The 576716-nt window shown below is 37.7% G+C and overlaps 2 protein-coding genes across 4 annotated transcripts; both read right to left on the bottom strand.

The window, feature by feature from the left end:
• Positions 1–7559: 7559 nt before the first annotated feature.
• Positions 7560–366620, bottom strand: MYO16 (myosin XVI). Of its 3 annotated transcripts, XM_050333207.1 has the most exons (36): positions 366430–366527; positions 293948–294162; positions 266726–266989; positions 244787–244857; positions 240825–240968; positions 214817–214925; positions 205242–205366; positions 201366–201491; positions 188541–188616; positions 186725–186878; positions 182201–182351; positions 176058–176168; positions 174278–174343; positions 171408–171535; positions 165155–165260; positions 161674–161791; positions 146729–146876; positions 127042–127153; positions 124653–124770; positions 123803–123874; positions 123041–123182; positions 115869–115941; positions 106684–106836; positions 105893–106093; positions 96442–96517; positions 93571–93746; positions 89210–89290; positions 88765–88970; positions 71484–71583; positions 59212–59308; positions 54468–54714; positions 52340–52647; positions 49325–50527; positions 31508–31666; positions 28080–28171; positions 7560–12362 (listed from the first exon to the last, which is right to left on the bottom strand). In XM_050333207.1, exons 2-36 carry the CDS (start codon positions 293985–293987, stop codon positions 12129–12131), a joined length of 5787 nt encoding a protein of 1928 aa, XP_050189164.1. In that variant the 5' UTR covers positions 293988–294162; positions 366430–366527; the 3' UTR covers positions 7560–12128. The 3 variants fall into 3 exon arrangements, with proteins under 3 accessions (XP_050189164.1, XP_050189166.1, XP_050189165.1); XM_050333209.1 differs by lacking the exon at positions 293948–294162 and having other exon boundaries at positions 366430–366620; XM_050333208.1 differs by lacking the exons at positions 293948–294162; positions 366430–366527 and adding an exon at positions 287327–287681.
• A 155569-nt stretch (positions 366621–522189) lies between these two features.
• Positions 522190–538302, bottom strand: MXRA5 (matrix remodeling associated 5). The gene is given in 7 exon segments (XM_050333606.1): positions 522190–524888; positions 526444–527344; positions 528009–529838; positions 529841–532945; positions 535576–535966; positions 536289–536418; positions 538115–538302. Coding segments are annotated over 7 exon segments (8457 nt in total). The 3' UTR covers positions 522190–522976.
• Between the last annotated feature and the right edge of the window lie 38414 nt (positions 538303–576716).

Here is a 576716-nt window from a genome sequence, read left to right on the forward strand (position 1 = left end):
GAACAGCACAGTAGAAGTACAAGTATTTCTATCTGTGTAGGAGGTGAGAGTCAAATGAGGGGAACAAATTGTCTTTCATCATATTGATAAATAATGGGAGTGTTTTTCAGAAATACAGAGACAACTTAGCCTGCCTTACTGAACACATGCTGACCTAAATTTCTGAAGAATAAATTGTTGATTAGTAGTTATCCTGATTTCCACTGCAAAAATTCTCAACAATTCAAGTGAGCTGAAGTGAAATGATGAAGCACACTGGAAAAGTGACTGCACAGCTATTTGTTTATGTGTTGACTGTTCAGGAGTTCTAAAAGTAGCTAAACTTTTTTTTTCTTTTTTTTTTCTTTTTTTCTTTTTTTTTTTGTCTTTAAAAGATCAGGTAAAGCTAAGCATAGGAATGAACAGCTCTATGAAATAAGAATGTTCCTGCCAGCTCTCAGGACCAAACTACCCTTCAGCAGTAATTTTCAGCCCTGTCTTGCACAAGCTACAGCAAAAACACTTCAAGACTTCCACTGAATCTTTATCTGTGCTGATCCTGCTTGCTCACTTTTTCACATTTGCACTTCACTACAGGTTAACGTGTGAGGTTTTAAACTGCATTATTTTACTGACTTCTACTTTGTAATCAGGCGGAAAAGAAAAACTTCCAAAACCACAAGCATCTTGCCTATGAAAGTTTTCAGGGCACACTTTGCATAAAGTTCACTACTATGGAGGTCAATGATCAGATTGAAATCAGAAACTTCCATGTGTCTGAGTGACCCTTTCCAGTTGCAAGTGCTCTTGGGTCATAACCTGTGGGTTTTATATCCCTCCATGTGTTTACACGTGTTTAAATTAGGAATTGTGCTGAACTAGGTTCTGCAATTAGAAACAAGGAGCTATGCTTTTATTAGAGGTCATAATGAGTTCTCAGAGCTAGTCACTTGACCCTGACAAGCTGTGGGAAAGATTTTCTCAGGTGGTTCCCACTTGTTTCTGATAATGAAATAGCCTCTTCAAGACCAACTAATCTCAGGAAAGGTGAGAGACATTCTCTTATCTATTAAGTACCCATTTATAATTCAGAAGAACATTTATGAAAGCAGGAGCATGTCTTTTGTCTTCTATATATAGGACAACATTCAGTGCTTATACTAAGTGAGCACTTTTGCTACAACTTGTTGGCAGTTTGAAATCCTGTGGGAAAAAGAGTTCATGGCTTCATCACCTGATGGAGAGCTATCACAGCTCAGCCAGTGTCACTGACCTTGAAAGCTGAATGATTACAGAGGTTTACCTTATCATATTTTAGAGGTGGTATCACAGAATTACAGAATAGTTTGGGATGGAAGGGACCTTAAAAATCACCTGTTTCCAGCTCCCCTGCATGGGACACCTTTCACCAGACAAGGGTGCCCAAATCGCTATCCAAACTGGTCTTGAATACATCCATGGATGGGACATCCAAAATGTCTCTGGGAAGCCTGTTCCAGTGTCTCACCACTCTCACTGTAAAGAATGTCTTCCTGATATCTAATCTAAATCTATGCTCTTTCAGTTTAAAGCCATTACATGCCTTTGTAAAAGTCCTCCAGCTCCCTTGTACAGGCCCCCTTTAAGTACTGGAAGGTGCTATAACATCTCCCTTGTCTATCCAGGCTGAACAGTCCTAACTCTCTCTTGCTGCTCTCATAGGACAGGAGCTCCAGCCCTCTGATCATCTTCTTTCTCCAGACTGTCTCCAACAGTCCATGTCCTTTCTGTGCTGGGGACCCCAGAGCTCCATGAAGTACTCCAGGTGGAATATCACAAGAGCAGAGTAGAGGGGGAGGACATTTCCCTTGACCTGCTGGCCATACTGCTTTTGATGTAGTCCAGGACCTGGTTGGCTTTATGGACTGCAAGCGGACATTGACGCGTCACGTTGAACTTCTCATCAACCAATATCCCCAAGTCTTTCTCCTCAGGACTGCTCTCAGTCTTCATGTGCTTTCATGTCAAGACTGCAACAAAGCAAAACAGATCTTGTAATAGCAGTATCTGATAAAGAGATGACTCCTATCTCTTGGCAGTTTCGAGAGCTTTTTCTTAGGTCTTTTCCAACCTAAAGAATTCTATGATTCTATAATTAATCTAAGTTTGTTCACAACTTATATGTATGAAAAAAAGTCTTTTCCTCCTAGCAAAGCAGGAATTGTTTCCTCATTTTCAACTGTCATAGTCTTGTGAAACTACTTCCCTATCCATACCTTAGATATGTTCTCTGATTGTATCCAAAGAGAGCTAAATCTTGCTCTATCTCCTCACAGAACTCTCACCCACTTATTGTTTCTGTGTATGAAAAGCAGAGGGAGACATAGGGAGTATTATTTCTCCAAATAACAGGGTTTGGAGCTATCATGCGTGGATTGTACAGGGAAAGGAAAATATTTCTAACACGTGAAGGCATATAATGGAACATAATCTGCAGACCCTTTGTCAAGTTTTAATTGAGAGTCTTTGTATTCCTACCAGGGTTTTATTTGTAGTCATACCTACTAAGGAGCACATGTTAAATTTACAGACAGTAAAAGAGACACATGCGCACACACACATTCACAAAGTATATCTCTGTGTGATAGCACAATTATGACAATACTTTTTTTTCCATGCCAAGCGCTGTGTGCCATAGGTCACCATCTCAGCACATTACACACAAACTCCACTAGTCTACTCAGTTCCTAGATTGGTCTTCCAAAACTGATTTTTTCCCTTCTGTCGTGGTTTTGTCCTGGTTCAATTTACTTTTATACCCCCACATACAATTACTATCAGTTGAGAGAAGGTTTATGCAGATAAAAAGAGACTGAATTGAAAAAAAGTATGAGTATTTATTATTAACAAACTAAAACTAAAGAATTATATCTACTTAAGTAAAAGGTATTATGTGTTTACAGAAGATACTTCTCCCCCCACTTTCTTTTATATTAGTCCAAGGAGGAGAAGCAGTCCTTTTCTGTTCTCGGAATTCCAGCTCTCTCTCTCTCTTCAGTAACTCTGCAGCACTTTCGTCGCAGCTGGAACTTCTTTATCTCTCTCTCATTCTGTGTTGGCCTCTAGGGCTGGGCTTACCCCCCTCCTGGGCTAAAACCGAAGGTTGAGGGTTACCCAGGTCCTGAAGGGTTTCCTTCCATAGGCTTGCAAGGGGACACTTGCTTACTATGGATCTTCTTCCACAGGGTTACAGGGGATAATGGTTTAAGAGTTCACCCCTGTTTCCCTATGGAGGTCCCTCCCCATGGGAGAACAGTCCTTGATTGACTTCTCGGCATGGTTCTAGTCTGGATCCCTTACTCGGATCCCAATATCCCACCTGAGCCATCTTCTGCTCCAGCGTAGGTTCTCTCTAGCACCAGCAGCACGGATCCCACACATGGATCCCAACATCCCTACCTGAACCGTTTTGTGTTCCAGCGTAGGTTCTAATACCCGTCAGGGTCATAAATCTTCAACAGCAGCAGCATGGATCTCTCACTGAGATCCCAAGCTTATCTGAGCCGTCTTGCTCCAGCATAAGCATTGATCCCTTCGAGGGTCACAAAGTCTTTAACAGGACTCTGCCTCATCTGAGCCGCTTTTATTCCAGCATAAGGCTTTCTCTGTTAAAGTCACAAATCTCTGGTGCATCCACAAGCTCCTCTGTGAGCCGCATGGGGGGTCTCTTCACCCCAACAAACTTCTACAGGTGGCAGGGTTTATATTTTTCAGTCTTTACCCTGCTGAAGGGAGGGAGAGCAAAAAGGAGAAAAAGCAGTTCTCCCCTTCGAACTTTTCTTCTCTCTCCTGCGACTGCAGCTTTGACCTTGAAAATTCTGTTATCTCATGGCTGGAATTCTTCTGCAGCGGTTTCTTGTCTAAGCAGTTCGCCTTTTAAACTTTTTTTTTCTTCACTCTCTCACAAGAGAGAAGGGAGACTTCAGTGCCTCACCTGCCTCCCTCGGCCCAAGCCGGGGAGGAGGGGGTCTTGGCCCTCCTCAGGCCCGCTACTCTTCTACATGGCTGCTGCCCCTAATTTCAACTGCGCAACCACCTTCTCTTCTGTTTTCTTAAAGATGTAATTAGCAAAGGCGTCACTGAACTTTTTGATTGGTTTTTTGTCCGGAAATCACCTGGACAAAACCATCCTCAGCCCCAGGGATGGGCTGATGGGCAAAACCACGACACCTTCCTCTCTGGAGAACTTTGAGTCTTAAAGCTCTGTTGTCTCTGAGACTCTGCACATGCTTTTCTCCATCAGGGGCAAAACAAGCATCTCTCATTTTCCCACACTGAAGAAGAACCATTGGAAATTTTTATATCACTTTGAATTCTGCCCCAGTATCAGACATCCACACAAATAACAAATATTTGGAAAAGATGTGGGTCTCAGATACCTCTTAAGAAGAGATTCTATGTGGAATCTCTCCACCCTGCCAGTTTGCCAGTGATAACTTTCTAAGAACTTATTTTCAATCACCTCTTTGTCTACTTCATTGTGAACCAAGGTACTGTCTACCACAGCACTCTATAACCAAACTGGCAAGATATGATTCAGGTAATACTGGGGAAAATACTATCTTTATTAATTAACTGAACAATCAATACATTTGTAGATAATAGACAGCAAATTCTGTGTATGCAGTGGGATGAAGAGGAGTCAGTGCTTCAGTAAACCTCTGGAGGACAGGGTTGATGTTCAGTGGGTACTGGCAACCTGAAGGAACGGGCTGGCAGAAGATTAATGTTCAAATACAAATTTAAGTTTTGCATCTGCAGTGGAAAATCCCTATGCAACAGAACAGGTTGGGGGCTGATTGGATAGGAAGCAGCTTTGTCCATCAGGGCAAGATGTTTCAACAGCATGCCTTTGTGGCAAAGGAAACCAGCCTTACCACCCTCTACAACTTCACAAAAGAAGTTGTAGTGAGCTGGGGGTTGGTCTCTTGTCACACATAAAAAGTGATAGGATGAGACAAAATGGCCTCAAGTTGTGCCAGGGAGGCTTAGATTAGCAATAGCATCTTTGGAGGTATTTAAAAGACTTGTAGATGGGACACTTAGGGACTTGGTTTAGTGGTAGAGTTGGCAGTGTTGGGTTTGTGGTTGGACTCAATGAACTTAGAGATTTTTTCAAACTTAAAAAATTCTACGATTCTGCAATTCTCCTTTTCTCCCTTAAGTACAGTGCTTCTTTCACCATGAGAAATATGGAGTCAGATGGAGTCCAGAATGGACAGTATGGAAAACCCAGGTGTCAGGGACAAGGCACCTGAAAGGCAGGTCTTCTGTAATTTCCTTATGAGATCCAGATCCTCACCAGGATCTGGTGTTTTATTTCTATACAGGGATTACATAAAATAGTATTTATAAATTTACCATGATTAATTCCTTTTCTTCCTTTGTGTGTCTGTGTGTGTGTGTTTCTAGGCAGAGCATAATGTGGATGTTTGGCAGGAATCTTGTACATACACAAAAATAAGTAAACCACCTGAGGGCCTAAAAAATCAGCTGGGGTCAAATCCTGAATTTAACTGAAGATCCCTGTAAAATCATGGACTTAAACTACACCCACATTTCCCAGGTGCAAATCAGCAACTCTGCAGAACAAATAAGCCTCCTACAGAGTGTTTCATCTGGTCTAGAAAAGCAAGCACAACTATATGAGGTATTTGATAGAAAATATCCATCATTGTGCCTTTGATAAACTAAATAGAATGTCTTTCCCACCTCAGAGAAGCTGAGGTCTGGATGTTTTTCTCCCCTAGGAGACAAACGATGCATACTTTTCAAGCTGCATGATGTCTGACTTTGGTAACTATTCATGCCTGATGAGAAATCAGGGATTTTAAAACAGAAAATCAAGGCAGAAGGAAGTCTTTAAACTTTGAGAGCTATTTTGAGGATGCTGTCTTGATCTTTGATGATATGGCATGTTACTTACAGTAATTCTAAGGCTCAGGGAGCCTTGAGCTCAGCATGAACCCAGAAGATATGCTTCAAATGCACTTATTTTCAATATTGTCCTGTTTAAATTTTTGTATTTTTTAAATGCTAAGTTCATATCACACACATGGGAGCTATATTAGTAAAAGCTAGACTTGAATAAATACTTTCAGTAATCATGGTACTAAATTATAATAAATTAAGATTACTAGAGAAGTAATTTCTATTCAGGATATTCTTAACTGCATGGACTGACTAGGACTAGATTCATAAAACAAGGATTTAAACAAAATCTGTATTCAGGATGCTGGTCAGAACTTTGAGGAAGATCATGATATCTGGAGATTTCCAAAGCACTTATTCAAACTTACCCATCCACCAACGAATGTTCTTCTATCTTAGTCCTGTCACATTAGACACTCCCTTGCCTATCTATCTCATTTATCAGGCTCAGACAACTCTGTTAGGGAGGTTCTGCACTCAAACCAGCTAGTTCTAATTCAAACAATCCACATGCAGTTCTCTTCCCAAAAGGGTGCAAAATCAGGTCCCCTAGTTTTTGAAATAGTTTGTGACCACCAAGTTATACCACATTATGAGACAAAGGAGCTATACCTCCATAATGGTTCATTTAATAGCTGTGGCTATTTCACTGCTACAACTTTCTAGCCTAGTGGTTTGGTCACATTTGAACAGTGAGAAAGTTGCATTCCAATTCCCATTTTTGGAAACATGTTAGTTTATATTAAGCGTCAATTAGAAAGAGTCTGCAGCACATTTCTCCTCTTTCTTTGGGAATATATGGCAGATTCAGCACTTCTCTTTCTGTACTCTAATGACTATCAGGAGACAGGTGACTACATATCCAGGCAGACTGATAAGGGGCTAAAGCCCAAATAAAAAACAATGTGGGCACAAGCATTAGCTAATAGCTGTCACATGAACATTGCTATGACAGCAATATACCTGTGCTTATAAAATCTTCCCTGTTGATACTTCTAAGGACCTCAGCAGTTCTCCTGCATCTCAAAACAAATACTTATTAGTACAGTCTTTTCAGAGAAGAGTGGATTTATGAAAAAGTATGTTTGTGCAGAGTTGAAATTATGTGTAAATTCAGACTGCAACCAACAAAGAATTTCAGCTAGAAAAGATGAAAAATGTTGAAATATCGAAATATTCTATTTCAGTATTTTAAAGGGAAATGTTTTGTCCCAAAAATTAAACATAAAGGTTATACTGTAATTTCATATAACCAATTTTTTTAAATAATAAAATTCTGTTTGAAAATTACCCTAAATTTACAGGAAAGGGAACAAGAAAGTGCTAAGCAGGGACTTTATTCACATAAATGAGAACCAAAACAAGCTACATAAGGTTGAAATAAATACTTCTAGCTAATTCAAGATGAGGTTCTTTTGTTTACTGTAATAAATCAAAAATCCTCAAAAAGTCAAATTATGACTTGACCAAACTTTTGCCTATGACACTTCACAGCCAAATTCATGATTTGGCCAGATCCAACATACATTCATGTGCGTGGTGAAAAGGCCAAACCACAGGTGGGAGGACAGACAACCTTTGCTAATGATCTCATTCTCACAGCCACAGCATAAGCCAGCACTGGGATTTATTTATTTCTTCTCAAAATGAAAATCCTGAGTATACAGAGAACAGCAAAACCGGAAGAAAAGCATTTCCTTCTGTTTTTTTTCAGCTACTGTCAAATAGTTATGCTCAGGTGTTTTCTTTTTAAAAACTATATATTTAGAACACAAAGCCATGAAATATTTAACATCATTCTTGAAAAGTGATTTATACAGAATTTAATTACATTTATTATTTAACAGGCGAATGGCAAAACTTACTTTAGGTTCCTCAGAGCATTTCAGATATTAGCAGGCTTTATAGAGATAAGAATAACAGGATTACTAGGGATGCAAATACTATACAGCAGAATTAAAAACTACAATTAATATGGCTATTACTATCACTTTAGAACTATGCTACAATCTATTACGCTTTCTTAGCCAGTTAATGAAATTCTTTGTCCCACACACAAAGAATCTGTAGTATAATAAAGTTAGTAATGAAATAATTAAACCTTTTAGAATAAAAAAGGATCACTCGCCAAAAAAAAAAAAAAAGGTAAATGCAATTCACTTACTCAACAGTCATACTATTGTCTTTTAAACATTACAAATTTTTAAAAGGTTTATCACTTCATGCTGTACATAGATCTTTTGAAAAATATTGGTGCATGTATTTCTCTGAACATCTAAATCATTTTTTAAAAGCCAAATTTAGCTTATAATCTGCAATAAGAATTACAGCAACTAAAAAACACCGAGTGTTATTTCAGAAGTAACAAATAAGGTATACAAGCTTTAAAAAATTTCTCATGCCAATAGCGGTTGTTTTTCTTTTATTGTATTTTAATATGGTTCCAGAATTCCCTTGGCTTTAAGACCAATGACTTTTTTTAAGTGTAAAACGTATCTAATTTTTCTTACCTTATGCTGAAGGACAGGTTGATTTGTTAGGTGTTTCATTTTTTTCCACATATTAAAAATTAAGCAATAAGGCACAATGTGGAGGAGTGATTATCTGATGATAACCCCAGCATCCTGAAATTGCTTTATTGCAAAGATAAGTATATTTTAGATTGTTCACTGGATATTAAGAGCATTAGCATGCTTAATCCTTCCCTTCAGAATATTAAATTCATAAGGCTTTTTTTCATCTAAGCTATTTTTCAGTGTGCAAGACAGGACTTCATCTACTCAAGAAATACTGTAATTGGCTGGTGCATACTCCACTGAGGAGATTAATTTACAAGCACTGTACAGTTCTGCTAAAACTACTTCTCAACATTTCAAAATGTCAATAGTATATTTTCCCAGCCCTGTAAACACTTTTTGATACACAATATAAACTTTAATGGTAGCTTTAAGACACTTCTGGGGGTAAGACACAGTAGGGTGTGAATTATGGTATAATAATTCCCTACCAATTGCACTGTTAGGCATGAGGCCAAAGGCCAAGGGACCAATGAACACACTAGGTGTGAATTATGACATCATAAGTCACACTCTAGAGTGTCTTACTGACATTAGAGAAATATTTAAAACATGTTTTAACCCAAATACTTTATTCCTATAGTTCTTTTTTTTAATGGAGTATCCTGAAAAATCTTTCCAGGTAAAAATTGAGCCATTATGTAACCTGAAACTAAAAACAAAATTGAAACAAATCAAAACAAAAAATCTTCTATCTACTGCTACTTAAATTTTTCAAAGTGCACTGTTATAACATGCTTTAAGAAAGAGTCCCAGAAAATATGTTATACCTTGGTTTGCAAAGAACTGTACAAAGGCCTTCTGCACATGGGGGAATAACTGGATATGCTCATTCTCTGGAGAATCAGATTGCTACAATCAGGTTTGTACTGGCTTCTCCCATGTAACTGTATTGATGAAGCTGCTAAAAAATCTGCATACTTTTTTCCCACCCTTGGTTCATAGTGCTGTAACAGGTCACAATATAGACTTTGAACAAGTAACAGAAAGGTTTCTTAGACCCCATTTGAGCTCCTGCAGATGAGGCCTCTCACAGCTCTAACACAACTCTTAGTAAGGACTGAAAGCAGGATAATGTATATTTATACTGTTTCTCATTTTAAACTCCCTTTGACAAATGCATTTTCTCCCCTCTGGGTACTCCTGCATTCCAAGTGCAGCAATGACAACAGTGTCATCCAGAGATACACAAGCTCACCTTCCAAATAGCTTGGTGGCTGGCAGCAGGCTCAGTGCAGCAGCAGGGATCTTGGCATGATTTAAACTGGCTTCTCAGTCAGTTTTTACAGCTTGTCCTAAATTTCCAGGCTGCTGTGGATTGATTGCTACCAGTCGCCAAGCCAGCTAGTAAGCACTAGAGTTAGCAATATGATAGAGCTTATGAGAGGGCTATTTGCCAGGCCCATTTGAGGAGCAGTAAGTCTGAGGGTATGTCTGCATATCTCAGTGCAGTGAACTGTTCAGGATTTCTAGGCTAGCTGGGTGGATGTTACTGTGTAGCAATACACATTTATGTATTCTGTATAGCAATGTTGTGCCATGTAGGGATAACAACTTCCATACTGGAAGCAACATAGTTGCAAGGTCATGTTAATTAGCTCTCTTGCATCCAGTTCTGGAGCCTTTTCATTTCACTCTCACAGTGGGATCTCTGTATGTCCCTGGTTATCTGAGTGAAAAGACAGAAACCTCAATTCTTCCAGGTACAGCCTCATTCTGACATAATTGTGTTGCAGATGAGAGATGCCTTCTGCATAACCTCACTCACAGTGGTTACCTGCCCCTTCTGAGTAAAGTCATGATCTATGGCCATTTACATCAGATTAGGAGACTGGAGTTCCTCCTTTTCTATCTTACAAAGAGGACTTTTGTGAAGCTAAAAAGGTAGAATTCTGAGTTAACTTAGTGTCTCCTCTTGTCCACTCAAAACATCTATTTTAATCTCCAGCAAGAGAAGGTGCTTAATTCTGCCTACAGCTTGACGATACTCATGGGAACAATTTGTTTTGTTGCTTTCCTTTAAAAACAAACAAGCAATTGCTTTTTGATATTCAGCCTGCTTGAAGTGTCTGTCAAACATGATGGAAAAACCTACATCTCTAAGGATTTTTTGACTTCTCCAGCAACTTCAAACCAAGAGTGAGCTCACTTTTTTAGATCTAGCTTAAATTTGAAAATATGTGTTTTATATCCATTTGCAAAATTGAAAACAGTGTTTCGTGGATCCCAATAGGAATGGGACAAACAACCAAGAAAAGGGTTTCACATTGGCTCTACATACTCCAAGAACTTAAAAATAAGTGGTCCAGAAAAAATACCTGTGAATACATATAAATTACACCTTTTAGTGGCAAAGCAGTATTTCAAAGACTGCTCAGCAGTTGCCAGCAGCATGTTTTTCATAAATTAACATTACTCAGAATGCACAGAACTCGTGTACACCAACTAGAATGTTGTTATTCTGAAACCATTTCATTATGTGAAATTTGAGGTATAAACACATCACTGTGCTACCATAATAAGGACATAATACTTTGATATATCCATCTCTGTAAAGCCTTCTGGCTTGTAACAGTAGAATCACAGCCCTATTTTCATACCTCATTACCATTATGTATCTTTCCACTGACACCTGACCTTATGCATAATCAGGTATGAATTTCAAACCATACTTATAATCTAAATGAGTGTCTCGTTATTTTACATAACCCCGAATAAAGCAAGATTTGAGATGTAACTGCAGAATTCACAGTTCACACATTCAAAAAAGCAGGTCCACTGAAAAGAGGTAATGGTCTATAATTTGTGAATGTGAGCAGCACCAAATGACTCCTGCAATTAGGAGCTTTGCAAGAGTTTCAGGATTGGATTTTAGAAAGGATATTGACAGTTCTGAAAAAAATAACACAGTGTTGAAACTGTTTGGTATGTTGTTAAAGATAAACTATGAAAGAAAAATGCAAGTACTGAATTTATTACCTGTATTTTGAAGAAAAAATGACAGCACCAATTGCATAAAGTTATAAAACACCAGGAATAAACATGTAAATAATCTTCATGTTTGCAATGCCAATAGAACACAGACATCTACAAAGAAATATATATATATATGTATACATGGAATATAATAAACCCATTCATTAGGGAACGAGAAACATATTTTTTGTACTGTATAAAACAGCTGTACAGTGTGCATACAGGCTTTCATGATCTCTCTAAAATGTCTGTCAGTCACTACTCCCCATCATCATTTGCTTAATGTAGTTTCTTCACTGTCCGTGGGAGAACTCAAAGTGACTGTCAGGTACCTTTACACTAAGTACTTATAGTGCAGTTTGTCTCCATACATATATACACACGCATACATACATACACACACGGGTGCACACATATATGTATACATGTATATATATGAAAAGAACAAACACACACATGTACACCCACACACAACAAATCTAAATAGCTCCTCCATCCTGTGCTATTGAATTAGTGCTTATAAAAAATCCCTGCACACTTCGTGAAGGGAAGAAAACTTGCTGATTGTGCAGATTGAAGTCATTAGTTGGTTTCATTCCTAACAGTCTGCAAACACACACATTTGAATCATATGGTGGTATCCCATATGCCTGAAGAGAGTCTGTTGCAGGAGGTATCTTCTACCTTCTTCAGCAGTGTCGGCTTCTTGCAAGGGGGTGGAGGTGGAGCTGTGTTTTTTTGCTCAGTGTTGTGCAAGATTTGCTGCCAGTCTTCTCTCTCTTCACATAGCTTTCTCCTCCAATCTAGAAGCTCTTGCAAAGCCACACTCTCGTTCTCTGAAAGTCTAAGCTGATGAATAACCTGTGAGAAGAAAATAACAATAACAGCAATAATAGCAATAATAACAACAACAATAAAAACAATAATAACAATAATAACAACAGTAGATAAAGTTAATTCTCCTGGCAGTGTAAAACCACAACATCTGTGTTGAATGATACTTCACACAGGATCCTCTGCTTCTTTTGCCGTGGATGTAAGCCTGTAGGCAGGACAGTTTCAGGTCCTGTTTTCTTATCTCCTTAGTCAAGATCTCAGTGACATCTATATTGATACATAAACAATAATCACTTTCAGCAAAAAAAACCCTCCCCTTGATCTCATGAGATGTGTTTTATATGCCAAGCCCTGTGTGAGGAGGGAAAAACCCTTGGAGCGTTATAAGCTTATCCACACATTCTACTAGGAAGATGAACAGAAATCCTGAGACAGCGTGAGGTGATTGCAACGTATTAGATGGTCAGTGGCTGTTAGTGCTCCCATTCTCCTATTTACAATTAAAGAATACATGTGGCTAAGCACTCAAGTTCTATACTTTTGATGATGGGAAGTTGCTATCATTTGAACTACAGCTGAAAGAAAACAGATCAAATAAGCCTGTTGATAATTTGAAGCAACCTTGTCCTAAGAAAGGGTTTAAAACTTTGTGCTTAATTTGCTGTCCCCACTCCCCATTTATCATTCTTTATACTGGAAAGAAAGAAAATTAGTGATTTAGAATTACTTATTGCAATCTCATGTCTGAAAGTCACAGAACTGAAGTTGTATGAAGCAAGTGCCAAAAATGAAACAAATGGAAAAAACTCCCCTATGTCAGCAAAGGGTACACCAGCACAGTTCTCTGAAACTCACAGACTGCCTACAGTGATGAACAGTCTGTATTTCTAACAAACTGATCTTAAAATTGCAAAATACTTTCAACAAAGCAAATAGCAGCTGCAGGAGTAGCAAGGTTTTTCTCCTAAATGTAAATACCCAAATAGCTATAACTACAAAACTATAACCTGTGTTAACCTGTGTTGCAGCTTAGAATTAGTACAGCTACTTGTCACAGATTTGTATTATCCTTAGAAACAGGAGCCAGTCCTTATATTCCTCTAGAGAATGCACTAACAACTTCAAATGCAGTTTCAGCTCACCTGAATCTAATTATAAATTCATCCTGAAGTAGCCAAACAGTTCTGTACTAGATTCATGATCTACCTAGAAGGAATTGTTCCCTCACATTTAACTTCTCTGTTCCAATGATTATTTACTTTATTCAAGCCAGTTCAAAGCCCTCATGGCAGCCCAAGTCCAGGAAGCAACGAAGTCCATCTCACCATCCTTTAAGATCTTCTTAACACCCATGCAGTACAGCAGTGCCTAGAGCAGGTACTGAGATCTATTCACTTGGGAGTATTCTGTAGTAGAAGGTGTTCCCTATGGAATATGAACCAAACCCACCATAACATTTAATGACCCACAGCCCTTACCCTGCTATCTTCTTCCTTAAGAACCCCACAGGGGCATCTATAAGAGGCATCTATAACATGGCTAAAATGACAATACTTCACCTCACACAGTGGACTCATTTAGGAAGAATGGCTATTCCTGTCATTCTTGCCCTTATACTTCTTGTTATAATGAGAGATGGATGCATGTTAGTCACCATGATAAAGCAAATTATGTGCAGTGCCCTTAAATGCTCATGAGACACCACACTCGTGATTGGTTCCAGTTGCAGGGAGAGCTGAATTGACATGGAGGGCATTTTTGTCACTGATAGGCAATGAGGTTCCTGGAGTAGAAGGAAGACTTTGCTATTGACTGTGGCTCCTGCTATTTCTTCATGGTACAGAGCGTACAGAGATACAGAGGCTTACACAGGCTTTACACGGTTGCTTCAAACGTGCCCTCTGTGAGTCAGACCTTTCACACACACATGCTGTTAGAGAAGGAGTGAGGCCTTACATGGAGATGCCTGAATATCCACGGTGAATTTGCTTAATTTCTGCTTGGGTGATACTTCAAAGAGAAATGCATTAACCAATAATATCTCTTAATAACAGGTATAATTTCAGGTACAATTTTGAATTCTGCATTTTTAAGGAAAAAAAAGAAGAAAAATGAAAAGTGTTTGAAAGTGTTCATTTAAGTATATCTCAATCACGTATCACTGTGAAACCAAAAACTTCTTGGCTTTTATATTTACACAAGATGCAATAGGGTATCTCAGCAACTCAAAAGAAAATTAAATGTTCCTCAGATATTGCTAGAGGTATATCAGAGACTTCTTGTATACCAAAACACACTTTTTTTTTTTTTTTTCCATTGGGCTATAAAAGATTAGAAGGCAAATTAAAAGTTTGCACTTGTAAACAATTTATCAAGAAAGACAGGTCAGGTGGCTTTATCCTTTAGAACAGCTACATAGTTTGTGAGGCACCACGGCTTACTCTGGCCCATTTCTGTAGTTTTTTTTTTGTGGGTTTAAATTATGGCCATAATCCAGTTTAGAAAAACACATATATTAGAATTCATTCTTCTCAATTTAGACACCTTATCTGTATCTAAGTTTTAGGCATTTCATGAACCTGCACTAGGCGTGCTTCTCTGAGAGGTGCTGTAACATACAAAAGACAAGCTTTGTTAGACTGTCATGGCAAGTTTCACACGAAAGAGTTTCAGAGATAAGTAAGTAATCAAAGACATGCCTGAACACTGACAGACAAGTACACTTACTAAAAAAATAGATATCTTGAAACTTTGCTATTGGAGGTGCTTAGGTGACAAAAGTTTGATAGCACGACTTTAATGAAGTACAGAAGAATTTTTAGTTTGAGAGATGGATAACATATTGGAAAACCGACAGTGCCACTGCTATTCTAAAGAACATAAAGGCACACAGGTGCAGGGTAAAAAGTGAGTACATTTTGCCTGGGCAAGGCAATTGAAAAATGCATCCTATTTATAGCTTATAGGTACTAAAGAAGCTTTATTATACTGACCGAGCTTACCTAAGCTGTAAATTAATGTTAGGTCAGCAGTTTTGCTATAGAGCTCATTTTACATTGTACAGTGGACAAATGTTGGTCCTGTTCACAAGTATGTGCACATCTTTTATTGCCTATTTTTTAAACAGGGATGGAAAAATATCTCAAACGTTTTTAGCCATTATGAAAGTAATCTGGTAAGTAAGTTGGAAAACTAGCTTCAACCTAGATGAAGGACATACGATGAGACTGCAGTTGAAATGAAATGGGGAAAATGCACAAGAAGTGGCAGAGCTCTAGATGAACCAATTAATTTAATCAGATCTATTTGAATAACATTATATCTTTCTCTTTTCCATTTATGATTAGACCTGTGACAAGCTAAAGATCTACTATACATATTCATTATAGAAAAGGTTTGCTGAATAATTTTACATGAAGCACAACATAAAACAGCAAGCTATGTTTTTTCATTATTATTCCATATCCTGAACAGGTATTTTGTTAAGGGTGAATGAGGTGTGTAGGAATTAATTACTTTAAGACAACTGATTTTCTCAATGAACATTAAAAAAACAACCTCAACCAACTGTACCAGCAATACCAACTGCAGACCAGGATTTTCCTGCTCAAAGTCAATGGTCAGTCAGACATGATCAACACTGCATTTGGGCTAGACCCACAGAAACATACAACATTTGAATACCTGGCATTTAACAGCCCTACCATCCCTGTGTTTGGTATTCAATGTTTTTACTGAGCAAACAGGAAAAGCTGAAGTGTCAAAGACAGTCACACACAACAGAATAGCATGTGGTGCTACCACAGCTATTCATTGGAAACTGCAATGGCTTGAAGCAGTTTAAGAAGATCCATATTTTCCACTGCAAAATATGGCAAGATGAACAAAATAAATTTGCAATGAGCAGCCCAGGGAGGAGTCTTCAAGATTCATTATCACACCTCACAGCTCAAATTCTCAGGCTGCAGAAGCAAGTGGTCTCCTCTTAGCATTTGGGATTTTAGTTGGTGACAGAACACCAATGACTCAGTTCCATCAGGAAATGCATGGAGGGACTTTCATGATCATCTACAGGTTAGAGTATATTGGGAAATCAGAAGATGTGGATTTGACTTTCTATATCGGGTCTGGCTAAGATGAAGATTCTTTTCCTCACTGCGTTGGTAGCTAGAAAGGAGCTGATAACACACCAGTGGTTTGGCTACTGCTGAGCAGCACTGGCACAGCATCAGTACTGTCTCTCCAACATTCCTGCCTCACCAGTAGGCTGAGGGTGTGCAAGATCGTGGGAGAGGACACAACTGACACAGCTGACCAAAACTGACCAAAGGGATATTCCATATCATATGATGTCTGCACGCATAAGAGAAAGGAGGTGGAAGGGGGACATTCATTATTTACAATGTTTGCCTTTCTGAGCAACCACTATGCTTGCTGAAGCCCTGCCTTCCAGGAAGTGTCTGGACATTTCTTTTTTTTTTTTTCCCCCTTTGCTTGTGCATACACAACCTTCACTTTTGCTTTAGTAAGCTGCCTTTGTCTCGACCCATGAATTATTTTTCTGTCTTATTTTCTCCCCCTGTCTGTTGCAGAGGGGAGTGATAGTGGCACAGAATCTAGTCGGAGACCTGTCACCAGTGGTGTTCCCCAGGGTTCTATACTGGGCCCAATATTGTTTAACTTGTTCATCAGTGACTTGGTCAAAGAGACAGATGCCTCCTCAGCAAATTTGCTGATGATACAAAACTGGGAGGAGTGGATGATATCTTCAGAGGAACCTCGACAGGTTAGAGATATGGGCAGAGGAGAACCTTCTGAAACTCTACAAGGGCAAATGCAGGGTCTTGCACCTTAGGAGGAATTACCCCTTGCACCAGTACAGATTGGGGGCTGACCTGCTGGAAGGTAGCTCTTTGGAGACGAACCTGGGGGTCCTGGTGGACAACAAGCTGTCCATGAGCCAGCAGTGTGCCCTTGTGGCCAAGAAGGCTAAAGGAGTCCTAGGTGGATTAGGAAGCGCATTGCCAGCAGGTCAAAGGAGGTGATCTTGCCACTTCATCCAGCCCTGATGAGGCTGCATCTGAAATGCTGTGTCCAGTTCTAGGTTCCTCAACAGAGACAAAGAGCTCCTGGAGCACATCCAGCAGAGGCCAATGAGGATGTCTGGGGGGGGGATGGAGCATTTCTGTTATGAGGAAAGACTGAGGGAATTGGGCCCATTCAGCCTCAAGAAAAGACAATTGAGAGTGGACATCATTAATGTGTATAAATATCTAAAGGGTGGAGCTAGGAAGATTCTTCTTGGTGGTGCCAACCACTAGGACAAGAGGTAATGGTCAGTAACTGATGCACAGGAAGTTCCACCTGAATATGAGGAAGAACTTCTTTACTGTGCAGGTGGAATAGACTGTGCACTGGAATAGATTGTCCAGACAGGTTGTGGAGTCTCCCTCACTGGAGATATTCAAGAACTGTCTGAACACAATCCTGGGCCATGTGCTCTAGGATGACTCTGCTTGAGCAGGGAGGTTGGACCAGGTGCTCCACTGTGGTCCCTTCCAACCTTACCCATTCTGTGATTCTGTGATGGAGCAGCTTGGTGGGCACCTGGTGTTCATCCAGGGCCAACCCATCACACTTCTCTCAGGGTAAGGAAGAGACGGACCAAATTCTCGTGCTGAGAGGACACTGCAAATACAACAGGTGGACTCTGAGTGCAGGGCAGGAGGACTTCTGCTCCTCTGCTTTATACTGTCCATGTCCAATTACTACACTAAAGTAAATCCTTCAGTTGAGTCCCTTGTGGTTTTAGAGCAAAAAAACATTGGAGACAGATCACTCTCGTTGTATGCTGGCAACTGTGAAAGTCATAGAGCATGATTTTGCCTACTCAGTTATTCGTATTTGAGTATTGCATAGCCATTGGAGAATGAGCCCCTGAATTGCCTTCTGGATTTAGGCTTCTAACTTCTGCCTAGATTTCACTTTACTGCCTAAAGTAGACATAGTGGATTTAAACTTTGTCTTCCAATCAGGATGAGTTGCTATAAGATAAGTCAATAAGGTAAATCAAAAAAGTATTTTAATTACTGTCTATTTCATAGGCTAGTTAAAAATTTCAGAGAGTTTTTAATTATGGAAACCTGAAGGTTTCACATTTTAAATCATTTCTGCAAAAAGTATGCCAGATAAAATTATTAACAGGCCCATTTAAAATTAACTTTGAGTTATTTAAAGATTTGGCTCTAGAATCTCAGAAAATTCATTCTGGATTAAAAGATCAAATGCTATAACTTTACAGAGGATATTTTGTAAAGTTCAGAAGTAACAAAGAACTTATATTGTCTGTGTATCAATTGCAACTGCCTTAATCATCAAGCTGTGACTATAGGGCTCATTAAACAGTTTGCCAAACAGATTTATTAATTTGCACTGGTAGATTCTTTTAAAATCACAACATAGTTTAAGGACATACATGGCATATAAACCTGTGCTCCTGAGATATTTGCATTGTGCAGCAAGTTCATATTTCCCCTTGCAGAATTAATGCCAGTAATTTTCTTCAACAAATTTGTCAGTGTTGGTAAAGTACCTGACAGTAGATGCTCACAATTAATTATTACATCGTTATATTTCTCTTAGTAAAGTTGAGGTCACATCACAGAATCCACGGGGAGACTGCGACCAGAAGAGCAATAATTTTACCTTTCCAAAATTTGATCAGGATCTAAAGTGAATGATGCAATAAATGTAAAATGTTGATTATTTTAGAAATGAAACTGTCTTGACAAAAACCATGTTTAAAATCTCCTTCAGTTTGTAGGCTGCCTAAAATTAAAACCAAATGGATTTCAGCCAATAGATGACTTACAGTTATCTTTATTATAGCCCTCAAAAGCAGGTCACAAACCCCAGTGGGATCACCAGTTTTAAAGACAATAGTGATAAGGATGTTCTCACCTCTCATTTCAAAATTAAAGACATAATTTCATTCAGTAATTCTGGAAATAATTCTTACTGAATGTGATTATTAGCAAGAGCAACACATTTTGATTCAATCTGCATGCAACTCTCTCACAAAAATATTTCTAATTCATTTAATGGCTTATTTATCTATTTATTTATTTATTTATTTTAATCTGATAAGCCCCTACACTGACTCTTTCCAAACATCATGCATGTCACATCTTTTTTTCCAAATTATAGGACAGACACACAGCAACCTCTCAAAAATTCTAACACTTCATGTTCCAACAGATGTGTTTCATTTTTTCTACGTAACAAAAAAAAAAAGCCAAAATCAGGAAAGGATTGCTTTTCCACCAGTTCTTGAGCAAGGAGGAAAAGGAAAAAAAAAACCTGTTAGCCCATTATTTACCAACAAACTATTCATTTCAATATATAAGGAGAAAATACACAGTAAGCCAAGGGCATGTTAAGAAGCCTAGGCAAGCACTCAACATAAATCAAATCAATATGTAAATTTGTGTTTGATTGGGAAACCTGCATTGGCCATGTAAGACTCCAGCAGGGAGTAGAGAGCAGTTATGATAAATGAATTTCTTCAAAATTCCAATTAAAAATTTTCAAATACAAGTGTACCACTGGGATCCAAACTGATTCATGTGATTGTCTTGTGAGTGTTGGGACAGGCATTTGTTTTGCAATAGAAGACCACTGGGTGTAATAACTTGGTATGTGATATGAAACAAGAGAATTATTTTAGTTACCTGTTCTTTTAAATTGCTAATGATTTTTCTTTGTGTTGGAGCAACTTCCTTATCTTCAAAAATAAAATTCTACAAATGGATGGCAAATGGGTTTATTGGAAATGAGACAATGGCAAAGAAAACAAGTACTCTGTCTGGTACAAATCTGGAACTGCTCTGGAGAAGGTGTAACAGCATAAATAGAGTTAAACATGAGATCCATAACTGAAAATATACTGCATTTTCTTTGTTATAAACAAGAAAATATTTTTTCTCCCTCAGTTAAAATTTCTTATTACATCAAAAGTGTCAAAAGACTAAATTTCCTTTAGAGCAGATGTTATATAGATGACAGATCATAGGAAATTATAACTGTTGACTGGGGGTAATCTTAAGAGTAACTTTATATTTAAAATAAAACTAAAAAGGGATGATTCAGGAAGAAGTGCTTTCCCTTTTGATATGCAATTTACAGCTATCTGTTGGGGGTTTCATTTGTTTGTTTTTGTTTTTTGTTCGGTTGATTTTTGTTTTTTTTGGAGGTTAGGAGTGGTTGTTTGGTTTGGAGTGTGTTTTTTAATTATCATTTTTTGCAGTAATACATTTTAGTTACAAAGGTAGGACTTGGTCTTCTGTACTTTTGTACCTTTCTCTCGGTGAAGCAGCAGCATGTCTGGGATTACAATACTATCAATGAATTAGGCTAATAATCTTCCATACAGACTGGAAGCATCTCAGCACTCAAACAAATTGTATCTTTGCAAACTAATATCAACACACAAATATTAGCAGAATATATTAGTACAAGGTGGGCAATGCTCAGTAATATGTAACTAGACACATCTGGCACTCTGATTACCTGAGATGGGAATAGAGTTGAACAAGTCTATATGTTCAAAACAGGGGGAATTTTACTTGCTATTTGAATCTTCTGGGTTTTAAATTTTTTTTTTTTGGGGGGGAATGAGTTTCTTTCAAATCTAGCTTTCTGATATCAACTGCAAAGTGATGCATTCCCAGAGTGACTAAAACATCAACAAATATTGAAATATATAAATTTTTTTCTCTAAGATTGTATTTATCTCAAGATAAACTGACTACACAGTGCTCTTCAAAACCTTTAGAACATTCTCCTAATTTGCCTCTGATGCTTGAGAATATGTTCAGGACAGCAACTGTGCCTTTCTCAAGATGAGTTCTGAAAACAAATAATTTATCACAGAGGTCCTCAGAACAGCTGACCTCAAAATGCTGATATCACTTTGTACATAACCTAACAAAAAATATCTGACAAATGAAGTCATGTTGCTACTTAATTGATCAGCACTGCTTTATGGTATTAATGGAGATATTTCATTTGACCAGATAGAGACCAAGTTGGCCACAATGCTTTCAAAGCAAATACAAAAACAATCATCATCTCATATTTGCTGTTGCTGGCTATCATCCTTTCTTGTATAAACCCCCTACACTTATGGTCAAACAATGCTAGAGGAAAACGTCACAATTTATGGTCTGTTAGCAGTCTCTGATCTGCATGCACGCATGCTGTCTTGTGACAGCAAGAGAATGAAGGGCAGAGGAATTAGTTTATTCTCACTCACACCCCATGGGCACTTTAAGTCAGAAATGCAGTCAGTCTCCACAGATGCTGTTAGTGGTGGAATGGTGGACCACACTCCCCATGAAGTCAAATTTGAAGCAGCTTTTTCAGGTGACCCACTGGTCATTGTGGCAGCCCAAGAGGAATAACTACACACTGTAGCCAAACACCTGAGCTTAGGGAGGGCACAGGGATACTCAGGAGGTTTTGTTCCCTTCTCTTTAACAATCTCATCTAGCAGGGGCAAATGCAATGAGGACAAAGCACTGGAGACAGAAAAGGGGCCTCAAATGTGTAGGGAGCTGGCTGTGACATCCACTGGCTCAAAGGGGAGAATCTGCGCTTTCACCTGTGGAGGATACAGTGGTCAGATCTAGGACATACTTGCTTAGAAGAGGGGAACTGGCCTTTCAAAAGCCCTTTACACAGAAACATAAGATACTGGACTTACTGATGAATTTACACTGTGCATTACCTCATATCATTTAATCTGTAAAGCACATGTTTTTGACTGTAAGTCTTCTAAAAATAAAGCTGCAATAAGACCTGATTTTTGTATGTGACATTACAAAGAGAATTCTTTGCCATTACTGTCAAAACAATAAACAAAACACAATTCAGGGGGATATACTGATTCAGATCAATGATAAGTATATAACATTCTATGTCATCTCTTGCACTTTATGTGTTTACAAAGGTGTTAGTGATCTTTTTATTACACCAGACTTGTTTGATTGCCACTTTTTCCTTCAAAGATGATCAAAGACTACTTCGACCTAATAGGCAAACATGACAGAAAATAATAATGAATGTTAGAGCCCAGTGTTTAGAACTGTTGGCAATGGGTGGGGGATAGCAACACACTGCATTCTTGACTATTCATTTTTTTAAACTTTTGAACAGTCAACAAAAGAAATGATTGGCAACAAATATTAAATCAAGTAGGAACAAAGAAGGCCCTTGAAACTATAATGACTATGCAGCTCTTTCTGAGGGAAGAGACTTCTGAAAGCAATGAGATTTCATGAAATAAGAGCTATGGCTTAAGCCATAATGAAACAATAAATACATACTTCACAAATATGAAAAGACATTTCCAATTTGACATTGTCAGATGTTGGCTCCTATATTACTGCAATCTGCCAACCTGTACCATGGGTTTTAAACAAACTAGAAGAGATAAAACTGCAGATTTTTTAATATAACAATATGTGATAAAATAACCAGCATTTTTTATCTCACCTCTTTGAACACATGACAGATAAAGCATGTTTCAGAAGTGGGTAACCAAAACCTTATACCAGGGTGCGTTGTATATCTGATATTACTTAACCTACTAGGGTGGCAAGGTGCTTGTTTATTTGTGTTTTGTTCTGGGAGCATTTCCATAGGACGCTGAATGCATGTGACATCATCTGATTACAAATAAGCTGGAAAAGAGACTTTACATCTTTCCACGGTAAATTTTCTACTTTTCTTCTACAATAGCTGAATCTTCAGGAGACTATGGTTATGACTCAACTTGCATAGAATGCAACTCTATAGATGTAGGCAACTATTTAAAATTATTTGTATTTTATGGAATATAAAAGATCATATTGATATGTATATGAAGATGAATATCATATCTGTAATATCACATAGACCTTCTACTTTCTTTCTCCTTAGTCCCTCCCTCTTTTTATTCCATCATCCTATGCTCTTTCCCTCCTGTTTTTTCTTATCATCCTTCTATCTGTTTTTTTCACTTCTCTGAGTCTATTCCTTCTTTCTGGCTTTCCTTTCTTTCCTCTTTCTAAATACCTTATTCCATTTTATTATTTGTCTTCTCTCTCTGTAATTTCATCCTTCTTCCAACCTTACTCATCTGAATCATCCTTTATCTGGTGCCTGGTTTACTCCCCACTCCCACCCCACACACATGCTTATTATCACTCTAGTCTTTAATCTGCCCCTCACTTCCCATCTGTTCATTATCTCCAGGTTGTCCATCTCACTCTGTTACAGGCAGACCATGTTGCTTCTTGCTGCCCACATAAAAAAAAAAGTATCTTTCAGCTGGCCTGTTTCTCTTCATTCCACTATATCTTTCTCACACCACTTCCCACTTCATAGAGAATGCTAATAACAACTTTAAAATATTTTTACCAACAGCAAAACAAACAAACAAACAAAAATTAAAAAAAAAAATACAGTACTGGATCTGTGAAAAAAGAAGATGACAGGGCTCCTTAGCTTTTGTGTAAGGTGCCAAATATATAAGCTTACTTTTATTGACTCTGTTTCCTCTTGCTGCTGTTGCTGACACTCCAAAAAATTTATATATTTCAATGGTTTTTATGCTCTATCTTTTAAAAATAGACACTTATAGCAGCTATTGAGAACAGAGGAAGCACTAAATACAGTCTGGAATAGAGAGCCCGTTGGACTGGCTAAGGAACTGAGAAATGTGTAAAAGAAAAAGAGCACAGAAGTAATATTTTATAAAGCTTTTTTATTTTAGAGGAGATTTGAGGTTTTAGACCCTGCTAAGCAATTTCCACATTTGTGGTGTTTCCAGTATGCTTTAGGATAACTTCCTGGAGCATGACTGAATAGAAAAGTCTCTTAGTCAGAACAAAATTTCCCAGGCAAGATTATGGCACAAATGACCAGAAGAAACATCTCTTCCCCTTTGGCAAGTTTTTTTGCCTGTGGAAGGAAATTATGGCATGAGAATTTGATACTACAGATTCAGGCTTATTTGGAAGTCCCATGGTTCAATTTTTATCTTAATTGAGGCTGAAGATGATGATATCAGATGTATATCTGATGATATACAGAGTTATATCAGATGTTAGGTTCTTTATATTTTTATGTGGTATTACATGTAACCTTAGGTATAAACGCTGAAATCTACAACTGTACAGCCAGAAAACAATATGAAGGAAAAGGTATTAGTTTAAAACCCCCATGGTTTGTTGTTATTTTGACATGCAAGACATATTTCTTTTGATGTATGTTCTTTCATTTCTGATGAGGCAAAAATTAAACTTTAATTTCAGTACTCTTCAGCTTTTTCTAATAGAAGAAAAAAGAATTTTATTCCATAACTTTCCAATGAGTATTTTAAAAATTTTTTTCCAATTTTTGTCCTTTTTCATTTGGTAAAAATTGCTTTTTAAGTAAATCACTGCTGTGGAAAATTAACATTTATGGCCAACAGTCATTTTGTTTTCTTTTTTTTTTTTTTCAGCAGACTTCACTTTACAGACTATCAGTTAAGTTTCTGAGTTCACATCTGCAGGATATTTTGAAATTATTTTCAAAATTACTTTCTAAAGTGTTTATTAAATGATTGATCCTTCTGCTGCATTCGACAGATACCAAGCTGAAGAACTTATCTCTGAAGCCTGTAGGTTTGCAGTGTGCAGGACATATTAGGCAGTGATGCAAGTAATTAGGACCTTATGTGACAACACGATGGTACTGTAAATTACAGTGCCTAAGCTTCAGTTGCATGCATATGAACCTTGAGATCCTGTGACAAAAATGAAAATATTTCCTGTCACTTCAGCAAAGAACTAGCAGGGAGATATTAAAAAACCCCATAAATACTGGAAGCCCCTGAAAGCTAATGAAGCAGTTTCCTTTAGCTGAAATGACAGTGTCTGCCAAGAAATCCAAGGACCGAGTCTAAGTTTCTCTCTTTGGAGCAATTAGTCAATCGGTACCTTCACAGATCTGTGAAACAATATGTCCTATTTCATACATCTGTGCAAAAATTATTTTAAAGTGTTAAGGTTACTGCACTGAAGCCTGGTAAAGACTTTTACAATAGGCTTGTATGCTGTTAGAGTCACTAGCAGCATGCTAAGAAATGTCAACTGTAATTAAACCCAATCATTTTTAAATATATGCCATGTTTTGGAAATGGTGAGGAAAGCTTTTCACAGTAAGAATTCTCAGCCCTGTGAGCACAGACTTTTTTAAGACTTTTTTAAGACTTTTTTTTCCTTTTTATGGGAAAAAGATTTTTTTCTTTTTCTTTTGGCGACACCATTTTGGAATATGTTTATTCATTAAACCAATTGTATCAAAAATCACAGAAATGCAGATTTCTTCTCTAAACTTGTCACAGTTCTTTCTGAGATTGCATTTAAGGACTGTCCCTGCATGTAATTCTGAGTACATTGCATGGAATCTATTTTAAAAATCTGTGAAATACTTTGGCAAAACAACTATTTACTGAAAAGTGGCATTTCAAAAAACTGAAATGAAATTGTATTCAGGTTTTGGCAAGTACTTTTGGAAAAATAAAAAATACAAGTTTTTAAAGGGTTAAAAACTTGCTTCTAAAGTAAAAAAGTCTAAAATTTTTAGATTAAAAATTAAATCTAAATCTCAATTACCAAAAATTCTAAAAATTCTTAAATTACTAATTAGTACTTATTACGGACTTCACAGTTTCCATCTGCAAAGGCAAGAAGAAGATAATGGCTCCCCTATACCTAGTTCATCTAACTCTCCTTGTACTGCGCCGATTTAGTAATTTAAACATGATCCTTCTGGATCCCAGGCAAGCTGATTAGCAATAGAGGTGTAAGGTGCTTCAGGACAAAAGCATCTCACTGTGTGAAGTTTAAAACTGCATCAGTGTCAGGGACTTGGACTTTTCATTTGCTGGAAAGGGCCCTTTGGCCACTCTTATACCTAATAAGTATTTGGTTGATCATAAAAATGTAATAGAGCCAACTGAATACACTGCCTCTAGTCATCTTCATAATCCCATATCCTCATCCAGTATACTTATCTGGAGACAGCAGACCTGTAAGCATTTTTTCACAACACAGCCAAAGTCCCTTTTTGAGAGTCTGAGAGGTATGGTGATGGAAAAAAATTTGTTATTGTGTGCAAGATGGATACGTTCTCATGTGTGCCAGGGCAACTCCAGCTGGCCTTACTTAAGTGTCTGAAGAGATTAAGTGAAGTGCTGAGTGCTGTCTTGGCACAATCTTTCAACTCAGAATAGGCGCTGTAGTTACACACTTTTGACAATGGGGACGAAAAGCAAAAAGTGAAAACTTTTGTACTAGTTTGCTCAAAAAATTAATGAGTTGAAACCTATTGTTTTTCAAAGTTAAATTAAGACCAAGTATAATTTTGAGGGTTGAATCTCACTCCTTCTGGATTCAATGGCCAAACATTCACTTAACTTGGTTAGGGACTGTATTTTATTGTAAAGAAACGTCAGCTGTCCCCTACAGAAAACAAGTAGCTTTTAAATGGGATAAAACACTTTCCCTACCTTCTGCTAAAATAGTTTGGAAATTGTACAATTATTTAATGACAGGTTTCTGTCGAGAAAAGGCATCTCAGCTCCAATTTGTTTCCTCTTTGGACAATTTTGAGCTTTACTGTAAACTTCTTAAAGTCGTTTCAAATAAAAAAAAATTGCTTGGGACTGCCTTTTTAGAAAAGTGGACTGAAGACATAATGACAACAGGAGAACACAATAATGCCATTTAAGTGAAATAATATCATACGATAATGAAATTTCTGAATGCCTTCATGCCTGAATTGGCTACTTTAAAAATAAAGCGGTTCATATTATATATAAATGGTGAAGAAAAGAATGAAGAAAGTTTATTATAGTACTTTTACTTAAGTAGAATTGTTGTAGATATAGTTCTTTAGTTTTTTTAATCTTGCTAGTAATAAATGTTAATATTATTCTCCCAAATCAGGTCTCTTTTTACAATAAACCTTCTCTCAATTTGTAGTAATTGTGTGGGGGGTGAGAGCAAATTGACCCAGAGCAAAACCACGCCACAAATTTTATTCCTTTTTGTTCACTTAATACCCATCAAACTTAATTCTTTGTTGTAATTTTAATATGACATTAACTATATAAAAATTTTAGGAGAACCAGTATAAGCTTCAAACTACATTATTACTTAATGCTGTTTTAATTTACAGATATTTTGATTTTATTAATTTTTGATATTTATATAAAAATTGTGAAGACTATTTTTAAGTCTTCATTGCTTTTGTGTACAAAAGGATGATATAACTATGCATTTATTCCTATGAGGTTCATTATTGTGCAACTATTTCTGGTATGAATTAATATCTTGAGACAGATAACATCTTTGTCCTTTCAGGGTGAAGAGACATATTTCCTGCCTCAAAACAGCACCCTCACAAACAGCAACAGTATGTTTCATAAACATTGAACTCTACTATGAGAACCTTTCAAGATGACCATTCTTCCAGTAAAAACAGTTAAAAGTAAATTGATTATTGTCCTTAGCTCAATACAAACCTGTAAAAGAAGTCTGCATTTTTCAATGCCAACACCCAAATTTGAATCAAGATAGCTTTCACCATGCAGCTGCTATGATTCTTTTCTCTTTAACTGGTTCTAGAGACCATCAATGAAATATTTACCTGACTAGTGTGGCTCTCCCTGTGTCTTTGAATTGATGAGCCTGCTGTAGTGCTGGCAGACAGTCTTGAATATTCATTTTCCTCTGGTAAACCTAAAACAGAAGAATACTCATTTATAACCTGAGATTTCTGCATTGGCTGATTCAAAAGATTCAAAAGACCTTGACATATTTTACTAAGGAAAGAACAAAAAATAGTCACTCATTTGCCTGGATATTTACTCTTTCCATGCTTACTGAAACTGGAACAATTATTGTTTACTAAGAATGGATAGCATCATAGGTATGCATGCTGGTTTACAAGAAGGAGCAAGGAAGAGCCTACAAATAACACATTACCTATACATTGGCCAGGGATTCCTTCTGCAATGCGGAAATCCCTGGCTCCTCTTTCCCTGGCTCCTTTTCATTGCAGAAGTAATGCAAAGGGAACAAAAACCAAGCTTGTGGTCTGCTCTCAAATAATATCTCTATGTCACACAGGAAGTCAATATTAGGTGCAGGACTTAAAACTTCATCTCCTCAGTACAGAATCTTTTTCTTTGTAATTCTTGTACTTACTGTGCACTCTTGATGTGGGAATTAGCTGCCCAGAATTTAGCTGTGTAACAACCAGTCATCTAGCGTAAAAGAGCCAAGTCAAGAGAGTTCTCTGAAGTCAAGAGAAATAAACACCTCTGCACAGTGATCTTAGAGTGAGGCTCATTGCCAGTTGGGGTGGGAAGGTGTTATTCATTTAATTCAAATAAAAGGTAGAATGTAAAATATTTGCACAATTTTAGAACACCAGAAATGAATAAAAACACATTCCTAGGCCAAGGTCGCATGTTATGCAAAAGTTATTAATTAATATATTTTAGGATCTACCATCCATGACAGCCTTGAGCTAAGAATCAAGTTATCAATGACTTTATGTTTATTTCTGTAAAAAGCAGTTTGATAAGAGGTCTTATCAAAAAAGTAAAGTTTCAATGTACAGCAACAGCACGTTGTCACAGACATGGCAAGCAAAGGCTTGGTAGAATTTGGAAAGATAAATGAAGTAGTTGATTATATTTCAAGAGCTTTCCTTTATGTACACCTAAGTAAATATTAGGATACCACAGCTGTGCATTGAATAAGACCTTGCTTAATTCAGTCCAAGGCTGAAACCATCAGTTTACCAGGGCCAGGGGCAGGATTACAAGAACCTAAGTTAATCAGGGGTTCAGTCTGAGCACAAACTACAACATCTGGATTCGGCTTTCCTGCAGCTATTCTCAGGTTACCAAAAGTAAATCTTATTTGGCATTTTTTTTGGCAAAATCATATTTTGGCTTGCTATGTATTATTGCTGCAATTATATGTGGTGGTGAAAATGACAGTAAGGAATATGAGCCAATCAATAACCTCTGACTGGAGAGGTGAAAAGAAAGAAATACATGTAATTTTTTTCACATAATCAAGAATACAGCATTGTCCTAGGCATTCAAACTCGAAACCCAATCCTTCACCCACTTAATGCCTTTTCTATATTGCTTCAAAGGAAGATCCCACACTCGATCTCTGATCTTCTTCCTATACTTTCTTTTCAAAATTTTTTCCCTGTTCTGAGATACTCCTCTTAGAATCCTACAGACAAATAACTTGCATCTCAAATATTGAGATCTAAATCACTGGACGTATAGACATGGTTCTGTGGTTCCAGAGAACCTCCAGTTTCATAGGCTCTGCTACCACAGAACTGGAGACTCTGCACCTCCTGGCCTCCAACATCCATATTTGCAAAAAACAACACCAGCACAGAGTCTCTGGGTCTTTGCAACCATGATCGTTCATCAGTCCTCAAACCTTCATGTTTCTGCATTCACACACAGGCTGCATTTACTGATCAGCTCAACTTGATACACTGGCAGACATATATGTAGATGATATATGGTAGATATATGCCTGTGAAACAGGAATCACCAGGAAAGGCAAGTGCAGGGCTCTGTTCTCAGCAGCATATAGCCTGTGTCATGGTGACATGCTTCTTTTCTGTCAGGTTATCTGCTATGATACCTCTCTCATTCCATAGCTTCTCGTGAACTTAGGTCTGGTAGTAAGTTTCAAGAGACTGTGTAGCAGACTGCAGCCCATAGGTGACCTGTTCAGGCAGAAGAATGGCTACCTTCTTGAAAGCTGGAATTAGACAGGACTAATCCCCTTACCTGAACAATGCATGGGGGTTTTGGTGAGACAGATAGGCTCTTAACAGTTACTCTGATGCCAATCTGCATAAACTATATAGGAGTCCATTCACATGGATCTCTATACACAAGCAGTGGACTCAGATGTAAATGGAAATGAATAAACAGGGAGGCTTCCTTCAAGAGAGAGAAAGTGCGAAGAGCTGCAGGAAGAGTACAGTGCAAAGTGCCTGTCTTATCTATGTAATAACTACTCTAATTTTCACTTGGGTTACACAGAGTAAGCACCTCTACAACACACTCCACTGAGGGTACAGAACTGTCAGATGGCTGGGTAATACCTCCCCAATGCTAACCAAGGGTCAGATCATCTCAGTCACTTACACAGTTATCAAATTTAAAGTTTTCACTTAATGATTAAACATTTCTCTATATCCTACTAGGTGCTAGTTGGAAACGACAACAAATTTCAGTAAATTTTACCTGCAGTGTTTCGAGGGTCTCCCACAAAAGGATCTGTAGTTTTGGATAATGTAGGATCATAACTTTCAGCATTGCAATGTAAAAGGTTATTACAGGCTTTGTGATTACTTTATGTGTTTGTACAAGAAATGGCAAATGCTCTTTCTTTCAGACTAAGAACTCTGATAAGTGGAAGATTGCTGGTGGAAAAGTCATAGTTTGATAGTGCAGAGCTGTAGAAAGGTGTTACTCCTAATACTAAAACTAAACTAAAAGAGAAGAGCAATATGTTATAAAAACGAAAAATTTTAACTTTCTATTAAAAATCTGAACTCACAGGAGTGTTATTTCCTTAGGATTTATGCTTTTAAGACCTTGAAAGATTTGATTCTTTCTGTCACTGCTCTTGCACCATTTTGTATTGCAATGATAAACAATTTGTCATTCACTAGTAAGAACCCTATAGCAAAGGGAGATCCTGATTTTCCATTTTCTGTCCCATTTATATTGATTATAGGATCAGAATCTCAAATCTCAGTCCTCCATGCCTTAGGCTGCTTATACACTTGGAGCTGAACTTATTACAAATTTCTCAACAGAAGCTGTTTTATTTTCTTCACATTCAGCTTTTATTGGAGAGGGGCTTATCAGTTCACACATACAAAGTTAAGCCAGTTGCAGAAACACAGATATTTCACAACTCAGAAGATTCCAGCCTGAGTATATCTTAAAAAGCTCATTCAAGGAAACACTTCAGCAATTTTATGTTAGAAGAGCTTTGGGATTAAAAACTGCTTACCATTTGATACTGAATTTCCATTTTCAGCAGTCACCGAACTGGACAGTGGATTAGATGACTGAGTTCCATGGTTATTTGCATTTTTATCCTGCGTTTCTGATCCAGTATCTGATGTGTTTGGATCTTCCCTGCTTCTCAAGTTCAGATTAGTTTCAGCACCTGACGTAAACAGAGAAAATGCTTGTCAGCTTACAGTATTCATCCACACTATTAACTAGTGGCTTTCACACGTAAGTAGAAAAAAGTCAAATTAATTTAATTAAACACTAAATTCACAAGACCAGTGATGAATGTGGAAGGTTTAAGTCAGTGATTTTTGCAGGGTGTTTTTTTTGTTCTGTTTCATTTTGTTATGTTTTTTGGCTAGTGTTCCATTTGTAGCCTTTTAAAGCTTATGGAAGTGAATATCATTAAAAAAATTCATTTATATTATTTCTTTCCACACAAATATTAGTGAATAAAACTCAGCAAGAGTTTGTATTGTCTCTATATTATATTATATTATATTATATTATATTATATTATATTCACAGGAGTTTACATACCACTGTCATCACTGCAATGCCTTTCATCATTGCATTAGGTGATATGAGCAACAGATACAACATGGGGTTATTTTTTCTTTTATCTCCTCCTACATTTTCATTTGAGATGAAACCATAGGTAGTAATATTCCTCCCAGCACAGCCTCCCCATGGCCATTATTTACCCAGCCTCAGGGCTTCCCAGCCATCAGTTGTCATTTTCTATAAAGTTACAGGTTTTCATGTCAGAGCCTTTTAGTTAAATTTCTTCAGGACATCAGAGGAGATCTGATCCTGTAGGAATTCCTAAGCTTTGTACAATGCACACGCATTTGTTCAAAGAAAAGGGCAAAACAAAACCCTTATCTTCTTCCCTCTCTGAGTGATTGCACATCCACACAAAACAGAAGAGCTCACAGCAAAGTGCCTGGAGCTGGCTCTGAGCTTGCCTGGCTTTGTCAGCCCAGTGCACCACAAGAAACAGGGCTCTGCCATAGGCTATGCCTGAGTGGTGCTTGGTGTGAACTACCCACTGGAGTTCAGAGGCCTAAAGCACATTCAGAGCTGGAAGGCAAGACTGTGAAGGGATGGAGATAATAAGAGGGACCGCCACTGCATCCCTGGCTGTTTTTTTTTTCCTGTATTTAACATATTTGCATATTCTTTCCTTGTGATAGTCAGGTTTGATTCACAGAAGACAAGGCTGAATTTAATGCTCTGTTTCAGTTTTCCAAACTCTTTCCACCCCCTCTGAGAGCTGTCCTTAGGTTTGGGGCTGATGTATTATGGCTGACGCGAGTACAGAGATTCTCCTATAACACACTAAAATGGAAGTTTCTCTTCTGTGACAGCTCTCAAAGAGTTATTCCTTGATTTTAGTTGTGTCTATTTAAGCTTTGTCATAATGACAGCAGGAGATCAAAAGACTAGCTATTAAAACCAACATTACTGCATTCATCCATACTTCCCATAACATCCTCAGCTCTCCCAAAGATATGATATATTCTTATAAATCTTGAGCACATGAACATTCTTTAAGGGGAAGGAAAAACATTTTTTCACCAGGTAATGGATACTTTACCTGTAGATTTCTCCAAGCTAAAGTTGACTGTGTGGTCAATTTTTCATTTTTATGCCTGAACTGAAAAGAAAAATCCACCTCATTTAAAAAGTACCAATATTAAAAAAATTAATTAATGAAATGAAAACTATAACTTCATTCTGGTTAACTCAAAATGATTCACTTCATTCAAAAGGGCTTTCTTATTTTGGTTTAGGTTTCTAACTCTAGTTATCTAACTCTAACACTTCTTAAGATTTCCTTATCTAACAAAAAAACTGTCTTAAAAAGTCAAAAAGTTAATTTTCAAGCTGTCAGAATAAAACATTTCAATATTTTGTTGTTTTGGTTTTGGTGGTTTGTTTTTGTTTTGCTCCCTTCCTTGCCCTCGTTTTCTGTTCATTATTTTTTGCCAGATCTGATTGGATTGTTTCAGTGACACTGTTTCATAAAATGCATCTTTAGGCAAGTGTGCTATGCATTGAAAAAATTAGGCCAGCTCTACCCAAAGTAATTGACTTGGGAGAGGCGGTAGAACCAGAGTCTGAGCTGTAAAATGCATACAGTACAATTATAAGAGCATGCCTGATTTAGCTTTTTTACAAACAAGTTGACTGCAAAATTCATCTTTGCAGCTGACTTTAAATTTGTCGGAAAAGGAAATGTCACTTTTAGATGTTAATAGTCAGTGCACTTGCCTATAGATCATAATCCACCTACATAATTATTGTGCCACCTTTTACTAAAGAGTCTCGGGGGAAGTGGCTGGGATCCTTATTTTTCTTGATATCCAAAAGATTTATTGATTTGCCTGACATCTGCAATTCATTTGTGAATGAACAAGTAGAAAGACTTTTTCCTGCATTTCTGTTTGCAGAAGCCTTTTGTTTCATAGGTACATTGATACCTTTTTATGGCATTCATGAAGGGCTCTTGGGAAAAAAAGAGAAGTTATCTTTTCTCCTCTGTATCTGTGGAATGAAATACCAAAAAATATCGTGGATAGATACTATTGAGCTAAAATATCATCCTAAATTGGCAGAAATAAGTAGTGGACATATATGCAGCATATCTTTTTGGACAGCTATCTAGACAGAAATCTGTTATCCCATTTGCTCTATTCAGTCATTGTAAGAAATGCATATCTTTAATTTCTATACAGAAAACTATATAGAGAAAATATATTTCATAGTGCCTTATTTAACTGGTCTCAGGGGTGAAAAAGAAGCCCATATTTTATTTCAAAATAATCTGTATTATATAAAGGTACTTGAACTAATTTCCTATATATAGGCATCTTCAGCTCCTTTTTGGAGCAGATTCAAGTGAGTCTACAGAAAAAGTGTAACTGCGTATGTTGGCAAACTTCTAACAGACTCCTGGAGAAGCCAGAGTGTATCTCTAGCAAAAAAGTACTGTTCATTCATTTTGGACTTTGTGTAAAATGGGTGAGTTTCTGAAGAGAATCTTTTCTATAAATAGGATAATAAGAGTGGACCTCTGCTCCAAGCAAGGCCAGCTGTGAGGTCAGACCATTGCTCAGGGTTTTGCCCAGCCAGGTCTTGTAATCCCCAGTATGGAGCCTGACCGACCTCCTTGTGCAGCCTCTCTGTCTTCCTGCCCCTGCCCTGCCTGTCCCCATGGAAAAGGTTTCAGTACCCACAGTGAACCCCTCTCATTTCAGTTCCTGCTGTACCTTATTGCCCTGCCATGCAGGGCTGTGAAGGGCCCGTCTGCCTCCTCTCCATCCCCTCCCCAGTCTCTGCTTACAGAGCCACATTTCAACCCTGAGTATTTACTGTGTCCAGTTCTTGGCTCCTCAGTACAAGAGAGAAAAGGAGCTACTGGGGAGGATTCAGCAGAGGTCACAGCCCTGGATATTGCCAGCTGTCTTTGCTGCTAAGTCTCACTGACTTTTTCCACGGCTGCTCCTCAGTCAGCCTGATCCCAGCCTATATCATTGTAAGAGGTAATATCTTCCCAGGTGCAGTACTTTGCATCTGCTTTTCATTAGATATGCCAGAAGGCTCTGACTTGATCTTTGGCATGGGGGTCACTCTCTGTCCTGCCTCCTGGCTATTCAAAACATCTGTGAGCATAACAAAGGTGTCTCCTGACTTTTTATTGTAATATTTCTATTTAAAATTCCTACTAATTCCTATTTTATCTGTCAAGTGTTGGTCTGAAATGCACTTTACCCTCGTGTTTTCTTAGTCACCTGACACAGAAGTTTGGACTTTTCTCCACATTAATGTCAACTTGCCCCTGCTGCCATGAGACCCTGCAGATATAAGTATGCACTGCTCTCTCATCCCTTAGCAACTTTCTGAAACTATCAAAACTACTTTAGGAAACAGGGAAAAAATCCACTATGGTTACTACAGTTGAACATTTTCACCAACACTTTTTTTCAGACTTGTGATCTGCTGTTCTTAATAGATGGATGGATGGATTACTTACCAGGTTTCAATATTTTTTTTTTTTAAGTAAGAGTTTCCAGCTAGTATTTGATGTTATTTCAAGAGTCATCCATACCTACTTGCGAGAGACTAGCTACAGAGAGGTATCAGCTGTAAGAGCATGGTGGGAGTTCATGCTTATAAAAGGAGTACAAGTTTTAAGTTAAAACCTAAAGACTCTACAAAAGTGAACAGCATTTGGACAATTATTTCAGTAAACTGACTTTCCCAAAAAGATATCTCTGACTCAGTCAAGTTCTACTCTGACTAATCCTGCAGTTAATGAGTATGTATAGACTACATATGTATGGATGACTGGATTGAGGGCATCATTTGTCCCTCAGCTATGCTGTAGCATAGTTACTAGCTGGAAGCAATCAATTGTATGGTGCTTTTAATCAGAGTATGACAAATCAAAGTGTAATAGTTATTTCCTTACAAGCAAGCTCCATATTCCAACAAATACATAATTAATTACATCAACATTACTTGAAAAGTGTAATAGAAACAGTATGCAAAAGAGGCAGCTCATGAAATCCACATTTGTTTGTTATCCTAATATTCTTGGAAGAGACCGAGTTTAAAACTCATTACAAGGTCATAAAGCTCAAGATGGACATAATTTCACTTATTTTGTAAAAAAGAATTCAGAATATGACAATTATGGAAATTAATGTATTTGCTTCCACACCCCTCCTTTCTGAGTCATTATCTCACTTTTAAAAGAAACCAATACACTGAAAGTCTGCGATAGAACTTTTTGTCAAAAGAATAACTTAAACTCTTTTAATTGAGCTATGACTTTCAAATATCCTATTATAAAGCTCTTTTTTCCCTCAAACATAAAATGTATGATCCCAAACATCATAGTTTTTTCATAAGTAGTATTTAGGCTGAATTACTGCTTTATGACCAAATTAGAAAATGAGCCAGTATAGGCTCTATTCAGATGACAGATTAAATTGCAATACTGAAATATTTTGAGAAACTATTAGTTTTCCACAGAAATTATACATTTAGCCTATTTAACAAAGTCTAAAACAAAGTTTAAATCAATGATTGCAATCAGCATTTAGGTGTAATCATCATAGACTGTTTGTGCAGCTAGACATGAAAAACTTGTATGCTTTAAAGGCCCAGCAGTAACTCACCTGGTTGGGTTGTATTTTTCTCTTCTGTCAAAGCCTTTCTTTAAATGGAGGTATATTCATAATGTATTTCTGTTCCCATATGTTTTTTTCCAAACACTTCTCCTTATACCATTTAGTGTTCATTTACAGTCTGACTGAAAACTCAACATTAACAACAGGAGGCCTCCACTGCTTTCAGCAGGTTTTGGATCACATTCATGCTTACCTTGGGTGCTTTGTGCAGCATGGCCAAAGCACCAAGGGACTTATAATAGTGTAAATATAGGGGGACTCTTGCTTTGTCTATCCTGGTTATTCAAAAGTGATCATAATTGTTCTCTGGCCCTAAGGCAAATGGTAAGAGACCCATATCTGTGCTATTACACTTTCTTGCCCTCCACAGAAGAGAGGTTGCATCCAAGTCATCTACTGTGAATAGTCCCTGGCCTGTGTCATTTCCTGAACCATGTCCAGATTTTCATGGAAGGGAGCCAGCCTGTCAGGTCCCAAGCAATGCCAGGGACTGTTCTAGCACTTGGAATGTGCAAAGGATTGAGCTGCCATACCAAGGACATTCCGTGGCACTGGTTCATTTAATGAAACAGATATAGCCTTTCACCTTGACAGCTAGTTACCACAATCAGAAATCAGTGGTCTATATTAACCCATCTCAGGAAAAAAAAGGAAAACTGTGGAAGAAAAACCGCCTCAAATCAGACGGGACTAGTGGAGCACTGAACTGTTGTACAGTTTCTGCTGATTACACATTTGAAGGTTTCATCCTGACTGTACAGCAAGAGCAAGTTCTCCCTTGTTTTGCTCTGGTATAAATGGAAGTCATACACTCCTTTTGATCTGACTTGATATGACCATTCTTTCAAGGCACACATTTCTTTACTTTAATTAAACAGACAGCTAAGGACGAGCTCCCAGCCAAGGAAATTCAGTGTCACAAGCTAGGCAAGATGTATCTCAGTTCTAAATTTGAAACAATCCCAGTATAACATTAAACATTATTTCATTGTTCATAGAAAACATGATTTTCTGCAACCAATAATCAATACACAGTTTTAGGTATCGAGATCCACAGCTACTCACATTGTATCTGTGACTTAAAAAAAGGAAGACACATAAATTCTGGCAGATAAATTAATGCAATGTAGGAGGAGAAGCTTTTTGCATCTGGGCTACCATGAAATCTAAAAACTAAATAGCTCAATTTCCTTGAAACCTATGGATGACATAGAGTAAAATGGGAATTTCAAATCAAGCAGCTTATCATTAAACATGTGAATAAGAGAGGACTGATGGATCCTATTAACCAGCATATAAAAGACATGAAGTTGCAGACAGAATGGATTTCTGCTCTGTGCTTTCACTCCTTCTTGGGAAAGTCAGGAATACACCGAATCCTAGTGGCTGACCCTAGACATTTGTTACATTTACAGTGGTAAGTGGACATTGTGAAGTGAGGGGGGGGGGAACAGGCAACTTCAGAAATTTTGCAGATATTTTTTGAAGAAGGAAGGGGAGAGAAGTTTAAATAAGAACAGGTCATTTTATTTTGGCTCGAGTTTTCACTGTTTTGTTGCACCTTGACAATTATACTTGGTGTTTCCTGTTTTGCTCTGACTTAGCGCTGAGACATTCCTTTTCTGTGGCATTTGCTAGCTACCCTCAGCACATGTTGTCTTGGGTGCCCTTTCACTGGATAAATGCATATTGCTTCAGAGTAGTTCAGTTTACTCACATGAAGTCACACCGTGACCTCCTGTAGCATGACTGTTTACTTTGTCTGCTGAGAGCTGGAGGCAAACAGATGCATCTTATTTGCTGAAAGAAATGGAGCAGGCAGAAAACTGTCAAGACAGGATTCCCCCAGTCTATTAGTCCTGCTGCCTGTCTCGCTCTCTTAGTTGTGCTGTTGGCTGCCACTGCCATTAGAGGCAGTAATTATTCATTGATTTATTTCACCTCACAAAACCTACCCTTACAGAAGCAATTGTCTAGTACTTGCCCCCTGCAGTGATGCTCCTAGGATAGTAGCAATGAATTTGTAGTGTCACTTCTGGCACCCTTTCTCTCTGAGCTGTATAAGTGGAGCTATCAGATGATGTTACAAGCCACTCCAGAAGCTGCATTCTTCAGTGGAGCAGGTAAACATAAAATGTTCTGGGAAGCTGCATTCATGGAACCTCTGTGTGAACACTGGAAAGCAAAGAGACGAGACATGGGCCATAAAGAACAAGTGACAAAACTCACTCTACTGGAGGGAAAGAGCTCCTCCGAAGAATATTGTGTTAGTGTGACACCAATCAGCCACATTTCAGAGGATGAGGATGGTAGTGAGAAAGAGGCTGCTGAAGTGGCTGCAGGAACTCCTAGGTCTGGTTCAGACTTTGAGCCAACAGCTCAATTATAATAATAATAATAATGGCCAGTCTTCAATTACTATTTTGTAAATCACAGAACTGGAAAGCATACACCTAGAACAGGAAGGTTTCTTCTTTCTTCTCTGACAGACATGCTGGTGGGAAGATAATGCTCTTATTTTACATTTGTTTCAGTGACAATCATTACAAGCTACAGACCTTTCCCTCCTTCCTAGAAGCAATGTTAGGAACATCCCTGGATCAGGTAAACTTTCAGAGTTGGTGGTGGAGATAGATATCTAAGTGCCTTCTTTCCCTGTCTGGAGGACTCTGAATTGTTGAACTAGGTTTGTTTGCAACATGAGACAAAGAATACTGCTCTGAAATGGAGAAAACAGCCTTGTCAAACGCTAGTAAATGATGAAGAAACCTCTCTTGCCTGATAGTATCTGAGCAAGAACTTGGAACACCACTTTAGTGCTGTAAGGTAGTGTACATATTTCAGAGACTGGGGATTTCATTTATCCCATCTTCTCTAGGAACTGGTCTCTGCAGGCCTTTCTGAGGTCCATAACTAACCACACAAGGCAAGTAGGAGGGCAGCACTGCTTGGGACAATTTTCTGCCTTAGCAAAAGAATTTCTTCCCATGCCCCCCCTGCCCTTTTCAAGTCTAATATGGAAAAAAAAAAGGTAGCTGATTTTACTCTGTAATAGTTTTATTTACTGTTAGGTGTGTTGACTGGCTGACCAAAGTCTACTTGTCCTGTTTTTGTGTTTAAAAAGCTGCTGGTGTGCTGGAAAAGGAGGAGGCAATTTCCTGAGAAACACAGCTTTCCTTTTTTTGAACTGTTTTCTTCTAATTCATGTGGATGCAGCAGTTCTTCCTGAAGGCAGACATTAAGGTTTGTTTACGTTTCTGTGTGGTATCTCAGTAACAGAACAGCGATTACTGCTGGGCTTTAGCTGCTGTTGGAAGGAATTATGTGATGAGACACTGTCTCAACCTTCCTCCCCCTCAGACAAAGTTGCAAATATTGTAAAAATAAACAAATAAAAAACTCCAAAGAAACAAACAGATACAGACTTGCTACTGCCAACAATATCACATCAGTTCTATTTACTTTTCCCACAGAATGCTTCTACAGAGATTTTTCAGGATCCCTCATACCAGCTCTGGTACTGACTGCAATGCAGAAGTCTTAGCATAGGTGACTGCATTGGGCAGAAGAATTGTTTGAGTAGACCCTAAGAGACAATTCAAGGAATATTTTTGGTTCACCTGTAGTGTAATCCTGCCCACCAAATAGGGACAGCTATTGTGGAAAATCTCTCAGACAACAATCCTATTTGCTTTCAAAGTGAGCTTCTAAAACAAAAATTAAATTTAGGTATCTCTTTAGCTTGTTTGCAAGTTCATTTTGAAGGGATAGAGTGATGGTTAATGACACCTTTGTTAACCTCAAAGCAAGAACGTATGGGTATCATGGATGCAGTGTGATAAGCATTTTTTTTTTTGTGCCATACTGTGCACAAATATAGCCAATCTGTGGCTAAAAACTGCCCCTAAATGCTACTAGTATGTCAGCATCATAGTGCAACCTGCCCTTATGGAAAGAGCTAAGAGAAATAATAAAATGTAGAGAAATTCAGGTCTACTTTAATATGTTTTTTGTTTTAAAAAAATCACCTCAAAGAGTATAAAATTAGTTTTCATGATTTTCATTTTAAAATAGAATAAAAACTCAAGATAAAAAAGCACTGAACTTGAAGGCTTCTGTATTTTCCCATTCACTTGTGGGACCAGGAAGAAGACAGATGTCCCAAACTGCTGCTCCTATTTCCAGTGCTCCACTTCCAAATCTGCTACGGTCTCACAGCAGAGTGCAGCAGGATGGAGAGAGCATGAGGGTCAGGGCACCCTCATGTTTATGACCAAGTCTTTTTCCCAGTCTCTTTCCAACTCTCTTCTCTTGCTTCTCCAACCAGCTGCACAAAATGCCAGTTCTGGAACTAGAACACAATCCACACATGCAGGCCTACAGAATTTCATAGTTTCATGGTGAGCTCCATGAGTCCTGCCAATAACTTTGGGTTATCACTAAGGGGCTCGAATTTGCATAGCCATTGTCTTGGATACCTGAGCCAGTGAGTTCAGAAGTAGTTTGGCTTGTTTGTAAGACAGCTTTCCTTGTTGTGCAGACATACTCCTAAATGACAACTTGACCAGTGTTGAAATGGCCACTCTTGATCTTATTTAGGTCCCCAAAAAAAGTCAACACATTAAATGTTGACATTTCCAGTATGAAACATTTTACTATGTTTGAGGCAGACCATTTCAATACTTTACAAACATTTTTGAAAGCCTGGACATAAAAGAGTATTTATTTCTGCACACAATTTTAGAATGCTTGATTTTCATTTCAGGGCAAAACAAATATAAATGTCACAATCTTGACATTTTCTGTGACATGAAACTGTTGCTCTCTACTGAGGTTCTATGCAAAAAAATATTTAATGCTGAGATGGATGCAAATAAGTTAAAAGCATCTAAAGAGACTTCTTACTCAAGTTGAGAATTCAGCTAGACACCTTCACTAAAATGTGTGGTTATATTTCATTCTCCACTATGTTCCAAATGCCTGTGGTCCTGTAAAATGAAATGACATGACATTTACTGACAAATACCCACCTTCTTGTTTGGTATCAAGAACATAAGGGTGCTACAGTTTAATTTCCATCTCTCAGATATGGCTAATTTGTCACAATTGGTTTACGATTAGTGATGTAGTGGCTCCTAAACAAAGCCATTTGTGATTTTGCATCTTGGATCACAAACAAAAAATCCTCAAGACTTTATACTATTTAGAGAAGCTGACAACACTGTAAGTAATGAGACAACTTCCTGAACCATTGCTGAATTTGCAACCACTATATTGCATCAGATGTTGAAGAAAATACATTGTTATGAAAATACCGATCCTGTAAATGTCTACCTGAATGATCAAAGTCATTATTAAAAGTGGGATATTATTAAAATCTATAGGTTTGAAATGCACTAAGCTGAACCAGTATAGTGTGGTTATTGTGTTTGAATATCAGACAGGATGAAGGGGACACAAAGTAAATCCAAGTCAATGGAAACGATACAAAACAGAGTCAGCAATTTAAAAGAAATGCCTGCAGTTCTCAGAAATGGACCATGTAAAAGGAACAGAAAAGTCAGTGCAATTACTTCTCCTCAGCTTTCCTCTTGTTGAGCAGTGACAAGGTATGAACATGAGAGAGCCTGCACTGGGTCACACCAAGGAACTGCCTACTTCAGGATCCTTTTCCAAAAGCTGTAAATAGTTACAGTATAAGGTCAATAGAAATCAAAAATGCAGTGATATTTCCTCTGCAATTCTGGGGCTGCACAGTCTCCTTCAACCTCTCTTTCCATGGATATAAGTTCTGGAAACTGTATGGAGGACTGCTAAGGATTTAATTTTATTTTCAATAAAAGCACTTAAAATGCAAAATAAATATAAAGCTTTTATGACAATACCTGTTCCTTTTTAACCAAAAAATTACACTTGATTTGTTCTTCTAATAATCTTCAGGTTATAATTATTTATGGTAATCACACACAAAGCCTTTTTCCCATGTCAGAACAGAAAAACAAAGCAAATTCCAGATTACATGATTTTAGTCTGTAAGAGCAAACAGTGAAATCAACCAGGAAGATAAATGCTACAGTGAAAAAAGAAAAAGTCATATTAGAAAACCAAAACACTCTTCAGCAGTTAAATACACTAGTTTTAAGATATTCTGAAGTGGAAAATTATTCTTGGTACATTGTGTTTATCCTGAAACAACAGATCTTTTCTGTGATACATTATTCAGAGAATGGCAGACTTACAGCTGAGGAGAAGACTGCACCTAAGGTGGCATCTTTCAAGCTGTAAAAAAGTTCAAAAATATTCTGAAAATAAGAATGAAGTATACTTTCTCTAGACTCTTCTAACCTATTTTTCTGCTGCAATAATGGAAACCACAATTATTTCCTGTGAAAAATCAGCCAGCATGGGCTGAACGGCAACTGTATTGCCAGCAGTTCTGTCTCCTCCTTTGTAATTTTCCTTATAGGGCATCTATGGTTAGCCAAGAATGGGCCTTTTCATAATGACTTGCATTAAACTCTTACTAGCAGCGCTTTGGCTTCCTCCCACTTTTCTGTATCTACTGCAAGAGATTCAGATTGAGAGCTGCAAGTAGTAAATAGTGAATGTGTAAGTTTGCTGATGGCATTAAACTGGGAGGAGCTTTTGACTGCCCTCAAAGGCAGAGAGGCCCTGCAGAGAGACCTCCATAAATTAGAAGACTGGGCAATCACCAACCATAGGAACTTTAACAAGGACAAGTGCCGGATTCTGCACCTGGGATGGGGCAACCTGGTTGTGTGTACACACTAAGGAATGAGAGGATGGAGAGCAGTGCCACGGAAAGGGACCTGGCAGTCCTGGTCAATGGCAAGTTGAGTACAAGTCAGCAGTGCCCTGGCAGTCAGGAGGGTGAACTGTGAGGGGCATCAGGCAAAGTATCCCCAGCCAGCTGAGGGAGGGGATTGTCCTGCTCTGCTCTGCACTGGTGTGGCCTCAACTTGGATATTGTGTGCAGCTTTGGGCACCACAATATAAGAAAGATATTAAGCTGTTAGAGAGTGTCCAAAGGAGGGCAACAAAGATAATGAAGGGCCTTGAGAGGAAGCCTTATAAGGAGCAGCTGAGGTTACTTGGTTTGTTCAGCCTGGAAAGAAGAGACTGATGGGACACCTCATTGCAGTCTCTAGCATCCTCAAGAAGCAAAAGCAGAGGGGTTAAGTACTTATCTATTCACTCTCATGACCAGTGATGGGACTCGAGGAAATAGCATTAAGCTGAATCAGGCAAGGTTTAGATTACATATCAGAAAAAGGCTTTTCACCCAGAGTGTGGTTTAGCACTGGAACAGGCTCCCCAGATAGCATCAAGACTGTCTGATTTTAAGCATCTGGACAATGCTTTCAGGCACATGGTGTGATTCTTGGGGTGTCCTGGACAGGGACAGGAGTTGTATTCAATAATCCTGATGGGTCCCTTCCAACTCAGCATATTCTATGATTCTATGAATCAGAAGTTGAATACTCTCCTGTGTTTAGATATCTGATCTGAAAATTAGTCACAGAAAGTCACCCTAACTCCCTGCTAATTACGGCAATTATATAAACAGATATTAATCTCTTTCTGAGAAGTGCTGTGAAGCTTAGCTGACTAAAGTTTTAATGATTTGAGAATTTTCCTTGAAAGATGTAATAGAAGTTCAATGCCTTATGCAATCATTCCTCCAGCATTCACAGGTAAAAGACAAAAGGTGAAAACACAGCTTTCTCTATTCCTCATGGTTTGTAAGTTGTTAGCTTTTCAACAAAGAAAGTAAAACTATTTCATTATACAATAGGAATGAGATGCATATATGATTATTATCTTCATTAAGTTGCTTAAGATGAAAAGCTGAGTGGCTTCGAGGGTAAGGGACTGGGATTTCATCTCAGAAAACAAGCAGGGATTTAATATGCAATCCACTGTTGAGATGTTAGCTACACAATACCTTGCTCTAATTTGCTGACAAAAGGAAATTATTTATCAAAGGAATACCTGCCTTTGACAGGACAGTACTTCCCATACGTATGCATTAAATGCTGTCATTTTCAAAGTTTGAGCCAATCTCAATAAAGAGTATTTGGCAAGCTTTAGTCCCAACTAGGTACATCTAAATCATTTGTCAGTTGTAAATATCTTCCTGTGACTTCCAATGCTTAAACTTGATAATGTGGAATAAGACACTGATAGCTGAAGCTACCTGCCTTGGAAACACCTTACTTAGGAAGCAAAAAAAGAAGGTATTCATACAGCTAATGAATGACAATGATACCTGGCAAATATTTGAATGGTATTGGCATTTTGTTAACAATCTCAAGTTTGCCTGCCTTTGCTGTTCTTACCATAAAAGTTACCAAACTGTAATTTTCCAAAACCAAACAGTTTGGAAAGGAATAGGTCACTGAAGACTGTATACACTTGAATATATAGATCTACTTGTACCAAAACACTAATTCACAGAACTTGGTGACCTACATCATAACGGAAAAGTCTTCCTAACTTTACTTCTTACGCACACAGATGTGGGGTTGCAAGCTGGCATATTTTCTTTTGCTCAGACACATAAGTATCTATGGCAATCTTTTCTCAACAAGCAGGAAAGAGAGAAAGTGTTGTGTCTTTATCTCAATAGCCTGACAAATTCACTCAGGTTAAGGTAAAATCATAGTTCCTTTGTTCCATTCCCTTTAGAATCCAGATGAATACTCATTGCCAATCTGAGCATGGATGACTGGTTAGGATTTATTCTATCTATTGCTCTGAAGCTGAAATGATTCCCCCTTGTATGGAAAAATTTAATATCAACTGTATCAATCAAGAAAAATAACATTATGACCTAGCAAAATCCGGGTATCATTCATCCATGCTGAGAAATACAAATATTTAATATGAAACGCTTAAACATGTAATTGTCTTTTCCTTTTATAAGGATTGTCTTATATGTTTGATAGTTTAAAAAACATTTGTACATCCTGCTAAGGAGTGTGGTTTTGTAATTAAAGGATTGAATTTGGTTTCATGAGGTCTAGTTTCAAATCTCGGGTCCAGTCGAAAAATTTTTAAGTAGGAGTTCTGCACATGACCATCCAATTTCAATCTGTCTTGCTAACTTAAGTTTCTAATTCTAGAAATCAGGGAGAATAGAAGAAATTTGTGTGTGTGTCTTATCACTTACCTGGATTCAAGTCTCATTTTGTAAGGAGTAAAAACAAACCCTGTCTAACAATGTGGCTGCAGTTTCAATGACAATTCTTTTCAACCTTAGAGAAATCACTTTATCACAGTTCTCACCTGTTACAATTTAGCTTACTTGAACTATAAGCTCTGCAGAGCAGAAAAATTCTCTTATTACATATGAGGTATTTTGCACGAAAGTGCACACTATATGATCCCAATCAGTGCTGGAACCAGTAGACGATACTCTTGTGAAAAAAAAGTGGCCAGGCTAACCGACTAGATAAAGAAAGTTGTAGCCATTTGATTTTTTTGTTGTTGCCTTCGTGAAAGAAGAGTGCTTTCAGTTCAGTTCACAATAACTCTTCAGCCCATCAGAAAACCACAAATGTGTTCTACTGTATTTCTGGATGAGCTTTTCTCACAAAGGGGTCAGGAACCAAAAGGACATCAGTGTTCTCAGGCCTTGAAATTACTCCTCTAGGCAAGAAGGAGGCATGTTGGGGGATCTCTCTGTTTTGCACATATATTGGCAAGGAGGCTTTTATCTCCAGGGTTGATGACCTACACTGAAACTTCCTCATTCCCACAGGTAGCTCTCCATGACTTTAAAACGGTCCACAGTTTTACTTTCTGGTTTTAGCTAAGATTGTTGGTAGGTTATAACTTACAGAAAAAAATGAAACTGCACATTATAGAGTGCTGCTCTAGGCCATGTCTTCAACTTTAATGAATTTATATATATATATATTATTTTTTTTTTACCATATCATCTCCTATAAATAAAATGCTATAAACGACAGAAAGAAAGGGAAGAGTCCTTCAGTAACTTAATACGCACTCGGCAATAGGTGATAAAAAAACCAGAAAGTAACATGTGACAACTTCTAATTTCATATAACATGCAAAATTAGTTGACTCGGATGACTGTCATCTTATTACTTTGCATTACAGGTTAAATAATATTTTTCCAGCTTTTACCCTAGAACATAAAGACATACAAAATGGCAAATTGTAAAACACACACACACACACACACACACCTGTATTTTAGTTACTTTCAATCCATCTGCTCCTGATTGAACTATTCATATGTAACTGCACTTAGTATACAGTAGCTTCCTAGCTCATAAAATATTGATTCAGGTTTTTTATCGTGTATCTTTCTTGAACTTTGATCTTTCATACTTAGTGCTGCCTTGATGAAATATTCAGAAGTACATTTTCCCTGTGAAAGGTAAATTTAGAGGTTTCTTATGGTAGCCTCTGTTAATACACTAGCTTCAACCCACATGAGACCCAAGCTGAACTCCATCTTGGTCACATTTAGTTGATAATTGCATTTTCAAAAATCTTCCATCCCAAAGCAACTTTTTTTTTTTTTTTTTTTTTTTAAGGAAAAGGTCGTTCTTTTTAATTGTGTGGAGTAGGTTTACTTCACTTCCTCACCTTTACTAATTTCATCAATTTGCATACTTAGAATAACAAACAAAATATTCTCATGAGGTTGAGAATTGATGAAGTCTCAGTTCATACCTCATTCAACATACAGTATTGAATTCAGCATACAGGAACAAGCAAGGTCCAGCTAAAGATTTTCCAAGGTCTGTAGTACTCACAAGGGTTCTGTCCACCATGGTTTCTCTGATAGCTCCACCTTGCCATTAACTTTCATGAAACCCATAAAAACTCAAGAGTTTTGGAGGGCATACTTTGGCCTCTTCAGAAGACTAGTTGATGGAGCTCCTTGTGAGGCATTCCTGAAGGAGTCCAGGAAGGCTGGACATGTTTTAAGAAAGAAATCTTAAAGGTGCAGGAGCAAGCCACCCCCATGTGTCCTCAGTAAGAGGATGACAAGTTGGGTGGGAGTGTTATAGGGCAGGAAGGCTCTGCAGAGGGATATGGATAGGCTGGATCAGTGGGTTGAGGCCAACAGTACAAAGTTCAAAAAGGACAAGTGCTGGGTCCTGCCCTTGGGTCACAACAGCCCCATGAAGTGCTACAGGCTGAGGACAGAGTGGTTGGAAAGCTGCCCAATGGAAAAGGACCTGAGGATGCTGGTTGAACGTGATCCAGCAGTGTGCTCAAGTGGCAAAAGAGGACAGTGGCATCCTGGCTTGTATCAGAAATACAAGCCTCCAGGACCAGGTCAGTCTTTAGTTTTGGGCCTCTCACTACAAGAAATACATTGATGCACTGCAGTATGTTCCAGAGAAGGACAATGGAGCTGGTGAAGGATCTGGAACACAAGTCTTAGGAGGAGTGACTGAGGGAGCTAGGGTTGCTTAGCCTGGCGAAAAAAGGCTCACAACTCTCTACAACTATTTGAAAGGAGGTAGTGGTGAGGTGGAGGCTAGTTTCTTCTTCCAAGTAACATGGGATAGGACAAGAGGAAGTGGCCTCAAGTTGTGCCATAGGAGGTTTAAATTGGATATTAGGGAAAGTGTCCTCACAGAAAGGGTTGCTAATTATTGGAACAGACTGCCTAGGGAAGCCATGGAGTGACCATCCCTGAAATATTTAGAAGATGCATAGATGTGGCACTTAGGGACATGGTTTAGTGGTAGATGTGGCAGTGTCAGTTTTATAGTGGGACTCAATGATCTTAAAGTTCTTATCAAACCTAATTAGTTCTATGATTCTATATTGCCTATTTTGAATATGCTGCACACAGCTCTTGATTAAGACAAGCTGTTTGGACAGATAGAAGTGTAGAAGCAGAGAAAACAGTCTAGAGGCTTTCTCACTCTGAATTTTAAATTCACAAAATTTGTGTTTGGGAGATGCTACCATGGGAAGAAATTTCTATACAAGACATACTGAATATTTTCAATATGAGAGTTGGTTTGTTGTTTTTTTTTTTTAATCAGAAAAGTAATGTGAAGACTGAAGTCAGTGTTGTAACTGAGATGCAGAACTGCTATTACTTTTAACTTTTTAAATTTTCTTCACTGCATGACTAATGAAGGCCGTGTCAACAAATTCAGAACTTCATGGAAATGAAATAAAGAAACCTTAAAAGAAAGACTTCAAATAAAATACATTTACCAAACATCTAGCCACATATTTAATTCAAAATATTTTTACAGACTGATAACATAAACTCATTTTCACACGATGTAACATCTGTGTTTATTTTACTGAAACAGCTGGAATGTTAAAAACATTTAAATTTGTGTCATACAAACATTTTGGTAAAAGAAAAGTTAATATCTCAGATAAAACCTAAAGACCTGTAATTTTTACATGAAATATTTTTGTATATGTTTCTTATGACTACAACAGACCTTTCTTTAAAAAACCCCACAAACTAAACAAGGTTTTCATTTTGTATTTTTGCCTACTCTATCAGCTTGCAACATAAAAAAGTTTTGATGCAAAAGACATACATAATACAAAAGCACAGAGAACTGTCTTACCTTCTGGCTCCCTGATCTTACGTCCTGCTGCAGATTTTCGTAGCACACTCCGTCCTGAGTTGAACAAGCTAGTTAACTCATCAAGGGGACTGGTCAATGACCTTGAGTTTGTAGGGTTGTACGGAAATGAAGATGGTGAATTTGAGTTCAATTTCCTGTGATCTGCTCTTGCCACCTTTGGGGAGTAAGGCAGTTTGGAGAATGCAGAAGATGAGCATCCAAGCTGAGCAGGATTGGGTCTCTGAGGTACTTTTGACAGATCTGAGTTTGTACCTGTTTTCCCTGTATTAATCAGAAAACTAGAGCAAGTTTCTGGAGGAGATGCAAAATTCATGGAAGTCCGGTAGGAAATAGGAGGTGGTACAGGAGGAGGGGGTGGTGGGAGAGGAGGAGGTGGTGTGGAAGGTGGAGTCACTCTGCTGGAAACATTGAACACCACCAAGCCTGGAGATGCTGGTCTTTCATTCTCCCCTTTTTGGCCTTTGGAGTACTGAGGTGATAACGGACTTGATCCTTCTGACTGCACAGGGTATTTTAGGTTGGTTTCTAAGACAGGAAGCTTTTTGACCTCTAGTGGTGTTAAAGGTGATTCATCAGAAGCAGGTGAACATGTGACAGGGGTTGGAGGGAATACAAGAAGTGGTGGTCTGTGGGGGAGCAAGTTAGGGAAAGGGGCTGGAATGTCACATGAGTCTTTATAGATCAAAGCTGCTTGACTGCTTCCATCCAATGTTCCATCTTCAACATTAAGATTTTTTTTGCTTTCAAACAACAGAGGAGGAGATCCAGTCACTATTGGAATTATTCCATTACCGTTGCTTCCTTCTTCTGGTAGAAAATACTTCATTTCTTCATATACAGACTCTCCTTGTTCTGGACTTTCTGCTTCAGCAGAACTGCTCTTGATTGCATTCCCTACCATTTCAATATAGACAGGCTCATTTTCCTCCTCTTCTTGCGACATACAGAGATTCAACACACCATGTTGTGGCCCATCAGCCGAAGTTGCTCTCTGTGCTGTCACAGAATCATATCCACCTGGTTTAACTACTGTGCTTGCTTTTTTTACATCCCCAGGCTTTTGGCCAGGTATTTCTTCATAAGACCCACTAAGTTTTGTATTGGGACTTCGTTTTGGTTTTCTGGGAGGTATTTTTTTCATGGTACTGTAATCATCACTGTGTGGCCGTGGACGGGTCAGTACTAGGAAAGTGAAAAAGGTCTTTGTTATTAACAGATCGAAATAATTTTTTTCTTTACCTTAAGCCCTCAAATGTTGCCTATTCAGTTTTACCATGAGCTGCAGTCAACAAACATGGGGATGCAGGCAAAAGTATAAACACTTCTATGAACAAAATGTAGAACTTTCAGCTTCCAAATGACAGGCTTTTGCTACCTAGGTATTTAATCTGCTTTGATAATCTCTACTGTCACTAAAAGATAAGAACTCACACCTGAGGAGGTATATTTTGAATCCAAATGTGCTTTTCAAGATCTGTAATACATGGGAATACGTGCTTGTTTCTCCTTGTGCTCTAAGAGAGAGGGGCATGCTTTTAACTAGGAGTTTCAGCACGGTGCTACATTGACACACGCAATTGCCAGTAACTGAAGTATCCTCTTTTTATGTAATATCTATAAAACTAATTATAGGCAGATATTATGCCCACCTCTTCTTTTGTACTGCAAGTGTGGAAATAATTTATAATGTTAGGGAATCCCATAGCCTAAGGGCAAATCCCCAACTGAGCACACAGTTAACTAAACTAGATGTCTTTTCATAGCCACCACACATGTATGGAGTGGAGACACTAGATACCTAGGTGACTGGTCTTTTAAGGTTAAAATTAGATGGTGTAAATCAGAACTAGTTTCGGACAAAGAATCAGGAAACTGACATAATTCTTTCAACATGAGTATATGGTAGGAAAACTTGCTCTATTGTTTCATACATACAAGAAGAACTTCAAAGTTGTTTTGTGAGTATATGCAAGCTTAGTGTTAAGGCCACCACACATAAATTGCCATTCTTTCAAAAAAACTCTGCTAGGACTTTTTGGTTAAATCTCTTGCAGAGTTGGGTATAGGAAGATGAAGTCGCTACAGACCTCCTTAAACCATACTGGTTTAATAGTTTATTGGACATAGTTCCTCTGTCCTTACACAAAGTGTGAATGAGCAAGGGAGAGTTTAAGAACAATGGACTTGCATTTAATGCATTGGACGTGAGAACAGCAATAATTTGCAAGAGGGAGCTGTAAATGTTTTCATCCATTGTATACAGGACTAGCTTTGTTATGCAGAGCTTTAAACCCAACCTGGAGAATCTTTCCTGATAAGCCTAGAAGATATTCTACACAAAGCATGACAAGTGAGGCTTATCAAGGAAAGCAGAATGCATTCCTTCCCTTCATCTTCTACTCATTCATTTCAAGGGTAAAGAAGAACAGAACAACTGAGCTAAAACCCATGTGACGTGCACCATAATGCACTCAAGACACTTTAGGACTTTTGCAACACTTTCCTTCTAAACAAAATAAAAATTACTGTAAGCAAATTATGGTAAAAAAAAAAAAAAAGGCATAAATCCCCCTGACTACATAAGTTATTCATGTGAACATATGGAAAAAGTACAAGGAAGTTTAATGTTTAAGTCAGTGAAATTCAAGATTCTAGTATCCTATTTTAGTGATGCAAGATATTCTAACAGTTTAGAAGGTGAAATAAAACGGTCAATGGAGTAGAATAGCTCAAGTTGACAGATCATTTGTTTCTAGAGGGAGTTCTACAAATAGGTTTTGGTTGTTGACAAACTAGGCAATTAGAACACATGAGTATTATTCGCTGATTTAGGAACAAATGACAAATTGGCTAATTTTATTTATTGCCACCAAAACATTTCAAGGAAGCAGGACCTTTCAAAGGCGCTTTAGTGTGTTTAAAAGGATCAAAGTGAAAAGAATAAATCAATAACCCAGAGTAACATTTGCGACTGTCTCTGCCTTTATGCCTAACCTTCATTAGCCGTTTCCTTAGAAGCTGCCGACAAGCAAGCACTAACAGCCTCATACGAGGCACTCAGTCGTGTGTTGGGGTCCCTCTTTGGTTTGGGAGGAGGCTGTTTCCTTGGTGATGGCAGGCTATTGCTATCATCCATGCTGAAAACAGAGTGCAGGGAGGGGGATCTGATGGATGACCCAGCCGCAGAATGTACCAAGCTGTCCACTGCCATGGGGACAGGGACGGAGCTGGAATGAAAGTGCTTAGGCGTTCGACAGCCGGCAAAGCTGTCCTCAGAGACCTTCCCACCCTTGTCTTCAGCTCTGAAAACACAGAAAAGAGGCCCAGATGCATTATTCAAGCAATAACAATGAACCTGTTCATGCAAACGTAACAACAGCTTTTTGGTAAACAATCTCACAACTCCCCTGCTGTGTTGAGGGGATGTGTGTAGTAATCTTCTGACAAACAAATCCAGATCAAGCTGCTAGCTTTCTCCCATTTCCTGTTTCATGATAAATCAGGACACAGGCCCCTTTTCACACAAATGCAGCCTTGCTTAAGCAGTTTCATATTGTTGATCAGACATTCGCTGAATGAATTGTTCACACTTTGATTGCTACACACAATCAAAAGCTGGGTTTTCAATCTGAATGATAATTTCTGGGAAATCCATTTTAATAGAAAATTACTGAGGCAGCAAATGCTGAGCCTTTATCATTATTTTCTAAAAAGATAACTATAAATTCCATTTAGATAATGCAAATCTTTAAAATATTAGATGACCTTTTTAACTAGCTACATTGGCTGCTTGAACAATTCCACCCAGATATCTATATATATTCCAGTTTAAACTTAATTATTGATTATCATCTTTAGTAATAATTGCTATTATTATGACATTATGCTTAGTTGTTTCAATTGCAATTTGGGAATTTTACTTTATCTATTTTTTTTTCCTTTTTTGAATACATATTGAGAATAATGTTCCAGCTGCTTCCAATAAACTGATTTTTAACAAAAATTCTTCTAACATTTTACTCCTCCAAGAATCAAAACATTGAAACCTTTTTCACTTAGAGTAGTAATGTATTAGATGAAAATCTGTCTATACTGTCATTTTACAAACAAATCCCCAAGCATTTGTCTTTTTAAATTGTATTTCTGCTTGGCAAATCACCAGCAGAGCTGAAATTCATACACAGGATATAGCCAGCTGCCCATGTAGTAAATGAAATAGCAAAAGATGAAAGCATGGTGCTCAGTGGATAATTTGTTTTCACTGTAATGTTTAATTACAGTCTTTTCTACAAAGGCATTTCCTCCAGTATGTAATCACTGGGATATTTGAAGCTAATTAAGCAGATGCACTGCCATTTTCACTTTAATAAAAGTCACTGACAAAAGCAATGAAAGCAAAGGGAGTTGTTCTGGTTCAAAATTAAGTTCCTATGGAAAAATAAACATTTATATATCCAGCAAGTTATAGACACATTCTTGCTATTGACACATACCGATTAACTGCAAATGCTAACTCTGCCCATTCAGCTGTCTGAGAGAAAAGAGATCATGGACTCAATTCCTAAAGAAAGAGTCTCCAGCATTTACTGGACTTGTAAAATAGATACTCCTGGTGGGAGTTAAACAAAAAACATTTTCCCCTTTTTAAATAAAAGGATCCTCCTCACAATCAGTCTGCTTAGTTCAATGCGTAATCAGGATTTCTCAGGATGGGCTTTATGGTATTTTAACACCTTCTTAGCTGGTTTTCATTATCTCAGCAATTTCTAAATGGTGGAATTTTAAGTTGGAGAATTTTTTCTTTCACTTGTTTGGTTTGATGAAAGTTAAATTATAATCTATTTATCATAGAATTAGAAAATATTTCTGTTAAAAAAATCCAGAGACTTGAACAAGTTCCCCTAAAGCTCAGTGTTCCCTGAATAGGATATAGTGGTTTCCTGAAGTTTCTAGACTTAATTACCTGATATACAGAAAAAAACCCAACGACCTAACATTTAATTGGGCTGAGCAAATTATCCTCTTGCAATTCCTCAGTCATAACTGTGGTTTTCTAAGCAGAGAAATTCCATAAACTGAAGAGACACATTAACACCTGCACAGCAGGTGTTTCTCATCTTACCTTCTGTGGCCTTCTTCTGGTCTGTTTCTAGCCTCTAACTTTTCCCTGTGGTAAGCAGCGTTCATCTCATTGCGGAGACGGTCATTTTCCCGAGCAATGTCAGAAGCATTTTGAATAACCAAGGCATCGTATGTTTTCAATCCCATATCCTCAGCGTTCTGCAAGAAGCTCTTGATTGAGGTGACCTCTTGCTGTTTGATGCTCATCTTCTGTAGCAAGCGCTGCCGAGCTAGAAATCCTCTGACAACTACCATAGCAGAAGGAGAAAATATGGACCAATGAAAGACAACTAACTGGTGAATAACTTAAGTATTATCGTGTGTTCTACTGTAAATATGAGCAAGTCAAGTCAATGTCTTACACAAAGACTGAAAGAAATACGACGGCATATAAATAACACAGTAAAATGGAACTCTTTCTCTTTGCTACTGCCAGTGCTTAAAATAAAGTAGTGACAGTATATTCATAAATTTGAGCTATCACAACTCAAAATGTTTACTTTCAGGGAATGTTATTTTTTATTACGTTACAACTGAAACTTAGATGTATTTTGCAGATTGTGAAAGCATACATTTATATTGCAAAGGTTTATTTCAAAATAAAAGCTTGGATAAATGAATTGCATTGAATGCAGTAGCAATTAAATGATAGTTTGCTTCTGGTAGCTTTAAAAAAATGTCTTAAATATTTCAATGTACTTAAAATCCCATCAAAACCAACACAAGACTTTTTCATTTGCCTTAAAGACCTTTCATTGCTCATATTCTTTCAGCAAAAACAATCAGATTAATTTAATGCAAATTTCTCAAATATATCTGTCACATCATGTCACACTGCATTTTTCAGTTTAACATTTTCATCTACATTGCATCAGCTTCATGTATCTATTAGACCTGTTCTTCATACCCTTTGTCAGTGTTATGCTGGGAAACAATTTTTGTGGATCTCCTGTAACAGCTTTCTGTACACCTTTCCTAAGTATGTATCCTCATTACAACAAATCCTACCCAACCTGAATATCACCTAGTCCCCTAGATTTTCAGAAGTACACAGCTGATCAGAAAAGTATAGGGACCTGTGTGGCCATGATGAATTCAGCACCATTTTAACCACTGCACCTGAAACAGGTGATATTAGTATTCTCAGAGCATATTTTTTGGCTTAGAAGGAAGACACAAGATAAGTGAAGGTACTGTGTTTCTGTGTGGTTTTTTTTGGTTTTTTTTTTTTTTTTTTTTAAGTTCCATTTTCCAGATCTAGAACCACTGCTGTGTAACTCATAAGGAAGAACCTGTTTTAGGATTATTTGCCTTTTGCCTTAAATATTGTTGGTTTTCAGTACATCAACTTACATGTATCAAAACCAGGTCAAACTTCATCATTGCTTATTATGATTCCTCTAAATCTGTTTAACAGAAAGTTTTCATAAGTGAAGTTAGCACACAATAGCCGGCTTACGATGTTTGTTTGAGTTTGGGGAAAAATACTGAAAATGTTAATTCTAAGATTGCAAGATAAAAGATTTGTTAAAATTCATTAGGCCTTTTGAACAATGTAATTAAGTTTGAGATTTGGGAACAATGAAGAACATCAAATAACAAAGAGTCAAGCTGAAATAATCTAAAGGAAAATGTCAACAGAGAAAGATTCAATTACTCTTCTATGAATATAAGATGTTATTGAATAAAATAAACAGCTAAAGCAAAGGGTAATGTAAGGTATTTTCTATCGATTTCTACATCCTTGTTTAGATACTAAGAATAAGATTTTCTTAGAGATGCTCAGGGTCCTGCTGATGAGATAAAAGAAAGGTTAATGTTAATATACTAGTACTGGTTCTATACGAAGTTCACTGGGTTTGAAAGTATGCAAGTTTAGGTACTTTGAAATAATTTATAGTACAAAGCTGTGAAGGTTTAGACTTTCATAATCACAACCACCCATGCCATTTTCAATTCCTTTAGTTATGTTCCATAAAATCTGACTTCTTTAAACCCTGAAACATTAATGCACTTACCCAATTTAGTTGAAAAGGAAATTAATAGAACAGTTATTTGTTGAGAATTTTATGAGAGCATTCACACTGGATATACATGTTACTGATTCTGAATCCAAATGTTGCTGTTGCAAAAGAATGAATATATGCATAGAGTATTACAGGAGTTCACTACTCACAAATACAAAAATTTCAAAAGAGCTTAATAATAAAAAAAACATTCTTCTTAAATTATTCTCTTTCAACCTATCTGCTGCAGAGCAGAGAGGGTATTTGACTGTGTGACTTTGGAAGAAAGGCTCTATTTTGAAGTAACAAGAATCTGTGTGTATGTGTGTGCATTTACCACCGAGGTTGGTTAGGATAAAGAAATAGAGAGATCAGTCCTCTGGTAGAATGGTTATCAGGCATGAATGAGTAGTTTGGAACAGCCTGCTAAAATGGCCTAGTAAAATGATATCCAGTAGAACTAGTTCTAATATTTAGATACTGTACAGATACTCTGAATTATGCCCTTTCATCAAAATCAAGATGTTTTGAAAAGACATTTAACAAAGGTTTGTCAGGAAGGGTTGGCAGACAGACATCCCACTTTTGCACACATTTCCAGGTTTTTCATGAAAAGGTAGACATTTCTCCACATTTTCTTCTCTATGAGAACATTTGAAAAATTTTTGTCATCAGTTCAACATGGAAAACCCCCACAATTTTATAACCTAAAAAGCCGCTGTGAAATGAAATTGTCATCTCCTAGACCTTTACTGCTCAGTTTCATGTACTACTGTATGGGTACTTGGTACTATGATTGTCTTCTGAACTTGCTCCTCATTTATGTTGATCTAAATGAATTCTCACTTATGCAAATTAAAACAATTGAGGTTAGCACCCACAGGGCACCCACAGGGCAGAGAAATATCTACTTCTTTAGAGTTCGTCTAAGGACAAGGATTAGAACAATTAAAATTCAAGTAGACCATGAATCTGGGTTATGAGAGAAATGTATTAACTATTGTGTATACAATGTATTAAAGTTAATTCCTCATTTACATGAATTCTGATGGAAGAACTTCAGCATGACTGAGTTTCCTACAGGTACAAAATTGTCACAGTGATTCAGGTCAAAACATACCATATGTAGTTCTTATAACTGTGAAAAAAAAGTCTCTAAACTCACAGATCCATTTTAAAATAAAAAGTGTTTCTACACATACTTTCAATTTAGTTTGACCCCTTTCTTTGCCTCTGTAAGATAAATTTCACAAAAAAGACTTTTCTGGTTTGTTTTACTAGTTAGATTGAAGCAAAAAGAGTTGGAATCTGTTTGCAAAGGGTAGCTTATTTCGTGAGCTAATGCCACTCCTTACTCATACAAGTTCCTGATTTTCTCAGGTTTCCCAGATCATAAAAAGCATGCAGATGAGCCATAGCTTTGAAAAAAAAGCTTTGAACACATAATTTTGGCAAAAATGATTTTTCAAGTTACCCTAACTGGAGAGGGCTAGAAGCGAAACTGAGAAAAATATTTTGTAAGGAGCCAAAAAGGTCTATTATCTTCATTCTTCAGGCAGGGTTTGGCAGTCTGTTCTCTTACCTCTGAAAAACATCAACATATCTGAGGATGTTTTAAATTCTGGTGTACGGTTATACTGAAGCACTCTGCTTGCAAATTTGACACCGAAAGGTGTCCTTTTTCTGATTAGTCAGCATGAGAAGGGAAAGAAGACAAACCATTACTGCTTTTCCAAATGCACAAATACAACAGGGTAATTTACATTAAAAAATCAGGCCCAAGTTATAAACTCAGTTGAACTGTTGCCTCTGTTACCTGTCATTCTTCACGTTCGTTTCTGAACTATTTTTATTTCACTTCCCTCAGGTTTTCTCTTTGTTTGCTCTTTTTCACTACATGCTCACAGTGAAGAACAGAGTTAAAATGAAAGGGGTTTATATTTCCTAAGTCTGCAATGTTATATAACTGACAAACATCCCCCCCTCTGCCCGCAAGAAAAGACTTTGCCTTTTTAATTTCCTTTAAATAGGTGAAAATGGGAACTGTTGCACAGATCAACCAATTAGATAAATAACAAATTGTGTGAAGGAAGCTTCTTCAAACAAAGCAATATTCACATTTTCAGCAGTTATTTGAGATTTTGATAGGAAACGGAACATAAGTAAGTGGAAATCAGGAGGCAGTCAATAGTACCTCCTTTTAAAAATGTGTCAAAAATGTCAGTGTGACCTTAGTAAAAATGCAGGCATAAAAGGGGAAAAAATACCTAAACATAAAAAACCCTAGCAGTCAAATATCGAAACTGCAAAAAAAGAGGAAAAATAAAGAAAATTAAGCATACTAGATTATTAGCTTTGCATTTACTCTCAGTACATTTGAAAACATTGCAATTTCCTGTCAGCATTACAATATTTGATTTGCAATGAGAAGTTAAAGGTGATATTAATGCCTTGAAAAAGCACTGAGCATACTTTAAACAGAAAATATTCAAGAACCTCTAAGTTTAAATTACAGTCAACAGTTTGTCATAAAATTATGTTTGACGGACAGAAAGTGCAAGCATTACCAATGTTAATATCATCTCAAAAAATCTGTGTAAGTAGTTAGCTGGAAATATGTCTGTAGAGGAATGTATAAAATACAGCAGCTATTCAAGGGGAAGAAAATCATTTTGTTACACAATATTCTGCTCAGTATATAAAGGGACACCTCAGAAATACTTGTTCTGTAATTGTTACCTTTTTGGCAGGTTATAATTTTCTTCTGAAGCTGAAGGCACAAATCGTTGAGATGGTTAGCTTGCCAGTACTTAAGAAACACTTTTCGGACTCCTATCTAGAATACAAACAGCAGGGAAATCATCATCATCAACAAAAAAAGGCAGTATCACTTGGCTGAACAAAAGAAAGGATTATTTGGAATGGATGAGCAAAGAGTCAGACATATAGTTCCACTTCAGTTCCAAAATCATCCAGAATAAATACTACAATCTTTAAGTTCAATACAGGCTGGGGGAAAATAAAGCACTTTGAATCTAATTATGCTAATGTGTTAGCCAGTATAATACAAAATAAAGTTTAGCCTTTATAAAGCAGAGGGGTGTGTGAATGGAGAAAGGTGACAAGACATAAACCCACGTGGAGCAGGAAATGGTGACAGATAGCTGCCATTTGGGGAACAGGAGGAATTTAACTGAATTTGAAGGATGGTAGAAACTCACTGTCATTAGTGACAATGATTCCTAATGTCCAGTAAAATTACTAATCCTAGTTCCTAGTCTTGCCTGCTTGAAGCTGTGCTGTGGGTCTCCTTTTAATATCAAGACTAAGCAGTCAGAAGCATTCCTTTGTGAAAAATAATCTCCTAAGTATTGATTGAGTGTGTGATCATATTCTGAGGTTATGTAGTAGCTTGGTTTAATTCATCTAGTCCTTGAAAGAACAATCATTAGATGATCTTGCCCTCTTACAGCCAAGTTTAGCTAGTTAGATCAAAAGAAAACACCCTTCTTTGATACCTTCTGAACACGCTGAAACAATACTTTAAAATTCTTTTCTGTATCATCTTCAAAAGCATTCCTTTCTAATAGACTTTAAAAAATCCAAACCACCTACAACCTAGAAACTCTAAAACCAGTAGATAACTGGAAAAAAAAAGAAAAAAAAAGTTAAACAATAAAACCATTTCCTTCTCAGAAATTCTGTAGAAGAAACTTTCCTCCAATTCTTAGAAATAAAAGGACCAACAACAGATAACTGTGCTACCCAGTGAAGATTCTAGTTTCTGCCAAACTATTACTTTTGTACAGCTAATAGGCATACTGATTAATTGATATGAATCTGGTTGAAATTGAAGAAATTCATTCCAGCTTTCCTTGTCTTCACCTCACTGAACAACCCCATTGTGTTTTTCTGGTTTAGAGCTGGGAAACAGGTATCAACAGAGTTATTTGCACAGCTTTTCAACTAATTGTTTTTATTCCAAACACTGTCACACGTATATCATGATAGTGTTGAACTACAAAAAACAGGACATTTGTATCATGTCTAAACTCCATTAACAAAATTCAGAAATGATTGGGGCACATTTCTGTCCCTTGGTTTCCCCTCTCTCTACTCTACAGAGAAACTATTTTGAATCAAAAGTTTAAAAAAGTCTGTAATTTTGAAGTTTGAGCTGACAGACAATGATGGTGCAAGTGCTAGTCTTTTAGTTAAAATCAGATGCACTCAAATGGAAAAACTGGAATGATTTCTCAATTTTTTTCTATTAGAATCTCTTTTCCCAATAAAATAGTCCCTTTTGAATTATAGCAAAGTGTGTGGAAGCAAGGAGATAAAAAACACATTTTACTTGTCTTGCCATTATATAAACTCATAAATAGGGAACAGGCTTCCTTTGCATGGTGGAAAATATGGTTGGAACATGGTTGGAACAGTTATTTTAGAAAACTGTGCAGCTACAAAAATCATAGAATCATAGAATGGTCTGGGTTGGATGAGACCTTAAAAATCATCTAGTTCCAACCACCCTGCTATGGGTTGGGACACATACTAGTTTAACTTAGGTATCCCAGAGTCACTTCTCTATTCAGACCAGCTATTCTGGAATAATCATTGTGCTTGTAAATTAAAGTTATTATTCCAGAACAATATTAATTTTCCTAGATCCTGCTTCTGTGTAGCTACCATGGTAGATATCCCAGTAAAATGATGTCTTTATATTTATTCAATAGATTATCTGGAGTCATGCCTTCCAATTTTTAACTTCATGTCCATCTGAGGCAATCTCAAGGAGATTCAATTGTGCTCTCATACTCTGCTCTTAGGGACATACTGTCATCCTCATTTTCTTGACCAGTGACTTCCAACAGAAGTTTTTACTTTTTATTCCTGTGCTTTTGAAATTCTCTATGTGCCTGGTTATCTTAGCACTCTGACCTTCTCTTTCATCTACTCCGGAATCTGCTTCTTTCCCATGCCATGTTAAATTTCCTTGGGAATCTTTCCCTTTGTCCCTTTATTTAATAAAAAACTCTAAGAAGTGGTCAATCACTTTCTTCTTCAGTTTAAATTTGCTTCTTTTTACACATCTAATCTTGTATCATGAACAAGCAAACTTTTCATGTTTTCCTAACAAATCATCCTAATTTTCTCCTGTCTTCCCAAAAGTATTCTACTTTTGTGCCTTCAACTTTCTTCCAGGACACCTTGACTCTTCCCACTGCATATACTGTCAATAAACCTCTTTGATTTGTGTAATAACTGCTCATCAAACAACTATTTTTCCATCCATCTTGATAAACCAAATATTGACCTCGCCTTCTTACTAGCTTTGGCTACTAAAGTCTTCATCTTCTTGCTTAAATCCACAATTCTTCTGTAAGAATAAATGGATTATTATTCATATAGTTAACTGTAATTAAATTATCATTTGGTTATTATAAATACTGTTTTATCTGATCAGCTCTCAGACAACCAAAGCACCTGGATACAAACACTTCATAAAATTATATTCCTCTAGTCTGATTACATTTTATGTTTATACTCCATTTTTCCTTTCCACAAACCCTTCACATCACATAGGAGTTTGTTGTTTTTTTTTTCACCTCTATCTCTGGTCTATGTCAAATCAACCACTTTTTCCTCATTTCTGCCCTTTACCCTTCATTGCTCAAGTGTTTGTTTCTCCCCTTACTAGAGTAATATTATGGTACTCTGACAGTAGAAAAGGGGATGAAAATTGCATTTTCAAACCTTAAAAAAGCCCTGATTGTTATCAATGCCCATGGCAAAATTAACAACCCTACTCTCAGTCAGTAGTCATGACTGACACACAATTAAAATTTTAGTTGCAATTTATTTTGCACTGTGCAGTCACAAAATCACAGTAAAGACAATTGCTGAAACTTATGGTCAGTTTAGCTACAAGTGTCTGGCATTGCAGAGTCACAAAGCCAGCTAAGGGGCAGGCAAAGCATTACTGTTCTTTTCTTTCATCCTACACCCTATGAACATAAATGGAGTTACTGTGGCATCACTTAGGCTACGAACTTCATTAGCAGGAGCCTCCTACAAGTTTTAAGTGAATGAAGAAATACAAAATGCCAATACAAATCCATTTTTACATTCAGATAAAAGCTATTTATAGATTTTACATCATTTGTCAGGTCTACAGAGAGCAGAGTTCTAGACAGAAGCATGTATAGCAGAAACTCCTATAACACATTTGATTTTTAGTAGTGCTGGAGATGTGTGTTGCTTAGTTTGAGCTAAATCTGATACTCTCTAAAGCTGACTGACAACAAGCTAGTCTCACTAACCTCTGTACAGTTCTGGTGTTCAGTGAAAACAATAATGCTGAAAAATATTGGAATTTCACATGTTACATATCAGAACAGTTTTTAAGACTGCCACCTGTCTTCATTCTGGTTTCTTCTCTAATCACAAAATGTTTTCTGCTTGCCTAGGGAAAAAAGGTTCAAATATTCTTCCACTAAAACACTCACTTTTCAATACTTTCTGGACTATAGAGTGCTCTCATCTGAAATTTTAATGTCATTCAGACTCCTGTAAAAGTAAACCATCTGTGAATTACAGTCATAGTTATTTTAATTAGAAAAGCATTAGGGTTTTAAATGTTATTTTTCAAAATGACACATTTTTTAAAGATTAAGTAAAATTGTCATTGATGACTACCAAAGCTTCAATTACTGCTACAGAGTTCTTTTTTTTTTTTTTTTTTTAACTGGAAGGAAGAAGAAAGAATGGGAGGGAGCTGTTCTTTCTCTTTCTTTTCTTTTCTTTTCTTTTTTTTTTCCTTTAATTTTACAGAAAAGGTGTAGGATGTAGAAGTACAGACATTCAAAACTATGGAATGGATGCTGAGATGGTGTGTAGGTGGCATGGAGGCAGTATTAGCTCATACTTAATAGGTGTCAAGGGAATCTGTAAAGCTGTTCTTTAGTTTAAAAAAGGCAATTTGTGGGAGTGCTGTGTGTTTCTGGCAGTACTTTCAAAATAGCTACCTACAAAAGACAGAGAACTATAATCTAATGATATTTTACACAATGACACACATTTTCAGAGTGCATTAATGAAATGTAGAAAAAAGCCTTAAACCTATTGTAAAATGTGTCTTCTTGCAGTGTACATGTCTGCAAAAATGTAATGACAAACACATTTAGAGGTCACTGATCTTTAAGGACTTAAATGTTATTTGTAAAGGCTTACTCTCTCTGCTCTGTTAGCTTTTCTTCATATATTTTAAGAGTCCTCCTTGGTCTCTGCAATCTAGTGACCTTGCCCTGTGGTACATACTGAATAACCTACATTTTGGTATAGATTGGATATGGTCTTAATATAAAGTATATGAGTAGTCCAGTATTCATGCAAATGACACTCATGTGTTTTATGTAAACACTTGTCAGGACCTGAACTTCAGGGAGAAAAAACGTCATTTAGCTCTTCAGGAAAGGGTCAAAAAATGGTCATTCCTCTTGCAAAAACTGTACAGATATCACAGATCATCACAGTTGTGAGGCAACGAGAAGAACCACCTTGCAGGAGAGGAAGTGATCAGGAAATATAACATGCATGTAAGAAACACTCAGTGGAGGAAACCTGACCCCGGTTATATCTCATGGGATCTCAGTATTGACTGGACCTACCATTCCAGGTTTCAAAATGCTAGAAGTAGACATAGCACTAAAATGTGGTGGTGTAACCTCCTCCCCATGGCCTGCTCTACAATCTCATTCCTCACCTGAGCCTACCTGCTCATTCATGACACAAAAGAAACCATATAAAAGTCTCTCTTGGCACGATCTGAGAAATGCAGGCAACAGGCACCAGGGACAGCAATGGCACAGGAAGTAAACCCTGAGGTGGAGACTGGAAAACTAATCCCAAATAAGGGATGAAGACTGGGACCAAATATGAAGCAAAATATCTATAAAAGTAAAACAAAATTAAGCACTAAAGTTTTCCTACTTGAGGAAAAAAAAAGAGGTAAGAATCCCTTAAAAATTAGGTTGCTTGCAAAGTACTCTAGAACTTCAGCATATCAGATAGAAAGCAACTCATATAGCATGACCACTTTAATTTTAAGCCAAAATAAATAGTTCTGTTTAAAAAATACTTAAAAGACTCTCTGAACTAAGCATAAAATTTGCATATGTACGATTTCATATACTTCTGCTCATTTCTCTGATTTAATCATATGCCACTTATGTTCTACATCCTGCTATTTAATCTTAAATATAGTTTTCCCAAAAAGAATTCTGCTATGTTAATATTGTATATTAATACATTGCAATTGAAAAAAATTAAGGGCAGCTTTATCAATAAATGAAACACCTGTAGGTCAGTAGTGAAGTACGGTTCTCTCATTGACTGGTAAGAACTGTGGATCTGACTTTGTTTTCACTCTGCAGTTCTACAAGTGCTAGAAGAATTTAAAATCTCTAGATGGACTTCTGGGATTTCTCTTTATTGAGGGTTTATTCTCTGCTTTAACATTCTTCTTGAGTGGAAGTTTAATAATACAGCTCCACACTGGCAAGGATCATTTCTCCAGAAACACTGCAGGCTCCTGAAAAAATTTCAGCAGTGTCTGTAGTTGTAAAAATGTGAACTGGCACTAACACAGTGTCTGTCTCATGCAACTAGCTGATGCAGATTTGGAGCTTCATAAAAACATTCTGACTAACCCTCCTGTACTGCTTATTTCATATCTGATGAGTCTTTGGACCACCTCATTTCAAACTTAAGACTTGTCTTACTCTTCGCAAAGTGAGTGATCTCTTGTGCTCAAAATTCAAGACTACTGATAAGAAGGAATCATTGCGGGTTAAAAGAAGCAGGCTAAAAATTGGAAGACAAAACTTTTATTTAAGGATTGCTATATTTTAACCAGACAAGCATTTCTAGCAGTCAAAGGCTGAAAGATTCACTTTCAGTGAAGTCTGACCTTTGCAGTGCTTGCATTAAACAGCTGCACTGTATAGCAAGAGCAAATTAAATTGATGTTTTGTTTTTCTTCTGGTATGGTACAAGTTGCTTACATTTCAGCAAGTTCCATATGAAGTAACTGAGAAGGGTTAATTGCAGATCACTGACCTTAGCTAAACAAAATGTAGAGCTCCAAGTTTTGATGAGAAAGCTCAGTAAGCTATGAGCTAACTCTTTTTTATTGAATTTATATTTGCAAGCTTAACAGTGCAAGGAATGATAATCCAAACAAATGAAAGTTTCCTTATGTCAGTAGAAAGAACCAAGGACTGTTTGTGCTCTGTACTTCTCCCAAAGCATGATAATGTTTGCAAGTTAAGTCATGCTATTGGGATGGTAGGTTTTGCTTAGCTAATGCATCACTACATGACAATAAAGGAACACAACACTGAACATGTGAATTTCCTAATATAAAGACCTTCAGATGTTCTGGGGGGCAGGAGATTCTTCTGCTTTACATGAACCAGCCAATACTTCCACTCAATTTAACTCTTAAGTTACTTAATATCATCTGACTCCTTCTAACATTAACTGCAAAACTCTCACTGACTTCACCACTGACTTTCACTCTGCCTTAAGTAGGAATGGTTCGTTTTGATTTAGAAATCTGATTTTCTCTCACACTGGATGTGCTTAGAAGTCACAGCAAGCAGGCAAGCTTGTAGTGATCAAGTGTATGTTTAAGCTGAAAGAATACCCTGTCTAGGCTGCACAGAGAGTCAGGATGCAAAAACTGCCTTTCCTTAGTAGCTTTGCACTTTCATAATTCCAGTAGTTAAGCTAACTGCATGACTGCAACTGCATGTAATATCAGCTTCAATGAAACAGCTATTTTACTGTCCCAGTTTAGTTACCTCCAGTGCAGCTTACCCAAGGAACAACAACATTTCATAAAGCTATCAACACTTCCATCCCTATGTGACGGAAGGTGAGCCAGCAGGGAAAAAGATCATCCTGGCTTAATAGGGAGTTCTCGCTGGAACCCAGGGGAAAAAAAGAGAGTTTATGATCTTTGGAAGAAGGGGCAGGCAATTCAGGAAGAGTACACGATTGTCGCTGGGTCATGTAAAAAGAAAATTAGAAAGGTAAGAGCTCAGCTAGAACTCAATCTGGCCATGCTGGGAAAGATAAAAAAAAAAGTGTTTCTATAAATACATTAACAACAAAAAGAGGGCCAAGGAAAATCTCCCTTCTTTATTGGATGCGAAGAGAAAAAGGCTGAGGTGTTTAGTGCCTTCTTTGCCTCAGTCTTCAACAGAAAAATCAGTTATCTTCAGGGTAATCAGACCCCTGAGCTTGTGGACAGGGCCAGCAAACAGAATGGACCCCCTGTAACCCAGGAGGAAGCAGTTAGTGACTTGGTGAGCCACTCTGATGCTCACAAATCTATAGGACCAGATGTTATACATCCTAGAGTGGTGAGGGAGATAGTAGAAGAGCTCAGTGAGCTGGCCTCCATCATTTATCAACAGTCCTAGTTAATCAGGAAGGTCCCAGATGACTGGAGGTTGGCCAGTGTGATGCTCATGCACAAGAAGGGACGAAAGGAGGATCTGGGGAACTACAGGACTGTCAGCTTGACCTTGGTGCCAGGGAAGGTTATGGAACAGATCATCTTGAGAGCCATGATGCAGCACATAGAGGACAATCAGGGGATCAGCCAACCAGGGTTTAGGAAAGGCAGGCCCTGCTTGACCAACCTCATCAAAGGTTTTTCCACTTTTATGAGCAGGTGGCCCACCTAGTGGATGTGGGAAAGGCTATTGTCTACCTGGACTTTAGTAAAACCATTGCTACTATCTCCTGCAGCATTATCCTGGAAAAGCTGGCAGCCCATGTCTTGGACAGATTCACTTTTTGCTGGGTTAAAAACTGGCTGGATGGCTGGGCCCAGGGAGTGGTGGTGAATGTGCCTGGTGCTACATCCAGTTGGTGGCTGGTCACTAGTGGGGTTCCCCAAGGCTCAGTACTGGGGTCAGTCCTGTTTAATATCTGTACCAATGATTTGGATCAAGATACCCTCAGTAAGTTCTGAGATGACAAGCTGGGTGGGAGTATTGATCTGCTGGAGAGCAGGAAGGTTCTGCAGCGGGATATGGACAGGCCAGATCCATGGTCCGGGTCAATCATATCAGGCCACACTTAGATCACAACAATCCCATGCAGTGCTCCAGGATGAGGGTGGAGTGGATGGAAAGCCTGGAGCAGAGGAAAAGGACCTTGGGGTGCTGTTTGACAGCTGGCTGAACATGAGCCCAGGTGGCCAAGAGGGCCAATGGCATCCTGGCTTGTATCAGAAACAGTGTTTCCAGCTGGACCAGGGAAGTGATTGTCCCTCTGTACTTTGTACTGGTGAGGCTGTACCTCAAGTGCTGTGTCCATTTCTGAACCACACTTCCAGAAAGACATTGAGGTGCTGGAGTGAGCCCAGAGAAGGGCAGCTGAGCTGGTGAATGGTCTGGAGCACAAGTCCTATGACGAGCAGCTGAGGGAGCTGTGGTTGTTCAGCCTAGAGAAAAGGAGGCTGAGGAGAGGCTTTATCACTCTCTACAACTACCTGAAAGGAGGTTGTGGCAATGTAGGGTTGGCCTACTCTCCCAGGCAACTGAGATAAGTCAAGAGGAAATGGCCTCAAGTTGCATAAGGGGAGGTTCAGATTGGACATTAGGAAGAACTCTGTCACTGAAAGAGTGGCTAAGAATAGGAAAGGGCTGCCCAGGCATGTGGTGGAGTCATCGTGCCTGGAAGTGCTCAAGAAACAATTTGACATGGCACTTAGCACTACGGTACAGTTGACTTGTTCAGTCAAAGGCTGGACTCAGTGATCTTGGAGATCTTTTCCAACCTTAATGATTCTATGATAATAAATACTTTAATATAACACAGGAGCTACTGAATCAAGCACCAGGTGTTGGCTAGCTGATAGTGTTTGCTCTTACGCTCTGCTAAATGCTAGAAAATAAACCAAAATTGGACTCTGGTATTGGATCTTCCGCACTTTTTCTCCATTTCTAAACACACTGCACTATTTATAAGAGAAGAAAAAACTTGTTCTGTGAGTAGGGCCTAGGGTTTGTTGTTTTGTTGGTTAATAAAACACTCTCCAAACACAACCTATGTAAGAAGTAAAAGATAAATTGTCAAGCAGGAAATAAATACAAAGAGATCATTTTCTTTACTCATTTTCAGGCCTTTACTTCAGAATATTTTCCCCTTCACCAGGTTAATATTACCTTTCTCAAAATGGGATGGTGAGGTACATTACCAGAAGGAAGTTAAAGTGTCATCCAGATTCACTCAGCTAAAAAGTCCAGTTCTTTCTTTTTCCCCCCTCTGCTGGGGAGTTTACTGAAAACCTCATCCTTTGATGATGACATATAAGCTGGAGGTTGATTTCAGATGTGTTTTGCTTTCTCCTAAACATCATCATCTTTGATGAGGCTATTTTAGCTACTTTTTGGTCCGTTTATCAACCTAAATTTGCAACAGACTCTTCAGGGAATTGCAGGTAACAGTGTTGGGGAAGACAATTTTTGATTTATTCATGAACCTCTGCAATAAATAGGTTTTCAGTTCCAGCAGTGACTCATTTGAAGTAGTTACTGCTGGTAACAGGGGCTGAATAAACTGGTTATATGTGTAAGTCCCTGCTGCTTGGATGATTTTTAGTGATGCACTACAGATGACACCTTTCTTCTGACTTTGCTAACTGACATCATCCTTGCTTCCTAATGCCTTTTTTTCCTTCCCTTTCCTCCTTCCTCCTTCTCCTTTTTAAATTTTTTCTTCTTTTTTTTTCAGAGTCCTCTGCTGTAAAAGCATTGAGGAAAGCACTCATGACAACTGCAGATTGTATAAGCTTTCTCATCTAGATTGTCATTTAAAGTTCAATTTTCATGATTAGTCAAATGAATCAAAATGATAATTGTGAGGCATTCTGTGACACAGACATTAGTCACTACTGCTGATAGTCGGGTATATGGTTTTGTATCACCTATACAAAATATGTTGGTATCAAGCTTGTATTCACTGGGCATTTAAACAATTGGACTTGAGTGAATTTTCTCCTAAAATTTTCTTCTATGATTTTCATCTTTCCATTTGTTTGTCACAACTTTCTGTGGCTTCAAAAAGGTGTATGGAGAAGGTCACCCATTTTTTCAGACCTTGTTCTTTTAAACTTTGTTGCCATGTGCTTCTTAGTCACTGAGTGACAACTGTACAACTCTCACCCCCAAACCCTCCTATTCTGTTTAAGTTATTAATGTCTCTGAAGAGTTTTGTCCTTTTCTGGTTTGAAGGACAAAGTATTATGCACCATTTTGCACACCTGACTTTTCCTGGTGTTAATGAGATTCTGGAGTCAGAAGCTCTAAAATCTGTTTGAGATCACAAGCTTCAGTCCTCTGCATGACGGAGGGATTCTGTTTTGGAATTTCCTTTTAACATTTTTTTCTTTCAAGGTTTCAGGCTTGTTTTCAAATGCCAGTCGCTACAGAATCACTAGTCTTGAGCTCTAGGCTTTCACTGAGGCCATTTGCTTTTTGTGTGCTGTAATGCCGGTTCTTGGCTCCAGGGGAAATAAACTCCATAGGCATCCTGCTTTCTGTTTCGTGACTGAAGCACACTATGCAATTACTGTTACACAGCTTTTGCCCGATGTCAAGCTTGTAGCCTCACAGAAGTTCTGAAGGTGAGTAGTACTCTCATCTCCAGGAACTTGTAAGGGAAAGTACAGTTTCTAGATGTTAATGATTGTTTTTTTCATAAGAAACCTTGTGTCAAGGATGTAGAGCTGATATAAGAAACCCGGGTAAGGAAAACAAGTCTGGTTTCATACTGTTGTCTTTTTCCGAGTCCATCCTTTTGGTCTTTGCTGTTGAGGGAGTCTGGCTATATGTATCCAATACTTCCTTTAGTGGCTAAAATGGGACCCTAACAGTATTTTAATCAAAGAAAAAATTTCTTATGTGCCTTAGTGCAGGTGATCATGGATGTGTGCTCCCAGCCTAGTGGGCGGTCTCCTTTGGCTCCTGCTATTACTAAGGGATCTGGGCTTCTGAAAAAGACCCATAGTACGCAGCCTGACATAGTCCTTGTCCTTCATAAGCAGTTGCAGAAACTTCTTCCAGTCATCTTAATACTTAGAGGTCATAAATGAATTAGAAGACCCCATCCTTTAAACAAAAGAAGCCTATAGGAGTGCCCTAACATCTGTCTAGTCCCTAAACTTTATACTTGTCCCTGAAAGTGGTCTGGATGCTCTCTTGTGCAATAGATTTCAGTTCTCCCTGCTGGAAACAAGCCTGAATCTGAGGCTTACACCACCTGGAGGAATGCTCTACACAGTAAGTCACAGAAAGCTTCATCTCTATACAATAACTTCCATACTGTGCAAGGAAACACCATTTGCTTTAGAAAGTGCATATGTTAAAGTCCTGCTCAATTACAAATTGCGTCCTGCTCAATTACAAAGCTACCCAATGAAGATGACTGGGTACTCCAGACAAATGGAGATATCCACCTTGCAATGTACTCTGGTATACCTGTGGATCAGCAAGCTGACACCTACAAAGGTATTGGCTAGATGGGAAATCCTAATTAGTTGTTTTGGGTCTCTCCTATCATGACAGTATAGCATTTAGCATAGGATTGTAAAGAAAGAAAACATGTAGGGTTTTTTTGTAATTCAGGAACCATTCAACCACTAAAATGTATATACAAAAAACCTTCAAAAATCTGGATACAAATTTATACAGTGTACCATGCTTAATTGAAAGCTTTTCCTTCCCACAAGAATACACTGATTTTTTTGACACAATGATCACAGCTACTCATATTCTAGAAAACTCAGAAAATCAATTTGATAATATACCAAAGCATATATTAAATGTCAAAAGAATATACTGCTGCAAAGGATCTGGTGGCTTGCCACAATGGAAATGACTCAGCTAGCTTGTTTAAAGAATGATATTTTAATTGCTTTGTAGATCACAAACCTGCCAGCCTTGTAATTTACACTGCTGAAGAACAAGACGACATCTCTCCTTGGCAGACAACTTCTTCTCTCCTGCTGCTGTATCAGCCAAATCTTTATACCTAGAAAAATGAGCAGAAGTAGAGTTACTCTAATGTTGGCCTGGTTGACATTTTTGCAGAAATTGTCAGTTCTCCTTTGACTCTCAGATCTTGATATCCAAACTGGAAGCTTGGGATTCTGATAAAGGTGAAGAAAACAAGAAGGCAAATCACTTCAAATTTCATATATTATTAGACATAACCTTGGACAATAACAGTGGGGGACAAGTGATGTCCATATTTTCTTCCTGTCAGTTCTTTGGATACTTCACTGAAAATTAATGGCAAAGAAATGAAAAGCCTCCCCAGCTGATACCATTGGAATTGAAGTGGATCATTGAAAAGAGGAAAATACATTTTCAGTATGTGTTATACAACTTATGCCTCCTAAGGAGTAATTCATAAGAAAGCAACATTGACAGAAATTATTTTTATCAGTCTGAAATAAAATTTTCTTAATTTTGAACAGAAAGTTATATAGCAAAGAGACTTTAAGGAACTTGATCAGTTTATTGGAAAGAAGTGCAAGAGGAGACTTGATTACAGCACTGAATACCTTCAAAGACAGAAAATGCTGGTTATTAAAAGGTTCTTTGATGTACCAGATAAAAGAACCAAGGAAGGTAACTTATGTAATACAAAGTATGTATAAAATTCAAATTTTAACTGAGGACTTATTTCAACATTTACTAAACTTACTACTAAAGAAACTGATTTTATACATCTTGATGCTACATACTTTACTATATTTAATAATATATAATATTTATTACATTATACATTATATTTTATGATGAAATTTTATTTACTTAGTTCTTTAACAGCTGAATTCACCTATAGCTCTGCTGCAACCCGAAACTGTGCTGTCCTGGGACAACTTGCATAGACCATGGTAGGCAAAGCTGCAGTGCTGGAATCACTCCAGGGACCTTGGCTGTCCCAGACCCTGTGGCAACTTTGGAGAAACATCTGCAAGTAAACTGCTGTAGGACCAAATTTTACCTGGATTTCTAGTTTTGTTTTGCTGCACAGACCCTGGGGTATTTCAGCTCCTGCAGTCTGGAAATGTTCTCTGGGCTGGTAGCAGCCCTGCTGAGGGTTCCATGGCTAAGTCTATACCAGTAAATGAAATGTGAGGACTGTTTCTCTGGCAGAGAAACCATCTGGCACAACCCCAGCCTGTTGATTTATTTATGCATGCAATATTATGTAGTCTGCTATGTTCACTTAAACTCTGTCACCTTCCAATAGAGTGAAGCCACATCTAAGCTGCCTTCTTTGACTGGTCACTAGCTTGTCCTAGTTCCCAAATTGTGACCATACAGGTAGTTGAGCTATTGGGAAAATGTTATCCCTAGTTTTCTACTGCTAATCTGGACTGTGAAACTAACTAAAAGGATCTGCAGTAAAGTTCTGGACCCTTCTTACCAGCATTCCTCTAAACAATTTCTAGCCACAAAGACATTTGTTTTAAAGACCTCTATTAAGGCTGAGGTCATCTTGTTTCCACACTTGTATCAACAGAGTTATCTTAGAAGTCATGAGGAATCAGAGGTGCTAGAGAGACAACTGCTGGAAAGCTTAGAAACTGCTGACTGAAAGAAAGATGATTCAGCATTGACTCCCAATGCATGAAACAGTAACTGCAAAAGCGGTCAGCCTGAAACTCCCTTACAGCACAAACCCAAAGAAACATATTTAATTCCTGGAATAGAGACAAATTAAAATTGAAAAGGTTGAAATTCTAAGTTTGGCTCAGGTTTACTTTTGATACATGCAAATCATAGGATTCAAGCACAGCAAAACATTCTTTATAGTCTATGTACTATACAAGAGGCCAGACAAAAATGATCCACTGTATTCCTCCATGTTTAAAAGTCTCTTAAAATTCCACCACATTACCCTGGAAGTCTAATCAGAATTCGCAATTTCATTCCATCCATTAAAGCAAACTCTATCTTAGGGAAAAGTAGATCACCTTCCAAACGTACTGCTACGTACACAGAGGAAGTCTGTGGTAGAAACAAATTTCTATAGTTAGCTCCTACAATGCTAGAACAACCATTAGCCCATCCTCTTTTTCTCTGTTAGACACTGAAAAGCTATGCTCCTAGCCTGAGTTAGTCACCTTGTTCTCAAACCAGTCTGTGAAGACGGGTATTTCTGTAGGGTGACTTGTTCTATGCATTCAAGATATTTTTGCTAAAACATGAAGATATTGCCCTCTGGAGGTGCCTTTCTCCACTGACCATAGATGGACTCAGAAGAGAAGTCCAGACTGGATGCTTACGTTCTGGGTGACTGAGAGAAAGCTCACCTTTATGTCTACTTATTTGATTGAGTTACTCAACTTGCAGAGGAACTAGCAGAGGGGTTAAGAGAATTTATTTCTCCCATCTCTCTTGTTCAAATCTACCGGTTAAGCACCTAGAATGAAAAAGTACCTTTAGGCCTGGTGTTATAATTTACTATCAATCATTTTTTATCTTACATAAGGCTGCTTAAACAAAAACAACACAAAGTTTTCAACTATTTTTCAGTCACAGTGGTTCCCTGGTTTTATTTAATCCTGTGAAATACACTTCAGCTAAATTTGGATTGGTGAGTTAGTTGTCTAGACTTTTTTAAGAATCAGTAGAATAGAGTATTCTGATGTCATATTCCCTAATGTAACACTGATGTTTACAATAGGTCAGATGAACTGTGCACTGTAAAACCACCATGTCTTTCCACTGAGTAAAAAGATGCTCTTGACTCCAGCCTAGACATCTTATATTAGACAAAGAGAATCTCCTTTCTAGCCAAGAGGTGATAAAACCCAGTATTTCATGGCATAGGCAGAACAACTCATTCACCAAGGGTTCCAAAATAAAATACAAATCAGGGAGATCTAAAGGATTAATTTGAATCAATATCTCTCCACCACCATGTTAAGACTAATGTAGTGTTGATTAGGAAATAAATATTAGAACCTCTTCTATTTACAAGCTGAGACAGGGAACACTACTATTAGTGGAGGGGCTCTCCCCAACACGCCTACATATCAATGTAAGAGAAGCTCCATTTTCTCCACTTTTTCCTTAGCACCCTCCTTGTCCTAACTTGTCATTTTCACACACCTAAACAGAAGAAAGATGTTCCAGCTAGACAGGCTTGCACTGTGAGCATGTACAGACTGGCCAGGATTCTGCGGTGTTGCAGAAATGTGCTCTGACCTCTCTTTCTTTGCTCCTGAATGATGCTATCTATCAGGGTAATTTTTGTTTGTTTGAAGTAGATATTGCTGCCAATACCTTCAGGTAGCTTGTGAATATGGAAAACACAGTTCTCTTGGGTCTTCACAGATAAGGATGCTATCTAATCATTTTCTCCCTCACTTCCCTAAGTGCACAGCTGACAAGATCTAGCAGGCTGTTTTTCCCCGAGACAGAATATTCTGCAGTTCAGGTTATGGCACAGTAACCCACAGTAATATTCTATAATAATAAGGCTCAGCACGCTATTCAATTTACACGGAGTGTGCACAAATAGGCTGTAGGGCTGTACTCCCAGTTCTGTATGCACAGCAAATCTTTAAGCATTGGAATAAACACCACTCGGTTTCAATAGTACATCAACATGATAGGAGATACTAAAGGAAAGAACATGGCAAGCACAAAGGGCAAAAAAACAAGCAGCTCCAAATCAATAGCTTAGTAAAACTACATAGATGTCTTTGAACTGAAGCCACAAAACTACTTTTTTTGTTTTGGTTTGGTTTTTTTTGCTATTCTTTTTCCCACTTGTCTCTTGCCTAGTTAAGAAAGACCAAAAATAATAAAATTAGAGGTAGCTACTGACTGCAATCCAATGTACCTCAGTAAGAGGATAGTTTCTAACACTAGAACTCAAATCTTTCCTGAAAGCAACTCTTTCTTTTCACGTTTTTATCTTGTTGATTAAAAAATAAAAGTCACATATGGCTGGCAGGGTTATAAGAATGTTAAGTTAGATTGTTCTAAGTTTTAAATATCCAATCTCAGCTTATGCAAGGAAAAATAATAACTCCTGTCAGTATAATTCATTATGTTGCAGTTTCATTTTCTCTTTCTTTTGTTTACTACAATGTACTGTTTGCCACAGTAAACTGGTATGATTTAGTAAGATCTATTCAAAAAGTAGTGAATAAAAAGCAGCAATCAAAATTAAATTGTGTCCTCTATTTCTGCTAGAAGAAATTAAAAAAAATGCCATCCAAAAGGAGTAAAACCAGGTTGTGCTGTCTTGTTAAATTCTCTTTTTCCCCCTTTCTAAACTTCCTTTCATCTTTCTTTGACAGCTAGTCACAAATTGATGTATTGTTGATGTCTGTGAAAAATGTGAAAGAAATGGACTTTGTTTACAGAACTTGTGTTCTTACGTGCTCATAACTCAAATTTTTTAGTTTTGTTTATTCGGATTTGGGGAGGATGGGGAGAGTGGATTAGGTAAGGTTTGTATTTGAAAAGTCTATCAAGTGAGAGGTGAAATATCTAGAGTCTATCTACTGAAGAGATTTCTAATTTATTTTTAAGAAGAAAAAAAAAGGATGGTTGAAAAATTTTCAGTAGAAATATTATAAAAGCAGTCAGTAGCAAAGAATGAGATGGAATTTTGATTAATGTTACCTGTATATATAGGATACATATTTATTCATTCCACTTCCCTGTGTTATATTCTTTTTTTCTTGAAGGAATAACCTAATTATTCCTGAAATATGAGGAACATGGGAAATTCCAGATAATTAGGAAAGGGGAAATAGAGTACTATAGTTTCCAAAAAAATAAAAGTGATTCTGTCAATCTCTGTACAATATGTGACATAAATATCTCATTATACAGCATAAATATTAATAACCAAAGCAGCTATTCAAAATTTTTGAGAAAGTAAATCTTTGGGTGCTGATGAGAAGATACCTTTATAAATAACAGATTACAGCAGACAGACTTCATTTGGGGCTTCTTTTATAGAAGTACAAAAATACCGTATAAGAAGACTGTAATGTTCCCCTCTTTATGAAAAATTGTGAACCGAGGCTGCTTCAAACAGACTTATAGAAGTAATTCAGATTGTTGTAAAGGTGAAGATGAAATGCAATGTGCCTGAAACAATGAGTATACATAGCAATGAATCAACACTTCAAAGTATCTGCCTACCATACCAGTATTAAGTTTTTTAATATCTTAATCGATATCAAGCAACACAGTATTAAATGGGTAGATCTGCAGACCTATAAGAAATAAGGGAGAAAATAATAAAATTAAAACAATTTTGGATAGACTGCAAGCAGTTTTATTCTCTCTGGATGAATCTAGCACACAGACTTGCTGACAGAAAGAAATCTGGAAAGTAATACTAGAAGTGATCTTACAGCAAACTGACTATCTATGGTATTTTTACAACATTTATACATATGCAACTGGAAGCCAAAAAGTTTTTATCTGGTGAAACATATTGATTTTTTACTTCAACAATTAAAAATTCACTTCCTGTATAAAGAGGTATAGGGGAATACATAGCATGCTTTAACGTGTCTAGGGAAAAAGGAAGATAGATTTAATAACAATAAATGGTAGGTAATGGGATGAAAGAACAAAATAAAGACTAAAAAACAGAAGTGGGAAAAACCTCAGAAAATCCCCAGGAGAAAATTTTACAGTGACCCAAATGTGTGTCAGCCACTGGCCCATGTGGAACTCAATACAGACTTTTGAGGGAGAATCATGACTATGAAATCTGCTGGATCAGAGAATACCTTTGCAGAAGAAGTGGCCACTTGGGATATTTCAATTTAGACTGAATACAAAGTAAGATAAATTTCTCATATAAAGATACTACCCTATGACAGATGACAAAGAAATGAATTGGAAGAGTCTTTCTTTTCCTAATTTTTTGGGGTTTTTGCATTAGGTTTTGTGACCCTTAATCTTTTCTAGAAATCTGAATTTTAATTTTTGGAGAGCAGAAGTAATGAAGATATGTGTGTCTTAATCCTGGAATATTCATTCATATACTTCCTGTAATTTGGCAGAGGCTTCCTCATTTCAGACAATGTGGCAGCAGAATAGTAAGTAGAATATAAATTATAGTTCAGCTCCTGGGATTAGTGGATTCAACTATGCAAATAAAGAAAATGAATTCTCAACATCTGCTAAAGATTTGCATTACAATACTTTTGTACCATCTTACTTAAAGCTGATGTTCCCATTTCATCTTGATAAAGCAATGTAAAACATATTTATTTTTAAAATTGGCAAAAATCACACATTAACTCAAAAATATGCTAGCATTGAGCAAACAAGCAGCTTTATTACATTTGACTCTAACTCAGCAAATGTTTACATTTAGACAGGTCACTTCCACAGCTAACTGTCTCTTCATGCTTGGGCACTCCACAAACATGCACACAGGGCAATAAAATGCTTCACTGTACACAGACTATATGGACTGTAGAACAAATTTAACTCTTTTTAACCTGCTGATTTAATTCTGTTTAACACAGCAGTGATGTAGGACTGCTGTGTAATGAAGCTAGTTTGCTTTCTCCACAGACACAGCCACGTGATGAGAGAGATCAAAACTGAAAATCCTTCAGTGGCTTGTACAACTTTCCCACTTGGTCTCCTGGTGGGGTTGCTACTTCATTGGCTCATTATCTGCCAAGAAAGCACGGCCCAGCACATCGGGAAATATGCTGAGATAGGTGTATGTTGCAGAAGGAGAAAGTAAAACTAGAATAAAATGGAAATTGGAATATTAAAGAGAAATAGGATTAGATTTGCTGTTTCACCTAGATAACACTTCGCTTTTTCCCTCCTTTTGCTTTCTTTTCTTCTCCTATGCAACCTGTACTCAGACAAAGAGTAATGGAAAGATGTAAAACCCTTCCAACAATGCTCACTGGTGGCTCAGACAAGGTGTACTGCAATTATGGGGAAGCATTTTTGGACCTTCTTAAAACATATGGCAAAATAGCTTCTTGGAAGATCATCTCTACTTCTCTCTTCTGTGGGAGCTTCCCTTATGCCTCTTAACCCTGTGAGTACTATCAGTGTGGATAACAGGGATTCTGCTGGCTCTGAAACGTGTAATGGTTAGATAAACTATGCAAGCAATATTTTTCAAGATAGGCTAAGGCTGTACAGATTGGCATACTGTACCAATACTGGACCAGATTCTGCTCTCATTTAGAGAAGAGTACAGCCTGAATAATTCTGCTAAAACAGATGATGCTAAATTAACACCACGCTGATCTAAATAAAAAAGTAAAGTAAGATCCAGTGATTAAGATATGTAAAAGGATTTTACGTGGTCTTGTACAGGATTTTGTGTTTGCTCTCAGATGTCACCAGCATTAACTGCCTACTATTATTCAGCCTGACTAGGAAATCTAGCTTTAGGAAGTGTCATTCCAGGTTGTTCTGCTGAAGATTAAATGGTTGTAAAGAATATCAAGATAAGGAGAAAAAGGGTGCCATGAATATCTGAGTTGAGTGGAAAGAATTTAACAGCTGCAGAGCCACAGGGAAAAAAAACAGCAGGAAGGTCACAATTGTTTTTGAGTGTGGACTGCATCTATACAAGCCCTGTGAGCATAAAAAACAGCACTCGAGAGCAACTAGGATTTTTCTAGGCACTGAAAGAAAGCAATTATATTTAATTAAGCAATAAATACAAAGGAATTATTTTCAAACTATATACTAAAATTAATCTATCTATGTGACAATTTGCACCTTAATTCAATAATTCAAATTTCCTGCATGGTGCCACTGGCATAAATTAATGTGTTGCTTATTTACTAACTTTAAATTATTTATTTCAAATATATGCCAGTTTGTATTAATTTAAGAGGTCAACAAATTAACAGGCATTTCCTTAAAAGAGTTTCACTGTATAAGGACTAGCAAAGATATTAGTAGTTTATAATATTTTAACATTTCTATGTCAGGTATTTCTTACTATCATATATAAATTTATGTCCATTATCTTTGTCATTATGTGACATCAGCAAATTATGAAGTACTTAATAATTATTTTTGTTGAAACATCAAGATTCTGAAATAATGTTATCAGCTGCTTATTACAGGCACATGGGACTCAGTCAGCTTGTGAGATATGGGCCAAGAACTTTCAATATGCTTATTTGTGCACAAATATAATTTTATTTATTTTTATAACCTTTTAATGCTTGTAGATGAAATCCAGTGCTGTGGTAGGTATTTTAGAACCCTGTAGAAACATTTCTCCATGTTTAGAAACAGCACAAGCTTTTAAATTCACAGATGTAAAACATACATAGATATTATAAGGATATCCTAGAGAAACAGGGTTATTTAGTGATTTAATCAACATTTAGTTAACCCTAAGGAATAAGAAATGTCAAGTGCTAGTGGAAACCAGAGGTACCAAGGGTGGTGCTTATCTCTGAAAATGAAATAAACATTTTAAAATTTCACAGATTCTTTCTTCAATTAAATAAAGTAAACCACTAGAACTGCTGAAACAGTTCAGCCAGAATTATGCTTGTGTGTGCCCAATAGATTTATGATTGCCTAAGAAAACATAGTTGTAAGCACCTAGTAGTGGAGAGAGAACAATACCCTGACATTCCCATAGAAACAACCTAAAAGCCAGGACATTCCCTATTGCACAAAACAATAAAATCTCAGTATAGAATGCATAAAACTTACTTAGTCAAGCTTCTTACAAAATGTAACAGATTATTCAGATTGCACACCAAACATTTGAAAGTTCGGAGCTGCCAGACTTAACTGACCATGTCATCTTTATTTCCCTGTATCTGGCTATTTTATGACCTAATTACATCCCCCTGCTCAAGGGACCCCTTTTCTTGTCAGTCTTGTAAAAGTCTATGTACATGACAGACATGAATAATTCAACTGACTTCAACAGTTTACACCCATTTGTAATTGCTTTAGCAAATTAGGGTTGCATTATAGAACTATGAAGATGCCCAGCAAACAATGCTGATATTTCTTTTTGCCTTCAAAATACAGCTAGATGCCTTCTAAATAAAGTTAGGTGTTTGCTCTACCACTGAAAACTCCAGTCAAAAAAGAAACTTTATTTTCTCTTATAGTCAGTCATTTGTGCACTGTCAGTCAGCCCCTGAAACATCAGCAGCTTTATCATTTTTGCAGTCCAAACTCTCTGACCTGTAAGGTAAGGACTGATATTTTGCATGTACAACACTAATTCTGTGGGTCAGAGAACTGATGATACTGTGGTATTGCTTCAAAAGCTGCCCATTTCAACTCCCAAATGTTGTTCTCTGATTTTGTTCGAGCCTGTTACGAAGCATTAATTCTTTCCCTTAACACAGATGGGAGCTACATCAAGTCTGTGAAGTACCTACAAAACCAGATAAACCTAAAATAAGCTGAATCATATCCTAAAAGTGATCACTTTTGTCTGTACCCTATAAATTAAGTCCTGGATAATTAGGCAAGCCACTGTAGGCATATGAAATTATCTAGCACATTTCTTGTGTTTCAAATTTTAAAAAGGACCTAAGGGGGAAAATGTAGCAAACAAGCCAAACAGATAGAAAGGAACAACTCCAAAGAGGGTAAAACAGAATAGTCTGTCTACAATCAGACAATGTGTAAAGAGTTATTTCATTTTTTCATAGTATGAATAGCCCAGTAACTCACTCCACTATCACATTTACAAGTAGATTTGAAATGGTCTACAGCCTTTAAGACAGCCTCAAATACCTACTTACATCTCAGCAATCCCCCAGAGTGATTTAAACCAATTCTAGGCTTGTCAGGGAGAATGTCAGAGCATTCTGGTTCTGGTCATCTCTTACAGTACAAGCTTTCCGAGGGATTAGTAGTTTAGAGTAATTCTGAGACTGCTGTAAACACTCCTAAACTGTGTTCCTCCATCAGAAAGGTTGGCAAAAGGAAAAAAAAAAAAAAGCTCAGGGTAAAAGGAAGAGGGGATATTCAGAGTGATGGAGTTTGTCTTCCCAAGTGACCATCACATGTGATGAAATAGCTTTCCTGGAGATGGTTGAACACCTGCCTGGGAAGTAGAGATTGATTTTTTTTTTTTTATTTGTTATGCACAAGTTTTTCTTTCCCTATTCAATTGTTTTTATTTCATCATATGAGTTTTCTAACTTTTCCTTTCCTAATTCTCTCCCCCACCCCACTAGGAAAGGAATGAGCCACGTGGGAGCGAGTTGGGTGCTGGGATTAACCAAATGAAACTTCTTTATCACAGTGATTTATTGGGGGTGCTTGTGGATGAGAGGCTGGACACGACCTTGCAATGTGCACTTGTAGCCCAGAAAGCCAATTGTATCCTGGGCTGCATCAAAAGAAGTGTGACAAGCACGCTGAGGGAGGCAATTCTGTCCCTCTGCTCTGATGAGACCCCACCTGGAATCCTGCATCCATCTCCCGGGTCCCCAACATAAGAATGACATCAATCTGTTGGAGCAAGTCCTGAAGAAGGCCACGAAGATAGTCAGAGGTCTGGAGCACCTCTCCTATGAAGACAGGCTGAGAGAGCTGGGGTTGTTCAACTGCAGAGAAAAAGGCTCTAGAGTGACCTTATTGTGGCCTCCCAGTATCTAAAGGTGGCCTATGGGATAGCCAGGGAGGCACTCTGGCAAGGGCATCTACTCATAGGACCAGGAGGAATGGGTTTAAAGTAAAAGAAGGCAAGTTTAGGTGAAATATTAGGAGGAAATTCTTTACTGCGAGGATGAGGAACAGGTTGTGGAGGCTCCATCCCTGGATGAGGCCAGGGCATGGATGGGGCCCTGAGCAACCTGGTAGTGGAAGGAGTCCCTGCCCGTGGCAGGAGGTTTGGAAAGAGGTGATCTTAAAGGTCCTTTCAATCACAAATCATTCTATGATTCTATAATAATTACTAAAAGTGTCAAAGACATAGCCATTTCAAAAATCAGTTTTAAACTTTGTGGAGAACCTCCATTCTTCAAAGGAAATTAGTCACTACCACATTTATGAAATTGGCTTTAAAGTGCCCTCAAAAATGATGATTTTAAAATACTTAATTTAAAATACTTCATTTACTCAACTTTTCTTTCATTTACTTAACTTTTCTGAAAGAAAGACAAACAAAAATGATTACACTAAATCAGAAATATCACTTGTAGTGCTAGGTCTGACACAACAAACTACAGAATAAGGAGATTGGTATTTGATACAAATTGATATAATTACATCTACTTTAATGAAATACTGTTTTTTTAATACCTGTCAGATTACTTCTTGCTGTCCTGGCAAGGACTGAAGGTAACATGGCACATATCAATGTAGTAGTCTATGAGAAGATTACTGATATTGCATAGCAGACAATAAAGCTAAAAGGGCCAGTGGGATGATGACCTATCACTTTGCAATCTACTCCATGCATCATTCTCACTAATGCCCTCGCTATCTTCCTCATGAGATTCTGAAATTTCCTGCTGACTTTTTTATTTCACAAATTATATATTATAAAATATTATAATTTCCTTGCTTTCAAAAGTCAAAAAGGGAGAGAGAAAAGAAAGATAAAAAGAAGTGAACACCAGAATGTTTCTGGACAAAGGGAGTTTAGATATGCAGTGCTGAGTCCCACAAAAGATTCACAAACATAAACAACATATCTTTGCAATACATTATCAGGTTATAGCATAAATTTGAGCAAAATATTACAATATCTATTAATAATGGCTTTATAGTATTTGGGAAAGGTCAGACATTATTTGACAAAGCAATGATATCAGCATGAACATAAACTTTCCTGAGAAAAGAGATATGTCTTCAGGATGATCTCTAAGTCAAGTCAACTGTCTGAAAGAGTTAGTACAATTTAGTGCTCTGAAGCCGTTTTTATGTAAAGACCACTATTAGAACATTTCAGTATCAATGAATGCTACCCTGACTGGAAGTGCAGATTTCAGGATCTGCAGTTCAGTGTAACTTCAAAGAATAAATTAATCTAAGAACTTCATACTGAAATCAGAGGAAAACCTGTAATTAGAACAGTAGTCTTTGAACATACTTGTTTCACCATCCCTGCTATGATTACCATAAGAAGCCATTATCACAGTGTTCCATATCACCCTTCCTAATATTTCCTATTAAAATGGATGTTTTGCCATCTTTTGAGGTTACTTTAAAACAAAAATTCATCAGAATGTTAACTCCTTATTTCTTTATTTTTAGTAAAGCTTATGTGTGGTAACTTACATATTTTAACACATCTGATTCATATACGAGAGTAAGATTAGCTAATGAAAGAAGGGAGAAGAAGGGGAAGAAGGGAAAGAAGAACAGGAGGAGGATGATGATGAGGAGAAGAGTCTCAGATTGTCCCTCCAAGCCAGCACCTGAAACTGTCTTAATAGCACAGGTAACTACTTATAATCTGTTTCATGACACCAAATACATAGGTAAAGCCATTTTAAAAGATTATTAGATAGAAGCATAACATTCTAGTGACTTATCTCTTGCAACAATACTGTAAGAAATGTCTCTACATACATCCTTCATGTTCTCCTTCACACTATGAAATTTTCTCTGATGTTCCTTGAGCAGCAACAGAAGGCGGGATGGGATCTCCATGGTGGAGACCACAAGAGTGAGTTGACAGAGATAAAGTCAAGAAAGACAGTCCAGAAATCTGAGAGACAGTAATAAAATTCCAAGAAATACTCACAAAATTCAAAAATAAATGCAAGGAATTGCACAGTAGAAGACTATTTGGGCTTTCTGAACAACATGATTTTCGTTACAGGAATCCTGTAATTTTCATCAGCTCCATTTGCTTATCAGTTCACAGAATCCAAAGAGGTTGTCCTGAGCTTCAGCATCTCTGAGTGTTTCCTACTTGTCAGGTAAGGCTAACACAGATAACACATCTCAGGACCTGTGCAACAGGACCTTGCAGTCTCCATTGCTAAGCAGTGTCCTAGACACAAGAAATACTGTACATGTGAACCTCATTCTCTAAGTTCATAAAGTTTTCCTTAACCAAGGAAATTGAAATACAGACAGAGAAAGGAACTGGGTATACAGCAGCAACTTGGTGAATGACAATAAAGAAAAGAGAGGAAAAATTATTTTAATTTCTAATTCAATTTACAGAACACTAATGTTAGAGGAGTGTGTGCAGAGGAGGATAGTATCAAAATAAAACTTTTCAGAGTGAGAGAAACAGAGCACCTTATTGCCTCATTTTACCTGAACATGCCTGAACAGCTGTATTCTTGTACTTCACTGAGCTCACCTCATTACTCTAAATGGGTCCTTATCACTCTATATCACTATAATTATTTTTTAAAATTTATATTCAGAATGTCTTTTACATGTCTTCCCTGAGCTCAACATGAGGTGAATGACACAAAAGTCAGACAGGATACATTTTATTAATTGATGTAAAAAGATTAGGTTCTAGATATTAAGCTTGTACAGAGTTTCTGAGTCCTGTTGTTCTGCACTGGTAACAGAGCACAGACTCTTAAATTTTTTGCCATGGCCCAAGTACCAAAACCATAATAAATTACTATGTTCATACTAAACTGCTTTTGTATATCTTGTGTGGAGTTATCCTCACTTTAAATAAGACATCAAAACTAAATACTGGAAAGAAATAGCCATCTGCAGGCAGTTCCTAATTCCATGGCTATCTCACTGCTTTTTTTCTTCCAAGAAAAAGGATATTTGAGGATACTTTACCTGTGTGTACAATTTGGGCTGCAAACTGGAAATTTCACAGACTTTAAAAAATTGTTTGTGCTGCTGCTAGAATTAAAAAATCTAGCCCACTGAGAACAATTCTGAAGATACTAAGGAAAATATAGGGGTAAACTTTCCCAGGAGTCTAAAATGCATGTTATTCATAGCTTTCTATTTTTAAGATTACACAAGAACTTATCTCTGTCTCTCTACTCAAATAGCTTTAGAAATCGAGCCAACACTGCAGGCGAATTCAGCAGAAACACTCCATCTGGAGTTGGCAAATAGGTTGAAATCACATATATAATTTCTTAATTATATTGGTGCTACCTGTTTTTACAGGATTTAATAGCATCTGACCTTATTAATTCCCATTTTTATGACCTATTCATATCGAGTAAGTGTCACAGCTTCCACTTAAGAACAAGAACTTCCACAGGATTTCTCTTGTGATCAACCAACTTCGGTGACTAAAGAGTTCAATTCACAGCTGTCATCTTTTACTTTGATAATACAGAAGCAGAACCACTAAATCCAAAAGATTAGCAACAGAAGTAATGATTGAGCTTTGTAGCCCAGGAAAATGTGCTCTTGCAAAATATGACCTTTCCTCAGCTCATGTCTTTTTTTCAGCATGGTAGGAGTTCAAATGCAAGTCATAAATATGTTAGAGACAAGTCATAATAATGCCTCATGAGATATCAGTAGAAATTTATTCAAATTCATCCAATTAAGAAAGAAATGGGACTGTCTGATTGCTGATAGAATATCTAGGTTTTCCAGTATTCTATCCCTTTGCCACAAAGGCCCCTAATTCAAACATTCTGTCTTTTATTAGCCAGAAAAAAAAAGGGTTTAATTTTTTAATTCATTAATATTTTTAACTCTGACCACATCATGATAAGGAAGACTCTAAAGGTAAATGCACAAAAACTGCAGGGAGAGTGGGGGAGGATAGCAGTTCACTATCTTTTTGGAATTCAAGTTTGGATCTGAACCACAAATTCTCTTTAGAATACTAGAAATACCAGCTTGACAGCAAAGGAAATAAAAGGTGAAAGGTGAAAAACCTCTATCAACTTCAGGTCTAAAAGCCTACATGAAAATCTGACAAAATAATTTCTCATTCCAATTAATGAATAGTAAGACAAGACCAGAGTCTGGCTTAGCAGCCAATAGAACTAATCCAGTTAACAAAAAAATAACCAAAACTAATCATCTGGTTTCCAAAAATACCCTGTCCAGTTACCCAGGTAATATAGAGATGCAGCACAAGCGAGAGTTTTTAAAAAACTTTTTGAAAAGGTAACTCATAATCTCTGAATTCAGTTATTTCTTTCTTACCTGTGGACTATTGGCTGAAAAAAAAACCCCAGCATTAGGAAGTGATAGTACTTTTGAACTAAAATCTAATAATATCTTTTCTGCTTAGAAAGTTTGTACTTTTCAGCCAATAGCAGAACAAATAGCCACAGTCTTAGACTATTTGAAACAGAAAGAATTATCCAAATACATGGAATGTGAATATGATAGTTAGCTGGTAAGGTGATTAAAGTGAAGAATTCACATCTTCTTCTGTACAAAGCAAGGTAAATTTTGGCCTATGTGACAGGAATGGATACTGTAAAAAGCCTTACAATGCTGATGGTCTTTTCCAATACAATTGGGCTAAGACCTCCGTGTTTCTATTTGCACACAAATTTAAAAATCTGTAGTGTTGAAAGGTGAATACAGAGTGATTATTGCTAACTTATAAGTAGGTTCAACATATATTCCCAGGGAATATTATAAAATTAATTTCACTTTCATGACATCATGCTAGCCCCATCACTGTTTAATTCATTTTCTGTATAATAATTAAATTAATATGACCCGGTGCAAATATGTAAAAATGGCAAGAACCTGTAAAGATAATTTATTGTGGAGTAAAAGCTGTAGAGATGCATAGTAACAAAACTAGAACACTTTAAAATAATAGCATAAATGTTTCTGGAATTATACAGTTGGGTCTTTTAGTGATATTTTTAAAAAAAATTTCTCCAAACAGAAGAAAACATGCCAGACTCACGTCTATACTGTTAGAGTGAACACACATGGTACCATTCACTGGCACTGAAACCAAGTGGATGAAAGTAGCTTTGTACACATAGTTATTTTCATTTACTCTCCAGAAGATAGCAGCTACCTCCATACTGCCCACCAGGAATGATCCCAAGCCTGTGCTAATTCCCAACATGTGTCTGGTAATTGCAGTGAAAAAGGTGGGTGGCAAGGACCAAATTTCTGCCAGGAACCACTGCAAGGACCTAACAGTAGATAAGATTGTGGCTATGTCCTCATGAAATAGTCCCTTAAAGGTCCAATTTAATAATATAGAAATTGACCATATAGACTGTATAGCCTATACAGGTTATATAGAGATTGCCCCTATCAATTCTGAACATAAAAGTAGACTTCTTTTACAAATCTCCCGTTATCTGCATCTTCTCCTCAACCACCCTAAACTTTTCAATTCATACTGGAGGATGAATATTGTGGTAGGACAGAAATGGTTTACTTCTAAAACAGGTGGGATTACAAACTCATATATTCCTGCATTTTTTGAATATTTACAGGGAAAAAATATTCTGCCCAAGCAGTAATTTAACATCCACAACTCTTTCCAAGAAGGCAACTGAAATTTGTGTCTAAGCAGCTGATATTCCCATACTGTTTTTCAGAAGTAAAACTATACAAAGCCCAGATCATGACTGCTTGGTATATCAGTCAAGAAGTAGGATATGCAGAGAGAAAGAATCTTATGCTGAGAGCATGAGCCTGCTAAACAAACTTCTCTTGGACAAGAGAGTCCTCTTTCTTTCCTGAAACATTTGAGAATGTAAGTGAGCTAAAACCCCACTACTGAATTGAGGATGGGAAAAAAGAGTTTGCCTTCAGACAGAAGCAGTGGAATGTATCTTTTTGTTTTTTCATATCAATTCAGTATTTCACTGATTTCCAACAACAATAATAAAAATGGAGCTGTGGTAGGAGCATTAGTAACTCATCACCATGCATGAACAAATCCTACCTTACAAAATACAAATAAGGAACCCATGACACCTACACCTAGAAGCCTGCAAAATTAGACTATTTCTCCTTCTGCTTTTTAACTACCTTCAGACAATATGCAATATTTTGTATTTTGTAAGTCACATAATGAGCATAAATTATCAAAAAAAAAATCGGCTCTTTTATGACATTTTATTTTTAAATTTGAATACATTTTCCTGATGATCTTTATAAATATATTTCTAAAAAGTTCACGATTCCTTTAGTTTAAACATAACAACCCATATCCCTTGCTGGCAGACATGATTTTCTCTGAAGTCTGAAAGACTTATCAGCAAAACAACATTGCAAGCACTACCAGAACATGACAGAAGGAAAGAAAAAAGGTTTTATAAAACTTGAAAGAATTTACCTTGACAAGAAGTCTGTGAAAGAGAGACGTACTGGATACCCATGTCGTATGATTTTGACCATGTCTAGGACACCAATATACTGCAGTTGAGCTGACACATAAAAATTGTCAAAAGTATCTGGCAACTTGGAGTTATTAGGCTTTATACAATGAACAGAATGTGGTGTGCAATTCTGCAGCTTTCCAATAATATCTGCAAGTGATTTCTGTGGGGGGAAAAAAAAAATCAAACAAACCAATTATCAACTATTCTTGTGCAGCATAGCAAAACATCTATTTTCTTCCTAACTTTTTAACATTTTCTCAAAAGAGTTGACCTGGCCATGTAAGTGGCTTTCTCAAACATATGATTTTTCTTTCTTCCACCTTAATATTAAAGGCTAATCCTTTCTTTCAAATGTCTCAGGATTTTTTATGAATTTCTGTCCATAAGATGTTCACTGACCCTGAGTTGTATTGCCACAGTGGTTGGGCCCCCTCGTTCCAGCCTCTGAAGAAATGAGGATGTTCCTTTCTTTTTCAACAGCTGTGGAGAAAAAAAACACACACACAATACTTTCACCTCAAGATGGGCAGTCTACATTAATTCTCACTGTTGCACAATTTACTAACAAAGAAAAACATTTATTTATACAAACACTATGGCATAGACAACATTTGAGTTTCAGAAAGAAATGAGAAAGTGGATAAATATCCTCAGGTATCTGCAGAGCCATGACTGGTAAGAGAGTTTTGATTTCAAAAGCAGCTATATACCATTGGAAAGATAAAATACCTTTTACAAAATATTGGGCACAACAATATGAGCTGGAATTGTGTTGCAGAAGCAGGATTTGTGCAGTTATTTTCCCATACAGTTTGCCTATAAGTAGCATAATTCTGTAGCTCTCCGAAAAAGGGCCTCATGTCTTTGGCAGATGTTTAAGTGAGTAAATAGAAGAGTACAGACCTTATAAAAAAAGTCCTGATGGAAAACCAGTAATATTTTAAAACACTCTTCTCATTTCTTCTTGCACATGTGAATGCAGTTAACCTTTTATTTTTCTTTTCTTTCTTAACACATTTTCACCCATTATAGACACAAATTGTCAATAACTTCCTATTTTATTAGAACCAATATTTTCCTATACATCAGAATTGGGAGTCAAGAACAAATTTATTTTTCACTGATCTACTTCCTATCTTTGAGACTAAAATGGAAATAATAATCCTAAAAGTCATCCCAGAATTTAGAGGTTTTTGTTAAGCTTTCTACAGAAAGGCTGGCAAAATCATTGCATTCCAGGATTTGGCAAAGTTCTTAGATTTAAGCCTCCTTATCAATGACAGCCTTTTCACCTCTGACTTTTCCACTGCCTTTTTCAGTCCACTTACCCCATAAAAATCCCTTTCTATCAAGTCATAATATTCTGGCCTGCTCCTTCCAGTTTTATCAAGAGTGTACATTTTCTCATCTTGGCCTGCTCAAGCCAAGTGCCATTAAAAATATTGCAGTGCAAGCAGTTCTCTACTCACCAAGCTAAACTTTGGAGATCTTTTTTATTTCAAATGTCACTTACTAGGATGCAATAAGATTCTAAAGGCAAATTCATCCCCAGCTTCAAAACTAAAAAGTAGCAGAGATCTTCTTGTTCCAGAACCTTCTCATAAAAAGAACCACTAGCGTGCCAATGATACGTCACAGTTAAAGTTTTCAAATAAGTGAGGAATATAACTAAAATAGAATTTTCTCCATCTAATAGATATGCTTCCTCTCAACAGATAAAGTCACTAATTCAAAATTGTTTTCTGAGTTAGTGGGAGAGCCAGGAGCAATGCTTTAGATGCTGAAGTTCCTGCCTGCTGTCCTGTGTTACACACTTTTTTGCATGGGAAAGAAATACTTGCTTTGGAATGAGGGAGAGAAAACAAAGGAATCATGGCAAAGACAAAAAATTAGTTTAATTCAAACTCTCCAAACTTGGACATCTTCAATTTCCAGCTATGTACTATGGAAAAAGGCTGTATCACCAAAATGGTACTTCTCTATTAACAGCTTTACATTGGAAAATCTTGTACCTCTACGCTAGAGAAAAAAAAAACCCAACAAAACACAAAACCCACGTAACTTTGTAATCTCTGTTAAGAAGCTAAAACCTCCTAAAAAATCTCTAGACTTCTGCTGTATGAACTCTGAAACACACTGACTTTTCCAAAGTAAGTGAGGGGAAGAGAACAGGACCAAAATATGCACCAGGAAATGATGACAGAAATACAAGGGAGCAAGAGCTGATGTGAGCAAGAGCTGTGAGAATATCAGTGAAGGTATATTTTATTTGAAAAGGCGACATAGTCTTCATAAATCACAGAGACTTTAGCTGGCATTCCCAAATTCCTGTGACTCCTTATGTGCTCCAAAATTCTGGCCAGCTAGTAGATCGGTTCATGTCTGTCTTAGGATGGATACACTGTTCTCTTGGATTCCACCATGCTAGAGTTGTTAGTTTAAAGAGGCAGACTTCTCTAACTTGTGACAGAGTGCTCAAAATCAAGGAGTCATTTGTGGAAAGGTAACAGGTAGACACATGGCCATACACAGAGACATTCATAACTATATAACCTAGCAATTAGCTAGGATTGCAGTGAAAAGGGGAGGGGAATCACAATAAAATCCTATTTGAATTCTGAAGTGTCCACTTCCTTCCCTGGATACAATGGAGTGTAGATGACTGCCCATACACAGCAACATGACAACTTTCCATTATATGTTTCTCATTGCCTACAGTATGATGTTTGTCGTAGCTCAAATTTCAGACATAAAAGGAATGTCAGTCTTGTTGATAACTTTTGCCTTAATGTCCCTCCTTCTCCCCCTCCCCTTGTAATTTTTTTTCCTCCCTTTGTTGTCTTCACCCTCAGGATAAAGATGCATATAATATATAACATAATAATTCTATTTCTAAGCTGATAACAAAAAGTCCCTTACATTACATTTCCAATTACAATAACAATAAAATAACAAACCTAGCATTATTCCAGTCCATCAGAGTGGATTTTTAAGGATATAATGGAAAAGAGGAGGAATTACTGTAACAGCACAGTGACAAAGGCAGGGTTGAACCACAAAAGAATTTGAGTACTTACCTACTTCCAGCTCCTGCATTGGGTGCCTATTCCAAAATAACAAGTGTCTCTTTTTTTGCTGCTGGAACAGTTTGGATACCTAAAGTTCTGCTTCAGTCCTGCATGGCAGCACATTACCTTGCTCAAATTAGGCCAATCTGCAAACTAAGTGGTGTTCTGTCTCACCTGCACAGCTCTTCTCAAAGCCTACCTTTGAGAAGCCAAGCCATCCTTGTCTCCATGGGCAGATGAAGGATGAAGTTCTTCCCACCTTCCATCTAATACCTAAAGGTTTAGAGCATTCTCACTGAATGTGAAATTTCTGAACGTTATCACGCTTCCCAAAGGAACTGAATGTCTTCTGTCTCTCAAGAGAGGAAGTCCAGGTTAAAAGCTATTCTGGTCAGGTCAAATTTTCAAAGATCCCAACTGTGCAGTGTTTTCCTCTGGCTTTATTAGGCTTCTAACTTAGATTTGCTTTTCATACTTCCTCCCATGTATGGTACAAGGATCTTCTTCACATCCTTAGGAAACTTCGTCTAGGAAACTTTTACTATAGTGGAGAGGCACCTTAAGGCACCTTGTAATGCCTCAGCTGTTTGTTAAATATAGCATTAAACCAACACCACTCACTCCAACTTAAGTTTTTCCACTGAGATTACTGACAAGAACAGTAGTCAGGAATTATGCTGAAATCAGCAGGGGGACTATAAGGAAAGTCCAATTGCTATTCTGTGGATGTACTTGCATAAAGCCTTCCATAATGACACATGAGAGCAGGCTCTTTAATCCCATGACAGAATCAATTTTATGCAGCTGTAAGCCAAAAATAGAGTTGTAAGATTCAAGAAGCCTGGCAAGGCAGCTGATGCATTGTAAGAACTGCTTGCTCCTTTTCTAGAAGGAGGAATTCCAAAGCTCTGTCATGAATGGACTCCCCAAATGTCATTATTTCTCTTCAAAAGAGAGATGTTCTATGTGACATGAACAATTAAATTTCTGATAGTCTCCAAAGTTTGCCTCTTACTCCCCCCCTCTTTTGTTTTTGTTTGTGGTTTGGTTTTATTTGTTTGGGGTTTCTTTAAACTTTTTTTGCTGATTTAGCTAGCAGGAAAAGAGACAAGTTCAGAAATGGGGAGAGCTTGATTTGATTTCAAATTGACTAGGAAAATGTATATATGAGTGACCATCTGAAATAACAATGTTTGCCAAAATTTAAAGGATTGATCTTCATACAAAACCACACAAACTGACTTTTTCAAACCAGAAATCTTCTCAGGTTGACACAATAAAGACATTAAAGTTTTATTTTTGCACTTCCTATGTCTTAATTTACTCAACTCTTCACCATAAACTCAGAAAAGAAGTCAAAACACAGAAGAGTTCCCATACAGTCAAAAAATCAGTAATATTACATTCACTGCTAAGTCCTGGAACCATGAAATCATGGAAGGATTCAGGCATGAAGGGACCTCATCATCTTGTCCAACCTTCTGCTGAAAGAATCCAAGAAAGAAAACTCTCCACTCAGAATTATTAGTGTTGGTAAATTAGAACCTTTTCTCACATTCGCTGCTTTACTATTAAGTACTAAATTATTTTAGCTTAATGACTACAAAGGATAAAGAAGAGAATAGGATGATTTCAGAAATGACAAAATAACAGAAAAATCTTAAAGGAGCAGACAGAGTCCTAAGTTCTTACCTTGCTGAGCTCAACATATTTTTTTGTTTCTCCACTTGCACAGACTACAGATGATTTTTTACTCAGCAAAGCTGCTTTACACCCTTTGATTTTAAGGGAATGATATGGAGGAACAAGTGATCCAGTTTGTGTCAGTTTGGACTGGAACAATTGATTGATGACTACATTTTCACTAGCTGGAAATAAAAAAAAAAAGAAAGGAATGTATGAAGATAAAATAGCTAAGTAGTTAGAAAATTATCTAATTGCTTGGAAAATTATATAAATTGTATTTGGAAGTAAAATTATGTAGATTAGGAGAGAATTAAATAAATAAACTTAAATGGACAAACTAATAAATTATTATGTTAGTTATCAAACAACATTCAATATTTAAGGATAACAATGGTATTTTAATTTAGGTCCTGTGCTGAACAAAAAGAGGGCATAAACTGAAACTTTTCATGCTGTGATGTGTCTAAACTTAATTACTTATGTGATCATCACCTCTGAGTTTACTTCCATTACAGACTCCCAGTTTATCCATCTATGGATGTAAATGTAAAAGATAAGCTCTGCACCACAATTTCCTAACATGTAGTATTTAGAAACAATCAAGGTCCTTGACAGAAATAAATTATAGACACTCATTGCACTAAAGAATTATATATACACAAAATAAGAGATCAAAAACAACGCCCAAAGCCTAAGGACAAAACTTGTGTCAACGTTTCTCTACATCAAGAACATATTTAAAAACATCTCCAGAAAAAAGGCAATGCCATACATACTTATTATTATACACACAAAAAATACCCTTTCAACAGCTGCTTTTAAAGATTAAAAAATTTGAGTTTTAAGACAGATAGTACTTTATCCTAATGTCAATCAAATTATCCTTTATGAGATTATGGTCACAGGCTTTTTAACATGAACATGATAATTGCATGTTGCTTGTACTGTCACATTATCAATAAGCATTAAGAACCTGTTGTGTGATACATCCTTAACCATCCTGAATTCCTGTTACATTTTTTTTAAGAACTAACTGGCATTATGATCACACCCATCATATGAATAAACAAACAAAAACCATAAAGAGGAATGGGATAAGCATCAGAAATAATAATTCAGCATAGCAAGTAAAAATCTTTTTTCTTTATTAACTGTTTAAAGGTATATTACTAGATGCTTAAATGCAATAGATTTGTTTCCCATTTTCTGTGGTGATTACTATTCTTTATTTAACAGGAACAATATAATTATGAGGAAGACAGTGAAGCAAATAAATTATTTCAGCACAATCAGCGGACATCCACCTCCATACGTTAAATGTTAATTAGTAGGATTGGGAAAGGCATAAAAATTATGTCTTTCAAATTAAAACAGATAAATCCTATGTCAATAGTCTTTATTTGTCAGATCAGGTACATTCTACATTCTTACACAGATATAGAAGTTATTTTAATGTTCTCATAGTTAAAAGTTTTGATTAAGGAAACTAAACTCAATGAAAATCAAAAGAAGCATGCAATTAAGTTATACATCTACACAACTTAGGAAACTAGCCCTAAAGGAAACATGTCACTGACAATCAATAGGTTTGAAACCTAAGTCCTTAAAAAAGAAGGAACATAGCCCTTAAATGATTTACATGTTTGTAAATAGTCTGCCTGAAGAATTTTTCCATTACTTATAATTGTTAATATGACTTCTCAGTTGGATATACACTCACTCTCAGCATATCAAACCTCTTATGTCCAATCCAATCCAATCCTCCATTCTTCCCTTTCAACAGTTGCATAGCTAATTACACAAAAAGGCAATGGAAGTGGAAAAGGAAACTATGTGAGAGAATGGAAGAATGCTCTCTCTTGTATAACAAACTGGATGTTGCCATACCTTATTAGACTCTGTCAGATTATCATATAAATTCCAAGTAGTGAGAATTGGAAAGTCTCTAAAACTATAGTCAATAAGCTTATATTCAAGAAAATTTCTTCTATTTCTGTTTTCATCCTGAATGTATAGTGTTTGCCTTTAACACCCATCAATTATTTTACAAGGAAGTTTGGCTAATTTTACACTAAAATTGCTAAACCCCAATACATTGTAACAGCAGGGCTGATTTGTACGACAAATATGACCTTCAAAAGACCTCTACTTCTATGGAAAGAAATATTAGTATATAATTTATTACGTGAAAGACACTGCAGTGGTTGGAGAGAACACAAATAACACTGGCACACTGACATTTCTGTGAGGAAAATGTTTTGGGTTTTTTTTTTCACAGAAAGGGGAAAGTTTTTTATTAATCTAATTATGAGTCATTAATTAATAAAATTGGTTGCATTATTATTATTATGCATAATTATACAACATACACAGGGAAAGCCATTTAATTTTGCATTTCAATGGACATTTATATCTATTCACTGAAAAATATAAAACCGCCCACAAGTTCCTGCTTTTAGAAAGGTACTCAAGCAGTGCATATTCAAGCAGCACATTCCACTGCAGCCTCTATGATTTTGGGAGCCTAATTTTGTTTCCTTATTTTCTGGGTTTTATTTTTGCTTTAATTAATACCTATTGTTTTCCATAAGTCATTCTTATCTATCATACTACTTCTTCTTGTTCTTTACCTTGTATCACATCACATCACATCACATGATGAAGATGCCTTACATTCCTGAATTATAAAAGTTTTTAAAATCAGAGCAAATTTCAAACAATCCATACATACTTCATAAAGATGAGGGTGACTTTTTTTTTAATGGGAATAAAATATATATATATATAAATGTCTCTTAAAACTAAAATGAAAATTAAAGTCAAGTCATAATATCTTGATTCCTAACAACAACAGCAACCACAAAAGCATTTACTTACTTTTCATTACAAATATGAGATTTTGTGAAAGGGAATCTTTATTTTTTTCTATCGCACCAGCAATTTCATAAGTAACCTATAATAAAATATTGCGACATCATTAGTAATGACGAATGCATCTTGTAAAAATCTTAAAGCAGAAGAAATGAAGCTATGTTTTTTTCTACTGAACAGTTAAAGACTGGTACCAGGTAGTGTCTTTTGGCATTTTCTTAGTGCCAACAGTATTAATCAGAATAACTGGTTGTTGAACATTGTGTAGCTCTGCAAGTATACACAAATTTCATCAGACTGACTGTAAAACATTTCCAGTGTGCAAGACTCTGAGTCAAAAACATACTGTAGAGCAGGAGACAGTGACCTAAATATCAGTCTCTCTGTAGGTTGAGAAACTCGCTCCCAGATCACAAATCTCCTTGTCAAAGGGAAACTGCCCACATCAACCATGAAAAAACACTCATGGAGCAATCTGAGTCCCAGCTCACACTCAAGACAAGTTCCAACCATTGATATGTCCTTTGGAGGCAAATTCAGTCCATAGGTTATACACAAATCCCATTTACCTTTCTAAGAACTACGCACATAAGGATTTTGGGTCACCTCAATTGCTTGATGTCACAATTTCATGAACAGACAGTTGGATTGTCACTGCATCTGTAAACTCTAACCTATGTGGTGGGAACTCTGAGAAGGAGCAAAATGGGAGGCTCTAGCCACAGGTTCTGACGGTATATCCAAAATTAAGAAACATAACTAGGTTGTTTTAACACTGAACCCACCTCTGAAGACACTTTAGAGAAACAGAGCACTGAGACAAGAAGAAAGCAGTCACTGAGCCCAGTTGTTTTGTTTTCTTTTTTTTAACTTTGTATGGTGATGGAAGAAAAATAACTAGTGAATTTACAGGCTTTAGATATACACAGCCCTTGCTTGCACAGTAGTAGAACCCAAAGGGAATTTTTAAGTTAAAAAGGAAGAAAATTATAGATTGCAGTACCTCCAGGATTAGGCAGGTACTTAATGGGAAATTCTTAGAATACAGTTTGATTTTATTTACCTTGGGACTATGTTTCTATCTAAAGTCTTCTTTAATATTTTATTGGATCTATATCCTAATCCCCTTAGGTATTTGGGGAAATGTTATCCTTGGACATTTAATAAAGCTGTAAATATATAATTAAGATTAGTAATACTAATCAGTGCATTAATTTTCCATTGGGTCATTTGAAAATTATTCAGTGCTATCTAACTCACAAAAGAGATTATATGACTTGGATGTGCATAATCTGTTATAGTGAGTAATTGTCAAATTATGTAATTACTATGGCATCTGATATGAAAAGGGTATAACAATAGAATTATGATTCTTTTCCATGACAGACGCAATGTTATGTAATTTTCTAATTGCATTTCCTAAGAACCTACAACATAGTAAACTATTAGAATAATTTAAGTATTCTATTAAATGTTTTTAGTGCACTTAATATAAATGTTCTACCATACTGGTCCATAAAAGGTAATTAACAGAACTTATCTGACAAATCCATAATGCCAGTTCCTAATTGAGTGTCTTGGGTTTTGACTAAATTAGAAGAAGAGAGTTAGTACTGGTGGGAGGAGTTGGTAAGTACAGCAGTGGGAGATACTATATTATGATTAATTGCCTAGATTGCAACAGGGAGAAGTTTCAGTATTGATGCTGGTATAATACATCACCAACTTCTAGAACTATATTCATAAGACATATCTCAGTATCACATAAAATACATAAAAGTTAGGAGGATTCCCTTTTATGAAGAAATTGCTAACTCTCTAGCAGTTTTCCCATAGACTTGGTAAATTAATTCACTGCCTAAAGACATGAAAACTGACCCAGTGAAAAGACACTCTAGGCGGTTTCATATTCATTGTCAGTCCCACAGAGGAGAAAAAGAAGGGCTCTTCTAGTTGCCAATGTTGTTAATTTAATCCTGCCCTCATCAGAGATGCCAAACTACGTACCAACTAAAGCACATATATTTCCCTCAGTTTTCTTCCATGGGGTTTCTAAAGTTAACCTGGCCAAAACTCTGCATTGGTTGGAACTCAAGCACAGTGGATAGTTATTCTGGGGAGACAAAATCCGAACAAATACTATATGATTCAGGCATGAAATGCGCCTTCACTTAGATCATGATTCAGTATTATAAGACGTATGCCTTATTGTCACTTCTATTTATTGCATCTGTTTGCTTTATCTTGCTTTACATGATAAACTTCTTGGGTAGACAGTATGCAAACCTACATGTCTGTGTTAACCAAGGGAAATAAGATCTTTAGATACTATCTGAATAGTTGAACTTGTTTTATAAAAAAAAGAAATAGTGTTCAGTTCCACAATGCATTTTGTTTCATTAGAAGAGATTAAAACAAGAAATGGCTTGGATTTGTTTTCCTTCTTAAATTAAGTTCAAAAAAAGAAGAGAGCTTAGCCTAAACACAGTGGTAGTGGGGATGGTCAAATGTTCATCTACTCCTGAAAATTTAGGGAAAATTATTGAGGAATACTTCTGCTCTGTCAGCCACCAGTTCACCTCTCAGTTTTCAGGACTCTGCCCATGAGGGAGATCTTGACCTGCAGGCTTTATCTTATCTTTGTATTTAGTATCTCTTGACTGGTGTTTCCTCTTCGTGTCTCTGTTTCCAGAACTCATTAACATTTCTGACATCTTTAACACTCTGTGTCAAGAAGCTTCACTAACTGCTAATACGAAAAAAAAAAATTATTTGTTTTGAAATTACTTTCTGGTTGTTTAACTTAGCATAGCTGGTTTTAATATTATGAGAACTATATACAAGTAAGAGGTAAAAACAAAAAAATGACCCAGAAAACAGGAGGCACGCCATTTGTGCACAGACCTAACTTTGGGAACTGCGCATTCCTCTTATCTTCTTACATACTCCTGCCTCTTTGTTTCATTAATTATCTTCATGCCCCAAAATCAGTAGATCTTCTCTTCTGAACTAAAGTATCCTATGTCATAACATCTGACTTATGTAAGGAATTTTCTCAAAGTTTATTGTATTTCCCAATATACTTTATCAACAGGACCACCTTTACACATGTTTTTCATCAATTCCTTAAAATACTCTTTTTTTTTTGTAAATAGTTTTCATATCTTGTGATAGGTCAAAAGCACTCACGGCTAATGGCAAATTCAGCAGGAACTCTAAAACAAGCTAGGAAAATACAACCTGGAATATTAAGAATGATTTGTCTGCACTCACAGTTAAAAGGGAAAATTTTACTATTTTAATAGCAAAATATAACTCAGAAAGTCTGAATGTGTTGTAAATTCACAGTTCTGAATGTGTTGTAAATTTTAGTTAATATGAAAATCACCAGTTCATGTAGTAAAAGGAAAATTTGTGAGAATATATTCAAGGACAATTTTATTGCACAAAAGGTCACTTGCAGTTGCTAATTTTCTGTCAGTACTTAAATGTGAGTGATAGAATAGCATTTTGAAAACAAGCAAATATTTATAAACAAAATAGGAGGGTGGAGGGAAGTGTTTTATTATTTTTCCTGTAAGTGAAAGTCCCAAATCAAGTCTACTTAAAGGAAGAGAGAGAAAGAGAAAGGGAGAAAAAGCACGACTATCTTGACTGCGTAAAAACCAGAATCAGTCAAGTAACCTTTATGAGCCTTGACACTATAGATTAGGTTAGATTGACTTGATTGTTACATCTGAGGATTCAGCCTGGGGGGAAAAAAAGAGTAAATGAAAGCATCTTTATTGATTAATGCAACTCCTTTTGTCTTTTGATTTAGAGGTTCAGTTTCAGAGTCTGCCTGGGATATATAAGGCATTTCAGAGAAGACTGCCTTAGTGAAGGTGAGCTGACAGATGAGAGGTATTTTTGAAATGCACGTGAGAAATGGAACAGACATTGATCTGCACTTAAAGGACATTATGTGCACTTGTTTATAGAGCAAAGAAGTTGGTCTTTAAGTCTGATTGGTTTATTATAGTACTATAAGTCAAAACAGTGGCAAGGCAAACAGCAAAAAGGGGCTTGTCTAATTTGCAAATTCAAGTTTAATTTAAACTGTAGAAAGCTTAAATTATGACAATGTATTATTAAGATTACATGAACAACGGGGAAAATAGTTAATTATCTCTAATACCAATATGTTAAATACCACTATTAGGTAAAGCTATGTCTCTTGGCATTGTGTTAAGACAATATATTCCAGATTTACTTATTGATATGTTAATTCTTCCATAAAGTTTTAAAAAATTTAAAAGTTCATGTCCTTGAGAAAATTCTATGACGGAAATGCTATTCTTTAAAAATCCTGACTACCGGTACATCCAACAGTTCAAAGACATAATTCATGTGAAGCCCTTCATGACATGAGAGCCGGTAATGTAAATAATTATCTTATCAATAAAAGATCCTAGAAAGTCAGTATTACAGATTCTTAGTATAGCTTCAACTGATGGTCAGATGCACCAATAAAACACTTTGCTCCCTCAAGGCAAGCTTACAAGGTGTAGTGTGGAACCAGCCTGCCTCTTCTCTCATGGTGCTGCCAGGCAGACCATCTGTGTGAGAAGCACCTGAGGACACCCACATTCATGTTAGGTGTCAGAAACAAAGTAATGCGCCAGATGAGCATTTTTTTTCCAGAAGAGATCAAGCTGCCAGTGTTCAGGGAAATGTGTTAAACAACCTTCAGATAAAGCCTTCTACTAGGATTTGTTTTTAAGTCATAAAAGCCCTAAATCATTCTTCTCTACCTTCTGTCTGAACAGAATAGATAAGCTTTTTGTCTTACAGCACTCAGATACCAAGACATTAAATAGCTCTTAGAAAAGATTCATAATATGTCAAGGCATTGTAGAATTCTGTTCAACTGTAAAATTAAAACTGGGACATAAAGTAAAATACTTGGTAAGATAAAGTATTAATGCTCACAGTGGTCTTTGCTAAGCATGTGTTCATGTGTGTTCACAAGCAATGTATCATATTGCCCATGAAGAAAGACAGATTTAATGCTGTGCAAGCATAATAGCAAAATTCAAGAGAAATGAGGAAAAATTAATTTTCTTTCTTCCACTGGATCATTCTGTCACATTTATATAATACAGTATTCACTCCCAGGTTCCACTATAAAATCTCACCCTGTGCTGATTTCTTCCATGTGCAGCAGTTTACTTGAGCATAGTGTTTTCCTCTTTTTTCATTCCAAAACAGCCAAGAAAATAATGAAACCTTGCACACATATTTTATCATGTGGTGGTTTTTTTTTGTTTGGTTTTTTTGTTTGTTTGTTTTGTTTTGTTTTTAACTTCTGATCCATTATCTCTTCTCCTTTTTCTCTTAGTACTGCTTTTTCTGGAATGGTCTAAGGCTCATTATGCTTCGATCAGTATTATGGCATATTTAGTCTCAGGAAAAGCTTCTGAGCATAAAACTTAAGGGAATGGGCAAGACCTGAAAACTCATGACTACAATCAATCAAAAAGACTTTACAGTGGAAGAAAAAATATTTTTTCTGTGAGTATCCTGGCAAAAGAAATTAAGATATGAACATATTGGAGGTGTTTACAACTGCACGGATACATCTGTATCAGCTGTAATTCTCTCATAATATCAACCTAGAGACGTCAGTTTTGTTCACAAGATGTGGTCTGTCAATCCCAGTCAAGTATACAAAAGTAGGTTTTTTCAGTAAGTTAATAACTGCATTTTCCAGTGTAACTGCACTTCTAAATTTCTAAAATACTACTGTGTCTGAGCAAAGAAGTGAACTCAATTTATTCTGGACATAAAGTACTGATGGAAAGGAGCCCAAATTACAAGGGTCATAAGAGGTTCATACCAGGGCCAAGACAGAATATTAGCTTTTTTTTTTTTTTTTCTCTAGATGACTTGGAGTAGCAGTTCTTTCAGACTTACTGTGAACTACAATGTGGTTACAACTTTTGTTACCTAGAGAAATCAGGATGTCTGCCTTCACCTTCTAACACAGAGCCTGCATTCAGTGTGACTTCCTCCACAACTGCCAGCCTAGACACATCACCTGAATGCAAATGATTAATCCTAGAAGCGAAAATTTTATGTGCAATTACCTGTCACATTTTACTGTTAGATCTTTCTCTATCCTTTGGGTCTGAGTCATCTTTCAGTTATACTCATGTAAATAATGAGCAGCTTTACCAAGTTAAAGGAGTTACAATCAGTGAAAAACTGTGGTAAGTGGGAATAAAATTAAGCCCCCTTGTTTAAAATTTTGAGATCTCTGGAAGCAACAATGCAGAATAAGATTGCTCTACACTTCACTTACTTTAGACTCACTTAATTGATATCAGACTATAAAAATGGCTCTCAAAACCTGCCAAACTATAGCATTACTTTATATATGAAATTCTTATTTTTGAGTGCCAATAAACCCCGATATATTTAAAAGCCTGATACTTTAACAGTTTTCATAAAGAATAAATCATAAATTACTTCTATAAAAAGCTACTAAGCGTAGTAATAGCACAATCTAAAGAACAGCATCAGCAGTTTTAAATCCTAGTTTTTCATGTTTAAGTTATTAAGTTATGAAGACATATTAGGATGAGAATAATTTGTATCATAGTATCATTGGAGTTTATGTAAATACATATCATAAATCACTGGAAATTTCAATCTATAATAGCAAGATAACAGTTCCACAAGATACCAAAAATGCAAGTGTCTTTAAGGATTTTGCTCAATCACTATTAAAGCAGGGAGAGTTAAACACTTGCAAGAGAACTTTTCTTTTGTGCCAGGGCCAAGCCTTTTACTGTTGTAAGGATGCAAAGAACAACCTGACTCTCTGGAATAGTTCCTTGGCCAATGTAAATCAAAGGATCTCCATTGACTTCGAAAGAATGTGTGAATTTACATTACTTGGAGAGTTGTCTATTTGTTCATGCTTTTAGATTAAATGTCATTACTATTATTAGGAAAAGGTCAAAACAAGTGTCTATGTTATAACACAAAATCTAAACAACCATGCAAGGCTAAAACACAACGTTAATGAAAAGTGTCCTCTTTACCACTCACAGTTTAACTTTCAGAACTAGGCACCTGAAATGTTGCTCTTAACAAATCTTGCAAGTGCTTCTTCACAGAATAAGACAAACACTTCTTTCATTTTGAAGAAATGTCCTAATTAGACTGGTTGTGATTTTAATGCAGCTGCCTTGCTGTTGCTTCCATGTCAGGTTTTGGGTTATGGAACCTTTTTGAGCTAAAAATTTGTATAAACAAACTGCATTAAAAATTACTTATGTAACAAGTATAAAAGTTTATAAATTAAATTAGACATCAAGAGTTCATGGCAAGTTCTTCGTTGTACTGTTATTTAACCATTGTGTGCCCACATTCCTACTGCAAAGTCCCAATAGTGGAGGTATTCAAACCACTCTGGCAAATAATTTGAGTCTAAGTAGAAGGCCTTGTGATGAAAGAAGAACTTCCAGGGAGTTATTCAGAGTATTTAGGAAAGAAATTTAAGCACTGCCCAAATAGTCTTACTCCTTTCCATAATTACCACATTTCTATCATTGGGCAGGAACAAATTTGCTTGCATCAGAACACAAGATTTCCATCAGAGCTACAAAATAGACCTGTCCTCATATATACTGCTGTAAAGGATCCTAATCTAGTTAAGGAAGCCTAAGCATGCATATTCCAACCTCTCATCTGTTCTGGAGAGCTCAGGACATACAGTGTTATCCTGAGATATGACAGAGCCAGAAGGTCTGTTTTTGGTGACTTGCAGAAAAGTCTTGAACACACGTCATATGAATACCCACTACCAACAGTCGACTGACTGGGTGTTCAACAGTATAAATCTACTTCGAATAGTCATCATAGCAAAATGCATGTCATCCAGTACCTTTAGTAGCATGGATTAGTTATTTTTCTGGTGTTCTTACCCTAGCAACCACTAAGAACTCAATTCAGAATCTAAACTGATTTTAAAAATCATGTGAGGGAAAGATTATCTGTCACAATAACCAGGAAAAAAGATACCGTATTTATTTTAGAATTGTAATATGTATTCTAATCAAAAGACTTTATCATAGCTGCCCAATTTCCTCCTCATCGAACCCATTCCTTCTTCCTGTTGCTTAGGTAAAGAGAGGACCATCCAGGTGTCAGTTGTCTGGTTATACTGAAGCACCTGCAGTTCCCATGTATCTTTAACGGAGGGTAATTATCATGTGCTGCCACTAAATCCTGAAAAAGCCAAGTTCTTTCTGCTTGATAACAGACTTTACTAAGATCTCATGTTTAAAGTGACCTATTATGTAAAGTCATCAATTAATAACACTTGCAGTTACATTTATAAACAACACAGTGTATACAATCCAATACGATTGGATTGTTTTAATGCACAGGAGATAGTTTCTATGCTATTCACAAAGGTTCAAAGGGATTCCATCAGTAGATGGATATCTCATAGAATCATCTGCATAAGACTTAGAAAGTGTGAAAGTACACAAAACAAGTTGTTCAGATGTGAAGACTCATAATATGTCAAGACTGATTTCAGCAGTCTTCGGTCTATGTTCTCACATGATTTCAATGGAAATTTTGGAAGAGTGATAACTAAGAGCCCCTGTTATATTGTGCCCTTACATTTCTTAGGTAATTTCAAATACCATTTTCTGAATAGAGAGAAGTGGTAGAGTGTCAGATTAATCACAGAAGGGCAAATCTGTCAGATTATCTAAAAGAATTGTTATCCCTTTTAATACATCCCTAATTTGCTGGTTTTGAGTTGTGGGTTGTGGTGAAGACCATGTGAAAATGAAGTATTGGAAAGAAAACGATAAAAGGCCTATGTAAAAGAATTAAAATAATTACATTTTTTCCATGAACACTGTAGAAGGGGGAATGCGAAATATTCATCTCATTTTAAAGCCATATTGAAAGACACTTAGTATGTTCTAAAAAAAATTATTATGACTACTAACAAAAACGTAAGGGGGTTGGTTTTGATTTTTTTTTTTTTTACCAGATGCATACTGGTATCCCAGGTATCTACATATATAGCAGAGGATCTAGAGGGAACCTGTACTGTTCTGGAACATCTGAAGGCAAAGTGACAGCCAACTAAAAATGGCATTAAACATTTATGTTAAGGGATCTGGTTCTCCTCCTTCTACATGAAATGTTCACAGTGAAGATACAGTTTAGGATCCAGAATTAGGTAACCTGAATCCTGCATGCTATGATATAAACTACAGATTTTACAACAGATATTGCATTGAGATTCTAAATTGTCCTCTGAAAATTTATCACTTGACAGTGAATTGTTATTTACAGCCAGGAGTTGAAGAAGCCATGTAATTTCTTTTTGTTTTGTTTACTTTTTTTCATTAACTGCATGTAAATGATCGTTCAAACAACTTACCCTCCCAGCGTAATGCATAACAGTGAAGGTGGAGCCCAGATCCTTTGGGGCAAGGTTACCATTTCCATCTTTTGTGGAGGAATACACTGTATTTGTGTCTGAAGTATCCAGGTAAGACTGAATGCGTTTAGAAAGACTCTGTTCCACTGACCAAACACATTGGCTTTCTTCATCCAGCATTGACAAAAAGCCTGATGGTTTCTGAAACGAAAAATAGATTTTTCTCGTTTTATACAGGAGCAATAGAATTTCACTTGTTCCTTGTAGAGTAATACAGTGTGTAATTTATTAAACAGAAACACATATCACCTCAAAAAAAAGGAAACAAAAAAGATTCAAATATTTTGGAAAGTGTTCAAGGTTATGCACAGAGGATAATTCTACAACAGACGTAAGGAACAATCTTTCAGTTGCCAAAAATGGTCACTATTGATGATCTTCCAGGAAACTGATTAAGTTACTTCCTTAGAAATTGTACTCAAGAAATTAGCTTCAGTTACTAAAGAAACTGTCAGGCTTACAACCGAGACTCGTCAGTCCCACAGCTGTATTATCAACATGCCATGATACACAGATGCCATGCATTAATTGGTACAGACAAGGAGTTTCTGTTGCATCTTCTTCATCCCTGGACTGTTAGCAAGCTCTGTTAGCCCCTGAGCTATGATCTCTCTGGGCCCACAGCCTTATCTAAAGATTCATAAATTGGAAAATGCAAGCAAGGTTATATTAGTCTAACATGAAGAGACTGTGTATAAATATACACGGTGTAAAATGGATCTGGAAAGTACCTGAAAGAAAAAATCCAGGGCTGCAGTATGGTTACCAGGAGAGTATACTGTTTCCATGGCAACTCCCTCTTGTACACATTCTGCTTGCTCTTGTAAGAAAAGCACTTCATTGATGTACTGGTGTATCTTCTCATTGGTCATGTTGACACACAGCTATTGTAAAACGAAGAGGAACAAGTGTATTAGAAGTTTACTGGATAATTCATTGATGTAGGTTTTACTGCCCATTTCATATTGAATTTGATGAAATGTCAATCCACAATATGTTATCTCTTGGTAGATCATAGATTTAGCAAGACTCTCGGGAAATTTACATTTTAACAGCTATTACTGTTAAATTAATTTTAACAGCTATTAATTGGGAATACAGTTTTCTGCCTGCACAGTTCATTGTGAATTCCACATAAGAATTATCAAATACCAGCATTACGAAATTACTAACTCCATTGATCGAAGTGGGGCAACTTTACTTATAAATTGGTACATTAAATATTCTTCTGCACTTTGTATTCAGGAAGCCTCTACAAATGTAACATGCTTTTAGAAAAAAATAACTACATATTTGTTTAAGACCCTGACTCTGCAGTTACTTCAATGCTAACAAAGACATTCAAACTCTGTTTCCACAAATAATGCCACTGAAGTCTAAAGCAGTCTCTGAAGAACTCATTCTGTTTTACCCAAATACATGTTATAAAACACCTAGGGACATTTTACTAGTGCTGCTCTCCATTTTAGAGACGTTCTAAGGGATGGTTGGCAAGAAAATGGTGTTCAGTTGTAAATTTCAAAGTTTGGAGAGATAAATAATGTAGAAGCTTCTCAAATTTTTTTTTAATGGCGTTATAGGAGGTATAGTGCCAGTTTTGTAAACTAAATAGATGCACACAGAAATCTGATTTTCGATTAAAAACAGGTGGGAGTTGTATCAGCTTATTTTGGCTCTTTTTGTATTTTATTCAAAGCTCACCTGCAAAAATAGGTAAATATTTAATAACCTTGTGGAATAGATTTTTAACTGTTTTATTGACATTGGAGTGGAAATTTTAGTGGAAAATTGTAAAATCTTCTCCAGTGCTATAACAGCTATGACCAAGAAATTACGAAAACAGAAGCTCCTAAAAGGGTGAAAGAACACTTCATATGAGGAATGATGCAAGGAATGCTTGCACACAGTCTCTTTTCAGACTAAACTAGTCACGTATTTGTGTTGGCCATAAACTGTATCTTTCATGAATAAAATGTGTAAAAGCAATTTCACCAACAAGTCATACTAAAAAGTATGAAGTATTTATATCAATCGTAAAATTACCTGGCTTAACATCCAGATTAGGAAAGAGAACTCAAGTAATGTGTAACAGTTGCCTGAATTTTCTGTTAACACATCATGTAAGTATAGTCAACTTGCACTTGTTATACAGTGAAATAGACTAGTGTGAATAACAGTAAGAAGAAATAAGACAAAACCCCATTTTACAACCAAATGTATATTATTAACTATTTTTACCAATACATGATAATGCAGACAAAAGATAGCCTCAAATAAAACAATTATTTCTTTTGAAGTGAGATTTATAAAGGTTCATATTATTATCTCATTTACTAAAAACAGAAGTATACAATAGACTTACAACTATGTACTACTTTAATAGAAAAGACAACTTTTTAAACCTGTGGCAGGCAAAAGGTTCTTTACTGGTCACTTTTGGAATTCTAATTTTAACTACAAAATCTTTCCAAGAGCTTCTTAACATTGTTTTATAAGGCAGACAAGCTTATAATTTGCAGGATATGGTAAAGCCTTAAAGTGATGCTTACTGTGTACACCTTTATTTGTAGATGAGTTATTTAGAGAACAAGGTGATTCAACTTCACACAGGTATATTTTACTATAAGAAAAGTTGTCAAAATCCCTATAAACTCAAGCTTACTTTTAATCTTGAGCCAATCTCTTAAAATAAATAAATAAAAAATAAAGTACTTGAGAACCTGGCTGTGCAGGAAAATTATTGAACTACCAAGGGAAAGACTGTCTTCAACATGTCTTAAAAAGGTCTAATAAATAGCACTGGTTTTAAGTACCAAAAAAAAAAAAAAAGAAATGGTAGTTTTTAAATATTCATACATAGCATGCTTGGATGATAACAGAGCCCCCACATTTTTAAATTCTATTGATCAGTTTGTTATGGCATACACTGGTGTGCTGCTTAGCAACACAAGCAACATCATCAAGATCGAAGACTGAGAATGACATGTAAGGTACTATAACCCCAAAGCAAGTTCAAGCACTTATACAAACTGCAAGCTGCTCTCTCTAGCAGTGGCTGAGAATAACAGCTCTGCAGAATGAGAACCAGGACGCCAGCCAGGACTGCTGGAAAGCAAGATATTCTGATCCTATCTTTCTCCATTTCAGTGTTTTATAAAGCCTGGGAAAAGGAAAGAAAATGAGTATTTCAAATTAAACATTTGACACTGGTTGACATAATAGTTAAAACAGCTGAAATGTAGAAATGGGATGAAAAAGGAACTAAAGTAGCTTTGTAACCCAACTTCTTTTGCTTCATGTCTAATTAGCATTACATAAAACAATGTATTTTCTGTCTAAAGATCTGAAAAGTTCAGAGACCTGCATTTTTTAAAACATGCATTTAATTGCACCCATGAAAATTATATGGATATATAGCAGTAATAAATAAAAAACTCAAAGAAATATTTACCTAAAACAAGTATTTGGGGAACACCTTTTAGAACTGTGTATTTGTTTTACCTTGCAGCAGTACTTAACATTACCTATGATACTTTTTATCATTAAACACTGTTAAAGTGTTCTTGACATGCATCTCATGGGTCCATTTTATGTCTCTTCTGTATGGCTCTTTCTACCTTCTCTTTCTTTCTAATCTTAACTCATTATCATGTCTCAGTGAAAACAAATACAACATATATTTGTTCAAGTCTTTTAAAAAGTCCTTTTAGAATATTATTAGAAGAAAAAATATTCTTGTTCAAGTATAGAGAAAAAAAAACTTGCAGCATCATCACCCAAATTGTAGATTTTGGAAGAAATTATAGTGGCATTCTGTAAAAGCAGTAAATATTCATCGTATTAAACAGTATTAGCTTGATCTCTCTTTTACTGCATTTGACGAGTTTGCACTATTAAGTATAAACTAAATAAAAATTTAGGTAGAATACAAAAATTGTACTGTGCTCTAAAGACAGAAAAGCACCTATGACTAATGAAATTTTCCTGCTCTCCACTCTGTTCCTTTTCCTACTCTTATGCCTATTTGAAAAGGTGTAACCAAAAAAGGGAATTTGTGAAAAGGAAACTTGGTGACTGTCAATCAGTGAGGGATGGATGGATGGATGTAAAGACCTTCCGGAAAGCTCGTTTACATCCTTTGGTCATGTAGAAAGGTTAGTTCTCCCAGGGGATGTGCATTCAGAGCACAGAGCAAGGCTTACAGCTGTCGTATCAATACATCTCTCGGGCCCTACGTTATGTCCCAAGATAATGACACTACAATGACAAATTTAATCTGGTAGAGTACTCTAGCATTTCTCAAAAATGTAATTTCTAAGACAACGAAAAGCAGAATCATCTTCTTGAGGCTGGACTCACCTAATGTTGATACTCACTGATTTTTCAGAAGTATCTTCATTGCTGTTCCCCTTTATATCTCCTAACCAAATATTTCAAAGTCCTTTTTTTTATGTGTAGTACCAATCAGAATATTTCTAAAGAATTTATAACAAAACCAGAACCCATAATATTTCTTCTATTGCTTTTTAGGGCTAATGGGACCTAACACAGATTTCTTGTTCTCCATGCAGCTCCAACACAAATTCAAACATAGTCCTTCTACCGCTGTCAGAAGATGTTTATTTCACTGGGTATCCATGTCATCTCTGGGGTAAGTTGCCTTTAGCTGATCTGTGTTCCTCAAATGACATAAAAATGCTATAATAAAACTTTATTACAGGCTGTCATTTGAGAAGCCTTCCACAGAGAAGGTCTGAAGTGCCCTTGAAAAAGGGGCACTATTCAATACAAAGTGGAATAGGCCCCCACTTGATTTTGTACATATAAAAGTATTAAATGAACAAGAAAACAAATATCAAGTAACAACAGTATTTTCTTGAAAGAGTTTGGAATTGTTCTGAAACTAATTAATTCTGAAATAGTTTCAGAATTATTATTTCACTCATAATGCTGACCATCAACTAAGAAAAAAGGGTGCCACTATGGAAAAGTAAGATATCAGATAATAAATGTCCTTGTGAGGCATTTCACCAATCTATCACAAACCGAATTGAGCTGAGAATCGCAGTTTGAGGTAAATTATTTTATTTTTGGCCACAAAGCATCTACCATAAAAGAATAAAGAAAAAAAATCCACATTTTAATGTCAGGTACATGATAAACCATCTTTAAAATTGGGTAACACTGTTTTTCCAGTGGCTGATCGGAACACTGGACAGACAATAGTCCTGTACAAACGGAAAGAAATGTGTGCACTAGAAAGAAGACCAAAGAGACTTAGAGGGAAGAGCACACAGTGACAAAAGCCATGCAGAGTATAAGATCCTCAGGAACTGGGTCTAGGAACAAATTAAAACACAGGATTGCCAGGGTCCTGAGTGTCAGAATAGGCTTTTATAGCCCTCCTCAGCTTTTCCTGGGACCTCCCAAGCCCTTCCCAGGGGTCAGTCTAAGGTGACACCTTAGCATGGAGACTAGCAACTCTGACTTAAAAATACATCATTGTTTTTCCTCGTTAAATGCTGAATTAACATATTAAGCACTGTCCATCATCCCATCGGGAATAAGGAATAAGGAATACTCAGCACTGGGAACTGCATTAAGACCCTACACAGTATCAGAGCTCAGTGTGCGCCAGCAGCTGCCTATTTCACGGAGCCATGCAGGACCATCTATTTATGCTCTGCACAGGCAAAACCAATGAAGTTTCATCTCTTCTGCATAAAACAAAATATCGAAATGCTCTTTCAGACTGTTCAAATGCAAAAACCTAAATGCATGAGTTGCCCTCTGCTATCACTGAGACTGCAATGACTATAGAGAAGTTAACTTTTGTCTATTCATATTCATCCATCTTCAAAATAGGTAACATGACCTTACATTTGCCGTCTAATGACTGAGACAATGCAATTTAATATGAAATAATCTGTTATGGATGTTTTGGCTAGGAAAGGTTACATGACAAAATGTAGTTTCAGCAGAGTTAACTTTAGAAATAACACACTGAGAAGTTAAAATCTACCACACCTAATAATAGACACAGGCAAAAATTTCAACACAGCTGGGTTCTACAATCTCTTCTGCTTCACCATAGTGACTCTGAAGAAAAGTCCTGAGTGGGGTAGGCAGTGCTCTCCACTCTCAGATCCAGCTGGCTCCTGTCACAAGAGATATGCTGCATGGAGCTGCCATGGAAGCTGTGCCTCTCCCAGAGCTCTACTGCAGCACACAGATAATGTGCACATACTTTAATGGGTATAGAGTCCAATGAGAGTCAAGAGACACTTGACTGTTCAAGTGACCTACAGTACTAATTCAGATAAATCACTTATATTTCCTATAAAAAGGAAAATATATGCATACTTTCTTCTGCAAAACTTAAGAGGCCTACAGAGGCAAAAATACCATCCAAGAGTTGAACATGTTATATACCAAGAACTAAGTATTTTTTTCAGTTTACCACTTGAATTAGACATCAGAGAGAGAAGACTACTATAGTCCATTTTACTGCATTATTGGTCTTTATGATTAGAAAAAGTTTCTTTACCCAGAGAGGGTGATTGGGCACTGGAACAGGCTCCCCAAGGAAGTGGTCACAGCACGAAGCCTGACAGAGTTCAAGAAGACTCTGGATCATACTCTCAGGCACATGGTGTGACTCTTGGAGATGGTTCTGTGCAGGGCCAGAAGTTGGACTTGATGATCCTTGTGGGTCCCTTCCAACTCAGCATATTCTGTGATTCCACTACTACAGACCTCCATTTCGTTAAACAGACCTGACCTTCTGCAGGGGATAGAAAAGCTACTCTTGCTGTGTGAAGTCTGTTTCCCCTCCTATAATACAGTTTTCTTAGAAAAAAAATTGGGGGAAAATGGTACAGGCAACTGTCCCTCCTGTTTATTGCTTGTTACCCTCACTGGTCATGAGTTTGTTAAGTTTGTGGTCAAAAAATACACTAGCGTAAGGGTATAATGAAAGTTGTAGCATTCCTTGACTGTATTATTTGGAGTTATGTTGTGAAGTAACCATAAATAAGATCTAACCCAGTTTTAAATTCTACTAAAAGAGAAGTAGATATTACTACTTTTAAAGAGGTGCAGATTAAACTGTAAACATACAAGTCCCTCTCAAATAGGGAAACCTAGGAAAACATTGAAAATTAACACTGAAACCTGCCATGGCTATTTTTGGTAGAGCACTCATATTTCCTGAAATTACCAAAAAATGAAGGCTATTTCTGTATAGAACAGGAAAGAGAAATCTGTTCTCACTTCTGACCATGTTCCAGTGTTGCTGTATACAAAGTGTTCTGCCACAGCAGGTATGCAGCTGCTCTAGGAAAACGCTGTTCTCAAGCTAATGATCATTGCTAGGAAGTGACTGTAAATTGTAATTGGGTGAGATAAAAGTGTACTGTAGTAATTTACCACAGCTCAGCTGACAAACAGTACCTCACTGAGTCCTGGTAATTCAGTTTTCAGTCTTTATTGAGCAACGACTCTTTCAGACTGTGGCTTCTAAAAATACTGCTCCTTATCTTTCAGCTTTTAAATTTCATACCAAAAATCAAAACTCTACTCACTATTGCTTATTCCACACACTTATTTACTGTTATTTTAGAATTACACATCTTGGAGTAAATAAGTTATTCTACCTGGTTTACCTATTGCTGTCTTCCTGAAAACACAGTATCGCTGTTCTGTCTTAAAATGCTGTTTTTAAAAAAAAAGCTCTCTTAATTATGATATCAGACTGATATGAAGTATCAGAAAGATTCACACCGTTACTTGGAAAATCCCCAGTTTTGGGCAATCAGGAAGTTTAAATTTTTCTTGAAAACAGTTTAATTTTGTTTCCTAGAAAACAGGAAAACAGATATCACAAAGAATGCCTTATTATACGCTAATTTGAAACAGAAGTTTCATTTTCTCCAGAATTACTTTCGTAATGCCATTTTAAAATATGTTAATCTAAATATGATTGAAAAATAATTTTTATGGCTCCACCAGTGTCTGGCTGTAACATTTAATGTTAACATTCTGCAATCACAAGCCTTGACACTGGGCATGTTTGCAGACATGATGCAATGTTTTGCATGAGGACCCTATCTGGGCTAGTAAGACTGTTTATTGTTAGGGTTAACAAGCCCAGGCAGAATACTGAACTAGGCTAGACTGCTAGACAGTTCCAGCTTTGAAGTTCGGGCTGTTTTGGGTATGTCTGCATGTGGTGATACAAACCGGTTCTCTTCATTGATACTGCAACCTATCACTTCAGGAATCAGGTATGTTAATTGCATTACAGAGTTTGTATAAGAATGAACTCTGTAATTCCCTCACCCCTATTTTGTCTTTTCAGGAATGCAGTCAAGTAGATTCTGAGATAATTAGCAGATTATTACTCAATATTATTCAACAAAATGCCCTCAGTACAGGAGGAGGGACAGTAAGTGCCTCTTGAAATATATTTATTTAGAAAAAATAAAATAAAAATGAAAAGTTGACTTTAAAATTATCATTTTTTGCTATGCAGAAATCATAAATTACTTTCTACTCATTTTTCTTTATATCTTTTTTTTTCTTCAAGTATCCTCTGCAGTCATTAAGCAGAAAATTACTTACCCCAGAAGCTGGAATTCAAAGTATTTCATGATGTAATTGCAAATCTTATAAGAGTTTCATGACAAAAACACAGTGCAGAACAGAGTCAAAGGAGAATAACCAGTAAGTCCCAAGATGCACCCCTCTCTTTTGAAAAGCATTTAAATTGCATAGAATACTTCATCCTTATTAACCAGGAGGCTTTATGGATTTTTTTTTTCCAGATATTGTCTGTTAAAATGTTTTTATTTTTCACTCTGTATTTTCCCCCACAGCAGGCATTCACACTCAGTAAATGACTGTGAATACTGGCATACATCAATAGTCCTTAACCCAGCAGAAGTTCAAGCAAGGTAGAACTGTAACAGCAAAAAGAACACTGTGAGAGGGGAACTGCAGTATATTTTATGGTCTTCTTACACACTCTTTTGAAGGTACAGGTAAACCCATCGTGCTTGTGATTTCAAACATTTGGAAACTGGATAGCGATGCAAACATGCTATACAGGCTGAATTATGTGGCTCTATGACTTCTATTTCATTAGAAAGAGGAAGTTGAGGCATAAAACAATGGATTGACTGGGATGAAGGGGCAAATTCTGATTTTAAACAATAACAAGTCCTTTGTTGCTGCTTATGCCAGTCTATTCTTTTCTATGCTTTGATTTTCTTCTGCTACATTACAGAATGAATAACTGAACAATAACTTAGACACCTCTTTCAGTGTGTTGTGTAGAGTCACTAATGTTTTCTGAAATATGTAATTCATGAGAGCTTTGGTGTTCAGAGACTAATGTTGAAAGTAGGCAAACAGCTTAAAGCAAGTTTGATATTTAAATGGATTTTTAAGCATATTTCCATTTATTTGACATGGATGAAATTAATTTTTTGAAAGTTCACATGTTGTAAAGTCACACATATGTGAATCTGCCAGTAATTGCACTTAGCATAATGTAGCATTTTCATTCTATTTTTTTCTGCAAGGTATCTGAAGACCTTTTGATCTTTCTTCCAGTTCAGTATATTGTCCTGCTACTTAGCTGAAATATAACTTCTACAGACATGAAAACAGACAATACTATTTCCCTCAGATTGTCTTTCAGTGCTGATACTATCCTTCTTCAAAATCATTATGGTAGATACTTACTGGATTATTTTAAAATCATCAACAACTGTACAAAGACCCAGATATAATTCACACACATACAAACTGAATAGGAAAAAAATATTTATGAGAAAATTTTCACCTTCATCTATATTTATATTCTGATCAAAACCCCATTTAGTTAAACATTCAGCAAAAAATCAACACTTACCTGTTCAAAAGTATTCTTTTGAAATTCTTCAAATCCAAAAATATCTAACACTCCAATTTCAAATACCTGGTCACTGGGAAGAAAAGATATTACCAATAATAAGAATTCAAGCAAGCAAATAATACATCTACTGTTTCTGACAAAAGTATGTTTGTTCTGGGACACAAGCAGGTTGTATTTCAAAAACATGGGATGAAATACACAAGAAGACCATGTACAGAACAGAATTAAAATTCTACTCACCAACCTACTGTATTGAACAGGAATAAAAAAGCAGGGTTGAACATTGTTTTAGTAGTCATGTTAAAAACTAAATTTGTGAGAGAAGGAGAAAATCTTAGCTTCTTTTAAGTCCAGTTTCTAAAAGTATGGGTACCCATTTGCTCATGTAAGCAATATAGATAAATGATAGACATTTAGGAAAAGTCTCAAAAATTCTTGGTTGCACTCAGTTACCCTTTCCAGTTTATATTTTGTTGGTAGCCAGAATCTAGATGTACTTCAAGGGAAACCTGTTAAACCTAAGCCCCAGTCCAAGCCCTCTCTTGTGTCAGCATCAAGCAGAAGCTGAGAGCTTGGGCTGCACAAGAGGTTACGTGTCTCCTGGGAAAGAACAGCCAGGGTTCAGGCTTGAAGAAGCTTTCTTCTCTGTATATATAAAAGAGTACTTGTTGACAGTGTATCTAATTTGTCATGTGTCACTGCATGCATTCAGGGAAGGGCTTTTATTTTGGCCAAGTGGAAGGATTAGGGCAGAGCAGTCACCTAGGATTTGGACAGGAGAAATGGGAAAGGAACCAAGGTGTTCTGTACTTACTTGGGACTGAGTCACTGTAAACGTGATCTGGAGAGGAAACTAAGTTCACTACAGTGAGCAAAATGAACATTTTGGGATATTCTGTTGCCTATTTTGCAAGGATTTGAGAACTCCATATGAAAGATCTTGGCTCACTGAGGCTGGATTTTTTTAAAATTTTCTACCCAGCATTACCAGAGAGAGAACATAAAAAAAGTGTGTTTTAGTCAAAAATTTGTTGCAGTTTGCCCAAGTGAATGCATGGGACTTTCTCCAGAGTGAAATGATATACAGAAGGATGAAGGACTTTGTAGTATAGCTGATGGCTTTCTGGAACAGGGAAAATCAGCAAAAGAAAAATCACTCTGTTTCCTGAGAAAGGATAGGGACAATATCTAAAGCAGGTAAGTTTTCCTGTCTCTTTGTCAACATAATTTGCAAACTTACTTATATGCATGTAAATAATGTAGCAGGCTGCTGGTTCTGAAATCTACTTCTCCGTCCACATTTTTTCTCTATGTTCTATGTTTCCTCTATGTCTGAATCTATGTGTATGTCAGGATATGCACATAAAGGAGAAAAAGATGAGCCACTGTTGAAGTATTTGAGTATAGTTCTATTGCAGTCATTGTAACCACTAACATTTCATTAGGTAATAATCCAACCCTCAAAATAAATGCCCATACAACAAACCAAAAATGTAAAATCGTTAAAGAAAAGTGCACTACAAAACAAGCTGGGAAAACAATCCTCAGGGACAAGCAGAGCCTTTTCCAGAAATCATACCCAAGAAGTCTGTCTTCATTTCTAAGGTACACTAGTTCAATGCACTACTGATTGTCACAAGACTCACTATGTGCGTAAATGTCAGACATAGATTGTTACATAATAAATATGGTCTAGAAAGACTTCTTTGGGCAGGAGAGGTTATTGGGAGGTCAATTAGCCTCCAAGGGAATTTCTACAAAAAGCATAAAGTTACATCACCACCTCCATCTCTAGTAATGACTCCAATTTAAATTGTGTTTTAAAATGTAAGTCTCATTCACAACTGCTCCTGATTGGAACAAGGTGGACGTTCCCTGTTGCAATGTGTTTTAAAACCTGTCCCTTTCTAAGAAGAATTAGATGTTTTTAAAAAAAACCTACCTCAGACAAGCTCATATTGAAAATCCAGAATTATTATGCTATTTAAACGGGTTTCAGAAAAAAAAAAAAAAGAGTAGTTTGAAATTTTTGTGTAATTTTTAATAAGTTTTTTTTTTCTCCCACTTATATATAGCCTTCCTTACAGGAAGGCAAAATATGAACTCCACTGTACACCAGCTGAAATATTGCATTACATTTTGCAGTTTTAAAGAACTACTTAAACCAGACAGAACTGCTTATCCCTTATCTGTCCAATTCAGTTAATAGATTTGCAGTTGAGTTTACATAGCAGTTGAGTCCATGACTGTTATTTTGTCAAATTAGCCTCTTTTACTTTCACTCAAAGAACATATAAACATTTGCATAAGGAAAAGACCAATATGAAGTGACTTGATGAATTATTACAAGTCAGGCTAAACATGAACCTGGTCTTGGTTTCTAAAATGCTGGGTAAAATTCTTAGCAGCCAGCCTACTGCCTACCTCAAATAACATTCCTTATGAAAACTGTGATATTTGCAAGAAGTATCTTGACTTGCTGGAGATGCATTTGTTAACAGGAAGTCATGCCATGCCAGTGCTTTTATAAAAGCCACTTGATAATTCTTAGGAGATGCACACACAACATGAGAAGAGCTAGAGGTTTTACATAATTAATATCTTGCCTACGGGGCAAGTATAACAGAACAAGGCTCTATCTCCTCTACAATAGTGACATTTTACTATTACATTGTGGTATCTATGTGCAAAATCTCTCCAACCATGATAGTAATTTTCTGTATTAAATTATTGCTCAAATTTTGAAAATTAAATAATAACTGACAGCACATCAAAATTAAAAGCATTGTTTCACATGTATTTGCAAATTATTTGGGTTTTTAAAATTTTTCTTCTCATTTTTCTTTTTTTTTTTATACTACTTTTCTTCTCAGAAGGAGGGTCCATATCTGTTTTTATTGGCTAGCTGTCAACCATATTAATTCCAGCAAAATTACTTTCCTTAAATTAATCATAGCAGAGATTCCCAAGGCAAAACAAAGTATGAATGATCCCATGTTTACAAATCAAAGGTCATGTCACTAGTTTCTAAAAGAACAAAAATCAGAAAAAAGCACTTTTTGTTCTGAAAGATCCCCTTCTTTAATTTTATTATTTTATGGTAACTAATCATCACTGACACATTTCCTCATTATGTTTCAGATATTTAGTATTTACTATGTAGAAATAAAAGAACTATAGTTTTAGTAGGGACTGAGACTTTGATTTCAAGTTTGACAACATTTCCTAGCATTGAAATTACAAAAAATTAATTTGCCAACATTTGAATATTTTTGCCAACTTTTTTCTCTCTTAGACCACTACATATGTTTGAATAGTTAAAAACAAGCATGGATGTTCTCTATAACTCATTTTGGTTTTCTTATTTACGAAACAGTATTTCAACTGATAATATTGTACAATGCCTCCTGTTTTTCCTCAGAATAACATCTCTGTAAAGATGTCCTTATAAACGAGGAATATCTTTTGATCTTGTACAATTAACAATTGTATTATAAAGAAACTACACAGAAATTCTTGGCAGCTCCTAGAAACAATAACATACAGAAGACATCCTGTCTAACGATCTACTGCCTTGGTAGACTTCTTGCCATTCATCAAGGGATGCTCTTGAACCATTTCCTGGCAAGGTGAAGAGAATGCCCTCTACAATATGTCTGACCCATTGCTTCAAACAAACCTACAGAATGTTATTTGATCACTTTTTTTTTTTTCATCACAGACAATTTTTAGTTCTGAAATCCATGGGGTTCATTCCCATCATTATTTTTTGCAATCTGCCTGCATGAAGCAGTGAGGTGAATCTCTTGTGGGAAGGTGATTTAATGTTCCTTTTCATCTGCCCAAAAATATAATGTTTCTTGCTCTTCCTCCAACTTCTCCCAGTAATGAGGAAGCAAGTCAGTAGGCTTATGTCTGATCTGGATAAACTAGAAGTGATACTGATTAATGAGGAAATATTTCTAAGATTAGATGAAGTGTATAATCTAACCTTCAAATTAGACCCTTGGAATCCTAATTAAGAAGCCCTCAGTTTTCCCACGGGGACAGATTATACCCATTGTCTTAAACACAGTTCTTGAAGGGAACAAGCTGAATACTCCCAGTTGGAAACGTTCTTCATCATGAACAATTACTAAACAAAACTAATTTCTGTAACTTTTGAGAGAGTTCTGTTAATATTCTGAGACTTTTGGTGTCATTGCAATGTCTCAGGTATCTTGCTTAACAACTGTAATTTTTCTTTTGATATTACCTTACCCAGGTGGGAGTGGTACATACAGAGACAGTGGTTGGACACATCAGAAAGAAACACTGGCTCCGTATCTGACAAACATTTCTTTGAGTGACTTGACAGGTATGGTAGGAAGGAAGAAGTATGTTTGCTAATAGACTCAAGATCCATAGCTTTCTCATCAGTAGCACGTACTATTCCCAGATCTTTCAAGTAAAAATTGTTCTATGCTTTAAAAAATGACATTATTTTGTTTAATGAAATACTAGAAATTATCCAAACTGAAACAGAGTTCAAAATATATCATGCACCAAATTATATCCTATGCTTTGTATTGCTTGTCTGTTTTAAAGATTTCCCAACCTCTACATAAAGAAAAAATATTCATTATGCTGTGAGTTCATGTTCTGAGAAGGAAGTTGTTTTCCCTCCTTCCTGCACTCCCAGCACTCTTCTGTTGGATTCAGTAATAGATGAATACATGGTTTAGTTTATGTTCCTTTTTTTTTCTCTCATGCTGGGAAGATTTCTATTCCAGAATATCTTATTCTATAATCATATAATGTATCAGATAATGTACTAAGGATGAAGTAAATGAGACCTCTGAGATCTTTCCTCTGCCCAAATAAGTGTTCCCACTGCTACTCTGGCAATATTGGAATTTTGCTGGCCGTATGAGTATACAGTCAGAATATAAAAGCTTTCAGAAAATACCTATTTAGAAATACTCTATATGCTCTATCTGTAACAGAAATCTATGGCTGACCTGGTGATACAGACAGAGAGCATAACTAAATGCCAGCTTTCTTTTCTTGTCTGTAACACAGTAGGCATATGGCCCTGACCCCATCTTCAGGCTACATATGAATCACAGAATGGGTTACGTTAGAAGGGATCACAGTGAGTCATCTGGTCCAACCTCTCTGCTCAAGAAGGGTTATCCTAGAGCACATTGCACAGGACTGTGTTCAGACAGTTCTTGAATATCTCCAGTGAGGGAGATTCCACAACCTCTCCAGGCAATCTCTTCCAGTGCTCAGTCACCTGCCCAGTTTCTGCTCGTTGCCTCTTGTCCTAGTGCTTGACACCACTGAGAAGAGCCTGGCTCCATTTTCTTGATATCCTCCCTTCAGATACTTATAGACATTAATCAAGTCCCCTCTCAGTTGTCTCTTCTTGAGACTGAACAGGCCCAGCTCCCTCAGCCTTTCCTCCTAAGAGACGTTCCAGTCCCTTAATCATCTTTGTTGCCCGCTGCTGGAGGGCTCTGCAGGACCTCCATGCCTCTCTTGTCCTGAGGAACCCAGAACTGAACACAGCACTCCAGACTGGCCTCACCAGGGCTGAAGAGAGAGCAGGATCATCCCCCTCAACCTGCATGCAATTTTCTTTTCTAATGCATCTCAAGATACCATTGGCCTTCTTGGCCACAAGGTCACACTGCTACCTCACAGACAGTTTGTTGTCCACCAGGACACCCAGGTCCTTCTGTGCAGAGCTGCTTTCCAGCAGGTCAGCCCCAAGCCTGTATGGGGGGTTATTCTTTCCCAGGTGCAGGATCCTGCACTTGCACTTGTTGGATTTCAGACAATTCTTCTCTGCTCATCTCTCTAGACTTGTCGAGGTCCCTCTGAAGGGCTGCATGGCCCTCTGGGGTATTGGCCATTCCTCCCAGCTTTGTGTCATCAGCGACCTGCTGAGGAGGCATCTGCCCCTCCATCCAAGCCACTGATGAATAGGTTAAACAATGCTGGATGTAGTATTGGCCCCTGGGGGACACTGCTAGTAACAGGCCTCCAACTAGGCCCTTTGCCCTCTGGGACATGCTGTTCAGCCACTTTTTACCTAAAAAATATCAAATTTTTCTCTGCTTTTACCTGCAAAGAGAGGAACTCTTTGCTAACTAGCTGATAAAACAACATGCCTTCTACTTACTAGCAGGCATTGAAATATAATGTCAAGATTTTTTCAAGCATATATACCTAATTAGCTCACTTTCTGACAGAAAAGAAAAACAATATTTCACAAGAGTTCACAGACATTCTTAAACCTCCATATATGAAAAGCCCTCTTGCAGAAGGAGTCAGGAATTCTTAATATATTGTCTTAAGATATTTCATTACTTATTTGGATTACTAGATCCAACTTTGCCAATACTTATTCTTTTTTGAAAGTTCTGCATCTGTCATTTGTGTATTTACCATTTAACAATATGCCAAGACACTTGCATTTTTCGTTCATAATACAGCTCAGATGAGCATGTGAGATGTTGAACCTTGATGAAGTCATATGCATATCATCATCTAATTAGGTCTACTGTCTTAGTTTGTTACTTTGATTCTACTGAGATTTCCTTTTTTTTTCTTGTTTCTTTAATTTGTTTCTTGACTGCTCCACTGATGCACATTAATTAGCACTCATTTTTCCAAGAAACCACACTGGATAGCAAAAGCATTGAACTTAGTAGATGATAACCTAGAGAACATTCTTAGAACATTTAATTCAATGATGTTTAAATATTTTTTTGAAGGCCTTTGAATAAAATTGTCTTTTTAATACCCTGTGCTAAGGCCACTGTTTGGGGAAGAAAGAACAAGTATATTTCACAGTAAAAAAACCACCAGCAGTGTTTTGCGTGTGGAAAGACTCAGCTCATTCTGTACTGTCAACTCTTAAAAGGCTACTAATTTCAACCAGCAGTCTAGATTACTGCATAAAGTACTATGTCCCCCTATACATGCAAATAAATAAATGGATACTTTACAGAAGAAACAACTTGAAGGAATGGCCAGTGCCTTAAAGATCCAAGCATCATGGTAATACTCTCATAAAATGCTTTACAATTCTATCACTATGCATTAAATTCCTCCATTTAATGGAATTATGGATTTGAACAGAAAATGGCACAACTAATAGTCTGTATCGTTACTCCTACCTGTCAGTGTCATCTTGATTTTGAAGATAGCAGTTGATTGTGTTGACTAAAAAGCTAAATAAACGACCATATAGAGATTTCGCCAAGAGATCTCGGTAAAAATCTGCAATCTCTATAGTGTGCCTCCGTACAATCACGTCTCCTACAAGGGAAAGCAGAAAATGGAGATGAAAGCATGTCGTGAAGTTCGCCTTAAGTAATTTTAGTTACAGTAAATTTAGCTACAGTTACTTCTCCTTTGCCAAACATTTACACAGTGTTAGCTTTTTTCTGAAGCCTCTGGTGCAAGATGAGAAGACTGTCAACACTTAAAAGACTTTCAGTTTGGAAATACGTGCCTTTATACTTTCTTCAAAAGAAATGTGTATGAGTACCGCAGAGAACTAGAATTTTACTGAATATAATTTTTCAGAATTATTTTTCCAAGACACTCCTGTTAACTTTAGTTCTCACTAATATTCTCTATTAATATTAATATATTAATCTGTTATCTTGACACACTTCTGTAGGATCAACCAAGTTAGGAGACTGTCAGTATCACAATGTGAAACTTATCTGCTGTATATTACAAGACATTTCTAATTTGGTGGCCCAGTCTGATTTACTGCATGGCAGATAACCCTACATATTTCTCAGAGAGAATATTTACAACTCATACAAGAAATGAGAAACAAAAATCATCAGCTTTTAAAATTCTCAAATCAGATGGATCAGAATGCCATCAGGGCCAATCTATGAGAATTAAAGCTTGGAGGAGATTACCTTTAAAATACTGAACATCACTTGTTAAGGCTGAAGCAAGCTCATCTGGTGAAACCTGTAGCATTCCTGCCACTGAAACGAAAAGAAAATGCAAAGAAAGACAGATTTGGGCTGCACTGCATATTTAATTTCTTATAACAGATTTTCTACTGTAGATACTATTTTTGAATAGTGAAAGAATCCACACATTCAAGAAAAGGGTGCTGTCATAGAAGTAATCAAAATTAATGAACACATAAAACTCGGATTACTATAATCAGTACTTTGTGAAGTTTGAACACATCTGTACATTACATTACAGCTTTCTTTCCCCTTTAAAGATTACTCAGGACACTCCCCAGGGTTTGGCAGACTTTCTCTCCTACTAGAGTTAAGGTATGCTACTTATTGACATTCTGTATCCATAAGCCACTTGGAGGAGATTTGTAAGTGATCAAGAGGGCAAACTTCAAAGCATGGAAACCAGAGACCCTTTTAAGACACGGATTTTGAATGTAAGGAATTCAATTCAAAGCAAATGGTTCAGCTGTTGACAAGCAGTGTAAAAGCACTTTAAAAGAAGATGGCACAAAGTGCCCTGTCCAATTTCTTTTGGCAAATGATAGTATTAAAAATGACATTTAATTAGATAATTTGCGACACTGGTATCTTATTTCATCCCATAAAAATCTGTAGTTTATGAAACATCCAAGTCAATCGGATACTATCATATCGCCACAGTAACTTATGAATTTTCAGAAGTAATTTTTTTTTGTCTCCCTGGAATTATGTTTCCATCTGTTGGTGGAACAGCGCAACTTCCCTGCTGTGGGACCAAGCAGGCGATGCTCCGAGGTCACGTCCTACTGACCTTGTTCCAGTAGCTGCAGGTCGGACACAAATGCTGTCTCAGCGTCTGTCAGAGCTGTAAAGCGAATATCTCCAAGATGCAGAATTGCCGAGAGAATTACAAACAGGTTCTCCACCTCCTGCACATATTTTATGCAGAATTAAAGATAAAGAAGAGATCTGTTGGGCACATCAGTGAAAGGCAACGCTTCATAAAAACATGAATTCTACTAGTTTGCATCACTGGCATTTCCTAAGTTAAAAAGTATTTGTGTGTGAATTGTTAACAGGAAATTTGGATTTAGAAATCAAAATGGAACCTATTTAGGACATACACCAATGAAATTGCCTTTTATTCATTTTGTTTTAATGTAAGTCACATTAACTGCTAGGTTAAGAAAGTTTTTCAAAATGTGATAAAAATACTTAAATATCTTTCAAGGATGCATTATTTATGCAAGAAATAAACATATCTTATCCATAGAGAATTTCCAAAGAGACAATTGCTGTATCTGGGAATAGCAAGGTTTGTTTTTTCCTCAGCCAACTACATTCACAAATGAAGTGTCTAGTTCAAAATTATATAAGTTTCTTGGTAGTAAAAGCTGTAATTAAGGTCTTAAAGAAACAAAAGCAACGTCTCTTGCACTCACACTTTTCCTGCATGACTACATGCTCATTTCTGATGTTTCTAATATTATGAAGCAGTTATCTTTAAGGGCAGATTTCACCTGGTCTCATATTTATCACAGCAAGAAAAAACTAGCTTTCTTGGGTTGCTTTGTTCTGGTTGTTTAGTTTTAAAATATTTTTAAATCCAAGAAAAAAATATGATCCATGAAATATGAACCTTAAATGCTAAGATAGAGAAAGTATTGTGCATTTTTGGAAGTTTTTTTAAGGTTTTTCTGAGGTTTGTTTTAAAGTGCTTCTTTAGAGTTGTAAAATGAGAAACCTGATATCCACTATAACATTACATGCCATAATGAGCCACAAATTTAATTGATAATTTTTGAAAAATAGTATTTGGAACCTGATTCTACTGAAACTGAAGAAGTGATGGTGAGAACTCTCACCACAATTTGCAGAATAAGATTAAAAAATACACTACTAATGAAATATTTGACCAATACATCCTCTTTTTTTCTCAAGTTTTCTTCTTCTTTTTCCTTTCCCTAATAACTATGCTCATTATCAAAGGCCACTAAAAAAGCTTTCAGTCTTTCTGGGATAGACTATAACACCTCCAACTCTGTTTAAGCAAGTTTTATTCATACATTTTTAGACAAGAATTTCAATCTCTTACTGTATGAGATAGAATATTAATAGGGCAACAGTGTATTTTTCTATCCCACAATACCAAAGCTGAAGATTCAAAAAGACCCAATATATACAGGTGAAGTCTGAATAAGATAAGTCCTAAACCAGAAGAACTTTCATGTTAATATGGCATTCAAACTAGAGTGCTATACCCTGCTCCTTGGGAATCTTTACGTAATTTTTGAAAAAGGTAATTTATCATTAAATGTGGCTAGATAGTCATGGAATAATACATACAGACCTTTCCATGTACCTCAGAAGTAATGGGTAGAAATTTTAGGAATGTGTTTTACATATTCTGCTCTATCTTCAACATAGGAGATCATTGTGCAATACTCAAGAGTTCCACAGATTTCTAGACTCCTAAATAATTATTCTAACACTGCCTGAATACAAAGGAGATTTAAAGATGGTTTACACTTTTTTACGTTGCATATTTACAGAGATTACATGGGTTCTCATATTCATCCCTCCATTTCCTCTAATTTCCATCACACCTCTGTCCTCCAGAATCTCTTCCTGAATAATTTTCCAAATTATCTTCATTAGTTTTATAGGATAAAAGACAAACATCAGGCCTATCTTCTTGTTGCTTTAGATGAGTTAAGTCAGCTCTTTCGGGTTATCCAGTTCTAATTTTCTTTGACTAAACATGTATTTATTTCTTTTCAGGTGCTGCTAGCGTATGTGTGTTTCACAAAATTAAAAAGGACAGGGAGATAATCAAGAGGAGGAAAAAAATGTCTGTGGTTTTTATGAGATTTCTGTCACATGGGATTTGACTGTTTCTTTTTATCTATGTAATCTAATTGTTCAGAGTATTATACCTTGAAGCTGTTTAGTGTATCTTTAAGAATTAAAAAGATTTACATTGTTGGTTCTGTATCTAATTAAAAGTGATTACAGTAAATTCTCTGGAGTGAGCTAGTACTGTATATTGTTTCAAGCTCTTAAACAACAGAAGAAAAAGAAAAAGGATAAAAAAACCCAATTCTTTTCACTCAAAAGGTTATCAGGGAGAGTTCCTTATGGCCTGTTTTTAACTAATAGGATGATTTTAGCCACAAATAACACAAACTCATGAAACTTACCAGACTATTAAATCCCAGAGCACCTAGAGCTTGTTTTAGTACGATTAATTTCTCCCTGTTTTGTGGGTTGGCTGTTGACATCGTCTCTTCTAGTACAGTCTGGCTTAGATACCTGCAGAGAGGAAAAACAGTATATATGGCATTTACAAGGCTGATGCACGATCAAACTTTTGAAGTTAAAATCCAGCTTTCCATTTCTAAGCAGAAGTTTGTTACAGATTTTTCTCAACCTTTGGAGAGAACAGTACCAGCAACAGAATATTCTGTATTTCTTTGTTAAACTTTTGTTTAAATCTCCCTCTAGCCCCAACTTTAGCCCTATGTGCAAGCTAAAATTTCAGGTTGAATTTATACCTTTTTTTTTGCCAGTTTTGCCATTCTTGCACTATCAGAGATTCCCCTTCAGCATGAAGATTTGAAGAGAACCTCTGATAACTCTGACTGCTTTAAATTCCCCTCCTGCTGCTAAGGAATAGATCATCTCCCAACTGCCACAGTCATCATTCATTCCCTTAGCAGCTGAATGGATGACAGGTACACTCAGCATCTCTGTAACTACAAAATAGTAACTAAGTACATGCAGTAGTAAGTGTACAGCCCTTAAGCTGTACTGGTTTGCATGCTGTGAAACAAAAGGAAATTCCATGAACCTTCTCAAAAATAATGATTAGAAGAGAGAAGGAGAGACACCTAGTGCAGTGGCTAACTCAGGAAAAAGAAACGTAGAAAAAACATAAAGAGTAATAACACAAAACAGATTAAAAAACTACAGTAAAACAGATTACTGAAAAGTGCAGTAATCTAACCATTACAACAATGTATTACAACCCTCTTGAAATATGTCTATGGGCTGTATTTTTTAAAGTATTCAGGTTTCTTTATACAGCTGAAATCACTAAAATGAGGAGTCTGAATATTTGACGGGATCTGACTTTTAGTTACAACCATGCAGAGAATGTAAGAAGATGTTTGGTCATTAGCATTAAAATACACATTCATCACACAATCTACAATCTTCACAAACATCAGTTACATAAACAAAAGAATGCCCCACATCTATATCCAAATAACACCATCACAACAGCAACAAAGGTGGACAATTTACACACACACCACCTCTCATCCATTCACCACAGTTACAACAAAAATTCCCCACAATAATTCTGGTGTCTACCAATTTTCAGTCCATGATCTGTCATGTAAATATGGGAAACAATACTGGTTTAAATTTTGGCAATGTTTTTTTATAATCCTGTTCTAATAGCTCTCTAGAGGAGACATAATTTCAAAATAAAACTCCTCCTGCAACAGAAGGTCTGGCAATGCTTGAGTAAAGGTGGTAGTTCTTATAAAGGTGGCCTTTTATGTGAATGTGTGTAGGAAGAATTATTAGGTATTTGCATATGTGTGCTTGGGTACATAAGCACTTTTTGCAACCACAGGACGACTCAGTCAGCAGACACCTCAAGTCAAACAAACCTCACATCAATGGATAAAGCTGGTAAACTAACACTACTATTCAGAACGTGAGTCTGTGAGCATCACTGACCAGTGCTCAGCTCTGGTTCCTTGAAGTTATTAAAAACATCAATTTTGTCAGAATCAGGTAGATACAAATGATAGCACAGTTGTCAAATCTGCTAGAGCAGATGACACAAAGTATAGGCCAGTTTTCTGTTTTGGTTTGGATGGTTGGGTTTTTTTTTTTTTTTTTTTTTTACATTGCCTGTAGGTTCAAAAGGAGCCTAGAACACTTCTGAGAATGAATCTGAGAATGAATCTGGCATAGAACCTATTGGTATAAAGGTTAATCTGTCAGAAAATTTTCCACTGTTCTGAACTGCTGCATGAGCTTGTATCAGTGGCGTGTTATGCATCAGGTGTCAGTGGCATTTTTGATCCATAATTAGGAGACTTACAGAAGCAGTTACTCTGCTGTCAAAATATCTTACTGTTGAATGGTTGGAGGAGTTGGAAGCATATGGCTCATTTCTGTAAAAAACCCTCCTCCTCGATGGTGCTTTCCCTAAATAACTCTTTGTCTCTCTCTCTGTACTAAGCAAGGAATAGTCTTTCTTGTCCTGTGAAGAGAATATTCTACACTTCTTCTTTTTAAGCAACCCCATTTAATCAGCACTTTTTAGCACAGTTGAAGCGCCAGTGGGTACTGATGTTGTAAAAAGATGTGTGAACACTACCAACACATATGAAAGCAGGCTGCAGCACAGCAGAGTGATGCAGAACATTCAATCCCTGAAAGAGCTGAGCTGTAGTATGAACCAACGCGCGTCAGTTCTTGCCTTCAGCACAACCACTTCTTGCTGATACAGCAGGGGGCAAACTGGGCACCTGCCAAACCAGGTGCCTGTGGCTCTAGGAACCCAGCCATAAATGGCAGCATTTGCTGGGACATGCCTGCTGGAAGAGAATCTGACTTTCCCAGTAATACATGTCCTGAAGATTTAATCAGCAGATGTACCGGTGCCCTTGGAAAGGGATGCAGTTGAACATTTTCTAAGGTGCACTTCAATTTAGAATCAGTTTCCGCAGTCTAAGAGCAATTAAATTCTTTTAGAACATTTCATGAGACTCACTCATTTTCCAAACTATTTATGCACTAATGAAATAAGTAAAATTGCTTTGAAGATATGCACATTCATTAACTGTTTATACTATAGAGTATATGCATACTAAGGATGGATTAATTGTATAGAGTACTTGGGACTGTTGATGGATATCACAGAACTCAGTCTTCTAACCTTCTTCTAAACTTCACCAACTATTTTTTAAATAGTCTTTCTTTTTTAAAATTTTAGAAAATTAAAATTTCAGAGAAATTAACTGTAAATTTTAAGAAAAACTGATATGAACAGTTTACAAAATCACCATCACGAAATTTCCAGACACTTTGATCAACTTCTATGAGCTAGAAACCAAAGGAAATCTCTTTAAGAATTTTTTTTTTTATACCTTCAAAATAGGTGGGGAAATAGTATTATTGGTAAGTCTGAACATGCATGTTCAGTAGTTCTTTTAGGAAGTGCTGGGGCACAGGACCAAACTCCTGAAATTGATGAAGACATCCCTTGCAACCTGTATCAACACTATTGTCAGAATATATGCTGTGATCACTACCAACATCTCCAAGCTAATTCAACTTAGCTTGATTTTGTATCTAGAAAATAAATGGTCTGTACATGAAACTATTTATTATTAAGTCTATCAGGATGAGTGAAAAATAATCCTTTCTTGCACATAATCACTCAGAGAGGTAAAATTTTTATTCTACTGGTTTCAGGGTAAAAGTGTACACTAAATGAACTCAAACTTACTTTAGTTAGACTTCATTTCTTATTCTGTGTGAAGTGAAAAAAGGGAAGGGCTGAAAGTCACAACAGAAACTTCGCTTATTCCAAATATTACACCAATGCAGAAAATCACAAGTTTAAAAATTTGGGAATGATGGAATTTTCTTCCTGGTAAGCACTGGGAACACGAATGCGAAGACAGATAAAACTGCCCTGTCATTAGCTTACAAATCAGTTGAGTCTTCTGTTTCTTTTGTGCAGCTGTTGCAAAAGATTTTCAAAAAAATGTCAGTTTTCACAGAAGATTCTGTCTTGATACAAAGAATTGGACCAGATCTCTGGAGGTCCCTTTCAAACCAAGGGCAAAGGAAAATATAATTTTTCTCTGTTTATACTTTTTTAATTGGTGAAAGAAAAAAAAACCCAAATACCCAAATGCATGAGAAGAGCCGAATGTCATAATCTGTTGTCTTTTTGAGATAGCTGGTGAACTGGTTCCTCTGAGAAATTACATCTGTGTTGTGCTTTCTTCTGCTGATTCACTTGTCCACATCTCATTTCTCTGTTACTAGTAGGATAAGTCTTAACTGACCCCAAGAGAAACAAAATAGTATCAACTCCTATTCTAGTACAGTTGGCCATAGGATGTAGTACATTTATTTTGTTAAAAGAAATTTAGGATTAGTGGGTAAAGAATTTACATGGAACAAGTAAAGAATTAATATTTAAGATAAACTAATCACTAAATACAGGACTCTGTATCAATACTTAATTAGGCAATGCAAGCAAGCCACTGTAGATCATGTTATGAATCAGAAATTCTGGATTCTGTCTATAAATTCATTTTTTCTTTTATAAAAATGACAGATAAAACTCTTCATATTCATTCACTGATTCAAAATAGCTATTAAAACTGAGATCCTGATACTTCATATTTATTTATCCAAGCAAGAATGTTTTTGTTTTCACTTAAAGAACAAAAAATACATGCCTTTTTTTTTTTTTTTTTTTTACATCATGTTGTAAGCATGTGGAAACCTCTCACGTTGGTTCTCCAAAACCATTTTGTGCTGTCCAGTTAAAGAAATTTGGAAGAAAGAAATGAAACTAGGCTGTTTCAAAACATCATCTTCCTCCTGGGTATGATTCTCTGCATACATCTCCAATTACACAGAGTGTGAGTGTGTCTTCCTAATCATGATGACTTGTCACTGGCTTTGTATGAGTTGCTCAGTGAGTCAGCTTTACAGGTAACTGGTATGTGCCCATAACTAGAGAAGAGCATGTCAGTTAGACTGAATGGATTCAGATATGCCTATTGAAAGCATTCATACACTTCTAATATTGTAAAGGCTTTTATTACAGCTTGACCTTAATTAAAAAGTGTCATAAAAAGCACACATAAGTATCCTCTCAGTGCTAGCTTCTATAAAACGCTGTATAATAATAATAATGGCCAGTCTTCGCGAGCGAAGATCCGGGGAAGGTCTTTCCACCTTCCAGCCTGCGCATTGGATTTTTTAGGTGAGACACAGTGTGCGCGGAACTGAGCCCACCCTTTAATCCTAAGGTTCATCTGCCGGGGCCAAGCGAGCTTGGACGGTGGCAGCGAGGTCCTTAGGACGTAGGTGGGTTGCCGGGAATGCTCCAATGCATGCAGATATTACTGCCATCAGAGAAATTATACTGATGTACAGCAGCTGTCGAGCCCCTGGTGGTCTAGTGGTAAAGGCGCCGCGCTATCACCACGGAGACCCGGGTTCGATTCCCGGTCAGGGCCAATCCCGGGCAGGTGGGGCTCGTTAGCCCTTAAAGGCAACCCACCTACGTCCTAAGGACCTCGCTGCCACCGTCCAAGCTCGCTTGGCCCCGGCAGATGAACCTTAGGATTAAAGGGTGGGCTCAGTTCCGCGCACACTGTGTCTCACCTAAAAAATCCAATGCGCAGGCTGGAAGGTGGAAAGACCTTCCCCGGATCTTCGCTCGCGAAGACTGGCCATTATAAATTATAAAAACGCTGTATCAATTGTTCTAAAAACAGACACATGCCCACCATGACATCATATTTAGTGATTTCAGGCCACTGGAACAAGAAAGAAAACTTTTTTCTTTTTTTTCTTGTGAGGTTTACATGTACCATGACGTTGAATAATGATTTATTTCACCACTGTGTACTGTCTTAATTCAGCCAAACATTCACGTGTAACTAACTTCAAACCAATGCTTCATCCCACCGCTTTCAGTTGAATCTTAGTATAGTAACAAATGTCAGTAATAAAGTACAACTGAAAGTTATAGGTTAACACTCTACATTGACCTCTGGCTCACTAAGAAAGAAAGAAAGGCAGATGAGGTGTGTGAGACTGAAGGAAATAGTACTGGAGACCTAGATTTCAAGCTGTTGCAAGTACTGCCTACATAACTTCTAGGCATATGACCTTATCATACATTTACTTCTACAACATGCAATGCAGATTCCAAAGACACATAAAGATTCCTGAACTATAACTGTATGAACGAGGTGTAGCACAGAAAGCACAGTAAGTGAAGCTATTTGGCTCAGATGAAGCCCCAGCACAGCTATGGACTTTTTGCTTGAAAGTATCTGAGGTATCTCTGATACACTTCACAGTGAGCCTCACAGACATTTTTTTTTTGCCTCTACCTGTCTTTATATAAAGTCTAAACAAAAAAAGTATTATAAAATCTTCATTAGTTGATGTTTTGTTGCTAGAAAACTCTCAAAAGAAACAACATCACAGGAGGATGAAGCAGTATTTCATAATCAGATTCCAGCTTTAATGCAATCGATATGTGTGTTGTGGGTGTCACTTAATGTGACATTATATTAAGAACCATGGATTAACAAGCTAAATCCCTTCCTTCCCCTTATTAGTGCTGCCCAATGAACCATGTACTTGCAAAATCATGTGAAAGTGTGTGGCTTTTTCCTTTGCAGTTTGCATCCCTCCTTCCCATCCAGTTCAGGGTAGTAGCCCTGATTAAGCACAATGGTTGTCACTAAAAATTAAACATTACCAGATCAGTTAATTTTTACTTTAAGTTCAGGTGGAAATCATAGTATCTCAGATATGTTTTAGTTACAAAGTATGACTATTTAAAAACTATTAAAAAGTTTTCTTGCAATTAGGTCAGTTTACAGCACTCGCATTAAATATTTGTAAGGTCTTCCTCTGAAATACATCAAATTTTTCTAAGAGGTTAGCTATTCCTGTGACTACTTGCTAAATCCCAAGACACAATTTAGGTATAGCTAAACAATGGACTTAAGGACTGTTTTGCCAGACTGAAAATTAATGACTTCATAGCTTTACATATGTTTTCAAAACTACTGGGATGAAGGGTATTGAGTGTATAAAACCAAAACATTACCTTTGAAAAATAAATTCCCCTAATCTCTACTCTATTTACGAAGTCACAGATTAAGAAATTACAACAAATATTTTTGTATCCTTAGATATCTCATGTGAATATGAGAGGACAATGTATTCTGCTTAGTGAGGAAAAGCTGCCTTGCTCTTAGTACTGTTTGATATGTAAACAGGAACGAGATAAAGACAAAGCAAAACAGTTGACATCAATGAAGTAAATGACATTTACAGAACATGATAATGAATAGCTGCTGGCTTTTTTTCTCTGAGGAAAAAGGCCATATATTACTGCTTTTTTTTTTTTTTATCTCCAGTTTTAAAACCAGCACTGAGCTGGAGTTACTGCTAACCATTTAAGTGCACATATTTCTGCTCATAACTAGTGCAATAATGCACCAAAGGCAGCATTTAAAAATAGGAATGGCTTTGTCAGGAGGCAAGGTATCAGTATATTGTTAATTAATTAAACACTGTAGACAGATTTGGTGACAGCCAGAATACAGCTCTTATTTTTATTTCTCTAACAAAATAACAAGATATGTGTTTTGTAAACTGGTTTTAGCACAGAAAGCTTGTGTTAACCTGTGTGTTGTTCAGTAAGTAGTTTTGCCTTGATATTTTCATAAGATAAAATTTAAAAATAATTCTGTAAGACTACATGTACTACGAAGTACATAAGTTTTTCAGACAGTGGATATACTCAAACCAGAGAAATACATCTTGGTCTTTACCCTCAAATTCCAAATATTGTTAGGCTACAAGTAGGTATGCTTTTTTTTTTTTCCTTCTTATTATATTAATGTTCTTGTGGAATAGGTTGAAACCACAATCTCAAGCATTCTGTCCCTAAAGTTACATAAAAATGTAAATTTAGAATTATTCCATTAAAAAAAATAATGAATATACAACCAGATGACTCAAAGTAGAATTTTTCACACCTCTAATGATACTGCAAGAATTAATAAACACATTATACCTTCTAGTACTGTTTATCTGATTCATGACCTGGTATTTTATAGGAGAGAATCACTCAGGAGATCATAATTCTGTGATCTATCACTTTAAAAGTATAATTTTTAAGTTTAATATACATTAAATATGGGGCATAATGATGAATACTGAGCATTGCTGAAGATGTAAAAAAATAAGCAGTCTGCATGCAAGTGCAAACTGGTCCAATCCATGTCCTGAAATGCTTCAAAAATTCTGTTTGAACTTTGCTCCTAAAACTAAGAGCAATTTTGTATTCCAGTGTTCAGATTTACTCTGGAATTAGTTGCCAGGTAGATGTCATTAAGTTTATGAGCCTCAAAGGCATTTCTCTACCAGTGTTTGCTACTTTCAAATGCTGATTCCCTAAATAAGTCTTTCTGGGTTAAGAGCCACAATATCTGATCTAAACTTTAAAAAGTGCTTTGGGAATCTGCTTATAACTTTCACCAGAATACAGTTAAAACATTGATAAAATAATTCAAAATTATTTTATAAAACTACTGATTGTAGTTCATGGATCTGTTTCAGATCAGCAGCCTTACAAGTAGTCCTCTTCTTGCTGTACATGCAGCTATGACCATGTGTATTCAGGTGTGTATACAAAACAAGTAATTCTGAACAGTAAGATCCATTTAAGGCACTTTTAACTTGGTCCAAAAAAGTTAAGGCCTCCTCAAGTTACTAGTCACTGTAGCGACTTTTGAAATACCGGGAAGTATACATTATTTACTCATTAATGAGTCTTTTTTCTTAAAAATTAATACAATTAATACAATTAATTTCTTTATCAATAACAATTATTTGTCTTTTGTGGGCTACGAAACTCTCATACATGAATATGAGTTGGTGCAGTACCAACCTTTATCCTAATTTATTTCGTTCTACAAAGCAAGAATGTTCTCTTTTCAACTATACATGAAGGAAATTTGTATATATTTATATATGTTATTTATTTAGCAATCAGCAACCCACAAACTATTCCATTAAATATTTTTTCCTATTTAATATTATCACTTTATTAATTTTTACAGTGAAAGGCCAAGGACTTTTTTTACAAGTGATTAGCATTTTTCTTAGTCTTCATGATCCTCACCTTGAGTGAAAACAGATTACAAAAGTGGTGTTAGTGTAGCAGCATCAAAATAAACATAGCCGTTACTGTGTAGGTTTAATATCAAGCTATGATGACAGCTTGGTAAACTGATTTCTATTCATTTAATGATTTAGTTACTTTAAAATTTCATAAAAGTTAAAGCAGAATCTAGAGGGTGCCGCCATTTTCATAAGCCATAAATTACACTTCTCTGCAATCATGGTTACAAATGCTTTTCAAATGATATTTCTACATTGTTTCAGCACCATTTTCTGTCATTTCAGTCAGCAGAAAATTTGTAGTAAATTTTTTATTTCAGAGGACTTCCATGATTTGCTTAGTTCTTTGTGCAGACTGCATCTGTTCTAACAATTTTTCTCACCTGTATTACTACAATACAAAAAATGTTTAAACTTCCAATCAGATAATCCTAGTCAGGTCACAGGTAAAAAAATCATAGAATCATAGATTCAGTTAGGCTGGAGGATGCCTTTAAGATCATTGAGTCTAAAGTCCAGAACCTCATGCATGTTTCTTCCTTGAAACAGTCTGGACCCATTCAGCTCTCCCCAGGGTGTCTCCTTGTGGGATCCAGAGCACCGTTTACATAGGTCTGACAAAAATAGAGCTTTCCCTGGTTAGATAGGTTAATATATGTGTGTGTAATATGTACATATATATATTTATATATTAGCACATGATATTTATTATATGTCCTAATATATAATCAATAAGTATCTCAAAAAGACCCTGTACTATTTTACATCTGTTGGCTGCTAATCAAAGGCGACTCAAAACCTTGAAACTATACTTTAAACTGGTTTTGTTTCCTTCTGATATGAACCACTGAGTACAGCAGTTTCACATAATTTATCCTGTACTGTACTATGTTGCAGCAATAACACTTTGTGCCACGATTCCAAGAGATGGGTCATAAACTAATTGGATATAGACGAGACCTATACATAGAATAAAGAAGTTCCAAAGATCACCTGGGTAATGAGTGATTCAGTGCAAGATGTTCCCACACCATTCTGTCCTGCATTATACTGCATAAAATAAACTCAGAAGCCAGACTCGTAGAGTTGCCATTTTTAGAAGCCGTATAAAACTAAGATCCTAACTTCCTCTGGTCATTAGCACTCAAGCAGCAGATTCAGAAAATTTTAATCCGTTACTTGTATGCTATAGACAAAACTCATTTTGAATAGTTAACTACAAAAAATAGCGTGAAAATCCAGGAATTAAAGGACATTGTGAATGGCACTAATCTGACACAATCAGATTTAACTTCAGAGTTGAGGTAATTTTGAGTTATGATTAATGAAAGAACTAGAGGACGAAAACTATGCTGTGCTTTGGGGTGACCTTGCCTGACTTACCTAGACAAGTTGGCTACAGTAACTCCAGTGCAGTGAAAAACTACAAGGCAGCTCAGGGAGCTCGGACAAGACAACAAGTTCAAACAACGGTGACTGGTATTATCTCCATTAGATCTAACACTGAGATGAGTTGGGTTCAATAACTGGGGCTTCCACATGTCGATAAAAATTTCTTAAATGACCCAGTCCTGACTGGAAATTCATCTACAGTAATTGTATCAGGATGACTCTAAGAGTGACTTTTGAAATATAAATTGCAGAACTGTATTATTGCTCTAGATTTATGCAACGTAATAGCTAAGTGGTTTCAGAAGCTGAAACCACTGAATCTCCTGCCACATATGAGATGATTAGCACCCTAGTAAAGACATATTTTGTACTTAGAGTAAAAGTAAAATTAACTTTTCTACCATTTATATAAGTGAGTAATCATATCTGCTTTTAAGCTAGGGCTTCTATGGTAATTTCATCCCTTGGAGTGACATCCATTTTCAGTCTGACATGAAATAGTGGTGGGCTGCCTAAACACTCAACACTTAATTTCTTCAACAGAAGACCAAATTTAACCTGAATATTACATATATGCATATATATATATATATTTTTTAAATCTTCCATAGATTTCTGGCGATTCCTTTTTTTCTTACAAAAGGTTGAACTTGGCCCAGAAACTTTAGGGTGTAAGATACTCATCAACAGAATTCATAGCAAATTGAAAAATCATCAACATAAAAAATTATATTTATTTTTCCTTTTGTTTTCTTCATTTAAAGCAATTTATTTCAAGTAATGTTTTATTGCATGTATAGTTTTCTGTTAAAACTAAGACAGATGTCTTCAGCAGACTCTGAAGATCCCAGTGCTTTTAATTACCAGGTTTGTTCTTTTTTTTTTTTTTAAATTAAACAGATTTCAGCTTTTTTCTTGCCTCCTACTCTTTATCTTTCATGCCACAGACAGATTATTCTCCTCTGATTTTCTGCACCTGTTTCCATATCATGTTTACCCCAAAAGAGACAAGAAAGACAAAGCCTCTCTCAAAAAAAAAAAGCAAACGGTATCATGCCAAGTCAAATGAAATAAATGAAAGTTTGTGGAATAGAACTAAATATGCAAAAGTAAACTGAGTAGAGCAAAAAAGGCAAAAGTCAGAGTGTTTTTATATGATCTGATCTAATTTTTTCTGTTCGGAACTGACACTCAGAAAACATAAAATACCAGATATTATCAGATATCTGACTTCCTTTAGGACAATACAGAAATAGAAGGAAGAGTGCCTTGGCTCTACTATAAACATGCAATTCATTCCTGATAAAACATCATTTGTTCATTTACACACAGTTAGTCTTACAGGTTCAGCTTTATAGAATTACAACAGAGAGAAAAACAGTTGTTGAAAAGAGAGGTAATTATTTCTTTACCTCTGAGACTCTGCCAATGGAGGACTGTACATCCTCTGCCACTAGTCAATCAATATGTATGAAGAATAATACAATGAAGAGGGGATTTTTAACATCAAATGAAAAAAAAAATACCCAGAGGAATATGAGCTTCAGATTTACACTCCCAAACAAAGCAGAATTTCTATAGCATTTATTCTGAAAGCCAGACAAATAACAAGTCCACTTGGGACCTCAGACAAAGACCCTGAGCTAAGCCTAAGATTTATTTTTCTACCTTTTCTTTGCTAAATAAAAATTCTCCTTGAACTTCAGGCAAATTAACAATTATTCAACATCACTGGAGATATATTTTCTTAAAGGATCCTTTGGGAATAAAGCAATAACAGCAAAAGCAGCTAATGTCAAAACTGGAATAAATAAATTAAACATCAAAATCCAAAGCTCAGTTATCTCTTCTTTCAAGAGAAAAATACTGCTTTGTATATCCTGACATATAATTAGAATGGAACTATGCAGGTGTGTATGTAACTAACCCTGAAGTCAGGATGAACCACTCAAAACAACTGCCCAGCCAGATTTTAAAACAAGTATTGTGAAATAAAATTCATAACATAAAGCTATACCTTATGCATGAAGTGTAGGTATCTGCAAATATAAAAACAACTACTTATTTGCAAAATAAATCAGATGACACAAATTAGTATTTCATTTTTATTTTGAAAACTTAAGCCATGATCCTGATTATCTCTTCTGTAACTGAACTGCCAACCTCCTAGTAATGTACCTTCTGGGACATGCCTATCCACAAATGTCTCCCAGAAAGGGGGTTTAAGATAGAGGAAATGGAGTCAATTTTCAGAGAAACACTTTATATTAATATTAACACTGACACTAATGTTAGCTTTCCCTGAATATTAAGGTGCACAGTGATGATCTTAGAGAGGAAGATTTAGTCTACATGTTCCAGATACCATATTTCCCCTGATAAAAAACACTGAAAAATTTCTTAGCTACTGTACACTAATAAGTTCCTTAGGGTTCCATCTAATTTTCATTAAAACATGAGAGTCTAAGCCTAAAATATTAGAGACTAAACAGAAAAGCTAGCTGAACAGAACTGAGGTACGTGAATAAGAAAAATGAGGCAAATTAGACCACAGAGTAACAAATCAATAGTTTTGAACATGGTTGGGCTTTTTAAAATCAATATTGGATGAAAAAATTCCCCAAACTTATACTCCATTCTATTTTTCAATCTCAGAAACATCTGAAAATATGTACTTTAAAATCTTACATTAGAATTAAAAATAATTAGTTTTGATTAATCAATATAATTTTGAAACATGAAATTGTATCTTAATACAATGTATAATAGAGTTTCTGGTGCCCATCCTCAACAAAACTAAGTGATTTAGTTATGACTATTACTATCTGGCATAAAAACACACATCAGTCATTTACTGATCTTGCCTCTCAACAGTTCCTTCTTTGAGGTGCAAGGATCAACACTGAAGCTTGAAGATCATGGTCCAAGAGATTAATGGAGCCTGAACGTCAAGGAAAGAATAGGTCAAGAGAAAAAAGCTAAGGAAAAATAAAACCCCAACCCATTCATTTTGGTTCGATAAAAAGAATAAACCAAGTTGAATAATGTCATGAACACTGTTTACTCAGAAAACCTGCCTGAATGAAGAAGACAAAGGAAAAATTAACAAGATAAGAGTATTGAAATAAACACTAAATTAAACTTTTCAAACTGAAGTTGAAATAAAAGGAAACTGGAGGCTGATGTTATAAGAGAGCAGGGAAAAAAGAACTATGGGAAAGCACATTTTGCAGGAATATGCATATGATCTACATGCAGTAAAGACAGTTTTAATCTCAAAATAGAAATCAGTTAAAAAGTTCAGACATCAGTAAATACAGGGTAAACAGGAAAAGAATACACAGAAAGCAGCAAAAGTACACAAAACAAACAAAAAAAGCACAAAAGACAACAGAGAAAATTTAGACAATTCTTTTCACATTAAAATTATTCCAAATTACATAGATATAAAACTCACTGAAGCAAGTTTAAACCTGCTCCAGAATCTCATCAAATATATCTGCATTATAACTCTCTCCATCACCTTCCTAATAACTGAATGGATTAGTTTAGCTGCCAGACCTCACTGGAATGTAAGTAAATAGAAATGCCTCATTACATTTAGAATCTACATATGTTGTCCTTAAAATAGTACTTTTCATTGCAAATCAGATTTTCACGGTAGTATGGTATGTGGATAGCCAAGAAACAAATATTCACAGTTAAAGCTTTTAAATACAAGTAAATTATATAAGGAAGATGTAAACTGACCAAATCATATAATTTTTACATTATTTGCAGTTGAAACAAAACAAAACAAAAAAACACCCCAAACTATTTTCACGTTTATTTAGGGTTTTACCTATCCATATTCACATATTGTAGTGAAACAAATTCCAACAAAATTAATTTAGAGATAACTCCCTCAATTTTTGAAATCTGTGTTTGAAACAGTATCTTCATACTACTCCATTATTTAGACGGTTTTTCAATTGTGCTTGAAAAATTTCCATATCTCAATGGTCCTCTGCTCACAAGGCATGCTAATATAGATACCTTGCACTACATGTATCCCTGTATTGTCTTAGAAGTGTTAATGTACTTCAAATGAAAGCTTTTTGGAGAAAAGGAATGTGCTGCATGCAAATAAGTTAGGACAGGAAAACTTACACAAAACAAGAAAAATACAGATTTACTTTTTCAACCAGAACTTGAATGTTTGTTTCCAATTTAAGAGACCTCTTCTGGAAGAAGATCTCTTTGGAAGAAGAACTAGAGGGACTTGACCGTCAGCTGCTGGGATGGTGAGCCTAAGCATCTCCTGCCACAGCTTTGCTCTCCTCCTGTGCCAACATCACCCATAATGGAAAAGTGAAATACAGCAGAGAAACCTCTAGAGTCTGATCTTTACCACCCTCCTAAAATTAAATACAATAAATTCCACTTTCCTGATTGCTTGAAGCTTTAGGCTGTCAGCAGAATTTTAAAACAAAGTTGATCCTCAGCAGTAAAGTTCATGAAGCCTCAACACTAGGCTTTATTGGGGTGAAACTCAAATTTTGATACAACTAACTTATGCTGAGTTTCATCACGCAAAGTCTAATGGCAGCTTGATAAAGTGATGTAACTTGGCACTTCATATAGAAACTGTTATTCCAACAGGACTATCACTCATGGGAAAACCTGATGTAACCCTTACAGATCTAGTTGTTTCATTCACAACCTTTATATTCAATTAATTTTGTAACTTAAGCCTAACACTTCCTTGGATTTTCCTTCAGTCCTCAAACACCAATATCAGTATCAGGCAAAGTGTGAAGGTAGTAGATCAAAATGGTACTGTGTAACCATCTCTGTGAATTGAGCTTTTTGGGTATACTGAAAGCTTAAAACAAAGTCAATATCCACAAGTTAAAAAACTACTTATTAGTCTTGAATACAAGAAAAGAGCATGGAACATCAGAGGACTGGAACACCTCTAAATTGGCTATTTCTCCAATTGCGTGGGGAAAATAAAAAAAATAAAGAAGAATAATAGAAAAAATTTTTCTTTATGAATTTACCTTTCATTGTTAGACTGAGGCAGCAAGGTTTGTAGACAAAGGGTACTCATATGGAAAACTGGTAGTTTCAAGATTATAATTTCTGTTTCACTTTAAATGAGAAAATAATCAAATTATTGGGAAAAAAAATCCAAAAATAAAAGGAGAGGAAAGGAAAGAGAAAGAGTATGGAAATGTTCACTGTCTTCCTGGTTTTATACATATAGCCTCCTGAGTATGCTGAAAAGTGGAAATCTGTGGTAACTGGCTACTCAGTCTTGAAAATTTACATCTTGAGTTCTTGTATGTAAGGGAAGAGTGGGAATCAATATGGATGATATTAGACTAATCATTATTTTTTACTGTATTAGTGCTTGCTAGAAAAGATGATGACTGGAAACACAAAAAATCAGACATAAGGCTGTTTACTGGAATCTTTACTATACCATTCACTTCAGCACACTGTAATTTTTAATCCTTTTTTGAGGACCAACCTTATAATTTAGAGAGGGAAATTATTTCCTCAGGGATTAAGGTTCAGATCAGCTTAGACTTTGATAAGAAATACAATTACTTCACTAAAATTACTACTTTACACATGAAATTAATATAAAGGTTTTTTATTGACAGCTAAGAGGGCACCTGCCTATAAAAGAACTGATCTACAGCTGTTGGTGCAGAAGAGTTTTTCTGCTTTTTAAGGGGTGAGAGAAACATCACAGGCAGAGAGCACACAGTGCAGCACACATCACTGTTCTGTGGACGAAAGGAAAGTTTAGACATCTGGGATCAGCAGTTTGACAATGCAAACACAAAAAATGCATGTCCTGACCACAGTTCTGCTGTCTGCATGAATGTGTATATTAACACTGTCCCTAGCTTGAAGTTGCTCACTTTTTTTTTTTTTTTTTTTTTTTTTACAGTACAATCGATTTGGAGAGCTAGCAATCTTGCTTAAACTGAAAAAGGTGACATCAAGTTTAACAGCTGTCAAACCCTCCATCATTTCTGAAAACATTTTCTAGAGTTAAGTGGCTTTAAGCTATAGTTCTAACATACATATACAAAGGTAAGGACATGATTTTTAATGACTATGTTTCATTATGTTACATGTATGTATTACACAAAGACATAAATGTAATGACATGATTTTTAAAAACAATATGTTTGATTATCTTACATGTATATATTACACAAAGACATTCTTACATTGTTACATATACCACAGCTTTGAAATAGAAATGCTAATATGAAACAGGTATTTCCACTTATCTTCTGTAAGATTTTTCCCCCATAATTTCTTTCCTGTCATTCTGATCTCTCCTTTCAACTCCTATCCTTTCTTCACCAGAGTAGAAGACCACTTAGAAACAAATCTATCACCCCTGTCACTTCTCGTATTGCTCTCTGTTTCACATCGGTTGCAAGATTCATCACTAAGGTAGCACCTACTGTGAGGTTAGAAAAGCTAGTGCATACTATTATTGTGAGGCTAAACTTCACATCAGAAAAAAAACCAGAACAAGTCCAGAGCAAATTGAGAATATAACTTCACATTTCTAATCAATTTGTATTATACATCATCATCATCAAGATAAAAAAGTTCTGCAGTTCTTTTGAAACACAGGAAGTTACTAGAAATTTTGGAATATTTCAATCAAGGATCTGCTGATAAAAATCAGCTTTTGAATGTAATGAACACATGGGAGTAATTGTCAATCAAAAAGCCTCGACTTGCCCTTTCAGGGCTCTTTCTCCATTTCTCACATGCTTTCCCTGCTCAGTCTTGAGAAACAATCTTACCTTTCAGCAATTGCTTCTTTCTTTATCCATTATGATCCACATGCAAATATGGTGGGAGATATATCGCTTCAGATCCCTCCCTACATAGATTAAATGGCTTGCTACTTTAAAATCCTAGTTGTCTAGATGTTCAATAAAAAGTGTCCAGCTTCTGTGACAGGTTCAATAGAAAGTATCTTCATGCGATGCCTTAGCAATTAAAATGTTTGCAAGAACATACATTTAAGTTTCTGAACTCAAGCTCCCTCTCAAGACAGAACCAAACACCAGAGAATTACAACCCAACAACTTCTCTTACACATTGGGTCGAAATCCCAGCCTTACAAAAACTCTTAGTGACTCCAAAGGGGAGGGATTTCCCCTTTAAGCAACTTGCATTAACTCTGAATCCAGGATTATATACTTCTTAGAACTTGAACTGCTTCTCACCTTTTATAGCATCACGTCTAACAATAACTAATATTGACAATACTACTCTGACTCTTAAAGATAATTTTATCGAAAATGAGAACAAAAGAATCATTTCTTTTATTACAATGGCTTAAAAACTATATAAAAATAAAGGTTCTTTTTGATCTTAAAAGCCATTATTTAATAAGACTGTTGAATCTTCTACATAAAGGTGCAACATTAAACAATGCGAAGAGGAACAGAAAACTTACCAAAGAGACAGCTGGGCAGGAACAAGCTATAGTTTCAAAAGGCCTCTTATCTAGTTAATTTTATTACTAGAGTCAAGATTACACTTGCTTAAAGAAAACATGACAAATTCACTTATGGATGTTACCAAAATGATATGACCTTATCATAATTTAACTAAGCCAAAAATTATGAACTTATAAAAGAGGCCAGATCCTGCCTTCCTGATTCATGAATGAGTTGGATACAGCAGAAATTCACCCCTAATTTAACTTTATCAAGTAAGAAAGATCTATCTCACTGAAGTATTACACTCAGGAGTTTAAGGGAAGAAATATTTGGACCTAACGCTCTCTCAATAATACAAGATACAATCTGCTCTATGTAGCCAAGGTGAAGTTTTATTGATAAAAGCAGGTTTATGTAAATATTCAGCTATAAATTATTTCCAGAGCTTTGGTACTGCAATGTTCAGACATATGTCTAGAAATACTATTTTGTTCTTTTTGGATGATTATCAGGTATCTTATCAGATAAAGCCTTGTTCATGTGAATCTAATTATTCAGATTTCTGCTAAGTTCTTTCCTGTTTGAGCTTCTTGCAAAGTGACTTCAAACTGTTTCATTTTCTGAATGATCTGAGTGCTTCCAAACAGCTTATGCCGGAAGAGGAATAAATTAATGTTTAAGGACTTAGAAAACTTTTGGTCTTCAAAGGATTTAATATATAGAATTTAACTCTTCTCCTCCGTGCTTTGAAGTGGATCATTTTTAGCAAGGCAATTTAGCCTCAGGTTTCTTCAGAGCTAGTACATTACACTATCCTGTACAACACAGAAGTACCAACAGCTTAAAACACTACCAAACAATGGTAGTCTGAAGACTTCTGTTTAAGAAAAAATCATAATCAAGTAAGTTTTTTTCTGCAAAAATTAATGTGATGTCTTTCTATTTACAGGTTGCAAGTCTAGAACTGCTATTTTATTCAAGTACTAGCCAAAGTGAAAGATAAAAAAGTTGAGAAAAAAATCCATGAGAAAAAGGCTTAGATGTGAAAAACTCAAAACACTCATTTTACAGAATTTTAATTACTATTGTTCTTTTTACAGTTACTCCCTATCCCCATTTTAAACTTAGCCCATTTAAGAAGATCATTAATACTATATAGGCTTCTATCATTTCAGTAACACTTCTTAGGAAAGCCTGAAAAGGCAAATTATCTAAGGAATATTTTTTTCATTCTAAAATAACCTGAATTAATACACTTTGAGATACTACCAACATTTCCAGAAAAAAAAAACCACCAAAACTTCCACTTATAGTAAATATTTGAACTATATTCAGCCTTAAACACACTACATTTGGGTGTCTATATTCAGCTCTTTTTATTTAAGCTCTACTATCAAAGGGGATGTAGTCAGCACAGTTTATGAAGCCACAAATGTGGTTCAGTTCACCCCAAAGCACACATCTGCATGCAACTCCATATACAGCTGAAAGGAACTCAATCTCCTTTGGCTGCAAATGGGAACCAAGACAAGAAGCTCGTGTGGAGACACACACAAAAACATAATTGTAGATATTTGGTATTGAATATTATCCTCGGTTTCAAAGCAGTCAGAACTTTTGTTTCTGTTTTTCTTACTAATATGATGTAAAGTACATATCAAAATGAATATGGAAATACCAGTTTTATAGTGAAATTTCATCAAAATCAACATACTCCACAATAAAATTCTAATTTTAAAAAACCAGCTTTTTCTGGAGAAAAAAACCTTTCATCAGGGAAGAAATAAAAACAACAGACCTACTCTAGGCCACAGAAGATGGAAAAATAACTAAAAAGTTTCCTTTCTTTTTCTCCTTTAAGGACCTTGTTAGTAGAGTACAAATACACTCCAGAATTCAATCCTCATGAGCAGGTATGCCACAATAAATGATTTCAGAGCTCATTGAAAAGTCCTAACTATTGAAGGAAGGACTTCAACAGCAAAAAGGTACTAAAACAAGGAAAATTTTAAGAGTGAATATGAAGTTGTTTTCCTACCTGTGTGCAGACAAATTACTGAGGTACAGGGTGTATTTTTCTTCAGAAGACAGCCCATCCATCATCAAGTAAAACACGTGAAAATTACTCTGGTTGAGAGGCTGGATAATGACACGAGACTTCTCCAACATGTATGTATAAATCCTAGCTGATTGAAAAACAAACATACAAATTGATCATTATACTGATTGCTCTAAACTTACATATTTTAAACCATTCACCATTGCAACAGTTAAGAATGAATAATGTTTCTTCTAAAACAGTCTGAGGGGAACATATAAAATTTAATAGTATCATTCATACTCCCATGTTTCGCTATATAAATCACATATAAAGCCCTACTTTCATTAAAATTGGTGAAAAAAACCCATATTATCTTACTTACTGTCTTAAAGCTACTTAGTTTTAAAGATAATGATGTGGATTTTTACTCTTATTTATATATTTGATTAACCAGTTAGTGTACTTGAGAGATAAGCTATTAGTCATCTCACCAAAGTGTAGCCATATGAGCATTGACATCTATTCTAAGCTGCTGCTTAACAGAAAAAGATGCAAGAGATTCAAGACTTCTTGAAAAAAATATCCTTGGAAGCATTTCTTCTTTCTCTGCTGGTGATCAAGAACAGACAGATTAATAGTTCAGATTAACCACCTAACTTCTAGATGGCTACAAAGAGATAAGTTCCTCTGCAGAGCTGGTTATCAACAAGCTCACAAACCTGAGCCTGGGGAAACTTGGGTATCTCAGAAGGGCTGTGATGAGCTGGATAAAGAAGCCATGTGAACAAGCACAATCTGGGAAGAAGCTGAAGGAGGATGAATCTGAATGAGATTTGCCTACAGAAGTGCAGTTTACATGCTTATACATAACCTTAGGCCCACTAAGGTTCTGAAAGAGGTAAATCACAGAAATAAATGAAATAGCGGATCCCAAGATCCATTCACTTGTTCACAAGATTACAGGCATTTTATAGATATACATGAAGAGACAGACACTGTTCTGGGCAGTCTCCTTTCAGCCCTCCACTGGGGGTACATAACCACACGGTTCCAGATGCAAGAGACTAAGAGAACAAGGGAACACCAAACTGCAGCTGGAGGTCATGGCCTTCCCTGTCAGCAAAAACCTGATTCCAGTTCCCACTTACCCTGCTGTTTGTGTACTTTATCTCACCATTACTGTCATAGTTCGTATTTTTAGCAAAGAATTTTTCTTTCCTTTCCTCCTGCCTGTGTGTGTGCTCTGTGATGGGCCATTTTAGTTGAACAAAAGAATCACCCGGAGCCCTTAACGATGGAGATTTGTCTCCTTGACAACGAAGGGGGGAGCTGGCTGGTGTGTGACTGGAAGGGGGTGGAGGCTGGGGGGGGAGGAGACTCTCTCTCTCGCACTGCCGGGGTGAGAGGCTGCTGCGGGCTGCAGACACTGCCGGGCTCCTTTGTTTCTTTTCCTGTCGGAGGGGAGTTTCTGGCGGCTGCTCTTGGCTCACCTCTGGCTGACTACAAGCTCTGCTTACAACGGACCCTAATCAGCTGAAGTTTGTGAGTTTTCTTCCATTGGGAGAACTTTCTGTTTTATTGCTGTTGTTCCCCCCCCCTCCCCCCTCCCCCCGGTGGCAGCCAAGGATCCAACAGCGCCACCTGGTGACGGGCACTGGACATTACAAGTTCAACTCCTTCAGTGATCCAACAGCGCCACCTGGTGACTATAATAGGACACTACAAGTTTTTTACACCTTCAGTGACCCAACAGCGCCACCTGGTGAATGGTACAGGACATTACAAATTTTGCATCTCCAGTGACCCGACGGCGCCCCCTGCTGACTGTGGTTGGAACAGCACCAAAGGGTGCAAGAAATTGAACTATTTCTTTTTTTTGCCGGTTTATCAGTTTTGTTCTTGAAGGGGATTATTGGTGGGTATAGGAGTATTACTTAGTTATTTTACTTGAGTTTTTTTTTCGTGTTCCTGTTAATACACACATACCTTTTAATAAAGGGCTGTTATTTTCCCTTTTCCATAATTTGTTTTCCTTCAATTGGAGCCTCTTAATTTTGGATTTATAATTGTTTGGAAAGAGAAGTTTGGGTCTTTTCCTCCTAATTCATCCTCAGCAAAAGACCCTTGTCTCATTTAAACTGGGACATCTTTTGGCGCCCAACGTGGGGCCCGAGAGAGGAAAAGTGGAAAAGGAATAACTGCCCTTGTGTGACTTGATATGTGTTTGTGAACCTATAGGCACCATGAAGTCTAAGATCGCTGCTTTTCTGTGGTATATAATTATGCCGAAATCTATGTCCCACCTGTCGATGTTTTTCAGCTCAGACACTATGACCCTCATTGCAATAAGTATGTTTGAGATCTCGCACTGGTTTTATGACATAGTAAACTCAGTACCTGTTATTTTCCTTCGGGATATGTTCTCAAGGATATATTACTGCCCTAACCTACACTGTCTCCTTTGGGGTTTTAAGGATAATGGCACCTATTCCTATGGAGAAACACAGGGGAGTATATTTGCCCAACCCTTCATACATTTTCCCTTTGGTTCCACTACAATAGCCTCTGAGAGATTTAAACTCTCTTTAGATGTAAGAGACATTTTACTTCTGGGGCTTCTCGTGCAAGGTGTCATATCTATTGCCACGGTGTCATATCTAATATTCGTAGTTAGGCCCAGGATTTACCAGGACCAAAAGGTGCTCGGTATGGTGCAGCCCTCACAGGGTAAAGGAAAAAATGAAAGTGAGAGGTCTGATACAAGGGTGACTCCAGATAAGGCCAGTTCCAAGGAACCAAACAAGTCAATGGAGGTTGCCCCTATCCAAAAGAGGAAATATAAGACCAAATCAGTTCGCCCAGTAGATGATGATGGGGAGGCAGGACCCTCACAGGTAGCCAACCCGGAGCCAGAAATCATCACTGAGTCCTTATCATATGACAACCTCCGGAAATTACGGTCAGATGTCCTTCGTCACTCGAATGAGCCCATACTGACCTGGATGATTCGAGTCTGGGACTCCACGGGTGATACCATAAACCTTGATGGCGGTGAAGCAAGGTTCTTGAGGTCTATTGCCCAGGATGTGGGCATTGAAGGGGCATTTGTGAGAGAATCAAAACCCCTGTCTCTCTGGGCACGGCTGCTGGACGCTGTGAGAGAGAGGTTCGTTTACAAAGAGGCTTTGCAGGCAGACCATTTGGTGAAGAGCTGGAATACCATGGAGGAGGGGATCCGACGCCTGAGGGAAATGGCACTGTTGGAGATTCTGTTTGGAAGGGATATGCAAGCTAATCACGATCCTGACAAGGTTAGATTTACACCATACATGTGGTGGACCTTCATACGTATGGGGCCATCTGCACACGTCAGTTACTTGACATCATTGGAGGCTGGGGAAAAGAGTGAGCCAGTGGCGGTTATAGCAAATAAACTTCGGATGTACGACAGTATGGTCCAAGGATCACTACAAGCCCGCGTTTCCTCTGTAGAGACCTCGATCAATAACCTGACTAACATAGCTACAAAATTACAAGATCAACAGGAGAAAATCCTAGAAAAGATTGAGAGAAACAGCTCCCAGGTGGCACCAGTGAGAACCGGGCGCCCCCCAGCTAGAGAGGGTAGACAGACCTCACGAACTGAGCTGTGGTATTTCCTATCTGGCCATGGAGAAGACATGAGACAGTGGGACAGGAAACCTACCCATGTTTTGGCAGCCCGAGTACAAGAGCTGAAGGACCAGAGAAAAACAAAGTCCGTGAAAGTGAGTGCAGTGCCAGTATCCCGTGGGCAGGGATCTGACCCACTAGAAGGTACCTCCCGCCGGTATTTGCAGACGGAAAACTGTGACGAGCAGGATAGAGACCAGTATTAGAGGGGCCCTGCCTCTAGCCAGGTAGAGGCACGGGACAACCGTGTCTATTGGACGGTGTGGATCCGATGGCCTGGCACATCAGACCCACAAGAATATAAGGCTTTGGTTGACACTGGCGCTCAATGTACGTTAATGCCCTCAGGACATGTGGGACCAGAGGCTATTTCCATTTCTGGGGTAACAGGAGGGTCGCAGCAGTTGACCGTGCTGGAAGCTGAAGTGAGCTTGACCGGGAAGGAGTGGCAGAAACACCCCATTGTGACTGGTCCAGATGCCCCATGTATCCTGGGCATTGACTACCTTAGGAATGGGTATTTCAAAGACCCCAAGGGACATAGATGGGCTTTTGGAATAGCTGCTGTGGAGACAGAAGCTGCTAAGCAGTTGAATTCACTACCTGGCCTCTCAGAGAACCCTTCTGCTGTGGGACTGTTGAAGGTTGAGGAACAGCGAGTGCCAATTGCCACTACAATAGTGCACCGTCGGCAGTACCGAACAAACCGAGACTCTGTGATTCCCATCCATAAGATGATCCGTGAGCTGGAGAGCCAAGGAGTGATCAGCAGGATCCACTCCCCCTTCAACAGCCCCATCTGGCCTGTGCGTAAGTCCGACGGAGAATGGAGACTGACTGTGGACTATCGTGGCCTGAATGAAGCCACCCCGCCATTGAGTGCTGCAGTTCCAGACATGTTGGAGCTCCAGTACGAGCTGGAGTCTAAGGCAGCGAGGTGGTACGCCACTATCGACATTGCGAATGCATTCTTCTCCATTCCCTTGGCAGCAGAGTGCAGGCCGCAGTTTGCTTTCACGTGGAGGGGTGTGCAGTACACATGGAACCGACTGCCCCAGGGGTGGAAACACAGTCCCACCATCTGCCACGGATTGATCCAGGCTACACTAGAGAAAGGTGAAGCCCCAGAACACCTGCAGTACATTGATGACATCATTGTATGGGGGGACACAGCAGAAGAGGTCTCTGAGAAAGGAAAAAAGATCATACAGATTCTCCTGGAAGCTGGGTTTGCCATTAAAAAGAGTAAAGTCAAGGGACCTGCCCGAGAGATCCAGTTCCTGGGGGTAAAGTGGCAAGATGGACGTCGTCAAATCCCGACTGAAGTCATCGATAAAATCACAGCAATGGCCCCACCAACTAGCAAGAAGGAAACACAAGCTTTCCTGGGTGCCATAGGTTTTTGGAGAATGCATATCCCCGAGTACAGCCAGATCGTAAGCCCTCTCTATCTGGTAACCCGCAAGAAGAATGATTTCCAGTGGGGTCCTGAACAACAGCAAGCATTTGAACAGATTAAACAGGAGATTGCCCATGCTGTAGCCCTTGGGCCAGTTAGGACAGGACCAGATGTGAAGAATGTACTCTACTCTGCATCTGGGGATAAGGGCCTCTCCTGGAGCCTCTGGCAGAAGGTGCCTGGAGAGACCCGAGGCCGCCCACTTGGATTCTGGAGCCGATGCTACAGGGGATCGGAAGCCAATTACACTCCAACAGAAAAAGAGATCCTAGCAGCTTATGAGGGAGTACAAGCTGCCTCAGAGGTGATTGGCACAGAAGAACAGCTCCTCCTGGCACCTCGGCTGCCAGTGTTGAGTTGGATGTTCAAAGGGAAGACGCCCTCTACTCATCATGCCACTGATGCCACCTGGAGCAAATGGACTGCCCTGATCACGCAGCGCGCCCGCATTGGAAACCCAAATCGCCCTGGGATCCTAGAAATCATCACGAACTGGCCGGAAGGTGAGGATTTTAGTCTAGCAGAAGAAGAAAAAGGAGAGCAGGTAGTACGGGCAGAGGAAGCCCCAGCATACAACCAACTACCAGAAGAAGACATACGCTACGCACTCTTTACTGATGGTTCCTGCCGTATTGTAGGGATGAAACGTAAATGGAAAGCAGCTGTATGGAGTCCCACACGACAAGTTGCAGAAGCTATGGAAGGAGAGGGTGAATCAAGCCAATTCGCAGAGCTCAAAGCTGTCCAGTTGGCATTGGACATTGCTGAACGAGAGAAGTGGCCAAAACTTTACCTCTACACGGACTCATGGATGGTGGCCAATGCCCTGTGGGGGTGGTTGGACAGATGGAAGAAGACCAATTGGAAACGTAGGGGAAAACCCATCTGGGCCGCTGATATATGGCAAGACATCGCTACCCGGGTAGAGAAGCTGATTGTGAGGGTCCGCCACGTAGATGCCCACGTGCCCAAAAATCGAGCCAATGAAGAACATCGCAACAATGAACGGGCAGACCGAGCTGCACAAGTTGAGGTGTCACAGGTGGACCTAGACTGGCAGCACAAAGGTGAACTGTTCTTAGCACGATGGGCTCATGATGCCGCCGGCCATCAAGGCAGAGATGCCACCTACAAATGGGCACGAGACCGAGGGGTGGATCTAACCATGGATGCTATCTCTCAGGTTATCCATGACTGTGAGACATGCGCTGCCATTAAACAGGCTAAGAGACTGAAACCCCTATGGTATGGTGGACGGTGGAATAAATACAGGTATGGGGAGGCTTGGCAGGTTGATTATATCACACTGCCACAGACCCGTCAAGGTAAGCACTATGTGCTCACCATGGTGGAAGCCACCACTGGATGGCTGGAGACGCATCCGGTGCCCCACGCCACTGCCAGAAATACCATCCTGGGCCTCGAAAAACAGGTCCTGTGGCGGCACGGCACTCCAGAGCGGATTGAGTCAGATAATGGGACACACTTCAAAAATAGTTTAGTTACCACCTGGGCGAAAGAGCATGGCATTGAGTGGGTCTATCACATACCATACCATGCAGCAGCTGCCGGGAAAGTTGAACGGTGCAATGGACTGTTGAAGACTACCCTGAAAGCATTAGGTGGAGGGACTTTCAAACACTGGGATCAACACCTAGCAAAGGCTACATGGTTAGTCAACACTAGAGGCTCCGTCAATCGAGCCGGCCCTGCCCAATCAGAGTCCCTTCACACTGTAGACGGGGACAAGGTCCCAGTGGTTCACATGAGAGGTATGTTAGGCAAAACAGTTTGGGTGAACCATGCCTCGAGCAAAGGCAAATCCATTCGTGGAGTTGTCTTTGCCCAAGGACCTGGTTGCACATGGTGGGTGATGCAAGAAGATGGAGAAACCCGGTGCATACCCCAAGGAGATATAATCTTAGGGTAAACAGGTCATAACTCTACCCATATTTGTATCTATATGTATTTGTGAATATGTACATAGTCTAGAATGATGTATGTATATGTGGAGTTAAAAAAGGTTCCATTTGATAGATGTATGGTGGCATGAGAAAAGGAAAAAAAAAATTAGGGGTGGATAATGTCATAGTTCGTATTTTTAGCAAAGAATTTTTCTTTCCTTTCCTCCTGCCTGTGTGTGTGCTCTGTGATGGGCCATTTTAGTTGAACAAAAGAATCACCCGGAGCCCTTAACGATGGAGATTTGTCTCCTTGACAACGAAGGGGGGAGCTGGCTGGTGTGTGACTGGAAGGGGGTGGAGGCTGGGGGGGGAGGAGACTCTCTCTCTCGCACTGCCGGGGTGAGAGGCTGCTGCGGGCTGCAGACACTGCCGGGCTCCTTTGTTTCTTTTCCTGTCGGAGGGGAGTTTTTGGCGGCTGCTCTTGGCTCACCTCTGGCTGACTACAAGCTCTGCTTACAACGGACCCTAATCAGCTGAAGTTTGTGAGTTTTCTTCCATTGGGAGAACTTTCTGTTTTATTGCTGTTGTTCCCCCCCCCTCCCCCCTCCCCCCCGGGGCAGCCAAGGATCCAACAGCGCCACCTGGTGACGGGCACTGGACATTACAAGTTCAACTCCTTCAGTGATCCAACAGCGCCACCTGGTGACTATAATAGGACACTACAAGTTTTTTACACCTTCAGTGACCCAACAGCGCCACCTGGTGAATGGTACAGGACATTACAAATTTTGCATCTCCAGTGACCCGACGGCGCCCCCTGCTGACTGTGGTTGGAACAGCACCAAAGGGTGCAAGAAATTGAACTATTTCTTCTTTTTGCCGGTTTATCAGTTTTGTTCTTGAAGGGGATTATTGGTGGGTATAGGAGTATTACTTAGTTATTTTACTTGAGTTTTTTTTCGTGTTCCTGTTAATACACACATACCTTTTAATAAAGGGCTGTTATTTTCCCTTTTCCATAATTTGTTTTCCTTCAATTGGAGCCTCTTAATTTTGGATTTATAATTGTTTGGAAAGAGAAGTTTGGGTCTTTTCCTCCTAATTCATCCTCAGCAAAAGACCCTTGTCTCATTTAAACTGGGACAATTACTTAAATACTAGCTGTGGTGCAAGGACCAGAAGTGTGTCCCTTCACACAAAACTGAGCACCTCCACCACCTGAATGCAGTTCATTTTGCTGCAGCTTTAGGCTTTTCAATCTCTGCAGTATGGTGGAGTTTTCATAGAGTCCTAGTGAGCATCCTTACCCTGGAAAGGATTGCTGAGTTTAGAGCATAAGGTGCACTTCTCACCAACGGAGGAACTATATTTTTGAAACACTGTAAGCAGAAGAGAATATTAAACTATAGCTTCCCATAGCGTGGGTTTCAACCTACCCATAGTTCTTGAACACACAGTCACAGAAAATACTGGTGCACGCATCCTGTAGCACAGTAAGGGTATTCTTAAATGCATGCCATTTTTGTGCCACTCATGTTTTTTTAGAGTTTCTTTTTCTTTTTTTTTTTTTTTTAATGTTTTTGAAGCAAGCTGGGATTAAGTACAAAATAGCACTGATTTATTCGGTACAGTCAAAACTTTTGCACTTCTAAACATATGCAGAAGCACAGCTTCAGATGCCTAAGAGACCTGAAGTTTGAAGGCTGTGTGGGCGTTTAAAGACTTTAAAAGATAGGGTTAGTTGTGGTTAAAGCATTATTTTCAGAATTAGTTTTTGACTCACAGGTATTGCCCAATGCAACGCTGAGCAAAGTTATGCAGGTTGATGTATGAGAGTGTGTACCAGAGGCAAGGCAGTTGCTTTAGCCTAGTGACTAGGCTAGAGGGCAAAAAAGAATGCTCCTGTCACCATATAGTTGCTAATACCCACCAGTATGCCATTTAGCACTAGTTAGTTACCGCTTATACCATCTGTATTTGTCTGGTAATTTTATTTTAAATTCCACCTATTTATCTTCCCATCTTTGAAATTCTTTAAGTTTCTGTCTATACTCGTTAAATGTAAACACAGCAAGCTTTAGGGTACTTGAAATTGTGTGTTAAAGGGAACGCAGCCTTTGAGAATATTGCTGAAAGACAGTGTAGAGTGGAGGGAAACGAAATGGGTGAATATCCAACACTGTTTTAAGAAAGGTCTCAGCAGGTAAGCTCTGTCCTTGAACTAAATATAACTATGCACAGTCTCTCAAAGTTCTACTCTGCAGAGGCCAAACCATCCCGAACATATCCCAGTTAAGGAGTGCAAAGGTCAGTGGTACATTAGCCAGCGACCTCTTCTACACTTTCTTTATGTAACAGCACAGACAGGGCCTGACAGATGTGCTGGCAACCAAAACCATGCCTGAATAGCTACATAAGAGAAAATACAACCAACAGTGAAGAGTTGCACATCTGACTTGCTGAACGAAGGAGACCTGACCTGGCCCATTTCATCATCCTACAAAATATAAAGGTGAGCTGCTATTATAGAATGCTTTTTCTGGGAGAAAAAACCTTTCATCAGGGAAGCAATAAAAACAACAGACCTACTCTAGGCCACAGAAGACGGAAAAATAACTAAAAAGTTTCCTTTCTTTTTCTCCTTTCCTTTCTCCTTTAAGGACCTTGTTAGTAGAGTATAAATACACTCCAGAGTCAATCCTCATGAGCAGGATGTCTACAATAAACCGATGTCAGAGCTCACTGAAAAGTCCTAACTATTGGAGGAAGGACCTCAACAGCAGAAAGGCACTAAAATAAGAAAAATTTTAAGAGTGAATATGAAGTTGTTTTCCCACCTGTGTGCAGACAAATTACTGAGAGTACAGGGTGTATTTTTCTTCAGAAGACAGCCCATCCATCATCAAGTAAAACACGTGAAAATTACTCTGGTTGAGAGGCTGGATAATGACACGAGACTTCTCCAACATGTATGTATAAATCCTAGCTGATTGAAAAACAAACATACAAATTGATCATTATACTGATTGCTCTTAAACTTACATATTTTAAACCATTCACCATTGCAACAGTTAAGAATGAATAATGTTCTTCTAAAACAGTCTGACGGGAACATATAAAATTTAATAGTATCATTCATTACTCCCATGTTTTACGCTATATAAATCACATATAAAGCCCCTACTTTCATTAAAATTGGTGAAAAAAACCCATATTATCTTACTTACTGTCTTAAAGCTACTTAGTTTTAAAGATAATGGTGTGGATTTTTACTCTTATTTATATATTTGATGAACCAGTTAGTGTACTTGAGAGATAAGCTATTAGTCATCTCACCAAGTGTAGCCATATGAGCATTGACATCTATTCTAAGCTGCTGCTTAACAGAAAAAGATGCAAGAGATTCAAGACTTCTTGAAAAAATATCCTTGGAAGCATTTCTTCTTTCTCTGCTGGTGATCAAGAACAGACAGATTAATAGTTCAGATTAACCACCTAACTTCTAGATGGCTACAAAGAGATAAGTTCCTCTGCAGAGCTGGTTATCAACAAGCTCACAAACCTGAGCCTGGGGAAACTTGAGTATCTCAGAAGGGCTGTGATGAGCTGGATAAAGAAGTCATGTGAATAAGCACAATCTGGGAAGAAGCTGAAGGAGGATGAATCTGAATGAGATTTGCCTACAGAAGTGCAGTTTACATGCTTATACATAACCTTAGGCCCACTAAGGTTCTGAAAGAGGTAAATCACAGAAATAAATGAAATAGCGGACCCCAAGATCCATTCACTTGTTCACAAGATTACAGGCATTTTATAGATATACATGAAGAGACAGACACTGTTTTGGGCAGTCTCCTTTCAGCACCTCCACTGGGGGTACATAACCACACGGTTCCAGATGCAAGAGACTAAGAGAACAAGGGAACACCAAACTGCAGCTGGAGGTCATGGCCTTCCCTGTCAGCAAAAACCTGATTCCAGTTCCCACTTACCCTGCTGTTTGTGTACTTTATCTCACCATTACTTAAATACTAGCTGTGGTGCAAGGACCAGAAGTGTGTCCCTTCACACAAAACTGAGCACCTCCACCACCTGAATGCAGTTCATTTTGCTGCAGCTTTAGGCTTTTCAGTCTCTGCAGTATGGTGGAGTTTTCACAGAGTCCTAGTGAGCATCCTTACCCTGGAAAGGATTGCTGAGTTTAGAGCATAAGGTGCACTTCTCACCAATGGAGGAACTATATTTTTGAAACGCTGTAAGCAGAAGAGAATATTAAACCATAGCTTCCCATAGTGTGGGTTTCAACCTACCCATCTAGGACTCCTTCCTTTAAGAACTGGAAGTAGTTCTTGAACACATAGTCACAGAAAACACTGATGCACGCATCCTGTAGCACAGTAAGGGTATTCTTAAATGCATACCATTTTTGTGCCACTCATGGTTTTTTAAAGTTTCTTTTTCTTTTTTTTTTTTTTTAATGTTTTTGGAGCAAGCTGGGATTAAGCACAAAATAGCACTGATTTATTCGGTACAGTCAAAACTTTTGCACTTCTAAACATATGCAGAAGCACAACTTCAGATGCCTAAGAGACCTGAAGTTTGAAGGCTGTGTGGGCGTTTAAAGACTTTAAAAGATAGGGTTAGTTGTGGTTAAAGCATTATTTTCAGAATTAGTTTTTGACTCACAGGTATTGCCCAATGCAACGCTGAGCAAAGTTATGCAGGTTGGTGTATGAGAGTGTGTACCAGAGGCAAGGCAGTCGCTTTAACCTAGTGACTAGGTTAGAGGGCAAAAAAGAATGCTCCTGTCACCATATAGCTGCTGATACCCACAGTATGCTCATTTAGCACTAGTTAGTTACCGCTATACCATCTGTATTTGTCTGGTAATTTTATTTTAAATTCCACCTATTTATCTTCCCATCTTTTGAAATTCTTTAAGTTTCTGTCTATACTGTTAAATTAAACACAGCAAGCTTTAGGGTACTTGAAATTGTGTGTTAAAGGGAACGCAGCCTTTGAGAATATTGCTGAAAGACAGTGTAGAGTGGAGGGAAACGAAATGGGTGAATATCCAACACTGTTTTAAGAAAGGTCTCAGCAGGTAAGCTCTGTCCTTGAACTAAATATAACTATGCACAGTCTCTCAAAGTTCTACTCTGCAGAGGCCAAACCATCCTGAACATATCCCAGTTAAGGAGTGCAAAGGTCAGTGGTACATTAGCCAGCGACCTCTTCTACACTTTCTTTATGTAACAGCACAGACAGGGCCTGACAGATGTGCTGGCAACCAAAACCATGCCTGAATAGCTACATAAGAGAAAATACAACCAACAGTGAAGAGTTGCACATCTGACTTGCTGAATGAAGGAGACCTGATCTGGCCCATTTCATCATCCTACAAAATATAAAGGTGAGCTGCTATTATAGAATCTATATTATGAGAAGTTGTGCATTATCCATCTAGTCCTCTGCTGCTACACTACAAAAAGAAAAACAAACAAAACCCAAACCTGTGTTTGAAGTAAAAAGGCACACTTGGGAAATCATATATGTGTCTAGCTCTTGTAACTTTGCAGCTCACTACAAATTGAAGCAATGCAATCTTAACCTTTCGTGGCAGGATTGGCCCAGACGCACACTTTCATCAGAATCAATCATTACCTGTCTGCCATTCCTACAGGATAAAACAGAATAGATGAACCTGAAGGATGATTTCTATGTTTTATTGTGCTTGTAACTTACTTCTCAGTAAAACTAACCCAACCATCAATTAATTTGAAAAGAGTCCACTATTGCTCTTTAATCACATTTTTGTGTGCAATTTTCTTTGCTAAGTCTTTCATAACTACCACTCAGGTGGTTTTAACATTCATTGATGAATAAAAGCAAGAAAAATGTTATCAAAGGTCATCTATCATTTAACTTTGATGATGGGTAACATGACTTAGATGATGCCAATTAATTCAGCCCTTTTCAGGTACTTCAAGTCACCTTCACTTTAATAAGGCTACATGCAGTTCATCTCAACTAGCATCTCTAGCAATGATAAGAGCTTTTAAAAAAAGCCAAGCTTCCAAACGCCAAAAATCAAACACAGGACCATCTTAATGGTGCTAAAGGAACTCATAACAAAACTCACAGTAGTATGCTTTTCTACAAAGTAAAGCACGTTTGATTTATATGTAAAATAAAAGGGAAAAAATAATAGAGTTCAAGAGCAAAGTCTCTCATTTTTGTGCAGTGTTAATTGTGCTTACAGGTACAAACAAATTTGTACTTCCTTTAACAGCTCACTGGGTCTATTGATCAGCTACAAAGTCACCAAGTGGACTATTAAAAGTGTGGCCAGTGAAATCTGTCTTTCAACTATGCATTCTTTGAAACTACATTGTTCCTTCTCGAAAAACATGCTGTCCTAAACACAGTTATTGCTAAAAACAAAATAACAGCTATCAGTCCGTTTCAATGTAACTTAAAAAAAAAAAAAAGAAAAAACTCAGTCCTTGCTTTTCAAAAAGTGAAGACTGAGAAAAGTATGGCCTGGAAAGTAAGGCATAAAAATCTGGAGAACAATTTTTTCAGACTTTTTTTTTCTTCCTTTTTTGAGTAACTTGAGGAATTGATAGAAGAATTAAACTTGTCAAGTCAGGGCAAAGCTGTTTGAAAACTCAAGTCCCTGCAAACTCAACATACTCAAATCAAATATATACAATAACAAGGATTTATAAAGTACTAGCTTTAGGGACTGAGCTTTATTTTTACAAGCTCAACTCAGATGCTCTTCAGTCCATGTTAATGTATATATCACTTTACTTTCCTTCCACAAGAGTTCATACATAAAACCTAAAACCACTTTGCTTTTCCTTTACAATTATCCTACATTCACTGTAAAACAAACCAGAAACAAAGTGTTAGTAATTGCTCATGCAGTGACATTTTCACTGAAGAAACTATCATATTTGCTAGCACATAGTGAACTGTCTCAAAAACATGAATTGTAATTCCCACTGAGAAATATTTCCAAAGAATTTTTTTAGGAAACTGTTCAGAAAGCATAAACATGATTAAAAAGATAAAAAAATAATATATTTTGAAATGTTTATCTAATGGAACCTAATTTACTTGGAACAAAAGTGTGTCTTGTCATACGGCTTCTCCATCCAAAAAGATTCATGCAAGCAGGAAACTGTCTGTGTGAAGTTATTTATGCAGACATACCTTGCTTTGACACTGAGTAACTTTATGATGACCTACGTGGACCAGACAGAGTTTTCAGAATCAAATTGAAGTTTTTTCTCAGTTATCTTGCTTGTTTTTTTTTGTTTTCACTAATGAACGCTTACTGGGGATTAGAGGACTCACACTTACTCTGGAAGCAGGCACAAATTCCATGCCATTTTGCCTCTAATGAGAAAAAACATCAACATGATTCCTAGTTCTTTTAGAAGAAACTTCCAATTTCAGCACTGTAGAAAATACTTGGTGCTTTTTGCCTAAGCAGATTATATTATCACTCAGTAATTTATGGGATTCTTAAAATACCCAATAAAATATTAGGTAGAAATGCAAAACTTAATCTCTTTGTTACTTTTATTTCACAGTGATATAACACACAGCTCTCTCAGTATATTAATATGGGAAATAGAGAAAAACGTGATTTCCTGGGAAATATGAGGGATCAGTGGTGTCACTTTTTTTCTTGTCTTTCTCTGCCACCTAGTGGTTGCTCAGCACAACTGAAAACTGCTCACTCCTGACAAGCTATCAATTCATTTACTATTAAACATGTTCCTCTCACGCTCCCTTTAAAGCCCTTGCTGTCCAACTCTGTGTATGGTACACTGGGATCTCTGATCTAATAGTCTGTGGGCAATATCAAAATAAACAGATTACGTGATACTTACCTGCAATTAATGTTTTTTTTCTCACACAAAACTGTAGCTCAAAATACTTTATAAAACAGCTGGAAAAATCATTCAAGGGTGTCTTAGCATGTCCAAAGGCCTCCAAGATACAATTTACCTGCAAAACAATGGTAAGAAAACAATGGTTGATTTGTGATTAATAATTGGGGGGGAAGGGGTGGAAAGATCATTTTTCATCTTGGAATTTAAAACAAATCCTTGGAAGGTTTTTTTCCTAAATAGAAATTAAAGTAAGACAGCTCAAAATATTTTTTTTTTTTTAAATTATGTCAGAATAATGGAAGTTGTGAATGCAAGGTGGAAGACAACAGTTCACATGTCAGCTATATCCTTACAATCAGTTTGGATATGAGTGACTGGAGTCATGTGCCCAAAGCTGGTATCCCTGGCAAAAATACTAGAATCTTTGAAGGCAGCTTATGAATTTAAAGTCAGTCAATATTAATAACCAACCAAAGGAATTTACAAGCATTATATGATGTCAGAAATTGCATGAATTATTGACTTCATATAGAATTACTTTAGGATAATACTAGTGAAAAACTGAGGAAAAAAATAGATTCACATTTTTATGGCATCTTTCACTGATGCATTTTCATGTTACACTTTCATAGTCACAGCAATTGTTTCAAGATAGCATCAAAAAAACCAAAAACCAAAAACCAAACAAAACCAAAACATTAAAGATGCCATCTTTATTCCATGTTTTCTCTATATTTAGCTCTTTTGTGTATAATTAGTTGCTTACACCCTTTATACCCTGAAGGATTCCTTTCAGAACTTTCCTGTGCATCTTTAGAAGTTGATTTGCAACGTGGTCCAAATACACTGTTGTTCTAATAAAACTTTTTCATGAAGCTGCATGACCTAGCTGGGGAGGGAAGAGAGATGTGGAGTGGCACAGATAACATGTGGTTCCAATCACAAAGAAAGAAGCTCTAAAAACCAAACCCTTAAGAATTATTAGTTAAAGCAGCTGTCTGTGCAGTAGGTGGCAGCAGTAAACTACTCAGTTTTGATTCCAGTTCCACTCCAGTAGCGTTGTTTAGAATGTATTTACTCTTTAGAATAATTCAGCACTCGGTTTAACCTGAACAGCTTTGTTAATTTAATGGTGCTATGCATGACTGCAGCAGAAATGAATCCAGGGTACTGTGTTCATTAAGGCACCTTTAAAGGCACCTAAACCAGAATCTCTACTTTATTCCCCATGGGTGAGATCTGCTACATGTACCTTTGCTATCTGAAGTCAGATATCCTATCTAAGCAAGTTTTAAGGGATCTTTCTTCCTGCATTGATTAAGACTCACTGATATGTATGGCTACATCAATACTATTAAACAAAACAAGACCAGGAGCAGGACTCGAACGTCAGTGGCAAGTGGCATGATAAGGCTCGAATTCAGAGATCTAACATCTTGTCTTTGGCAAATCAGGGTGGACATAACGTCATGAATGGTCCCTGGCACGTGCTGTCCTCTGAACTGTGACCAGAGGACTGCTATGGGATTTAAACCATGCCAGGGAGCAGGGCTCCAAGAGTTTGTTAAGGATTGTTGTTGTTTACTGCATAAAGTAGTTTACAAAATTAAAGTATTTTTAGTTGGAGAAAATTAGGCCTGGTCTGGTCCCTCTCACACTGGTTTCTCCTCTTAACTGAACACATCTTGCTCCATTCGCATGATGGACAACCATGATGGTTGCTCCTGGGAATTTTACTGTGTTCAGGAGAAAAGTTACAGCAAAGACAATAGTACTTCTCACACCTCCTGATTCCCTGTTGTCATATTTGCATCCAAAGCACACAGTTTTAAGTTGCTTATTTACAAAGTTACTGATTTAGTTACTTCTTCTACTCATTACTTAATCTGAACTTTAGGAAACAAAAGGACTTGGATGATGTGACCTGAATTTTGCAGTCCTACTTGAATAACATCCATGGCCTGATCAGTTCAAAACTGTAAGCAAACCTGTGTAGGTAGTAAAAAAAAGGATATACAGTAGAAATAAATACAGTTTGCAGAGATGGTTCCTGGGTTTAAAAATATAGTAAAACGGCACTGTCCGTATATAATGTTATTATTGCAACACTAGACTTTAAAGCTCAGAAAAAAGTGAGAAAATAATAAGAATATTCTTAACATTGCATGTGAAACCTAGATTAAATGTCTCATTTTAGGAATACCATCAATGAACAAGATAATATCATGAAAAACATTAACATGGCAATTGCATGACTTCATGAAGTAAAATAGAGGTACAAGTTATTCATCTGTAGTGTTTTCACTGTCATCAGGTTTTTTCATGTATTCAAAAAACATAAATGCAAAACTCTTCTAAAATCCACCCAAAATCCATAGGATTTTTATTACCTTATCATTTGTAATGTACAAACTATGAATCACTGTATCTGTAGCCTTTCTCACATCCCAATAATCCTGACTTGTAGGTTGTCTCTAAGTGGTAATTGTACTTCCAAAGTATTTTATCACCTTTCTAGACTGTATCATACATAATTCAGACAAAAGTGTGTTCTGAGTGATTCATATGACACAACTAAAAACCCCACAATGAACAATTCTAGAGTTCTGTTGAATGTCATGCATGTGGCATGTGAAACCACAAAAAGTACCTTGGGTTGACTGTAAGCCTTGTAGAAGAAGATCATCAGAGTAGGTGAAAGAGGCTAAACTGTTTTTTTTTTAAAGTGTGAGAATCAGAACTGACTGATGACAAGGCAGACTGTGCTAAAACTTTTGTGTAAATCTATCTCTGAGCTGGGATCTCAAATGAGAGATTTCATTGGGAAAGACCATTTTTTAAAAGAATTTGAATTGGCAATTCACGGTTTGCATAATTTAAAATTCCAGTATGAACCTTTGTAGGGAATTAAATATGGGGATATGGTAATACATATTTTGGAAATGAAATATGACTGAACAAATATACATTAACTCTTGCCTATTTCTTAAATATGTTTAGTACATAAATACAGAGCCATATAACTGCTTAATCCTTGCATTTTTCCTGCAAGTTTACACTTTCTATCTTACATGCTATTACTTCAGATGTCTCAGCACTTCTTATACTGTCCAGAGAAGCACCACCACACCATAGAGAAAAATTCATTTATTTACAGAAGGTAATTAGTACATAGTTTGGAAACAGTTCCTTATCACACAAATGTTTCCTATTCACTGCAACACTGATTTCCAAAGTCATCAAAACATATAGAAACAAAACTGCCTCCACTTTTGAATCAATATGAGCTTAATCTTGTTCCCATTCAGGGAATGAAATTGAGGGAAAGAAATTTTGTTTGACTTCAGTGGTGAAAAAAACCCACTTTTCATGAATTTCTGCAGAGCAGATGCCTTTTTCCTTACAGTTCAAATCTCTTTCCTTTTTCAAGAGGCTAAGTTTCTGCTTTGTTCTACTCAGCGATCAGAATGCTACTTACATGTTTTATCTTTGTATCAAAGGTATTTCTGCTGGAGCTGGCTCTGCAAGTGAGGTGTTTCACTATCTGTTTGCAGGCTTCAGTCTTCCCAGAACCACTTTCTCCACTGCAAAATGACAGTCAAGGAAGAGAGGGAGGAATCATTGTTAGTTTCACAATTGAGATGTTCTTTATATTCTCTGCTAGCTGTGTTTGAACAGATTTAAGTTAGTTCAGCCAAACTTTCATTTCAAATAACAGCAGGTTTATGGATGGCAAATAAAGAACAGAACATAGGAGAGAGACTGGCTGTCTATGTTCATGAGGGCTGTCAGAGCCAAGATACATTGTTTTGTTTCACAAGTCAAAGCAATCAAATCTAAAGCTTTCTAGCCATTTTGGAGGTATTTATAACATAAATGTTATCTTTATCTTTTGTCCAGCAAAGGAGCCCTCTTATGTCGCCTAGTTCTCTTTGCAGAGGGGGAAATATTACTGTGGTAATGATGGGAGTCAGAAGAAATGGGAAGTGGAGAATATGATAGGAAGAAGGGAAAGAAAAAAGGAAAGGAACAAGAAAGAAAAGGATAATTGATTTACAACCTGTCCCATTTCTGCAGTGCAATACTGTTCGGATCACTGTGATTCCCTGTTCATGATGCAGAATAAATATTCAAAAGAACGAGAATCTCTGACAGGGAAAGTGAGCGAAGAAAATAAGGTAAAGCCAAAAGAACAGCAAAGGTAGGAAGAAATAACAGAAATGTGGAGGGATAGAGGAAGGAAGCAAAATCAGTGGTGCACTTCAAGCATGAAGAAGGAAGGAAAAAGAAATAAAGAGATGGAAAGGATAAATCTAGAGAAGTCATATTAGGAAATTCATGTAAGAATTTCTTAATTGAATTATAAGAAGCTGTTTTCTTTATAGACAACTGAACCAAACAAAATGCAATTTGATGTTCCTCATTCCTTTATTGGCTTGATCAAATTTAAAAGGCTATTCTACAACAGCCAGTTAAATTTTTCACTGCTACACTGGCCATGATAGCTGGTCAATCTGTTACTTGTGTAGTTGAGTTTCTGAAAATGAGACGCAGCAAAAGATAGTATCTGTCTGACCATTGCTTTATCTATTCAAATATCACTTTAAAGGAGAAATCAATTAAATAAGGGGAAGGACAAAAAGGACTTCATAATCAGATAGCAGTGGGATCTCTGTGGTATTTAATCTCATTGGGAGATTAAAACTCTCATGGGACATCCACACAGCTCTGGAGAATATCCTGTTCTCGTGGAAAACTTTATTCTTACATGACAAGGCATCTCATTACTATATGTGATGAGTCAAACTGCTTTTATCTGTGTTGTTCATGTTTCTGTAATGAGGTGGTTCTGACACTGGACTTCAAACTCCTATCAGTATTAGTAGGAGGTTTATGGTCCAAGACTGCAATGGTTGTCATCTTCAATCCATGTCGATATATTCAATGAGATTCATCCGCAGGTCCTGAACCAGCTGGCAGATGAAGTTGCTAAGCCACAATCCAACATTTTTGAAAAATCATAGCAGTCAGGAGAAGTCCCTGATGACTGGAAAAAGGGAAATATAACACCTATTTTTAAGACAGAGAAAGAAGAAGACTTGGGGAACCAGAACAGTCAGACTCACATCTGTGACTGGCAAGATCACGGAGCAGATTCTCCTTGAAACTATGCTAAGGCACGTGGTGATAGGTAACAGCCAACGTGGCTTTGCAAAAGAGAAATCATGCCTGACAAATTTGGTGACCTTCTATGACAGGGCTACACCAGTGGTGAAGAGGGGTAGAGCAACTGACTTCATCTACCTGGACTCATGCAAAGTGTTTGACGCTGTCCTGCACTACATCCTTGTCTCCAAATTGGAGAGACGTGGATTTGACGAATGGACCACCTGGGTAATAAAGAACTGGCTGGATGGCCGCACACAAAGAGCTGTGGTCAAGGTCTCATTGTCCACATGGAGACCAGTGATGAGTGATGTCCCTCAGGGGTTGGTACTGTGGTGATTTACAATATGAATGTTGGTTTCTTATAGCTGTTGGTTGGACTGCCTTATCAAGGTGTAAGGTAAGTTAGCATCGAAGCAGGAAAGCATTCTTCTGCATTAAAACTTCTATAGAAAGCATTATGAAACATCTTTGCCAAAGCAAAGAAGGCTTATTTCTCTGATAAAAAAGGTTAAGTTACAGGCAGTGTACTCCAAAGGAAAGGAAATTAGAAAGAGAATTTTAAATCCTATGCTCACACAGGACTTTAGGCAAGTTCCACTAAGTTTTCTCACTTTATTCCTCCTTTGGCTTTCCAGCCTTCTTTTATAACTATGTGATGGAGATCATGTTTCCTACTAATTCTTTATTAATATTTTGTTAATACAACCTTAATTACAGCTTTAGTCTCTGTACCTTCAAATAATATGAATAATTAATAAAAAATTCAAATCTAACGTTAGGAAAAACAAAGTATGGAAATACAAAGGCATGTGAAGCAAAGAACACAAGACTACGCAACCAGGGGAACTAAGAAGCTATACCCTTCAAACTTCACTGCATTTGGATTATCATCCAGCTCTTCTGCTATCTTGTGCCAGTCCAGCTGGGCTGTTCGTGCCACTCACTCCGGTGAGCTCCGTGCTAGGCATGTGCTTGCCAGACAGTCCACATGAACTGCCTGGCTGTGAATAGCTGTGGTTAGAGTTACAATGGTCTTTGCCATGACTCCCAGAAAACACGAAGCCTGTGTGAACACCCCAGCTCTGAGACCACGATGGGTGTTGGTGGCCACTGATCCAAAAGTTATTGGAGGGGGGGGGACTTGTAGATGGGTAGATAGAACAATCACATGGTAGTTAATCAAGGAAGTCCAGCTAAATGAGTCAGAAAACAGCCAACTCCAGTAATTTTTAAGAATTACTTTCAGCAAGTACTGAGAAGTACATCTTGCTTACCCTCACTTTCTGCATATTAGCCAGGTTTGTCTATGTCTTTATGACTTCAAAACACTGGATCATTATATGACTATTATTATTTGTCAAGTGTCAATTCCAGTATAAATAAACTCTATAAATCTCCTGTTTAGGCAAAATATGACAAAATATAAAACATGTAAGGAGCAATGTACCTGCTATTTCAGAACACACAAATGCCTGAGCTTCATTTTCAACTCTGACCAAAGGTACCACATTCAGAAGTGCAGGAATACTTAACAAAACAAACAAAAAATCTTACTCCTGCAGTACTTACACTACAATCAGAAATGCTGGAAAACTGCTGACAGGATGTGTTCATATGGGATTTACACCAGATTAAAGGGGAGACTTAGTTCAGCATAAATAGGCATGCTATTCTGTATGAACTTCTGAAACCAATCTCTTATTGTAACCACCCTAAACTGTGTGAGCTTTACTACTTTAAATTCTTGTTCAAATAGTAAGATATATCCAGGGAAGAGTTAATTAGCTTGCAAACTTTTAGGAGCCAGAATAATTTCTTTCTTCTCAATTTGTAGAGTATGTAAGTAAGACACTGGGTCTTGCTCCATGACTGAGGTTTCTAGATTTGAAACAAATATGTGCAAGCAAGAGTGCTAAATGTAAAAGAATGTGTTTTGTATTATCAGTACTGCTATCTGTAACTGAACAACCCTGCATGTTAGTTGAAAATTATATTTCTAAAGTAAATTAAACTGGAAAGTCTGTTTATAAACAATATTTTACTACAAATAACTTCAGGACATTGCACTTACAATGTAATGAATTATAATTTTAAAAAATAAATACTATTATCTTGAACAGAATGCCTTTGGTAATGCTAAAGGGACGAAATCAAAAGCTTTCAATACATTCCACTTTAAAATACAAAGATTTCTGTCCATTCAGATTATCTGTCTTAAAAATGCAATTTATATCACAATAAAATCATTGGATATTGACATTACCGGTTGCTAACAAAATTATAACATTTCACTTTATGTATTCATCATGATTTTTTTGATTCTCAAAATCAGCATGCCATAAATAATTAGTTCAATTGACTAAGGATCCTTAGTTTTTAACAGGCCTATAAACTACCTTTAAGCTTCCTAGAAAGCTCCTTACTTATCTTGTCAATGCTTAATGCATTTTCATACCCTAAAAAGCAGGAGCAAAATGCAGTCAGAAGGAAGATAATTATGAAAAGTCCACCAACTGGCTATTTAAGAGCATAACATAATATTATTTTACTCTGGAACTTCCATACAAACTTTATACAAAGTCAGCTCTTGGTATTCAGCACACATGAATGAAGGTGTCTTGCTATAAACTAAAAGTAGTTGTGAATAATGACCACTCTCTGAGGTAGAATTTCTCCAGTTCAGTGCACCATGCCACCACCTGAACATTTGTGTTGACACAAAGGATTGTGTGGAAATGAGGCAACAACCAGACAAAAGTAGAAGGGCAGAAGCACGCCAAGCCAACATATTCCAGAATAACATTCTCATGGATCTATGAGTCCTTTTTAGTAAAAACAGGACTGTTCATCCATTGCCTCCTTCCTTTTGGGCACTTACATGAAATGACCTTACTAGCAACAGTGATTCTCTGAGTTCCTCCATCCTCATTCAGCCTGTGATTCCATGTTAGGTGAAAGTGTATTTTTTACTTTTAACATTTGCTACTAGGCATACTCCTTGCACTATTATACACGCATGCCTAGAAATGTATCCACAACTCAGCTTTATAACTGGAGGTATTTTAAAATTACAGACCACAGGCCAAACACGAACAGAACTTCTCAGGAGAAAAGTATTTCTGATTGGAGGAAACAAAGTAAAGCACAGAAGCTTGGAGCATTTCAGAACAGCAGAGTTGCAGTTATTTGGTTCTGATAGAAAATGAAACTGAATATGAAAACTTCCCCACAAACCTCTCCTCTTCTAGTGAAAACCAAGGGAAAATTGACTGGATGCTATACCACATGCCTTCAGAGTCAGAGAGTAAGCCCTGCTCCATGCTGTCTATTAGCATAGGTGTAACTAGTGAGTCATTCCCCATGGTAGTGAAAGAAGCTTCTCTTGCTGATAACGAATGGTATTTTGCAACTGAAATGGCAATAAAGCAGAAATACATTTTGACCACACACAGAAATTCATGCATACACACTTGAGCAGCTGACAGCAATGGGGTGGATGAGTAACTTGAGTTACATCACACATATTTTTCAGATGATGAGGATGATGATGATGACTATTATTATTGTTGTTATTGTCACAAAACTAATGGAAATTTCCTATATCACCTTCACCTTCCAGATACTAATTATTTAGATTTTACCAAATGAACTAAACCAACATTATTAGCTGCTTTTAAGTATCAAGTCATCTCCATTTTATAGTATTAATTTTTTTTATAATTAAAGGTAGTTTAAGAGCAAATAGGTTTATCAAACTGATCAGCCTTTACTCCTGGACAAATCAAAATAAACCTGTTTTCAGTGAGCTTTTTCCATCTGCCATGAAGTTCTGTAAACTTTTGCCAGTATTTCAGCCAACAGCAATCACCAAAGTGACAAGACTAAGCAACAAATTTATTTCACTGACTTCATCAATTTCACCAGACTCACTGCTTTCACATACGATTAAGAGATTTAGGGATCAAAAAGTTCCAAGTGAATACACAGTTTCACCATTAGAAAACCAGCATATTTGGATGAAACTCTGTTTCACATTACTAATAAATTCATTTACAATTTGAAATTATTTATCTTTGAAACAACACTTTGAATGAAGGTTAAAGGTTAAAAGTCCATTTTGAGCCTGGAGAGCTAAATAACAAACTCAAGACCACACAAACACATGAAGCAGAGTGTAAGCTCCAGTACAGGTGCCCCAACTCAGAGGTTTATAATTTAGTCAAGGACTTATCATTTTTTTTGTTAATAGATTCTGTTTCTAATCCTGATTCATGTAATGTTAGCAAACGCACATGGCAGTATTGAATTCTTTACCATTAACTCTTGCTCCTAATTAGATGCAGCTACATGGAGTGGCAAGTCCCCAAGAGAATTTATGAACTTGAGATGTAATTAAACCTCTTTCATTTCTATTTTGTTCTAATGTATGATACAGAGATCAGTACACAGAAAAAAAAATCAGTTGGAGAAAAAAATAAATGGAAATTTCAACTGCTGAGGCCCAAGGGAAACAGCTGAAAGACAGGAGGTAAAAATTAATTAATAGAAAGATAAATTTTCACCTGAGGATAAAGCATTGGGGACGCTGCTCCTGGAATAGCATGTGGTAAGCTCTTTCAGCACAGGAAAATATATGTGGGGGAAGTGAGGAACACAATTTTCCAGAGTTACTTAAATAAAGCTGGGTGACCTGAAAAATTGTAGAAAATTAACATGATCAATATATTTCAAACTAATTATGTTTCACTTCCTTAATCTTGGGTCTTTTGTAAAGCTCTCTAAGCATTGTGAACAGAATCTCTCTATATATGTAAGTGATACTGTTAATCATCTATGAAGATTTTAATTAAAGAAAATAGAGCCATAAGCAAACAAGGTCTAATAAAGATACAAAATTAAACTTAACTAGAGGGCTTAATACTACTAGTTTGTGCATAAAGTAAAACAAAACCTAGTAAGTTACTTTTATATACCTTACATTTATAGTTCTTCAGTGTCTTGACTTGAAAATCTTACAAAATGAAATATGAACAGCACATGACAAGTTAGAATTGAAATCAAAGGCATGTTATAAACTAATTTATTTATTACATGACAGAGCAGTTGCCCACAAATACTTTCCCTGCAATATAGGATAACTCCTGATACACATAGCTGGCAACATATACTATCTTTAAAGCCTGAGTAGAACCAGTTATCTGCTTAGAAACCACTTTTTTCCACCCCTGAGGATATCCTGATGTCCTTACCCCTTTCTGTCACACACCTGTCTGATTTATTTAGATATTAAACTATTCGATCTCAGGGCATCTACAAAGCTGTAGCTGAATGAATTCTCCATGATACATTCTCATTCAGGCCTTTTGAGTTGCCAAACTGAAGAAGATTAAATCCACACTGATTCCCCAGGAATCATTTCAGAATGTCACAAAGCAGAAAAAAAAACCTTCACACACTTATACTCGTTGCAAAATGTTGCTAATTTACATATTTTTCTAACATGAACTTTAAGAATATATTTGTCCTGATCAGGCACAAATAAATTCTACAGAAATGCAACAAAGCAGCATGACTATAGCACAAGACTTCTGCAGTTACTAATGCTACTATAATGTGTAGTGTAGTACCACAGTGTATTTCCATGCAAAAGTGCAATAATATTACCATCTAGCAATTGCACTAAATTTCATAAGAAGCAATGTATATTGGTGTCCATTAATGCAGAATTCTTTGTCATCTCAGAGTGAATGATTGCTTATAAAAATATTTATTTTAGTAGTATTCTATTGGAACTAAGTGTGGGAGTTCAGTGTAGGATAACAAAATTATGCTTGTTGAGAAGTTATGAAAAGTATTTTTAAAAAGAGAAGGAAATGTAAAATGTTATTGAAAAACACACACGATAATCTTTTCATGCTTCATTGTGGTTTTAAAAATAGCATCTTGCCCAATACATGTTTGCATTCTTTTTCTTCTTGACAGCTAACAAACTGTATACCTGAAACAAAAATGCTAACTAATGAGCCACATCATATAGCATGTCAGCATCTCCTTGAGGAATTGACATCATCAATTTTTTTTACTTGAATATACAGGACATCTAACTTTTAGAGACTTTAATAATCAGCTAAGGTGCTGCAGTATATTTGAGCATTGCAAACACAAAGTGATTTTACAACCATGACTTATATCTGGGAAATACCTGCATAATGCACAATAGTGTGCAAATGATAGTAATGAAGTAAAAGCAATTATTATCCAAGGTGACCCAAGCAATTGCAGGACAAAAAGTGTATCATGCTATACTTAACAAAATAGATCTATCACAGAAAAGATAAGAAAAGGTGTGGCAAACATTCAGGAAACATTTAAATATGTAAGCCTACCACCTAAACTCTTTTTTTTTACCATTCCCTCTTGGTGCACAAAATCATGTGTTTAATGTAAAATACACAGTGACAGCAAAAAATACAATAATCTAAAACCTTGGAGGTGATGGATGATTTCTATTTCTAGAAATAAATTCAGACTCCCAACTTGAAATCCGCTGCTCCTGCCATGAATGTCACAGTGGTTTTTTCTCTCAAATTTACTACTGATATACATAAAGCCACATGACATAGCAAACAGCCACAGATTACAATTTGCTCACCAATTTTTTAACACTTTAAAATTCTTATAAGTTAAATATAATTCTTATATTTGAACATTACCTATCAGGGAGCCTAATCTCCATGACCTCAGTGCATCAACGAGAAAATAAGAGGGGAGGATAAACTATAGTTATACTAACACTGTATCTCTAAAATGTCTAGGTGAAGATAGAGAGATCAATACATTTGAATTTATGCTACTTCCACAGATCTACAAAATCCCCTTAGGTTCATATCAGCATCTGGGTACTGAAATTACAAGCCCCTTGTAAATAGGGTCTGTCTCATAAGTGAAGGATCAGAAAGATAAGACAGGAACATTTGAAGCACTTCTTAGAGTGGTCTTGTGCATATGACAGGTCCCACATGGACTCAAGGCCCCCTTGCCAAAGCCATGACTGATTCAGTGCAGTGCTAAGTTCATGCTGAGCACTTTGCACTTGTTGCTGTTCAGTTCCCGAACTGAGAACCCTGATGTGGAGCACAGACAGACATTTTGAGCCTTTGTGCACCATTCAAGGTTGTTATCTCTGTAATCATGTTTTGGGCAAGGGGAGTGCAATCTAAAGCATTATCAAGATGGCTGTTTAACAAATAAGACACAGTAAAAATACTGGGGTTTGGAAATAATTTAAAGATTTCCGCTAAAATATTAAAACTAAAATGCTCTCAACATAAAAAGCACATATATGTCAATTAATTTTAGGAGTTTGGCCTGTAAAATGAACTATATGAATCCTGAAAAAATATCCACAATCTTTTAAAAAGAGAATGCTTACCATGGTAGAATAAATAGGAAGTTCTTTAAATGGGTTAACAAGCAACAGTATATCACCAATGTAGGTCTGAAAAAAGAAGATTTAATTGCTTTATTAAAAATTAAATTGAAAGTTTAAGGAGGCTAATGGTTTTCTTCCAAAAACAACTCTTGGCAAAGTTTCTTAAATCTAGCTATCAACATGCTACGCATAATTCATGAATTCAGAGCTTATAACTTCATAATTTGAACTTGAGAACTAAATTTACAATTCGTACAGAATTAGTTACTCTTTTTGTAACAAAACTGAGTTCTTCATGAGGAAAAATTATGCACAGAAAAACTGCACTGCATATATTATTAGTAATTATTTGAAAGTTAATTTGTAGTTTAGCATTTGCTAAACTACAAAAATGTGACATACCTACCACATAAACAAGCTCCTCAAGTGGGATAGATAACATAATTTAGAAATGCTATATTGGTTATCCAGAACTGATACATTAAAACATGTTGTTTGTGGGATAAGATAGAGCAATTGATACACATATAAGTGTTTATGAAAGTATATCTGTACATGAACATATGAAAATGTATCTAGATAAAACTATCCTGACTATATGAAAAAGAAGTAAACCATCTAATGATGGCAAAGTTTGCAAGATGTTTCTGTCTCATAGTTGGGATATTGGTGGATGAAAGGTTGGACACGAGCACTCACAGCCCAGAAAGCCAATTGTACCCTGGGCTGCATCAAAACCAAGGTGGCCAGCAGGTGCAGTGCAGTGATTCTGACCCTCTGCTCTGCACTAGTGAGAGCCCACCTGGAGTGCTGCATCCAGCTCTGGGGCCCCCAGAACAAGAGAGACATGGACCTGTTAGAGGGGGTCCAGAGAAGGGCCACAGAGATGATCAGAGGGCTGGACCTAAAGGGTGCCTACAGGAAGGATACAAAAGAACTCTTTACCAGGGATTGCAGTGTGCCAGAATGAGGGGTAATGGTTTTAAATTGAAAGGTAGGAGATTTAGATTAGATACTAGGAAAAAAATTCTTTACTGTAAGGGTGTTGAGGCACTGGAACAGGCTGCCCAGAGGAATTGTGGATGTCAGATTCCTGGAGATGTTCAAGACCAGGCTGGATGGGGCTCTGAACTCAACCTGGCCTAGTGGAAGGTGTCCCTGGCCATGGTAGGAGGGTTAGAACTAGATGATCTTTAAGGTTCCAGTCATGCTATCTTTTTCAAAATGAAGTAGTTTGATTTGAGGAGGCAGAAAATATTGCCTTTCATAGTAAAAGTACTGTTTTTCTTCTAAGAGGCAGTAACATATTTCCCCTCTCTCACCCACTCTGACTTCACTGTTGGGTTTTCCTGAAGAATGAAACTCTAATAAGCATCACAAACATGAAGCAGAAAGCTTCAAGGATCTTTTGGTGGCTTGAGTAGGAAGATTACACACTGTGGTGCACTGCCCCCTCAGGCCACACTGTGATCTGAATGACCTTAAAACACTCATTCATGACAAATGTGTTCATCAGTGTTTACCGATATACTTCCTCTGTGAAATAAACACACACAAATTATATACAAATCTATATGAAGTGATATTTTTTATTTCTCCTTTTCCTACATAAACTTCAGAAGTTGCAGGGCTTACACACATATACGCTCTGATCCATTTAAAACTAGTCATGAGTTCAGGGCAGATCACTGCCCAGTAGTTATGATAGTAATCCTATTCTTTCTATTCCCTCTTTGCTCTTTTTTGAAAGCTCACTATTGACAGGTGAATAGCAACTCACATATATCTGATTATTATTGAAGCGCTTCTGAATCTCATAAAGCAGGCTGCTGTCTGTTAGCTCACTCAGAGAAGCCAGGTCATCATTTGGAGCTGGAGGCATTAGCTTTATCTAGAAAACAAAAATTAGAGAAATAAAGTAACTTCACAACTAATCATTCTAAACCATAATGTTCTAACCTGCAGTATAAACTTAGATCACTAGAATTATGGAAGAAAAATGCATTAGGAAACCAGAAAGTCATCACTCCCAAACAATTTCACATCACTAATCTTAATCAAAAGAAGAATATAAAAATTATTATCAATGTTAAGGTTATACAACTTAAGCCTGATGGGCTCTTAAGAACAGATCGCTACCAGAGTGCCATTCGCAATCCTTAAACCCATAGAGATTTCCAGCTCAAATGCCATTCTCCTGCTCTCTTCATTAAATGTTTATGGCAGAAGAAATCAAGACTATTAGTTAGCACACTTGTAAACTATTTATTTCCCACTATTTAACAAAATTCTCACACTACTCTTCAACACATGGGATTTGAAATTCTATTGCAATTTTTCCTGCAGATTAGAAGTAATAGTAAGGAATGGGGATCATGTTGCCAAGGAGACCAGAAGATAATCAGAAGAGGTCGCTAAGGCAAAACTGGTGAGTGAAATTAGTTTAACATTTTTGAGATTTAGGATGAATAGTATAAACTCTGCAAAGGAAAAGAAAAAAGTAAATGCTGATAAAAAAAATATATACGAAAGACAAAGTCAGAATCAGAGAAAGTAGAAAAAAATCAATGATAATGGAAGGTCAGTTAAAGACAAAAAACACATTGATATATTAAGCAGTGTGCTTATAAATTATGATCTACACTTACTATGTAGTTTGATTCATTTCTTATGTCAGTCCAAAGAAAAACATATTTGCATGTCAGTAAAATACCTAGAAACAGAAAATTCTCCTGTGAACAATGGTAGAATTGAGTTTGTTCAGAGTTTACTAACTCAGTGTCTCTTTTGAGGATGTGTAAAGAAGATAAAGCTTTTTTCTTCTACTGCTTTGCATAAAATGAAGGCCCTGGAGAAAAGCAGACACTGCCCTTTTTTGGCAAACAACTCATCATCTTCAGTCTCTGGCAATGTGAGGAGGTCATTGACAGAAGTAGCAAGCAGACTGAGTGATATTGAAGGGAATATTCTGACAAGGAGAAGACCTCAAAGACTATGGATACCTGTGTTTAATACTGGGAATCTGATCCAAAACTACTGAACTTCAATTATTTCCATAGGTTCAAGGTCTTGTTCAGAAAACATGATACTCTGGGTTTACTACGTATGCCTATACACCTACAGGTGTATGTCTACATGTTTAAGAGGTTTATTCCTCACCCATTAAAGTGAATGAAGATTTCTCTGTCACACAGAAGATGGAATTTCTTGCTCTTTTTGTTTCTAATCATGGTAGTTGGATGTAGAGCTGGCTAGAAAACAAGAATTCCACTTGGCCAAAAAAAAAAAGAATTACGTTTTGATATTTGTCTTTGATGATGTACATTGGAACAGAAAAACTGAGCAAAACAATTCCAAGAACATTTTAAGTGTCTTGTAGAGGTAGAGTAGATGAAAGACAGAGGTCTGTTGCCTCCTTTCCTTAATAATGTGCTCGCCTGGCTTGCAGGAACAAAACAGGCATCAGTCTTCACCGCACTCCCTTATGTGCTATCAAAACTCAGAACATCTGTGCCAAAGAATGAGCTTGTCTGTAATCTATCTCAAATCTATCTCAATAAAAATAAAAATAAAAATCTATCTCAAATAAAAATAAAAATCTATCTCAAATAAAAGAAGGGTTTGCCCTGGGATTCTCCATATTTTCAGAACTTTTTAGCACACCTCCTTATTCATTCATGCTTCATATCAGCTAATCCTCATGCAGATGAAACCTGGATATCATTCAGGTCACAAATCAATGGTCATTTCCTACAAGCCATTTGGACGTGGCCCCATCTCTGGAGAGAAGAAAAAAGAGTTTTGCCTTATGGATATGTACATACCCATCCCACATAACCCTAGGCCAGCAAATAGACCCTGGGTTTTTTTAATTTTATAGTCTGGCCTAAGTATGGCCAAAGATGCTCATTCTGTAGATAGATGGTTAGAAATGTGAAGGGTTCAGTTAAACTCTTGAGTGAGGAAATCAAAATAATTTCTCATCAACTTTTTATTCTACAAAGTTTGGGATTTGGTGTTTCAGCATTTTCTACCAGACTCTGCCTCTAGAAGTTTTTGAGATTTTTGTAATGCTAGTAATGAAGATTCCTATTTGCTCGTTTAAATTATATACACTTAACAAGATTCACAATCTCCTTATATAAAATTATTTAATTATTTACATTTTTTACATACTTGTGTCACTGAAATATGTATGTATTCCACCTCTTATGTGTAATATTATGATATACACAGCTGTCCCCTTATCGTGATACTGGAACAGTCAAAAGGATATCAGGTATCTATCACACAGTTCATATGACCATAAGACCAATAAGTGAAGAACTACAAGACAAAGACAATTTTTTGTTTTTAAAAGAAAAGACCCAATCAAGAAAAAGAAAATATTTAATCTATATTTGTCTGCAGCATGAAGCACATAATTCAATTCCAGGTCAGTAATTTCAATCGGTTATCAAAAAATATCTTTCCCAGCTCAGAGGGAAAGAAATTGTTGACTATAATAAAATTCTGGAAATTACTCATACTGCTTTCTTTGTTTGGAGCATAGATCTTGACATTACAGACAATCAAAGAGCACCTTTTACCAAGGAAAAAGCAAAAGCTAATACAAGAGATGCACAAAAGCCTTTGTCAATGTAGTCATTTGATCCCCTCCTGTGCTTCAAGTAATAAAAATCCTACTTCATGACAAATACTTTCTTAAGTCTCTTTTACATCATGTTTGCAATTAAAAGAACCTGAAGTTACATATAAATTTGAATTGTTAGGTCTCTCAAAGCCAAAAAAATCACGAGCTTTTTTTATTAAGAATGCATGTTTCAAATGTACTAGGATGAAATTTTTCTCTCTGATCCTCCAATAAAGGCCTAATCTGCATGCCATATTGCCTAAGAATGTATGATACTTCTGACACAAAGCATACACAATATCATGCTGATATATTTCAATAATATATGAATAAAAAAGCCAAGTAATGACTCCCCATAACCTGCTGAAAAATTAAACAGAACATGATTACTTTTAGCACACTTTGAAATGCAATTGCTAAGAATAAGATAGTGAAATCCATTAGAATGTGTAGCCAAAAGGCTGGAACAGAAGGAAGGGATGTTGAAAGTTTTCCTTTGCTCCCAGCACTAAATAAGAACTTTATTTGCTAAGTTGTGAAATTATAAAAAAAAATAGTCTCTGAAAACTAAGATCTAAATATTATGTACACAAATATGGAGATATAGATATATATATATAGAGAGAGAGAGAGATATACACACACAGAGTTTATAATGCATGGCTATTAGTATAGAATACAATCCCTTTATTTCCAGGATCACAATTAAGTCACTTCAAAAAAGAAAAAAATTGACATATTTTCATTTGACAAAATCTAGGTATTCTTTAATTTAGTAAAACTTAACTATTTCCCAAAGTGTTTAAACTGGTTTATTCTCTTTTCTTCATAGGAGCTAAAGCTCATTAAGCCCTTGCCAACTGAAAAGTTCTGTAATCTATTAATTTTTTTAATGCAACCACTCATTTAAAAACTCACTGAAACAGTACCATTTCTAACCTATGCCCTGTTAGTGATGATTTCACAGATAGGATCTTCCTACTTATTCTTTTCCAAGGGAGTATCACTACTCATTCAGTAACTACTGATACTAAGCAAGATTTGTCAGTCTTTAGTGATTCTAAAAAAACCCCAAGATACACATTCCTTCTAACTTATTTAGAGAGGAATTTCACAGAGAGTTTCGTGCAGAAGTTTCTCAACTAATGGAGCTAAAAGAGATTGACCTTTGAGTCTGCTGTCTTGTGTTTGATTTGTAACTACTGGGGGAAGTTCTACTGAAGTATGGTGAAACAGCAGGAGTACTTTTGAAAACCCGCCCTGGGACCCAAAAGAGACTATAGGTCATGGTGGAGAACGAAATTACCAACCTGTTTCTGTCTATGTTTTAGTGCACAAACTATGAAGCAAAAGTTTAGCTTAGAGATAATGAAAATGCAAATATTTTTAACTAGGTTTGCATCAAAACAGAATCAAGCAGAAAGAAGTATCTATGTTCATGTTCACACTACTGCTGAACATCTAGAAGGAAGTGATGGTCTTTGCAAGATCCTAAGCTGAACACTTCCCTCTCTTTCACTACAATTATAGGAGGGTTCCTTCTAAAAGGGTTGCAAGCATTCACTTTCCTAACCAGCATTGCTTGTCCCTTGGACTGACTATTTTCATCACATCACATCACATCACATTGTGGAGCCCCTGGTGGTCTAGTGGTAAAGGCGCAGCGCTGTCACCGCCGAGACCCGGGTTCGATTCCCGGTCAGGGCCACTCCCGGGCAGGTGGGGCTCGTTAGCCCTTAAAGGCAACCCACCTACGTCCTAAGGACCTCGCTGCCACCGTCCAAGCTCGCTTGGCCCCGGCAGATGAACCTTAGGATTAAAGGGTGGGCTCAGTTCCGCGCACACTGTGTCTCACCTAAAAAATCCACTGCGCAGGCTGGAAGGTGGAAAGACCTTCCCCGGATCTTCGCTCGTGAAGACTGGCCATTATATTACATCACATCAGTCAGCAACATCCGAAATTTTAAGACATGAAAACAAGATCTAAGCCAAGTGTAAAACACTTTGTGGTATCTTCTGACTGAATAGAGAACTGAGTGCTCTACAGGATCCCAAAGCTGAGGACTTTCAGAGATTGACTCATATAATTTACATATGAACCCACTGATTGATTTCATATGATCAAGCTACTCCTCTGAAACACAAAGAAATAAAAGCAGTGGAACATGCATTCTTCTGCCAAGACAGTTACACAGTTTTTTTGAACTGAAGGTGGCTTAAATGAAATCAATATCTTTCTCCTTTGTTATGCTTCAAATTCACAGTAAGATATTTTAAATGGAAATATTCTCCTCCACCACCCCCACCTCCACAATTCTAAAGTATTGTTTTCTTAAATGGCTGAGTACTTCTGGAAAAGTGTTTCTGAAATGCATGTAACAGAAAATAAAACTCTTGTAGCACAAAAAAACCCACAAACAAGCAAACAAACACAAACAAACCAAACTCAATCCCCAACAAAACAAACCAACCAAAACTGCAAAAAAACCCAAACCAAAAAACCAAACCAAACCAAACAACAAAAACAAAACCTGACAAACACAAACCAAAAACAAACAAGCAAGCAAGCAAGCAAACAAACAGCAAAAACAACAACAACAACAAAACCCACATACCCCACCCCCTCAAAAAAACCGCCAAACTCCAAGTAATGAACTCATACTCGGGATGCGTTAAATTTATAAGCAACATATAATTGCCTCTTTTCGCATTCATCCTATACACTGAATGAGATTGTGATGCTGGCTGGGGAGAAAACTGCAAAGGGTATCCAAATAACCAGTGCCTGTAACCTAATGCTATTATCACAAGAAACAGAGTTAACACTGCAGCTGTAAATCTGGCAATTCCTAGATTTAAATTACAGTCACTTACTTTGCAACTTGATATTCCTTAGACATTGTTTTTGTTTTTTCAGTCTCCCAGGTTGTGTTTCTTTCTTTTGTATACCGACCTTGGAGACAAGAGCACACTCTGGACAGCACAAACAGTTGTCCCTCCCCTGTTGTGAACCATGAATAAGAGTTTGAGGAGCTCTGAGCCCTCAGACTGCCTCAGCCCCTGACCTGCCATCAGTAGCTGGCAAGGAAGCAGTTGTTCAATTTGCAGAGGGAACTCTGTAGGGCCAGACTGATTGCAGGAAGTGATCAAGGTGACAAGGCTCCACAGTGCAAAAGATATTGCTGTGTGGTCAGGAAAAAAATACCACGGTCTTCAGCTTCAATAAGGTTACCTAATTCAATTTCCATACCTAAGCACTAAAAAAAAATCAAGAAACTGCATGCCATTACCTGTTCAAGTTTGGTTGTGGTGTTCACAGTGACATTTTCAGAGGCACTGTCTTGAGATTGCTGCTTACATAAGGCTTTAGCTGCATCTTTAAACATGGTGTCTTTCTCCAGCAAACTGTCTTGCTTGGCAATCGGTAAAGCCAGGGGATTGCTACAAAGAGAATCAATAAAACAATTAGAGTCCTACTGAAGATGTCAGACAAACAAATGTGGGTGGCACAAGCACTGAACTGAGATACATCTCAGGGATGAGACACAAGTTCCTGGCCCAATTGCAAAAAAGAAATTGGTGAGAAATGAAGTGTTCACATAGGTTAGTCTGTTCCCAAAGACACAGAGCAAAACACTTTGATTTAAAATTCATCTTTATGCATTTCTTTTCTGAAGCAGAAGAGAATATGCATGAGTCTGCTTTTGAAAGCACTAGGTTGGCAAATCAATAGCCTATTTTGAAACAGAATTTATAAAGCACAGTGTTAACCTACACAATACTATTTTGAAAAATAGTATGTTTTAACATAATGTAACACAGATGTTGCCATTGTAATAATACAATTATTTTATTAAAAATTTTAAAAAATTAAATTCCACCACTTTTTAGCTCACTTTTAATTAAGCAATATACAATATATATTTTATGAACAGAAGCTGCTCTGAATTTGTGCTAAGGTTAAAAAAAAAAAACAAAACAAAAAACTCCCAAACAAATAGCACACTCCTGACCATAACAATATACAATAGTCTTCATCCACATAACAGTTACATCTATTCTTACACACATGGAGTTGTTTTCCCTACTGACAGTTCAGACAATATGACACTTTTGAAATAAAACAATGACAAAATCTTGGATGATTTTGGCAGCATTGTACATCCAGAAGAATTAGCAAGGAATCAGCCCCAGGAGTTGAGAACACAAACATCTTAAAAAATAACTGTCTGGATTCTGACAGTGCAAAGGAGACAATCTCATGGAGTGTACAACAGCTCTTTGCCAGAATGTATACATAACTTCTTTGAAAGGAAATGTGGACTCAATATGGAAATGTGGGAACAGTGCATTCCACTATGGAATAAAGTCCAAACCTAGCTAAAATAAATCTCATAATTACTCAAAAGTTACTTGAGTTTAATCACTAATTATAAAAAAAGCCAACACATACAGTTAACTCAAATGAAATTACGGAGGACCCATAGATAACAGTGATAGCAATTCATGATAAGAACTGGTGTTAGAAAGAGAACTGACACACACATATAAATTTTAGGAACAAAGAAGAAAGCATCTTCTAAGCAGAATTCACTGGAAAAAAAGTCAAAGCAGTTTCCCATTGAATACAATATAGACAAACAAAACTATTCTTTCAATGAAACAGTCTGAAAACACTGAAGGAATTCGTAGAAACATTTTATAATGAAATATACAAGATTTTGCTCCTCAAAATTTGATTCAGATATTTAAATTTAAAATTTCTAGAGGAACATTAGTGAAAATAAAATTTTTTATTTAGGGTTTTGATTTACCTAAAATAATTTGTTTATCAAATATCACATGGACAAAAGATCCAAACCCCTTTCTCTTGATTTGAACTGCAGAACAGAAAAACCATCTATCCAAGTATTTTTTTGAACTTGGCAATTAGGATAAGACATATCAGTGATTAGATTGTAGAATAAATTAAGTAACTGGAACACTTTTTTGATGTGATGTTTCTTTTAAATTGAGAAGATCCAGGACTTTTTTGCTGTGAAGATGAATATTACCCATTTAATCTTACCACTTTTGTATTAACTACACAACACTCATTAAAATTCAGCTGTAAACTTCTTGAAATCAAATAAACCTTCCAGGTGTCACAAAAGAGAAGTAGGTTGTAAATCACAGCAAAGTGTTGGGGAAAAAAGGTGTCTACTATTAACACAGATGTATTTTGAACTTAAGAGGACAATAATAACATAATACATAACTTAACAGGCATGTTTCATGTTTTGATGGACAGGAGAATAGCCTATAAATTATGGGCATTTACAAGATATTAATAGGACTTCATGTGATGGAAATGCTGATGTAATTCATATTACAACAAAAATGTGAAAGATTCTGTGAAAGAAAAAACTTATTAAAAATATTCCAACAGTTCACTATGACTCAGGTTCAAGTAGACATTATGAAAAATAAAATGAAAAGAGTGGTTTTTTAGAAAAAGATCTCTATTAACATTCATATGTATTTTTATTACAAGATTAAGTCAAGAAACGCCTTTGAAAGTTGAACTATAGGACAGCGCAAGGGGAGATTTTATATTAATGTAAGCAAGTAGATTAGCATAAATGGCCTTCTTTTATAAAAATTAATGGATAATTAATAGTTAATTAACCACAAAGGGAGACTTAAACCAAAATAATGTTGCATAGTAGACAGGAAGAAGTGTTATCTAGGGTAATCTTACTTGAACATTGTAGGACTTGCTACTTTCTGACTGGAAAAAATCTTGAATGTTATATGAAGGAATAGAAATTTTAACTTTTAGGCAAAGAAGCCTTCATATATGGAATTAATTTGAAGTTTTGTGTATTTTTATTGGGGTTTTTTTTAGATAAGTTGATAGTTTTCTATAGACTGCCATCCTCTAGCATGCCCTTTATTTAAAAAAAAAGAAACCGTACCAAAAACTGAGAGCTGGCAATCAAATAACTGGAAGTTTTATCATCAATACTGAAAGCACTAGGGCAGCTGTTAACTTGATAGAGAGAATTACATCAGGGCAGACTGCAGTGATATTTTCATGCACCCTTTGAGCTTACTGCTTTTGTTGGAGGGAACTTCTGTAACTGGTAGGGAGCAGAGTTTTAGAATGAGCAAGGCAGCTCAGTGAGTGCCAGCTACAGCCAACCCACCATAGTCAACTTCCTAATCCACCCATCCTAAATCAGATAGAAAAAAGTACTCAGTAGCTCAGTAAAAGAACAAGAAGAAATATTCTAATACTATTAGTGTTCCAGGATAACATGAATTTAGTTGTACTAACTCAATGCTTGGCTAAAGGAAAAACCTACCTTCTACTTCTGCTATTATGACATTTCAAAAATTAAAAATAAAGGTTTTCTTTATGTTTGAGAATCTAAAGGATTACTTTCATACCTCAAAATTAAAATTTTTCATTAGAAGATAACAGAAGGCCACATAAATTTCAAGAGCATGATTTACGTTACTGAAACAGTGGGTTAGACTAGAGGACCGCTTATTTCATAAGGAATTAACAAGCATGAGAAATTAGTAATTCCATAAACAATAGTATAATGCTCCCAGATACACACATTAGTGACTGCAAATGATGAAGCAGAAACAACACACCATGTTTATTATCCATGAAATATGCAATCTTTACTAAATATAAATATATTCCCCGGAATTCTGAATTTAACAGATTGATCATTTCATGACAGCTGCTAACCTCTTTCAGATTTTAATGTATCCAAATACTTTCTGCTGACCATAAATTATAACCATAATGAAATGGAAGCATATATATATATTTTCTGTCTCTCTTTAAGAGGTTTTATTTATCCTTTTTTCCTCACACAATCTTTGGTGATTACTACATAAAAATTAATATCAGTGTTTTGCAAACTTATGCAACCAACATGTTTCAAATATACAGCAATTGCATATTGTATAAAGACATTCTTTGTACTTTTTAAAATTTCCATGGATCATGGTATCTGGAAATAAGAATTTGAAATATCATTATGTCTTGTACTACCATAAAACAGCCATTAGTGTTTCATACATATTGTCTATCTCTTTTCATATATCTATGACAGTATTTTCTTAAGATTCACAAGGAAATACAAAAAATATCAAAATCTACAACTTAAGACAAATTGACTCTTCAATACCAAGTTTTAAGTCCACACTGCTAAATTCTGCTTGATTCCACTTGAATTTTAAGCAGCACAAATCTAAATACAAATTTGTAACTGCTTGGACCAGTATAATTTCATCTGTAATCGTACATATTATTTTTATTTTCAGGACCTGTCCTTGCTCTTCTCCCAGGCAAGGGTAGTGTAGTAATACACTATCCCCATCTACTTTAATAAAAGGATGTTCGAGTCAAATAATTCTGCTAAGGCAACCCATAGACAATTTTTAGAGGCAATTATAATAATGTATTTTATTATCAATAGTTTATATTTATAGAAATAAGGTTGACAAAAACATAAGAGATGCAAACACAAAAGATGATTCAGCAGATTTCCAAAATTGAAAGAGTTACTTGACCCATCAAATCACAAGACTCATGGAATCATAGGATGGTTGGGGTTGGCAAGGACCTCCTAGAGGGCACCTGGTCCAATCATCCCGCTCAAGTAGGGACATGTAGAGCCAGTTTCCCAGCACCATGTCTAGATGTGTTTTGAATATCTTCAAGGACATTCATAGAATTAATAGATTGACAGATACCCTTCAAATGATAATCTGACTCCAGTGAATTGCTCTGTAACAATAGAAGCACTTACAGTTTATTGGAAACTGTGGGCAAATCATGGATGATCTCTTCATATGGCTCTTCTTGAGATAAAGCAGAAACAGCTAAAGGGTCTTTCATTTTTTCCTCCCAAACAATTTCAGCCTTCATAAGCATTTCTTCAATAAAATCAGAAGCTGCAACATCTGAGACATTGGAACACCAAGATATCAGAAAAAGAAAATGGTGGAGAAAAGCTCCTTTGAATTCAAGTCTCTAGATCAGACTAAGATTAGGCATCTGGCTAGATAACATGAAAAGAATAGCTCAGATACTGATCATAAAATAATACTTGGAATTACTGGGGAAACAAAGGCAAAGAAAACTTAGTACAGAATAAACTGTCATCTGCAAAACCTCAAAACCATTTTGCTGTGTAGTGAACCAAAGTTTTCAATAATTCATAGGATTTCAGGAAAAACAATACAACCCTTTTCAACATGGTATTTCAATGAAAACATGCACTTAAATCCTTTTCAAATATTTTTCATTTCTACAAACTAGATTTATACGTCTTGTACGTACAGAAGTGCTGAAGTCAACTCTGTTAATACATACTAATTGTGGTTACCTAACTGTATTGTTAGATGATCTGAACTTGGTCCATACCCTTTAAAACAAACACAAATTGGCATGTAACTAACCACAAACAAGGTTTCTGAGGTTAAGTGTCGTGGTGTTCCCTGTGAATGTATTTGTAGATGGTACAGTACCTGAAGCATAAGACATTTTGCTTTATTATACTGATGCCTCAGAGCTTTTTGGATTTTTTAGCTTTTTGTTGATTTTAGAAGTAGTTGTGTAGTAAATGTAGATTTTAATGTAGCTGTATAATATGTCACCTTTTAGCACAGTAGTTTACCCATACCCAACCCTATTACCCCATTTCATATCAAACCCTCTAAATTCCTTTAGTTTGTTTAGTCTTCTTTTCAAGGTAGAATTGTAGAAAATTCTGGGCAGAACCGCGGGGTGGATAGACCTTATTATAAAATTTTAGAACCACTGCCTGGGTGCGCACACAGTGTGTATTCCCCTGGTCCTGAGGGCCTGATTAAAGGGCCTGCTCTTTTTATCTTATATACTAAATTGGCATGGAGTTTTTTCTCCATGGTCTCTCAAGACAAGAAAGTTACATCTCATAATCTGACAGAAAGATTCTGTTTTCTACATTACTGGGTTCCATCTTCAATTTATCCTAGGCAGTGAACACTGAACAACTGTGTGTTTCTTCTCTTCAACTCTCCTAGCTAACACTATTGGCGTTAGCTCTGTTTTGCTCTGTGCTAGACCAGCTGATCCGAAGTCCCTTCCAGTCTATAATTCTATTATCTTTAGAGCCAGTGCTTCAGCTCCCTGTTGCTATCTGGTCTAAGAAAGTGCCTTCTGCAGTAAACAAGAGGTGCTACACTTTAAAACTGTTTGTTTAATTTATTATCAGACAACAGCTACAGAAAATCCAGTTCATGAGGCTATGGACTATGACTCAGTTGAGACAGAAAGGGACTCAGAGAGAAGTCACCAAGAATGTGTAAATGCAGCTACCACCACTGAAGAACTCTCTGTCAACAAACATAGTTAAAAATAAACAGAGAACTCAACAAGTGGAAGAACATGTTGTCATTTGATATGATATCCTGCATTACCATGACTAGCAGTTCTCAGCAATATATGTAAAAACATATACAAACCTGCGTATGCGTATTTAACTCTACGCACTAAATAAAGAATTACCAAGACAGCATGAAGGAAAGAAAACAGAGTCACAGTAACTAATACATACATAATACACATGGATTTTCACCTACCTGAAGGCTTTTCATTATTGCAGTTAAGAAGGTTGGGATTTGCCTGGCGCATCAAAAGCAGCTTCACAAGACTGGTCTAAAATGGGCAAAACCAGAGGTGTTTGAAATGGCAGAAGTAGGACAGATGCAGTGTGCCTGTCATTAAGTTTACTTCTTCCTTTCTGCACTAGCTGAAATCACATGATAAACCATAGGCAGTACCTGCAAACCCCCACCTTCTGCAGATACTAAACACATTTCCATAAATCACAAGAGGAAGAATAAAATACAGATCTCATTCAATTTCAGTCTATCTTTAGTGTAACTCCACCCCTAAAGTCTCCCTCCACCCTTACACGTGTAAACAAATTCACAAAGGAAAAAACATAACCCTCCATCACCACCTGTTATGACTTAGATCACAAATATTTCCTTATGCCTAATTCAACAACTGTGTGCCATCACTGCCAAAGGGGTGTGACTCACAGCCACCATCATGGAATTAAATCTGTCCTCTGTCAGGAGTAAGAATTGGCACATTTATCTTCTGTTTACCAAAACCATCTATTAGTAATGGTCACAATTATTGCAACATTAAATGGGATAGAGTACTACATAATTAAAAAGTCTAAATCATATTTTTCAGTTCCTGCAAGAGTTCTGCAAGAAACTGTTTTTAGTGAGCTCTTCTGTTGCTGCACCAAAGTCTCTAGATATATTGTCCCATCAAAGGTTGTAGTAATGTCTACCCTGAAAAACTCGTTTGGTCAGAAATTAATGAAAAGCTGTATAAGGAGCAAAAATACTTTTAGAATGTGAATATAGAGATCAACAAAATGCAAGAACTATGTATGTTTGGATATATATGTTAAAGCAAATACAATGCATAATATAAATGTAATCAACAGGGGAGGCCAGGATGAGCACAGAGGAAAATAAGCTGTGTAGGAGATAAAGGATTTTTAACAGCAGAAGAACAGACCTACAGATAAATGAGACCTGAATTGCAAGGCAGCCAAGGGAAAGGACAGTAATTTGGCATAAAACCAAGCAATAAATAAATAAACGCATGCTAAATGGGAAAGAAATCATTGAAATAAAAAAAATAATTCAATATGGATTCAGTACACAGGAGGCAACTTCTTAAAAAATACCATGATAATGAGAAATCCATTAAATGCACAGAAAATCCCAAGTTTTTAGTACAGAAAACCAGGAAAATATTGTTGCAAATTTCTATAAAAATAAAATCTTGCTCTCCTTATCTTTCTAATGCTGGCTTTGCTCTCCGGCAGTAACAGCACAAAATTCAGCAAACTCGAAGACGTGAGGAAACCATAACAGGTTTATTTCCAAATCCAATTACCCCTGCTTTCAACTGAGAAGTCTCAACACATATATCTCTGTCTTTTTGCATTATGAAAAAATGGAACATGCTTAGTTATGGAGCTATGCATAATCTCTGAAAAGTGGTAGTGGCTGTATCAAAGGAGGGAGGTTTTTAAATGCACTTTCAGTTTAGTAACAATACACAGCTTTTTGTGTTATCAAAGGTTTGGATTTATACCACAAGAAATCCCATGTTCCAATACCAATGCTTCCTGCTGCCAATGAAATATCTCCTGCTGGGATTCCTTGAGGCATGTTACCAAGACTAAGGTATTCAGGTCACTGAGAATTTCAGTAACCTGCTTTTGCATACACAACTGTCTGTGTTAGAATTAACCTTGTTCAGTAATGTTTTAGAAGGAGTATTTTAAAATCCAATTGCCATATCTTCAGGACTGTCCCTAACACTAGAAATATTTGGAGAATCATTACAGCAAATTACTACTATCCAAAGGTATTTCAGTTGCAGGGTTACAAATAATGTAGGTATGACTATATTAAGAAATAACTTAATATCTGATGAAGTATTGTAGATCATATGAATAAAATTAGTTTTTATATATATATATATTCCTATTTTCCAGTGTAGTCTTTGAAAATTCATATTAAAAAAATGAATGATCTGGATGATGGGGCAAAGCTCACAGATTGCACAAAAATGTGAGGTGTATAACTGATATGCAAGGGGGTATGCTGCCATCCTGAGGGACCTCAATAGAGGTCAAGAAATGGGTCGAGAAATGGGCTGACAAATGAACCTCACAAAGATCAACAAGGCAAAGGGCAAAGGAACAGAAGGTAAATGGTACCCTGAACTGCATTAGGAGGAGTGTTGCCCATAGGTCAAGGGAGTTGAGGTCACACCTAGAGTGCCATGTCCATTTCTGGACTTTTCAATACAAAAGAATACACAAAGAGTCCAGAAAAAGACCACTAAGATGATTAAGAGAATGGAGCACCTCACATGAGAGTTAGAAGTGGGAGAACTGGAATTCTTCAACCTGGAGAAAAGAAGATTCAGGGTGATCTCCTCCATGTGGGTAAATACCTGAAAGGAGGGTGCAAAGACACAGAGACAAGCTCTTTTCAGTGGTGCCCAGTGACAGAACAAGAGATAACAGGCACAAACTGAAGGCTCCATCTGAACATCACGCAACTTTTTTTCACTGTGATGGTGACCAAGCACTGGCACAGGTTATTCAGAGAGGTGCTGAACAGCTCTTTAAACCTAATGAAACATGGAGTGCAATACTGAAAATAAAAAGCTATGAGGGAAACTGGACACAGCACTCCAGATGTGCCCTCACCAGGGCTGAGTAGTGGGGCAGGATCACCTCCCTCAACCTGCTGGCAATGGTCTTCCTAAAGCACCTCAGGATACCATTTGCCTTCTTGGCCACAAGGGCACACTGCTGCCTCATGGACAGCTTGCTGATCACCAGGACCTCCAGGTCTTTCTCTGCAGAGCTGCCTTCCAACAGGTCATTCTGCTGTACCAGCCTGTACTGGTGCCTGGGGTTATTCTTCCCCAGGTGCAGGATGCTGCATTTGTCTTTGCTGAATTTCAGATGTGGTTTTTTTCTGCCCATCTCTTCAACCTGACGAGGTCCCTCTGAAGGGCTGCACAGCCCTCTGGGGTATTGGCCACTCCTCACAGCTTGGTGTCATCAGTGAACTTGCTGAAGAGGCATCTGCCCCTTCATCTAGTTCTGGGCTCATCAGTACACAAGAGATGGGGAGCTTCTGGAGCAGGTCTAGGACATTGGGGGTAATTAGAGGACTGGAGCATCTCCCTTATGAGGATAGGTTGAGGGAGTTGGGCCCGTTCAGTCTCAAGAAGAGATGACTGAGAGAGGACCACATCAATGTCTGTAAGGGAGCATGTCAAGAAAGTAGAGCCAGGCTCTTCTTGGTGTTCTCAAGCAATTGGACCAGAAGCAACAGTGGAAATCAATACACAGGAAGTTCCACCTGAATATGAGAAAGAACTTCTTTACTGTGTGAGTGACTGAGCACTGTAACAGATTACCCAGAGAGGTTATGGAGTCTCCCTCACTGGAGATATTCATGATCTGTCTGGACACAATTCTGTGCAATGTGCTCTGGGATGACCCTGCTTGAGCAGGGAGGTTGGATCAGATGACCTGCTGTGTTCCCTTCCAACCTACCCATTCTGTGACTCTGTGACAAAAGGCACCATAAATAAATTTACTATAATAGGCACATTACAAAGCCTTCAAATACAATTGTCCTGTGCCAAAAAAGTGCCTAAGTTTTACCCCACATTACATGTTAGCTATAAGAAAGCCCAATGCTCAGTTTCATATACCACAGGCTTAGGAGCACCAGTGTTGGCCAGCTGATAAGACTGCAACACCTGTTGCCACAGATAAGTAACTGCAGTGACAGGGTAGGAAATAAAGGACATGAAGGAGTGATAAGAGAATCTCCCTGTGCACTTGAGGTTGCAAAAGCAGCTCCAAATGCTCTGAAGCCATGCTATATCAATGAATCAGGTGGAGAGCAGAGCTACTGCTCCTAAAAATGTCTTCCTCTCTCATTTGCTCAGATATTTTCCTCTGAAGCTATATGCAGAATGTTAGATGTGTGCAGGCACCTGCAAAGGATAAGCTGCTGGCTCTGGCTGAGCTTTGAACTCTGAGTATCCAAGTCCCAGTTCACTAATGCAGATCATTTATTCCCCTTTCTTTACCATCAGAGAGATACCTACTTAAGTTGTAAAAGCAGAAAAGGTTTTATGCAAATGTCCTCATGTGCTGTTTTGCAGAGCAATGAATATGCATCATCCAATTTGCATATACCCCCAACAATAAATTCTTTCAGTCTTTCACTTTTCTTCCCTGTTGACAGAAGCAGTTCTCTCTAATCCTCCACTCAACACTGGACATATCCTACCATCTGTAAGTGACCTGGTTCACCACCAACCTTTTGGTTACTATCTCCCTTCCCAATTTTTTATTCCTCAGGTATTTCTTTACATCCATTGCTCAGTTCTCCTTGACTATGCTCTCATCACCTTCTTCCTGCAATTTTCTTCTACCTGCTGTCACTTCTCAGGTTCCCACTCCATTTTGCTGGATATGGTCCCCAGAATGTTCTCATCCACAGTGAGACAACGACTTACACTATGGAAACAAGTGGATCAATAATCTTAGATCAAAATCAGTATCATTTTTGACCATCAGTCTCACACTATTGTATGAAACAGTGAAATCACCAAGTATTTTAATATCTAAGGTGTTTATTCACTAAATACAGCAAAACCCCTGGGCGACATGCAAGAAATATCGCTGGTTACACCATTATAATCTGCAGTTTTCACCACTGAGTAAGATGACCTATATCTCCACTATAAGAACCAGTTTTCTATTGCTCATATGACTAAAATTTATTTAACTGGGTTGAAAAGTACACATTTACCTCACTGTATGATTTTTGTTAGGCAGTTTGCTGGGACTGCTGCCAGTAAAAGCTTATGATTTTTCAGGTGGGATTTTTTGTTATTGGTTGGTTGGTTTGTTTGTTTTTAATTAGACAAAAAATAAAGCAACTAAAAGTGAAGCACTTCTGGTAGTCAGTATGGTAAAATATTTTACTTGTCCTTGTGAGCTCCAGTGTTTGTATGATTTGAAGACTTTGTGTTACGTAGAAGATGAATTCCATTGGCTAATAATATTCCTTTTGTTTGGAAAATCATGAAAATTTCACCAAGCTTCAAACCTTTGGAAAAATCAGCTACCAGACGCTTACAGGAAAGTTTTTTTTTATTATAATGGATAAATCAAGGAGCCCACTTTTGCTATTACAGTCCACCGTAAGCCTATATGTTAGCCTAATGAGTATCAGCCCTCTATTTAAATATACACTTGGATATTTAAAAGATTTGCAATTATAAAGAACAGAAAGCAGGGAAGTAGTTCAATTTTTATTACCGCTGTTATTATTATAATTACTAAGCTTCTGTGATGGAGGTGCTGTAGCTTCGTGCTAGCCATATATTCCATAGATGGAATAAATAAGATCAGATAAGTCATGGAAAAATAAAACTCCTTAGAATAATACAGGAGACTATTTAACTAATTAAATGGGGTGATAATAGGCACTTCAGTAAGCATCAAGGACATAAAAAAGAAAAGTGTAGGTTAGGGACCTTAAGCTACTGGGGAGTGAAACAAATTCCCAGCATTAGGGAGTAAGGTAATTATTAAGCCATTAGGGTTCTTGTGAATTGAGTTTTTAAGATGATATATTTGTTCTCCATTACATAACAGCATGCCTTAGAAGACCATATCTTCCTTAAAACCAAAATTTCATACGTGAAGCCTTAAAGCAGAACAGTGTTCAGAGGCTAAATAGCATTTCCTCTGTGGTTGCAAATCTGATCCACAGTACTGCTCCAAACACAGAAAATTATGTCTGAAACTCATTACAGATCTCCCTTCCTAATACAATATAGATTAGGAAGGCATTTTTTCTATTTGAGTGCTGAGAAAAGGGGACCATTACCACCTGTGGTCAGCAAAGTGGAACAGATTAGAAAAACTAGGTTGTGGGAATAAAACCAGCAGCAGGGTAGATAGTGGAGTGGGGGAATAGAAGAGAGAATAGATAAAATGCTGGACTTCAGAACTAACAGCATGAAACAAATGAAGAGAAAGGGAAGAAGAGAAATGTGGCAAGGAGCTAGGATGTAGGGAGAGACAGACTAAGCAGAAAAGTGAAAGAAGAATGTGACATGGTGAGGGAAAAAACACTGAGACTGAACAAGGGAGATTGGGACTGTAAGCAAGTGGGACAGAAGGGCAGGAAGGTTGGCATGAAGTCAAAGTAGAGAGAAATGAAAGCTTGGATCAGAACCAGGAAGAGGAGGAGGGGCAGAAGCTAAGTGTGCAAGGAAATTAGGATTGGGATAAGATGCATAAGGAAAGAACATGAAGCAAGGCAAATGAATAGGACAATAAGGCAATAGAATAAGGACAAGAATGGGGCAGACTGGAGGCAATGGGACAAATAAGATTATGTGTTGGAGGAATGAACCATAAATGTCAGTTCATGCACAGGGCTTGAAATGGAACCCAAGTTCCTCAAGTGTCACCACTACCCTTCTGCAGTCAGCAAGTTTAACCTATATGGTCTAAGAGTATGCCTTTAAACCCTCTAGAATAGCTCCAGTAAAGGAGAAAATCCTAATGCTGTTTTTGGCTATCAAAGCAAGTGACAAAGACCGCTTAAATGTTTTTCTACAGCTGAAGTAAATACTTCATCAGTCTTTACTTCAAGACTGAAAACCTGTATTTCTGTTTTTCAATCCACCAGGAAATTAGAACAAGAAAAAAAGTAAATAAAATAAATCATGGAAAAATATTATCTGATCTTGTGATTAACGATATTAACAAGTTACAGTCCTACAAGTTACATATTGATACTATTGTGTGAATCTAGGTTTTCTTGACTTGTGTTCTGTACCCACAATCAGCATTTGAATTATTTACAGAAATTTTGTGAATATACTGAGAGTGAAAGAAAGATATCACAGGCAGAAATCCCAAAGTGGTCTCTCTGTTTGAGGAAACTGAGTGTAATTTGATCTGATGGGAAATATGGCTCTTCTACCTGAGTACAATCACACATGCCAAACATGAACAAAAAGACTAAAGAAAAAAGGGTGAGATATGTCTGGATAAAACATTCTCTAGAGGATTTTCTGACCATAAATTAAAGACTAAAACTACTTGACGGGGAAAATATTTATTGCCTAAGAGACTATATTCTTTTTGAAATACTAAACAAGCACCCCCTTGTTTAAGGTCTTCTCATTGAAAACATTTGTGGAGTGTGTTTGTAGAAGTCCAGAAACTGCATTCAAAGGAACTGCTATGGCAACAGTCAAACTTGAATGTGATTAAATATAATTTCCTACAGTAAGTTCATATATCTCTTCTACACTGAAGCATATTCTATTTTTCCTATTTCAAGGTTAACATACACCTAAAGGAAATGAAACTACAGCTCATCGTTGAGTCAAATAACTAATGCATTTTGGTAATGATGAACAAAATAGTTTGCATAGTAAGAAGGTGTGTTCTCTGAGACTTCAGCAAGGAGTAGGGTCCCTTCTACGATCTGAAAGAAATGTTGTGTTTCTTTCAGACTATGATGAACTATAACTAGTCAGAGGGGTATGATTCAGTTCAAGCAAACAGGCCAACTAAATGTGTGTTAAGGGAAAATGTATTTACAGAATGGCACTTCCATGCATAAATTTTGAAAATGACACAGGATGTATATAACATGCTAAAAACCATGAGGTAGGTATCTGAGATCTCTACATAATTTTTATTTATTTGGGATATTTCCAATTTATTAATAGGAGTCCTTGCTAGTGCAGGAGTTACTCTTGCAGAGATACAGTCAGTAGTTCAACAAATCTCTTATCCTTTTTTTTTTTTTTTTTTGACATCATGAAACCCTTTAAACCTCAAAGCCAGAGGCTAAATCTGTCTCACTAAGAGAGTGCAATGGAGCAAGCTTAAGTATCCCTTATAATCCATACTGCTTAACTGTTAGCTCTCCCCTGACTCTGCTTTGGACTGCTCCAACCAGCTCTCTACAAACAAGACTAATCTCCTATATAGGAAACTAGCTCTAAAAAACATGAATGTGAGCCAGACTGCTGCCTGGCTTAATCCCTAGCCCTCTTTTATTTAGTGATTTAACAGTTTAGATATAGGCATCATCCCCCAAGGATGAAATTTTCGGAGAGGTAGTGTTTCAGCTACTGCGGAGTCAGCTCTGACCTGCATGCCTCCGATAGCTGCTTGAAAGGTGACATTTCTGTGATAAACAACAAAGAAACAGCTTGTGCCTGGGAATTGTGCCAAAGTACCCAAGGCAAATGTCAGAGCTGCAGCCTATTCCCACCACAGGGAGGGTGAGTGTGTGCTCTCTTGATCACAGCAGCTGGAAGGTGTCCAGCAGGGACAGCACTACCAATACCAGATTACTAACCGCTCACAAAGTGATTGCTGTGCTAAATTCAAATTAAGGGGCCAGCCTGAGAAATACAAGTTGCCCTTCTGCAGTTGGCATCAGTGCCAGCACAGGCAGTATGGTACCCAAGTGACGATGTGTGCCCTGCTCTGGTGCGCGCAGACACCGAGCACGTGTACACCAGCACTGCCCACACTGCATGTGAGTGGGACAAAGGAGTCCCAACTGCCATCAAAAACAGTATTAAAAATGTGCATGTCTAGAAGGCTCTGTTAAATTTACACAGGCATCCTTGGCATATTCTAATTTCTTGAGGCTAGCTTTGCTGCCCTCATAAGCTAATTTTGAAGAGGATTTTATGTGTCACCGATGCAGATTTGGATGCGTGTTGTAGAGGTTATTATAGTCCACCATTTTATAAAGGTAAAATTATCAAGGTAAGCAACTCTGATCTAAGTATCTCAATAGTGCCAATTTTTGCTATAATATTAATATTTCAATGTGCATTAAAAACATAAAATTACTTTTAGCCCTAATACTTACAGGGTGGGAAAATGACAACAATCCTAGAAACTCAGAAGAATTATCTTGCTTAAAAATATGTGTATTTTTTAATGCTATTGCCATTATTTAATATTTGAAGCTGGTAGTATTTAATTTACCAGTCTATTGCACTCATTGGTAACCTAATCTGTTGCTGTAAGGCAGATTCTTTTCTTACAAACAGAGAGACTGACCTTCAGGCAGTAGCCTCAGCTGCCTTATTCTGTACTCAGTAGCCATATCCTGTATACAACCCTCAAACTCAACAGAAATATTCTGCATTCCTATGCAAGAAAAATGTTCTACTCTGGATCTACACACTCTGCACTAATAAGCATTTATCATTCATCCATGCTCTGTTTCAATATTCAAACTAATAATGTTCTAACAAATTTTAAATGGTAAATTTATCAATTAAATTGCTTTTCTTTACAAATCTATATACAGATAGGTACAGACTTTTTTTTTTTCCAACATCAGATAATACATACTGACAATTAAAACTATAACTTATTCCCTGTCTGGAAACAATGCAATAACCTTCTGCTATATTTTGCTTGTGATAAGACTGTTGTATTGTTGCAAGTATCTAACTCTGATGCTTCTGTAGGATTCTCTCTGTGCAGCTTTATGCTTTCTATAAGTAAGGCATCAGCTCCATGCCCACTTCATGATCACTGGAGAGACCTAGAAGACCAGTGGGCAGCTGACCCATCCTTTGGCCCCTTTGGTCTGGATTCCTCTTGCAGAATTTGAAAATGTTCAAATTAGACCTCTAACATACGCTAGTTGCCCATGACCTCTACAAGAGAGAAGGGTCATCCCCCCTATTTTAAATGCACCCCCTGGAATTGCCTGAGTTGTCTTCTAGAGGTGATTTCTTCACATTAAACAAGACAAAACTTGGACTTTGTCCTTAAGCTTAGTTGGCTAAATTTAGCTGAGAAGAACCTTATCTAAATAAAAATGTGTTTGCCATTATTGAGGTAACTCCAAAACCAGGTTTTGATTATAATGTGTGGATGTAATGTCTTTCACAGGCTTAGCTCACTCAGATTTATGTATCTTTCTCCAATAATTTCTAAACTAAATTACTGTGGAAGATGAAGCAATAAGCTTTTTCTAATCCCCTTAATTTACAACTTGAGATTTGTAACAAGAACCTCACAGTGCCTTTATTCTTTACAAATTTCCTCCTGTGAAGATACTAGTTTAATTTTCTCACCATAAATTTAAAACGTCAGCACTTCTTTCTTTTGTTTTTCCCCAGTTAAAGTAAATTAGTACCACCTCTATTGTTGCAACTGTCTTACAAATAGCCAAATGTGGTGGGATTTTTTTCCATTTTGTGTATTTTGTGTATTTGTAAACATAGAACTGTATATGTGTAGAGCTCAGGTCCTTCCTGAGTCTGATGCCACTCTGAAATAGTAAAACAATTTCTTCATATGACAAGTCAAAATTTTGTAACATAATATGCAAATGGCATGTATGTAATGTCCATAGCATAAAAGAGTTCAAAAATTAAATCTGTAATTTGTATAACTAATCCAATAGCACTTTATTCATGTGAGTAGCTTCTCCACATGAAAAATATATCTGTAGATACTTAGTAAAGAGGAAAAACTAGAAGTCCCTGTGACTCATGGAATGTAATATTATTTATATATTGGATGGGGTTCAGTTGCAGGTAATGCAGCAGCAGTGCTAGCAAGCTACTCAACAATAATGGTTTAGAACAGGTTTTTTGAAATTTTTGTGACCAGTCATTAAAGGATCATTGCTTATTAGACAAGCTAAAAGACAAAAAAAGGTTATTTTTCTGTTCAGATACATTCCTGGAAGGATAGAAATCCACTCAAGAACTGTAAAGGACACCAAACTAAAAACCAAATTGACTTTTTTATAGTCTTCCAGTAGAAGATACAGATTTATCACTGTAGCAAGTTTTTAAAGTGAGACTTCTTAAAAAAATATGCCACAAATATGTGTTAGAAGAGTGTGAAAATGTAAGGGATGGAGTCCAGAACTTATGTTAATGACTATCTCAGGGCACATTAATGTTTTTGGCTAAAAAGTAACTATTCCCAGATAAATACATTTTAATTTAAGAGAATATCCAAATAATGCATTGAGTAAGGTTATTCCCATTCTGCCATACTATTTTTTCCGAAAATAGTAACAATGCTCATATTAGTCTATAATTAATTACTCAAAATGGAATTATAAATACATTATGCACATGAATTCATATTAAGGCTAAAAGATGTTTCAAAATTATTGTCATAAAAAAGGAACTTTAAAAACACCCCAATGGTTTCACTACCGAAAGAAATATTCCCTGATATCTAATAAATCCCTCTTATAAAGGAGTTTAAATGATTTATTTGTTTTCCACAAACAGAATCATGTGAAAGATGTATTTATCTCCTAAATAACACTGGAAAACTATCTATAATGATAATAATCTATCTCCACATTGAGTTATTCATTAACACTACAAAGGGAAGATATTTTGGTCTGTATATAACTGCTAATTTTAGTGAGGAAGAGTGCAACGTTACTTCATTTGTCTTTCTCTGTGCATACCCATAGTGCTTGTATAGAGTCTAGCACATCTGCTCCCTACCTCAGAACCCTTCAAAAAGGAAAGAAACATTTTTTTCCATTAGCCATTTTCAATTACAAACTTTATATGCACAGGTCTGTTTCAAAAAGAGGAACATCTAACTTCACAACAAAAAAAAGTATTTCAAGTCATCCAGAGTTAGTGTTGGAAACATGTATGTGTTACACATACATAAGCAAAGACAAGTTCTTTTCCAGTCCATTCAAGTCAGTTCTTTCAAGTCCTTTTCAATAAAAAGAGGGTTTAGATTTCACACTAGAAGAAATGTACAGCCATAGTATAACTATATTATTGCAGTATAAAGCCTGAACTTGTAAGCCATGAAGAAAATAAGAAATAGCAGCCCCAGCTCAAGACCATATCACTCCTATTACCTTACTTCTGAATAAGAGTTTTCTTGCCCTACTGAAGTCTGAACACAGCAAAGTGAGTGCATACTGTAGGACCACATGAGGATCCAGAGGGATCAGTGAGAGTAGAACTGTAGCAGAACTACAGAAAAGCACAGCATAACATGGGATGAGAAAACTAAGTCTACAGTACATGTAGCATGCCACTGACGCCTCACTTGTTAACAAACTTTTGGTTCAGTATATTTTTTAAGAAAATTTTTCTCTGTAAATGTACACTACCAGAAATTAGTGAGGATGCGCTTCAGGTCATACATATATAAACCAATTACTTAATCTATTATGAACATATGCTGAGTTTTCACACTCTGTAAAAGAGCAGATACAGGGTATCTCAATATGAGAAATCTGTATCCCAGCAAAACTAATTAGCCTCAAAGACATTTATTTTTACTATCATTTTTACTAAATTTTTACTATCTTCTTGCTATAAAGTATATTATTTAATTCTGAAGTCTGAGCTAAGATGCATCACAGAGGTTTCTGGACATCCTTTCACATAAATACAGCAAAAAGTTAGGTAAAAATAAACTTTGACATCAGACTACAAGAAAATAACAGACAAAAGTGTTTATTTTGTCTTCCTTTCAAATGTCAGTACAAATTTAATTTTTGCTGGAGATAAATTGATGTTGATGGTACATTGATTTTAATGAGCTGTATGGGTTGACAGCTTTTCAACGTTTATCCTCAACGATAAATACTCAATGATCTCTGTCATTTGAGATGTCATCTAAACTACACGAATGTGAAAGTTTTGCACATTAAAATCAGAATAGTCACTCTGACTTCAAAGTATTTGTTATTGGTACAGAAGATTATCATAAATAAAAGAGAAGCAGGTGAAAAAAAATCATGCTTTACCTGTCCATACTTCGCAGCTAAATGTAGGGGTGTCCAGTACTGATTATCTGCTACATTGAGATCAGCCCCATGATCCAGAATCAGAGATGCAACATTCTTGTATCCATTAGCACAGGCCACATGCAGCTGCAATATAAAAATTAAATGTTGCTTTAAAGAACTCAGAAAAATCCACAGTGTGTTATTACACATCTTGACTAAATCATTATAACAATGAATACAAAATATACATGTGCTAACTACAGACTAAAAAACCACTGTGTAATCTTTTTTAGCATTATAAACAAGACCCATCAAAAAATGAGAATGTTAGCTTATTGAGAACTACTAAACAATCTAGTCTACTTGCCCCTTTTCATACAATTTCAAGCAAAAATCCTTTCAAAGACGTTCAAAAACTTCATGAACCCAGGAAGAATCATACATTTCAACAGAACTTGAGCTCTCTTAGAGCCCAGACCTTTTGTGGCAGTTCAAATATCTCAGATGTAAGATGACACTACTTTACTCCAAAATGAATTCATTAACACATAATCAAACCAGGCATATTGAGACTGCAGCACAAAATTAATCACAGAAAACACTTTCTCAGTTTTGAACCACAGAGATTTTATTTCCTATAGTTGCATTTCTTCCTCAGATACTTAATCATAATTGGTAATTATTTAAGTAATTTTAGTTGATTTTCTGTTATCTGTAAACTTCGTTTCAAAGTGGAACAGAAGGAGGGTGGAAAACAGTAACAGACTGAGAGAAACTCAGGTCAGAAGTAACTTCAGGAGGTCAAGTAGCACAACTTGCTGCTAAAGCAGGGACAACTTCAAAGGTAGCTATGTTTGCTCATGGCTTGTCACTCCAAGTAGCAAATACAGTATGAGTGATAAGGCACTGAACACTGAAGTGGTTAGAAGGGGAAAAAAGAAATTCAAAAATATCTTTGTTAATGGCTGATTTCAGAAGCTAGACATTATTTTTTGCAATGTATTATTATTTAAGGTTCTATATGTGGTTGGCATTTATATCAGCAATCAATTCCACTATCAATGTTGTCTATAGAATGAGGGTTTTTTTTATACAAAAAGATATTTTATTTTTTATTTAATTAATACAAATAGCAAGTATGAAAAATACATATAAAAGCAATATAATACCAAGCAGGTCTTGTGAAGAGAGAAATAGGGAAAGACAAATAGTAGGTCAATACAAATAATTTTCTGTGGTAATAATCAAGTAAAAGAGGAAAATGCTAAAAAGAATCCTATATTATGGAAAAATTGTAATTTGCAGTTTTGGTGGAAATCGTTTCTTATGTGTGGTGAGTATTTTCTCATGATTCTCTGCTATCATTTCAAACATTCCCTCCACTTCTGGGAGCAAAGGGGACAACACTTGAATTTGGAATTTGGCACAATATAATTGCTCATCCTGAGTCAGAAGGACTCAATACGCAATGGTCAGTAAGAATAGGGCATAAGAAAATTACAGAAATTGAGAACTGAGATTATAGGTGGTAACCTGTATGCACAAATCACACAGCCCAACTACATGACTTTTTCTTCTTGAAGTGTTTATAGCTGAAGATATTATCTTACTGATGATTGAAATGCAAAAACCTGTTACTGCAACTGTGTAGTTCCAAAGTCGCTATAAGCACAGGAGACACCAATATCAGAGTCCAGGATATTATTTGTCTTACCTACTATTTCTGGTTCATTTGCACATGCAGAGTATGGATAAAGATTTGAGTGTGAACATGTTTGATGCAGAGGGATGAAACACAGTACAACTCATCCAAAATCTTCCCCTGGCAAGGGGACAGAATAGCCCTGTCCTGGGGCAGAACACCAATTCTTCATGCTATCAATACTCTGATTTCCAATGTACAAAACCCTCAAAATTTTCCTATAATTTGACATAACGCTGTGGGGGAGGGGGTGTTTTAACAGAAGGAATTACATTTTCTATTCAGGCATCAATTTGACAAGTGCTATTTTAAAGCAGTTTAAAAGCTCATAGGAAAAAGGAAATATTTTATCACTGAAATCTTTCAAAGAAAAACTATTACAGGAGAATTTAACAAAAAAATAATTTTAACAAATATTCTGTGTATTGCATGTCTACATAGATAGGTGCTCTGAATCTATGAGAATGTGTGTATTTCTATATTTATGACAATACTTTGCTTTATTAAATTTACTAACTTACACATGGATTTAGACTTATATTCTGTCAAGAGAAAACAAATCTGATTTGGGACTTACAACTGAGATATTTGTCTTCTTTGTACAGAGAGATGTAGAGCAACAAAACACTATTCCCAGAACCCTTTGATACACATACAACTATCACAGACTGACTGACTCCACACCCATGAATAGAGAGAGAGCAGTTTCACAAATTCTAGATTTCCCACCAGTTTGTCAAACAAAGGTTTTGCATAATAGAAATCTCAAGCAAAAGTAAAATTATCTGCTTGTTAACTACTTCTTGAAAAAATCAAAGTTCAGCATAAAAACTGTTCATGCAAAAAATATCCCTTGTCAACATTTCACTAAACAAACAACAAAAAATAAACTCTTCACAATATTTTTCTCCCAGTATTTGCAGTACTGTTAAACCCATTTCAGACACACACTTCAACTGTTCCAGCTAAACTACAGAAAAGGTTTTGTACAGTAACATTTACCCAAGTTCATAACTCAGTTTAACTGAGTTAGCCAATTCAGACTAAAGCAGCAATAGAAGTTAATTATAATAGGAATGTGTTTTAGCAGCTTAGCTTAAATGTATCAGAAAACTGGAAGTTAAATTAATACTTTTATGAATTAAATTAAAATTGTGCTGTTTCTTCCCATCTCTTCCCTGCTTTCTTCCTGTTTTTAAATACAGCTAACTGCCTTGGGGTGGCCACCCCAAAAGTCACAGCATTCTGCTTCTAGACCGAGCCAGTGGTTGGATTCAACAATCCCAGATGTGAGGCTGTTCACTTTTTTGGTTATAGCTTAAACACTCAATAGGTATTAAATATGGGCCTAAATACTAATGATTCAGTCTATTAATTCAGTATCACACAATGTAATTCAGTGCAAATGCAGAAATAATAGTAATACTAAAAATTATTAGGGTTCTAATTATTTTAGTACGGTATTTGCAGAAAAACACAGTGTACTTTTTAAAAGTTATTCAATATATTAATGCTGCTGATTTACCATTTATTGATTGGTAGTCGTGTTGAAGATTTTATATGCAAAGAGTACATTTCACAGACATGCTATTTATGGAAAAATACACTAATTTCAAAATTATTTCACAGCTGAAGAAGTAGAAATCCTGACAAAACAAAGGGATGGAAGATCTATTAGCAGAAAACGAACACAATGAAACCCAGCAATTACAAATAGCATGCAAACTTGGGAGCAGGAGTGCTTATCCACTTATATGGTGGATGCTTCATTACACAGAATAAATATGGGATAACTTCATGAAACAGTGCTTTAGCCTGGCTCAGCCAGAAGATATGACCCAAAATAAGAATCCCTGAGTTATGTTTCAGCTCCTCTCTCACACAGAGAGTATGTCAGAGACCACAAGTATCTGCTGAGCACTAAACTACAGCGTTAATATTTTTTACTATTAATTTTTACGTTGCATCTGTTATATTTAGTGGCTAGAAAGTTGTCATTAAAATGTTGCACTAGCCTATTTTAAAATCTATAATATGCAGGGAATTGACATACACATGTTTTCAAAAGGCCAAATGAAAACCAAAATCTTGGTTCATTTTACTTCTTAAAAGAATTGCCTTGCAAACATGCTCACCAGAATACTTGCAATACATATATATTCAATAGGTGATGATTACATATTCCCACTCACCAGGGTAACTCCTTCATCATTCTTTTGATTCACGCTTCCTCCACTTGATATGAGCTGTTGGACATCTGTAAGCATTGTCATAGGTCTCTGTATCTTCATTTGACGCAATGAATTCAGCTCTACACCTGGAAAAGGAAAAGGATAAAACCTTCTGCTATTTCATTCATCAATAAAGAACAGATATATGATTTTCTGTTCTGTCAGCAATATGAAACAAACTGCCCTGATCTCCCAGTGCCTGCAAGAGCAGCGGTAGGTAAAGCAGTTGCAATATCATTAAACTCACTAGGATTGTGAAATACATGTAAATGGGAAAAGAATTAAACAGTGTAAGGAAGCCACTCAATTATTTGGTACTTATTTAATTAAAATTATTTTTGGCTGCATTCTTTTAGCCCTGTGTATACATCACAGTACCCAGACCAGTCCCTCAAATCTGTTGGCTCAACTGCTTAAGAGATTGTGAAGTGAAGCAAATGACAGTAAAACTCAACACTTTTTTATGTGCCTGGGTTATTTTTAACTGGGATTAGTTCTCCAGCTGAGCCTAGACCATTGCAAGGCCCCATAAACCAAGAGAAAATGTGGTGTGGAGGCAGGAACAAATGGGAGAGGATGAAAGGAATTAAGGTTATGAAATTGCTTATGTCAGCATTGCTACTGAAAGAAACAGCTGTCAAAGAACAGTATTAGAAAGAAGATAAGCAAGGCAGCCTATAACCAAAAGAAAGTATGGTCTCCAGTCTGAAGAGGTTTAAAATTAGAAACAGGATACAACAAAAATGCTAAGTGGGTAAAATAGAAACTGGCTGTGGTTTTATTGGAATATCTATCCAAAATTCAGGGCTTCATTCTTCTTCTTCTAGCTCCATGTGATCAATTAAATGCATTTATAGAAAATCTGAGTATAAAAATTCTTCCTCTCTGCCCTGGTCATGACATAAAAAAAACCAAACCCACAACATTTATATAAATGATTTCTTTGTTCTCTTCCACATTTGTCAGTGAGCTGAAAAGTGACAAACTGTAAGTTTATTTAATTAATATATATTTAACTTCACATTTTATCTTTAACAGTTCTTGAAGTTCTTTACATTAACAAAACAATTGACATATTTTTCAGTGTAAAATCATATTTTAAGTTTCTTAGTTTTAATCCACCCTGGAATTTGTATAAATGAGTGTACCATATGTAGTTCATCAAAGAATCTCAACAATTTTCTAACATGCTACTGTACACACTTCCTTATCTTCTGCTACCTGCAACACTTGTAAGAGTTTCAGCTCTGAAGTGAAATGTTCAGGGTAAGCAGACTTCCTAGCCACATTCACTTATTCTCTTATTTTCAAATAACACTGAATGTAAACCACAAATCTAAACATAAGATGAAGAAAATTAGGTGTTTTCTGTATCTGGATTAACCCTGTGATCTTTCACATAAATGTAATTTAGACACACACACACATATATACATATATATGATACTGATAGATGAAATTAGACAACCACTGCAAAGCAGAAATGTGTTGACATCCTATTGCCTGACAGTTGCTGGACTAAACACAATGCGAATTTCATAGGATGTTCTCAGCATCTCCTAACAATCAATCTATTTATTTCATCAGAACTAAAGCTTTTATGCCTTCATCACTTTTCAGAGTAATGATTTTAAACCACCTGATGACATTTACAGATTACTGATGCCACATGGCACCAATTAAATCTTTCTGTTTCTGCCTATTTCCTGATTCTTGAAACTGTAAACTCATGGTTTAACATTATTGTCCCAGTGATAGAACTCTCTCAAATACCAAAGTTTATATTTATAAAACACCATGTGGTATGAAGGGCAATATACACCCAAAATTAGCTATTGTTTGCAGTGCTGACTTAACATTTTAAACATAGAACACTGACAGACTGAGCAGCCAAAATGAAACCTCAGTCATCATGATAAAGCTTTTTCTAATGTTGTCAGGTAAGAAAGATTAAAGTTAAAAAATATATGTAGCATTTTATACCTGAAGGGTGTATCTGTTCTTAAGTACTGCTGACAGAACTCATGTCAGTTTTTTCTTTCTCTTGATAATGTCTGGTAAACAATTAGAATAACTTTTGTTTTTCAAGGATAGAGGCAATGGGTGGAAATTAATGCACTACCTCTTTTGTCTGAGAATACTTCAAACACTCAAAACCAAAAACTAAATTCACAATCCACAAATTAGAAATATCAGTTTAGGCTTCAGCAAAAGACTTCTCTAGTGGGGAGCTGAGAAGCAGATTTATCAAGCATGCACATGTATCATTCTCTGAGGTTCAAACAAGGAGACTTTTGTCACTAAGTGCTTTCCCTGAATCAAGTTTGTAATTCTGGAGAGTCCACTCTCCCTCCCCAGGGAGTGATACTTTTCAGGAGTTTACACAGAACAACAAAGTGCTACTCATAAAGTAAAGTAACACTTTCTGCCTGAATCGAAGAATGACCTTCCCATTGCTTTTCAAAGGGGAAATGTGGTTTAGATATTCAGCTGAAATGGGATGACAGCCAGCACGAATAGACGAAGAAAAACAAATTGGCACATACTCTGGGAACAGATTCACATTTTAAAAAATGTAAAGTTGAGAAGGAAAAAAAAAACACCAAAAAGGCATAGGAAGAAAAATACACTCCAAATACCCCGTAAAATCAGAAGAGCTACATGCTTACCAATTCTGAAGGAGATAAGATGGAGAAGGAACACTTAAACTGTAGTGACCCTGCAGGGCACACATTTGGTGATAAGTATCAGTGCTGATGACAGGCATGAGCATAACCTAAAAGCTACAAAATAAATTACTTCTCACTGTTTAAGAGAAACACCTGACAAGGCTATTTCATGTACTGTGGCTGTCTCACCCTCTCTGGCATATGATTAAAAGAGTGACAACCCAAAGGAATATAAAAGCCTCAGATAAATAATCAAAAAGTAACTTTCAAAAAGTTGCAGTGATAAAGAAATACATGGCAAACAGAACTGAGGATTGCTATTAAAAATATTTTCCTCATAAATGTCCAGTACAAAGAAGCCTCTCCATCTGCAAGGGGAACACCTGTTCCTGGGACAAGTACAAAGCAAAACACAATTCTCTCAGCCTTTCCTTGCAGGAGAGGTGCTCCATTCCTCAAATCATCTTAGTGGCCTCCTCTGGACTTGCTACCAGCAGGCTGATGTGTTTCCTGTGCTGGGGACCCCAGAGCAGGATGCAGCACTGCAGGTGGGGTCTCAACACAGTGGAGTAGAAGGACAGAGTCACCTCCCTTGACCTGCTGCCCATGCTGCTTTTGATGCAGCCCAGAATACAGTTGGTTTTCTGACCTGATAAAGTTTATTTCCTTCTAGTCTGAAAATGTTATCAGAAATGAAATTCCCACCTCCTCCTCATGTAGACATCAGAGTGACAATTCTCCCACTCTAGTGAAACATGCTTTTTTCCCCCTCTCTTTTCTATAATAAGGATATTGATGACCCTTTCAGCTAAAATTAATTAAATGAACTATAACGCTTCTAAACTTGTATGAAAACTAAAATATTTTGTGTGATTTACTTTAATAGACTGGCACAATCTCAAGGCTTAAAGTATTCATTTGTGGATATACATTGCATATTCATTATTTTATTTGGAATATGAATACTAGAACAAAGAAGTAAAACAAGTATACCACTGCCTCTGGTTACTTGTGATACGTATCAAGTCTGAAATAAGATCTTCATATATAGTATTTCAATACTCTGGATTTCTCTGCAAGGTCTTAATGTGTTATGGTTGACGTTTTTTTTCTGAGAGCAGTAAAAGCAGGCTGATCACGACATACCAGGGAGGCAGGAGCTGAGGGTGAATACAGGGCAAGCAGGGCAGTGTCTGTGTTGACCAGAGCACAGTCCCTCTACACAAACAGGAAAATCAAGAAGGTCTGGTGAGGGGAATCAAGGCCAAGAGTATTCCTGCGACTGTCAGAAAAGCTTCTAATGACAAATCCAGATAAATCAGTTGAAGCAAGGAGTCAAGTCAGTGATTCAGGGTTGGGATCAGCAACGTTCATGGCTGGAGACTGGACTACCTCAAGCAAAGACCTGAGCCTAAACGTGGCTTCAGAGACAAATGATGAGTGAAAGATCATGACAATGCTTCTCCCAGCTCTGCCTCACAACTTAGCTCTTCTCTCAGCCAATGGCTCCCAGGTTATATGGCTGTACCACATCACAGCTGGTTTTGAGCACAGGTAGCTAAGCCCCAGGGAGAAAGGCTGGGGGACAGGTCACAGGGTCTGTGGTGCACTGCGAGCACTGACATTTTTTTCCCAACTTGATAATGGCTATAATTTCAGGAATTCTATAAAAAAAAGGATTACATATATCTTATGGTAATGGAATTAGATTATTCCTTGATAAGTTGTTTGAAAGGATACTAAAAGGGCATCCCCAGTTTCTGATGTTCTTTACAATCTTCTTTCAAATCTTTGCAAAGCCTACTAGTGAAGGAGATGCCTGTTTTCCTTCGAGCATCAGTCAGTAGATCATAAACTACTAGCTATAACTTAAAATGTTAATTCCAGTGCCAAAAGTCTGCATGGTAGATTTAAAGGTTTTTCCTTTGATGGAAACATATGGGTAACATGCTGGAAGCACAAAAATATTAAAAGGAATCTAAGACTTCAAAGTCAGTTCCCCAAGAACTAGAAAAAAAAAAATTAAGGTAGCTTATTCACGCTTATATTAGAAAACATAAAGGCCAAAGGAAGATAAGCATTCTCAACTATGAGATTTTCTACAACTATGACATCTGTCAGCTGTGTGCTTCGTTTTTTGGACTTGAAGGGATCTACTGAATCATCTCATTTCATCCCCTGTTCTCATTGGCAACACCAACAGCTAACCCCTATCAATTAATACAGAAAATAGATTTTTTTGTGTGTGATAATCTTATGGGCAGGTGGTTGCCAATCAACAAGAACCAAAGTGAAAAAACTTTGAACCACCCTGAGGCTCTTGGGTTTTGATTGCACATTTTTCTGTCTACAAACAGAAACTACTGCAACCCACTGCATCAATATTGTTAAAAGAAAATTTGTAAGCATAAAACAAGATCATAGTGCATATGGTTCTAAAATATCAAATATATCAGGGGATTTAGTTTTAGCTGAAGCTTGCTGATCTTTAGTGCTAACAATCCATATGTTTTGGCATTTTAGTCAGTTCTTATTGCAGTATATTAGCAATATTTCCTTAAATGTCTGTGAAACAGTGTTATATATTAAAATTTAGGGTAGTATTTTTCTGAAACTATGTTGATTTATATCAACTGCTTTTCTTGAGTGCTCTGAAGAAACTACATGATTTTTTTCTCTTGTTGGATTACTAGATTCTGTAGTGCAACCTCAAAGTTAAAACATTTTGGTGTATATATTCTGAACATTTTTTTAAATTAATAGCAACCAAAACTGATGAAAAATAACATACAACTGGGATTTTTATTTTGATCTTATTCTCATAAAAAGCACCAGAGTATTGAGAAACACACAACTTCTTTTCTAGATGTTGGCAGTTGTGGGGCTGTGGGTAGGGCCTCTGTGGAAGAGCCAGAGGCTGTCCTGTGTGGACCACAGACAGTTCTAATCAGCTCCTGCAGGTCCACTGAAGGACATGTGTGACACATGCCAAAGCAGACAGATATTCCTGAAGGAACTGCATACCTGTGAAAAACCCACACTGGAGCAGAGGAAAAGTGTGAAGACTCCCATGACCGCCATGTACTGACTCGAGCTGTTTCTTACTCCCTGAACCTGTTCCAATTGACAATTTTCACCACGTTGAGTCTGTTTTGCAGTTTGACAGTAACTGATAAGCAATCTCACTGTCTTTATCTCAAACCACAAGCTTTCTCATCTTGTTTTCTCCCCGTGACCACCTCAGGAAGAGAATGAGTGAGCAGGTGAGTAGAAGTTTGGTTTTAGTGCAAACCATTAAGTTAAGCAACTACACTGGATTTTATGAATAATTTCAAGTTACTTTAGATTTTGAATCAAAATTAATTTTTGGTGGGTCTTCCCATCATGTATTAGTTTTACTGTAAATTTTTCCTTAATCCTTTGCCCACTAATTTTCTGAATTTCCCTTATGCTGTTAGTTAACTGTTAGCTTCAGGGAAACTTTCCTTATTGTAGTACTTTACAAGTTGGCTATTTCTGGCTAATGTTAATCACAGTGTAGGATTCTGTACTAACACTTAGGTTCTTTTTCTTTTTTATTCTACCTACTGCTTCAAGGCAGAAAAATAAATTTATTCCTCCTATTTTGCAGCTGAAGAGTAAAGCTTAATCCACTTGCTAGTAAGTATTTATTAAACCATGGTCTATTTTTGTGAAATCTGCACAATATTTTAACTGATTTAAACCATACAAAACTACCTAAATAGATAGGACTTGCACATGATTTTGGCTCTGTGTAAGCTTTCTGAGACACCTGGATATGATCCCCTTAATATTCAGATCCATTATTCACACACCTTGGAATACCAAAATAGATTTTGCTGAAGTGCATGAAATCTCTATTACCATCCAAGGTCAAAAAGCTTTTTCCACCTATTCAAAATTAATTTACCCAACAGAAAGTGAATTGTTAAAAACAAAAAGAATACTTTGCAAAAAAGCAATGCCCATTTTTTCTTATGTGTCATAGTAGAAAAAGAAATATCATCTATACCTTTGGGTAGATATGTTATTTACAGAAAGTCATTCTTAAAAAAATAAAATCACAACAGATGATTTTCTTTTGCTTTTGTAAGAATCAGCTAATGCATAAACTCACTATACAACACTCAAGAAAGACATTAATTCCACAAATAGTCTTTTCTCAGATTAAATATCACAGCTGATGTTCTTTGAATGCACAGTTACCCTTGAAAGACGGAGCCTGAGATCTTGGAGGACAAAAGGGAACACCTCTCTTTTGGAAATGAATTACAGTGAATGTGTTACCTCCTATGGCTTGGCAAATACAGAACCAAGAAACATCTGCCAATCATTTGTAGTTTATAGCTGAGTCATGCAATCCAATACGCAACGAAATAGCAAGAAAGGAAGTAAACAAAAATGTTGCATTCTTCAAAGTATTAAATATTTAAAACAGTTTAATGGAAAAGGAGGGAACATAAGGATCATATGCCATGATCAGAGTTTCACTGACACATTTTTACAGTAGAACATTCTGCCTCTAAAACAGAGAACACACTAGTAGTCATTTGAAGTTCAATATTTTTTACATGTCATTAATAAATCAAAGCTTTGCCTTAAAATATTAAGATGTTATTTATCAAAATAAAGGTTATGGAAGTTGCCAGGTGGACTTTCTCAACCAGGTTCAGAAAGAAAACAGGAAAAATAGGGGAAAAAAAAATCACCTTTTCATTTCACCTCTGAAGGGAGACACTTCCTGGAAATAAACAATGAAAGGATAAGAAGCTAGAGGCAATAAAGAAAATTTCAACTGAAAATAAAATGAAAAGAAATGACATAAAGATGGATTAGCACTGGAATGGGAGCCTAGACAGATAATAGAACCTCCAATCCAATGTGGCTCTCAGTAACATGGTCTACTCTCAGGTGGCCTTGCCTTGGCAGATATCACAGTCCTGAAATGTCATGACTTTCTTTTCATAGCAAAACAAGAACACCAGTAACATGCAAAACCAATAACATCTTGACACAGAACAAATTTAGCAGCTTTTACCATTGTTTTCCTTGTGGCTGGTCAAATGAACAACCCTTCTGCTCTCCAGAGGCAGAGTATTTCCTAGCACTCCACTAATGGTGATAGGAATTTAGACACCAAAGTCAGTGTATACGCACCTAAATATAGACCTGCAAATTTAAATGTCGTAAAAATCATCCTACACAGTAGACTTCTATGTCTCAGTTAGGTGTTCTGGGCTCCCTTTATAGCACTTGGAAAGAAGCATGAAGTTCAGATGACCCATTACAGATACCTACCTTCGCAGCATTTCTTTTAGTCTAAGAAGGGTTTGCTATAGAGTGACTACCAGACACTTGATGAAGATAAATCAACCCAAATAAAATCCTGGAGCTCATGAGCCCACTAGGCTTCTGAGTGCCTGCAGGTCTGCATGATTAGCTTGGGCTTAGATAGTAGTTAGTTGAGGTAGATCTCACCTTCATAATATTTAAGTTTTTTAATTTGGAAATCTCCCACATTCACAGAATCATTGCTTAATGATGAACAGTGTCTTTCTCTCCTATCTACTGGAAAAGAGATATCACTGATACCTTTAGAATCAAAAAAAGTCCACCGTTCCAAGCAAGTTCCTTCAGCGTAAACACTTCACCAAGAAACTAGACAATCTTTTTGTTCTTTTTTCCCCAATATATTTTATTTTGCAAACACACAAAAAGAGAGACAAACCAAGATAAGAGGAAACATTTTCTGATAGATCTGCATTAATAATTGCAAGTAGGCAGAATACATCTTGTATGCTACAGGCTTGTTGCATGCTTCAAGCCTACATGTTAAATACCACATGACCCCAAGTATCTGGAGCATTATGACTTCAAATATCTGCATTTTTCAAAGCAATCAAGTTTTTAGAAACTAATAGCTGTCTTGCCATTAGGAAAATCCAAAACGAGAGTTCCTGAGCTGTGAAGACATTGCCAGGCACAGAGGAAGAAAAGTTATAAAAGTTATGCAACACACTAGATGTGCTATGGACTAACAGTACAGAACCTGATAATGAGTGTGATTTCCTTTACAGTGTAAGTTAACTTCTATTTTAAGTGTTCATTAACAGAATATAATTTAACTTAGTTTATGCTAAAAAGATTTCTTACATGGAGGCGATGTTGAAATTACACATTTTTAAATTACGGTTCATTATTTCTGCTTAATGCATTTTCCTTAAGTTAAGATGAACCACATACGATCTTAAGACAACCTATTATAGTCAAAAGCAATGTTAGAAATCTAGCTTCAGAACTCTTATCTAAATTTTGAACTGATGATCAACAAACCTATTTTTTCAACACAGGTCTATAACATATTAAGCATAATTCATAATAGAAATCTACCTACAGTATTTTCATAATTAAACCAAAAACAATACTAATATTTTTGAATAAGTGATAAAGCATCATAGGCATGTCCATTCAAATGATTAGCATTTATTTATTTAGCAGTCACTTGAAAAAATACACTGAGACATACATAACTCACATGTGAAATGAAATACAAATGTGAAACCTGGTCCTCAAACTGTTAAATTAATTGTTTTAAAAGTTTCTGCATTGCTGCAGTTTTTTCTGCTTTGAATTCACGTTCTGGTATCTCTATATGAAAGGCAAAAGCAGATTTGACAACGGCAACTGCCACCAGCCTTTGTCTAAACACACTGAAAACTCCAAATCATTTTCCTGCCCTTCATCTCCGAAGTCATATAGTTCAATTAGCTTTGGTGTGACTTACATTAAATCAATATACTTCCTCATCATTTTTATGACATTCCAAAAGCTGAAGAGCTGACTTACCATTTTCTTCCAAGTACATCAGAAGGATGCCGCTAGATTCAGTCCCTTCTACAGCATAATCAAGTGCAATATTTCCATTAACATCTTGCAGAAGCACATTTGCTCCAGCCTATAGACAAGAATTAAAAGCATTTTAGTATTTTGTAGTGAAACCTCAAAACACAACTGGGGTTCTTATACATTCGCATTCAAAAACACTTCAGATCTGGGGGTCTTAGACAGCAGGCTGATTATAACCTTAAACAAAACCAAACACACAAAAAAGCAAAGACAAAATAAAGAAGTCTTGAATGTCAAAAACCTGGCTTTGTTTGAGACAGCTGACACTGCTGCCACACTAGCTGTCCAGTCTGCCTTTGCTACACAGATGTCTGAGCTGCTCATCAGTGAGTTTTGGAACCACCATCATTTGCAGCACAGCATTTTTAAATAAACTGTCACAGACTACAGTCAAAAACACTACACAGTAACCAGCAGTGGTTCAAAAGCTGACTGACAAGCAGCACAGACACCCCTGCAGTAGGGATGGGTAGACAGCTGGTACGGGTAACCTTGTCAGCTGGCCCAATCTCTTATGGCCTCATCCATCAATCCAACCTCAAAGAGAACCATCCATTGCCAAATAAAAGTGCCATTTGTCACTAACTGGAGACAATGAAAGTGAGCTCAATGATTTCTGCTGTAGTTCCTAAAGAAGCCAGGCTGAAATTTCTTTATGTTTCATTCAAAATTCAATATAAAGGACAGACAACTAAGAGGAACCATTGAGAGCAGGGGTGGGTGAGAGGAAGAGATTCATGAAAAGCTTGGAAAGAAATCACCAGCATGATAAGAAAACTTATATTTTCTATATTAAATATTGTTAATGTAGAAATTTGCTCTATGAAGAGAAATCCTTTAACTTTTTTTTTTTAACAAGAAAGATCTCATACTTGAAAATTCATAAATGTCTGGTGGACATAGAACTTTACTAGTGTTACATCACTAGAAGCTACAATACCAGTTAAATGTCACTTATCTTCCTTAAGAGGTTATAATATTAATTAAAGTGTCCTCTCTATTGCTTTTAACGGCAAGGAATTATGAAATAGGATTGACCTCAGGTAAATTTAATAACTTTTCTTAACAGCTTGTATGATAAAGAGTTTAGCTAATAAAAATGAGAAGTACCAAGGACAGTCTCTCTTAAAACCACAGCAGCAGAGGTCACTGTAATATGAAATTATTAATAGAATGTATGACTACTTCTTTCAGGAGCTTGCTCTGCAAGTATTGTATCAAAAAAACCCTTGCAATGGGCTCCTGACTCATGACTCCTGCACTCTGAGCTCCTGGTATGACACACTAGCAAATTCATGTAGGCCTTAGGTCATCAAATTTAAGGTTTAGCCTGAGGTGATTTCCTGAGTTTGCATCATAGTGACAGATAGGCATCAAAAATGACTCACCTCAGTTGTCTCAAACTCCTCAGATACCCTACTAGACCATATCGTCTGCAGCAAAATAATCTCTCCTGCTATGAAACACACTACATTTTTCTAGTTTTCCCTTGTTGACTGCAAGGGAAGCCTAGACAGGAGATATAAATTATATGTATATCTTCTGAATTGCTAAATAAGATTAGATGAGAGGATTTGACTCTCATTCTTAGTGAAAAGAAATGAAAGGAGTCTTGCAAGTGTAAAATCTTACATTCATTATAGTGCTATGAAAATAAATTTCTACTTCCCTGTTCTGCCAGATAAAATAAAAAAATGATTAAAAAATCAAACAAAGAGTGGATTTGAAGATCACAGGATCTTTGAAAGATGGTTTAACAGCTACTTATTGCACTTGTGCCACTACTAGGGCGTATGATTTTTGTTTGGTTTTTTTTTCCACTCACTGATCAATGAGAGTTTACTGGTGATGGTAGAATTATGGAAGAAACACAATTTCATATCTAGTTGATTTGTAGATAATAAAACCCCCACAAATTCATACAGGTATCTATTCTTTATGGTATATAGATAACCTTCAGGCAATGCTAGAAGAACATTTTCTTCCTCGTTGAGTTTAGAAACCAAATGACCTTTGACATATCAAATTCAGGAAAAGGGGGATAATTATCTTGGTCAGCAGCACACTTTAAACTCCTCTCTAAGATGTAATATCACTGAAAGAAGGACCTCATGTGGAATTACTCAGCTCCAAGTAATTTTTATTGGGTAGTTCCATGTTAAAAGGAGCCCCTGGTGGTCTAGTGGTAAAGGCGCGGCGCTATCACCGCGGAGACCCGGGTTCGATTCCCGGTCAGGGCCACTCCCGGGCAGGTGGGGCTCGTTAGCCCTTAAAGGCAACCCACCTACGTCCTGAGGACCTCACTGCCACCGTCCAAGCTCGCTTGGCCCCGGCAGATGAACCTTAGGATTAAAGGGTGGGCTCAGTTCCGCGCACACTGTGTCTCACCTAAAAAATCCAATGCGCAGGCTGGAAGGTGTAAAGACCTTCCCCGGATCTTCGCTCGTGAAGACTGGCCATTATTAGTTCCATGTTAATTCCTTTCTTAAGAAATGTTCAAAATGATCCCAAACAGAAGGTCAAGTTTGGTGAAAGTTATGGCAGAAGAAGTAAGAGAAGTCTCAGAATTTAGGTAAAGAAGCAATTCTAGATAACGATGTACACCTAATGTAGTATCTTGCTTAAAAAAGAAATATTTTGCAGTTTTTAATAATATGCATTTTTAGTGTGGTGTATCATCCCTGCCTCACAGCTTTGAATCATCTATTAGCTTACACCCTTACAGAGGGTGTGCTCTGTTTCACTCTCCACCTCACTGTCCATTAATGAAGACCTTGAACAGGACTGGACCCACTGTTAACCAGTGAGGTACACAACTAGTGTGGAACATGTTGCAGGTAGCAAATAGCACAGAGACTGCATCTTCAGTTTAAATTCAGATGGCCAGAATTGTGTTGATGAACTTGAGTGCTATTATTATACATATGACCTCTTAGGCCAGACAATAAGAAACCTACATATGATTGAACTTGAGCAAAGGCCTAAAGAGTTAATTTAGAATGCTTAGTTAAAGATAGAAGCTAGATCTTAGGAATTTTAAAGGATGGTACCTTGCATGTTACACACCCAGATAAGAACACGAGCAAAGAGATAGAACAGGAACACAAGGAGATAAGGGGTGAAATAGGAGGTGAAGAGTAAAATACGACCCCCTGAGGATGAAGAAACAGGAACCACCACCAGAACAGCACCTCACAAGAGGGCTCCACCCCAGACTCTGCCCAGACCCCGCCTATTATGAATATTATGATTAGATGTTGCAATTGTATGAATATGCATGTAAAGATGTTGAAATCTCTCACCAAAACTGTATAAATTACCTGACTTTTCACTGATAAATATGAGGAAAACTGTTCCCAGGCTGCTGATATTAGTTTCCAAATTTACATGCGTGGCTTATTACATATTTATTTCATTTCAATACAACTCACTTCAATTCTGCATGCAGCATTCAATATATCTGAAACGTTACTGTCTTACTTTTTCTCAACAAATCCTCATTCTCAAGTCATTTCTCAATAAAAATGATAAATATATTGCAAAACTTTATCCAATATATCTCAGAAATATAAAAAATACTTTTGTGAAAAACATTTCTCTGCAATGATAAATTCTATTTTAGATAGATTCTATTTTAGAAAGACTGCAGAAGGAAGGTCTTTAAATATATTATTTTAAAATGTTCCTAAAGACACCTAGTTCAATACACAGAATGCAAAATGCAACTGGACTGCATGCTGTACCATGCAGAACAACATCAATATGTAGATACAGCATAAGAGATTGAACCCTAGTGATCAATAATAAATGAGTGGACAGTATCAGATTTGCAAAGTATCCCCATGCGATCAGAAATCTGAGCCTGTTGCCAAAGAGAAAATACCTTGGCTAGTGAAAGGAGAAAATATTTCCTTTCTAGTTCCAGAAATTATGATTCAAAATGACACAATTTATCTCAGAATCACTTTAGCATGCAATCTTTAATCCTGTTTTAATTTTCCTACTTACTTATTTGTAGAATCCCTGACAGGTTTTTACTTCAGAAAACCAGAGTAGAATAGCTAAAGTCCACATGTATGCAAAAGTGGTGACCCTAAAGGCTTGGTAAAGGGCTCAGGAGCAATATAGCATGAGGTAGGTTAAAGGAGCACAGTTTCACAGTACTGATTTATGTGCATACCCACATTTTTTGCCAACATGATGTAGTTTGAGATAACTTCCCGTTCAGTGGAAGAGAGATGAACAACTACAGATTCACTGCAGAGTACATGACACAAGGTACGTTCCCACTATAACTTATCCCATGATCACATCTTTGTATAGCTAAACTCGTAGCTAATTTAGGATAGTACAGAGACGACCACTGCTTTTGCACAGGAGGATGCAGTAAGACTGAACTTCTCCTTCCAAAATAATATTCCAGAAGATGGGGAAAGAACCAAACAGCTTCTGAAGTCTAAGTACTACCGGAAATTTTGATTTGCAAGAACTTACAAAAACTTGTAACTTCATCACGTGAACAGACTGTGAGTGCAGCCAGAGTGCTTTACCACACACTGGTCCCTATACAAGCTACCCCTTGTCACTTGGCCCAAGCACCAAAGTATAAGTACAGTCAGAAACTCTTAGGACCATGTTGCTGTAACTAAATCCAGTGGATCAACATCCAAGTTCCCTCTGGTAAGATAAAAGTTCAGTTTAGTTCATATTCTACATTTGCAAAGCCTAATTAGTGATACTATTAGCTCACAAGCAAACAATTTATTTTTAATTTGCTCCATCAAACTTTTTTTAGGAATTAATTAAATGTTAAAAGTCAATTTAACATGCACAGAGGCAAACCTTTTACTGAATGTTTAATTTTTTAAAAGGTCTTAAAACTTCCTTCTGTGATATTTATTATCTTGCTAATAATCCTTGTTACTCTTTCTTATTTCCAGTGTTTCTTATACATCTTATCTCATGATTCCCAAATGGAAAATATATCTACTTACCATTACTCAGAAGAAGAATGACAGAGAAATCTCCATTCTGAAGAATGTCCTTATTTACAGATTTAAAATTGTTCCTTTTCTTTTGTCTCTCTGAAGTCTACAATATTTTGTTTATCAGCAGTCTAATTTCATCAGGGTAGGTGAAAAGCATATGAAGAGCTGTGGGTTTAGACCTTCTCCAGCCATCTCCTATATTCAGGGACAGAGTTCTAACCAAGTAAGGTGTATGTCCAGAAACAAAACACTATCACAACAGTATGGACTGCAATATAATCTAATTTAGGCATTCTTAGATGACTCCTAACTTACTGAGGTTCCCCAAGCACTTGGGAAGGATTTGGACATTTCTCTGCCTAGGTACCACCTCTCACTTAGCTCCCCAGCTAGGATGTTACAGTTTTTGCACCCAGGGAACTTTGTAGTCAGATGGGTTACCTGGTTGAACTGCTTTCTGAACCAGAGTCCGCATCAAATCACTTTAGGTGAAAGATGGGAAGACTCCTGAAAGTCTGACTACGATTCATTGAAATTCAAGCTTAAAATCCTGTCTTCCATTGCATGCCTTAAATTATTCTTTCAAACTTGTGTACCATGCAAGTTATTTAAATATTTGAAACAAGTAAGTAATTTAGCTTTATTTATATAGTAGAAAGTCACAGGTGTGTTATATTTTTCAATACAGAAGTGATGACCCAGCATGTGCCTCTATCACTTAGGATTACCACCATTGTCTTCATGAGGTTTTATGAAGGTGATCAGAAATACTCTGAGGAATATGTGTGGACACAAAAAAAAAAAAAAAAAAAAAGAAGGACAGAGGCAGAAAGAAATATTAATATACCTGTTGAGTTTTCTCCTAGAAACAGGCTTCTGCACAGTTTTTCCTATGGTTCAATTGTTCCACAGTATGTTAGCTGTGTGCAATTTGTGTAGTCACCTATCAACCCCACCACAAAACCTGACTTTTTATATGTATTTACATTAGTAATCTATTTTTATTCAATTCCACATACTCCATATGCATATAATTCTATACATTTATATGCATGCAAATTTAAAAACATTTACATAGTATTCTCTCTCCTATGTTCATCACTTTCCTGCAGGGAAAGTGTTTTTTCACTAAGAGCTTGAAAAATTCACTTTTTCTCATTTTTAAAAAATATAACCACATGATTTACAAACTGTTCCTTCTTATAAAATGGCATTAACCATGGAAGTAGAACAAGACTAAATGCAGTTCTTCACTAAACATTTGTAGCATTTCACTTTCTTTGACATGAGTAGTTAAGTTTTCCCCCCTTCATTTACCTACTTCTTCACATTAATTCTATTAAAAGGTTTAGCACCTTGAAGGATATCCAAGGTTTACATACACCCACCTGCATGTTCTCATGTGCACTAAAGGTGCAGTGCAAATAATACATCCCTCCAAAAGTCCTTAGTATGCTATCAGCTAAAAAGAAAGCAACAGTAATCAGGATAAATAATGCTCTATTTTTTTTTTAGAACAAGGAAACGTACATGAAATCACACAGATTCATGGGTTCCATGGTGTCATGTGATCTTCTTTTCCAACCTCAGTGGTTTGCATAAATTTTCATTCAAGATACCAAATTCCACAAATCTAGCTGGCTCCTCTATATAGCTCCTATTAGACTTGTTAACAAAGTGAAAAGAATAAAGTTGCTCTACATATTATTGTGGTTTAGGTCATTAGCACTGGATCTCACTTTTTACAAATTCACAGCACTAAGCAGATGAGGAACAGTTCTCAAGGCAAGGCTAAAAAAAAAAAAAGTCAAAGACTTTTCCACATTAGGAAACCACAGACAATGAAATAAAAGATTAAGTGAGATTGAGCAGCTGCTCTCAGTTCAAAAACATGTTTTCTTTCCAACTCATTTCAACAGCAGATTTTCTGTAGGCAGGAAATTATTTCACAGAAATAACAATTTAGCTACTAGAAGAGCTGGAAAAAAATGAGCTTTTTAGCAATTACAATTATAGATCCTGTGTTGACAGTTCCCCTACCTGCTATCATAAACCAGATTTACCTGCTTAGTAATAAGAAAACTGAGACATAAGCTAAGTTACCTCTTTTGTGTTCTCTTTATGAGTATAGAACAATTTAGAAACTATTTTACTAAATCTAGATATTGTCTTGTAATGTTGATTATAGTATTGATACTTTCATTTTAACTTTTTTCCACATAAATCTTTAGGGAAGCCCCTTTCCCATGATTCTTATGATGTTTGGAAAATAGATAATGAATTTCCATCAACTCCGGAGTAAAGAAAAGATTCCTGTTCCAGAATAAAAAGGTAAAAGAAGTCCATGAAAAAGGTTGTTTCAGGACTAAAGTCTAACATGCAGGGTACCTATCTCTAAATATTTGCTCTTACTCCTCCTCCCCCTGGTCTTAACAGAGAATAGAAGAGGGATCATGAATGTGCACACGCCATCTGTAAAGACATGTAAGTTCCAGTATAGTTCATGGCAAACAGTAGTCACCTCAAAGCTGTTCTAGCTTCAGTTTTGGCTTTAATAATTCTAAATGTAGCTTGTCAAAAGAAAAGGAAAAAAAGACAGCATAGTCCCTTTATGGAAGACAGGAGTGGGTCTGATAGAAAATCATTCTCCAAATAGGGATATCTGCTAAACAGCTAAGGCTAGAGGCCTCATTCCTTTCATACATCTTGAAGAAAAACAAGTAAGCTGAAATGTCATCTCTACAAAAGCAATTTTTCACAACCCCATTCATCATCCTTTTTAGGGCAATTTCCATCAATGCAGTCTGAGGGGAACACATCTGATATTTTATTAAATGGGAATTTCAGTAACTCCAGACTGATGACTTGAGCTATGTTTTACAAATAATAAACTATAACTTCTCCCAGGTGGTTAAGTTACTTGCAGTTAGTTATGTTCCACATCAAAACACCACTACTCCTCAACCATAATACATAACAGACCTAGACATAACTTTTCCCAAATAATAGGTTTTTCCTCAATAAATTCTTATTTTATTGAAACTTGAACTATTAAAAGTATTGAAGAAATGCAAACAGTAGTCTCACTATGTAGGAGTCTCCAAACTATTTTCTTGCTTTCTTTCAGGGTGTCTCTTACCAAAATAATCTGAACAAGCACCCAAACTCCATACACATACATACAATTCAGAAGTAAAATCTGTGGATCACAAATCAATTAAGAACTGAAAAGGTTTAACTGCATCTATCATGCTTGTGATTTGATCCTTGCATACCTTACAACAGGCTTGTGTAGCTACAGAGAAAATGCAAGGAACAAATTCCTCTGCTCAGCTGATTTCCGTCATAGTAGATCATCATGTTAAGGAGTATTCATGAAAACAAATTCTCCCTTAAAACAAATATAAAAACCTCTCACTTCCTTTTAGATGGACTTGTAGAGAACACAGCTCTGTAAACTGGGCTGGCCCAGTGTACCATTTACAGGACTCCTTCCATAACCTTGAGTCAACAATTACCTGCAGCAAGAGTTTCCACCTCTCACACAGGAAATACACTGATGATCATCTTTCTGCAGTATTTGTTCTATTTCAGGGCTTTAAACTCTGTAAGAGTTCCTACTGTCTATAAACTCACGCCTGTCACATTGCCAAAAGTATTCTTTCACAAGGAGCAGGAACTGTCTGCCATCTGGATGAGCTTAACTTGTGATATAAGTAAAGGTTTGAATTCATTTTCGGCATGCCTGCTCCCACATCACAAAAACACAAACACAAAGCTCAATCCCTTATGTCTGTGACAACACAGCCTACAGAATCAAAGCTGAATTTAGCACCTTATAACTGCCCTCCAGGCACATAAAATAAACCAAAGAGGATGGAACACATATCTCAAAAAAAACCCACCAACTTTAATAGGAATCAGGAGATAACACAGTGCTGAAGATCTTATGCCAATACACTTATATAATTGCTAAAATAAATGCATTTGTATTAATACAAATTAATGTTATGCTATTATTACTTATTTCCCCAATAGACATATGCTAGACCAGTCAAGGAACTATCATACAAAGGCACTTGGAAATTTACTCATCCTTGTGTAAGTAAAACATTTCATCTGCTGTGTGGATACAAGTTCTTTGATTCATGATACTTGTGGGTTGTAAAAACAGACACCAAAACTGAATATGAAACTTAAATCTTCATCAAAACAGACTTACTTTCTCGTTACAGTGTAGAAATTAGGATTCATGGATACATGCCAGTGTGCATGAATATCATAGTGTTCAAAAAATCCCAGGCATGTGTCTCAGTGACACACTGGTTAAGAAAGGATAAAAAAATGCCAATACAGAGTATCTTCATAAAAACCATCATATAGTTGTGTAAGATCACCAATGTCTACAAAAATCCCCAACTATATTTGAAAATGTACTTCTTGGCTGTTAAATTACTGCACACAAATAATAAAAATAATACTTTAAAAACCATCAAAGTTCCACAACCATTTTGACAATCATTTAGTTAATAAATAAGGCATTTTTTCCCTTAAACTAATAGAATGTAGGCAATGTCAGTTCACAGAAAAGATTTGCAGTACAGTTAAAAAAAAAGAAAGGCTGTCACAGCACATATTACAGATTGCTTGACAGGCATAGTCTGTTTGACTAATGCATTCAGAAGATAAAAGAATTAACACTGATGACTGAAAACTAAAGAACAACATTTTCCCATCTGTTTGTGCACCATAGGGACTTAAATTCCACCCATCAGCTGGAAGGAATAGAAAAGGCAAAGAAAATCCCACTCAGTTCCAGTACTGAACTCTTCTGATAACACTGCAGAAGTATAGTATGTTTTCAACAACATCTTTCAAAATAAAATACAACTAAGCATACAGTTAGGAAATAAAAAGGTAAAATCTACTAAGCCAGAAGCTATCAAATAAAAAAATAACGTACACTTCTCAAGTTACCAGTATTTTCATGCCCTAGCACTATAACATTCATGAGGACTGGGGAGCATTCTATTAATTCTAAATGCATACAAATTTATAATTGGATCTTAATCAGTTGGCAAGTAATCTTTCATGGTGGTTCTTCATATTCTGAATCCTAGCACACATCACCAAGGTTTCTTGAAATTCAAGGTCCTAATTTCTAAGCTAATATTGTCTGGTTTTCTTGACTTGGCTTTGCCTCAAGGAATTATTCTTATTTCCTCTCTTCTCCCACATATATATCCGAAAACACTCAAAATAATTCAGCTAGTTTGACTAGAAATTGGAAGAACAGAATTATTAGTTTTGTTATATCCATTTCTGTTTATTTCCATACTTCATTCTGAATTTTTCCAACAACTTCAAGTGATCATTCTCAACATAATCTAAATCTGTAGCTCAAATGCATAACCAAATTTTGCCATAGAATTTGAAACTAATTGCTTCAGCCTCGATGTGAAATGTACTCACTGCTGTTTCTGAATCTGTGAAGAAAAAGGCCATAAGAATATTTTTTTCTCTTACTGGCGAGATGTGAGTTCAGGGATGAGACATTTTAGCTTAGCCACAGTGTAGGGCAAATGAATCTATAGTTTCTGGGGTGACAGTGACTTCCATCAACAAGCTTGGACCATGGGCAGAAGGCATTCAAGTTTAGTTTGAGGGATCCCACATAGCTATGGGTTTAAACATCCAGTTCTCCAGTCTCTGCACACAAGCTGTATTTGAATAGAAACTACAGGAACCAGTCTTACTCTCAAGATATGCACTTGTCTGAACGTAAATCAATATTTCAATATTCTACCTGCCAAAATTTAGCATTGTATTAAAAAAAAAAAAAAAAAAAAAGAGCAGCATTGCATTAAAGAGCAAGTAATGAAGAAATAAATACCTGTGATTTTCATGTCCAAAGCCATGCATGACAAAAAAGAAAACAATAAGCACGTTTCTTTCTTACTTTTCTCCTTTATAGAGGTACCTCTTAGTTCAAAATACCTGTTGCACAGGTTTAGTGAGGGCTTCTCAGAAAACACACATGAAATGATGAAGCATTAGGGTATGAGGAGGGCTCTAAGAGCATGAAGACACTCCTTTTAGCTTAATATGCAAAAAAAAATATCAGTTGGAATAATTGTATGAATTGCATGTACATGTTTGAATACAAAAAATAAGATCTACTTTTAACTCTTTTAATCAAACCATTTTATTTGAAAGCAAAAAAATGAGAAGAAATTTCAGATTATATTTTTTCATTGAAATTTTGTATTTATATTGAAAGTTGAGGTAGACTAAAGAAGGAACAATAAGGAAATGATAGTAAAACCTACTTGCATATTATATATCACAAAGAAAAGTTTTCTTTGCCTAGAACAGCATTCCATTCTATTTTTAAGACTGCAGCAAAAATGCAAAAGATCAGAATGAGGTCAACAAAAAGGGTGGTTGAAGTACAGAGGATGGGTATTTGACTTGATATTGCCAGCTCTCATATTATTTGGCAAGAAAAGGGAATTAGAAGGGAAACTTCAAAGAGCATTGATGACTAAAGACTAAAATTTCCCCATCTGCTTCTGCACATGGGACTTGCAAACTTCCCATCAGTAGCAGAGCTTATGGAAAAAAATCAAATTATTCGAGCACTGAATGCCTCTGATAACAGCATAGGAGCACACTTTCTTTTCATTTTTATTTTAATTGTAATAATTAAAAATTATGACAGGCACACAAAAAAATGATCATTCCCTGTCCTATAATACTGCAACAAAAGGTCACTTTTTGAAATTATTGCCTTTAATTTTTAGAACAAATAGAAGGAAATTCTCCTTCACACAGCAGGGAGTGAGCCTTTGGCATTGTCTGTCAAAAAGTCTTTTAATCTGACACCACAGTTAGAGTTAACATTTACTTCATAACTATTAAGCAAGCTTGTAATTACATGAGGTTAAACAAATCTCATTTCAGGACTTAAAAAGATCACTCCCCGGGGTTAGTAGGAACTGTCATTTCTGTACAACACTGGACATAGCTGTCCTGTAGGTAAAATGGAGGTGGGAAGCATCCTCTGATTATGCACTTTAGTGCTGCTTAAGTACAAATAGACAGTAAGTATTAACTTTTACTAATATGTTTCCTACTAAGTTTTATGTGTTTGCATGTATATACACACATGCATCTATAGGGGGAAGTAGCAGTAATACATACACTCCAAACAAAACTGCTGGAGAAAGTTCTGTCTAGCAGCCTCTCTTCAAAGGGTTTCCACCTGCTGTCCCATCACAGTTGAAGGCAGAACAAACAAAACAACCGCATGGAACAGCTACAAATAAAGGAAACTGGTTTTGATGGCTCAGTATAAATTGAAAGTTGTTTTTTGAAGAGCTCCTAGCTTAGGTTCAATGTGACTAACATAAATGGTGGAAAATCTAACTAGGGGCAAAACTGAAGGACCTGTTTAACATGATGGTCTTCTCCTTACTCCCCCGTGTTTGGGAAGCTAGTCTTATCTTCCTATCTATGTACACTGTCATAAATCCAAGTCTGTATTTATTCAACTAGGAAAATACAGATACTGAATACAGATGCTGAATGTTTTGATTTTCATTCTCCAGTCCATCTTGAGATTACATACATACACACAAATATACACATACATATACGTGTGTATGTATGTGTGTAAATTAAATGTGCTTCAAATAGCACATTTAAACTAATAACATTAGTTCAGGTATGACATCAGATATTAGTGTTTTATTAATGCAGAGAAAAAGTCAGAGCCTATGGTAATATATGTACACATACAGTAAAAGTAAAAGTCTGTACTACATGTCTCTGGTATAAAAAGCAAGAGATTAAACAGTACATAAAAAACAACAGCTGTGTACAGTGTATAGTTTCTGCAAAGATAAATACACCATGCAAGGAACTAAGAGTACAGAACTGCTATTTCAACTCAGTTAATTTGCATTTTTATTATGAGACAGATTCATTGTGTTGATTGATAACATCAACACGTTCCCAACTGCACTGGTAAGGGACTGTATAGCAGCTTAATCTGCACTCAGGGTGATGCTGTCTTGCTGGTTAGTAATTAAATCTAGATACTCTAGAAACAAGTCATTGTATGAAATACCAAAGCTATTTAGGAAGTTTAGTATTAAGTCATCTTAATACAAAACTGGCCTCTCAGAACAGCAATGCATAATTAGATAACTCACACGAGCAGATAACCCTATTATTTTCCTCTGCTTGGTTAACAAATGAAGTGCAGTAGACATCAAAATTTTTCAGCCATAGTAGTAACTCAGTTTGTGAGACTGTAGTAAGTTACTCCCTAATATAACTGCAGGGGAAATACACATTCCATGCCAAATTTTGTAACTGTTTATATGAAAAGCAATACGTACACTTCCTAGCAATAAAACTATAACCACAGCTGACATTTATGTATTAACCAAACCAAAAGGTTTATTTGCACAAATTGCTCTCAATGGATTAATGCATATATTGGAAAAGTGACAAAATTTTACACCAAATTGAAACAGATACTTTAAAGATGTAATGCTATGACATCCATCAAGGACTTATCTATGTTTTATCAGAAAAAATTTTTACTCATGTTCATAAAGTGTAATCTTAGCCATCAGTGAAGAATAGGTACCTATCATCTTCCTACCACCTTGCACAAAAACATTTGTCCACAGTCATTGCCTTACCATTCTCTAGTCTTCATTCCAAAAAATAAATCTTTCCAACTTCTATCCTTCTTTCCAATAAATCCAAATCAGTAATCTTGCAGTATTCATTTAAATTCAACAATTACGTCTCATTTTTTAACATTTGGGGAAACTACTGTGTTTAAAAAATCTGCAATATATTATAGTTTCTAATGGGAATCATTTGAAAGTAAAGCAAGTTGGATTTGATTAAAAAGAACTACATCCAGCTTTTCACTATTTTTCAGTTCATGGCTTTAACTTCTCCACTTCATTATGCATCCCAGTTTCATTATCTTACATTGTTCTACACTGGATTGCATTACCTACTTTTTCCACACATAGTCTATACCAATTATTCTAGATTTGGAAAGCCACTGCTTTTTCTCCACCTTTCCTGTTTTAACTGAAAAGTCTTGAAACACATGTGCAAATATGAGTCTTTTAATGACCTTCATGCCACCTCATTTATTACGTCCACTAACCCTGCACTGTTACAATTTACCTAAACCATCTGCTTTCAATATGTAAGACAGTTTTTCCTGCAGCAGTTTTCTTTTCAATGACTTTACATATCAATCTTTATGGTGGCATATCAAGATAAGTTGCCCTTGAACTTTTGATAAATTATATCAGGGTTGTATTTTCCTATACAACACTCACTCAGAAATTTAAGAATTCATGGAGATTCATCTGACGGTTCTTTTTTCACAGTTTCATGCTCCCAAGCCTCTCTAAATTATTCATCATGAACTATGCCATAGTGATATTTCATTCCAATATTTCTGAAATGAAAACACACAAAAAGCCTTGTAAGACTGAGGGTGGAGGGTGTTCATCTGAGTGGCTTGGGTTTGGGGTTTTTTAAAGTCTTGTGGGGCAGCTCTTATCCAAATAAATTACATGGTATCAACTTAGCTGAAAAAAATATCCTTCCTCTAAAGTCTGGGAATTACAACAACCACCTTTGTCACAGTTCTGTTCTATGATAAATTTGGAGATGTTGCAAGATTCAGTCAATTTCTGTGAGGTACTAATTTTTTCAGCCTCAAGAAAAGGGTGATAGCAAGATCTTTCAAAAGACAAGATGTATCTTTCTGGCTTACGGTTGTGAATAGCATGATTAATTATGGAAAGAAGGTATGAGAAAGAAGGAACTGGAGCAATTTCATCCACATTGAACATTTCAGTTTTCAGAAGTGCCTAAATATAAGGCCAAATGCAATCTTTACCTGCCACTGAGCAGGCAGGGTGACAAAGATACCAATAGGTAAATGTCCCCATAAGAGGAAATACAGTATGCACACATGGGCTGCTCCATTAGACCTAACACCAGTGGTGCACTGAAAATCGTTGCAAACAAGCTGCTCAAGCCACTAAGCTGACAAAACCATCTATTTGCTTGTAGACCTCCCTTTTCTAGACTTAAAGACAGAAAACAATATACATTTTCTATCAGATTTACAGCCAGCTGACCTTCATGGTCGATTGGTAGTAATGCCCCAGTTACTAAAGACATACATTACACAGTATTAATGCTGGTCCTTCACATCTCAGGCTGTTGTTGTAATCACTGGACCAGTGACCTCCAAAGTGTTCTTATCATGAAACCCATCAGTAAAAAATTTTTGAGCACACTTCCCCACTATATGTATACTTTTTTATAAATTGTGTGCAACTGTACCAGTATATTATGTATGTTACAAAACACATTAAAAACCCCAAATTAAAAATGAGACAAAGATCGAATCAAGAATATATTAAAATAATTTTATTTTATTCATTACTGGTACAAAACCCTTTTTATTGTATTGTTATTAATAATATTGATATTTTAAATAAGAAGAATGAGTTTCATTAGTTTTAAAAAATTTGGGTTAGAACTTTATCACAGTGATACAGTGATTCAAGGTCTGATTCTAAGTTCAATTAATTTCAATACTTGGTGTTAAAATCTGTCATAGCTAGGAAAAGCTCAGAAAGATATATAGATCTAAATGGAAGAAGTGTATTCTTGGTCATGATTATTAAATTATACTAATTTTTCAATTCCAAATACCAGCTAAACACACATTTTTATTGAAATTTGGCTAGGAGATTTCCATCTTTCCTGATGTCAGTCACTTGGTCTTGCCAACTAATGAGAAGGTGAAGCATTTTTATGTTTAACAAATGAGTTCAGAACCCACCGAAACTCGAGAAAATATTTAAAAATGTTAGGAAATCATGTTTCCAAGGTTTTTTCATATACAAATACAAGAGTTTTTACAGGTGACATGCATAATTTTCAGCAACAAAATCATATAACAATGGAAAAGTTTCAAAACATTTCTTTTCAAAATGCTTTCCCCATACCATGTTTCTCTTGAAAAGCAGTTACTTTCCTACTCATTGTTAAACCATCACCTTTACTTAAAAATGACTGATAAAAATGACTGATTAAGTCTGCTTATTTTTTCCAAAAATATCTGCTAGATAGCATACTACTGTCCACAACTTTTCATCACAGAAGAGGTCAGCAATTAGGCACCTCTGGTCTTTTTGAAAAAGAAAAACTGGAGCCCGACTCTAAGTTTAACAACTCTTTTAAGCGCTTTGCTCCAAGACAACCAGTGACCCTCAGTGCAGTACAAAAGAATTTCGCAGTCACTCCCCACCTTGTTGAAAAGTATTGTAAGGATTCCACTATTTAAAAGTCTTGTTTTTATAAAACTAACCAAACTGATCAGATCTTTTAGCACTTCGTATTCCTTTGACAGGAAGTTGGGAAAAGCTTGCCTCTGATGCAGTGAGTGAATTTCAGGTGCAGTGCCAGCTCTGTAACCTTACCCCCAGAATCCTTTCTTACTCCAGTCAGAGCAGCTGCTCCATCAATGGTTACACTGCATAGTTTTCCTATAAAACATTACTTTTATTAAAGTTATTTACTCTTGAGATTATATCTCCTTTAGCACCTCTTTCTTTTAGTGCTGTGTTCACAACGAAGTAGTTCTTCATGTATTTCACTACTGAAACAGAGTCTAGCAAATACTATAGGCTGAGACAAGGACATGTTAGAAACACACATATTTTCAGCTGACTGCATAGCAAACCTCCCAAACTGTGTAATGTGCTCTAACACTTATTTCTTCAAACTCCAGAGATGTACTTCTACACATCTTCCAACTCCATCTTCTGACAAAGGAGTGCATTTTAGAGTTTGTCACCGTGTTAGTTTTTATGTATTATTCCATCCACTTTTGCTGCAGCAGATGAACAAGTGTGTTCCCAAAAGCCCAATGGCTTTTTATCTTTTGCTATTAAGAAGCCTTAAAAGAGGCTTCTGAAGATTTATAATTAAGCAAAATTTTGTAAAATACTGTACTGAGTATTGCTTGACTATAACCATCTCTGATTAAATCTGATTAGATCAGCACTGGTTCTACCCATGTAATTACGAAGAGCTCATACTAAGACTAGGGAGAGGCTCTGCCATTTTCTTGTTCATTTGTGCTGTCATTATTAGTCTTACTATCTTCAATCTGTGGTTTCTTCTCAAGAATTTTTTAAGCCCCTTGCCTATCTAGTGAGAGTTAGTTTAGTTAAAACTAAATAATACAATCCATAAATCCACGTCACCAGGCATGCACAAACTGTAATTCATCACAGCACACTGCAAGTGCCTGAACAAGCAAGAGCACCACTGTCAATACCTCCGCAATGCAGAGCAGCTCTTCCCTCAGGACACCTTGCCTACTGATCAAAACACAGAACCCTCTGACATACAGATGGAAGGTGGGTGCCAGCACCAATAAGTATATTAAATATTAGTAAAGCTTTATTTCTTCCTTATATTTTTCCAATAAAGATAAATAAAAATATAAATTCTGACAATCCAAAGGAATCTTCCAGTGCACCTCTTGGGGTGTGCATCCACTTTGAAGATCATGGCACTAGACCTCACAAATTCAAATTTTTTCATTTCCAAATCTTATATTTGTATAGCTCCTGGAAAAACCTGAAAGCCAATAAGAATGTAGAACTCATCAGGAACTGCTAAATAATTTCAAGCAAATGTCACCAAAAGACTGTGTTATATCACTTCCATTTCATTTCTGTAATTATTTCCCTGATTAATCAAGATCTTTCTCTGGCATATTCCTCATACGTTGGCCTTCTCATAGCCCTTACTAAGGGAATATTCAGGTTTATGCGCCACTCTTCAGTTTCTCTTACAAACACTGCTGGGGCATACAATTAATTACAGATCTAAATACCATTCACAATTTACCACCAGTGACTATACATCTAGCTTTTGTGATCTTGGGGCTTCTCGAGAAAAAAAGCCCTTTTTTTCCCCGCCTAGATTTCATACTACTTGCTCATTATGTATTTTTCTTTTCAAATATCTGAAAGCAGTATTAAAAACAAACAAACAAAAATATTTCAAATGCTTGGAAAACAATAATATTTGCCAGTATGTCTAACTTCTCCTTCTGAACTATATTCTTCCATGAACTTTTCTCCTGTCTTTTTGAGCTATAGAAATTTAGCTGAATCTGACAGGCATCAAACACATTACTTGTTGTTGTTCTCAATATTATGTTTTTAATATCCTCCATATGTTACTCTCTTGTTTTAAGAACACAACCAGAATAATTATATCTACACAGCCCTCTGAACAGATGTCATGTGGGAACATAATACTAGAATGGATCTCCTGAAGCATCACTTTGATAATGCAGGTAAACACATAACACAAAACCTCATTCACAACTTTAAGATCAATTTTAAACCTAATTAGGGTTTGTTGGGTTTGGTTTTTTTGTTCCCTATTACTCCTGCAAGGAATGCTGTTTTCCAACATATGCCTCTTAACATTGAGAAAACTTAGTTTAATTTCTGTCTTACATTTATTTCTGGACACTTTTGTAGTCATTTGCATTCATGCCAGTAGCAACTTCAGGTTTTAGAAGCTCTTTTTCACCCCTTCCCCGATCTTGAAATATTTACAGAAACATTTACAACCTATTTTGATTTTTCCTTTTAAGTAAAACATATTATTTTGACTCCCTCCTCAGAAGATAGGCTTTCTATTTCCATTTATCCCAGCAGTTTTCCTTGGCACAATTTACCTTTCTTGAACACAGCTGTATATAGCCAACTGCAGGATGTTGTTCCTTGTACAGTAGCAACAACACTCTTCTCTTCTCTTCTCCTGGAAAGAGCTTCATTTTGACAAATCCAGTAATATCTCTTCCCCACCTGCAGTTACATGTTTGCAGCATACAATTGTCTTAAAATTGACTAAAGCTCTGAGGCCTTTTTCCTTTTTTCCAATTGATTGTTCCTGAGAGTATCGTAGAAATGCCTATTACACAGAGCAAGATCTTGAATTTTTACACTTAAATTTCAACACATTTTTATTACCAAAGTCTTCAAAGATACCCTATTACATCTGCGTGACATTATAACACTCACCCCAATAGACAGGGCATAGCAGGCTTGTCTTCAGCATATTTAGTTATCATACCCCTATTTTATCCCAAGGTCATCATTGAAAACTCAAAATAAAATAACATTGTAGGACCAATCCTAAAGAAACCTCAGTAACTCTCAGGCCTATAGTTTTCTCTTAAAAGCTAGGCTGTTGTCCTGTTGTTACCAAGGTCTTCACTACTAAGCAGGTTTTCACTTCTGTAATTTAACTTAGTTTTCCTCATATTCCCTAGACACTCCATAAGAATGACTCACAGAATAATTATGTCAGTGGTTCAAGCAGAGGCTCTTTGGCATAAAGAATGAATTTCACTTTCTACAAATATCCCCCAGTGGTGGAACATCCCTCCAGACCATCTTCTTCATAGCACAAAACTATGTTTACTGAAGATCAAAAGCCAGATGTTGATTTTGATTATCTTATCATTCCTTCATCCTCTTTCTCTGGGGATCAAGAGAATCAGAGTAAAGCTGATCCAAAATTCCCCATTTTTGTACATGTAGTCTATCTCTTGGCATACTTTTCCTGACCTGCTCCAGACAAAACTGAGGTGTTATTTGTTATTTTTCCCAACAAGTCTAAATCTCTTTTACCTCCGGGAATTTTATTTTCTAGAAATGCTCTGATGCCAAAAACTCCAAACTATACTGAAATTATACAGATGTGCTGCCTGCTAGCTCTGGTCTATGTCCTAAGTCTCATCCCTAGACCCAGATGTTTTCCACCTGGAGGGAGAGAAGGAGGGAGGCAGAGAGGAGAGTGTGTGTGTGTGTGTGTGTGCATGGGTGTGTGTGATTTCCAGCCATTGCAAAAGTATTTACAGGCTCTTCAGGCTTAATTTCTGTGACTGCTTCCCATGTAAAAAGACTTTGATTCATCCCATGATTTAGCATTCTTCATACAGTGAAGCGCAGATTTGATTTCACTGGTTTTTTCTCCTGCCAACTGAAGTTTCCAATGCTATTTCTTTTCATATTACCCTCATTTCTTTACTAGACTATCTATTTTGCTGTATCCAGTTAGGCTCCTGTTCTTACCTCTCCTTGGACCACCTTTAGTGCCACTTCACTAGCTAGCTTCATCCCCTTTCCCCAGTCTTTCAGGAGGAAGACGTATATTTCTACAGTTTCCCCTGAGTGTCACCATATGGAGTTTATCAACTCATTAACAAGCATCACCTAAATTAGTTCAATAGTAGCTTCCAGCTAGGTTACTCTATCTTAGTTCTTTCAGCAGTGATGAAAGGCTCTAAGCCAGCAGTACACACTCCCTGGAAGTTCCCTCCTAGACTTATCACACAACCACCAACCTCTGCAAACTGTGAGTGAATTCAAATAGATAGCCTACAGCTTTCGCAGAAAAAGATTCCATTTAAAGTTTCTTACAAGTACTAAATATTGATAACTGCCTCTAGAAAGAGAGAAGAATCATTTTTCTTTCCGGCCACGTGATCCTTTATACTATAAACTATTACTTATTGACTCCTCCCTACCTCTAACTCTCCTCCTTCTCTCCCCCTCCCTTCTTCCTCTCATATTGACTCAAAGGAGGAAGTCAGACTGAGCAAGACAGTGGGATGGAAAAATTGCCTCCTCTGAGAAAGCAATTCTTAATTATGCTGTAATTGTTTCTGAAACTATGAAACACAAAGATCTTTCATTAAGTGCTAAAGGTAATGGCATTTTGATCATTCATCTCTGCTTGCTAAAACAGTCTGATGTAGTTGCAAAGAACAAGGGCAAAATAACTGTATAACTGCTGAGTACATGATTTCAGATACGTGCCACACCAACTGTATGAGGAAATGGAAAAGAAAGTTACAGCCCCATAAAGTCTTCCTTTCTACTCCCACCAGTAAATCTATTCCCATAATTTTTCCAGTAAAAAATTATCTTATTTTGAAAAGGGATTTTACACTAAAATCAAAAGTCAATTATGCATACAGTGGACAGTATTATATACCTGATACTGCTCATCTACTATTGGTGACTTTAAATGTAATGAATGATTCTGTGATAACTACCTTTTGCACACTGCTAAGCACAGATTTTCTTAAATTCTTAAAAAGGGGGGAAAGAAAACTTATTTAGCCTCAAAATACTTTTTTAAAAACCTTACTTTTAGCTTTCTATGCCAGATTTGCATTTTGTGCTTCAATTCTATGTTCCAAAAAGCACATGTGAAATATATTTAATTAGTTGGCAGACAGTAGGCACATTTGCTTTTTCCAGTAAGGTCAATAAAAAGAATGTATTAAGAATGTCTTTCTAATTCCCAATTTTCTTTCATGTAAAAAATCCTGAGGATGTAGCACTGTTCTCTGCATTCCAGTTAATTAACTGCCTTGTTTATTACAGTAATGCCTTCAGGTCTATGAAAGAATAAATAAAGAATAAATTTCTACTGTGCAGTATGTTATGACAAAATGGTGTAAATACAACATTCATGTTGCCCACTGATACTGATTTCATGTGGCCACAGATACATACAAGTCTGTGCATCTTTGTTCTTAAATAAAGGCACTTCAGCATTCTCTTCAACCTCCTACAGTAGCCTCCTTCAGTCAGCACCCACAAAAGCAGTCCCCTATCCCATGGGGAAAACACCTAAAGCTGCTGTGGTCAAGCAGTGATTGATGAATCTGACCTTTACTACCTCATCTGCATGTATGGCAATCAGACCCCTATGGATCACTTTTGATCTCTACATTTCCTCGCATGCTATCAGCTGCCTTGGGGGTAAGTTCTTCATTGACCAACTATTTAGCAGACATGAGATATATTTCCTGGCTGTACCGTCCAGTGCTTCCCCCTCCCCTTCCTGACAGCTATAAAACTGAGAAGACATAAATATGTCCCTGGAAAGCTATACCACCTAGGGTAAAATGTTGGAAATTATGGACAGAAATAGCTTCAAGCATCTATTCCAAAAGCAGTGTTTACAATTCCAACAACCTTCCAACAGAACACAATAGCATATAACCACATTACAAACACGTGGAGTCCCTCCCTCCTAGCCTGCAGTGAATGAGTTTTACTTTTGCCTTTGCTATCCACCAGAGAACAGAAGTTGTGAGTCACCACAGCTAAGCTGATGAATGACAAGTCACTATCTTGTCTCAGCCAGAAAAATATTAAGACCACCAAAAGTGGGATAAAACCAGAAACCAGGCATTCTTAAGTAAGTCTTCATTAATAGCCTTCTGGGATCTACATATACACTATATATATTTTTTTTTCCCCAATTTTCCCTTTGGGAAATGTTTTGAAGTTCCCACTGAGGAAACCTCCACCGGATTCTATGACAATTTTCCATGAATCAGAATTTCAACATGTCTCAATAAAAGGAGCATGCTGTTACCTTTTAGCTCACATCTTTAAAACAGAAAATATGGTATTATCTGTGTTGTAAAATCAGTCCAGAAGAAATATTTATCTAAAAGTAATTCCTTAGGGTACAAGAAGTGTTATTTTTTTCTTCCAATGAAAAAACAGGCACAATAGAAACTGCCTGTAGCTCATAGTGGCATTATCAGGCTCATGCTACACATTAGACATGGTCCATGAAACACTCTAACCTCAAGGCAAAGTAATTTCTAATGTGAATTGCTCATGCAAAGGCATTTCAAAATTGTGAAAAATAAGCCCCTCCAACCTCAATTTTCAGCTTCACTTTGTCAAAAGCTATTAAAGATAGCATTAATGTCATGGTTCAAAAACTATTGCTTACCTAAGAATATTTCCCTTTCTCTGCCCCAATACTCTGTCTTTATTCTAACTCCAGAAGGGGAAGTATTTATCTAGTCATGGAAATTTTTTCCTTTAAAAGTACCACCTAAAATGTGGGCAAATTTACCAGAATTTATTGCAAAGATTATGGACAACTCAAACTTTATCTGCAAAAATGCATATGGATGTACCCCTGCTTATTGAAATTTTAATATATTAGATGACCTATTTACAGCAAGTTATCAGAAGACACTTAGAACATCCAGATGAAGACATCCTGTAAAAAACAGGGACCAAATCAAACAAAATTCATGAGATGAGCATTGAAAAATTATTTTGGATATAACACTGTATAGGAATATCTGAGGTTTTATTAGATTGGGCTTCTTGTTAAAAACAGGTAGGGAAAATTTTACAAGTGCCCTCTATAACCTCAACTGTTCCTACTAATGTCAACAACAGCCACATTCAGAATTTCTGAAAATTCCCCACATTAAAAGAGTTTCCCATAATAAAAGAGCTTTTATAAACGAGCTGCTCTGTTCTGATTTGTTTATCAGTTTAGAAGTACACACAGAATACAGTGATATACAGGCTTCAGAAGTATATACATTGGACAGATCAAGGTAATACAAGAGATAAAAAATCACCATCTGGAAATTTTATCCTTTATTTGCCAAGAGTAGTGACAATGTTTAGAATGGGACACTTCTATCATATTTGATGGCTGTGGTTAGGTAGGTTAAAATATTTTAAGCATGAAAAACAGAAAATCAGACTTAACACACATTGCATTGCACATTTACTGAATCTAATTATAGTTGCAGTAGAAAATACAAGAAAATCACATTCTAAGCATCACAAAGGCAGAATCTCTACTATTAATCAAATGGACCTGGGAAAATTCTAGGCACTGAAGCCAACTATCATGGAAGAGATCTTGTTTAGCCCAGAAAAGACTCTTAACCTCTACAATGTGACAGCTGGATACAAGCTAGTCCCCATTAGCCAGGATATACTCTTTTCTTTAGTATTTCTTATTTACTAGTTAAAAGGCTTCCCACAAAAAGTACTTCTGGGACTAGTACCTGGTGGACAACAAGCTGAAGATGAGCAAATAATGTGCTCTTCTATCAAAGAGGGACATAGACTTCTTGGACTGCATTGTCAACAGGCCTAGGCACTGGTGAGAGCCCACTACTGTGGTGAGGTTCCAGTTGCAGGCTCCTCAGTAAAAGAAAGATATGGACATACTAGAGTGAATCCTGCAAAAGGGATACAAAGACGAGGATGGGACTGGAGCCTCTGTCATATAAGGAGAGGCTGAGGCAGCTGGGGTTCTTCAGGCTTGAAAAGAGAAGGTTCTGGCGGGACTTACAAAAATGTGTAAATTCCTGATGGCTTCCATCAGTAAAGAACATGGAGCCAGACTCCCCTGGGTGGAGCCCAGTGACAGAACAAAACGAAATAGGCACAAATTAAAACACAGAATATTCTGTTTAAACCTAATAGAAAGTTTTGTGCACGTTCCACTCATGAAGATTTGGTCTGGACAATCTGCTGTGGCTAGCTCTTGTCTGAGCAGGATGTATGGACTAGAAAACCTTCAAAAGTGATTTCATGAAAGCTATTATCAAGTACATAGTCTAAAAATATTTCTCCCTTTCCTTTAGTTGTAATATTGAAATAAGATTATAAATATGATAACAAATGCTGATCTACTTGCAGTGACCTATTTAAAACTTACACATATTAAAATGATATAAACAGATTAAAAAACTTTAAGTCAGACTGTGAACTGTTTTTGCACTACTATTTTAAAGAGCGATGTAAAATAAACAGAGAAAAAGAGCTGCATTAATAACATTACAGAAAACTAGAAGTTGTGATCCTAGGAATAGAAGCACAAAACAGAATCGCAGAATCATTTAGGTTGGAAAAGACCTTTAAGATCATTGAGTCTGATTGTAAATCCAGGACTGCAAGTCCACCACTAAAATGTGTTCCTATTTACACACCTTTTAAATACTTCCAGAGATGTTAACTCCACCACTTCCATGGTCAGCCTGTTCCAATGTTGACTACCCTTTCAGAAAAAAAATCTTTTCCTAATATCCAATCTAAACCTCCCCTGGAACAACTTAAGGCCATTTCCTCTTGTCCTGTTGCTTGCTGCCTGGGAGAAGAGACCAACCCCCACCTGGCTACAACCTCCTTTCAGGTCCTCTCTGAGCCTCTTTTTCTCCAACCTAAACATCCCCAGCTGCCTCACCTGCGTTTCATAAGACTAGTGCTCCAAAACCTTCACCAGCTCCACTGCCCTTCTCTGGAAAAACTCCAGCACATCAATGTCTTTCTTGTAGTGAGGGGCCCAAAACTGAACACAGGACTCGAGGTGCAGCCTCACCACTGTCAGGTAGAGGGAGACTGGTCCTGCTGACCACACTACTCCTGATAAATGCCAAGATGCCATTGGAATTCTTGGACACCTGGGCACATTGCTGTTCTCTGCAAAGAGTGAATACTATATCTATTACTCTACTGGGTAAACTGTGCTTTAAAAAGTCAAAGTTGTTTAAATTAATCTTAAATTTGCCTCACTTTCACCATGTCCACAAACACTTCTTTATGAATACAGAGTGTAATTGACTGAATACTTGCTTTACAGAAGGAGGTTTTTATAAGATGGTCTGAAAACTCAACCCTTAACAGAAAGTGACAGGGAGAAAAGAAACAAAATTATCTGAATTCCCATTTGGGACTGAGTGCTTATCAGAGATATAAGCTCCTGACCACAGGGAAGAGATAGGAGATACTTGACATTGATGTTTACAGTTTATTCTCATTGAAGGCCTAAAAATGCCTTCATAAAAATCCTGAGCATCCAAACAATGTCAAGAAAAAAAAATCCTACACAATATATGCTTTCACAGATATGATTAGTAGTAATATGTTGCATTCATACAGCAGTTTCAGATCTCAGGGTGCTACATTCTGTCTCCTTTTCAAGCACACAATGCACTGGATTGCTTTACTTACTAGTAGCAGTAGCAGGACAATATCAGGATTATCACAGGCACAGGCTACATGCATTGATGTCCAAAAATCCTCATCTTGATGATTGACATTTACTCCTCTGTCAATTAGAATTTCTGCAGCAAATGCATTATCGTAGCGAGCACACTGGAAGAAAAAGAACAGATTAGGGATGGTGCTTTCCTCAGTGTACAACTGAATTTATTATACAGTATTTAAATTAGGCAGATGATGCAATATAGTTGAACTGCTGTGTTTGCAGAGAACAACAGCTGAGGAATCTATAGAAATAATTCTGTGGAGATGACCAGTTCCATATGCATGATTCACAGAATGCCCTACTTCCTCTGAAAAAGCACTATATGAAATCTGCTGAATCTACAATAAAGATAAGGCTTTTTTTCTGTTCAGTACCATTGTTCCAAATCACTGCACAGGCATCAGTGCATGATGATCACATGATGAGTAGTGGCATCTAAGTATATGTACACCCACAGGTACATATGTCCACATATACATGAACTTCTGCCTCTTATGCAGATCATAGCAGTAATACACACTTCTACATACCCACTTTTATTTCCAATCCACTAACCATGTGATTCCTTTTCCAGTCTCTCTGACAGATAAATACTCTGCACACTACAAGTGTGTTGGGAGAAGCGAGGGAATGCACATGTTTGGTGTGTGCGTGTGTGTGTGTGTGTGTGTGTGTGTGTGATGACGGAGGTCACGGTCAGTAATTTCGGCAGAGAAGAAGAAACTGACTTTAGACGTGGTTTTGACTTTACTCCTCCATCACATCTGCAACTTTTTATGTGTAAGGTTACGGATAATACTGTAAAAGACAACCAGGGCACCTCTTAAGATCTTAACTCTGGTCTAGTGTACCATCTCAGTAGCTGTTTAGAGAAGGATCGTCTCTCCTTCCCCACCAGAGAGAGGTTACAGGGAGACTTACTTTCTCTATAGGTACTTTCATGCTTCGAACACAATCCTTCATATTGATGCCTCTTCCAATATTTAAACATATCCCGGACTCAAAAAGCACATATATACATTGAGAGTACAAACATAGTGAAATCTGCAGATAATTTGCTAGTGCGGGCTAAATCATTGTGTTATGTCTATCACATGTAAAACCATACCATGGCATCCAGTTTGCTGATCTCTATTAATCTGGCATGGAAGCTGGGATACTGAGGGAAATGGGGGAAAAGTAGAAGTACGTAACTGGATTTGATTGTGAAGTCAAAACATAGCTGAAATCTTCAACTGAGTGAAGGAACTGCATTTACTATTGCAATATTAAATATTGATAACTCAGAAGATGAAATTTTAAGTCTATCAGGATAAAAAGCAGTCCTGCCTTAAAAGATTTCCAACATACTGACCACTAAATTACAGGACAGAAATTAGGTTCTGATGTATTTTCTTTAACTTGTAGCTTATTTGGAAGCTCTAGAAACAGTTTTGTTTTGTTGCAGTATTATTCATTGTATCAGTATAACTTACACTGAGCTGTTCTATGTTCAAATTTTAACAAATCAGAGATAAGACATTATATAGTACAGATCAACATAATCTAATACCAATCACACTCTCAAGGCATTGTTGAGTAAAAAAAAAAAAAAAAAAAAAAAGAAAAAAAAAAGATTTGTGGCTGCTCCTTGATTCTTGTTTAATGGATATAGTGAAACAAAGTTCCAGAAAAAAATTGGTAAGCATATACTTTGTTATTAGGGTAGGTAGGGTGAGTGCCTGTGTGAATTGGTCTGATGCTATCTGTTTCCAACTGAATGGGCAGCTCAGGCACATACTCGCTTTTCATACTTCTCCTCTCATGGAATCTAAAGAGAGTTCACCTGTGAGGTTCCCACAGCTTCTCAGAGATCGAATATTGGGATACAGAGATGGCAACAGAATCTCTATCAAGTGTCACATTTGATTTTTTTTTTTGGAAATACATCACATTTTGGAAGTGAACAGAAATGAAAAAAGGAATTATATCATGAACTGGATGGTAAGGAAAATATGAAGATAAATATATTTTCCATTCATTCTGGCATAAAAACACTTAGCCTACAACTGGAAAGAATAAACACTGATTAAGGACAAAGCGGCTTATATAGAATCATAGTGGTAAAACTAATACTTAGAATGGATCTAAGTGGACTGAAAGAATATAACAGATGCATGATAAATTGTTATTTTCAATTCTTGCAGGAAAATAAACTTGGCTTATCTATTTCCCTGCATCATGACTCTCCTCTTCTGTCTGTACTGCTCCCAAATCAGGGTTAAATCCAAATTTCATTGAAATTAGGTTTGCCTCTCTCTCCAATGGGACCTGCATTTTCCTGTAAGTGAACTGTGAGTACTTACAATAACTCCGACTAAACTGAGGCAGTAGGTTACACGTAGCTCTCTAGTGTAAATTTCTTACTGCAGGAAGCGTTCCCTCCTTTGGAAGCACATGTGTGCCTGTGAAGCAGCAGGCACCAGTTGAGAGACACTGACTGTGACAGTGAATTGGGGCGTGATGTAGATCTAGAAACCTAAAAACTACAGTTTAACTGCAGATTTTATCTGCAGTTAAAAAGTGTGCATCAGCTAAACTAGACAACGCAACCTAACACTCCTGAAGATGGATTTTAATTTCTTCTATTTTAAATTGCCTGAGACTGATGTCACATCATCCACACTGAAGATTTTCTCCTAGGGCTTTCAGCACAGTACAAAATTTGGGATGCCTCTATTTTGAGAATCCAAAGATATCATCTCCTATGGACTGCCCTTTTACAGAGCAACTGAGCACTTTGCAGCAGGGAAATAGCTGGAGGAGAGAAAAGAGAACTAAAATTCCTCTGTTCCAAATCAATACTGGACTCTCCCCTTACCTAAGCCTCCATTTCCTAATGTCCTTGGTAAATAGCATGGCCACGGAAGGTGAAAAAAGCAGATTAATTACATAAAGGAAATGCTAAATCTTGCAAGAACATGGTCACAGGTGTGCTGGAGTCCAGTAATATTACAGGAGCTTTTTTGTTTTATAAATTACTCTATTTTGTGTACATACTATGAAAAACTTAATCCAACTGTTCTAAAATGAAACACTCAGCCAGCAGACTTTTCAATAGATCTGTTACACCCTTTTATTTGCTAAGTTGCATTTATTTTACCCACACTGTGCAACAAAGTTGGATCCAAATGTCTTAAAACAGTTTCACATTAAATAGACATCTGCAACTGAAGCATCACAGACCAAAGAAAAGGATCATAAGACTTGGGCAATTATCATGAGTTTTGCCATAGGCTTCAGCAAAGCCAAAATTCAACTTCCGTGGTATTTTCTTTTTGCCTGTCTGTCAGTCTTTCCTCCACATGCCCTTACCTCTTGCTTTTCTTTTGGTCATGATATACAAATTGCTTTTCTTTTATCTTTCCATTACTTAATCCGAATTGCTACGCAAATAATGATAAACTAAATGCAGACAAGGTGTTAAATATCCACACATAGGAAACTGGTGCAAGAAAATATGCACAAAACCAAAAAAATGTTACATTGTATGTAACATTATGTTTTCATATAGGACCTGTAAATCTCTGAACCATATATTTCTCTATTTGGAATCAAGCAATATTTCCTTTATTCTTTCTTACTGAACAGATAATTGTAAATAAAACAGATTAACAGATAATTTATAAATAAAAATAATTTTTATAAATAAAAATAAAACATCTCATTCTCTTTAGAGAATGACATGATCCATTCTTTTGTAAGCAATTTGAAAATGACCATACATTTAAAAAGCATAGCTGGATGCAAACACAACTACAGCAGAGGTCAGGATAGATAAAAACTATTGCTAAGCCTTTCTTTTTTGTTAATAGGTCAAATCTGCTACTCACTATCCAGCCATATTTATCCACAGTCACTAACACATATATTCAGTCACTCTCACCAGATGGAGCAAGGAGCCTCCTGAGGAAACAAGCATATGAGGGTCAGCACCATCTTTCAATAGCCGCAGCACTGCAATATTAAAGAAAAGAGGAACAAGAATTAATATACCTAATATACCAGCAATACACCTAATTCTGAACTGTTAGTAGGCTGATTCTTCATCATCTTCATTAGGAGATTTAGTAATATATGCACACCTCTCATACAACATTTGCAGAACTATCATGTCAGCATTTACCATCTCACATGTTATAATAGCTAAGCCTCTAAGCAAAGGACCTTTGATAACGAACAGCAAATATGAACAGCATCAAGGACTTTTCAAGTATACAGATAAGCATGTCAGTTTTGTACATAGGAGAGGGGAGGGGAAAGCTGGAGGAGAGACCCTGCATCAAGGTCACAATCACCTGATTAGTTCATTTGGAAGCAAAATCACAGTCAGTTGGTTTCATTTTACTTTATAAGAGTTCCCATGAGATATGTTGGCTTTTTCAGTAAATACTTGAAACTAGTATTCATAACTGATATAATTTGAAATTAATCATCCTACCAAAGCTAAATGATCTGCACTCAATTTAACCTTTCCAGTGCACTGTCAGATCACTGATGCAGCATAATTTTTAAAACGATATTTGGAGTCAAACTCCACTCCCAGTTACATGTATCAAACCCCTTTGAAATGAAAACAGGCTTATAAGCACAAGCAAAACCACAACCTTTCATATTGGTGCTCACTCAAGAGTGAAAATTCAGCACTTTTTCCCCACTGCCTTTATAACCTTTTCACTCTAAATCAAAGCATTGACTAACTCATGGTAACAGTGTTCATTTCTTGAAAAGAATTGCACGGTAGCAATGCTAGACATTATCAGGGGAATTCCCACCAGCACTGCAACCCTGTCTTCAATAAACTGGCATAAAGAACCCTTTTAAAAGGCCCCTCTCCATGAGAATAACTGTCAGTACTGTTTCCTGGGTAGGAGCACAGCTGGTTCTGACTCCATCGTTTGGAAAGCTTGGTTTGAATCCCTAGTTAAGATACTGGATGGACTTGTGCAAACAATTGCTAAGAAATTTCAAGTAGTGAATAACCCAAAAGTCTGCTCTACTGTGGCTTTGTCCCACAAGAGAGTCATAAATTTGTCTCAAGGTCCTTCTAACTTCTGTGAATCCATTAGGAGACTCTTAAACACAATCTCCTCCCTATCTATGCATTTTTTTGTATGTGTTTTCTTTTTCCCAAGAATATGTTGCTACTCCATTTTCACTGTACATTTGAACTTCTTACAGCATTTAGACAGTCAATTGACCTGTTTGAAAGAGGTCAGGGTTTTTTTTCAAATACTGTCAACTAATAGAAGCAATATTTTCTGAATGTGCTGAATTATTTTTGATCAGGTGCCCTAGAAAATTCAGCCTAAGAAAGAATATTCAGCTAAATGTTTGCAACCCTGTAAAATTAAAGTGAAACACTTGGCAATATTATTACTAAATACTTTACATAGTAAACACAGTGGTATACATGGACAAATACTTACAATAGTTAGACTAATTCATTTAATCTTTTGCTCTTTTATAAGTTTTGAAAATCAAAGATCAATCCAAAGGGCTGTACAAACTATATTTTATGAATACTTCCATGGTACTTATACTTCCTCGCCAAAGGATTTGCTTCATTTAATTTACATAACTGTAAATTACTTTTATGTTCTGGCAAATGCTACTTTGAAAGTTAATCTCTATCAGAAGTCCCTGTTGCCTCCAGCATGTCCACCAAAAGTAGAACTGGAATATTAGGTAACATGGAGTATAAAAAAATGTACAACACCTGTTAAGCAAGATGAAAAGCACTGAACCAGAGTGGGAGGGTAGAGAAATATTTATGAAATTTCATAACTTTGGGAGAATTGGATAAACAACAGAAAGCAAAGCATTTCTTTCTGCTTTCAGATCCATCAAATCTCGAAATGCAAAACTGTCCTCATCCAGAGAGAGATAATTAAAAATAAAAGTTCAGAACAAAGTTCCTTCCCTGGCTTAATACCTAAATTGATGGCCACATAAGGAGATGCTCCCTCTGCCTCAGGTTTCAGTGAGTAAAGATTTATTGTAAGTCCTCCCTCTTTAAATACGTGTGCAACTACATCCTCCTCAGGAGTTAATATTTTCAGTGTTCCTATGTCATGCCATTTATAAAGAAAATAGGGCTGAAAATATCAATTCCATATCACAGAACATTTCTTAAGGGTCTGAAAGTAATTTCATCTTCCCAATCCCACCAGGATTTCACCTGAACAAATTAACACTCCAAATTGTTCCCTTCCTCCATCCCTGTTTTTCAGGGGAAAAAATCCACCTATTTCAGATTCTCAGACACTTAATACATGCTTTTTATGTAGCATTCTTTCTTATGGACTCTGTATGTGGGTAAATATGTGAACTATGTCTTGATTCCACCTGCAATGAGAGACTCATTTGCAAAGATGGGAATAAGTGTAGACAGTCCTTTAAAGTGTGATTTGCAGAAATCATTATATTCTCAAGGAGGCTTCAACTGATGACATTGTGAGAGTATATAATTATTTGAAAATGCCATCTTTATAGTGTATTCTCACAGGCTGTACTGCTGTCAAAAGGGAGGAGTCATGTTATTCACTTCATGGTCCACTCTTCCCTTGTGCCAGCTCTCCCTACCAGCTGCACATTCAACTGGACCAATAAGGTGATGGAGGTTTTGTTTGTGGGGAAGTTTTTCGGGAGGGCAGGGGTTGGTTGGATTTATAGTTTGGTGGCAGAAATCTTGCATTGACTAAGGCTGTTAATGAAGTAGCATCCTCAGTCTGTCTTTCTAAAAGATGGGATAAGACAACAAGTTAACCAAAATAATCTGTTCCCTTCCCCTTTTCACAAAGGGACTTGCACAGCCTTTACCTCAGGCTACTTCTGCATCTGGGAGCTGACTTTAATGGCACAGAGTAACACCAGCAAAAATAAAATGTGGAGTTTCTTGTTGGGTAATTGAGATGAACTCAATCATTAAGAATGCTGGGATCACCAAAAGGGGCTTTTGGGTAGGTCCTTCTAAACAAAGAAGGAGGATAAAGACCTCCCTCTTTTGGCAGGAGAAGGACACAAAGGTAGGTCAGTGGGTTGGGAAATTTCATTTCTAACAGTATTCCACAAGAATTTCATCTGGAGTCTAAAATACAAACCAAGTGACAGAAAGAAACTCTGCCTACTCAGGTATAAAGAAGACAGGCAATTTATTGAATCTCTTCCTCCCATAAATCCTCCAAGGTCTTGGTTCTTGTAGAGAAGCTATGCAAAATATGAAGTAATGCCTTTCCAGATCCATTTAGCAACTCCTTGCAGTTGAAACCAAGAAATGACCATTTCTAGATCCAAGATCGAAATCCACAAAAATGGCTTTGTCTTGATTTTTTACCCAGAGTAAAATTTTTGGCAAACTCTCAAGCCCTACTTTTGTATGCATAAACAGGTCCCTCCATTCACTGATGTCTTTTAGATTTGACATACAAAATTATTGACTACTTAGAACAGAATTTCATACCTGATTTCATATCTAATAAAGGTATTTTAGAAAGTATTTGAAAGCATTGAAGTCTCAGCAGTAAAGAAAGATAATAATCAAAATAGCTTTCCACATATGCCCAATGATACAATTTTAACCAAATTATTCAGTGAGCTGAATAGCTTTCCACATTCCATTGATTTTATTGACTAGATTACGCCTTATTATGTAGCCTTATAATGTAGCAGTTATTATTGCTGTGCCTGCTACCATCCACAGGTCTTGTACTAACTTTGCATGTGGAACTACGGCTGTAAAGCTTACATTTCCTGGGCTTGTCTTGGTTTGCTTGGAGTTTTCTTTTAACTCTTTTAGCTATTACAGCAACTTGGTGATGACAACACGACAATTACCTAAAACATTTTAGTTTTGTTTAGCTTTGTATAACTGTGGTGCGTAACGCATTAAGAATTTTGATATACATGGCAGTAACTAGTACTTACACTGTGCTGTGTTGAATATAATCTAGCTACCCTGTCATATAGAGCTATATATGACCTTATATGCTGCAGACACAAGGAGTACTGATCTGAAGTGAGAGCCTGAAAGGTGAATTCAGAGGGCCCAGGGCTATCAGTAACTCACCAGAGATCATCTACTGATGGTAACACAAACTTAGGGGTTGGGCAGTGTTGCATTCACAGCAAACTCAGTTTTAGTAGTAACAGAAAAGATAAAAATAAAGGCGCCTAACATTTGTAAAATCTAACGGTTGGCCATCTACTGTGCTGTACACCAGTGTATCCTTCTATTAATTGTTTCTCTGATTAGTAGCTGGCAGCTAGTGTAAACTTTGTTCCTGTTAATATCTATTTTTGTTCTCTTCAGTTTAGCAGGAATAACTCCAACTGGAAGGCTTTGCTTGGTCATTATGTACAGAAACATGACATACTGATGCAGAAGCCTAGCTAAAATGATGCTGATGCTAGAATGGATTATCCCATTCTCCTTCTGTCCCAGTTTGCATGTTTTTGTCACTTGGCACAAGGAGAAGATTAGTTTTCCAGCCAGATCAAGAATCTGGGAATGTGGCTGTGGGTAATAGGTGATTATGGAGATTGGCATTCCCACCACTTTTCACCAACAGCCGAAAGTAGTTTGGGCATAAACTGACCATGAAATTGAATCACTGAAGAACAGGAATGATAAAGATGTGTCGTAGCATCCTTCTACCTCTTCCACTTCCACAAATTCAGTGTCATATTTTGCCCTTTACTTCTTCCACAGTCAGATATTTGGTCCCACACCGGCATCTTAAAACTCTGTACAGATGAATCACTTAAAATTCTCTCCCCCTTCATGCCTCTTCAGCACTCTTTTCTCAATCCTCAGCAGTCACCCTATACTTTCAGCTTGTACAAAAGGCTCTTATGAGGAACCTGCTACATAACTCAGCTGTGTATGAGAATAGATGAATGCTAATCTTTGGTAAGTTATTCTTAATCAGAACACCAAATGAAATCAAGTAAGATGTCAGATTTTTCGGTTAATGGAGTTTTAGAAAAAATGTTTACCTCATACCATTGCTATAATTACTTTAAAATTGAATTTTAAAATCCAAGTACCACTGTTGGTAGTTTAATCATTCTTTTAAGGTATCTTGTTCACCTAACAAATACATTTACTGCAGCAATACTGTTACCACCTCATCACTACTAAAACAGCTCATGCTTTCTTTCAAAGGAAGGTCATCAGTTGACATGGTTCAGAGCAGTCATGCCCTTAATTGGGTTTTCAAACAACTGATTTGTAATCCCACTATTTTTTACATTAAATATTTCCAGAGTTCATTGGTAACATCTGTCAAACTTGTTCAGATCTCATCTTCTAATTTTCTGGAGAACTCTGGAAATAAATTCCCATCTATGCTGTACAAAGATTAAAGACAACAAACCTTAAAAAAATATGCACAATATTTGGGCAGATAAGCGTTGTGCCATTCACAGACTGCAGAAATGAAGAGAGGAAAATTCCTCTTTCCATATTGGCTGAGAGTGTTAGCCTTGCATAGCCAAGCTATAATGCCCACTGTTTGAACAGATCACTGATGAAGACAGGGCTGATGTTTCTATCCTCCAATAGTCTATAATTTCTTTTTCAAGCAGCCAGTAATCATGTTACCATGACCCCAAAGCAACTGGGTCATTGATTCTCTTCTGTATTTAAAAGCATGATGTGAAATGTCAGGCTGATTCCTGTGCTCCATTCAACACAGCGTTACCTTTAAAAGAAACAAACCAAGGCACCAGCGAAACAGACTCACAGAGGTAGTTTCACAGCCCCAATCAGTGTTGGTAGATCAAAATACATGGTAGTTCTTTCCCATGCTCTTTGTGGAGGAATCAGTCAGAACCCAGCCTTGGAAACAGCTGAGAGGCTCGATCACTCCACTGTAGGAGTGAACTTCAAGCAGAACACGTAAGCACGAGACAAGATGGGTCCCTTTCTGCTTTCCTACCAGGCCTTGCACCATCAACTATTATATGTCCATGCCAGGCATTCACCAACCCTGACAGCTTTCTGCCAATGCACTATCACTCTGAAGCCAAGGACACAGCCCTCCTGTTATCTGAGGTACTTTGAACTGGAAAACCACACAGAAAATAGTGGTTATGTCTCTGGGCCACACAGACACTAAGTTAAACTCCACTGAGATCTGTGAGGAGAGTCACAGTTCCCTCCTGGGGCAGACATTTCTATTACTGTAGACATAGCCAGAATAATTTATGAGTTTAGGGACTACAGTTATTCAAGAACTGCTAATTTAAAAACTTCTTCATGCAAATTGGCCCTTTTTCATTTCTATATACATTAAACGTAATTCAGTCTGTGTCTCCACTGGAAAATATTAAAACCACAAATCTAATGGCTTGAAAAATCCTAGTGTGTGTCTTTTACAGTGCCCAAAGAGTGCTACAAATTAATCTATCTCCTTACACAAAAGTGACAATGGGCAGCAGTTAAGATGTGATATGACAGGCAAAGAATCTGTTTTCAACTCTGAGGAGACAGCTACTCACATGGAAGAGCAGTGTAGATTCTGAAATCATTTCAGAGGAACAAGACTTAGTAGTTATTGGATCACCTGCCTAATAGCTACATCTGTTTATATGATTTCTGTCTTTCTCTTTTTTTCTTTTTTTTTTTTTTTTTTTTTTAGGATATTTATTCCTAAAGTCTTATTTTCTTTCATTTTTAGTTCAGTGTACAACTCCCTCCTACTTTATAATTACTTTTTCAAATACAAGGACCCTAATTTATGTCATTTACTTGCAAATATATGCACTAAAAATATCTAGAGTGGTGTAGAAAAATTCTGGTGTAAATCACAGTAATTTAGAGAAGACTGGAGTTCTATAGTGCGAAGACATTACTGCAAGGGGCACACCCAGCATCACAAAGCAATGATGGTGATCCCCTGTTTTGCCTCAGTTTTGAATTAACTCCACCAGAGTTAGAGCTTTGGCCAGGCCAGAGGGAGAGAACTGCTGCAGTAAGGTCTACCCTAGCTGTTAATAAAGCTGTGATTTTATCTCACAGTAACTATGACCTGTGTGTATAACAGAGTTGTTGCTAAAATGATTCAACACTACCTTACAAAATAACACATGCTTAGCTAAAAATATTGGTTCTATCATCACAGCTAATAGCACAGCAGGGTTTTGCCAGCATAGCTATTTCCTAGGCCAAAATAGCTGTGGCATCAAAAACTGGTAGCACAGACCTGACTGAATTTCAAATGTCTGTTAGTGAGATAAACTTACAATAGAAACAAAGCTTTTTAACATTTACCATTAGTTGAACACTCTAAAATTAACCTTACGGGAAAGTAGTTGATCATACAGTAAACTTTAATATGGTTATCCTTAAAGTTTTCACTTCCAACTAGCCAATGAGATTTATAAAAAAAAAGGAACTTAATATCTTTGAATTTAAGTCCCCTATTTCATTCTGTACACATATTTTATCTACCTCCTATGTGTGGATTCTCCTGGAGATCCTGACAAAGGTGACTAAAACCAGCAAGAACTTTATCCTCAGGCTACAGTCAGTAATTACAAAAGCTCACACCCACTGGGTTCACCTTAGAAATATGTGTCAATTTGAAAACTTTTTAAATTACTAGTGTAATTTTTTAGGCCAACTTTTCAGCCACAGAAACACCTGACTGTACATTCAAATGTTTGTAGAATTGAATAAAAGTTTTAGATCTTTACAATATTTCAATTAATATGTTAAATTTATTTGGGAATATGCAGCTTTCCACTACCGTATTAATTAAATTATAAATACTAAAACACACACCAGCAAAATAACTCATTCTGCGGTCAGTACCTTAATTTGAAAACCATTGTCATAACCATGTTTTCCCCCAGTGTAACAGTTAAAGAATTTGCATATAACACAAATTTTCAGCTGAACAGACTGTACAACCCCTCTGTTTCACCCAACATTTATGTTGATCCTATGCCAACATTACTTAATTGGCATAAATCAAATTACTGCTGACTTATACGCCATATGAAGCAGGACTCACTCCCTCCTTTAACTCTCTCACCATGCAGAGCAAGTTTATGCCAGCTGGGTTAGAAGCCTTGTAAGCACCTCATTACGATTTGTATTAGAGATCTTCAAGGATAACAGACTATTATCCTGCTTAGCAGCTGCTAAATGGTACTAATTACCAGCTGTAGACCACTGGTGTTAGGTTCTGCGTGTCTAGTGGAATTCTCAGGGCATGCAGTGCCCAAGGAAGCAAACTTAAACCAGGCAGTATAGAACAAACTAGGGGCGTTAATAATCCATGCATTTATCAAAAATGGTCATGCCTGTGGCATATGAGTGACCAGAACTATGAAGGAAATATGTAGTTCCTGGAATATCTCACCACTTGACATATGTGGCTTAGGCACCACCTTTCACAGAGTGTAATCTGTGACAGTTTACATTGTCAAAATCAGAACTGCTTCCCTCTTGGTCATGCATCCATTCAGATTTCTGCCCTCATCCTTGCATAGAAGTGACCCATGTCACTCTGCCATGAGCTGGTATGGAGAGCTAAACCAGCTGAAGGCCAACCTTATGACAGACAACTTCCACATCGTTCATTTCCCTGGCTCTCACTTCAAGACAAGCTTAAAGATGAGAGGACAAATGGATAGCACAGAAGCAGAGGACAGAAGAGAGAGAAACCTCAATCTTAGCTTAGGTTTAAACTGTGTTAGAAACAGATTTTCTAAGTATCATTTGGTATTCTTAGGAAACTGTTAAAATCAAGTCAGTGGCTCCAAGATGCCTGCATAGTTCCTTTCCTTTCTTTGCGTCAGGCCCATCAGCTGTACAACAGGTAGGTGAATTGGTTCAGAGGGGTGACACAGAACTTAGCTGTTGATTTTAGGGGGTGGTACCGTCTCTCTTGGATCAGTGTGCTAAACTGACTCTGCTGCCACACAATTGCTAAATCTAACACAAAGGGCATGCAGCAAGAATGGTGGTAAGAACAGAATCAGAAATAATGAACGAAATTTTCTGAATTAGAAAATATAGCACTGGTATAACATCTGGCTGGGGTGGTGGGACAGGCCCTGTCCAGCTGCCCTGGGGTGACCCTCACTCTCCCAGCGCTCCACACAGCAGGGAGCAGCTGGCCCTCATGATGCCCTTACAGTATTTACCTGTATTTAATTAAATTTCAACAAACTATCACCTCCAGAAGGATTTCCAGTCCCTTCCACACTTCCATAGGTTTCAAGGGAGAAGAATCAAGTCTCTACTGTTCCACCCTAGACACCTGGAATGTCCACAAAATTAAAGCTTTCTGACTAAAATCCCTTTTATTTGTATAGATAATTTTTTTGCACATTAAAATTTGTGTGTTGTGAAACATTTTCTGCTTGAGATACATCCTGCTGTATGGTAAGCCTTAAACTATCAAGACACTTCAGACTACTGATACCAGAATCCTTTTTTGGATATCTCCGAGATGGTCAAGACATGTGAAGAGAGTCCTGTGCACACATGAAGTCATTCCCCTCTTCACTTTTACAGAGTTTTAAAACAGATGGAGATAAGTCAGGTTTTGGAGTGTTATTGTCACACATTTTTTCAACAATATTAGCATTCAGTCAGAGTCCTTTAATTGGCCAAAACCAACTGAGAATAACATAATAAACTTCCTAATGGTTCTCTTCTACTTGACAATGCAGACCTACACCTCTCAATTTCTTCTTTTTATCCTAATACAACACATGAGGTTTCAAAGGCTAATAAGTCCTTACACACATGAGACGCATCTTCCTATTGGAGATGATGGGATACATGATCTGCTTTCCTTGTCAACTCAAGGATAGAATCACCTCACAGACAGTCATTCAGAAAACTGAACTTCTGGAGAGGCAGTGTGGAGCTCCTCCTACTCTGCTAAACAAATGTTACTGAGAAACAGATTTGTGAGGTCTGGAGAGATTACCTGTGCTGTGCAAACAGCCACAATCACTGAGGCAAAGAAGGATATGGGATCCAGTCACATCTCCTACATAAACATGAATATAAAAAGCATGCATGCTTCATGAATACTTCAGCTTGGGTAAGCTCTTCAAATATTACCCATTCAGCACTTATTGCATTACAAATAACAAATATGAACGTTTTCACATATTGGTTAGTTATCAGAAGTCTTCATTAACAATAACTATGTCTGTTTTCTGCAATGGTCTACATTCTGCCTGTGTACCTAGCTCAAAGATGTTTACATTCCTCATTACTTATCTTCCAAAATTTTATTTGGCTGAATTGCTGCATGCTTGAAATGTATTATACTTTTCCTAGTGGTAATCCAAGCAGTTTATATCTGCTGATCTCTAAATCTTCTTCATTCTTTTCTGATTTTACATCTCTTTCCATCCAAAGCACAGGGACATAAAGAGTCTCACAGTTATAGCTAGAGCTTCTCTCACATATCAGCTCCCAAACTCCCAATCTGCAAGGAATTCTTTCACACTTGGCAGAGGACAGACTTGACACATTTTACAATATAACACAACAACTTTTGTAACCTTTGTCCGTTTCTAATAACGGGGTCCAAATACTAACTTTCACACTTGCCTGCTGTGTACTCTTCGCACAGACTATGCATCTTCTGTCAAGAGTGACTAAAACAATGGTGTAACCAAAAGGCAACCGTTAAGTTGCCTAACAACACTAATAAGGGACTTGTCCCAACTAAATTTGTTTTAATGCATACTGAAATCTTTATTAGTCTCCCTGATTTGTGACCTGGATGTCCACCAAAGAGAACAAATTGGTCACAGTCAGGTCCAGACAGGAGTCACTATCTACTCCAGTCAGTGTTGCTCCAACTGCGCAAGTGCAGCCCTCTGGAAATCATCCTGTTCTCACTCCCCTTAATCCCACAGCTGTTTCTGGATGTTTCCAAGTTCAGTGTATTCTGGCTAGCACCTTCTTTACGCACACCAATTACAGCAACCACCACCACTATCAATATGCCAAAAACAAAAAGCAATTAAAAAATCAGCAAGAAACACATTATCACCCCAAGAACAACAGATCACATGTATAAAGCCATCATGGAAGGAAAGAGATATCAAACTTGAAACTTGTGACTACCACTTTCTTAAACCACCTCAGAATAAGAAAAAGAAAACATCTCCATGTACCTGCTTTGAGGTAGGGCTTGGGCAGTTGAAGATTGCAGCAATGTAGACTTCACTTGTTTCAATGTTCAATATTTGAAATGACAAGAACATACAGGGACACAGAGGATTGAAATGATGGATTTATAATGGTTCACCTAAAAGAAGTTTCCAACCAGAGACAAACTTGAAGTACAAAAAGTTCTGCATTCAATATCACCAAGCTTACAGATGGCTAAACCTACACACCAATCTTATGTAAAGTGAACCTACATGGGATTAGCAGTGAAGCCTTTGAGGACCCAGGGAACCGAGGAGGTGATATATGAGAAACAGACCCTTTCCTTCCTATTTAATAATCAATACCTCTTCTTTGATACTGGTGAGCCACTAGAAGGGCCAGATTATTACAGCAAAGCAGGGGCAATCAGCACAAAACCACCACAAAGCAAATTTTACTTTACTTATGTTTTACTTATGTTTTAACAGGTACGGATTGCCACAGTGAAAACTGCAGTTTTGGTCAGCATGGAGAAGAAAAAATTACGTTTGCACAGTACCTCATATAATCACATCTGTTTTTATAGCTTACAGAAAGCAAAAGCCTCACATACAAGTTGACGGTTTAATTTGGTTTTGAAGTAGAATTACCAGTTGCTCTCAACAGGAACCTCTCTGCTTTGTTTGGTCTACTCTTGCACAATATTAAGAGCTGCCATAGTTCAGTGCCCTAGTTGTTTCATTCCTCTGCAAAATTCAGCATGACAGTGGACTACAGACCTCCTGAGGTCCTCTCTGGCCTGACCAATCTTACAACTCTACGAATTCAACAATACTGATGTCAACAAGGGTTAGGAGCAACCAGCATCACATCACCTGACAGAGGTTCTCAATTCTGACCGACACCAATGAGTTCATGTCCATATGGAGCCAAAGGATAGGTTTGGGCTGCAGTGATGAGCTACCACTACAGAGCCTCAAACTTCCCAAGTGATACAAAATTCCACACATTCTCATTTGCTCAAACGACGCACCTGACGTATCTGGTACATAAAGCTGATAAATCATGGAGAAGCCAGGGAGAACTCCATGCTAGAAGTGCCTAAGTCACCAACAGAGATAAGGACTAAACCAGGAGAGCCTGCATGTATATAACCAAAACTACATATATGGAGAAAGAGTGGGATAAAAAAGTAATTCCCGTGTAAAAATCAGTAGAAGTGCATATATTTGGTCTTTACATCGGCCATTTTCTGTCCAACTTGTATAGTTCTAAATATTTGACCCTCACAGGATATTTAGGGAGAGGCTTAAAGGCAAAAGAAGACCAACATTCATCCTGTGTAGGAACTGAGATGCCAGAGAAGTTCAGATGGCTATTATTAAAAGGTGTGGTAGTTGGTACCCTCTTACAGGATGTCCCTTAGTAGAGTAAGAAACAAAGTAGCAGTTAAAATTTCACACAGATACTTCCAGCTTTAGGAACATTTCCAGTCATATTTTCTGTACTGTCAGTGTACAGTGTACAATGAGGAAGTCTAGAAAAAACTACCACTGTATGTCAGCAATAGCTGTGATAGCTAAAATCTGGAGCACGTACCCTAGCTCAAGGATTTAGTGCTGCAGCTGTCACGCTTGTCTTTTCAGTCTAAACGTAATCGAAACCCTAAACAGTGCATGGTGTGAGAAATTACCTCCTCTCATTGCCCTGTAATATGACAGTGTCTGTACTGCTTCAAGGTCACATATACACTGCACTGTAATAGAGAGTAATCAGAAAGAAACATAATAAGAAAGCAGTGTGTGGCTCAAGGATGACTGAATTCTACCTTGAACATTTTGCATATGCTTAAAATCCTTGTTTAAAGCTGGACATTCAGAAATATTGTGAATTTCGCCTTAACTACTCACATTCCCACCTCCATTCTTAGATGCAATGCACACAGAAACACAAGCTAAATTATCCATTCCCTTAGAGTTATTGATTTCATTCTTGCAACCTTCAGTTCCTCCACTATAATAGCCTATTACTATGATGGCTGCAATTAACAATAATCAAGAAGAATCAATTGTCTTTACAGTAGGCCATACAACTCATTTCTTTATATTATAGCTATAGAGTTTGTTCACTGTCAGCTTGAATTGCAAAAGGTTTTAACAGCTAAAAACTGTGCAGACCGAGGATGATACCTCAGTGTACTGAGAAAAAATAATCCTCCAAATTACATCTAGAATAGAAAGATGACTGAAATAATAAGCAGTATATATACTTTCTGTATAGAATTTGTATTAAGGAAGAAAAACTACTAGGCAGGATATAAATAAACCTGTTTCTTTCTCACATGCATTTCTGTTTTTACTGGGAAAGGTACTATGATTCAGACAGAAGGAAATAATCATAGAATATGGTGAGTTGGAAGGGACTCTTCAGGATCATCAAGTCCAACCCCTGGCCCTGCACAGGACACTCCAAGAATCCCATCATGTGCCTGAGAGCATTGTCCAAATGCTTCTTGAACTCAGACAGGCTTGGTGCTGAACAAATGTTCTTCTCAATCTGTCAGTTAATAAAATAGTCATAAAATAAAGTCTGTATGTTGCAAGATCCCAAAATATTGCTTATTATATCCATCTTATGCTTCAGTAGTTCCATTTTATTTTATTTCTCCAGTGTAGCAATTTAAGAGTAGCCTGATGCAATAAGGCTTCTAAAGTTGAATTGAAAAAATGAAAAAAAAATTTAAGTATATTACTTGTAAAGAACAGTATTATTGCTTTAGAGGTTGCATGTTAAAAAAAAAAAAAAAAAAAAAAGAAAAAAGAAAATACCCATAAAAGGTTATTCTCTATCGATTACTGTAGTTTCCCAGCTTAATTTCTATCATTATCTGTGATTGAAATGAAACTTTAGACTAAGTGATATTGAAAAACAGATACAAAAAAGTTTCCCCTTTGGACTGAAATCTGTATTGGAAATCCATCTGAAGCACAGTAACTATGCTAGAGAAGAAATCAACAGCCAATCACACAGAAAATATTCTATTCTTGTTCTCTTTTTATTTCACAAGTATAGACTAGAGTCTTCTGCCATCACAGCAAATTTCTTGTTAATCAGTGTGACTTATAACAATATCCAGGGAACGTCAGCTGTACCTGCTACTCAGTGGATGCTGTCTTTCACAGACAGAATAGGTGCCTGATTGCTACCAATTTATAGCCTTGCATCCCACTGTGGCTCCCCTTTGAAATGAATAGGAAGAATGCCAGGTGTCAATTTGTTGGCTGCTAATGGCTTAATGACCCTTTATTGGCATGACAGTGAATTTGTGAGTGATTAGTCCTTGTGTTTCTTGATGCTTTTGGGTGCCAGAAAAACATTTTATTATTAAATGTAAAGGTTGGTCTTGAAGAGAAAAACACCAACATGGAACTATAAATGAGCTTGATAGGTTTAAAATATTAATAATTTTAAAAAAAAGAACAAATATGTGTCTGTAAAGGTTATCTGTTCAGACCGGATTAAATTGTTTACAAGCTGGATTCTTGTTTAGGGGTAATGGTCTTCTAAATAGTTTTTCTTGACATTTTAGATTGTGAAAGCATTCTGAATTATACTCTGATTATGTAAAGTCATGAATAATTTACATCCTGATTGTCCCACTGCCAGAAAGCTTTATATTATAGTCCACAAAAATAAATGGATGAGAATGTTGAAAATGTGTTAAAAAGTAAATATATACATTTTTTAGAAAAATACATGTGTTTTTACAAAGGTTCCCTCACAAATGCTATGCTTTACACTTCAAATCGAAGCAACATTTAAAATTATGATTTCTAGTTAACCAAATGTGGTTTTGTTTGGATATATAGGGTTAAAGTTCAAGAATGGAATTACCTACATGGAAAGCAAGCAATTCAGTGCCTACATTTTAGAAATCTGCGATTCAGAGAAAAATCCAGGAGATGAATTTCCAGAAACTCTCTATATCAGTAAGAAAAAGGTATGTTTTTCAGAGAGCAACAAATTCTTCAGGGTGAACTTCCAGACACACTGAACCACCAAATAGGAATTACTAAGTTCAAACACATATTTTAAGTATTTATTCAGAGCATGTGAAAAGGGACTGCAAATAGTCTAGTATATATTCCTGTTTCAAAATACAGCAGCAGGGATGATGATAACACTGAGGGTTTTGTACAACAGTTTACTATTCAATCAACTTTCTGCAGTTACTATATTGTGAACAAGACCATCTAGATTCCGTTTGCTTCCCGGGCCCCTTCCCCAGGAGAGAGCCATGCCAGGCTGGACACTGCTTGGGATGCTTGAGGTGTGGGGACAGCAGAGAAGAGGCAGTGGGAGAGAGAAATGCACAGAACGGCTCTCAAAGCAATGCACAGGCACAACCTGTGGGCTAGCAAAAATGGGGGGCTGACAGCCCCAATCTCAGTTTTGTGGAGAAAAGGAGGAAGGTATAAGTACACTTGATCATAAGACAGATAAGTTATACTTGGTGTGAATCCCCCTAGTCAGAGAGACACAAAATAGATGGATGTTTTGTCTTTAGTTCCCTGCTTGGTACAGGCAAAGGATAACTGTTCAAATCGAGGTAGTTCTGGGCATGTGCAGAGACAAAAACAGCAGTTGAAACAAACCAGGAAGATTTGAGGGCTAAGAGAAAAGCAGCCATGGAGCAGAGGCACTCCTATGGTTAGACAGTCCACAGGCAGAACAAAAGGGCTAGATAATATCTACACCCTGGAGCCTATCCTTCACTTTTTTTATATGTCATACCTTTTTTTGTGTGAGTTTTTCTTTTTCCAGTTAAATAATTCTTGTATATTAGGAACCATACATATTTTTATCAACAAGAAATAGTTTAAGATCCACTTCCCATATCATTCCCAAATTACAGAAAATGTAAACACATAGACCAAAAGCACATATGGAATCCTGCAGGAATTCAAATGTATTCAAATTTTATCTCCCCGTGATTTTATGACTGCTTTTGAAATGGGCTGCTTTAATTATGTAACATCTGTTAGCTAAAAACTAAAGGCAGTATGTTTCCCTGTGTCACACCAAAAAAGATGCCTTAAGTTGCTGAATTCAGCACACATGAAGCCAAGCAAAGTTAACAACCGTCCTGAACCTATAGGAAGGTCTGCCCTCATTTGAAATGTGTCTCTACCTTCTGGGCCCTTGAAAAGCTTCTTTATCGATAGATAGATTGAAATGGTTATCTGATGCTTCATTTTCCAGTACACAGGGCTGATTAAATCACTTGCAATATGTGGGACAGACAGCTGTGTTAGTGTCTCCCAAAGTTACAGACATAAGTCCCCAGTCCAGAATGCATGAATTTGTCTTGTGAATGCATTAATTTACAGTATATACTTTTCTTTCTTTCCAAAAGCCCCAAAATTTGGCAAAATTTTTGTGTACTTCATTAATTTCATATGCTCAGAACTGTCTCTTGATCTTGACTTCACTATTTAGTGTCTAGTGTTCATGTCTCTAAGGATTGGACAATAAATATTAAATGGTATAAATTATCATACATGTGTTTTGTGATTTCTTGTACAATAGTTCGTACTAAATCAATATTTGCCAACAGTCTCTTTTAGATCACTGTATAATGTACAGTTTTGTCCTCTGATTCAAAGGAAACTAGCTGTAAAATCCAAAATAGCTTTGTACAGGAAAGCCTCCCTATTATTAAATGTATATTGAATCTCATATACTTTCCTAGTAGGGAAAAAAAAAAAAAATTTAATGGCATTTAGAGTGAAAGTAAATAGTAACCTGAAATTAAAATATATTAAATAATGATAGCACAATCCTGAAGCAAAGCACTCTAAAATCTGAGAAATCTATTCTTTGGTTTAAATTTTAAAAGGACCAAGCATGCTAAAGTAAGGAAATACAAAGTATGTAATCTCTCAAACACATTGTAGCTGCCTGGTAGCTCTGTGTCCAGTGTTATTGGCCGTGCTGTGTTCAAACTGAGATTAGAATATTTTTTGTTGTTGTCCCTCTTCAAGATGTCACTATGCAGCACCTTACTAATCAGTGCAATTTGTCTCATTTCCTATTAATATTAGTTTTGACCCAAGATTTAATTTTTTGAATTTGGAACCTTCTTTTGTCATGAAGGTTACACGCTACAACTCTGTCTGTGTATGTATAAATATTGCATGCATTTAATATTTCTCATTTATTATCATTATTATAATTCATTATTATCATTTTAGCCCTGCCTCTTCAGAAGGCTGTAGCTGTGACAGACAGTATACAAAAGAAATGCTAATTAAAGTACCTTTGGGAGGAGAAGGGAATGAAAGAAGGTGATATTAAATATTAATCATAGGAAACAAGGCAGGACGATTTTCAAAGGTGGAAGCGAACAGTGGAATGGGTTATTGTAATTTGGGGTGGCACAGAGGATTAATCTGAACTTTCACACAGAGATCCTTCTCTTTTCCAGTGTCACCTTCTTTTAATACAAGATGTGCTTTTCTTGCCTAATTTAAAGAAACTCTGGCTCAACACTAAAGGCCTGACTTGAGAAATTTAGTGCTACACCTGTTTTTCACCGCTTTCCTAAATATTAAGCATAATAACATGATTTATAACTTTTACTTTCTATAGATCTCTTCTAATACTGAAATTCTGTCTTTACTAAACGTATTTGTTCATCTTTCTGTCTCATCTAGTAGCAACAATGCCTCTGAACTACCGACACACAAAAAAGCAATCCTCATGCAAGGCTTTGGGGAATTTTAGAAACAAGGCATTGTCGTGCTCAGAGCCTTGCTTTCTAACCACTCGTCTTCCCCCATGCAATACATAAAAATCAGAAAAGCTGCCTGGAACCAGTTTGAGAAGAAGAGGTATCATTGAACATCTAAAAAAGGTAGGCTGAAAGTCAGAATCCCAACAAGAGACAGGCTACCTGAACACATTCCCATTCTTCTTAATTATAAAAGTGTTTGCAATGAATAGTCTGTTACACATTCTCAGTGGTCTTCATCCTTCAGCCCCTTTCTCCAGTTTCCCGCTACCTGACAACAGGTTGCACATAATGGAACCCTACATTCACAAACCTGTCACTACTGCCCATCTCCTGGTTCTTCCAGCTTTTAAAAAAGACTGCCGGCAACTGTTAAACCTGATCTTGAGGATCACTGAGTTTGCCCTGGTATGTTTGCCAGACACAGTCAGTGTAACTCTGTTTTCCAGAACACTTTGTGTGTAACCAATCAGAATGTTTGCACCGAAAAAAGGACAGTAAAGCATAAGCAAGCCTAACGTAATAAAATGCAAAAATAAGGAGTCAGTAGATTTGGAAACAATAAAGAAATAATTAAAAGTCTGCTTTACTTCAGCTCAGTTTCAGCCACAGTTTTCTATTTCAAATTATTTTTATCCTTTTTAGTATGAATAGGAACAATCATTTTTGACATATTCATGACAATATTCTCTTAACTATTGAAAGCTAATGGTCAGTTCATCTGCCACCTTAAATTAAAGATACATCCTTCTTCTGAAAAGATTTTGGTTTCTTTCCCCTGAGCCCTTTTTATAGCCCAAAGTTGTTAAGATGCAAATTACAGTTCAGTAGCAGCCCCACCTTTATGCTCACTTGCACGATCTGTTAATTAATGTAACTGAAATTTATCCTAACATTGTACATTATACAGTGCTCATTAAAATAACTAATAATACTAAAACCTTCCATTATAATGATTATTCCAACCCTCTCAAGTATCATGATAGTACCAATCTCACAATAATATCACATCTTTCTAAGAGCTAGAGATACTGGTATCATAGGAAGGGAAGCAAGATAGGATCTTTTTTTTTTTTCTGTGCAACTGCTCTGCAGCCAATATGCTGCAGAGGATCCAGTCCTGGGAGGCCTCCCCTGAAGGTGAACAATGCAGCAAAAGTAGGATATTGGTATGTTCTGCTTTATAAATCACCTTCTCCAGGCATCCCCTGGTGAGAGGAGAGAGATTAAGGCTGTATCCAGCCACCCCATCTGAGCATCCCACTGCGAAAGGGAAAAGGTCACATCAGCAGCCCTGTAGGGTTAGCCAGAAGCTCTGGCAGAGTTGAGGAGGGCTGAGTAAAACAGGGAGTCAGGGTCAACTTCATGGAAAGGACCAAGAATCCTTATTACAGACATTATGCTAACACTCACACTGGTATTGCTGCTATTTAGAATAACAAAGTCCTGCCACAGAATCAGCATATTGCCCATCAGAAGGATGAAATGGGCTTTAAATAGGTTTAGGGAATCTGCATTTCCCTTTTGTAATGCCGATTTTCACTTGAGTAACTCTTTTGTGGCAAGACTGAGTTTGATGGCTCTCTGGACTTTCTAACCTGAATTACCACGACCTGCCAGCAGGACAGACTTTGTGGTATATATCATGACTACATTACAACTTCAGAGTTTTTATAACAAAATATACTACATATAGACAATTTCTGACCGTCCTATATTTTGATGAGGGATGCAGGATGACTGAAAGGGTGGGTTACAGAATATACCAAAAGATGACAGAAACTAAAGCCAGTGCTTTAGTTTCCCCCGTGTTAGATTTCAGGTACAGGACTGTCACATTCACTTTTAGCTGCTCTTTTCATTATAGCAAGCTTATAATTTCACACTCAAAAAATCACCTCTTTCAAAGCAGCCACTGTTTCCCATTGTTGTCAGCACCAAGAACTCCATCGTTGCTTCAGGAAGGATGCATATCCCTTATCCTCAAGAGGCCAAAATACCAAAATCCATTTGACTATCTTATATTTGAAGCAGAAACTCGGGCTGAGATTCCCTCAGTTTATTTCCTGATTGCTCAGTTCATTTCCTAATTGCTTGTAAATGATTCTCAGCTGATGAATTTGCTTCCCTATATTCAAACTGAGCGTATTTTGAAATGCTGTTGATTCCTGAGCACTGTGAAATATTCCTAAATAGACAAGGAAAACGGGGTGGCAAAAGCGCAACTTCCCCAGCTACACCTGTTACAGTGGGATTACTTCAGGCTATGTCTAACCTAGCCTTATAGATTGAAAACTCATTACTGTTTTGAGGCACTAGGTGTACTACTAGACCACATCTTCAAGCCCAATTTTCTCTGAAAGGAATCTACTTTACATTCTCCATAAAACAAGACCAAACACAGTAAATGGATGTGATGTTCTCTACAAAACTATAGGTCTAATTTGAACAGAACTTCTAATGTATATATATTCACTAAAGAGTCATGGTTGGATGTTCCATTCATCAGCACTGGTAGGAAAGCACTTTTCAAGTCTCTAAGTTTCAACTTTTTTTTTTTTTTTTAAATTATTTTTGTTTTTATTGGATTACATGATAACAGTTCTTCATATAGCATTTTTCACCCCAAAGAAAACAGGTTCTGGGAATGTTTGTCTAAAAACACAGTAGACAGGCACCTGCAGGCCCCCAAACTGCTTCAAGACAACAATCACAGTTTTATAGTTCTTGGAAAGGACCACACATTCATGATAGCATTGTTACTGCTACTGAGTTATCTGCAGGCTATTTGCTTATAGGGACCTATTTTATTTGTTTCAAGTGCAGGACACCATTCCTGTTTTTCTCTCACCTTACTGTCCTCTGCCTGAGGTATCTTCCCTTTATGCTTATGCTTCAGTCTCAGCAGTTGCTGAACTTCATATTCTGATTCGGGTGGCCTCAAGGCTAAGTATATGCAACACAAAAGATTGTTGGTGCCCCACCACCACTGCAATAAGCAAACTACATTTCTTCAGCATAAATGTCAAAAATAGCCTCAAGTATCCGACTTTTACAGAATGCTAAAAGTCATACCTGGTATTCTGCTTGCTTTTGGAGAAACATAGGAGCTATGGGAACATGGAGGAAGAATATTTTCACTTATCATCCCTGTACACACTAGGAGAGTGAAATGAAAGGTTGTGAATTTTATTTGTAACTTAGCTATAAATGATGTCCTGGGCACTTACTTGAAAAGAAGAGCTTTTTGATTGATTTCCTGTTAAGATCTAAACATGTAGAACTACACCCCGGTGATAGTCAGAACAAATGCACAAATAAATAAAGATTCAGGAGTGAGCTGAATATCAGTCAGCAGTGTCCTGGCAGCCAGGAGGGCCAGCCGTGTCCTGAGGTGCATCAGGCACAGCATTGCCAACTGGTCGAGGGAGGGGATGGTCCCACTCTGCTCTGCACTGGTGCAACCTCACCTTGAATATTGTGTGCAGTTTTGAGCACCTCAACACAAGAAAGACATTAAGCTATTAGAGAGAACCCAATTTTCAAAGTAACTTGTGTTAAATTCTATAGCCATAGGTAGGTATATAAGAGGCCACACATAATCACAGAATCATAGTCCTAACTTGTTTTTAAATATATTAGTTTATACATATATTAACCTCAAAATAAATTAATTAGGTTTCTGAAGGTTTATTCTCTGCACCTTATTCATTTCAGTAACAAGCTAAAACGTTGTATGCAATACATGCCTGCATATTCTATTGAGGTAATCACTTTATGATTACTATCATGTAAAATTGTATTTTACCTCAATATAGGTGAGCAGAACAAGGGAGCTTTTCCTCTGAAACTTTTTCCATAGAAAAAAAGAAAACAAGTTCAACATTACTACGTACCTTCTTTATCATCATGACGTATGATTGCATCCTGTATCATATCAGCAAGATTAAAACGAACTCGATGATTCTTTCCATGTTTCAGTTTTTTCCCATAGCCCTCCCGTTTCTGGAAAGCTTTTTCTCGTTCGTAGTATGCCTTTATTTGGTCACAGCGCATCCGCTTCACCAGCCGCTGCCGCTGGCCGAGAGGGAGGGATTCCAGCAAGCACTGCTCAATTTCCATCTCATGGGTCCGAAAAACATTACATAGCTGGAAACAGCCTGCAAGAAATTGAAGACAGATGAATCTAGATCATGCTTTCAAATGTGCCATGAAACCTCCACCAATTATTTTGTTGTTCTAACCATGTTTAAGTCTACCATGTGAGCTCCACCTACTTGACCAGTGCTGACTACAGAGAGTATATGTCATTGCCATCTACTTTTCGAAAACAACACATAACTAATCCCATTAAAACACTGATGCATTTTTTAAAAGCTAGCTCAGTTCACGTGAACAAATGTGAATAGAAAGAAGTCTAAAAATTCAAATGTGAGATAGGCAAAGTATCTAAATATTTCAACATAATTCAAGTACCTCACATTTGCTTAAAAACAAGAAACTATTATGAAGAGAAATGCCAGTCTGATGCCCATGTTTATTTTTTATTAATTTTCATCTTTCTTAAGTTGGTAAATTCCTGTATTCGGTGAGAAGAAAAACCATCATACCATAATTATATTTCATTAGCATGCAGTGGGTACTTAGGTAACTATCCAAAACATCAAAGTCATTTCAGATTCCTAAGTAATGTCTATCTTTTCTTATTTTATTTTTTTTAAATTTTCACTGTGTAGAGCTTTCAAAATTGATTCTTCTAATGAAACTGTCAGAAACTGAAGTCTTCATATGGAAACCGATCACAAATGTGTCTTTGAATCAGTTATTGCTAACATTCGTAGCTTCACCTTTAAGTTAGATTCCTCGTTTGTTGTTACCATTAAATTGCAATAATGTTACCACGACACTGCAATAAAACTGATGTTCTTTTCCAGTATGTTCTCTTTTCCACTGAGAGTAAAGACTGTAGCAGACTACATGCTGCTAGGTGCTTTTCAGGGGACTGTTATGTTACAAAAGGAGTCTAGTGGATTGTCAGATAATTTTATTGCCCAAGTCCTTGAATATGAATCCACATCCCTTAATGACATGCCCACTAACCTACCCTAAGACCTTTTGATGTGGTAGACCACCCAATCACTTCTGATTCTCTTGTTCTACTTCACATGTATAAATTTCCTTCATATGTGGGCTAGGTGCTCAAATTTGTAATCTCTAAGGACTGACCACCGCCCAGATGAGGGAGGTTTTCTCTTTAGCTTGAGGGAAGGCCTCTTTGAAGGGGATGCAGGCTCAATTCATCTTGGGCAGTCAAGAAATAACAAAATTAAGCATTACTGTGTTTTGTCTACCTGCTGTGCTATATATGCAGTTACATTATCAAAGGACCCCTTACCTCATTCAGGGCACTACCTGAGTAGTGCTGACTAAACGACTACTTTGTTTTCTCCTTGTTGCTTGACATATGTTTAATCTACTGAGTACCATTCAAACCCCGCTCTGAAGGCATAATTAATAATTTCATGACAGACTTTTGTAAAGCTCACATCATCACAGCACATAAAAGCTTCACAAATATTTATTTTCATTTAAAAAGAAGGACAAAGGAACATTCTTATCTCCGTTCTCTATAGAGGAACCAGAAGACAATTATTTTCTTTTTAAAGGACTAATTTTGAGCGACCAGTTCAAGAATTATATGTTCTTTTCTTGACATGTTTTGTTTTGCTTTAAAGGTATAGTATTGTATAAACTACTATGATTTAAAAAAACATAAGAAAATTTATCAGTGATAGTCGTAGGTCTGCATGCCAATCACTCTATAAATTCTATCTATAACTTTATATAATTATTTGCTATATTATTTGGTATATTATTTTATATTATAAATTTCATGTGAAACAAATAATATATAATAGATATTATATATTCTATTATATATTATATGTATTCACTATGAATTAGAACTCAAGGTCTCAAACCAGATTTCCCAAAATTTATCCAAAAAGTGCCCAGAGGGTCTTGCTGGAAACTCTGTGACAGAGGCAGACATAGAATATAATTCTATGGGTCAGGTTCAGTCAGTTTCTTTTAACATAGGTTAACCTCTCCCTATAATTTCTGTTCCTTTCTTAGCATGCCCTTCTAGTTAGAAGAAAATGAGTTGTCAAACCAAAAACTGGAAACAAGTATTGGCTTGCATTAAGCCAAAACACAAACCCTTTCTTCCTGCATGGCACAAGCCATCAACTCCTTCTGTATAAAATAAAATTTTCCATTTGACCTTAAATGATATGTTTTCTTTCACAGCAAAAATTATATGTTTTATTTCTTGTATTTCCTCATTGGAAGAGACATGGAAATGAAAGGGTAGCTCCATAAAGCTGCAGAAGATGTAACTTTATTCCCGGTTTCAATCCCAGTGTTAAGAGCACTTAATCCCACGAAAGACCTGCACTCAGACCATCCTCAGCCTGAGGTAGTGTGCAACTGCATCTTCCTTCTCTCATGACAGGACTGGGGAATAAACAAACTGCAAATCTTCCCTATTAAAAATGTTCTGGTATGTGCAAAATATTTCAGTAGCCATGGTCACAGAGTTCAACAGTATCCTTGCTGTTCCTCAACTTAGCTCATGTATAGCCTCCCTCTTAGCAGGAACTGGTAGTGTTCACTGCCACATCACAACTGAGATGGATGCAAGCTGTAGAACATCTCTGCTGTCACAGTGCTCTCCGCATCCAGGAGATCCAGATGATCAAACAAATTAGCCTAATGTCTTAGTCAAACACAGCACAGTAAAGATGAGCTCACACAGCCAGATTCCAGTTTCAGGAAGGATGAGCCTCTTTGTGTGCTCTGTCTCTCCACTGGGATGACTTCGGCCTGTATGAGTGTCCATCTACTTGTTCTATGAAAAACAGTGTTTGACTGCCAGAACTGGCCTCACATAGAAGTCTCCAGTGTGTGGCCAGAGTCAAACAATTCAGGCGGATTGACAAAAGACCTCCATCCATTAGGGCACTGTTCTCAGCTGAAAAGTAATGAATTGCAGATGCAATTCTCATCACATCTGGAACCTGATACATCCCAGATGAGATCAGTATCTGACTGTGGATGTAACAGCTGCGGGTCAGCAACTTTGTTAGATTAAGCCTGGAATGAACAACACATAGACAGACAAAGCAAACTCCCCGAGTTAATCCTTCAGGTGCTCATCTCTAAGGTATGCAACCTTAAGTCCCAGTTTTAGAACAAGGCAGATCTCTGGTCTGTGTTGGCCTACTGAGCAGGGGGAACCAACAATGGCACAAGAGGTGGAGTGCCTCGAGAGAGCTCAACTCAAACCCAGGAGGGTTATAGACATGCACCTGGAGGAAATTCCATGGACCTCTTTGTACCACTTGGAGCAGGGGTTTAGTCAGCAACATTGGATCAGATAACTTTGTCTTGTCTAGCAGTCTTGAAAACCTCTATCAACAAATTCTACAAGTTCTCTGGGTAAACTGTTTCAGTGCTGCACTGTCTTCTATCAAAGATGCCTTGTTTTTTTTTGGTGGCCATTATCCCTTGTTACTACTGTCACTACTAAGAAGCCTTCAGCTTTGTCATGTCTGTTAGTTATCCTGCTGCTGCTCTCACTCCACTTCCTCATGGTCTCTCTTACACTGAGGGGGACAAAGACTAAACAGATACAGGTGCAGCTTCACTAGCCGCATGTAGCAGCAGACAAAGAGTTCCCCTGGACTGCTGGTCGTACACCTCCTAGAATACCCCACTATATGGTTCGCGTGATTCATCATCAGCTTTGTAGCGCTGGCTTCCATTCAACTTTGTGTCTGCTGTAAGCCCTGCAAACTCTTCATCAGGGTTGCAGCTCAAGTCAGTCAGTTCCCAGCCCATACCAATGCACAGGGTTAGTCTGCCTCAGGCATGAAAATATGCACTTCCCTTGTTGAACTACCCAAAGTTACTGTCAACCCAATCCTCAGGATTAAGCTCTACCATCCGAAGTATGCCAACTACTCTGTCCTAACTGAGCATTGCCAACAGCAGCAACAACTTCCACTGTAAAGAAAACCTCCAGGAAAAAAATAGGTGCTAAAATCCACAACTTTATTAGGCAGATATAAACTGTTACTCTTTAGAGACTGACAACTCAGCTACAGTCAGACTCAGAAGCAAAGCTATTAGAGAGCCTCTTAAAGGTTAACATGTGCAGCAAGTCTGTCCATCTTTCCTTTTCATTATATAAGAAAAACAGCACAAACTGCCATACTGAACTGGAAAAAAACCACTTTATGAGACCCATTCAAATAGCAGAAGATGTATGAAAAACGTGTTCTCAAACAGCTGGTTTTGAGTATGCTAGTCAGGAGGCAGGGCAGTATCATGAGGAAAGGTTTGTGGGTAGCGAGAAAGGTTGCCTTCTGAATCAATCTGCATAGGGGTTTATATCTCATGATATAAGATACCATGTTTGAAGATTATTTTATGTGGTTCTTGCCTCAGTGTATGACAAATTACAGTTATGTACAGTGATTCAATAAGGGCACTGTCATTGTCATGGAATATTGTACCAAATAACACACTCGCAGTGTCTCCCATCAAAAAACTGAAAAAGCTTAACATTTATTTAATGAGATGTTCTGGACAAAACCTACTAGAATAAACAAGATTGTTGGTAGATATACACTTTTACGGTCTGCATCTTCTGTACAAGCACATAATACAAAAACCTTTATGAAACATTGAAATATCAAAACCAGAAAACCTTTTATTATATTGCATTAGTTATTAACTAGTACAGGACAAAGGAAATCATTACCACTGTAACCAACAGAAAAAAAAATGTTTCAAGGATGTTTTAGTGTAGAGCTGCTTCACTACCTGGGTCCATCTTGGACCACAAGAAAAATGAAATATTTTCCCAAAACAACCTGTTCATAAAATTGTAGCAATTTACTTACAATTGGATAGATGCTAACTGCATCACAACACAAATTATGAGCTTAATCCTGTCAGTACAAACAAGAGATGTTTGAGTAAAGAGGAAATGTTTGCTTTGAATTGTCACTAGTTCTCACTGTGAAGATGAGAGAGGGAATATTTTGTGGCACTACAAGCACCACCTCCTGAACAACACCAAGACCACGGCTAGGGTGATGGGACATAAACAGAGAGAAAGAATGTGATTATCACAGGTATTTTCTTCCATCTCCTGCAGGTGACTTGAGCCCAAGTAACTTTGCAGTATGCAGGAACGTTTTTGCCACGCCTATTTTCAGTTTCCTTTATACTTCTGTTTCTTTATGTTAATTATTTTTAGTCACTTGCTCTGGTATTTAAATTGGGAGACTAGTCGTCCTAAAAAAATGTACCTCAGATGGTAATTCACATGACATGGGGGTGATTATGTTCCTGTCTAGTCTGGGGCACAGGTCAAAAGTCATTTCAAGAAAGTGAAGCTAAATGCCTACATACATGTTCTCTCTCACAGGTACTACAAAAAAGTTTGCCTCTCTGCTCAGATGTATTGTGACTTTCCACGTGACATAAATAGTTGCTGATTTGCCATTGTGATTCAGAGAAATAAGTAAAAGCCTTGTACAGTGCAAATAGTGTGTTTCGCAAAGTCTCTCTTCATTAAAGGCAAAATCCAAACCGCTGGCATTGCTCATGTGAAGTGACACAGAATGATGGTGTATGATGCTTGAAACTGCAAATTTCCAAATACTAAGGCACATGCTTACCTTTATGTAAACTTTTTTGTTGATTTTGATGATATTTTAAACAATGAATAATGAAACTTGCAAATATTTGTAAGAGTATGGTTTTTACAGCATTGAAACAAAATGCAGAGGGTTTAAAGTATCTGGAAAAATGGTAATCTGAGATTCTGATAATGTATCTGCTTGAGACTGCTACCTAAACAGTATTGTAAGCATCTTGATCTCACTAAAGGAAAAAGGGTAGTTAGGGTCCTGTGACACTTCAGCTCCACTCTTGGTCTGTTCTTGCTAAAGGTAATGATAGTAGCTCCTCTTCAGAACTGCAATTAAACACCTACATTCTAATTAAGATACCTGAAATTATCCTGAAATATAAAATATTTCAAAATTTCAACATTTTTAGTGAACCGTTGAATAGATTAGCATTCATTAAATAAATAAAAAAGCCATTTTTAAAAAAATAAGGACTGTACTACTGTATAACACTTTCAAAATTGTCTAGCTAAACATAATCACAGTGCTAACAAAGATATGTGGAAAAGGCATGCAGTGAGCAGCAAATGCTTTGGCACTTACAGACCAAGATACATGGATGGTGTAAATCAGTGCAGCTTCATCTAGTTCAAAAAGCTACATTAATGTACACTCCATGTTTGCAAACAGAAATCAGACCAGAAACTGAGCCTTTCAGCAATGACTGAGCACTGACCCTTTCAGTAATGCACTTTGTTGTTACACATAATGACTATAGGGGAGAATTTTCTGCCACCAGCAATGCATATTATTTAAATGTATTATATTAAATTAGAAATAATAATTTATTAGTATTTATGCAGCTGAACTGAATTCCATATGAAATCAGTGATAAAAATATTACAGCCTAACCGAATTCATGGTGTCTGAACAACAGATCAATGCATTTTTTACAGGTGTCCTCTTCAGAAATTATTATGTATTGTCTACTCATCTTCCAGTTTCAAAAAGAAATACTTCTCAGCCACAGAAGGGGCTAGCTTAGTTTAAATCCATCTCAAATTGCAGCGTTAAGGTCAGTATTAAACTACTTACATTTGAAAATCCTTTGTTCAGCACAGAAAAAATTACTTACCATGTGAACAGCCTCTCCATTACATTTATTAAGCTGTGACTGAATCGTGGTGCTAGTAACCACTCAGCCTGACTTTCACAGCTAAAACGCTTTCATCAGGTCAGTAGTGCTCTGCTCACTGTAGCAATGAACTTAGTCCTTTCCTTTTTTCTTGTATCCCTTCCACCCCAAAAGCAGATAATCATGATGGAGCAGTATAAATATAAACTATTTACGTTGTAAAGAATGCAAAGAATTTAATTAATGCCAGGTCCTCTGAGAATAAACTACATTGCCGTAAAGGAAGTGATATGTTTCTTCTGTTCTTGGCTTCACAGAGCTTCTTTCAGGTGTAATAGGAAACAGGTCTTTTAAATGGCATGATACATAAAGCTTCCTCAATTTCTGCTTAATACCCAATTCTGTCTTTGCTGAAGAGCAATCCTGAGCACAGTCGAGCAACCATCCTCTTATAAAACCCTACTACCGTATGATGCTCTTCAAGAGCCTTTCGATGTGACTAGACTGGTAAACAGGATCTGCAATCAATTGCCAGCTTGATACCAAGTAAAAGTTACTTATCAGACTATTAATCAACTCTATGTGCTTTCTAATAGACTCTATAACCTATCTATCAGCAATTCAGTGAAGTTGTAGTGGATTCTATAAAAATTTATTATATTTAAATCAAAGAATCAACCACTTTGGGATCTTGCCATTGTAGTGATAGAAGAGAGCCTGAATAATATCTAATTAAATACAACAGAAGACTCTGCCCTGTCATTTCTGATTTATGCTATGTAGCAGTCTGTAGCATACAGATATTTTATGTTTTAAGTAGAATTCATTAACTGTGTACCAGTTTATTCAACAAATGTAGCCAAACCGTTTGCCTGTGCATTGGCCTTTGATGTGATAAAACACAGGTTTGAAATACATGCATAAGTGGTTCTTCCCATTTTTTAGAAATAAAAATAATCGTTATTATTTTCTTTTGCCTGTCATGAAGCACAGGGAACTCAAAAGTCTGAATAGTTTAAGTCTGTAAATCCCAGAGCAGCAGTCCTCATCTGTGGACCACATCCAGAAACCACATGAATGCAAGCAAAATGAGCACTCTGTTTATTTTGGTAAAGCTGCTATCTCAATATCCTCTCTACTGCCGTCATCCTTCTATACTCCCTATACTCCCTTGGACAATGAGACAAAGGTGCAGTCTGGATTCCCACACATCCCAGCATACTTCAAGTACTTTCTCCTGCAAACATCAGAACCTTTTGTGAAACAAACTAAAACACCATTGTCTGCTCTGGAGCACCAAGAGTTTCCAACTGAAAAGACTGTACACTCTCAGATATGAGTAAAACACATTAACCCATTCATCTCTTCTCATAGAATATCCCAGACAATTGAGCACTTTGGAGATGAAAGTCTGTGCTCAAGCTGGATTCAGGGCTTTATTGTAGCATCTTCAAAACGCTACAGTAAAGCATCCGTACTAGCCAGACAATAGTCTGAAACACTACTTACTGTTCTTTTGGACTTCAAGGCTTTTGAGCAATTGATCCATGAAACTACCATGTAGTAGAAAAGCAACATTATAATTTCTAACCACAGTGAAATATCTGTACAACATCACCAGGCAGTGTAGTTGTCACTTGTTTGAACAAATTGTGTCATGATTAAACAGTTTTTGAAACGTTTTTTGGAAACTCAGTAACAGGTTTGGAAATTATCATGGGAATCAAAACTAAAATATGCACACTTACAAGTAACATAATCCCACAGACTTTGTATCCATAGGAAGATCAAAGCAAAATATGCCTTTTTTTTTTTTTGCCTTTTTTTTTTTTTTTAAGAAATATTTTAAGTCCCCATTTCAGGATCTGAAGAGAGATTCTAAAATAATCAGAAAGCAACAGTCATCTGATTCAAACTGACCGCACTAACACATTTTTTAAGATATATCTAAATCGAAAACTTAGAAGAAAAAACAAATTGGCTGTTTGATCTAACCCTGTTTTTCACTCTTTTTTTGGTTCACTTTTGGATCTATGAATTTATGTCACTCGTTATTTGCGATTTCCAGAAGCAAGCAATATATATTTGTTAGAATAATATAAAGCACTAGTTAATGCTTCTCACTCACAAAGCCTGTGAGAAAATAGCATCAGCATATTTGGTCATCTTTGAATTACCTGAATTGCTATAAATCACACCAACACCAAGTAAAACCCAAGAAGCTCTAAATCAGAAGGCACAATGAGAGCAAATAAGTCCTCTTTCTAGAGAAGTCCTCTAGAAAAAATAGCTCCTACTAATCCTTGCACAGACCTAGCTGTCTTTGTTTGGCTGTAATACAAAAATTATGAAGTTGCAACTAAGCTTTGAAGGTAATATTCATTTCCTTCCAGTGCAGTAAGTGGAGATGTAATATAACATTCACCTCTGGTCCACACTTTCAGATATAGGACAGAGAGGAGGGAAGGATGTGCACCTGGGAACAGATGCACTGGAAAATTCTTTCTGCCATCACAGTATAATAAAAAGGGCTTGTTACACAGACACTCATCACAATAAGTGAGGAAAACACTATCACTGTTGCTAATACTTGCAAACCTGCAAATTGGAAGAGTGATTTAACACATAAGTGCACAGTGAGAAGAAGTCAAAATTACAGTTGATACACCCTGAAGGTACTGAGAAAGTTAAACAGCAGCAGCAACAACCAACTGTTTTAGTACTTGAATAAGGAAACAAAAAAATCAGATTGTTTCAAAATCTGAGAAAATTCTTTCATCATGGACATTCTCAGATATCACTAGTTAGGCTGCAAATATGCCAGGGATCAAGAGGCATATAGCATATGAACTACAGAAAACACAGAAGATAAAAACATAAATCAAAATTTGAAAAAGCCCACATGAATAAAACAGTAAATATATATATATATATATGTGAATCGTGAATCAAGACAAAGATGATATCGAGTATCACACATCATAGGGAGTTTAAAGCCAAAAGGGAAACACTGGTTCACAGACCTAACCATAAGGACTGGCAAGCACATAGGAAAGGAAATCCTATGCCAAGTGAACTGTGGTTCTACATGCACTCTAATAATTTACAGAGATTACTGTAAAGTAAAAGCAGATGGAAAAGTAGTTTACAGCACAGTGCAGCCAACAAAAATTCTGCAACTGACCTAATATGTAGGCCTTTGGTCACTGTTCAGTGTACATCAAGGGACTGCCGCCTCAGTTTTTAAATAGCAAGACAATTGGAAACAGGCTCTCCTCCTTTCTGCAGAAAGGCAACTTATCTGGAATATTGTATTCAATTCTAGACAGTCAAATTGGAGTAGTTCAAAAGAAACTACCACAAATGGTTCTGGGGCCTGAGGGACTGATTTATGAGGAAAGATGAAAAGAATTAAATATGCATAGCTTAGCTAAGCAGTGACTAAACAGTGAAAGGGAAAAAGAAAGATTATATAGCATAAAAATGAAGGGAATTTGGAACAATAAAATTAATATAGTGCAGATCTAGGCAGAGTACCAAGATAAAAACAGCACACAGGAATGAGATTAACAGGTAAGACCACAAGATTCCTTGTTTGGTGTACTGGGTGGAGAGACACACAAAAGCACCAATGTGGGCACTGCAGTTCAATGTTTCTGGTACTAAGGTCAGCTCACTAACTCAGTCCTGACATCTCCAAATGGTCCTTAGAAGTTCTGTAAAGAGAACCTGTCAGTAAAGTGGAGAAGCAATGCATGAGAATTTCTGGTATGCAGAGCTACACCACTGGCATCTGAAAGGCTTCTCTCCCTTGCCTTGGGAGGGTAGTTACTGGGTGTGTCCTAGGTAAGCCTGGGCTATGGCTAGAAGAGTAAGGATGCTTGCTAGTCTGAGCTGGATTCTCATGGATAAATGAAAATGAAAGAGTTGGCAGCTGTCCTGACAACAGAGTTTACAATAGTCTGTAAGGTCACCTTCCACATCTGCCATCTATACTATATATGTATACATATATACATACATTGGTCACACAATACTACAGCACAGCTGCATGGCATGTACATATTAAGAAAAAGAAGCAAAGATAAGCATAGTCACACTTGATTGCTAATATGCATAGTAATGTCATTTCCAGGTTACATTAAAATGGGGAAATACAGAGGAGGAAGTCAAGGAAGGAGAAGGAGGAGAAGAAGGAGAAGAAGGAGGAGGAGGAGGAGGAGGAAGAGAAGGAGAAGGAAGAAGAAAGAAGAAAGAAGGAAGAAGAAAGAAGAAACAAGTGAACAGTTTCAGCTCATTTGACCAACTGAAAAAGAGCATAGCGTCAAAGGATGGAACTCTAGACTACATGAATCTTCAAGCTCCTTTAGTTTGGAAATAACTGTACAAATATAAATAATGTTTCACAGCTATTGAAAAAACTGAAATAGAAATCAAAGAGAAATTATTATTGCAGTTCCATTACTGCTTACAAGACAAAAAGTGTCACTCTAAGACACAATAAATCTACATATTCATTAGTGATTAAGAGGAATTAAATCACTTAGTTTGCCTTAAGAACTTTACTTTTCACAACAGTCTATATGACTTACACATATCACTTCTGTAACTACCATTAGTACTGCAGCTAACAAAATCAAATATTTGTGTCCAAAGGAAAGCACCTTAAAAAAAGCTATTAATGTGCAATCTGAACGTAAAATGATACATAAAAATGATTGTTCAGTAAGGGATACATTGTTTTCATCTATTTTCTTAGAACCTTCTGCAATAATAATAATAATGTCTGAAAACAACAATGCTACTCTTCCCACAAAGACAGATAAAAGAGAAAATTTCTAATGCCTTCCTCCCTCCTTCCTTATCCTCAGCTTAGATGTCAACATTTACAAAACTTTTACTAGAGAAAGCTTTAATAGCTTTTCTAGTAAAGAGATCCACATTTGAAAGCCATCAATTAACTTTCAAAATATGACCTTAATATATTGCTCCACTTTCTGTAGATGCTTGTACAAGATCCCATATATATTTTCTATGTCACACTTCATAACAAGATTTGCACCAAATGGGACCACAGCAGGAGTCCACCAACCTGAGGTGGAATGGCCCAGATCTATTCCTGTCAACGTGCTCTGAATACCACTTCAATCTCTTCTGAAATGCCATACTGCATAGAGACACATTCCTAATAAGATGTACAACCAAAGATACGACTCCATCTTTTCCTTTTTCCCAAGAATAACATTTTTTGTTTTAAAAACAACAGTGAAGTAAAAGAGAGTAAAGTACACTTCCAAGTGGAAACCCTACACAAATGTCTGTATTCTAGTTGGGTAAAAAGCTAGTAATAAATGACCAAGTGCTCTTCTACTTCTGTGTTGTGCCCTCCTGCCCACATACCTTGCCAGGTCCCATTCTTACTGGTCAAAAAGAGGTTTAAAATGGACTACATCCCAGCGCTCTGAATCACCCCACAGATGGGGGGAAGTTGTCAGGGATGGTTTTCTTCAGCATACAAGAACGGCACTTGCAAGGAAAACCATTTTGGTGACACTACTTGCATTTGTGTTTCTGCAAGTGACAACAGACTGATCCATATCATCTCTTAGCTGTGGGTATGTGCACTAGTCAAAACAATAGAATTTGAGGGTTTCATTAAGCAAGTCTTATTTTGCTGTTGTTTGCAACAAAGGCATTTGCTTGAAAGTAAACAAATGTAAAATACGCCTTTTAATAAACAACTGAACATAATTTTTTTTTAATTGGTGGTGATCCTTTATGATACATTAAAAAACCTGTGTTAGGACAGCTCTTCATTTGCTCCAAATCAAACTAAACTTCTGTTAACTTAATTATTTTCACTTGTTTAAGAACAAACTAGAATTAATTCAACTTCAAATTTTACTTGCTTTAAAACAATCACACTTATACTGTGGCAATTTTGATGCAGGTGTTAATTGAATTATCGCAAATATTTTCTGGTTTGGTTTTGCAACTTAGCAAATTTACCATGATGCTGTATATTAATTTGCATGAAACAAGAAAGAAAAATAATTGTGACTAATTTGAGCTACTTCTCAACTGAAAATATGTTTTCTAGTCTCAAAATTTCCACACACTGTGAGGAAAAGTGGCTATATTGCTACAATCTCATAAGTCAAAAAAGAGAGGTTTGGGGAGGGTGTTGTTGGTTTGCTTTTTTTTCTGCTCTCTGTTCTTGCAGCAATTTTCTCAAAAAATGTAATATAAGAATCTGAAGCTTCACACATGCTGTGCCAATATGGTGAGAAAATATGGTACTTTGACCTTTATAATCTTCTTTCATCTGATTTTCAGGGTGGTTAGACTTCTTTACTGTTGGCAGAATTAGTACATTAGAAGAAAAAAGCACTCCAAATACCAAAATTATCAAAGATTTCTTTTAAATTTCCTTACAAGTTCACAGCAAAGTTTTCCACAGAAAGTGCTGAAACTTGCCTCCCATGACAAATTTTTTTACAGTGAGAAACAAAATGATGACATAAATATTTGGTGGATTACTGTGATTTCCACTAAAATATTATAAATAGAACCTATTTTTAGTTGAATACAAAGTTGGAAATGTTATAGCTTTCAATTGTCCAAGTTAATATTGCTACTCTTTTTTCGAAGTGTATTTTTCCAAAAACAATGCAACATAAATCTTCATCGTAATGTAATTTCCAAATGCTATTCTAAGTGGTTGCCATTGTTCAGAAAGTTGTTATTTGTTACTCTGAGGAAAGTTTTATTTACTTGGAGGCACACTTGTCAAACTATTAGATCACCAGTACTACATGGTAATTGCCAAGCTAATTGGGTTATTGACAACATTTTTCTAAGTATCACTTCCTAAATACAGATATTTTTACCTCTCACCTGGAATCCAGTGTCTAATTTAGATGAGGCAAAAATTAGTTAAATTAAAAAATAATGTTGAGTTTCTCTCATTGTCATGTGAACTCAGTAAATGGAGAATAAAAAAAAATAAATGCATCTAGGATCATCAGCTGGTATAGACGTATGAGCATTCATAGGTGGTAAATAATTTCCTGTTTTCCTTTATCCTGCACCTATCCTGTGATGACAGTGAGAAAGACAGAGCTACAAACAGTTTAACAAAAGTAAAAATATTCTAATTGTGGCTCTTTGTATCAAGATTAGTAAGATAAAACTCATTTGTTCTTGACTGCATAATTAAATACCTGATTTTTCAGATATCCTTCATGACATCTGAACTATCATACTGACCAAGCTTTTTTAAAAAAAGGCTGCACTGTGTATCACTGGTACATCAGACACAGATTCAGTCTGTCAAAATGGAGTAAGAAATACCATGTATTGTCTTTGCATTTATTTATAAATTTTTACAGTATAAACTTCTCAAAAAAATATCTTTCATCAAAATCTATTTCCCCAGAATTGCTTTATGTATCTTCACAGGACCTAAAAACTCCCAAGCCATGGCTCATTATACAGAGCCACTCCTCCTACTCTTTCAGGACTTGCAGGGAAGAGGACTCCTGCCTCTGCCTCCGCCTCCTAGCCTCATTTTCAGCAGGCAGGGTCTCTCAGTCATGCTAAGCATCTCATTTCAGTAACAATCTTAACCTCATGCCACAGGTCACAGTGTTATAATGACATACGAGAAAAAGGAGTATTTTCCAGCAGCCATGCTGTACTTAGCTCTCTTATTGCAGAAATAAACTATGACATGAGAGTTAGCAGACACCAGCACAAACTATCAACCTAAACAAATGGGACAGCTGTTGAATAAAGACTGGCACACACATACTTCTTCTGTTTACAGCTCTCCTTCCCACCATCTCCACAGCTGTTACTGTTTTGTCCCTTGAGCTCTTCACTGGAGGCAGAGGACATGTCCAAGAGGACATGAGAATTCTCTGGAACTTTAGAATATACACTAAATAAATTAATAACAGCTCCTGACCAACCTTGGAATGGAAGAAATCCTGTTCACAGGAATGAAAAAACTTCAAAGAACTTTGTTAATTCTCTCATCACTAACCATCCAGTGTGGCAGAATACCTACATGTCACCATTACTTGGGTGATCACACATTTCTGCACATGCTTCCAGAGAGGTGAAGGGTTCCTGTGTCACACAACAACTACAAGTCTCCAACTTTCTTTTCATGCTCCTCTTCTCTTCTTATTCAGTGTAAACTACAATAACTCACGCTACTGAAATACAGATGAAATTTTCACAGGCCTTACTGTCTCACAGTAAGCTGACACGAAGGTATCACGTTTCACCACTTCTTCATCCATAGGAGAATCAAGTTCAAGTCTCCATCCTCTGAAAACTGAAACTAATGTATCATATCACATCTTTCCCCAACCCTTTCTAAGTTGCATAAGGTTTAGGTAGAGCTACTGCTGTGGAACATGTCTGGAGCATCAGAAGACTGGTTGAATCCCTTGGGAAAAGCACAGAGACTGAATTTAAAGTGCTAAATGAGTGTTTAGAACGATACACATCGTTTCGCCAAAGTATCCTAGAATGTCAATACATTCTGTCCCATAACCCTGCTGAAGAGGAACAGGCACTACCATGGGTGAAACTCTCATCCAACTACATTGAGATTTCTAGTAGTTAATAATTTTATTGAAACAGAAAATGTATTGAAACAGTAAGTTATGGAAAAGAGGGGTAAAATTAAACAAAATGGAAATCACGAAAAGAATACACAGAATTTACTCTTCTTTCATTCATAAATATGTGAGCAATTTTGTTATCAAACCTTGAACATAGTGTGAAAAAAACACAAGATGACATCTGTAAGTACATTACTGCTGGCTTCTGCCTTTCAAGACAAATTATATGACTAAGGTCTCTGTCACTGCAGACTAAAGTCAAGACAATGTTTTTATCATGTAAGGAAACACTGCTGTAGTACACAGACTTGTTAAGTACTCTGATTAGGAGGCAGGAAAAAAAGGAATAGTTGAGATGACAAGATATCCAAAGAGAATACAGCAAAATTTAAAGGTCAAATCTTTCAGTGCATCTTTCAGTGTAGCTTGAAAAGTGGGCCTATGGGAACCTCATGAGGTTTAACAAGGCCACGTTCAAGGTGCTGTACCTGGCTCGGGACAGCTCCCAGTATCAATGCAGGCTGGGGGCTGAATGGATTGAGGGCAGGTCTGCCAAGAAGGACGTAGGCACGCTGGTGGATAAGAGGCTGGACATGACCCAGCAATGTGCACTTGCAGCCCAGAAAGCCAATCATATCCTGGACTGTATCAAAACAAGGGGGGCCAGCAGGTTGAGGGAGGTGATTCTCCACTCTGGTGAGACCCCACATGGAGTGCTGTATCCAGCTTTGTGGCCTCCAACATACAAGAACACAGACCTGTAAGAGCAAGTTGAGAGAAGGGCCACCAAGATCATTACAGGGCTGGAGCACCTCTCCTATGAAGACAGGCTGAGAGAGCTGGGGTTGTTTAACCTGGAGAAGAGAAGGGTTGACTTTACTGTGGCCTTCCAGTACCTAAGAGAGCTGAAGAGGGACTCTTTACAGGGGCATGTAGGGATAGGAAAGAGGGGAATGGTTGTAAGATGATGGACAGCAGGTTTAGATTAGGTATCAGGAAGAAATTCTTTACTGTGAGGGTGGTGAGGCACTGGAACAGTTACCCAGAGAAGCTGTGGATGCCCTGTCCCTGGAAGTGTTCAAGGTCAGGTTGGATGGGGCTTGGAGCAACCTGGTCTAGTGGAAGGTGTACCTGTCCATGGCAGAGGGGTTGGAACTAGATGATCTTTCAGTTCCCTTCCAACTTAAACCATTCTATGACTTTATGTTCTTGTACTCTTAATTAATTTTCTTCATGGACAATCCTTGCCAGGTAGTCAGATGCTGAAGGTAATAAGGGCTAGATGTTAAAGAGAATAATTCTACTTATTTTATATCTTGTTTCAAATTCTAAATAAAATTTGCCTAATTAGTATTTCAATCCCAAACCTCTGTAAGCATTGCTCTGTAACAGAGCACAATTCAGTGTTTCATAACTCATACAATGGAGATAAAGGAAATGGAAGCAAAGATAAACCAGAAAGAACAGAAGTAGTCTCTGATATTCTGATTTGATGATCTCGATATTTGGATAAATTCACTTGGCTTAGACTTCCAGCTGGCATGACTATAACTCCCTTTTAGCAAGGTTTTAATTCTGTTTACATTTATGCACCTCTACACCATTTGCAGAAGAAATCAGACTCTTGAGTAATGAACTTAAGCCTCCTTAGTAGTGTATTGTTTTTCATAGTTACCTCTGCAGATCCCTCAGATGAAGTCCAGAGCACAGGTGGAAACCCAATGCCATAACATGTAAATGATAATATTTATGTCATAACCAGATATACAAGGAGAGAAGATAGCATCAAGGTGCTGCCTGATTTGCAAAATTGCATTCATTTGTACAGTCTGTCACACAAATCATCGAGATAAAATGGTACCCAGCAGCTGGCAGATGTGATACTCTCCTGTGCACTACTGTTCTTTCTTTTAAATAGCTCATGCTCACAGATTGCCAAGGAGAAGCCAGTAGCACAGACAGGGACAGCTCAGAGCAGCAGCGATACTTGGCTGCTAAAAAGGAGATGGGCATAAGTAGTGACAACATGAGCTGCTCAAAGAGGCAGACACACATACAGCTTGTGTGTTAATGCTGCAGGTGCCAGTTAAAGACAACATGATGGCTGCAGCAGGCGTAATTTCAGAGTATTACTGGGATGAAAGACTTCACTGGGCATGGTCCCAGAAAATCTGGTTTGACCACACAGCTACCCTGCTTAGAGCAGGAGGGCATATCCAGAGAAAGGCAATGGAGCTGGAAAAGGGTCTTGAGCACAAGTCTGATAAGGAGTGGCTAAGGGAGCTGGGGCTGTTTAGTCTGGAGAGAAGGAGGTTCAGGGAAGTCCTTATTGCTCTCTACAACTACCTGAAAGGAGGTTGTAAGGAGGTGGGTGTTGGTCTCTCCTCACAGGTAACAAGTGATAGGACAAGAGGAAATGACCTGAAGTCATGGCAGAGGAAGTTTAGATTGGGCATGAGGAAAAATTTCTTCACTGAAAGGGTGGTCAGCATTGGAACAGGGTGCCCATGGAAGTGGTGGAATCACAGTCCCTGGAACTGTTCAAAAAAACCACGTAGATATGAAGCTTAAGGACGTGGTTTAGTGGTGGATTTGGCAGTGGTAGGTTAATGGTTGAACTCAACAATCTTAGAGGTCTTTTCCAATGTTAATGATTCTGTGGTAGACTGGAGACCTTCAAGGTTGGATCTTTCCAGCCTGAAAGATCCTACGACAAGATGGTGACTTACATGGTGAAGTACAGGTCGTTTTCACAGCCTTCTAATGGGAACAATGCACTGAATAAATTAGAGACTACTAGTAAAATGTTACTAAAACCATAGGAAAATAGCCCTTCTCAGCTCAGATCTCCACACCTAATTCCTGCGGAGGTAAAAAACCAAAATGCAAATACATGCAAAAGCCAGACACAAGGCTACAATTCATAAAACACTACTTTTAAGGTGACATTAATTTGTGTCTTTTAGCTATTTCCCCTCTCCCCAAAGCAGACCAAGAGACAGTGCTCTGTAACCATGCTTCCTCTAATTCAGTGTCTTTTCCTTCTGATACAGAAACCATTCATGAAATGGCTTGAAAGCAAAGTGTGGTGTGAAGAGTCATGTCCCGACCACTGTGAGATTCAGCTGTTCTCAGCACATCTCAGAACATTGCTGGTTTTACCGTTGTGCATGCAGCCCTGGCCCATCTTTGATCCCAGCTGTCTGCCAAGCACAAAATATCAGCAACATATTGGCATGTTAAGTCAAATAATAACACTCAGGGGAGCATCACAGAGGAAGTGTTTCTTCTTCACTAATTACAGTTGGAAATGGAAACACTTTCGCCAATTCTGAAAAACATAGGCAGTAAAATGCCATCTTGTCGGGCTCCAGCCAGCACTCGATGTCTTCTTAAGCATAGTGTTTAATAGGAAAAGAGCTGTGTAGTAAAATACCCCAATTTGCTGAGAAATAATTAATCAGAATTCCAAATTTGAAAGAGACAAATATTATACATAAAACTAATCTTGTACATTCACCTTTCCCTCTGCTGTGTTTTAGTCCTTCATCTCTGCCTTCTAATCAATGCAACGAACATCCCAAATAGTCATCATTTTCTACCTTTTAATAAAAGCACCTTATGGTCCTCCTCATCTCTTTCCTGTGGTTTCACTGAAAAGTTATTTATTTAATATGCTCTTGGCACTCACATGCCTATATAGATTTGCTACAGTTTCACTTTAAGAAAGCAATTCTAAAGTGAATAAAGACTGAACAATACTTTTTTGACATCTTCAAGATAGTTATTATGTTGCAAATTCCTCATTTGCATTTATCAAGTCTTAATACAAGCTCAAAGACTTATTCTTAGAATTCACCTTTAAAACTGCAGTAAAACTAATCTGTGCTTCTCTGCATGAACAGGGAATTTGGGCTTGTAACTCCCACTAGTTTTAAAAACAGTCCATATACAAGTCCCATTGAATCCAGACAAGAAGAAACCCACACAAATAATTTTTCCTTGAATTATTAAAATACTTCCAGGGCACCTTAATTCCATATTTAAACAGCAGAGAACCACTTTACTCGTTTCTTAACTGTAACATGGTATTTTAAAAATAGTTTCAAAAATATCCTTGGTACACTTAAGTCATCAAAGACCACAATCTGGAGAGAAAACCTTTTACAGCGATCTGCTATTTTTCATTTAAAAACTGTGACATGATTAGAAGTCTGAAGTTTTCCAAGTCCTTCAGTAAAAAATATTCATGGTTATCAAACTACTGCTGGCTGTCCAAAACAAGTACCTATACAATAACTCATTTATCTGATGTAAACCCAGCAATTTCCACTCAGATCCTGTATGCTTTAAAAGGCAAACCCTAAAAGCTTGAAAAATGTGCAGCTAGGAAGACAAGCAGCCTTGAAAAAAATGCTGTTAGGAATTTGCTCTGCATTGAATCAATATATTTAGCATAGATCCAAATTTCAGGATGCCTTTAAGGAGGCAGCTTGCATGATTCAAGGTTAAAAGTTCACTACTATTTTTTTTAAGTCTGTTACACCAAATAGCTAAATATTCTGATAGAGAGGGAATTGAAGCATTTGATCTATAGTAGATGATGAGCTGGGCTCAAAATTATAAAGCTATTCTCATTTGTATACCCTTGCAAAGTGTGAGAGCCATGTCCAAGGTTGTCCTTAAAGGCGTCCTTAACATAATGCTGTGAATGGCATTTCTTCTTTCCGGATACTATATTCTTTGGTGATTAATTTAAACAAAAGTTTTAAAAGCTGATCAGTATGAAGTTCAGAATGAGGGCTTTATCACACACACAATGAAGTTGCCTCTGAACAGAGGAAAAAAAGAATCACTGGGCTCTGCCTGCATATTCACATGCAAAGTAACAACTCCCCTTCCCCACTACTACATTGACATCATGCAGCATCTGCCCTTGACTTTTTGCATATGCATTTAAAAGACACACCTTGGAAAATAAAAAGACAGTTTTAAAAGCAAAATAACCATTTTGTTACTTACAGCACTTGATAAAATGGTAATGAGACATTCTTTCATCTCAGGCTGTAGTCTTGCTACAGGTTTCAGCATTCTCTTCTGCTACAACTGTCATGCCCAGAAAATGCATTATTTAAAGCCCTTCCTCAGGTATCCAGTACACCTCAGAATACATTATTTAATGTAGGTTCTGTTCCAGGATCTTGCAGAGGCTTCCAAGTCATCCTCACCCGGCTGCTGGAGTTACGATAAACCTCTGTGTGTCTTGAACCATGACTGCTGCACGTGCTATTGTAGCACAATTGATTGACACCGCTCCTAATCCCACATCCCTGGAATAGAAAGATTTAATTGGTGTGCACTTGCAGCCACATTCTTCCAGCACTGAGGTGTGCTGCTGCACTGCGGTTTTCACAGTCCTGCCAGTTAATGGCTTTTCAATAGCTTTCAAATGGCAGCAAACTAAGCTTGATGAGTGGGCTCGAATGAAATAGCAGAACAGGGGATCTTAAATTTTATTTCTGCATGTTGTTCATGTGCCAAATGTGACCAGATTTTTAGCTAGTACTGAACCAGGATTATTTTTAGTTGCCACCAGTTGCTGTGTGAATAGAAAATTGATATAGGTTGCCAAAAATAACCATCTTTTAGCATCACAGATCATTTTTCAGTATGTTATAAGGTAAAAATCAGGATAGAGCTCACAGCCATCTTCAGACTCTCATGGTTTATGCATGGATTCATTTACATTGAGCTAAAAACGTGCTCATGTGTATTCTCCTTGATGTGTTCCTGTTTTATAATTTCTTTGTATTACATTGTATCTTTTTCACAGATAGAATATTTATGTCAGAAGAAAGAAACTGCAAGATCTGCATAGTTTATATTATGATTATGCACATGTTGTCTAATGACATTTTAATCACTGATTGTAAGACAAAAAGCCTAAGAAAATGCATCACTAGGAACAAGTCCAAGCAATTATTTACCACACTACGGAATAACAAGTCAATGTATACTGACGCATTACCCGGTTTCAGATTAAGGGCACACAAAAGGCAGACCTGCATTGTATTTTAAACACTCAGGCTGCAGCATCTTCTGAGAACAATTCCTGCATTACTTTTCCAAGAACAGTCACCCATGAATTTGCTTACTACTTTTGTAAGAAACCTACAGCAGAACTACAGTAAAATATGTTTACAGAATCAAAAAATCATTTAAGAAAACTGTGCTCAGCGAAGAGTTACATTTGCTTACCATGCATCACGCTTACCACAGTCAACACTTCACTGAGTGAGAGCTCTTGTAAAGGGCAACTGATATCCCAGCCATATCTAAATTTTTTATTCATCTGAAAGGGCTCTCACCTACTATTTTGTATACATAGCATTTTTAACAGCTACAAAGTGTTAAAGGGACTACAAAGGGAAAAGGGTCTAACTAATTAGTGAGGATCACTAATGCAGATTCTATTAACTATGCTGCAAAGTTCCCACAAGAGCAGAAAGATGTATATTCACAGGCTTCCACTGATCCATTAGCAAAACCCTAAGGTAAAATCTCTCAGCTTTAACAGCCACATATTTCACATCTGGTTTTAGGTAAAATATGCACAGCAATTCTTTTGCAGAACTAATTATTTAGGTGTGGGGTTTTTTCCTGAAAACACAGCTTTCCAAAAGAAAATGAAAAAAATATCAAGAAATAACCAGAGGGAAATAGGGATAAATCATATAAAACACAATACAGTAGTTACATTACCATGGAAAATTTTTTACTGTAAAGCTCAGAAGTCCAAAGTAATTAAATCTATCCAGACTGTCTTTCACACCTATACAACACTAGGCTAGTTTGGGCCATATGGCTTATAAAATAAACATACAGAGTGCTTTAAGTGGCAATGTTAGTCATAGTTCATGAGCAAGTGTCAAGTAATCTGACAAAAAGCCCTTTGAGCAATACTTTTTGGTGGAGACACTCCTGACAGGTTCATCTCTGGTGGTATTGCCAGGTAGACAAACTGCCATGTCTAATAACATCATGCTTTCACAAATCCACATTGGTTAAAACCAGGAGGACTCTTGGTAAACACTAGTGAATAGGAGAAATGGACAAACAATACTTTTCAGAAGACAAAGTTAAAAGGAAGAGGAAGCATCACTGATTTTGGCTTGAATAAAATGTGGAGAAAAACTATTTGGTTCTGTCTCATTTCAGACTGTAACATATGTGTTTATCTATTGAATTGCCATAGTAAAAATTTAGGATGATGGAATTTGGTAGCATTTATGTGACAGGTTAGACTACATCCTCCATCCTGCAAGGAATGAGAGAAATCAACAAGTGTAAGTGCAAGGTCCTGCACTTGGGTCAGGGCAATCCTCAGTATCGGCAGAGTCTGGGGGATGAAGGGACTGAGAGCAGCCCTGCCAAGAACGACTGGGTGTCAGTGGTGGATGAAAAGCTGAACGTGAGTCAGCAATGTGTGCTTGCAGCCCAAAATGCCAACTGTGTTCTGGGCTGCATCAAGAGCAGGATGGCCAGCAGCCTGAGGGAGGTGATTCTGCCCCTCTATTCTGCCCTTGAGATACTCCCATCCCTGGAAACCTTCAAGATTGGGCTGGACAAGGCTCTGAACAACCTTATCTAGTGACTCTGCTCACTGCGGAAGGGGGTTGGACGAGATGACCTCTAAAGGTCCTTTTCAACCCAAACTGTTCTATGACTCACTAGTCCTTTACGGAGAGTATTAAGGTACAGTACACTCTTGAATGCTGCAAGCTCTTGACTTGCTATTTACATCAGACTAACTGGGAACAGTGCTGCTGTCTATAGGGCTAACACATCCCTGATTTCTTCTCTCCTAACATGCACTAGTCCATGCAATCAGAGAAGCATGTGGGACTGTTTGACAAGTGACAGTCTGCAATGCTACACCACAGCTTGGGTCTGTGCCTTTCAGTTGCATCGTTGGACTACGCCAGTCCAAGGGGCAGCATGTACCCACCTGCAGCAGGACACTGCCCTCTCCCATTCTCCAGAAGTCTGTGTGCCAAAAATATGTGGTTGGTTGCTCAAGTATGAATAACAGCCTCCAGGTGAGTGGAAGAAAGGCACAAACTTTTCAAGAGATGACACCTTGGCAGATGGTAACCTCAACAGGCCTTTCATTTTAGAATATCACTCTTTTTTTGCTTGGCTATTTTAAGTATATAAAATATTTAGTTTTATTACATGGGCAATTATCATTAGTGGGTTTTGCAAAAGAAGTGAATGCTTCAATGGAAAGAAAATGGCACTGTATATTGCTGTCAGTAGGAAGTTATGACACATGGAAGGGCAGCATTAAAGCAGCGAAAAATGAGGAGGAAGGAAAGGTCCCTAGAGAAACTGTAGTATGAAAACTCTAGGCAGAATAAGTAACATGAAATGGAGAATGAAGAGAAATGAGAACAATGGACACGTGCAAGTGCAGAGACAGAATGAACCTTGAGAAGTGGCAGCTAAACATGAGGCAAAAGCAAGTCATAATAGAATACTTAAGGAGGTGAAATCTGGATCACCTGTTGGAAAGACACACTATTTCCACTGCAACTTTCTGTTAGACTGGAGAGTAGAGAAAGAATAGAAAAGAAACAACAATATGCGTGGTGGTAGTTGTCCACGTCACAAACAAAGATTTCAAGTGTGAGAACAAAAAGAAAGATGTAGGTTTCTGAGATGATTCCTAAGGAGGGATTACTTAATTATCAGTAATTTTACAAAAAAAAAAAAAGAAAAAAAATTGCACAATTTGTTTATTCACCAAAAAGAGATATTAGTCATGTAAGGTATTTTCTCCCGACTGATCTCCAGCAATAAAAAGGAATTCAGAAGATTAAAAAGATCTAAACAACATTTAAAATCTGACAATGTAAACTATGAAAGTATATCTATATAAGCTTTAAGTGCATTGTAAAGTTACTTTCTCTGAACATTAGGTGACATAGGCATGTTTTCAATTACAGCCCCACTGTTCCAAAAAGTTAGTTCCAAAAAGACTGTGCCAGTGTTTAAGTCTACAAAGAGGCACAAGTGCTCTTGCACTAGGGGACTGAGCTTGTATTAAAACTGGTGATAAAACACTTAATTTACTTGATTTTCCCCAGCATAGCAAAATAGAGATAAAATAGAAACAAGGTCAGAAAACAAAATACATTTGGTCCTTCTGAAAAAACTCCTTGCCACCTCTCCCTAAAAACATCCAATTTCATGTTTTATACAAATTCACCATTCAATGACATTAGAGTTTTTAAAACAGAATCTTGGAACTGGTCAGCCATCACTAGAACAGTTCTTTTTCTTAAGATAAACACACATTTACAGATTGCCATTTTAGAGTAGACACTGCTTTCACATTTGAATTTCCAAGGCTCAAAACTTGACTTCGGAAAAGCACCTATGAAATGCATCCTACAATAATCTAGCAAATAAAATCAGTTTAAAATAAGGTTTTGCTGTCCAGAATTGACAAACTATTGCATTCAGGATATGTAAATATTTTGCTACTATTCCAGTGTCTTCTGGTGTCACAAACAACTGAACACCTAATAATTTTATCATCTGAGTATTTTATAATTCACATATAACTGAACGATTTGTTGGAGAAATGCAGAACTATCTGAAAGCAATTTGAATAATGAGAAAAACACCATGACTACTGGTGTTAAATCCATGATGGATGCTCCTCATTTATGCCATCTTCACTCAGTGAACAAAGCTTTTTATATTCCTTCAGATGTTACAATTGTGCATTACTTATGGGTTTAAGACTGCAGGAAAAAAACGTTGAATGCAGAGTAACATTTGACATTGTTCATATGTTCTGACAAGCGATACTGCTTCGCAATCAAACCCTGGCCATACTATGCAGCTGCTAACAAGCCACTCTTCAGATAACATCTGAAGTTGTATGCTTCATCAGGAAGCTAGGGATGAGCCATTGCAGATGCAGATACTTAGCAAGAAGGACTCTATACTAATCTGCTCTACATGAGTCACAGCAGAACAAAACATAGCAGTTTTTCCAAATAAATTTTCAGACAAACTTGCCGTTTAGATGTGAGGTTTGCTCCAGAGACAGCAGCAACAAATCAGATCTAATCACTCAATCAATCACTTAGAGTGTGTCTGACCTCTAGAGAATCAGATGACTTTTTCTTTTCTCTTCCCTTCTTCCAAGCTTTGCACACTTTCTTCCTTTTCGCATTTCACTGCAAATGCCTTGATTTTTCAGGAAGCTGGCTATCCTCCTCCCATTTTTCTACCACTGGATTGAACCCTTACAGAATGAGAAAAGTGAAAAAATCCTTTTTCTTCTTCTCTATATACTATTGTAACTGAATGTATATGGGTGGACCAATCTGTACCTATTTTTTCATGGATTTAAAACAGCAGATTAAAATCACAGGATATTATTACCCAGTACTGATGAAGTTTGAAAAATTACCAGTAGAAGTTATGTGCCATTTGAAAGTACTACTTGCTTCCTCCCACATCTAATGACCATTTTTAGGCTGTGTGTAGACCTCTCTAGCAGTTCCTTAACTGGATGGGATGAAGAAGCTCTCACTTGTGAGAGCCTAGAACAGAGTAATAACAAGGTCAAATACAATAAGAAATCCCAATAGTCTCATATACAGTTAGGGTTATCTTTGGCACTAGTAGTGACTTGATAATTAATTTCTTCATTACAATCTGTGTATATATTTTTTTAAATTAGATTTCTAAATATATTTGATGTAAGGATATTACAGAGAGAAGCTGTAGTCTTTATATATGTAAAGCCCTTAAAAGACTGAAAAGAAAGTACCAAAACATGATAAAAAGATAAGCAGAAAAATGTGTCAGCCATTATAACTACCAGATACAAAAAATGAAAAAACATCCATGGATTTCCATGTAAGGAGTTATTACATGCTGTCGTAGGTAAATGTTGGGTCAATTTTTCTCACCTCCCACACAACTGCAGTAAGTTGAGAGAAGGTTTATGTAGACAAAAGAGATCTGATGTGGAGAAAATAATATTAGGATTTATTACTAGTAAGATAAAAACTAAAGAACTATATATACAACAATTCTAATTAGGCAAAAGTGCTATGTATTTACAGAAGTATCTCTCCCCCCTTGTATAAGTTCAGGAGGAAAAGCAGTTTCTTTTTCATTTCCGGAGCTACAGGTCTTCTAAATAATTTTGCAGCACTTGAAAGTTTCTCTTCTATTATCTCTAGGACGACAGCTCCAATTTGACGCAGCTGGAACTGTCTTTCTCTCTCTCTCTCTTCTATGTCGACCTCAGGGCTGGGCCTACCCCCTCCTGACCTAAGACCGGAGGCTGGGGGGTTACCTGGCCCTGTGGGGTCCTCCATGGACTGCAAGGGGACACTTGCCTTATCATGGTCTTCACCACAGGGTCACCAGGGATAATGGCTTTTGAGTCCACCCCTGTTTCCTGTGGGGTCCCTCCTCACGAGAGATAGTCCTTGATGGACCTCTCTAGCGTGAGTCCACCTTCAGGCAACAGTTCTTCCATTCTCTGCTGTCCCTCAGGGTCACAAATTCAGCTGCACCAGCGTGGATCCCTCACTGGGTCACAAGCCCTACCTGAGCCAACTTGCTCCAGCGTAGGTCTCTCTCTCTCCATGGGTCACAGGTCTCCTGCAAGATTCTGTTTCATCTTAGGCCTCCCATGGAGTCACATCTTCTTTATGCACTCCTCTGCTCCAGCGTGGGCTCCTTCAAGAGCTGCAGAGGGGGTCTCCTCTCCCCAACAGTCTTCCACAGGTGGCAGGGGTTTTTAGTTTTCAGTCTCTTCCCTGCTGAAGGGAGAGAAGTAGGGGAGAAAGAAGATGCCCCGCCTTCAGGTTTCTCTCTCCTCCGGCTGCCAGCTTTGACCTTGGAGGCTACGCTCTCTCTCTCTGCCTGGAATTCCTTTTGCAGTACATCTCGTCCAGGCAGTCTTCCTTCAGAGTTTTTCCTCTACTCTGTTACATGACTTTGGTCAAGGGGGCTTCAGTGCCACATCTGCCCCTGGCCCAAGGCTGGGGGAGGACGGAGGCCTGGCAACAATTGGGCCTGCTGCCTTCCCCTACATGGCTCCTAATTTCATCTGCACCACAACTTTCTCTTTCATCTTCTTAAATATGTAATTGGCAGAGGCATTACTAAAACTTTTGATTGGCTTTGCTCTGGAAATCCACCTGGAAAAAACTATTTTCAGCCCCAGGAGGGGTTGGTCGGTAAACCCATGACACATGCTCAGGTAGATTTTCTTAAAGTTTATAATATTCAGGAAAGAAATAGACAACTAGAAGAATTTAGTGCAACATGAAAATTGTATTGTTATCTTCCTGATAATTAGCAAATGTGACAACCCATTCCACTGTATCCCTAATTTTTTTCTTCCTGACATTACAACATACTGAGGAGAATTCTGTAGACACAACATGAGTATTAGACAGCTGATAATTATTGTGCTGGCAATTATGATGCATGTCACAGTTTCAATATAGATACTGTAAACAAAATAGGATACCCTTAAATTATACATAAAACAATCTGAAAAGCGAAGACTAAACTTTGGCAAAAAGGGCTATCTGAGACCTATTTTATTTTCTGGTCTTTCTACTGTCCATTTTATCTCTCATGCTAAATACAATACCACTTCTTTTTCAGAGCCTTTCTGCACTCCATTCTTCAGGTAAACCAGCACAACTTGTTAGTGCATACTTGATTCCCAGTGTTTTCCTAGGAAGCACAGAGAATAAGTGGGACCTGGGGAGGGAAGGTGTGCAAGGTATGGAAAACTACACATCACTTTTAATAAATCGACTGCTGCCACATGTGCACAGTGTAGCAACAAGCTGCTGGGACAGTCTCTCTGTTTCTGCACCCTCTCCAGTCTCTATGGATGTACTTATTTATTTCCTCTTTTTTCCTTTGTCTGCATAAATGTTTAAAGAATTCATCATTCTGACCACAAAGACCAGCTGAGAGTCTGAGTTGATAAGGACAATAATCAAATGAAAGCGTATGATCGTAAGAACTTTTTATATTATATAAGATACTGTATTGGATTTGTCTGGTCATTTTTGGTAGCTGCCAGAAGCTTTCCTCATATCCTGCAGAGCCAATGCCAGTCAGGTCCAGGATGGACCCACCACTGGCCAAGGCTGAGCCAATCAGGAATGATAGTAAATGCCTTTGTGACAACATACATAAAAAGGAAAAAAAAAAAGAAAAAGTAGTTCTGGAGCAGATGAAAATTGTCAGTCAGAGAAGAGAAGAGTGAGAACATGTGAACAACTCTGCAGACACCAAGGTCAGTGCAGAAGGAGGGGGAGGAGGTGCTGCAGTCACCCCAGCTGAGTGTCCCCTGCAGTACATAGTGCAGCCCATGGTGAGGATGGCAGCCCATGGAGAATCACAGGAGTGCAGAGATTCACTTGCAGCCTATGGAGGAAATCCCACACCAGAGCAGTAGGCTATGACCCCATGGGAGGCCCAAGCTGGACCAGGATCCTGGCAGGGACCTGCTTACCCACGGAGAGAGGAGCCCACATTGAAATAGGTTTTCCTGGTAGGACCTGTGGCCGTGGGGGTGACTCATGCTGGAGCAGACTGTGCCTGAAGGACTGCACCCCATGGAAAAGTGACCCACATTGCAGCAGTTTGTGAAGAACTGTTGCCTGTGGGATGGACTCACACTGAAGAAGTTCATGAAGGACTCCCATGGGAGGTACCTGACAGGGAGCAGGGAAGGAATCCTCTCCCTGAGCAGCAGCACTAACAACAACTGACCGTAACCTCGATTCCATGTCCCTGCATCGCTGAGGGGGAGGAGGTAGAACTTGGGAAGGAGGGAGGGGTAGGGAGAAGGTGTTTTTAGGATTTATTTTACTTCTCATTATCCTGCTCTGATTCTGTTAGTAATAAATTTAATTAATATCTCCACTTTGAGTGTGTTTTGTCCATGATGGTAACCAGTGAGTGATCTCTTCCAGTCCTTATTTCAACTCATGAACCCTATGTTACATTTTCTCTCCTCTGTCCATTTGCACAGGGGAGGGATAGGGGAGTTGATGGGTACCTGGCATAGTAACTACAGCTGGGTCAATCCACTACAGATACCATGATGTTGCTTGAAGATGATATGGACAAGTCAATCAACTTAGTGAACAAGAGAGATAAGCAGAATTTACTGCACTCTGCTTGAACATAACAGAATTACATCTCATTCTCAAATTAGCAAAGAATAGATAAGGAGTTGAAAAGAATTCTGCAGCTGCTAGGAAAGGAGAGGGAGAAGGAGAAAAGTATATAAAGAACTGAGGAAACAGGTAACTATGAAAGGCACCAATGTCCAGGAAACAGTAAGAAACCAGTAAATCAACATAATTTTATTAAAATTATCTGAGGTCAAAAAAAGGCAATTAGTGAGGCAGGTTATAAGCAAAGGCAGTCAGAAAGATGGTAGAAAAGAACTCATGTGAGCAGTGGACAGGTCACAGCTGAGATGACAGTGAGCAAGAACAGAAAATGGGAGGATTCTCCAAACACAGGCTGAGAATCGTGTGGAGAGCACTGATTAATCAGTAGATACAACATGCCTTGATAATCAGTTCCTTCCAACAAAAATAAATGAAATATTCTATGTTTTGTACAAACAAAAAATAAAAGCAAAATTCCTCAAGTCAGCAAACAGATGATTTACATGTGAACAAGCAAAGAGTAAGGCAGCTTTGTACAGTTACTGCACATACCACTAGAGCATCAATAACCATCTGCACATGATCAAAATTCAGTTAAAATTCCCATAGCTGGAACCCAGTTTTTCTATTTTGAAATAATGTATTTCATGTTATATTTCATTCCCCAAAGATCTGAAAACCTATGGAACCTATTCATACAGAACAACACATTTATTTTCTTACTTGAATAGCTGGCTGTTCATAACGAACAGAAGATTAATTTCTTTGCTCTCAAATGAACTTACTCTTTTAATCAAACACTCTATTACAAAAATAGTTACTATTCTAATATTATTTTCATGGAAATACAGTAGTAATTACCTTTTATTTCAAAGAGCAATGGACACCTTAGAAAGTAACAAAAAAAGTAATGCCAAGTATAATAAGGTAAAACATGTCTATAATGAAGAATTATCCAGCAGGGTACATCACATCATTTGAACAAATTTATAAGGCTTTTTTGTCTTTCTTTCATTTATAGTGGAGTTTTCCTTGAAAAAGAGAAGAAGTATTTAGCACTTTGCCATGCTGGCAGAGGGAAAACTGCATGAGAATTTATTTCCTTCACCATTTAGCCAAAATACCTTATGTTGAAATCTCCATGGATTTCCACTCAATGCTGTAAATTCTTAGAAGAAGAGAAAACCACACAAGTTGGCACTGACTATAGACAATTCTTTCACTCTTAGATTTTAACCTCAAAATCAGGAGGGGTACTGCCACTGCCTTCAAAGGGAGTAAAACTAAACATTTTCAAGTGAATGACCTAAGATTATTGGAAAAATACATAAATGAGGTGCTATCTTGGAAAAAAGAATTTGGAATTACACACAGCCCACCAAGACTAATTGGCTTAACATCTTCCAAGTGCTCCCGTTACATTTGGTGTTAATTGGAGACTATGCATTTATCCATTTCTCAACATCACTGTCATTTCAAAACCACTTTTCCTTATCATTACCAACATATTTTTGTCATACTGAAGTACAATATAGTACTAGGTAAGCTAATTTGTCTAGAGAAATTAGTGGGAATTTTTTTTAACCAAATCTAGGTCCAACACCTTTTACTATAAGTCTTTATAGATCTTCCATCTATGTAAATCAAACATTGCATTGACATAGGTTTACTTAAAACATACAGTTCTGTATGTTTTAAGGGGAAAAATCATTACATCTGCTAAAAAATATTAGCATTTGCTGAACATAATTATAGTATCTGAAACTAACACACATTTAGAGTGTTTGTCAAGGACAGTTTCATATTAGTATGCATTTAATCATCAGAAATAAATTTCAGAAATGGACTTTAAGCATATGAAAACAGATATAAAGGCTTAGCACACAGACATGCCAACAATAAGATGGAAAGGCCCAAAGATGGTGGAGGTTTTTTGGGGTGTCTCTGGATTTTTTCTCCTTTTGATTAGAATACCATACATAATAGAGGAGACAAGTTACAGATGGTTTTCTGAGGCTCAGTCCAAAATGGATAACCACATTAGAATACCTCAAAGTTGGTACAGGTCAAAGAGTGAGCAAACAGAGTCCTTCAAAGACTAACTTAGGAGATCAAATAACCTATTCAAAAGGTGATGAAAAAAATATGATTCAGTAGATACAGATATTTCACAGTGAGACTGGGAGTGACAAGGCAGGTGAGAAAATTTTCTTCACTGATTTAAGCTTCTGATCATGGACCTATGGAGGAAGGAGGACAGCTCCTGATGTGACAAAAGGACACCATATCTCAGGAGGGTTAAGGAACTACAGCCTGGATAACTGACATTAATACACTCCTGAGAGGTATAAATGTGACTGTGACCCCCGCTGACCTGGGAAAAAAAAAAAAAAAAAAAGAGGAAAAAAAAAAAGTGCTAGAAGTTGGTGTAATCTGATTAAAGCAATCTGAGACACAAGGTAAAAAAAGCAGTGCCATTGACAATGCAGTTCAGAAAATCTGCTGCTAGTCAGCTGAAGAGAAAGAAGGAGGTTTTCCAGATTTCAACTTTTTAGCAACAAATAAACAATGACTAATTTTTCTTTTGCTGGTCTTGTTCTTTGTTGTTGTTTCTTTTTTTTTGTATACTTGAAAATATAACCTATTTTGTACGTTATAAACAAATATTTTTGTTTACAATTTCTTTAAACTACAAACAAGTTCAAGGTAGTTAGCCAACATCAAAGAACTTTACACTAGCAAAAACAATTATGATTTTAATACAGGAGGCAAAAGATCTCTGTAGTGAGCATCTAAATTGCCAGCATAAGCAAACATACCACTACAACCTGTAGCTGTCTGATGGCTACATCACATTATTCCTCTGATGAGCTGGCAGCCCCTGGCTTCCCAGAGATCCTCCACCTGTAAACTGAGAGCCCTGCAGCTCCCCAAGATGCTCTCTGAGATGTTGCAAACAATGACAATGAGTGGAAAACAGATCAAGTAGTTCAAAAATGCAACATGATACATGAAAGGAGCAGCGTGCACCCGGATTATCTCAGCTATTAAAAGCGGAGATCCTAGATGCTCTCCTGCAACAAATAAGCCAGCTGTAAACAGCTGGAAGCTACCACAAATTCTTCAAAGACCTTTTTATGCCTCTTAATTTTTCCCCACACTCATCACAGTACACAGTGGACAAAGAAATGTTTTCCTCCCCAAAAATGACTTTTTAAAGTCCAGGTTTAAAACAATAAATGTTAGGGAGTTTAGTTATTCTGATTTGAGGCAGTTTGTATTGTACTCTTCTTGCTTTTCTTCATACAATCATGTCCTGGAGATTCAACAGTAATTTTTTCTTATTTTATCAGCAGAATGCCAAGAAATGGTGCTGGAGAAGAACGCTGTTAGTGGTGAGGATGAGTATCAGAGAACTGAAGGCAAGAGATTGAGAAGGCACTCAAGGTGCACAGTTTTCAGTCCTACTGGTGAGTATGCCCTGACTCAGTCATGATGGAAGAGAAAGGCAAATCTGCAGCTGTTCTCTCTGCACCCCACCAGCTGCTCCAAACATATCAAGGGTAGAGAGACCAAGAGAAGGGTAAGAGGCTGGCTGACAGGTGTAGGGCTCTCATGAGCACATCCATCAGTCCAGCTCCAGCTGATCACCACCCTGCGACTCACAGTCTGGGAGAGCTGCCCCAGAATTGCAATGTCAGAGAGACCAGCCCTCAGGTGTTGGCTTTGTCCACCCACAAGGTCTCATAACATAGCAGCAGCATAACAAGGGCAGGTAAAGAGGTAAAGCAGAGATCTGCAGACCCTTGGCTCTGTATATTGCAGACAGGTTGTACATGATCAGTCCCTGACAATGACATTTGATGGGAATCTTGCTATAATTACATAGGTGTAATCATTCTCATTACCAGAAATCTCCTAGGGCAATGGCAGGCTGGAATACAGGAGAAGGCAAGACTGAGAGACTGTGGAAAATCTTGGAGGGTAAGAAGGGGCAGAGCTGTGCCTGACGGAAATAAGCTATGGGCCCTGATAGGATTCATCTCAGAATCCTCAAAGAGCAGGCTGACGTCATCGCAAAACCTCTCTGGATAATTTTTAAGCAGCCTCGGGAATCCACAGAGGTCCCAGTTGACTAGAAGCTGGCCAACGTTGTCCAGATTTTCAGAAAGGGCAAGAAGGAGGACCCTGGAAACTACAGGCCTGGTACACTTATGGAGAAGATTATTCTGGGCAGTATTGAAACACACTTGAAAGATAACGCAGTCACTGGTCAGAACCAGCATGGCTTCATGAGAGGAAACTCCTGCTTATCAAACCTGATTTCCTTTTATGACAAGATAACCCACTTAGTTGATCAAGGGAAGCCAGTTGATGTAACCTTTCCAGATTTCAGTAAAGCTTTCAGTACTGTCTCTCACAGGATCCTTCTTGAGAAAATTTCCAACACAGCTGGATAAATACATCATGTGGTGGGCGAGCAATTGGCTCATCAGTTGAGCACAGAGGGTAACAGTGAATGGGGGAACATCAGACTGGTGACCTGTCACTAGCGGGGTTCCACAGGGCTCCATCTTAGGCCCTGTGCAATTCAATATCTTCATAAAGGACTTGGAGTGGAAGGAATGCTAAGCAAGTTTGTAGATGACACAAAACTGGGAGGAGCTGTTGACTCCCTCAAAGGGAGGGAGGCCCTGAAGAGAGACCTCAACAAATTAGACGACTCTGCAATCACCAACCACATGAAGTTCAATAAGTGAAAGTGCTGGATTCTGCACCTGGGATGGGGCAATCCTGAATATACATACAGACTGGGGAACAAGATGTTAGAAAGCAGTGCTATAGAAAGGGACCTGGGGGTCCTGGTGGATGGCAAGTCAATGGCACACTGCAGTGCCCTGGCAGACAGGAGGGCCAACCATGTCCGGGGGGGCATCAGGCATCGTCAGCCAGTCAAGGGAGGGGATTGTTCTGCTCTGCTCTGCACTGGGACAGCCTCACCTCGAACACTGTGTGTGGTTTTGGGCACTGCAATATCAGAAAAACACTAAGCTCTTAGAGGGTTTCCAAAGGAAGTCAACAAGGATGGTAAAGGGCCTTCAGAGGAAGCCATATGAGGAGTTACTGAGGTCACTTGGTCTGTTCAGCCTGGAGAAGAGGAGACTGAGGGGAGACCTCATTGCAGTCTCAAATTCCTCATGAGGGGAAAAGTAGAAGCAGACACTGATCTTTTCTCTGTGGTGACCAGTGACAGGACCCAAGGGAATGGCCTGAAGCTGTGTCAGGGGAGGTTTAGATTGGATATTAGGAAAGGGTTCTTCACCCAGAGGGTTGTCGGGCACTGGAACAGGCTCCCCAGGGAAATGGTCACAGCACTGACAGAGTTCAAGAAGTATTTGGAAACACTCCCAGGCACATGGTGGGACTCCTGTGGATGGTCATGTACAGGGCTAAAAGCTGGACTTGATGATCTTTGTGGGGCCCTTCCCACTCAGCATATTCTGTGATTCTGTGAGACTCTATGAGATCAGAACTGGACAGGGTAGTAGTGCCACAGCTGGGGAGTTGCAGCAGCAGCAGTGTCTATCCTGATCACAATTTTTTTTTCCTCTCCAATGAAAATTTGGGGGAGCGGAGAGCAGAGGTTTAATAGCAGAGAGGTAAAGATAATGCTGCTTTCACATGCATTACCCTGAGATAAAGTCTGCCTTACATATGGCAGCGCACACTCTTTTGTCCAGGCTTTAATTTCCAAAATGTCTTTTAAAAATATCTTCCAGAATCCCTAACCTTGATGTCCCCACTCAAGGGGACAATCTTTTGCTCATTTGGTGGCTTTGAGTTGTATTTTTAATTGCATCCTGCTATCCCTCCTAGCCAAAGAAATAGGCAGCTCCTCCCTGGTAAGGAACACAATCCTTCCGCTTGGCTGTTCTGGCCGCTCACTGTGTGGCTGTGTACCAAGAAGGGCACTCGTGGAATATTCCTGCTGATTAGTACGTTAAGTTAGTAACATACTTTTCTAAAAATGACCATCTCTACAGTTAATTAAGTGTATCTCTTTGGACCTTTTTATAAATATTCACACACATAAATTACAAGGAAACTTTCAAACAAAATCTGAGGACAAAATCTCTTGTGTAACTTGCAAAAACAGTAGGTTTGTTGTGCACAGAGAGGATTTGCTGGCAAATGCACACAGGCTACTGTTTGAATAGGTAATGTCATGGTCCATCTACTGCTCTTGGATGACCCAATTGTACTTATTCCCTCGTAGGAAAACTACAAAGAACATCAGTGTTCGTTTTTGTATAGTATGAAGTATTCAAGACGGAAATCAGTGTGAGAGCTAGACTATCTTCCTTTCAGTTTCTGTTTAGAGCTAAATCTGAAAGGAATAATAACTCATCAAGGAAGATAACTATGACAATACTGAAGTTTTGAAAGGCAGCACAAAGACTCTCTAACTCTCCATGGCATTGCAGCTCCTTGTTGATAAATTAGGTAAGGAAAGCTTAGGTTTTTTTGGATGATCCATGTTATTTAACTGCACCTGAGAGATGAAGAACAGATGTTTCACAAATAAGATTTACATATCAATGGTTGGCAGTAAACTACAAAAATAACTTACACCAAAGTTTCACATGAAAATGGTATTAAGGTGTATGTACACACTGAGATGTCAAGATGAGTACTGAAGAACTGAATCCATTTTACAGAGATCGTATATTATCAAAAGGTATTATTTTCAAGGAGCTGAGAGAAAAAAAATTAAGAGAGAGTTACTTATAGAAGACATAGTATATGTAATCACAGAAATTGATATATAAATCATAGTCTATGGAGAGGTGTACAAAGCCAGATTGTGATGCTACTAATCTACTGAAAACTTCCCTCTTGAATCAGCCACATGACTTATAATAAACACCAAAATATTTATTTTGGAATTGTAAACTATCATTTGCCTGCTTTACCATAATCACTATATTACACTTCATGGATATGATCTGATCCACAGGCAACGCATACTGGGCTTGTAACATTTGATGGTATAATCTTTCCAGCCCCTGCTCTGAAGCATACACCTCTCTACATAGGTGCACGTCTTCCATGAAATTTATGATGAAATTTTTTGTTTTCTGTCCTTAAGGAACACAATGCAAACGTCTTGGAAAATTTTACTGAACACCTGTGGGGATCATAGTGGGTGCTGACCCACTACAGTTCCTCTGCCTTGCCCGCCACCAATACTGACACATGCAGTCAAGCACATGCAGCTTCCAAAGAGTAAGGGAGAACAAGTTGTGCTGTCATTCTGCCAGAGCCTTAGCAGAACTACCTAACTGACAGATTTTAAAGTATGACATAGTATTGCAACCTGTCCCATGCATATGTCCCAAGAGCCTGCTAATTCAGAGCACCATCAGTCAGTTGTCCATCTCTGCTCTGAAATACAACACCACAACCTCTCCTTTGATTCTGCACATAGGTGCTATTGCTGCTGGTGGTGAAAAATGCAGCCACTCCACCAGCCACATGTAAAGTTACCTGAGACATATATACAGCTGTGCATGAGAACAAGGATCCAGATGCATGCATCCTCCAATCTTTCCACGTGTTTGACCATGAAGGAAGGGTACAGACCTATAAAAAAGTTATTAATTTCTGCACAGAGAAAACTGCTGTGAACTGGGTTGCAGCCACGAACACTTACAGTAATATGAGAAATGTCATCAGTGGGAATATCTCTCTCATTCCACAAAACCTTGGCACAAAATAAAAGAAAACACCTGTAAATTTTGTAACTTGAGTTTCTGGATTTATTTTTTTCTTACTATTTTCAAATGAAATAAAAATCATTACCTATAATCATTACTAAAGGTAATTTGTGAGTCCAACATATGTTCTGTTCCTATAAAATATACAAACATCTTTGACAGTGGATTACTACTGTCACTTATTTGCCACCAATCTAAAATGTTACTGGAAAATTCAAACCATTTTTAAACACAGAATATAAATTATTTGGTATGTTGTATTTTATAGAGGAAGCACCAGGCATGACTGCCGTTGATAACAGAAGCAATTCTGTTTCAGTTTATTTGACACTTTCAAATCTGCCCTTCAAGAGTCCTCAACTTGCTTCATATGTTCTTAACCCTAAAAGCTGAAGCCACCTCCCTCCAAAAACACTACTCTCCCATTCAGCATCTTCTGTTTATTTATCACCTGCTTAACTCCCTTCCATTCACAAAGACCGGGAGAAAACCATAAAACACCACATAAACCATTACATTTGAATTTCTTTTCACCCCATGTCTGACATTGCTGATATCTTTAAACCTATATAAATTAATTGGCTTTCATGATATATTGTTGTTTACAGTGTTAAGGAAGAATGTTTTATCTGATGGGATAGAAGTCATTACCACATGAACAAAGGTTCATAACCTAAAGGACAGGGAAACAATATCAGAAAAAGAATTTTCTACCTGACCAGAAAATTATTAACAGTTCTTGATAAGAATGATGAATGATGCCCAGACAACATCAGGAGAGATCTAAGAAGGAAAAAAAAGACATGGAAAAATCTGAGAGTAAAGGAGAAAAGACCATATAAGTGAAAACCTGTTTTCAACACGCTTACCAGAACTGCAGCATCAGGCCACTAATGAGAAAGGAATGTGGCTGCAAAGAAAGACTAGAAAGAGACATTCAGAAAAGAAAAGCATTTTGAGTAATCCTGTTTACAGTGGGTCCATGTGTTGGGAAAAGATTTTCTACATCAGATCAGCAAACTCAGACTTTTTAGGATGCCAGTTTTGTAAAACTGAAGGAGTTATTTTTACCTTGTTCTGTGTAAAATAATCTTGTTATTTAGATCATGCAATAACAACAGTAACATTTCTAAAGAAAATAAATATACTCATATACTGAAAATGCATGGGTAATTATTTCATTAGAGTATATTAGCTTGGAAAGCACGCCTGGAAGTATTATGGACAGTAGACTGGAGTCAGGATAATACTAAATCTAGTAAGTCATAGCAGAAAATGTAAGGCAAGAATGTTAACATGTACCTCTGAGGGGATTAGGTAGAGCTTGTATTACATATAAAATCTTGAGAATTTTCTTTACAGATTAAATTAATCCTCACTGTTTGCTCTCATAAAATCAGATTCTTATTTCTTTGATTGGTTTTTACATCAAAGTCTTTTTATAATCAAAGCATTAAAATGGAATGTTATTTTAAAGAATGGCCTTATTGTATGCTGTCTCTGTGAAATTCCCACAGATATAATGAGAGATCTGGGTACGTGAGGAGTGCAAGGTCAGGTTTTGTAATGAAAGGGGCAGAGATATCACCATGGTACCAGTTTTGCATTGTACAAATTATATTGCATAATTGGGTTTAAGTGAAAACATTTAACTTTATGGTAAAACAAACAGCAACTCCTACAACACAACCTTGTGGTCTACTGAATTTTCAAACAGACATTTAATTCTAAAACATAATTACTGAAAGCCTGAACTAGTGCCAACTAAAGTGTCATGAAAATGCTTCCACTGACTAGTGGGTTTCAGATCCAGTGTGAGGTTTCTCAAATAGCTTACTGAAGAGAGTTCCACCTACGAAGCACAGATGATGTCATAAGAGCTTTGTAAAATTAAAAATTATGTTAAGATCAAAGTGCAACTAACATAGTATAGAAGGATTAGAGGTTTTTGGGAAAGACATCCTCTGGGTTGGGAAACTTGTAAGTAGTCACACAAAAGGTTCCTGCCATGGAGAACCTACTCACCTTGGTCTGAGAATATGGAGAGCTGTGGGACTAGAGGAACAGTTTGGTCTCCAGATCTGTACAGGGCACAACCCTGACACTTCATGGCACAGATTATGTATATCCATAGCAGTCACACTATTCCACTTGGTATTCTTGGCACAGGTGACAGTCACCTGAAACGCACTCTGAAATCACCTTCCCAGACCATGTGAGTCTCTGCAAATGACACTAAATAGTGCTTCACACCCAGGATGCAAGACAGATGATGAGGAGCTGGCTTGGTTACGATCTAGGTGTCATCCTGCAGTGGCATTTAGTGCTTCTTTCCTCAAGTCCTTTACCATCATCTTTCCTGACCAGTAACATTGTCTCAGTGAGAGAGAGAGAAATGATGATCCTAAATGACAGAAAATGTGTTCCTAAAGGTGGTGCAACCTTGAAAGGAAAACCAAAGTCTTCATGTTTCCAAGAAAATAAAGATGTGTGCCCTGGGACCCTGTGGTGGAGATCAGTGATGGTAACAGTGACATACTGGCATCTGCCCTAAATCACAGCCTCTCCTCAATTCTAGGACCCTGTGCATCAGGCAAATCTGGTAAATGGAATAGCACCAGGCAAAGTCTGTTGTGGGAAATCTGTTCCTAGGACAGAGGGAGACTATGATGCTGCTAAAATCTGAAATACAAGCACCACAGGAAGGAAAACAGGACAAGGACTAGGAGTGTGGGTCTTCTCTTCAAAGCCTGAGACTTGTCAGATCAGAGCTGCTGCACCAGGTTTAAGTATTTCTGGGCAGACTGCAAAGTGCTCTGAAGGTTATTTCAGCATTCCCAAGGCAGCCCAAGACTGTCTTAACAGACTGAAGCTGTTGGCAGGTGGGCTCACAAAGGGTTGTTCTCCTGAGTCCAGGGGTAATAAAGTTGTGAATAAAAATAGTGTAGAGGGAATTTACAGCATTTGGTCAGTTTTCCAAGGGGTATGTCTCATGCATTTCTTTAAGTCAGACAGGAAAAACTGCAGCACAAGCTTTTTCATCCTACTACACTGCTCAAAAATATACCATTAGAAAACAAATCCAAGAGGAACCTGACAAAGCCTAAATACATATATATTAAGGTAAAATAATAACGTTTATCTGCCCAATCTGAAACAAAGATTATAAACTAGTTTACGAAACTGCATATTCTAAATTTTGCTGACCAGCTTGGCAAAAAATTGATTCTTGATGCTGGTAAGATTTATACATGGTTTAAAGGACAGCAAGCAGTTATTTCAAGGGAATATAAATATCAAGACAGAAACAATTGTGTTTAAATATATAATCTCATATTCTCTATAAATACAGAAACAAAAAAAGGGACCCAGAATCCTGATTCTTCATTACAAAGTATACATAAGGTAAAGATTAAGAAGAAACTAAGAATGGATTTAAATATAGCTGCCACAATAAATTATACTTATAATCTCTCTGATATAATCTCTCTAATTATATTTATAATCTTTCTGGCATAGCACAGACTTGTTCATTGAAAACAGTATTTTCTTTGCCAAATATTGATCACTGATGTCATCTTTCTGAAGTTTGTTTAAAAGATGTCGTCAATCACCTTTTTTGCAGCAGTCAAATGTCAGTTGGGTATTTTTTTCCCATGGCAATCAACAAAATCCATTTCCAACATCCATTCTGGCAAAACATCACAGCACCACTAAGCATCATAAATGGTTTGCTTTTGGGCAAGAAGCCAACCCTATAAAGACAGTTTCACAAAAGGCCTGTCCTGGTAACTTCATATTTGGGCAAAACCCAAAGTTGCTAGACTGCATCACCTTTAAAATTTCAATAGCATTCATGAAAACAAAGAAATAAAATTTATGAATTTACTGAAATTCACATCTTTGAGAGGGTTTATACAATTAGAGGTCTGACATCTAACTTCAAGTAGAAGTAGTTTCAACTCTTAAGGAAAAATAATGGGGAGGGGAGTGCAACACTATAAATACAGAGAAGAGGGGGGGAAAAGTAGATATGAAACATAAATTAGGAAAACTGAGTGCTAGCTTTTGTATGGAAACTTAAAGCAGTGTAAGAAAGAAGTCATACCTTAGCCTTACCAGGAAGGGTCAGTATTTGGATGTCAGACAGACACGTCTATACAGAGAGCACAAGACTCAGCTTTTACTTTCTGCCTAATTTCCAAATAGATCCAAAGGGATTTTTTGAAACTAGCATTTCCTTATGGAGAAGTGTAGCTAATGGTCACACAGCAGTCCAATCTAGGAACAGGATAAAAGGAGTCCGGTAGGGTTTGGGGTACAATGCCAATTCACAGAAACAGGAAAATTTTATGGAAACTTCTGTATTTAAGTGAACCTGTTTTTTGGAAAGGTTTTCAGGTCCTAAAATAGATTTCCTGGTCAAAACACAACAAAAACCAGAACAGGCAACAGGGGGTGATCAATATAAGACTTGGCTGTAAGAAGATCAGGGCCTATCAAAATCCTGTCAGGTTTCCAGCCACCCTGGCTGGTGACCTGAAAGGGAACAAAGCCTGCAGTGTCTCCAGGCAGTCTTGCCAGCTGGATTGCCTCCACATCAAAAATCCTGAGGTCTATAGGGACTGCATTTCCAGGAAAGCCTTGCTACAGAGGCATCTTGCAGGTCACTGTCTCAAGAAGTTCCCTGTGCTGGAGGTCCTGACTCCCAGGACTGGTTGACTCCTACTAGAGATGACTGTGAGCCAGTGGCCTGGGAGAATAAGAAGACAAGGACTGAGCCAAGAGACTGAAGTCTTGGTTTTGCAGCTTCCTAGAGAAACTGAACAAATTACCTTATTCCTAAATAATTTTATCCCTTCTGTGTAGTGTTTGTTTCTGAAAGGTGTCTTTTTTTAGAAGAATTTAACGGAAAATAAATATTACAATTAATTATTCTAACTATAATCTAATACAAGTTAAATATTACATTAAACATCCACATTGTATCCCTTCCACTATCATTGTGAAAAAGATGGAAAATCATGACAGACGAGGAAATTTTATTTGCACGAATAATACTTCTGTTCTTTATTCAACGTTACAACAGGAAATTATGCCAAGACCAATATACAAACACAATTTATAAAACTGTCTGACAATCAAGTGCTTAGTTTTCACTAGTTCACTATAGCCTACTACTACCACCACTCTTCACATTTGGGATACAAGCATTAGAGTCCCAGGAAAATCTAGTGATTGCCTTTGCTAAAGCATCCCAAGCCCAGCTTTTTAGCTTTTATGTCTATTAAGGAAATTAAAAGCTGCAGTAGTCACTTTGTGCTCTTAGAAAATTCTCTCTGGTCTGCTGATTCTTCCTACTCTTCCTCACTTCCTTAACAGGATAATCAGTGTGTGAAAGCCTATGGTATTCACTTACACAATATACAAACCTGTTCGAACTGGAATATGACATGCTTATTTTCTGATTTATATCACTTTCAGACTCAAGTGAAATCACACATTCAAATGAAAATCACTGCAAAATTGGATATAGGGTTTAACTGAAACTTGGGAGTGTGCACATGTCCCTTCTGCAAGCTGCCTGAGGCCTTTTTTTCACACTGTATCCCATCAGATGCTTAAGCTTGCAGTCTGTTTGAACACCCATTAAAGTTTTATTTTTGCCTGGTAATGATTTCCCCACATACATGGGCCTCCAAAAGTATGTTCAAGGTTATAAAAAGATCATTCTGCTTTCAATGAAAGAATATTCATAAAGAACAAAGTGACAGAAGAAGGAGAAAAAATATTTCAGCACTACAGAAGTTGGTTATTATTAAACATTGGTAATTATATCCATTTCAAATGGGGCCTCAAGAAGTGGTCAAAGCCTCGTTGTATCAAAGACTGTAAGCATGGATGAGAGAGCATTCGTTACCCTGAGATGCTAGGTGTCTGTGTCCAAAGACAAGACAGTGTGACAATATCATAACCAAGTCAAAAGGGCAAAACAGTGAAACTAAACTGAACATAATAAGCTTAAACCACAGTAGACCAGCCGCTTCCAACTGCTACATGCCCAAATCAAATCAACTTTGGGCCTCTGCCTGTTTCTAAAATTTAACCTGCATTTTCCGCATTCTTCAGCCAGCAGACAATGCAGCCCTAAGCGATAACTACCACACAGCTATGAAGGTTTAGCACGTGGGATCCTCTGAGTTGAGATGGTCATTCCCTCTTTTTAGCTCATTTTCTTTGCCAGGACCTGCTGCCAACCTGCCAGAAGCCGGCTGTTTCCTCAAAGCCAGTTGCCAAACAGCTGTCATGGCAAACAGTGTTCGAAACTCTACTGCCAGCAAGTTAACTATTCAAGTATTTTTAACGTGTGGGAGGGGTGATTTAAAACTATGCATAACGTAGAAACACACACACTTGTGTTTGCACTAGAATTATCATGCTTCTCATGCTTGAAGCAAAGTTAGCTCAGCAGCTACAACAAGTCATGTCATTTGCTTTGCTGATTTTAATTCTCATGCAGTGATAGATGTTCCTTGTCAGATGGCTTGCTAGCTATTTTCCATCTTGCATTCTTGTAAATTGTAATGTAATTCTCAATCCACATTAATTCTATACCACAGTTAATGACAAATGAGTTAATCATGATGAAATGTTTACTGAGGTTCCTTTGGGTTACCTACTTAAGCTGCTGTCAGTATTACACAGTCATCATACTCAAATTAAAGGATCATTATGGCATACATTGAATATTTGGCTTCACAGCAGGTAAACTCCGTTAAAACATCTAGGATGCTGAGAAACAGTCTCCTTTGATCCCCCTCTCCAAAACAGCATCAGCAGGAGAAAAACCAATGGTATTACCATATGAAAATATTCCTAGAATGGCCTGTTTTATATTTACTTCTAGAGTGCTCTTGAGACTGCTTCATATTTCACAGCAGTGCCCAGTAATAATATGATCACTTAGTACACAGTGATCATACTGCTCTTACACTGCCACTTTTACAAATCCCTAAATCCCTGGTGCAGAAGACATTACACCCTGTACAGTAACAACCCCAAAAGAAAGGACTGCGAGTTGCTTCTTTTCAGTATCATCACCACGATCCCTACCCTGACACACTTGATAACTGGATGCTGCAGGAAACACCAATTCTGTTCTTCCACCAAGTTTCCTCTGCAAGGTGCTATAAACTAGAGGTGCACTGAAAATTTTCAGTGAGACATGCTAAACAGTATCTTGAAGTCCAATTCCTAGGAGGTAGGTTACCTATACAGCTGACTTCCCTCAAGGGCCCTTGGGCAATACTCCTTATAGCAGCAGAAATAAACACTAAAATCCTCAGTTCTTGGGGAAATGTCCAATTATCTCAGTCATTAGGGGATCATGGTATAATGTACCTGTGAGCTTAATTCACTTCACTATATACTTTTAACTCCACTTATTCTAGATTTGTACAAATAAAAGGTAAAGTGAATTTGCTCAACTGTTTCTATTACTTAACAGTGTACATGCAAAGACTTGGCTTCCTGTTCAGGTACACCAAGCAGAAAACATGACAGTGGTACAAATCAATGGAGGGAAGAATTGAGTTCATACTCACATCTAGCCAATTCTGAATTATATGGAAGAAGTACCCAGATGCATCTAAAAGTAACTTTAGGCCTCTCAGGGCTCATATTTTTTTATGAATCTCATTCAAATGCTTTCTGTCCGACTATGTATGGGTGCCAAAAGACTGCTAAGGGGGCTTTAGCTCCAGGCAACATCGGCAGCTGCCTTGGTACCTGCTCCTGCATCACCGCTCTCCACCCCTCCCCAGAAGTCAACCTTTCACCGTTCATGCTCTTCCAGCCCACACTCCTAAAGCCATTGCCCAGCATTTCTGGTGCCTCCACTGGGCAGCCAGGCACCACTGACCCACCTCCCTTCCCTTGCCTGGTGCTGCATCATCTCCTGCACTCCCTGACGATTGACTGACACTCCTAAGGGTCTGAAAGGTTATTCCGGAAATGAAGTAGAAAAACTCCCTCAGTGCTTCAAAGTCCAGGAATATAATTTAACCCTACTAAAATCCTCCTGCATCACAGACAGCAAAGAGCAATAGTGAAGGGCAAGAGTAGAAGAGTAGAAAAGGTGAGGAACAAAAATAAAAATCAGTGCTCTGTTTTTCTCTCACCTTGGAATACTCTCCAAATTAACAAAATTTTCTCCTGACAAGATCAAATATAAAAAGGAATGCCATGCTGAATTAACAGTATATGATTCAGGGGTTGCAGAACTACTTGGCAGGAAGGAAACACATCAGCCAAGTAACCAAGGTGAATGATTACTTCTTAAATACCATTTAAGTAGCAAGGTACAACTCTAACCAGAATAGAGCTATTTGAGAATGGCATGCTTCAATACTTCTCCCTTATCTAATAAATGTTCATATATATAAAAATATATTATGAGTTTTGTATGGATTTATGGGTTTTGTTATTATTTTGGGTTGGTTTGTTTGTTTTTAAGACAATGTTGAAGGATTGGTATGAGTCTACTATGAACTTCACAGCATTCTGAAAGAAATATTGAAGTGACCCAGTTACTGTATTCTGGGTGAGTAGGTTTAAACAGAACACAAACATTCCTGTTGGGAACTACTTTCCTGGCTTGGCTTGAAAGAGTCCAGTGCCTGGATCTTGCTTTAAAAAAATATGATGGGTCAAAGTCAATGAATACTGAAAAGAAAGGAGAACTAAAACACCAAAACAAAACAAAGACACATAGCATGACCCACAGACTGCTCCAGTTTCACAGCATTCTACAGCCACACTGTGAAACATGTCTAACACTTTTCATTAACACGAAGATACTTTTTTGTTTGTTTGTTTTTTGTACAATCATGCCAAACCAAGAAGAGAAAGCAGTTTTGGCTTTGAAAACACTGCTGTGAGTTCTAAACTGAACTGCAGCACAAAGAACACTCCTCACACAATTGTATCTTCATTGGAAGTCTATTAAGAAAAAAAAAAAAAAAAAGACCAGAAGATGAACTGACTCTTTGAGGTAACTCAGATATACACAATCTTACTCTAATGTTCTTCTGATTATGCAGTCATAAAAATTACAAGTATTATATCAGTGGTTCACAGTTTTACAACTACCAAAAATATTCTTTAATGAGCTTAAAAACCCAGTTATGTAAAAAATAATCATCTAGATGCAAATTTATTAAATAATAATGACTGAGTGAACATCATAAGCCAAAGTATCAAAACAAGCTTTTAAGCTTGCTATCTAAAACAAAGAAAAGGGAGGAAAGTGTTAGCCAAAAATGTGACAAATGGCTTTTTTCTCTGTTATTCTTCTAGAAGTATTATTGACACAGGAAACAAATACAAAATCTTAAAATATGCCAAACCACATCCATGTAAGATAACTTTGGATTGTGTAGCACTTTTAAAACAAAATTCCAGCATAACACTGTCAAAATAATAGCTCCAAAGGGCCCATTTACATTTTCCTAGCAGCTAATGAATTGCCATGGAAAATGGCAGTAGGCAAGCTTATGGGAAGCATATTTAAATCTGGTTTTCCTGTTTTGAAACTATAAGCCCAAGTGCTTCGCTTAGGAGTGGAACACTCCCTGTTAAGCTTCACAGACTGAAAGAATTCTACTGTATCTTTGGAAAAAAAATCATGAAAGCAGTATTCATTTGTCACACATGAAGGGAAATTGAAAGGAAAAAAGCCGAGAAAATACGCATGGTCAGTTTAACTTGCATTTTATAATGTCTGCTGTAGGTGCTCAAAAGAAAACTACATGTGACAGTCAAGAATATTTACTATGATTTTTCATGTACCAATAGTTACTCTGAGACAGCAAGCCTAACAGAACTTAACTTCATGCAGTGCCTGGATTACAGTTGACTTGCACTCAAAAGCCTCTGCACAAGACAATAACATATTCTAATTAGCTCTAATAAAAGCCTCTTTAAAGGTAAGCTCTTCACAGCCCTCTTTTGACCTCCAGGCAAACAGAAGTGAATATGAATACTTGAAACAAATTAATTACATGACAAGTTGCTTAGTTTTTATCCACATAATATAAACCAGCTTTATCTTACTTGGGAAAGTAGGAGTTTATCTTGTAAAGGAGGAAAATGGGGTATAAAGACTGACTACATTTTGGATGGTAACACATGGTCTTTGTCTCGAGTTTACTTAGGCTAGGACATTTTCATAAAATGATTGCAAAACTATAATACTGAAATCAAGATATCATTAAACTGATGAAACACAGTTGATTAAACATTTACCTAGCCAGTAGAATTTGGGGCACACAAATGTTGTTGACAAAGAAAAGCTTATGTAAAATTGATGAGCTGTGATATAACCTAGCCCGATTAGTAAGGAAACAGTCTAGCACTTTGACAGTGTCACTAAAAAGAAATCTGGGGGGAACAATTTAAAAATCGTTGTTTCTGAGAGTTTCCAGCCTGATTTAACAGGACACAGTGTAACTTACTCCTCGCCCTCCTCTCTCCCCTCTTCTCCCCCGCATTAGTTTCTATTGTGTAACCATCCAAATCTCCCAAGAAAAACTTTCTCACAACTGCTCTGGAGAAAGAACCCAATGAACAAGGGTCTTATTGTTTGTGCTTCTCTTCCACAGTTATTACTGACTCTTCCTTCTTAATCACAGGCAAAATAGACAAGAATAAAATATTAAGGAATGATTAAATTATCAAGGCAAATGGAGAGACTATGTCAGAACTGCAAAATAAAGAAGCATGTCATGGCACTTGAGTCTGGGCAAGCATCTCTACTACATCCTTACTGTGCAATGAGATAAAACCTGAGGGTAAAACAATCCCCTTCCCCAGAGGAATAAACTCAAGTACATTGCTTACAAAGGAAGCCCAGTGTATTCTGGCCAGGTCACTAAACTAAAAAATTAACAGAGCAGGACTGTGGAAATGTTACAACACAAGAGCATTCACTTAAGCAAAATATAAACAGCTTGAGAAGCCATGCCTCATTCAACCTTTGTTCCTTTCTACCCAGTCATTCCTCATGGCCAAAGTGTTTGTGCAGACAGCTACATCCAAAGGTATGAAGGAGCACCCAGGTGAGACAAAGGCAGAGAGTCCTGAGACAGAGATGACTTAGTGGCATCTCCCTGCTGTTTCAGTCCCGTAATTTGTAACTACACATAGCATCATTTTGATTGTCTGGTGCCATCTGGGATTCCAAAACACAGTCAGCTTTTATTTTTTCCCCCTTTCTGTTCTTCACAAAAAAAACCCTTCAAGTTTCTGGGCACTGCAGCATCAATTTCTAATGGCACAGGCATCTTTCTTTTCAGCTGTCAAAAAAAAAATGTAATCCACTGAGAATTTATGCTTCACTGCTTCCATTCTGTTATTTAACAATGATAAATAAGGATCTACATTTGACTCCACAGTCTGAGTGAGACCCTTATTATTGTCATGCTGTCTTGCACTGAACAACTCTAGTGCAAAGAGTAAGAATCCGAAGCAACACGAATACACCTGAGCTTCCAAAATGCTTCATGTCTCATCTTCAGCCACATTTTAGTGGGCGGAAATTTAAGTAATTTATGTATATTGCAGACATTTTCCTCTCCCCTGACAATTTTATAGCAAACCACTTTGCTTCCGGGCTGATATTTGCCTTACAACCAACAAGCATGTACTTCTGGAGGATGGACCATACACCTACATGCTTCAGCAAAAGGCTTCTCTCAAGGTTAGCATAAAAAGAAAAAACTGGACAATTTTGCACTCCTATACATTTGAATGCATCCTGTAAGATCAGTCATTCTGGACAACATCTTAGGAATTGCCACCTTGATGCTTTTAAACGAAATCCTATTTGTTTGAAAGCTCCCCTTTAAACTAAGTTCAGGATTGGATGTGTTTTCCACAATGCTTACTTTCTCAGGAAACATTGTCCAAAGGTCTAACTCCAGGATTGCAATTCCTGTTTTGCCTGAGACTAAATTGGTGATCTTTGTTTTATTCATCAGGACTCATTCCAAGAAGCCTGCTTTAGCCAGCATCTAAATTACAGACTACCAGCAACATGCAGCATAAGCATAACAGAGATCCAACTGGTCTAAATACTCCTAAAATTCTCTAATTCCCTCACTGTGCTCCAAACTTTTTGCATTATTTCAGACAAGTCATTTCACTGTGCTTCAGTCACGTTCCATAAAATTGAAATACTTACTGCCTTTTACTGCTGTGGAAGCTCAGAGTTAAGTGCTCTGAGGCAGAGTTGCAGAGGTTATTTTAATAATGTTTCTGAGAAAATTCTATTGAAGAACAACTTCAGTGGATAATTTTCAACAAAACTGTGCATTCTGAACAACCCACACTAGGCAAAGTGTGCTCTGAGGAAAAAGAAGAATCGTTATCACCCACCCTCTCATAATTGTCCTTGCTTCTTTTCCGGAAAACAAAGGTATGCCACTGTCACTGTACTGAGCTATTTAGCCCCCTGTTTAGCTCCAGCTGGGGCTGTCAGAATAAGAAAAAGTAAAAACATTGCAAGCACTCATTCTTCACCTGATACTCACCTCGTCTCCAGCTATTTTCAAAGCATTTCCTGAACCTTATAGGGTCTCTACTGAGTAGGACCTGTAGATTCCTCCTCAGAGCACTTGAACAGTCTCCCTTTGAACTCCTGCAATGCACACATGCCTTGCCTCCTCCCCTTAAAAAAAGTGATTTCAAACACATTGTGCTAGCATATGTCCTGCCTCAACAGACTATTTTCAGTTCTTCCACTTAATTGCCAGCATTTTTATGCTCCTCACCATAGTGCTCTAGAGAGAAAAATAAAGCCACAAGTATCCAGTGCTGGGGTCATAATTCCAAAACCTCCTGAATAAAAGACAATAACACCATAGTTAAAACCATGGTAAGTCACTAGAAATACTTCACTACTACTAAGACAGAAAACTTGGCATAATATTAAAGTACAATGAACAAAGCAGCAGAAAACACTCCCACAGCATTAAACACTGGGAACAAAAACATACAGACAAGTGATAGATTGTTTGTGAAGCAGATTGCAATATTGTTTACAATTACTATCTCACACCATTCTTTAAATGTTCTTTCTAACACTGCTTGCAGCTTGGCACTGCCTTTATGAGAAAATCTTAAAGGTCAAGTTGTACCAGAAAGCCAAGAATTAAAAGAAGTTTGCATATGTGCTAAACACTTCACATTTCTGATCTACCTCTACTGATTAAGAAGATCCCACCACATGATTTTCTACCTATAATGCTGCTTTAATCTAAGGTAGATGCTATCTGCCTGATTCAGCACAATTTGAGTCTTAGCATGATTGGTTAACTTTTCAACCTTTTTTTTAAGTCTTTAGGTAAGATAGTGCCTATTTATCAAAAATCATCAGGCGCTTTTTTTAAATTAAAGTTTTTACTGAAATTCAAGAAGTCTTAAGGAAGGCTTTCCATGGAATATTGTCTTTCATATATTGTTAGTTTGATACATGAGTTCTCTTTGTAATGTGAAAACAACTTACAAATATGCTCTTTGAGCCATCAGATTGCATCCTTATAACTGAGACTCAAGGAAAATATGTAAGCCTGATTTATAGTTCATTAATTAACTAAATTAGAGCCAACAGAAGGAAAAAGAAGTAATTCTATTCACTCAAACAGAATGCAGGAAGCAAAACCTAGGAAGATAAATAAAAATCCTTATCAAGTCTAATAATGCATTAAAAAAAATCTATTAAAGCTGACCAATTAAGAACTTTTTAACATGTCAGCTAAAGTGAAGAATCTTGAATATCTAAAAATCTGTAAAATGGTCTTCTAGGAGAGCTGTAATACAATGAGAAGCAGCTATGGCTGATGAGCTCCTGAGTGAAATGTAGGAAAAATAAGTTCTTTTGATTAAAAAAAAAGGTAGCTTTGCAGTTACAGAAAGGGTTTTTGGATCACAAGTGATTTTGAAATAAGTAATTATCTAAATTAGTTAGAGCAGGACATACAGAAGTAAAATGAAGAAACAGGAAAAATATGCATGATTTACAACATAATATTGTAGGATAATGATAATAGGAATAAATGAAGAAAAAATTGTTGGGGTTGGTTTTTATTTTCAGTTTTTTTTTTTTTTTTTTTTTTTTTTAAAAAAAAAGAAAGAAAAAGAAAGCCTGAATGCTTTTCCTCGTGTTTTCCTAAAGTAATATTCTATTTGAGTTGCTAATGAGTTGAGTTGCTTGTATCTGTCTGGCCTTATTGAGAAACAGTTCTCCTTTACTACACTGACATATGATAACAGCCCATCACTGTGGTGCAACCTTGAGAGAATTACACGACAGAAGAAAATAAGATATATGATATCACCTTGTCCAATAGCTTTTGGAAGAAGTTTTATAAGAATTTCAAATTATTTCTTCAAACTATTTTTGCCCCCACTACTTCACTTAAGCAGTCACTTCAGAGTGGCTTTAGGAATATTCTCTTTTAGGATCAGAAATTGAGCCACTCAGAAATTCTCTGGCAAAACAAGAGTCATACTAGAAGGAGCCATCAGTTGAATCTAACCTGATTTAATGAACCACTTTGGATGTAGCTTTCAAAGAACTGAAATGAAATCTTGCCTGACTTCCCAGTAGGTGGCTGGAAGCCTCAAGTACTGACACACCTAAGGTTGGAGTAGCTAACCATGAGTGGGGATTTTGGACATCGCCACTACTTAACCTGTACCTGTGCTAGAAATCCTGATGCTTCTAATCATCTTGACTTTGGCCATCCGTAGGCCTGACAAGTCTGTGAGCCTCACATACCATCCGAAAACTGTTCTGGCTGCACAGCCTGAGCCACTGGAGGCTTCATTAACCAGGCCAAGGAGTTTCCCACATGCTGGTGATGCTGTCAGTATAGAGTTAAACATTGCAAAGAGTAGGCCTGACAAGCAGACTAATACTGGAAAGGGAATATCCTGCCTTGCCTCATCTGCCTTCTTTACTGGATTTACATGGCGAGGTGGTAGCAGTGGGATAGGCTACCAACCTGTTTTGACCCATGATGGTAACTGACAAATGATATCCCTGGACCCACTAGATTCTTTTGTCTTATTTTCTCTACTTCCTATTGAAAAAGGGAAGCGAGAGAGCAGCTGGGCAGATATCCATGAGGTAGACAAGGTCAGCACACCACTCCTTCACTGTGTTTTTCCCCAGAAATCTATTTTTAAGAAGTGAAGGAGATATTAAAGAACCGTAATTCCAAGAAAGACCTACAGAATCACTGAAATTATTCTTTTCTCCTCCTTCACAGTTAAACTTTACTTTATCAATTTCAATGATCTTTTTATGAGAAATGGTAACTTTATAATGGAAAGCATATATTTAACAGTAGTAGAATATTTTACATTTACTAAGGATAATTAATTTCTAACAAGTAAGAACTGTTGACTGAAAGTTATTAAACAAGACCAATAACACAACAGAATAATCTTTAACTATCAAAATTGTCCTAGCTGCTTTTTTATAATATAAAATATAATTTCCTTTTGAAGAATCCACAAGGTGGCCACAGTTGCCTAGGAAACCCAGTTTCTGAAACATACATTAAAAAAATAAAGTTAATGCATGAGAAGCCTAACACGAATTATATACCTAATACAATGACAATATCAAATCCAAGACTACTAAATTATCCTCTAAATCTGTTCTTAGATTTGGCCAGAATCAGATATACAAATATGTTGAAGAGCCATAACTCACTTTGGTGCAAAGAGCAATTGGGCCCAACCACACAGACATAGCATAGCTACAGAAAATAAAAAACGGTACATATAGTCCAAGCACAGCATAACTTCAATACTGAGATAGAATAAAACAGAGTAAGATGTTTATTTTGAAAAAAACACTGTGAATATAGAAATACCAGTAAATAGGACTGAGTAGGCATCCTCCCCAGGGTTCCCAGATTCTGCTTTCCCAGATTTAAGGGGCTGCTGCTTTCCCAGATCTTCATCATTATACCCTTCACCAACATAACTGCTGAGGTTGCTGCCCCTCATACAAGACTGTTGAACTGAGGCTATATTATAAATATTTGGAAAAAAAAGTCACAAAACTGATCTAGACCACCTTAACAGAGTTCAGCAAATAACTGGCTACGTGCCTGTTGACTGGCATTTTGGCAGTGAGCAGTGGTTGGTGTAGCTGGGAAAGCAATGTCCCAAACTGAATGAACTACAGGAGTGCATGCAGCTGTTTTCCTGTTCTGCAGGACAAAATACATCTTCAGGATACACAAGCATACAGATTTTATGCAGGTGAAAGGCAAAAAAAAAAGAATGATGGCCCAGAGCTTCAGTGAAGTGCATGGCCAGCAGGTACATCAGGCTGGGAGCAGGCATAGTTGCCTATTGCCATCTGTTTTCACTGGTGGGAGCACCAGTGGGGATGCTGCCATCTGTGTGCAGCCTGTGCAAACCAGGGTAGGGGAGAACAAGACCTGGAGCTAGGGGCTGCCCCAGCTTTTAACACTTCCTTTGGCCACTAGCTTGACCCCAACCTTGGAAAGTTGGTTTTATGGTACAGTTCATTTACCATGAAGTGGTAAAGTTAGGAGACAAATGCATCTGTAAGCTGCATTATGTGAGTCTCAGTCAATTCCTTTTCCCCACAATCTGTCAAACATCAATCTTCTTTCAAGCTTCCACACAGGACACTGTAGGATCTCCTCTATCTCCCAGTTGAGATTCATGCATAAGAATGGTATCTGAACACAACTGTCAGAAGACTTTGATGAACAATACTCATGCTAATACTTAAATGAGCCTTATTTTCTCCTCAGCTGTACTCATTTAGTCCTCACTGAAAACAGCAGCTTGTTAGTTTTACACATCTGCTTTTGCCAGTTTCCTATGAGAACTGCAGCCATAGACCACTGCAATGCACTAACTACACCCTATGGTTTGGCAGGCTGACTTCAAAGTTCAGAAGCAGCCTTTTCTTAATTGACAATCTGGTTTAGTTCTCTGCTCTTTCTTTGCGTCTTTCAGCATGCTTTCAATTTTGTTCTTACATTATTCAAGCCTTTCATCTTGTATTTCCTTTTATTTTAAGCAAGCCAAGCAAAAAGCAACACAGATTTTTAAAAGGAGAATTTTTTAAACTGTCCTTTTCAAATTAGAAATAAGGATTTTGTTTGTCTACAGCAACCTAGTAATAATTTATTGATGGATAAAAGACATGGGAAAGTTGGAGAACAATCATATTACACAAGCCTTGGTCAAAACAAGCTGATAGATCCTTACATGCCATTAGTCCTTCTGTAAGGAGATAGTAATGCACTAAGTGAATAGTGTCATCACCAAAGTTTAAAGTAGGTAAAGATATATTTTCATTGTTCAGTGGACACTATAGATTTTATTATTTTACTATAAATGCAACCCAGGCAGATGGTTAATATCTTGAAACAGGTCCCAAAGGAGAAAACAAATTAAAATTGTGAGCTTTAGAATTACGGCTCTATCTCCCACAAGTAAAATTCTTATTTATTTAGGTTTTTCAAAATATATTTATTGTCTTTCATAAAAACTCGGTAGTAAAACCCAGACCTCAACAGACTCAAATGACCACATTGGGAAAATATGCAGATATTGCATGCAACAGTAATGTCAGAACTTGGGCTGTGTGTGGAAGAAGAATATAGAAGGGAGAGAGTAATAAGGAAATTGCCATAGTGGTACAAAGAAAACATCAGCAGTTTCAACTGCCTGCTTCTTTTTAAGCTAGTGAAGGGGAGGTAAGGTGGGCTCTTGATGGCACTTCACGTTGTATGCTGTCGAGGAGCTCACAATCATGGATTGAGAAAGATGATCCCTAGTTTGTGATGGTTCTCAGATCTCTTGGGTATGTCAAATCACCCCATGGCTTCGATTTCCCATCCCATATGCTGTATTGACAACAGATCCCAAATTTGTTGAACAAAGTTATGTTATACAATGGACACGTACAGCTATCATCTTCATCCTAAAGGCTCAAATAGTGTCTAGGACGGCCCAAGTCCAAACAAAGAAGCAACCTTAGTGTGAACATCCTAAGATGGTTATAGAAGTCTCTGTGAACCAAAGAGGGCAGGTGCTGGTCTGAAACATTTGTAACAGCCCATTATAAAGAAGGCATATACTTCAGCCACCCATATTTGGTCACATTTCTAAAGATATTTCTTCCACATGAAGGAATATGCCATGAATTCAAATTCTGCAACCCCTTTCTTTTTCCTCCCATCCGTAACACCTGTGTATTTAGTTTCAAGCAATTGTCCTCCATGTATGAAATTATTTTAATTAATAGTAAGATGCTGACAACACTGATTCAACCAATATAACATAGGGCAAAGAACTCTTGTTTACAATTTTGTGTTGCTGATGCTGAAGTCTGTGCTGTCAACTGACTGCTACAAAGCATCCAGGGGAAAACCAATTTTTAAGTAGCTCTACAGCTGAAGGACTTTGCAGCTGCTTGTTCTATGTTCTCTTCCAGGGAAGGATGTTCATCATTAACCAGAAATTTGTTCATATCCTGACACTCTCATAAACACATTTGAAAAGTAGACATTTCATGGTCAGAAGGGTGAATTGTTATAGCACAACTGATTAAAATAAAGAGATAGGTGCCTCTAATACTTAGCACAAACAAAACGAAAGACGTGCCCCCTTACAAGCAAGCAAAAAAAATCAAAACCCCAAAACAATAAATTTGTATCTTATAAGGAATTACAGAAGGTGAAAAGTTTAGTATATTCTGTCACGAAGATGTGATCAAAATTATTAAAGTACCCTAACCTGATGCCTGTCACCTAGACAGCGGTATGTGCAAGGTTTCAGCTCTTCACACTGACTGCCAATGCATTTTACTATGCACTTAGAAACCTACAAACACATACAGTTACTTTGCCTGATGACGCCTTTCTATACTACTGCAATTGAATCACTTCAAACTGCATTGCTCATTTAACTTCTGGGAGACAAAAACATCTTTCTTTGTCTAACTTGCTCCCCGTGAACTCGCTCAGGAATGGAATGATTGATATTATGAGCTACAACCCTTGAATCTAAGGTGAGTTACTTCAGTGTTTGGAATACAACATGTGTCTAAACAAAAGGACACTGTTTCATTACAAAAGGTAATAACTATTTTGGCCAGAAGCTGTATCAGTTTCTCACTATTTGGTTTTGTGAGTCAGTGAAGAGTGTGAGTCAAACCAAAAGGTTTTAGGCTAAGGTTCCCTCAGGATGACCAGAACACTGAACAGTGCCTGTGAAAGTTTCCCAAATGCCTGTAATGAATGTCAGCCTTCTGTAGCAATTGGAAAGTTCTGAATTTTCAAAGCCCCTCTCCTCGATCATTGGAGTAGATTAACACCAGAAGGAGGCATCTAGAATTGGATTTCGCATATTCCTAGGCAGCTAAAATGAAGATCACTTTATCTTATCATGATCTCTCAGCAGCATTTAATTACAAGCCTTTTCATCTAAACAAATTTATCATAAAGCCCAGTGAAAACTGAGAACAAACATAAGAAAAAAAAATCAAAAAAAGTTGAGACCACTAAAACATCTAGCACAACACTGTGTCTCTGACACTGACAACTGTAAGAGTGAATTAGACTTCCTGTCTTCCTTTCTCCCATCCACTTCAGTTTATTTCCTAAATAAACCTCAGCACTGACTACCACAGAACTAGGGATGCTAGAGAGTACTTCTCTCTATTCCCTTTAGTATCTATGGGCCTATGAATTTGTTGGCCTGTTTTTTGGGTATTTTTTCTTTAATAATTTTATATTATCTGTGTTCACAAGCTCTTATGGACCAAAAAAAAAAACAAATCCACATTTGTATTTCTGTTGCAAAGTACTTTTCATCTGTTTTAAGCCAATTCCCTCCATGCCACAGAGCTTCAGTACTAGTTCTGTGTTAAAACTTCACTCATCTTTTCTGCTATTCTTGTGCTGAAAATGAGTAATCCCTGCAATGCTAGAGCTCAAAGACAGCTGCTTCCCCTTCATCAATTTAGTGGCCCCTCTCTGCTCCTCTACTAGCCCTCCTAAGGTATGGAAACTGGACCTGCACAAAACTGTCAAGATTTGGGCACATCATTGTTGCACACCACAGAAAAACACAGAGCAGACTCTCTGTCTTGTTCTCAACACATTTCCTGATGATGCCAAACATTTTAACAGCTTTTTTGACTGCTGCTGCTACAAACAAAGCTGATGATATTAGGGAATTGTTGATGATGACTCCAGGACCTTTACAAGTGCAGCACTGTCAAAATCCCAGTTGAACTCTCCCAGGGTGGCATGCATGAGATAGTTTTTGTTTGTAGTAGTCTGTAAGTAGAATTGAAGTCTGTGTTCACTTTGGCTCTGGTTTCCCTTGTTAGATGAATCAATTCACATGAAAATATGATGCCTGACACAGCAAAAGCCAAGAAAGGTAGTTGCAGTGCCACCTGCCTTTGTGTCCTGCTAGAACTACCAAGATACGTCATACAGATATTGCAGAAGGATGAGACAAAGCACTTCAGAACTGGCAGTGTCAGGCAGGCAGGTCTTGATGATGCAGGTTTAAGAGTCAATGATAGACCTTTTATTAACTGTCATCAGCTTTCTGTATTTTCCTCTTTGAATTACTGAGCACAGTTAATATATTAATATATCACACATATATTGCAATAGTTTTCAATTTATCATCTGTAGAGATTGAGGATATAATGCTATTTCAAATTTCAATATTGTAATAGTGTTTTATTTTGAACTACATTATGCTTAAAATTTCTGCCTTCCGATTGTCACTTGGGCTGACTGAGTATTCAGCTTGGATCACTCTAAAATGTCAATAACATGGTATTTTCCCTCCAATACTATTTAGTACCATCTCCTTGCTTTCTTTTAATCCTTTTTCGTCTTTAGAAACAGAATCCCAAGGAAGATTAATTCCTTTTACTATAGTGAAAAAAATACTATCTTTTTGAAAGGTCTCTGTTTACAGAATTATTATAACTTCTTACAATCTAATCACTGAATAGCAAACTAAACCCATCTAAAAGAAAATCTGATTCAAGGTATTTATACAGTATGCATTACCAAAGCACCCAATAATTTAACTGTTTCCAGAATGGCTGAACTCATAGAGTCAGATCATCATTACAGCAATTACCAGAGGATTAGCTACCCCCTACCCGAGGCTCATCAAAAAGTACTATGAGGTTGAAACAGCAATCCAACAGCTGAGCTGAATTAAGAAAGGTGGTCTCTGTAAGATACGTTAAGATGCTAAGATGCACTGGCTACAGGAAAAAAGCTGACAATGAGGAGTAGGAGCAAATTCTAAGTTGAAATGAACAGAACAGAAACCTCTAGGTAGTGCAGATGGGTCTTCAGCAGGAGAACCAAGGTTTGGAGAAAGCATTGACTTGTTTTTGCACAGCCATGTGAAAAAGTTGAAGCCCAGGGAAAAAGTCTGGGCATGGTGCCATGTCTTCTTGAGCTGAGGGGGCAGTCTGCCAGCCTATACTTCTAAGTCACAATAGATTTGTCTTGACAGCATCTCTGTGAAAGAGGAGTATTATTAGTTCTCTCATTTTAAGAAGGCACAATCTTACTCTCCTCAGGGTTTAAGGAAAGGCTGCAGGGAAATATGATTAGGATCTTATATTTTATTCAGTTCTGAATAAATTTTCCTATTTAAACTTGGTCTCCCAGGATGTAACATCTGTGGGGGTTCATGGGGAGCTTGGTTTTGGTGGAAGAAAGGGAAGATGGAGGAAGAAATCCCTTGAGTGTTTTTTCACTCAATCCTCAGAGAGAAAAACTAGCATTGACTTTGATTTGTCTATTTGGGAAAAAAAAATAAATTTTTGTGTTCTACTACATTATTTCAGCTACAAAACTAAGTTATACCCCTTCTTCATCTACAATTACCTATCCTTTAATTTTTCGCAATATCAACAGTTTGTGCAGAAAAAAAAATCAACTCAATGCCTTAAGAAAACAGAACAACAAGGGAGAATTTAAAAATGCATATATAAAGAAGGTTTTACAGAATAATACAATGTTATTCTTCACCATCAACAAGATCAAAACAATTATCTTGCAAGGGAATTTTATTCCTCTCATACCTTCAAAGTAACACAAAGCACTGATGAATGTCCTCAGTGGGTACTTGATCTCTGCAGCTGCCCTGTTGTGGTATTGACACTGCCTTAGAGAAGCATTTCCTCCCCAGATGCACTGATCAACTTACACAGTGGCTGATTCAGCTGTCCCAATTTCTGAACTGCATTATTAATATCTGTCTCAATAGTTAGAAGTAACTTTTTTGCTTTATCCATAGCTAAAATAAATAGGACCAGGAATCACAGAATCACAGAACTGTACAACCATTTAGGTTAGAAGGGACCTTTAGAGATCACCAAGAGCACTCTCACTGACATAGGAAGGGACATTTTTCAGTAGCTAAGATTGCTCAAAGCCCCGTCCAACCTGATTTTGAACAGGGCAAGGGATGAGGCATCCACAATTTCTACAGGTAACCCATTCCACTGTCTCATCAGTCTCGTTGTAAAAAATTTTCTCCTTCTATCCAACCTAAATCAAGCCTCTTTCAGTTTGAGCTGCCAAGGCAACTTTTATGCTCAAGGAGGAGCCATATGTCCCCAAAGGGCTGAGAAGAGACTGTCACCAACACCAAAGAAGGTACAAAGGGCATTCATTAGTAACTAAGGATTCTCCCAGAATTTCTCAGTGGATACCAGAAAACACATTATCCAGGTAAAGCCAAAAAAGCTTCTCAGACTTTCCTGGACTCCTGACTTCTGCCCTGTGCTGCTTGCCCACATCTGACAGCTCTGACCAGATGACAAGTGACTAGATGGATCCAAGAAAAAGAATGTTGGAGACTGGGCACAGGTATGGTTCTCATCCATGGTCCCAGTTGGGTATCCCATCCTCCACTTTGAAGTAAATTGAAACTTGCCTTCACCTGAGTATCTTCTTTAATCCCAAAAAGCTGCTCTTGAAACTTTCTAACAACAAAAAGTTAGCTGAGGTGCTCAAATGAGAAAATTTGTTTTAAAATATTCCTAAAGCAATGAATTTACACTTCTAAGAAAGGAAAAAGTGAAACCAAAGAACAAGGAAAATTTACCTCAGTTACTTAAAAAGGAGTAAACCAGTGTCTCAGTAGAAACTAATCCAAAGGATATTGGCACGTGTGAACACTGGTAGTTTTTGTATGAGTCTACATATCCAATGTACAGAAGCAATCCATCAGACTGGAAAAAAGCCAACAAAAAAAAAAGGACAAAAGAGGAGAAAAACAAAAGACTGAGAATTTTGTAAGAGGCCGCTGACCCAAAACTGAAGAAAGTGGAAAAAAAAAAAAAAGAAGAAAAAGTCACATGAAGATGGAAAAGGGTAACTCAAGGTAAATACAATGTTACAGCAGACTGTTAAATTCTAGAGGTCAATGGACTGAAATCAAAGGCTGAGATAACACTCCTTCTTTGAAAAAAATCTCATGGTCAGACTCTATCTTTCCCTCCCTTCTCTGTACATCAAAAAAAACCCCACACACTGAAAACACAGACTAACTGTATAAGAAACAATGACTTGTACATAAGTAAGGACTTTTAGCAAGTGTGATGTTGCTTTATGGCACAGAACAAAGTAGTTTTGTTACTGCACAAGGTTACAAATCCAGTGAGGTTACAATCCTTTGAAAATATTTTGTCTTTATACAACTATATTATTCAGAGGAATTAGTGCCTGATAACATTCATTCTGCTTGCACTGAATATGCTCCCACCACTTATCACCCCTGTGCTGAGGTAAACAGTGGGTGCTGTGGAGGGAGCTAGGCTCTCCCTGTTGCTCCCAAAGCCTCATTGCTGGCATGTGGGATTGTGTGGAGAAAGGTAAGGCCAACCTTAGTGGATAAGATAAGAGACCAGACCATACCACATCAGTGCAGAGTTCTGTATAAGAAAAAGCAAAGAGAAATTTACTCAAAATGCCACTTTCATCTTATTGAATCTTGCAAAGTGTACAGATCAGAAAGTAGACTGTAGATGTAGTTAGCTACTGAGGTAAAAAGAGCTATTTTTCCCCCCTCTATGCATTCATTATGCCCATACCAGTCCTTTTATCGGAAGGACTGGTATGAAGGTAACTTTCAATGCAGGGCATCACACATCCAAAAACGGCCCAGAATAAAGAAAATTTCCAGTGCCATATGGTATCCAGCCCCACTGCTTACCTAAAGTGGATGCCTGGATGCATTGTTCCAGGTATACCCTGAGCATCACACTGTAACCATGAGCACTGCCAGCAAAGGGACGCTGATGCTGCTGAGGAAGCATACGGCACTCATCACATTAGACAGCACCTAGGATGCTACAAGACTGGATACACGCTTCTGTCAAAATAAACCCTTGTCACCATCTGCTTCAGAGGGCAGGAAGAGGAGGTACCACTAGTTTGGTATAGTTTTTTCCACTCACAGATGGGGACAGAAAACTACTGTGGCTTGCATACTCAGTGAAGCTAACCTAAGTAGTCTCATTTTACAGGACATAAAAAAGCTGAAGGTGAAGCAATATGCATTGCTGCAAAAAGAAACCCACTTGATCTGGAGGGTTCTTCTGGCCTTCTGAAGAGATACTTCTTCCTTCATTGCCCCAAGACTTGTTTCTTAGCCATATCTGTCTGGTTAAGAACTCAGGCTTTAAAAAAAAGCTGCCAAGGATTTTGCAAGTGAACCAATTTTCTGCAGTGGCACAGGGGTTGTGCACACACAAAGCTACTTACCCAGTACTGTGGATAAGCAGACTTTCAATAGGACACCCCTCAGAACAGATGTTCCTTTGTTTTCAAAGCAGCAACAATTCTTCTGCACTTTTGGCACCATATGCACCAAGAGTGAGAAAGTCAAAGCAGTCAGTGGAAAATCGAGACTCTTCTGAAAGCACCTTCCCTCAAAGAGAACATTCCTACTATTTCAGTTATGCGCCTGTTCTCATCCAGGCCAGCCTGGCAAAGGGTGTAGCTCAAGAAGAGCTCACCGGTGGGCTGGGTCATGCCAGGGGCAGAAGCTGCAACAGTGACACCTCAGCCTCTGAAAAGTCCCTGCTGGGTGTCACAGGGCAGCCAGTCTCGTATGATGTACACAGCTAAAATGGTCAGTGACAAATGAAGAAAGACAGTTCATGTGCATGTGGTGTACAACAAAAACTATATCCTGGGCTATATAATTTCCTTTTGCATCTGTTTAACTTGGATCTATCTAGGTTTGATCAACTAATTTGGAGATTTTGTTTACATCTGAAAACAACACAAATGAACAATCTCTTGAGATGCAGCTGCTTGTCAGCACATGTACTGCATTTAGGAACAGTATTTAGTCAGAGCTGAACTTGCAGGGAAATGCAAGAAAACATGTGATTGAAGGACTTCAAGATGTTGCGTCACAGAAGAGCTTTATTCCTATCCTTGAAACTCCAAATCACAAAAGCTCAAGTGTTCTGTCAACACTCTCTCTGTGTTTGTCTTTGCCTTATCATTCCATCCCAATGCAAAAAGCATCGGTCAGCAGCTTCTTTGCCAATAATTTGACAAATATTGTTCTCTAAAAACTAAGTCAAAAGGGTAAATGCAAACAAACATTGGTTTCTGTTCTACAAATAAACTATTTTAGCACTTCTGCTTTGAACTAAAGAAACCCACAGTAGTAGCAAACCCAAAGAGTAGCTTTTATGTGACAGAGTAGGACTTCAAACAAACTACATTCTTCATTTTATTGACTGTAGTTGATAAGACTATTCTGCCATCTTAAAAAATAAAATTGAATTGAATTTAATGCTGTTTAATTTAGCATTGTTACATACATATCTTTGTTTGTGAAAAATAAAAAGGGCTTGGAGATGGAGATACACTAATAGGGGGAGAGAGAGATGAAACAGAAAAGCACGGGTAAGATGTCAGATTTTTTTTTAAGCTATAGATAAGCAGCAAGTTTAGACTGAATTAATAGCATACAAACTACAAGCACTAAACCTCAAAGCATGCTTCCTGCACAAAACTAGCATAGTCTAATAACAGATTTCTTTATGTCTTAAGCAAATATCAATTTGTAACATTAATAATTCACATACAACAAAATAGCATTCTATTCCTCAGCATCATCTTTCCCAGGACTAAAACATTTATCATTCATTATTTCCTCATCCAACTGAACTGAGATGAATTAGCAGAACAGAAATCCTAATTAGAGACATGCCTGATATGAATTTTATTTTCCACAGACAACAGAAATATACTGCTGATAGCACATTTTAGTGTAATTGCTCTTCTCACAGAATGTTTTAAAATAAACGGAAAAAAACCCAAAAGATTTCTTCCTTAGACATTCCAAGCATTGGTCACACAAATCACAAAACAGGGTAATGAAGCACGATCAATATTTGTGCAATCTATTTATAAGCACAGATATCTGTCTTTTGTTATATCAATGTGCTATCCAAAATGCATTGTTTCTAGGACATATCTGTGGATTCCATCACTATACTACACATTTAAAAATAAAGAACAAGTTTAAGTCTGATGTATGTAAAAACATGCTTTTGAATACAACTTCTACATTATTAGCCACCAGCTGGTAACAAAACTTAGAGTCAAGTGAATTTATCTTACCTAGATTTTATATGACTACCAATTATTTTATTTTTAAAAAATATTATGTACTTTTTATATTTAGCTATGTTCAGTATTAATGGATCAAATGTCTTATATATGCTGAAACACACACATAGCATCAGATGAAAAATACATAAGAGTTGATGGTAGAGAAAATACCTACAAGATTTCAATCTCTTAAAAAAGTGATTACAATGAATTATTGAAAATGTGAAAATAAATAGATATTCCTACCACAAATTTTATCTTGACCAATTTCACACCCGCATATTCCTGTTTGCCACTGAATCAATTTCACACTTACTCACCTCCCTGTCTCTGTGATCTGGTTTATTCATTGGTTTGATATTGCCATAGCAACTCTGCAACATGGAAACATGTTAGCCAAGCAATGCCGCTCACCTCACGGTAGATGGTGAATAGCTGCCTGGTGCATATAACATATTTTAATGTATATTGATCTCTGCTTCTTACTATTAAGCTACTGGTTTAACATCACTATTTTTAACTATGTACATAGTAATCTTTCAGCATGACCTTCATAGTATTTAATTTGTCGTGGTCTTAGCTTGATTACAAAAATTAGCTACTACCTCAAATTTAAAACTATGACATATTTTGACTATAATTCCAACTACTGCATTTGGACATAATTGAACAACCAGAAAAACAAACAACCCCAAAATTCAGGGCTTCCCCAGCATTCCTTCATTTTTACCCCCTGTAAGCAAGTATATGCAAATCACAAATCAGACCATGCTAGCATGGGAGCGCACACACGCTCAGTTTAAGAAGCTTTCCCATTGGATCATGTGGCTTGGAGAGAGTAGAGACACTCTTCCCCCCACCATGCCTCCCTAGGAAACCAGCAAACTGGCTGGTGGCTAGTAAGTGAGAAGGATGGTGCTTTGTCTCCAGAAGGGATGCAAGGTTGAGCCTGTCAGAAGGCAGGCAGTGATGCTCTCACAGCTTCTGCTTCCACAACCTTCCCACAATCAGTGGGGACTCGCAGTGTATTCTGAATTACGAAATGGAGGCAGTATAAATGGAGGCAGTTTGTATAAAATGAAACTCAAAGTGAAAGAACACATCAGAACAAAAGCAGAATCTCTGGTGAAGCAAGCAATAGAGTCTTTAAAGCTCCAAAGTCTATCACATCAATACTATGCAAATCAGGGCATCCCCAAACACAGATTTGGATCATAGTGAGGAGACTAGGCAACCATCCAGGGCAATAGTATGAGTGGGAGCTGAAACTGTCTCATTGAATGAGTCTTTATCTTCACAAGTTGGCAACTGCTTCACAACTGTGCTTACTCACAGAGGAAACACTTCTGTTTGAACTATGTTGTACCACAGCTTGACCTAAATGGTTTTTAAGAAAAGAAGTTTATTTGCCCTCAGACAGTCTTGGACAAGCCCCATAAAACACTGAGGTTCTGACCACACTTAACAGAAAAGCAGCATGGAGACTAGCAATACCTTCGGACTCAACACATCTCTGAAAGCAGTACCATACCTGGACAGTTCCATGTACCTACGTAACAACATCACCACTGTTTCAGATCTCACTGCCTAAGCTCAAAGGTTAAACACTGCATTTGCAGCCTTAGGCTAAGTGCAAAACACATCTGTGAAACCGCACGAGCTTCACAGTTGAAATTCAAGTTACTGCCACCTTGCTATAGCACACTAAGGTTTGTGATCTGAGATGTACCACAACAACATCTCTGCATGGACTTGCAACAAAGGGCTATAATTTCTTTACCCTTCAGGTCTGAAAACAGCATTTTGGTTAGGATTTATTTATGTTATATCAAGGAAAAGGTATGGAACAAAGGGAAGATGGAGAAAAGTATTTTTGAATAAAATATGTTTCAGTTCCTGACTATGCTCTCCAGGTAAACACAAGACTTATGAAACCGCTGTAAAATTAATTCCATCATGCCTCAACACAGCAAATAACCAGAATTAATTGTGTACAATGGGCAAACGGGTTTCTATTACTATTTCCTGTAACAAGGCTTTGGTTTTTTTCCTCAACCAAAAAACAGTTATTGCAAATTCCAGGAAATACTATACAATCAGTAATGATTTCACAATAGGTGTTTCCACTGAGAGCACCAAGAAGCCAGCTTTGGGGAGAAGGGAGGGGTGGGGAGCTGAGGATCAGGTCAAATAGGGGCGATGAGTGGGATGGAGGATACTAAACAGGAAAACAATTCATATCTACACACTGCTAGGAAATCATAGTTTTCTGCTTATGGGCTATTCTTACAGTAGTGCAAATAGCTAGTGATTGCTCTACTCTCCTAACAAAATTTCTGATGGCTCTATGCTTTCAGGCAGTTTGCAATATTAATTCTCTTAATATATTCAGTCTTCTCTTTGACAAGTAAGGAGCTCAAAGAAGGTGTTAAGAAGAAGAATCACATTCTGCCTAATATGAGAGGTTATTTCATCTAAATACACATGCAATTTATAGTGATCTTTGCTGGAACTCCTACAGTTAGTACACTGCAAAGGCATCTAAGTAAAATAAAACATTAGCAATTTGTCTGCTTTCAGTCATCCCTTTCATCCTCTCAGTAAAGTATTTATTCTTCATATCACAACGCCATTATCTGCTTCCATCTGATGGACTTGAAGCAGAAGCCCAATGGGATGCTATCTGTGCATACAGGGACTACAAACTCATGGCCAAAAACAGGGCATGAATACTTGGAGATACTCAGTATCATTCCCATAGGCACGTGTCCCATGAACAGAGTTTGGAAAACAACAAATAGTACAGTAGCACTAGTACACTTTCCACGTGAATACTTTACCTTTAAATAATCCCAAAACTATGAATCCACAAACAAAACCAAATCCAACTTAACAATAAACAAATCTAAATGTCACTAGCAGCTTATTCTAAATCTATATGAAGGTTCATAACGGAGATTGAAATGCCACCCTCACTTCCCTTTCGCTTCCCAGATCCCAGCAATGGCACAAACTTCTCCAAAGTAGGTTCTTCCCACGAACTGGTTCTTTATGAACTGCTTCAGCATGGATCCCTTTCACAGGGTATAGTCCTTCAAGAACAGTCTCCTTCAGCATGAGGTTACAAGTCCTGCCAGCAAACCTGCTCCAGCGTGGGCTCCTCTCTCCAATGGGTCCACAGGTCCTGCCAGGAACCTGCTCCAGCACAGGCTTTCCATGGGGTCACAGCCTCTTTTGGGCATCCACCTGCTCTGGCATGGGGTCCTCCATGGGCTGCAGATGGATATCTGCTCCACTATGGACCTCTAGGAGCTGCAGGGGCACAGCTGCCTTGCCACAGTCTACACCATAGGCTGCAGAGGAATCTCTGCTTCAGGAAAGCACCTCCTTCCCCTCCTTCTTCACTGACTTTGTGAAGTCAGTGTCTGCAGGGTTGTGTCTCTCATATTCTCACTCTTTTGACTGTTATTCCACAGCAGGTTTTCATTTCCTCTTCTTCAGGATGTTATCCCAGAGGTGCTGCCACCATCACCAATCGGCTCAGCCCTTGGCCAGCAGCGGGTCCCCCTTGGAGCCAGCTGGCTGTCAGACAAGGGGGAAGCTTCTGGCAGCTTCTCACAGAAGCTGCTTCTGTAGTCCCCCTTCTATCAAAATCTGGCCATGCAAACCCAATGCAACTGTCAGAATAAGAGCAACACTTTAGTTTCTTATGAGACTGTAACACTAATTTCAAGTCACAGAACCATAATACACAGTGCAACAGAATAGCCTTGCTTTTGCTAAGGGTAGATTTCACCTTCGGGAAACCCGGGCTTCTCTCCAGACTTGGCATTTCCCAGGGCCATAAACCCACAGATGCAGTAGGTACTTCACAGACCTTAGTCTCAAGGGCTACACAGTCACACTAGAATTGTTTGACAGCTTTGGGCTCCATAAAATGCCAGGAATCATTTTTCTGTATCTCCACCCTCCGAGCAAAGCCACATCTCAAAAACCATTTTATATCCAGTGATATCTGCAACACGGGCTGCCAATCAGACTATTTTGAAGTAAAACAAAAGGTCATACAACATAATCTCAGTTTCAATTTCAGTTATTTTTTAGTTTAGATCAAATGAGATGAATGACAGCTCTGAAAAGTTTCCAATCCCTACATATAATTTCTTTAAAATGCAGCCATGGGTACCTTTGTATTCTTCCAGCAGAGATGCAGCTCTGTACAAATGGAATTTAACTTGCTGAGACTCTAAGGCATTTATTCTGTAAAAAACAGCAAATATACCTTGAGACTTGTAAAACACACTGGATGAAAAGCATTCAACAATTTGAGCAGCCTTTTTTTCTTTTTTTTTTTTTTTTTTAAATCAGTGGACAGTATTGTAACAACAAAAATTAGCTTGATAAAATGGGTGATTCAAGCACACAAAATGGGTTGTCAGCAAATAAACTGATGCCAACATAAGCAATCATCAAGTCACATCAGGCAAGCTGTGCAAGCAGAAAATGAAAAGACTGCAAGTTAGTCTCTACCCAGTAAAACTATTGGCTATATCTTTATTTGTATTTAAAAATCTTTATTAGAGTTGCTTTTTCAGGCTTGACATATATTGCTATGACATTATACTGGTTTTGATTGATTGCCCCCTTCCTTCTTGATCAAGATAAACCAACACATGCAATGGAATGTCTTAATGGCACACAGGTATTTATTATATCATCAAAGATTACCATCACTGCATAATGTAGTGTTGTTTAACATCTCATAGCCCTTTTTCTTCTTTTTCTTTTTTTTTTTAACACAGTCCATTAGGCAAACTGAATTCGGGGGGAAGAAAGACTTAATTACAGAAGATGCATTTTGAATTCTGTTGCACCACAACGACTAGGTGTCATAGTTCGTATTTTTTTAGCAAGGAATTTTTCTTTCCTTTCCTCCTGCCCTGTGTGTGTGTGTGTGTGTGTGTGTGTGTGTGTGTGTGTGTTCTGTGATGAGCCATTTAGTTAAACAAAGGAATCGGCTCGAGCCTTAATGGCGAGATTAGTTGCCTTGACAACGAGAGGGTGGAGGCTGGGGGAGGAGACTCTCTGGCTCTGCCGGGGTGAGAGGCTGCTGCGGGCTGCAGACACTGCCGGGCTCCTTTGTTTTTTTCCCTGTCGGAGGGGAGTTTCTGGCTGCTGCTCTTGGCTCACCTCTGGCTGACTGCAAGCCCTGCTTACAACGGACCCTAATCAGCTGAAGTTTGTGAGTTTTCTTCCATTGGGAGAACTTTCTGTTTTATTGCTGTTGTTCCCCCCCCCCGTGGCAGCCAAGGATCCAACAGCGCCACCTGGTGACGGGCACTGGACATTACAAGTTCTACTCCTTCAGTGATCCAACAGCGTCACCTGGTGACTACAATAGGACACTACAAGTTTTTTACACCTTCAGTGACCCAACAGCGCCACCTGGTGAATGGTACAGGACATTACAAATTTTGCATCTCCAGTGACCCGACGGCGCCCCCTGCTGACTGTGGTTGGAACAGCACCAAAGGGTGCAAGAAATTGAACTATTTTCTTTTTGCCGGTTTATCGGTTTTGTTCTTAAAGGGGATTATTGGTGGGTATAGGAGTATTACTTAGTTATTTTTACTTGGTTTTTTTTTTTTTTGTGTTCCTGTTAATACACACATACCTTTTAATAAAGGGCTGTTATTTTCCCTTTTCCATAATTTGTTTTTCCTTCAATCGGAGCCTCTTAATTTTGGATTTATAATTGTTTGGAAAGAGAAGTGTGGGTCTTTTCCTCCTAATTCATCCTCAGCAAAAGACCCTTGTCTCATTTAAACTGGGACACTAGGTAAAGCCTTACACAGACTTCTAATGAGAACTTTTAAAAAGGGTTAATTTAGCTAAATGCTAACAACTCTTACAAAGGTTTATCACCTTTATTTTCTTCAGATTAGGAAGGTCCCATACCCATCACATGGTTAGTTGTAACAACTGCATACACACATATAGCTAGTTTAACACTATTAATAATAATAAAAAAATAGAAAATGCTTGTATAGGACACAGTCAAAATAGTCATGTATCTGTAAAATTTCATTTGTATGAGCAAATTAACAAATTAGAATTTGAGTGCACAGTGCTTACTTCCTTATTTCAAATTACAATCACATTAGTTTTAGATACTACTATGCAAAATCCTGTTCATCTTTCCTTGCTAGATCAGGTCCTTCAAAACTTCTATTTTCATGTCTTTATTCCCTTACCTGTGCATGCTGACAATAGAATAGTGTTATTAACAAAACAAATGAAGAAATGGCTATACTATTTCACACTTATGTTTGCCAATTCACAACATTAAATAGGCCTTTAAAATGAAAGGCTGCTTTTTCCTAAAATCACTTAGTACTGTATAATTTGTTTATATACCAAATTAATATAAAATTAGTCTGAAAAAATATATCTCTTCGTATAGTTGAACTTGACACAATAATTAGATTCGTATGTTTGGCATCTAATAATGGCCAGTCTTCGCGAGCGAAGATCCGGGGAAGGTCTTTCCACCTTCCAGCCTGCGCATTGGATTTTTTAGGTGAGACACAGTGTGCGCGGAACTGAGCCCACCCTTTAATCCTAAGGTTCATCTGCCGGGGCCAAGCGAGCTTGGACGGTGGCAGCGAGGTCCTTAGGACGTAGGTGGGTTGCCTTTAAGGGCTAACGAGCCCCACCTGCCCGGGAGTGATGACTAAACACAGAAGACTAATGAAATAGATAATGTAATAGGACCACTGGTTTGTATTGTTAGTGGTTTTCCCTACAGCCTTATTCCTTGTGTTTCTGTCAATGGCTCTATTTACTAGTTATTTATCAAATATATACTTTTATTTGTGCTTTGGTGTAGCAAAGTTCTTACACTGATTTCAATACATTGATATGAACATCTAGCTTTGCTATGGCACAGTTAATATGATTTGACTCACCGTGCTAAAGCTGTGGGATTTTGATTGCCCCTTGTAACATGGTGAATGTGCCCAGCCTCTCTTTAACCCACCCAAGGCTTAATCAATATCTACAGATGAAATATGCTGAAAGCATTACTCAAATCAATTTGCAAAAATCAGCGCATTTCATGCCCCCTCTGATTTCAAGTAATGAATCTGGTCTGAGCACTACTATAAAATACAAGGAGTTTACTTGTGGAATACCTACACATATGGGCAAGACTAAAATTCAACTTTACTCCACAAACAAATTTAGCCCATGAAGAAGATTCTACTAATACATACTCATTGTCTGGAAATAGCTATACCAGCACTAAAAACAGATATTCTTTGCAGTTGTTTTGAGATGAGTGAATAATTATTTGTATTTCATAATAGGCATATTTAGACCTTGTAGGGGCAGACAGCTGACAGACAAGGCAACCAAAGCCAGGTAGAAAACACACAAGGTAGATAACAGGCAAGGAAGAAATTGCTAAATACACACTAGCAGCTGAGCAATTGGAGAGACTGATAAGAGTACCAAGCAATCAAATGGTATCAGATAAATTCCTGACTCAAAAGCTATTATCCCTGCTACAGATCTGTTATTAAAAAGAGATGTATTGTAAAATATGAGGTTATACCACTCTTTCACAATTGCATAACTCAGATCTAAAGCACGACTTGGATTTAATTAAATTCTTTTGTTCGTGTGTATAGTTTCATTTATTCAGAAACCCTAGCCTGCTGTTAGCTCCAGCCAACTCTTTACATTCTAAACTTTTAAAAGGAATAAACCTTTAAAAAAAAACTTTTAAGGCTACACTCCACAGCTTGACACAAAAGTAGACCCTTAATACATCATTATTTATAGGAAAGGTAGTGGAGAAATACCTGTTTCAGCGTTAGCCTCTTAACTTTACAAATTGCCTGGCTTCTTTAGGAGACAGAGAAAGCTCCACAAAAGTCTTGTATTTCTATCTGTCTTCCTAAAAACTCATCACCAATGGAAAAAAAAAGCTTTTTGGGAAACCATGCGCACAAGCTCTTCCAGGGAAAGTGCCCATGATATGCTAGAGCCCCTGAAATGCGCTAAATAAGAGCACACAGTTGGTCATTGCAAACCAGGTGATTTAACATGGTTTTTAAAATAGTGATTTTTTGCTATTAGTAAAACCACTGAATCTTGAGCTTTAAAGACATTCCTTCCTCATAAGAGAAAGGAAATACAGTAGAGCTAGTGATACTCCCTCTTGCACCTCATCTACAGAAAGAAATATTTGATTCTGGATCTGACCTTTATACAATAACCAAAAGATATCACATTTGTGCTGCATTTTTTGTTCTAATTAGAGACAGATTTTGGTTTTGTCCGAAAGAAAAAACGCATCTCACTTGACACGAGCTGGATCCAGTATCACCATAGTTCTTATAGTCCACTTTAATGAATAAGATTTCTCCTGGAATTTGATGAGACAAAAAGTTCTCTTCAAGATCTGTCCCTTTGACAAACATGGACATTTCTCTGCATACTGATTTTTTTTTTCCATCCCCCCGCAAGTCCTAAAGCTATACATAAGACTTTTGAGGCAGGACGTTACCAGAGCAACTCCTGCAGCTCATCATTATCTAGACCTCATTATTAAAAGATTGATTTTGGATTAATAGGAATCTTGTTACAGGGTGAGCTGACGGATCACTTTCTTTTAAGTTGCTGAAGACCAGGGTAACCTAAGCATATGATTCTACTGTAGGTGGAATGAATTAAAGAAATGGCTCCATAAATGTCTTCTCAATTACTCTATATATGAGTTTCTGTTACTTAGATTCTACCTTCCTCAAGACAGCAACTTCACTGATTCAAAAAAGAAAGGGAAATATCGAGAACTTAGAGACTGTGTCAAGAGAACTCCTGGAGCACAGTCAAAGTTAAACTCAGGTCTCTGAAGACCACAACAAAGCAACTCCTGGTTTTACAGTCCAAACACTTGATGAACAGCATAATGGCTATGTAGCACAAATCACTAGGCTGACATTACCTCAACCTAACACTGAATTTCATTTAGTTATGCAGCATATAAGTTCATGAAAACTCAAGAGAGACTGTTCGTATTAAACACGTACAGAACCTTCTAGTATGGCTCCAGGCTTTACTTTCCATTGCTTTATACATTGTTAGTCCTCCTTATCTTTCTGGTTTTCATTAACTTAGCTGAAGCGGAGTCTTTGGTTCCAGTTTTTGCACCTTTTTTTAATGCACTACATAGCTGAACCTTTCTCTTGCCAAAGCAGCCAGTACCTGGAAAGATAGCTTGGCCAGGTAAGAGCCTGAAAATCCTCAGGCCACACAAAAAAACCTGGAAGTTTGCTCAGTCTGGTCCTAAATACTATAGCACAAGGCTCAGGCAGAGACTGCACAGCAGACAGCAATGTGTACAATGTTACAGGCACACCTTGATGTTTCATTCTAAGGGACCTGAAGCAGCCAGTCAAGAACACTAAAAAGACTGAAAAGAAAAAGAATATGAGTGACCTGTTTACTTGAAGCAGGATAAGCCAAGTGCTCTGCTATATGCTTGATTTTAACGAACAAATGGTGGAAGAGCTACACACACACACATCAGTAGCAAGGACTATTTGTTTCATTTGAAGAAGAAAGAATGCACAGAAGAAATCCAGATCAGTGCCCTCAAGAGAGGAATAACAGTGCTGCTTGTAGACCTTTTTGTTTTCCAGGTGCCAAGTGAGAGACTCCAGAACTGAGCTAGGAAACAAGTCCCTACCAGCCAAGGTACTATACTTGCTCTGTAAGCCTTCCTGGTCTCCTTCCTGATTCACCTATGCTTTCTGGATGCATGAGAACCAAGTTCAATGCATTTTGTCAACAAGGGTCTCATGAACGATGGATTTCAGTGTCAAGAAAAACTCTGATTATAAGTAAACACATTATTCTTGGTTATAAAAATAGGGCAGCACAGACAAGTACTGTTAATAGATTTAGTGTGGAAAGGACAAATGTATTTGTCAAAAAGCTTCTGTGGAAATCATTACTGTAAATGCTGCATAGTAGTTGGAGAAAAGGTCAATTCCAAGTTCAACTGGGATTATAACAATTTTTAATCTTCTTGAATGTGAACATATTTAATTGAAAATGCTTGCAAGAGTGGAATAAAATGTGTCTCAAGAAAAACACAGACAATGGTGAGGTTTTTTATAAACATTTATCCCCTTGAGCATAAATTAACTCTGATATATGACCTTTTGGAATAAGATATGTCTGCAAACCATTCATTAGTAGGTTATTAAGTTGATCAAACAGAAATACTGTGGATATGTTTGTGCGTTTTCATTCTTTACTCTTCAGCACATCAGTTTATCCTGGTAGTGCTGAAATCAATAGGAGGTTTAACACTGACTTTATAGGAATACCTCATGCTAAGAGCATGTGAACTTAGACCTGGAATGAGGTTCTATGTTACTCTAAAAGTACAGCAACACCTTCACTGAAAGATGTTTTTTAACTCAGATGAGAATGCAATGGTCTGTTTCTGGCAAAAAAAGTATCATTACAATGCATTAAGAAAGGAAGCTGGCCAACAGCATTGTGCTTTGAGATTTGAGGATGATGAAAGAAAGCATTATTATTCTAAAACAATAGATCGAGTTTCTATAAGAGACAAGCTAGATACTTTACAACAGAGCTCAAGTGTAAACCTAGAGCAGTCATTAATCAAAGAACGGGTGAGACAGTTGTTTTTGAGGGCAAGGGTGGGAGAAAGTGTGGAAAGTACTCTAGTAGGTAGATTAGAGAAGCATTAGGTCAGGAAATATGAGCTCTCCTACCTTGCTGTCTACACCTTGTAAAAGGCATTGTGAGGAACAATGCTGACATGAGCTGTACATCATCATCATCATCATCTCCTAAAAGGTTTACCTAGTATTAAGGGTAATTCATCACACCATCGGATTCAGAGCCCTATGAGACAAAGCTATATAATAAAGACACAACAGTTTACTGAAACAGGACTATATATTACAGTTCATGAGAGGTTTTGTCCTGCCTACTCCTGCCTGCATTTCTGGCTCTGTACACCTTCACGTACCACTGGAGTGCCTGAAAAACATGCAAGAGCTATTTTTGCTCCTCTGCTTTTCAAAATTTCCTTACAGAAGATATACTTTAAACTAATTTTCTCACTTTTCTTCCTCATCCCAAAAGTTTAAGGTAAGAGTAGCACATTATAAATCCAGGAGGCAAATTTTTGAGTGTTAAAACAAGTATTTTGAAATGGAAAATGAGATGACAAATGTTATCATTATATTAGTGGTACCTGCTTTAGTACTAATATGCACAAGTTCAGTTATGTGCACATATTCAGGAAACTACAAAGAGGATTAGATATTCAAGAAATAACTAGGAAAATTCTTGGTAATCCAAGAGAGCAAAAATTAAAAAATGCAAATGGCACAGGGTTCCATAGTCAAATGTTCTCTACCGTAAGAGATTGAAAAGCAAACAAAACTATCAAATTAATATGATTCTTCATATTCTAAGATGTAGTATTCACAGAATTGGCAGAATATGAATTTCCTCAGAAGAGAGCATCCATTTGCATAACGTTTCCCTCTGAATATGTGGAGATGCTTAACTAAGCAACAAAGAGTCTTTGACAGAACTGCTGGAGATGAGCTGATGTGCTGATTTCACATTGGATTCCCAGAACTGGCAGGTTCAGATTCTCCAAGTTTATCCCACATGCAGAATCTGACACATGAACCCAACCACAGCAGAATTCACACTTTTGGCACAGCATCAAAGGCAAGGTAAGGGAAGGAACCTGTAAGAGCTTAGCTTCTCTATGTGAGGGAGGCTGGGGGTGAGAGGAACAGCAAGAGCAGGATAGGACTGCGTATCCTGTGGGAGAGTTTTACCTGGGGATGGAGACAGTTGCACACAGTTTGACACTGAGCTGATGGTAAGTGTTGTCAATTCTGACTAAGCCTGCTGCTGGAGACACCTGAACAACTTGACACAAGAACCTTCTACAGAAAAAGTAGTAACATTGAGTCAGAGCATCCGTTTGAAAACTAATCCACAGCATTGTCTTTCATGTTTCTTCACTAGCCCTGATGCTAACCTCACATTCTTCTTGCTGCTGTTAACAAGTGTCAACAAGAAGTTAACAGCTTCAGGTCTACATCCTTTGTAGCCTTTTCACACCACCATTCTGTTTTTCCTACACAGAAAAACAATGCCAGATTAAGTGTAAGGTCAGTGTTTAAGTAACAAATCTCTCAGGCAAGACAGTACAGAACACAATAAACTGCAAAAGCCAACACCAATCTTTAACACATACAGCATACAGCCAAAAAAAAAAAAAAAAAAAAGGATCATGGCACAGATCAGGTCAGACAAATTAATATCAAAACCAGATTAATCAATATCATGACTTGCAAATGTTAACAGATATAAATCCCTTATAATATGGTCTGGTCAGTCTGTTATTGTCTCCAACTGTTCAAGTTGGAGATAATTCAGGCACCAAAAAGGACTGTCATACTTTAACCCCAGCCAGATGGCACCACACAGCTACTGCTCACTCCCTCAGCAGCACAATGTGGGGAAGAGTAAAAATGAGAAAACCCGTGGGTTGAGATAACAATAGCTGAATATTAAAATAAATTATTAATAATAATAATAGATAATGAAAGGAAAATAACAGAGATAAATAAAAACCCAAGAAAGACAAGTGATACAAATAAAAACAACTGTTCTCCACTAACTGACTGATGCCCAGCCAGTCCCTGAGCAGTGTCCCCCTGCCCACCGGCCCCATTGTTTTATTGCTGAGCATGACTCCATATGCTATGGGATATCCCTTGGGTCCACTTTTTGTGCACCCCGGCCTGGTCCCTTGCAAGGTGATACAAGGAGCAGAAAAGGCCTTGACTGTGCAAGCAATCCTCAGCAATAATTAAAACATCCCTGTGTTATAAGCACTGTTTTCAGCCTAAATCCAAAACACAGCCCCACACTACCTGTTGTGAAGAAATTTAACTCTACTCCAGCCAAACCAGCACACTGAATTCCCTTCAGGGGTCTTTTTGTGGCCTCATGGGTTTCCCTTCACCCTGTTGTTCTTCTATGACAAGGTGACCTTCCTAATGGATGAGAGAAAGGCTATGGATTTTGTTTATCTAGACTGTAGTAAAGTCTTTGACACTGTTTCCCACAGTATTCTCCACAGAAACTGGTTGCCCGTGGCTTGGACAGGTGTAGTCTTTGCTGGGTAAAAAACTGTCAGGATGGGCAGGCCCAGAGAGTGGTGGTGAATGGAGTTACATTTCTTCACTATCTTTCAAATAAAACTTCACTTTCTTCAAAAAGATAGTCAAGCTTTAGAACAGGCTACCCTGGGATGTGGTGGAGTCACCATCACCGGAAGTGTTCAAAAACGTCTAGATGTGGGACCTGGGAACATGGCTTAGTGATGAAGATGGAAGTGTTGGGTTAAGAGTTGCACTCAGTGGTCTTAGAGGTCTTTTTCAACTTTAACAATTCTATGATTTTTCCAGATCATTAAATGCAGTCATATCCATCCACATTTGCAGTTCGGTTCACTGAGCTTCTGCTCCTAGAAGTCCTGCTTTTGAGGTTCACAGCTTCTGTATTATTAGACAAACATTAGCTAAGGAAAAATAGGAAGACATTATTATTTCTTTGGAGCAGGGAGATAAAGTATGGAATTTCTCCAAGTTTTCTAGCCCTATTTCTCTATTATTCCATATTTGAGAGAATGGGAAAGGAAAGTTAGGACTCAGCTCCCTTGCACATCTCCCCAGTCAGTGATACCTGCTATTAAAAGGAAGCAACCAGTCAGCCAACAAAACACCACCTTTCACAAGGCAGGTCTAACCTAAAAAATCAATTGATGCTTGAGCTGGAGTCAGTAATGGTCAGTTACTACACATTTAACTTCAGCAAAATAACTTTTAAAACCATTAGTCAAATAATTTTCCAGCATGATGAGCTGGTATGCTTTGACTGAAGCCTGATACACATATATTGTGTTACTCTATATGGCACCTTGCTGTGGGACAGCTTTATTTTGGATTGAATTTGCATCCAAGCACTTCACAGCCATAAGAAGACACACTGCTGCAGCTGCACCCATTTCTATTTGTCTGCCAGTTGGCCAGGAGGCACAGAGAGGGCATCATGTTGTGCTTTAAAAATTTCTCACCCCTTACCAGCCAAGGCACCATAAAACCATTTATGGACTGTTTTGGGCGGCATTTCCTTGCAAATTCCATATGCTTAGCTGAACTATTCAATGCTCAGAATGACAATGAAGATTACATTTGAATGCACCATGTAGCAAGTATTCTCCCCTTTAGCTGCTATAGCCCATTATCTCCCAAAATAAACAACACACAGCCTGCTCCCTCCACCAGCTGAGTTCTGCAGCATTACACACCTCTGTGCAGCATAAGGATGTAAGTGGCTCAAACATCTACTCCAGGGTACAGTCTCATGTCCATATTTGCAAAAGAGAACAGAGCCTGAAGGATGCAAGTTCTTTATTATGTTGTATAATGGTAAAGAGAAAGAAGAAAGGCAGCTACAGATTCTTTCCCCAAGTGAAATGTTTGATTTTGGTCTTCATTACAGGCATAACCACATGATGATCAGGTACTTAAAATAAAAAATTCCTACTAATATTCGAGGGAAGCAAATAAGAACAGTGTCTGATCTCCAGAATAATTTAATCAATACTGAAGAGAAACAGCCACTATTATGAAAAATCATTTTAAATAATTTGTCCTCATATGCCATCACAAATTAACAAGGAGACTGAAATAAGATACGTAACTTCATGATATGCAGTAACTCATCTCTTCTGCACCATCAGGCATTTGTTCTTGCATATATGGCCCAGCACAGTGAAAGAACACCACTGTCTATAAGCTTAGCTCTGCAAGGATAGACAGACAGTGCAGACTGGCACAGGAGATGACGAAAGTGTCAGCTAACTGAACGCGTTTTAAAGTTTCTCTCTTACCTTCTGTCATGGTTTTGCTTGGGGTCAATTTGCTCTCACCCCCCAAACAATTACTGTAAGATGAGAGAAGGTTTATGCAGACAAAAGAGACTGGATTTGGGAAAATAATATGAACATTTATTACTAACAAGCTAAAACTAAAGAACTACATCTACAATAATTCTACTCAAGTAAAAGTATTATGCATTTACAGAAATACTTCTCCCCCCTTTTTATCAGTCCAAGGAGGAGAAGAAGTTTCTTTCTCCATTCTCAGAGCTCCAGGTTTTTTCAGTAACTCTGCAGCACTCTCATCGCAGCTGGAACTCTTTCTCTCTGTGTTGGCCTCCAGGGCTGGGCCTACCCCCTCCTGGGCTAAGACCTGAGGCTGGGGGTTACCCAGACCCTGAAGGTTTTCTCTTCCATGGACTTGCAGGGGGACGCTTGCTTACCATGAATCTTCACCAAAGGGTTACAGGGGATAATGGCTTATGAGTTCACCCCTGTTTTCCTGTGGGGGTCCCTCCCTATGGGAAAACAGTCCTTGAATAGACCTCTCTGACATGGGTCTAGCATGGATCCCTCACTTGGATCCCAAGCTTACCCGAGCCGTTCTCACTCCAGCCTAAGCCTCTCTCTCAGGGTCATAAATCTTCAGCAGCAGCATGGATCCCACACACGGATTCCAACATCCCTACCCGAGCCGTTCTTGCTCCAGCGTAGGTTATCTTAGGGTCACAAATCTCCAGCACTAGCAGTATGGATCTCTCACTGAGATCCCAAGCTTACCCGAGCCATTTTCACTCTGGTGTAAGCTCTCCAGGTCATAAATCTTCAACAGGACTCTGCCTCATTTCATGTCTCTCATAAAGTCTCAGTTCCTTATGCATCCACTTACTTCAGTGTAGGCTCTTCCACGAGCAGCACGGGGGTCTCTTCACCCCAACAAACTTTCATAGGTAGCAGGGTTTTATTTTTCAGTCTTTTCCCTGCTGAAGAGAGAGAGCGAAAGGGGGGAGAAGCAGGCCCCCCTTCGCACTTCTCTCTCCTGCTGCAGCTCTGGCCTTGAAGGTCCCTTATCTCTTTGCCAGAATTCTTCTGCAGCGTTTTTTGTCCAAGCAGTCAGTCCTCTAAAGTTTTTTTTTCTTTACTCTCTTACATGAGAGAAGGGGGGTTTCAGTGCCACACATGTCCCCAGCCCAGGGCCAGGGGAGGAGGGAGGCCTGGCCCTCCTTAGGGCCTGCTGCTGCTCCTACATGGCTCCCAATTTGGGAGCCTGCCTCCTCTTCTACATGGCTACTGCTACTAATTTCAACTGCACCACCAATCTTTTCTTCCGTTTTCTTAAATACGTAATTAGCAAAGGTGCTACTAAGAGTTTTGATTGGCTTTTTGTCTGGAAATCCACCTGGACAAAACCATCCTCAGCCCCAGGGACTGGCTGATGGGCAAAACCACGACACCTTCCTTTGCAGAAGAAGCTGTGTCTATCATATTAAGCTATGGGTAACCAATCTAGTGGAAAGGATGATCTTTCTGAGGCTACTACAATATTTAGGACCCTAAAGAAGCTCACTGGATCAGCTACCTAGTGATAAAGTAGTTCAGATTATCTCAGCTACATCCAACAATGAGCTCTGGCCAAATGTCAGAGCTTTTAGTCTGCTCTGACTAAAGCTGGCCAGGCACCAGCCTTGAACAACAGCTCCAGCATAAACAGCGCTTCACACAGGCCTCCAAACGTTTCTCCGTTTTTCCTTTGTGCCACTTGACCGGAAATTTTGCAATCTATGCAAGTTTAAAGGGTTTGGGTTTTTTTGCCTAGGCTCTAAACATTAAATTAACCTTCTGGGATCTATTTTGTATCACTTAATACATCCTTTGTCCACTACGCTCACAGCTCATAAAGTCTACTAATGTATACTTTAAATACAGAACAATCACATTTTTCTTCTCATTTCCCTTCCTGCTTTCTGTCTGTTTAGAGCCGAAAGCACCTTTTTCATTAAATCATGGCCAGGCCATTAACATCAGGGAACCTTTCCCATTAAAAAGGAAATATATATTGATATGCGAACACTCCACTCCCAAAAGCTTTTTTTCCAACACTTCATTAACATTTTTCACTGCTGAACCATTACACCCTCTCAAAGTGTGTCTTTATTGTCCCATTTCCTCAGTATACCACTAATGACACAACAAAAGGAGAGGAGGCAATTGCAGATAAATCAGTCAAACTTCCCATCGGGTTTCCCTTCCACACTCCTGCCATCTGTGCTGCACTACATATGGCTCAAGACAATACCACAGGGGTCACACATCACACTCCAGCCACTCGCGTCTGCTGCTGTGGCTGTCACAGTCCAGTACTTCTGCTGTCTGCCTTCACGTGTGCGTCTGGATGGACAGCTTCCAGACACCTAAAGTGGGAGCACACAGCTGAGCTCCCAGAACTACAGATGCCCTTCTCCTCAGGAAAACTGGAAAACTGGGTTTATACCAAGTAATTTATGAATTTCAAGACTTGAGCAGCAACATGTATTTTGAATGGACTGTTTACTCCCAAGAAATTCCCGATGATACAAAATTATCAGATTAAATTGTCTTTTTTGGCAAAGAATAATATTTTCAAATAAATAAGCAGGAAGCTTAAATCATAAACAAGGTTAGGAATATGGGAATACCTCTTTCTACTAAATTAACACCAGCAAAAGACAGAATCAAATACTGATCTATGTTTCTGAATTAGCTTTCTGAGGTGTGCAACCACCTTTTCACAGCTGTGAACACAGCACTGCAAAAAATTGACCATCATTCACTTTGCAATCTGAACTACATGAATCATTAATAGCTGACTTGTTAATTAAATACGGTAGCAGAATCCTAGATTAGTCCTGTATTTATAAGAACACCATTAATAAACCTGTTTTTCAATTTAGGAAACATCATCTCTGCGTACAGCAGCCATTGTAATATTCCTGCCTAATCGCAATACTTCATTCATTACCTTGACAGGTCACATCACTTAGGCCATCCAGAGGAATAAATTTCATCAGCTTGCAAATACTATCTCTGTTTCCAAATACTAGCTCTGTTTCCACATAGAAGACCCACAAGCACAATGCCTCCTTTAAATCTCCAACATTTTCATAAACCAGTGGGAACAAAAAATAAACCCATAAATAGAGAATTACAATAGGTTTTCTCATTTATTCTTGGGTACTTGGGTACCACACAAAATGACTGCTTAGCTGAAGAATTCTCTTCCACCCCTTTTTCATTTTTGAGTCTCGTGCAGTGTATGTCAAATGGTAATATTACGTTTCTCCAAATGTTCAACAAGTAAACCAAACAAGCTCAGTTCAGCTCTGTCCTTAATCCTTTTATATTGCATATTACAATATGAACATGAGCATGTACAACATAGTGCAACAGCCATGGGTGTCTCATTTTTGCTTTATCAGTAACATTGATACAATCTAGCCCTATCTTCCTTCAGGTATGGCATCCATGAGCAACACTTGTTCTTTCAAAAGACAGCAAATGCTTCCAGGAAAACTACTTGAGAAGTTCTCAGAAAATTGGTGGCTAAAAAGGGATTATTTTTTCAAAGTTTCTGCGAAACATCTCATGTGATCAAATAGACTAACACCCCCTATGTTAGATATACATATAGGTATATTTAATATACATAGATAACACACACACATAAGTATCCTTCAAAATTTAAAATTATTATCTTAGGGACTGGAAGGCTGAACATATGATTAAATGACTAGCCCTCTGAAGTGCTGAGGTAGCAGTAACTGCTACAATCCATGCTGAGATTCAACTCTGCCTTCATTAGGCAGATAAAGTCATCACTGTTGAAGTGCAGAATTGTCTGTTTGGCTAGTACGTAATCAGGTTTCAAGTATGTACTGCTAATAACTGTGAATAATAAATTAATTCAAAGACTAGAGCTTACATGCAGATAGAAGACTGATGAGTGGTTAAGAGGCCTGTTCTAAAGACAGGGAATCTCATACACTTTTACTAAGTGAGTTTATTCATTCTCACAAATCCTTAATGAGAACTTCGCTATTTTCTGTTTTAAGTGTACACAAAAGGAAATTTTAGGAAACAGTGACTTCTGAAACAAAGCGGAGACCAGGTGAAGAATAGAAACAGTTTCTCTTCTGTATACTCTGTTTTTAAGAAGTGGCAATCGATCCACTTTCAGTGGTATTTTTCTAATGTATGTTTCTCACTCAAACAAGACAGTTATTTTACTGCAAACCATGGTATTTTAAGATATTTACCTTTGCATCCTTTTCTGAGGACAAAATTTCTCACCCATTAAGAATTCGATCGAAATTCTGTCTTTGAGGACTTCCAGTATGATGGTTTTGGTAGTGATTAGATATCTCGTCTATGAAAGAAATTCCTGCTGCTTCAGTAATAAGATTATTTTGGCACACCCCTCCCCAAATTTATTTTAATAAGTTCTCTATTCTCTTTTACTCCCAAAACACATCACTGAAAAAAAAGACAGATGTCTAAGCGGTAATCCACAATTCCCACATTCAATGCTCCTAATGTGAATTATGTAAAAGTGTGGTGAGCTACCTGGAAGGTAGAACGGAGGACCCCATTTTAATTCTGCACACATAAGATGCAGAGTGTTTTTCCTTATAAATGGATGTTTATACTTTGAAACTAAACACAAGATCTGAGTTTATAACAAGAAAATATTTACTCAGTTTCAGTGCACTCCTACAAGATTTCTCATATAGAGTATTACTATATTTATTACTAATAAACGCTGCTATTTATTATGTTAGTATTACAGCAAACACCTTTTTGAGATCCTGCCTTTGCTTCTGTAAATTGGTACAACAGCACTGATTTACCCTGGAGCTAAACCAAATTGCACCAGGAACAGAGTAATTCATTTTAGATTAGCAGAGATGATACAAATAGTATTTACTTTGCATCCAAACTGAGAATGTATGGAAAAGAAAATCATCAAAACCTGTACAGCTTACTGTATTGGTCACAAAATCTGGGTAAAACAGAGAGAGCTATCACTAGGAACCAAAGCCATTAAGGCTGTTAAAGGCAGTTGTGTCTGTGGTGTTCGCAATTGTTCACATCAATTTTTGTCAACTCCGCTAGTTTCAGAAGACATGATGCAGTACAGGGGAATGCTTTCCATGAAGAGGGGGCAATTTGGTATTAAAATGTTAATATCTGCTTTCTAGAATATTAATACCTACAAGAAAAGGGCTCTTTTTCCCTCAAGTGAAGAAGTTTTGCCATAGCGTTTAATTCAGCAGTTCATCCTAATTTTAGAGAATTTTGCTTGCTACTTTCTATCATATAGTAGGTTATGAAACAGTTCATAAAGTCCTTTTGCAGAAATTAACTGCATTTGTTATATTACAGTAGTTGCAATTAAAAAACAGTATTTCCACACTGCTACAAAATAAAGCATTAAATGATAAACCAGTCTTCTGTGTGCTTAGAGAAGAACCCAGATTTTGCAGATATCTTATCTAATGAGGGAGAAGTCTTTCCTTCTTTTGAATTACTTTAAATAAATGCCATTTTCTTTGTTAAGATACTGAATAAATTATACTAGTAATGTGCTTTCCAGATTAAATTAAACTCAATTAATATCAAATATTCAAAGACAACATAATAGACTAAATCAAGATCAGTATTATGCCCCTTAAAGGATGAATAATTAAGTATTAGCTGCAATATGTACAAAAACACAGGGTTGGAGAAAATGCTTCTCTGACCGCATAGCTGAGGTCCCCATTTATTCTGAAACCATTACAGATAATGCTTCAAAACTCAGATTACATCAAGGAAAAGGTATCCTGTTTTTCAGAACAATGTTTCAGTGCTGCATACCAATTTCTCACACAATTTGTATATGTAGTAACACATTGCTTCTAGGGAAAAAAATGCATTAAACACGTATGTCCATGAAGATGCAAGAGCATTTAAATTGTACTATATTCAGTGCCAGCAACCACATCTCTACTTTGCCAATGGAGGTTGCAATTTGGAGGTAAGATTCAGAATTATTTTAATGCAAAACCATCCATTAAATAGTTTATGTTACCAATTGATAGATTTTTCACCTTAAGCACTAAAACAGTTATTCTTGTCATGTGATCATATGCACAATGCATTTAGTTTTGCTATACGTTCTTAAGATGATTTTGTTCCTTTTTCAATTAAATTTGCACAATTAATTGAATTATGTAAAAGTGTGGTAGGCTATCTAAAAGGCAAAAGGAAGGAGACTTGTGGTTAAATATGTCACTTATAACCACAAATTAGTACAATTAGTTCTTTAAAAGGTGAGTCCAAGAGTTGAATTATTGTATACTAGCATGGATTCAGTAATTTAAATTTTAAGTGGGTAAAAATCAGAAAAAGAAAAAACGTGAATACATTTCAGTCTATTATTTTCTTAAACATTGTAGATCACAAACCATAAAATTTATTAGAGATTCATAATCTGATTACAGATTACAGTCATAAAATTACAGGATTTTACAGTTATGATCTAATAGTCAAAATGCAAATTATTGTCTAGGTTGTTGCTGAAGGTTGATGTTGGCCAGCTTTCAGGCACCCTCCTAGCCACTCTCTCACCCTTCCTGAACAACAGGTCAGAAGCAGAAAATAAGATGGAAAAGATCACGGATCCTGATAAAGACAGGGAGATCACTTACTAACTACCAATATGGATAAAACAGGCATGACTTGGGGAAAATTAATTTAATTATTTGTAAATTAGGGTAGAACGTTGAGAAACAGAGACAAAAACTAATCCACCCCTCTTCCAAGGCTCCATTTCCCTCCTTCATTACAACTCTTCTGATTTCTTCCCCTACCCCTACAAGGAGAAGGGGAAATGGGAGTTGTGGTTGGTCTATGAAGCACAACCAGTTCTTCTACGTCACTCCTTCCTTCTCAGTTTTCCATATATGATCCAGCATGAGTTCTCTACATGGGTCCAACGTGGGTCCTTCTTGTAGGCTAAAGTCCCACAGGGGCCCTCCATCGGCTGCAGTTCCTTATGTCCATATCTGCCAGCTCCAATGTGGGTTTACCCACGGCTGCAGTCTGGGTACCTATCTGCTTTGGCATGTTTCTCCATGGGCTGCAGGGAAATAACTTGCTCCACTATCATTCTTGCCACAGGTTGTAGGAAAATATCTGCTCTGGCACTGTACACCTCCTCCCCCTTCTTCTCTGACCTGGGCGCTCTCAGGGTCATTTCTCACACCTTTTTTCCCCACTGTTCTGTGGTGTACTGCCCTTTCTTAAAAATATTTTCATAGAGGTGCCACCAGCCTGACTGAGGGGCTCAGCTGTGGGTGCAGTGGGTCCACTGGAGAAAACTCTATCTACACTGTGCTTAAACTGGGTGCTCATACAGACAACCTGCAGCCTGGAATAAAGACCTTAAAGAAATATTTTTGTTTATTTAGAGAACAAAACATATACAAAATATAAAAAACAGATGAACATATTCATTGAGGAACTCTAAATTTAATACATAAATTAATTAGGAAACCAATAAACATACTCTATAAATCAATTACTTTGTGGTTATCCTCATTAAATGCTACTTATGAGTTAATAAGCTTGAAAAGTAATGACAAATTGCTAAAGTACATGCACAGGATTTTATTTTTCCTTTATAAAGCAGCCTGTCTAACTGAGTCCTGCAGCTCTGGATACAAGCTGGCAACATTTATGCAAAAAAATCACTTTATCTTCTAGACTGCATGAGCAAGTACCTTCTGCTACAGGTTTTGAACTGCCAGAAAAATGTAGACTTTACAAAGTTAAGCTGCATGAAGGTACCCTTGCTAAGTTTTAGGAACCCTTTCCTCCTTAAAATTAAGACAAAAACTTATTTGTATTACAGGATGACTTCCAGTTTCTTGGGCAATATTAATCAGAAACTACATCAATATATGTACATGGGAGACACTGGATTATTACACTGGCTTGGAACAACTCAGCTGCATGGGGGGGGGGACAGGTCAAATTTCACTGAGGTGAGGTAATGCCCTACCCCACACCTCAGTACCTGTAGCCTCATCGGGGACCCTAGAGCAGCTGTCAGTCAAAGGCAGCTGGGAGCACACCCACACCAGGCTCCCTGGTACCCCTAATCCAGTCTCTGCTTGACTGGCACAATGGGAGCACCACTTCCCACTCCCCATCCCACCCCAGAGTGGCCACTGGGCCAGGAGCCCTGCCTGGGAGCAGTGCCCACAGAGGGGACAAAGGAGTAAAAACAGCAACAAGTGATCTCTCCAGCCGTGCTGGAGACCTTCCACCTGGCCACATGGAAGCTGGACTCTCACCGAACTCTGGAGGTAGCTATGATCTTCTCTTTTTCTCTTTCATTGCTCCTTCTTCTTCTCTTAATCTCATTTCTTAATATACTATGTAACGGAACCAAATGGGTTGGATTTTGCTAAGTTGTATGGGTTAGCATGTGCTAAGTCAATGCTTTGTGGAATGCTTTGTTTTGGTTGTATGTTACCCTTTAAACTTTTGCCAAGTAAAGTTTACCTCCTGAGAAAATGTGTGCAGCATTTCTCCTTTGCATTCTCTCTTAAGGTGTTAAAAGAACCAAAGGCTCTTCTACTATGTCCAGAGGGTGGTTATTGTTGGAGCCTTACACATTTTGAAAAGTAAAGCCCCTTCGGTGAGCTTGTAGCTGGAGATTTGGAGTCTTACAGTACACACATACATACATATGCACACACATTTATATTACAGATACACACACAGTAAAAATCTACTGATACATTTAAGAATTATACTTAGGTTTTTGTGGCCTCTCAGTGTTTGAGGATGAAAAACACATAACTGTGTTGCCACAGTTAGGAAGAGGCTGGGCAGCACTGGAGGAAGCTGTATCCTACACCAACAAATACTTTAAATTTTGTGACAGGGTATGAGTGCACCAGCATTAACTCTGTTATTACCATGCTTTGGAAGACTGAAATGGTGGCCCAATTTGCCATGTCACAGATACAGACTGCTAATGCTTTCATTTTCTGCAGCACAAAGGCTCAAAGTGCTGTTGCTCTATGTTGTCATTTAAACAAACAAAAAAAAAAGCCACATACTTGCTGTCTTTCCCTGCCAGAATTGAGATAAGATGGCAAACTGCATCCCAGAGTACATCAGTCATCACCATCATGGTTAGGCTTTCCAAACGAAGATTTGAGAAGGGCTCTACCCCCTCTTGCTACAATGCGCTGATGGCTGATAAGGCCAATGCGAGATAGACAAGTCTGGTTGCAGAAGGCACAGCGGAAAGACTCCCCAGGTGATATTGACAAGACACGATTCTTTCTGTGTGTCTTTTTCCTCAAGAGTGATCCTGTGTGTGTTCTCAGAAGAAGCTGCAGCATTATAGATAGTGACATATAAATACCTTTATTTTTAAGTAAAATATAGCCTGAACACATAATCAAATTTTATGCAGGATGGGTGCATTAACTACACATGGGGCAATGCTCATTTCAATACACAGTCCTCTCACCTTCTCAGGACATACACAATTCACAGTGAAACCACCAGTGCTACCTCGATAAAACACTTAAAGCAATCTTTACCATTACAGAAACACACAATTCCTTAGATAACCTTGGGATATTAATCCAGTTTTTCACCCCTTACATCGACTTTGTTAACTCCTTAAAACTTACAGCAAAGAAATCTATTTTTCCTTTGTAGAGACAATAAACAGATAAAGAAAGTAGTATTTTGAACAAAGACTGTCAGCACTTTTAAGGGATTCTCATTCTTTGGGTTATGCTCCTTTTTCAAGAGAAACTTGAACCAAGTTCCAAGATATTAGTGTGCTTAATTCCTGATTCTTTGAGAATCATGAGCAATATCTAGCAAATTTCAATGCCAGTGATTACACACACATACAAAAAAAAAAAAAAGACAGTTGTCAGTATGCACCAGCATGACCAAAACACACAAGATCTCAGTATCAGTTCAGTATGAGAACACTTTAAACAAAATCCACATGAAATCAGCAACCAAATGTTACAAAACCAAAGCGTTACAGTATTAATCTTTCATCACAGAGTAAGTTTCTCTTCACTGCTATGACAATAGTATTAACTCCACAAACAGAAAAAAGTACATATCACAAGAGATGGTGTGTGCTGATAGAGCACAGCTACCAGAAATTCTTCCCATATAAGTAAATAACCCTGTAGCCTGATGTTTAAGCAAACCTTCAGCTATTTTAAAACCTAGTCCCTCTGCAAAGAGAACCATCAATCACACTAAGTCTTTAGACATTTTCAATTGATTTTGGTCACTTAAGACTAATTCACCAAGGATTTAGAAGCCAGAGCACAGTTAAATGTCATCTCCACGATTGGATAAAAATGTGTATTAAGCAAATCAAGACATACTCATGTTACAAACATATCCTCAAGAGTTTTGTGCTGACACTCAGGCAATAAGAGAGCTAATGAGAACAGCTATATTCTGCTCAGCACTGTTTAGGACACTAACGAATTAACTTTAGATGATTTGTCATCAAGTCCCTGCAGGAAGAAGCCACACTATTTAAGAGAGGGTAGGGGAAGAAGAAAGACAGCATACTCATCTAAGGAAGTCTTTGATCCCAGGGTGATCACTGGGATAATACTAAAAATTATACTGTAAAAACATTTAACAGGGAATAAGTTTAACCATTTATCTCAGTAGAAATCATGTATTTTTGATCTATTGATAGGCACTTTAACCTTCATTCACGTGTTTGTTTTCAGTAGTAATGACAGTACTTTATAAGAACAGTTTTGAAAAGGAATCAAAATGCCATTTGAAACAGAAGAACCACAACTGGTGGCTTCTGCATTTTCACAGAAACAGTCAGTGGAGTCACAAAATGAAGGTTGGGTGGTAAGGAATGGGATTGGTTTTCTTTCTGTTTTCCTTTAATATATCTTATCTTATTATATCAGTCCTGAATCATTGTGTCTTTGGAAAAGAAGAGGAAAGGTCATCAGTACCTAGTAGCAGCACCAGATGGGAGCTGGAAATGGCACATGTAGATTTCAGCTGTCAAACATCAAGTGAAATTTAACAAGTCCCAATATGAAACAATCTGCAAATCTGTGGCTTTTTTAAATTAGCAAGAATAAATGAAGGGTTTTGAGAGCAATTTGAACTCTGCTATAGCATTATAGTTATACATGAAGTATTTCAAGTTGTTCAGTCTCACTGGCTCCCAGGTTAGCAGAATTTCCATCTATGCTCTGTGCTAAAACACAAAAGCAACATAGCATTCTGTATTATACTTAATCCACTCCCTCATAAAATTCTCCTATTTCCTTTCTCTATGGTTGTTAAATTTTTTGTGAAAGTAGACATCATCAGTAAAAGGATACTAAATAATAGTTGTCACTTACTTACTCTTATAAGTGGTATCCATGATCTGCCAATGTCTTACCAAGAATGAATGAAGACAAAAATGCAGAAACAATACAAGGAAGACTACACAAATCATTTCTAGCCCCAACAAGACAGGGCTTTGGTTCCTGACTTCTGTGAGCTAGATGTGCCTCTCCCAAGCATCCCAAGCAGCAGGCCCTGTGTGAGAACTGTGTGTGTTTGAACTAAGAAGGAATTCACATATGTGCACCCAGCCCACAAACAGGACTGAAAAAAAATCCCACAGAAAAACAAGGAAACATTTCCTCCATAAGTGTTGAGCAAATATGCTGCAAGAGCAGCCACAACATTGCTGTCCTTTCTTTCTGAGAAGATCAGCTAACACTTAAGCATGGAAGATACCCAGGCCCACCCTTAGCCATTCCAAAATACCAACCTATTTAATCAGCACAAATAACCCTTCTGGAATGCACACAGCCACCAGTGCAGCCACACTCCACCACCTCACACTGGCCTCTCAAATATTCTCATCCCCAGTGCAGAAAAGAATGCTGCACTGAGCCAAGGGTAGGTGACAAAAGGGTCTATAGTACTTGACCTCATCTGTGTGCACATTTCTTTGACTTCTAGACCAGACAAACTGGTGCAAACAGCTACAGCATACTGCTGTGGCCCTTCACCTTCATCGTGCATCACAAACCAGAGAGGACAAATTTACCTACCATGTCAGTCACTATTTCATTAATGGGTATGGCCGTGTGTAACTTGGCACACCTGCAGACAATGTGAAGAGAGTAATTGGCTTTGTCCCTTAAAAGTAGACCACCATTTTCCTTCCCTCCTCTGCCTCCAGCATCCTTGCTCTTAAACTTCTGGGAAATTTAGTCCTACTTACCAGTACTGAACTGACTTTTTAAAAATCTATGGATTTTATTTAAATTACAGTAGTTAAAATAGTAAGACCTAGCTAGTCTAATGATGGTTTACTATATAAAACAAAAAACCAGAAGTGGAATGTGTTCTTAGTTAATGAAACTCCTCTGACTTAAATTATATTTGCTACCTCATTTGTCCCTGTGGACACTACCTAATTTCCCCTTGCTCTTCTCTCATCTGATAGACTGAAAGTTTTTCAGAGCAGGGACAGGCACTTATTATATGTATTAAAGGTCATCAAAGCCCCTGAAATAATAAGGACATTTGACTGCTCTTTCCAGCAGACACCACTTGCAGCAGCTGTATTTAATAATGAGAAGAGAGTTTGAAAGTGGTGTGTTCCATTTTTTGAAAACTATATAAAGAACATAGTAAAACCACCTCACTCTGCCCCTTGCACTGTTGGCAACTAGATTAATTACTGATCAAGTATTCAGGTCCACTGGAACACAACTTTGTCTGGCCCATGGACTGCTTCGGCAGCAGCAGTGAATGCCACAGCCAGCACGGTGCTGCCCAGCTGCTGTGGGCTCTGCCTTTGCGTGCCCAGGATTCCTCTTTCTGCAACAACTGCACAGTTACTCCAATCCAGCACCTTTTATTAAATCTTTTTAAGGGAAATGTAACATCAATCTCAAACATCCTGTTTGACTAAAAGTTGAGGGAATATGACAGAGGATGGGGAGAACCTCCACCAATGCAAAAGCTACCAGTCGTGTACCAAGGAAAAAAATTTCACCTGTTTGAAGGAAACAAACAAACAAACCAAACAAACAAAAAGGCCACACAAAACCAAACCAAACAAACAAAAACCCCCCACCCCCAAACAAACAAACAAAAAAACCCAACAAACCCCTCAGGATTCTGAAAGGCAGTATCTGCAACAAGTAAGTATTAATGCAAGCATAAATTCAGAAAGCCTGGTTAGTAGTTACAACAATAGACAAAATATACAAATAAAAATTCCACCCTATTAATGAAAGTTACTGTGAAGTAGCTTGACTTCCTCATCCTGATGAACACTTTTAGTCTTAAGACACTGGCTGTCTATTAGAGTACCCTGCACCTCCTGTGTTCTGTTTGTACATACACTTTCTTTCACAGGGGGAGAAAGAATATGAACTATAGAAAAGATAATTAAATACCCAAATCTCAGTTGATATGAAACTACTGATGCTGTCACCATCTACTTAACCACCATCAGGGCCAGGGTCTGTTCACTGGTAGTGCCCAGCTAGATCTGACACTGAGGAGTGCTTCCAAGCTCTTTATAACACGGGCATGAGGGGGCAGTTAGGGGCAGAAGACCTCCTGGGAGAGTGCTAGAGAAACATCCCAGGCAGAGGAAGCCAAACTTGGCAGGGTCTGTGCCCATACTGTTCATCCAAAGCAGACCTTGAAGCAAATTCGCCAGCCAACAATGCCTATTTTCCCCCCTGCCCTTCTTCAGAAGGAACTACTTCTCCATCGCTGGTAGGGATATTGAATTCATTAGCATAATGCAGTGTGAACAATCAGGAGACTTGAACCTGGGACTAAAGTGAGAGCCAAATTATTTGATGCTAAAACACATTCAGTGAGGAACAGTGAAAGGGGTCAAGGAAGTACCAGGCCACTTGACATCAAAAGCAGTATCTGCGGTAGGAAGTGGAAGCAGAGCAGAGTAGCTTGCAGTGTTTTTGTATCCTTTCCTTTATATGGTTGTGTTGGCACACTGGGATGTAGACGAGCATGTCCTGCTGGGAAAGGAAGAGATGTGACAGGACTGAGGAATCATGAGCCCAGGGCACGATCTCACATGCTGAAGCGACTCCAACTGCTTTGCATTAAACGCACATGTCCGCACTCAGAGCCCCCCAAGCACACAGCAGCTCTGACTACAGACAAAACATTTTCTTTTACAAAGATAAATAAGCAAAAGATTAGTTTAAAAGCCTACTACAACTGTTGTGCAATAAAAACAAGTGACAAGCTTTTAGGCTTAATTACTTCATCAGTCCAATAAGGGAATAAGGTATTCTGAGCCTGAGTGCTTTTTTGTTTCTTTTCCATTTAACAAATAAATGGATCTCTCTCTCCAGACCTTATTTATATTATATTACTCCAGACTGGATACAAAGCTCCTCATCTTCAAAAACATTAAGAACCTAGCATTTAAAGAGAACAAATTATTAGGTTTTAACTCTGCAAAGCATGAACTGCCTTCCGGTACTAAGGATTAGTCAAATTTATCAATCTCTGGAAATAGCAAGCCTGAATTTGAGAGAACACTTGAGAGATCTTCTCTGAGGAGAAAATTGTTATGACCACCTGGTTGATGGGCCAGAATATTCTCCACCAGGTTCTCTGTCCAGCTGAAACACACTACATGGATTACCTGGAAACAAGCCACACAAACAGCTTTATCCTTTAAGGCCGTGTACATTTTAGATGGGCTTATGGCTGCTCCAAATTGCACCTTACCATCTATGTTTATAAAAAGCTGTCTTGGCTGCTATAAACTACATGAGCACACACCAGTACTCCGGCTACACCCTGACTTGTCCTCCTCACCCACTGAAGGCCAAAGATGACTGTGGTATAAAGTGATCAAAGCATGCTTTCTCCACTAGGTAATATCTCAGCAGAATTTCATCCTAGAGATTCACATTCTAAAGCCAGAGTCACCTAGATTGCAAGAACAGACTACAATAGTTTTTTGAAAACACTTGACACATTTTCTGTCTTTGACACCAAAAAAAGTACTATTATTTCTCATAGAGATTGTCTACAGAACACTGTCACAGAAATAAAGCTTTCTATAAGCACTAGGAGTTAGTGGTTCCGATTTCCTTAAGGGTGTATTTTCCATAAAAAGTCTTGCTCCAGCACTAATGCAAAATTAGGAAGAAGCTTACAAGTAATTAGATTGGGGTGTTAAATCACTAATGTTCCTTAAATAAAACTCCTAATTAGGGCACATTGCATACTTATCTACAATCCAGATCTGACAAAGAGTACAAACACTCCCTTTCTAGCTGACATCCAGGACACTGCCAGGAAAATGTTACATGCCGACAGTACCTTCTTCAGGGATACTGGAGCCCTCATTTGACTTGCCCATGTACAGGTAAGGACACCTACATCCCTCCACTTTGGTCCCAAAGCAGACCAGCAGAGCAGAGAGAGTCAGGGCCACACATTCAGACACCTACCACCAGACGGTCATTCATCTCTCTCTTTTGATTACATAGGAATCTTGGGCACTTGCTTAGATTAAGCTTCTGTGATGGGATTTAGCTGCTGATACCACAAAAATACAAAATTATCTTGTCTTCCCTCCTCCGACATGGTATTTCTCAGACTAAGATAAATGCAGTTGGATAGATACTTTTGTTTTATTACATCTAATAGAACAGCACTTGACACAAAGGCATCTCAACTGAGAACTGATCTACAATAAACTACTGCAATGAAAACAGCAACAATTTCTTCATAGTCCATTTACCCGAAACATACTTAACTGCTTCAAAACAAACCCCACAACTATACTGACATTCCATACATCCTGCAGTCTTTCCAAACATTTTTTACCCTATTCTAATCTCAAAACAAAATAATCCATGATCCTAGAAAAGTAGATGCACCTTGAAAGGTGCATTGGAAGCAAAACCTTTTTTTTTTTTAAATGCTTTACATCAGTTTATTTCAAATCCACTGAATACTGCTTCATGTGACAACAAAATTTCTATTTGCGAGGAATACTGCACTCCCAGTTTGAGACTGAGCATCATAAAAACTACCGTGTCTTCTGAACCACAAGCAGTATCTTTGTCACCTGGATTTTACTGTCTGACGAGGTTTGGTTATATGCTTGTGCCACAGCTACATCATACCTTAGGTGCCTACAAGGAATCCCTGCACACCTCCTGGGACAATGCCAGCTTCCAGCATCTCACTATAGACTGAAATCATACTACCCAATTTCATTTTGACAAATCTTTGAGCATCAGCTGTTCATTGACGGATATATTCACACAACAAACCCAGCTGTGCCACCTTAGCCATTTTCACTGAGGGAGGAAAAAGAAAGCTCTAAATTACTTGCAAAATGACTTCAAATACTTTTTAGCTGCTACAAGAAATGTGGTATTTAGGAGGAATTTGTATTTTTCCTTCAGAACTTATTCTTCCTCCCATCAACTCAGATGAGAGCGGCTGAAGACTAGAAGTACCATAAAAATTAGCTTGGCTACCATAGTGCCTATATCTCCGAGTCAACACAGCTGTCAGCCTTGCACTGCTGGGGATGCATGGCTCTTTCATCTTTTCAAGCCCACTGAAGTTAAGATTTGATACCTATCCTAGACACACATTCCGAAAAGGAACAAGCCATTTTCAGCATGTCTGGAATTAAACAGGTACTTCTCTATGTATGATCTATGTATGATGAATCACAGTTAAGTCAACCCCCTCTAAAACCATTTACTTCAGGTTGCATGGCTTGCCTTCATGATCCCCAATATTTTAGGGAAGAGAAAAATCTTTCCCTTAGTAAACAGATGCAATGTTTGCATTAACACTTCCAGGAGTTAGTGAGAGTGCTACTTTAAAGTGGATCATTTAGAAAGAAGGAACAAAACTAAAATCCATAATCCAACCCTCCTCTTCTGCATGTGTGATAAGACAGGTCAGGAATATATACACTTACAGGCATGAATCAGAACATTATTTATTCATAATTACTCAACAAAAAGGCCATGTGAATAGCCACATATATTAACAACTAATGAATTAACAGCTAGGCTTGGCACCACATGAAACACGCACCTCAGGGAAAATTAAAAAGTCTAAGTGCAAAGGTTAGAGTTAGCTGCCTGCCAGGCTGGTTCTTTCATCTTACTAAGCCAAAAAACTATTTGTCATTTTTTTCAGAAAGATGCAACAAACTGTATTTCACACAGACTTGGCAGAGTCTTAAACCAGCAGGACTGGCCCACAAAATGGCAAGTATCCCCAGTAGCTGCTGTTGTTGCCAACACGTGAAAACACAACATTCCCAGACATCATCAATTGCATCCCCACTTACTGCTAATTTTGTGCAGGATTTAACATTTTTCTATGTTCATTAGCTACAATTACCTGAATAACAGTTAGTAGCAGAAAGAAAATGAAGTGGAAAAAACAGAGAGAACGTGCAAGTGAGGTTTGCTAGACAGTAACAAGCCAACACGCAAGATTACCTTGAGATAGTACTGACAGACTGTACAAAGTGGCTTTGGACCTTGATGCTTGTTTGGGGTTGTGTTTTTCTGTTTTGTTTTTGTTGTGGATTTTTTAACTCAGATGAGAAATTTGACAATTTGTCACTTTTTAAACAACTAGAAAAAAAAAATTTCTGTTCATGAAAATCTGAATAAAAGCATTATTCAGATTGGACGAGTATTTTCTGTTGTATCTCACAACTAGAACAAAAAAACCCTCTCTTTGTATATGTGTACATGTATATTCAAACTACATATTTAAGCACTTTTTTTTGTGAAACAAACACACAGAAATCACTCTGAAATAACCTGTTCGTGAGACGGAAGAGGCTCATGTTCAAATCTGTAATTTATCTCATTCAAGTGTCCCATTTATTATGGCCATTTACCTCATGTTGACTTAGTGAGAGCTTCCATCTCTAAGCTAAGAAACCATTCCCTTCCAAAAGAGGAAAAACACAGTTGAAACTGCTGCTCTGACTGTCATTTCATGACAAAAATTTCTTAAGACAGCTTTAACCTAAATGTCTATTTTCCTTGGTATGACACCCTGCATAACCATGGTATTTTACAGATACCTTCAAGAAAGGATCTGAATTTAGCACTGAAATCTTGTTTTACACGGTTGCATGCCAAATGCTTTTCATCTCATTATGCTGGTTTGAAATAACAGTACTACTTAAAAGTAGCATAATATCAGTATAAAATGCAAGAGCTCTTTCAAAGTAATGCAATAAACCACTGTTACCATGATGGTCGGTTGCCTCATCCAACACTACAAATTCCAAGCAACTCAAGCTCCATTTAATTTCTACTGTACAATTACAGAATATATGATATCCTAGGAAGGTTTATTCAAATAATTTTTTACACTTCCAGTTGGAAGTATTTTGAGCTCCCAGTTCAAAAACTGTTAATGTTTATTCATTTTACACATTAAATACATGTTCTACATACATCAAACGTTATTGCTAGTACTTAGAAAATTAGTCCATAATCAGGAAAGGTTTGATTCATAATGAAAAAGTATTATAACAGAGACAAAATATATAAAGCCAGTTACAGTCTGGGAACTTTGAGCTCTGGCCTAACCTACGTAATATTAGACAAATGGCTTCCACTCTGTTCCTTCCTCTTACAAATTGCTTGCTGTACCTGTGTCATCGCTTGAGGCCAGGCACTGGCTTTCTCTTTGTATAATGTGATTTACAGCTGGGATTTCTGAATGCTGCTACAACACAAAATCACTGCAATGGTTCAGAGCTCTGCTTACCAATCACCCTAATCCCAGTCTTTACTGGTACTTTTAATGGCACCCCTGCTGTTTCCGAACAATAGCCTAGGCAAGAGAACTTGTCCCATTGCTTTGAACCTACTGTACACACACACATATATGTACTAAGCCTTTTTTCATTATTTTTCACAACCCTCAGGTCACATCTCAGATGCTGGCAATGAAGTCTAAAATGTTTTTACACCCACAAAATCATTTCCAAAATAAAACATCACCTAAAAAGCTACTACTTCAGCACTGCCCTCTCATATTTGGTAGTGATTACAGTGAGTCTAGCCAGGGCTCTGTAAGCAGAATACATGGCAGAATAGAAAGTTCAAGAGGAGAATAGTCTCTTACAAAGCTGTGGGAACAGGAGCCGAGAAACCATGCTCTGCCTGAGTTTCTGCCCAGAAACATCCCACAGTAGGAGACGAGAGTTCCTAAACTCACTGTGCATGCAAACACCTAAATTGCATTGTAACTCCCTTTCTGAAACACATAGGATTATCCTGACATGCTATTCCCTTTCTTCCCAGAGGGAAGGAAAAGTCGCATTTCTCCAGAGCAAGCCTCCAGAGTAGGCTCCCACTGCCAGCAACTCCAGCCCGGGTGTAAAGCCAGGCCTATGGGTATCCAACCTCATACACGCAAGTTCCAGATTTCGAAACCCAGGCGCAGGGAGCGCTCCAGCCCGGCACGGTGGTATAGGGGTTCAGGAGCCACCGAGGCGACCTGGTGCTGGAAACGAGCCTGAACATTGCTAACATTGCTCTGAAGTCCTTCTGTCACCCATTCGGTAGGCACACTGCCACAAAACACTGGGATTTAACCGACTGACACTACCAATGAACGAAAACGTTTATCAGAAAATCGCCACCCAGCTGCCTGTCAGCATTGATTTCCACCAGCTCACGGCAACCTCTCCGCCCCAACTGGGAGGCTCGGGAAGGGCAACGGCGTGTCCACAAAGAGGCTCCTTTAAGGAAAAGTGCTCATCTGACAGAGGCTGGGTTAGTTTTCTCACCTCCGCACACAATGAGAGCGGGCAGAGCCCAGCACCTCGCTGACCCATCGTATCTCCCTCTCTCGCTCCCCAACAGGAGCGCGGGCGGCTCCTGCCTCCCCCTGGGCAGAGCCCACCAGGGCTAGCGCCAGGCTGCGGGGCCGCTCGCCCTGGGCAGGGAACGGACACTCGGACAAAAAGGAACACGTAACAGAAGAAAAGGCACGCACACACACCGCACCACCTTCCTCACTCCCTCCAACGCACACAGAGACCACCAACCAAACACCTCCGCAAAACGTGCCTCCTCATCATCCCGTTCCCAATGCTGGAGACCAGAGGGGCAGCACCGCTGCGGTGCTCGCCTGCCAGGCACCCCGCTGCCCCCTCCCTGCCCTGCCCGAGTTCAGCACTCACCTCGGGGGGACGCGGCCTCAGCAGCAGCCCGTGCCCGGGGCGGCGGGGCCGCCTCTCCGCCGGTACCGGGCAGGCGGCCGCGGCGGGGCGAGGCACACTTCCACTTTCTCTCGGGGGTCTTTCTTTGCTTTGCCTTGCCTTGCCTTGCCTTGCCTTGCCTTGCCGTGCCGTGCCGTGCCAAGCCTTGCCGAGCCGCCCCTGCCTCCCGACACTCCTCCCCGCCCGCCCCTCGCCGCCGCCTCCCCGCGATGCGATGCCCAGCCGCCGGCCACGCCGGGGCAGCCGGGGGCGGCTCTCCCTGCACCGCCCCGCCCCGGTACCTGCTGGGGCGGTCCAGGGCAGGCACGTCCGATCCGCACCCTACCGGGAACCCCGTCGAACCCCTCTGACACCCCTTTGCCTCCGTTTGCAGCACGCACCCGCTATGCTCAGAGCTCACCCTGCTCCGCGGGGCACGGCGCACAGGGCTGCTGCTTCGTGTCTCGACCGTCATTGTCTGCCCCTCTCCTTCCTAAACTGCTGGAAGGAAGGAGTCCGGGAGGGCAGTGTGGATGGAAGCAGTCTAGATGTGGTTCAGCACAACAAAGATCCACTTGATTTCCTACTGACACATAATGACCAGGAAAAGGGAAACGCTGGGAATGTCATAATTATCACCCTGTGGGATGGATGCAAAAGTAACACTTCTTAGGGTTTGTAGTTTGTAGTTACAAAACAAATGACAGCTTGGATGTATCTAATTCTGTCCCGGTACTATAAGCAGCTTGCTCATGCCCTGCTGCTTTAGAGCTGTGTTTCCTGGCACTGTAGGTAGAAATCATGGAATGCGATGATAAAGGCAGCAAAGTCATAAGTCCTGGTCACAGTCTTTTGCCACCTTATCAAGTGGTGAGACTGGCTGTTAAGATATTTTACCCACAGATAAGAACCCTGCCTTTAGCTAGAGTGTGCATCAGAGCATCTTTTTTCATTGGAGGCTTAACAGTAATTTTCCAAGCAAACTCCTCACTAGACATCACCATACACGATATATGCTACATAGTGTTCCACTACATCCTTGTCTTTGCTGGGCCAAAACTCGCTTCAGGGTTATATTTACAGGAGTAAGCCTTACCTTCTTTCCACAACATTTTCTAGACCTAGCTGGCATGCCACAATGATACTCAGATACTACCCAGATGTCTACTCACTATGAAACACTATAGAATATAAATATAGAATATAAACACATATATTAGATTACCCCTCACTTGGTCTTGAATGATCCCTGCTTACCCGATGACACTGTTGACTCAAGTTTGGTTGTTCTGACCACAGCTATCTTCACACGAAGTTTTAGGGACCTGCTATGCAACTCAACATTTAGTGTCTCTGTAACCAGAATAAACACAGGCAGCGGGGGTATGGAGTGTGGTGTTGAGGGCTGAGCACACTCTTCCCTGTGCCTGGAAGCTGAACCAGTACATAAAGAGAGTGAAGGAGCCATGAGGACTGAAGGAAAGCACAACCTAGTCTCTAGCTTTGTGATTGCAATAAATAAATAAATATAATGGCCAGTCTTCGCGAGCGAAGATCCGGGGAAGGTCTTTACACCTTCCAGCCTGCGCACTGGATCTTTTAGGTGAGACACAGTGTGCACGGAACTGAGCCCACCCTTTAATCCTAAGGTTCATCTGCCGGGGCCAAGCGAGCTTGGACGGTGGCAGCGAGGTCCTTAGGACGTAGGTGGGTTGCCTTTTTAAGGGTTAACGAGCTCCATCTGGCCCGGGGAGTGGCCCTGACCGGGAATAGAACCCGGGCCTCAGCTGTGACAGCGCCGCGCCCTAACCACTAGACCACCAGGGGCTCCCTGTGATTGCAATAATCAGTTAGGAAATGCCCACCCAGGGTAGTTTTTATCCTGGTGTAGGGAGTAGAATTTAGATCCTCATTCAGGCTCCTGCAGGTTGAAATGCTTGGATGATGTCTTCTGGTTCCTGGATTTTGGATTCTGGCTGCCCTCTGGCCTAACACTGCTGGAGTATCCCATTTCTATTTTTCCCAAGGCTCAGTATGATCCCTTAGAGCTTTGCTGAAGCACTTTCTTAGAAATTGGACTGAAACTTTTGGGGGCTAAGGAAGGCTTTCAATGGCTCTTTGTTTGTTGGCCAAGCCATCTAAATAACCAAGGTTATGCAAAAGACAGGTAATTTCCTCCTTGTGCTCTGTAAGCAACTTCCATGTATAACATCTGTCATTTTCTATTGATTTCCACTCAGTACAGAAAGACTGATGTCTCTGGTGGAACGGATCTCCTAGATTTGTGATGCCTATTTGTTTCTTTTGACTTTTCCTGAAATGTAGACTTTTACTCTAGAGTCACCTTCCCTGTTTGAGGGATCAGGGTCTTGACATCTAAAATAGAAAAGAAGCAATAACTTTGTAAAGTACCTCAGTGAAGTACTTTAAGGCAAGCATTTAATGTCAAAGAAAAATCATTGTCAGAGAAATTATTGTCAGTAGTACTGAGATAGCTCCATTATTGCAAATGCCAACATCCATCCTTTATTTTCAGGACTAATTGTGTTTCAAGTCATTGAGGTGTCTCACATGAGACAAAACATAGAGGAAAATCCCTGCAAGACAAATGACTTCCTCAAAAGTAAGAAAGTTGGAAAAGTTACGAAAGAATCATGTGCCTAGAAATGAATAATCAATTCATTTTTCATTCTTGGAAGAAGAGAAAGAGGAGCACTGGTATAAGAAAACCCTGTATCTTAGTGCTTGCTAGTGCCTAGTTCACTTAAAATGAAGAAATGTTTAGATACCACAGAAGAAGACGACAGCACTAAACTGGATTTCTGTTTTCCCTCAGGGTGTACTTTTACAATGCAGCTGAGCTGGTTTAGGAGCCATTTGTTGTCCTAAAGGTGGCAGTCCTGCTCCTAATGCTTCCTCTGTTGGAGCAAAATTTAAAGAAAGCTAAAGATTTCTTCAGAGCTAGTTTAGCTCCTTGAACCAGCTCCTTGGGAGTCAGTTCTAGGAAGACAAGAAAGAAGCAGAAAGCAACTGTAGTGCCAGCAAAAGGAGATCGGGATGGCAGCAGGCAGCTGCAAGTTTGACTGAGCTGTCTTATGAAATTCACCTTCATAGGAAGAGCTCAGAAAAGAGTGTGCTTTAAATCTGCTCTTCCTATGCTATTATTCTGCTTTTCATGGCTTAAATGAACTGTTAAAGAGAAAGAAAGATACTGTTCCTCTGTAGTTAGGACACACCATCAGGCAGAGGGAAGACCTCACTCGTGCTGTTTGCTTCAAGAATTGATACTAGATGCTCAAGCAAGGCATCAAACCAAGGTCTCCCTATTCCTACAGTGTCCTCAGTCATTCCTCCTGCACCAAATTCTCTAGCTCCAAACTCCAGTGCCAGGTAGAAGTACATGCCTAGCTCTCAACACTTTTGCACTGTTAGCATGTGCAGCGTATATCTGCATCACAATATAATCTCAGCAGGAGTGCTGGGTCTGCAGTGGTTCCTGTACCCAAGCTAGCCCCAATGGCTCTGCAGGACACAGAACTCTGCTGTGTAGACATACCATCTTCCAGCAGACAATCCATATTAAAATATCATTCTAACAGTTAACAAAATATTGAATTATTCCGCTAAACTGGCAATATTTCATTAAAAGAGCAACACTGATTCTTGTTACAAAGCTGATTCTTTTTCTATTATAAGACTTCAAAGGTCAGTATAACATTATATCCAATGTATATAAAGCTTCCCGATTTTTTAGTTTCATTAGTTTATTGGCATAGAAACATTTATAACTCTTCTTTTGTAAAGGCAAAATTAGAAGGAAGGCACAAAAAATTCTCCACGATAAATATTTGAAGTTAATGATGTTCACTGTAAAAATAATTTGGTATGATTGCAGATCAAAAAAAATTTTTTTTTGGATAAAAGCTTTGTAGTGGTGAGCTAAGATCACCCACTGGTTTTAACTGCATCTATTCAAACTCCAGTGTGAGCAGAATGTGACTTAAGTATCTTTTCCATTCTATGTGTACTTTACCAAGGATGTTATTGCAGTTCATTCATTCATTCTTTTATTGATAGTTATGAATCTAAATTGCTGTCACATTTGACACTAACCTGCAAACAAATCATCGCTTCTTGCTTCTACTCCAGAGCATGTCATTATATATCAGTTCAGGGGATGGAATTCTGAATCAGAAGGAATTTGAAATAATTTAGAGTTGTCAATCAACTCCTTTCTTTAACCTTCTGTTGGTGGAAAAATCTAGTGTGAGTCCACCAAGTATTTTTACAAGTAAATGGCTAGAGAGAATCTATAAAAGACACAGAAATTCCTATCTCAAAAGCTTTACCAAAATGCCAAGCATGCTATTGGAGTAGCACAAATATGAACAGCATTCCTTCTTGCAGTTTTTGTTTGATAGGAAATGGAACTGAAACTCCATTGATGTTTTGAGGCTGCCCTCCTATGTTCAAGTGGATTGGCTTTCACTTTTCCACCTTTTTTTAAGCGAGTAATTTTTTCTGCAGATCAATTCAAATAAATATCACGTTAACCCTGCACTTTCCTTAGGATATATTCAACTTATGTTGTGGATACCTTGTCCCTGTTCAAGGTCACACTGGACTGAGCTGAGTAACCTGGTTTAATGAAAGGTGTCCTTGTCAAGAGCAGGGGGATTGGAACTAGGTGATCTTTAAGGTCTGTCCCAACACAAGCCATTCTATGAATCTAAGATTCTATTAGAAATAATGTTTTTCTTCAGAAATATATTTTCAACTATGTACCTTGGAGAGGTGGAGGCATGACACTGTCTCTGCTTGTTATGTAATTGTGTAGGTTGCTTTTTAGTGGAATAGTCAGTTGTAGAGGAAAAGCGTCTGTAGTTTGACAGCTGAAGGCTTAGGTAGGAGGTGTGAATCATTGCCTGAAAGCTGGGAGACACTTTGTTCATGCAAATTGCATGTGGTGAATTGAGGACAGTAAAAGGTTTGCAGACAGCCAGAACTGAAGTGGTTGCAGAAAGGAAAAGTGGGGAAGCTGGGTAAGAGAAGATTTGAGTGAAGGAAAGGGAGAGGGCACATTTTTAATCATGCCAAACATATCTAGTTTTTTAACTGTAAATGCATTCCAGTTTTGCTGCATGGACATGAATGGACAGGTTATGCCAAAGAAAATAAAATGACAGATAAGTAAATAATCTGCTATGGCTACAGACATGGCAGGTGATGCACAAACGAAGTAAATGAAGAGAAGAAAGTGACCTAGAATATGCACATCAAAATAAGTCTACTGTTTCCTGTAGAATACCCATATTAAAGACCATTATTTTTAAAGTAGAGGTCATGCAGTATCACAGAAACATCAGGAAAAGTGAAAAGGGAACAGAGAAAGGGAACAGAGAAAGGAGAAGGAATTGTCCTTTCAGAACAGAAGACATCTTTATTTATATGTAACCAATACACAGCAGCCTGATTTACTTCTACTGAATAAATGTCTTTGCTGAAGTTCTCCACCAAGGTTAATGAAACATTAAGAAAGTTAGTCAAGGAGAAAAATTTTGTGTCCATTGAAGTGTGTATGAATTTCACAGTATTTTTGTGTCTGTCACTTCAAATTATACTCATCCATGTTTATTTGTTTTTTCAAATAAGACAATGGCTCGATCAGATTGCTTTCTTGCTCCAGCTCTATTAGCTAAATTCATCAATAAAGACTTGTTTTCCAGTTCAGATTTCTATATCCTAACCTGGAGAGTCATATATAATTTTCTATTCTGTCAGCAAGCTAATTACAGTAGAAGTTATGTCATTTTAATACTGGCATTAGCAAGACAAATTAAAAAGGAAGTGTCAAAATTCACCTCATGTACTCTATTCGAATCCTCAGTGCAAAGCACAACACAAAAATATGTAGGACTTTTGTGGACTTTCCCTGTATCTAGATCCATTCTGCAGAGTGGATCAGATACTAAGCTTGGGTGAATTGACAAAGACATTGATTTCTATTAATGAGTTTGCATTAATCAAGGTCAATAGTATTTTAATATGTGACGTATCTTCTTGACAATTAGTTTGGGGAAGTAGGAGATTTGAAATACTGGAGCAGCTACTAACCTCTGAATAGCACCACTACTGATGTGAATTTATGACTTCATAAGGGCCTATCACAACCATAAAACTACTAATTGTTGATGTGTTAATCAAGGTTTGGGTTCCCAAGAGCTTCAACTGCTTGGTTATTGCTGCATTTTAAGTATTGAATTAGATACCATCAGCTTACAGAGAGAAATATGTTACACTGGCAGGAGTAGTCATTCAGAAGACTTACATTTAGGTATTTTCTAAACTTGTGTTGAAATACTAATCTGAGTTAACTGTTCCATAGATTCTTGCCATTTTCATCATTTTGTGAGTGATTTATATCCTGGGGTGAGGTACACAAAATTTTTTGTTTCTAAGGTTAAAACACATTACCTTCATGACTGTTACAGCAATGCAAGGCAGAGAATATCTACATCTAGCTTTAGTTCAGTTACAGTGTGGCTCCAGTTATTCTAAATACTTCGTGAATCATTTTTAGAAACTGATATTTTGAGAAGAACTTTTTATTCATAGGAATCCAAACCAGTTCCTTCATACTGCCAGTTCAAAACCACATTTTGTCAGGAAAAGCTTTCTCAAGAGAAGGGCATGCAACAATGCATGTCAGTGAACTGTAGTAAATAATAAAGTGCATGTCCTTATCCTACCAGAGTTGCTAAATGGACAGTGTAGCTGATTAAAATGAGAGGATCTGTTCCTCATTACTCCAACGAGGATTAACTCCTACCCTGAATAAGGCAGACTCACAAACTGAAAATGTGTTTCTGGCACACCAAGCAATGTCCGATATACTTCTTGTTCTCCGTGGTCAGCTAGCTAATATTTTACTTCTCTGTTTCCACACTTTCCAAAGGCTTTATTTACATCCTGGTGAGAAAAGAAAGTGCTTTTAGTGTCTCAAAAAGTCTGTAGGATGGAATTTTTATTTCCCTCGCCTCTCAGAAATGCTGAATCTTTAAAAATGGATTAATGATATTCCTTTTCTTATACCCTTTCATCACTTTAATACAGGTTATAAATGCTTTCACACATACACACACAGAAAATGATCTGAATTTACAGACATTTAACTGTGATTTCACCTACAGAAGTTTCCATTTTATTACTAGCAGGTGTAATTTTTTGTAATTAAAATATCATACTGTATTATATGCACAAGCCTTAATCAAGTAGCTTACTCAGCAAAAGGAATCTATCTGAAATCATTGGCTGTATCTGTGCTCTCCTGCTACGTCACATGGCAACACACTGTAGGTCACATTCTTGAACTTTTTACATTGCTTATTTTGAGTCTTTTTCTGGGCTATGCTTTTGGGAAAACATAGGGTAAATGCAAAAAATATATAACCTTTAAATTGCTCCTACACAGTCCAAGAGAATCATATCACTACTCTGTCCCAAGTACTCTAGCACAGACTCCTCAAAGCCATTTTCAGTTACTGTTCTGAGGTAGAGATAGCTGAGTGGACCACCTGAAAAAAAATGAATGAAACAAAACTAAAATGGGGGAAAAATGCGGTAGTCTTGGCAAGACATACATGAGGTGTAGCTGTGAGGTATTTCAAAGGATCTTGACACCTTGTGCATGATCACAAATGAAGATGAACAGAAGGGAGCAGGAGGAAAAAAGGAAGGATTTGGATGACAAAAAGGGGTTTAACCCTGAAAATATCTACCTTTCTGTCCACATCTCTTCCAGAGAAGATGATGATAATTAACTGTCCTATATCCCTACATAACCTTAGGCCTACCCTCATAACCTTGGATGAACAGATGAGGACCTCATTATTCAGGGCCACAACATCAAGCCTGCCAAACTCACATGACTGGAGTGCTGCCATGGATAGCTACAAGCTCTTCAGAAGGGATAGGGAAGGTAGGAAAGGTGGAGAGGTGGCTCTGTATGTTAGAGAGACTCTTGCCTCTGTAGAACTTGAAGTCAGTAACAATAAGATTGAGTGCCTGTGGATCAGAATGAAGGGGAAGATCAACAAGACTGTTATCCTGGCTAAACAGGGAGATTTTGAAGGAAATTAATGGGAAAAAACAGAGCTTACTGGCTATGGGAAAAAGGGCTGGATACTCATGAAGAGTATAGGAATATAGTTAGGTCATGTAGAAAGAAAATTAGAGAGACAAAGGCCCAATTTGAACTCAGTCTTGCCACTTCTGTTAGGGACAACAGGAAATGCTTCTACAAATACATCAATAGCAAAAGGAGGGGAAAGGAAAACCTCTGTTCTTTGCTGGACATGGCAGGGAACATAGTCACCAAAGATGAGGAAAAGGATGAGGTACTTAACTCCTTCTTTGCCTCTGTTTTCAACAGTAAGACAGGTTGTCCTCAGGACAAGTGGTTTCCAGAACTGTAGACAGAGACAGGAAGCTGAATAGCCCCCCTGTAATCCAGGAGGAAACACTTAGTGACCTGTTGAGCCAATTGGATCCTCACAAGTCCAATCACATCCCAGATGGGATCCATCCTAGGGTGATGAGGGAGCTGTCAGAAGAGCTTGCCAAGCCACTCTCCATCATTTACCGACAGTCACTGGGAGGTCCCAGATGACTGGAAGTTGGCAAATGTCATGCCAATGCCCAAAAGGGCTGAACAGAGGACCCAGGAAACTACAGGCCTGTCAGCCTGACCTCAGTGCCTGGCAAGGTTATGGAGCAGATCATCCTGAGTGCAATCACACAGCACCTACAGGATGGACAAGGGATCAGAACCAGCCAGCATGGGTTTAGGAGGGGTAGGTCCTGTCTGACCAATCTGATCTCCTTTTATGATCAGGTGACCTGCCTGGTGGATGAGGGGAAGGCTGTGGATGTGTCTATCTGGACTTCAGCAAAGCCTTTGACACCGTCTCCCACAGCATAGTCCTGGAAAAGCTGGCAGCCCACGGCTTGGAGAGGGGCACTCTGTGCTGGAGGGCCGGGCCCAGAGAGTGCTGGTGAACGGGGCTGCATCCAGCTGGCAGCCGGTCACCAGTGGTGTTCCCCAGGGATCAGTGTGGGGCCCAGCTTTTGGCACTGAATCCAATCCTCAGCTTATTACGACAAACTCGACAAAATCACCCAGAGATCCGTTGCACTTCACCTTGCGTCAGCAGAGTAGAGAGTGTCCATCCGAGATTACACAGCATATACGCAGTAATACTAATGAACCTTCCCGTTCATTTCAGTCAGATAGTGTTTCAAATACATGATGCAATCATTAGTAGTTTGGTGAAAAAGTGGTGAACCATCATTTTGGTTATAGATAGTTATGCATCTTGTTATGGTGCCTTACTCTGGGTTTTGATGAGTTTTGCCTAAGAAAGACCAGATAAGTGAAGACCTATCTTCTTACATAAGAAGAACTTTGGTGAAGAACCAGCAAATGTTCTATAGAACTAAATAAAAAAGTACAGAAAAATTTATTTTTCTTCCAGTAAGGCTCTAGTGGAGGGGATTTGAATGAATCAAGTGGAACCAATCTCTAACAAGTTCATTTCCATGCTACCCTTGTCTCCCCTTCTTGTAGTAACACAGCTGCACTCAGCATGGCAAGGGAGGATTACTTTTTCTTCTCTGACCCTTCAGGCTTTGAGACGGGTATTCTCCTTCTCCCTATGTTTGTGTGTACATAAGTGTGGAAAGGGAAAGGAAAAAGATTGAGGATAAACTCCTGCAGCCTCCCTGCCTTTGACCTGGAACTGATTAAGAGTTCTTTGCCACCACACATGCTCTATGCTACTGTAAATGAGAAATGAAATTCAAAGGCAAAGGATTTATAGATGGTAACAAGGTTTCTATGTTATATTTAACTACAGGTAAGAGTTGCCATCTTCTACAGTTTGATTCTATTGCCACCCTCATCAAAATCAAATGCCCAGTTTTGTACTAGCATTTTAATAACAGAATATCTGTAGAATATATACAGTGAAAATTCTGTTCAAACTTTAGACTTATGTAATAGCAGCTGCAAAAATACTTAGAGAACAGTTTATATTTCATAATACTTACTATTGGTAATGATGAAGAATGAAGTAGCTGTAGGTGAATAGATAAACAGAAAAGATTACTAAATTATTTTTCCTTCAATAAGTTTACTGAAATGTTGAAATGTCAGAGAATAAATAGGGAGTGACAGAGGACTTCTGCCTTTACACTTCACTCCAGAATTGTGCTATACAAATGTGACACCCTACCCTTTTCCGTTAACGATACTAAGGAAACTAAATATGTGTATGTGTATAAATCAAATATATGTACCTATTTATCTCCAGGGATCCAGTGAGGTGAAAGGGTTAAATCATGTTTAACCAGAATGTATACTTAGTGTTCTTTATCTCCCTGGAACTTGTTAGCACTTTGAGGACCAATTCACTAAGAATGAATAATACCATGAATGACATCAGCTTCCGTCAACATGCAAGAGGTTACTATGGTAATGGAGAAAGTTTTTCACAGTACAAAACAAGTACCATACTTGATATATTAGCCAGCCAAAGAAAGCAGTCACATATAAACTACAGCATCTTTCTAATGAATAGCCATTTATGCAGCATGCATGTTAGCAATTCTGCTGAGTTCCTCTGAACATCAAACTGTTGGCAGTTATATTGAAAAACTTGGCAGATTTACAAAAGTGCTAACATTTTGTTTTCAGCAGCTTGTTTTTTCTCTCTCAGAGCCCATATCTTCAGCATATTCACAGAGTCTTTAGCCAATGCCAACCAGGAAGGTCTGATCTGAGCTTAAATGTACTGTATATGCACACTGAGAAGGCAGGATGTCCAAGCCATGCAACTGATTCAAAATAGACTTTTTGGTTTGTTTTTTTTATTTGTGGCAGAAGAACAGATGGCTTCTTTGTTAAGTGGTACTTTCTTTTATATTTGCTCACCACCTCTTCCATAAGAGTTTAATCCACAAAACAATACAGTGTATTTGCTACAATGGGAAAGGTAGAAAATCTTGAAACTTTCAAATCATATCACTGCACACACACACATATATATTTATATAAGATTATTTCCCTAATTATCAAAGCCAGCACCATATCAAACTACATCAATATCCTCTTGTGACCAAAAAAAATTTCAAAACAGAGGCAAGATGTTATCTAGATAGTATTTCCTTACTCCTTCCACTTCTAAGAATAAAAAACCTGTGACTTCTTATTTTTGATGGGGTCCTATCAACTGTCCTTTCTTTGTTGCATGGGATGCTGAGAGATGAAGGAAAGAGGAAATCTGAGAGCAATTACAGACCACTGATTCCAGGAGTCTGCTGATAGATAACTGTGGGGTTTTCCACTGATGTAGATAATTGTAAACCTTGTGCCAAAGGACTAGGGTATCAACTGAAGAGGTCTTTTTCACAGCACATTTTTTTAATGTTTCTTCATTGCATTTCCCTTACCATGGATGAAGGAATGAGTAAAAAGCAAAGGAATATATTAGAGTGAATGAACTTCCATGCAATAAAATATTCCTGCCTTCCAGAAAAAAAGTAACTAATCTTGGATTCTGTCTTCTGCCACCTATGTAGTACATTTTGGCTGTAGATGCTGCCAAATACATACATTTAAAAGGCTGCCAAAAGTGAACTTCACTTCCCAAGTCTTTCTGTGTATGATCATCCCATCATTCAACCTGCCATTGTTTTTGTAGGCATGAAAGGATTTTCCAAGTGCACATCTACACTTCTTATCAACCTTTCAAGTGTGATTTTAAAATGGATTTTAAATTTAAAACATCATTGGTATGATTTTTTTCTTTAATTTTTTGTTCCTAATGTCAGAATGAAAGAATATTTCTTATCCAAAAATTTGGATCCTCTCAGCAACAGAATTTCAAAGGCATATTCTATTCTTCATATCTGAACAACAATAAGACTTTTCTTGATAGTGTTTTAACAATTTAGTTTCTTCTCTGTTGTTACATCTTTTACAGTGCAAATTGATATGTTGGTACTATTTTTTGTTTGTTTTAAATATTGGCAAAAGCATATAAAAGAAGAAAAATACAGGAAAACCTCTTGCTTTTTGTTTGAAATTCTGTTCCTACATTTTCTAACAGCTTTGCTTTATCCTTTTTGAGACATTTCACACTTAATTGCTGTTCTGTAAATGGAGGCTATGGCACTTCCAAGAACAGATATGTAAAAGGAGGAGACAGCAGCACAGGTCATGCATGTTGGCCTGAGACCTGAAGCCTGACTGATCTTAATGGGCTTGCACATTACTGGTGGCAGTACACAGCCCACTTTGCTGAGCAGGAGTGGTTTCCCTTTTCTTGGTACTATTAGGCACTGCAATAAAGATCAGGGATGATCATTTGGGAAGTACTTTTTCAGAGGGCTCCTGTAACTTACCTGTATTTGGAAGTATTCTTCCATACAGCTCATACAACTTTCCCATGTTTTGACAAGTATTTTCTTTTTTTGGTCAGACCTTTTGCATCTCAGGCAGGAGCAAAACCAGATTTGTGCTCTGTAGCTAGTTGTTTGATGTCCCTGGGCTAACACCATCTCAAAAGCAGCAGTAACTTTTACTGAATAAAAAAATCCAAACCCCAGTGCTGCCAATACATAATATTCCTGAGAGGATTTGATCTGCTGTTTTGTGAAATGGAGCTTGTTAGAGCTGTACTCTTGAAGGTGGTTATATATCCATATTCTTTTAAGTGTACACTGGCCTTAGAACTGATATTCAGCTACTTCCCCACAGGCACTGCACTGACTAGGAAGACTTAGAGTCCTTTCAAACTGCTCACTACCTGCATTAATCATTGAGGGTATTTCTTTTCCTTGGATATATAGGGAAGCAGCACCTGGCAGTCCTGGGGAGGAGGCATTTGGACACCCATTCTGAATAGTTCATGCTTTCCTGGTTCTGAGGTTAGGAAGCTGGAGGAGGTGAGCTGACCACAACCTTGGATCTACAAATTCTTCACACAGATTTCTACTTCAGTGGGATGTCTGTGGAGCTGCAAGCTGAATTTTATAGGCACAACAGAATTAAGACAGAAAATTCTATGCTCACAAATTTGCTTCACAAATTTCAGTAGGTTAATCCAAAATTTAGATAATGATGAACAGAGTACCTGGCACTGAAAATATCGATTCACCCACACTTGCCACAAAGTTTTATGAAAGATATTTTTTAATTTCCCTGTTCTTCAAAAGATTTTGACAATAATTTTCATTTCGTGTGACAGTGATTTGTTTTCTTTGTTGTATTTATATCAAAAGAAATAAAAATGACCAAAATAATAACTCAAGCTTAAGGAGTGTTCCAATGAAGAATACAAAGAAGAATTCCTCACAGTCCATCATTCCTCTCTGCCATGATGGTTATTTACATTGGCACTGTTTACAATAGCTGGTTTTCTGGCTTAAAGCTTAAAATCTCTTTTTTTAAAATTTTTTTTTAAAGTCAAAGTAGACTTAATTTTTTTTTTTTTTTTTCCCTGGCTTATCTGAGTTGGGACTATGGCAAAAATTAATCTGTTTCAGATTCTACACATCTCATTGCTTAGGACTGTTAAAACTAAAAAATATATATATAAGTATTTTTAAATTAAAAAAAAATATTGACTGTCTGATATGTAGACAGTTGTAATTATGGCACCAGACCTACCAAAATAATTTATAACCTTTAACAAGACAAGTTCAAAACAGCATGAGTCTACCTCTACTCAGATAGAATACAAATGAATGAGCAGAGGGAGACATAGTATCATTTGCCACATCATTTTTTTCTTGTTCTCTCATCAGCTTTACCAGAATGAATTATTTATATTGGCTAAGCAAGTGGAATCTGCCTCATTCACAACTCCACACAGGTGACAAAATGTAAGAGTAATAATGATGGTAATCTCTTACTACCCTCAGTTATTTTGCTACTACTTATGGTTATGGACCTGCATTTCTGAGTCTTTTACTGCTTCATTTACACAAATAAGACATCTGGAAAGGTGACTTGCTAGATTTTTTTAGTGTTGGGGCAGTTTTGAAGCCAGCACAATTTTCTCATCCCTTGACTCTCTCTCACACCTACTAAAACACTCCTTTGATGACTGCAGAATTTGATGTTATGTAGCTTGGACAGGGCTCTCAGCTAACAAGGGAATGATTATCCTTGCCCTGGAATTTAAAAGGTAATTTCTGAATCATTTTTGACTCCTCTTACCTTGCTCTAGCCATTATTCTTCACCTGCAGGCATCTGATGTAATCTGCAGTTTGGATGTTTATGACAGTGCCATTGCATTTAATACCTCACAGTAGCAACACGTTCACATACTATTTCACTCATGCCTGTTGTGTTATATCTGTATGTGCCTCATCCTGATCACAGTCCCTTTTTTCCACCCTAACCCCAGAAATGCCACTGCACATTTGAGCCATGCACAGAAATGCTTACAGACCTCAGGTATTGTTGCCTCGCTTCTGAATCCACTTTTCTCCTTGAAGCAGTTTGCAAATGAGATGGCTTGACATTAGATGAATAAGATGTCAGATAAGTGAATAGCTGGAGAGAAGGAGAGACAACAGACACAGGCTAGGAAATCTTACAGTATTTCATACAGAATTTGTGCCTTCATCAGAAGACAGATCAATGTGTATTAGAGCATCAGAGAGAAAAGCAAAGAAGAATGAGGGAATCAGTTTCTGAATGTGTCTTGAGACCAATGGTTATTTTATAACTAATGCACAGCAGGTGAGATAGATATGCTCTACAGTTGCCAGGAAATGGATTCAAGAGTGGGAATGGGGTAATCCTGAAAGGTTGGCACTCAGGGATTCAACAGATTAGAATTTAAAGAACAGACAAAAAGAAGGCAAGAGAGAAAAATATAGAACTGAGTGGTATAAAACTGGTGGTGAGACAAGAGCTGGAGAAGAAAGGTGGCTGGGAAGGAGAAGGGGACCAGCCCTTCTCAAGAACAATCAGGAGGCAAATTCTGGTCTTTCTATTCTAGCTTTTAGTCTGGCTTATTAATTTTAATGTTGTTACCTGTTTACCACTTCAGGATGCCCCATTGGATGTGGCCATTCCCAGGCAAAATGTTCAAGAGAGTTGTATCTTTTCTATCTTATTCCATTCTACCTGAATTTTGAGATATTCTTGGTCAGCTTTCTCTTTTATTTGTGGGATTGCCTTGGGCTGCCAAATAGGACTTACAAAATGGGAATACTGCAGTGCTGAAGTTTTTTAAGCATGCCTTTTACTAGGGCTGTAGCAAAATGGCAGATTGTTCAGTGAGGAACAAAAAACAAGTTTAGTAAGCAAGTAGCAGAGCACTTGGAAGCCACATTTCACATGGCTGACTGAGTGCCAGACTTCAAAACTCTGGCAAAGAGCTTGCTTCCACACTGTACTGCATCTTTGCCCTAGTTTGAGTTTTAAACAGAAATTATCTACCAGAATCCAGATTATAATGAAAAAAGTAGGAAAGTAGTCTCATGCTGTATATAGTATTTGGAATTTAAGCTGAAGCAATAACAGAAAAGCCTAGTCTGTGATACTTTCCCCACAGGTAAGAGAGAGAAAGAATAAGGAGAATTGACAAAAATGACAAAAATGTTCAGAAGGTATATAATCCTGAGCATGTCCTTGCTATCTTATATCTCTAGAAAAATCCTTGCAGTTACTGGGACTGACTTCCTCTTTGGAACTTTTTGAAAAACTGATGTTTCAGTTTAATGGATAAAACAAATTACAGGAGAAAAAAATAAATTCTGACGTGAACTCTTTCCCACTCTTTTTGTTCTACACTTAAAGAGATTTTTAGATTTCATTTTCTGTGACTTCTCTCATTCAAATGAAAGCAAGAATTCTGTGGTTTGAGGCTTTATACAGATTCTGGGAGACACAGCTTCAATACTTCCTTCAGCTGAGGCAATTTAAATTTATATTTTCTATTGAGGATTCAAGCTGTTAGATCAATTTATATTCTTCCTAGGTTGAAACTATTCTTATTTCTTTTTTTCTCAGAGTCATTCAGAAACGTCACACTCACAAAATCCTCTTGTTCTGCTGACCACCTCTGGCTACTGAAGATTGCCCCAGGAATGGTGGTTCTTATTAGAAATGAAAGGGTTAATGTGGTCTTCCCTTTTGTAAAATGATTGAGCTTGACAGAAAAGCTCGCAAGACGGCACAATCTAACCCCTCAAGTTAATCAACCACGTAACTAACTGCTGCTCAGGCCATACCAGTTAGGATTGAATACTTTTATGTCAAGAGGGCATCTGTGTGTTTCCATTTGGAACAGTTTCTTATACATTGACACCTAATTCACATGAACCTCAGCAGAAGCATTGGACTAAAATGAGAAGTGAATTTAAAAAACAGTATTAAACCTTTCTCAAGGGGTAGTCTGCCATACAACACAGTTGAAAGAAAGGAAAGGAGAAAGCCAAACTAAACATCTCCTGAAGAGGGAACAAGGAGTGACTAAGACAAAACATTTGTTGAGGGTAATTTTTCAGCACCTGGTTTTACTTTCAGAATAGCCTGGGACACTGCTTGCAAGAACCTTAAAATAATAGTGCAATACTTTTATCCTGATAAGAAATTTCTTAGATTTGTCATAGGATCATTCTAAGCTCTACATCTACACAAACCTGTATAGACAGGTATTTGTGTCTAGCTCTAAAAAGTCCAAACTCTGCATAGGTTTCACACACTTCTTGAGGCATAGGCATTCACATAGGATTACACTCACATCATAAAGGTCTGCACATGAAGAACTAACAACCTGACTGTGTTGTTAAAGATGTCATAAAACACTGTGCTCACTACTGCTTCGTAGTTGTACAAAGTAGTTGTAAAATCCAACAAAGCAGGAAAAAGACATTGCATGCTTGGGTTGTACAGGTTGGCTTTGCAAGCAGGGTAGTAGAATAAATCTCAAAGTTTGTTTTACATTTCAAGCTCTGCTACAGATTTTGTGTCATCATGTCATTTTCCCACTCCACCTCATATCTTCATAAGACACATAAAAGTTAGGAAATGGAATATTCATTGCTAAGCTTATTTTATTGTAACACTGCTGAGCACTGCTACTATGTATGTAGTCACTATTATACACATATAAAAAGGGATATACTTGTCCTAGCAGAACATTAGGGTCTGATTAGACCCTCTGGGACTACTGCATTCCAAACAATTAATCAGATCTATAGTATCTAAATTGGTCAGGAAGGCTACAGACATTGCAAATGGGAGATTTTTGGCCTGCAAGCAAGTAGAGGTCAAAATGAACTCTGGAGACCTGTCATCAGGCCACCCATTAACAAGGATTTCACCATTAATTATTTCCTCTCAATACAAGACTGATGCAAGAAATAAAGAGCAGTTAACATGGTTTAATGAGTTTATTGCATAAACGTAGATAATTTCAGTTTGTGCTGCATTGCATGTATTTTCAGTCATTAAAAATTAAGTGGAAAGTATCAGATTTAAAAATATAAGGGTATAGAGAAAAACTCATTTAAAGATGCATAGATTTGATAGAATAGTGACAGAGATTTAAGACACTGACATTCCATATTAACATGTCTTCATTGTATTAACAGTGCTAAAATGAATAGCTGAGTTATTTGCAGGGGCTTTAACGAAAAAGAATGATCATGTTAGCTCAGTCCTTGTGAATAATTTATGAGGCTGAATTCAACTTATTTGCCTCATCTTGCATTCAGTCTAAACCCCCCACAAAATAAAGGGCTACACTTAGCTTTAAGTAACAATTTGTTGTTTTAACTTCCATATCGTTACTTCTGTGCAGTTAGAGATTGGTTAGAAAATTGCATATAGAGTAATTTTCCATTTATTAGAACTTTCCAATTCAGTCTCAGTGTCAGATGGAGGTCAGTCTGGATGTTTTTCAATTTTTCCTCTTTAAATCTTTTTGGCCCTCAATGCATTTTTTAATAGGCCATAGAAGAATCAATTAAATCTTGTTATTTGTATGCATTACAGGGTTATGCTCTTGTGGGTATCTGGCCAGTGTTAATTAACCAAGGAAGAAAGCATTTTGTGCTTTTAAATGGTGTAAAATGCTATATTTACAAATTAAGGATCTAACAACAGCTTAGAACAGAAAACTATTATTAATAATAGCAATGCATTGGTCAGTTATGACTTCCAGCTGAAGAAAGTTATGTGGAAAAGAAGACTTCATTATCACCTCTATTTAAATCAACCTATTTTAATGATTTTATTCTTTTAAAGAAATCTATACTTTATAGTCACTTTGAAAACCTTAGCTACCCAGAACAATAATGACCTTGAAGATAGGAAGTCACCCAGTTTACCATAGCAGGCAGAAGGGTTCCTGAGGAAAATACCATGAGGTTCTGAGGAAGCCAGGGCACTGCTGACTCATATTCAACTTGCTGTCAACCAGGTCCCTTTCCACAGCACTGCTTTCCAGCCTCTCATTCACCAATCTCTGTGTACATCCAGTGTTGCCTTCTCCCAGGTACAGAATCCCTCACTTGTCTTTGTCGAACGTCATGTGGTTGGTGAGTTCCCATCTCTCTAATTTGTTGAAATCTCTCTGCAAGGCCCCTCTGTCTTCAAGTGAATCAACAGTTCCTCCCAGTTTACTATCATTGGCAAACTTACTCGGTATACCTTTGAGTCCTGTGCCCAAGATATTTATGAAGATGTTGACTTAAAGAAAGAGAATCAAAGGTCACGATAACAGATATCTGTCCAGCTGAATTGCAATATGATATCACCATCCCCCTGTTTTCCCACTGCTGGAACATCTTCCAGGAATGGTGCATTAGATCTCCTGCATGAAAGTCCCTGCATAGCCAGAGACCTTTTGCCCTAGTCTTGCTGCACGAATGTCTGCCTAGAAAATAATGATATCCATCTCTCAGTCTCCATGACAAACGACAGCATCCTGGTATTGTAATATTGGTCACAGGAGAACTGCAGTGCAATGTATACCTGAAGAGCCAAATAGGAAGGGAAGTAAAACCCAGAGGACAATCCAGAAAAAAGTTACTGTGATTCTTTAAAAGGAGGAGGGCACTTGGCATATAGTTTAATTTTTTTAAGATATTATAATGATTGAAGATGTTGTAATTAAATGCTGCACATGATGTACAAATGACAGTAATTTTTGTTTTACTGGTGCTTCTATGATATTTTGTGCAATCACCTACTTTGCCTGTTGCTTCAGGCAGGCTATGTTATCCAAAAAATCAGTTTCTTCAAGGCAAGGCTTAAAGCAGTTAACAGTTGTTCAAAGTGGAATTTGTTTTAGAAGATACTCAAAGATTTTTTTTCTGCCCCTTGATATTTATTTTTGCATGCAGTCTTCAATGACTTGTGTTTCTCACTACAGGCTTTGGTAAGCTCAGAAAGATCCATTTTGAGTGAGTACTACCATTAAAAAGCTTCCTCTCATGTTAATATGAGGACCTTCATCTTGTCTTGCTATTATAGAAGAACAACAATAGTTTCCTGGAACAGCTGACATTCATTAAGGGATTCTATCATTTATCAACCACCAAAACAGTTTGCTAAGCCAAGTCCTGTCTATGGGAACAAAAACATCCCCCGTATTTCTAAGGAGGCAGAGCACATGTTGTCATGTCTCAATAAGGAGCTGGATAAATATTGTAAAATGTTTCAATAGAGCAGATGTTCAAAACATATTGGCACCTACTAACAAACTCAGACCCCCGGGCAAGAAACTTTATTTACAATGGAATTGAATTATCTCTGAATGTGTGAGCAATATACTACCTATTACTTTACAGATTTTTTAAAAAATAAACCAAACCCAAGTATAGATCCCCAGTTCCCTTGTCCTTGAGCATCAGTTTCAGAAAATTAGAAACCATCTACTGCTCATTAACACAAACTGAATAAGAACAGAAAACATACACACACACACACAAAACACCAAAACAAACAAACAAACAAAAACAAAAACCCAAAACAAAACAAAAACCCACAAATTGCAGGCATTTTTAAATTTTCTAAAAGCTGTTCTCTTTCTAGACATGTGGACAAGTCTGATCTCAGCATTTTGTTTCAATTAGCATATAGACTGTCATCTAACAAGAAGATTCAACAGAGGACAAAATAAAGTCTATCTAAACTAAATGGCACGTATATTTTATTTTGTACTAAGGAGCAACACAAAATAGTTCCAGAGATCTCTCAGGGCTTTTCTAAATGATCATTTCCTAAAAATAGTTACAGTACTGTCATGCTATAATCTGCATTACAGCCTGCTGACTTTTAAAAAAGGAGTCCCAGAAACCACGAAATATTATTAGCATGAATCTGTTGGGATAGAGAAAGAGGAAAATTAACACCCTAAGTTTTATATGAACTCCATGAATACAGGGCCTATATTGCTGCTGGATCAGATTTTTGCAGTTTCCTTTTCCAAATATACAGTTTGCTTATGGCTTGTAAAAATAAAAATAGAAATTTATTTTGTATAAAGAGGAAATAATAGGAAGTTTGGGCATTCTTACACCATAAATGCAATACAATTCTCAACGAGATCTAATTATTAGAAAAAGCAGCAGACAACGTACGTGAAGTCATGAGATTAAAAACAGTGAGGTGACAAAAAGGGTAAGTTAAGCCTCTACCTAGATCCCATAACAGATCCCATATAAAATCATAGAATCATAGAATGGCTTGGGTTGGAAGGGGCCTTAAAAATCATCTAGTTCCAACTTTCCTGCCATCAGCAGGGACATCTTTCACTAGACCACATTGCTCAGAGCAGATCGCCCTCTACATTTTCTTTTTATGAAGTCAATAAAGTCTAGAGAAAAGTAAAAGAAATAAAGTTTAGAGGCATCAATTACCTATTAAAAGATTAGGGTCAATTCATGAACTGAACATTAATTTACTTTTGTGGGAAGTCTATCTTTGCTTCCTACATTCTACACACTAATCTGTTCATCCTGACAGCGAGCTACCCACAGCTACTGCAACAGCCAACATCATATGAATTTATTTATTTTTTTTTACAGAGCAGAAAAAAAATGCAAATTCACCTCTTTGCAGTGAGTAAGTGCACTATTTATGCCTCTTTAATCTTAAATTGAAATTCCTACAAGAGTTCAAAAGCAAGGCAGAAACTGTCTTTAGAGAAAAACTCGCCAGGAGCTGTATTAATATGCATTTTGGCATATTAGGTTCTATATTAAGAGCATTTATACCGCTCAAGCAATCTCACTAGCATCAAGCCTTTGGCTGTCAAAGAAAAAGATCCTGTGTAAGGCAGATAAGCTCCACCAAAGCCCTTATTTGTAAACATAGTACAGCTGCCAAGTGCCTCAGAATACTCTTAAGTTACCTGATCACGTAGCTGTGAGCAGACTGTAGAACAGACTTTGTCAGCTTGCAAACAGAATGCGTGTCTCCTGATCTGCAACAGATCTTTCAAGTATTAAATATGGATAAAGATAAGGTGCTATTCAAATCCACACATTTACTGTTTAACAGCTTATAAAACCAAATTATTGCTCAGGGCAGCAGGTCTGCCCTCCCTCCCCTGCTGGCTTCTGTCTTCAGCTTAGACTATACATTATTAATCAGGTAAAATTGCACCCCCCATTTGTATTTTTTTAAAAAGATTAAATAAATGTGAACTATGTCAACTGGGATACTGGAAAAATTAATTTTTACCATTTACTTTTTTTTCTGCCGAACTCAAAAAATACAGAACACAGACAAACAGAGGGAGAAATGTTTAAAGAAATTGTTCAACACCTTTGCCTTGTAAAAAAAAAGATGAGATATTATGGAAAAGAGGACTAACAGTCAGGCATTTTCTGGAAGTCAGAGAGGTAACATATTTTGGTAACACAAATTCATGCATTTTTCTCTTTAAAATCATGTATATTAGAAGTGGTATGTGCAGATGATCAGGACACAGGACCTTCAGATTAAGACCTGCCATTAATAAAAAGATTGATGGAGCTACCAATAGCTTCAGGAGGAATGTTTTTCACTATAACTTTACTATGGTTTTTCACTATAATATCCCTTCTCCTATAAACCAGCTTCTCTTCTTAATCAGAAAAGGAGTACAAATTTGATTCTAGTAAATGAGTTCACTAAAGGAATCTTATTTTAAGGGACTTTTGTCTTTCAAGTGTGAGAACAAATTTCACATCTTTGGTGAGTGTGACCACATTTTCACACTAAGCCTTTGCAAACTGCCCTCAGCAGTGAGGTGTTTTGCTCCCACACTCTCAAGCACTGCCTCTCTAGGCACATTTTTATTTCTCCAACAGTGCGGTAAATCATTTTGAAATCTGGGCAAAGTGTTTGAGAGAGGGAGAGACACAGTGAAGAATCACTAATTACATGATCTAATGCCAAAATCTGTCAATATGATTCAAAACATTAAGTTCTAGTTGAAAACAAGTAAATTACTAAATAAATGCAAATATTGTTTTTAGCATAGTTTTGTATGCCTTAACAGTACAGTAAAGCATATAAATATTTTGTACCAAGAAAGAATTGTCATCTATATCTGTGGTGAGTTTCCTCTAGCTGACACCCACTCAGCCTTTCACTTGTCCCCTCTTCCACAGGATGGGAACAAGAAAGAAGAAGGGAGAAAAGACTTGTGGATCATGTTTGTAATAACTTAACAGGAAAAGCAAAAACTACGCATGTAAGCCAGGCAAAATAAGGAATTCATTCTCTACTACCCCTTGTCAGAGAGATGTTCACCCATTTCTTGGCCAGCAGCCCCTCAGCATGCATAAAACGTGTTTGCAGAGACAAACATTATCACAGCAAATATTCCCCCTTTCTCCTTCTTGACCTGAGCCGTTCTTACTGAAGACGTCACACTGTATGGAGTATCCCTTCTGTCAGGTTGGGTCTGCTGAACAGGCGGTGTCTCTCACCAATCTCTTGCCACCTCTGTATTGGAGCCTTTCAGAGGGGGGTATGGGATGGGAGGGAGAAAACCCAGTAGAGAGAACCCACTAATTTCCCACTCTGGGTGTCAAAGTTTTTTCTCTACCCCAAAAGTGTGTAGGCCAGAGTGGCAAGAGGCTGACAGAGGACACTGCCTGGAAGGCAGACCTAAACTGATCAAAAAGATATTCCATTCCATGTGATGTTGTGCTCAGCAAGAAAATCTCAGGACAAAGAAGAAAAAGGGGAGGTTTGGCAGTGGCATGAAGGGAGTGAAAGAACATAGCTGGCATAAGAAAGACAGATCAGTAACACACTAGCACACTAAAGCATGCATTTCTCTGTTTGGGGCACTGGATTTTATTACTCATCTGTTTGTGGTCTTGGCAGCTTTTGTGTCTATGAAAAGACCCTTTGATAAGTTTCATTAAAGTTTCACCCCAGGAATATGAAAGGTTATGTTCTGCCATCAGGATGACAAATACCTCTTCTTCCTCCTTAACCTTTGAATCAATCTGTGCAGTACAAAATCAGTATGTCAGCTTCATGGCCACAAGGACTTCTCATCTTGCCGCCATTTCGTAGCTGAGGAAAGTCACAGTAGCTACTACATCTAATTTGGAAATCAATTTGAAAGTGTCTCTGTGTCTTCTTTGCAAGAGGAAGTCACGTTTCCAACAGATTGAACTCATTAAAATGTGTTTCTTTAGGGAAAGATATTTCAGTTCACTTCAATGAAGCAGTTTTTTGGGTTCCAAACATTCTTCCTGGGTGATTGTGTATGGGGAACAAGGAGAGTAAGAGGCCTTTTGAATCATTTTTGAATCTCCTTAACTTCAAATTTACACAATTAATATATAAACAGGAAATAATTAGAAGTAAATAATTATTTTATTATTCACAGGATGGGTCAGAACAACTGAAATATAATACAGGTCACAATAAGAAGATTTTATCACATTGAACTTGTAATAGCATGCTCTAAGCACTTCTACAATATCCCTGAATTACTTTCCTTCAGTTTCTGCTTTTCATTCTAACTTTTTACCCTTTTATTGAGCTTAAATATCTTCTTAGCTGAGGGTGGAGACCTGCTCCCTTTGTATGAATGGAGCTGCCGTGAAGAGGTGTTCTTGGGCCTTCAAGCATCTGTCCTGCTTTCCTTTCACTTCTGTTAATTTCCCTCACAGGGGCTGTGTTTTGAATTTGTGCTAGAAAGAGTATTAATGACATGGGGATGTTTTAGCTATTGCTGAGCAGCACTTATACAACATCAAGGCCTTTTCTGTTTCCCACTCCACCAGTTAGGGAGTTGGGGGTGCACAAGGAGCTGGGAGGGCATGCAACTAGGACAGCTGATCCCAACAGACCAGAGGGATATCCCACACCGTATGGTGTTATGCTTGGCATGTAAAGCTGGGGGAAGAAGGAGAATGGAGTTTACCTTCCCAAGTCACCATTATGCGTGATGGAGCCTGGCTTTCCTAGAGATGGCTGAACACCTGGCTGCCCGTGGCAAGAGGTGAATGAATTCCTTTTTCTGCTTTGGCTGCATGTGTGGCTTATATTTACCTACTAAACTGTCTTTATCTTAGACAATGAGTTTTCTCACTTTCACCCTTCTGATTCTTTCCTCCATGCCACCAGGCAGGAGGGGATGATCAGGCATGTGGGACTGAGCTGGAGTTAAACCATGACACAGAGCCACGATCTCTGATATGGAGAGGGGAACAGGTCACACAGTGCTGGCAGGGGTGGATACTGCAGGCTCTTTTGGGAAGGATGGTGCCATCGGGGCTGCAGCTTTCCCATGGACCTGGAGCTGCATGTGGTCACCATGGGTTACATCTGGGCAGGGTTGAGCAGCCATGGCCCTCTCCCTATTGCCTCAGCCAGGGAGTGGTGTAGGATGGGGTGCAGTCTGGGGCAGCCCCTGCCCTAGGCATCAGGTGAATTCACAATGAAAAGTCAGATCTGAGGTCAAGCTAGGAAGTCTTTCATTGTAATAGGACACACTCATGATAGGTCCTCCTCACGCTAGTTTTCCTTGTGTTGTAAACTCCTACTCTTTGCAGAGATGTAGTGTCACTGGTGTTCAGGAATAGGCCAGGTGGCTGTCACCAAGCCCAACTAGAAGCCATTAAAATCACTAAAGTAGGACTGGTATGAACAAAAAATATTGTGAGCCACTTGATTTAATTAAAACCTGATCTGTCAGTTATATGCACTGAACTTTACACTCCAAAAAGGAAAGAAGGTTCAACAGTAAAAAAGCATTAAAAATACCTTTCACATATATGTAATCACAATATCTCAGCATGCTTGTAGCAAGTGTGGGTAGAGCCCTTCTCAAATCTTCGTTCGCGAAGCCTAACCATGAATCACAATATCATATAGAAATCAATTCTGAATTTAGCAAAGTAGGTATTTTTTTCTATGAAATAATTAATTTCTCCTGAAATAATTCAGATTGGGTAATGTTCTATAATCTTACCAGTAGAGAAGAGTAAAGTGTAGCTACCATGTTCTGGTGGGCTGTGGGAGTTATCTGGTCTCATGGAAGAGAGCTAATGTGAGATGACACAAACTTCCCTCCAGGTTCCATGTTGTTGGAGGTTTTTTTCCCCTTAAACTGTTAGTGCAGAAATTTTAGCATTTCATCCTCTCTCAATCTTTAGTATTTTATCTCCTGTGAAGTGTCTAATTTCTTCTTTAGGAAAGTAAGCTGTTCATTTAAGAAAAGGGTATGCAACTGCTCTATATTTTTGATAAATATTATTAATCAAATGCCTGTTACAAAACTAGTGAGAAACAGTTATTGTAAATATTGTTTCACTTTTGTTTGGTAGGATTCAATCTGACAGAGAGTGGTTGGTGCTGGAATTCAGTGAAATATGATTTCCTTGTTACTAAGTGTGAGAGGAAGAGTGGTAAACAGCTACAGATCTAGGAAAATTTCCTAATGGCTTGAATACCAGCATTTGTTTCAGATTGTCTGTCATTTCAAAAAAGATTTGGGGACTTCCTGGGGTGAAGTTGCCAACTAATTCATCATAATACTTAACCCTATGTGTCATGTAAGCAGTCTCACTGGGATTTCATCACTGGTTATGCCTTAATTTCTTGCAGGGAAGAAATTCTTCCCAGGCAGCAGCTGTAGGGTTGTTGCAGTTTTGTCATAACTGTTTGGTTTTCATACAACAGATATTCATTCAAACTGCATAGAAGAATAGAGATACAACAGTAATACTAAAATATTTCTGCTATGGCTAATATTTTAAAATAGGAAAAAATCAGGCAGTCATGTTCAATCTAGAAGAAAGAGTGCTAACACAGTAAATGCAACATTCTAGATAAAACCTTCACACTGCTAGTGTAGCTCAGTTATGTATTTCCTATTGAAAGTATGTAGCTGAACATAGCTGGCAATCAGTGAAAATTAAAAATAAAATAAGATAAATGTTCCTCATGAACTAAATGACCTAATCTTTACAATGTATTTGCTTGCAATATTCTGTTCTTGGATTTAAGTAGGAGGACCTATGAACCTGCTTCTCAGCAGTATAGAAAATTAATCTACCCAGTCTAAATAAAGCAATTGCAAATGAAAGGCTTTCCTTTATATTTGTTACCCTCCCACAATCCTTCAGCAAGCAGACAGATACTTACATATAAATAGCAAAATGTGGAGGATGCCAGTGTTGCTTGGAATCACAATTCAATTAGAAGTGTATTAACCAGGAAATTATTTTTCTGTATTTAGTGACCATTCTTATTTTTTCTGGAAGTTTCAGACAAACAAATAAAAGCATGAGCTTTGAGGTACTATTGATTCCTTTTGTATGGAGAGGTCCCTTTGCACCTCTTGACCAAACACAAACTTATGCATCTGACAAGAAAAAAAAAAAAACAAGAAAAAAAAAAGACGAAAGTGAAACTAATGAAACTCTTTGAAAGGGGATTCACAATCCACAAAGTACAGTGAGACTGTCTTTTGATAATGACCCACAGAACTGCAGTGATACTTAACCCTGAGAGGCAGTGTGAGAAGCCCTAGGAAGCAGCATCAGGAGACCTACCCACAGAAGGAAAAGATAACACTCATTTTAACTTCAATGGGGCCAAAATATTGATATGGTCTCTTCCTCCACAGCTCCACCATGAATCTCCCATGAGACTGTGATTAAAATATATTTCTCTGTGTCCATTTCTTCATTTGTTGGAAAAAAAATTGGGAAGGAGCATTTTTTGTTTCCCAACCTTCAATCAGTGTCTAGCTATCTAAATCTCTAAAGACATTTCAACTACTCATACTATATGAAGTGAATCCTTCCTGCTGAGTTTTATTAATTTGCAGTGAAACAGGAGTAATTATACTTGCCTGCCTTTGTAATGTGTTTTCAGATTTATAAATGAAATATTTTAATATGAAAATCTTAATGACAGTTAAATATTTTAGAAAAACTATTGTATGTAAAAATGCATGAAAGTCTTATTACAAAATGCAATTAAAACATTTGTTATAATTTATTTACATGCATAGTTAGATTCACTTCATAGGTGTTTTCACAGAGATTTAACAACACAAAGCATTCACACAATTCACACATGATATATTGATGACCATAGAAAGTAGACAAAGGTAATATATACTTGTTTCAATACAATACACTTCCAATTTTTTTGTAAAGTTTAAACTTAATGGAAAATAAAGATTGACTGATATTTCAGCACAAAAGTGAATATGGCTGAAATGCTATTTGAAAAATTCTGACATTACATAGTGTTTATTTTTCATCAATGCTATTCAAATTTGTAAGATTAAATAACATTTTTCACTAATAGTTAGTGAATAAATAATTGTAATCTCAATAGCCACAGCAAATAATTATATTTGGTCTTGGATAAAAATTAAGTTAATAGAAAAGAATCCCCTTAAATGGCAACAACTTATAGTATTTTAAGTATTTAACATAGTCCCTAAGGGTCTCTGTCCCATTTGTCATCTAACATGGTCAGAAGTTCACAGAAATGAGCTATAGAAATATATAAAAGCTATTGGGTCAAATCACCACAGCAATACATTACTGGATGGAATAAATATTTAGACTGTACAGCTGGCTGAGTGCCTCACCAAAATATATAAAAACTGAGAAGAATGACAGATCTCAGTTAAATAAAATCCTGAGAACAATATTTGCCTGGGTCAATGTCAATACAGATAGTAAGTTCTGTTAACAGTTTAAGGGGAAAAAACTCCAACAATATAACACCAGAAAAAAAACCGCATTGCATATAAAAAAACCCCTTTATTCACCCCTCCTCATTGTTACACAGCCCATAAGGGCTTGTCTATTTTGAAACATTCCCAGGTAGTAAGAGAGAGTGTAAGTTTACAGGACAGTTGTCTCAAACTACTTAAACTTCAGTCTTTAAGTAACTGATTGCATATATATTGTTTTCTTCTCTGGCTTATACTCCCACAATTTTCTTTTTCATTTTCAAGAGCTTCTGAATTTTAATGCCTGAGACATTCCCTCCTGCTTCCTTATTTCATAATTCCTCCTAAAAACATCACTTTCTTTTCAGGATCTTCAACTATAAGTCTTTAATACCTGGAAAGTTTACTTCAAAAGATAGTTCTGACAGCAACCAAACTAACCAGATTTGATTTCCCTCATATCTCCTCCACACAGATTCTTTAGCATCTAACAAAGGATAAGATATTAAGCCTTTCACTCTGTGTGATTAGCAGTAACCTAGCAGTCTGCTGCCCATTTTCAACAAACTTTAAAGTTCTGAATGTGCTTGACATCTCTGTACTTTTTGTAAAATCTGTTTGAAGTTGGCCAGCAGATTCAAAATACACAAGGTCAAAGAGCACAATAGTATAAATCTTACTTCCTCTGAAGAGTGCCTTTAAAATACTCCTTCAGCAGGTGGAGATTTTGCATTTTTATTGAAATGGATGTATAATTGAATCTTAGATGCAGTTCTTAGTTTCTCTCTATGACATGCATGAAATTTTCACAAAACGTAGACCCTGATTAAAAAAAAACAACATATAAATGCACAGTGATATGGTAGCTCAATAAAAGCAGACAGATGATTCCTGCTTCAGGCCAAAAAAATACCTGAAGGTTCAGTCTTCCATAAACACACATGTCAAGTCAATCCAGGGAAGTGGATCATTGTGGATAAAATGTCCCTATTAAAAACTAATATAGGAACTATGTAATTTCTAGCAAACTATGTTCATCACTGTAAATCTAATATAGTGTGTGATACAGTACTTCAGAGAGGATGTGTATTGAATAGAAAGTATCTGGGGCTCATTTTTCCTGGTAGCCTTGTTAAGTATTTTCTAATTTCATGTAGAGGCCAAAATTAACATGATGCTCTGTTCCAGTTTAAAATCTAAATGTTGCTTTTGTTTTGGAGCTCAAGTTATATATAACAGTACAAATCATATCCTCTTTAAATCGTTTGACAGTATTTGTCCAAGTTTCTCTTCATACACTTTTTTAAAAATGTGGAGGAAGTATCTAGGCAAGCATTTACCATAAAAAAATTTCCAAATCTTACAATGGAAACAAGGTCTTATTTCTGGGAGGCCTACAAGCAAATTTGTTGAAGTAACCTCTTGTCATATTAGTGATGTTAGTTTCATGTTTGTGCTGGTTTGTGCTAGCGTAAATTAATTGTCTTCATAGTGGTTAGTATGGGGCTGTGTTTTAGATTTGTACTGAACACAGATTTGATAATATAAAGATGTTTTTGTTATTGCTGAGTAGGGCTTACACAGAGCCAAAGCTTTTTTCCACTTCTCACACTGCCATGCTGGCAAGAAAGTTGGGGGTGAATAGGAGGTTGAGAGGAGACACAGCCAGGACAGGTGACCCAAACTGACCAAGGGAATATTCCATGCCATATGACATAATGCTTAGGATATAAACTGAGGGGAAGAAGGAGGAGAAGGGGGAACTTTTGGAGTGATGACCTTTGTCTTCCCAAGTAAGCATTGTTTGTGATGGGGCCCTGCTCTCCTGGAGATCACTGAACACCCGCCTGCCCATGGGAAGTAGTTAACTAATTGTTTTCCTTTTCTTGTTTGCATGGTCTTTGCTTTCCCTGTTTAACTGTCTTTATCTCAACCCATGAGTTTTTCTAGCTTTTATCATTCCAGTTCTCTTCCCAATCCTGCTGATGGAAGAGCGAGTGAGTAGCTGTGTGGGGCTTGGTGGTTGGCTGGGGTGAGACTACAATAATGATCTTGGAAAGTGTCGAGGCAAAAATGTTTGGTAGCTGAACTTACCACCTTAAATGCTTCCTCTGTACCCAAAATTCCACATCCCTGCATACATTTTTTTACCATGCTTCAGAAAAAGAATGACTGATGACTTTGCTGGTCAAAACGCATCATTGTGCTGGATTGTATCCATGTTGATTTAGTGCTGTATGTTCTTCTTGTTTCTGTATGGTGTGGGACAGGACAAGCTTCCAAAAGGAGACTGGGGAAGGACAACACAGAGGAAAAGGAGGTACTTGTCATCGTATACCCTTTCCATCTGCATGATCTACTCGATGAAACCATGTATTTGCAGAAGCTTTTACTTGATGGTAGTACCAGTCATTGTTGGAGGGCAAGTCAAAGCAGGTGCTGTGTGTAGCCTTACTTGAATGGAAGTTTATCCCAGTTTAAATGAAACACAGGTCTTTTGCTGAGGATGAGTTATGAGAAAAGATCCAAACTCCTCCCTCTAAGCAATTATAAATCCAAAATTAAGAGGCTCCGATTGAAGGAAAACAAATTATGGAAAAGGAAAAATAACAGCCCTTTATTAAAAGGTATGTGTGTATTGGCAGAAACAATGAAAAGAAACAAGTAAAACAACCAAACAATACTCCTATACCCACAGATAATCCCCTTCAAAACAAACCAATAAACAAGCAAAAGAAAAAGGTAAACAGTTCAGTTTGTGCCTTTTGGTGCAATTCCAACCACAGTCAACAGGGGGCGCTGTTGGGTCACTGGAGATGCAGAGCCTGCAGTTCTTTATGCTGTTCAGCAGGGGGCACTGTGGAATCACTGGTTGTTGCCACGTGGGGTAACACCCTCCAGGGTGTGTTAGAGAAACCAAAAAAAATTGGGTTTCTCTCCCTTTCCCACACACTGGGAAAGGAAAGAGGGGGGAGAGAAACAACAACAAAAATAAAGTCCTCCCCAATGAAAAAAAACCCCTAGACTCACTCTGTTCAGCTGGTTGAAATCATGTAGCACAGTCCTCTCTCTCCCCCTGATGTGCACAAGGACCACCACCAGGGAAAAAACCAAACTGGAATGGGAAAAAAAACCCTCCAGAAAAACAGCTCCTCTCTGATGAAAAATCCAGGCAGAGTCTGTAGCTGTCAAACAGGTTGAGAACAACAGAAACCACCCAGCTTCCACTCCGACCTGTGTTCCAGCCACCACCAGCCCAAAAAACTCCTCTCCCCATTTCCCAGGAGACGAGTGAAAACAGGTAAAGAGCAGCTCCCCATCTCCCCCGTTTCCTAGAGACTGACGTTCTGAGCAATTAGCCAACCAGCCACTTCTTTTGCGTGCCATAAGTGCTCACTTAACAACCCTGCACTCAGTGGGCAGGGGGAAGGGAAAAAATTCCTGCCTGGTTTCCAAGAACCAGCTAAACCCTGACAAAGTTCTAAAGATACATAATTAATTGCTATATGACTTCCTTCACATCACTCTGTAAGCACATGTATTAGGAGAAACCTTTCTCCTAGATCTCATAAGAAACTCTTCCTGTATAATCTGGCACCACAGATGATACTGAAAATCAGGCTTCAGGAACACTGAGTGTTGCAGTTCTGAAGTTAGCTGTGAATTTAGTCTCAGGATAAATTTTCCTCAATACTTCTGCAAAGTCTGTGACAATGTGAACTAGATTTTTTTATATACTGAGGGTGTATCTTAATGTGAAAGCAATATTCAGGTTGTGCAGAAAATAACAAACAATCCTACCCTGCAGTACAAGAAGAGGAATGTGAGTTTTACTGCAGTGTTTGCTAACATTGGCATAGAAAGCCATGCTGTCGGGACTGAGGGGCAAGAACTGGAGAAATGTGGCACAGCCTCGCACTGCAAATATAGACAACTCTTACAAACAGTTAACTCAGTAGGAAAGACGCTTTCTGATTCAGACTTGCTGTTTCTGTGACATAGCAAAAAAATTTATCAGAAACTAAGTTACTTGTAATAAACTAATCCCTGTCTTCTGCTACCCTCCTTTTCCTCCTGTCTGAATGACACTTTACTAACTAATTTTTGTTCATTTTTACTACATAAAAAATTGCAGGGGAAGGCATGTTGCTGCAGAACTACCAGTACAACTTTTCTTGTGAAAATCTGACTTGGGAAGCAGCTACTCTCAAGAGAACATGTTTAATTTATACACCAATTAACAGTGTAAATTAATGCTTTACTGTTCATCCTCTCTCCAAAGATTTTAAGTGCCAGAGGAAATTTCATTCTGAACAAGGATGAAAGACTTCAGAGCAGAGCAGAACAGATGAGAAAACATTAAAAGAAAAAAAAAAAAAAAGAAAAGAAAACAAAAGAAAAGAAAAAAACCCAAGCATATGAAATGCCTTGAATGCAACTTGCTGCAGCTGGTTTGGGTTCTCTTGTGAATTGTCCCATTTCCACATAGCTGGAAGACCAGGACAGAATTATCTAGAATACAGGTTTTTCTTCAATTAAAAGTTTCAGATTTCAAAATCTTGAGTTCCAAATTTGGATGAAAAGTGAAATAGTTTCTACAAACCTGAAATTCCAGTTTGACAAGTTCCAGCCCTTCTGTCTGATTTTTGAATCTAGAATAGGAAATCTAATGATGCATCTGTATTAATGTCTTAGTTCATATAAGAAGTAATATTCAAGCAAATATCTTCTTGGATTCCTTTTGGAAATTAATTTTTTGAAAAGAAATCAAAAGATATGTGCCAAACAGTAGTGAGCCTCTAGTCCCCAGGATTGGACTAGTGCTAGTCCAAAGTAAATGTTGGAATATGGACTTCATTATTGTTTCATTTTATTGAAAATGAATACATGGACAATACTATGTCCATGACTCCTTAATGTTGACTCAGTCTAATGATTGTCACTGACCTTGTTTTTCCATGTGTTAGTGTTTCAGGTAAACATAAGAGGAACATTTTTATGAATAGGAAAAAGTGAGGACTGCGGAATAAATCAAAACCTGAAGAATGGAGAAGAGAAATATATGGGAGGTGGAAGAAGAATGAGGCTCCTCAGAGCTTCAAAAAACGCTGCAGATCTTAGAAATGCAGTGACATGCAAGTGTGATAGCTGCTAGGTACCAACATCCTAGAGTCCAAGGTGAAAACCTTTTCCTATCTCTGCAAGTCACCCATGCTGCTTGGAGGGCCCCTGAAATGATGACTGACACCTGAGCTGGCATACAACTTCCTTCTTACCAACTCTACAATCAAGTGTTTAGTCCCACAATCTCACCAGAACCTTGTTTAGTAAAAAAGGATGAACTGCCTCAAATTTATGGCAGTATGACAGAACAATTGCAGATATTGGTTCTTGGTGCATCTTAGTGTCTCTCTTTTAATAATAATCACTTCATACTTTTCTAGATTCCTAAAGCATGGAAAAGGATATACACACATTTTTTTGTAACTCTCCAGTATGTAAGGCCTTCCAAATTTCTTCAGATGAATGATCTGGAAGGTGCAAGAAGGAAACAGGAGGAACAAAATAATTATTTGTAGTAACTTCAGAAGAAAAATAGATAGACTTTATGTTTTCTTCAGTTGCAGTGCTACATGGTATTCCTTTAAAGAATTGCCTAAATCATCCATAAATATGAGAATCTACTTCTCCTATGTTACCTTATCTAGTAGCTTGCCTTTGGGGTGCATGGAAGGATTTATATCAGCAGCTGGAGGAATCTGATGTTAGACATAAATCACAATGCTTGTGTTTTTCTTTGTTAATGTGGGATTTAGATAAAGTTGCTCTATCAAATTTGTCCTAATAGTTTAATAAACTTTATCTCTTATATTGACAGTTCAGATCTTTGAAAGTTATTATGATAAATACTTCGCATCTCTATACAGCCTTCTTTCCTGTAATTCAACAACAAGTTGCTCATGTTGGTTTATCAGCATGTTTTATCTGCACAAGACTATTTAGCTTTGCTTCACTGATAGCTCTGTAATAACACATTTCCTTCCATTGCCTTTCAAAATCCAGCTTGACAGAGAAATGTGGTAGAAGCTGCAGATCTGGCTCACAAACAACATTTCCATTAACAATATGACAGAATTACATGAAAGATTTATTTACGAGATTGTCTTTGTGAAAACTGTGTTTAATTACCAGTAACCTGAAATGGTTTTGCAAAACAAATTTCCATATATCAGTATGAAAAAGACTGAAACATGCATTATATGATGTGCAAAAGTAAGACACAACATAATGTTTTATGATGCATGTCACTGTAAACACAGGTGTAGATCTCTCGAACTCTGAGGGATGATTTAGATTAATTTTTACCTATTTTCTAACAGTCATAATCAGTATTTCTCAGAATCTTCTAAATTTTCATATGTTACTTAAAGCTAAATTTTAAGTCGTATCTGTTATGCAGAAGAGGTATCTAAATTCAGTGTACGGAAGAAAATTAGATGTCCTCTTTCATATATTTCAAGCTTTTTCTGTAATCCTTTTTTCTTTTCATGCTTTTGTTAGGTCTTGTCTTCCCTGGATATGTGCTGATTTTTAAAATCACAGAGTTCTTTAACCTGTTTGCTTCTTCACTATATCCACAACCTGATTTAGTTTGCAATGATTTTGTCAGGCAAGCCATTGCAAAATGTATTCCAAGTCTTCTCAGGGAAAATACTTTTTTCTTTTAAATGTTAATTTTTCAAAATCCTTGTAGATTCCTACCAAAGAAAGTAATGTTTAATTAAATCTATGTTTTCTATGCCAAGACAACTTCCAATGTACTGTTAATACAAATATAACATTGTAGATTTATCAAGAACTTAGAGTTACCAGTACAAAGTAATATCACCATAACCTGGGAAAAAAGCCCAGCAAAATACAATTAATACTCAAACTTGAATATGCTTTTAAATGCTGATTTTCAGAGAAATAAATGGAGACTCTTGTACGTGGCATATTATAACACCAGCAACTATAATTTTCTTTATCTTATAGTCTTCTTTCTTGAAGTAAAAACTGTCTCAGATATTGTCATGATGTCCTAAAAATAAAAATTAAATTTATCGGTGAGTAAATGAGTGTTTCATTGGTCATTATTCCACAAATCTCCACTGTTTCTGTGATAGAAGATTAAAGACTATTCCTTTAAACAAGAAATATTTCAAACAGTTTTACTTTACTCATGTTAACATATCTTGCAGTTCAAAATTATACTTAGCTATAATGTCCCAGCTTGCCTATTAGCTTCTCTATTTGACAGTTTGACATTTATGCTATCAGTATTAAGAATCATATTTAAAACTGCATTATAATATATAGGCTGTGATAACTCACTTCTTACACTCTGAACAGTGTATATTTTTCATGATGCCTTGTCATGTTTAGTAAGATTTTTGACACATGAATCTACAGGTTTTTTAGCAAATTCTTCATTGACTCATCTCATTAGGGGGAAAGTAGTATCAGCTAGAGTACTGTGTTGGATTTAAGAGGCCATACCTAATTTTTATTTTTCATGAGAATGCCACAGTGGCCATAATAAACCAGTCTCCACTATAAAAACAAGTTCTTCATTGTTTTGCTTAAAAATAGGATCTTTGTACGCCTATTTCTAAGAGTCCCCAAAAGTTTCAGAAGTTAAGAATATCACACATAAATTAATATTTCCTGGTCCATGGCCCAGCCAGAAGTTTGAATCAGACTCCCACTACAAATTAAAGACTTGCACCTATTTTCTGGTAAACAAGCATTCCTTGATAAGAACTCTTTTCAGATATGTCCACTGAAGTTAGAAACAGGATTTTATTTATACTAACAAATGCAACATACAATCCATATTTATTTGTTCAAGGAATTTTGGTCTGTTTGAGTAATTTTGAATTTATCTTTATTCATCTAACTTGACTGAAACTGTCAATGGCTCGGCTTCTATAATGTATAAAGAAATACACAGCTAGACTCCATTTAATATATCTGGAGACAGATATTCAGTTCAGTGGAATTACCTTCAAAAGGGAATTTCACTACATGGAATTCCCATCTCTGCCAGTGTTTCTTTGTGGATGCTCTTCTACTTCTTATTTATTTGCTGTTGCCACACCTCTGAAAAAAGGTGATGGTAGAGAAAGCTTTTCAAATTGACCTCAAGGTTATTCTATTTCCAAGATTATCCAGAGGTTTTCAAGGAAGTGACAAACCATAAATACACAAGATATATAATAATGGCCAGTCTTCACGAGTGAAGATCCGGGGAAGGTCTTTACACCTTCCAGCCTGCGCATTGGATTTTTTAGGTGAGACACAGTGTGCGCGGAACTGAGCCCACCCTTTAATCCTAAGGTTCATCTGCCGGGGCCAAGCGAGCTTGGACGGTGGCAGCGAGGTCCTTAGGACGTAGGTGGGTTGCCTTTAAGGGCTAACGAGCCCCACCTGCCCGGGAGTGGCCCTGACCGGGAATCGAACCCGGGTCTCGGCGGTGACAGCGCCGCACCCTTACCACTAGACCACCAGGGGCTCCAAATACACAAGATGTAGGCTAACAAACAACATACAATGGCAGTGAGAAATGCAAGAGATCACTGATCTTGATCTGTTCTCATACTGATCATCCATGCTTTTAGGAGCTGCTTGGCAGTGGCTAACATAAAACTTCATTTCCTTTACAAACAAATGATATAGAATTAGAAAAGTGCCTGTTGTTCAGTCTTCAAATAGTAAATGTAGTTTTAGAATCTTAGTATGCCCATCCAACACCTTTCTTCTTTATTCTTTCTTTATCTTTCTCATGCTTTCTCCTCTGGAATTCAACATAATCAGTGGTCTGGCTACATTATTAGTATTGTTCTATCCAGAGATTTGGTACTTAGAAATGGCGACTCAAACTCTGTTTTGAAAATACTTTAATGGGAATGAGAAAAGTCTTGTCTCTGATTTTCCATTGCTGAATTATCTTAATCTTGAGAATGGGTAAAATACATAGCTCATGGCATGTAAGAACAGCCTTCTTTCTTTTTTGAAAAGGAGGATCATTTCTTTTATTGGCTCATCTACAGAGCCAATGAGGCTGATGGCAAAGTGCCAGTTTCCCTGGCTCCATTTTGCACTAGTTTTGCAAAACTCTTACGTATTTTGCAGTGTTTTTTTAAATAGCATAGTAAGACTGCTTCTAGCTTTGTTGATGAACCCTCAGGGAACTGTTGCTAAAGAAAGGCTGGAATATAAAATCAGTTGATGAGTTTGTTTTGTTGTCTTAATTCTTTTGAAAGAGTTAAGAAATTGTCAACATTATTATTCTTCTAAATGCAGAGAATGTTTTCTGCAAGATCGAAATACATATGGGAATCACCAGTATCATAAACAAAACATTTAACTCCTTATATAGCATGAGGTTTTAGGAATAACATTGATCTGTTATATTTAGGAACATGCTGAACAGTCCATACCTACTCTGTCTGATTTTGTGAACAGGACTGGCAAATACTTGTGAGTTCTCCTGTCAAAAAAGAATTCCTAAAATGTTTCCATACTTTTAACCCAAAAGCTGCAATTTATTTTTCTAATATGATTCCCCTACTAGAAATGGAAAGATTAAAATGAGTTAGAGCTTTTCCACTCTTCTACTGATTTTTAATGCATCTGACAGGAAAAGGAAAATAATTTCTCCAACATGCCTGGAGCACAGGAGTTAGCTGGGGCGTAGCTCATATTCCTGGCTGCCCTGCAATACTGCAGCAGCTCTCCAGTCCTCTGCACCAGCTACACATCACTAAGGGAAAAGAAAGCTGAAAGTTTTTTTCAGTAGCACCTCAAAAGGGAACAGGAAGCAAGACAAAAGTTTTTTAAATACTGACCCCTGGTCTATGTTTACAGCTTTGACTATTAAATCTGAGTTAAATGCCAGTGGCTGATATGTGAAGAAAGATCTTCCAGAAGTTTCCAGAACCTAGGATTAGGAGTAAAATAGTTTTAAAAATGTCTAGCTTTTAACTAAGGTTAATGGTAATAACTCACTGTGTCTCCTGAAAGTATCATAAAGAATGTATTAACCTTGTGTATGCAACACAAACTAAGTCAGGGTACCATACAAAATATGAAAGATTTACTAGAATCGAATACTATTCAATAAAACAAACTTTGAAGAAAACTAAAGTTTGAGCTACTCTGTCTGGCATTTTTCAATAAAATCTCTCCCCACTCAGTGTTTTTCAGTAAAAGCAAGAAGCTTTTGTAGAATTACCTTACTCTTAAATAAAATTGACAGTAATGCCTATTGTGGTCCACAAATGAGCCACTACCTTACCCACCCTTTCCAGTGCAACATGAGGGCCTTCACTGCTATGCTTGTGTGCACATATCATGGCCGAGCAACACTAAAAGCTCTTGGATTTTGATTTAGGTTTCTGAAGAATGGAGATAAACATAAAAGCACAAATAGTTTGTGAGGACATAAAACACAGAAATGAATTATGTTCCTGAAATGGCAAAGGCAGGAGAAAAAGAAAAAAAATATTTATCCACAGAGTACTCTGAATTATCCAGAGGTTTCAGGTAGTTATTGCTAGAGTATGCCAGAAAAACAGCTACAGAGATCCAGGAAATGTAAAGTAGTGACAGTGAGAAATTTACCAGGATGTATTAGGTTATTGTAAAGACCTTATAACGAATATTTTGTATCTTCTGAGAAAGGTTTATTTATTTTGATTTTCTTTCTGTGGGATGAGGGATGGAGTTAAACCCAGAGGGGATTCAGAATTTTAAGGTAAACAGCAACTGCAACACCCTGGACAGACTGAGGTCTACATGCTCCCCAGTACAAAGATAAACATCTGCTCAAAGAAACAGAACAGAGTGTGGAACGAAGTGGAGACTACATGGCCTCCCTCCATTCTAATCCCAGCAGAATGGGAGAACATTGTGGTACTGAGATCATACAGTACCTGTTTGATAAGGGATAATCAAGATGTTTTGTTGCTGAAGCCAAGAACCATGTCGAACCTCTCCCCAGGTGCCAATCCATGACAACCTCCCCCCCCCCATTAAATAATCAGAAATAAAAAATATTTATGACTAGAGCCACTAAAACTCCACCCAAACATAAAGAAAATAGTTTAAAAGTAAGTCAGGAAAAGGGGGAAAATGGGAGAAGACCTCCACTGAAACTGCTGGGATCAGTCGATGGGCTGAGTCTATCTTCTCCCCCCCTAGAGGTACACCTTGGGTGAGAAATATGCTCTACACACATTAAATGGTGCTTTTAGGACTAGAGCTTTTGCTTGTGCTTACCCCATACCACATTAGTAGATTGCTTCATATTAGGACTTGTGCTTGTTTAATATGTATATCAGTAGATTGCTTTCAAACATATTTTTGCAGTAGACACTATCACCGACAACCTTCGAACCTTATTAACCCATCACAATGTGTATTAATAGAGTGTTATTCTGTAAACTGTTAAAGTGAGACCTTGCAGTTGCTGGCAGAGGAGGATAACACCTTGGCAGGACCAGCTGAGGGGTCTTAGCTCTGTTGAGTTCCCCCTAACAAGGCAGGTCGAGGTACCCTCCGTTCTTGTGAATCTGTTGGTGAAGGGTCTCCTTACGAGAATGCTGACAGAATGTTGGACACCAGGGTTTCGACTTTCCTAGGGGACCAACAAGCAGAAATCTAAACTCCCACCTTTCACATGACACTTTCCATTACCAACAATCTGAAATACATACTGTCAAAATGGAATGAGCCAGATCCTTGTAATACAACATATGATTGAGAGTGAACTACTAAGCTATGATAACCTGCAAGGATGTGGTTTGCCCCATTTCTGAAATTTATTTTTCTAAATGGGAAATTTCAAGTGACTCTGAGTGTTGCAACCTAAATCTAAGTTCTCCCCATATCTGTGCTGCATATGCATTTTCTGTGAATACTGGTACTGTAACTAATGAATCATAGCAGCATAGAGCACAGTCAGAGTTGGAATTGTGCTTCTTGATGGCTTTGATTTACTATGAAATTACATTGGAACTAGACTGACACACAGCTTTCCTGGTAAGTTTTAATTGTACAAGTAAAAAAGCAGCAAGCTTTTGCTGATGCTAAAAACATAAGTGGGCCAATTTAAATATTTTTAAATGCCTTGAGGCTTAAGTTACTGAATTACTCACAAGCTCTTGAGATTCTGCAGTATAAAACCTGTTAAAGCCTGGTTTGTGGATGAATAAAACCCCACATTTCCTGTTCACACTCTGGGAAGTCTTGTATAGTGGCTTACTTATGCTGAACCTCCTTAATTAGAAGGTCACAGATTTTTATGGTTGTATACATCAAATAGAATATTCAATTTACATCAAACACTATTCTACCAAAAAGGATGAATTAAATGAGCTGGTTTTCTGCCTGAATTAATACTAGAAGGAAAACTACAAAATATGGTCTCTGAAAATCGGCAAAGGTAGAAACAGAAGTTAATCTGTCAGCACGTCTGGGAACAGTCCAAGAAGTAGGTGAGGTCAAGTAGGAAAACTTTAATGCGTTTCACTGCATTTTGGATCAAGGTTCTTTGTTTATCCCTTTTATCAGTGAATTTTCATAGTTTCTGATTGGCATCTTGCTTTCAGCTCTCCATACCTTGCCTCTCACTACATAAAAAATCCAAGTGAGATGACTCTTGAACAGTAGCATCTGCTGAAATGTTTCTTGCCAGATGTGGAAAGATCCTCTTTTACTGCAATGAAAATTTATGCACCAGGAAAGCAATCAGTCTAATCTGACCTAATCTAAACTAATAACTTAGACTTCAAGGCATATCACGTTTTCTGAAATATTGCTTCTTGCCACCTTGGGAGAGTCAAGCAATTGGGTGACTGGAACAGGCCTCAATTTCTGTAGAACACCAGAACTAGGCCTGGGGTTTGTCCTTCCTAAATATGGATGTCTAAAAGCTACATATCTACCTCTGACTTAGAAATGCAAAATTCTTTTCACAGTTGGTAGATATTTGCAGACAATATTTCATCTGACATGATTTACATGTCCACTCCAAGATGTTTGTCTACTTCATCTGATTCACCTGGGTTTTTTTACCAATTCCTAAAGGAGCCTTAGGTCCCCACCTCTGATATGTGCTATTACAAATAAATTTAAGTGTAATTAATTCTGTGCTAAATGTCTTTTCACTTTCCAAAATGAGAGATTAAATATGATAAAAAATATCTACCATCTGAATAGAAAAAAGTAGAATATAATAGAGTGGAATAGAGTAGTTCCAGCTGCAAGGGACCTACAATGATAATCTAGTAAAACTGCCTGACAAAAGTTAAAGCACATTATCAAGGGCAATATCCAAATGCCTCTTAAACACTATCAGATTTGGGGTATCAAGCACCCATCTAGAAACCCTGTTCCCATAGTCAAACAGCTAGAGTGCTTATCCAGTTAGTTGCAAACATAAATCTACTTGTTCTCTTTCCCAGAGTTAAACTCATATTTTCTACCTCTCAGAACTATACCGTCAGCTGAACACAAACAGGATATATATTTCTTTTAGAAAATATTCCACTTTATTAAATAAGACCAACACTTACTTGCTAAACCAAAATGTGAATCTCTAAGTATGCAGAGATGGGCTTTCTTTAGTCCAATCTCTGGTTCAAAGTCCTTTAATTTACGCACACAAACAGCACATTCAAAGTTCATGGCAAACTCCCTCAGATTCTGGAATATTTTGGAGAAGGTCTACTGTAAATTTCCTAACTGTTACTTGCAGGGAAGAAGACAAAAGGACTGTTAAATGCCTACTTTTACCTACTGCCACATAAAGAGTGCTTTTATAAAGACCAGTTGTGTTTCTCATCTCTCAACCTTTCAGCAAGAATATTTTAAAGATTTAAACATCTTTCCGTGGTATAAAGATGACTTTACATTGTACCACTGCTTCTAATTTCAAACAGTGCTCTGGATTGTTGATCTCACTTGAAAGTCTTAACATGTAGTTCACTGTCATGTACATTATGAACTTCTCTTTTTTTTTCTTACTAATATGAAATACTTTCACTTTGGCTTTTCTTTCTAATAAGCAGTTCACTGAGATTTCTTTACATTCAATATCATAGACTATTCTATGATTTCAGAACTAAGATTTTGTGCTCAGATGATCTTCTCAAAAGTGCATACTCTGAGAAAGAGTCAGCAATTCACTAGCTTTCTTAATTCATGCTATTTATTCCCAAACTACAAAAGTAGAAATAAATTCTGAGTAGATCTATTTAAGGATGACCAGAAGCCTCACTGGAAAGGATAAGTGAAAAACAGTAAACAAAATTAAACAGTCCTCTGTCCTGGACAAAAATGGCTTCAGATATACAAGTGCAAAGTGGATATGGATTTACAATATTCCTGTGCTCCCAAGGTTTGAGTAATTTGAGGCTATGTCATTCACAGGTTTACCTAATGTAAATTCATAAACAGTTTCAAGGCCATTCAAGTTCAAAATGCATACATTCAACCATGGCTTTGCAAGAAATCATAAATACTGCAAGAGTTGGCTGAGGGTAACCATAGTGCATGTATTTCGACATACCTTATTTTTAATCATATCAGAGCAACAGAAGATCACAGCTTAAAAGTTTGTTGTGGTTATCTTCTCCCATGAAGGGAAGGATTAATAAAACAGTTATCTATTTTTCATAACTGAAGGGGTTTACAAATATTTTTTCTCTGAAACTCCTTTGCGTTGATTCAAAGCCACTGTGGAAAGAAATGATGACCCCTCAGAAATTAAAAACTACCTAAAAGACTTAAAGAAATGAATCGAATAAAAAGGCTACTTTCTATAAAGAAATGTTAATATGTTAGCTTAGTATTCCCATCCACCTGATTGTCTTTAATATCTTTCACGATGAGTTTGGTAAAATACATTGACAATGTTACCTCTATTCAATACTATAACATATTGTGGGAAACGCCAGTGAAAACGGTAATTAGGTAACATGGCTGTAAATAAAATGCAGTATAAACAAGAACAAAATGATGCATCTCAGAAAGAAGGCCTCCTTAGTTGTAACACACCATAGAAAGAGCTAAGTTTTATTTCTTCTGTGGAACAAGTAAAAAAAATCACCTCATATCCAATTAAAATAAAATATGAAGTTGTGGTTAGACCAGAAATAAACACAAAGTTTGGTGTCAGAAGAGGTGAATCAGCAATGTGTTGCAAACAGGCAGTTTATAACATTAATTCAGGCAAATATAGTCAAAAAGAAAATAAGTGAATGCTCAGTGAGAAAGGTAGATATCGTGCATATTCTGAAAGGAAACATTAAAAAGGGCTACATTAAGTTTATGGAAAGATGGTTAAATGAGAAGAATGGAAGGAAAGTAATTTTTATTTTTAAGCGTAAAGAAAGATTTGTTCCAGAGGACAGGAGGAATGCACTTTGAACAGATACGATAGGAACATTGTAATCAGGAAGGAAAAGCTATTTCTCTAACTAAAATTCCTATCTGTCCCTACAGAATGGTTACTTCTGATTTTATGATGAGGATACACAGATTTATCCTTTGTAACCCTGGGAATGCAAAGGCATAAGTGTAGGCTTCAAGATTTACTCTTAGATTGCCCTCATATTTTTTCAGTCACATGGTAGAGGTGTTTACTTTCAAAGGCAGTAACTGGTCAGTTACTGATTCTTGTAATATACACCTTTATACTTATTTTTACATATATGAATTTTTTACATTTTGTTACACAAACCTATGCTAAATTTCAGCTATGTTCATCAAGGTCTGATATCTCAATTTGCCTAATATCTATTATGAATAGGCTATTTTTTTTCCCTTCTTGTTAGCAGTCCTAGTTAATTGACAGAAAAGCAGATCTGGAGACTTTAACGGTTTATGCTTCTTCATCAAGCTATGTTATGTGAAATGACACTTGCTTATAGTTGTTTCGTCTGTGTTCGCTACTCTATACTGCTGTGCTGTGATAATTTCTGAATGAAGAACCTGCAAAACACCTGAATCTCCCAGCACTTTAACTTGGCAAACATTCTTATTTCCACTGAGAGGTATAAAACTGCAGGGAATGAAAACCTAATAGGAAGATTAAACACTGGTTATAATTTTGCTTTCACTTTGACACCAAGTTTTATTTTGACCTACAAGCCATCAAATGACACATTTTTGCTACATTCAAGGTCATCTGTTTCCTAGCAGAGCTTACAAAAATATACTGTATAGAAATAATGCAGTTCTACACTATTTTTTTTTTTAAATAGTGCATTTAAATGTACATAAAGTAAGGAATAGAATCCCAGAATCCCAGAATATGATGAATTGAAAGGGACCCACAAGGATCATAGAGTCCAACCCTTAGCCCTGTACAGGACCATCCCCAAAAGTCACACCATGTACCTGAGAGTATCATCCAAGCGCTTCTTGAATTCTGGCAGGCTTGGTGTTGTGATCACTTCCCTGGGGAACCTGTTCAGTGCCCAGCCACCCCCTGGGTGAAGAACCTTTTCCTAATATCCAACCTAAACCTCCCCTTACACAACTTCAGGTCATTCCTCTGGTGACAGCCTCCTGTCCCTGGTCACCACAGAGAAGAGATCAGTGCCTGCCCTTCCTCTTCCCCTCACAAAGAAGTTATAACTGCAACAAGGTCTCCCCTCGGTCTCCTCTTCTCCAGGCTGAACAGACCAAGTGACCTCAGCTATTCCTCGTAGGGCTTCCCCTCAAGGCCCTTTACCATCTTCGTTGTCCTCCTTTGGAAAATCTCTAATACCTTAATATCTTTCTTATATTGTGGTGACCAAACCTGCACACAGTGTTCAAGGTGAGGCCACCTCAGTGCAGACCAGAGCTGGACAATCCCCTCCCTCGACCAGCTGGTGATGATTTGCCTGATGCCCCCCAGGACACGGTTGGCTATTATGGGTGCCAGGACACTGCTGATTCATGTTCAACTTGCCATTGACCAGGACCCCAGGTCACTTTGCTCGGCACTGCTTTCCAGCATCTCATTCCCCAGGCTGTACATACATCAGGGGTTGCCTCATCCCAGGTGCAGAATCTGGCACTTCCCCTTGTTGAACTTCCTATGGTTCATGATTGCCCAGTCCTCTAATTTGTGGCACAGAACCTAGTTTGCTTTAATTTTAAATTCAGAATAGCAGGATGTAAGCATTCCCACATGCTTGCATCCTCTATGTACATTGAACAGCTTTTGAAGTTTATAAATGCATGTCCCAGTAACTTCAATCAAATCTTTCTTTGTATGGCTCACCACTATAACATAACTACAATTGCACTAGGCAGCGTCTTATCCTGTGGTATCTTTATAGAAACTGTACGATTAACAGAAAAGACTGTATGGAAGATCTAACAGGGTGAGAATATTGCTTAGCAGAATGTCTATAACACTGACATGGGAAGATGTCTACATACATTGATCATGTACAGGAATTATACCACAGTGAAACAGCCAGTCACTGAGATGTCACTGAGAATTGCATAGGTTTAAAATTTGTTTTCCACCAGAAAGCTAGAACTTGCCAGGTTTGATGTTGTACCACGTGCGTCATCTTCGTCAAAGAGCCTGGATTTTGCATGCAGAATTTTAAAGCTTTGGGGGTCAACTCAGTATTACAAGGCCCAAGTGATTAATATGGCCTATTTTCAGGTGTATAAATTAAAATACAACTAAAAATATTACAGTAAGAGAACTTTAAAATTACAAAGTCAAGGACTTGAAAAAATGGGATGTGCTAGACATGATGGTTATGTAACCTTAATCAGTTTTATTGTGAATGCACTTTAGGATGCTGTCCTTAATTGAATCTGTCTCAACTGTTCCCTTCCCTTTTCTTTAGCTCCCTTAGGTCTTCCTGTGCTGATTTTTTGACTTCATTCTTTGTCCAAAAAGAATGTGCTCCACTCTTGGAGAAACTACTCTTCTTCACTCACAGCCATCCTGTGAGTTCCTTACCCAGTTTCAGGCTCCTATTCTCTGCATGACTGGGAAGAAAGTATCCCTCCCACTTTGCTTGGGGTGAGGATGGTTGACAGGATTTTTAAAAAGTGTATTCCAGCAAGATTTTTAACCATTTTTTAGAAAGAAAAGAATATGTGGACTTGTGCATATCAGGCAGTCCTTCATTCAGAAATAACTTCTGTATGACTTTATTTGTTTAGGTAAATTGCACAAGGTACTAGCCCCAGATGTATCAAGTTACTACAAGTTCCATAAAAACACCAGAACAGAAGAGAGACATTCCTAACACAGGTAAGGGAAAAAGTATCAGTATTCATTCAAGGCTTACAAAAGGTCAGAGGATGCACTTGAGTTACAAACTTGTCACACAAAATTTCAAAGTGACTTTACCGCTCACAGAGCAATGTGTTTATCTTGGACAAAACAACTTTTTTCTTTTTCTTCTCTCTCTCTTGGAAATAAAACTTGGTTTGGAGCAGACAGCCACTATGGAAAATTTGAGCCTAAATGTTTAATTTAATTTGGCAACATGATAAACAACCCAGAACAGGGACTTAATAACAGGCAGCACTAGAGTCCCACGTGTAATTATCCATTATGTCTCAAGTGAGAAACCACAAAATGTTTCCCTGAGATGTAGGAAAAATAGCTGCATCTAGGCAGTTTAGGGTTTGGGTTGAATCCAGTCTAAGGTAGTGTTTACAGATGAACACTGGTTAGAGGAGGATCTGAAAACTTTCCATGGTATAGGGAGGAAATGTACTAGCCATACAACTGTCAGCAGAAGTCTCTCATCTTCAGCCTAGTAATGACACAAGCACTATTTCTGCTTTAATTGTATATGCAACAAGGTTGGTTTAGTGCAAAAATTATATACCAGTAATGCTTTACCAAAATAGAGAAGGAACCAATTCGCTTTTCATGGAAAGCTAAATGTCCAGTATTTTCAGTGAAACCAAGATGACATTGTGGATTTCAGAGAGTATCTGACTCCAGATAAATCTTGGATAGATTTTAAAACCATGGTTTCTCACACAGGCTTAGTGGTGTTGTGATAGCACAATTCGATCTGCTGCTTCATATTGCCAAGTGTCGTAAAGGCAGAAACATTTTAAAATTTTGTAGATTGTCTTTTTAATCTTTTTCATTAAGAGTATTCTCAATGTCCTGGATGCAAATTTTCTTTGTGCCATACTGTACTAATCTTCTGCACATGTTCTTCTACCCTGTGCAATTACATTTTGGCCAGCGTTATTTTTGTCCTCATGGTTTCTATAACACACTCACTGAAAGATGTGTCCTGTTCCTTACAAGACAGGTTGCAACCCTCGGAGTGGAACTTCCTAAGCAAGATTAAAGAACATATTCTTGCCCGGTCAACAAGGGACAGGGTGAGAGGGATGGAAGGGAGAAAAGAAAGTGACAGCAAATACATGCTATGTGCTCATTACGTAGCCACCAAGTAAGAATGGCTGAGTCCTACTAGAAATTGCTGCAGGGATAGAGGGAGAAGTGGCACTAACACAAGACTGAGAAGGTAGATTGTTCTTCAATTGAATGGAGAAAAGCTGAAGCACCCAGTTTTCAAAACACCAGGGTACAGATGGGCTTTGCTGGTAGAATTCCTCTTCTCTGTTTATTTAAACCTTCAGAGGCAAATCAACAGAAGGCAGGTTTTCATGACCAGCAGCATGGTGCAGTGGGAGAGGTGGTTATTAAAAATAACTTCCTATGTATAACCAAAATTCCTCTCTTGACAATTACACTAAACTTCATTCTTTGTGAATAGGTGAACACGAATTGATCATGAATCCTCTTTAGAGTAAGATTTTATACCTGAAGCTATTAGCTTATTTTTCAAGTTTCATTGAAACTAATTTCTTCAAATTTACTTGGTGGCTACATAATGAGCACATAGCATGTATTCCTTGAGCCCACATTTGATAGGATCAGCACTACCCAAGATCAAGTTTACAGAGAGCTTTCTCTACTATCAGTACTGTGTGGATCCCAAAACTGGACTAACTCTGACAACACTGCTGTCCCCATGGTTGTAGTACTTGACCCAGCTTGCCCCTGCTTTTACCTTTCATTGCCTTCTACTTTTTCTGCTTTCTTGATGCTGTGCTAGCCCTTTGTGGGGTCTAGTACAGAGCTGTGTGGAACCATGACCAATTACAGAACATAACATAGGTGATACCAGTCCTTTGGTAAATCCATGATTGCAATGTATCAGCTGATGCTTCAGTGGCAAGGAGGCTTTTTTGGTGAAGATAACACTAAATATTTTATTCCTCTGCATCTTCTAGAAGGTGTCTTTTTTTCTCTCCTCTTCACAGCATGGATGCTGAAGTATAAGCATGAGGGGTGCTGAGAATAAACTTTTATTCTTACAGACTGGAATCTATTTTAGTGTTTTAATGCTTACCTTTATCTAAGGAACAGCTGAAGAAAAGAGAAAATTTGCATCCTATGTGTCAATGAAAGCTGTCTTCCAGGCTACATCAGGGTATCTAACTTAGCAAATGCTATTATGGTTGAGTAGCATGTACCACAGCAAATGATGCTGGAAGGAAGGAGATCCTCTTTTTGAGTACATACAGATCACCTGGCACTAATTCTGTCTTCCTGACAGAGCACTGTCATTTCATAAAAACTGGCTATAGATTATGTTTAGGACATCATCATTCTCCTCTTTACATGCACCTAAGAAATTAAAACTGTATTATTAAGCAGTTGGTTCATTTTTTTAAATGTGTTTTAATAACTGCATGTGAGGTGAACCCACCCTTCATGAGGGTAGGGTATTTTGTGCTAGCCATTGTTTCGTTACTGCTTTTGAGGATATTTGACTTTAAAAATGGACTCAGACTTAAGAATCAGATTAAATGGCTCTATTCCCTCCTCCACTGGACTGCCATAGTTGGACAGCTGAGCTATCTTATTCCTATGGGCGTGTTTGAATAAAACAGGAAACCCCACCTCTGTGGTACAGACAGATGATCTTTCTGCTTCATATTAAATGAATAACCTTTTCCAAAATGCTAGTTAACTTTATACCTGTCTTGCCTTTTGCAGGCAGTGCAGAGTTTGTTATCGCATTTGAAAAGAATAAATGAAAAAGATTTTTTAAAAAAAGCCTCTGAAGAGGATTTATTAGTTTGGGTAGAGTACAAAACATGAACACAGTTACATGGGTATTATTTTGCATAGAAGTAACTTAGATTTAGCTGGTTCATGGTACTGTGGTGTAAAATTAGGCCTCTTGGGATATAAATCTGTGTATTAAATGTTTTCCAGGTTTTCTGTACGTTTCCCTAAAAACCATGTCTTAACTACCCTGTCAATAATATACTGTATTGGTTTTCAGTCATCAGTCTGTGATCTACCTCAAGATTTACCTAAGAAGCTTCCACAAGTTCCCATTTGTTATGGACAGGCCCATATGACACTGCTGGAGGCCCAAAAATTGCAGTAGATTTCAATCAGTGCAGTACTCATTGGGATTTAGAGCTGGTTTTTGTCAGACTTATTTGCTTTTTTAAAAGGCTTATTTAATATTTTTTTTCTTATGGACAAGATAAGTTTATTATTCTGTTTCATGTCTCTGTCATTCAGAATATGACATACACTTACACTGTCCCACTCTGCAGTTGGCTTTCAATATTTGTGTATAAATACTATTTATTGCTACCCTTGAAATAAACAGGGTGCAGCAGGAGTATTTAATTTCCTTCACTGGTTTCATTTATGCTACCCCAGACCTGTGTAAAATCTTCTAATGACAGACATCACAGGATTCCAGTGGCAAAAACTGGTTTTATGACTAAGTCCATCATAGTATATCACTGCTATCAGTTCTCCAATAAATTGCAAGGCTGTCTGGGTTTATCTGTACCACAATCTTAGTAAACCTTCCTGGGGAAGCTGAGATGTTTTTCAATATGGCATTGAAAAACATGTAAACAAAATACTTGTATTTTAACAAGTTCAATTAGTACTTGTTTTGCTTTAGCCTCTGTCTCTGCAGCCAATGGAAAGCTTTATCTTATTTTTCATTTTGAGATAAGCAAATATATGAAATAAAAAATCCAGCAAACCCCCCATATGGCAATGCCCTTTCTTTACAACCCATTCAGTCATATAGCTATAAGTATTTTTTTGTAGTACTTGTGCTTCCCTGCTCAGCATACATGCCCCAGGAACTTTGATATTTACTCCAAGAAAAACTGAGTGAGCAATCACCATGCTAGGCAACCCAGGTAAATTTCTACAGAGGACAAAGCACACATTGCCAACAAAGCTTTTTCTTTGTTTTTGCTACTGTATTATCCATGTGCTGTTTGTGTGTGGATTTTCCAACCAGTAAAAGCCATGTAACAGTAGTTCTCATTCTGCCATTTTCTCATTTTAAAGGCATAAACATGAGAGTAACTTTATAAAATTTTTAAAGACACCCAAAGGTCTACTTCTACTTGGAGGGAGACTATTTATAAAGGCATGTAGTGACAGGACAAGGAATAATGGCTTCACACTGAGAGTAGGTTTGTTTATATTAGATATTAGGAAGAAATAATTTACTGTGAAGATTGTGAGGCACTGGAACAAGCTACCCAGAGGTGTTGTGGATGCTCCACCTCTGGAAGTGTTCAAGGCCAGGGTGGATGGTGTTCTGAGCAACTTGATCTAGTGAAAGGTGTTCCTGCCCATGGCAGAGGGGTTGGAACTAGATGATCTTTAGGGTCACTTCCAACCCAAACCATTCTATCATTCTATGATTTTAGGATTCAACCCATCAGACACTTATACCCAGAAGTAATAGTCCTCATTATACTGCCTTCTAAACATCAGTTTTTATTAGGACCTGAAAAGAAGATCTATAAATATGAATTATTATAAATTAGGCTGGTTATAAGACCAGTGTGCTTTGAGAACTTTAAGAAGATAATTAGAAAGACATAAAGAAAAGTTTGTTTTCTTATTATTTCTCTGTCTATGACAACCCCAAATAGATAGAGAAAAAAATAGACAGGAAAGGTGAAAAAGAAAAATTCAATTTGAGACCCCTACACACCATGCCTGTGAACGTACTGTGATAGTGCAGTTCTACTGGGTCTGAAACTTTTTTTCATTTTGAAGACTCTGACATTTTAGTAATATCTAGAGCACTATGGATCAAAACTTTCCAGTTTCAGTTTACTATTTTACACAGAAATCAAATATTTACACTTTTTATAGAATAAATTGTTTAACATCAAAAGCAGCTTTAATATGAAAATTTCAGCAAAGTCTGCATAAAGGAATAGGGAACCAACTAAAAGATATTTATGTGCAAACATTTCAGACAAGTAAATAATATTTCAAATATTAAGACTCATCCAAGTGTTTTAAGACATAAGCAGATTATGCGTAACAATACAGTAATGTGTGCATTCACTTAGTATGAACAATGCTTTTTTATCACAGACACCTTTTGATTTCATCCTAACCATTGCTTAAGTTATGAGAAGGGATGACTTTACACAGCAAGCACAATCTCTGCAGCATGATGTGGTGGAAGCACACCATCTTCTGGCAATAAAAGATCACTGTTTAAAAGCATGTGAAAGAAAGTCTATGTGTCACTCAAGAATTCAGGAACATGCCTCAAATACATCAGGATTTTTTTTTCCTTAAATGTCCTAAAGTGTTTCTTTTTCTTTTTCATAGAAAATTTTATATCAGGAAAATAACCTGAGTTTTTCTAACAAAACACATTGCCAATTTGCAGTATACTTGACAGGCTTAAAAAGAATAAACCTTGCATTGCTGAAATAACTGGAAGTCAGAATAGACAGGTGGTAGTTTTGTGCCATAACTGCTATTAGGAAATTAGCTTCTTTTCTTTTTTTTTTTCCCCCTTTCTTTTTTTTCCCTTTTTTCCTTTTTTTCTTTTTTGGAATTGTGTTTTTTTAAACCACATTATGAAGAGTAACACTGACCATGGTTGCTTACAAACCACTTTGCAAAATGATTATGAACTTCATTTATCCTGAGAGAGTAATTATGACATAACTTATAGCTAAATACTATATTTAGAGGATTGCAAACTATAATTAAACCGTGGTAAACTGATGGCTTTACAGAGAGTTTTAATGCAAGGGAGGTAGCTCCTGCTGAAGTCCACCAGCACAGGTCACTGACAAATGCTGTTCATTTCTCCGAGCTCTTTACAGCCTAATGCTGCCACTTTCCACTTTCTGCAACAGAAACACTGTAAGGCTTTCGGTAACCCCATTAAACCCAAAAACTGGAACTTCAGCTGGGAGGACATACTGTGCCCTGGCTCCATTCATCTGGAGGCCCATACTTTCCCCAGCCTTCCTTTTGCAACCTATATTCTTAAACAAACAATTCCTACTTCCTTTCACATACCTCACTGGTTACAAACCAGGCAAGTTTAGACTTTCCCTACCTCATGCCTACACCTACATGCTTGGACCTTGTGTTTGTATGCCACCCATGCTGTCAATGGCTAACAAAGGAATAGGTCAGGAAATGTGACCCACAGCTGGACAGAAGAGGTCTTAGGACTTGGGATGACAGAGGGCAGCAGGTGAATGTACTCAGTTCTATGAATCATAGAATCATAGTGTAATGAGTAGTAGTGGTTTAATTTACTCATCAAATTAGTAATAGTGGCTTACTCATTAAACTGCAGTGCATGTTATATTCTTATATATATATATGTCATTATAATCACTGTTCTGTTACGGGTAAGAAACTGTAAGTTGTAGAATGGTTCATTATTCTATCAACATTGTAAGCTGAAAAAGCATGAAGTTTGCAGTTCTAAAGCTAGAAAGACAAACCATTGTGCCTCGTTAAGTAAATATTTTTGTATCTTATTTTTCTAAAAAGCTTATTGTCTCACAACACGCATAAAGTAACGAAAGAAAGGACAAGGATTGAAGAGTCAGGAACTGAAACGATACAGAATATCCAAGATGGACATCTGGAAATGCCTGCACGCTAGGCCTCAAGGTCTAGGGACTGATTGGAACTATGGGAGGAGAAAGCACCTGGCAACCGAAGCGAGAATGCAGAGAGGCCAACCAGAATCAGACCTGCAAAGCTCAGATCCAATAGAAAAACAACAAGTGACAATGGGAGGGAAACCAATAAGGGAATAAAAGTTACTGGTTTTGTTCACTGCGCTTGCGTGCCGTGAGTGGAGCAGGAGACTCCCCGGCCGCCCAGCATGCTGTTTTGCTTATTTGCATTTTCTATAAATCTTCAATAAATTTTTATTACTATATTTCAACTCAGTTTCATTTTACTTATAACAATAGAATAGTTTGGGTTGGAAGGGGTCTTTAGAGATCATCTAGAGCAACCCTTCTACCATAGGTAGGGACATTTTTCACTAGATCAGGTTGCTCAAAGCCCCATCCAACCTGACCTTGAATAGGTCCAGGAATAAGAGTTTGCCGGGCAGTGTCTCATCACTCTCACCACAGCAAATGCCTCCTTCTGTCCAATCTAAACCAATCCTCTTTCAGTTTAAACAACTGCCCCTGCTTCTGTTTATACAGACCTTGAAGGTAGAAGGTCTCTCTCTGTCTTGCTTATAACCTCTCTTCATATACTGAAAGGCCACAATGAGGTGTCCTGGAGCCTTCTCTTCTTCAGGCTGAATAACCCCAACTGTTGGGGTTGTTGTTCCTGTTGAGACAGTTTTTTAAGACCAGCCCCTGCATTCCTATTAATATGGATTCATTTTGAAACCCCATTCTTTGTGTTTCAAAGAACAGATGCTTCCTACTGTTGACACTACCTAGAAGATAGACACAGCAACAAGTGAAGGCAAAGCAAAATTAGAAAAGGAAAGAAAATTTACTGAAATTGTCATGGAAACAAGAACTTGCCAATAGGAACAACTTAGTAACATAGCTGCATATCGTAAAAACACTTTGATCTCCTGCTGTAGCTTCAAAGGAAGGAAAAGGAAAAAGGTCCCTGTTTTGCACCAGAGATGTGTATTTATACTGAACGGTTTTGTGTGTGTGACAACATGGTCTTGTATGTTTTTCTGAGGGAGTGGGAATGTCAGCACATTAGTGCATATCTGAAGTGTGAGAGTGTGAGTGTATCAGTGTATGTGAGCGGGAGTGATTGCTGGAGCTTGGGGGTGTGTGTGTTTATGCAAGTACTGAATCCTGCACTTGGTCCTAACAATTCCAGGCAGCACTACAGGATCAGGGAAGAGTGGCTGGAAAGCAACCTAGCAGTAAAGAACCTGGGGGTGCTGGTCGACAGCCAGTTGAACATGAGCTGGCAGTGTGCCCAGGTGGCCATGAAAGCCAACAGCATAAATAGCATAACCCAGTCTATTTTTCTCAGTCATGTTCATATATGTACTGCAGTAACCTTGCCTGTTTCCACAATGGGGAGGGGTTTCCTTTGGGCAAGGCCGGTCAACTGGCAGATCCTCTAGTGTTAATGAGGCAAGTGGCTTCTGATAGATTTGTATCCCAATGCTTGAATGTCCCAACACCCATTGCTCTCAGTGCAGTTATCAACAATTCATTGTATTGTTCAATTTTCCCAGAGCCTGGTGTATGGTAGGGGATGTGATGCACCCAGTCCATGCCATGCTCTTTGGCTCAGCTGTCTATGACATTGCTTTGGAAACGAGTCACGTTGTCTGATTCAGTTCTTTTGGGAGTGCTGCATAGCACAGTTGTTTTCCAAGGCCCAGGACAGTGTTCTTGGCAGTGGCATGGACCACAGAGTATGTTTCCAACCACTCAGCAGTCACGCCCACCTATGTAAGCCCCTGATGCTTACCATGGGAGCACGTGGTCATGTGATATAATCCACCTGCCAGGTTTCCTCATATAGGTATTTCAGACATCATTCCCTGTACCAAAAAGGCTTTAGCTACTTGGCTTCTATGACTGTGGTTCTATAAATAGCTCACTCTTATGTTCCCAGTCCAGATCCATCTAAGCCACTTCAGTTCTAACACCCTGGTTGTCCTGGTTTCCGTTGAGACACAGTTCTTGTTTTTCTTAGTAGCTGGTATAGTGTTTTTTTGTTGTTTGGGTTTTTTTTATATTTAGCACTAGAATAGTGTTGATAACACACTGATGCTTCAGCTGTCACTAAGTAGTGTCTACCCTAAGTCAAGGACTTTTCAGTTTCCCATGCTCTGGCAGTGAGAAATTGCACAAGAATCTGGGAGGAAGCATAACCTGGACAGCAGACCCAAACTGGCTGAAGGGATACTCTATAACATAGAATGTCATGCCCAGTATTTAAACTGGAATAGTAGCCCAGAAAGGCATAATTGCTGCTCAGACATGTAATGGGCATCAGTCAATGGATGCTGAGGAATTCAATTGTGCATCACTTGTTTCTCTTGGGTTCTGTCTCTCTCTCTGCATCCCCTTATCATCACAATTATCGTTATTATTAGTAGTATATTTATTATAATTATAATTTTGTTTCAATTATTATTTTTCTGTTATCTCAACCCACAACTTCTACCTTTTTTTTCTGATTCTCCTCCCCACTGAAGGCGCTGGAGGGGGAGGGAGCAAGCAGCTGCTTGGCCTATAGTTGCCAGGTGGGATTAAACTTTGACAGTCCCTGTTTGGGACCCAATGTGGGGCATGAAATAATGATATATATGACCAAAAAGTGTTAAAACAAAGTGGCTGTGAACATTTATTTTATTAGTTTAAGAGTTGCTGGTCATCATGTTGCTTTGTTTGCTTTCAGAGTTCCTGTGTCTGTGCTCAGAAGTGCACTATACAACCGTGTTCTTGCTGCAAGTGTTCCCTGTGGTGATATTTATGGAGACCGGGCTAAGACTATCGTTGCTCTTTGCAGTGTTGGATTGCAGCGTGACAGAAACGCGAGTCCTGAGCCTCGAATCCCCTCAGCGTTGCCGTCTTCTCCGTGCTTCGGGCGTCATCTGGTGGGAATCGTCAGTAACTACACCTCTTGCCTTTCCTCGGGAAGAGGAAGAAATATCCTCCAGCATTTTTTTTCCTTCGTACTTTCCTTGCTCCTGAATTCTGTGGAAGCCCTTCAGCCCTCTAGATTGGTTGCGGTAAAGTTTGAGAATTTTAAAGATTTTGACTATAGAATCACAGTTGCAAGGGACTCCAAAAATCCTCTAGTTCCAACCCCCGTGCCATGGGCAGGGACAGTTTTCACTAGCTCAGAGCCCCATCTAACTTGACCTTGAACACTTCCAGAGATGGAGTGTATACAGCCTCTACTCAAACCTCAGTGACAAGCACGGCTGTTACTTCGATCCCTGCAACCACCACCAAAGCCACTCAAACTCCAGCAATAGGCACTGCAACTACTCACTTTTCAGTGACAAGTATTGGGGCTACTCAGACTCCAAATACTTTAACCCCTGTGGCAAGTATGACTGCTACTCACATCCCCGTGACAGATGCTACAACCAGTCAGATTTCAATGATAGTAAGTGCAGATGAAAGAGAAAACCAGCATTTGCTCCTTTACACAAGAAGAAATGCACACAGAAGTCATTTCATCCCATAAAGAGGGACAAGGAGGGTGAAGAAGACAAAGCAGGGTCATCACAGAAACATGAGAAAGACTCAGAACAAGAGGTTACCACCACTCAATCCTAATCCTTGAGTGAATAGCAGGAGATACAAAAAGATTTCAGCCATCATCCTGATGAGCCTATTACCACCTAGCTGCTCCAATGCCAGGATAATGAGGATAGCAGGGTATTAGAGGGTAGGAAGGCTAAGAAACTGGGATAATTTCCAGGGATGCAGACATTGACAAAGCAATTGGAAAAATGATTTAAGTCCTTAGCGTCTGGGGAAAACTGCTGTCATGTGCAAGTGAAAAATATCCCTACAAGGAAGATATTACATGTTACCTAGCTAAACAGACTGCAGGAGAGAAAGGTATCCAATATCAGAGGGAGTGAAGGTGTGAAGTGTGCAAGTGAAGGACTGTTATGACCCAAATGACGTGCACTTACCCGCAGATCCATGGGTTGCCTACAACACATGTGATGGAAATTTTTAAAGAGTGTATCATCAGTGCACAACAACCCATTGGCATCACTCTGCTGGAAAGGTGATGGGCCCCAAACAGTGAACGCTTTTGTTAGCCAACTCTAGGAAGATGCAGACAAAGGGCAACTAAGAACAACTTATTCTTCTCACTATGGCATAGTGAGAAGAATAAGGAACTCAGGGGTATACTAGACCCATCTGTCCATCTTTCAAATGTTAATGCTGCTCTGAGTATAGGAAATATTTTTGAGGTGTACTGAGATGGTCCCAGATAGGAAACATGCCCCTGCTTTTAGGAGAATATATATAGGTCCAGACAAAAGTACCACTCCAGCATTGGCAAGTGTCACTTTGCACTTGTTAGTGGATGTTACAGCACGACCCCTCCCAATCACCTACCAAAGGTCTTGGGAATCTGAAGAGTTCCCCATTGACTGGAAGCTCACCAGCATTTTTCGTATTTACAGGAAGAGTATGAGGGAAAATCTGGAAAACCACAGGTGTGTTAGTGTGACCTCTGACCTGGAAAAATTGTGGATAAGGTACTTATTAGGTACTACTGAAAGGCATTTAGTATGAAATTTATATATAGATGTACATTCTGCTATTCTATCAGAGTTTCCAGTAAGAGAACTTATTTACAGGAACTATTTAGTGCAGAATCACTTCTATGCTAAGGTGAATATGTAAAATAATGAAGGCAAATTTTGCTTTTATTGTTTTAACTAAGGAGTTTCTTGTGAAGATAGTACAGCTGTGTTTGAGTGAGATTAGAATTAGCCCAATTAGAAACAGCTGAAGTGAACACTTCTTTAGATTGCCTCCAACAATTTGGAAGTATTGCCTGAGCAATCAGTTGTGCGGACCACACTGAGAAGGCTTAGAAAGTCCAGATTTTTAAATAAAGTTTTTATAATTGAAAGACAAAAGAAAGTGAGATACTATTTGCCAGTTGACTCTTCATTCTTATTTCATCTGTATTCAAGCCTAGACATTTGTGCAAAGATTTATACAGTAGTTGAGTCAAAAACCCTTGTGTTCACTGAAACCTTCCAGAACTTCCACAATCTAAATGATTAGTATGGTAATCCCAATCTCTAATGCCTTGCATAAGGACTCCTGCAGAGGAGTACTATGAATGGGTATGGCATGTCATGTCAAAGCACAAGTTGCTTGTTCTGCTCTTGTCTTTGTCCTTACTCCGTCTTTTTTTTTTTTTTTTCTTTCTCAACAGATTGAAAAGATTACTGAAGAAATGGCTCATATTGGACATATATATACCTTAAAGTCTCATCAGACTATTTTTCTCTTAAGGAAAAATATGGTCTGTCAAGTGAAAACCTACAGAACCCTCATATTGTAACCATTTTTGCTCAGAATGGTCTAGAGGAGTTTCAGAGAAAAAGAGATCACAAATCATTATTTTTCCAGAACAGTCATCAGCACAATATGAAATCTAATGAGTAATATATACTACTAATTAGTGATTTCCTACTGTAAGTAGCTCTGTACTGAACAGAGGTCAGTATAATGTAATGTTCTGCTGTCACTTGTCAACTAGTTGAAGGATAATCTAACCATTTATGACATCAGTGGGAATTTGGAGAAGTTGTGTCTTGAATTAACTCACCTTTAGCCATGTTTTTCTTTGGTGTGATATGATGGCTGTGGCATTTTCTTCAAAAGGTTTTCAGAATTTGTATCATCAGAGGCATTTTGATTGTAGTAGACAGCCTATCTGCTATCAAGTAGAGACTGAACAGAAACTGCATTTCTCCAAGATGTTTCACTTATCCCATTAAACAGGATAGAAATGCATAGTCTGTAGAAATCTGAGAAACTTCCCTCCAAAAGCTTAGAATAAATTAAAATTTAACAAATTACTGTACTGACAAGTATTGGTAGAGATGACTCAAGATACCTTGTGTACACCCTTTCAAAAACAATCATTCTGTATTCTGCATGTCTTGAAATACTCCTTTCTCATATGACATGAAAAATACTTTAGAGCTACATATCACTTTTAAACTGCAGACCAAGTGGCTTGTGATCTAGCAGGCTGGGAGAAACAGTGTTGCTGAACTGATCCTCATTCTCGTTGGCAAGAATGATGTCAGCTGCATTAGGTGACACTCTGCAAACACACCTTCTACCAAGCTGTCAGCCAACTGCAACTCATTTATTCCGAATCCCAGTGTGTTGTGGTTACCAAGAGCATAACAGTTAATAAAGAGGCTCCCATTGCTGCACTTTTAGAATTGCCCAGTAACACATTCTGTAAAAGACGTATTTATTTGCCAGAAGTTCCTGTTAAGTACGTAGGCAGGAAAATGGACTGCACTGATTTGAAGTAATTTTCTCCAGGTTGGAGAAAACTAATAGTAAACTCTAAAATACTGCACGAGCATATGAGCATATTGATGGGGGCATATAACACTGCTGAAATTCTGGTCTATCCTACTGTGTTAGAAAGAATGTGTATATGTAGCTACATCACACAGACCAGCTGTGAGTTTTTCCTCTCTGACTGGAGAGGTATTCTGGAATGAGGATACACCTATTACATGTCTTAACTACATTGCCATATCATTTCTGACAGTGCTCAAAAGCATTTTGCTATGAGACCTATAAAAACCCAAAAGAGCAACAACAATAAACCCCATAAAAGCAGAAGTCCTGAAGAGCCTCTAAAGTAAACTTACACAGGTTGCAATAGAAGGTAAGAAAAGAAATAGAGGCAGTGATGATATTTGTATAGATATGATAGTTACATAGAAAAGCCTTGTATTACTTTGGCAGTTTTGATGTATAAGTATGTATGTAATAAAAAAATACATGTCTTATTATGGAATGAAAATATGTAATTCTCTTTCTCTCTGAAAGAGAAATCCTTAATAATAAACTGTGTTGGATTCTACATTCAAGGTGTCAGAGTATCTGGAAGAAATTAGTTTTTCACCTTCTAATATCTTGGAACACAGGCATTCAGGCTTCTATGGGAAAAGTTACAGAAGCTATAGGCAGGCTGTCTGGTATAAAAGAAGGTGGCAGAGGATTACAAATAAAGGTGCCTTCAGAAGCTTGCTACAGACAACATAAGTTTTAAATGGAGACTGAGATGCAGTGATCATCCATTGCTGCCTGAGTTCAGTCATTCAAAGGAAAGTAAGCCTTCTGTGCTGTCTATCTTCCCTTCTTTCCCTCTCTCTCCCTCTTTCATTTTCTTTTGAAGAATTTATGTATATACCAACAGAGGTAACACTCTCCTTAGGGAAGGTCAAGATTATAGAAGCCTCAGGCATATACTTGTGGAGTTGCTGCTCATAAGTCTCAGAGAATGATTCAGATTATCTGCACATCATCTAACCTCCCGAGGAAATCTGAAAAATTGGTGTGTGCTTCCATTTTTTAAAAACAATTTGCTGTGCTGTCTAAGCATAACAGCTACTTTGGCCAATATAAATGGTAGGGGCAGGGACCTGCATGTATACATGATCTAACTCTTTGTCAGGCTGGGATGGGAACTTAGATAAAAAAATGGAAAATTTCTTTCTGGATCTTTCTCCCCCTTTTTTTTTTTTTTTTTTTTTTTGGTAATAAAACTCATGAATAAGGTTTATAAAGAACACTTTCAACAGGAACCATGGCCATGGATTTTCCTTTAAGGTATTTCACCTTTTACAAAGAGATGGATGGATGGATGTTATGACTTCAGAATAGCTCATGCCTTGCTACAAGCTATCTAAAAGCAAGAAGGGCCATGACCAGTCCGTCCAACTCACAAAAAACTGCTGCAGATGATCTGCAATGTAAAAGAAACAGTCTTTTCCTTCCCATACTTGCCTGCACAAGAGGATGCTTAATTCAGAGCCCTGAGGCCCTCCTGCTGCCCTTGATTATGCACTTTTTTGTTGTAGGTTTACAGCTTCTTTTTTTTTTGTTGGCTCATCCTACCTGGGAGTTCACAACCCTTGTGTTGTCCCATGGGGTGGCCACGTCTCTGTGTGCTGCTCTAGAGACTAAAATTTCCACTGAAAATATTAAAAAAAAAAGGCAACAAAAATGACTGTTTCATAAGTAATAAGACCAATACCAAGTGGAGAGACCCTAAAAACACCTCAAAACTTCATGGATTTTTTTCTGACAACTTATACAATGCACAAAACAGATTTTTATTTTGATAGCTGGTAGAAGCAAGACCCATATCTAGCATGTTCTTAAACCCCCTGCCCTTTAAAACTGCTTAAATATTGAAGAGTCTGGGATAAACCACAATAGTGCAGGAGGATTTGAAAGTATTACCTGACCCAGTGCTCTGCTGCTTTATGACTTTTCCATCACTGCAGCTGTTCTTGCAGATAGTAAGGTCTATAGGTGCTATTGTAACTATGTGGAATGATTAAAAATCTACAGTGTTTCATTTCAGGCTGTTTTCTGATGTTGAGACTAAATATATTCACATAGGCATAGGCAATCAAGATAAATCATTATGAGAATTTTGTAAAATATTTTTAATTTATAAGGAAACATACTAAAAAAATCACAAGCCACCAGTGTCAGTAAATAGAGACTAGATGAGACACCCACAAGGAGTCACAGGTTTTTAATGTTTTTATAAACTCTGAGTGAATGAACTCTGACTGAAGGAAGTCAGAAATCTTTTGTGCTAATATATTTCATTAAAGATTTTCAAGTAGAAGATTTGAAGTAGAAGAGGCTTTAGTTGTTTATTATTTATTAACAATTTATTAATTAACAATTAATACTAATGGTTGTTAATAATTGGACATTATATAAAATTCTAGTAAAATAAATGGTGTAACAAGTTCTAGTATTTCACGTGCAGATCAAATTTTCTGTCTAGTGGAAAGGGATAATTTAGATCCATGAGAGAAGAAATCTAAAATTCAGCATCCACAGGGGTATGGAATCATAAAAGGCAAAAGGTCTTGAGACTCCTTAAAAAGCTGAGTCATACCATATAGCAAGTGCTGCATACAGGTTGTATATGAGTTGCTCATGTTTGTCTGCAAACAGTTCCAATGTCAAAGTAAAAAAGAAAAAAATAAAGCAATTCTGGTGTGCCTTTGGTAACGGTTACTATTTTAGATTTATAGTCATATTGCTCCTTCTTATTACACTTCGTAAGTGTCGTGGTTTTGCCCACCAGCCCGTCCCTGGGGCTGAGGATGGTTTTGTCCAGGTAATTTCCGGACAAAAAAACCAATCAAAAAGTTCAGTGACGCCTTTGCTAATTACATCTTTAAGAAAACGGAAGAGAAGGTTGTGGCGCAGTTGAAATTAGGAGCAGCAGCCATGTAGAAGAGTAGCGGGCCCGAGGAGGGCCAAGGCCCCCTCCTCCCCCGGCTTGGGCCAGGGGGGGCAGGTGCAGCACTGAAGCCTCCCTTCTCTCTTGTGAGAGAGTGAAGAAAAAAAAAAGGTTTAAAAGACGAACTGCTTAGACAAGAAACTGCTGCAGAAGAATTCCAGCCATGAGATAACAAGACTTTCAAGGTCAAAGCTGCAGTCGCAGGAGAGAGAAGAAAAGTTCGAAGGGGGGAAAGCTGCTTTTTCTCCCTTCCGCTCTCCCTCCCTTCAGCAGGGTAAAGACTGAAAAATAAAACCCTGCCACCTGTGAAAGTTTGTTGGGGTGAAGAGACCCCCATGCGGCTCACAGAGGAGCTTGTGAATGCACCAGAGATTTGTGACTTTAACAGAGAAAGCCTTATGCTGGAGTAAAAGCGGCTCAGATAAGGCAGAGTCCTGTTAAAGACTTTGTGACCCTCGAAGGGATCGATGCTTATGCTGGAGCGAGACGGCTCAGATAAGCTTGGGATCTCAGTGAGAGATCCATGCTGCTGCTGTTGAAGATTTATGACCCTGACGGGTATTAGAACCTACGCTGGAACAGAAGACGGTTCGGGTAGGAATATTGGGATCCATGTGTGGGATCCGTGCTGCTGGTGCTAGAGAGAACCTACGCTGGAGCAGAAAATGGCTCAGGTGGGATATTGGGATCCGAGTAAGGGATCCAGACTGGACCCATGCCGAGAAGTCAACCAAGGACTGTTCTCCCATGGGGAGGGACCTCCATAGGGAGACAGGGGTGAACTCTTAAACCATTATCCCCTGTAACCCTGTGGAAGAAGATCCATAGTAAGCAAGTGTCCCCTTGCAAGCCTATGGAAGGAAACCCTTCAGGACCTGGGTAACCCTCAACCTTTGGTTTTAACCCAGGAGGGGGATAAACCCAGCCCTGGAGGCCAACACAGAATGAGAGAGAGATAAAAAAGTTCCAACTGCGACGAAAGTGCTGCAGAGTTACTAGAGAGAGAGAGAGAGAGCTGGAATTCTGAGAACAGAAAAAGACTGCTTCTCCTCCTTGGACTGATATAAAAGGAAGTGGGGGGAGAAGTATCTTTTGTAAATACATAGTACCTTTTACTCAAGTAGAATTGTTGTAAATATAATTCTTTAGTTTTAGTTTGTTAATAATAAATACTCATACTTTTTTTTATTCAGTCTCTTTTTGTCTACATAAACCTTCTCTTAGCTAATAGTAATTGTATGGGGAGTATAAAAGTAAATTGAGCCAGGACAAAACCACGACATTTTTTGGTGGAGAATGCGGGCAAAGACTGCCCAGAAAGGCAGTGACTGAATCAAACCCCAACAGTAAGTCAGCCTAAAACTATCTTCAGTAATTTTCTGGTACCTGTCTCAAGCACAGTTTACAAGTTCAGCATTTCCAAAGTCATGACATATTTTCACTTCAAGCCTACTAATTTTAATTCTCACCACTAAAAGGAAAAGAAAAAAAAAAATGGAGAGAAGAAAGGAGAACAATGACCTGTAAACACAGCATTAAATATAGTCTTCATTAAATCAAAGTCCTTTAAAATAATATTTTTGCGTTACAAGCTTGCACTAGTCTTTCAGAACTGAGGATTGACTTCAGAGTAGATACTCTTGCCTATTTAAAATCACAGGTCACATAAATTTCCCATTACAATTAGAACAGTTGATCACCCTAGTGGCTCCAGTACTGCAGTAAAGTGGCATGCAAGTTCATCATATACATATTGTTTGCACTCCTAGGGAATGCAACTTTGCTCCTGAAAACAATGGTGGGAACAGTCCTAATGAAGTCACAAAGAAACAGCTTTGACAGTCTACATAAAACAAAGGAGGAAGCCTGAAATGTTTTTATATCAGCTGCATTCTTAAACCAAGGTTGTGCTACAGACTTCTACTGGCATAGCTGGGTTGGTAAAGATTGCCATTAGTATATTGTGGGAAACAAATGGATAAAAGAAATTAAATTGCTAGAATTAATTTATTCTTTTTGGTATAAAATGCACCTTCAGCAGAATGAATTGGCTCGTACCATATTCCACTGTGTCATTTTAGTGCTCTGAAAATGGACGTGTTCTCATATAGCATGTTCACTCATGAACATGATGTATCTTCTAACAACATCTCACTTCAACATTTGCAGGCCTAATGGGAGATGGGCAGACAAACATATCAAAATACCCTTGGAATTTTTACTTGTACCTTACATGCTGTGATCTGGAATCTGAATAGTACAGCATCTGTAGCCTTATAAAAATGTCAACTAGTATATTTTGCTCTCTCAAAGAAAATTACCTATCAGTTTATGAAGTTAAAGGTTTGATTCCTTTTCTCCCATGTGTACTTTTTATTTTAATATGTCTGACTTTCCTACCCATGCCCTCCCCTTGGCTTTTTATCGTTTGTAATTCAGTACTGTAATGCCCCTTCTAAAGGGCCAGTGAAGTAATTTCTAATGCAAGTGTAGCCCAGGGAAGGTTATTACTACAGAATATACACACAAACATAATCAGAAAGTTTAATCTTTTTCTCCTTCTATATTCATCTATTGAGTCTTTGAAATTGTGAAATTTATTTTCTTGTTACAGAAGTTTAAATACCAATTTTACAGTTCACATTGTATCAAGTAGATTTTCAGAAGCAGAAATAGAAACTATTTATTTCATTTTTAAAAGGAACAAGTTTTAATATTTGCTAAAATACTCTTATAGAAAACAAATAAAATTTCTTTGTATTTTACATACCACATATGTACTAAGTATAGCACTCATTTGAAAGACTCTCTATTTTTAGTTTTACCTTGGGATTTACCTGCTTGAGTTTAGCAATGAAGTGGACCAGATTTCCCGTAAACTGCAGACTTACTTCCTTCCTTCCTGCCCTCCATCCTGCCTGCCTTCCTTCTTACTTGCCATCCATTCTGTCTGCCTCCCTGCCTTCCTTCTTGCCTGCCTTCCATTCTGTCTGTCTGCCTGCCTTCCTCCCTCCCTGCCTTGCTCCCTCCCATATTGCATTAACAGGCAGTGGTCAGTTTCAAAATATTACACAAACCGAGAGTTCCCCTTAATTTTTATAACTTAACTGATATCCAACCATAAAAGTTCAATAATACCAGATACTTTATCTCTGCTGTGCTGCCAAAGTCAGTCTTTGTTACTAGCATCTCCCCTAGGTTTTTATCATTAGCAATATGGGGCTGCATCTATGTCCAGGTTTACCAAGGAGATGCCTTAAAACACTCTGTGAAATAAGTACCAAGCAGTTAATTGAGTCGTGCCCCATTTTTTATTACTAATGTACACTCTGTCTCACTGCAGACCTCATTCCAGGCTGGGTTTATTAACGTAGGCAGCTTTGTAATTATAGAATCCTAACACATTTTGGTGCCTTAAGTGCTTTGGTAACCTATTGCAATGTAAAAAGTAATTTTATCTTTCATTAAGAACTTTTAAATGCTTATGCATCTTCTGCTAAAATCTTGGTGATGTTTTTTAAAACATGGTTTTCTGAGAATGTCTTTTCACCACTAGAGGGTAGAGAAATACAGCATTGGTCAGCAAGTAAAAATATCTTGATCTGCAAGGAAAATAGCTGTTTCCTTGCTGCTAGGATCCAGAGGCTACTCCATCATTCCTTGCAACATGACTGTTCAGACAGACTAAATTTAACAGAATATAGTTCCCATAAAAGAGGTGAATCAAAACCAGATAATTACCTTGATTGATTGCAAAGATTCCTCTGCTATCCTGTATTTGAAAACTAGGGTTCATTTTGACTTAAGTGTTAAGTTTGCAACACTGAGACCAGGTATTCTCTTAAGGCTGGAGAGCTGAAGAGTAGCTATGTATTAGTTAGCCTAAGCTACTTATGAAAGTACACAAGTACATTATTAAGCCTGCTTTCATAATGCTGGTGGGATTTTTGATGAGTACTTGTCTTCTGAATTCTCTGCCATTTAAAATTCTTGTGTCATGGTAGTCATTTCTGTGATGTGTTTCAAAATTATCCGAGAGAATTTATCTGTATGCAAGATACCCAAACATCTGAGAACAGGTAGGTGTTTAAAATACCATTACCATCTGATAATATAATTAAAATATGGTATGTGGAGAAGTATATCGCTGCAGCATCTCATGGTTAAACTCAGCTTCTTGGTTAAACTTATCTGAAGGTTCATGCACTGTAATTACAGCATCTCTAAGTTATAATCTGGATAATTAAAATCTAAGGCAACTTTATTTGAATGTATACAGCAGAAACAAAATGCACAAAATGAAGGATGGTTATGTGTATCTTTTACCACTCAGAAGATATTTCTAACATAAATCAATAATATTTTTCTTCTACTGAAAACAACCACAGGTCAAAATCTTGCTGCAGATAGCTCAGATACTTTTTTATGGATTCTGTAACTCTTCAGAGATGTGCACAGTATACTGTGCAGGGCTTTAGGTTGCATCCCCAGACTCGAGGGTCCTATAGGATTTGTTCCATATTTGTTCTAGATTTGTTTTTTTCTTTTCTATTTTCTCTCATAAACTTTTTTTCTTCTATGGAGTAAAAACCTTCTCAGAAAATAACATTTTCCTCTTCCAACAAGTCATTAATTGCTATCTGACTTCTTAGCTAAGAAATTTTAGAAGCTGGTGAATCTTTTCTTAGAAAGATCTCTGTCATTAAAGGATAGAAAAAGAATCCTCCAAATTATAAGTAAAATTAAAAGAGAATAAGAAGAAAATACAGCTTTTAACAAAGCTGAATTTATATATATTCAGAATAGATTTTGACTTCCTTAGAGTTTGCTAAAAACATTAGATGAAAAAAATCCCACTTTATTTAAAAAACATCTGCTGTAAAGAATTCCTCCTTGAAACAGTCACCTTTCACTGCCTGCTGCCATCCACATCAACAGCTTTGCTGCAGTTCTGGCTGAGGCAAAGAAAAACAAAATGAGAACAGACACAGTCCTGGTGTGAATGACTGACCTGAAACTGGTTTATCCCTCACTTTTATCAAAGAATAATTTTGGTTGGAAAAGACCTCTAAGGTCATCAAGTTCAACTGTTAACCAAGCACTGCCAAGTCCACCACTAAACCATGTCCCCAGCTACCACATTTACGTCTTTTAAATACTTCCAGGGATTGGGACCGAACCACTTGCCGGGGCATGCTGTTCCAGTGCCTGACCACCCTTTCTGGTGGAGAAATTTTTACTAATATAAACTCTAAACTTCCTCCTTGTGCAGGCTGTCTGATAAGAGCAAGGGGGAAGCCTAACAGCCCAAACATCTGTGTGTGGAGCATTATCTATAGCTGGAGCACTACCCATAGCCCCAGCACTTATAGCCCTGGCTCTCTGTGCTCTGGGGAAGAAAGGGTGACTTTAACCTACCGCAGCTGTGGGGAAAGGCTTATTCCCACCTACTGGGTCCAGTCAGCTGCACTGACACCAGCCCTGTTCCTGAAGCAGAGCCAGAGGAAAGCAGTTGCTCTGTGCCTGATGTGCCAACGCTGCTAGAAACAAAGGAAAGGAGCATGACACTGAGGCTATTTGGGAAGGGATGCCAGAGTCTTTCTGGCTTCCTTACAGTCTGAGCCTGTGAATAAGGAGATAGACCCAGAGAAAGCTGATGATTTGCTCTATGCTACATTTGTATAGGGGGTGTGTTCACTGAGTGATAGGCATCCAGCTCACAGAGTGCATGTGAGTCCATGCTTCAATTTTCCCATTAGTGTTACATTCTTGGCTTTGTCCTTCTTGTGGGCTGAGGCCCCTAAAAGACACATGCTATAATTCTCTTTACTGCAGCTGATGAACCAATCCATGTGAATTGGAGTGGTGCTAATGGGAAAAATGCCCTTTCCTGATAACACTCAAAAACTGTGTATACTGGAGCTCTCAGGCACAGCTCATATATGACCTTCTTGTGAAGTGGGAATCTTAGTTATGACACAAATTGGTTGAGTTAATTATGCAGAGAGACCATACCTTCTGTCTGTCCTGAACTGAAAGCTGTTCTGTCTGTGTACAGGTGGCAAAAGAAATCTTTGGCCCAATGCCATGCTTTAAAAACAAATGCTAATAATACCAGGGAAGTTTCAAAAAAGTAGGAAAGTGGTGATGTGATGGTGAAGTTCAAAATGCACAGGAAGACTGACCTAAGGAGCCTGGACTAGCTACATTGTCTGTCAAACACACCTGATGTTTTCCTTTGCAATTACTAGTTTGGGAGGTCAGGGTAACTGTTGGATTACAATCTATCTAGAACTTCAAAAGCCTTAGCATAACACAGAATGAATTCTAATTTTAAATGTAAATACTCCACAATAGCAGCAGAGCATATATTAAATGGATAAAGAATAGACTAACTGGCATGTTATGAATAATGCAGTTTTTTGTGAGCAAATTTTATTCCAAGGTCTGCCTTAGATCACTCTCTACATGAGTGACACTGTTTTTGTGACTTGGATCAAAAAGTTACATCTGAACATTTGCTCCAAGGACTTAAGAAAACTAAGTAATCATCAAGAAAAGTCAGTCCTACATTGGAATTTGGATTTCTTGATAGGTTGGATCCTTTCAACAAAGGCAGGCATTTACATGCTGGACTGCAAAGGTGAGTGTTCAAGTAGGGAGCATACCCTGAAAACAATGGCTGTGAAAAAGGACTAGTGACAGTATCCTATTAACTTGTTATGAATTGCCAGAATGTTAGAGAAAGGATTACATCATCACGGAGAAAGAAGGAGTAGCAGAGTGCTAAAATATGTTCTTCTGATACTTTCTCAAAGAACTTTGAGAAACAGAAGAGGCACACTGTTTTAGGATCACAGAAGACAATTTACAGTGGGATGCCTAAAAAGCCTTGGTTAAAAAATGTAACAGGAGGTGATTCCTCACAACTATGCAGGTTTCTTGGGCAAGGGGGAGAATAATGAATACTAGAGTCACAAATATATTAATGCTGGGAAACCTAATAAATACCAAGTGCTGGCAGCAGAATCTGGATAAATAACCACAAACAGGACATAAACCACCATTTTGATCTCAGATTAGAACAAACTATTGAGGAAGGGATAGACTACTCTCTTAACATGTTCATCTCAAGCTTCGATGCCTTACTGGCTCAATAGAGAAATAAGTGGATGAAACCTGGGTTCTTTTGGTATCTTACAGGTCAGATTAGGTGATCTAATGGTCCTTATTGACATACAACTCTATGAGTCTCTGCAAAAGCAGTTACTCAACATGTGCTAAGCGGTTCAGCGTAGACAAGACAGGCTAGACTAAGGAACACACCAGGAAACAGTGTTTTTAAGCCATTTTGCAGGACTCTCAGTACAGGAGAAAAGCCAAACTGGCCTTAAAGTAGGAATGACCTTCTTGGACCATTTGTCCTTGGCAAGCTTATAGTAATGCCTAAATAACAAGTAAGGTGTTGTCTAGTCAGGGAGCAATTGAAAGCTACTGAAGCTTTTCTGAAACAGTCTTTGTTTTGTTCTTCCAAGTTACTGTACTTTTTTCAGTCAAGTTCCTGAGCATATGATAAAATAATTATGTCATATTTCTCATGCCAATACAAAATGTTCACTATTAAAACAGTGTATATTTTGTTCTCCATTCATAAAATCTACCCCTTCCCCATGATTGATTTTGCAGACTAGCAAAAATATCTGCAGTTTTGGTTACAAACAAATTTCTCATTTCTTTCTTGCGCTCACTTTTGTATTAACATGTGAATTTTAATAATCTAGTTAGAAAAGTCATAGCCAATCTTTTTTTCAAGGGTCTCCTATAAATGTGCATGTGTCACTTATGTGAACTATCAATCCTATTACATTCTTTATCTTTTAAAATTATTTTGGCTGTAGCTTTAAGGGGTTGTTCACGAAGTGGACTCACTGACTTTATAAAGAGCAGTTCTTAGTTTTTACAAGATGCAGTCAGAACTGCTGAATACACAAATTCTGAGGGCCTAGGACTTTCTTAGTAAGATTTTTTTGTGGAATGTAATTTTTTTCAGGGGTTATAAGTCTAAATCCTCCATTTATTTTTAGTGTAAGTACCAGACTTACGTGTGTAAATAGAGAAATTGACATAACCTTTCTGTCTTTCAACCATCTACAGATATAAAATGTAAGCACAGTTAGAGCTTTATGTATTGTGCTGATGTAAAGACGTTGTACAAAGGGACTCCATGTTTCTTATGCTAATCCAGTTCTTATACTAATCCATATTTGCCCAGATTTGTGACTTTACTTAGGAATCTAACTTTTTGTGGATAAAATAATTCCCTGGCTTTCCTCCAAGCTCTGACTCCTCTAATCAGCATTTCTTTCTGAAGTTTCATGCATATATTCTTTTGGTAACAGTGCACAAACAGAAATGCAGACTGATGCCAGTGAGCCATTATGGTCCATCTGACATGGCTGAGCCATTTCACATGACTGCAAGTATCTGGTGGGTTATTATTGCAGACCCCAAACAATCCTCAAATTTAATGCTTGCAGATTTTAATGTCTGATTCTTTTCAGGCACCTGACTGCATAAACAGCTGAGTTGTCAGAGGGCAGGAGCTTTTCCATCTCCAGTTGGTGTTAATGTGGCAAAGCAAACTTTATATTGTTTCAAAACAATCCTTCAGTTTCTTTGCCACGTTGTTTACAACAGTAACACTTGCATGTGCTGATCCTTCCACTTTTAGAAGCAGCAGTTTCTATCACAGCAACGATTCTGTGAAGTAAAATTTACACAGAAATCTCAGACAATGATCTAGTTGGCTGGAGAATCATATAAATGGTGTGATTGATTTAAACCTTGTCCTGAAATAAGGTGTTGAGAGAAAATAACAACGCTCCCACAGACACCTCTATTCTAGGTTCCTCTATTCTAGCCAATGTTTTTCCAGGTGCTTTGGTGTTTATTAACACTACTGAGCTGTAGCTCTCAAATCCTTCTGTTGTTTTGTTTTTGTTTTTGTTTTCCCCACAAGAATTCCTCCAGAGGAATTCTTAGTAGCAAAGTAGGGGCAAGGGGCAATGTATTAAATTGCAAGATTGTTTTCGCCATTGAAGTGCTTACACTGCAGTAACATTATTCTTGTTGGAACCAACCCTGCACAAAGCTATCCTATATTTTGGGAAGAGCTACTCTGTGAATTTTTTTCAATGTCTTTATAGCCTAAAAAGTATATAAGTGCATTCTGCAAGGATTCATGACTACTGGCAATGGGTACAAGGTGGAGAGAGGTGGTCATTGGTCTCTTATCAAGCTAACGTGGACAAATGAATGATCAGGCCTCTGTGCCTTTTGAGTGCAACCTTATCTGGGTGTATTGACTTTTCCCTGTTTTCAAGAAAGTTAGACCTGGAATGGCTCTTGTTGCATGTTCTATGAGAGTAGTTCTCTGGTTTTTGAGGTCTTATTTTTAAGTATCATGAAAACAGTCTTCCTTATTTTGTTCCTCCTATATGCTGGTGCAATATGCTGTACTTAGTTTTTCTGTCACCTGATTATATGAAAAAAGAGCAAGAATAAATGAGAGGCAGGGAAGAGAGGGCAGTAATTGAGCAACATTTCTTTTTCCTGCCTCTATCCTATCAAGGGATGTGTTTTCCTCCCTATTAGACATATTTTACATCTCTCCATATGGTAGAATTTATGTCCACACGTTAAGAAAAATACATATATAACCTAGGGGTATACATGGCAGCAAGTCAGAAATAATTTAGCTATGAGATCATATGTAAAGGGAAGTATATTGCCACTGGAAAATGTTCTGCTAATATTATGAAAACACTGGTACATTTGTATTAAAAGATGCATTATTGTGATAATGAAGAATATTTAATATGTTAGTGAGCATATGGATGAGAAATAACCAAAATTAGGAAGTGACAAGTTACCAATAGCCAATGATGAAGTTATACTTGGACTAGGACTAAAAATTACTTTGACAGCACATTTCACTTCCATGAGTGCTGAATTAATCATTACCCTTAGCTAATGCACTTACCAGACTTTGTGACAACATGGATGAAACCTAGATTCCTTTGTGTTTTTTTTTCTTTCCCTTGCATTTACATGGAAAAATGTATTATGTCACTCTAAACTCTCAGCTCAGCTAGTCTGTAGTGCCAAAGAGCTTACAGAACATTCATCCCACATTCTTCAGGAAGTTATCTACCAAGGTTTACAAGATTCCTTACTGATGAAAGTAACATATTAGTTACTTGGTAGTTTATTGTCTGTAACTCTAGAACTACTATGAGAAATACTGAAAGATATAAAAGATGAGGAACATAAAATGGGAGATAACATGAATTGTGTTTTTTAAAACAGTCATATGAGACTGCAAGGCAGTAGAATATAGTGTGGTGTAAGGCCATTTTACAAGAGGAAAATTACATGCAACCTGCATTACCTTTGTGGAGATATGAATATATAAATATATCATGCTATCCACTTCTGTATGAAATTATCTTTGCATCCTTAAAGTAAAGGGTAAAATTTGGTCAATTTTGGCTCAGAACAAACTTGAGGGACTTTTTTTAAAACTTCAGACTAACTTCAGATTGCTTCCAGACACTGAAAGCTGGAACTGCTGAAATATATTAGGTGTGGTCCTTCAGTTTATCTTTCAGTTTAATTTCACCTGAAAGAAATCCAGTTCATGCATGCCAGCTCCACTAACTCCATCATGCAAAATGATGTGCCATGTACAGCAAAGCACAGGAGGAACTGCTTCAGAAGAGTAGATATATCCATTAAAAGCAAAAAGCATTACTTGTTCCATTTATGACTACAATACAGGGGAATGTAACGCCTGCAAGTAGCAAAACCCTATATTCTCTAATGTGCAAAGAGGCATTTTTAAATCAATGCCAAAATTTATGATTTCAAATTTGCAACATGCTTACAACTTCTGATGTGTTCACTTAGTGGACAGGGGCTATATGGAAAAAAATACATGTTAAGGATTGCAGTCTCATGCTGTCAATTCTTCTGTCTGTTACAGAATTGGTTTTCGTAATGCTAATTAAAACAAGGAGCCTCAGTAAAATGCACGACTCTTAAATACATTAGTTCAGAAGTATCTAAAAGCCAGCTAAATGCTGAGCTATCCAACTTCATGGCAGGTGTGCTGAGGTGGGGCTTGATGAACTCCAGCTTGTCCCTCTTATGCTCCAGGCTGCTACACACCCACCTGGGAGGCAGCTGATTTTCTTGGGCTGATGCTGGGCTCCGGTGGGGCCATGCACCTTCAGCATAAGTAATGTACACAGTTACAAACCTCTGCTGATTGCACAGCCTTAGGGTCAAAACTGACTCAAGTTCAGCAGCCTTGGAGCGCGGGATGGGCAGGGTTTGTTAGGGCTGACCTGTACTGGGTGGGTAGGTACGTGCCTGGCATGGGCATGCCCAGCCAATGGGTCAGAGTTTTCAAAACTGCCAACAAAAACTTGGTTGGAAAACACAGCACTGCTAGTAGATTAGAGGGTTTTTTCTTCTGAACAAAGGCTGTGTTGTGGTTGCTTCAAGTCTTAACATGTTTTACGATGTTCTTACCCTCCCTTATTCCCAGAAGGATATATATTGATGATGAAGTGTTTCCTGCATACACAATAATGGTAAGTAGTCTTGGGATCCTTTAGAAGGAAAAAAAGAGACATTTTTGAATGACAGCTGTTTTAACTCATCTGTAATTTACTTCTTAGAAGGAAACCCATTGTCTTAATAAATTTGGTGGTGTTGTACAAAAACAGATTTTATGGTAATCAAGGTAGATTTCCTAATTAAGATTGATTACCTAAGAAGAATTAGAACAGTCTGTGTTATTAAATAAGTAAATAAAGAGTTCAAATTCATTATTTGAACTTACAGATAGTGTTTCTTTGCAATTCTCTAGGGGCTTTTTGGTTTTAATTTCTGTAATTCATTATTTCAACACCAGAGTTTTTATTTAGCTCTTACAAACATGTAGAAAATGATGAGTAACTCTAGATTCAAAGCATCAAGCATCCCAAGTATGCAGTAAGTTATTTCTTATAGACATGTGCAGAATCTCTGTGCAGCTATAGGAAAACACAAACAAGTTGCACAAGACCTTGTTTTCTATTTCTCTCCAAGGTATCTGAACAAAATGAAAATGAAACGTAGGTGATTTTAATATTTATTCAGAACTGAAAAGCCTTGTATCTAAGTGACATCTGTCCATAAATAAAGTGTGGTTGAAGGTTTAAATGAAAATATTTTTGTTCAGGATCAGGATGACAAGGTTGATGAAAGTTTGTTTTGGTTTCTCAAGGAAGGCTTGAACCAGCAGAACCTGATCCTCATGGGTGAGGATGTTCAACTCCCCATACACTTGTTGGGAAAACAACACAGTGGTGCACAAGTCATCCATCAGGTTGTTGGAACACATTGAAGTCCTCCTCCTGCTACAGATGCTGGATGTGCTAACAAGGAACAATGTATTGCTTAATTTACTGCTCATGAACCGAGAAGACTTGACAACATCACCACCAGTGTTACCTTGGATAGAGCGATCACTCCACTGGGGAGGTTAAGGTCCTGCTGAGTACTGTGAAGACCAGTTTTAGAAGAGCCAGCTTCTATATGCTCAGAGCCCAGCTTCATGGAGGACCATGAGAAGTATCCTTGAGGAAACCTTTTCTCTTCCCATCTACAGATTGGCAGAAAATTATATGTGATAGGAGATGGATTCATTACTAAGTCATCTGAATTTCTAGAACTCACAGGGAAGGTAATGAAACAGAGAGACATCATTTATAAATCCTTTCTGTACACATGTCAGGTAGGTAAACAGAGAAGAAGAATTCCTGATTTAAGGAGAGTGATGTCCCAGGACCAAAGAGTTATAAGATGGCTTTAGCAAGGCAGCTTCTAGAACAACCTTCCCACAATATTGTGATTTTATTCAAAGATATATTTAGATAACTTTATTTATTTAAAAAAGTAATCATATGACATATCTGGCCATAAAGGCAGAGAATCAGACTCTAGGACCCAGCAAGTTCTTTCTATTATGTTGTGTGAAGTTAGCTAGTATATTGTAAAGACTGTCATATATTTTAAATTTGTATTCAGAGCTACTAAAAATTCAGGACTGAAAAATTACATCAATTATGAATACTGCCTAGCAGCAAAAAATTGCAATAATTTCTGTATCGTATATCTGAGTATGTGCCATCAAAGAAAGAAGGAGTTATGAAATACTTAAGGGAAAAAATTATCTGTCTGCAGTGTTCTGTGTGCAGCATGAAATAACAGAAGGAAGTTCTTCTGCTATGAGACCAACTGACATCTGTTACCAGAGGTACCTACAGAAGCAATTTCTGGATTTTTCTTTGCTGAAGGGTACATACAAAAATGTATGTCAATTTGTGCTTTTGTTTTTAGCAATGTGTATAACTGGCTAGAAAAAAAATGGGCTTGATATCTCTAAAAATGCCCAGTTAACTGTAGATTCATATGCATTCCCATGGATTTAAAATTGGCTTAAAATCCTTAATGTTTTTTTAGGCATGAAACATTATTAGCACTATTTTTCCTCTTTCCTTTGTCTCTCCAAAGCAAAGCAAAAAGATGCACCCTTATTCCAGGAAGCATACAGAGAATGACTAAATTATTTTCTTGTAGAAAACACTCTCCTTCCCTGCTGTCAGTTTTCCTCTGTTTGGAAAATAGTGTTGCTGTTGGAGAAGAGTTTCTGCTGGGAAACAGTGAGCTCTAAAACCTGGGCCTTGGCCCAGAGAGTGAGAGTTGGCCTCAACCCAAATAAGATGAAGCTTCCTTGCGTGCAGAGACACTTGCTGATGGACATTACGTGCTACCTAAAGAAGGCTACAATTGCTCATTGCAGTATCGGAGCAAATTAGTATCCTCTTGTGACTGAAGAAAAATTATACTCAGAAGAGAAATGCCATAATTTTGAGAAATGATACATTTACAGTTTGTCTTTCCCTACTGTTTTATATGCTTTAGCACTGTCTGATGACAGCGAAATTAAAGCATGGGATGAGGAAGAGGAATCATTATTCTGCTTTATTTTAAGAGTGAATGCTGTACCTCTGATCATCGAAGCATCTACAGATCAGATAAGCAATAAAGGATCATGACATTAATAGGATTGAGGAGAGGGCCCATGAGAACCTCATGAAGTTCAACAAGCCCAAGTGCAAGGTTCTGCACCTGGGCTGGGGCAATCCCAAGCACGACACAGGCTGGCAGAGAATGGAATCAGAGCATCCCTGCAAAGAAGGACTTGGGGATACCAATGAAAAATTGGATATGACCTTGCAATGTGTGCTTGTAGCCCAGAGATCCAATCATATCGTGGGCTACATAAATTAAAGCATGATCAGCAGGTCAAGGGAGATGATTCTGTCCCTCTTCTTTGCTGTCATGAGACCCCACCTGGAGAGCTGTGTCCAGTCATGGGGAATCCAGAACAAGAAAGATATGGACCTGTTAGAATGGGATCAAAGGAGGGACATGAGTATGATCAGGGGACAGGAGCACCTCTCCTGTGATGACAGGTTGAGAGAGTTGGGGTTTGGATTTGTTCAGCCTGGTCAAGAAAAGTCTCCATAGAGACCTTATTGCAGTGTTTCAGTAATGAAAAGACAGACAAAAACTCTTTACCAAGGTCTGTAGTGACAGCACAAGGGTCAACAGCTTAAAACTGAAAGAGAGTAAGTTTAGACTGGACATAAGGAAGACATTGTTTACAGCGAGAGCAGTGAGACACTAGAAAAGGTTGATTAGAGTGGTTATGGATGACCCACCCCTGCAAGTGTTTGAGGTCAGGTTGGATGGAGCTTTGAGCTGCTTGATCTAATGAAAGGTTTCCTTTCCCATGGCAGGAGTGTTAGGCTACATGATCTTTAAAGGTCCCTTCTAACCAAAATCATACTGTGATTCTATGATACATGGTTCAACTCCTTTGTTTCATTACTATTTTGAGGAAGATTTATTATTCAGCACTAAAATCTTACTTTGAAAATTGTGTAGAAGAAAAAGCCAAGAAAAATAATACAATAGACAAACCAGGATAGTAAATAATAAACTGCTACACATACAAACTACAAATAAGCAGTAGAATTTTATTTCACTGTATTAAATATTATGGGTATAGGTAGTGAAGCTTACTATATTTTCATTGAAATAAAATAATTTTTAATACTAAAATTATTAATATTAGGCTATTATGACTATTAATATAGTGAATATTAAAACAAGTGTAATAATAGATGAGATAAAAGAATGCCAGTGCTCACTGCTATACTCATGTAAAATGAGACCACAATCCAGTTGCAGCCTTGGTTGATCTCTAATGCTCATAAATACCTGATGTAGAAACTGATGCAGAGGTGGAATCAGCCACAGTTACAGAGGAGAGAGTAGATCATAAAAATGATTGTGCAAGTTGTAGTGTAAAAGTGGCACTAAATCTCTGCCTCCCAAGGATGTTGAAATCAAAGTTTCAAATCAGTTGAGCAGAAAGAGAATGTTGCCCTGTGAGCTGTTTCTATGGGTATAACAGCTGAGGCATTTCATAAGTATCCTAAGTGAAAGGTACAGAGCCAAAAATGGGACTTTCATAAATAAATCTAGCTCTTTCAAAGAGAAGTTATATGCCTTTTCTAAGCCATTTCCAACTTTACAACAAGAGCTTTACCTTGTGTTTGCTTAAGTGTGCTGTATCATTTTTTATCCGTGCACTTGTATGATAGAATGATGGCCAGGCAAAGATGAGGAATTAGGTTATACTGCCTATGTGGAGGGAAAAGATCCAAATACAAGGGTGTGTGCCATCAGACCTTGTGGATCTCACACAGAGACACATGTATAAATGTCTAGGGGCTATGGTACGTTTCCTGCTAAGCCTGAGAAGCCTGGGCACTGGTTTTGCCAGGTCCTGGAAAGGCATCTCCTCTGTGAGGCCCAAATCAGTCCTGTTCCTGTAAGACACAGGTGGTAGTGAGACAGCTAACTTGGGCAGGCTCCTTGCCTATCACACCTGTGTAGCAGCTGTTATTGCTGGACTCTGTGCTGGCTATAGTTTCTCCACATTAAAAATTGGACGTCTTACCGGTGCTCCAAGGCAACTGAAGACTTAGACTACCAAAGCTGTATGCCAGTAAATACTATACAGTGAAAGAGTGATTATTCTTTTCCCCTAAGAATTAAAAGGCTATTTTACCAATGTTACTTTAAAGGAAAATTACTTCAAACTCCATCCCTTGAAGACATACTTTAGGGTCCACATCCTTACAAAAGGCACTAAAAAGAAATAAACATTTATTTTTTATCCAAGCTCTGCTCCAAAAAAAAATTATAGATTTTGATAATTATGTATCATTCACTGAAAAGCTTGTATTTCATGTGTGGCTGCACAACTTCATGGTATTTTCCCACAGAGATCGTACTAAATGTTTCTTTGGTTGTAGATTATGACTTTCAACTTTGAATAAAGCAATTCTGGATTAAAAACACAAACAAACAAACAACATTTTCCACTCCTTTTGATTCCTCTGAGGTTCTGTGGGGAAAAAAAAAGCAGCATTACAAACTATTTTTAAAAAAATATATACAAATTACATGCCTGGAAAAGTCTAAATGCTTCTTATTATCTCATGACATGTAGCATTATTTTAAAGAATAATAAGCTCTCCACTGTAATATATTGTGGACAATATGGTTGTTACCTAAATTCCCCAAGTCTATGTGACTTTGGTTAGGCCTTGGCTGTATTGCATTAGCAGTGAAACAGTTACTTTAGCATTTCCTTTTGCAGCTTTCCATTACAATATATGTGAAATCCAGATGTATTTGTTTTCTTCCAGAGAGTTACCTTGGGAGACAAAATCATGGCTAATGAATCTGAATATGTTGGAACAGATCCCAGTCCAGATCTCTGAGAAACTCAAATTCCATTACCTCAAAAAAAATGAACCCAGAATACATTAAAAATGCTTTATATGCCAAATAACCATATATATTGAATCCTATCAAAACCTATTCCTTTTGCTTGACAGGAAGAGTTAGCACAGTTGAGACAGTGGAATAATAAATTTACTGTATAGGTAGTCTTAAAACTATTTTTCTTTCTTTACTTTTAAGAAAAAGTTCAGAAAAAATAGGCTTTACCAGACTGAAGATTTTGTACGTTGAATTTTATCTCTTTGTGCCCCAGGAAGTTTTTTCTCCCCACTAAGTTCTAGTTTAGACCTCTGAAAATAGGTCCTTACAATGGAAAACTTGACTAAATCCCAAGTGGGTTCTGACACTGCCAATGTATTATACTAGAATTAGTTATAGAAAACATAAAAATTTAAAACAGAGCTCTGGGAGGTAAAGCTAGAGATTATTATATAGAGGTGAGAGCAAAATTACTTCAAAATCAAATTATACAGAGGTAATAGCAAACTTATTTCACCTCCTTTTTCCTCAGCTGTAACAGAGATCTTCAGTTGTCTCCATTACTGCATTTTTGCTATGGTTATTTTGATCATGATGATCAATTCTGGTGCTATAGCATTAAAGACCCTTCTCAAAGAAGAGCTGCTGAAGAGTCATCCGCTTGCAGTTAGGAGGCAAAACCTCGGAGCATGTATAAACTGTAGCACGTACTGAGCACAATAACGCTGACCCACTCCCCTACCTCCCTTCCAATATTCTTGTGTTTCCGAACTCTCTAGAGACTGGCCTTTTCAAGTAATATTTTCCAGAGCAGAAACAATAAATCAGCTAAAAAGCCATACCAAACATCTTCTTCAGCAGTTCTGGGGCATCCAGTATCCTTTATTACTTGATAGGAAGTGGTTCATGCTGAACATCTCAGTATCTTTTACAATAAAATCTGAAATTTATTTAATACTACTTTAAATTAAGGTGCATATTGTTTATGCAACTTTCCAGTCAAAAGCCACTTCTCTATCATCCAATTCCATTAACCTGTTTCCCACATTCCTGGAGGGAACCATAGGATTTTAGCATCTTGCTATAAAACCTATTAAAGTTGCTGAAGATTTCTTATTACCACTTTCAGTAAGTTTGATTTATTTTTTCCCAATGACACATCTTCAGTGAGTGTAAAAGGTCATAGGCCATTGAAATTTAGAGATTTCCAATAAATCTATTTGAGATTAACACCTTTTTAAATATACCTGTTCTACATCCCGAATAAAGACTTAAAAATTTTGGCAAGTGACAAATATGAGAGTGAAGGGAGAAAAAATGGTGATAAGAAGGAGAGAGGGAGTCCTTCCTTTTTTGAAAATCTTTGAAATATTGTTCCATTTCATGTGTAGAACAAGAAGGAGTCTTTTTGTTGTTATTATTTTCTTTGACTATAATCTGATTTAGTTCTACTTATGGTATTTTAAAATTAGGTAGCACTGTATGGAAGCTTCTGTCCTTTACACTGGAATTCTTCACAAACATGATTAACATGCCAGAGAGAGATGAGTGTCTGATACTGAAAAAAATAATTTTGTTCTGATTCTTTCCTCATACCCTCTAGATTACTTCAAATTACTCTGTCATGATGCTACATTTCTTTTCTGGAGAGCAGAGAAAATGAATGCAATCTGATGGATAAATATTATACAATTATATAATTGTGACTGTAAGGGTTTTGATCAAGGACTTAATTTTGTCCTTTTTCATACTTAGAAAATTTCTTGGAAATTTCTTTATTAAGAAGGAAGAAAGACTAAACAGCACATTAATTAGAAGTACAAAATTAGTAGTAAGGTGGGTACAGAGCTCTGGAAGGATTTAATAAACTGATTGTGATGAGTTACCTTTTTGTGACTAGTCAGTTATTAAACTCATTAATACAAAAGATTCTGGATTTGCTACTTATTACCAGAAAGAGGGAATTTTCATAATACAGTGTTAAGGCTGTATCCTAAAGCTTAGCTTAATTTACAATAGCTGATAGCAAATACATTTTTTCCTAAAACAGAATGTTCTTTATTTTCACAGATAATTGGTATTAAAGGACTATGCAACATTGTGGCTTTTGCCTGTCCAAATAGTTTAATTTTCTTACCAGTAATTGTCATAGTTGTCCCAGTTGAAATGAGACATGGGTCTTTTACTGAGGATGAGTTATGAAAAAAGACCCAAACTCCTCCCTCTAAGCAATTATAAATCTGAAATTAAGAGGCTCCGATTGAGAGAAAACAAATTATGGAAAAGGAAAAAAATAACAGCCTTGTATTAATAAGTATGTGTGTATCAGCAGAAACAACAGCCTTGTTACAGCCAAACCCAGTCCCCAAAACTCCTCCCTCCATTTCCCAGGAGATGGGAGAAAAAAGTAAAGTGCAGCTCCTTATCTGCCCCGTTTCCTAGGAGACTAATTTTCAGCCATCAGCCAGCCCCTAGTTTTTTGTATCTCTCAAGTGTTCACTTGATAGCTACTTGATAGCTCTGCACACAGGGCCAGGGGGAAGGGAAAAAATTCCTACCAGGCTTCCAAGAGCTAGCTAAACCATGACAATAGTATATTAATTTCCACTTCACTAATTATTTTTAAAGATGTAAATGTATTCTTCATCTGGGATGAGGAGGGTATGTGGCACTAATGAAACTTATTGTCTACAGTACATTTTTGTAATATATGTGTTAAACTTCTGCAAGGCAAGTAGCTCCTTCTGTTGAAATAACTGGAAAAGAATGTGTGAGCATTTGAGGGTTTTAAGATGAAGATTGGAAGAAAAAGATTCACACCTTTTATTTTCACACCTGAAATACATCTTTAAGTGCTTGCTTTCATCACTACAATTTTCTTTGAGAGGTATTTCTTAAAGAACGTTACTATAGCTGTGTTGTAAGGTCTCAGGACTGAAATCCTTTCATCCTTTGTTAGGTCTCCCTATGCCTTCTCACTTGATGTCCCATGGGGATGTAAGAACTGCAGGGACAAGGTGCTGGCTACTGAAGGTGGGTGCAGTGCGTGGATTTGGGACCAGGCACTGGAATCAGATGGGAGTGCAGGTGCCCTGGGTTGGTGTTTTTAACAGCTGGAGTCTGTGGGGTCTCAGGAAGACCAACTAAAGTGGGTGGGGACCTTGATTTCAGCCACTGGGGCAGGGAACTGTGTGCATCCTGAAAAACAGCTACGAGGGGACCAGGTGAATGATGTGAGTGATGGGTTTCATGGCAGTGGCTGGGCTGGGGCTGTAATCACAGCCCATGTGCCCAGTGCTGGCTGCTGGGGGTGGTGGTGAGTGTCTGTATCTCCCACAAACAAGGTGTGCATGGGGTGTATGTGTGTCCCCTGCAGCAAAATCCGTGGTGGGCAAGAGGCTCTGGGTTTGGGCAAGGGAAGAAAAGGGGTGGAGGAGTTGTGCTGGTGTTCAGGGACTCTGTGAAATGTGCTTATCACTCTGAAAGGTGTCTGTGTATGTCTCTGGTATACACACTCAACTTCAGTATTGTCTGAACCTGCAAAGGTGAAAGCAACAACCTTGTTCCTCAGCCTAGACAGAGACACCAGGTCCCTGGGCAGAAGAGGACTCCCAGACCCTGAGACTGCAAAACTTATAACATCCCTTAACAATTTTTTGTACAAAAGAACATAATGCTTGGGGATTTTAAAACTAATTTTCTTTCTGCTTTTTAAATATCCGTGGATTGACACTTTTGTGAAAAATTAGATCAAACAGAAACTCATTTGGGGAAGTTATAAGACAGAAAGCAGAGAGGAGATCCTGGGCTTCAGCCTCACCATGGATAAACATCATCCAATTTCCAGAACTGCAAATAAACATATTATAGAAGTAATATAGTAAAATTATTTGTTTATATTCATAACTGTTACTTAGCTTAGTCAGCCAAGCACAGTTCCTTCATGTCTGACCTCAGTAGACCCACCGTGTCTGCAGGAGTCCAGTGTCCCACTATGGGATTTTGGAGTTATATAAAAAAAATATGCCTTCTAAGTCTTTGAAGATGAAACAATGTTGTCTGCTTTTCAAACATTTTTCCTTTTGATTTTGTGGTGTAAGAGCACAATGAAAAGCAGAAGTTTTTGCAACAAACTGAGGAAGAATTTGAGCATTTGCAAGGAGTGAGAAATTTAGTATTTCTGGTGACCTTGCCTGCTCTTATCACAGTCATCCAGGAAGAATCAAACAACAGGCAGAGCCTGTGGAAAGATAAGTTACTTTTCATGTATGGCAGTCTCAGTAACATTTCAGCTAATAAAAGATGATCTTAATGCAGAATTAAAAGATAATCACACATATAACCAAGCTATGCAATAATTAAGAATAAAATGTAAGGAGATAGGTGGGACTAGGAGATAGCTTGCCTTTTAAACTGTATCAGGAACAAAGGTTTGACATTCTGGGATTTGTGTGTGTATTTTGGGGAACAATATTCCAAATTTTGCTTATTATCTGTCCTGTCTTCCACTCCAGTGACATTATACAATTACAGTAAAATAGTCTTTAAGGTAGAGGCAGTGCTTACTGTATTGACTCACTTTGTGTGCCTGCAGACTGAGTTAAAGATATTGGAATCATGGAAATCAGGTTTTCAACTGTTTTCATGGTCAAGGTTTTGAGAACTGTCATTCAAAAGCTTGTTACGGATGATAGAAAAGACATTTCTTTCCATTTTGGATCAAGAACCTTGCAGGAAATCGCTCGGATTTTGATATCCTTGGCACTAAGTTGGTTTACAAGTGAGTTGGATTTTCATTAGAAAAAGACATGAGACTATTGTTAGCTTAGGATCCATTTAAAAATAGTCAGTGCCTAATGCCTTGAGGTTTTGAAATCAATGAAAGTGGAGAATGCTTGGTATCCCTGGAATTATGCAGTGATTCAAAAATTATTTAAAGTACAGTGTTTTCTTTGTTATATTCTACATGTAAAGCATTAATTTTCAGTAGAGTCCTTTTCTAAGGAAATGAATCATAGCATGGGCTAATATTTAATAAAAATACAAAAGGTATCCAGGTCAGCTTTAAGTGCTTGTTTATTTCTGAATACTCTGGTTACAGAAATACATTTTTACTCCAAATCTCTATTGAAAGAAAAACAAAACTAGCCAAATTTTATGTTTTTAAAAAGTTTATCCAAAACTTCAAAATTCTTGAAAACCAACTCTCTGCCCCATCAGTGCTCACGAGCTTCTCCTTGTCCTTTTTAAAGAATTGTGATCACTGTCTGCATTCATTTGTATTTAAACACAGTACTTCCAGGAAGGAAAAACTGCACTGTGGAGAGAGTTTCATTTACACGGGAAACACATCTAACTGACAGCCATATCTTAATGACTGGCAAAGAACCCTATAAAGATTTGCCTCCTGTAAAGCCAAACTGCATTGCTCTCTAGAAAAAAATATTTTCCTCTTAGTGTAACCTGCCATTTGTACAAGTTAGTGTCAAGGATGGATTTCAGTGCTGTGATGACAGATTAGGAATCCATAGCGCAGTTTGCATGTCAACATGAAATTACGTGGACATTCTTCATTCTTCACAGCAATCATTCACAAAACTCAGGAACATCAATAGATTTATAGCTTTCAGAGTGTGAAAATGTTTTGATGAGCAGTGTCATGCTGGATTGTCGCTCTTAATAATGTTCTTCCACATTTGTTTTCACAAGGAAAACCAGCTCTGGGCGAAATGAAGTATTACACTGACTGCTTCTGGGCTTCCCTGTAAAAGGGCAAAGGGATGCCATCAGCCCCACCAGCTGGCTTCATTTGCAAAGCAGTCAATCTAAATGGAAGATTATTCAAGATTCCCCACAGAATGGGACAAGGGCTTAAAACTCCTGATGCTTCTGCAGTGTAAATAATTTTTCATTTTTAGTCAGGTTGTTTGCTGTTTTAAATTTTGGGGGCAGCTGTGATTTTCTGTCACAGGGTGATTATTTATTTCCTAATAAAGGAAACAAGAGGTAAATAAAAATGCTACATGTTGTGCTGTTCTTTTTTTTTCAAGATGTACTCATCCATTTTAAACTATTTTGGTCATAGAATCATTCAGGCTGGAGAAGACTCCCCTCCCCTCTCCCATCCCTACCCCTCCCCCATCCCGTCCTGTCCCGTTCCGTCCCCTCCCCTCCTTCTTTTTCTTTCATTATTAAAAAACTCCCAGTCAGCAGCTATGTATTTTAAAAACATTACATTACTAGTTTGTTTGTTAAGCTTAAAAGAGAGGTTTTTTTTTCTGCATCTCTCATTTTTGTTCTTGTAATGCTCAGAGACAAACTTCCTGGACTGCAAGGGATCACATTTTTTCCAAAACTTGGTTTTGGTAACCAGGGAGTTTGTTTTCCTAAGAGAAAGTGCATGAAGCCACAGTTGATTCATGATGCTTGCTGCAAAGACTCATGGGTAAATTAGGAATTGCACAAAACAATATGAATGCAGGACACAAAAATGCACAAATGACATAAGATTATATTTTGCAGGAAAGATAGTTAATATTGTTAACACTTCATAGTGCATTCATGAGCACTTCCAACTTGTCAGCAGCTTCTGCCAACAATTAGAAGGTCAGCTTTAGGACAGAGCTGAGGGCTCACAATCATCTCTGCCTGAGACCTGTGTGGCAACATTTTGGTGAAGTCAGAGAAACCTTGCCACATACTCAGCTTCAGCAACATCAGAGATGCATTTTTCCACATACTACTGGATTTGCAAATAGCAGGTCTGATGCCACTATCAGATCAAAGTCCTGCTTTTGAAGCTAAAATACCATTTAAATGTGTACTGATTTCCAAATCATTACAATTTTTTTTAAAAACTTTTAAATATTACTGAAGATCAATAGGCTGCCCAGAGAAGCTGTGGATGCTGCATCTCTGGAAGTGTTGAAGGTCAGGTTGGATGGGGTCTGGAGCAACCTGGTCTAGTGGAACCTGTCCCTGCCCATGGCAGAGGGGTTGAAACTAGGTGATGTTTAAGATCCCTTCAAACACAAACCATTGTATGACTCTATGATTTATTATGATTAGTAAATGGGTGTCAGGAGGATACAACAATATATTCAGAATTCTTCTCAAGACAGTTTACAATACTTCTTTACTTGTCATTCTGCCTAACCTTAAAACATCATTTAATCCTATATCCCAGCTTGTAGATGGAGTAGTGATAAAGCAATTGCACTGAGTTATTACCTCATAAAACAACTTGATCTGCATGAGATTGATCTTGAATCACCACTTGACTTTACAAAAAACATGAAGAAGACCAGATGAGAAAAGATACCCTATAAAAAGTGACTTACACATGAGTCTTACTCAACAATGAACAAAATCTATTTCTTTTGTGTGTAAAAAGAAAATAGTTGAGGAAAGGGCAAAAAGTGTGAAAGGTTCTGTGCATCAATGAAGAAATTATTTTCACATCTAGATGGAATTTATTTTATATATATTAGGAAACATACTTAATTTAATGCATTATCATAATATATCAAAGATACAATATTTATGAAGATAGTTTGTATGAGTAGAGAGGCACTCATGAACAGGCTGGTCTTCTCCTATACTAGACCTTTCAGATATAACAGTCCTGGGAGAGCCTAAGCACTACCATACACATAGAAAATACATACCATTTTATTGAAATATTACATGTAGCTTATCTAACTCTTTACTATTCCTCTTAGACCAGGTGATCCTCTAAGACAATGGCTCCAAGAGGGAAACAGCAGTTATAACAGTTAGGAATTAGCCTACCCTGTCAGGAGGAACACATCTGATGGTCTAATTTTTTTGCTCCAAGACCTCTAAGAGTGTACACACATGTCACATGGGCTGGAGATTTCTCTAGCAGCTGAGTAGATTTACCTTTCTTTAGCTTTGTTTGTTTTAGAGAGGGAGGAAAACGAGTAGGACTATAAATCAGTCCCTACCCACTCAGCTCATTTCGTTTACTCTTGGCCCCATCTGGGCCCTATTAGTTGTAAAGCACCAAGGCTGCAATCAGCAAAGCATGGGGCACTGCAGAGCTCCTTACCACTCAGCCTCAGAACAAATGCTGTCAGGGGAAATTAGGTCATAAAATAATTTCCTGAACCTGTGTTGTATAAGAAACTGGAAGCAAGCACATGTTTCAAAATAGAGCTCTGTTAGGATGACTTTCACTTTTTGTTTCCATCTCTTGGTGTAATAGTGTTGAATTCATTATATTTTAAATCCCATAAGTGATACAAGGACTGTATTACAGCAGTACTTTGTAATTGGGTTTGGAAGGCCTTGTTGTTGTCCACAGTAATTTTAACGACCTAATCAGATGTTGTTGGTGTCTTAACCATATGTGTATTTTATACTTAGATTTCTAATCAGATGCATTAGCCAAGAGAACAAAAATATCATTCAAATTAAGTATTTGAGTAGAATACAAAAAGGAGTGCAGAACAGCTAATACTAACAGTCACTTAGAGTGTTTTGTCTAACTGAGTGACAAACCATAATATTGTTCTTATTTGGATCTAATCAACTGAACCTGGTATTAGAAACCCGGGGTCAGTCAGGATTTTGAGGAAGGACATTGTTCTACAAAATACATAAAGTCACCATAAATTGCATCTACGTGAAAATCAGTGTAAGCTGCTGTATGATATCAGACCTTGAAAGTGTGCCTGCAGATCTACTGACATTCAAGTAGCTGATCTTGCTGAAATCAATTAATTGTAGGGTCAGTTGGAAGGAAACATTGCAAGTCACCTAGTCCAACCTACCACGAATCTATCACTACCAGCACAGACTTCACTACCAGCTAACTTCAAGAAGTTAGCCATAGCTTTATCTATTTCTCAATCTCTTTTTATATCTCTTCCAATGCTACACATTTAATTTATTTGAATCAAGATTTTTATCTTAATATTTGACTTGAATCCCTCTTGCAGACAGACTCAGATGCAAAAATTTGAAGCAGAAATAAAGTTTTCTGATTTTTCGGTGTATTGGGACCGTGCTGGTAATGTATGGAGGGTACATACATTTTATTTTATTTCATTTATCTGTGATGTATCATAGCTTGTTTTGTTTGTTTTCCTAAAGCATTACATGTAAAAATATCAGACTCATCATCATCAGGATGCAAAAGTCTTGCATTTTGTCCTAGAGGAGCTCAAAATATTTTGTTTATGAATTAAACCTACACACCTTCAACTCAGGTGAACAAAATCAGAATTTGAATTCAATTAATTGGATAAATGTTCAATACAGCAAGCAATTCTAATATCAGTACAGTATATAACGGTTATAACTGTTAAGTTGTACTGAAATAAAACATAAAATAGATTCATGATATCGTTTAGGTCAGAAAAGACCTCTAAGATCATCCAGTCTGGTCATTAACTCAGCACTTCCACGTCTACAACTAAACCATGCCCTTAAGTGTTACATCTACACATCTTTTAAATACCACTAGGGATGGTGACTTGACCACTTCACTAGATAGCCTGTTCCAGTGCTTGACAACCCTTTCCATGAATAAATCTTTCTTAATATACCATCTAAGCCTCTCCCAGTGCTACTTGAGGCCGTTTCTTCTTGTTCCATCTCTTATTACTGAGGAGAAGAGACTGATCCACACATTGGAATAGACTCCCTTCAGGTAGTTGTAGAAAAAGATACAGTCTCACCTTGAGGCTCCTTTTCTCTACCTTAAACAACCCCAATGCCTACAGCTTCTCCTCATCAGACCTCTGCTCCAGACTCTTCACCAGCTTTGTTGCCTTTCTCTGGACCCACTCCAGCACCTTAATGTCTTTCTTGTGGTCAGGGTCCCAAAACTGAACACAGGACTCCAGGTGCAGCCTCACCAGTGCTGAGTACAGGGGGAAAATCAGTGCCCTGTTCCTGCTGGCTACTCTATTGCTGATGAAAGTCAGGATGCCATTGCCCTTCTTGGCCACTTGGGTACACAAATGGCCTCTGTTCAGTTGGCTGTTGATCAGCATCCACAGGTCCTTTTCCACTGGACCACTTTCCAATCACTCTTGCCCAAGCCTGGAGATTTGCATAGGGTTGTTGTGATCCCAGTGCAGGACCTGGCACTTGGCCTTGTTGAACCTCATATCTCAATGGCTTTGGCCTATTGATTCATCCTGTCCAGAAGTCTCTGCAGGGCCTTCCTGCCCTCCAATTGATCAACACCACCCAACTTGGTATCATCTGCAAAATGGTTGAGGGTGAACTCAACGCCCCTGTCCGGGTTGTTGATAAAGGCATGAGTCAGGACTGGCCTCATATGACCAGTCACCAGCTGGATGTAATTCCATCCACCACCATTCCTTGGGCTTGGCCATCCAGCTGTTTTTTTACCCAGTGTAAATACAGAAAAATACAAAAATAGAAATTTGGAAATGTTGCCATAGGAATACCACTACGTTGGTGATTTTTCAAAAAACTTTTACATTCTCTTGCTTTTCAATATATGTGGATTTTTCCAAGGAAAATAAGAACACTTCAATGATCATATTAATCAAAACCCTAGCAAATAGTTGGGTAAAAAACACTATTAAACAAAAATTCAGACACCTCAAAAAAGTCAGTATGATTTGCTGCAATAAAATGGGAAAATATACAGTGAGACATGATTTAACGATAATAAAATTTATTTCTTCATATATTTACTGATTTGTTTAATGATCATTGCAGAGGTGGAAAACCTGTAAAATGAACGAAATAACATTTTGACTATTGTGTTGTAATAAATCAACAGCCTACTTTAAAATATGAATTAGAGAGCTATTCTTTTTTTTTTCCATCAAGGCAACCTTTAGTAACCTTTAAAAAAAATGAAATAAGGATGTTTAAAGCAAAGTGTTGGGAATAAATGTTACAAACTGGAAATTTTCATTCTAGACTTACATTGTTAGCTAATGCTGTAGAAGAAATTAAATAGTTTAAAAACCCTCCCATTGCTACCTTTACAATGGAAAAACTGTAAATTGCACCCACCCCCCTTCATGACATGCTTTTGCATGTAATAGTTAAAAAAATATATTTATTCCATCTAAAGTACTTTCTGTTTATTTCTTTGTTATTCTAACTAACTGTCTTCATTTTATGGGGAAAAAATGACAGTTGTCATGTCAGCAATGGAATACCCAGAACTATGATAGATATTCTGTCTGTAAAAGTCTCTCAGCTCTGAATACTTAATGACAGAGCTGCAGGACAGAACTAGACTGAACTAGTATGTTGTTGTTGTTAATGTATCCCATTCCGATGGTCAGATAGCTCTGACCCACATTGTTAAAATGGAATGGAAAAGTAAAGTGTATGAATATCTATTTATGGTAGCAGAAAAGACTGAAAGTAGGACAAGGTCATTTTGTCCATAAAAAGAGGAGTGTGAGGAAGTGCATCTCAAGCACAAGACAGGATATTCTGAATAGCCTGTAGAACTGGCATGTTCTACCTGCCAAGCTAGGGTGCATTAAACTTTTAGACTCAGCTCCTCTTGCCCAGTTTTCTCCTTTGCCCATGTGTATCTGTCACATGAAGTGTTGTTTTTGGAAGTAGCTCTGTGTGTCTGTGTAATGAAACTTCTTTTTTTAAAAGTTTGAATTAACTAGCACTTCTTAGACTTAATCTGGTTTGTTTTTGGTTTTGTTTTTAATTCTGCACGTATTTTTTCAAGATTTTTTTCAGCTTTCTCTGACATGAACACTACTGGAAAATGGTTACAGGCATGAGCTGAAAGGGCATGCTAGGTAATGACATACACAGATACACATTCCCAAGTTCAGTCTTGTTATGCAAGTCAATTCTCAATTTAAAGTTACTCAGGTCAGACAAACTAGTAAGAATCACTTACTAGAAGATTGTGAATGAACAATGACTTGATAAAATGTTTGGGAGCGTATGAAGAGTGCAGAGTATCTGCTTCATCAAAACTACCCATGATGCACTGATTGATCACAATGTGTGTAAGTAAAATATGCAAAATATTCTCCAAAATGCTGACTTAAAAGGATAGGCAAAATCCTCACATTAGATAGAGGTTTTGATCTCATAGAAATATTCAGTCTTTGGGTATTTGAGGAATGAGAAATAAGAGTCAGTGATAATTAACATCTCCATGGGAAAGTAAATTGATTAAAGCCTAAAAAGATTTCATTTTGATTACTTGGAAGACTTATATTTCACAATTAGTTTCTGCAGTCTTCCTTTTCTTAGATTTAAACCTTGTTCATTTAAATACCTTTTTAAAGAAAGGTAGTTTAATGAATGGTTTGCTTTGGCTAACTCTTGGCTGCACATGGCATTCAGTTCTTATATTAATTTCTTATGCTTGTCTTGTCTAACTAACAGTACTTAGGCACAGGAACACAAAAAAAGCACACAAAGAAGCAGTAATAAGAATAGTCACTAAGAGAAGCTGTTAGAAGTACTCTTTAAAAAATGGTAACAAGCAGATGACCTGCTCTTGAATGAAAAGTTCATAAATGGTTTCAGATCAGTGACACAAAACCACCTGAGGAAGAAAGCAAACACTGGAGTTCAGTGAACTGGATGCTATGGAAAGAAAGAGAGGAACAGGGAGCCTCACACCAGACAGAAGGGAGGAAGGAGAGCAGGGAAGAATCGCTGAACTGATATTACGTCTTGGTTTAATTAAACCCAGTTGAGCATATTGATCAAAAGGTACTTAAATTTCACTATCCTTTGGGGTTTTTCCCAGCAGAGCAAGACAAGAGAAATGGAGGATCTTCTGAGTTTGACATCCAAATTGCATGCATCGTACAATCAGAGTATGATGGGATTCATATCTAAAAGGTCACTTCCCCTTCATTCTAATTTTTCACGGTTTGTTGTTGCAGCACAGGCTGCTTATCCACTTATCTGCTGTGTTCAAATATGCACAGTTTCTTTGTTTTAAATGGCTCCATGTTTAGAAAATATTTCTTCTTTTAGGAAACTCTTCCATGCAATAATCTTTGTATTATGAGCGCAGACTCCCACATTAATAGATGGAGCCATATTCTCTTGCAAAGGTAGCATCGAGGAGTCTCATTTCCCTGGGGCTTGCATCAGCCACAGACTGCCTCAGTGTAAGGCTGACTCTCCTATCTCAATCCTGCTCCCTGACAGCAGCAAGCAAAAAAAAAAAAAAAGTCTTTCTTTCTTATTGATTCTGCTCTGGTTTGGAATCTCCAAGCAAACTGCTTTTGGATGTACTCTCAAATGTTGCCCAAGCCCAACTTCTCTCTGTTCTGAAGACGACACCAGTGATTAGCTAAATAACTCTGATCCATTCAGCAGACAAGAAGTAAAAAATGTTTCCCAGATTTTTTTCTTAATCTGTTCAAAGGCCTTTATTGGATTTGCAATAGGATGATGCAAGGAAGTAATTTCAGGTGTTTAGAATTATACTTAGTTTCTTGCATTTTCTAAAATGAAAGTAAAAAGACTTGGAAACTATGTGAAGCCAGAAGGTCTATTTTCTGTGTTACTGTAAGTACCTGAGTAGGCAAATCATAAAATCCAAGGTGTTTTAACCAGCAGATCTCTGGAAATGTCTTTTTTAAGCTATTGGTAGTTAAGTAAGGAAGTTGTACTTACGTGAGAAAGTGGCAGACAGAATATGTTTTCTATGAAAACTATGAGACTGAATGAGTAGGAGTAGTAATGTTGTAGAAATGACTTTCTGAGGATATGAACAAGGCAACTTTGGAGGACAAAATTGTGGCTTTTATTTGGCTAACTTGTATTTTGAAAAAGCAGTTAAATTTTTATTCTGCAAAACTTCTTTGGATCTCAGACAGAAGTAGTAGCATTCAAACTTGCTAGAGATGGTGAAAAATTCTTCCAAGTTTTCTTGGTTTTAGGCCAGGAGAGAGTTAATTTTTTTTCACCAGCCATGAGGTGGTGGAGCCTGGAGCCGTATGAATGTGCCAGGGTTATTATTTTACTACACCCACACTACTACCAAGGAGGAAATAAGGAATTGTCATTTCCAGGAAGGAGGTGGTGTGGTTACCACTGGGGAGAAAAAGGTGGCATATGGAGGGTCTGTTCACCACTTTGTTCATTGTCTCGAGGGTTGCAACACTTCAGTTCCAGTCACTGAGCAACTTTTGCATGTAAATCGCCCTCCTTTTTGCATACTTTTGTTATGAGTATTGTTGCTGTTATTGTTCATTTTCTTATCTCATTGTTCCCAGCAAATTGTTTTTATCTCAACTCGGGATATGTCTGCCTTTTGTTTCTCTCACCAGAAGGGATGTGGGGAGAGGGGCAGCTTGTGGTGTTCATTTTAGTGGGAGCACTAAATCAGGGAGTATCACTCCTAAACCATGAAGCAAGCCTAATCTCAACTAAGCAGAGAGACTGAGATGCCACTTGCTGCAGGGAGCAGTTTCAGATAACACATGCCCCATGTGACAGACCTCAATCAGCTGGCTGGACTGGAGTTGACAGCAGGTGTTGGACTGGGGCGCTGCACTCCTTCAGCATACAGTGAAGTACTTTTGAATGCAATCCATTATTATGGTTTACTTTTACCTCCATAGAAAAATCTGATCTGTACCCAAATGTTAATTCCTGTAACTTTATTTATGAGAAACATCTGTGTTTATCACTGAGAAACAAGCTCTGTTTTGAGCTGTAAACTACAAAAAAACTTTTAGTGGTAGAACTTCCAAAGTACATGGGAAAGAATAATTAGTTATCCACAGATTTACTATATCTGCTATGAAATAGTATATGTAATACATATGGTAGACTGAGCACATGCTTGGAATGTTTATTTTTTTAAGTATTTGTATATTTGTGTATGTGGTATGTGGAAAGAAGGAACGTTTAATCTCATGTAACTTTAGCTGTAAGAAAGTAAGGCAACCAGCCTCTTTTGTGGTCAATGCAAATGACAGACTGAATGCAAGTCCTCAGAGATAAGAGATTCCTGGACCTTAGTTTGGAGGGTAGGTATAAAGGTTAACATTAGTTGAAGACCACTGTGAATGCACAGATGTAACTTGCATCTTCTTAATGTCTCTACCATAGAACTAATAGCTTTTCCTGCCTCAGAGTATCCATATGTTTGTGTTTATCTCAGGAAAAAAAGACCAATGAAAAATGTACTTTATTTCACATTAAGGGTTATGAACAGACTGGTGAAAATGAAAGAACCAAGTTCTGTTTTGATATTCTTATGCAAATATATGTTATTGAATTTTCTCTAGATTTCTCTGATGACAAATGTAGTTGTGTTATACTGTCTTATATTTCCTTTAACATTCTTGAATGATTTTGTAAATAGCCTTGCATAGTTTTAGTGTAGAATTAAAAATCAAAACTCATTTATTCTAAAAATCAGGATGAAATGTCACTCATAAATATTATTTTTAACTTTTAGAAAGATTCTTCCTTGCCTCCCAACAAGGTATTAACATGGATACCTACAGAATCCTTTGCTCCCTCATCTAGGCTAGACATGAAGTAGAATCATTTAATTAATATACATGAGATAGTACTCTCTACAAGTAGAGAAAGATGTGATGACACTACACATCAGCATTCTTGTGTAAATGTAATTTATAGGGAGCAGCAGTAGTAACCCATATATCTGTGGCATGTACTAGCAATCCTGTTTCAGACTCTACAACTGCATATTCTACTCCCTAATTTGAGGTAAAACATTTCCACCTTCATAGCTAATACACACCTGAACAAGGTGTATTATGCTGATGTACACAAGAACCACACCTTAATTTTATAGATGCAATGTTAATATATAAACCACAGAAAGATCTGTGATTTTCTTCATCCCAACTACTCATGAATATGAGTCAAGCTCCCCAAATCATGGAATTCCTTTATATATCATCAGTTATGAAGGTAAAATATTCTGGACTCTTTTTCCTCTCCTTCTAGCTTTTTAGCACTAGGATTTTTGTTCTCAGATTCTTCTACACTCGAGAGAAGGAGAAATGAACTGTTACTTTTTTATGAACTCTGAAATACTTCACTGCATCACTTTAAGGAACTGTGACTGTTTACCAAGAGTTTCAGGAGACTTTTAAGATCAGATTTCAAAGAATCTTGAGTTTAAAAGCCTGAGAGGTTGGTTAACATAAATAAATTGCAGCTGGATTATTAGGCTTCTAGACACTAATTACCTTTGGAAACTCTGTAGATTCTGCAGAACAGAAATCTAATGATGGTGGGGTTTGTAGATTAATATTTATTCCTAACCATTTATCTTTTAAATTACCCTTAGCTGGGCTTTGATTTAAATACATTTGTTAAGGTGTATTTTGAAGCAACGTATGATCACATCATCATTTATTGGCTTGCACAGGGGTTATAAATGATTGATTGTACTGCTTAGTCAACACTCACTTTCTTTCTGTAAAGAGACTGTGGCATAAAGCTAAAATGGGCATTAGAGAGATAAGGAAGGAATTTAATATAAACTGTAGTCACTGTAGTCACAGGATGTGGTAAGAAATATGGCTGCCCTAAAATAAAGTCCACATCTGTTCAGGTAATAATGGTAGAGAGAGAAGGAGGGAGAAGAAGTCAGGAGTGTTTCCCTTTAACGGGAAACTCTGGATCTGTTTTTGTTGTTAATTCAGGAAGTGCCAATATATGGGGATCTGTGATGGAACTTTAAACAAGAGAGAGTGAGCTCTGATTTTGGTAGTGACATTGGAATTTTCACAGCGGTGAACAAACAACCTTCCAAATACCTTGGGAGCAGGATGGAGTGCAATTTCAACAAATTAAATATTGTATATGACAGCTAAGAATGCTGTCATGGAGTATTTTCATATACTGAAAATGGAGAAGAAGAACTAAAGGGTTTACCCAATGTAAGAAATATTGCTTCTTTGGAATTTCCAAATTGTATACAGCTATGGGGTTACATTATCTCTCTAGTAGTGACAGTTTGGGATTTTTTTCACATTAGTATTAATGGTCAGCATTTCCTTGATTCTTCCCTGAAACTCAAAGGTCTTTTACTACTGATTTTAGTGTTATTAGTGTTATTTTAGTATTCCTTGTGTGGTTTTCATTAAATTGGAAGGACCATTCATTTACTGACATGAGTAAAATATTTTCTATGAATTCTTATTGCTTTCTTCAAAATATAGACAAGAAAATATAAAGAGCCACAATGAATCAGAGCAAATATGATCTAATTTTTCCTGTTTATGTAAGTGATAATAACAGCTGTATAGGAAAAAGTGTATGAACAGGAAGTGAATAGCAGCATACTTTCTCACCACCACCAGAGTTTCCTGAGCTTTATCGTTAATAGCCCTGAATGAGTTCTTTTGTGTATTTGTTTGATATATTTTTTAATTCATATAGACTATCAGCATCCACAACAAACTATATAATTATATTAATTTCACTTGTTAGCTTTGGGACTGTTTTTCAGGGCTAGCAAAACTGTATTAATTTGTTCTTATCTGCAGAAAGCATCCCAGATGATACTGGGAATTAGGTCTCAGAAGCACATATTAAACAAAAACATATTCAGTGTGAATACTGTAATAATATACCCTGTCTTCCAAAGAACTTAGTGATATCATAGACATCTGTGCTCCATCAAGTCAGATGTCTGAGCTGTGAACTGTTCAAATATGAAGATTCAAAGCCCCTGGAGTTATGACACCAATGCATGGAATTTCATGGATGTCTTGTTTATATACATTTTCATTCTCTGAGTGACAGTAAAACAAATAAAGAAGAAAGGTGCAGATTTCCAGAACAGATTTGCCTGGAAACAACTCTGTAACTTCTTTATTAAAAGGTATAGCAGTCTTTGGGCTAATTTAAGACTCATAGTAAATCAAGTTGTAAAAGCAATTAAGTAAAGATCTACAATACTGCACTTGACTTTTTTGCATATATGAGCATATAAATTATACAGATGGAACTGTTATTTCAGCATAGCTATTTACCAGAGGTAAAATATGCGTATTTTGTGCACAGACTTTGATCTGACTTCGTGGTTCCTCAGAATTTAAATTCAAGAGCTGTTTCTTTCTGATGATTGGTAGTGAAGAAGGAAAGGTATGGAAGAATTGAGTGTTTATTATTGGCAAAAAAACAAACAAAAATTTTTTAATGGGAGTATATCCAAGTAAATGTAATGGTCAAAGAACCAGGCAAAATAAAATAAGAAATAGAGATAATTTTGGCTGTAGGAAGGGTAGACTACAAAATGCATCTTTTATTAATATTTTTTCTGCAGATTGAGTAATTACCCAAGTGACTTTCAATATTAAATACTGAAATATTCCACTGAAAATATTCAATTTACTGCTGATTAGAACCTCAAATTCTGTGTTGATGAAAATTTGAAGTATTAAAAAAAAAAAAAGGTGTCGTTTTGTAAGTTTTTTTTTAAAGAGGAATAATTGCTTTAGTTCCTTTATTTGTTTTTTACATCAGAATACTAGTAAGTAGCCAGATGTTTTATTTCTGAAGCATTGTCCAAAAATCAGGGCACTGTGAAGGTCAGCCCTATGGGATCAGAGGCAGCCTGAGGAGTTTCATAGAACCAGGAACAGGCTGCGTAACAAACCTGTGAGCCAGAGTTTAAACTAGGAGAATTCAGAGAAATCCCTGAAGAAATACAAGGCTGCAAAATCTTGCTGGATAATTCCTGATCACTTCTAGCATTTTTTCCATTGCTACCATACCTACATAGCACATAGATACTGGCTGCATAGTGGGGGATGTAGAGGCAGATTTTCAGGAGTATTTACCAGCTAATCAAGGGCAAATAGTCACAGGTTTTCAGCAGGTTATTGAAACGCTCCGATTTGAAACCAAGGTACAAAGCTTACTCAAATGGTTTTGAAACCCCACAAAGGGACAGAACCCAGCTTTAAAGACCATAAAGTATCATCTCTCTTCCCAGGGAAGGTCAGACAAGAAAAGTAACAAGTCAGGTGTTTGGTGCAAAGGAGAGTGTCTTGGAGTGGTCATGTCAGGGATAGGTGAGGACAGGCTGTGACATTCATGTCAGCTACAGAGGATCTTGAGCATGTTCCCAGTTGATGTGATCTTCCTAATAGTGAAACAGAAGCTGTGAAAGGCTCAAGGGCTACTGCGCCCCTCTAGGTCTCTTACAGACATACAAAATTTTCCTCCACTAAATGAAGGATACACAGGCTTTGCACACCTTACTTCCTCAGTGAGGCATTAAACCATTACTTGCTAAACCACTAAAGATGGTGGAGAACATTGAATCTTTAATTCTTCTAATTAATTAATTTCTTTTACAGACTTGCATCATGATGAGTCAAAATCTACCGATTCTTTCCCTCAAAAAAAAAGTCTGTCTCTCCCAACAAATAAGTTAAATTGTGGTATATGCAGACTGCAACATATGAGACCTGTTAGCAGGATCTGAGCATAAGTTATGTAAGTTAATGTCGTGGGTCAGTGAGACCCATGCCAGCCTGAACAAGTTATGTGCGTTCATCCAAGAATGTGCAGTATGAGGACTTAAAAGAGGGATAAAATTGGACTCCATGAACAAATCTTACTGTGTTTCTTCTTTTTTTTTGTTTTCTTTTTTTCCCCTTTTGTTTAACAAGTGATTCAGTGATCTTGTTTCTTTCAACATATATTTTTTCCATTTTGTGTAGTAATTTGGAAGTAAAAGTAGTCTATTACAGAATGTCTTATTACCGAACACCTCTCAACTCTCAGATGTAGAAACCAGGAATTCCATGCATTTCTACTGAGGGTTTCTGTTGTAAATCATTACAAAAGTCATTTGGCTTATGACTTTCAAGTCAAAGAACCACTGAAATTTACATTTATTAAGTATGGACTTTTGATCCCACTCTTCACAGGAAAACAGCAGTGAATGGAACTTTTTACCTCCTCTACATATTCCTCAACTTTATAGTTTTGTGGATTCATCTGTATTTAAGATCACCTGGTGATTAATGCAAATACTTAGTCAACATTTGGTCTGTAAAAGTCTTTGCCTACTTCTTTTTAAAACAAGGAAATAAACCCCATATATTTTGGAGCAGATATTTTAAAGCACTTACCTTTTGTCTGTAAACAAAACTCTCCAACAAAAATCAAATGGGAAAACCCACTGCATTGTTTTGATATGGCAGTAGTTACAAGAAAAAATTACTTTTCAAGCAGAGAATGAGAGGATGAAGGCTACAACAACACTAAATTCTTATTTTATATAATTCATGGTCTTTCATATCAGGCATGTTGCCAGTGGTATCACTTTTAGGGCATATTTATAATGTGAGTTGTGAGACAAAGAAAACTCAGATCCCAGCAATATTCCAGTGATAAACTCTTACAAAGTTAAACAAACTTTATTACAAAATAACAAAGATCATGTGAACAACTGTGAACCTGCATGAACATACCTGAACTTCTATACCTGAATAAAACTGCAAAGTAGAGATGGGTTTTGGTCCTGTGGATGGTGATATTGATGTGGCTGCTACAACTGTATTTATGGACCCAGGAAGACTGTGCAGCCTTCAAGCCTGTGGGTTTCTGGCAAGATCTTGCAGTGCAGTTGGGTCACATGCTGCTGCCTTAATTTACATGCTCAGGTGACTTAATGCTCATGTTTATACAGCAATAATTCTGCTGAAACTAAGTACAGGTATGATTCCCTTCATTCCTGCAAGGTTTCTCTGTGAGGTGCTCTGTGTTACACCAGGTCTCACTGAAGACAATGAAACAAGCCTGGACTGGCTTAACACATATGCATATGATTAAACTTATCAGAATAAAGGATCTGGCCTGCTCATTTCTGTTATTAAGTGATCATATTTTTTTCTATTTTAGTCCTTTCTTCCGAAATTAAATGTACTGAAGTACAAATATATTTCCCAGTGTAGAGATGAATTAAATCAGTTTTCATTCCAACTTTGAGAGACAGAAAAAAGATTCCTTTCTTAAAATGGTGTAGGCCTGCATATCATCATTAGGATTTTTGCCATGCATCCCTTGAGCTGCCTAATTTTTACTTTAAAAACTCCCTTTAAAAACTCCTGTCTGCAACTGACAGGAGCAATAAGTCTCAAAAAGCTTGCTAAAATTACCATGCCCCTTTGTATATTTTTTTAAAAAGTAACATTTGGACCAAAGTATGCAGTGCTGCTAGGTGAGGCAGTTGTTTCTTTAAGCTTATGGACTAGAAAGCTGTTGGGGAGTGTGTTACTCATGTCTGAGCTGGTTCTAGTTACAGGAATCCAATGCACTGGAAATTTGGGCATAACAGCCTTTGGAGCTCACAGAAGTGCTGCTGAGGTTTGGCCAGCTCAAAAGACTAAAAAAAAAAAAGGCTAGATTTTTCCATAATAATATATAAACATTTTTGAGATAGCCTTGCCTGAAAACCTGTGCAACCTGAAGAAGAACTGCAAATTGTACTTGATACTGCCTTAAAAGACACTGATGTTCTCACAGAACAATAAGACCTGCCTACCTATATGGAAGGGATGTCTTTGCTTTCATAGTTCCAGATCCAGTCACCTTTGTCTTATGAGCAGCCTCATTGAAATTACTGGAAGTTTACTGAAGAATAAGACAGAATCTAACTTGAGTAAATATATCAGAATGCAGACTGAAGCTTTAAGCACGAGGTCACAATCTGTGTTTTACTTATGGAAACTGGAGAAATATCCTTATAAAAATAAGAACATAGGTGGAGGGTTCTCTCTGTTACAAGTAAGAGTTCTTTGTTGCAAGTAAGAGCTAAGAAAATCACCTATGTAACCTGCACGCCCAAATACATTTGCTCAACCATTTTTCAAGTATTATAGTTTTCTGAACCCCTTTTTTTTATGGTTTTTATTTGTAGCACATATTTTTAAAAGCTTTTCTTCCATGCTCCTCATGGTTTTGTTGGGGTTTTTTTTGTTGGTTTTTTTTTTGGTTTTTTTTTAATTCCTCTTAGTTTGGGTTTTAGTTTTTTGTTGGTTTTGTTTTTTTGTTTTGTTTGGGTTGCTTTTTTAATTTGGTTGATTGGTTGGAGATTTGTTTGTTTTCATTTGTTTGTTTTTTAAACATCATATTTGCACCATTATTTGCTACAGATTGGACATATATAGACTGAATTCATTAATGCTGATATTGTCAATTAGGTTTTTTTCCCATAAAGGAGAGAAGAGAGCAAGTGCCACACACTGCTAAACAAATAGCAGAATTTATGTTATCTAGGGCATATGTGTAGCATTAGTATTAACTAGAGTATAAGTTACTGCTTTTCTGTTCTTCAATAATGACCTATACTGGGGAAAGTATTGCTCACTTCCTTAGACCTTCCTCTCATTCTCTCATACTCTGGCCAAAGTGTTGTGCTAATCTTGACAGAAGCCTGTCTCCATTGCCTCATACTGTGGGTGGTCATTCCCAGCAGACCATTTTTTTCCAATTAGGTTAAAGCTTTTCAAACACATCTGAATTTTATTATCTGCTGTAGGTAAATCTACAAGGTACAGTGCAAGGAGCAGTCTGTTGTTTCTTCACAAGAAATGGGATTGATTATCTCTATCACATACCCCTGAGGTATAAGAGGGTAGCAGTCTCCACCCTTTGGCCAGAGAAGAGTAAAACTAAGTCATCATACCTGTAGCCAAAAGTCAGGTGAAAACTGGTTGTTGATGTTTGTTTGTTTGCTTGTTTGTTGATTGGTTTTTTTTCCTTCAGGGAAGACTCTGAAAGGAGGAAAGATTCTAATTCTGATCCAAGATTGAGCTCCTCAAATTTGGAAATCAGTATTGCTGTTCAGTGATGGCAAATCCAGTGGTGTTACAATTGTACACTAAATCAAATGTATGCCTATAAATCAGCAGACGTGTGGACTCCACATGTTGTTTTATTACTGAAGAATGTTGTTTGGAAGTTGGATGATAGATAAAGGATTAACAAAATCTTAGAATAAGATCCACTAATTATTATTGTTAATTCCAGGCAGTTTTGCAATGCTTCCCTTCAAGCAAAAAAAAACCTACTGGCGTATGTGTATTAGAAGAACTAACATCCTTTTCAGGAATATTTTAAAAGATCATTAGTAGACACAATTATTTCACTGTTTGGTCTCATTACTGATGCAGAAAATATGACTTCCAGTGACTTATCATGGCACAGCTTTCAGTTATTTTAAAGCAAAAAAAGTTTGAAGAAATTTTATGCCAAATTTTTTGGTCATTCATTCAGATAAAATGATATCATAAAAGATTTATCATGTTCTAAGAAAAAAATACCAGCAATTATTTTCATACAATACATCAAAGTGGATTGTTACTAGATTCTGAGGTTTTCAAAATACGAGACTGCTGTTATATGGGCATTACAAACACTGTAAAACAGTAAATTGACTGAAGGTGAAAGGAATGCTTTGGTAGACACTCATTAACTTCCTTTCTATGGTGAAAAAATTCTGCAAATTAGTTTTGAGTCTACAGGGTCTATTTAAAACTGAAAACATCTGCTCAAGGGCTGTTGAAATGCCACTCAGAATGAATTAATTTTATCTGGAGAAAAAAATACCTATGCAGTGGCTAGGAGTGGTTTTGAAAGGTTAAGCTAATATGAATTTGAAAGAACTGAACAGCAAAAGGAGACATATATTGGAAAAGTTTGTTTCACTTTTTTTTTATTTCTTATTTCTTATGTTCATTTATTTGGCTGTGCTAACCCAACAGAATGCTAGTATCTAGACATCATCATTAACAATTCATGATGGAGCTCCTCTTTACCTGTAGGACTAATATTTTTCTATTTCCTTTAATGGGAATTTTGAAATAAAAAATAAAGACATTTGGATCTCTGTTTGGCATGGTAAGTGAATTGGAAAATTGAGCAACATGACTTAACTGTATGCTGCACTTCCATATGCTAAGACACAGGTGTTTATGAAAATCTTTTTGATACATGCCAGAAAAAAGTCACTTAGAAGAAATAGAGATATTTAAGGCTTGCGATAGTGCTTTTGGCCAGACTATAGTCTAGCAACTGAAATGTGCTCATCTTTTCCAGAATCAGATCTAAGATATTTCTACAAAACTGAAAGAGGGTTCATTTAGATTAAAAATTAGGTAGAAATTCTTAACTGAGAGAGGGTGGTGAGACACTGGAAGAGGCTGCCCAAAGAAGCTGTGGTGTCCCATCCCTGGGTGTGTTTAAGGCCAGCTTGAATGGGGCATTAAGCAACCTGGTCTAGTCAAAGGTGGTGGAATTAGGACCCTTCCAACACAAACGATCTTGTCATTCTATGACTCTGCGATTCTGTGATAACCTTTCTTCTGTGCAAAAGGTCTATATAGAAACAGTCCTATTAGCCAAGGACATACTTGAGATTTGAACTTATCACTACCATTAATGTATTTTTGTAAGTGCTGAAGTTTTGTAGATAAATACTCTCAAATTAAGGGAGCTGGAAAAATTTAACTTTAATCTCTTTGTTACAAGTAAGAGCTAAGAAAATCACCTATGTTTCTAACATTAATCCTTAAATGCCTAAATTGTCATTAACAATATATTGCCATTGTAAATTTTGAGAATATATTCCACCATTCCTTAGGATATTGTGTTTCACCAGTGCCACTTGTTCAAAAAGGCTGCCTTTTCCAGGTAAAATTCCCCAATTTCTGTAATAGATGTAATTCTGCACCTCATTGCACCTTGTGAGGTAGACTGCTTGTCTTGCAAGGGCACGTTGTGGTGATTCAGCTGAAGCTAAACATAAACAAGTAAGCTGCTTCAATTGTATATTTCAGTCTAAGATATTATTGATTTAGATTTTGTGATAGCTGGAATTTGATTTATTTCAGTGATTATGACATAAAATCATACCTGTGAGCCATAAAGGAGTCTTGCAAAGCTCACCTACAGGGGAGTGACATCAATCAGTCAAATGGTGAAACATGTCACTGTTGGCAAATTCCAGAATGATGTTTGTATTTATCTGGTGTCTGCTGCGTTCAGGGTAACATTCTCATTCTTACTTCCTTTTCCTGAAATGAAAAATACCTCTCATTCAGAAATGAGGAGAACTAGATGAGTGAGTATTCCTTACTTTTTTTTCTTTTGTCTTCTAATTCAGAAGGCAACATAAACACATGTAGAAATATCACCTTTTTTCTTAAAAAACCTCATTAATTTCCTACAGAAGTGCAAGACCCAAAATGTTTTTAAAGATGACATTTTTTTTCTGTTTAGATAGAACCCATCCGGGCAGCTGATATGTATTTGTAGCTTCTCATGAGCTTTAGTCCTTCTGTGGGCCTGACAACATTTCAGCTTGATGTATGGTGCCCTCATGGGTCATTAGTATCTGAGTCTGAAAGTACTCACTGAGTCCAGGAAAACACTCACGGAGTCCATTCAGATGAAAATGCTGTAAACTGGTGTTCTCAAACAAAAAGGTATGAAGTACCTCTTAAAACTCACTACAGTGCTTGCCTTCAGTTCCCCAAATGGAAAGTTATTCAAGAACTTCCCTTTCCCTCTCATTTCAAGCTTAATGTGTTTGTGATCCGATTTATGAACCACTGTTGCGCATCATGGGATAATACAGTCACGCAGGATCACAGAAGATAGTGAAGCAGCAGAGGAACAGATACAGCATTGCTAAAGAAAGATGTTCTGTTTTTTTAGTTCTCAGTCTAAAAGTAGAAAACCTCTTGATTTTCAAAGCACTTATTTTTTTCAATTTAAAAAAAAGCAAACTTCAGCGAGAGAAACTGAATTTCACTTTTTTATGATCTCATTCATCATTGACTCTGTTCCTACCAAACTCCACTGTGACTCTCTCCTGTTCCATTCCAATATGTCTTTCCAACCTTGAATTCAGACATTTTCTACTCCAATCCCTACCATTTCCTATGTCAAATTCTTCAGTTCCAATTACTGCAGCTCTTTAATAGGAAAAACTGTCCTTTGAGTTGTCATTTTCTTTGCTGACACTAGACTTCCATTCCCAATTCAAGACTCTCCTCTTTCCTGACATTTGAAAGGTTCAGAAATCCCCCTCTCATGGATTACAAATCTGTTTTGATGCTGCTTCCCCCTAAATTCTTCACACCGACATATAAGCTGTAATCCTTTCCTTACAACCACTGCTCCCATTTCAGTCAGCAATTGGTGTCTTTTCAGAGCTCTACTTAAACAGTCCTGTGTGTTTGGTTGCAGCTAAGCTTGCATTTCTTCTGCAGCACTGTCTCTGCCTGCAATCTGCGCTCTGTAAAGAGCAGATGTACAAAGCATATTAAGTATCTACAAATCATTTACTCTGGGTAATAGAGAGGTTGGAAGGACAGAAGTGCTGAGGTAGCACACTCATGAGGCAACATGGTTGTTGGCCATGTATGCACTGGTATCAATACAAGCATGTCAAAGTCAGGAGACAAAAAAATCTGCTCAGAGAGCTAATCATCTACCTCCCTTGTAAAATTTAGCAAGCCAAATGGAGCACCTAATTTTCCTAAGAATATCTTCTCCATTTTGCTCAAAGTCTATACTGCTCTGGCTGTGAGCACAGATGGGGTAAAGGGTGCCCCATTATGCAGCCAGGGTGGTACTCAGCCTTGGTGCAAGAGAGATCAGGACAGTTTAGATATGCTGTTCCATGCCTTGCAAATTATCTATACATTTCCTGCAATTCTTGTCCTGTCCAAACATTCTGAATTGACTGCACACTTGTAGTTCAATGTGCATAGACTGGTTTTGTCAGAGCTGTGGCCCAGTACGATTTAACTGCATATGTTCAGCAAACATGTCCAAAAAGTGACCAGATCTTCTTCTCCAGGCATACAGCAAATAAACAACCTTTTTTCCACAGCATTCTCCTGGAGATAGAGGCTGCTCATGGCTTGGATGGGTGTACTGTTGGCTGTGTAAAAACTGTCTGGATGGCCGGGCCCAGAGAGTGGTGGTGAATGGAGTTACATCCAGCTGGTGGCCAGTCACAAGTGGTGTCTCCCAGGTATCAGTATTGTGGCCAGTCCTATTTTCATTGATGATCTGGATCTGAGGGGATCAGTGGACCTGGGAGTAAAGTAAACATCCAGCTGGACATGAGCCAGCAGCATGCCCAGGTGGCCAAGAATGGCAATGGTATCCTGGCTTGTATCAGAAATAGTGTGGCCAGCAGGACCAGGGCAGTGATTGGCAACTGGTGAGGCTGCACCTTGAGTCCTGTGTTCAGTTTTGGAACCCTCACTGCAAGAAGGACATTGAGGTGCTGCAGCTGTCCAGAGAAGGGCAACAAAGCTGGTGAAGGGTCTGGAGCAGCAGACTTATGAGGCTGAAGGAGCTGGGGTGGTTTAGTCAGGAGAAAAGCAGGCTTGGGGGAGTCCTTTTGGTTCTATACAAACTCACTGAAAGGAGGTTGTGGTGAGGTTGGTCTCTTCTCCCAAGCAACAAGGAACAGGTTGAGAGGAAATGGCCTCAAGTTGCTCCATAAGAGGTTTAGATTAGATAATAGGAAAGATTTCTTCATGGAAAGAGTTGTCAAGCACTGGAACAGGCTGTCCAAGGAAGTGGCTGAGTCACCATCTCTGGAGGTATTTAAAAGACATGAGATATGGCACTTAGAAACTTGGCTTAGCAGCGGATTTGGCAGTGCTGAGTTAATGGTTGGATTCAGTGATCTTAGAAGTCTTTTCCAACCTTAATGATTTCATGATTCTATGATTCTAAGTCTCTCACTTATTTCCCAGGAGGTGCAGGGGGCAGGCTACGGCCAGACTACTCAGGAGAGCTGTTAACACAGTCCATTTACCAGTTTGTTCAACATGTTTATTTCCATACAATTCTAAATCTGACCTAACTTTTTTCCCCAACAAGTTCTTAAGAAAGTCACTATGAATCATCCATTTAGAGGAAGTCACTAGCTAGCATCCAAAAGGGAAGAGATGGGAGTTCTTTGTCCAATATCTCAGCTATGGCTCCCAGGGCCTGATGGGTGAAATTACTTCTGCAAGGGAGCCGGGACTTCTGTAAGGCACCAGAGGGTCTTCACCACTCCTACTCATAGCTCATCCCATCAAGTAGGCCATGAGATCCTCACTGTATAATGCATAGATGTTCTTGATATCCCCTGTCCCTTTCAGATAGGTCAAAGAGCATACGCTTCATTTGGGCACTTTCCAACAGATTTCATGGCCTGGATCCTTCACTGGGCCAGCTGCGGCTCAGTGTTTGAATTCCTCAAACTGAAAAGCTCTCAGACTCTACAGTGTGTTATGTATGCTGTTGACCCACTTAGAAATAAGAACATACAAACAGGATGTGCAACAGCTTGTGTTATAAAAAGAGCTCAGGGCTCTTTGTGGGCAAAATATTTGATTTGCTCAATTCATTAAAATGTCCTCCTTTTTTGAGTTCACTCATTTCTGGTGTATCTGTGCAGCAGACTTGAGTCGCAGGAGGAGATAATTGTAAACACCTACAAATTTGTAAAACAAAGCAAAGCAAAACCAGACCCCAAGGCAAAATGTATCACATACAAAGATTTCTGGGAGCTGTTGAGAACTGAGTGAAACAGCTTGATCCAGTGAAAGAAAAAATATTAGATTCTGACTTTATAAAGATTCAAATAAAGATTATACTTCTAAAAAATCACAGTCATTTTCTAATCCAGGCCAGAGGTACTCCAACCTAATTTTTTCTCATTTTATTGTGTTTTTTTGCTTGGGTTTTTTGCTTGTTTGATTTTGGTTTCGTTTTTTTTTTAATTTTTTTTTATTTTTATTTTTTTTAAATTTTGTGGGGTTTGTTTAGTTTTGTCCGTTTTGTCTTTATTTTTCATCATGCCTTTTTTTGTGTTCCCAGAACTACCTTGCTCTTAGAACTTGTGGAAATTTTCTTCTGTCTACTGTTGTGCCCATATCATATATCTTCAGATATTTATAAATGCATGTTATTCATGGATATTTATTTATTTAATATGTAGCTTAACAGGACTAACATCTAGACTGAATATTTTCTTGTGTAAATTTTTACATTTGCAGATTGTTATATATTCCTTGTTACTGATTTTTGCAATAACTCATTTTCCCAGATTTATTAAAATGAGGAATGTATAGTACAAGTAGATAATTTTTCACTTAGTCTACAGATCTCACTCTTTGCACATGGATTGCTTTAGTGTTGATGGCTTCTTTACTTCATCTTCTCTAGCCCTAACATTTGCTTTTTTTTTTTTTTTAAATTATGGCTTTTCTACCTTTCTACCTCCTCGTGTTTCATTACATTATTTGATGGGCATTTAATCTGTAGAGGTATTTCCTACCTTCATTTTCCTCCTGTGAGTTTCAATTACTTCTTTTGGCTTGTTGTAGGTCTGTTACTTTTCTGCCTCCATAGTCATGACTTTCTGAACAAAACCATTTCTCTGTAAAAGCAGAACAAATTTTTGTCTATTATTTCATATTACTTAAATCAAAGCAGTAGAAAGAAAAAGGACTGAATAATTTAAGTGTCTGCTTTATTTTAATATCACTCTGGATATATTTAAATATACAAATGTTTAATTGGGCCTGCATTTTCATTAGACAGGATTTTCATTTTCAGCTGTGGTCCTTGACATTTCAGGTGTTGATATCTTGTTAACGTCAAAGTATTTTACAGAAACTTGCACATTGTTTCTCTCTTGCCATTTTTGTTATTTTTTCAAATAATGTTTCATAAGATTAGAAACAAAGTTAGGAAAACAGCAAGTTTCCTTACTTCTAAGTTAGATCTGCACAGCAGTTTTTGCTTTTCAAATAATGTTTTGGTTGCAAAATGTCATTGCTTCCACATCAGGATGTCATGCAGAAGCCCATTGCTGTAGAGGAAATTGTTACAGTACCACTGGCATGCTATGATTTTTTGTCACCTTTTAGATTGCAGAGAGCCAAAAAATTAGTTACAAACAGAGCAGAATTCCACTGCCTTTAACAAGTATAAATGTTTACTATAAACAGAATAGCATATAATCCTCTGTTGCTGAAAGTAGCAGCACATGCATTAGAAATGCAAAATGCTGCTGCAGACATTTTAATTGCTGAAGATATTCAGTTTTGTACATACACTGGAAACGTGTGGACGCATTAACTTAAATACTAACTCATGAGACTAGTGCTCTGGGGCATGTGGAAAATGCACAGTGACAAAACCCTTGAGCACATGGGCTGCAGTGCTGCACAGTGGCTGCAGCGGGTTTTGTGAAGCAGATGAGAAGGTCATAACAGGAAAGAGGTGAAGGCACCACACACAGACAGGGAGATGCAGGCAATGGGACAAAGATTCGGGGTGAGAGGCAACTGGCTGAGTCTTCCAATAATTGCGTGGGACTTGATGGTCTCCAATTACAAAAAAAGTGTGTTTATCCAGACGTGCTCCCAATGCAATGAATTTTGATGGACGTGACTTGGAATGAAAGTCCAGCTCTGCTAAAATGCATAACCAGCACTGTGTGGTGCTGTGTGGACCTGGATTTCGTGTTTCATTGGATCCATTACTTCTCAAAGTCAGACTTTACTGAATGCACAGTATTTTCTTGGCAGCTATGGAATTCAGTTTTGGAAGACAAAAATAACAATGAGTGTGAGAGCTGGACAAAATCTTTGCTATAATCCAATCTACTGCATAAAAGATGTAAGCCTTTAAAAACGGACTTTACTGCATTACCTGTGACCTCTTCATGAAACCTATGATTCAGTTTTGAGATACAATTTTCTTTTCACACAACTAACTAACCTTGTTTAGAAAATTTGGACAACAATTTCACTGTATTCCTTACTATATCTCAGTATGAGAACTTTTGAAATAAAATGTAACTCCTTTCATTTCACCTTTGCTCAGAAGAACCACAAAATTTGAAAGATTTAGGTGTTTCTTAGAAAATAAAAAGCAGACATTATATCAGCTCTGGGATGATGAGAACCAGGACTAGGTCAGGAAAGTCAGATATGAAGTTGCATATTTGGTTTCTGAGAGATAGGATTTTCATCCAGAGAAAGATTATGATCTAAGATATGACCCTTCTACTATAAAGCCAAGCACATGACTTTACGCTATGTTAATCTCTACTGTCGAGACTGTAAAAAATTTGATTGTAAAGGCAATACTGCTAAAATAATCACAATTTCTATTATTTTAATTTTACTGTGGCAGTGTTTGTCAGAAAACAGTGCAATATGTGGTGAAATCAAGTTGGCCAGTGCATAACTGAATGCTTGTTTAAGATTTAAGTTTATGTGCATTTTGACTGCAGTCTCCAATGATGCCATGGTCAGAGTTCAAGTGTGGAAAATGAAGTCCGATCCTATTTCACAACAAAATAAGAAATATGTCTATAAAAATAACTGGGTTTTTTCACGATTTCATAATAAAACTTAATTTCAACAAATTAAAATAAATATTAAATAAATATTATACTAAAATAAAAACCTATATGACACCAAGGTAAATTTTCCTCTGAATGTGAGTGAAGATTAGGTCTCTGAATCCCCTACTGAATATTAGATGTAGTTTTAATAGTTGTTGAATACCGGTTTCCATGTTTTAAGTACCAACACTTGATAATGATAGCCCTAATATCCCAAGGAGCTCTACCTTAAACTTCAGATTCAAGTAAGGTCTATTATCTTTTCTGGACACATGCATACACATACTTAAAAATGTATACTGAAGAGTAATAAATAAAGAAAAATATACAATTTTAATTTATTATTAGAAAAACATTCTTAATGGGTAACCGGGAGCTTTTATATGTATTAAATATCTAACTTCATAGCTGTTAAATGTCATAGTGTCAATGTCCTTATGAGAGACTGGGGTTTTCTTCCAAGTCTGTGCTAGGATTAGAACAGGTTATAGTTTGTCTTATGGGGGTATTAGTCAGTAACCATGGTTGATATTGTTATACTCTGTGTCCTTAATGTTAGTTCTTCTTTCAGCTCAGTAACTCCAAACAGATGAACTTTCTTGTGACAACTTTTGATGTACAAATAATTCTAGGTAAATAATTTTTGCACGCATTTATTGACAGTAACAACATTACTGTGTTTACTAGAATACACAGTAGAGACTGTAAAACTGATTAATATTAATTTTGGGAAAAAAAGACAATTATTTTCTTTGGCAATAGAGATACACAGGTAGTTTCCATGCTTTGTGGAGGGGAACTGCTCCATGGAGGGGCTGCCATGAGAGATGTCCTGCGCTGAGCTTGCACTTCAACTTCTCACTGTAATTACTCAGAAAAATAAAGATTTGTACTCCACATGATTTATGCATTTCTGTGATTGCGACTAAGTTACTACAGGCAGGGAGAGGAAACGTTCAAAAATGAGGAGTTAAAGTGGGAGGTAGGCTTCTGGAGATAAGCCCATCATCCTACTGTGAAAGGTAGCCTCAAGGAAAGGCAAGGCACAAGTAGCACAAGTAGGCTTTTACGCTAATCTGACATTAGCTATGGTTTTCCTCTGGCAGAACTATTTTATTGAACTAGCAGATTTTCCCCCCTATTTTGTTTATCCTTTAAATCACATGCAGGAGTTATAGTCTTCATTTTGCCAAAGAGTATGTCTTTGGAAAAAATATTAAATTTGAAGAAATGTGATATTGTTTAAACATTGTTTTCCTGAGGAGAAAAGTGCTACATGATAATTAGCAGCAGAGTGCCTTAAGAAACATACAATTGATTTTGCATTTTGTTTGTTTGCTTTTCAGAGCTGGCAAAGCTCATGGAATAATGAAGTGGTGACACACATCATTCAAAAGCAATCAAAACTTGGGATGCCTGAAAACCCTTTCAAACTAGTGAGAAAGTTCAGGCTGGGAAGTGAACTGACTCACAATAACATTAGCCTAATGACAGACAAACCTTGTAAGAATCAGATAGGCTTGTGAAAGGGAAGAGATTACAGTGCCAGTGGATAAATAAATGACTTTTCTCTATATTTCTCTAAGCTGAAATATTCATTTTATGTTAATACACACAGAGATAATATTATACTAAGACATACGACGTTGCTGTAAAAATCTAAAGTGGTTTCTTTAGATTTTTTTAGACAAAGGAAATATCAAGTAGATTGGACCTGTTTTCTATTAATATAGATACATAAGGTGAGACTGAAGAAAAACACACTTAACCTTCTGGAAGAGGTAACTAAGATATTTATTCCCTCTTATGTTACAGCAGTAAGGGACTTCTACTGAATCTGAGAGCAACTGGATTAAAAATAATTTAAAAATATGTAATCAACCCACGGAACTGTAGGCCATAATGTTAAGAGCATAAAACCTTCAAGCATTAAAATGTAAATCAACTCCTTGGTGGCTGGAGCCTGGGGAAAGTTCTCAGTGGGTTCATGTGTCTCTGATTGCCTACTGTGCTTTTGTCTGATGCAGCCCCATAGCTGGCTGTTGTTAGACACAAAATGCAGTATCACTGGTCTGATGTGGGAGGAGAAAATCTGTGCTCCACTGTTTTCTTAAGAGGAAGAAAGAGTCCATTAACACACAGGAATCTGCTTTTGAATCACTCTTTGCTGGAATGAACTTTTAAGTCCTCCAGTAGCTGTTCCAAAGGCAGGAGCTCTCCACTTAATGTGAAACAGGTCTTGGAAAACAGAGCCAGACAAAGCAAAGGAAGAACATAATCTCTGAGATGAGCTGAACAGATAGTAGGATCCAGTTATCTTGCTGCTTTCAATAAGGAATGCTGGAATAAATCAAGTACACAATGGAAATTCAGATCTCAAAATACATGTGTGATCCAGAGGGCTTTTTGGGTGTCCAAAATTCCTATTTTCATGGGAATTACCAAAAGGCAGAAATCCTAAACTATAAAACCACAATATCACATGTTTAAGACTTCACAGTGTTTATTGCCTTGGAAGATATGAGATTTCTCTGTGTTTAGCATTGTTTCTCATGAATAATAATAACAATAATAATAATTATTATTATCATCATTATTAATTTTTGGCAATGGATTTATTTATTAAACAAAGCTATGAATAGAACTGTTTTTCCACAGTCCACAGCATCAAAAGAAGAATAATCTCTGCCTTGCTATTCTCTCTCTCTCTTTCTCCCTCTCCCTCTCTGTCTCTCTCTCATGAAAAAATTGTTTGGCTTGTAGTTCATCCTTTCCTATTTAAAATAAACTTTTAGGATTTCTCAAGCACTGATGTAGATTCTGATCCCAAAATCAACAGAAGCCAAAGCAAAGAATTTGATTGACGTTAGTAAGCTTTGGATTAGCTATATAATACACTGTCAGTCACATTTTTTCTTTTGCATAGGCCTGCAACACCTTTGCTACCATGTGGAGGATATTAATGTGGAATACTTTAAAACATTGCAAGGAAAAATAACAGAGAATGTAAAAGATCTTCAATTAGTACCCAATTAAAATTAAAAAAAAAAAAAGAAGGAAAAAAAATACTGTACAGGTTGTTATAGCAGTTGCTTTCTATACTGTTACATTTAGTGAGTGGACACAGATTAATGTGCAGTTTGCTACCAAACTTATTCTCCTACATAATTTCATTTAGAATACTGGAAAGACTGAACTTGTGAGAAGGTATGATTATTATGTAAATATGTCACATGAACATTGTGTGTTCAAATTTTTTAACTCCTTGACCTTTTTCAGGAGAGAAGATCACGACAGAAGTGAAAACCAAGGAACAGACAGAAAGTTCCAAAGGTAGTACAAGCCCACTAATTTTGGCAAGTTTTCCAGCACAGCACTCAAGGGGTTGATCCCAGCCAGAAGAACACTTTGGCAAACAGAACTCCTCAATAGCAGATGCATCTGCTGTAAAATTTTGGCTGTTGATAAGCCAGAGAGACCTGATTGAGGACCAACTAATTTTAATGTCTACTGAAATACAAATATTACTGAGCTGGTTTGGGATCTGGGGTATTTCACTGTCAAACTGATGATCTAACAGTGAGGGTGTACAAGAGAGAGAGATTTCCAGTACTACTGTAACTTAATGAACATTGTAGTATAATTATTAATAAAAAATTATGCTTTGGTGACTTGTGAAGGAATGTGGTCTCAGTTACTAAAACACCCTGGGGTCACAGCATTATTCAATATTTGTGTGGAAAAAAATCCCAAATACTACAATCACTTATTTTGCAATGGCTACATGTGCTACATAATTTCTTTGCAATACTTATTTTGTTCTGGAGGGAAAGTCTACGTATTATTTTATGCTTCTATAGTTTCCTGCACCTTAAAGATCAAGCACTTGCCAAATATTTATGAACTGCGTTTCCTAGCCTCAAAGTCCATACTAGGAGGCAGTTTTATTGTCTCTGTTTTTCATGGCAGATAAAGTGAAATATTCATGATTATCCTCAAGAACATCATTGTCAGGATAAACTTAGCCTTTTTAGTGCATGAGTCATCTTTTTGTTAAATGTACTGTACCTGAAATGCTGGAGCTTTAAATTAAGTCCTGTCTGGGAGTCTTACTGGGATAAATATAATAATGGCTGGTGAAGAAACCTGTAGCAGAAACCTATAGCAGAAACAGAAATGTGGGCCTTGGGATTGTCAACATCCAGTGTTTCCTTTAACAAAATGACCCATTTCAGTTTTCTAAATGGTTAGTCTGACCTGTTTCTTTTTAAAATATAAAAATACAGTTCTTTCTTGGAAGGCATTTTAGGGTTGGCCAGTAGAAGTAGTTGTAGGAGGTGCAGATACTCCCTTTTAAAACTGTTGTCAATGATTTTGCTGGAAATAGTTCTGTATGGTGTCAATCTGTGAATCAAAGAATAGAATTTTGTGCAGGTTCTGACCACACTTCTGTCATTCTGTTTAATGAATTTTAAAATGCTGGGGTGCTTGAGCCTTTTTGCTTAGATGTCCAGTGTCAGACAGACTTGTAAAAAGATACAGTTGACCTGGGTTTCATTAGCAGAATAAAAAAGAAGCTTACCCAGCTGCCCTGCTGGGAAGGGCAGAGCTAGTGTAGAAGGCCACCCTTCAGTTCCTGCCCATGATTTCTTGGCCAGTTTTTCCAGTAAACACTGGAAAACATTTTTGGAGTGGTTTCATTGCTCAGTAGGTTCCTCTCACTAATGAGGGAGTCTTAATAGGCAGGAAATCTAGAAAAATAAATAAGCCATGTCCTCCAGCATTCAGTCAAGGTGAAGGGACCTCTAGCCATAGGAAAGAAGGATCTCCTTTTGCTGGATTTTCATCCTGGACTTTAGTTATTTCTAGGAGATTTTATTCTACTAGTGTTTGAAAGAAAATTGGTTTTTGCATGCTTGGGAGAGTCTTCCTCTTGACCAAGTATAGCTTTGTTAAGGTGTATTAAGTAAATAACTCACTAGGGTGCAATTACAGGCTTTTGAAAATTAAGGCAAAATTCAAGTAATGTTATCCTGTTGGTGTGGAATGGGAGGGTTGAAGAGAGGTTATCAAACAGCCTGAGTGCTTTGGGCAAATCCAGTTTATTCCTGTAGGATTATACACTTAAATATTTCAGAGAAAACTTTTTTCATTACAAATAGTTAGATTGCAAGTATTTGACCAGTTTGACATCAATGATATCATTTGGGGTCTGTGACCACTATTTAATGTTTTTTCCCATTCCCAAGTACTGGTGCTTTGTAATTCAGTTGCAGCTGAGTCTATGGTAGCTTACTCACCTTAAATTTAGAAAATGATGGGAGATTCAGAAAATTTATATTCTACCACATCCACACTTAAAATGGAGATTCTATACCTGCTATATGCCTCTATAGTTTCTAACACAGTGTTTAAAAGAGGGGCTTTGAAAAATGGTCCTTGCTTTGTAGCGCTCCCTATAATCAGGCTCTGGAAAAATAAAAACCTACACTTGGCCATCACCTTGGACCCCTAAAAGGTGTTCAACAGATAAAACTACAAGACTTTCCTCTTTCACAGTCACATGAACAACTAGTTGAAGAAAAAAAGAATGTATGAGTACTCCAACCCTTGTTACAGTGTAAGCTGTACTAGCACACCACACAGCATTCTACCAAGTCAGGGAGGACAATTCTGGTGTCCTATTTCTGCAGCCATGAAGCATTTCACCTGTCATATACTGGTTGCCCAGCTCTTCTGAAACCTTTGCAGTGTCAAAGGTTCCTCTCTAAAAGAGCAGTCCCAAACATCTGATGTAAGAGCTTGTTCATACATTTGGTAGTTAGAGTTTTTCTACGATGTCTTGCAGGGTATTCATTAAAGCCCAAGAATCTTTTACTGATACATCATTAATGGAGCAATAAAAGTAGAGTATACACTCAAGTGACTTGTAGCTGTTTATTGACAGTTGTCTGTCCTGCTTTCCAAAAGAAGATGGTTGGAATGCTCTTGGAGCTGCAGCAGTCCACCTAGTGAGTGGGAGTTTCAGAGAAACAACACTCTTCACTGCCAAGACTGCCAAAACTCATAGAGCGATATTTCAGTGTAAGTAATAGGAGCTGTGCCCAGTCTGTTCCTCTGGGCTATTTCATCAACATACAGTGTTCACCTGACTGAAAGAGGGCAGACGTACTTAATGAGGATCTTCAGGAGGTGCTGGACCTGTGCCTGTCAGGAGGATTAAGTCAGAGAAAAGAATTTGGGCAAACTGCTGGCCTGTGCTTTGGTAGAGGCTCATTACAAATTTCAATCAGTAGAGAAAGGGCCCAGCAGCCCTTTTTAAGCACTGGGACAAAGAATCACAAGTAGAAAACCCTTGCGTTTTATTTGGCTCTGAGCTGCTTGGAGGAGGCCATATGATGGAATGAGCAGGAGGAGAATGAGTTCATTCCCTCTCAAAGGGCAGAAATCACGACCCTTCATACAGGGAAAGGAGGACCTTTTATTTTCACTTGCTGAGAACAGCCAAGGAATCTAGTAATTATTCTAGCCAGGTTTATGCTAGAAGGATATTGTAAAATACTTTTATAAAACAGATTATAAAACTCTTCAGCACTTCAGCACTTTCTCTTAAATGCATGAAAATAGTTCTTCCACTACCAGTTGCAGCCTTCACCATTTGGCAGCAATCTGTCCCTCCTCCTGACTTTAATTTATATTTAAAAATACCATTACACATACATTACACATTCAATCTGTTCTTCAGTGGCTTGTAAGTTCACCTCTCCCTATCTGCTCCACAGAGAGCCAAGTTTTGGGATGGAGTGATTACATCTAGATGAGGAGAGGAAAAAAGTGGTAAAGGGAAAGAAAAATAAAATCTTAGAATTGAATCTGTTAGAACATTCCTTTGGCCATGATCATCATTACAAAATCTGACATGAGGCAGGAAGGATTATTACTTAAATTATGCGCTTTACCCCTCTGAAGGACAGGTTGTTAGAATTACAAATGAACGATGATTTCACCTACAGGAGGGAGATAACAGGACCACAGGATGATTGGGAAGCAACTGTAGATGGAGTTTGTCTTCCATGATGAGGAGCATGTCCTGTGACAACCTCCGTGTGTCTGTGTGTGCAGGAGGGGATTGAAAAGGAAAGATACATCTCCTCTAGCCTTTTCTAGTAAACCTGTCACCAGTAAATGAATTGAAAATGAATTTCTGGTGTGAAAGGGCAGCTCCAGAGAAGGGTGAGTTATCTCTCTGTTCCCAAAGTCCTTTACCCCCTTTTTATCCTGAGATGTAACTTTATTTTATGAAAGTTTCCCAATATAGGTATGAATTCCACGCTTCTGTTCACTGTTATGAATTCTATTCTTGTGTTCCTTCCACCCCTGCTATGGCTACAGGGAGCCTGCACCAGTGGCCCTCTTTGGTCTGCATGAATAGCATCCTTTGAGACACTGGATCTCAAGCCTTTACCTCTCCCAGTGTAGAAAAGCCTGATTTTCTTTAATATTTGAGTCAGTCTTGGTTCTCTGGGTCTGCACAACAGTTTCTGGGTTCCTGAGCTGGTAGTAGCTTTCTTCAAGTAGGGTATACTTTAGGAACTGCCATCTGCACAACCACAAGGCTGGGAAGAGCTGGCTAAGGAGAAGCTTTCTAACAACAAAAAAGGAACTGAGCTTATTGAGGAGGAAAAGCACAATGTGAACCAATAGTGATGCACAAAAGGCACTTTGTGAGGCATATTGTCTGTACAACACTTTAAGTGGTCCTTCAAGTCTTCTTGAAGCTCTTGAAGACTCAGCTGGAGCACTAATTGGGTACTATAATTAAGAAAGGATGCAAACCAGTTGGGCAGAAACCAGAGAAGAACACAGAAAATTAGTAGCCTGGGGATAAAAAAGGGCTTCAGGAGAGTGACTGAACATGCCAAGTGGAGAGCAGCCTGGTGGAAAGGGACCTGGGGGTGCTGATTGACAAGAAGCTAAACATGAGCCAGCAGTGTGCCCAGGTGGTGAAGAAGGCCAATGGCATCCTGGCCTGCATCAGGAACAGTGTGGTCAGCAGGAGAAGGAAAGTGATCCTTTCCCTGTATGCAGCACTGGTGAGGCCACAGCTGGAGTGCTGTGTCCAGTTCTGGGCCCCTCAGTTCAGGAAAGACATTGAGGTGCTGGAGCAGGTCCAGAGAAGAGCAACCAGGCTGGTGAAGGGACTTGAGCACAAGTCCTATGAGGAGAGGCTGAGGGAGCTGGGGTTGTTTAGTCTGGAGAAGAGGAGGCTCAGGGAAGACCTCATCACTCTCTACAGCTACCTGAGAGGAGGTTGTAGCCAGGTGGGGGTCGGTCTCTTCTCCCAGGCAATCAGCAGTAGGACAAGAGGGCACAGGTTTAAGCTCTGTCAGGGGAGGTTTAGGTTGGATATTAGAAAGAAGTTCTTTACAGAGAGAGCGATCAGGTACTGGAATGGCCTGCCCAGAGAGTTGGTGGATTCACAGTCCCTGGAGGTTTTTAAGATGAGGTTGGATGTGGCACTGAGTGCCATGATCTAGTAATCACAGTGGGGTTGGATCAAGGGTTGGACTTGATGATCTCGGAGGTCTCTTCCAACCCAGTTAATTCTATGATTCTATGCGTGGCTTACTAGGGGGAACAAGATAACTGCCTTCAGTGTATCAATCAAATACAGAAAGGAATAAAAAAAAACCTTTTTATGTGCTACCAGTTAGAAATAACAGGTTTGTATTGCAGAAACTGAGATTAACTGGGACAGGAGCAAAAATATTCCTATTACTAACAGTCATAGGCATGTGGAATAATTTATCCAGTAAGAGTATAAATTTATTCCAAGTAAAAGCATGCACAAACAAATACTGATGAGAATAACCTCATTTATAGATGATAGAGTAAATTAGATACCAAATTTCCTTCTATTCCTATTTGCTATATGTATTTGTGGTTTTTTTCCTCAGCTGTAAGAACAACAGCACACTAATACACAGGGCTTTTCAAGAAGTCCATATATATGTATTTCACATTAACGTGGGCCCATGCTCTGTTAGGAAGGATGGTACGCCCAAATTCATCAGACTACTGTGGTGTGGATCATTTTATCCCAATCTGAAAACCTTCCTCTTGGAAAGAGATTTTTTTCTCTGACCTGGGTCATTAGTTCTCCCACTTCTTACATTTTAAAATTATTTAGGTAGATTGAGTGAAGAGGTAACTTGAGCTATGGCTCTCCTAGGATTTGTTTGCATCCTGCAAGTTTTCTCCTTGTCTCCTAACTGTCTTTTCCTCATCTTCTGATGAATTGTAAGGTCTGCTAGAAAACTCACAGGAAAGAAAGACAATGCTTCTTTCCTGTATTTTGTCCTTGATTCCTGATGTAGAAGGTGGACAGGAAATCTCCTAATCACCAAGACGATATATTCTGCACACAAACTGAAGAATGTAACCACATCTACTATGACAGATTTTTGAAATGTTAAGATTTTTGAATATTACTACACAATCCACACTACCTTACATTTGACAGAAACTGCAGACTAACCTGCTAATTTCTACCTTATTTCCTCTCTCCTATTACACACTGTTTAATTAAATAAAAGCTATCCTTAAAGAAAGGAAACTATGAGGCAAGTTTTTTCTTCTCCCAAAGTACTTTCTCAATCCAGCTTTCAAAAATGTGGCAATATAAATTAATAAATATTCCAGTTATTCAAATCACTTTAATCTATAGAAAATAAGTGGATTAGAGGGTTACTGTCAGGTCAGTTCAGGCTTACTGTTTACTTTTTGTGGAAAAAGTAAATGTGACAGGTGTAACCAACCTGTGAGTTGAATCATTGTGATATCTCTATTTAGCTCTGATGTTAATATGTCTCCTTTAAGCCTTAAAACCATATTATACAATTGAATTATATAGTATGCAAATGATTTAACTTCATAGAAATAGCTCTTTGTAATTTCCTTTCATTTTAACGTGTAATTTTTAGAGCATTGGTGATCAACGGAGTTATAGGGAATTGTATTTCAAAATATTTTTTTGAGTTCTACTTATCTATAAGATAAATACAGTTGAAAATTTGCTTGTAATATGGACTGATTTCTGAATCTGTTTTCTGCAAATCAGTCCATCGAGAGGATAGATGTCAGCCAGGTCCACACAGATGCTCTCATGTAATCAGTGGAAAGAACAGGGTGTGTCCAGGCTTGCTGGTCATCCTCTGATGTGACAAATCTTCCAAAGGTTCCCACTCTGTCCATTTTCTGCAGAAGGTAAGCTTCCAGGACTGAGGGAGTTATCTCTCAGATGTCCTGAGTCAGGTGAGAATAAATGTTTTGAATCAGTACCAGGGAGTCTGATTTTCAAAAACTAATTCTGAAGCAAAAAAATCTTTCAGCATCAGAAATACTTGTTTTTAGTAAGATAATCAGAGTAATTGGAGCCAGGCTTTTCTCAGTGGTGCCCAGTGGCAGGACAAGAGGCAAGGGGCATATATTGAAACACGTGACATCCCAGATGAACACAAGAAAGAAATATTTTACTGTAAGTCACATTTAATGAGTTATACAACTTTTTATTATTTTACTTTTGCTTTAGCTAGTGTGTATGATTTTTTTAAAAAACCCTGGAGACTACAGACTATTAGGAGTGAAGCAGTCATATTTACCTACTCTGTATAAAGGCTGAAGAATCCAAAGGTGTAAACTTAACTGTTTGCAATATATTTGTTTTGAAAGCAAGTGACTAAAGCACCTATCAGGACTGAGTCATGCTGAAAACATAATTAATGTGTTTCTAGCAATTTCCTATATGGAAACGACTATTTGTACTTCCCAGTCTATGAGTAGCTTTGCTGCCTATTATGTGTGTACATTTAGATAGACAGACAAAGAAACCAAGTATTTCCCTAGATAACTTTTTCCCTGGAAGGAAAATACATTTAATACAGTCTGTTGAAATCATACTTGGTTAAAGTAAATTAAATATGGTCAAATTTTCAGACTGAAGTTACATTTGATATACATACAGGTCAGAAACATTCTGCAACATTTATTTCTACTGTGTTCAGTACAATGTTTGTACTTTTTCTGTTCTGGAACATTTAAGATATATTTTCATAATTTAAAAAAAAAAAAAACAAACAAACAAACAAAAAAAAAAACCAAACCTATTAACCTCCAGCCACTTTAATTCAAAAGGACCAACAAAAATTTTATCAAAACCCGATATTAAAAGGCTACTGGAAGTTCATGTTCATGTTCATGCATTTGTAACACAAGATAATTATTAATCATGTACCACAGAGAAGTGAAATGACATGGAAGACCTCCAAAGTTCAAATTAAAGTTTACACATATTCTGTGACCTTTTCAGATTTCCCAGTTACAGTATTTCAAGGAGAATTTATAGAGATAGACGGGACAATTATGCTTGTAAGAGAGACTCTAGAGAGAAAATATGGCCTCTTAAGAAACTAGTAATTCAGTCTGCAAGCACAGATGAAATCTATGCAGGGATTCTGATTTGGTCAAAAGTGAATATATTTGACAATCAGAGAAGATGAGTCTTACACACGAAAATTCTGATCCCACAGTGTTTATTTATAGTATTAATCACAACCTCATTTAGTAGGACAACTCACATATGTAATATTTGTAGGATGATAACTGCAGGATGTGCATTGCCTAAGACAGCCTGACAAGATACTAGTTTCACCTTTGATTTTCTGACCTCTTACCTAGGCTTAAAGAGTTTTTGCTGCTTTTGATTTATCACCTTCCAAGTCTGCAACGTGTTTCAATAACAAAAATAATTTTGGAATGTAGACATTTATTTTAAAAGGTAGTATAAAGGAGACAGATATATTATATTAGAAGAGTACTTATCTGTAACATTTTGCCATGAAGGAGAAATCTGTTTATTTAAAGTGCCCTATCTTGGAGTTGTAATTTTTTAAAAAAAACCATGCAGCATCCTATGGAGTTTGTTTTTTTCTGATTGTATCTGAAAAATAATAACTGTAAGATATTTAGTTTTTCAAATTGTTAAAATATTTACATGAATTTTCAAATAAATACAGCATTAAAAATGGCAAGAGAGGTTTCTTCTAGTCATTCTTAGTATATAGCTGTATCAGTTATACTTATTTCACTCTTCTTGTAGGACTATTCACTAGTACAGTTAATAACTATTAGAAATACATAGCTTCACGAAGGGCAAATCATTCCTGATTGTTCTAGTGGCCATCTACAGTGGAGAGACTGTATCAATGGGCATGCAAAGAGCTACAGGACTCATCTACCTAGACATCTGTAAGGGCTTTTCCATGGCTCACCACGACTTTCTGTCTACAAAGTTGGAGAGGTCTAGGTCTGAGGGATGCCTGTGAGATCATAGAATCATAGAATATCCTGAGTTGGAAAGAACCTACAAGTATCATTGAAGTCTAATTCCTAGCTGTGCATTGGATCATCCCCAAGAGTCACACCATGTACCTGAGAGTATCATCCAAACATTTCTTGAACTCTGTCAGGCTTGGTGCTGTAACCACTTCCCTTGAGAGCCTGTCCCAGTGGACCTATTAGAGATTATCAATGAAAAATAAAGAAAAAATTATTGGTGCATACTTTTCATATTCGGTGGAATACTGTGATCGTTATATTGGTCATAAATCAATATTATCAATTCAAGTAGTATATTAAACAAACAAGCAATTCAGTCATCACCACTCATACTGAAAAGTAGGAAATGGTCTCTCAGTTACCTACTCTGACTTTTGTAACATGTTTTAAATTTATACATGTAACTGAAGGAAAATGAGCAAGTACTCCAGAGCACAAAGTAAAATATTTCTCCAGCTATAGTGATGCTCTGTATGTCTTATTTGAGGTAAAATAAATTGAATCATCTAGGAAAACAATCCAATGGAGGCTTGAGATATCCTTTATTCTAGGTTAGACAGCATTCTTACTGCAGGTTTCGGGTTATAATCTAATCTGTGAAGTGTTTGTCTAAAAAGTAATATCATGGCTTCTTTTGCTGCTGAAAATAGGAAAATTACTGAACAAACCCCTGGTATTCAATAGTAAGCAGAATTGATTTTCTGAATCCTTTGGCTGCACCACTGCATCTTATCCTATTATTGCTAAAAAGACCTGTGCCAAAAATAATATTCCTTTCATTGTGCCAAACATGCAGTCCAATACTTTCAAAAAACAAGAATATTTTGAAATAAAATAGATTTCTGAGAATGAGCTGATGTGAAATCAAGAACCACTTTTAAACTAATTTTGCACACTGAATTTATTAAAGTACTGAAAGCTGGTTGAAATATTGCACTAGCTTAGAGTTGACAGGAGTAGCTCTGCCCGATAAACTGTAGTGCAGTCAGTCTGCAGCCTCTGGCTGATGTGTAAATATTCTCCATTTCTGTCACCTCTTTCAGTGGGTCAGGTTACGCTACCTCTTCTATGTATCAACATCTCTTTCACTGAAAGAAGAAATTTTAGGACGCTAAATTTTAGGATGATGACTCACTTCTCTACTGGAAAACATTCTAGAATGTGCCTAAGCTATATTTGGTAACTCAAAATGCCTTTCTGTTAATGTGGTGCTGTGTCCCAGCAAATTGCTTTGAGTACATGGCATATGGTATCAGAAAAGCTCTGCTTTTTCTGATCCTGCAGCAATATCTCTCCTCTGTTGGTCAGGTCAATAGAGATGATTTGGTACTGCTCTAACCATCTGCAAGACACTATGTAGAAAATCTTGAATTTGATTATTTAGCAGTTTTTCTGCTCTAAATTTTTACAAATTTCTTGGGCCTGTATGTATGATGGAATTAATAAAAATGAAATTAAAGAGGGGTTGAATATTAGGAGCTCTTAAGATCAGCCTCTCCTTTTTTCTTCAGATTTTAAGTTTCAGTTCCTTGGCAGGGAAATCATTAAACTTACAAAGATGATGAACAGATCTCTTTATTACCAGATATTTTTTTTTTGTTAAGAGACTTCTTCATCTGTATCGTGAACAAAAAAAACAATCCTGAAATTGATGAGAGAGAAAAAGAGGGAAACAGGAAAACAGGTAAAAGAGAGAGGGGAGACATTCATTTACCTAAGAATGATCAAGTTGTTCTGTGATCATAAAATCAGTGTTCTGTAGCTCAGTTAAAATAAAGTTGATAACATAAACCAAGTGAATGGGAAATTGAATCCCAGCTGCCACCACTGCAGGTGGGTGCTATCACAGCTGGGCCAGTTACTGGTCCAGGAACTATATATATCTTCTTGTCTCTGCTGTTGAGCAGTCATTCCACTCCAGATGAATTTTGGCGCATACAATGGTGCACAAACTGATTCTGACACATTTCTGTTTTTGAAGAAAATTACCTTTTATTCGATTTTGTGGTCAACAGTGCGCACATTTTTCAGTACAGCAGCTCCCACGAAAACTATTAATACTGCTATACCAGCCAGCCAGTAAAAGTGTCTGTCTGTGATGGAAGAAATTTACTGAGATGTCAACAGGGATTCAACAAAAATGGAGAAAATGATGAAATTGTGGCTGAAATACAATCTATGGAAAACTAATTACACGTGAAACCATTACATAAGGCATATGTTTCTGTTCATATCCTTTGTGTACCAGGTCAGCTCAACTTGATTATAATATTATGAGAAGGCTTTATCATCTACAGCAAAATTCACTGTAGGGCTGAGATTAGAAAGTGGTTTTATAGCAGTTCAGTGAAAATAATCTGTGTTATTGCTCACCAGAGAATGCTGCCATTTTAAGAAAAATGCAAAATTTAGTCATTGCAGTTCCATGAGGGTGGAAGAAAAAATCCATTATGGCCTGATCCTTATCTTTAATTTAGGAACAGTTATGGAGGAGTCTCACCTACTGAGAGCAAGGCAACACTTATAGACCAACCCACTTTTGCACGAACATTCACATCTGTACTCTCTGTTTGGGAGAAACAGATGTGCAGAATAATTAATACAAGCCCAAAACAGTAGGAAACATCCCTTGATCTTGACTGGAAGCACCAAGTGCAGCAGCATGAGAATGTGCAAAAGTAATTTCTAGAGCAAAAAAAGGAACCATTTTTCAGCTGTCTTTTCCAGCAAATATTTCTTGTCTCTGAATTTCTTTCAAGAAAGAACTTTTAGCTAGTAAACTAGTAAAAGTCTCTTGGCAAGATGTCTGATCTTGTAAGGCAAGAGAAAGAAAAGTAAAAACTGAATTTAGAATAATTAATTAATGAAATTAATATTAATTCTCATCAAGACATTCCTTCTACTGCAAACACAATATAAACATGTAATTGAGCACAAATACAATGACTATATAATGGAAACATAATGACATATCTATTAAGTTAGATAATTCATTCCACAAATCATAGTCAGTTTCAGCTCTAAATAATATATTCCAAAGAGCCTAATATAAGCTTGATTTCATGCAGTCAAAATATCTAGAGTACTCACAAAGGGAGGAAAGGCACGTGAACCTATCTGTACATACTAGTTGTTTTGCATCTGTTGAGGTCTGGATTCAGCTCATCCACATGTAGGTACCTGTCTAAAGCACAGATGTAAGGAACCAAACTACCTCTTGCTGTCTCCCTCACAAGGAGAAGATTAATGAGAGTAATATGGTCCAGCTAACACCTGGTAGGAAGACACTCCTGTATTGACTGAAAAGGAAGACTGGAACTTTAGGGTCTAACTGGTTGAGTGAATCTCATCAGAAAACCCTTCTCAGAAATGTCCCTTCTCTATTCTCATGACATTGTAAAACTTCGGCTTAGGTACGCCATGGAAGATAATAGCATGTGGAATCTTACATATGAGCATTTGCACTGGTCAGTATTTACAAATGCAAAGACATACCCTAAAAAGAAGGAGAAAAGCTACGATTTCTTGCTCTTACTTTAAAGAAGAAAAATCTGGCCTCATGAATGAATTTTTAAAAATTCCCCTCATACCTGGTTTTCAGTGGATTAAAAGAAAGAGACTGAGAGAGAAAGATGGCTTCTTCCCACAAAATAGGACATTTTCCCTTTCATCTATGGACATATAATCTTTTAGCTGTTTACCACAATGAAAAAAACAGCTAAAGAAATGGAATTCTATCCATCTCTGTTTTGTTTTGCTTTGCTTTTTTAAGCCACATACACCACAATGTAATAGGCTTAGTCTGGGAGCAGTGTGTAGACTGGAGAGGCTTAAAGCTGTGCTTTAACCTAAATCCGCTTTGACATTCCACTGTGTTACTGCCCATATTGCCTACTCTTTATGCACTTCTAAAGACCCTAGGGTGAGGTCTTAGATTGCTCTGTGTGGCAAACAGTACAGAACAAGGTCTTAAGGGCTGGGAGATAAGGGAAAGGTTAGAGTGCATTTATCACTTCTTTTACCCAGTCTTTTCTTCAGATATACTACAGTTATGGTGGTAGTAACTCCACAATGGATTTGGGTCTTCCTTGGCTGAATTCAAACACTTTTAATGAAATAGTTTAACTTAAATGTGGTTTTGTCCAATGACCTAAGTAGAAAAATTAATTAATGTTATTAATATAGTATATAATCTGTAGTTATTTTAACTCTGTTTTTGAGAACATTATTTAAGAAGTGGATTTAATGAACCAGCAAAGGGATCCATGATACTGTTTCTGCCTATTAAAGAATCTACACTGTCATGAGATTATGGGAAAACCTACTCTGCTTTGCGGGTTCCTTATGTAGGTTGTAAGATGCCTATAATTCCCTCAGATATTTTTGTAAAAGTATTTTGTTGCAGATGGATAGTACTTTCAAATAAAAACTATCTGAAGTTGAAAACAAGGCACAATTTCTCATAGCAGTATAGATTTTCAACCTGAGTCCTGAAAACTTTGAGGCTGTTCAGATCTGGATGATTTATTCTATTTTACCACAGACCCAGAGGACTGGCTTACACTAAGAAATAATGTGAAGAATGAAAAAATGGCTGCTTCTCATGTAAATATTTTACTTACCTAATCATCTCTGTGAACTCTAGCAAGACAGGAATTTGATTTCACTAAAAATGCTCCCCAGGCTACTGGGACAGTTTAGGTCTCCTGCTCTGGGGACTAAGTGTTCCGTCTTGGCCCACAAGTGCAGTTCATGGCTGTGGGGTAGGTGCCAAGGATCAGGTTCTTCGAGGCATCTTGGACCCTAAAATATTTCAAGAAGTAGGTGTCTCAGTTTAAATGAGACACAGGTGTTTTGCTGAGGATGAGTTACAAGGAAGACCCAAACTCCTCCATCTAAGCAATTGTAAAGCCAAAATTAAGAGGCTCCAATTGAGGGGAAAAAATTGTGAAAAAGGGAAAAATAACAGCCCTTTATTAAAAGATGTATGTTTATTGGCAGAAATAACAAAAGAAAACCAGTAAAACAACCAAACAATACTCCTATACCCACAAATAGTCCCCTTCAAAACAAACCAATAAACAAGCAAAGAAAAAAAAGGAAACAGTTCAGTTTCTGCCCTTTGGTGCAATTCTAACAACAGTCAACAGGGGGTGCTGTTGGATCACTGGAGGTGCAGAGCTTGTAGTGTCCTGTGCCAGTCACCGTGGGCACTGTTGGATCACTGGAAATGTAGAGCCTGCAGCAGTTTGTGCTGGTGGCAAGGGGTACTGTGGAATCCCTGGTTATTGCCACGTGGGGTGACACTCCCTCTGGGGTGTGTTGGAGAAACTGAAAAATGGGCTTCCCTGCCCCCACACACACACTGGGAAAGGGTAGAGAGAGGAGGGAGAGAAACAACAACAAAAAAAGTCCTCCCCGATGGGAAAACTCACTCTGTCCTGTTGACCGAATCATGTGATATAGTTTTTCCCTCTCCCTTTGATGTCCACAAGAACCACTGCCAAGAAAAAAACAAACAGGAATGGGGAAGGGGAAAAAAACCTCCTGAAACAGAAAATTATTTTCCGGATGAAAATCCAAGCAGAATCCACAGCTGACAGCCAGGCTGAGAACAAAACCCACTCCAAGCCTCCACTCTGACCTTGTTCCGGCTTCAGCAGCCACCCAAACTTCGCCCCTCTGTTTCCCAAGAGACAAGAGGAGAGAAAAAAAGTAAAAAGGAGCTCCTCACCCTTCCCCAGAAGCAAGTTTCTGAGAGTCATTAACTAGGAATGTGGCCTTACTGGCAGCTTCTTTTGTGTTTCTTAACTGCCCATTTAACCTCCTCCAGGAAGTGGGCAGGGGGAAGGGAAAATTTCCTGCTTAGTTTCTAAGAACCAGCAAAACTGTGACGGTTGGTCAACCAGTGCTAAAGTGGCTCTGAAATCCTGGGGTTGTTCACCAATACTCATGCTTCAGAGCAGAGAAAAAGCATTTTAGTTTTTAAAAGGATATCGCCTTTGGGCTCTAATTCATATCTCCAGATTTTGTCCATGTGTCTGTGTACCTGCCCAGTCCTTCCTCACAGACTCACATGAATACAAGTGGTGACTGCGGCACGGCTTTTTCATTCCACACCTTGGAATGTAGGAGATCCAGACATGTGCATCCTTCCCTTTCTAGAGGCAACCTGGTACCAAAAAAATAATGGATGAATAAAGGCAATTACCCTACTCCCCTCCTCCTAAATCTCTTGTTAGCATGGATTACACAGATGTTCACTGGGTTCAGAGGAAGAACAGGAGTGAATGGATGAGGTTGTTATCATCTGACAAAGACAGAGTAACACTGCCATCCCTTCTCCCCTAAAGCCATGACTAACTCAGGCACATTTTCATTCAACACACTGTTTATTGAATCTTGTCACCTAACTAAAGAAAGTGGAGAAATATATCTGTGAATGTTGGTAGAGGTTATCCCTATTAACAGAGCATTTATGGACATACCCCACATCAGATACTCAATCATCCCAAAAAACTGATGACAACATGGCAGCCTGTAGGCCTTAGTAATTTCCTAGACTAGTCAATCATTGCAGGAGAATTTTAAGTACCTTCATTTTAAACAGGGTATACCCAATGTGGTGACTGGACCTCTCGTTCCCCCCTTTTTTTTTCTCCCTTTGTACTCCTGGCCATACACCATATCAAAAATCACTCTGTGCAAACATTTTTGCCACTGTGGCATTACTTGGTTTTACTGGCTTATTTTAAAAACATTCCATCTGACTAAGTCACTTACTTTAAATACCAAATGAAGAATAATTATAAACTTCACTTTTTTAATTGAGGCCAAACTTTGTTTATATCAGTGAGAGTTTTTCTGTTATGTCTACGGGCAGCTCAATTAGTCTTGCTATTCGGGGGGGGGAATGCTGGATCATTTCTCTTCTCCCCTTTCTCTCATATGGAATTGCTTCTTCTGGTAAAAAGAGGAAGTCAGTTACAGCTGTAACTTCCTGTTTCCAATCCTTCAGCCATTATTTTAGACATAGAGACTAATGACTGATATGTGTTGTATAGTTCTATAGATTACATTAATGGAATTTTACTTCTATTTCCACTAGACCAGCAACCTGGTTGCATTTGCAGCATTCTCTACCTGTAATTACAGCCATTCTTTGGCTTACAGTTAAAATAAATGTTTTGAAGCTATCTTAAGGGGGACAAATTCATCCAGCTAAATCTGTATTCACACCAGTTATCTTTTGTATACAGTGAATTTTATAGCTCTTCTCTATGATCCATTTGCCTCATGCCATGGTCAAGTTAACTGGTGTTCTCCTCACCTTGTGCCCAATTAGAGTAGGTCCATTAAGGGGTCAGTGGACCATTGATATTAAGACCAGGCTCAGGAAATTTGTGAAGAAGCTATAATCATAACACTACGTTTTTAAAAGAATGCAGATTAAGGCATGTGAATCAAATACATATTTGTACTTTAAATGTGTGGTTTTGTATGCTGTGATTAAATCCTTTCATCTTGGAATATATGCATGTATTTCTTTTTCAATTAGTCTAAAAAGTGATTAAAATTTCTGGTTTAACATGTAATATGTTGCCACACAGTGACATGCTCAACTCATCACTAAATTAAAAAGCCTACTTTGTTGGGTTTTTTTCAGTGATCTGGTTAGCATTTGTGAATTGATAGTACAGAACATTTGCTTTGAAGACTTCTTTCTGAAAAAAAAAAAAAGTAATGGTCATACCTCTAGTCTACCAGTTAGCATATGAAATCAAAACTATACTGAATAATGGTCCTGGTTAGGAGTCAGCTGCGGTAATTTTCCTACCAATGCCTTTAGTAGTCTTCAGAACAAATCCATGTGAGTGCACATGACTCAAGACACATAAACTGTTTAGATAAAAATAGTTACTTTGAATTTTTGTATTATTAGAGATAGTATTGCTTGGAGGATTTCTGCTTGTTTAAAAAAGAAAAAATAGTTTACACTTTTTGGACTCTTGCAAGCTGATTTAAATTTCACATCTGATCTCTCATATAAGGCAATAACTTTTCTGTTTACTTTTTATTAAACAAACAAATAAATAAATAAAATGTGTCTTAGACCAAAAGAAAGAGGAAGATTATTAATAATAATTTATTCTTCCCTCTAAAGATAACATTTACCTGAATGTTAAATAAAATTATCAAGTCTGCATTTGCACGTCATGTGCTTCCCTTTCATGTTGAGCTGTCTGTTTCTTTGTTGTGGAGCAATTTCTGGATAAGTTTTAATGTAGAAACAGAAACACAAGATGACCATGGTATTTCTGGCAATACTTCCAGACCAATAGGAACAAGAAATGCATAAGCACCATCCTCCTCTAGCCTCCTGGTTGTGAAACTTTCAGGTAGTTTTGCAGATGTAAATGCTTTCATAAAGTAATTAAGGATGTGTCTACTTTTCTCCAGTGTCAATGTCTTAGTTTTGTGGAATGGCACTCTATTCAGACTGAAAGACTTTCCCTTAAGTAGGTAGAGCTCTCTTAATGTCGAAAACTATTAACAAAATCTGTCAAGTTATTTATAATGGTACTGGGGATGTGAAAAAAAGTTGCTTCAACAAGTTAAAAGAAACTCAAAATATTGTAGGTCTCTTACACAAACATCTTGTGCACACCCCCTCTCTTTAGTCTTAGTTACACATAAGTTGTCTTTAACACATAGGCAGGTATGCACTCATTAAATATAAGCATCCCTCAAATATAGCTTTCCCTTACTTGACATGCTGTTATCTCAGACATACTTATTCTGTGATACCCATCCTTTCAATTTCAGGAGACCAAATCATGAGGCACACAAATTTCACAAGTAAATTCCAGGTCATGGAGATTATCACTTGAAAACCTAATATCAGTGTGATCACCGATTTCCATTTCTTCCTTTTGATGGCAAAATTAAATTCTGAGAGGAAAATCCATGACATCTGGTTTGAACTAAAACTGTATAACCCAACTATTGCCTTGACTCAGTAGCTGGCAATAACCTTAGGTGAACACCTGTGAATGAACATTGTCATGCCCATTATCCTGGATATCACAAGTGAGCTTCCATGCAGCTCTGTGACTGCTTGGAAGTGATACTTTTCAAATAGTTTTTTAGGTAGCACATAAACCACTCAGAGAAGGACTGTTTTATGGTATATGCTGTATACAATATATGATTATGCTTTCAATATACCCCTAATGATATTCTGGCTCTTGTCTACCCTTAGGTGCTTAGCCAGCCAGAACTAAATATGAAGTTCAGCTCCTTATTAATAGCCTTCTCCCAAGTATTGGAATTTGGATATATCTTTATTAATTGATCAAAGATACATAAGAAATGGAGTGTAAAATGAATTAATTGAACCATGATGTTGAACATGGAAAAAACCCCCTCAAATCTTCCTAACTCTTCCTAAGGGACAGAAATTAAAAAACCCAACCAAACCAAAAACAAACCAAACAAAAAAAACAGAACACAATAAGCTAATAAAGTAAATTATCTTCTTCAGACATGGTTCTCAACCTCCCAAAATCAACAGCAAACATCTATGCTTATAGCTGTGATTTATACTTTATGCCAGTGGGGATATTCTGGATGTACTCAGCTCCGAGTACATCTTGTTTAAAGTAGATGTTCTAGAAATGCAATGGACTCAAAAAAAATTAATGAGTTGAAGGATAGCTTGAGGAGACAAAGAGTGTTCCTTGTTATATATATTTACAATTTTCTTAAAACATTTCAGAATTATTTTTATAAACACTTCTGTGTTCCTCATGAAGACAAGGAATACTGAAAAATAAAATAAACCTGAAGCATGGAATGTATTTTATAGACAACTTTACAATCTACAATCTGAACAACAAATCAAGAAAACTTAAACCTGTTTCTTCTATTTGCTGATGATATTAAACCTTTCTGTTAAGGGGAAACAATTCCTCTTATTTTGATGTCATCCAGATACTGGTTAAGTAAGCTCTTACATTTTCTTGCTAACCTGAATTTCTTTAAATTTATTTTAAATGAAATGCTTCTCAGTGATATTGAGTTATAATCTAAGAAATATGGCAGAGGGTTGCTCCCTGTATGAAGAGTAGGAAACCTTTCCATCCTTTCCTATGTGACTTCCAGAATGTAAACAAGTTGTTGGAATATGAAATAGTTGATATAGCCAGGATACTACCTAAGAAAGAGATATGTGATTCCCTTCCAAATTGAATTATCATACAAACCTAGGAGTATAAAAATCACCTTTTCTCCTTCTAACATTTGCTGTGATTATTTTTTTAAATATATTTAAACTTGGCAGAACTAATACTGAAACCCAAAATGGTTCAAAGGAGAAACTATTTTAAGATGCACTATTTTAATAGAACACATGGGTTAAGGAAATACATCAAAAAGAGAGAAAAACCACAATGTGTTGGATTAGAAGTGGTGAAATAGTACAAAGAATTTTTTAAGAAACATTTCAAACTAATTATATTCTGGGTGTGGCTTCAGTAGATGCAGAGAGTTTTATTGTACATTAACATTTGTGAATAATCGGAGAAAACTTTTGTTTCTATAACTGTTTTCAGACAGCAGATTCCAAATCTGTAAGTCATGGTTTTGTCTCAAAATGTGTTCCAATAAACAGAGAATCAAAATTCACTGTGGGTGGAGCAGCTGTACATCTTGGCTCTTCAGTGCAGGGAGCAAAATCCTAATCCTGTGGCATTGGAGAACAAATATCTAAGGGCTTACTCAAAGGATGTCTACGTGTATAAAATGAAGTCATAAGTTCAAACAGACCAGTAAACAGAACCGTTTCTCAATGATTTTAATTACTTAACTTTTTAAAATTATTTTTTGGCTATTAACAAACTAATGTTAAATGTAGACAACATTTTTATTATTTTTCTTTACTCTTAACACCCAGTCATTTAAACCCTGCAAAAAGTGCAATACAATCATTGAATAGACTGGCTATCCTGTATAATAAAATGCATATGACTGCACTTAGAAACATATCTACTTCCCTTTATAGCCTTTTGAGAACATAATCAACATATGGTTAATAAAACCCCAGAAAATTTAAACAATTTTTCTGTTTAAATAAAGCAGAGTTGAAAAACAATACCAATGTATGCATGTAGGCACAAACAGGTAAAATCATCTGAATTTCAGAGGGTTAAATCTAAATTTAAATATTGAAATATAAGACTTAAAATGCTGATCACTCAATGTCTTTTGTAGCCCTGAAAACTAATGACTATCAAACAGGGCCTTAAATGGAAATATCACTTGGGAGAACTAGCACCATGTTAGGAGGATAGCTTTCATATTAAAAGCAAACAAAGAACATGACAAAAGAAAGAAAAAGAATCATAGAATCATAGAATCATAGAATCATAGAATAGATTGGGTTGGAAAAGACCTCCAAGATCATCGAGTCCAACCCCTGATCCAACTTCAATTACTATATCATGGCACTAAGGGCTACGTCCAATCTCTGTTTAAAAACCTCCAGGGATGGTGAATCCACCACCTCTCTGGGCAGGCCGTTCCAATGCCTGATTACACTCTCTGTAAAGAATTTCTTCCTAACATCTAACCTAAACCTCCCCTGGCAGAGCTTGAGCCCATGTCCCCTTGTCCTGTTGTTGGTTGCCTGGGAGAAGAGACCAAGCCCCACCTGTCTGTAACCTCCCTTCAGGTAGTTGAAGAGAGTGATGAGGTCACCTCTAAGCCTTCTCTTCTCCAGACTAAACAACCCCAGCTCCCTCAGCCTCTCCTCATAGGACCTGTGCTCAAGTCCCTTCACCAGCCTGGTTGCTCTTCTCTGGACCTGCTCCAGCACCTCAATATCCTTCCTGAACTGAGGGGCCCAGAGCTGAACACAATACTCAAGGTGTGGTGGCCTCACCAACGCAGAGTACAGGGGAAGGATCACTTCCCTGCTCCTGCTGGCCACACTGTTCTTGATGCAGGCCAGGATGCCATTGGCCTTCTTGGCCACCTGGGCACACTGCTGGCTCCTGTTCAGCTTCCTGTCAATCAGCACCCCCAGGTCCCTTTCCACCTGGCTGCTCTCCAGCCACTCAGTGCCCAGCCTGTAGAGCTGCAGGGGTTGTTGTGGCCAAAGTGCAGGACCTGGCACTTGGAAATCCCTACATCTGGCACTTCAACTTCCAGGTAATTTAATGGAGATTTTTATTCTCTTATTCAGTCTTGAGCGTGAAATTCTCTTACAGTATACAGCATAAATGGTGGGGGGTGAAAAATCTACCACATTACTGGTTCTTATAGATTTGAGTTCAGAGTGAAATTGTGAAACATCTGAGGAACTTAAACTGAGGATCTCCATTTTGTAAATTTTTCAGTTCAAATGATTCAGCTGGAATGGAGTGGAAGGGGAGGTTTTCCTGATCACTGACCCTTTCAAAGTGTTTTCTGTTCCAGTGTTTATTCTTTTTGTTCTATTGCTTTTGATATCTATATTTCTGGCCCTCTCCATTGCTGAGAAAACAAGCTTTTTTTTTTTCTTTTTTGGCCTGGAAAATAGGTCTACTGTTATCACTTCTTCCAATGTGCTTGATCAGAGAATCATAGAATTACAGAACAGGTTAGGTTAGAAAGGACCATAGAGGTCATTTAATTCTACCCCCCTGCCATGGGCAGAGACATGTTTCAGTAGACCAGGTTGCTCAGAGTCTCATCCAACCTTGAATACTTCCAGGGATGAAGTGTTCACTATGTCTCTGGGCAATCTGTTTCAGTACCTCTCCACCCTCACAGTAGAGGTTTTTTTACTAGTATCTAATCTAAACCTACTCTTTTTCAGTTTGAAACCATTCCCTTTTGTTGTGTCACTACATGCTCTTTTAAATTGCCTCTACATCTTTCTTGTAGGCTCCCTAAAATGTTCCTTACATGTCTGAATAATCCATATTTCTGGAGAAAAAAACCCCACAAACTGTTCAATATTTGCATCGGATATTCATTCTCTATGAGATGCTAGAAGTATTTCCTGGTAATTCATTTATTCATTCAACATGAGTTCTTTTGAACAGTACACACATACCTTTCTGGGTTATGTGGGAATATAAGATTTGTGTTTGAAAACATGAGTAAGAGATTATTCAAACTGGGCTGTGAAATGCATTTTTTCAGACAGTAATTCAGGCATTAAGGGGCAACAGACACATGGCCATGATACCTATGAGAATACTGCAATATAGACAGTTTGATGATAATGAGGGCAACAAAGAAATTTTAGAGATGAGACAAAAATGTGCATATGAACTCAAATCTGCATGTAGTATTATGTGTTTTGCTGTCACATCACTGCTGCTGCAAGTGACTAATCCTAACAGAACTGAACTTCAGAACAGGAGAAAACTCTGTTTGGATAGAGGGGTACATAATAAGTATAATACTAAATAAAAGGAGGTTAGAACACTAAATGAGAAAAGCCCTTTTTTTTCCCATTTTACCACTGGGCATTTTGTAAAAGCGAAGCTCACATCTTAAAATTCTGACTTCCTTCTCTAGGAAAGTAGCAGGAAGAAATACTTCATACAAATAATGGGAGATAAACATGATGATAATTTAAAGTTCATGTTGCAGTGTTTACTTCTGTTGAGACTTTATTTGTTAAAACTGAGCCTGTGGCAATCTTTTTCGAGACAGAATTATTAAGCTCTAAAAACAAGGACGGAAATGCAGAACAGCTGGGAACAGAGGGATAGTAGCTTTAATAATGAAGGGACATGTGCCAATGGAATATTTCATAAGTGTATAAAACCCATTGGGAACCACACAGTGTTTCACTGCTACACAGATAAGGCAGCAATTGCACTGGGACAAGTGTCCAGCAGGTAGCTGCTGTAGGTGGTGGAGTGCATCCTTTGCAGCTTGTCTAAGGTGGAAGGACTGATTTTTCATTTGAAAATAGGAAGAGGATGATGTCCTTGCAGTCTTGAGATGAGGAAACTTTCAAGGATTGTAAAGTTTGCTTTGGATGTTAATCTGTAGTATCCACGTGTCTTTTTTTAATTTTTTCTTTCTTGATGAATCTTGCCATCACTAGAGTTTCTTTGAAAGACATCTGGGCTTCCTGACAGACCTGATTGCTGCTAGAACAGACTGTCCTGTAATATTTTGTTCCCTGCCTCTTCTTTTTGTGGCTTACTCCATCTGTCAAAAACCACCCTCCGTCAGACATTGTTGTATTGATTCTGGCTATGGTTGATGTTACCTCCTACAGATGGCAACACTTGCTCTGGCCTCAGATAATTTTAGAATAAAAGAAAGGTTTTCTTAGCCATTATGCACAGAAGTTGAAAAGTTCCCTTTTCTGCTTACACAAAAAGGTGCAAAAAGCCAAAGAAAAGATGAGGGAGTTTGCCTTAAACATATTACAAAAGTGTTTACATAGTGCAGCTTCAAGGAGAGCCTAAGTTCATACCCTCAACATACATCTCTGCAGAAGAGACACTTGATAAACAACAGGAAAGTTTTTCATACAAGATTAGTTCATCTCATTTGATTAATGAAGTAGGTATCTTTGAAAGAGAAAGCTTTTAATATATAGTTATGAAAGCTTCATGGTTTGCCTAAATTAACTGAGATTTCTGAGTTTCCTGTCTGATTGGAATAGGGAGGCACAGCTGGAGTCTTATCTTGGGTCGAATCCAACCTAGCTCTCACAGGGGGCCCGGATGTGGGTTTTTGATCTACTTCCTCAGACCAAAGCTTCGTTTTGGAGTTCACTGTAGCACACGAAAGGCCAGGGTCAGTGGAGCTCCCTTGATTGCTGTGCCACACTCTCAAGGTTTTCACCATGTCTGTTCAATTAACTATTGAGTCCTATAGAAATCAAAAACCCAAACAAAAACTTCTCTCTTATATATTTTAAAGCCATGTTTTTAGTTTTTTCTTTCCATCCAGCTTTCAGAGTTAATCAATAGGTGGTCAAATGTTAGTACCTGACTTACAGAAAGAAAATGAGGTAATATTTCTCAGTGTCAGGATTGCATGTTGTACAACTGAGATGAGATTTGATTTTTACCATATAAAAATTTTGTTGGGATTTTCCCTGGAGCCCTTTCTGTCTCTCTCTCTTCTGTCTAACCCCAAACTGACAAAGTGCTTTTCTATGCTCTTGGCTGGGGGTGAGCAAGAGGGAAGATGCTTGTTTTACATTTGGGTAAAATCTTGTCCTGCTCCAGGTATTTAACCCAGCCCTAAACCATTGCTAGCTGAAGTTCACCAACTGATGGCCTTATAAAAGTGGTGCCAAGCAGGCTGGCTCCTTGTGTGACAGTCAGTTCATTGGTAAAGGCCAGGGCATGGGGTGACTTCACTACCTCTTGTGAGAGAAGTAGGAAATTGCCTGATTTACTGTACATACCAAGCTTGTTACTTATGTCAAATGAAACTGTATAATCACTGAATGATTTTTAAGGTAACCTATCAAATTCAACTATGTGAGGTGTTAATTAAATTCACCTAATAGAAAAGATACACATGCAGTAAGAAATTGGTCCAATTTCTTGATGGACATTGAGATCTGTAAAATATTTCGTCCTAAAGGTTTAAATTTAAAAAAAAAAAAAAAAAAAGAGAGATATTTATTTTCCAGTTTCCCAAAGCAAAAATAGACTTCTACAGCAGGAAAAACTGAAAAGAAATGCTGATGGAAAATTGTTTTATCATAATCCATTGACATTTTCTGATGATAGTTGAGTAGGCAAGTTAAATACTTTTGATATGCATAAAAAATGCAGTCAAGTTCACTTTTGTTTGTATTACTATTTTAGGCAAGTAGGCCTCCGTGCACAAATGGACGTATCCTGAACAGCAGAGTTAAAACCCTTTATGAGGTAATTAGAGACTCAGTATAAATTTAAAGAACTGCCAAAGTCAGTAATACAGTTTTCCTAAAGTAACCATCAGATCCAGACAGCTGGTCTTTCTGAGTCTCACTCTGAATATGAAATCTGATTGTTTCCTTCTATCATTCCTTACCCTGCTATTCATCTTGGCCCATTATTTGCAGTTAGAGACTTTTAGCACTGAGAGTCATAACCTTCTGTCCCTTCTTACAAAACACAGGGAAGAAGATATGAAATACTTGGTCCACTTCTTCTCCAGTGCATCTCTACCTAGATATGCCTTGTTCTGAGAAAAAACACCAACTCTGAAATAGAGTAGGGTCATCAATGAAGGCACTGGGACCAAAGACAGAGTGGTTTTGAATGACATTCAGTAGAACCAGCAGCTGGTAGATCACTCAGAGATGTTTGTGAGAGCCAGCTGTTTCCAGCTGCTGACTGCTGCTGTCTTGGTTTTTGGGAAACAGCGTTTTCTGTTTCCCACAAGCACTGAGAGAGAAAAATGTGATGTGCCAAACCAGTCTGGGAAGACTGCTGGATTGAGCCAATGTGTTTTAAAGGTAGGGAGAATATTCTCCTTCCATCTCATTGAAGTTGTTCCTCCTTGCATGAATAGGCTGGGGCTTCCCCATCCGTGCCCCCCTGGCCCATGGATACAAAAGTGGTCCAGGTCAGCTGTAAGTACATACGAACATTTATGTCCTGTCAAATTAGCTACAGTACATGATGAGGAGCTGAGGCTGGTTGTGTGCCTTTGTCCCACATTGGCTCTGGATGTGTATGACCAGATGGTCCCTTATACAGCCTAAAGCCCCTGAGTGCAACGTTAGCTGAACAAATCCAAAACTCCTGGCCACCCTTGCCTCTGGGATGAGTGTCTGTGCCTTGTGACCTTGAAGCATGACACAAGTTTATTCATCTAATCAAAGACTGGTCACATAATCACCAGGTTCCAGAGAAAGTATGTTCATAATGATGTCAGCAATATAAGTTAGGACAATGACTTCAGGGGATAGGGAAGGTAAGGTAAGACAAAAGTATTGTTATCCAGTTCAAGTATGAACCTGTAAAATATTTGCATAGGCAACATTCACAGGTATTTCCCTCCTGCACACAGAGAAAACAGTAAAATTCATGTAACATTTGCTTATGAAGGGGAAAGTTGAGATTGTTTGTTGTTATCTTGGCAATAAAGGATTTGTCCATCCAAAGATGTTTTGTATAATGCAGTTTACACAGGATTCAGTTTGTCACCAGCTTATTACTTTGTTGTCTGCCTGGGGACTTTTATCCTCATGAAGCTCAGCATGTGAATGAAGCCCTCTGGCATCACTACTGCTTTGTCGTTAATTCTAAAACTATTCTGACAGCAGGATTACCCAAAGGTAAAGGCTCAAATAACCAAAATGCCAGCATCCTGAGAGCAGGAAACTCACTGTGCTTCCTACTCTTTCAAAGGTGAAAACCATGAGCAGCAGTGAGAGATTCTGAAGAATAAACAGACAAGAAAAGGGACTAGATGCTGGTGCTGAGCACATATGAAAGCCTTGTAAGCAACATTTGCATATTTTGTCTCACTAACAGAGCATATGGATTAAAGAGGTCTGAAAAATGAAACAGGATTGAAAGAAGTCTGGTGAACAAGATGGTCAGAAGGATTTGCAGACATCTCATGAATGAGATGAGCAGATGATTTCTGAACAAGCACATTGACATACGTAAGCATGGGACAATCAGGGCACAGAAGTCATAATGGGGAACTGAGTGGCAGAAAGGATCTGGTAATACTGAAGGGTACAGAGAGGAAATGGAAGAGGTAGAAGAAAAGCAGAAAAATAGGGCATCTACTGCCATAAGAAAGAAGGTGTAGTTGTGATATGAAGATAATAAAGACTGGATCCCAAGGGCAGAAAAGCTGATGTTTAGGATATCTTGAGCAAGAACAAGAGAAAGCATAATCTACATCTAGAAGGAAGAAGTGGAAGATAGAAAGGATGTGAAATTTATGCTAAGTCCAGGAAGTTTAGTCACTTTATGGGAGCTATGTCCTTTAAAATAAAGGTTGTCACAGATGTTTTTGAAGAAACAATATTTATAAAGAAACCAAAGAGTAGATAATGCCCTAGACACTTCAGGATATAAAAGGAAATCCAACAAAATTAACAACCAGTGTAGGTTCAGACTTGAAGGAATGTAAGTCATGAGAAATTTTTTTAAAAAGATAAAAAATGTAAAAAATAACATTTATGTCATGACAGTCTCAGCTGGGGATATTAACAGATAACATAGACAACTAAACTAATTGGCCCAAGGCAGTGTAAAAAACAAAGCTTGATATGGGAATTTGCTCTACCTCCTCTCGGTTGAAAATCAGTGTGTTTACCAACTGTTAATAGAGAAATACCACTGAGAATTATGCAATTACAGCAAACACTACTTTCTCAGAAGCAAATTATATTAGTAATGTTTGAGAAGGAATTAATAAGTATCTTAATCGGTTACACATCTGGGAAGAAATGAAGCTATTTGAGATTTGTTGGAAAGTAGTGGAGACATTGTACAGAAACAATATGTACATAGTAATTTTGGATGGGGCCCTAGCAAGCCAATTGAATTTAAATAGAACAAAAACCCAGAAGTAATTAAAAACAAGCAAACAAACAAAACCAACAAAACAAAACCCAACCCAACCCAAGCCAAAATTAACTCATAAAATCCAATTACAAAATTATTTAAGATTCAATGAAAAATATTTAAGTATTTAACATTCAATACTTAAAATAATTTAGCATAAACAAACAATTTTTTTAAAAATTAAGGCTCACTAAACTGTGATAGTAGTTAATGAAATCAACTAGAATATAAAAATCAGGGAGTTGTACAGGGTAAATCAGAGTTTATATACCAGTGATTTAAAAAAACCCACCAAATTCTTCTATTTGAAGTTATATTTAAATCATAGGAAAACTTTGGTAAGGAAGGGGTTTTGATGGAACTGAGTTAAAAGATAATGAAAAATAGAATATAGGAATAGGGGAGAATCCTCTTATATAATGCAAAAAGGTGCACACTGCTCATGAAAGAAAGCTTCTTTTTGGGGAAATAGAAGTTCAAGAAAAGAAAATTCTTCATCCTCCCAGTTGCAGGCTAGCTGTAAAGTTATGCAAAATGTGAGTCAGGACTATATGCTAAATTCTTCAGTATATCTGTATATCTGCAGATTTAGAAAGTTTGATGTTATAAGTAAAGCTGTATCTGCTCATTAATAATTAAGCTGCCTCTGATTTTACCTGCATTTTGATTTTTCTCTTTTCATTTTGAAGTGATAGGAAAGAAAGTCCAAAAAAGGACTGTAAGTTTGCTAAAACTATTAGAATGATTGATTGGTAAAATGATAACAAACCCTGATACAAAACAAGCAGATAAGTTCAGGGGAGTACATTAGTTTTCTTGTGAGACACTCACAGAGGTAAGAACCAAAAAGTCTGACTCTACCAAGAAAAGCTGGAAAGGAAGGGATTTTTTCCAAGTTGGGAATGGATCACTCAGTCTAGGAAGGCTATCACATCACAGTGTACTAAATACAGTCCTGGTAGATAACTGGAAAAATGTTAAAGGCCCCAATTTATCAAGAGACTTCGATGTGTAGATACCCTCCTTGATAGTGGCTGACTAGAAGTTATGATAATAATTGTTTTTCCCAGGGACAATAACCTGAATTTTTTTCCCAAAACTAGCCTGAAGACAAAAGCCCAGAAAACTGAAGAAGGATCTTTCCTTATTGCTGTGTTTTTATATAATCCATTCTTGCTCATAGCAGAGGAGAACATATTAATGACAATACTCGTTATTAAAAACCTTTCTTATTTTGGGAAAAGAGACAAAAGTTTTGTAAAAAAACCCACATCAATCCCCTTAATATCTAATGTGAGGGGCATTTTTATAGCTGTGAACAGAATCACTGGCTACCAAATGTGACATCACTTTCATCAGATACAGTAGGAGAAATCAAAACAAGTTTAAAAGAAAGCTCCAAGTATTCTTTCAACTGAAAATAAATGGAGGATAAGCACAAAGGAGTCCACAGTGTATAAAACAACAAATACTTCAAAACTGCTGACAGCAGGGCTGGACTGCTAAGGTGATGAATGCTCAGGAAGATATACAACACAAACAATTGCATGTTTTAAGTATTCAAGAGAGACCATTCTTTGAGAATAACATCATGCCATTTCAGCCTCTGGCTGCCTGTCTCTAGTATCATCTCAGTGGTAGTAAACTAGTTAATTATAGTCAAGTCCCAAAGACACTTAGCCCTCAAAGAAAAATAAAAGAAGCCTGCATTAAAACTCTGATCAACAATATTTCTTCAGAACCAATTGTTGAGAATGCAAGCCCCAATTTAGGAATTACTGGTCCCATTCAGAAGATTATCGTTGTGTGGTAAAGATATCAAAGTGAGGGTCTGCATTAGAAATATGCCATCAAGAATCCCAGAGGAAGTTTAATTTGACTGACTGGGGTGACATGTAATACATTTCTTATTCCAAAGAGTCTTTTGACAATATGACCCTATCTTAGGTCAAGAAAGAAAAAAAAAAAAAAGAACCCAGAAAGCTTCTAAAGCAACAATATTTTCTTCTTAGTCTGTTTGACAATGAACACATTTATTTGTATTACTGAGCCTAGGAAGCATTCCAAATTCCAAGTATCCTGTATTCATATTGAGGCAAGATATTGGCATGTCAGCCACCTGTCTGCTCCATATTCAATTCTTTTTTTATAGAAAGGAGGCCTGGACATGTGAGTTCACAGGGATCCCTGGCAGATATATGAACTAGAGCACTAGAAGACAGAACTATGGTTTTCACTGCAGTGAATCCCAGTAGGTAAGTCTAGATAATGCACTTTTTTTTTTCCCCCCCAATTGCATATTGTTTTATAAAACAGGAGGGATTTGATCACTCTAGCAGTTCTACTTCATTTCAGAGACATCGATCTCACAGGAAATCAAACTGGGGCAGAAGGAGAAGATCTCAGTTGCCATATATTTGGTTGCATTTTCCTGATATGAGACATAAAATCATCAAAAATGAGCTATCCTGCCAAAGTAATTATTTCTCAAATGTCTGGAAAAAATTAATAAGCTGTCTAGGAATATCATGCTTACCCAGAATTTTACAACATGGTAGTAGGGGTTTACAATTAATTAGGACACTATCTGGGGACCTGAGACCCCCATTTCATCTTGTTTTCCCAGCTTGAGGTTCCCAGAACTCCTGTAAGTAAAATTATTGAATCTCATGTGTCTTCATTTCAGTGCACATGTGGGACATTTTTTCAAAGGTTATGGTCTTCTCATGCTGGCCTATATCTATGTTTTACTTAGATATTTATTTGATTTTTTTAAATGTGATGACCTCTTAATGAGCAATGACTAGAAGTTGATTTTAGTATAACTACATTCATCAAAGTCAAGTAATTTAAAAACGACTTTCCTGTGGTATTATGGATTCATCTTGATTTCCCATGTGGACTTTTTTTTCTGTTTTTTTTCTTTTTCTTATAATCTATTTCTGCATTATCAAAGTTTGCATACTTCGTAAGCAGATAAAATCCTTATTCAATTTAACTTGAGATTTATTCTGCAACAATGAAGAGGTCTAGCCTATTCTGAAAGATGCTGAATATCTGTACATGTAGCAACTTAATTTTAGGTTCTTGTTCCCCAAGCTGGGATCTGTAATCCTTACAGGATTTGGGGATACCACAGAGACTTTAGTTCACAGCGTTTTCTTGCTGGGAGTCATATTAACCAATATGATGTTCTATCCTTATACACAATACTTGAAGTAAGAAGGAGCCATCTGAGACTGAGATGTGAAACCAAACATACACATGCACACACGTATATACCCACACTCCCTTCTTTTGATCATAGAATTATGTCTTTCTAAACATTTTAGTCTTCACACATCAAAGAAACAGTTGGAAAATGTTTGAAATATTGGCAGAATTTTTTTCCCTTAACTTCATTTTTGGAAACAACTGAGCTATTTTCAGCAATACTCTTTAAGAATTGTAAAGAATAAGAATGCAAAGTCTGAACACACCATAAATCCTGAAACAGAAGCAAAGGAAAAGCATGGAAAATTTAAATAAAAGTAATTAGTTTAATAAAGTTATAAATATCTGCAAGCTGAGGCTTTTAGTGTTTCCATTGAGTTAGACAATCTTAATTTAGACATTACTGCTTGCTACGCCTATAACACAATATCCCACACCTGCCATCCCAAAAAATGCAAAGGACACAGTTACTGGATTACTTGATTGATGGTTTCTACTTAAACTCTTTCAGATTCTTCATGCAGTTAATATAGAAATAAGACCCAGTGTCTGAGTATTCTTCTAGTCTGTCTGAGTATTGTTCTAATCTAATGAACACATAAAGTAAAATAATCAGACGCTGGCAAGTTTGTGCAGTTTAGACAGTTCACTTTTGAACTACTGTGCAAATAAATCTTTCAAAGTTTAACTTGACTTAAATAATCCAGTGGTTGCTGTTGCTATTCTTTTTGACCTTCTATGTTCAGTTCTTTTTTTCTTAAAATTCTTTCCAACATTTCCAGTACTTATTTTTAATGTTCTGTTCTTATGCAAAGACTTGCCAGCTACTGTCCTGTGATTTGAAAATGTGTGCCAAACATTATGACTGTTTCATATATTTCATGAACTAAAAGCTAGGAGGATAGTCTCAATGTTTTAATAACCATAACAAAAACCAACCCACCACTCCCCCCAAAACCTATCTTGCTACCTGATATCTGAGATTCCTTAGGTTTCTGTGTCCTTTTAATTTTTCTTCAATGAAGAAATCATTGTCAAGGCCTGAGTGAGCTATGTTTATGTATCAGAGGAAAACACAGGGTAAAATCTTTCCTTATTTTCAACCATCTACTTTCACCAAAGTCAATAGGATTATACCAACATGAAACAAAGCAGTATTTATTCACTTGTCCCTCTTCTCTATCAGCCTGTTAGAACAGCAATAGTTCTTTTGATGACTTCTGTGTGTCTTGCATGTTGTATCTTGTAATCCTGCTTATTATCTTTCTCAGCATGTCTTGCAGATTAGTACAAAAGTAGAGGGAAAGGTTAAATAGGAAGTGCTGTATAAATATCCACCACCATCCAAGCATGCTTGACTTCAGTAGACACTGTTTCTCCCTTGCTGTGCTAGATATAGATTTTGGCAGCCCTGAAAATGTCTAAGAGAAATGTAGCAAGAAAACAATAAATTAAACACTTCATCAACACCATTTTAATAAATGTATTTTAAAATATGCAGTGTAATCCTTCCCAGCTCATTTGTATTATTACTAAGTAAAGGAAAATCATGATAGATTTTTTTAAAATCTATTGTTTTTATTTAAATTGTAAATCTCATTCATGTACCATTGGCAGATACTAGTTACTATTAGCTACTGCTAGTGTCTTCTCTGGATCATGCTGGCAAAATATAAGATAAAAGACCTCCAGAGCTGAAAGTTTTCCTGAGATGATCAAAGCACTGCAAAATTTGCTGTTTCACTGTAGCGTCTGCAGCTGGGTCATCAATTTCCAAAGCATCTCATGCTGGCTGAGAGGAATAAAAAGAGACCATTCAAAGATGAGCTGGAAGATACTCCTTTGCCAGGAAAAGCAATAACTGAGCCCCTGAGTGAGGTGGACTATCTGGGTACTTCCAAAACTGTAAAAAACATTCCCTCAACTAGCCAGAGGTAAGTGTAATATTTCAGCATGTTGGAGCACTGACTGGTCTTTCTCAAATCTAAGATTTCATTCCACAGGACAGTACAGTACTTCATGTTCTGCAGCCAAGGAAAAGGATGTTTTTTCTTATCAGGTCAAATAAATTTGGACACACTTTATTTCAATTTTTTTTCAGTGTATCTCTACATTTTATCTTCCTCTATTCACACAAAAAGGGCAGAGTGTACTTTAACAAAAATTTATGTATGCATATCCATATATTCAAGTACATACAAACGGAATGTATGTATGAAAACACATAGAATATATCCATGAACAAATATGCACACATATGTATCTAAAGAAAGAGAGAAAGACATGCAAACACATATACATATATGAGGATCTATACCTTTGGAGAAAACAGATAAAAATGCAGGATATTTCACTTAATTTATAATTAGCTGGGTATAATGGCATAATCCTGAGGTTTTAATCTGGGCATTTGGTCTCAGTCAAGATTGAAAGTAAATGATGATATAGACAGCCATACTTAAAAGTATGACATAGGATTACTTTGGGAGTAAGTCATTATGACCCAGGCTATTAGAAACTGGCCATAAATAAGAGCTTCTCATCTTCCCTTTTAGTTTGTTGTTGTTTTGGGTTTTTGGGGGGGTTTTTTTGTTTGTTTTTTGCTTGGATTTTTTTTTTTTTGCTTGTTTTTTTTTTTCCTAAGGGCACTTAGACTCTCAGAACAGCTGCAACGATGGGGCTGACACACGCAAACTGGACATTGTTGAATGGGAAACAGACCCTAGCCATTTTGTTTTCCCATACCTGGACCAAATTTTCACATTTAAACCTATAATTATTCATAGATTGCTGCATATGTATGTTTATCAACATCTGCTGAATTTTAGGGAGATGTTGTAGCAAGGGTGGCAAAACCTAGGACACTGTCTATATGATTCAGTATAAGAAACCAATCTGAGCTACATTTTGCTCTCAGGAACAGTCTTACATCTCTAATTACTGCAAATTTTTGTTTTCCTCCATTTGGTGGAAACCTATGCAGTGTCAGGAAGCACAATTCCACTCTTCAGTAATTGAATTTGGCTGATCGGCTACATCAGCCAGTCTAAAGAAATCTCTAATGAGGAAAGGCTCAAGACAATCTTTGCTGAATGTCTCCCATGATCAAGCAGTTTTGTTTCCTATATTTTCAAATGTTATGTATCCATGTGTTACCCTGTTTTATGTGAGATTAATCAGAGAGAAAAAACACAACTCTTCTGATCTGCTTAACTCATAAATGTTAAGCCTGTCAGCATTTGCTGTGTGTGATTAAGAAAAAAGAGCCTGTTTCTTATTTTAATTTTTATGAGCTGGGAATCTCCCTCAGAGTCACTGACATGTTGCATGAATCACCAGGACTATTTTTATTCTAGTAATAGTTCTTTTCAAAAAGTTGAACTGGATAAGCTGAGTACTCTTAAACATTGTCCAGCAGGGTAACAATGGAACTAAAGGCTGTAAGAAGAAACTGTAAGAGGATACATTTTGTTTTAAAGGCTTGGCGCGACATATCCCAAATACATTCAAAATGAAGTCTGAAATACCAAAAAAGGTCACAATGAGGAAAACTCAAAACTCAGTCTCTCAAACGCTTTCTTGCAGATAATTTTGATGCTGTGGGGTCATGTACCCAGAGGTTCACCTCATGTCTTCTCTACTTTTAACCCCTTACATGTCTTTCTCTCGACACAGCAAGAATCCATTTATATGAGTCAAAACACTACGATTAATGGAACAGCATGACATACAGCATAAGTTCAAGGGGCCAAGCAGACCTTTGTTGTAAGTGTGTGTCTTACAGTGTTTCCCAGGGTACACGAAATGTTCATTAATGAGGGGGAAAGGAATGAGACACTTGCTTTTCTCATTATAGTTAGCTTTGTGGTCGTTATTAAGCATAATTGTCTGTCAATGTGCTGAGGTGACTAGGGTATAGATTAATGTTCCTTTTGTTGTGCAAGGTTATGAGAAATGTTGGGATATGGTCTGTTTGAGGGCAAGTCTTCAAGTCATCCTGCATACAGAGAAAAATCTGTGCAAGTTCCTCTGGCTTTAGAAAGCAGCTAAAAATTCAGCTCAAAAAGTTCCTCCTTTATAGATTGGAGAATGCGTAATTAAGCCACACTTCCTGAGAACCAACAAAAACTTCTGGAAAAGAGAATTTGCCTGAGTATTCTCTTTCTTACCAACAGCACTGTTTATAAAGATAAGACTTCTCCCCTAGAATGATTATTAGACTACTATTAGCTTTCATGCAATCAAGAGGAATGAATACACCGTGCTTTGCACCAGAAGGTACTGGTTCATTATGATGGCAGTAAGAAAGGCACTCTGTAAAGTGTATTTATTAGACCTAGCACTATAAAGAAAGAGAGGGTGGTAGAGATAACCTCACTTCCCTTCAAGTGCTGGAAACCCTGAGTCATGCAGTGCCAAGCAGGCCTCTAATCAGGATGAGGCATGCTGTGCAGAGCCCATTCATGGCAGTTACCCCGAAGTAAACAACTCAATTAATCATTTCTACTGTTAAACAAAGAAGATATACCATGTGAACTTGCACTGTGAGCTAAAGGCAAGGCCATGTAGGTGGTGTAATCACTGGCACTGAGTGGGAGCTGCCTCCAGGCTTCTCTGCTATGGTTACTGTCTGAGTTTATTGTACGGTCAAGGGATGTGAGCAACACAAGATGGGTCTGGAGGCTGTGTTGTATGTGTAATACCACACTGCAAGCACTGCACAGGCCTGCACCTTCTCAGGTTAGCTGTGATGTGGGTCACTGACTCCTCCAGCTACAGTGGTCTTCTGGTCAGCATCACTACACCCAGTTATAAAAGTACACTTGCATATGCTTCAGGAAAGCATTCATAAGGCTATAAAAATGGTGTGTATTGAGCAGTTTAGGTATAAAAGAAAAATCTTGCTATACTTGGAGAGGTGGGGTTTTTTCTCCAGTTACTCAGAGGTCAAAGCCAGATGAAATATTAGGGCAAGCTTACCAGTTTACTGCTGTTGGAAGAGGTACTCCTGCTTCTCCTTGCTTCATTCCAGATCACTGCACATTTGCTCTCTCACTCATGGGCCTTTCACTAGTTACCTGATGAGCCAGTTCAGCTTATTAACCAGGTGGAAAACTATAGACTCCATGCACCTCCCACTCCCCCAGTTAGATTTTTAGCAAATTATTGAGTTGAACTGGCTGAGAAAAGAGTCTTCATTCATAATAGCTGGTATAATATATTAAGCAGAAATTTAATGCTGAAACCATGAAAGCAGAGTCAGTGGGTTTGGTTTTTTTAGCAGTACCCTAATAGACCAGCTAGCCCCACCTTGCCTGACCGCATTGTAAGCAATCTTCTTATCCACACGCACAGCCCCACACCCCATATTATGTAACCGATGCAAGACCTAAAGATGAATAGAAACACAATTCATTATATCAGTGTTGCAGCTTACAATACTAAGAATATAAGATCTTTGTTATATATGCTGTTTTATAACTATGAACATTTATTTATGTACAGTTGCATGAATGCTGTAATAATGGCACAGTAATATTGCCACCAGGACTACCTAGTAACACTTTTTGTTCAGATTTTAAGGAAGATACTATCAGAACTTTTAAAAACAACTGAACAGGGTAGTAGTACCTTTTCTGAACAGTGTGAAGAAACTCTGACAATATTTTAGCTTTTTAAAAGCATACAATTACATATTAACTTCCATTTTTATATAAGAAAGGTCCTCTTATATCAACTATCCAATTCCCAATTGCCATATTTTTCCTTTGCTTCCAAAATACTTGGACTATTAATTTCCTTATCAGCTCCCAGGCTCACTTTACTGAAAACAGATGATTCAGGTAAGAAATTATTAAGAATTTCTTTCTATAGACAATTTGGAGTCCAAGAACTTTTCCATTGATTTCAGTGGGATATTTTTTGTTTGCTAACTTTAGAGGACCTGCATGCATTTTTCATCTGTGATTATCAGTCCTCTTTCCCCGGGTTAGTAAATAGGGGTTTATGAAAATGTTGCTTATTTGGTCTGTTATTGTAATATTCCAGAGAAGCTGATAAAAGCACAGAGCAGTTCTTAGCAGGCCAGTACAGCAGCTTAATCCATTGACCATTTGTGGTAAAAGCAAGGAAAAAAAAATCTAGCTTTGAATCAGAGCCTGAATGATTTTTTTTATAACTTACATTGGAAGTAAAGGTAACAGTGAAATCCATACATGTGTTGTTAATTCAGGGGTCACGGAACGTGCATATGATATCAGCTGTACTTTGAATGATACAGATCACCACAGGAGGTAATTAGGTGTGACAGCATCACTTATTCTTTAATTTTATAATCTCGCTATCCATCTCATGTCATCTTACCCCACCATTTGTCAAGACTCACACTACTGGCTGCCATCTCCAGTCCTCGACAGCTGGAGAAATCCCATATTTATGCCTCTTTCCCACTCAGTGATCTGGCACACATCAGACATGGCCAGTCCGTGAATTCTTTGATATTATGGCCAGCTGTGCTTGACGAATGGGGTCATGGAGAAGATGAAGCAGCACTACTACTGCCAGCAGGCATTTCCCTTTATGGAGATCCCACATTCAAAGAAGTGCTTAGTAGGTGGTACACAGCTGCAGTTCAATGTCATAGCACCCACAGTCCAGTGTAATAGCATCTTCCCTGTCACATTACCCCAGGTGTCAGATGCGTCACTCTCACCATATATAAAGAATAACAGTGGGTCTTCCACACGGGATGGAAAGAAACAAGAGAGGTCTACCTCCCAGAGAAAAGTTTGCTTATTCAAAAGAGAAATCAGAGGCTAAAACTCCCCATCTGCTAAAGATTCTATTACATCACCTATGAAACTCAACTTCCTTCCTTCCAAAGTAAAAGGTGGGGATGCTCATAGGATGAGTGAATATTTTGGGTGGCTCTTCAGCCAGGTTCAGACAATTTATGGCAGGTGAGATACTAACTCAGATAATTACCAAAGTTACTAGCATTTATGCTAACTAACTGTTCTGTGCTGGTTTTACTGGACTGAACCAGCAAGAAAAGGTTTTCAGGGAAAAAAATATCCTCTGATAGGCCAACAGGAATAGCTGCAAAAATGACATGCACCTTTAGGGCAAACAAACCAATTTTCAATTTTATACATCAAGAAATTGCAGCAGTTCTAATATCACAAGATCATAAACCTCCTTCATCTACTTTATGTGCTTCCCTGCTGCGTGCAATGTTACTATCTTTTTCAGGAAACATGTTTGAGGAGTGATTAATGGAGCATTAATTGTTCTCTGTGAGGATTCACACTGCATTTCATCATTCAAAACACTCTGCGGTCAAGTTGAAAATAATAAAAGACAGGACATGATAGGTACAAACTATACATATGCTTGTCCAGCTTTTAGGATATTTTTGTGTTAGCTGGTGATGTGAATGCTTTCTTGAAAACGTACATATAAATAAACACCAGGTTGGGTATAATAAATAGCTAAAGTCCTTGCAGTTTTTATTTTGGTTCTGTGCAACTCTGTGAATGAGGTGGTGTGAGACGCCTCTATAAACCAGACTCTTTGAAGGAGAAAGAGATCCTATGACATGGCTGCTTTAAGAAATCTTTCCACAAGATTTTCACCATAAAACTGTGGTCACATTGGAGAAATCTGTCATATTCTCGTATTTGTCAGGTGTCCATTTCTGTCATGCACTAAACAGTTAATAAACTCTCATAGGTTATCACAAAGATGACACAGATAAAAATCACAAGCACAGACTGAAATCATCAAACAAATCTGTCTTTTACCAGTGTATACAATCAATGCCTACCACAGTCTCAGGAAAATCTAGGAAATACAGGAACGTAAATGTAAAGAAACCATAAGATTTCTCAGTTTCTTGGACAATGATGTTGATTACCTGTTACAGTTATCAGACTAAACTCTTTTTAACTGTTTACAAAGATGGGAATTTCAAAATGTTCTCAAAAAGAGTGATACATTGTTCAACTCTTCCAACAGTTACAAAGTTTTCTTGGTACCTAGCCTAGAGTTTGCTTGGAGCAAGTTTCTCATACTAACCTCAGTGAACCTGAAAAACAACCCATCACTGTTTCTATAAAGACCACACATTTTCTTAACTGTTGTATTTAACACTTAGCCTTTTTTTCTTAGGCAGAACAAGCTCATCTTATTTTGACCTATCCTTACAGATTATCTTTCCTAAATCATATCCTTGGACTCTTTCCAATTTTGTATTTGAGCCTGACTGCAAAAAGAGTATCTCCATTACGGTCATTCACACAGTCTTCATGAATAGATTTCAAAGCAAAAATGTTTTGCTTGAAATATCATGTTGACTTGTACAACTCCTACTTTTTCTTTATCGTTTGCTGTTTTCCTTCTGAATACAATTCTCACATTTATATTTGTGTGTTTGCTTTATTTTTAAATAATTGTTTTTATTTCCAAGTATTTCACCAATTCAGAAATATCATTTGGAACTGCAGTTCAGTCCTGTGTTCTTTAATATCTTTTGGTGTCATATTATTCACATATTTTCAAAGTGTGTGCTCTATACCTGATAGCCACTAATGAATGTGGAAAGGTATCAGACCTAAGCTGGACTCAGTTGACATATTCTCCTAATTGACAACAAGTTACTCATGACTTCTCTGTAACATCTATTTTCCCACTTTACAATAGATAAATCACATTTCTGTAGTTTGGACACAAGAACATCCCATAAGACTATTAAAAAAACCCAACCTGCTAAAGTAAGATATACCATACCAATTCTCTTTTTCCCTATTCTGGATTAATTACTTTTGTGAGAAGGTAACCAGATTGTTGTTATATGATTTGTTGCAGAAACACCCAGAGCAGATGCTTCTTATCACTGTGTTATTCTACAGATGCTCTTATACTGCTTGTTTTGTAATGAGTTAAACGAAGTACTTATCTTAATACCTGAGTTTCACTATTTTATGTTCCTTGAACTACAGCTTTATTATTTTTTCAATCTTCTTGTATGGTATATCAGCAGGGGAAGTGGATGACAGACATGACATATGGCCAAATGCTGCCTGAGTGTAAAAAGTGTTCATATGACATTTTTTAAGCTGTAGTAACATTTATTTTGGAAGAAAATTCTACTTTATAGGCCTCTCAATGGAAGCATGTTTTCATAAAAGCATAATGGAAATTAAAACACATTAAAAAAAAGTTAAGTCCGATTTTGATGAGATTTTGCAAGCATGCAAGTCTTAAGAAAACTTCTTGAGCCAAATCTTTCAATTTCTTAGCCTCCAAAACTTCCACTGATAGCTGTGGAAATTCTGGACTGAGGAAACATGATCTAATCTCAAAAGATCAACATGTTTGATTTGGGAGTTTATTTTCTTCCTTTAACATAAAAAAATAAAAATTTACTTAATGGAAGTATAAAGAAGTTATTTAGCACCAAAGAATACCTCTAAAATCACATAACTGCTAAGTGAAGGCTGGACAGACAAATGATTAAAAGTGCTTGACTCCTACTTCAATGCCAAACGCTGACTTCAGACTCTTTTACAAGATACATTATTATTAAAAATTGCATGACTGTTTTCCAAGAACTAATATAAAATCTTTAAAAAGTGCTGAAATTAAGTAACACATCTAAAGACATATCTAATCTCAGATACATTCAAGGAAAATAGCCAGCTAAGAAAACACCATTCGAGCAATCTAGTTAAAAATCTGAAATGCCTTTTTTCTTTCTTCATTAACTACTCCCCCATGCAGCTACCTCCCTGCCAGGTATGCACATGCTTCCCCTTGAGCACTGATTTGGTAATTTAGGACCCAAGGGTTTAAACCATAAAAAAGAAACTAAGACATAATTAAGTGCTATTTAGTTAAGCCAGTAACATAACCACAACTTTAATAAATGCTTGTGTACAAGCCACAGATTTTTAGCCTGCCCTGACTCCTAAAAAAATTTTATAAAATATTCTATCACATAAATTATACTCCTTGTATCTTCAGCAAGGTCCTTGTCCTTTAATTCTACATCCTTGTTCTAATAAAATACTTTTTACTTTAAGTAGTTCAGCTCAGTTTACCATTATGATAAGTTCACATTTTGCAATAGCTTATAATTTTCCTAAACTGGATAAATTTGTGGGGCAAGGAAATCTTTGCTTACAGCTTTTGCAAAATGTAAATATTAGCATAACACTTTATGTTACTTTCTGACATGTTTTGATCAATAGAGAAAATAAAAATAAAGCTTTTATTTTCATCATAGTCTAAAATATAAGTGTAAGTTTTATGAACAATCAAAACTATAAGAATTCAGGAATATCTGAGAGACTCCATATGTTTAAAAGTAAATTAACATTTGCAAAATTCTGACTGGAATAGTTTGTTGAAACATGGCATATTCAGCATCATGTAGCAACTATTTCTAAAGCACAATTGATAAATCTTCATAAAATTTGGCACATTATCCAATAAACCATCCTTGACTGCAGAAGAAAAAAATCACAGTGAATACATTCTTTGGAAAATATTTTTTATTATAAAATGTACAGTATATTGACCTTAATATTATAAAACATAGTAACGTATCAGAGTCTTGTAAAGACCAATAATTTATAAAATGAGACCAAGTTCATTGCTATTTTTTCTAGTCTCATAGTCAGATTAAAAAATATATATAAAATATATAATGAATTATTTGACCATAGCATCCTTAGTAGCTGGCAAATGTTTGTTCGTATGTTAAGGCAGCTAATCTCTGCATGTGTTTTTATTAAAATAGATCACTCTCATTTGCTAAGTTAGTCTTTGATTTTGAAGAGCTGATAGAAGCATGAACAGAAAGGTTAGTAATCATATTCTATAAGGCTAGACTATGTAAAGGTGCTGCAGGGTATAAAGAAAATTATGTTTTACTAAAGCACTTCTATCACTGCAGCTCATTTTATTAACAGTTAATACTTCTTTGGTACTTTTAAGGTGCTTGTTAGAACAAGAAATAGTTTTGGACTATTGACAAGAATAGAGTACTTTAGGTCTCAGATGCTATTGGATAGCATGAAAAACCACATTACTCTGTCTTAACAATTTAAAGACCTTTTTCAACATGTTAGTCTCCTCAGTTTCAGTACGTCTAATGCCTCCTTTTATTGCAGGGACTTACTACCGTATTGAGTACAAAAGCAATGCAGATTAATTTCTTTTTTTTTTCTGCCCTCAGCCTTCTTGGCTTTGTTGCAAGCAGTACTTTCCTCATTGCACTTGTTTGGCAGTGACTTGAACACTAGTATCCAGCCAAAGGCATTTGTTTTAGTGTTAGAATATGTGTATGTAGGTTGTTTTCGAATCACTGCCTAGTATATTTTTAGCAGTGCATTTATAGAAGCCTGAATCCCTTTGAGTGGACTGCTGGATGACTAATGACCCTTGAGGATGGAGGAATTTGTTTCCATAGAGACGGGATTGAGCTCCTGTTGTCAGATGTGATTTATCTGGAAGCTCCCATGTTATTTCTGCTTTAGGAATCCCAATGGCCATGCAGTTCAGTTTGACTGAATTTCCAGGTCTGGCATAAATGACAGGTGCTGGCTCACTGGTGATCCGGGGAGGATAGGCTATCACAATGACAGGCACAGTCATAACAGAAGTGCCATACTCTGTTGACACCTTGCACAGGTAAGTGCCCCTGTCAAATACAGAAGCCTCACGCACCGTCAATGAGCCATTCTCCATCAGGGAAAAGCGACCCACAGCCTGGGGGGCCTCCATAACCATCCCATTGGGCAGCGTCCAGGAGATCTGCGCCCTCTGGTTTGGCTGGGTGATGCAATGAAGCTGTAGAGTTTCTCCATTGATGATGCTCACCAAGTTGTTATACTGGTTGCTAATTTCTGGCCTGAGCCCCACCTTTAGAAAGACTACTCGTTCCACATAACCTCCCGGGTTTCTGGCTGTACAGCGGTAAGTCCCGGCATCCCCGGCAGACAGGCTGCTGATGTGTAAAATCCCATCCCTCTTGTGGTAAAATCTGTTCAGGCGACTGCCACTCAGCACTTCAGAGCCATTGGGAAGTATCCAGCTTGTGCTGGGTTTGGGGTTCCCCTGGACTGAGCAGTTCAGGTTGATGGTGTGCCCAGCAATGGCAGTGATCCTTTCACTGACGGGGTCTCTGAAGGAAGGTTTCTCCAAATGGTCTGTGATGAGGAGCTGCACAAGCAGTCTCGCTTCCCCTCCTTCATTCCGCCCAATGCATATGAGCTGCACCGCGTCTGTCTGCCTCACTCCTCTGATGTCCAATGTACCGTTGTGATGCACAGTGATCCTGTTCCCATAGTAGGGAGCTGGTAAGATTACTCCTTCTGGGAAGGCCCATAAGACTCGCGGTGCAGGGATGCCTTCAGCTTTGCAGTCAATAAGTTTCCGGCTGTCCTTGATTGCTGTCTCCCTCACAGAAGTTATTGCACTGAGATGACCATTGATTCTGGGAGGCTGAACGTCAACATGGATCCAAACGATTTTCCGATCTTCTCCAGCACTGTTTCGTGCTACACAGGTATAGTTACCACTGTCAGATCTTTGGGCCTTTTGGATGAGGAGGGTGCCATCCCTATAGATCTGGTATTTGTCAGACAGGGCAGGAATAGGTCTGTTGGTTGGGGAGAGCCAGGTCACTTTGGGAGTAGGTTCTCCTTTGGCTTCACATGCTACTGTAACAACATCACCATAGGGAACATTAATAGTGAGGTATGTTTTGTTCCTGATGGTTGCAGGCTCAGCCACTACTTTGACCCGCACTTTCATTTCATCCCTCCCAATCTGGTTCTCAGCATAGCAGGTGTAGTCCCCTTCCTCTCTCAGCCCAACATCATTGAAATACAGAGTTCCATTATCAAAGACCACGTATCGCTTTGTCCGGCTGCCACTGTCATCTGACTGCATGAAGGTGTTGATCATGCTGCCATCCGGGAGACCCCAAGAGATCTCTGGATTTGGCAGACCTGTGGCTACACAGTCAACTTTCAGGTCCCCTCCGTACTTGACCTTGTGATTATTCTCATTCTTATGTTCTATTTTTGCTGGTTTCATCATCACATTCACTTTGAGGACCACGTAGTCATCCCCTATCTTATTGCGGGCCACACACAAATAGTCTCCTGCATCTTTGTCTGTAACTGAATGAACAACCAAAGTCCCATTGCTGAATACCTTGATTCTAGTCTCCAAGGTACTGTAAGGTAAGAAAAAAGAACAGAACATGAGCTGCAAAATCACATTTTGGGTATTAATTACTGAGTAAAATCAAGACGGAAAACAACTCAACAATGCTGAAAAAAAAGAATAGGAGAGGAGCGTTACTATTGTTAGATAATTAGATGATCCGAAACATTCACCACCAAAAAACAAATGGAAAAAATAATTCTACTCATTTGTAGAAAACATTCTATTGTGTTTAATAACTTTAATGGTGTTTTTGACTATTAAACAACCAGTAGATACCAAATTATGTTGGTTTTGACTGTTCTGATTGCATGTAAAGTATTCTATAACATTCAAATATGGGACCTCTGAATGATATAATCCATACAAAGCTATATAAACCATAACTATGCAGTCTGGTACTTGGGTCCTATGCTAAAAACAAATCGAGATGAGAAACTGCCTCTGGCATCGGGTGTAACATTAACCTTCTAGAGCAGTCACAAAGAAGCAAAGTGTTGCTAAGCTTTGAAACAAAGAAAAAAAAATTTCCAAGATGCTAAAAAAGCTATTACTTCTTTCAGCTTCAATATGGTGCATTATGGTTAAAAACAATTTCCTCAGTGGCCAGTTTTCTCCCCAAAGAAGACCTCCTCTATTTGAAAAACAGCCCATATAAAGATTATGAGGGGGAAAAAAAACAAAACAAAACAAAACAAAAACCTAAAACCAAAAAAACCCCACAGTATTTTGTTGCTACCACTATGAGGCATAAAAAAAAATCCAGGTTTTGTGCTACCTACAGTCTACCAAATATCTTTTCTGTGAATATGAAAAAATTATGACTACATTCAGCTGTGAAGAAAGTTGTTCACAATTATGCATTTTAAATGTAGTGCATTTCTCATCTGTTTATAGTGCTCAAAGAATGAGTTATGAATAATTTATAGAGCAGAAACTGTTTTCAGCCAAGTCTTGGGACAGTTATTGTAGGCTTGTAGCAGTGATATGTTACTTGATATTGCAAACGTTGGAGAAGGTATTGTTTTAGACATTTATGTACAACCAGGCTTGCACAGACCTTACTGTGAGGTAACATTTGTTTATACAATGGTGTTAAAATTATTATGCTTATTTAAATAATTATAAGTTGATTTATTTGCCCTGTATTTACTATGTATAATGATTTGCACAAGAAATAAAATTCAATGATCCCATTTCTCCCAGGGAAAATCAGGCACCTGTGCAACTCTATTCAGATTAAGTGCATTGGAACAAGTAGTACACAAGTTATGTATCTTTTGCCAGTGGACTTTTTGCTGCATTTACAAGTGGCTTGTAAAAGATAGTGGTAGCTTATCCTAAACACTTGAAGCTAACTTTTTAAGGATAATACTGCTTTCAAGAAAATTACGCTAAGATATGATATGACTATCTTTTGATAAAATGTCAAATTCTTTCTTAAGGATTGGGTGCCTCATTCAAAACCCACAGAAGTAAAGAATGAAACTTGCACATATAAGAGTGGGATTTTGTCTAAGTTCATCTAGTGTGATTTAGCTGTGTCACCTCAAATAGTAATTTACCTGTGTAGGGAATCAATCATCCTTTTGGAGGGCAACCTCCATAATATCCGAGGCCAGGGGTCACCAGAAGCACTACAGTCCAAACGCAGGATGCTGCCATACGTTACATCTGTTCTCTGAGGAGAGGTCCCAGTGATCTTAGCATTAGATGCATGTTTCTTCACTTGGAGCTGTACTGTTCTCCTGGCAGCTCCCACCATGTTAGCAGCAATGCACTCGTAGGCCCCACTGTCCTTGGGGGACACATTGCGAATATACAGAGTTCCATTGGGAAAAACAAATAAATTCCCATTGACAAACTGAGACGGTCGGATTTGTGTGCCATCAAAGACCACCCAGCGGATGTTGGGAGAAGGTGCTGCTTTGGCAGTGCAGTGGATGTTGATACTGCTACCAAGGGGCAAGGAGATGTTCTCTTGCTTTTCCTGCTGGATGATGGGGGGTAAGGCTGCAATGTGCAGCCTCACTGCAATGCTGTCAGCTCCTGCAGCATTGCTTGCTATGCATTTGTAAACTCCTCGGTCCGAAAAAGTTGCCTGCTTGATAGTCAAGGTTCGATTTTCATTGAGCATTATCCTGCTTTCTGTGGTGGTGACTGTCTGCAAAATCTTCCTATCAGGAAAAATCCATGAAATATGTGGACTTGGAGTCCCACTAGCCTGACATTCCATTGCTATGGTCTCTCCAAAGTAGACCGTGACATCTCGATAGCGGGAAAGTAAAATTTTGGGCTGGTGGGCTACAACTGTGAGCACAACAATCATTTTATCTATGCCATGAAGGTTCTGAGCTGTACACAAATACTGCCCACGATCCTGAAGTTGAGCATTTCGGATAAGGAGGGTACCATTTTTCCAGACTTCAAACCTTTGTAACCTGGTGTTGGCTGTCATTGCAGCGCCTGCAAAGGTGAGAGGAAAGAAAGAAACAGAAAGTCAAAGAGTTTAAGATGTACAGCGTTGCAATGAAAAAGTCTTATATTTCCATGGGATACTTTAGGTTTACTCAACACCAATTACAACTTTAGAGAGGGACCACATGACATCTTCTGACACTGATACTCTCCATTAGTCTTTATTTCTGTTATAGAACTAACCATACTAGCTTGCAAACACTGACAGCGTGAGAGAATTTTAAGGCTTTATGCTTTAGGATTCCCCTTAAATCTTTATGTAACTTTTCCTTTTGCACATGAAGATGACACACACAACATTGCCTAAAGTAGCAATGTTAAAAATCCCATACTCAGAGGTGTTGCCATCATAAATTCTAACTGCTGTGACTGATCAAAGTTGGCTGCTATTCATAGCCATAAACTACTCTTAAAAAAATGAACTCATTAAATGGTAGATGTTTTCTTTTACTACAAGAAATACTGTAAAGTTATTATTACCTGTAATGATTAGTTGCAATTAGTCACATTTTATCTATAATGATTAAAGTGAGAAAAGGTATTCTTCAGCGTTTTGAACTACTCCAGTGATCAACGCTGAATTTCTATGCAATAATTGAAGTATTTGTACCCTTACAAACCATGTGGAAAACCACGTTTTTCTCTATCTTACCTGTAGATACTTTTGTCCAAGTAACAAAAGGCTTGGGTTCACCAACTGCATCACAAGGGATAAAAGCATCTGTTTCAGCAAGGATGGATATGCTCTGAGACCCTTTTGTGATAATTTTAGGTCTTTCTCCATGCATTCTGAAATTAGTGGAAGACTGAATTACAGTTGAATTCTGTGCTATAATGCCTCCCACGTAAGGCACAGATGAAAATTTTTGATGATGATGATGGGCATTTTTTAACGGATGATCTGTAGTGGATATCTGTGGTTTTGTGCGCTGAGGGGGAAAGACTGGAGGGGTAATCTTTAAGATCATTGGTGGTAATGTGGTCGTTGTGGCACGTGGCATTGGAGGCAATGGCATAGCTGTAGCTTTCTGCACTGTAATCCTAGTAGGGAAGACCTGAGCGACTTTCTTCTCATTTGTGTCTTTTGGGACAAGTTCACTAGGGACCTCTGGTTTAGGGTGCATACTAAAGTGAGGGAATATCCTTGTTCTGTTGAAAACGAATGGTATTCTGGAACTGGGATAATAGGGGATCCCTTGACTTGGTAGTCTCCCTGCTGTGCCTCTGTTATCTGGAACATAGTTATTTCCAAAAAATCTTGAATTAACATTGTATCTATTCTGACCCTGATTAATGAACTTGCTTTCAGTGAATGGATTTGTTTTGGGAAATGGAGAGGCTTGTGTTGGGGTAGTTGTTTCTCTCTGAGAGGCAAAAGTTTTCTTGTCTTGAATGGTATGTGCTGCATATGCTGTTACCTCTGGTTTGTTTGTGTAGTGAAGAGGTTGATGTGTTATAAAATAGTGAAATGGACCCTGCGTTACAGAAGGCTTCACTGTGCCTCTTACTGGAATGTGCTTTGGAGGCACAGCAGGCTGTTTTTGGTTTAAGCTTGGGATCATTCCAGCAGGTGGATGGGGAAGATTTAGATTTAGCAGTAAACTGTTGTTTGACTTGCTACTATACAACTCTTTGAATTGATCCTCTTTTGACTGTATGCTAATCCTGTTTTGGTTAGAGGAAGGAGTAGGGTGAACACTCTGTCTTGAGCTCATCACCATTTTGTCACCACCTGATCCAATCTGGTTTTTTTCTGGGAACCTTTCTTGATTGAAGGCATTAGTTTCCTTGGTGGTGTAATGAAGAGAAGGATGTGAAGTGCTTGAAACGGAAGCAGGAAGAGTGGCAAGTTTTATAAATGGAATAAAGGCAGTGGATGTGATTGGAGGCTTTTCAGTTGTCTGCAAATGATGGAGTACATGTGACACAGCTTCTTTTTTATCCAAGGAAGATGGCTTTGTCCTAGCCTTAGAAGCAATGGATTTCTTTGTCTCTCTAACTGGAAAAGTCTGAGTTTCTGCTATGCTGAAGGAGGAGGACAAAGTAATTATTTCATGTTGCTGAGGTGGCTCAGTTTTTGCTGGTGTTTCTGTAGGCTTCCCTGGCTCCTTTGAAATGGAGAGGTCCTTAAAAACTTTGACTGTGCCAACAGGAATGTTTAAGTCAGTCACAGTGGGATGTATCAGCTGGAATGTTCCAGTAGTTGTTTCATTAATCACAACTTCTGAGTCAAACAGTATAGGCTCTTCTTGAGATTTTGGTTTTGTAGATAGTATCAAGCTGTTCCTATGTGTAGAAGTTGTTGTGCTTGATTGTTCTGCCTCACTATCCACAGTTTTAGAATCTGCTTTCATGTCCTTCTCCTCAGATACATTGTCTAATGAGTGGTATGCTGGCACTTCACTTTGCTCTGGTACAAGAGATACACTTGACTCTTTTGTGGGAAGTGCATCATGTACAACATACGATGTTAAAATTGTGACGGTGCAGTCACTGGAAGTGCCAAGGTTTCAGAAGTAGTAGAGTGTGTCACATGGTTAGCTTCAGGGGAAGAAGCAGTAGCCTTAAAAGAGGAAGTTGTAACCATGTCTCTGATTTTGGGCATTTTCTCAGCTGAATCAGGAACTAATGAAGGAGTGGATTCCACATGCTCCTCTTTCTTAGCTTGTAATTTGACATTGTTTTTAAGATCAGGACTTTCAAGAGTTGTGGAAGAAGTTCTGGTTACAGCTTCAACTTCAGGTGTCCTTGGAATGGCAGGCATTGCCTCTGTGGTTAAAACAACACGGGGCAAAGGCTTTGGTCTTTGCCGGATTCTGTTTGGCCTCAATCTCCTTCTCCCATAAGGCCTTTTTCTACCATGCTGAGTAATAAGTGAAGGCATAGTCTTTCTATATGGAATTGTTGTGGTGGCCTCAGTGGTCAGTCTACTGATGGAAGCAGCAGTTTTTACCCCCTCTGCTGTTTTATGAAGAGAATCAGCACTATGCAAAATGACTACGGGATCTGGTCTTGAAGTAGCTGGGTTTCTATGTTCTTGTGCCTGAGAACTGTCTGCATAACTGCTGGACACACTTTCTTGAGTCACTGTATTCCTGTGGGTCTCAGGCTCTTCCTTGCTCTGAGCACTGACAGGTGTGAAAGGAGGAAAACTTAAGTCTGCTATTTTCATATGACCTGTGGATGTTTCTTTGTGCTGGTATCTCGAGTCATTGCTCTCTTCTGTAACAAACAGGGAAGTGGATGAAGAAATGGTAGTAGTATCTAGAGAATCTGTTGGGATGATCTTGTCCACCTGAGGTGGTGTTAAAATTATGGTGTCAACACTCATTGGGTCCACTTCATTTAACTTCAAGCTTGTCTCCAAGATGCTGTGAAGATCCACAGTCTGAGATTCAGCTAGGAGAGTGGCATCAAGTGGTAGCTCAGCAAAAGCAGAATTTTCTTCAGTTACAGAAGATATACTTCTATCAACATTTTCTGCTCTAAATGAACTGCTCTGAATATTGGGTAAGTTTGTCACAATTTGTCTGGTTAGAGGTTCTTCGGTAAAAGTATGGATATTTTCTTTGACTACAACTGAGTCATCAGTCCTGACATCAAGATGCTGCTTGCCATGGGGTTGTAAAGTTGCAGAGACAGGATTCAAAAATGGACCTACAGTGTCTATACTTGCAGGTGTTTCTGAAGCCCTGTGGTTGGAGAACAGTTCAGTTTCTGACCTCATTAATATGGACTGAACTGAAAATGCTTCTGTGTTATGTGAAACAGGTGATGTATCAGCAGAAGAGTCTACCACATCAGCTGCTGTCTCTGAAGGTGGAGGGCTGGCTACTGGATGAGGGACTGGAGTAGTGTTCTGCATGATTGATGGCAGTGCAGTTGTTACAGAAATGGTTGTAGCTGCTGTTGTTCTAGGCAGATTCTTCCCACGGACCTTTGCCAAAATGTCAGCCCAATGCTGTGGATTAATCTGCTTGTTTGCCACATTAATTCTCCTTCGAGATTCAAATACTCTCCGGCCTTCTGCAACATTGCTGTCTTGGGTTCTATCAGTACTTTTCCAGATTTTCATTTTCCTTCTGCCTTTCTTCCCCTTTTTAATTTGACCCTCTGGTACCTGGTCACTTCTTTGTTTAAAAGGTATTTCCCAGTCTTTTAGGTGGTTCTTTCTTTGTGGGACCTCCTCCACTCCCCCTGCCCCTGATCCCTCTCCATCCTCTACGACCTGCCCTCTTGTTTTTGACAAACGCTTTGAGCCCAGGCGCTTTTTTAGTTTTATTCGTTTAAATGACCTGTCAGACACCATTTTATTTATTGTGACCCTTACAGTAAACTGATCTGATCCCTGCACATTGACAGCCACACATCTGTAATGGCCACTATCACTGATGTGGCTTCTTGGAATAAGCAAAGTACCATTATGCAGCATATAGCCTTTTGAAGAGTTTGATAAATCATTGAGTACCTGACTGTTTGGAAGAATCCAACTCAGCTGTGGGTCTGGGATGGCAACTGCATTGCATGGTAAAACTATTGGATCTCCAACATTTTTTTCAACTCTCACTACATCTGAATCAGCTACCTGAACAGCTGGAGGCTGCACTAGAAGTCTGTAAGCGATTATGTCCACATCATCTCTCACTTGGGCGATGCAGTGGTACACACCTCCATCCATGTAACTCACTGCTTTTATGATTAATTGGCCACTACTGAGAATGGAAAACCTACTGTCTTTTTGATTAAATGGTGCCTGCAGTTTAGTTCCATCTGGGAAGAGCCACCGAATGGAGGGGCTCTCAGAAGCTTTCACATTGCAGCTCAGCTGACAGTCTGACCCTTCCACCACAATCTGTGCTGTCCTTGTGCTCTGGTTTTGCTCTATCATCACCCAGTTTCTCTGCTGCCTGGTGTTTTTGGTATGAATTGTCTGAGAAAACACAGTAAAAAAAGATAGCACCACTTTTTTCCCTGTACTCTGGCGCCTGTTTAATTGGATATTTATAAGAGGTTGCATAACCCAGGAAGGCTCAGCCAGTATTTGAGCTTTTACACCTGTATAGTAAAGAGCATCATAATCTGAGCCTTGCCTGTACTGATAGCTTATTTTAGGCTCCTTTCTGAGCATAATTTCTCTCTCTAATTTGACAGGTACTTCACTGTAATAAGCTATAAGCTTCCACAGTTTTTCATAGTTTTCTCGATTCATTGGACATTCAAAATCCAGTGATATTGTAGCATTTATATCTATCTCCTGAGTCTGGATTTGGTTCCACTGAATTTTGGTAGAACCTGCTGGTTTTTTGATTTCACAGTTCAGGTGGACTATATTGCCATGCTCATCAGTCATATTCAGAGCAATGTTCCATGGAGAGGACTGAAGTTCTTCCAGAGGAAGTTCAAAACTGTCACCATCTTCTTCATCTTGAGTGCTGCTATTTTGCCTCAGTGAGGACTGAATGAAAGGTTTCCTACAGGAAATATCTTTTAAGTTTTGAATATCTTCTTTCTGCAGTTGTTTTGGGCTGCTGCACTTAGGACAGAGTTGTCCCCCTTCATAGGCTTTGTCCTTTTTGCATTTTAAAATACCTGCAAGAAAAAAATAAAGGAAGAAAGAAAATAAAAAAAAGAAACAAAAGATAAACAAGCTGAAAAACTCTGTTCTAAAATTAGATAACTCTCAAAAGTGTGAAATGAACTTCATGAAGAATGCATTATGCCATATGACATATAAGGCAAGAATTTTAGAATGGCGAGTCTTAGTTTTACAGCTGAATGGGCACCTGATTCTCAATCTGACCACAAATTCTTCTGACTTTAATAAGAGGATTGAGTACTCCATCCTGCTGAAACTCAGATTCACTCCCTCTGAATAAAATGCCTGGAAACTGAAGTATGCAGAGCAGTATTTTATAAGTCAGTAAAAAACTACTCTGTGTCAAAAAGCCTGCACCTGTACATGACAGCTAACCACCTAACTTGTGGATCTAATGTGAAGAGGAGTGAGTCCTTTCAGCTTTCAAAAATACAGCATTTACTGAGAAATGCTGGAGTTCCCACTAAATAATCCAGGAAGCTTTTTATTTTTCACTATTAATTAACAACAGTATTGGCAATACACACAACATTCTACATAGCTACTGAAATGGGCCGACTAGTTCTTGAATATACAAGCTATTTATCAGCACCAAGAAAAAACAAACCCAAGTGCCACTTCTTCCCTGACCTCTGAAATAACTCTAAACTCTCTAATGATACAAAAAGCTTAATCAGAGAAGGAAAGCTAAACCAGGAAATTATAGCCTTGACTCCTATCTTCTGTCCATGCCAGAGAGACTCTTTTCTGTAAAGTAAAAGTCATATTTTTATTACACTGTTCTGCTCACTAGAATGTCAAGTGTCACCTTATGTATTTGTTTGGAAACATATTGCAAATTAAACGTGTTCCGGAAACATATTGCAAATTAAATGTACTCCAGTTATTCTAGGAATAAGTATCATCCTGAGGAATGAGGGATCTGTGAATGAATGAACAATATACTGGTTTTTATAAGGCAAAATGCTAGGAGAAAGGGAAATGCATGGCACACTTTCATACCATTTTTTAAATTGAAAAGTATATGCTTTGCTGGTCTGACAAATCAATTTTCTTGAAAAAGTTCTTACAAATGGAGTATTAAAGTGAACAAGTTTATCACTTGCAGATTCAAATAGGATGTTTCAATGATAAGGAAAAACTGGCCCACAATCAACTTGGCAGTGGCCACACTGGTCTGAAGAACTTCAGTAATTCTTTCTGTCTTATTATTTCCAAAGCAGTTAATGTTATACTTATATAAAGATACAAAATCTGTCATACTTGAAAACACATTGGATAAAGTCTTTCTCTTCCAATAATTACTACTGTTTTAGTGTAATAAAAATGCTAACAGGCCAACACTGCACAAGGAAAGAAAGTTCATCTATTATTTCATTGTTATAACTTACAGAGCAACTTAAGCACAGTCATTACACATACGCATACATGATTTGGATTAAGGAGAGTATGTAAGAATATAAAATGTAAACTAGCAAAATATAATATCAAAGTTAGATTCCTCAAGTATCAGTTCAGGCAGGAATATTTGTATTACTCACTCAAGTATCACACACACTTAAGCATTGTCCAAAACACCCTTAGAAGTATTATCCTACAACTAAGTGCAAAATTGCAATGAGTTACATATTCTAAGATGACAAGACCCAACATCGTTCACCATACATGCTCTAAATCATTATGTAAACCTTGTGACTCCATCACTTATTTGAGACATCTTCAGTTATAATTAAATGCCAATTCCCTCTTAGTATTTTAGCAGTAGTTCTGATGTAACACCAGTCCCTCTGGCCTACTACGGTAAGCACTTAGCTACCTAAGATGGGAAACCACTAAACTGAGATGCCCAAATTGAAAACTGATGCTCAAAGCCCCCTCATTTAGTGTATTCCTGATAAAGAGGTATTACAAAACTGTCTTTTTTTTGCTTCTGCACCTGACCAGAAGTGTTCCAGACTAAGCAGTGTGGTACTTGTCTCCTATCGAAGTCTGAAAAAAGACAGACTAGTTATTTTAGGAAAAAATGGCAGGATTTAAAATATTTTAATAGATTGCAAATACTTAAAATAGATTTGCTCCATCACAAAATGAATTTGTGGTCAATGAAGAAATACTGATATGTATGAAGGATGCATGCTACGTAACAGCCTTAATGTTAATAGTATCCAGGTTAGAGAACTTAACCGGGAATTTGGTAACCTGAATTCCATTCCTTCCTTAGACAAACACGTTCAAATCCAATGTTACCACTTTCCATTAGAGCTTTGTTAGCTGAGGAAAATTGCCAGCCCTTGGTGTAAAGTGTACTGCTGTGCAAATGACCACAGTAGAAGGTTATACCTATTTCCTCCTTCTAATTATAAACTTCACTACCACTTTTGCCATTCCAAATGTAATGGCTAATTTCTTTGGTGCAGAATACATATTTTTAGCTAGTGACACACAGTTGCCTTCTTTTTACATATTTTCTAAATACATGCATTTACTGAACATTAACGGAAAATAATACTGCACATAGACATCAAGTTGTTAGTAATACTCAGGAAATAACAAAACCATCCACATGCAGAACAGGAAAAAGAAAATCCAATGAGTCCAATAAACTGGTAGCTTTTGGTCCTACCTCCAGAAACTTCATTCCATTCAAGAAGCCACTTTAAACTGCAATCACAGGCCCACGGATTCCCATGAAGGTAAAGATTTTCCAGCAGTGGCATGCCTTGAAACATCCCAGCAGGCAAGGTCCTAAGAGCATTTTCAGATAGGTAGAGATGTCTTACTGTTGAGAGTTTGAAATAATCAAGGACCATAAACGTTGAAAAGGTGTTGGGGTGAAGCTGCTGGAGCAAATTTCCTTCTAAATGGACCAGTCTCAGAGAAGTTAATCCATTAAAAGCATTTGGATGAATAAACTCAATTCTGTTGTGGTCCATGTGCAGTCTCATTAAGCTTGAAAGTCCTTGGAGAGTTTGGCCAGTTATGGCTTTTAATTTATTGTAACTAATTTTGAAAACCTAAAAAATAAAAAAACAAATGAAACCAAACATTAGTATTTTTTTTAATCTAAATCCAAACAGGATAGCAAGTAAGCAAGCACAAATTTTCCTCCCACATTCAAATCTTTGCTGAAAAATGATATGCTGGTCAAAGACATAGAATAAAACTGAGTGTTAGTTGACATTATCAAGTATTATATAGGCATAGTTATAGAATCCCATGTATTTTGGGGGAAAATGGTATCTTAATCCTAAAAAGGCACATAAAAAATATTTATTTTTGTTTTCTGTTATTCACAGAAGTTAGATTTTTTGAAATTTAGGAAGACCTAAGCATTACCTGTAGGGATACGAGATCTTTCAAAGCACCATTAGGTATATTTTGAATGTCATTTCCGTGTATCATGAGCAATTCCAATTTTGTAAGTCCTGCAAAGGAGTTTTCGTATATAGACTGTATACTGTTAAACCTGGGGAAAAAAAATCACATGTGCAGTTACATTTTATACACTGACTGTCACAGACTGCAAATGTAAAATTAGTATAACCTAACTTCCAGGAAAAATTGGAGGCACCTTAATGCATTGTAAAGGGGCCAGAAGTTATTGCGAGATTTTTACAAGGCCAAGTATACTTCATTCGTGTTTACATTAAGATGTCTTTTACCTCAATTTGTGGCACTTTAGCCATAATTTAGGAGTGAAAGTAATAAATAGGCATTTTAGTTCTAATAGTTGTATGTTTTTCCATGCAGCTCAGTTTATGGAATGGTAATAAGTTAATGGCCTGTAGCCAAACCATGATGCTATGGAGCCTGGCAAACTAGACAGGCCGCAGTGTTGCCAAAGCAGCATCTAACAATAAAGGAATAAGGATTTGGAGAGTAAACATTAAAAATTAATATCTCCCAAATAGCAGGAGAAGCAGTAAGTCACATCCTGCTTCACTTACTGTTACAACATGTAATTGGTTACACCAATTATTATATAAGATCTAGGAACTGACCTCCCAATTATATAATTTGAGTCTAGAGACTCTTCTTAGATAAGGAGTGCAGAAATCTGCTTTTTGAAAATAATTCAATTTCACTTTGGACAAGCAAATCAGGATTTGCCAATGTGGAAGTGTTAGGTTTGGTGGTTTAGCTCTACATTTGTGTTTTTCTTATGTACATATAAAATGCAACATAATATCTAACCTGAGCATGAAGTCTCAAATCTAAGGACAGAATTTTAAAGATTTTTTCAATTTTTTAGTATTTTCTAAAAGGGAAGAGACGTGAGAAACAAAAATACTTTGAATATGGAGGAAATACTTTTGGTTCCTCACTATGTTATCTATCTAAAGCTTCCTAATCTGCTAAAAATTTAGACTACTATTTTGATATTTTTAGTCCTTCTGCAGATTAAGCAGGCACAGAGCAGGCATCCTATTAAAATTCCCTATTTAAAAATCAGAACTTCTAAAAAGTATAAACTCGTTTAAACAAATTTTTTTTCTAAATTGTTTCCAGTTAGAAAAATAATCTTCATCTCCTAAATATATAGCACTGAAAACAGAAATATGGCAAAAGCTGTCTTTCAAAATGAAACTATCTGCTTACATTGCATTTAGTTCCTTGAAAAAAACCAAAAAACAAACACACACAAAAAACCAACCAACCAAACAAAACACAACAAAACCACAAATCCAAAGGCAATAGCATAGCTTTGTTTTTACTGTATTCATTTAAGATATGTTATATAACTCATTGTAGTGTATATGTTTCCTGGCTAAATTATAGAATTTTTCTCCTACTCTATTTTTTTACATCGGGTATAAAATTCAGCATTTAGTAAAAATCCCATAGTAGGTTTAATTCAGTATTTTTTATACACTGTAAAATACTAAAAGTCCTATTTGTCAAAAAAAGAATTCACACTATGGTATAAATATTTATTTGAAATGAATAGTAACTTTTGTTTGAAACATAAAGGCTAAGTTAAAACTTTCTCCATGCCAGCAACTGTAGCATTTGAAATACAGCGTGCCAGCAAGTCCCTACCCATCTCTTCAACTCTACATAAAAAATACACTCAGAGATCCTGACTCGCCACATGTGCATGAAGCACTCCGGGCTTCCGCACCAAGAACATAAAACTGTTTGCTCCAAGCTGCCATACAAACCCAAAGTTGATTCTTTCCACATGCTTAGCGATGCGTGCCGGCACGGCTGCCAGGGAGCGGAAGGTGCAGTGGACCTCGGTGGGGAGGTAGCAGGCGCAGGGCTGGGGGCAGCCCAGGGTGCCCGGGGGCAGCCCCAGCGCCAGCAGCAGCACCACGGACAGCGCTCCAGCTGCCACCCGATCCCCCATCTTGTCGCCTCCCATTGCCTGGCTCCTCCTGGGTTGTTCCGGGGTCAGGGGGAAGACAAAAGAGAAGAAACAATGATTTTTTAAAATCCTTTAAAAAAGTTTTATATACCTAGCAGTGACCTGCCTTGTCTAGAAGGTCTGTAGACAATCAAGGCCAAGTTCAGATGGAAACTGGTTTTCTTTCTTCCATGTCCTTTTCTACTTCAGTGTTAACTTTTCCTCCATAAATCACTTCAACTAAATACTTATTCTAGCAAAGTTATGCTGTCTCCCTATGGTAACAAATTTTGTAGGTTTTTATCTGTACACCAATGGTAGTATCCGTCTCACGTAAAAGTTAGAAAAATTTAAGGGAAGTATCTAGCCCAAGCAAACTGCTGTGGCTCCCCCTACAGTCACTGAAAAAAACCCACCAAAATCAAACACATATTCAACTGAAGATGAATAATATCAGCTATCTACCTGATCAGATAACTAGAAATAGTACAACTGAGCTTCATTAAGTCCCTAATTAGCAAACCCACCTAGCCTAGCTGTCTAATTTTTAGACAGGCTACTAGCTTTCAGCAGGGTAAAATGTGGCTGAATGAATTTCAACCATAATATATATATAGGAAGTGGTATCACTGAGAGAAAAAATGAAAGAAATAATTGGTTGGCCATAGATCGAGACTCTGTCATTCTTTGCCATGCATTACTGTGTGATGTTGGATGTACTCTTAATTTCAATCTTAACTAAACGGGAATTATGAATTATCAGAACTGATAAAACTGGACAATTTACCTAGAAGCGAAAGCACAGACCACAAGAGAGTTTTATAATTGTATCTTGCCCGTGTATCTTAAGTTCAGGTTTTAGGAACTGTGTGTTGAAATCCCATGAAGAATCATTTAAAGAAGCAGTGTGCAAATAACAGGCAAGAAAACTAACTGTTACAAACCTCAAGCACCCGTAATTTTTAGAAATAACTTATGTAATGTCTTATTACAGGTTAAGGATCTTAACTTTGGAGAAAGTATTCTTATTCCTACCACCAGAAGAATTTGAAAGCTTTTCAGATTACAGCCTTACAAGAATATAGGCTACTACAAGTAACAAAAATTAAATACTCCTGCTTTTGTACAACACTGTAATGACAGAAAGGCATTCACTTCTACCAGCAATTAATAGCTCCATTAGTTATTTGCTTTTAGCATAAAAGTAAGATTTTCTCAGATCTGCGAGCAATGAGATGCACATTTTTTTCCTAAGACCATCATGTGAAAACCATTACAGTTCAAAGGAGAGGCTCACTGGGATGAAGAGGTTTTCCAAATATCTGTGGTCAAGTTAATGAGACGTTTAGCATTCTTTACAAGACAAATAGCTTTTAATTTGGTCAAGAATTTTCAGGTGCTGTTTCCCTTATGCTGTCCTTAATGGAAAGGAAACTCCCTCTAAAAAGCAGCCATTTCAATTCCTTTTTGGAGGGGTCCCTTACAGGACGTGCGCTCCGAGGTGAATAGCAAACTGCAGCGACTTGTGAGGGGCTGCAGAAAGGCTGACCAGAGGGACTTACCATGCTTTGTCCGGGTAACACACAAGGCTGCCGAGAGCAGCCCATCAGCGCCGGGATCCGGCGGTGACCCCGGACCGGCTGCCCCGCCCGCCCCGACGCCAGAGGGCGCTCTCGAGCACCGTGCCCGCGCCCCAGCCATTGGCTGCCTCCACCGCCAGGAGCGGAGGACCAGCCAATGGGCTGCGGCCCCGCCCGCCGGGGGGCGGGGTTTGGCACAGGGCGGGGCCGGTGGGCTCCTGGCGGGGCTGGGCGGGCGGTGCCGGCCGTGCGCCAGGCGGGCTGCGGGGAAGCAGCGCTCCCCCCGTGCCTCCGTGTTCCTTTCTGCCGTACCGGAGGACAGATGCTTCCCATTAGGGAAGAATGTCCCCGCCGGGCCGGGCGACGGGAGCGGACGGGCTGAGGGCGAGCGCCGACACACACGGCGGCACTGCCCGCGGGACGCCCGACCGCCGCCAGCCGGGCGGCCGCGCAGCCACTCGCTCCGGCGCTCCTCCGCAGTCCGGCGGGGGAACCCCAAGCCCACCGCAGAGCACCCTGGCCGGCCGTGCGCTGCCCCTTACCTGCGGCCGGGCGCGGCGGTCTGGGCAGGCGTCGCCCGATGCTCCGGTGGGCTGCGGGCGGCCGGCGGCGCGGGGCCGGCGCTCACCTGGCCCCCGGCCTCCCCTCCGGCACCGGCCCGCCGAGGCTCATCGCTGCCCGCGGCGGCCCGCCCTGACGCCGCTTTAGGACTCCTCATAGCCCGTCATCCTGCGGGATCCGCCGCCGCGATCGGGTCCCCCGAACGAGCATAAGCGATGCGCGGCAGCCGGGCAGGCACCGCCGGGGGCCGGTTTTCACTGGCTGCTCTTGGTTCCGAGCGTTCGCCTTCTCTGGGTGTCCCACGCCGCCGCCGAAAGTCGGGACGCCGCAACCCTTCAGCCCCGGCGGGAGCTCAGCGCGCCGCTCCGGGAGCTCGGCGGGTCTGCGGGCAGGCGGGCGATGCCGGCGGGTCCCCGCCGCCGGACGGGCTGCCTGGGCGCGCAGGTCCTCCCGCGGCGGCAGCCGCCCGGAGCGGGCATGGGGACGAGGAACGCGGGGTGCCGGGACTCCGCCGCTCCGCCCTCCTCCCCGCGCCGGTCGCTGTGCAGGGGAGGGCGCGGCGGAGCGGCTCCTCTTGCGGGGTGGGCGGCCCCTCCGGGGAGGGGGCGGCTGCGGGCGGGCCCGCGCCGGGGGGCGGAGGGCGGTGGGTGAAGGAGGCTCCGGAGCCGACGGAGTGGGGGGCCGCGGGAAGCCGGGGACAACCATGGTCCGGGCCCTGAAACTGACGAAAAGTTTGTCTCTGGGACCTGGGCAGATCCAGCACTCTTGAAACGGGCAGATGTACGTACGCACCTGGCCTGCTCACCATACACACGCAGAGTCCAGTACACAACTGGGAAACTGGACCGACTAGTCTGTGTTTCTTCCTGTCCTGGTAGTGATATGGTGTTTAAAGACATAGTTTAGTGGTGGACTTGGCCGTGCTGGGTTAATAGTTGGACTCGATGATCGCAGAGGTCTTTTCCAACCTTAATGATTCTATGATTCTTTGATCTTGGTGTCCCATCACAACACAAAGAACCAACCTCACATCAATCCTTATATATCATACTGGCACAGTTCTGCTGCAGAGACCTGTTATCCTGTCTGTATGCAGGAATTTGATCTCCTGCATAATACTCGAGGAGAGACATTCCAATAAATGCATGTCAACAGAAAATCTTGGAACTGGAATGGAGAGGAAACAACTGTTAATAATGAACCAGACTGAATGTAGACTCCATCATGAATTGTCTTTTGCTTTTAAAAGCCACAAGAGAAGCAAACTCTAGTATTAAATCATTAACATCCCTGTTCTCAATTTCCCTCCTATATTAGCAATTTTTTTGGTGCACAAAGGTAAGCCTATTTCTGGACCAATGAAAAATTCATCATTCAGAAGACCATGCTCAATTATGTAGCTAGTTCCACTCTCTGTTTTTTGGATATGCACACTTTTCTGTTCTCCAGATAGCCAACGTGGGAGTTACCCTCATCTGTTCTGGATAAACAAAGAACTCAGTCTTTCAAGACAAAAAATAGTTGCAGAATTCAGCTGCATCAGAAATCAGATGCATCTTAAGTTGTAAGAATGCATCTGAGTTTTGGTGTGGAGCTTTTAAATTCTATCTCCACAGTAAGTAAATATAGCGATCAGCGTTATGTTCTAGGCTTTAAAGCTGTGGCAAGTGTATCATCACCAAATTAATAGAAATGATCAGAATCTTAATGAATGGACCATTTTTGGCTTTGAAACCTGCAATAGATGTGATCAAAAAGGTTGGAGGAGAAAACATCTTCAGCTGTTATCAGTAAGCTAACAGTCAACATCAAAATCTGGGCAAGTCATATCTTCCAAATGCATTAATAAAGATTCACTTTCAGAAAAAAGCTCATTATCCATACTTTTAGCTGCAGAACTTTTTTTATGTCATGGTGGGCAGCTGAGCTCCACATAGACACTCCCTTGGTCCCCCAAATTGAGATGGGGAGAGAATCAGAAGAGTAGGAGTTAGAAAACTCATGTATTGAGATAAAGACAGTTTGATAGGTGAAGCAAAAGCCACTTCCACATGCAAAGCAAAACAAGGAATTCATTGCTGCTTCCCATGGGCAGGCAGGTGTTCTGCCACCTCCAGCAAAGCTGGGCTCCGTGATTTGTAACGGTGACTTGTGAAGGCAAACATTATCACTCAAAACATCCTTGTCTTCCTTCTCCTTCCCCCAGCTTTATATGCTAAGACTGACACCATATGGTGTGGGATATCCCTTGGATCATTTGGAGCCAGCTGTCCTAGCTGTGTCCCCTTCCAGCTTGTTGTGCACCCCAAGCCTACTCTCTTGGTGGGACAGTGTGAGAAGCAGAAAACACCTAACACTGCGCAAGCATTGCTCAGCAGTAGATAAAACATCCTTTTATCTACAACACTATTTTGGTCACAAATTCCAAACACAGCACCATATAAGCTGCATTAAAATAAATGCAAGAATAAAATATTTCAGTGCCATTTAAAAATAAGATCTCTAACATGATGTTCACTATCTTCAACATAAATATTTTTTTCAGACAAGCAAATGCCAATACCAACCCATATTGTTGTATCAATCTTGTATTAACAGTAAATACATCAACAGTTCACAAGTTAAAACCACAATACATTGACAACAAAGCATATCCAGCTCTAATATATTTACCTTATTGCAAAGGAGTTTTTTGGGGTTTTTTTGTGGAATCCATTTGAGTGCAGTTAGAAAATTATGGGAATGAAAACTATTAAGGACAGGATTTTTTAAATTGCTGTGTAGCAGATACAATTAGGGAGTTAGATGGTCCATGATATGGAACTTATAGATGCTATGTGGGCTTGGGCAGCCCTGTGGTCACAGTATTTTTTGTAGTTTGAGATTTCAGTTATGTCTGAAGAAGAGACGTATACTAGTGTCTAGATTGACAGCTGCTGTAATAATAATGGCCAGTCTTCGCGAGCGAAGATCCGGGGAAGGTCTTTACACCTTCCAGCCTGCGCATTGGATTTTTTAGGTGAGACACAGTGTGCGCGGAACTGAGCCCACCCTTTAATCCTAAGGTTCATCTGCCGGGGCCAAGCGAGCTTGGACGGTGGCAGTGAAGTCCTTAGGACGTAGGTGGGTTGCCTTTAAGGGCTAACGAGCCCCACCTGCCCGGGAGTGGCCCTGACCGGGAATCGAACCCGGGTCTCCGCGGTGATAGCGCGGCGCCTTTACCACTAGACCACCAGGGGCTCGACAGCTGCTGTACATCAGTATAATTTCTCTGATGGCAGTCAAGGGATACTAGGTTGTCTGGTAACTGTTGAAGCATATTGTTGGAAAATGTCTTTACAAACTCGTTAAAGTTTTTATGCAGTGGATATGAACAGGCAGAGCAAATAAATGGTGAAGACAATCATCCGTGTCACTGATATTTGCCATTTCAGATGTGGTACCTGCTGCTTACACAGTGTTTACAAAATGGTAGGAAAATATTTCAAAGGAACAAGGGAGACCAAATAAAAATACTTGAGCTGTAGAGAGCAACAAGTAAGTTTCTAATGCAGCCACTTCTGAAAGTAGCCTGAAGGTAAAAGGCTGTTCACATGAACAAGAATCTGTTTGTTACAGAAAAGTGGTGGCAGCAAATTAATGACGTGCTTTTTGACAGGACTAGGAGGCAGTTAAGTGTAAGTCAAGCATGACAGTTTGAGAAAGGGTATTATTAGATAGAGCTGCCTTTCTTATTTTCACTGTCCTTCACTATGAAATGCCTTGACTTTGGATCGGCAATGTTTGAGGGAAACACGTCACTATCATTGTCCTGTCTTTGTGGTTAATTAGCTCACAACCTAAGTTACCTTCTACCTTCGGTAAAAGCCAACATCAAAGCAGAATTTTGGCAACCTGTTTTAGCATGACTGCTCTCTCAGAAATTAAGTTTTGGATTTTCTGGGAACCAGTTATCTGTTCACTGCAGCTGCAGTGCCAGTATATTACTACCCTCTGCAAGGGCACTCCTCTATACTCTCCTTCAGAGAACTTATCTCCTCCTTACCTTGAGCTTTTCCTGTTTGGGGTTGTTTTCCTCAATTAGATATTGTTAATGGCTTTAAGCTGAAAGAGATTTAGATTGGATATTAGGAAGAAATTCTTTACTGTGAGTGTGATGAGGCACTGGAACAGGTTGCCCAGAGAAGTTGTTGATGCTCCATTGCTAGAAGTGTTCAAGGCACAACAATCCCATAACAGCACGACAAATGTGGGGAAGAGGGGCTGGAAAGCTGCCCAGTGGAAAATGGCCTGGGGGGGGGTGTTGGTTGTCCGCCAGCTGAACATGAGCCAGCAGTATGCCCAGGTGGCCAATGGCATTGTATCAAAAATAACGTGACCAGCAGGACTGGGGTAATCATTGTCCCTCTGTACTCAGCACTGCTGAGACTGCATCTCAAATGCTGTGTCAGTTCTGGATCTCTCACTTCAAGAAAGACACTGAGGTATTGGAGTGTGTCGAAGAAGGGCATAAAACTGGTAAAGGGTCTAGAGAATAAGCTCATATGAGGAAACTGGTGTTGTTTAAGCCAGAGAAAAGGAGTCTGAGGGGAGACCTTGTCACTCTCTACAATCATCTGAAAGGAGGTCCTAGCAAGGTGGAGGTTGGCCACTTCTCCAGGGCAACTAGTGACAGGACAAGAGGAAATGGCCTCAAGCTGTGACCAGGAAGGTTCAGTTTGGACATCATGAAGAATTTCTCTGCTGAAAGGGTGGTTAAGCATTGGAATAGGCTCTCCAGCAAGGTGGTGGAGTTACCATCTCTGGAAGTGTTCAAGAAATGATTGGATGTGGCACTTAGTGCTATGGTTTAGTTGGCATGGTGGTGTTTGGTCAAAGGTTGGACTTCATGATCTTAGAAGTCTTCAACCTTAATGATTCCATAATTCTATTCTATGATTCTAAGGAAAACTTGTATGGGGCTTTGAGTAAAGTGGTCGAGTGAAAGATGTTCCTGCCCATGGTAGGGGGTTGGAACTAGATGATCTTTAAGGTTCCTTCCAACCCAGTTCATTCTGTGATTCTGTGATTCTTCTTCTTCTTGCCCAAGCTTCTGTTTCCTGGCTTATCAAAGTGTGCTGCTTAATGCCATGGTCTTTGCTGAAAGAATAGCTGCATGTGGAATAAAACTTCCAGCCTTCTCTCCTCCCCTATTAATTCTGTCCAGTGCCATCCATCTCACATCAATGAGTTGACTTTCTCTCTCAGTTTCTCTTCCCTTGTCAAGCAACCTCATGCAGGAAGGAGGGAGAGGACTGAGATTCTGTATATTAAACAAGACAGACTTTTTTAATTGAAACTGATTTTTTTTTTTTTAATTTTTTATGGATCAACAAAGAGATGAATGGACCATCACAGTCCTGCTGATGAGTATACCTGATGGTCAGGTTGACCTTCCTGACAGCTGTCTCCTAATGAGCAGAAAGATGGAGCCCAGAAGACTGAAATCCCATGAGTGGTACACATGTGAAAAAGCAGCAGTTGTTAAATTCCTTCTGTTGGAGCTGGTAATAAATTAACTCACACTTTTACCAAAGCAAATTGGGAATAAATTTCTGCAGATGAATTAAGACCTTGTTTAACTTCCAGCAGAAATATGAGGAGTTCTAGAAAAGTTGATGGACTGCTTTCAACTTTATGATGCAGAAAAACAAACTGTTAACTTGCAGAAATAATACCAATGTGCTGTCGTGACTTGTTCACTACTTGTCTTCAGGCACTGAGTATTTATATTGGTAGAGTATGCTGACTCTACTGCCAGTGCCAGTATTTCCTTTATTTACTTTTGATATTTCACGTGTTTGAACTATGATGCCTGACAAGTTATATCACAAAATAATTAGGGTAAATGCTAATTAACAAGAAATGGAGAAAAAATGAGGGTCAGCAGTGTGTGAGGGAAAGCAATGATAGGCCAAGGCTCACTGAGGTATGCAGAAAACACAGGCAACAGAGAAGGCAGGGAGTTAGTAGTAGATGGTGCTAGGGGTCTGCCACAGCCTTGGTGGGCCCTCAGCTGCCATCAGCAAAACACAACTGTTTCGTGTACCAGTGCAAACAAAGATGTCACATGGCTGTTCATGCTTCCAGTGCCTTTGGGCATGTCTGGTGGGTGGCTGGAGCCCACTGACTGCGTCTGCATGGCAGCTCCAGACGGGGATTGTATAGCTGTGTTAGCTTGATCCCATGTCTGCCTTTCACAGAGTTTGTTTGCTTGAGCACAGCACTGCGCTAACACTTCTGTCCATCACGTACCTCTGGATTGACTTGTATCCGGAGACTTCTGAGCACAGGACAGGCAAGTGCTGTATACACTGCCGAAGCTACACAGGGCTCTTGAATTTCCTTCAAACCAGTATAACCCTTTTGTATCTGGTTTATCTGAGGGGTGACTTGGATGAAAACCTGTGGGTCAAGTTCATTCCTCTTGTTACCTCCAGAGATGCATTGTTGCTTTACCTTTGTGTTGTAAATGACAAAACAAAAGGACAGTAAATGGTGTAGCCTCTTAAAGTATCAACAGATGAAGGTATAAAGAGGTACTGTGAATAAAAGGATGAATAAAGGAATCTGTTGCAATCTATAATGAGAGATAACACTAGAAGAAGTAAGTTTAGTTTCCTCTGACTATAGGTCATTATATCTTTTTTTTCCTCTCATTTTATTTCTATTCTCCCAGTGAATGTTGTAAAGAGGAAGTTTTTCTTTCAACTGCATAGAATATTTCTATCAGACTTTTATAAACCTGGGAGTAATAACATGGAAACAGGTGACAGGCATTTTCTATGCCACTTCCACATCTATGAAATGAAGTGTAACAGAGCCAGATTTTCTTCTTTATGTTGTCAGCTAAAAAATTAAAAAGGAAAAAAAAATTTTCTTTCTTTATAAAGAAAGAAAAGCCTAGTTGAAGTTAGTTCAACTTTATTAAAGTAATTTAAAAAAAGAAAGAAAGAATGCAAGAAGCATCTGTAGCAGTGGGCAGTAAACATTCTCCACATGAGTCTTCTTCACTTTACTGGAGTGGCTGTGGTTTGCACTATATTATTTAACATTGAAAATTATGAAAAGTTCCTCCACTTCCTCAGTTTTAACCTTCTTGTCCAGTGTTGTTCATTTTATATAGAAGAACAACATTTCAAGTTGAAGAACGAAGCTCCAAGACTTGGTGACACTTTTCCTGATGCTAATTTGAAACACACTGCAATCTGCAGTCACTTCTTGTTACCTCACTTGGAAGAACATATGACTCTTTGGCCAGTGAACTTAGGCTCCTAATAACACAGCCTATCCCGATGTACAATCTTTCCTGGAAACTTAATGAGGTCCTTTGCAACAATAACAAGAGACATTTCCCCTCTTTTCACCGGACAGCTATTATAGCGTATAAAGTTAGAAACCATTTTTCACCTCCCATTTTTTATCCATCCCTACTTTTGGAAACCTTTCCTTGATTTTAACAAGTGTTTCTCCTACCCCTTTTAGTATTCTTACACTGGGTATATCTGTGTCAAAAACTAACAGAGAAACACCTCAGAGTTGATGGATTTTACATAGCTGAAAGGCAAGCCTTAAATCCTGAAGTGGATGCCCAGGTGAACTGGCACTGAATGTATTTCAGGACTAAGAAATAGGCTTTGTATGGTTGGCGCAAAGTAATTAACAACACTCTAATGAGCACAAACCCTGGAGAAACGACTCTGAGAAATCATGAGATGTGTCCTGCTCCGTCTATAGGCCATATTCCTATATTAAGTTGTCTATTTAATGCCCTCTGTAAGAACTAAACTGGAGGCAGCAAAAGCAATATTCTGTTTTAGAAGTTAAAGTATTTTATCAATGAGCAGCTTTTTTGATTTACTTGTGTATAGTTTTACAGAATGAACAGTTGTAATTGTTTTGTATGTGAGCTGTGTAAGTTGCATAAGAGTATTTGATCAAAGAGAAAGGATGTTTTCCTAATTCTCAGCATGTCAGGGCAGATAAGTGCAAGTTTAGATTATGTTTTGCCATATCTTATTCAGTTTTGTGATGTTTGTAGTTCTGCAGCATTAGACAGATCTGCATCATATGAATGGCTGAACGAAATCCAGAGGACAAAAATATTAGAAATCAGAGCTTTTCATTTGGCTGCTCTGATAAGTAGACAGCAAGATTTAGGCTTTCTCCTACATTATAGCCCAAATGACACTTAGAGGTCATAGGAGGGAAGTAAATCTATCAGCACAGATGTAGAGTTGAGTTGAAAGTACTGCATTAACCTATTTGGAAATATGTTCTGAAAAATAAAACATAAATACATTTTTTCCTGCTGAAAAGGTAGATACATTTAGAAATATTTCTTGCTTATTACTATCACTTTCTTATATTTTCCTCAAGGAAAAAAAAGTATACCTTCACTGTATTTACACTACAGAAGTTTTCAACACTGATTTGTACAGACCTACATTTAGAACATCTGAGCTTTATGGTGCTCCCATTGAATCCAGATGCAGGGACTTGGCCTTGTTTTTGTAATCTTTCCTTTATAAACCTAAACCCCTATTTCAGAGTTCAGAATCTTGTTATAAAAAATGCTTCCAGAATATAATTTGTCATCTAAGATATCAGTCAAGGAACACTTGTTACTGGTTTAATTTCAGTGTGGCTTTTTGAACTTACAGATGTGTCTTGAGAGTTTTATTCCTGCTTTCAGATATCATCAAGACTTATAATACCTTCAATTAGCAAATGGAAATCATCACAATGTGTTGTGGAATGATAGAATCACCTTTAGCTAAAAATGCCATAAAATCTTTAAGTGGTCACTTAAGTTTTTTCCTAAACACTAAGAGAGTCGTTCATAGCAGGTTTGCACTAAGGGTAAATTGCAGCCTTACAATGCTCAAGAGAACATGTTTTCACCTAAAGAAAGGGAGGAGTATCCAGCTTCCTCAGGCATAGCCACTACACTGTGAACAGTTAATAAGATAAGCTGCTGATTCCAGTTACAGAGTGGAATATTGGCTTCTGTCATTTTGGGCTTATTACAGATAAACTGAGCCAACCCCAGCAGGCTTCTCTTGTGTCAGCTTGTTTGAAGACTGCATGAAGAATAACTTCCCAACACTTGAGGAATGTGAAAATTTTGTCAAAAACTGTGCCCAAGTTCTTTTATGTATTGTAGAGCCTAAACAACCCAGGGGCATTGAATTGGCTCTTTACCAAAGGTGCAAAATTAGCTCTACAGGCAATGAGGATAGGTCTGTTTTAGTCAGAGTCTTTCCTCTTTACAGGCATAGTTAAGTAATGTAGTGAAGCCCACTTGGCCTGCTGAATTGCTTCCTCCTGGCACACACTAAGTTACACCTGGAGCAAAGAGGGAGCTTTCTGGTATTGCTGCATTTTATAACCTCTAGCTACTGAAACAATAATAGAAAAATGACTTTAAGTCATCTTACTGAGTGTGGCTGACCAATAAATCCTTAAAATGAGAGAAGTCTCAGAGAAGATTACAAGAATGATGTGACTGTGAAATTCAGTGAATAATGCAGGGTGAATAATTCAGTGAATACTGCAGCTGTTGCAAAGAAGTTGATTTTATCTCATGACAAAAGAGGACTGGAGGGTGACCTTTGGTTTAGATAAGCAGCTATCAGCAGTTGAGTGGATCAAGCTCCCTGAGTTCCTTAAAAAACCGTGAATGACTTCCTGAGTTAGGCAGACCAGCATGGGGGAAGAGAATACATAGCTCAGCCAAACATATAAAAACTAGACAAACAAAAGAACTTTGAAGAGAGAAATGGATTTGAGCTGGCTTCAACTCACTTATTCCTTCACAGCAGCTGGGGATGCCTGGTGTCATGACAGTAAGCATGAGACTGGTAATGGGAATCACATTGCTATTGTGCTTGAACTGTATGGTCTTCAGTACATTTTGGTATCACTGCTAAATCATAAATCTCATGTAACACCAACTGTTTTCAGATAAGTAAATTTGATATTAAACATTACATCCTCCATGTATGGAATATCTAAAAGAACCTGGACAGCATGATGAAGCACTGGAACAAGTTTCCCAGAAACCTTGTGGAGTGTCCTTTGATGTAGATATCCACAAGCTATCCGGACACAATACTGACTAATGCAGTGTAGGGGATCCTACTTGAACAGAAGGATTGGACTAGATGACCTCCAGTGGTCCCTTTCAAACTTAACCATTCTGTGATTCTGTGATTTGGTGACCTTGACCCTAAGGCCTGAGTTGAAAAGATCTTTTTGGCATTTTTCATCCAGAAGAAAGTATTTCCTGGATGCAACTAGTAGATCCTTCATGTTGGAATAGACAGATACTAGCAACCACCCAAAAAACCAGTAGTGTTAAAGACTGAGAAGATGCACAAGCTAATTCAAGCTTCTTCATGTCAAAAAATAAAACCCAAACCAAGAACAAGGTCAAACTTCTATCTTTACTTCTGAAAATCCAAACTTCCTAACAACAGCAAGAGGTAAAGTGTTTTAATTCTTCATATTTGTCAGAAAAAACCCTACTCCGATACTGAAAGACCATACATAAATGCCACACATAACTGCACTAATGACTATGCAACATCTTCATTTACAAAAAGCTGGTGGGCTGTATCTTTAATTCCTTAGGTCCCAGGTACCCTTAAGGTCACAATAAAATTACAAAGTCCAGATTAAGCCATTTATAGCACTGCTGTCTGTATACAAACAACCAAATTGTCCTTTATAGCTAATATAGAATGGTTGAGGTGCCTAAAACTTAAATGTCTCTTAAAATGAGATGAATCACATCCTCAGGATACTTATTTCTCTCAATTTCTTGCAAAGGAAGATAGTTAATTCTTAGCTATTAAAGTCCTTCCATTAATAACATCCCTAGCTAAATAAGACAAACTCCACACTGCACATTAATTGTCCTAGTCAATCTGAGCAATATGATTGGGTTTTGGGTACCTGTAGGCCTGTGCTGTGTTACTTTGATGTTCTCACTGTGATTGCTGAAATATTTGCCCAGACATAGCTGTCTATGAACCTCTAAGTTTTCCTAGGCTGACTGAAATATCACACAGGAGACTTCCAGGCTGTTGGAGTGGTTGTTTATGTCACTAGGAAATTGAATCCAGTCCAAACCAATGACAACCAGTATGGATGGTTGTATCTGTTCAGCATTTCTTACATTTTAAACTTTTGCCTTGATTGTTTCTAGTTGACATGTTCATCTATGACAGACAGGAATTAACTTCATGATTGGCCTGTGGGCCCAATGAGTTTTAGCTGTGAAATAAAATGACTCCATGTATTGCGGCTATCAAGTATAGAAGTCATTTATAAAGAGTTCCCCTGCCAAACAGGATCATTGTATTTTAAGTTTTTTTGTAAGAACTTCTAACTTCTAACTTCCTTCTAATGAATCTCTTCTTTAAGGAGGAACTAAAACAGAATTGATGGATTTTGTCGTGGTATCAAAGTTTCTTACTCGGAGTGGGGGTGGCTAGAAGTAGTGCTCTCCAATTTGTGTGACTGAAAGAAGCACCATGCTACCTCAGAGGGAACAAATAGTTTCTGGCATCTTAAAATATATGAAGAGAAGTTAGATGTGCTATGGTGTCTCCATAGTAGAAAATAATTTGGTCAGAACTTTTAAGTCACATTTAGGTGTTCAGATAAATGTTAAACCCGTTTTTTTTCAGGTTCATTTCCACTTTGAACTAAGGAAATCTTTGGACATCAGCCTTTTTAAGAACTGGAAACACAAGAATTTGGGATTAGGAGCTTCAAACCCTCAGTGTTTGAAAGTGTGGATTTTCTTTCATAGGTGACTTTTTAGGTGTGTGGTTGTCTTTGGTTCTAACATTAATGCAATGTCACTGATATAGGTATTAAACAGTCTTTCAATTGGAGGACAAACTGAGACTGTCTGCATGAAGCTGTTTGTGAATTAATGAACACGTTATTGTTCCTTCTTCTGTTCCTTCTTCTGTTTTTAAACATTTTCCTATTCTGAAATCATGACTATTTTCTTATGGAGTTTCTGAGAGCTGGGAAACAATTTTGGCCAACCAGCAATAGATCTGCTATTCATAAATAGCTTTCATAGGAGTAATTTAGATACCTCCATAGTTTAATGAAGCATAGGATGAAAATGAATAATGTAGTTTTTAAGAAAAAATGAAATAACTTTTAAAAACTATTCTCAAAGCTCTTTATAAAGCCTCTGATATTCCATTTTACAGATGTCCTAAGTCCAAAACACGTGCCAGTGGCAGTACAAAGAAATGGACATAGTCTCTTGAATGCCAGCTTATTTGAACCTCCATTAGACTATCTTGCATGTTACCTTAACACAGCAGGTATTTTTATTCAGTAAAGTGAATGTAAAAGAAATATTGTAAGAAGATAGTGTGCTACAGGGATACTGAAACTGATAACCTTATTAAAACATGACCAAAATTCCAAGTCTGTAGAATTTGCTCAGGCAAAACACTGGACTAAAAAGGTTGGTAAAAGAGACAGTGAAGAGTCAAACACAGAATAAACAGAGTATAAAACCTGAGTACATTCCATTATGATTTTAAACTCACCAAATTGGGAAAAGAGTACAGGAGGGCAGGACAAAGGACATAGACAGGACAATGAGTGTCCATATGGTTTTGCATTGTAGCATGAAAGAAGCATTCACACTGATTGGAAATTTTTAGGCGAATATTTCTTCCCTGGAAAATGTTGATTTGCTGACACTGTTTGCAGGAATGTAGACATGTCTGATGGATTAAAATCTTCCTCCGTGGCTCCTTAGCAGAGCCTCTCCTCCAAGCTACAGGATCATCAGCAGACCGTCTGGAGGGATATTTCTGAGCCAAGAATCTGGAAGCCTTGAGAGGCCTGATCTCCCCAACATTCTTGGCTTCTTGCAGCTCACTTTAAAATATGTCAGGTTTTTTGATTCTGGGGCTTCTCAAAGCAATTAAGTCTCCAAAGCTCCCTAGGCCAATGGCAGTCCACCTGCAATACAGAGCTTTTGGCTACTCTAGTTTGGTACTAGAAAAGCTATGAAAAAAATCAGTATTTTTTCTTGGACTTACGAGTCCATTTCCTTGGCATGTCAGGTACCATTTTTTCATTGAACAGATATGATTCAGCAATTATAAAACCAGTGTTTTCATGTTGTGGCAGTGCTAGGTGAAACTACTCTGTAGGGTCCCTGTTGCTTGATTCTTTATTCAGAAATAAGACTAAAACTTTCAGTTTAGGAGAACAAGTTTAATGCTATTCAGTGAATTATAAAAAAGAACTGAAAAGTCAGACTGTCATGTTTAGAACACTTAAAATATTTTTGGGATATGGAAAAGATCACTCATTCCCTACTTCCAGGTACTCATCCTGTGCAGATGACAGTCCTGAAAAGAGTAAAAACCAAAACCTAAACCTAAGTAATTAAGAGCAGCATAAAATATTTTGGTTGAATAGTCTCCATTGTGGAATCCTTAATTTTTAAACTTCTTTCCATCAACACTGCATTTTAGAAGTCAAACCTGATTAGCATCATGCTGTGGTATTACTTATTACTCAAAATGTAAGAAGCTTGAGTGTCTTGACTTTTACATATTTCTGAACATTTGCTGATGAAATCTTGTCCCCATTAAAGTCAACAAAAATTTAGTTATGGCTTCAATACAGCCAGAATCACCTCACTTTCATAGGAATTTGTGGTTATTATAACAGAATAACTCCCTTCTGGTTTTGTCTTGTTTTTCATCTTTTTTTTTTTTTTTTAAACAAAGGAATATGGTTCAGATCTAAGTGGCAAGACTAACCTTGTCAACAAATCCAGGTTTGTGAAATATCTGTTCAATGATCTCTCTATGAATCTTTTCTATTGCTTAATACTGCGGTGTGCTCATATGTGTAATGCACTCAGGGATTAAATTTAGCATTTAATACAGATGTGTATAATATGAGTGATCAGATTGATCCAGTCTCTTTTACCTCTAGTTAGGTAGAGATTCAGGTTTTTAGGAAGTATGTTATCTGAGAGGAAACTGGGCAATGGAGAAGGAGGAAGCTGCTTTCAAACACATACACAGGAACAGACAAATGACAGGGGTGCAGATGTGATTTTTTAAAACATTTAATGATCTTTTTCAAGTGAATGGCAGCATAGGAAAGATGAATAGATCATAAATTTAATGGAAACCAAATATAAGCTGAATCGTGAACTTGAAGGATGTCACTGTGTATTTATTGAACATTGCTGAAACCTATGGAAGAACTGAGTCAGCTTTTGAATACATCAGGTAGTTACTTTCTCGTGGTTTTCTGTTGAATGATATATATCACACTGGAAGTTTGTGTTCTCTCTTCCAACGTACCCACTTCTGACAGCACTTGGACTATGATGTAAAACCTGTAATTCCTTTTACAATCTAGACTCACCTTCCCTGTGATATTTAAATGCAAGCACCTAACTTAGATTGCTCTCCAATGTTTACACCAGAAGTGTGAACAGTGTCTTCTGTGTCCTGTGCATGCTTGGCACCTTAAAGTGGTGAATGCAAGTACACTGTCTGGAAACAGTGGGCCACACAACAATGCATTGCATCAACACATTTCCAAAGGTTGCCTTTTCCTGTGCACAGTCTGGGTGCTCTGAGCCCCCGCTCCAGTGGAGCATCACCTAAACATGTTTTGAAATGGATGGGTCCCAGGTCTTGGCATAGTTATCCTTGATCTTAAAACTTCTTTTCATCTAACCCCATAGACAAAGCTCTGGGATTCCGTTGAATTTGGATACTACTTGTGGCAAGGATCTACATTATATGCATTAGATATTCCATTTTGTTTTAAACAAATGAGCTACCTCTCAGTACGACACATTTTAGATCATAGCTGGCCTTAAAAGTTACACAGAACTGCATGAAAATAAAGGAAAACCCAATTATCTCAGGATATAAAGGAAAGGAATAAAGGAATATAATGGAATAGGTGGGGGAATGTCTTAAAATCCAATTTAAATAAAATATTTTTCATCCAACTATCTAGCGGCAATTCACTAGAAATTAACTACTTACAAAGCAACCAACCATCTTAGTGATTTATCATATCATTCCTTGATCCTCAGGACAGAGAGTTAAATTATGTAGATGAGATGCAGAGGATTGTGGAATTACACATTGCTTTCTTCCAAAGTATATGAACTCCATGTGTTATAACTTTCTTGAGGACTGCACTGTGGTTAGACCACTTTCTGGGTTTTTTTTTAAGTTTTCTTGTGAGGAAAGACTAATCTCACAAAGAAAAAGCAGTTTCCTAGAATACAGTCTGGATTTTATTAGGTACACATTACTACTGTTTCCTGATGTTGTAACTCTTGCAGTATAACTTTTGCACCAGTTTGTAAGCAATAGTGTGATACAACATCACAAAATGACCTCAGAAAAACTTTATATATACATATAGATGGCACTTACAGACAGTTATAATTTAAATGCAGTGATTCCATAAGAAAGGACATGTAAATAAGGACCTGGTCTGGTATCTACTCAAGTTAGTGGCACAATTATCAGTCACTTTAGTACGTCAGATTCATAGCTATGAAATTGCCAATTATTTTTTCAATAAAAATGCATTTCATATGAAGGAAATAACCAAGCAATTCAGTTTTGAAAGCAAATGGAAGGTGGAACATATGTCACAATAATGTTGGAAATGGACTTCTAATATAACTAACATTACAGAACACAGTATGACTTGCCTTGCCCTCGCTAGCCTACCCTGCTCTATCCTGTCCTATCCTACACCAACCATCCCTTCTTCATGTGTACACTTTGAAGCTTACTCTGCTTTTCAGTTTGACCAGAGCTGTCAGTGATGTGTCTTTTCTAGTTGACATAAAGCACTACAGAACAGTGGTTATCTGCAAAGCTAGATGCTGTCAAAATCAAAATGTGAAAATAAAATGAAAATGAGAACGAATCCATTTTTTTTTATTATTCTCAGTTATTTTGATCACAGTCATGACTTTTCTGCCAAACATCCTCCTAGAAGGAGGAATAAGACTGAGATGAAAGTCCAAAATGGGTGCACCTGTATCAAACATTAAACCTTATCTATTCCAGGATATAGTTTTTTAGAAGACAAGAAAGATGAGGATGTTTGAAATATATTACTCTATTTGCCTAAGAATGTTAGAAACAGGAAACATGCAGTACCGTGTGGTTTTTAATAAGAAGCAGATTTTGATGGCATCACCATGGGATGATGATGGGACTTGGGTCTGTGGCAAGAGGGGCTCTCTTGAAGCTTTTAGTCTTAGTCTAGTGAGCAAATTTTTGTTGGCCAAACTGATGACCTGGCTAGGTAGCTGCTTTAAAATGGGGGTCTGCCAATCAAAGCAAATTGGTTACAGCCAATTTTTACTGTGAAGAGTGTGATCTCCTCCTTTTCCCCCCCCTCGCTGTAATTCACATGCGGGATATGTACATGAGCAGCTGGAGGCAGTTATGCATCTGTTTCACCCATGCCCTGGCACAGGCAGGTGGAACAACCTGGAATTAAAAGCCTGTGCTCATGTTAGCTCATGCCCAGCACTATGCTAACACAGTTGTTTTCCAGGTTTATACAACCATGTTGAAGACTGGGCGTTCTGGGGACGTGTCCCCCTGGGAAGCAGACTTGTGGCTTCATGGCAAAAATCACCTTTGTGCTGTGAGGATCTATTACAACAGGATTACTTTGATCTATTTTATGGGCATAAGAGGCAGATTTACAAGTGCTGCTTTCCCCCTTTTTTTTTAAGTCTTTACTTATGCTTCTTTCTAAACGGTGACCTTAATTCCCTTTGGGACAGTTTTCATCAAGCAAGAGGACATGCTGCAGGGATAGCCAACAGCTTTTTGACCCAGATAGAAGGAAAGGGACCATGAGCCCCACACAGTAGAGCAATTTGAGATACTTTAGCATGCTGATTGTAGAAAAATATTACTATTTAATTAAATGAACTTAATGTTCACGTCTTGTAGAAGGTTTTGTGTCAATTAAAATGATCAAAATGCATACCAACTTGGAATTTTTCCATACTTTATTAACAGTTTTTTAGAGTAATCCTGTCACTTGCCCTGAGGATTATTATATTTAAAAAAACAATAACTGCTGTGTAATTTGTAAACATAATGATAACTTTGTTATAAATTTACTATAAACTCCTGAAAAAAAGCTCTATATAGGAACTGTGACACAGCATTTGCCATATTTTCATAACTCAATAAAGCTTATTTTTGACTAGCCAGAAATGCCATAGAACAAATAAGCCTAATAACATTCTATTAGTTTTATTTGTGTTGCATGCTGTTCACTTACAAATTTATTGATTCTGTATTACAAATACCAGGTTGAAAGGTTCTTTGTTTCTAATACAGCTGCTGAAATGGACTGGATGACTCAGTCTAAAATTTGTAAAGAAAAGTGATATTTCCAGATAGTGATTGAAAAGGGACAGGATAAAGTCTAAATATCAGTATAAATAAATTCTCTGTCTCAGAGATCACAACAGTGCTGTCTGCCACTCACAGTTCTGTTACCTTTTTTTATATAAGGACAGTTTCTGTGGTTTCTGGAATTTAACTGCTAAAAGGAGCAGTGATTCAGTATTTTAAATTTTTTGGTTTGTTGTTTTCTAAATAATGGTTTCTAAGGTGGAATGGATCCTAGAACTATCGTCCTTTGGATTTTTCCCTGGATTGTTAATAACTAACAGGAGGTCTCATCCTGTATATCACCAGGGGCAAAGAAATCTCCATAGTTGTGTTGAACACTGTAGTACTGTGTCAAAATCTTAACTACTGCATGTCTGCTTTCACTAATTCAGATCAGCACCTGAAACCTGAAATGGCTCTCATGAGAGACAGGGTAAAGGGATGGGCAGTAAATAAAAGATAAACTTTTGATAAGAGATAAAATCATTGCAAAACAGATGCTTCAAACAGATCCATGAACTGTGATATTAAGTAGTTGTTGAATCTTCCACCCAGTATAATCTCAACTATTTTTACACATGACAGTTTTTATAGTAGCTGTTTAAGTTTCCTGTGGTTCTGCTTGGTTTAAACATTCATTCACAGAAAGCAGTCAGCTGAGACATTAATAGCTGGAAGAAGATACTTTTTTCAGAGGTCAGTATAAAATGTGTTCTATTGTTTCCATTCTATAAGCCAAAGAAGCTGATTATCTTGGCTTTCTTAACACACATTCTTTCTTTTTCCTCTTTCTCTTTCTGTATAAAAATATATTGACATACATATGTAAATGTGTGTATATTCCACATATTGTGTAAATTCTGTGATTTTCAACAAAACTCAGTAAAAATACATCATGTGAACCAAGACTTCAAAGTAGGCAATGTAAATATTTTCACAAAGGGTAGACTGAGTAGGATTATGAAGACATATCACTCATATATATTTTCCCTAGGGCAACTGTAACTACCAACTCTGCATTTTCTTTAAAATTACTTTCGCAACCTAGCAATATTTACTTAAATTAGATAACTTGTCAAATGAATCATCCCAGTATGATCTGTATCTCAATTTTTTTCCCAGCATTCACAGTTGGAATTTGATTTTCATTTTGCACTCTTGATCTAATTAAGATTAGTTTTTGTTTCTAAACCATACAAAGGCAATGAGGAAGAGTCAATTCTTCTCTTCTGAATAAAGTTATATACACAGTATGATAGATTGCTTCAGAATGTGGAATGGGATATCATCAAAAACTTTTGAGATTAATTCAACAAACCTATTTTTTTAAAATAATCATTTAAGTGTATTTGGCTTAGATTTGTACTGTGGATTGAATGAAATCCCCTCCCAAGGTCTTCTCTAGCTTTATTTTCTCTGTTCCTTACTTCTGGAAGAGTGTCCCTTCTATTCCAGGCTGAAGACTGTCAGAGGTTCACCTCTCCTATGAAGACAGGCTGAGAGAGTTGGGGTTGTCCAACCTGGAGAAGAGAAGCCTCTACAAGGAGGCTGGAGAGGGACTTTTCACAAGGTCATATAGTTATAGGATGAGGGGTAATGGCTTTAAACCAAAAGGGTAGGATTGGATTAGGTATTAGGAAAAAAACCTTTTCTGTGTGGATGGTGAGACACTGGAACAGGTTGCCCAGAAAAGCTGTGGATGCCCTGTGCCTGGAAATGCTCAAGGCCAGGTTAGATGGGGCTCTCAGCAACCTGGTCTAGGGGAAGGTGTCCCTGCCCATGGCAGGGGAAGTTGGAACTATAAGATCTTTATGGCCTCTTCCAGCCAAAACCATTCTATGATTCTATGATTACTGTATCTGGTTATCTCTACTCAGAAGGAAGTGGAGAAAGAGTATTTCTTGCTCTTACATGAAACGGTTGTTCCTTATAACATAACTTACTCACTGGTCTAAGGAAAATCTGGAAATAAAACTGAAAAATAATCATTCCTAATCTTTAATTCATTCTTGAAAATAAATGTGATCAATTCAGGCTAATTGAAAAACAAACAAACAAAACAAAACAACAAACAACTAAAAATATCCTCCAATGACTCCCTGAGAAGCAGAACTAAGCAAACCAGCCTCCTCTTCCCAGCCTTTCTCCCCACTTCTCCTATTGCTTAAAACATAATACTTCGCTTCCTCATGTGATCACAGTAACCACCCCACAATACTTTCATCTTAGTACCATAACTCCTAAGCACATTTTAGTGCTGTCTAGCTGAGCAAGAGGTAGTGTGCCAAGTCAGTAGTTCAGAGGTGTACATTTCTGACAGGCCTGCCAGCCACTTCCTCTTTACTCTTCCTCCCTTTTCTCTGAAGGGCAGCATGGACAGGTAACTAACTCTAATCTTCTTGCCATATTATTTTCATGGCAAATACAAGAACAAATTATATCTTGCATCCTTCATCTCTCTAACATATTCTTAAAATAGCTTAAGAATTTAATAGGTTACTAGATAAGAGGAGAGGGAAAGAAAAGGGAAAGACAAGCCACTGTCAGATGGAACTGCAGATGGGGATTATTTAGGCCTTACTTAGAGAACTAGACTGAGGAAATCATTTAAGATCATTTACATTTAGTTGGATAAGAAAAGATGCTAGAAGGCATTTAGCATTTTTCAAGAGAGAACGAAAGTCTTTCTTTTTTTCTTCTTTTGGAAAGATTATTCTTCTCATTTTACAACTGAAAAAGAAAACATTCAGAATAAGTTTTCTGTTCTCTTAATTTATTGTTATTGTTCAAAGGTTTCCTTGGTGTGCATAAAATTTGTGATCCTTTGTAACAAGGCCAAATAAGAAAACAAAGAGAGAGAAAGTCCATGGGTAACCAAACTTAAGCATAATAGAAAAAATCTCTTTAAGGACTTTAGTATTATATAGAACATTTGCTCAGAAAAAAATAACCCAAACCAGAAAAGTTTCTGGATGTATTTCCTTCATGCAAAGTAACAGTCTATAAACACCAAACAAATAAGATTAAAAAAAACAACTCCAAACAAAACAGCATCCAGCCTAGCTCTCCCTCCACCTACAGCAGCATTTCAGTGCTCAAACTTTACTAGGTACAGCTGAACCTGGTAGCAACAGTATCTGGTGATGCAGCTCTAGTTACGAATTCTTAGGATCATCTGGCACTGGCACTGAAAAGCTCTTACTTCAAAACTTCATTGCTGTGTGCCATTGCTAAAGCAGAATATATTTTTTTTTAGAGTGTCTCAGCCGTGGGCAACTGTTGGATCCACACACAGTATCATGTTATTTTAAATATTACTGAAGTCCAGCATCCTGTTCAGTGGCTAAGACTGAAATATTAGCATGGAATTTTCAAAGTCTCAGGATAAGGATTATCTCTCCTTTTTCCATTCTCTGGAAACTGTAGTTTAAAATAGCTTTATTTATTTGTTAATGTTAGGAAATCATTACAATTAAGTTCTTTCCCACTTACTTTAGCTAGAAACCTTTGGGGAATATATGTATAGGAGTATTTAAGATCAAGATTATCATTTAATGTATAGAGAGATGTGGGCTTTTTTGGTGGAATCCAATTATTACATGATTTGCTATAACTTTGCCAAATTGTTCCAAGTGGCAGATGAGACTTCTTATACAGCCAATCGCTTGTCTACCTTTTGAGAAATTCAGTGCTTTCTTGTTCGCAGTGCTCCCTTTACCCCTCTTTTCTTTTTGGACTGTTTTTGCTACTATTATTTTTTTCTTCAACTGAAATTAAACTCAAATTGAATTTATATGTTTCCAGGGCATTTAGTATTTTTCATAGGCTGCTATACAATTTTAAGGCCTATGGATATTAAATATAGCTTTGCTTCCCTCAAGGAAAGATATTGCCAGTCATTTCACATCTGACATTCTTGAAAACAGCACAACAGATGACAGCAAGAATGTAGAGAACAAAGACCTGTTATATGTGCCGTATTTTCTCTATGATTAGCTGTGCAATATTTTATGTCTTTTCCAACACTTCTGGTTTATTGTTGATTCCACTATTTGTGTTTTGTGCACTATTTTAGTGAACCGTAGGACAAATAGAAACCACATCACATTACCAAATAATGTCATGCCTTTAATTGGAACAGAGATCACAACTTTTTGATCAAAATAGAAAAGAAGTAGTCATCATTCAGATGTCTATTAGTGGTTTGCCTCTGCCTCCTCAGACTAGCTGAGCACCAGAGTAAATTTAAGACCAGTAGAGGGGACTAGTGCACATACACAGAAGTCAGTAAGTAGCAGCAAAGATGGCTGCATGAGAAATTTGGATTAAACCTGTAGAGAGTGCACTGATGATAATGAAGTAAGACTTAATAAGATATCTTTAACAAGTCTGCATTTTTTTCTCAGATATAGTGAAGTCCTTTCAGCATCAACAGATCATATTCTGATTCAAAGTTAGAGTGCTGTAACCTGGTCTTTAGAAGACCAACACTGATATCAGATAAAAGGCCTTAATTCTGCTGCATAAATATTTTTGAAATGGATTTTCAGGAAAAAAAAAAAAAAAGGAAGTCTTGGAAACACATGTACCTCTAATATCTCTACAGCAGCGTAGGGGTTTTTGCATTTCTAAAATGAAGGTTGTATCTAAAAAAGCGATGTCCCGCAGTCAGAAATATTGTCACCAGGAATCAATAACCTAGGTAAGAAGTCAGATTATCTCAGTTATATTACTTTTTTCAACTACATAGCATAGTTTATATCTGGACTGTCTGCTGTCTCTCATATTTGACCCCTAATTCATATCCAGACACCTAAATAAAACTTAGCTGATTTTTAGAATTGCTGAGCCATCGTCCCTTACTGACAACAATGGGAGCTGTTATATAAATATTTATTTATAGCTCCCTTTTGACCTTGTCCCCAAATCCTTACCCAATAATCCCATGCACTGGAGCTTATTCAGCATTCTACCTTCTAAACATATTTGAACAGTTGCTATTCACCAGAAAAAACAACCAAAACTTAAAACCTCAGAACCTCAACTTCAATCTGAAAGGGATATCATTCATTCTTTTCTCTCCAAATGAGTAGTTTCCTTAAAATGTATGTATGTCTGGCCCAGACCCAGGTCTTGTAATAATTTTTCTATGCACAGAGATATTATGGCCTTAAGATCCAATATCCTTTGCCCTAGAGGGTGAGAAAAAGGATCTTTATCCTGTTTGTACAAGGGTATATGCAGGATTCAATCCATTTGCTGCAAGGGCTGGAGTCAACTTAAAGTGTTTCCGTGGAATAATATACTTACTAAAAAGTTCCTGTACATAGTTCTATGAAATCTTTTGCATATAGTAGCTTTGCTTTTCACCTTTGGAGCTCTGCATTTTTGATTCTAGGTGATCATCCCAGACACTATTTAAGCCTAGGTTTAGCCAATTTGGCTCTCATGAAAACAAGGGAACTGTACCCTATAAGAGTTCAGAAAACACGTTTCATAGAATAATAAAGGGGGAGGAAAAGGATGCACATTAGAATTATAAAAAAATCTCAAGCAGACAACTACTAACTAATATTTTAATATGAATTAAAAACATGTTGGTGGAAGACATTATTTTATTCTTACTGGTTATAATTATAACAGTAGCTTTGCAACTGGAGGGTAAATATCATTAACGCCTGATCAACTCCAGAAAAGTCAATGGAGCTGTGATCAGTGCACAGTTCATTTATCTGACCATAAAGGTGCTTCAGGTACCCAGAAGGGCCAAACAGATATGACATAGAAGCCATAATACACCTGTGTCTTTCTGGAAATGCATGTGGAGGCCAGGCAAAGAATACTTTATAGTATCTTGGATGCCTCTAGACTTCCCTACTTAGGCACCTGAATAGGGTAATTTATTTATAAATATAAATATAATATTTATCAACAGCTTTCTAAGTTTTCTATGTCAAAACATTGGAAGACAAAAACAAATATATTTTTAAGACTAACGCCAGAGATCTAGTTTCCAATAATCTAATAGTCACAGTATCTTTAACACTCACAATTCAGAGCATTAAGCCCACGAGTCAAAGGGCCAAACTCTGTCCTGTTTACATCAGCACGTGCTGCAAAGTTATAAGAGACCACTGAACTAGGTCCAACCTTGTAATATTCCAGCGGCATACTAAAACATTGAAAATCTTCCTACAATAACAGTTTTTTAGAAGAAATAGAGATTTTTATTGAAGATGAGAAGAAAAAGAGGAATGGGGAAAGTGTATGAGAAAAGGTAACGAGGAGACATATTTGAAATTGGTTATGACAAATGGCAAGCAGCCATCCATTGGCTTCTTTTTACGACTTGGAAGAAGTATAACAAAGGCAAGCCAGTTCCTATAATTTTTTAGCTCTTCCAAAAAGCATTTTTTCCATGCCTTGCAAGCTTTCCCTTTTCTATTTGCAACTGCTTACCATCTGGGAATTTGTGGTTGTGAACAGTTAAAACTTATTATTTAAAAACACACATATATTTCACTCGAAATTAAGATTTTCGGTAAAGTGACTGGATTCCACTTTTGGGTTGACTGTGGTGAGATTCCAGCCCCAAGCATGTGCAATGCTTGGCACTGGAATGCTGGCTCTGCATTTGAAGAGAGAGCTGAGAGTTTTGTCCAGCTCCAGAATTTTTATTTTATGGCCAGTGATTAAGTTATAACTAATATAATACCAAAAATATATCTTTCAACACTTCTGTAACTTTCTTCTCTTTTCACTAATTTTAATTTCATGCTTTTACAGTATATGTTATGGGATTAGGGACAGAATACTGACCATCTTCCCTCTAAAACTATTGGTTACCACATCACTATTATATTTGTAAAGTAGAGGCACTGGTGAAGTTGCTCTAAAGAATTGTCAGGGGTAGAGGCAGCATAGGCAAATTACTGGGATACTTAGCCTCATACTTGGGTTTCATGGTAATGCAGAGTTCTGGGGTTGGATCTAGACTTGCAGTTCCAGAGCTGGATAATTAATATGTATCTTGGGAATGTTTACAGTATACTGTATTTACAGCGATGTATGGTCTTTAGACATGTTCTAAGTCACTATTTCAAATCCTGTACCCGTTTCATCATTTTAGATCTGAGAAACAGGTAGTTTTGGAGGACTATCTTCTGTCTGTGCCCCACTTCATTTTCACCACAGCACCTCAATTAGAATAAAGTGGATCTCTGTCCTGGCAGATTTAGCAAAATAGTTAAAGACTGACTGAGCAGGGGAATGAACCCACCTTCAGGTCACTGGTCTGGCATAATGTTCAGGCAGTTTCTGAGTACTCTTCAGGATTTAAATGCCTCTGTTTGTCTTCTGCTTCTTGTTCTTTCTTCTACTGATCTTGTTGTCACGACAGTTTGGGGCTTTTTTGTTTGTTTTTTGGGTTTTTTTCCCCTCTGTTTTGGCATGCCTTCAGGTCTGCCTGTCCATCTCTTTTTTTCCACTGTCTGTTTCACTAATCTCCATTGCTGGCTCATCTTCAAACATTTTCTGCCTTTGCTTCTGTTCTTGTGTTGCTGTACACCTTTGAAAAAAAAATCTCATTACCATGTAGAATTACAGAACTTTAGTTTAGGTCCCACCAGGTTTTATTCTGCAATGCTTCAGTCAATCAGTGCTTCTTGGCAAGATGATATCTGAGGTCTTTCACGCTTCACTGCTTTTAAACTCCATTATAGAAAGTATCTTGTGCTCTCCTCTCTTTCTACCAAGAACACTGATATTTCGTTTAAAGAATCTGTCCAGATCTAGGGAAATACCTTCTCTTTTCTGTTTTTCTTACTTTACTTTTCCTGCTAGTGACACTGAAGTTTTAGTCTTTTTATAATCTCACTTTTTCTTCGGCTTTAGTAATTCATTTTTACTTCTTTCCCTCCAGCTTTCTCTGTTCATTATTCTTTCTCATCTGTCCCAACCTCTCCCACATTTTAGTCTCCACTATCCTTGCAAATGCAAATGTAAAAATTACATCTTCCTCTTTCACACCAGTATTCCATTCTTTCCACTGATGATATATGTATCATCAGCATTTAAGATTTTTTACCCCCAATCCCTCACTGAATAGTAACTTCAGGATATTTTCATACTCCTAAAATTATGTTTACATTGGAGTATAGTCATGAAATTGTCAGGCAGTGATTAATCCTGCTAACTTTGAAGAACAGTCCAAGCTGCAGTGGGACAGGGTATCAGCTGGTTTAGATTCCTCTTCCAGATTCTGTTTGCTTTTCATTCTGTGATTCTAGAAAGTGAAAACACAGGACAGGGGTTTGGCTTTGGTGTCTTCTTGCTCTGTCACTCTCTCTCTTTTCCCTCCTATTCTTGTCTCCATATTCCTTGAATGTTGACCAAGATCCAGTGGGATGTTTGGAGAGCAGCTAACAGCACTTGCTTAAAAACAACCCAGGAGCTATGTCCTGAAATGCCCTGAGGCCATCAAGGACCTATGGTCCAGGTCACCTGCATCATGGGCAAATAAAGTGACATTATCGTATCATTGGGGACACGTTGGTTGGAAAGGACCCTATAGGAATACACCTGTCCCATGGAATGGGACAAATGCCAGCAGTAAACCATGTCTGCCATGGTGTTGTTTGGCAGAGTCCCCAGGATCTCAGACATTTTCTTCATATTTATAGTAGGCCACGTATGGTCATCTTGATAATCCTTTGTTAGACCCTGTCCAGTTTCTTTACACTCCTGATGAACTGGAGAGGGCCCAATATCTGACCCATTATGCCAAGAATAACTTCACTGGCACTGAGTAAAATGCAATCATAAGTTTCCATGGTCTTCTGGCCATGACTTCCCAGTAGAGTTCACAGTTGTCCCATTTTCAGCCTTGCATTCATTAAAATCCCTGTGTATTTCCATCTGTGGTCTGGACTGACAAATGGGCACTTTGTCCTGTTTAGTGCTTCTCCTTGTTAGGTTTTCAGTTGGCCCAGGCCTCAAGTTCATCAATGTTCTTGTACTGAAACTCTGTGATTGGGGGTCAACTACTCCTCCTTGTTTAGCAGCACCCAGAAATTTTCTGAGGGTGCACAGAGTCAGTGTACCAAGAAAATCTGCTCCCTCCCTCCACGCTGTCCTTATGCTGTCAGACACATCCCCTCAAGAGACAAACTCACTGTTTGAAGTCACAGCAGCTGGGGATGGTTCTGACCCTTACTTGAACTATTTTTCCCATTGAGTAGCTCTAAATGTATCCCCATGGGTCCTTTAGCTTGTGCATTGAAGACGAGATATATTAGACCCTCAGTCATATTTGGAAGAGGAATTTAAATTTCACCTAGCTTTAGACATTTCAAATTATATGCATGAGCTAGTGTCTGCAGCAGTCCTTATAGCCAAGAGACAGGTCTCTATAAGGCAAAATAATCCAAGATGGTATCACTCATCAGCTGTTTTATTTGTGCCTTGATTTTATGTTGTTTGGTTTTTTTTTCCTTATACGTATGGGATGTGTTTAGCTTATGTACTAATAATGGATAGCAAAGAAGAATTACAGTAAGAATAAAGATGTTCAGTAAGAACCCTACAATACAGTAGATACACATCTTCTACTTTTTTTTTTTTTTTTTCCCCTTTTAGATCCTCATCTTATTTTTAGATTTTCCTAATTGCTCTGCTGGCAGGTCAGGTGCTGGATTGGGACTGCACACAGGAGTAGTAAAACTGAGCTAAGTATAACTGTTACTGCACCATAACACTTTGAAATAATGTGAAAAATGAAAAATGGGGAACTGAATAAGAATTCATTAACTGGAATATTCAGCTGTTAGCTATTGCATTTTCGTTGGACATACGAATTTAAAATAAAAAGAAAAATTTTGGAAAATTGTATAGATGTTTTTTACAAACCTACGAACTGATATGATGAAGAAAGGACATAAAACCTTGAGACAGACAGGGAAAAAAAAAGATAAAGTCATCATATGTTCCATGCAATGCTTTCCCCAGAAACCACTAGTTTATAATTCCCATTTTTATTGGTGTTTTTAGTACAGTTATGTCCATAAAAACCTGGAAAAATGCCTAAAAGTGAACCGTGACCTAAAAGTGGTTGAGGCAATAGCTAATTTTGAGCAGTCCTGAGACTCAGATCAATAGTGGAGCAATATCTGGCTCCCTAAGTCTTCTGTGAGACAAATACCTGTCAGCAGTGATTGCACACAGAGGAGAAAAACTCATCTGACCTAATTTTCCACCCTACACACCTGTTGCAATAGGAATCCTATTTTATATGTCAAGATTTCTGAAAGAGTTGTCTGCCAGCATCCTTCTTTCTCTATCCCTCAACAAATTATTCACTGGCTGAACTTTTACTTTATTGTCTTTGCCAAACTATACCAAGAACTAGTTTTGTGATGTTTCAATAAAATCCCTTTGGAATAATGTGAAATTGTTGAGGTTTTTTGAATCCAAGGTTAGGATCTAGCCAATTAAAAGGATGGAAGCTATTTATGAAGTTTGGATCTAGGTCTGAATTTAAATCTTGAACACCCTTAAAACTGAAACTAGCAGGACAGTGACTTCCTTTCAGTCAGGGAGTAGGATTGCAAAGAAAGGAAGGGTGCACTTTGGATCTTTAGCCAGCAGCTGAAAGCACCCAGGCTCAACCCACAGGCAGATGGGAATTAGTATAAGTATATATGGAAATATAAGTTAAGAAAGAAATCTAACATTCACTCTGTTTGTTGGGTGAGGAAACAGGAAATCCTACAGTTCAGTCAACTTTGCCGAGGAGAAACCATTATTCATGAATGTGGCTTCTTCAAAATTCACCAAAGATCCACGGGTGTTACTGTGGCATTGGAAAGAAGCATGCCAGTAACTTTGTGTGGGTACAAAAGGCTCTTTTGCTCAGGCAGCAGAGCTGGCCCTACCTTCCTTCCTGCATGGGAAGTATGTTGAGGCCGATAAAGGGACACGGGGAAGAGACATGTGAATGAGAGACAGAAGAATGGGAATGGGGTGTGTGGGATGTGTTTTCCTGCCTCTCAGCCAGAACACCTTCCTCAGGCTGACTCTGCCTTCTTAGTAGATCAGTTTGGCTGCTAAACAGGTTGGGAGAAGAAAGGAGGTTGTTTTCTGTGCTGTGCCAGTTACCAGCTCAGCCCTGGTCAGGAACCAGCTCCATATATCCCAGCACTCCCAGAGGAAGAAGACATTGCAACTTTCTACTCTTTTCTCACTTCTTTTGCCCCCTTCAGTTTTGAAATAGTGAACTTTCAAGCTTACTTACCCTCATCAACAAATTTATTACCCAGAAGATTATTAGCTCTAATGACTATTTTCTTTGTATTTGCACTCGCCAGATGTGAAACATGTTTTGATCTGTTTTCTCATTATGAAAACGCTTTCATTTATGATGCCCAGCAGGGTGATATCTGATTAACTTCAAGTTTATAGGTGGAATTGTTTTTTTTCTTTTCAAAAGTGGTTACCAAGGCCAACAAAGCAGAAAAGAGATTCTTTCAAGATCCTGTTTCCAAATACTGCGGGTCACATTTTCAAAAATGCCTTGAACATGTTCCTGCCTTAAAATACATAAAAGCTCTTCACTGACAGTTTTTAGTTACAACCATTTTCATATACTTGACACTTGAAAAACTATTTTTCCAGAATTATTACAAGTTACAATGTAGAAGTGTTCTTGGCCCTTTGATTTTTGCCAGTAGATTGTTCCTTAGAAATGTGTTACCTTTTCTTAAGTTCATATTTGAGGACCAGAAGACACAGCTGTGTTTGTCATTAATTCCAACCAGAAAGGAATTTATTGAAACTGTATCAGAATAAATTACCAAAAGATAATTTCTTTGGGTTGGGCAGCACAAATGAGATATTTTTCTCTGTCTTACAATCTAGACAAGTGATCTGTGCAGTGGTTGGAAAACTGTCTGAGGGATAGCACATGGAGAGCGGTGGCGAACAGTTCTTTTTCAAACTAGCAATGGGTCACAAGTGGGGTCTCCAAGGGATTGATACTGGGTCTAATGCTGATTATTGTTCTATTATTGTGATAGTGATCTGGAAGATGGGATAGAATGTACCCTGAGAAAGTTTGCTGATGATACCAAACTAAGTGGGGAAGTGGGCACTTTGGAAGGGAGAACCACCCTGCAGGAATGCCTGGATAGGCTGGAGGAGTGGGCTAATAATAACCTTATGAAGTTCAACAAGGACAAATTCAATGTTTTGCACCTGGGAAATCATGATCCAGGAGTGCAGCACAGGCTGGGATCTACTGACTGGGAAGCAGATCTGTGGAAAGGAAGCTGGGCTTCCTGGTGGACAATAAGCTCTTTATGAGTAAAGAGTGTGATGCTGTGGCAAAGAAAGCAAACAGGATTCTGGGTTGCATCAAGAAGGTGCTTCACCAGCAGAGATAAAGGAGCCATTATCCCACTCTACTCAGCACTTATCAGGACACACCTGCAATACTGTACTCAGTTTTGGCCCCTGCTATACAAAAGAGATGTGGACAGGCTGCAGATGGTCCAGAGAAGGGCCACAAAATGATCAAAGGACTGGGAAGGCTGCCATGTGAGGAAAGGCTGAGAGAACTGGGTTTATTCAACCCTGAGAAAAAAAGGCTTAGGGGAGACCTTATTACCATATTTATTTAACAGGTAGCAATGAAGAAGGTAGAGGTTCTCTTTTCTATGGAGAAAATTAGGAGTAGTGATAACAAGTTACTCCTGGGGAGATTCTGATTAGACTGAAAACGAAAATTTTTCTCAAAGAAAACAAGCAGAATATTGGAATAATCTTCCCAAGGAAGTGGTGGACTCCCCAACATTGCGTACTTGTAAGACTCAGCTGGACAGAGTGCTGAGCCTTCTTGTCAAGACCATACTTTACTTAAGAAAGTTTGGACCAGATGATCCTTGAGGTCTCTTTGAATCTGGTATTCTATGATTCTATTATCCATGGGTCTATGATTCTTCCATAAACTGTCAAATATTTTGAGTTTGAACCTGGGCAGAGTTTGTTCAAATGTCAAACCATTATTTCTGAAACTTCTATGGAAGTTATTGTCCATAGAAATTATCACAAAATGCCTTTTATTAAAAGACTAGAGAACTCAAAAAGTCTCTCTTGGTAAGGTACATTAAAAATAAATTATACTTTAATTTTTGTATTTAAACAAATCCTCAGCCTCTACCAACACAAATATATTTTATAATTTTGCTTCAATAGTTGACACTCTTCTCTTTCATTGCTTCCTTTATACTGACAATCCAAGCCCAAAACCAAAACAAGGGGTGGTTTTGTACTTACAAAACCAAAACATAATGCCTGAGGTTTTCCAAAAGCAAAATACTTCCTGGCTCATTTTGTCTTGTGTAAATTTGATGAAACACAGTCATTTAGATGGACCAAAAGAAAAACTCCCAGTGTAAACTTGCAGCAGTTATTTATGGTGTTAGAAGATCTTCCTTAGGTCCTTCTGACCTGTATGATTGTGTGAATCTATAGAGGAGCTAAATTTTACTCAGTATTATAAAGTCACAGTATCAATAATACTGCAAGAAAAGGGAGACATAGCCTTGTGCTGTGTTGCAGCTGTCCATCATATTTGAACTGGTTAAGTATAAGAAAAACACAAGAATAATAGAAGAAGAACATAAAAAGGATGAGTAAATTCCCAAATCACCACAGATGTGTATCAGTCAACTCATACATTGGCAATATGTTACTTTTTATAGATTTTGTCTTTTAAATATATTTTTTAGACTTGAAGACTTTTAATAACATGCTTACATTAATAGTTCACTATCAGCTGCCTGTTGTCTTGCTTTTTGTACCCTGACAGTGATTCTATAATGCTTCATACACTTAGCACTCTGTTGATCTGAATTTTATAATCATCATCATCGTTATGACAGTCATGAACTGAACCCCTTACCAGTAAAAATTATAACATAAACCTTTCATAATCAGCAGTCAAGATCTTCTATTTACTTCTAATGTGACCAAGAAAGTCAGAACTCAGAAAGTCATTTAGGAGCTTAATTCTGATTTCAAAAAATCATCTTAATCCTGGACAGTAATTTTTATGCTCTACTAACTATTCTGAATTTTTATTCATGTGTTATTGGAATGTTTCCTTTTTATAGTATTGAGAAATCTGGAATATGCTGGTCAATACTGAGTGACAAAAGCATAGTGCCTTCATATTAGTGTGAACCATAAGAAAGTATTGCCTATCAATTCAAAGAACTACTGACACTGAGAGCAAGTAGAAGTTTTTATATTCTAGGTCACTTCAACATGCCCTGATAATAGCTAGAATAAACAGAAATAATTGCTTAATTTGTTACTTGGATTGCTTGATTGTTTTCACCTGTCTGTCTACTTAGATGTGATTTTAAAGAATCCCACAACAGAATCTATTTATCATTCAAATCCCAAAACAAAACTCTCCTGACAGTGACATTATTCCATTACTGCTGCCTTATTCTAGAGTAGTTTGTTCTTGCTTAATGAAAACATAAATGCAATAGTCTCAGTAATGGTTAACGTAAATCACCTACCAATTAAGTACATTCTCCATAATTACTGAGAGACAGAAATATAAAAGCTTCAAACTCTTAATGGCCAAATCACTACATGGGATTATAAAGTGCACAGTTCACAGTCAGAGAGAGAATACCTTCAGTATGATGAACGAAGAATGGTTTTAAATTGAAGAGCTGATCTAAGAATCACATTTGACTTTTAAAATCCTAGTCCTGAAAAGACACTAATCAGCTACTTAGTGTTGAGCAGTGTGATTTGTTCCCGTTAGTTCAATGTATGGCCTTATATATAGATTGTCTGAATTGGTAATGTTGTCCTTTGAATTAACTGGTGATATTAACATCATACTTGTTAAGAAGAGAAAAAAATAAAGCAATTATTTTAATTAGATGTGGTATTCTCAGCTGTTAAGAATTTAAATAGTCTAGTTTTAGTTAAGATATTTTGGTACAGTTAGACTGGAATAATAAGGTCCTCTGCAAATGGAAAAGAAGTGGTACTTACAGCACTTTTGTGTGCACAGTTCTACTAAGATAAGTTGGTTACAGCTGTGTTTAGGGATGATTATTAAACTCGTACAATCACTGCTAATAGCTCCATATTGATTTTGTGTTCCTTCACCACTATCCCATCTCCTTTTGTCTAGTATATAATAGTGTCCTGTAACTGTAAAAATAATAATTAAAAAATTGTACATTAAAATCAATTTGAAATTAGCTGGGTAGGAAAGACATTGGCAGCCACTTAGAATTGAACTCTATGGAATTTTGTACAGCAGGGAGCAAGAAATTCTAAAGACTATTTGCAAGAATCTTTGGGATTAAAAATTACTTTTCTGAATGCAATTGAGGTACAGGGAATTTACTTAGTGGTAAAAATAATTCTTTAATTTCAAATACAATTCATGATTTAGTTTGTCTCCAGTGAGTGCAAGTGCCTTGCTTTGTTTTCAGAAACAATCTCTGTTTTAGTTATGATACTAGGCCAGGTTATATTCTCAGGTTTGTTGATAAAACTGATTAAATACTCTCTCTCATTAATGCCATCAATTTGCTACCTATAAAGAAAATAGATTTAGAAAACTATTTTCAGGGGGAAATCCTAATTAATTCAATTAAAACTTGTAGTTTTAGAACACATCAGTCTCTCTGGGTGCTTTCAAACTACCCAAGTACATCAGTGTTTTTACAGCATCTCTGGAATTCACACTCTCTCTTTCATGCTGTTGCCACATATTCATTTATATGAAGCATGTCAGAAAATCCCCAAAGGGGCTGAGCTAGCTGTTGGTAGCTCTGCTGGGATGTGAGAGATACTATAGGAGTAGAATTCAAAGAGAGCTACATCTCATATTTTACCTTTACTGTAAAGATGACAGAAAGGACAAAAAGATCACTTTTGTTTTAAACTAACATGTTTGTTCTCAGATGTAGTTTGGTATTACTGTTTCAGAACTGTATTTTGGATACGTTTTTGTTCTCCATTGCTTTCAGGGTTGAAATATTAGGATGCATTTCCTGTGAATGACAAAGCTCTTGGGCTAGAGTAAGAGCTGGGTGCAGTACTGAAGCTACATTTCAGCATTTCAGGCAATATGAGCAATGCCTCACATGATGAGATATAGAGAGTGGAAAACATAAGCTTGATTATGAATAGTTCAATAAAAATATGAACAACATTTATTAGAGTTATTGCCTGATCAGAAGTGTTGTACAAAGTATCTACTCAAAGTAATTTGTGTGATGTAGTTTCAGGCTTCCTTACAAAAAATCCAACTACTTTTGTAGACCAACTAGGAGAACATTGGTTTGAGGAGAATTAATACCCAAATTGACAATAGAGAGAAAAAGTTGCAAGTCTCAAAAGTAAGTCAAAAATCTTCCATGTAAGGGAATCTTCATTCTGTCTGTAAATAATAAAAACTTTCCAAGCAAACCTTTCAAAAAGCAAATCACCAAAACAAGTGCTTTTTACTTCACTGTGAATTTTACTAGCATGACAACATCATGAATTTCCTTTACATATGGGTACAAGAAAAAGGTGGCACACAGAGATGATTGTTCTGGTTTCCCTTAAAATTTCTAATATTAGTTTGGCCTGTTGAAATCTAACTTGCAAGAGGGGTGTCAAGGAAGCTAGAAAGATCCATACTTTCATAATCTACTTTCATACACTTTACTGTTTCTTGTGTTCTGCCTGAAAGAAAAATGGCTTAATTATAAGCACTGTGGTTGCATCCATTTGTGTTATTCCAAAGCAGATGGGCATTAATTTAGCCAGTGTGAAAACACAGAAGCCAATGTGGAGGGAAGTACTGGTCCTGTTTGAACAATCCTTGCTAGTGGGTGTCATTTAACAGAAAAATTCTCATCCAGAAGAATTCACTGTGTTAGAACCAGTTTCCTCCTTTTGCCTTTTCATATGCCATTCTAACTGACTTGTTAAACATAATAAGACTGCTCTACCTTTAAAACTGGCCCCTATATTCTTGTCTAGATTTACCTGTATCCTTTTACTGGCTTTGATGATTCTGTATGCATAGCATGAAATGGTCACAGACAGTTCTGAAGTACTTGGTTAAATGAGTAGCTTTATGGCAGGTTTGCTTTACTGAGGTTCTTCAAACAGTGTAAAACAGTGAATTTGGTCCAGTGAGTCTTAAATAAATTCAGAATGTACAGTTAAATACAGCTAACACAGACAAAATGCAGGATACACTGCACTAAACCTCGTGAAGTAAACTGAAGAACAAGTCATGCAATACTGTGCAATTCAGTCCTCATTTCCTGGCAAAAGCAATTCTGATGGTCTCTTTACTGGAAATAGATGTTGCGTCAAGACAAATTGGACTCCTAGTGAGTAAGAATTAAGTCAGTGCTAGCCAGTTAAGTAAAATGAAATTTTTCCAGTCTGATACTTTTTACTGATTCAGAAATTGGTTTTCAGGCATAACCTGGAGATGACATGCCCCAGGAAGTATTCAGTGCCAACTGAAACTACAAGCATAGGGCATACTTTTTTCTTAGAGGAAAAATCATGATCTTTTTTAATATACTACTGTTCGTACAGATAGGTGTCAGAGTTCTTCATTGGCAACCTGTGTTATTCACTAGCAGAGGAAGGAATTTTGTGCAATACATCTCGAGGAGTATAATAATTAATCCTGAAGAATGGGATTTTCTCCTTGACATACATCTTATCATGGTGAGACAAGATTTCTCTTCTGTCACTGATCCCTCCATCATGCTGCCTCAGGGAAGATGTAGGGTCGATGTGTCACAAGTCATTGCTCATACAGAAGTTTTCTGATGAGACTTTTCAGCCAAAGATACCCATTAGTTTGTCCTGCACGAAAGAGACAGCACAAATCATAGAAAACTCTTTACGTGTATAAAGTTCTGCTAAGGTTTTAGAAAAACAGCAGAAAAAAAGGAAAATCTGGTATCCTGATTCCTCTGTCTGTAGTATTTGCCATCTCTACTTTCTAGAAAGTACATTGCTCAGATTTAGTTCATTTGCAAGTGATGCATTGACAGAAGATTTACATGAATTTGAATTACCTCCCATTGAAAGTAAGAGCTATTTTGTTAAAAATGTGCTGTGAAGTTATGAAAGAGCACTTGCTTGTTAAAGTTTATTAAGTGTGGCTTTGTGAGTCTCACCAATTACATTCCTCTTTGCTCTAAGTGTATCAGGATAATGTGAAAAGACACAGCCCGGTGACTTATTCGTACTTGCTTAATCTTCCCATATTAAAAATTAATAATAGGTACAATTAGATTCAGAATGTGACAATTTTAAAATCTGAAATTTCAGTGTGGTATTTACCAATAAACTGGTAGTAACCAGTTATCAGGTTTCAGATCAGGTATCTGGAAATGTGCAGCATGCAAACATTTCCAGAGAAAGCAAGTTGGCTACAATAAAACCAAAACAAAATCAGCAACAGGATGTGAGAGCTGGCCACTGGAAACATATTTTTGAAATATGTCAAAACATTTTCCTAATTACACATACCAGTGTGTGCTTTTCAAGGATTTCTTTTTCTTTATGACAGCATTGATATGGAGTAAGAAAAATATGAAATATGTGGAAAAAGAAAAAGAAAAGGATTATTATTAAGATTTATCTTAGACTTATTTTCCACCTGAAACTGTATTCCACGCTTGGAACAGTGACTTTGTCCCTG

This window comes from Myiozetetes cayanensis, unplaced genomic scaffold (assembly GCF_022539395.1).
Source record: "Myiozetetes cayanensis isolate MyiCay16 unplaced genomic scaffold, myiCay2020 scf5-8, whole genome shotgun sequence".
Lineage (NCBI taxonomy): Eukaryota > Metazoa > Chordata > Aves > Passeriformes > Tyrannidae > Myiozetetes > Myiozetetes cayanensis.

Excerpts from the sequence above, each read along its gene's own strand:
- MYO16 (XM_050333207.1), bottom strand. The coding sequence starts at position 293,987 with ATGGAGAGAGAGAGACCTACGCTGGAGCAAGTTGGCTCAG. Across the intron at positions 240,969-244,786 it reads GAGGCTCCTTGCTCCATCTG|TGTGCTCGCTACGATAATGC; the intron begins GTGAGAGTGACT and ends TTTTTCTTCCAG. Across the intron at positions 124,771-127,041 it reads CTCTGGGATTTAATAGTCTG|GAGGTGGAGAACCTGTTTGT; the intron begins GTAAGTTTCATG and ends AAATATGTGCAG.